At 42.6% G+C, this 540,624-nt stretch overlaps 5 protein-coding genes and 2 pseudogenes across 7 annotated transcripts; 5 read left to right on the forward strand and 2 right to left on the reverse strand.

Moving 5' to 3' along the window:
- The first annotated feature begins 33,037 nt into the window (after window positions 1-33,037).
- MOGAT2 (monoacylglycerol O-acyltransferase 2) lies at window positions 33,038-51,090 on the forward strand. The gene is made up of 6 exons (XM_041730797.1): window positions 33,038-33,190; window positions 38,516-38,694; window positions 46,588-46,792; window positions 47,145-47,319; window positions 47,949-48,148; window positions 49,605-51,090. The coding sequence occupies exons 1-6, from the start codon at window positions 33,100-33,102 to the stop codon at window positions 49,757-49,759; spliced, it is 1,005 nt and encodes a 334-aa protein (XP_041586731.1). The 5' UTR covers window positions 33,038-33,099; the 3' UTR covers window positions 49,760-51,090.
- A 212-nt stretch (window positions 51,091-51,302) lies between these two features.
- Window positions 51,303-72,397, forward strand: LOC121476180 (annotated as a pseudogene).
- A 10,809-nt stretch (window positions 72,398-83,206) lies between these two features.
- Window positions 83,207-84,731, reverse strand: LOC121476004 (translation initiation factor IF-2-like). The gene is made up of 2 exons (XM_041729705.1): window positions 84,152-84,731; window positions 83,207-83,286 (listed from the first exon to the last, which is right to left on the reverse strand). The coding sequence occupies exons 1-2, from the start codon at window positions 84,714-84,716 to the stop codon at window positions 83,222-83,224; spliced, it is 630 nt and encodes a 209-aa protein (XP_041585639.1). The 5' UTR covers window positions 84,717-84,731; the 3' UTR covers window positions 83,207-83,221.
- A 5,161-nt stretch (window positions 84,732-89,892) lies between these two features.
- On the forward strand, window positions 89,893-122,474 carry DGAT2 (diacylglycerol O-acyltransferase 2). Its single transcript, XM_041729706.1, has 8 exons — window positions 89,893-90,140; window positions 105,582-105,710; window positions 110,949-111,056; window positions 111,444-111,514; window positions 118,166-118,370; window positions 118,999-119,173; window positions 119,556-119,758; window positions 121,310-122,474. Exons 1-8 carry the CDS (start codon window positions 90,101-90,103, stop codon window positions 121,462-121,464), a joined length of 1,086 nt encoding a protein of 361 aa, XP_041585640.1. The 5' UTR covers window positions 89,893-90,100; the 3' UTR covers window positions 121,465-122,474.
- A 12,660-nt stretch (window positions 122,475-135,134) lies between these two features.
- On the forward strand, window positions 135,135-453,800 carry UVRAG (UV radiation resistance associated). 2 transcript variants are annotated; one of them, XR_005983964.1, is made up of 16 exons: window positions 135,135-135,519; window positions 166,046-166,163; window positions 174,353-174,387; window positions 189,871-190,032; window positions 198,484-198,558; window positions 222,937-223,022; window positions 274,003-274,108; window positions 297,028-297,154; window positions 319,035-319,119; window positions 320,685-320,772; window positions 321,673-321,733; window positions 329,033-329,198; window positions 375,358-375,436; window positions 428,117-428,208; window positions 434,324-434,420; window positions 451,914-452,048. XR_005983964.1 is itself a non-coding variant. In XM_041730667.1 (15 exons), exons 1-15 carry the CDS (start codon window positions 135,403-135,405, stop codon window positions 452,614-452,616), a joined length of 2,100 nt encoding a protein of 699 aa, XP_041586601.1. In that variant the 5' UTR covers window positions 135,147-135,402; the 3' UTR covers window positions 452,617-453,800. The 2 variants fall into 2 exon arrangements, 1 of the variants encoding a protein (XP_041586601.1); XM_041730667.1 differs by lacking the exon at window positions 434,324-434,420 and having other exon boundaries at window positions 135,147-135,519; window positions 451,914-453,800.
- Window positions 453,801-491,889: 38,089 nt separating this feature from the next.
- Window positions 491,890-492,235, forward strand: LOC121476181 (annotated as a pseudogene).
- Window positions 492,236-499,815: 7,580 nt separating this feature from the next.
- On the reverse strand, window positions 499,816-521,265 carry WNT11 (Wnt family member 11). 2 transcript variants are annotated; one of them, XM_041729604.1, is made up of 6 exons: window positions 520,690-521,265; window positions 516,942-517,103; window positions 509,912-510,147; window positions 508,073-508,350; window positions 505,108-505,400; window positions 499,816-500,597 (listed from the first exon to the last, which is right to left on the reverse strand). In XM_041729604.1, the coding sequence occupies exons 2-6, from the start codon at window positions 517,022-517,024 to the stop codon at window positions 500,423-500,425; spliced, it is 1,065 nt and encodes a 354-aa protein (XP_041585538.1). In that variant the 5' UTR covers window positions 517,025-517,103; window positions 520,690-521,265; the 3' UTR covers window positions 499,816-500,422. The 2 variants fall into 2 exon arrangements, with proteins under 2 accessions (XP_041585538.1, XP_041585539.1); XM_041729605.1 differs by lacking the exon at window positions 520,690-521,265 and adding an exon at window positions 519,835-519,909.
- Between the last annotated feature and the right edge of the window lie 19,359 nt (window positions 521,266-540,624).

Consider the following 540,624-nt stretch of genomic DNA (forward strand, 5'->3'; position numbering starts at 1 on the left):
CTCTAAGAAGACCTCTTATTTTTCCAAGTGCCTTTTGGCCTTGTCTTGATGTCCCTCCATTTATGTTTCCTGCACTGTCTTCTACTCCCTAGCAAGATTCACTGACCTTCAGGTCTGTTTATCTCCAAGAGAGTCAGAGTTTTCAGCATCAAGTAAGCTGGAGGCATTGGTGTTTCTGGGGAAGAAAGTCATTTATGTGTTTAGATTGGGAACTGACGGCAAAACACCACTGGGTTTTGTTGTTGTTGTTGTTTTAACCTTTGAATCAAACAGGATGAGAAGACAACTCTGATTAATACATTATCTGTTGAACTTCCTCCTACTTGGGTCTTTGTTTTTTTATTATTTGATTTGAGTTCCACAAATAAAATGATGCCTGGCACTGTTTTCCCATCACTAGGAGATACAGTTCTAAAAACAACATAATCTGGTCTGACCCTCAATTCTGCAGAACTCCATGGGATTTGGCTGACAGCCTTCCAATAATGATTTTCAAGGCAACTAGAAATGAGAAGGAGAAACTAAGAGTCGTTGAGACTTTACCTTTGTTTCAGGCAGCAAGTCTAGTCCTGATGCCCACTTGGTACTCTGGACACTGTGGAATACAAACGAATCCTAGCACTCAAGGAGCCCTCAGTTAGAGAGGGTATGTTATGGAGAACCCGGAGACAAACAAATACTTAGCAAACAGTATGGTCAGTGTATCAGTGGTTCATTCTCAAGGTGCTAAATGACTAAGGAGAGATGAGTAGAACCCCTCCTATCAGAAGTGTAAGAGTGTTCCAGGCAACATCATTATCTATATCACCTTCCATATTCATTAATTTAGATTTTTTAAATAAATATTTTATTTATTTGTTCATAAGAAACACACAGAGGAAAAAAAAACACAGAGAGAGATAGGCAGAGACATAGGCAGAAGGAGAAGCAGGCTTCCTACAGGGAGCCTGATGTGGGACTCGATCCCAGGACCCCGGAGATCATGACCTGAGCCAAAGGCAGACGCTCAACCACTGAGCCACCCAGGTGCCCCATTCATTTGGATTTTTAAAACACATTCAATGGATTTTTAAAACACATTCAATGGTACAATCTTCTTGAACCACTGAATGGCCTGATAGGATAGATAAATCTTTTTAAAAAAAGATTTTATTTATTTATTTGATAGGGGGAGAGAGAGAGAGAGAGAGAGAGCGAGCGCACGCACTAGCACAAGTAGGCAGAAGGAGAGGGAGAAGCAGTCCCTTCACCGAGCAGAGATCCTGATGTGGGGCTTGATCCCAGGACCCTGGGATCATGACCTGAGCTGAAGGCAGATGCTTAACCAACTGAGCCACCCAGGCACTCCAATACAGATAAATCTAATGGTTATCTGTTAACATGGCTTGCTTAGCATCCATTCTGATGATGACAGTGCCTCCTTATTTGACTTTTGGGGAACATTTCTTTCTGACTTCAAGTTCATATGATTCGGATGGGATTAAATCACCTTCCAGAGTTGACTATGTGACCCAGACCTATTTACCAAAGTACTGCAACCCCCTGACTGCCTAACAGTCTCAGACCATTTGACTCTTCTCAAATGTTATGTGAGAAAGAAGTAACACTTCTCTCTTGTTTGGACCACTGCTTTGAAGGTCTCTATTACAGTATATTAGTCATTTGAACATTTGGATCTGGCCATGCTTAAACTAACTTGAGGGATATGAAAACAGCATGGAAGTAAAATACAGGAAAATAATATCATGTCTGATGGGAGAGAGTGATCAGATTTCAAGTATTCTAGGGTCGTTATTTCCTTGTAAGGAGAGTAGAGGTACTGATTAACTTATTAGCCTAAAATGTTTATCAGCTTAAAAATACACATTAGAAGAAAGAAAAAGGAACATAGAAAACTTCATTAGGGCCAGAAAAAGGGTAAAAATAAGCAAAGAGAAACATGGCAAATAGCAAAAACAATATAAAGTGCAGAAATATTTACAAATATATCAGTGATTGAGGGTAAATGTAAACAATCAGAACTCTCTGGTTAAAAGACAGAGAATGTAAGATTGGAAAAAAACACAAAACAAGGCAAAATGCAAGCATACATTGTTTTCATTAAAACATATTGACATATATGGAGTGCCTGGGTGGCTCAGTTGGTTAAGCTTTGGACTCTTGGTTTGGGCTCAGGTCATGATCTTAGGGTCCTGAGATCCTAAGCCCCTGACCCTCTTGCACCTGCATCACTCAGCAAGGAGTCTGTTTGAAATTCTCTCACTCCTCCTCTGCCCCTCCCACTGCTTGCGCTCACACAAATTTATTTGAGAGAGAGAGAGTGTGAGCCAGAGAGAGAACATGAACAGAGAGGAGGAGCAGTGGGAGAAGCAGGCTCTCCATAAGCAGGGAGCTGGATGTGGGGCTCCATCCCAGGACCCTGGGATCACAACCTGAACCAAAGGCAGATGCCTAATAGACTGAGCCACCCAGGCGCCCAAATAAATAAATCTTTTAAAAAAAGACATTTGACACATAAACATGGGTAGGGGGACATGATAGGAAAAGACATGGTAGAAAATAAAATAACCAAAAGAAAGCTGTACAATTACATTGCTATCAGGCAAAATTGGTCTTAAAACAAAAAGCATTACTGAAAATAAAAATGGTCATTATAGTGGCACCTGGCTGGCTCAGTATGTGGAGTGAACAACTCTTGACCTCGGGATCATGAGTTTGACCCCCATGTTGAGTGTAGAGATTACTTAAAAAAATTTTTTATAAGTGGTCATCACATAAAAATAGAAGAAACAATTCACCAGAAATATATAACATAGTTTGCATCTAACAATATAGCTTCAAAACATAAAGCAGGGGATCCCTGGGTGGCTCAGCAGTTAAGTGCCTGCTTTCAGCCCAGGGCATGATTCTGGAGTTCTGGGATCGAATCCTACATCAGGCTCCCTGCATGGAGCCTGCTTCTCCCTCTGCCTGTGTCTCTGCCTCTCTCTCTCTCTCTGTGTCTCTCATGAATAACTAAATAAAATCTTTAAAAAAAACATATAAAGCAAAACTTGGTAGAATTTTAAGAAGAAATCATAAATTCATCCTCATTATTGGAGAGATTTTTTTAAACATGTCTAAATAACTGGTAAAACAAACACATAAAATGTTAAGAATGTAGAGGATAAATTAATTAATTTTTTTAAAAAAGATTTTATTTATTTATTCATGAGAGACACAGGCACGGGGGAGCAGAAACATAGGCAGAGGGAGACGCAGGTTCCATGCAGGGAGCCTGACATGGGACTCGATCCCAGGACTCCAGGATCATGTCCTGGGCCAAAGGCAGGCACCAAACCACTGAGCCACCCAGGGAGCCCAGGAATGTAGAAGATTTAAACAATAAAGTGGATCTAATGGACCTTATATTCAACAATTAGAGAATATACATTCTTTCCAAACTTACAAGGAATGTATAAAAATTGACCATGTATGAAGCCACAAAGCATATATAAACAAGTACCAAAGACAAACAAATCCTGTTTTCTGGTGACAGTACAATGGTAGTAGGAACCAATAACATGAGATAGTCACAAATCTCCACGTATTTAGACATTGTTAAAAAGATTTCATTTATTTATTTGACAGAGACAGAGTGAGAGAATACAAGCAGGGGGAGTGGGAGACGGAGAAGCAGACTCCCTGCTAGGCAGGGAGCCCGATGTGAGACGCAATCCCAAGACTCTGGGATCACGCCCCGAGTGGAAAGCAGACACTTTATTTATTTTTATTTATTATTTTCTTTAAAGATTTTATTTAGGGCAGCCCGGGTGGCTCAGTGGTTTGGCGTCTGCCTGCAGCCCAGGGCATGATCCTGGAGACCGGGATTGAGTACCACATCGGGCTGCCTGCATGGAGCCTGCTTCTCTCTCTGCCTGTGTCTTTGCCTCTCTCTATCCCTCTGTGTCTTTCATGAATAAATAAATAACATTAAAAAAATAAAAATAAAATCTTAAAAAAATAAAACAAAGAAAAAATACTTCAAAATTGACTCCTGAGTTTAAAAAGAAATTATATTGGATACTAGAAAATAATCAGAGCTGAAAGAAAAATGAAAACATTGCATATCAAATTTTATGGGCTACAGCTAAAAACAATATTCACAGAGAAATGTATAACCTAAATACATATTTAGAAACAAAAGTGATTAAAAATACTCTAGTGACTAAACTCAAGAAGTTAGAAATAGTACAGAACAAACCAAACAAAGGAAGGGGAAAAATATAAAGAAAATAGCAAAGTAATTAAATATAAAATGACCATACATTAGAGACTGTCAAACTTCTGCCTTCACTTAGACAAATCTCTGACAGGCCTATCCAGAAACAAAACCAAACAATTTTAGAATTGTAAAGAGAAACAGTTGCAGGTACAGCAGATGTTCAAAGAATGATTGGCAAATGCTAAGAATTACTTTCTGCTGATAAATTTGTAAAACCTAATGGGGTAGCTAACTTCCAGGATGGCCTACAATGGTCTTGACTTCCTTGACTTCACCATGAGCTGAAGGCAGATGCTCAATCACTGAGCTGCCCAGGCATCCCTATGTATTTATTTGAAATAAACATTTTTAGAGAAGTTTTAGGATCACAGCAAAATTGAGCAGAAACTGCAGAGGGGGCAGCCCGGGTGGCTCAGTGGTTTAACACCACCTTCAGCCCAGGGCCTGATCCTGGAGACCCAGGATTGAGTCCCATGTCAGGCTCCCTGCATGGAGCCTGCTTCTCCCTCTGCCTGTGTCTCTGCCTCTCTCTCTCTCTCTCTCTCTCTCTCTCTCTCTCTCCCCCCCCCTCTGTGTCTGTCATAAATAAATAAAATCTTAAAAATAAAAGAAACCTGCAGAGAGTTCCTACATACCCCTTCTCCTGCACCCACACAGCTTCCCCCACTATCAACATCCTATACTAGAATGGTACATTTATTATGATTGATGAGCCCACTACCTCACCCAAAGTCCATAGTCTACATTAGGGTTTACTCTTGGTGTTTCATTTTCTATGGGTTTGACAAATGTGTAATGCCATGTATCCACCATCATAGTATTATACAAAATAATTTCACTGCCTAAAAAAATCCTCTCTGCTCTGCAGATTCATTCCTCCCTTCCTCTGACCCCTGGCAACCACTGATCTTACTGTCTCCATGGTTTCACCTTTTCCAGAATATCATATAATTGGAATCCTACAGTATGGAGCTGTTTCAGATTGGCTTCTTCCACTTAGTAATGTACATGTAAGCTTCCTTCATGTCTTTATATGGCTTGATGGCTCATTTCTTTTTAGCACTAAATAACATTTCATTGGATATATCACAGTTAACGTATCCATTCACTCACTGAGGGATATCCTGGCTTCCAAGTTCTGGAACAGATAAATAAAACCGCTATAAACATCCACGTGCAAGTGTTTCTACTGAAATAGATTTTCAACTCATTTGAGTAAATACGAAGGAGCATGATTACTGCATCTTATGATAAGACTATATTTAGTTTTGTAAGAAACCACCAAACTGACTTCCAAAGTGGCTGCATCATTTGCATTCCTACCAGCAATGAGTGAGAGTTCTTTGTTGCTCTACATCCTCCCCAGCATTTGGTGAAGCCATTGTTCCAGATTCTGGCCATTCTAATAGGTGTGTAGTAGTATCTTACTGTTTTCTGAATTTGCATTTACCTAATGACATATCATGTGGGGCATTTTCTTATGCTGATTTACCATTTGTACATCTTCTTTGGTAAGGCGTCTGCTCAGCGCTTCTGCCTATTTTTAAATCAGATTGTTCATTTTCTTATTCTGAGTTTTAAGAATTCTTACTCTAGAGATGCCTGGGTGGCTTAGCGGTTGGGCGCCTCCCTTTGGCCCAGGGCATGATCCTGGGGTCCCGGGATCGAGTCCCGTATCGGGCTCCCTGCATGGAGCCTGCTTCTCCCTCTGCCTGTGTCTCTGCCTCTCTCTCTGTGTCTCTCATGAATAAATAAATAAAATGTTAAAAAAAAAAAAGAATTCTTACTCTATTTTGGGTAATAGTCCTTTATCAGATATGCCTTTTGCAAATATATTCTCCCAGTCTGTGGCTTGTCTTCTCATTCTCTTGACGGTGTCTTTTGCAGAGCACAAGTGTTTACTTTACTTTAATTTAATTTTTAAAAGGATTTTATTTATTTGAGAGAGAGAGAGAGATCAAGCATGTGCACATGAACGGGGGGGCGGGGGGGCAGAGGGAGAGGGAGAAACAGACTCTCCACTGAGTGGGGAGCCAGACCTGGGCTCCATCCCAGGACCCTGAGGATCATGGCCTGAGCCAAAAGCAGACGTTTAACCCACTGAACCACCCAAGCACCCCGGAAGTGTTTAATTTTAAATGAAATACAACTTATAAATTTTTTCTTTAATGGACTGTGCCTTTGGTATTGCATCTAAGAAGTCACTGCCATATCCAGGGTCATAGATTTTCTCCTGTGTTATCTTCTAGGAGTTTTATAGTTTCATATTTTACATATATAGATCTATAAGTTTTGGGAACAACTAATATCTAGTCCCCCCACCCCCGCTTTTTTTTTTTTATCATGCGGATGTATAGTTATTGCAGCACCATTTGTTGAAAAGACTATCTTTTCTTCACTGTGTTGCCTTTGCTCCTTTGTCAAAGATCAGTTGACTATACTCATGTAAGGTCTATTCTTGAGTACTCTATTCTGTTCTATTGATCTATTTGCCTCTTCCTTCACCGGTACTACACTGTCCTGATTATTGTAGCTTTATAGTAAGTCTTGAAGTCAGGTAGTGTCAGTCCTCCAGCTTTGTTCTTCTCTTTCAGTATTGTGCTGGCTATTCTGGTCTTTTGGCTCTGTATAAACTTTAAAATCAGTTTATTGATATTGACAAAATAACTTGCTGGGATTTTCATGAGGATTGCATTGAAGTTTGGGGGTGATATCTTATGCAGCATAACTAACACACTTTGGGGAAATAAGTAAATCTTAGGAAAAAATATAACTTATTAAAATTGATTTAAGAAGAACTAGAAAACCTGAATAGTTCAATAAATTGAATCTATAGTTATAAATCTACCTACAAAGAAAAACCAAACAACATAAAAAATATGTGATTTATTTGATTTTATAAGTGAATCTCACAAAACTTGGATAGAACTACCCGCATGTTATGTAAATTATTCCATTAAACAGAAAACGGTGGGAAACTTTTGCTTCCAGTTTAGAAAGCCAATATAATAGATGTACTGAGACAAACTAGAAAAGCATAATATGAAGAAGAAAACTTACAAGCCAATCATAGATATAAAATCTTAAATGAAATGTTAGCAAACAATTCAGAATTATATATACAAATCATGATTTATCAATATTAAGTTATGTTTATCCAAGAATGAACACTGGTTTAATAACAGAAAATCTGTAGATATAATACCATGCTAATAGATTCAATAGAAACATCACATAATCATTTTACATAGATATATTTTGGAAAATGTGATAAAAGTTGACACCTTTTAATTAATTTTAAAAACTCTTAGCAAGGTAGAACTTCCTAGTATGTCAAAAGATACATGACAAAAACCTACTAGAAGCAGTATATTTTAGGGTGAAATGTTGGAAGCCTTCGCTCTATCTTCAGGAACATAACCAGCGGAGAGCTGATCCCAGTTAAAAAGGTTGGGTAGGAAGGGCCAATGCATTTGGATTTCTAGTCATGAAACTAGGTAAGATTTAGAATCAAATACCTCAGAGCTTTTTCTGTGATTGGTATGACCTCAGAGATGGGGATTATACCAAACATGAAATCTTTGTATCCTGGAATCAAAATATAAGAATGAGACTCTTACAATCATATTTGGAGTCCTAGAATCTCAGAATAATAGAATGATACAGTTCTAGAATCCTAGAATACATGAATGTTAAAATTCCTAGAGTCTGGGAATAATTTAATATGTTTCTGAACTTTTTTTAAAATTTAACTTACTATTGCAGGCTAAAAAATTCTTCCTTATAATGAGCCAAAATAGGAATTCTTGCAATTTCCATCTTGCCTTGAGATCACATATGACAGCATTTAAAGTTATATTAAAAAACAACTGTTATATCCCCTGATCTTTTCTCAGGATAAATATTCCCAATTTCTTCATTTAGTATACTACCTCAGTAGTATCCTAAAGCCAGGTACTTTGAGACTCTGGAGATCTCCTCTTACTCATCAAATTTTCATCCATGAATTTTAACAACTATTGATGGCTGTTGCCTGAGACAATTATTACTACGATATTTGCCAAATAAGTGATTCTCTAACTCCATTATTCCTTCTACATTTATTAGTTGGCAGCATTGTTTATACCAGCATGAATTCATGAATTCTTATTTTTTTCAATGGCTTTAATCCATTACTATCACTTTTTATTTTAATGCTCAAACTGTTCCATTGTTTTCTCAGCAGGAGGCCCTTGGTGGTGTCTCTGCAGCTACCTTATATAAAATGACACAGGCACATGTTAAATTCCACAATGTGCACACACCCTGCCTTCCTTCCTCCAATGTTACCACCATGTGGAAGATGGTGCAGATGCATGTTTCTGCACATTTATTAATATGCATGTACGCATGTGTATGCATGTGTATGTATGCATTAAATAAATTAAATTCATGTGTATTAAACATTTATGTACTTGACTTTTTTTCTGAATGGTTTCAAACTTTATGAAACCTTTACGATGTGCTTTTCCCCCTCATCAATAGGAGTTTGAAATTCATCCATGTTGATAAAACTAGTTAGGCCATCTTAACTGCTCTCCAGCAGTCCACTTTATGATAAGCCACTTAAAAAAATCTATTCCTTCACCAAGGAATAGTTAGATCATTTCAACGTTTTAGCTATTAGAAATAGTACAACATAGTTTTCCTTGTGTCTCCATAGCCCATGTGAGAGCATTTCGCTAGGGTTAATAACTCAGAAGTAAAATTTCTAGACCATACAATACATGCGTCTTCCAATATATAAGAAACAACTTGCTCTCCAAAGTGGTTATGCCAATTTACATGCCCATCTGTGATATGTGAGAGTTCTTGTTTCTCAATGTCCTCCCTGATATTTAGAATTACTAGACTTTTAAACTTTTGTCAACCTGGTGGGTGTAAATGTTAAATTATGAGTGTTTAAATGTGAATACTAGGAATATTGAGTATCTTTTCATGTGCTTATTGTCTATTGGAGTTTTTGTGTATTACCTGTTCATACCCTCTGCCGATTTCTCTGTTAGGTTATTTAAAGGATGATTTTATATGCGTTCCTTAAATATACTGTATATTAATCACTCATGGCTTCTGTGTGTTACAATCTCCCAGTGCATGGTTACCTTTTAATGTTTGTAAAATATTTTGACACATAGAGGTTTAAAATTTTTATGATAGTCAAAGGTATTAATCAAAGTTGATGCTTTTTGCATCTTTAAGAACTCTTCCCTACTCTGATGTTAGTTATAAGGATATTCTCCTCTACGGCCTTTGAAAAGTTTTCATCTCTGTATTTTCAATCTATCTTTTGTGTACCATGTAAAACTGTGTGGCAGATTACCCTTCTACTCTACTTACAAAATGCCCAAGTTGTTTCAATGCAGGTCCACCACATATCTGGACTTCTTTGTGGCCAGAGGTATAAGCAGAAGACCGCTAGAGATTTCTGGGAAAACACTGAGCATTTTCCCTTCCACCTCTTCCTCTCTTTTTTCTTCTGTTTCTTCTTTTCTGAAAAATAGAAACTAGAGGTGAATCACCCACCTTCTTGCTTCCGTGAGGTGACAATCTTAAAGACAGAAGCTACAAGTTAAAGATTGTGGAGGGATAGACATAAAGAACCCAGACCAGGGGTGCATGGGTGGCTCAGTCAGTTGAGCATCCTTGGTTTTGGATCTGGTCATGGTCTCAGGTCGTGATGGGATCAAGCACCTCATCAGGCTCTCATCTCATTGGGAAGTCTGCTTGGGATTCTCTCCCTCTTCCTCTGCCCCTCCCCCCTGTTCATTCTCTCTCTCCTTCTCTCTTTCTTTTTCTTATGAATAAATAAATTTTTAAAAAAGAAAGAAAGAACCTGGACCATTAATGACATTGTGGGGCTGCTGCACCAGTCTGCCTCTAGAATTTGTCAACTTTTAATTTTTGTGATTTTTTCATCATATTTAGAATTCTTTTTATGGAGAAAAGAAATCCCTTTTTGGTTGGTCACTTTTCCTAGTCTTATAGCACCATGCAAATCTTAATACAGAAAAAGGCCTAGTTTTTTTTTCCATATAAACACCCAATTCCTTTTTTTTTTTTTTTTGAATTTGAGAGTATAGCTGACTCACAATGTTACAATAATTTCAGGGGTACAGGGATCCCTGGGTGGCACAGCGGTTTGGCGCCTGCCTTTGGCCCAGGGCGCGATCCTGGAGACCCAGGATCGAATCCCACATCAGGCTCCCGGTGCATGGAGCCTGCTTCCCCCTCTGCCTATATCTCTGCCTCTCTCTCTCTCTCTCTGTGACTATCATAAATAAATTTAAAAAATTAAAAAAAATAATTTCAGGGGTACAATGTTGTGTTTCAGTATCTCTATATGTTATGCTGTGCTCACAAGTGTAGTTACCTACCTTCTGTCACCATACAACGCTATAACAGCCAATTCTTTAAGGATGTTTGAAGTATGTCTTTTCCTCACTAATTGATAATGCTTCCTCTAGTGTATAATAAGTTTCCATATGTATGTGGATGTGTTTCTAAATTTTATATTCTGTTTTATTAGGCTGTTTATTTATCCCCATGCTGATATTATAAACTAAAATTACTGTGGGTCTTAATCTTTGGCAGGCAAATCTCTCTTTTCCTCTTGTTTTAGATTGTCATTCATTTGTTCACGGATATTTTTGAGTGGGATGCCTGAGTGGCTCAGTGGTTAAGTGTCCGCCTTCGGCTCAGGGTGTGATCCTGGAGTCCCGGGATCGAGTCCCGCATCAGGTTCCCTACGTGGAGCCTGCTTCTCCTCCCTCTGCCTATGTCTCTGCCTCTCTCTGTGTCTTTCATGAATAAATAAATAAAATCTTAAAAAACAAAACCAAATATTTTTTGAGCACCTACTAAGGGTCAGGTACTGTTCCAGACTCTGGGGTATGAAATTGAACAAAATAGATAAACATCTCTACTGTCATGGAGATTACATTGCATGGTAAATCTTGCCCTTAATCCTTCCATATTAACCTTTGAATCAGTTGTCAAATTCTTTGCAAACTTTTATGAAAACAAAAAGTCTTATGAAATGTTTTATGAATTTTTATGGAATGTTATGCATTGAATTTATTTAGTATTTTAATAGGAATTTCCATTGTGTGGATTTTTGAGATTTTCTACTCATAAAGACATGGCAAAGCTCTCTGTTTATTCTGTTCTTTTATGTTCTTTTGTAATAGTTTTTGTTGTAATTGCAAATGGCCTTTTCCTTTTTATTTTTAAATAATTATAAACTTACAAGAAGTTGCAAAAACACTACAGAGAGGCCCCTGTAGCCACCACCTCACTTCTCCCAATGGTAACATCTCAAATACGTACAGTACATTGTCAAAACAAAGAATTTTACATTAATTCCATACAATTAACTAGACTGCAAACCTTAGTTGGATTTCACAAGTTTTTGCATGCACTCATTTTTGAATATGCCTTCACGCATAGTTCTACGACATTTTATCACGTATATAGATTTGTATTAGCACCACTACAACCAAGATACAGGACTGTTCTTTCACTGCAAAGGCTTTCTCTCTTGTTACCTCTTCATTATCACACCCTTCACTGATTTCCCTGGTTTCCTTGGCAACCACTAGTCCATTCTCTATCTCTATGCTTTTGACATTTTAGATATATATAGATGGAATACCCATATATGGATGGAATCTTTTAGTGTGTAAGCTTTTCCTCTCAGTATCATTCCCTTAAAAGCCACCCAAATTGTTGCACACATCAATATTTGGTTCCTTTTTACTGCTGAGTATTATTCCATTGTGTAGATAAACCTCATTTTGTTTAACCATTAACCCATGGAAGGACATTTGGGTTGTTTTCAGTTTGGGGATGTTACAAGTAAAGCTGCCATGAGCATGCATGTAACAAGTTTTTGTGTGAACACATTTTCACTTCTCCAGGATAAGTACTCGGGAATCATTTACAGATTGTATGGTAGTATATATTTAACTTTTCAGGAAACTGCCATCTATTCTTCAGAATGGCTCCTCCATCTTGCATTCCTACCAGCAATGAAGGAAACATCCAGCTCTGTACCTCCTTAGCAGTATGTGGTATTATCATTTCTTTTTTACTTTAGCTATTCTAATATACATGTAATCATATCTCATCATGGTTTTAATTTAGCATCACCCTAATGGCTAGTTATGTTGAACATCTTTTCATGTGCTTATTTAGACTGACATATACTTTTTAAATATTTTATTTATTTATTTGAGAGAGAGAGAGAGAGAGAGCACAAGCAGGTAGAGTGGCAGAGGGTGAGGGAGAAGCAGACTCCATGCAGGGAGCCCGCCAAACCGCTGGTAGGCGCCAAACCGCTGAACCACCCAGGCATCCCTGAACTAACGTATTTTTAAACTACATCTTTTATAATTGTTAAATACAACAAGACTGTTGAATATTTCTATGTATTAATCTCTATCAACCATACTAAACTTTCTAATTAGTTTAATAGTTTATAGATGATCTTGAATTGACAAAATGACAATTTTGTCTCCTTTTTATTTATACCTCTCATTTCTTCCTCTTACCCAGTTGCTCCTAATGTACCTCTAGAATTATTGTTCCTGACTTTAGTGGGGACATTTCCAGTATCTCACCATTAAGCATGATGTTGATTTTTGGCACAAAATATTTGGCAACTATCTCTTTGCTCCAGTTGTACTCAGAGATTTTTTTAAACATCAGGAATATATGGTGAATTTAGCAAATGTCTTTTCAGTCTCTTCAGAGATGATCATGACTTTTTCACTTTGATCTTTTGGCATATGTAATTATAATATAGCTTGTTAATATCAAACCAGTCTTGCCTTTTTGGTATAATGTCGATTTGGTTGTGAAGTGTTCTTTTAAAGTGCTTCAGAATTCTATTTACTAAAATTTTAAAGATTCTATTGTATTAATACAAAGCAGCTTGGTCTGTTTCCTTTTTGCTGGGCCCCTTTTGGTCAGGGTGGCCACCTGTGCTATGGTGACTTTACAGAAAGCATTTAGATGCTTTCCTTTTCTGTGCACTGTAATAGTTTAAATGGAATTGGAGTTAACCCTTTCCTAATGACTTAAGATAACTCACCTATGAATCATCTGCACCTAGGGCTGTTGGGGGTAGGGGGAGGTCTTTGCCTACCTGCTGGAAGAGTCATGTCATTCCCCTTGCTTGAGACTCTTCAATGGCTTCCCACTGCTCTTGGAATAAAATCTGACTTCTTATCATGTCTTTCAAGGCCCTGCCTGACCTGGATCATGTCTGTTAACACCTCCTCTCATACAGTCTCCTGCTGTTCATTGCACTCCAGTCACATTTGCCCCCTTTCTGTTCCTGAAACACATCAGGCTCTTTCCAGCTCAGGAAGCTTTGTATTTGCTGGTTCCTCTGTCTGGGATGTTCTTTCAGCTGGTATATTGAATGGCTTATTCTCATCCTTCATGTCTTGCTTAATAGCACATCTTCAAACTTGCCCTCCCACCCCATCTAGCATGAGGTCCCTTAGCTCTCTTTCATCATTCTATGTATTTCCTTCCTGTATCACTCATTGTGTTCTGTAATTATCTTGTTAACTTTCTACTTGCCTGTTGTCTGCTATGCTATCTTTCACCCCGCTGTTGACTGTGAACTCCTTTAATCCCCCCAGAAACTTGCCTGTTTTATTCATACTGTTTCCATTCCCTAGAACTTTGCTTGGCACATAGCAGACAGCCAAATACACAGACAAACAAGTAAAAAATATTTGAGTGAACAAATCATTCAGAGGACCAATGAAGGGGACACTGGCAAGAATAGCAGTACTATTGCTAGAAAAGAGATAAGGGATCAGCTAGGATGGAGTTTAGGTTTGTACAGGTTTACATAACAGCAAAGAAGTCAAGTGGAGATATAAGCCACTTGGAGATATAAGAATGGAGTGAACTGGAAAGGTTTACAAATGTAGATTTGAGAGTTTTCAAGTTTTCCTTAACCATCTGTTAATGCACTCAATCATTCACCCACTGATTCACATGTCTCTTCTTTCATCTGTCCATGCATCTATATAATTCATTCGTGGATTCAGACCACTAACTTTTGAGTAAACCATGAGTAAATCATGAGCCAGGCCCTGGGTTCCAGGAATACATTGACCAATAGAAAGTCTCTGTCCTCAAGGAGTGTAAGTCTGGGGGGTATGGGAGAGTAGTGGACATAGAATAATAACAGACCAGTATGCACTGCTATGAGGTGGCCACAAGTGCATTATACAGAGCATAGTTGAAAACACGTGGGTGAAAATGAAGAATTTACTCTTTAGGGCATGCCAGAAATTAGGGAGGATTAGAGAGGAGGAGCTAACGAGTTTATAAGCAAAAGAAGAGGTGTGTCAAGGTGATAAATGGAGAAAGAGGAGAGAAATTATATCATGATAGAAAAAACTTAGGTTCTAGAGTCAGAGTGACCACACTTTGAATCCCAACCCTACTTCTTATCAGCTGGGTAATTTGGGGGAAAAGATTTATTCTCTCTGGGCCTCAGTTTTCTCCCTGGAAAATAGATACTAACCTCAAAACCATGTAGAATAGATCCTGCCAGATACATAGTAGGCACTGATAGATAATGATTGAATGGTGGTGATGGTGGAGGTGTTGTATATGGTGGTGTTGATGATGGTAGTGATGATGATGGTGTTGGTGTTGGTAGTGGCAGCATTAGGGATGGTGGTGGTAGTGGTGATGGTGTTGGTGTTGGGGATGGTGATGTTGGTGATGGTGATGGTGGTGGTGGTGGTGGTACTGTAATGGTGGTGTTGGTGGTACTAAGTGTGATGGTGCAGGGGTGGTGGTGGTAGTGCTGGTGATGGTGGTGGTAGGGTTGGTGGTGGTGGCAATGATAATGATGGTGATAGTAACTGGAAGACAGTCTAGAAATCTTACTTATTGCTTGTCGAGCAGTATTTGAATTAGATTTCTTGAGAGATTGCTTCTGGAATTGAGAAAGCCACATGAACTTTTGGTGGAGAGTGGAAAGGTGGGCCAAGTTTGTGCTGCCATCTTTTGCAAGATGACTACGGTTTTGATGGAAGCTGGATACCAGCCATCTGCTTTCTGCAAGGAAAATGCATTAGCCACAATCCATTATACTGGTGTGCTGACTCAGAATCTTTCATGATGACTGATGAAATTAAGTAATTACATTTTTTTTTCTAGTTTAAAAGATATGTCATCCTGCTGGGCTTGAACAGTAGGGTCAAATGCAATGGTCAGGGGAAGAAGTGTTTAGTTAGAATCAACATTCTCTTGATGAATATGGGGGACTGTGGTTTGGAACTTGAATGAGAGGATCCACATTCTGCCATCTACCCCTCTGTAGAGCGGTGGAGCACTAGAGATACTAAAGGTGGAGAAGGGGGAGCAGAGCCTGGCAGGAAAAGATAAATATTTCTGTCAGGCAGGCCTTAAAGGGTGATAGTGTTACCTGCTTAAAGCACCCAGCACTGTGTCTGACGTACATCAGCTATGTGATAAATAGACCTTTCATCCCCTTTCCCCATCAGATTGGCATCCTGGTGCCCTGGTGTCAAGGACCATCTGAAAAGAAAAGAAAGCTAGGATATGGGTGGCCAAACTCAGTGATTGGTGAGATGGTGGGTTCATAAATGGCTGGAGAGAGGGAAACCACTCTTTATCAGATGCCTACAAACTGCCAAACAATTGTGCTAGTGGTTTCATGTCTGATCCTCACGAGAATCATGAGTTAATATTATTCAACTCATTCTGTAAACGAGGAAGCAAGTGACTTGCCCCCAATCATGGAACTAATTCAAAATTGCACCAACATGTGAATCTAGGCCTTTCTGAGCCTCCACTCAACATGACATAGCTCTGTGAGGTTGGAACACTGGGGCAATAGGGTGTTAAAAAGGAGACTGAAGTGTGGGAGAACCAACAGCTCTAATCTCTTGCCACATAGTCTGCTAAGGGCCTCAGTTCTTTGACGTGCCAAATTTCAAGAGATCTAGGTCTGAGGGCCACCTGGGTGGCTCAGTGAGTCACGGGTCTGCCTTCAGTTCAGGTCATGATCTTATGGTCCTGGAATCGAGCACTGCATTGGGCTCCCTACTCAGTGGGGAGTCTGCATCTCCCTCTCTCTCTCCCCCTCCCCCCCTGTTCATGTGCCCACATGCTCTCTCTCAAATAAGTAAATAAAAACTTTTTTTAAAAAAATGATGGGGCACCTGGGTGGCTCAGTCAGTTAAACGTCTGCCTTCAGCTAAGATTATGATCCTGGATCCTGGGTTCCTCCCTGCTCAGTGGGGAGGCTGCTTCTTCCTCTGCCTCTGCCACTCTCCCTGCTTGTGTTTTCTCTTTTGCTCACTCTCTCTCTCACATAAATAAATAAAATATTTAAAAAGAGAGAAAGCTAGGTCTGAGCCAGAACTCATGGAGTGAGGGCTGGGTGCATAGGAGGGTGCAAGGTGGAGGCAGAGAATGCTCAGAAATTCCTGGATCTTCTCCCCACCTAAAACTTCAAGACCGCCTTCCCTCTTGTTCTCACCACTCTTTGGCAGGGGTGACCTTGGGGTGTGTGTGTGTGTGTGTGTGTGTGTGTGTGTGTGTGTCTGCTGCTGGGAGCCCTCTGACCCCAGCCTCCCAGCTTTCCTACAAGTTCAGCCCTAAGCCCTTTGGAGGCCCAGGCCTCTTTGCAGAGATCCAGGAATATTTTAATGGTCTCATGGCTTCATGGCTTGGGGTCCCTGAGCTTTTCAAGAATTTACATAAATATTTAAGCCCTAGGAAGAAAACTACATTGACTCTAAAATGTGAGCAGAAGAACAGCAAGATCAAAATTAACAAATGTTGAATTCAAATGGCTGCAAATACAGTATTATGCCAACTAGTCATGGACAACCCAAACCAATTTTTATGTTGTTATAATAAATATAGTTAAGTTCAAGTTACAAAACAAAATTAATAATTTGCTCTTCAAAAAACTCAACGTTATAAAAACGCTTTTCAACATGTTTCCTGCAGTAAATGGTATTTAACGCAGGAGAAGTTTCTTATGCTTGTCATGATGACGATGGGTCTCTGGCCTATGAAGGCCTTAGGACTCTCTTAGCCTTGCTGTGCAGGGTCCCTTTGGGTCACAGAGGTGGCCACAGAGAAAGGAAGCTGCAGCTGGTCTCTTGGTGGAACTGGAGATCACAATTCAGTAGGTGGGCAAGTGCCCAGGGGTCATCTGCTGTCAACAGAGACCAGTTGTGGTCTCTCCAAACACCTATCTGTCCTCTGCTCTGCCGGGCAAGGAGAGCAACATGGTTGATGTGGCTTCTCACAACGCCCTCTGGTGGCTGCTGTGTGGAGAAGGAGCTGGCTAGGGCCATCCTGGAGGCAAAAGATCAGGTAGGAGGCTGGAGCAAGGGTTCAGTGAAGAAGTGAGGGGGGTCTGGGCCACCCCAGGGGCAATGGAGACAGAGGAAGAAAGTGGACTTGAGAGACAAGCCTAAGGTGGAAGCCTTCCCCATATCATGTGCTGTGTGTCTCTGCTTCTGGCTGGTGGGTGTGGTGGGGACACCACAAGCCTTGTGGTAGAGGTGGCCTTTGAATGGAGTCTGGAAGGCTGGGTGGGGTACATATGGGAGAGAGTCATTCTAGTACATTGAGGAGCGGGCTACCTCATGGGGCCCAGATTTTTTTTTTTTTTTTTTTTTTTTTGAGAGGGAGAGGGGCAGAAGGAGGAGGTGAGAGAATTTTAAGCAGGCTCTACACCCAGTGTGGAGCTAGACATGGGGCTCCATCTCATGACCCCAAGATCATGATCTGAACTGAAATCAAGAGTCAGGCACTTAATTAACTGAGTCACTCACGTGCTCTGGAGCCCAGATTATTAGCTAAGGGTTTGGCCATGGCTGTTGGGTAGAGTGTGAGAAAAAGAAAAGAAAAAGTTCAGAACTAAGATTTATTGAGCCCCTGCAAAGGGCTGTATTAGGTTCCTATCTCTACTGTAACAAATTGCCACAAATTCGGTGGCTTAAAATGACACAAGTGTATTCTCTTATAGTTCTACAAGTCAGAAGTCTGAAATCAGTCTCACTAAGCTAAAATCAAGGCATCAATCAGCGATCAGGGCATCGATTGGCAAGATTTGTTCCTTCTGGAGGCCCCCAGGGGGAATCTGCTGTCTTGATTTTTCAGCTCCTCATGGCTGACCATGTTCCATTGCTTGCGGACCTTCCTCTGTGTTCCAAGTTCACTCCAGCCTGTGTCTCCATCATTACCTCTCCTTCTCTTGGGACTCTCACCCCTGCCTCCCTCATACAAGGATCCCTGGGCCTCATAAAAGGATCCTTGGGCCCACATGGATAATCCAGAATAATCCAGGGTAATCCCAAACTCCTTAATAATCACACCTGCACAGCCCCTTTTGCCACATTCACCGTATCTAGTGGTGATGATGTGATTATCTTTGGGGGCCATTATTCAGCCAGTAGGTGCCCAGCATGTACATCATCACCAGCACATGGAGAACACTCAGACCCTGGGAACCTGTCTGGTCCAAGACCCCAGCTGTCTGTCCCTATCCCTGGCTGACTCTGCTGCCTTTCCTGTGCAGAATCTGGCCACTGCCCCTGTGCTCAGAGATTGCCTAGTTTCTAACTAAATTGTGTTCCAACAATTAGGCAAACAGGGTTGGGGAGGGTAGTGTTGAACAGAGCTAAGTGGGCTTTTTATAGCAGGACTTCTCAGAACCTTTACTATGCTGTGTACTGACTCTCTAAAATTGATTTATCAGGGACGCCTGGGTGGCTCAGTGGTTGAGCGCGTGCCTTTGGCTCAGGGTGTGATACCATAGTCCAGGGATTGAGTCCCACATGGAGCTCCCTGCATGGAGCCTGCTTCTCCTTCTGCCTATGTCTCTGCCTCTTTCTGTGTCTCTCATGAATAAATAAATAAAATCTTTAAAAAAAATAAAATAAAATCGATTTATCATATAACCGTTCTGAGATAGTAATGTTCCACAGAACACAGTTTGGGCAGTGCTGTGTTGACCAGGCTAATTCCTGGGGTGTTCAGCCTGAAGAATAGAAACCTCAGGAGAGTAGGTCTTCCTTCAGCTCTCAGAAAAGCTAAGTGGGGAGGAGAAAGCCTTAGTTCCATGTTCCTTTATTCAATAAATGAGCCTTATAAGTGGTAAGAGCTGGGTATAGATTGGTGAGTTATATAATCATGTTTCCTACCCCAAAGGAGCTTACCACCATGTAATAGATAAACGTAAAAGATTATTATTTTTTGTTGATTTCTTTTTAAAACAGAAAAGATCATTGATTTCAATACTACCTGTTGAGATACAGGCTGTGGAGGAAACATCCAGAATGCAAGGAGAGGGCATAACACCCCGTGTTCAAAGAAGGTTGTCACTTAACCAAGACCTGAAGGAGGAGGAGGCAGGAATTCAAATGCTGGGGAGAGAGCCCTGCAGGCAGAAAGGACAGCTTGAGTGGAGCCCCCAGATGGCAGAGGATGGCAGAGTGAAGGAAGTGACAGGATGAAAGGAGAGCAGCGTGGCTAAATCACAGACACGTGGATGGAGAAGAGAAGTTTGGCAGGAGAAGCTACTGGAGAGACCGGATCACACAGGTACCTGGGGGCCAAGGTGTGGAGTTCAGAAGGCCTCCTGCAGTTGCTAAGCAGGGAAATTGCATCATAAAAAAACCGACAACATTGTTTAAAGATTTGCCTGTAAGAGGCCAAGAGGGTAAGTCAGGCTCCTACCTCGTTCCCAGGGACCAGAGGAGTGCCTGGGAAATAGCACCGGCGCACCCAAGCACCATTTGCTGAGTGAACCAACCAACAGGAGGAACATCAGTAGAGAGGCTCGTGCAGGGGTGCCTGCAGGTGACACTCTGCAACATGGAGAATGGAGCCGGGACACGTAAGGGAGAGGTGTTTTGGAACAAGATGTGACAGCTGGCTGAGGGTGAAGGTGAGGTGCCAGGTAAGGGAAGAATCGAGAATGTCTCCTGGGTTTCTGTCTCACACACCCGGGCGGGTGATGGGCCACTTTCCGTGCAGGGGGAGGCTGACAGAGGCTAAGGGATGCAGTGTGGGGGCGGGGTACCCCGGCCAAGAGAACCAAGAGGCCCCACTTGAACTCCAGCCTCGAGATGCCTTTGGGAGGAGTGAGCGCAGACGTGGGGGCAGGAGGGGGGGCAGTCTGGAGCCCAGAAGAAGAGGCAGAGGTGGAAGCAGCAGCCACATCAGGAGCCAGGTCACCCAGGGAGAGTGTGAGGGAAGGGAAAAGAGGGCCAGGACCTACGGGGGTCCCAACGGTCTTAAAACCAACAAAAACCAAACCAGGGGCATCTGGGTGGCTCAGTGGCTGAGCAGGTATCTTCGGCTCAGGACGTGATCCCGGGATGCGAGATCAAGTCCCTGTGAGGAGCCTGCTTCTCCCTCTGCCTGTGTCCCTGCCTCTCTCTCTAGGTCTCTCATGAATAAATAAATGAATCTTAAAATAACAACAACAACAACAACAACAACAACAACAACCAACCAACCAAGGTCGAGAACCTTTTTAGCCTCTCCGAGTTTGTTTCCTCCTCTGTAAAATGTGATAATAAACCTTTCCCAGAGGACGATACCCCAAAGCACCAGACGCACGAGTCGGGGTTCAGCAGATGACAACAGCCCTTAGGAGGGCTCTGAATTCTCCATCCTGACAAGGCCGGAAAGGGAACAGACTCAGCTCTTCTCCAGCCAAAGCCAGCAGACACAGATCCCTAAGCCATCTCAGTGAGTCCCCCTCACAGCTCTGCTTGTTCTCCAGGCTCCTCCAGAGAGAGCACTGGCCGGCCCTGACCTACAAGGGAAGTCCATCCTGCACGCAGCTCCTCAGAATGAACAGCAGAGTGAGCGACTCCTCAAGGCTGGTGGTAGATGGCTTTCCCTCTTCCTCCCACCTCCCTCTTTCTCTCCTTCCCTTTTCCCTCTTCTTTTTTCTAAGATTTTATTTATTTATTTATTTATTTATTTATTTATTTATTTATTTATTTGAGAGAGTATGTGCACATGTGCATGAGGCATGGGCAGGGACAGGGGTAGAGGGAGAGGAAGAGAATCTCAAGTATTTTTGGACTGATTGCTGAGCCCAACTTGGCTCCATCTCTGAGATCATGACCTGCATGAGAAAACCAAGGGTTAGATCCTTAATGGACTCTGCCACCCAGGCGCCCTTCCCTTTTCCGTCATCTCTATGTTTCATCAAAATGCTCCTCTTATCTTCTTTGTGCTAGATTCTCTCTCATACTGAGGACACAGGATTCCTGAGCTTGAAGATTTCACGATCTGTTCAAGAAAGGGAACCAGTTATAAGCATGGAGTAGAGGGTGTGACATAGGGGCTCTGGAGTAAGAAAGACCCAAACTGAACCTTAACTTGGCCTCCTAAGAACTGTGAGGTCGCAGCTTGGTCCCTGCACATCTCAGAGCTGTGATGGTGCTAACATCTACATTGGAGGAGTGTTATGAGGATTATGTAGAAATGTCAGTTTTCACATGTGTATATTAGCGACGCCAAAGCACCAACCTTATAGGGTTGCCTTGAGACTTAAATAATGCACATAGATCTCCTACTTCATAGTAGGCACTCAAAAATGCAAAAATGCTGGGATGCCTGGGTGGCTCAGCGGTTGAGCTTCTGCCTTTGGCTCAGGGCATGATCCTGGGGTCTCAGGATCAAGTCCCACATTGGATTTCTTACATGGAGCCTGCATCTCCCTCCACCTATGTCTCTGCCTCTCTCTGTGTGTCTCTCATGAATAAATAAATAAAGTCTTTTTTAAAAATGCAAAAATGCTAGCTCTTCAATAAGTATGAATAATAGGACAACTCATAGAGGCCCTTAATGTCAGTTCTTTCCTATACCTCTAACCCCATTTCTATTGTCCAGATGTAGAAAGTGAGGCCCAGAGAGGGTCTGTGATTCCTCAAAGTCACCAAGGGAATGAGGAGCAGAGCAAGGACCACTCCACATCTTTCTTCTGTGCCCAGCATAAAGCCAGCAGCACAGACAGAAATCCTGGGCTCTGAGCAAACTGTCAAAAATGTTCCCTTCATCTTCTGCTAAAGGCGAGAGGCCACCAGGATGGCCTTGTCCACACAGGTGGGGACTTACAACCCAACAGCTGATGGAGCCCTCTGTAGCTCTCTGTAGTCCACCTAGAGCGCTTAGCTTTGGTCCCAGGTCCGTGTGGTTATTTCCAATTAAACAATCCAGCCTGCTGGCTGGGAGCTCTGAGGCATTCAAGAGCTTTTGCCAAGTGGTCCTAATTCAACTCCTAATTCCATGCTTGTCACCCTCCATTCCCCCAACATTTATGTCTCAGGTACTCTCATTCATTCATTCATTCATTCAGTAAATATATGAGTGTCTACTGTGTGCCAAACCAAGGTGATCTTGCAACTCACAGGCATTACAGAGCAAGGGGAGGGAGCCATCACTGGAGCCTGGGGGAATGGTCATAAGGAGTGGGCTATCTGACAGGAGCTAAGTGGAGGGATGCAGTCAACCCATGGAGACCCAGAAGGGAGGGAATGGAAGAAGCTCTTTTGCTCATGAGGAACATAGGGGACCAAGAGAGTGTGTCTCAAAGATAGGCAGGTTGCTGCGCTGAGATTTCAGTGTTAAAATTAACAGAGAAATGGAAACAATAAGAAAGTCACATGGAAATACTAGGACTGAAAAACAGAGATGACGAACTTTTCTGAGTTCATTGGAAGACTCAAACACATCCAAAGAAAGGACCAATGAACTTGAAGATAGGTCAGTAAAAGTTACCCAAACTGAAATACAAAGAGTAAAAACAAACAAACAGAGGAGTCTTTGCGAGCTGTACAACATCAGTCTAACATCCATGTAATTAATATCCCAGAAGGAGAAGAAATAACAGAGCAGAACAAATATTTAAATAGTTGAACATTTTCCAAAAATAATGAAAGATATGAAACCATATTACTAAGAACACAGAGAATCAACAGGATCATTTTTTTTTTAAATCTAGACCCCTTATATTAAAACTGCTGAAAATCAAAGGTAAAGTGAAAATCTTGAAGGCAGCCAGATAAAAAGATACATTACATACCGAAGAACAAAAACAAGAATTCCATCTTAGAACTAAAAGGGAAAAAAAATTATCAACCTAAAATTCTAGTACCAGTTGAAACAGCTTTTAAAATAAAATAAAAAAATAGAGATTTTAGACAAACAAAAACCAAGAGAATGAATTCCAGCAGACTTGTGCTATAAGAAACATGAAAGGAAGTTCTTCAGGCAAAAGGAATATGATACCAAGAAAAGCTTGGGTTTATACAAAAATTGAGGAACTCCAGAAATAATAAAAAATAAAGACAAATACAAAATACTTTCAAGACTTTCCAGGTATAGAATCCTATCATCTGCAAAGGATAGACTTATTCCATTTCTCCTTAATTCTTGTGCCTCTTATTGATTTCTCTTCGATACTGTTTTGTCTAGTGCCTCCAGTACAATGTTGACTAGTAGCAGGCCTCTTGAGTTTATTGCTGACCTTAGTATTTCTCCATTAAGTAAAATCCTAGCTTTAGAATATATTTTATTATACTAAGAAGACACGTCAGTTCCATTCTGTGCTGTGTTTTGTTAAGGGCTTTTTTCAGCATCTATGGAGATAATCATATAATTTTCTTCTTTAACCCTTTAATCTCATGTATTATATTAATGATTTCCCTAATCCCACCTGTTCATGGTATATGTGATGGAATGTTTTCAGTATTTTCTAATAAAATATTTCTAGTATTTTCATAATACTAGAATGTATTCATAATGTCTGTTCATGTCATCTGCCCATTTCTTCATTGGATTATTTGTTCTTTGAGTGTTGATTCTGATAAGTTCTTTATAGATTTTTTTAAAAAAGATTTTATGTATTTATTCATGAGAGACAGAGGGAGAGAGAGAGAGGCAGAGAGACACAGGCAGAAGGAAAAGCACGCTCCATGCAGGGAGCCCGACGTGGGACTCGATCCCGGGACTCCAGGATCACACCCTGAGCAGAAGGCAGACGCTCAATCACTGAGCCACCCAGGCATCCCTTTATAGATTTTGGATACTAGCCCTTTGTCTGATATGTCATTTGCAAATATCTTCTTCCATTCTGTCAGCTATCTTTTGGATTTGTCAACTGTTTCTTTTGCTGCGCAGAAGCTTTTTATCTTGATGAAGTTCCAATAGTTTATTTTTGCCTTTGTTTCCCTTTTTTTGGAGATGTGTCTAGTGAGAAGTTGCTGCAGCTGAGGTCACAAAGTTTGCTGTCTGTGTTCTCTTCTAGGATTTTGATGGATTCCTGTCTCACATTTAGATCTTTCATCCATTTTGAGTCTATTTTTGTATATGGTGTGAGGAACTGGTCCAGTTTCATTCTTCTGCATGTGGCTGTCCTATTTCCCCAACACCATTTATTCAGAAGACTGTCTTTTTTCCAGGGGATATTCTTTCCTGCTTTGTCAAAGATTAGTTGATCATAGAGTTGAGAGTCCATTTCTGGGTTCTCTATTCTGTTCCACTGATCTATGTGTCTGTTTTTGTGCCAGTACCATACTGTCTTGATGACCACAGCTTTGTAATAAACCTTGAAGTCTGGAATTGTGATGCCACCAGTTTTGGGTTTCTTTTTCAACATTCCCTTTGGCTATTCAAGGTCTTTTCTGGTTCCATTAAATTTTAGGATTATTTGTTCCAACTCTGTGAAATAAGTTGATGGTATTGCATTGTTGATAGGGATTGAATTGAATATATAGATTGTTCTAGGTATTATAGACATTTTAGCAATATCTGTTCTTCCAATCCATGAACATGGAACATTTTTCTATTTCTTTGTGTGTTCCTCAGTTTCTTTCATGAGTGTGCTATAGTTTTCTGAGTACAGATCCTTTGCCTCTTTGGTTAGGTTTATTCCTAGGTATCTTATGATTTGGAGTGCAATGTAAATGGGATTGACTCCTTAATTTCTTTCTTTTGACTCATTGTTAGTGTATAGAAATGAAACTGATTTCTGTGCATTGATTTTATATCCTGCCACTTTGTTGAATTCCTGTATGAGTTCTAGGAATCTAGGGGTCGAGTGTTTTGGGTGTTCCATTTAGAGTATCATGTCATCTGCAAAGAGCAAGAGTTTGACTTATTTGCCGATTCAGTTGCCTTTGATTTCTTTTTGTTGTCTGATTGCTGGCACCAGGACTTCTAGTACTTTGTTGAACAGCAGTGGTGATAGCAGACATCCCTGCCATGTTCTTGACCTTAGGCAAAAAGCTCTCAGTTTTTCCCCATTGAGAAGGATATTTGCTGTGGGATTTTTGTATATGACTTTTAGGATATTGAGGTATGTTCCCTCTATTCCTGCACTGTGAAGAGTTTTAATCAAGAAAGAATGCTGTACTTTGTCAAATGCTTTTTCTGCATTTATTGAGAGGATCATATGGTTCTTGTCCTTTCTTTTATTAGTGTAGTGTATCACATTGATTGATTTGCAGATGTTGAACCACCCTTGCAGCCCAGGAATAAATCCCAATTGGCTGTAGTCAATAGTCCTTTTAATGTATTCTTAGATCCTATTGGCTAATATCTTGGTGAGAATTTTTGCATCCATGTACATCAGGGATGTTGGTCTGAAATTCTCCTTGTTGGTGGGGTCTTTGCTATTGAGATCCAGGTAATGCTGGCCTCATAGAAAGAGTTTTGAAGTTTTCCTTCCATTTCTATTTTTTGAAACCCCTTCAGAAGAATAGGTATTTTCTTCTTTAAATGTTTGGTAGAATTTCCCTGGGAAGCCATCTGGCCCTGGACTTTTGTTTGTTGGGAGATTTTTGGTGAATGCTTCAATTTCCTTGCTGATTATGGGTCTGTTCAGGTTGTCTATCTTCCTGTTTCAGTCTTAGTAGTTTATACATCTCTAGGAATGTGTCCATTTCTTTCAGGTTGTCTAATTTGTTGGTTTATAGTTGCTCATAATATGTTCTTATAATTGTATTTCTTCAGTGTTGGTTGTGATCTCTCCTCTTTCATTCATGATTTTATTTATTTGGGTCTTTTCTCTTAGATAAGTCTGGCCAGGGGTTTGTCAATCTTATTAATTCTTTCAAAGAATCAGTTCTTAGTTTCGTTGATCTGTCTTACTCTTCTTTTGGTTTCTATTTCATTGATTTCTCCTGTTATCTTTTTTTAAAAATATTTTATTTATTTATTCATGAGAGACACACAGAGAGAGGCAGAGACACAGGCAGAGAGCAAAGCAGGCTCCACGCAGGGAGCCCCACATTGGACTCGATCCTGGGACTGCTGGATCACACCCCGAGCCAAAGGCAGACACCCAACCACTGAACCACCCAGGCATCCCATGATTTCTGCTGTAATCTTTATTATTTCTCTTCGCCTGCTGGGTTTAGGCTTTATTTGATATTCTTTCCCCAGCTCCTTTAGGTGTAAGATTAGGTTGTGTACTTGAGACCTTTCTTGTTTCTTGAGGAAGGTTTGTATTGTTATATACTTCCCTCTTAGGACTGCCTTTGCTGCATCCCAAAGGTTTTGAACAGTTGTCTTTTCATTTTCATTTGTTTCCAGAAATATTGCTAATTCTTCTTTAATTTCATGGTTGACCCATTCATTCTTTAGTAGGATATTCTTAGCTTCCATGTGTTTGAGTTCTTTCCAAATTTCGTCTTGTGACTAATTTCTAGTTTCAAATCACTGTGGTCTGAAAATATGCAGGGAATGATCCCGATCTTTTGGTACTGGTTGAGGCCTGATTTGTGACCCAGTATGTGATCATCCTGGAGAATGTTCCATGTGCACTTGAGAAGAATGTATATCCTGTTGCCTTAGGATAGAATATTCTGAATATATCTGTGCAGTCAATCTGATCCAGCGTGTTGTTCAAAGCCCTTGTTTCCTTGTTGATCTTCTGCTTAGATGATCATCATTGCAGTGAGTGGGGTATTAAAGCCCCCTACTATTATTGTACTATTATCAATATATTTCTTTCATATTGTTATTAATTGGTTTATATAATTGTTTGCTCCCATGTTTACAATTGTTAGATGTTCTAGTTGGATGGCCGTTTAATTATGATATAGTGTCCTTCCTCTTCTTATATTACAGTCTTTGGTTTAAAATCTAATTTGTCTAGGGATGCCTGGGTGGCTCAGTGTTTGAGCATCTGCCTTGGGCTCAGGGTGTGATCCCAGAGTTCTGGGATCGAGTCCCACATCGGGTTTCTTGCATGGAGCCTGCTTCTCCTCCTTCTGTCTGTGTCTCTGCCTCTCTCTGTGTGTCTCTTGTGAATAAATAAATTTAAAATTTTTTTTCAAAAAAATCTAATTTGTCTAATATAAGGATTGCCATCCTAGCTTTGTTTTTAATGTAGTAATCAGATCTATTCTTTTTCTAATCTCCATTTCATTAATTTCTGCTTTTACCTTTATTTTCCTCCTCATGTTTTCTTTTGGGTATCTCTCTTGCTCTTTTGCTAGATACTATGACCTGGAAACTTAACCCATTTTTGCTTTCTTTCATTTTTATTCATATATGTGTTTGCTCAAAATGAACTGTGGATTCAACATTTTATGAACTGCAGTGTTTTAAGAGAGCTTATTTTGTAATTTGTTAAGATGATTAAAAAATGTAAATGGAAGGGTAAAGGCATAATTATAGCCTAGACATTTCTTTTTTTTAAATTTTTTTTTTATTTATTTATGATAGTCACAGAGAGAGAGAGAGAGAGAGGCAGAGACACAGGCAGAGGGAGAAGCAGGCTCCATGCACCGGGAGCCCGATGCGGAATTCGATCCCGGGTCTCCAGGATCATGCCCTGGGTCAAAGGCAGGCGCCAAACCACTGCGCCACCCAGGGATCCCTCTTTTTTTTTTTTTTTTTTAAAGATATTCTTTATTTATTCATGAGAGACACACAGAGAGAAAGGCAGAGACATAGGCAGAAGGAAAAGCAGGCTCCATGTAGGGAGCCTGATGTGGAACTCAATCCAGGGACTCCAAGACCATGCCCTGGGTGAAGGGCAGGCGCTAAACCGCTGGGACACCTAAGTATCCATAGCCCAGACATTTCTAAGATAGAAGTGCAAAGACGAGGCTTGCACTCTCAGAGATGAGAGCTAAACAATTAGGATGGTATGACACTGGCCAAAATAGATAAATTGAAGAGAAGAAAAGCCCTGAGTCAGACCCACTATGTATGGAATGCTGTTGTATGATAGAAGTACTATGTTACACCATTGGGGAGGAGGGAGATGTGTTCAACAAATGGAACCGCAAAAGATGATCATCTATTTTATTTTATTTATATTTATTTATTTTTTCACGGCGGGTTCATATTTTATTGGACTGGATTTCAGTGCTTCTGTGATGTAAACCTAACAAAGGACTAAATATTTAGTCGAGGGGATGAAGCCACCCACAAATTTGGGCAAACTTAAGGTAATTGGAATCAGGGAAAAGTCTAAAGGGAAAGCCTTGTTTCCTTGTTTCCTAACAGTTCTAAAAGATTTAATGATCAGTTTTATGGAAAAATTCAAAGTGTCCAGATGTCCTTTAGGTAGGAAAAACAGGCAGGACTGGAGGAATGATCATCTGTTTTAAAAGAAAAAAGTGGAACCTGCTTCATACTCTATAAAAATCCAGATGAATCAAGAACTTACATATGAAAACAAAACTTGAAATTCTTAATGAAAAATACAGAGGAAGAGGTTTCCTAAATCAGACCAAGTTATGTCTATTGAATAAAAGACAAATAAGCATGACTATTTTAAAATTAAGAATGCTTTTGTTCATCAAATGACACCTGAAAAGACAAGCTAAATATGAAGAGAGTCACAATATATGTAACCAACCAAGAACTAGTAACAAGTGCATAGAACAACGTCTTTAAATTTAGGCAAAACCCAAAAACAACACTATAGAGAAATGACAAAAATTAAGAATGAACTTTTCACAGCAGAGGAAATGCCTACAAATAAAGACATGTTTTACCATTAGTGATCAGGAAATGCAACTCAGGACCACAACAAGATATTACTTCACACTCCAGCTAAAAATAAGAAATCTAACCATACCAAGGGTCAGAGAGGGAGAGAAGATATGCATCTATGGGATCTCTCATATATTCCCGATCAGAATGTAAACTTATGCTACCATTTTGGAAAATAGTTTGGCACTGTTCCCAAGCTTAGGCATTTACAATCTTTGACCCAGCTGTGCTGAGACTGGGAGGGCCAATGGGTATAGTGACAGAGGGATCAATAGAAAAGCTGGTATCAAGTTGGTCAAAGGGGCTGGCTGTGGAGGTGGAAAGCAGCTCTTCCAAAAATAGCTCTTCCAAAGCAAGAGATATTTAAATCATCAAAATACTTTTCACAGAAAATGAAACCCAAATGGCCAATAAACACATTAAAATGTGCTCAACCTCATTTGGCATTAGGAAAATCGTAGAACTACAATGAGGCCCCTCTGACCACTCATTAAAATGTTTAAAATGTTGAGAAGGTTGTGAAGCAAGCAGAACTCTCACGTCGGGCAGAATTCTATTCCCCCGCACACACACATTCAGCAGAAATATACACCAATATGTACCAAAAGACAGTGACAAAAATACCCATACTGCTGTACCGTACATAGTAAAGTGATTAACAGAATAGATCCTAAGAGTTTTCATCACAAAGACAGATAGTTTTCCTTCTTTCTTTCTTTTTTTTTTTTTTTAAGATTTATTTATTTACTCATGAGGGGGGTGGGGTGGGGAGGGCAGAGACATAGGCAGAGAGAAGCAGGCTTCTAAGAGGGAGCCTGATGCAGGACTCGATTGCAGGACCCAGGATCACACCCTGAGCCAAAGGCAGACACTCAACCGCTGAGCCACCCAGGCGTCCCTCCTTTCCTTTTGTTGTATCTATACGAGATGATAGTTCATAACTAATCCTATTGTGACAATCATTTCACAAAATACATCAATCAAATCATCATGCTGTGCACCTTAAACATATACAGTGGCCAGCCCTGGTGGCTCAGCGGTTTAGCGCCGCCTTTGGCCCGGGGCCTGATCCTGGAGACCGGGGATCGAGTCCCACGTCGGGCTCCCTGCATGAAGCCTGCTTCTCCCTCTGCCTGTGTCTCTGCCTCCCTCTCTCTCTCTGTGTGTCTGTTGTGAATAAATAAAATCTTTAAGAAATAAAAAAATAGAAAGAAATAAACGTATACAATGATGCATGGCAAGTATTTCTCACTAAAACTGGGTGGGGAGGAAGACTGTCCATAGCAGTACAATTCATAATAGCCAGAAACATGTGACAACTCTAATTACTCACAGCAGTGAAATGAATTGTGACACACTCACACAGTTAATCCTATATGGCCACAAGGACAAATGTACTAGAAATGCAATTTAGATTAATGTGGGAAACAAAGGCAAAAGAAAACATTAAATTTCCTTACTACTTACAGCCCATTGGCAAGTCCTTAGAATAGGCAGAGTGACCTTCCTCTAGGCACTCAGCTGCCTCCATGTTAAACTTCACTAAGAGCAAAAGATGATCTTAGCTTAACATTATCTTGATCCCCCAGGATCCTATAAATTTGCTTTATCATATAAAAATGCCTTTAGAAATTTCTTTCATCTCTACTTGACAGAATATATGTTTCCTAAAGATTTATTTTATTTATTTATTTATTTATTTATTTATTTATTTATTTATTTATAAAGATTTTATTTATTCATTCATGACAGACACACAGAGAGAGAGACAGAGACACAGGCGGAGGGAGAAGCAGGCTCCATGCAGGGAGCCCGAGGTGGGACTCGATCCCGGGTCTTCAGGATCACACCCCAAGCTGAAGTTGGCACTGAACAGCTGAGCCACCGGGGCTGCCCTATTTATTTATTTTAGAGAGAGAGCATCAGTGGGTGTGGGGGGTGGGGGGTTGGGGGGGGGGGAGCAGAGGGAGAGGGACAAGCAGACTCCCTGCTGAGCATGGAGCCTGATGCCAGGCTCGATTCCCAGGACCCTGAGATCATGACCTGAGTTGAAATCAAGACTAGGCCCCTCAACTGACTGAGCCACCCAGATGCCCTTCCCCAAGATATATGTTAACAACCATCCTCCAAGCATATGGCCCACTGATTCATCTGAAGGGTCTCACAACTAAGGTTTTATTAGACAGTAATAAGTGATCTTTTCCTAACACTAGCTATCCCCCTCAAAGTCCTGGAGACCTGCATCCAAAATTCCTTAGGACTTATGCTGTCCCTGACCCCCTCCCAACTTGAAAGTATAGAATCAGGCTCAACCCTGGTGCAGCTCTTTCTGCCCACAGGTCCTGTGCTTTAATAAAAGACCTTTTGCACCAAAGATGTGTTAAGAATTCTTTCTTAGCTGTCAACTCTGAACCCCACCATTTCCTATATCATAGATGACTCAAAAATATAATCTTGAACCAAAGAAGCCAATCTCCAAAGAGTATATTCTGTAAGATTTGCTTTTCATGAAGTTCCAAAGCAGAAATAAGGATGGTGAGGACCCAAGGGAGGAGAAGAGTGGCTGGCGAGGACGTGGGGTGCTGGTCATTTTCCATTGATCAGAGTTCTGTGAGTGTGTTCACTTTGTGGAGGTGTGTTACTCTGTATCCTTAGGATTTGTGCATTTTACTATATGTTCAATACACTTCAATTCAAAGGGTATATGTAAAAGAGATTTAGGAGAATCGACCAATAAATGTGGGAGGGGGATAGAAAGAGTCTAGTGTGACTCTAAGGCTTTGGCCTGAGAAGCCAAGTTCATGGAGCTACCCTTCACTGAGATGAAAAGGTTGGCATGAGCAGGTGACAGGAAATCACATTTGGTCTTAGACATTCTATGATGGAGCTGCCCAGCAGGCTTTCAAGTGAAGATGTCAAGTAGCCACCTAGTTATTCTAGTCTGGAGTCCCAGAGGAATGTCAGAGCTGGAGATTTGAAAGTCTTCATGATGTAGATAGAATACAAGGCCATGAGCGTGGATGAGATCTCTGAGAGAGGGAGTGTGAAGAAAAGAGAGAAGACCCAAAGACTGAGGGGGCAGGACGGTGCTCAAACATTTAATCTGGTAAGGGATAAGAGTCATTAAGGAGACCACGGAGCTGCCAGAGAACGAGCAAGGAAACCAGAAGAGTGTGCTATTCACTGGCCAGGTGGATTCAAGGAGGAGGCAGTGATCAAGCTGAGAAATAGGGCAGGAGGTGGAGGAGATAGTGGGGTCAAGGAATGTTAGGTGAGAGCTATTACAGTACATTTGTGGAGGGGGAGCAGTCAATGGGTAAGAGGGAGAGGAGATAACTACCAGAGTCGGCTCATTGGACAGATGAAGACAGGATTGCATTATTCTACTGGGGGCTTCACCTTCCAAGTGAAGGGCAAGAGTCAAGCAAACAGAGGAAAGTCATTGGCAGATAAGGCATCGCCTGAGGAGGCAACTGCCTTGGATAATGCTTATACACTTCCTTTTGTTCCTCCTTCCTTCAGCTAGGCCCAGGGCAAGTGGATTCAAAGGTTTCTCCTTGGAAGCAGGTCCCAGCCCTGGTAGGGGCAGAGGCCTTGAGGCTGGGTGGGGCTGGGTGAGGCACGCTCCGCCCACCCCCCCTACAAATGCTTATGCAATTTCCAATATCAACAAAAACCAGTTGGTGCCTCAGATCACTGCAGTGCTCAGAGAAGCCTCTGGAGCCGTCAGAGGAGCCAGCATGGTGAAGTTTGCACCACTGTTCGTGCCATGGGAGCGCAGGCTGCAGACCTTCATGGTCCTGCAGTGGGTCTTCTCCTTCCTGGCCCTGGGTAAGGCGAGCTGGACTGGGGGATGGGAGACCACAGGCACCTGCCACCCTAGGTGCACATGGTGTATTGATAGTGGAAAGACATTCGTCCTCAAGGGGGCTTTGCTGCACTCAGAGCCCCTGCCCAGACAGTCTCTTCCTTGCCCAGAGTCCCCTGGAGGGTGTGGAAGGGCATGGGGATCGGGTGGGATAGAAGCCATCACTTGTGGCTTTGGACAGGTTACTGAGCTTTCCTGGGGTGTGGGTTCCACTTTAGTATAAGGACAGAGACCCTGTCTCACGATGCCTGGTACTGCTGTGGGGCAAGATCTAGGGGATTGGGGAAGTTCCAGGCTCGGGGTTTCTCAGAGGGAATGCATCTCCTTCCTTCGAGAGAGGCGGAAACAGACTGGCAGTGGGGAAAGTGAAGGGAACAGGGAAATAAATAGGAGTGGAATAGAAGGTATGGACTGCCAGGGGACTGGGGTGTGAGTGGGGTCCCAGGCAAGTCGGGACTGGTCAACTGCCCAGCCAGTGTGACCCTACCGGACTCTCAGCCCTGACCTCTGTGGTTCGTCAGCTGTGGGATGGGAATACCACTGCTGACCTTGCAGAGCTCTTGTGGGATGAAGTAACGAGTGTGCCTGTGCTGCTTGGGGCAGACCAGGCCCAACCCTTGGGCTTGAGTCCCACGGGAAGTATGCTTAGGTCCCCCTACTCACCCCACCCCCACAGCAAGCACATTGATCGTGGCCAGGGAGACTACGCTTGCCCAAACCCACTCTGTAAAGGGAACACTTTCGAGGAGGACCTGGGGCTGAGCATGGAAAGAGAGTGGGGGTTTGTGGGATCTTCACAAACTGGGGAGGCATGGCTTCCCCTGGGGCTGATGTTTGGCCTGTAGACAGATGCCACTGGCTTTAAAACACGGGTATGCTCTGTACAGGTTGGTCAACAGCCATTTCACACACATACACACACACATACACACACACAGACCCCAGGTGCTCCCTCAGAACCTCCTGGCAATTCTGTAGGTGAACGATTGACCCCCAGCAAAGCAGGCCTCCAGCACCCTGTATTCCTTATGAACGATCTGTGTCTCTGTCCAAAGGGTCTTAAATATTTCAACTATCTCTGGTTATCCCCATTACCCAGATGGGGAGAGAAGGTAGTAGGTCTCCAGTCCTGGGCTCCTTCTATAGCCAAAGGAAGAAAGCTCAGGAGGGGCAGAGAGAGGAGAGAGAGCAGAGGGGGTGGGGGGAGGTGGGGTTAAGGGGCTGAGGGTGGGTGGAGAGAGCCCAGGAGGGAGGCCTAGCCCAGGGCATACTACCAGTCTGCAAGCTCCTGGACAAAGGTCACCTGGGGCCTAGAGGTAGGCTGCATCCCAGGGATCACAGGGGATAAGGTTCGTGAGGTGCAGTGTGCTTTGTGTAGCATTGCAGGCAGGAGTGAGTTTGACTGGGTTGGCCTCAGCACCCCACCCCCTCCACACCCCAGCTCTGCAGGTCCCAGGCATAGGAGCCGGGAGATGTCAGGACTAACCCAGAGAGATCAAGTAGCCCTGGGTCTAGAAGACTAGAGGGAAGGCACTGGGCAAAGGGATCTGGGCCCACAGGGGCCGGGAGTAGGAGGTGTTATGGTATCCCTTATCCTGGGGGCAAAGGGGAGCCTCAGAAGGGCTTTAGGTAGGGGAGTGACAAGGTCCAATCTGTGTGCTGAAGGTCCCTGTGACTGCAGTGGGGGTATCTACGGTGTTTGGAGTGTGGGGTTATGGGCCGATGGCAGGGAGCAGTCACAATCTACATCAGGGCACAGGGGCCAAACCCAGCCCCCTGACTGTTTTTATATTTGTATATAGTTTATGAGCTAAGAAGGATTTTTAGATTTTTTAAGTATTGTGTTTTATTTTATTTATGTTTTAAAAGATTTTATTCATTTAAGAGAGAGAGAAAGCATGAGCAGGGGGAGGGGCAGAAGCAGGCTCCCCACTGAGCAGGGAGTCCCATGGGGGACAGGATTCCAGGACTCAAGGATCACAACCTGAGCCAAAGGCAGAGGCTTAACCTGCTGAGCCACCCAGGTGCCTCAAGTGATTGCGTTTTAAATGGTTAGGTACCTATGTAATATCATCCAAGTTGCCTCTTGAGCTGCGAAGTCTAAAATATTTACAGTCTGGCCTTTTAGGATAAAGGTCACCAATGCTGGTCTAGGGAAGCTGGCAGTGGGTGGAGAGAAGTGGCCCCATTCAGGAGCTGTTTAGGAGATGGAGTCCACAGGGCAGGATTGAAAGGCTGGCCAGAGAGTCAGGGCTTCCAGTGGAGGAGTGGAGGCTACGCACATTTACCAAACAGCTGGTTCACACTGGAGTCAGAGGAGACATTTCAGAGAGTGGTAGAGGCCAGAGAATTGGCTGCAGAAGTCAACTAGGACCCGTCACTAAGGACTCAGGGCCAATAGACAAATACTTCCCAAGTGGGTAACTTATTTACTGCGTGTCCTCTCCTCTATAGCTCACACCAGAAGGTAAGTCCATTCAAACAGTTGTCTAGCCCTCAACTGCATCTCCTGCTCCTACAAAAGTGGGAGTCCATGGATGTTTGTTGAGTGAATAAATGGAAACAAGATGTAGCAAGATGTAGATTTGAATCCTAGGTCCCCTCCTACCACTTTGTTGTGTGACCTTAGCCAATTAGCATACCCTCTCTGGACCTTTTGTAAAGTGGGATTTAAAATTTTTTCCCTCCTGGAGTTGTGAGGATTAAGTGAAATAAAGTTTCTCCCTTCCTAAGTGACCTGATAGTCATCAATTTTGCCTGCTAAAAGGAATTGATGGATAAGCTAAGGGTGAGGGCTGTTGGGTATAGGGAAGACCTTTCTGGTCAAGGGCAAATGTCTGTGTGTTTTATCCTAACCCCTTTTTCTGCCTGCAGAACTAATACATGGCCATTGTAAAACATTCAAACATGATGTGTGTCCTAAAAGCAAAAGACTTCCCCAAATCCTACCCTTCAGATAGCCATGATCAACCATTTGTGTCTAATTCTCTGGAGCTGGTGTTCTTAGAGTAGGAGCCACCCATGCAGACTTCGGATTTTGCCCAAGGGGAAAGAGGCCTGGCTGAGATTATCTATTTTTTTTCCACATTAAACATTTTTAATATGGAAAAGGGAATAAACAAAGCTTACTCAAGCTTCCTGCCAACCTCGTCTTCCACATCTCGTTTCCTTCTTCCGGAGCTGTGGGGTCCTTTCTTCCTCTGTGAGTCTGCAGCCACGTATATACGTCCCAGGGTTCTTTTTCACACAAATGGTGGCATTTCATTCCCCTTCTTCTATGACTTTCTCTTTCAGAGTTTTTATTAAAAATATTTAAGACAAACAAAAGGTAAATAACCCGCCAACTGGTTAATGGTCCTCCCCTATACCCCTTGAGGAACTGGAAGGCCTCTGTGAGGATAAAGCACAAGTCTGGGAATGAGAGGAAATGCCTGGAGGGAGGGGCTGCCTGTTAGAGCCATGACTCCGGCCTACCATGTCTTCTAGTTGTTCAAGAGATATCAGATGTGAGGGTTGGTATATGAAACCTCCCATTTTACATTATTAGTAATTAATTCAATGTCATTTTTAAAAAGATTTTATTTATTTATTCATAGACATAGAGAGAGAGGCAGAGACACAGGCAGAGGGAGAAGCAGGCTCCACACAGGGAGCCCAATGTGGGACTCGATCCTGGGTCCCCAGGATCACATCCTAGGCTGAAGGCAGGAGCTCAACCACTGAGCCACCCAGGCATCCCTCAATGGCATTTTATTTTATTTTATTATTATTTTTTAAAGATTTTATTTATTTATTCATGAGAGACACACAGAGAGAGGCAGAGACATAGGCAGAGGGAGAAGCAGACTCCATGCAGGGACCCTGACGTGGGAGTCCAGAGTCTCCAGAATCATGCCCTAGGCTGAAGTTAGCGCTGAACCGCTGAGCCACCCGGGCTGCCCTCAATGGCATTTTAAAATAAAGTGCAAAGGTGGAAGGGGCCCAAGTGGCCAAAGGTGGAAGGGGCCCAAGTGGCAGATGAATGGATACACAAAATGTGGTCTATATGTACATTAGAATATTATGTAGGAATATTCTAGGGGATAAGGAAGGGGATTCTGATTACAAGCTACAGCATGGATGATGGGCATGAGGCTAAGTGGCATAAGTCAGTCACATAAAGACAAATACTTCATGATTTTTATATGAGGTTCCCAGAATAGTCAAATTTGTAGAGACAGAAAAGGGCCAGCCAGCAGGGGCTGGGAGAGGGGTTGTGGGGAGTCAGTGTTTAGAGGGTACAGAGGTTCAGTTTGGGAAGATGAGGGGTCCCCCGGACGGGTGGTAGTGACGGCTACCCAGCAATGTGAATGGGCTTATTGCCACTGAACTGTATGCTTAAAAATGGTTAAGGTGATAAATCTTATGTTAGGCATGTTTTATAGCAATAACAGTTTAAGAAACAAAGTGCCCCCAGTGTGAGCCTGGAAAGTCAGCTCTCCGATGGCAGGACTTTGTGTCTGTTGTTCATGGCCTCGCCACCAGCACCTGGCACATCAGAGGTGCTCTGTGCAAAGTGAACATCTAGGAGCCCCTGCCTACATCATCCAGCTTATGAATTCCACCACTGTTTCAGATTGGGCTGACGTCCCCTTCTCCAGGCAACCTGCCAGGAATGACAGGCCCAATCTACCCTACTTCCAAATAGGGACATACAACTGGATGCTGACCTGTTTAAGATGAGTGCGTGGTGCTGAGTGAGGAAATAGGATGGGGAAGGAGCCCTGTTCTCTGGGAATACTCTTTCCATCAGCATCAGATTAGGGATGGCCCACAGAGCAGGGGACCCGGAGATGAAGCTGGGATCAGCCTACGGCGGGGCACTCAGAACTGTAGGTCGGGGGGGGGGGCAGCTCCTCACTGGGCCTGAGCTCCCCGAAGCTGGGACCTGGACACAGATGCCAGTAGGTTACCCACCCGGCATGTACTGAGCCCTGGTGCAGGCAGACTGCTTTGCCGCAGAGACGGAGCGAGAGCGGCAAGGCCGGAGCGAGCAAGGGAGCCAGGACGGTGGGAGGGACGAGTTTTTTTTTTTTTGAGGGACGAGTTTTGAAGCTGGGCCTGCCTGGTTGCGAATCCGGGCTCCCAGGGAGGCTTGGCGAGGTGGGGAAGCCGTGTCTCCCCCCCCCGGGCCGCGGGCCGTGGGCTGGACGGGACAGCGGGCCTGGTGCCCGGCACACGGGCGGACCCGGTGGGGACAGTCTCACCCCCTTCCTCTCGGGCCTGACAGCTCCTGCTTCCCTCCCCAGCCCAGATCTGCACTGTGGTCTTCGTAGGCCTCCTGTTCACAAGGTTCTGGTTGGTCAGCGTCCTGTATGCCGCCTGGTGGTACCTGGACCGGGACACGCCGAGGCAGGGGGGCAGGCCCGTCCAAGCCCTCAGGCGCTGCTTCATGTGGAAGTACATGAGGGACTACTTCCCCGTCACGGTGAGTGCTGGGACTGCCCGACGACTCCGAAGCTGGCCCAGGATACGGGGAGCAGAATACTGGGCTGGGAGTGGGGGCCAGGGCTTCACCACTCTGTGGCCTGTGGAAGAGTCCAGATTCTCTCTGGCCATGGTTTCCCAGGGTTGGGAAGTATCAGGGTTTGAAGAGGCTCCGTGGGCAAATAGTGTGGCACACATATGTGTCTTACAGGTGTAAAGCCCTCAGCAGCTGGCCATCCCCTGGAAACAGGGGAGAAGAAAGGCATAAAGCGTGGCCTCTGGAGCAGGACAGACTAGCTCACAGACCACTGTGGCCTTGGGAGAGTTCCACAGCCTCTCTTAGCCTTCATGTCCTCGAATGTGAAGTGGTGGTGACGCCACACACATCAGCCAGTTGGACAGACCTGCTGAGGCAGCAGGAAAGCACCATGTAGGTTGGCAGTGAACTAGGAGCTAGTCTTATCACTGAGTCAGTGGGGAGCATGGAGAAGCGTGCACGTGGCTGTGGTCAGGGGAGGACTGTGACAGCCCAGAGCCCTGTTGTCGCCCTGACCTTCACACCTGCCCAGCTCCTCCCACCCCATTCTGGAACTCCACCTCCTCCTGTCCTTTCTGGAATTAGGTCCGCAGCAGGTAAAGGGGGAGGGAGTGAGGACACAGGCTTACAGAGGTTAAACAGCTCACTGACTCCCCGGCACTCAACGGGGGACTCAAGGCTCCTGCTGTGCCCCGTTCTGAGAGTCCAGGAGCCAGGTGAGGACTAGCAAAAGCTGGGCAACGGCGGGGGTACAAAGCCACAAGCCCCACAGTGAGCAGGGCCTCCGGGGCAAGGGGCAAGGGTGGGGCAGGCAGGGCAGGGCAGTAGGGCATCAGAGGAGGGGCTGGGGGAAGGGCAGGAAGTTGACTGGCAGAGAGCTCCATGCTCCTGAGGGGTGACAGGTGGGGGTCCAGGTGCAGGGAGGTCTCCTGCCCATATTTGCTTCCTCTGCAAGGAGCCCCACAGGGTGAGCAAAGTCAAGCAGGGTCTGTGCCTATCCTGTCCACTGCCCTTCCTGATCCTCCCCTGGCCAGGCAGCCCTCCAGAAGGGTTTCTCAACCTCAGCGTTATTGACACTAGTGGGACGCTGCCCTGATTTGCTGCAATTCTGTGCGCAGTGTTTTAGGATTGATGCTCACTGCGGCCGGCCGGTTGCATTACCCTCCGCAGAGGGTGGGCAGTACCAGCAAGTGGCCAGCAGAGGGCGAGATGGCATGCGCTTTGACTTGGCCTGCCCCAGGCTGGGAGCCCGCCGCCCGGGGCTGGGTGCGGCCTGCAGATGCCCTTCGGCTTCCTCCGGGGACACCCTCTCGCTCTTCAACACATCTTTACAGCCCAGGCCCCACTGATATCTTGGGAGGGGCAGAAGATTCACAAGCCTCTGCACTCCCCTGTCAGAAGTGTGTAGATTTTTGTGTGTGTGTTTTTTTTAAGATTTTATTTATTTATTCATGAGAGACACACAGAGAGAAGCAGAGACATAGGCAGGGAGAGAAGCAGGCTCACTGCGAGAAACCCGATGTGGGACTTGATCCCAGGACCCCAGGATGATGACCTGAGCCAAAGGCAGACACTCAACAACTTAGCCACCCAGGTGCCCAACTATGTGTAGATTTCTGAGTTTCTATCGGTTCTTCGTGTGATTTTATGAACTAGCATCTATGGATGGAATTTCAAGCAGAATTAGGAAACCTTCCGGGCTTTGCAGCTTCCTAAACTCACACTACAGTCTTCCTCAAGAGCTAATGATGAAGAATCAGGCAATATTTCACATGGGAGGCACTGATCTCACCTCATACTGAAGACCAGCCCCAGAGCTGGGTTTCCCCTGTGCAGGTTTCATCCTCCAGGAGCAAACAGTGTCTACACAGGCCAAGGCCTGAGAAGGGATGGGGTGCTGTGGCCAGGCTGTGACCCGGTGTCAGGAAATGTTCCAGGCCCCGGGGCAGCGCAGGACACCTCCCACTCACACCTGGAACAGCCCTCAGTTCCTCCACAGCCCTGTCAACATCACCAGGGACTTCACACCCTCCCTCCTAGCACTCTGGGGTCTCTTAACTGAAGTCAGAGGTAGAGAGGTAGCCAGCCACCCACCCAGGATAGGTCTCCAGCTTACACTTGGACAGAGTCACACTTCCTCCTGTGATGACTCCTTTCATCATGAGAGAGCTCTGCCTCGGAGAAGGTCTTCCTTCATGCAGAGCTGTGCCTGTCCTGACCACCTGCCCAGGTGCCCTGGACACAGCTGTCCCCTCAGCCCTACGGCTTTCTGCACTTCAACACATGGACATTTGGGGCTGAATGAGTGCTGTGTGTTGGGGTAGGGGGCGCCTTCATCCCTGGCCTCTACCCACTAAGTGCCAGTAGCACTCCCCTCTACCAGTTGTGGCAGTCAAAAAGGTTTGCAGATGTTACCACATGTCCCCAGGTGGGGGAGTAGGGGGGACTGGCCCTGGTTGGGAACTGTTCTTTTTTTTTTTTAAGATTTATTTATTTATTCATTCATGAGAGACACAGAGAGGCAGAGACACAGGCAGAGGGAGGAGCAGGCTCCTCACAGGGAGCCCCATGTGGGACTTGATCCTGGACCCGGGATCACGCTCTGAGCTGAAGGCAGATGCTCAACTGCTGAGCCACCCAGGCCTCCCCAGTTGGGAACTGTTCTGAGGCCTGGTGTCAGTCTCCAAAACTCCTCCGGGTCTCATCCTTCTCTCCTCCCTCCCTCATTACCTAAATCCCATGGGGTCATCTCTTTATCTGGGCTCTGCTTCCACCAATGTTTCCCTAGAGTCTGTCCTGCACACAGAAGCCAGATACTCATAAAATGTTAAAATGCACCAGTGACTCCCATGACACCTAAAATCAAATCTAGTTTTTGCCCAGCCTGTAGGTCCATAAACCCTAGGACCCCTGCTCAGGCCTCACTTGCCCCCTTTGCCATCCAAGTTCTTTGGGCGTGAGCTGTGTCACTTAGGCTGGTACCCTTGCTTGAAGCACACCCCTTTGCCCTGTTAAACCCCCCCCCCCATTCTTTACCTGGGGACTCCTACAAGACTGCAGCTTACACACATGGAGCCCGGCTGCCTGTGTTAAAGTCTTGCCTCTGCCACTTTACTAGCTATGTGACCTAGAACAAGTTAATTAACCCTGTGTCTCAGTTTCCACATCTGTACAATGGAGACTTTGTCCCCAGTACTTCCCTTGCATCCTGAATAGAAGATGGAGCGAGTCGGTGCACTGAGGTGCCTGGCAGTGTGTACCACACGGGGCACTCTCTCTAGCTCTCATTGCTCACCACTTCCTGTATTTCTTCACCTCAAAGATAGACTTTTTTTTTTATTATTTTAGTAGACTCCACGCCCAGCTTGGAGCCCAGCACAGGGCTTGAACTCATGACCCTGAGATCAAAACCTGAGCTGATATCAAGAGTCAGTTGCTTAAACAACTGAGCTACCCAGGCATTCCTCTAAGAGATCCTTAATGGTAAAACATACCAGTATTTTATGTACCACTAAGAAAAAAAGTTCTTCTAATTAGAATCGCCAAATGCATCTTGATAGCATAAAGTTAAGATGTGAAGAAAAGATATATCCTAAAATGGAGGGACTACAGCTGCAGATGTCAATGGGTGTCTGTTCTGTGAGCACTTGAGTACAAAGGAGGGAGGGCAGGGCCGAGAACCAGCTGAGAGGCAGGGGGGAGGGGGTGCGAAGCCCGACCTGCTGGCCTATCCAGTCCACCAGGGCGGAGGAGAAAATCCGAGCCTTTGCTTCCATCATCTGGCCATGATGGGAGGACACAGGGAAAGACTTGAGTCCCTACAGGCACCTACATCCACACACACACACAGCCAAAGGCATAAAACTGGAAGGGATTCCTCAAACTTAGATGCATATCAGAATCCTCTGGGAAATCTGCCACAAATCAGATGCCCAAGGCCAGAGCCAGACTATTGAATCAGACCTTATTTGCCTTGCATTTTTAAACTGCCAAGTAATGAGGTACATAAATAGGTCACGAACAGGTTCTCCAGGGCCGGACCCTGGTACAGTGAGAGGCAGGTTGCTGATGTGGGAACAACCTTCTCCTGAGAGCTCTAAACATTCCAAGTTTGATTAGAAAGGAATAGGCCCCTGAGGTAGTCCTGAGTCTCAGGATACCTCTCTTGGTTCTGGAACCAAGGCTCTCTCCGGTGCCCTTGGCAGGAGGCAGCAGAACTGAACTCAAGTCATCTTACCCCTCTGCATCTCAGTTTGCTCAATTGTCAAATGGGGGCTCTCATGCCGCAGCCGACCTCCTAAGTGCCACAGTTGCACAGGCTGGTGGTGTGGGTGCTTTGTGAACCATCAAGGAGCCATCCGGACGATGGCCATCACCACCAAAGGTGTGGGAGGGCACAAGGACATTCACTGAGAGATGGACCCAGGAAAACAAGGCAGAGATGCAGGCCTCCCTCCCACCCTCGGTCCAGATGCCCTCTCCCGGAGATGCCTCTCTCCTGCAGGGCTGTGGTCTTCTAGGTGAGGGTCTTGGGGCTCAAAGTAGCCACACCCCTGGGAGACCTGAAAACATGTTCACACTGAGACTAATGTGCATGTGTTGGTGGCCAGCCACATCACTCATAATGGCCAAATGGTGGAAATAATGTCAATGTCCACTGAGTGATAAATAAAAAATATGGTCTATCCATACAGCGATCACAGTAAAGTACAGATCCGTGCTTCAACGCAGAGGAACGTTGAAAACATTCTACATTCTGCTAAAGTGATAGAAACCAGATACACGAGGGCACACACCTATTGTGTGGTGCCACTCACATGAAATACCCAGAACAGGCAGGTCCATAGATCAGAACCTAGTAGCACCCCTGCCAGGGAGGCATGACCATTGTCCTGGAAGACAGGGAGGAAACTTAGGTATGGGCAGTGTAGAGGCCTGGCACAGGTCATGTGATATGCTGACAGCAGAACCTGGGTCTCCTGACTTCCAGCTCAGAATTCTTTGCCCTGGTGTTGGAACCCAGGTGACAGGCCGGGACAAGGTGTGGAGCAGGGGGCCTTTCTTTCAAGGCAGGCTGCATCAGCCTCATCCATTCCTGGGTTCATTCTCTCATTCCACAATCTTTCCAGAACAACTCCTCTGTTCCACTCCTGTGCCTGTTGTGCTTGGGTCAGGAGACGAAGCACACAGGTGGTCTCTAATTTCAAGGCCCTCACAGGGAGGCAATGATGTCCCTTGGGCACAGGGGACAGATAGAAGAGGTTGGCACAGAAGGACAGCAGCAGAGACCATGTCTAGGGACGTGCAGACTAGGCCTCAGCGGGACAGTGACGGCCCCATCAGTGTGCACACTTGGACACACACATGTAAAAGCCTGTTCAAATACTGGCACATTCCCAGACATAGGTCCTCACATTCAGCATGATATTTCTCTCTATACAAAGGCTTCTTTGTTCTTTAGTAAGGATGATCATTCATTCATTCATTTATTCATTTATTTTACTCATTTATACATTCATTGTTAATTCAAAATAGGTCATATACTCTTGTTCAAAATTCCAAAGGGACAAGCAAGTAAGTATGTGGGTGAAAAGCCCCCATCCCACTTGGATTCTGATCTCCTCAGTTCCCTCCCCAGAAGCAACTATGATGACCAGTGTATGATATGTCCAATACAAACAAGTGCATGTCCCCTTTCTTTGTTTTTTTTTTTTTTAAAGATTTTATTTATTTATTCATGAGAGACACACACACACACAGAGAGAGAGAGAGAGAGAGAGGCAGAGACACAGGCAGAGGGAGAAGCAGGCCCCATGCAGGAAGCCCGATGTGGGACTCGAACCCGGGCCTCGAGGATCACACCCTGGGCCGAAGGCGGCGCCAAACCACTGGGCCACCAGGGCTGCCCGCATGTCCCCTTTCCCAGCACATTCTGCCTGTATCGTCTTGCCCCTTGCTTTGTCCTGACGGGCGATTGTGGCCATCTTCCCCTGCCAGGCCAGGGAGATCTTCGCCAGAGTTCCCTAGGGCTGCACCGCACCCCGTTGTGCGAATGTTTTGGGAATATGTCTCAGCGGGTCCTGTGGATGGACATTGGAGGGGATGCCGAGTTGGTAGTACTAGAAAATGATGCTCCTGTTCATCATCTTGTTCACGTGCCATTTTGCACAAGCACAAGACATTCCTCAGCAGCGGAGTTGCTGGGGCAAAAGGTCTCTTGTTATTACAACAACACTTTTTGGTTGTAATAGTTATTGCCAAATCGCCTTTATGGAGCTGGTACAAAATTGCCTTCCCGCTGACCGAGAAAGAATTCGTGCGTCGGTGCTCCAGGGCAGGGAGCCAGGTATGTTGGTAGGGAAACACCACCACTTGGGCTCCTGAGCAAGCACCTTTCCCTCTGAGAATAACCAGAGATTTCTCTGCTCCGGCTTTATCTTCACATCCACTAAGTCCCCACTGCGTGAGTAGAAGAGGTTTGTCCTTGTAGAGGAGGCAATGGTCCCCTCCAACTGTGGTCCTCACAGCTTCTCTGGAAAGGGTCAGTGGGTGACTGGGGGCCATATTGGGCAGGAGGGTGGGTTGCAGAAACCAAGTCCGGGTGAGGTCCTGGAGAATCTGGGGCCTCTGGGGGGTGGGGTGGGTAGACACCTCTGGGTGAGGTAGACAAGCTTAGATCTCTGAACTGCACCTCAGGTCACTGCAGGCTACTCTGAGGGCAGGCAGCCAGGCCCCTGAGGCCCCAGAGGCAGCAGCAAGAATTCTTAGGGAGCCACCCGCAGCACGTGTTAGCTTGATGACAGGATGAACTTTCACCATGGCAAAGCTGGAGCCAGAGTGGAAAGGGCTGCCCCATGTCCAGGAATGCAGGCCATGGGGACCTGGCAGTTCTATCAGGAGGCCTCCTGCTAGGGCCTTGGGGCATCACATATCAGGGTCCTAATTCTGATGGCTGTGGCTTCCAGGGTGCAAGGCAGTGTAAAGGGTGGGCATGCAGTTCCTGGCAGGTGGGGAAGGGAATGCCCTGCTCCACACACACACAGTGGTCATCTTTGCAGACTGGACCACGGAGCAGCTTGTCCAGGAATGGGCAGGCTGAAAGCAGCATTTGTTAGCTCCGTCTCTGCCCTTGTACCCTCATCCCACTTCTCCTGTTAGCTGCTGAGGACAGCAGCTCTCCTCTCCCAGGCAATCAGTAATGACTAGTGGTCTCCTTGCTGCCCACTCCAGCTGCAGGCCTGACCAGACCCTGGCAAGCTGCTTGCCAGCAGAGCCCATGGCTGGGGAAAGAGAAAGCTCAAGCTCATTGAAGGTCTGGCGTGGGGGGAGCAGGGAGCCACAGGGACACACTTGCTTTGAACAGAAGGGTAAATAGGACTGGAGCCAGCCTTCTGGACGGCGTGCTCTTTCAACCTCTCCTGCTATATCTTGCGAATGCTCACTCCCAGGTCTTAAGTGCCAATTTTTCTTATATTGAATTTTGTTATAACGGGGCTCTTCCAGCATGGTGGCACCCCGTGTGTCCCTTTGATGCCGCCAAATTATATTTGGTCCTATAGTAGTCTTGGTAATTCCAGGGCACCAACAAACCTAAGCTTCTCAACAGTCCTAGGAGGTAGGGGGGACAGGGCTAAAATGTCCCCATTTTATAGATGAAAAGCCTGAGAGGGAACCCATTAGTCCCAAGCCAGCAGTGAATCTGGGACGGTACTGCTGGATGCATTCACACACCATATCTGACTATGCACAAGAACCTGAGGCTCAGAGAGGGGGAGCGACTTGCCCAAGGTCACCCTGATGAGTGGCACAGTCGGGGTTGGCCTGGCGACCCAGCTCACTGGGTTACCGTCCTTGCAGCTGGTCAAGACTGCTGAGCTGGACCCCTCCCGGAACTACCTTGCTGGCTTCCACCCCCACGGGGTCCTGGCCGCCGGAGCCTTTGTCAACCTGTGCACGGAGAGCACGGGCTTCCCTTCGCTCTTCCCTGGCATCCGCTCCTATCTGATGATGCTGACCTTGTGGTTCCGGGTCCCTTTCTTCAGGGATTACATCATGTCTGGGGGTGAGTCTTTACACCACGGGCTAGCCCTGGAGGATGAGGCTGGAGGCTCGGGGAGAGGCATCTGAGGGAGAGCTGCCAACGTGTCTACTTCCTGCAAGTGCATGTGCAATGGGAGAAGTAGCTAGACCCAAAGACGTGCTTTCCACGGCTGCATGTGCTTGTGACACCAAGCTCAGTGAGGGTGCTGGAAAAAGGGAGAGGACTCAGTTCCAGTCCTCAGGGGACTTCCTGCTGGAGGGACCAGGGTGCCCAGGCCTCTGTGGTCCCTTTTGGTGAGCTCTCTCTTGGGGCACATCCACCCCACAATCCCTGCCCTGTTCCCCCGTACCCCATCACCTTCCTCTCTCCCCAGGCCTGGTCACTTCGGACAAGGAGAGCGCTGCTCACATCCTGAGCAGGAAGGAGGGTGGCAATCTGCTGGCCATCATTGTAGGGGGTGCCCAGGAGGCGCTGAACGCCAGGCCTGGAGACTCCACGCTTCTGCTCCGGAACCGCAAGGGCTTCATCAGACTTGCCCTGATGCACGGGTATCTGGGGAAAGAGCTCTCGGCTCAGAGGGAGATTGGCAAGGATTAGATTTTGGCGGGGAGATAGCAGAGACCAATGCAGGCTGTATTTTGGCAGGGAGATTCTCAGTCTATTTACAATGAAAATTAGGTTTTGGTAAGAAATGTACTATGTCACGCCCAAACACCCAGAAAAGATTTCAGAAGGGAGGTTTGGTGATCAAAGGGACTCAGCGGGAAGGGACATGTTTGCCCAAAGCTGGCACTAGATCTGACATCTATGGGATCTGGGAGGATGGAGTCTGGGGCATATCACAGAGCTGGTCTACTTTGAAGCATCTTTGAAGAATGGGGTCGGAGAGTTTTTTTCTGCAAAGTTCGCAGATATTTTATATCTGGGAGGACTCCCTAAAGCATTTCTGGTCTATCTGTCCTGTTACAACTGAGAGATTGTGGCCCCGAGAGGGGCCAGGACCTGCCCAAGGTCAGAAAGCAAAGCTATGGCAGGGCTGGGAGACAACTCTGGTCTCCTACTTCTGAACCCAGGGCTCTGTCCTCTGCTCCAATTCCTGGTCACTGGGTCCCTGCAGGAAGCTAGCTGGGGACTTCTTTGGGACTTTTCACACGTATTCCCTCCTGTCTCTCTCCAGGGCAGCTCTGGTGCCGATCTTTTCCTTTGGGGAGAATGAGCTATTTGACCAGGTTGAGAACTCTCCTGGCTCCTGGTTGCGTAGGATTCAGAACCGGCTGCAGAAGATCATGGGTATCTCCCTCCCGCTCTTCCATGGCCGTGGTGTCTTCCAGTACAGCTTTGGCCTTATACCCTACCGCCAGCCCATCACCACCGTGGGTGAGCTGAGACCCAGCCAGCCTGGGTGGGGGTAGGCTATGGGGAAAGAGGCCTGGGCTGTGTGCTGCAAAGGGGGCATGGAGATGGGTCAGACACATCCTTGCCCTCATGTTGCTCACATTCTAGACTGGGAAACAGACACCCAAACAGATAACCCTATTTGAGGCACTCTGAGATGGAAACTGGAACAGAGGTGCAAAGAACAGTGGTCACTACTGATTATGGAGTACCTGCTGTGTGCCAGGCACTGCCTTGGATCCCTTACATGCAGCAGCTCCAACTATCCTAGCAACCTTCAGAATAGGGACTATTGTCCCTTTTTCACTGATGGCCGACTGAGGCTCAGAGAAGTTAAGTAACTTCCTAAAGGTCACACTGCCTTCAAGTTACAAGGTTAAGGATTGCATCAGGACCTATTTGACTTCTTATCATGCTAGAGGAGGAGGGTTTAATTCTGATCCACAGGGTCTAATAAGGCTTATTGGAGAGAGTGGATATAAGGAAAGGGCATTCTAAATCTATCAGAATTGTGTGTAGAGTAGCAATCACTACACTTGTACTAGAGCCCGAGGAACTTTCCTGTAGATAACGGACATGAGCTTTAGTGCATGGACTCAGCACCATCTTTTTCAGCTCTTAGGACTCCTCATTTGCTTTCTTCTTGGATCCCAACTAGATCCCTCTGACAAAGCCTGTAGAGAGAGGTCTGTTCACCTTTATCCATCCATTTATTTGTTAGTTCCCCCCATGCCATGACTTTCCCTGTGTATTGTGGCAATATTTTCATGAGTGTTAATATTGCTGCTGCCAACAGAACTGTTCCTAAAAGGAGAAGGCAGTGGAGCTACCTTCTCAGCCAGGCAGAACCAGAGGAAGGAGGTCATTTAGTGCCTTCCTGACTCCTCCCTAGAACAAAGGGGGCACTGCAGGCCAAATGGAGAGAGAGTGGGGAAGAAAAGCTGCGGGGGGGGGGGGGGGGGGGGGGGGGGGCTGTGGGCCCACCTCTTCCTAGAACTTCAGGCACTTCCAGTTGTGGCATCTTGGGCTCCCAGAACCATATGGTCTGGAAATTAAAAGTATACCTCCAGGATTTAAAAACTGAAACTGATCCTTCCTGGCTGTGTGACCTGAACAAGTCACTCAACCTCTCTGAGCCTCTTCTCCTCCTGGGAATAAAAAGAGCCTCTATCCCCATAGAATTGTTAAGAGGATTAAAGGAGATAATACATAGAAAATGCCTAGCATTTTGCATGGCACATTGCAGTGCTGGTGGGTATTGCTATTATATCAGAATCCTGGAATTCCCATAACATCTTGAAGTTCCCATAACATCAGGCAAACTAGGGCTGAAAGGGATGGCAGTAAGAGCACTTTCTTGCAGGGATGCCCATGGGGAACGGCCCCTGAAACCCAGTGGCTCCTGCTCTGGGCCTACACCTACATCTGTGTCTTGCAGTGGGAAAGCCCATCGAGGTGCAGAAGACACTGTGTCCCTCAAAGGAGGAGGTGGACAAGCTGCATCAGCGCTACGTCAAGGAACTGTGTGACCTCTTCGAAACCCACAAGCTCAAGTACAATGTCCCTGTGGACCAACATTTGGAGTTCTGCTGAGGGCCTCCCTGGAGGGCAGGGCTGGCCTTGGGGAGCCTGGCGGGAGGTGCTGTGATCTGAGAAGGCTTCCTGGAGGCATCTGTTGAACATATCTTCACAGCCTTCCCAAAATTCTGCAAATCCAGCCATGATATGCTTCAAATCCCAGCAGACAAGCAGGAGGGGACACTAAGCTCTGGCATTGGTGATTTGTACTCCGGTTGCAAAACCCCTACGAACCTCCCTCTGCGTGGCTTGCTCTTCTGTAAATGCGAGATGGCTGGAAGAGAGGATTTCTGAGGCCTTTGTCCCCTGTTGTCATGTCACTCAATAGAGAAAGAGAGCAGCAAATATCACCAGGTTTTTCTTCCTCTACCCTGAGTGATGACACAAAAGAAGCCACTAGTTCCAGCCCCGTCTCCTACAAGCTCCCTCATCCTGCACTCTGGATGTCTCCACTCCTCCCTCCCTGCGCCAGAGGAGCCAGAAGCCTCTGCGCTCATGCAGGATACCTGTGAGTTTCTGTCCTCTGAGCTGTGGACTGGTGGCCACAGGGGCCGGAAAGGTGGATAAGGAGAACTGTGCTCTGCCACTGGCTATATGATAATATAGACCTCTTTGGTCTCCTTCTGAACCTCAGTTTCCCTGACTGACTAAGATGAACCCTGAGTCTCGACTCTGATGTTCCAGGGGCAGAGAGCTTCATGAGGCACCTCTTACTCGTCCATTGTAATTTCAGCCCCCGACCTTGGTACAGAAAGGGGGGTCTCCCTAAACGTCAGCTCGACAAATGAAAGGATGATTCTATTTTAGACTTCTCCTGTTCCTCCCGTTCTTCAGCAAAGGGGGCTCATCGAAGCCTCTCTTGACTCCCAGACTGGTCCTGTGGCCCTGCAGCCCTACCTCATCTTCCCAGAGTGCTATGTTGACTCATCCTTCCTGATCTGTCAGCCCCCAGCCTACCACCTCTGATCCTGTTCTGCTGGGCAGGAAAATTGAGAGGCTATACGTTAAGACACAGAGAATGAAGACCAGACATGAGTGCACATTTGTGTGTGTCTGCAGGGGGGTGAGATGGGGATAGAATTCAGAATTCTGAATTCCTGAGTTTGGGACATATGTCAGTAGCAAAGGACAGGACGCCCAGGGGGGGACCATACCCCTTTTGCCCTCCAGCAGGGAAACAGCATCCCTCCAGGGGCAAATCATACCATAATTAAAACAGGAGGGATATCTGAGAGGTGTAAATTTGGGTTTAAATCCTGGAGCATCTGTTTTCAGTGACCCTGGGCAGGTCATGTCTTTTCCAAACCTCAGTTTTGCCATCTGAGAAATAAAGATTACCATATCCATCTCTGGTGTTGTAAGCACAGTAAGATAATATTTTGAATGTATGAGCCACTCCACGTCATGTCTGGAAGGACGTGGAATACGTGTAAATCAAGACTCAAAGGTGAAAAAGGTACCCCGTGTTTCAGAAAGGCGCCTGTTATCCTATGAGGCGGTGTGCTAGAAGGGCCACAAGGGGAGCCACAAAGAGTGGGGGAGCTCAGAGGAGGGGGTGATGACGTCCAGCCAGGAGGAAGTGGGGGACGAGACAGGCGGCCAAGGCAAGGCTGTGAGGAAGGGCAAGGTGTGCGAAGGGGAGGAGTACTCGCCCCTTACAGTTCTCTATTGCCGGGTAGTGAGCCATGCCAAGACTACAAGGCTGACGAAGCAAGGAGTTCTTATTCCTCACAATTCTGTGGGTTGGCCGGGTGGTTCTTCTGGAGGCTGCCCTGGGCTCAGTGCAGCTGCATTCGGTGGGGGGCTGGGCCCGCTGGGGGCGCTGGCTGGGCCTCCCTTTGCAGGCGGGCACGCCCCACCGCGCCCCTACTGACGTGTCTTGGGCATTCAGGGGTGGCTGGGTTTTGTGAGAATGAGAGCAAGCCTGCCCGATCTCTTAAATCCTGGACTGAGCAACTTGCACAGCGTCATTTCGTCTCATTCTGTTGGTCAAAGCAACTCATGAGCCTCCCCTTCCCGCACCCAGTTTCAGGGGTGAGGAATAGACTCTGCCTCCGAAGAGCATCCATGCCACAGTACAAAGGGCTGGGGGTACATGAAGAGATTCTGTGGCCATCATTGCAAACAATCTACAAAACAGCTGTAAATGAAAGTGTGCAGTGGGACTCCCAGGTGTAGTGGAATTCCCTGTGTGACCATGGTTATCCCCAGGGCACCAGCTCCTTCTCTGGTGCGGCCCTGTCCCCACCTCGCTCTCTCCAATCCATCCTCAGTGACCAATCAGGGTGTAGGGGCCATTGCTGGTCAGAGGACACAGGCAGCGTGGTGACCTTGCAGGGAAGGAGTCAAGAATGGGCCTTCCGGAACGCCCCCCTCTCCCCACTCTGTCCTTTGCCGAGGCTCCCCACTGCCTGAGCCCAGTTGCAAGCTGGAGGGCCCAGGAGCCTGTGGCTGCAGTCCACACAGGTAGGCCTCCGGGAAAGAGCAGGGGGAGATGGGCACAGTGCATCTGCAGAAGTCAGAGGAAGTCAGATGTTCACCTTCAAGTCCAGGTTTTGTAGCCTGCCTTTCACCACTCTTCCATCATCTGGCCCAGTTTTCTTCATCCTCATTTGTCTTCCTCCCTTAGCCATGGGCTCCCATCATACCAAACCATTCGCAGTTCCTTGTATCAGATTTGCTCTTTCTTCCCTCGAGGTTTTGCCCATGCTGTTCTCTCGGCCAGGAATGGCATCTTCCCCTCCACCTACCTCCCTCTTTGTCTGGGAGATTCCTACTCATCCTTCAATACTGGTTTCCTCTATTCAAGAAAGTCTTCCTTAATGCCCCTCCTTGAGGAAGGGGCTCCACGGGGTGCCCCAGACTTCCCTTCACTCTGCCACAGCACTCAGCACCTGGGTGACTGCTGGGTGATCACAGTCCCATGCATGATATTCCTGCCTTCAGTGATCTGCCTCCTGCCTACCCACATAGAGCACTTGCCTCCATTCTCTAAACAAAACCCAGCTCCCTATAATGGTCTCCAAGGTCTCAGGATAATACCCAAAGTCCTCCTCAGCCTCCAGAGCCTTTCTTATCCTCCCCTAGACCTGACCAGCCTCATTTGTTGGATCTCCTCCCCTGCACCTCATCACCCTGGCACCCCTCATTGCTTGCAGAGTGCACCTTGCTGTTGCACCTGCTGTGTCCTGGGGCATGCTGTTCCCTTTCCTTGAAACGTGCTTCCTCCAAGACCTGGTTGCAGTCACTCATCCTCAAAGGGTGCCTCATTTGTTGGCGATTAACACACCCCACCTGCCCTCATACCCTGCCTCCCGCCCCACTGCCCTGAACCAGAGTTAGTTACCCCTTTTGGGGGCTAGTTTCAGGGGTGAAAGGGCCACGGTCATCAATACGTGAGTGGACTTCTCTGTCTCCCAGTAGACTGGGAAAGCCCTTAGGGCCAAGACCATAACCTTGTCACCCTCAGCCCCACCCCAGTAGCCAGTGCAAGACCTAGGGCACCTCAGTAACATACATACAGGAATCATCACACAGTGCTTCCTCTTGGGCCAGCATGCTGGGCCTGGGGCAGGAATGAGGCCTAGAAGACCCAGGCCTTGCCTTTGGAGGTGATTAAATCAGTTCTTTTTGCTATGTAACAGACACTCTAAACCTAGCTGCTTTAAGCCACAAACATCTATTGTCTCACAGTTGTTGAGGTCAAGGATCTGGGAGTGGCTTCCCCTGCAGAGCGGGAGGGTGAGTGGGGAGGGGGTGCGGGGGGAGGGGATGGTCGGTGGTTCTGACTCAGATGTCTCCCGAGGCTGCAGTCCCAGAAGACAAGTCAGGCTAGAGGATCCACTCCCAAGCTCACCTATGTGGCTGTTGGCAGGTGGCTCTGTCCCCCTCTGTGAAGGCCTCTCCATACAGCTGCCAATGACATGGCTTCTCCCAGAGCAAGGAGAGAGAAGGCCACACTACCTTTTTTTAAAAAAGATTTATTTATTTGTTTGTTTGTTTATTTATTTATTTATGATAGACAGAGAGAGAGAGAGAGAGAGAGGCAGAGACATAGGCAGAGGGAGAAGCAGGCTCCATGCCAGGAGCCCGACGTGGGACTTGATCCCGGGACTCCAGGATCGTGCCCTGGGCCAAAGTCAGGTGCCAAACCGCTGAGCCACCCAGGGATCCCCCACACTACCTTTTATGACCTAGCTTTAGCATCACACACCATCAATTCTTCCTTGTTGTATTGGTGACACATGAGTTACTAAGTCCTGCTCACACTCCGGACAAGGATGTGACTCTCAGGAGGTAAGGTCACTGGGGGCCAGCTTGGACGCCAGCTACCTTAGTGACCGCAGATGAGCCCTCAGAGACTAGACGGGGCCATACCATGCTGTGTACTGCTGCACAAGGTAGCTTTCCTGACCGGCCATATAGAGGGTCTCCAAATGGTGGGGGCACAGTTTAAGCACAGATTAGGGGATTGCTGGCCATGAGCTCCCCCCGTGCCCGGCTACCAGCCATGACCTCCACTGGCTATGACCTGCACCACCCTGCCTCTGGCCTGGCTGAGATGGAGTAGGAGGTGATCATGAGATTTGAGGGTCAGGATGGGTGAGGGGAGTGGCAAGAGACTCCGGGGGACCAGAGGACAGAGAATTCTTCCCTTTTCATCATGACCCTGGAGGCCTCACGTGAAGACCTCCGCAGCACAAGAAAGGAGGCCAGGGTCTGATTTCGGAGGAGGGCTGCAGATGGAACAACTACCCTGGACTTTGAGCAAAACATGTCCTTCCCCCAGGAGATTGCAGGTGTTTGTATAGTGGTTGGCCTCCCCAGCTAATGCGGTGTGCCAGACGTGCACATAGAAGAGGTCAGTTATTAACTTAGCACCTCCTGACTGACACCTCCACAGGGCCCCCAGAGCCTGCCGCAGGGGCCCCCACATTGTGTGGGGAGACAGTCCCCCACCCCAGCACACACATGGATAGCTTCAGATAGCCAGAGGACGACAGGATCTGTCAGACGTGGTAGACAGGGTCAGAGGCCCTCAAGTGTTGGGTGAGCTGGAGTCTTTTAGAAATCATGCTGCCCTTTGGCCTGGGGAGAAGTTCTGAGATGTCATTACTGGCAGGGAACAAAGGGCCCACAGGGACCCAGTCTGTTTGACACTGCTTTATGACAGGTGGGACAGGGGTCAGCAGGCACAGCACTACCAGCAGCCACGTGGCATGTGCCAAGCGTTGGTCGCACAAGGAGCTGACTGTGCTTGGCAAGGGTTCAGGAGGAGGCTAAAGCAGGGAAGATGGAAGCTGCTGAGTGAGCAGAGGCAGGGAGGGTAGATGGGCAGGGCACACGCTGGCGATGGCCACTTTCGTGATTCAGCGGGCAAGAGTGATGTTTAGGGACCTGGAGGCTAGAAGTCTAGGCCTTTGTTCAGCAAACTTTGATTGAGATGAGTGGTGAACAAGGCAGCCAGAGTCCCTGACTTTGCCTTGCCTACCATCTGGGGGAACTCAACTGTCCAGTCAGAGTCAGGAATTGAACTTCGGGGAGGAGCCCCGAAAGTTCCTTGAGCTAGAGTAGGGGCAGAGGCAGGACCAGGGGGGCAGTGGATGCCTTGGGCTGAACTGGGCATGTCTTCATGACCCCAAGGAAGGGCAGAGCCAGCACCGAGCCACTTAGTGAGAACCTAGTACACGCTGGGCTCTGGGTGGGACGCTTTACATGCGTTAACTCAGTGACACTGGCAGTGACCCCCACTCTTTGTAATAAATGAGGTTCATGTGTCAGAGGGGGTAAGGACTTTCTGGAATCCTGGTCTCCATACAAAGGCTGCCTGCCCAGACAGCTATTTTGTGTGGCTCCCTGTCTGTCAAGTTCTAGCCTCAAACTGGGCAGATGACACAATGGAAGTGGCAGGGCCTGAAGACAGGTGAGGCCTACAGCACCCCACCCACCTGCTAGGCCGCAACAACACACGCCTGCCTGTGCTACCCGCCCCCTTGGGGCTTGTTTCCTCCCCTGCAAATGCTTCATCCATAAGTGAATATTCAGTAAATGCTGGCTCTTCCTCGCCCCTCCCCTTTGGAACGGCCGGGAAATGGGTTTTGAAAGACCTGGGAGAGTTTGTGGATCACAAACGAGCTTTGGGTTTTTCTTAGACTCTCACTCCCCATCATTCCTTGCCAGAAAACCTTTAACCAGTTCAAGTGGTGCTCTGTACACTGTTACACGTTTAGACAGGGAGTGGATGGAAGTAGATGGGTAGGCCGACTCTTCCTAGTAGCACTCCCACCCCCTCCATCACCCCCACCACCCCCATCACCCCGGACTCCATCCCAGGACCCCAGGATCAGGCAGACAGGCAGACGCTCAACCACTGACTCACCCAGGCATCCCACCTAGTAACCTCTTTTAAAGGGGCCCTGAAAAGAACAAAAACCAGCAATAAACCCTGGTCCTATCTTAAGCTTTTGGAGTCACGATTTAAACTCAGATAGGATGTCAAAGCCAATGCTCTTTGCCTTATGCCTGAGACCTCCTGACTACCAGCTTGGGAAACAAAGGAAAAAATCGAAAAGTTGTATTGAAGTTGTGAAATTTAAAGTAACCCTATTCAAAATGACATACTACTTTGGAAAAATTTTAGCAATTTAAGTTAAATACAAGCTAACTATACAGCACAACAATCACGCTCCTGGCTATTTACCCAATTGATTTGAAAAAAAAATCTACACAGAACCCGGCACATCAATGTTTACAGAAGCTTCATTCATAATCAGCAAAAGGTGGAAGCAACCAAGATATCCTTCAGTAGGTGAATGGATAATCACACTTCAATATAGTGGGAGCTATTCTGAAGTAAAGAGGAAAAAGCTATTAATTTACACAACAGGGGCTCCTGGGAGGCTCAGAGGTTGAGCGGCTGCCTTTGGCTCAGGGCATGATCCCGGGGTCCTGGGATTGAGTCCCACATTAGGCTTCCTGCGGGGAGCCTGCTTCTCTCTCTGCTTATGTCTCTGCCTCTGTGTGTGTGTGTCTCATGAATAAATAAATAAAACTTTTTAAAAATTCATACAACCACATGGATGATTCTTAGACGCATTTTGTTAAGTGAACAAAGCCAGAGTAAAGGGCTATTTGATTCCATTGATATGACTTTCTGGAAAATGATGAAATATAGAAATGGAAAGCACATCAGCAGTTGCCAGGGATTTGGAAAGGGTGAGCCTTTGACTAAGAGAAGCACAGGGAATTGTTTAGAGTGGTGGAATGCTTCTGTATGGTATTGGACTGGTATATAATGGCACTCTGCATTTGTTGAGACCTGCATTGAGTGAACCTTCATGTACAGAAATTAAATTTTTAAAAAGCCAACAAAAGTCTGGGGATTCCAAGATGGAAGGTGGGCTTGTAACAGAAGAATCTTAAGACTGTGCTAGAAATGCATGAGAAAACTCCCCTGAAGGGAGGCAGTCAGAGAGAAAGAACTGCACTAAGGAACTTTGGAAAATAGTGTTTTGCTGAGAAATTGTAAGACTAATGTTAAAATAAATTGTATGTAAATATCACGCTTTGGCTAAATTTGAATTTCTCACGGGGATGTAGGTTAATAATTTGGAAATGGCTGTATTGTATACTGACAGCGTACAAATAGGTAAGTGGATGGTGGGAGCCAGGTTTCTCACTATCCATGGGGTGAGGTGGGGAGGTTACAAAGCAAGGGAGGAAGGCTAGAATGATCCATGTGTAAGAGGTCACAGTGGGAGACATTAGTAGGAATTCGTGTTTGGTTTGATATAGATACAGACAGATAGATACAGAAACCATTGGGATCCCTGGGTGGCGCAGCGGTTTGGCGCCTGCCTTTGGCCCAGGGCGTGATCCTGGAGACTCGGGATCGAATCCCACGTCGGGCTCCCGGTGCATGGAGCCTGCTCTTCCCTCTGCCTGTGTCTCTGCCTCTCTCTCTCTCTCTCTCTGTGTGACTATCATAGATAAATAAAAAAAAAAAAATTAAAAAAAAAAGAAAAAAAAAGATACAGAAACCATTGTAAACATGTATGTATGTACGTGTATTTCCTAGCTCTGTCTTCCGAAAGAGCCTTGAAGATCACCCCGGTAGCGTTCTTGGTGGGAGAAAACACAAGATGAGTCTGAAGCATCTTGTAGTGCCAGAAAGTAAAGATGAACTCAAAAAATAAAATGGAGCATCTCAAAGGAACGCAGGGGCTAAGCTGAAAAAGCTCCCAAGGGCCATGACTGGAACAATTTGAGCAACAAATCAAAGAATGGTATTTGGATTATAATCTGAAGTATAAAATACACCCCATGAGCACATACTGATATAAATTAATGATGGAATAATAATAAATAAATGGGAAAGAAGAGCAGGATTTCTCTCATAGAAGAATCCCAAATAATGAATGTATAGGCTGCCCTCCAAGAGGTGGAGCATAACCCTTCCCACTTGAACTCGGTACACCTAGCGGCTTACTTCCAACAGGAGAGTGTGGGAGGAGTTGGGGGCAGGAGAGGGAAGGTGAGTAACTCTACCATGGAAACATCATCTCAGCCAGGTCAGAGGCAACATCAGTGATAAGTCACATTGACAGTATGTGCCTTTGATACGATGTGATGAGAATGGCACCTCACTTCTGTGGTCTTCCTCCCCAAACTCCAGAGCCCCAATCTGACTAGGAGAAAAACATCAAATATATCCAAATGGAGCAACCCTCTATAAGATTCCTGGCCAGTACTCCTCCAAAGTGAGAGTTACCAAAAAAAAAAAAAAAAAAAAGAAAGAAAAATTTGAGAAATAGCCGGAAGCTAAGAACACATGACAACTACATGTATTGTGGTATCTTGGAAGGGACCCCAGAACAGATAAAGATCATTAGGAAAAACCAGTGAAATATAAAGAAAGTTGTGGATTTTAACTAATAGTAACGTTGGCTCTTTAGTTGTGACAAATGTACCACAGTATGTAAGATGCTAACAGCAGAGCAATCTGGGGGAGGAGTATATAAGAACTTTTGTTACCATCTTTGCAACTATTCTGTAAATTTAAAATTATTCTAAGATTGAAAGTTTATTTAAATTAAGAAAAATTGCTGTGGAATGCTGTATTCATTTTCTGAGGCTGCTGCAACAAATCGCCACAAACTTGGTCACTTGAGAAAACAGAAATATACTCTCTAACACATCTGGAAGCCAGACACCTGAAATCAGTTGCACTGGTGTCAGATTGATCAATTGATGGATTAATTGATTTTTTAAAGATTTTATTTATTTAATTCATGAGAGACACAGAGAGAGGCAGAGACATAGGCAGAGAGAGAAGCAGGCTCCCTGTGGGGAGCCCGATGCAGGACTCCATCCCAGGACCCCAGGATCATGACCTGAGCCAAAGGCAGACGCTCAACCACTGAGCCACCCATGCGTCCCTGATGTCAGTTTTATTTTTTTTTTTAATCTTTTTGTTTTTAATTTTTATTTATTTATGATAGTCACAGAGAGAGAGAGAGAGAGAGAGGCAGAGACACAGGCAGAGGGAGAAGCAGGCTCCATGCACCGGGAGCCCGACGTGGGATTCGATCCCGGGTCTCCAGGATCGCGCCCTGGGCAAAAGGCAGGCGCCAAACCGCTGCGCCACCCAGGGATCCCCCTGATGTCAGTTTTAGAAGGGGTTCACAGCGTTGTGCTCCTTCCAGAGACTCTAGGGGAGGATCTGTTTCCTTAACTTTTCCAGCTTCTAGGACTGTATAAATTCCTTGGTTCCTGGGCTCTTCCTCCATCTCCAAAGCCAGTACAGTAGCATCTTCCAGTCTTCCTTTTTTCATTGTCATATCACCCTCTGTTTCTGTATCTAGCAGAGTCTCTCTGCCTTTTTCTTATAATGAAACATGTGATCATATTTAGGGCCCACCCAGATAATCTAGGATAATCTTCTCATCTCAGGAGCCATAATTTAATCATACCTGCAAAAACCCTTTTTTCTTATGTAAGGTAATATACACAGGTTCTAGGGACTAGGGCCAGGATCTCTTTCCTGGAGCCATGTTTTAGCCTATTAGAGATGCCAAGCAAATTATGTATTCTGTCCAAGTCTCAGGTTCCTCATCCAGAAGTGATGGATGCAAATATATGTAAATGAGGAGGCTTGAACTGCCACTAGACTGTTACCAGCAGAAGTCAGAAGCCTGAAGAGCATCCTGTCCTGGGCAGAGGAGTCCTGACACTCTTCCTCCCCCATGTGCTCCACCCCCCCTAGTGCTGTCCAAGGGCCAGGACATGGTGGTATAGGGAACAGAAACCCAGCTGGGAATCCTAGGACTTGGGTCCAAATCTCAACTGCCAGCACCTTGCAGTGTGACCTCAAACAAGTCACTTTCCATATCTAGGACATAGTGCAACTCCATGAAACACGTGGACATTAGTCCTGCCCTGGGAGAGGGCTAGAGAGGGAGTCAGGTCCCTCCTGCCCTGAGATGTTATAACTACAGATGTTCATAGTGCCTCTTGGCTGAAGGATCTTGGTCCCTCTTAGTAACAAGGGTACCTTTTAACTGGAGCCCTCTGGAAGTAGCGGCCCCTCTTGCAGGAGTGGCAAGTAATGGTGGAAGTTCAGACTCTATGATTTGATGGGGTGAGGAGGGGACAGAGGAGCCTCCTTCGTTTCACACTTGCTTCTACCCGGGCCGCATTAGTCTAGACCAGTGGTTAGCAAACTACTCCCTTGTGTTTAAATGATCCATGAGCTAAGAGGGATTTTTCCAGAGGAACATTTGCAATCAGTTTGGTGGTAGAAAACACTAACTTTGAGCCCCAGTTAAGTGAAATGTCATCCTCCAAGAAATTCCCTTCTTCTCGTTAGACCTGTATTACCAAAAAAATGTGCTCTTTTATTTACTTTGAATTTTGTCAATTAAAATTTTATGAAAATTTTTTTCCTCTCTTTGTTTCATACTTAATTTCCTTGATTTGCCTTTGGGCCTGCAAAGCTCCTACCAGCCCCCACTTAATCAGTTGCCCTATGTTCCATCTCAAATCTGTCTTAAGCCATCCCCAGATCCACCTTGCACTTTGGAGGGCAAACGATCTTCCCAGTGCAGATCTGCAACGATCATTGTCCCTTGTTAAGATTTCCCAATGGTTTCTCCATGCCCTCTGGATGCCTCCTTCGGCTGGCTTATAGCAGGCCTGCCTGCCTTCTGACCTTTCCATACCCTCCTCCAGACTTGCTGAACTTCTCCCAGTTCCCTAGGGCACCTGGCTTCTCCTCGTGCCAGCATTTTGCACAAGCTCTTCCCTCTGTCTAAAATGCCTTTTGCCCTACTCCCTTCCACCCAAATCCAATTCCTCTTGTTCTTTTAAGAGTGGTTTTAGACATCATCTCCTTCCAAAAGCCTCCCCAATCCCATACACACCCCCACCCTCAAGCTATTAGGTGTGTCTTCCAGGCTTCCTCAGTGCCCCATTTCCTTCCAGCCCAGTACTGGTCACACTTTTTAAATGCCTGTGACCTCCACCAGACTGGGAGTGCCTCAGAGCCGGGGTCAGTCTGATTCTGCACCATGGTCTTGCCTTTCTTTACTTTTTTCTTCTTTTTAAAAAGATTTTATTTATTTATTCATTAGAGACACAGAGAGAAAGGCAGAGACATAGGCAGAAGGAGAAGCAGGCTCCCTGCAGGGAGCCTGATTCAGGACTGGATCCCAGGACCCCGAGGTCATGCCCTGAGCCGAAGGCAGATGCTCAACTGCTGAGCCACCCAGGTGCCCAATGGCCTTGCTTCTCAATGGCAATGCTCCTACTGCTTCCTGCCATTCAAGGAGGAAGTGGGTACATGTCAGGTGCCCCAGTTGATTTTCTTCCCTGGACTGCAGATCACCTGTACTACAGGGGCAGGAGGCCTCTGGCCCACTAATGGACAAAGGCCTGGGTCAAAGGTAGGAGTGGAACCAGGAGGGAGGCAGGGGAGGCAGCAGCTAAGCTTCCAGACATTTTTATCAGTCCTCTACAAGTAACCCAGACAGACACAGGCCTGGGGTCTGGGACTGGTGTGATCCGGGCCATTGTAGACAAAGATCAGTCTTCAGTGGCTAGCTGCAACTGGCCTAGCTCTGGGCCCCACCCATCCCCCTATTTTACCTTCCTCTGAAAGCCGGGAATAGAAAGAACCTGGCTGGCCATGCTTCCAGTGCAAGCTCAGGAATATGTGTGCACAAGTGAGTGTGAATGTCTGTGGTATGTCTCTGCAAGAGTGTCCATGTATGTGCATGGGTTTGTGTGGAAGTATGTACAGAGCTGTTCATGAGCCTATATGTGTGTGTCTGTGTGCATCAGGGCATTTGCTTCTGTGCACATCTACACAAGTGTGTTCTTCTGTCCCAAGTGTCTGAGTGTGTAGGATTGTGCAAATGGGTAAAGGCAGGAGTTGAGAGGGTAGAGGGGTGTCAGGCCCCCTTAGCCCTGTCAGCCCGGGACATCTGGTTCCCTGAGGCTCCCCTGTACCCTCCATCTTCATGCCAAAATTCCCATTTACGCAACAGGCTTCAGGCTCTGTCTCTCAGCGCCCTCACCTCATTTCTCATCCATCTGATGCTGTTAGGAAAGACTCAGAATCTGAAATGTTGGAATGAATCCTGAAGGTGGTATCTGGGACCACTGTCAGCATTCCACCAGCATCCCTTTGATCATTGCCGTGGGCCCTATTCCATGTTTCCATCAACTTCTCCTTCTGACCACCTGCCCTACAATTCTCTTGGACTCGCCTGGGACTGTTTTTCCCCATGTGCAGAGTATGGGAAACACCTGGGAGTTCATACCTCCTCTACTGCCCTTGGCCCAGACCAGTAAAGTCCAGCTGCTTCATTTAGGCTAGAGCACACTCAGGGGTATTTTCATGGGCTCCAGCCAGCTCTGCTCCCAGTTTGGAATCATACCCTGGTTAGCTTCTTAGCCAGCCCCACAGGGGCTCGTCTTCTTCTTCTTTTTTTTAAAGACACATTTATTCAGTGTCATGATCAGACTATTACAATTAGCAATCAACAGCATGGGTGCAAAAAAAAAAAAACTACATTAAAACCCTTTGTTGGAATGCTTTACACTTTCCACAGAACAGAAACTAAAATAACCTGTTATACAATTAGTCACAAATACAGTCCTTGAGTTTTTTGCCCATACACATGAGTATTGTCTAAAACATGTCTTCTTTGTAGCAGCTAGGCCCTGCCACCACTGTGCTTGGCTGAGTTCACAAATCTGTTGTAACTTGTAGCTTCCCTGTCACTTCCCTGGCTCTCCTCTCCTGCTAAGCTTTGTTTCCTGGCAGTAATTAAAACCTTCTGCTGCTGCCACAGCTGCTGCTGCTGCTGCTGGAACCACCATAGTCACCTTGGTTTCATGGTTTGGCAAAGTATTGGCCTCCACCACCATGGGGCCAGAGCGTCTGCCTCCAAAATTTCCTCCATTCATGGGTCCAAAATTTGAGGATTGATTGTTGTAATTGCCAAAATCATTATAGCTTCCGCCACCTCCAAAGTTGCTTCTATCATTACTAGATCCATTATAGCCATCCCCAATGCCACCGTAGGCACCTTGACCACTGAAGTTCCCTCCACGACCAAAGTTGTCATTCCCACCAAAACCACCTCCACGACCACCACCAAAGTTTCCAGAACCACCTCGGCCTCTTTGGCTGGATGAAGCACTAGCCATCTCTTGCTTTGATAGGGTTTCCTTACTTCACAGTTGTGGCCATTCACAGTATGGTATTTTTTTTGTAATTTTTATTTATTTACTCATGAGAGACAGAGAGAGAGGTAGAGACACAGGAGGAGGGAGAAGCAGGCTCCATGCGGGGAGCCCGATGTGGGACTCGATCCCGGGACTCCAGGATCACGCCCTGAGCCTAAGGCAGGCGCTAAACCGCTGAGCCACCCAGAGATCCCAACAGTTGGTATTTTTGAATGACAGTTTTGTCTACAGAGTCATGGTCGTCAAAGGTCACAAAAGCAAAACCTCTCTTTTTGCCACTGCCTCGGTCAGTCATGATCTCAATCACTTCAATTTTCCCATACTGTTCAAAATAATCTCTTAGATGATGTTCTTCAGTGTCTTCTTTAATGCCACCAATAAAAATCTTTTTCAAAAAAAATAAAAAAATCTTTTTCACAGTTAAGTGGGCACCAAGTCTTTGAGAATCTTCTCGGGAGACAGCCCTCTTTGGTTCCACGACTCTTCCATCTACCTTGTGTGGCCTTGGATTCATGGCGGCGTCCACCTCCTCCACGGTGGCTACGTGAGGAACCCAAAGCCTCTGGAGCGCTTGGTGTTGGGGTCTCTCATTACCACACCGTCCGTAAGCGTCCCCCATTGCTCAAAATGGCTCCTCAGACTCTCATCGGTTGTTTCGAAGCTCAAACCTCCGTTGAAGAGCTTCCGCAGCTGCTCAGGCTCTTTGGGAGACTCTTAGACCTGATGGCGGTGGGAGGGGAGACTTTAAGGATGCTTACTCGGGGTGTCCAGGGGCAGAAAGGAGTAATCTAACCAGTGAATCTAGGGGCTCATCTTCCCAAGCTCTGCTTCTAAGGAACCTGATCTAAAACAGGAAGAATAGCTTAGAAACCACTTAGCCCAGCTCTCTCCCCGACCCTGCTGGACAAAGGGTGTTGAGATGCATGCAGAGAGGGGACACGCAGAGAGGGGATGGGTGTCTCCAGCTGCTGCCCCTTCCGCATGCTCCTGCCCTTCATCTCCACAGCCAGCCTGTGCTGCCACCACACTCCCCGCCTCCCCTGCAAGCCCCAGGCCCTCTCTGCAACACCACCAACAGCCCTGGCTTAGGGAGGTTTCTTTGGCCTGCCTGGGTAACCCATTCCTGAGAGTGTCCCTTTAAACTATGATCTCTTCTTGGAAAATAAAGTACCCAGAGTCAGAAAGCAGGAAAAAAAGAAATCTTCCAAGGTGGGAAACCAGCCAGGCAGAAATTGCTCTGCCAAACCTCTCACCACACTGCCTTCAAGAGTGCACAATGAGGCAGGACGCCTCCATGGTCCAGTGGTTGAGCATCTGCCTTCAGCTCAGGTAGCGATCCCCAGGGTCCTGGAATTAAGTCCCGTTCCGGGCTCCCTGCATGGAGCCCACTTCTCCCTCTGCCTATGTCTCTGCCTCTCTGTGTGTGTCTCTCATGAATAAATAAATAGAATCTTAAAAAAAAAAAAAGAATGCATGAGGAGGCAGATGGGGTTCCAATGGACAAAATCTAGACCTACTCATTCTCAGATTAGGCCTCAATTGGTAGAAAGGTACCATTCTGGGTATTAGAAGACATGGATCCCAATGGCAACTCTGCCAATGCTTGGCTGAATAACTTTAAGGGGGTCACCTGACTTTAAGGGACCCCATCACCCCATGAAGGCCAGCGATGGATCATGATGAATCATGGCATTCAGAGCACAGGATTCAAGCCTCAAACCTGCTTCTTATGCTCATGGCACTCTGAATGGACCAGCTGCTCACTGCGTCTGTGCCTCAGTTTCTTCATTTATCACTGGAGAGGACTGCAAGACTGGCCTCATGGTTTGTTGTGAGGATTAAATAGGTTCACACACGGGGAGTACTTGGTGGGTCCCCAGCACACAGCAAGCTTTGGGTAGCTGAGGGCTATTCATGCTCGTGTTGCATACCAGCCCAGGATTGGAGAACTGGCTGGGCCCTGTGGCCTCATTGACTTGAGACAACTCCCACCCTTTGTAAAAGCCAGAGGACTAGGCACAAAGGAGACACCAGCTGGAAAGGGGAGAGTTTAAAGGGCCTCCTTCAAACAAACAAACAAACAAACAAACAACTAAATAAATGGCCTCCCTCTTTCCTGTCCCACCTGCCCCACCTCTAATGCCTCCCCTGGCTTCAGAAAGAAGACACAGTGTCCCCAGGTGCTCTGGGCCAGGGCTGGGTGCCCAGTGGGTCCTCACAATAGGTGGATGAATGCAGGATAAGGATGGGTGTGTGTGTGTGTATGCCAGGGTGTGCTGAAGGCCATAGCCAAACTGTATTTCCTTTCCATTTGATGAAATGGATAGAAATAATTCAAGCTTAATTTTGTTTTATTTCTTCAGGCTAGAAAATGTATTTTTGTCAACTTTCTTTTCAGATGATGGTAAAATGTAAGTAACATAAAATGTGCCATCTTAACCCTTTCTTTTCTTTCTTTCTTTTTATTCTTTTTTTTTTTTTTTAACTTAAAACACAGAGGGCACCTGGGTGGCTCAGAGGTTGAGCAGATATCTGCCTTTGGCTCGGGTCATGATCCTGGGGTCTTGGGATCGAGTCCTGCATCAGGCTCCCTACAGGGAGCCTGCTTCTCCTTCTGCCTATGTCTCTGCCTTTCTCTGTCTCTAATAAATAAAACCTTTTTTAAAAAAAACCCCACAGACATTTATTCTCTCACAGTTTTGGCAACCAGAAGTCCAAAGTCAGGTTGTCAACCCTGTTGGTTCCTCCTGGAGGCTCTGAGGGAGCCATCTTCACTATTTGAAAGAGTATGGTTCAGTGGCATTAAATGTGTTCACATTGTCTGATCACCAACATCCATCCCCAGAACTCTTTCATCTTCTAAAACAGAAATTCTATATCAACTAAACAATAACTTCCCATTCTCTCCCTGACCCCTTGTCTTTGTTTGTTTGAATCTGTGCAAGACTTGGGTTTGCTGGTATGATCCCTTTAACAAATATTTATTAGTGTTCCCCACACTGGGCTGGGCCTGAAATGTGGTAGGGACTCCAGGCTCATTACCAGCCCTGGAGGGTTAGGATTGCATAAGCCTGAACAAAAATGGGAGAGAATTTACTCAAGTCTTCATTCAACAGGACTCTTGTGACTTCTCAGGCCCAACAGACCAGGAAGCTGCAAAGGGGGACACCCAAACCCTACCCTGGAGATGCTGTTGTCTGGCACAGGGGACAAGATGCAGGTCCAACTACCAGCCTTCCAGATTTCCCTCCTCAGGCCTCTCTGCTCTGATGAGTCCTACCAGCCCTCCCAAGGAGAGAAGGACAACCTGCTAGGAAAATGCAGGGGAGCAGGCACCCAATGTCTGCAGCTCATGGAAAAGCACCAAGTCTGGACCCGGGGTTCCAGCCCAGTTCTATCTTGTTTTTCATGGGCGCCCTTGACCTAATCCCTCTTTGGATCTCACTCTGCTGTCAAACTGAAATCAGCAATCCCTGACACACACATCCCAAGAAGCCATTGTCAACAGCTAAACGAGAACATGCATATGAGTGAATTTTGATTACTAAAGTGCTCTATGAACACGAGGGCTCTGATTACCTGTCTTCTGAGATTTGTAATTTAGACAAATAGGCATCATGATGTCTGTGGGCTGACAGCTCCAAAGCTCTCCCTTGATTCCCTCCCTCCCTTGCTCCCTGACACAGATTCAACCAGTCGCAGCCTGCTGGTTCAAACTGCACTCTACAGAAGGACACTATTGTCCAGAGTTGGCCAGGGTCTGAGCAAAGGTCACACAGCAAATGGAGGCCAGCCTTCCTCTTCCCAGGGTAGTCGTTTTTATTACCTGGCCTACCTGGCAGATCCTTTTCAGAAAATAAATGAATAAATACTTCACAGTAGAAGGAACCTTGGAGATCATCAAGAGTAACAGTAATATTAATAGTGATGTTCTTTTTAGTAGTATGATCCTACTACTGCTACTACTATTACTATTACTTGTATTATTAATGACGATAGCACCTAATGCTATATAGCAGGCATCATAGAGAGAGGTGGATGTAATTATTGTCCACATTGGACAGATAAGGTAACTGAGGCAGAGAGAGGTTGAGTAGCTCACCGTGGGATCACTCTGCTGTACCAAGTGGGGCTGGGATTAAATTCCAGGTAGTCTGGTGTGCAGCCTCCACCGTTACCCCTCTTCCATGGGACTGCATTGTACAGCTGGGAAGTCTGAGGGGATTTGTTCAAGGCCACACCTGAGGGGTACTTGACCCTCAAGCCTTGACCTGCAGTCCCTGTGGACAGCAAGAATGAGTCCTCATGAAGCACTGTTCGGCTTCTGCTCGAGTTCATGCTTTGGAGTTCATAGAACAAGTCCTCCAAGACAGCACACACTAATGCTGTCACCTCTGGCAGGACACAGAAGAAAGGTGGCTGGCTTCTACGTAAGTAGGTAAGAAGAAATCAGATAACTCATAATGAATCTTAAAGATCTAGTGTTGCCCAGCACGTCAGCTGGAAATAACTGAGAGCCTCTAGTAAAAGTCAAACTGACTTGCAGTTCTCCTCCACATGCCTCCTCCAAACACCTGCAAGAAAGACTGGGTGAGATGCTAGAGAGAACTGCCTTCTGTGGCTCTGGGCAGTTCAAACACCTCAGTCTCGTGTTCTGACTCCCTTCTGACGAAGCAAAAGCCTAAGTCTCTAGGGAAGGGAAAGATATCATTTTGTTCCTAGGGTCTGGGTAAAAATACAGGCCTCTGGAAGAAGAGTAGAAGCAAAATTCATCTGACTTGCAGGAGGGGTAGGAAAAACCTTCTGGCTGCCCCTAGGACACAGGTCAAGATCCGCTGGTGTTATAGAAAAGATAGAAAAACTCCACTCCCCTGGGAGACAGACAAGAAATGTCTCTAGCCTAGGAACCTGCCATGATACCAAGCAGAGGTGGGCTACCATTGGTTTTTCCCTTACAAGACCAACCGCAGATGTAAGACAACAGATAGTTGCCGTGGGGAAGAGGCTCAAGAATGCTGAGATAATCCTTCCTCGAGACCAAGGTGTACACGGGCCTGCTCAAGACCCAGCTGAGCTCACATAATAGAGATCTCACTGAACCTGCAGTGACCTTAGCACAGTGTAACAAGCCAACAGCAGTGTGCTGCTCAGACAAGAGCATGGAGAGAGTTGCTCTCCATGGCACAGGAGCACAACTATGGAAAACCAAGAGGGGAACAAGAACACTAGTTAAGTATTCACCCAAATTTTAAAATTTGTGCTTTCAAAAGATCACTACACTGCTTTGAAAATTGTGCTTTGAAAGATCACTACCAAGAAACTGAATAGTCAACCCTCAGAACGGGAGAAAATATTGGCAAAGCACATATCTGATAAGGGACTGGTATCCATAATATATAATATTCATAAATAACTCTTACAGCTCAATAAGAAGACAACCCAACTAAAGGAGCAAGGGCAAAGGATGTGAACGGACATTTCTCTAGAGGAGAACAGAAGTGGCCAACAAGCATGTGAAAAGATGCTCAATATCCCTAGTCATTAGGGAAATGCAAATCAAAACCACAGGAGGGACCACTTCATACCCACTAAAAGGGCTAAAATCAAAAAGTCAGAAAAGAAGTGTTAGTGAAGATGTAGAGAGATTGGAGCCCTCAAATACCACTGGTGGGGATGTAAGATGGTGCAGGCACTCTGCAAAACAGTCTGGTGTTTCTTCAATAACTTAAACAGAGTTATCATTAGCAGTACTTTTCCTAGGTATAGATCAAGAGAAAAAAAAGTATGTTTACGCAAAAATTTGTACTTGACTGTTGATAGTGGTAGCAACATTATTCATAATAGCCAAAGGGTGGAAATAACCCTTACACTCACATCAACTAATGAGTGGATAGACAAAGTGTAGTATTCATACAGGTGAATATTATTTGAGCATAAAGAATACTGATACTGGCATGAGGATTATCTTAATCCATTCAGGTTGCTTTAACAAAACACCACAGACTGGCTAATTTATAAACAGTAAGTCTCTTTCTCATGGTTCCAGAGGCTGGAAGTCCAAGGTTAGGGTGCCAGGGTTGGTCGGGTTCCAGTGAGAGTCCACTCCCAGGTTGCAGACCAATGGCTTCTTGCTGTGTTCTCACGTGGTAGAAGGGACCAGCTCATTCTCTGGAGTCTCTTTTATAAAGACATCAATGAACAAGGGGTAATGGAAGGGGAAATGGGCGGGGGGTTGGGGTGACTGGGTGATGGGCACTGAGGGGGGCACTTGGCTGGATGAGCACTGGGTATTATGCTGTATGTTGAAAAATTGAACTCCAATTAAAAAATAAATAAATAAAGACATTAATCCCAATGAGGGTTCTACTCTCATAACTTAGCCTCTCCCAAACTCCACTTACTACCATCACCTTGGGCATTAGGGTTTTAATATAATAATTTGGGGGGAATGCAAACATTTAATCTTTAGCAAGGATGAACCTTTAAAACATGCTAAGTGAAAGAAGCCAAACACAAAGGACCCCATGTTATATGGGTCCATTTATATGAAATGTCCAAAATAGGCAAATATATAGAGATAGAAAAATAGAGAAGTGGTTGCTTAGAGTTGTGATGGATGGGGTTTGGGGATTGAGAGTTCAAGGGTAGAGGGTTTCTTTCTAAAAAAAATTAATTGTGGTAAAATACACATAAAAGTTACCATTGTAACCATTTTGTTTATTTATTGTCATTATTTTTTAGAGAGGGGGTGGCAGAGAGAAAAGAAGAGAATCTTAAGGAGGCTTAAGCAGGCTCCATGCCCAGCATGGAGGCTGACATGCTGGATCTCATGACACTGAGATCATGACCTGAGCCGAAATCAAGAGTTGGATGCTTAACCCATTGAGCCACCCAGGTGCCCCCTCACTGTAGCCATTTTAAAGTATACAGTGACATTAAGTATATTCACAGTATTGTGTAACCAACACCACTCTCTAGTTCCCACAACTTTTCTATACCCCAGACAGAAACTGAGCCTAGTCTCTCTTCCCTCCAGTTGCCCTGGCAACCACAGGGTTTTTATTTGTTTTTGTTTTTGAGGTGATAAAGAAGTTATGAACTTGACTGTAGTGGTACTGTACAACTCTGGGAATATCCTAAAGTCTACTGAAGTGTACACTTTAAATGGTGAATTGTGGAATGCCTGGGTGGCTCAGTGGTTGAATGTCTGCCTTTGGCTCAGGGCATGATCCTGGGATCCCGGTCCCACATCGGGCTTCCTGTGTGGAGCCTGCTTCTACCTCTTCTTATGTTTCTGCCTGTGTGTGTGTGTGTGTGTCTCATGAATAAACAAAATCTTTAAAAATAAATAAATAAATAAATAAATAAATAAATAAATAAATAAAGGATTGTATAGTATGTGAATTATATTTCTATAAAGCTGTTGAAAGAAGAAAAGAAAGAAAGAAAGAAAGAAAGAAAGAAAGAAAGAAAGAAAGAAAGAAAAGAAAGAGAGAAAAGAAAGAAGAGAGAAAAGAAAGGGAGGAAGAAAAGAAGGAAAAAGAAAAGAAAAGCAAGCTAGCAGAGAGGCTGACATCCCTTTAAGCACAAATTAACAGCAATCAATCATGGAAACATTTGAAACCTAATATGCCTTAGGGGCACCTGGCTGGCTCAGAGGAGAGTGCAACTCTTAATCTTGGAGTTATGAGTTCAGGCCCCATGTTTGGTGTAGAGACTACTTGAAAATAAAAACTTTAAAAAACACATATATATTTAAATTAAAAAAAAAAAGAAACTAGCGTGCCTTCCAAACAATGAAAATAACACTCAAGTTCAGCCCAGTTCCTGATGATTGACTCCAATATCACATTAACTATCTAAAAGAAAAAGAAGCATGCCCACTTCCAGACACACATTCTTTTTTTTTTTTTTTTTAAGATTTTATTTATTTATTCATGAGAAACACAGAGAGAGGCAGAGACATAAGCAGAGGGAGAAGCAGGCTCACTGGGGAGCCTGATGCAGAACTTGATCCCATGACCCTGGGATCACAACCTGAGCCCAAAGCAGATGCTCCACAACTGAGCCACCCAGGTGCCCCCAGACATAAATTCTATTTACCATACTTTCCTCTCCTTTTCTATACATGATGGTTGGCATTCCATTAAAAAAATAGAAGATATTTATTTTTAAAAACACGGAAAAAAAAATCCATTATCAAGAAATAAAACACAAAGCAGAACCAGACAGAAAGATGGTGGGAATTAGAAGATGTTGGAACTATACAACAGAGACTTTAAAATGACTGTGATTATTAAGTGAAGGATCGAGAGGAGGAAATAGCCTGTAGAAATGCATGGGAGATTTTAGAACAGAGACAAACACTATAAAAAGAGAAGAATCGCTCTTCAGGCGGCAGCCACGACGGGCCAGGAGGATCCAGTGCAGCAGAAGATTCACCAGGACTGGGCGAACCGGGAATACATTGAGATACCTCTTGTCGTTCAAGACTTGCAACACTAAACGAGAAATTGACAGCCCTCGAGCAGAGAATAGAGTACATTGAAGCACGGGTGACAAAAGGTGAGACCCTCACCTAGAACTATGCCATGCTGCTGCTGGGAAGTTGCTTTATGGAACACAGGCCGGCCCCAGCAGCCTCAGCTCCTTCCTCTCTTCTTAAAGAGCAACAGGGCTTATTCTTGTTTTTCTTTTTTCAAAAGTGTGGCCTTTGGGCTCTGCCATGTACATCGATGTGTGATGTGGCATGTGCGAAGAAGTCCAGGGGAACTCTTGGAACCAACATTAGGCATTTTACCTTTTAAGTAACGTTTTGTAGAACTGTTGATCAGTGTATTTGAAGCACTCAGAGCCAGTTGCCTGGGACTCTTTGTTAAGGTCCTCTCCATCTCTCTCACAGACTTTCCTTACAGCTCTCATTGCCTCTGCATTGATTCTATAAACAGTCTTTGTCTCCTTTCCACCTTTGGCGTGGGGGGGGGGGGAGGTGGGGGGGGTAGGGGTGGGAGGCAGTCCTGGCTGAGACACTTACACTGCCCCCCCCCACCCCCGCAAGTTGGCCACCAGAGAATGTCGCTAACCTACCAGTTTCTTGTCCTTTGGGGGAGGTCAAGGCCAGGCCACCACTTGGCTTGAAGGGTCATTTTCAGAATTTTCTTTCTGTCACTTGGGGTATCTTTGCCTCTCATATTTCCCTAATAAACTCCTCAACTTAAAAAAAAAAGAGAGAGAGAGAGAAGAATCAAGGGTGCCTGTGTGGCTCAGTCAATTGAGCATTGGACTTTTGGTTTCTGCTTAGGTCATGATATCTGAATCATTGTATCCAGCCCTGAATCAAGCTCCAGGCTCAGCACAGAGTCTGCTTCTCTCCCTCATCCTCTGCCCCTCCACCCGCTTCCACTCAGTCTCTCTCTCTCTCTCTCTCTCTCTCTCTCTCTCTTAAATAAATAAATAAATCATAAGGAAAAAAAGAAGAACCAAATGATAGAAATTTTAAATAGGAAAAAGCACAACATATCAGACATAAACAACTCCCAGCAAACAGGAAACAGCCCGGAAAGAATCAGTGAACTTGAATCTAGGCAGTGGAAATTAACTAAAATGAAATATAAAGAGAGAAGAATGTGGATGGGGAGGGGAGAACACAGTACTCAAGAACTCTGGGGCAACATCGGATGGTCAAAAGATGCATATAGTTGGAGTCTCAGAAGGAAAAAAGGAGAGAGTGGAAGGAAAACATTCAGAGAGATAATGGCTGAGGATTTTGAAAATTTAATGAAAGATAACAAATTACAGATGCAGGAATTCCAGAGAATCTCGAGTAGGAGAAATATAAAGCACATACATACCTAGATACACAGATCAAATACCAAAAACTAAAAATAGAAAGTAAATGTTAATGACAGCCAGAGAAAAAAATGTAATTTTATTTTAAAAGGGACACAAATAATTATCACCATGGATCTTGTCAGAATTTGTGCAAGTCAGAAGATAATGAAGAGATAATGAAGTACATTTTTATTTTTTTAAGGATTTTATTTATTTATTAAGGAGAGAGAAAGCACAGAGGCAGGAGGAGAAGCAAGCTCCCTGCTGCGTGGGGAGCCCAACAGGGGCTCAGTCCCAGGACCCTGAGTTCATGACCTGAGTTGAAGGCAGACGCTTAAGGAACTGAGCCACCCAAGCCCCTGGAGCGATATCTTTAAAGTACTGAAGAGAAGAGATATCAGCTCAGAATTCTATTCCAGTGAAAATAACCTTTCAGAAGCGAAGGTAAAATGAAGATTTTTGAAAGACAAAGACTGAGAGGCAACATTGCCAGACCTGTACAACGCAAAATGCTGAAAGAAAGTTATTTAGATGGAACATATTCGTAAGCAGATGAAACCTGGATTAACACAATGAAGATGAAAAGAAATTGTAAAACAAACAAAAAATGAAGGTAAATACAAAAAAACTTTATTCTTATTTTTAATCACTTTAAAAGAAAATAAATTATCTAAAGCAAAAATAGTAACATCATAGAGTTTATAACCTCTTTAGAAATAAAATGTATAACAAAAATAGCACACAGAATAGGAGCGAGGAAAGGGAAGTAGGCTATTGTAAGGCTTGTTCACCTGTATATGGAATGGTACATTATTATTCAAGGGTAGACTCTTATTAAGTTCAAGATGTATATTGTGAACCCCAAATCGACCACTAAAAACCTTTTAAAGTGGTACGATCAATAATTCCATAGTAGAATCGAATGGAATTATAATAAAATATAAGATTAATAAAAAATAACGCTTGAAAAGAGAAAAAAGTATAGGATCAGATCTCAAAAAAAAAAGAAAAAAACTGGTGAGGCAGTGCATTTAAATCCAGCCAGGGATCCCTGGGTGGCGCAGCGGTTTGGCGCCTGCCTTTGGCCCAGGGCGCGATCCTGGAGACCCGGGATCGAATCCCACATCGGGCTCCCGGTGCATGGAGCCTGCTTCTTCCTCCACCTGTGTCCCTGCCTCTCTCTCTCTCTCTCTGTGACTATCATAAATAAATTTAAAAAAATTATTAAAAAAAAATCCAGCCATATCGGTAGTTATATATAAATGGTGAATGATCTTGTTAAACATCCAATTAAAAGGCAGAGATTATCAAATAGGATTTTTAAATTTATTTTATTTTTTATTTTTAAAATATTTTATTTATTTATTTATAAGAGACACAGAGAGAGAGAGAGAGAGAGAGAGGCAGAGACACAGGCAGAGGGAGAAGCAAGCTCCATGCAGGGAGCCTGACACAGGACTCGATCCTGGGTCTCCAGAATCAGGCCCTGGGCTGAAGGTGGCACTAGACTGCTGAGTCCCCCGGGCTGCCCAAATAGGATTTTTAAAAAGATTCAATTATATGCTGTCTATAAGAATCTCACTTTCATTTATTTATTATTTTAAGAACCTCACTTTGTTGATTTATTTAAAAATTCCATTTATTTATTTGAAAGAGAGAGAACATGAGCAGGGGGAGAAGCAGAAGGAGAAGCAGGCTCCTTGCTGAGTAGGGAACCCAACATGGGACTCAATCCCAGGATCCTGCGATCATGACCTGAACCGAAGGCAGACGCTTAACCAACTGAGCCACCCAGGCACCTTATTTACTTATTTTTGAGTGTAGTTGACACAGTGTTACAGGAGTCTCAGGTATACCACATAATGATTCGACAAGTTTAAACATTATGCTATGCTCACCACAAGTGTAGCTACCATCTGTCACCATACAACTCTATTACCATATCACTGACTATATTCCTTATTCTGTGACTTTTATTCCCACAACTTATTCATTCCATAACTGGAAATCTGTATCTCCCCCTCCCCTTAACCCATTTTGCACACCTTCCCACTAGCTTCAGGCAACCACATTTTTTCTTTGAATTTAAAGCTCTGATTCTGCTTTTTGTTTGTTTGTTTTAGATTCCACATATGAGTGAAATCATATAGCATTTGGCTTTCTCAGTCTAACTTCTTTTACTTAGTATAATACCCTTTAGGTCCATCCATTTTGTTGCAAATGGCATGATCTCATCCTTTTTTATGGCTAGGTAATAATCCATTGTTTATATATACATCTTCCTTTTTTTGTTTATCCATTTGTTTATCACTGAACACTTAGGTTGCTTCTATAACTTGGCTACTGTTAATGCTGCAATAAACATAGTGGTGTATATATCCTTTCATAGTATTTTCATATCTTTGGGTAATACCCAGGAATGCCATTATTGGATCATATAGTATTTTTATTTTTAATTTTTGAGGAACCTCCATACTGTTTTCCACAGTGGTTATATCAATTTACATTCCCACCAACAGTATGCGAGGGTTCCTTTTTCTCCACATCCTTACCAACACTTGTTATTTCTTGTCTTTTTATTTTAGCCATTCTGACTGATGTGAGGTAATATCTTATTGTGGTTTTGATTTACATTTCCCTGATGATGAGCATCTTTTCAAGTGTCTCTTGATCATCTATATGTTAAGGACTTCACTTTAAATATAAAAACATATAGGTTAAAAAGGGATGGAATAAGTTACACCATGCAAACTCTAACCAAACAGTAATCAAAAGAAAGTTGATGACTATATTAATATCAGGCAAAATAGATTTCAGAACAAGGAATATTACCAGAAATAGAGAGGGATATTATATAATGATAAAGGGGCCAATTTATCAAGAAAATATAATAATCCTAAATAAATAGAACCTAATAACAGATCTCCAAAATACATGAAGCAATATCTGATAGAATTGAAAGAAAAAATAGATAAATCCACAATTAAAGTTGGAGACTTCATATTTCCTCTCTCCATTCAGCAACTGATAGAACAAGTAGACAGAAAATCACAAGGATTTAGAAAATCCAAACAACAATATCAAACAACTTGACTGAACTTTATCAGTGTGCTGGACACTACACAGCATCAGCAGAATTAACACTCATTTCAAGTGTACATTAAAGATTTAGCAGGGGGAGAGGTTTGCCAAGACATACCATATTACCATATTCTACCCATGAAAAAAACTTCAACAAATTTAAAAGAAATGAAATCATATGAAGTATGTTTCCTAATGAAAATGGAATCATATTAGAAATCAATAACAAAAAGACAACTGAAAAACCCCCAAATATTTGGAAACAACATACTTCTAAACAACCAATGGGTAAAAGAAAGTACAAAAGAAATTTTAAAACTGAATGAAAATGAATTTTGAACTGAATGAAAATGAAAACACAACTTATCAAAATTTATGGGGTACAGATAGAGTAGTTCATAGAGGGAAATTTATAGCATTAAATGCTCATGTTAGAAAATAAGAAAGGCTTGGCATCAATAAACTAAGCTTAAGAAAAAGAATAAGTGATATCCAAAACAAGTCAAAGGACGGAAATAATAAAGAGCAGAAATAAATGAAATTGAAAACACAAAAAATAACTGAAAACTAAAGGTTTTTTTTTTTTCTTAAGATTTACTTTACTTATTCATGAGACACACACACACAGAGAGAGGCAGAGACATAGGCAGAGAGAGAAGCGGGCTCCACACAGGGAGCCCAATGTGGGACTTCATCCTGGGACTCCAGGATCAAGCCCTGGGCCGAAGGCAGACTCAACTGCTGAGCCACCCAGGCGTCCTGAAACTAAAGATTGTTATTGGAAAAATAGATAAGATTGATAAACTTCTAGTCAGACTGGTAAGGAGAAAAAAGAAAAGAAAAAATTGCCAATATTAGGAATGAAAAAGAGACATAACTACAGATCCTGTAGATATTAAAAGGACAATGAGTGCTTATGATCAACTGTGTGTCAATATATTTGATATCTTAGTTGAAATGTCCTAAGGGAGGGGTGTCCGAGTAGCCAAGCCATTTCTTCTCCTATCTGTGTCTGGCATAATACTGAGGTTTGTGTGGACAAGAAGAGAAGTACAGACCACAGAATGTCTAAACTGCTGTAGAGAACAATCCTCCAGCATCAAAGGGTTAGGTTGGCAGAGGCCACAGTGGGCTAGCACCTCGGTCCAAATTCCCCTGAGTTTATTTTCAGGCCTGAACCTCTTTCTCAATACCAGGTACACAAGAAGTGACAACCATGACATAATTCTGGGGATTGCCCAATGGCAATGTCGGAAAATCCCCAGATTTTTTCTATCCTTCCTGTCCAAGTCACCTTCACAACACTGTTCCAGTACAGGACTGAAGGGGTAGCTTAGCTTCTTTCTTTCTGCCTCTCTCCGTTCTTCCCTTTGTCCCTTCCATCCAGGCCCAGGTGAATTAGAACAAGTGAGGGCTTTGGCATTTTATGTTAGGATACCAGTCTCAGCCCCTTTTCTCACTATCGCCTCTCTAAGCCTCTCTGTTTCTTCATCTTTACTTTAAACTTGTAAACTCATATCTCCAGGGTTCTGAAAGTTAAATAACTGGTACGTACAAGGTCAGGGCTAAATTCATTTCAATTTCTGGTCTCTTTCTTTAAAGATTCCCTTCCTTGAAAACTCCAATGAGGATGGTACTACCTCTTCTCAATTTGACCTTGGAAGTTCAAAAGCTCCAGGAGGGTTGGGACTGAGTCTGACTTCTCTTCACTATTATATCTCTATACCTGCACAGGTCTTGGCAAAGAGCATGTACACGATAAATGTGTTGAATGAGTGAATAAATGAACGATGACAAAAGTTATTCTGGGTAGCATGAGCTGTAATACAGAATCCCAAACTGTATTTTCTAGGTTGTAAGAGTGCATGTAATTGCAGAACCAGGGAGCGGGCAATGAAATGAGTAAGATCCAGTCTTTACCCTTGAGGAAGTCAATACATTTTTTTTTTTTCTGATGCCTTCCTTATACCAGGTCTCATGCTAAGTGATTTGAATCAGCTTTGTGTTTGCCTACAGTCAGATGGGAGAGAGAGGAATCTAGACAGATGAATTATACAAACTGTTTCTCCAAAATGTGTGCTTCTCCAAACTATATACCTCTCCAAGCAGATTCCTAGCCCAGGTCCCAGTGTTAAAGTGGAAGTGGAAGTTAAACAAACAAACAAACAAACAAACAAACAAACAAAACAAACAAAAATAAGGCTTCTTGAAGGAAGATGTGTAAAGATAGTAAGGATGGGCAGGGTGCAGAAAAGGAGATGCTTTTCAGTTCAAGAAGGGGAAAGGGCACCTCAGTTCAAAGCACTTCAGTTCAAGAGCACAGTGTGAGCAAAGACCCCGAAGGGGAAAGTTCATTCAAGGACACAGCAAGTGACCTGATATGATCAGAGAGCTGAATCCATATCAGAGAGAGACATAGAGGAAGGCTGGAGAGAGTAGTAGGAGCAGGATCACATGAGGTCTTGAATGCCATGTTAAGGAGCTTGGGCCTCATCCTAAAGCTATGGGAGCCACAGTGAGAATGGTTGAGTTGCATGTTCTAAAGATCATTCTGGGGGTCAGTGTAGAGCACAAGGATGGAGACATGGATCAGTGAAGAGGCTAGTAGAGCTTGCCTCCCTCTAGTCTCCCACTGTTTCTCCAGCCAAACACGATCCTCACACACATTTCTAGTCTCCTTTGACTTCCAGGACCTTTGCTTTTCATTATGGTTTTCCTTTGGGAACTGTGGTCATGCTGAGGTGCCTGTTTGTGTTTTCTTGTGCTCCCCAGTTTCCCTAGTTTCTCTGGGCATTTCACTCTTCCCTCCATTACATAATGGCTTTTGGACAGCTTGCCCCATTTCCAGGTAAACCTGTCTTCTCAGTCATTAGCATCAGTCATAATACTTCTATTGATAACAACATTTGTCGAATGCTATACACCAGCCTCTGTTCTAGGCACTTTATATTATTTTAGCCCTTACAATCCTAGGAAGGAGGTACTTTTATTCCCATTTGGATGGAGCACAGGGAAAAGTGGGGCTCAAACACGTAAAGCAACGGTGACAGGTTGCAAGGTTAGGGCTTATTCAGTCTGGGGCTTGGGTCAAGGTCAAGGTGCATATGGATTAGGAGAAGTGCCTTGTCCAGGTATACTTCTTCTACTTACTACAAAAATGATCCATTAGCAGACGTGTCCTAAGCCCCTGCTCAGTGAGATGGATGTGACCAGGGTCCCACCTCTCTAGGGGCTATATTTTGCTCCTGGCCTGGGGAGCATGGGCCTTGCCATCTCCAGTGAGTTGCATCCCCTGTCCCAGCATTCACTATTCTGCACTGAGAGTGTTTTCAGCTGTGTCCCTAGAGCCCCAGCAATTGGAGTGTAGGGGCTACCCAAAGGAGAGGCTGACCATGTGGAATCCTGGGCTACCCCTGCTGAACTAGAGCAGCTGCCCTCATCTGCTCCCGAACAAGGCTGGATTTGAAGAAAGGATTTCGCTGCTAAAGAAAGCTGGGAAAACGACTGCTGAATAGTAACAGTCTTTTTAAAAACAGAATTGAGGTATAACATTAGTTTCAGGTATACAAGATAATCCTCTATATGTATATATTGCAAAATGATCACCATAGTAAGTCTAGTTAACATTTATCCTCACACATAGCTATTTTTTTTAATGTGTCTGCTTCTTCCCTCAGAAAGTAGGCTCCTGGGGAGCAGAGGCTGCACCCAGACCAGCACCAGGCTGGGAGGATCTCAGGGAAGGTGAGCCACACAAGATGCCCAAGGAGCTCTCTATGCACCATAAGGTTTGTCCCCCTTCCCTGCAGGGGAACAGTCTTGGGAGAAATTGAGTAAGAAACTTGCAGACAGATGACGCAAGGGGAACTTTCAGTACATATTGCAACAGAGAATTCTAAAATGGGGCCTGGGCTGTTGTGATGGCTTGTTCCCAAGGGTCTCAGCCCTGCTCCTCACCAGCTGGCCAGACCTGTCACACAAAATGTGGCCAAAGGCTATTATTGCCCAGTCCTCCCTAATGCTTGGCCTTGGAGCTGGGAAGCTTGAAACCTGAAGACATCTTTCATCATCCGTGTGGGTCTTCTGCCCTATGTCCATGTCACCAAATCCTGGAGATTCTAAAACCTCAGCATTTTCTTCAGCCTTCTTACCTTTGGCCCTGCTATCACTTTAGCTTAGCCTGTGGCATCCTCATCTCTCCCTCCCTCCTTCTTTCTTCTCTTCTTCCTTCCTTCCTTTCTTCCATCCAGCATTACCCACATCCCTCCTATAGGCCAGGCCCAGCATTGGTATTGGGACATAAAGCCCTCTGATTCCACCTTCGCCCTCCAGTAGCCTCTCCTGGCCAAGACAGCTGTGTAAACATTAAGAGTACAGGTGCTCTGAAAGAGAAAAGCCAGGGGTCTGATGGGGACACAGAGCTGAGAGATCCTCTGAGGGTCATGTGCTGCATACCTTCCATTTACCCTCCTGGGCCCCCACTCTTTACCTTTCTCTATCCTGCACACTTCCTGAATTCTCTGTATGGACTGCACTATTTGGCTTCCTTACCTTCTGGCTGATGGGCAGCCCTGAAGGAGACTGGAAGGAGGGACAGAGAGGGACCCTGCCAGGTCACCCCTTCCAGGGTTTCTATCAGGCAGCCTGCTCTACATAGCTCCCACCCTGCTTGGCTTCCTCCTTTTGGAAATTCAAGCCACATCCCCCCCTGCCCCACCACCACAGTGTTACTAACCTTGGGGTACTGCACCATCTCTTGAGTTTCCTCTACAACCTGCCTATATTTTTGCAAAGTTTTGGTATTAAAATTTCCTCAAGCTACCCAATGACAGAGAAGTTGTCTCCTGCAGGGACACTGGCTGATACCAGACATAGGTTGTCAGGAAGGATGCCATGGAGGTGATAGCCGAAGGTGTTCTTGTTTGGACAATGATCTTTCTAGAGCACAAAACTAACTGACTGTCACCCCTGCTAAAATCCTTTATGGCTCCCCATTGCTCTGAGGATAAAGTCCAGACTCCTTTGCCTGGCATCTAAGACTGTCCACCATCTGGCTCTTGATGATCAACAGCATGTGGTTAGGTCACTCAGGAGGACAGTTGGGGACTTGGAGGGAGGGGAAGCAGTTCCAATAGGGGTGCAGTCATGCCACAAAGCAGCCCCACCAGGCAAATTCCTGGCCGAGGAAGGAGGAGTGGGTGAGACCACAGGGCCATGCCAAGATCTCCTCGCCCACCCTCTCTGAGTGAGCTGAGCACGGGGAATGCGTTTGACCCAGACTGGCCCTAGCCTTGGGCACGAGAACTGGCTCAAATCCTGGCCCCCACACTGACATCTGGAAAGCTCTTCAATTCTCTGAAAATCAGTTCTCCTAACTGCAAAATGGGAATAATCTCACAGAGCTACGGGGGAAGTTTAAAGGAGGTAATGCTTGCGAATTTGCTTTTGTTAAATAGTTCTAGTATCGGGGCTGGACCCTCCCCAACCTCATGAGTCAGGGAAAGCACATGGGCTAAAGGTTCAGGAAGGCTTGAATGTAAATCCCAGCTTTACTACTTCCTCACTTTGTAATCCTTAACAAATCACTTTACCTCTCTGGGCGAAGTGGGGTAATAATTACCCCCTGCAGAGCAGCTATAAGGATTGAGCAAGTGCATACAGAATAGAGCCTGGCATAGAGTAGGGTACTTGGTAAATGTTTGGTTTTGCCTTTCTCCTCGTGCCTCTCTTAAGGCAAGTGTCTTCTCTGCCTTGCGGGCTGGCCCCAGTGCAGTAGAGGGAGGGGCTAAGGCTGCTGTTGCTCTAAGGAGTCTCAGGTGTGCAAATGTCCAACCCCCACAAATTACAAAGCTGCACCCATAATTCCCAACGGCAACACAATACTGGTGACTGAGGATGGGTGGGGTGTGATGGGACACATCACCTTTGGTGAAGCCCACCTTGGTCAACTCCTGCTTGGCAGCTTGACCTGGCCTCTCTATCCCTTTGATAGAGAGGGTTTGGTCAAAGCACCCACGGGCTGAGTAGGGAGAAGATAAAGGAAATGTGACTCAGTTTCCAGAGCCATCCTGCTCACATACTGTAGGAAGAGCAGGGCAGACCATTGCAGACAGGAATGTAAGGATGTTAGGATGTGCGGGGAGGGGGCCAGGAGAAGTCAGTGCCTGGCATGAGTCCCCCATGCTCACCTCATGCAGGAGACAACAGTCTGAGGACAAAGAAAGCTGCCACATGTGTGTGAAGGGCCAAATTGGAGCTACATTTTACTATTCCCCAAGCCCCCACCATACCACCAATCCACCTGCTCGCTCTTTTTTTCTTTCTTTCTTTCTTTCTTTCTTTCTTTCTTTCTTTCTTTCTTTCTTTCTTTTCTTTCTTTCTTTCTTTTAAAAGATTTTATTTATTCATGAGAGACACACAGAGAGAGGCAGAGACACAGGCAGAGGGAGAAGCAGGCTCCTCACAGGGAGCCCAATGTGGGACTCCATCCCCAGACTGGGATCACACCCTGAGCCAAAGGCAGATGCTCAACCGCTGAACCACCCAGGAGTCCTTCACCTGCTCTTTCTAACCCTCCAATCAAGGTACTCTTCTCTCCATACCTCTCTTTTGGTCCATGCCCCACAGGATGAAGTCCAAGTGTCTTGGCAGGATTACAAGGCCCTTCAGATCTGGTCCCTGTACATCTGTGCAGGCTTGACTTCTATTCCCCTGCCTGCATTCCTCTTCTAGCCACACCAGGGCGCTCAGGGGGCCCATCTCCAGGCCTTCACTCATGCCGTGGCCTCTGCCTGGATGCCCTTCTCCTTCCTCTCAGCCTGGCATAAACAAATTGATCTTCTCTGGTCCAGTGGCAAATGGCATCTGGCAACACAATACTGGTGGAAGGAGTATTCCCAGTTTAAGACGTTATGTAAAAAAACAAAACAAAAACAAAAACAAAAACAAAAACAAAACAAAAAGACGTTATGTCTGTCCTTCTGCCTTGCAGACTCAATCTGCAACACTACTGATCAATGGGCAATGAAGATAATTTTGAAACATATGCCTGACACTATGCAAGGCTTTTTTTTTTAAATGTCTTACCTCACTTAGTTCTTTTTTTTTTTTTTTAAAGATTTTATTTATTCATGAGAGACAGAGAGAAGCAGAGACATAGGCAGAAGGAGAAGCACACTCCCTGAAGGAGCCGGATGTGGGACTCGATCCCAAGACCCTGGGATCACCACCTGAGCTGAAGGCAGATAGATGCTCAACCACTGAACCACTGAGGGGTCCCATCTCATTTAGTTCTCAAAGCATCTCTCTCTCTCTCTCTCTCTCTCTCACACACACACACACACAAATAATTATTATTCCCATTTTACAGATATGGAAACAGGTTGAAGGAAGGCAGGGCCAGAGTGCAAAGCTGCTGTGCGCGAACTTCCCCAGGAAGCGCATCCAGTGCCAGCGGAAGCAGGGGCCTCTGTCCTCTGTCCCAGCACTGCCAACAGCACCTGTGGGTGGCGGTCTCTGGCCCCCGCCCCCTCACCCACGTGAGCATCCCTCCCGCAGGGACCGGGCCGGCTGGGCTGGGGCCGCGGCAGCCCGCAGGGCAGAGACGCTCTGTGGGGTCTCCTGATAACCGGATGTTAGGGTAGAGCCAGCGTGGGTGGCTTAGGCCCCTGCACCGCCACCGGAGGCAGGACCGCGGCATCTTGGCCGCGTGCGGGCGTGCAAGGGGGCCACGGGCACACGCACCGGCGGAGGCGCTCGTCCGGCCGCACGTGCTGGGCGTCGGGGCCCAGGAGCCGCGGGGGCGCCGGGGGGCAGCGGCCGAGCGCGCGGGGAGCAGCCCCGGAGCCCGCGCCCCGGGGCCCCGAGGACGAGGGGCGGGGGTGGAACGGCCGGCCCCGCCCAGCCCGCGTCGGGCCGCCCGCTGTGAGGTGATAAAGCGCCGCGCTCCCGGCGCCCGAGCGCAGTGGCCGCCGCCGACGGCCCGCTCTCGGCTGCTGCTCGGGCTGCGACGGGCGCCGAGCCCCGCTCCCCGCGCCGCGTCCGCCGTCCCCCGACCCCCGAGCTCGGCGCGAAGCCCTGGCCCCGGCGGCCGGGGCATGGGCCAGGGGCGCGGGGCCGTGAGCTGCAGCGGCTCAGCATGAAGACCCTCATAGCCGCCTACTCGGGGGTCCTGCGAGGTGAGCGGGGGGGGGGCAGCGGGGCCTCGGCCGCCCCCATCCCGGGGGGGCAGTGGGGAGGGGTGTCTGCGGGGCCCCGGCGCCCCCATCCCGAGGCGAGGGGTGGGCAGCGGGGCCTCGGCCGCCCTCATCCCGGGGGGGGGGTGTCTGCGGGGCCTCGGCGCCCCCATCCCGGGGGGGGTTGTCTGCGGGGCCTCGGCGCCCCCATCCCGGGGGGGGGTTGTCTGCGGGGCCTCGGCCGCCCCCATCCCGGGGGGGTTGTCTGCGGGGCCTCGGCCGCCCCCATCCCGGGGGGGGTTGTCTGCGGGGCCTCGGCGCCCCCATCCCGGGGGGGGGTTGTCTGCGGGGCCTCGGCGCCCCCATCCCGGGGGGGGGGTGTCTGCGGGGCCTCGGCGCCCCCATCCCGGGGGGGGGTTGTCTGCGGGGCCTCGGCCGCCCCCATCCCGGGGGGGTTGTCTGCGGGGCCTCGGCCGCCCCCATCCCGGGGGGGGTTGTCTGCGGGGCCTCGGCGCCCCCATCCCGGGGGGGGGTTGTCTGCGGGGCCTCGGCGCCCCCATCCCGAGGCGAGGGGTGGGCAGCGGGGCCTCGGCGCCCCCATCCCGGGGGGGGTTGTCTGCGGGGCCTCGGCGCCCCCATCCCGGGGGGGGTTGTCTGCGGGGCCTCGGCGCCCCCATCCCGGGGGGGGGTTGTCTGCGGGGCCTCGGCGCCCCCATCCCGCGGGGGGCGGTCTGCGGGCCTCGGCCGCTCCCATTCCTGGTGGGAAGCCGCGGGAGGTTTCCGGGGAAAGGACGACGGGACGAGGGCTCCCGGGGAGGCAGGAGTGTGTGCTCAAGACGGGAGTGCGAGGGCACGTAGGTGGAGGGCTGGCCCGCCTGCAGGCTGAGGTCCCAACCCCGTTCCTCTCCGAAAGCGGCGCCCTGCCCCAGCCTCAGGGTCAGGGAAGAGGCCAGGATCCCGGGGACCTGACAGGCGCAGGCGGCATGGTAGTCAGTTCATGCTGGCTCTGGCACTGAGTTTTTGCCACCTCTGTTACATCACTTTCCTTCCCCCAGCTTGTTTTCCCCGGTGTGTGACATGAGGTTGATATTTAACAAGCCTTCCCCAACCCCGAGCACTGGCCACACTGGCCCTGTTCCCTGGCAGTTCCCTCCTCTGTCTTCTCATCAGATGGAACAAGCCCTGAGCGACTGGATGGGGCAGAGTGGCAGGGTTTTGCAATCCCCCGAAACAGCCACCAGCTGGGGAAGGTGCCTGGCTGGTGACAGGTGTGCCACACTGTCGTCTGCCCTACTTCCATCCTGGAGGCCCCGGGCTGGGGAGCCCACTCAGCAGCAACGCACCCTTAGAAAGTGGAGAGGAGGACCGGGGTACCCTCCAGGAGGCCCAGGCCCCTCTTCCGCCAGCGTGGAATCGTGGAATCGAGGCCCTTGGTGAATATATAATCATTCACGTATAGGTAGAGAAATTGATGGCAAGAGGCATGACCTTCCTGAGGTTTCCTTAACAGAAGCCTTGGCCAGGGAAGACACTTGGGAAGTCACCACAGCTGTCCTTGGTCTATGTGCGTCTTGAAGTTTCCCTCCCTCCTTCTTTCTTCTCTTCTTCCTTCCTTCCTTTCTTCCATCCAGCATTACCCACATCCCTCCTATAGGCCAGGCCCAGCATTGGTATTGGGACATAAAGCCCTCTGATTCCACCTTCGCCCTCCAGTAGCCTCTCCTGGCCAAGACAGCTGTGTAAACATTAAGAGTACAGGTCTCTGAAAGAGAAAAGCCAGGGTCTGATGGGGACACAGAGCTGAGAGATCCTCTGAGGGTCATGTGCTGCATACCTTCCATTTACCCTCCTGGGCCCCCACTCTTTACCTTTCTCTATCCTGCACACTTCCTGAATTCTCTGTATGGACTGCACTATTTGGCTTCCTTACCTTCTGGCTGATGGGCAGCCCTGAAGGAGACTGGAAGGAGGGACAGAGAGGGACCCTGCCAGGTCACCCCTTCCAGGGTTTCTATCAGGCAGCCTGCTCTACATAGCTCCACCCTGCTTGGCTTCCTCCTTTTGGAAATTCAAGCCACATCCCCCCCTGCCCCACCACCACAGTGTTACTAACCTTGGGGTACTGCACCATCTCTTGAGTTTCCTCTACAACCTGCCTATATTTTTGCAAAGTTTTGGTATTAAAATTTCCTCAAGCTACCCAATGACAGAGAAGTTGTCTCCTGCAGGGACACTGGCTGATACCAGACATAGGTTGTCAGGAAGGATGCCATGGAGGTGATAGCCGAAGGTGTTCTTGTTTGGACAATGATCTTTCTAGAGCACAAAACTAACTGACTGTCACCCCTGCTAAAATCCTTTATGGCTCCCCATTGCTCTGAGGATAAAGTCCAGACTCCTTTGCCTGGCATCTAAGACTGTCCACCATCTGGCTCTTGATGATCAACAGCATGTGGTTAGGTCACTCAGGAGGACAGTTGGGGACTTGGAGGGAGGGGAAGCAGTTCCAATAGGGGTGCAGTCATGCCACAAAGCAGCCCCACCAGGCAAATTCCTGGCCGAGGAAGGAGGAGTGGGTGAGACCACAGGGCCATGCCAAGATCTCCTCGCCCACCCTCTCTGAGTGAGCTGAGCACGGGGAATGCGTTTGACCCAGACTGGCCCTAGCCTTGGGCACGAGAACTGGCTCAAATCCTGGCCCCCACACTGACATCTGGAAAGCTCTTCAATTCTCTGAAAATCAGTTCTCCTAACTGCAAAATGGGAATAATCTCACAGAGCTACGGGGGAAGTTTAAAGGAGGTAATGCTTGCGAATTTGCTTTTGTTAAATAGTTCTAGTATCGGGGCTGGACCCTCCCCAACCTCATGAGTCAGGGAAAGCACATGGGCTAAAGGTTCAGGAAGGCTTGAATGTAAATCCCAGCTTTACTACTTCCTCACTTTGTAATCCTTAACAAATCACTTTACCTCTCTGGGCGAAGTGGGGTAATAATTACCCCCTGCAGAGCAGCTATAAGGATTGAGCAAGTGCATACAGAATAGAGCCTGGCATAGAGTAGGGTACTTGGTAAATGTTTGGTTTTGCCTTTCTCCTCGTGCCTCTCTTAAGGCAAGTGTCTTCTCTGCCTTGCGGGCTGGCCCCAGTGCAGTAGAGGGAGGGGCTAAGGCTGCTGTTGCTCTAAGGAGTCTCAGGTGTGCAAATGTCCAACCCCCACAAATTACAAAGCTGCACCCATAATTCCCAACGGCAACACAATACTGGTGACTGAGGATGGGTGGGGTGTGATGGGACACATCACCTTTGGTGAAGCCCACCTTGGTCAACTCCTGCTTGGCAGCTTGACCTGGCCTCTCTATCCCTTTGATAGAGAGGGTTTGGTCAAAGCACCCACGGGCTGAGTAGGGAGAAGATAAAGGAAATGTGACTCAGTTTCCAGAGCCATCCTGCTCACATACTGTAGGAAGAGCAGGGCAGACCATTGCAGACAGGAATGTAAGGATGTTAGGATGTGCGGGGAGGGGGCCAGGAGAAGTCAGTGCCTGGCATGAGTCCCCCATGCTCACCTCATGCAGGAGACAACAGTCTGAGGACAAAGAAAGCTGCCACATGTGTGTGAAGGGCCAAATTGGAGCTACATTTTACTATTCCCCAAGCCCCCACCATACCACCAATCCACCTGCTCGCTCTTTTTTTCTTTCTTTCTTTCTTTCTTTCTTTCTTTCTTTCTTTCTTTCTTTCTTTCTTTCTTTTCTTTCTTTCTTTCTTTTAAAAGATTTTATTTATTCATGAGAGACACACAGAGAGAGGCAGAGACACAGGCAGAGGGAGAAGCAGGCTCCTCACAGGGAGCCCAATGTGGGACTCCATCCCCAGACTGGGATCACACCCTGAGCCAAAGGCAGATGCTCAACCGCTGAACCACCCAGGAGTCCTTCACCTGCTCTTTCTAACCCTCCAATCAAGGTACTCTTCTCTCCATACCTCTCTTTTGGTCCATGCCCCACAGGATGAAGTCCAAGTGTCTTGGCAGGATTACAAGGCCCTTCAGATCTGGTCCCTGTACATCTGTGCAGGCTTGACTTCTATTCCCCTGCCTGCATTCCTCTTCTAGCCACACCAGGGCGCTCAGGGGGCCCATCTCCAGGCCTTCACTCATGCCGTGGCCTCTGCCTGGATGCCCTTCTCCTTCCTCTCAGCCTGGCATAAACAAATTGATCTTCTCTGGTCCAGTGGCAAATGGCATCTGGCAACACAATACTGGTGGAAGGAGTATTCCCAGTTTAAGACGTTATGTAAAAAAACAAAACAAAAACAAAAACAAAAACAAAAACAAAACAAAAAGACGTTATGTCTGTCCTTCTGCCTTGCAGACTCAATCTGCAACACTACTGATCAATGGGCAATGAAGATAATTTTGAAACATATGCCTGACACTATGCAAGGCTTTTTTTTTTTAAATGTCTTACCTCACTTAGTTCTTTTTTTTTTTTTTTAAAGATTTTATTTATTCATGAGAGACAGAGAGAAGCAGAGACATAGGCAGAAGGAGAAGCACACTCCCTGAAGGAGCCGGATGTGGGACTCGATCCCAAGACCCTGGGATCACCACCTGAGCTGAAGGCAGATAGATGCTCAACCACTGAACCACCGAGGGGTCCCATCTCATTTAGTTCTCAAAGCATCTCTCTCTCTCTCTCTCTCTCTCTCACACACACACACACACAAATAATCATTATTCCCATTTTACAGATATGGAAACAGGTTGAAGGAAGGCAGGGCCAGAGTGCAAAGCTGCTGTGCGCGAACTTCCCCAGGAAGCGCATCCAGTGCCAGCGGAAGCAGGGGCCTCTGTCCTCTGTCCCAGCACTGCCAACAGCACCTGTGGGTGGCGGTCTCTGGCCCCCGCCCCCTCACCCACGTGAGCATCCCTCCCGCAGGGACCGGGCCGGCTGGGCTGGGGCCGCGGCAGCCCGCAGGGCAGAGACGCTCTGTGGGGTCTCCTGATAACCGGATGTTAGGGTAGAGCCAGCGTGGGTGGCTTAGGCCCCTGCACCGCCACCGGAGGCAGGACCGCGGCATCTTGGCCGCGTGCGGGCGTGCAAGGGGGCCACGGGCACACGCACCGGCGGAGGCGCTCGTCCGGCCGCACGTGCTGGGCGTCGGGGCCCAGGAGCCGCGGGGGCGCCGGGGGGCAGCGGCCGAGCGCGCGGGGAGCAGCCCCGGAGCCCGCGCCCGGGGCCCCGAGGACGAGGGGCGGGGTGGAACGGCCGGCCCCGCCCAGCCCGCGTCGGGCCGCCCGCTGTGAGGTGATAAAGCGCCGCGCTCCCGGCGCCCGAGCGCAGTGGCCGCCGCCGACGGCCCGCTCTCGGCTGCTGCTCGGGCTGCGACGGGCGCCGAGCCCCGCTCCCCGCGCCGCGTCCGCCGTCCCCCGACCCCCGAGCTCGGCGCGAAGCCCTGGCCCCGGCGGCCGGGGCATGGGCCAGGGGCGCGGGGCCGTGAGCTGCAGCGGCTCAGCATGAAGACCCTCATAGCCGCCTACTCGGGGGTCCTGCGAGGTGAGCGGGGGGGGGCAGCGGGGCCTCGGCGCCCCCATCCCGGGGGGGGGTTGTCTGCGGGGCCTCGGCGCCCCCATCCCGGGGGGGGTTGTCTGCGGGGCCTCGGCGCCCCCATCCCGGGGGGGGGTTGTCTGCGGGGCCTCGGCGCCCCCATCCCGGGGGGGGTTGTCTGCGGGGCCTCGGCGCCCCCATCCCGGGGGGGGTTGTCTGCGGGGCCTCGGCGCCCCCATCCCGGGGGGGGTTGTCTGCGGGGCCTCGGCGCCCCCATCCCGGGGGGGGGTTGTCTGCGGGGCCTCGGCGCCCCCATCCCGGGGGGGGTTGTCTGCGGGGCCTCGGCGCCCCCATCCCGGGGGGGGTTGTCTGCGGGGCCTCGGCGCCCCCATCCCGGGGGGGGTTGTCTGCGGGGCCTCGGCGCCCCCATCCCGGGGGGGGGGTTGTCTGCGGGGCCTCGGCGCCCCCATCCCGGGGGGGGGTTGTCTGCGGGGCCTCGGCGCCCCCATCCCGGGGGGGGGGGTTGTCTGCGGGGCCTCGGCGCCCCCATCCCGGGGGGGTTGTCTGCGGGGCCTCGGCGCCCCCATCCCGGGGGGGGGTTGTCTGCGGGGCCTCGGCGCCCCCATCCCGGGGGGGGGGTTGTCTGCGGGGCCTCGGCGCCCCCATCCCGGGGGGGGGTGTCTACGGGGCCTCGGCGCCCCCATCCCGGGGGGGTTGTCTGCGGGGCCTCGGCGCCCCCATCCCGGGGGGGGGTGTCTACGGGGCCTCGGCGCCCCCATCCCGCGGGGGGCGGTCTGCGGGCCTCGGCCGCTCCCATTCCTGGTGGGAAGCCGCGGGAGGTTTCCGGGGAAAGGACGACGGGACGAGGGCTCCCGGGGAGGCAGGAGTGTGTGCTCAAGACGGGAGTGCGAGGGCACGTAGGTGGAGGGCTGGCCCGCCTGCAGGCTGAGGTCCCAACCCCGTTCCTCTCCGAAAGCGGCGCCCTGCCCCAGCCTCAGGGTCAGGGAAGAGGCCAGGATCCCGGGGACCTGACAGGCGCAGGCGGCATGGTAGTCAGTTCATGCTGGCTCTGGCACTGAGTTTTTGCCACCTCTGTTACATCACTTTCCTTCCCCCAGCTTGTTTTCCCCGGTGTGTGACATGAGGTTGATATTTAACAAGCCTTCCCCAACCCCGAGCACTGGCCACACTGGCCCTGTTCCCTGGCAGTTCCCTCCTCTGTCTTCTCATCAGATGGAACAAGCCCTGAGCGACTGGATGGGGCAGAGTGGCAGGGTTTTGCAATCCCCCGAAACAGCCACCAGCTGGGGAAGGTGCCTGGCTGGTGACAGGTGTGCCACACTGTCGTCTGCCCTACTTCCATCCTGGAGGCCCCGGGCTGGGGAGCCCACTCAGCAGCAACGCACCCTTAGAAAGTGGAGAGGAGGACCGGGGTACCCTCCAGGAGGCCCAGGCCCCTCTTCCGCCAGCGTGGAATCGTGGAATCGAGGCCCTTGGTGAATATATAATCATTCACGTATAGGTAGAGAAATTGATGGCAAGAGGCATGACCTTCCTGAGGTTTCCTTAACAGAAGCCTTGGCCAGGGAAGACACTTGGGAAGTCACCACAGCTGTCCTTGGTCTATGTGCGTCTTGAAGTTTCCCTCCCTCCTCCTAAGTCTTTATTCTGCTTGCTGAACCTCTCTTACTTAGCATTATTTCTTCGGTAACTGACAGTCGCCTACTCTACCCACCTTCATTTTAAAAATAAAACATACTGATTATTGGAATTTTGAAAAAATAATGAAACATGGGAAGAAAAGAACAATTGCTGGTCCATGAACTATCCAAAAATAGCTTCCTCTTGCCATGTTAACATATTCCTTTCCAATGTTATTTATGCACATTGTATAGAGTTGAGGGCATGCTACAGATACAGTTCTGAATCCTGCCTTCTCTGAGGATTTCCACTAGAGCTCAGAGTCACTTATAATATTCTAGTGGCTGCAAAGTAACCTCCTTGTGGCTATATCACAGTTTAACTGTGTCCTGGGCATTGGCATTGCCCTTGGAGTGCTGCTCATTGCCCTTAGAGAGATACTGAGCTGCCCTTGCCATTTTGGGGACAAGCAGCCTGAGCTGCCCCATGTATCTGGCCCAATAGCATATGACAGCCTCTTCTCTTATTTAAGAAAGATTTTCTGCTCATTGTACCCTTTGATGCCCGCAACAAGGGAAGGAAGGGACTTACCCATATTCATGGTTTTAAAATGCTTTTGTCTCCTGGGAATGGGACTGGTGTGCTCTCTATGGTCGGGACTGGTATGCTGTCTATGGTCGTCCTTCCTGGAGATCCCCTCCCCTTGCCTCTGCTGTCTACCAGCTGGGAGCCGTGTCTTCCAGGAGCTGTTGACTCTGGTTTTCAACCTCAAGTTTGTATTTTAGGAGGACTTTTAGTGAATGATTTTGACCAAGTCCCATAACATCCTATCAGGAGCATTTCCCCATGTTGTTTTCAGATCTTAAGAACTCCTCCCCTATTGCCCCCCGCTTTTTTCTTAACTGGCTGCAAGGAATACCATCTTAGGATCTAGCAAGGGCTGGTATGAAATGCAAACAAGTCGTATGTTAACTCTCTGGATCTACTTTGGCGAAAGACTGGGTGGGGTCAGGGAGGGTGCTGAAGCAAATTTTAGGTTATCTAGGTATCTCCATTAGATCGGCTTTTTTACATCCTTGGTCTTTGAAGACACTCCTCAGTGGCCTGATTTGCCTCTCTGGATAAGTGTCCACTGTTGTGAGGTGGTGAACACCTCGTCAGTGGCGATATTCAAGGAGAGACCATGGATTCTGAGAAAGGAAGTCCTGTGCTAGGTGAGAGATTGAAATAGGTACCTTGGTGACTGGTTTCTGGGCCAAAAGACAAAGCCAGCTGTGGGAGCATGGGTGGGTGGGTGTCTGGTGGGGGAGGTGGGAGTCCTCTAATGTCTGGTAACTTCTAGTCTCTGAAGAACTATCCTGTGCCTGGGGTGGAGGCTGCGGAGTTAGTCACATTTGTATCCCTGCTTTTGTCCCTGGACCAGAGGCTCTTCAGGTCAGAGCCCTCTGACGCCTGCCTAGATCCTCAGGGTTTAGCATGAGACCCAGCACAAAATGGTGGCACCTCCAGGAAAATTCTGAGTTGATTTTTTTGTTCTGTGTATCTCCAAAAAAACAAGGCCAGGAGCAGGGGTGGGATTACAAGAGGCAGGTTTTGATGTCATGGAAAAATCCTTTCTAACAGCTGTTGAGGACTGCAACAGGCTTGGTGTGGATAGAGATGGAGCTCCCCATTACTGGGGTATGCAAGTAGGAGCTTGGTAGGGAGTGAAACTAAGAGGCTAGATTGCTGGGTAATTGGGGCTATGGGTTGACAATCGCCCAACCCAGTCCTAAATCCTAGGATGAAAACATCACTCTCCTATTCCCGTCCCCCCCATTTCTTTACAGCTGTCTCCCTTCCCCTGCACCTCTTCCCTAACCACACAGAGGCCCCTTTGGGGTTATCTGTGCTACTAAGGGCTCCTCTGTATTGGGAAAAGAGGGCTAAGAGTAATATTTTATTGGCCGCTGGGTGACTCAATAGCCGATGTGGAAATCCTGCCCCACCCCCATCCTCCCACCTCCAATTCAGCAGCAAGTACTTGAGTCATAAAATCATAGCTGTCTGTTGGTGCTGGATCTGGCTCAGCTCTCACATTCCCTATGGGATATTGAGGGCTCCAGAGAGAAGGGGCTGGTTCAGAGTTATCAAACCCAGGATTGGAACCCAGATCCATCTCCCAGTCTGTGACTTATCTCCTTAACCAAGAGAGGAGGTGAAGGGCTGAGCACAGGGCTCTGGCTATTGCAGATGCCCAGCAGTTTCCTGAATGAGTAAAGGTTGCTCCCAGTCTCTGGGACGGGATAGTAGATCACTCCTTGCCAAGCTTTTTTTGCATAAGCTGCCCCAATGGTGGAGACACCACAGATCCCCAGAGCTCTGATGTCAGGTGATGAACTGCCAGCTGCCCCTTCATTATATGTCAGACCTTCCAAACTCTTCCAGAAGGCCATGAAGCCCCACGTGAGCAGCCCCCACTGCCTTACAACCTCATCTCCTACCACGCCATGCTCTAGAACTGCCACTGGCCTTCCCTTTCCTCCAGCATTCCCACCAGTTCTGTCCTACCCCAGGCCCTTTGCATGAGCTGCCCCTCTGTCCAGATCTTCTCATGGCTGCTTTGGATCCTCAGCCTCCTCTCAGAGACCTTTTTCTGGCCATGCCATGTGTAGAACAGCCTCCTAGTTACCACATCTTGCTGTATTGTTTCTATCCCTTCTCGTTACCTTATAATTTTTCATGCGTCCTTATCTGTTTGGTAATTACGTCCCCTGTAAGATCATCAGGAGGGAAGCAGGGACTTATCTTTCTCAGTGTTGTCTCCCTGGAATCTAGTATAGTGTATGGCATATAGTAGGTGCTCAGTAAATATTTGTTGAATGAGTGAATCATTAATGGAACCTTAGCCCTCCTGAGAGCTGCCCTGTTCCTCTTGGAAAGAAGTCCTGCTTGTAGTTTCAGTGTGATCCCTCAGTCCTTCCTCAGACCTCCTCTGTTCCTGCTTGTGCTGGGTACAGGGGCTGCAGCTGTTCCCTGCTGTGGAGATCCCTTTGATCTCACCAGGAATTGGCTCTAGGGCCAAGTGCCAAGTAGGGGAAGCTGGGCTCCCTCATGGTCCCCCTCATCACTTCCAGAGCTTTGGAAGCTAGAGAGCCAGGATGCCAGCCCTACCTTCCCTCTCAGACATGGCTGGGTGGCTCACTTACCCTCTGGGGATCTCACCCCCCCATATGGAAAATAGGATCAGAAATCTCAACCTCTCAAGAATATGAGGGTATGAGTGAGCACGAATGGAAAGTGCTTTTTAAACTTGTGACACTCAAGTTCATCCCTGTCATTCATCCTGTGTGACACATGCAGCAGGCTCCCAACACTGTGGAGAGTGGCAGCCTCTGCTCTGATGTGTCCAGGAAGGCTTTGCCCCCATGGGCACTTGGGGTGTGGGCCTCTCAGTTTACTGATGGAGCACCTTCTGCATGTCAGGCTCTGTACAGCCCCTGCATCAGTCCACCCTGGCCCCTGCCTTTCAGGGGGACGTACACAGGACGGCAGCACACAGTGAGGCACACAGCGATGGGGAAGGAAGCACGGGGAGCTGTGGAGGCCTCAAGGTGAGGGTGGGACAGCTACATTATCTTGGTTGGGGTCAAGGAAGGCTTTCTGGAAGAGGCGACATTCTATCTGGATATTGAAAGATGAATAGGTGTTAGCAAGGCAGGCTATAGAACATTCAGGTATAGGGAACAGTATAGAGGCATGGGATTTGTCGGGATGGGCAGTTTGGCTGCAGGGCCCCAGAGTGATGAACCCACGTGCCAAGACCCTGCTACCAAGAGGCAGAGACGAGAGAAAGAGGTTGCTGTATCCAGGCCTTGGGTGGCACACCTGTAACCCCCTGGTTGTGCGGGGGAGGAGAAAGATTTGAAGGCTCCTAAGAAAGGTGCACTCAGACTTCTTGGCCTCCACCACTTCTCAGGTCTCCTGGGTATATGGAGTTGCTGCTGGCAGAGAGCCTGGGGCTAGGAGTCAGGTCTGAGGTCTCTCCAGCCCCTGTGCTGCCACTGAACCGCTCTGTAACCTCAGGAAACCACTGCCCCTTCCTGACTCTCAACTATAAAACGGGCAAAAGCCTGATAGAAGTAGCTGCCCAGGTTCTGGTTCAAACCCAAGGAAGCCAAACCCACAAACCCTTTGGGCAAATCCACAGACTTGGGAAACATGAATTCCTTTTTTTATTAGAGCAGATTTAAGAGTCCTGAGTAAAGGGCCAGGAACCTACCCTGCATCTGCTTCCCATGTAACCTGGCAAGACTGTGCCCTCTTGGGATGTTAAGCCTCGTCGCTGGTACAGTGAAGAGAGCTGGAAAAGCCGGTCCTCTTGGGTTCATTCCAGCTCTGCTGTAGAAATGGGATTTCAATCCCCTGACTGCTGTGGGTCCATGGGGCCCAACCTCTTCCTCATTCCTGTTCCCCACTTACCTTTGTGAAAATGGGCTCATGTCCTGCCTGGGGCCCAACTGAGTGCCCCCAGAAGAGCTAGCTCCCCACACTTGCTCATTGACTAGGATAGGGGCCTCTTTGGAAACTCCTCAGTGACATACGCACAGGCTGGCGGTGTTGCCATGGCAACTCCTCCTACTTCAGTAGCTATTTTTTTTAATGTGCCAGAATGTGGGGGTGGGGAAGGCAGGCCACTGGGGTCCTAAGCAATCACCTCCAGGTTCAAGAGTCCCAGGAATATGACCTTCCAAGAGCCCCACTTCCCTCACCTCACCTCCCAGGACTCTACCCTACTTCATGAAAACCAAATACTTCAAAGTCCAGGCCTCTGGAGTAGCCCAAGGTGGGGGGGCTTGTAGTCCTTTTAGGGATCTTTTGTGGCTAAAAATTTATTAGTAGATTCTAGCAGAGCACAGAAGGCTCAACTTGTGGGGACCTCAGATTTCAGCGAATCCAATCCAAATCTCTATTATAGTGCCAGGGGGGATCCTGAGACCTCAGGGGCAAGGGGGAGGCCCAGGGTCCCAGCCTATCTGTGGATACTGGGGACGCCCGGTTCCTTGCCATAATCCTACACAGGAGGTCCTGAGGCAGGAATCCACTGAGCCCGTAGAGTCCTGCTGGCCATGACGGGAGCCTCGCAGCCAGCACGCCCACCACAGCTGTGTGTCAGCTTCCCCTTTGGGCCAGATGTCCCAGCTGGCACTGCTTTAATGACACCTACCCCTGAAAGGAGAGGCTATTAGTCTTTCCAGGAAAGAGCTCACCAGTGCTTTGGGACCAGGTGAATGACTGGCTTATTGCCAAGGCACCATCTGAAGCTGGTGAGGGGAATGAGGGGAGTGGGCAGTGGTGTTCTCGGCCTTTGGGATGGAGCCCAGAACTCCTTGGCCTGACATTCCCAATACTGCGTGGCTCCCTACCCACTTTCTCAACTAGACTCACCCACTCACACAGTTGCTATGCTCCAGCCTGGCTGAACGACTTGGGGTTAATTCCTCCAATTTCTGCTCTGTCTTCCTTCCAGGCCTTTGCAAATGCCAATGCCAGGCCTCGAGCACCTGGGGTCCTGACCCTGCACCTTCCCCGTCAGCCTGGCTAACCTTACTCATCATTTACACCTCACCTGACCTATTACTTCCTCCAGGGAAGTGTCTCTGAGAACATTCTCCGGATCAGGTTGGAGGCCTCCCCTAGATTCCCTGGCCCTGACTTACCATCCATGCCTAATTGTTCATAGCCCTGTCTCCCCAGCCATGGCTGGGGGTACTGCCTAGGGGCAGAACTCAGCCTCAGCAGGTATCCAAGAAGCAGAGGAGAAGCAGCGTTTGGCAGCTCCCACCCTAGTTCTGCAGCACCAGGCCTGATGTATAAGGGTAGTTAGAAAACACTTGCTGAAAAAATGGTAGTATTTGGGCTCCATCCTTCTCTTTCTTGCTCTGGAGCCTTCTGCTGTTGTCCTTGCCTTTAACTCCAGCCTGTCTAGCTGGAGGAGACCCGTCTCTCCTGGTTTCCCAGAAAGCTCCGTTTGACCATCTGTTGTGGCACACAGGTCAGTCAGCTGTGGACAGGGCCTATCTTTGTCGCGTCTGGACCCTGTCTGTTCATCTCAGTCCCCTCCAGCGTCCATTCACTCGGGAAACACTTGACCGAGCATCTGCTCTGTGCCTGACCCCATGCTGGGCAAAGGGACCCAGAAGGACAAGATGCGGTCCCTGCAAACAAATGCACACCCTTTCCTATAATGAGAAATGCTGAATATAGGGGTGAGGTCATCTTCCCTGGGGAAGAGTCAGCCAGGAAAGCCAGGAAGGTTGAGAAAAGTCTCTGAGGGGTCAGTACTGGTGGTATCTACCAAGTATGAGCTGAAGGACTGACCAGATTGGATCTGAAGGTGACAGGACACTAGTTGGGGGGGGGGGGGGCTGTAGGCAAGGGTAAAAGTGTGAGAGTCTTCCTGGAAGGAAAGAGTATCTGGCTGAGCATGTGGTGAGGTACTTTGTGTGCAAGACTTACAGGAGCCCTGGCATGGACTAGGGCTCTGGTGGACGAGGACTGGACATCTGCTGGAAGGTACCTATCAGGGGCCAGAGAAGAGAACTTGCCTCTGGCCTTGAAGAAGTAGCATCTGTTAGGCACTCAGCCTAGCTTCCTGGGCCTCCCTGGCACTGGAGGAGTCTGCCAAGGTCAGTATATCCATCTCTCTGCCTCTGTGCAGACTAGAACCCAGCCTCTTTGGAGCAACTTCCTCACCGTCCATTTGGCCACTGATGTCTGAGGGCAGAACTTAGGTCCAGGTGGCCCCAGGTGTGACATCCTTGGGGCTGAGGACATGAGCAAGATGACTTCCCTCCTCAAGGAGCCCCTGGAGGTGGGGGATCTGGGTGGCTCAGTGGTTGAGCATCTCCCTTTGGTTCAGGACATGATCCCATGGTCCTAGGATCGAGTCCCGCAATGGGCTCCCCGCAGGGAGCCTGCTTCTCCCTCTGCCTATGTCTCTGCCTTTCTGTGTGTGTCTCATGAAGGAATACATAAAATCTTTAAAAAATACTTTAAAAGAAGCCCTTGGAGGCTATTCACATCTCTGTGACCTCACTGGCATCTTCCTAGGCTTTATCAGGTGTGCCAGGCACTCTTTGTTTTTTTTTATAAGTTGTTTAGATTCCTCACCACAATCCTGGATTATAACTAAGGAAGACATGGAGTCCCAGACAAGGATGTGGCTTTCAGGGTCTCACAGCAGGCAAGAGTCAGAGTCAGGGTTTGAATATCACGTGTGCTGATGTCAACACCTCTGCTCCCAGGCAGGGCAGGGGTTGTTATACCCATTAGACAGGAGCCAAAACCAAGGCCCACTTGATAATTACCTAGCATTCACCCAGCTCTGTAGTTTTTATGAAGCTCTTGCCTATACACCATCTCATTTAAGTCTCACAAAATCTGGCGAGGTGGGTCTTCGCCCCACTGCCCAGATGAGGAAACTGAGGCTTGCACAGGAAGTGACTCACCAAGGCTACACTTCCTGCTGGTTAGAGGCCAGGTTCTCCTGACGCCCAGCCTCCTGTCCTCTGCACCTTTTCCAGCCTGGAAGCCCTCCTCCCCTCCGAGGGGCCAATAGTGAAGGTGAGTGGAGGAAGCAGTGGGAGCCACCCCGCAGCATGACCCATGGCTGTCCATATGTGCTCCTGCCTCCTCATGGAGGATCCTCTTGCTCCCCTTCTAGCTCATCATCCCACATTATTTATCTTCAGCGCTCTCATCTGGCATCACGTCACACATTTACGTGTAGGTGCTTTATCTCTCCTGAGCTGGATTCCAGCCCCTGAACAAGTGCAGCTTTATCTGTTGTGCTCACTGTGGTTTCCCTGGTGCCTAGTTCAGTGCCTGGCACCTCCTCAGTACTGTAGGCCTCAAGCCTGGTCTCTGTCGCGGCCCACCTTCTCCAGGAGGCCACTTTTGGCTCCTCAGGCCATTCCCAGCTTCTCTATTTTCAGCTTCCGTTTTCCGTAAATGTGAACCCCTGGGTCATTAAGCCAGCAGTTTATGGCTGCCTCAGAGCCTTCATTCCCACAGATGCCACAGTCACAGCACCTGCTTGCCTTCCCCTCACCTCCTGGGTCTTGTCTCCAAGGCCTTGCTGAGGCCTTGCTGCCCCCTGGAGCCTCCCCTGCCGGCACCCCCTCGCTCAGCCCCCTCTTCTCATAACGCACTGCCTCGGGGCTGTCACTTCCTGACAGACTCTGTTGGCTCACTTCTCCCACCCCTTGCCACTGTGGTCCGCGGTAGAAGCGATGGCAGTAGCTGCCATCTGATCACCTGACATATGCCGAATGTACCTCCCATGCACTGTTCCTTTTTCTTGTCATCCCAACAATCCTATGAGGTGGGGATTATTCTCCTCATTTTACAGATGAGGACACCGAAGCTGAGGGAGGCTGGGTGACTTGTCTCAAGTCACAGAGCCACGTGGGGGCAGAGCTGGCCAAGAGGCCTTCCTCAGATTAAGGGGGTTAGAGCTCAGATCCTACCCCACTCTGGCATGTGGAAGAGGAAGCCCAGGAAACCCTGGTTTCATCAGCCTGGGTGTGGCCTCCCTGGTCACTCTGCTATCAGATGTTGGGCAAGGAGGTGTCCACACAGCCATTCCCACCGCCACCCCAGCCTAAGCTCTGCGACTGATTGGGTTGGGCTCCACCGCCATATAGGCAGCTTTGGCTTAGCCCTGGTGGCGGCAGCCAGACTTGTGGGAGCTTGCGGGTGGGGGGTTGGCATCCCTTGCATAGCCAGTCTGTGGGATGATGTCCCTGGGAGGGTTGGGGCATGGTTGGAGGCCAAGCAGGTAGCCCTCCCTTAAGTAAGAGTATGTTCCTGAAGTCTGGGTGTGCGCTGGGTGTGCACTGGCTTGTGTAGTGCGAACCCGCCCTCAATAGCTTGGCATCACGGGAATGATGAGGGACGCAGAGCCCACATTCCAGCCTTGAGTCCTAGCTACCCAGTACCCTGACTCCAACCTCTTTTGGCTTCACCTCACCTCAGTTTCCATCTCTGTGAAATGGAGTTGCCCATCCCCTTCCTGGGGAGTGCTTTGGGACTCTGAAACCCAGATAGATGGGGGGCCTCCTTTCTGGGGATGAGAGAACTGCTCTGGCTTCCCTGGCAGCTCTACTCCCTCTGCCCTCCATCAATCTAGGAATAATGAGCTGTGTAAAGTAAGTGGTTAGAGAGATGGTGCCTGGGAGCAGCTGTTTGAATGCGCTGTTGGGGACATTTCTTCACAGGACTAGTGAAGTTACTCTATGGTCTGTCTTATCTCTCTCCCTGAGAAAAAGATATGTAGGTAGTGCATTTTGTTCCCATTGCAGTGGGAAACTCCTGCTCAGGCCGCTCAGTCTGACTTGGACATCCAGGCCTCCTACTGCCTCTGTGGCTCATGGGTCTTCGTTCACGTGCAAGCACCTTCTGAGCACCTTCTCTCACTGGGCCCTGTGCAGGGCTCTGGGCACATAGATGAATTGGTGTGAGCCCTGGCACCCAGGAGACACTGGTGGAGCAGGGTGGCCAGTGGGCACGGAGGGTGCTCTGTGCTCAGGGAGGCCAGGAGAGGGTGGTGTGAGAGCAGACTAGACTCAGCTAGATGCTGAGGTTCCCTGCCAGCCCGCTCCCCCGCCCCCAGACCTGGGGACAGTCAGGCTAAGTGTGAAGGTGGTGACAGTGTGGCATCTGATTGCAACACTGGCATCCACATAGGCCTCTTCCACAGCCTGGGCAGAAGAGGTGCTGACGGCTGAGTGGTGAGGGCCAGCTGTGACCTGGGGGTGCTTCCCATCCGCTGGCCAGCCATACCAGGACTGTTGCTGGGCGGTGAGCCTCTAGGTCTGTCCCCAGGACAGACACCAGAGTGCAGCAAAGAGATTGTAGGATTCATCCTCCCCACCCTCACTGTAGAGATGGAGGAACCAAAGCCCAGAGAAGTAAGAGTCGCACAGGTGTCAGTGGCGGAACTGGGACCGAAACCTCAAGGCATGCTGCCATTTCACCTGGTCTGGCCCATGACCCAAAACCCTGTCCCCTCTCAGCTTCCCCCTACTTTGTTGTGGGAAGAAGAGAGAAGGAACTTGGAGAGACCTGCCGTCGGGAACAGAAAGAACCCAAGCCTAGAGGTCGGACCTGAATGGAGTCCAGCTATGCTACTCTGGCCGAGTAACCTTGGCCCTGTCACTTTTTTTATCATCATCAAAATGGGAGTGATGATGCCACAGTAAGGGATCAAGGTGCCTGTGACAGTGCTGTGTGGGCCATGTGGGCAGCGCACCTGTCACCCAACTGTGAAGAGAGGAGCTAGGGAGCCTGAGGAACAGCCCGAAAAGAGACCAGTTCTTTCTGTCACTCGGCAAATCTTTGCAGTGTTTGCTCCAGGTCAGGCCCTGGCAGGCCACTGGAAACCTAGATGTAGATCAGACCCAGGTCTGACTCCATCTTGGGAGAACGGAATTATAATCAGCAGCTAGTACAAGGTGAGGGACGGTGGGGCCCAGAGGGGGTCTTCTTTCCTCTCCCTTATTTTTCTATTCTGTGGGCCTCTCCTGACTTCATTCCAGATAGGTTCTCTCCATGGGCAGGGGGCAGGGAGGATGGCTTCTGACAGTTCCAGGTTTGCTTGGCCTTTAGTGTCTATAATCCCAGAGAAAGAATGACAACCCCTCTCCAAAGGCTTACACTTTCTGGGTTTTGAAGGACAAGCTGCCTCATCTCATTGTCAGGGTCTCGTCAGGTGGGCACAGCAAGGAGGGATTTTCTGGGCACAGGAGCAATGACTCAGCGTCTCTTAGGTCCATTCGGGGCTTCCACTGGGGCTGGGGTTCAGTGTCACGGGCAGGCCAGCTCCAGGGCTGGGCTCTGCAGTCAGCCAGGTAGGGATGGTCTGGCCTGGAGGCAGCCGAGTGGGTCAGGCCCGAGGAACAGAGTGGCAGCTTCACCCTGGGCTCCCTCTCTGGGCAGCCTCTTACTCTGACTTCTACAGAAACACCTGTCATGCCTTAGTGGACTTGGCATTTCCTACGTTGTTGCAGAACGGGCTGTGGATGATAGTTGGAGTAAGGCAGAGTGAGAACAAGTGAGAAAAAACCTGCCTCTCACCACTTGCCACAGGGCTGGGGCAAGTTCTTTAGGCCCCTTCTTCCTGTCTGGTTAATAAGGTGAGGGTCGCACCCCTTCCTGCACTCTGACTGTATCTAATTGTGAAAGACCACTAGTAAATTTAGCAGATGGATTTGGATTAGGCATTAGGAAGAATTTGCCTTTTCGATTGTTTCGATGGAAGATATGTCACCAATGTGGAATTACTGGGCAATCCCTCTCTACGCAGGAGAGCTCCGTATGATGAATGGAACCAGTTGGCTGGCCCTGACCCAAAGCAGGGGCTGGCCAGCAAGAACATTCCTTAAGCGCTTCTCATGCTGCTGGCCTCGGGGTCCTGTCTGCAATAGGAATAGGTCACACGAAGCAATGTCTGATGCCCTTCCCTTCATTTCCTTTTATTCCCTGCCTAGCAGAAAGTGGAGGCCTGCAGCTCTTCCCCCTGCCTCCTTCCCTGCTCCAGACTGGCCCTACCTGAGACTTGGGCTGAGGATCTTTGTTAAAATGCAGATTTCAATATGGTAGATCCAGCATGGAGTCCCAGACCCTGCATTTCTAAACAGTGCCCAAGCCCCACTTTGAATAGGAAGGTGCTGGAGTACATTCTGTCCTCTTTTCAGCCAGGGCACCTAGTCTGCCCCAGACCCAGAGCAGGGACTTACCTACCCTTAGTGCCATGGCTCCTGCTTCACTTCATCTAACACAGCCTGGGGGCCTGGGTGGGGGGAGCTGCAAAGTCATGACTTGGCAGGCTAGCCCTGGGATCAGGGATTCAGGCCTGTGCTTGGGCCTTACTTCTCTCCCCCACACACCTACACAGGTCTTTCCCTACTTCTGTACAGGTTTACCGGGCCCTGAACATAACCTACCTCAGACCTGCAGTGTCCTATATACAAGAGCCCTTTGTGCTTGGCACCTGCTGTGGAGGAAAGGGAAGTTCCCTGAGCAGGGAGCAGGAATCTGTGTTCTAGCCCTGGCTCTACTTCCTACTGCCTGGGTAACCCTTGCAAATGAGTGCCCCTCAGTCACCTGAGGATCCTGTTGGGCCCTATTAGATGATCCTAAAGGAAGGGTTTCAGGCTCCAGCACAGGTTTTGGGGAGGTGTGGAGGTAGAAAGGGCCTCTGGTGGTAGGATTTTCATTTAGAGGGCCAAGGAGCACTTATGGCAAAATGTCTGTTATGCCTCTGTGGCCCAGCTTCATTTGCTTTTGTGTTTACATACTACCCCTTCCACCCAGTTACACCTGCAAAGTGGTAGATGTTACTGAGCACCCATAGGTGCCATGCACTGAGGATATGACCGGGAGCCCTTGAGGTCTTGCTTGTTAAGTGGAACCAAGGTTCCACTAGTGTCTAGTTCTTCTGCTGGACCATGCCCCCTTCTTCTGATCCATTAGACTAGGTACAGGAGATAGGACTGGTGTGCCTGCCTTGAGGTCTGGTGTTATCTGTGTGTCTCCTAAAAGTTAACTTTCAGCCAGTGAGGTTTATGTCCCTTCCTAACTCTGTTGTGACCTTGTTGCTCTCTAGATTTTGAAGAAATGCAAAGGCTTGAGTGTAAGCCCCTAACCCCCTCTCCCAGGAGTAGGCCAGTGTGAAAGGTCATGAAACCTTCAAGGACAGCATTGTGACTCAGTCCTTGGGCCTTGCAGAGTGTCTGGTGTGAAGGAATGTTTGAGCAGCATCTAGTAGGCACGCAGTGAAGATGTAGAGGGTGAAGAGCATGCAGTTGGTGCTCAGTAGACATGGGGGTTGGAAGTGGCCCTCTTCCTCTGGTCCAGCTGCTGGAAGGAGTGGGGCTATGATTAGGAACCTCACCTATGATCTTCCCCAAGGCTGCCTCTCCTTCCACTGCCAGGCTTTTTGGCCCTACTGCCTACCAGCCACTGGAGTCCAGGGCATCATGCTGGGAGCAGATCCAAACAGCCAATTAAGTGGGTGCATCCTGTCCTAACTTCTAGGCTTGGCAGCCGCTTGGTAACAAACATAATTGTGGCCCTCACTATCCCAGGCTTCTCGAAGCTCACTGGCCTCTGGGTCCTTTGGGGGAAGCAAAAGCTCCCACCTGATTCCTCTCTAGGCCCTGAGTTGAAGCTGAAAGTGGAAATTCCTCTAAAGGTGGCAATGGTGGTGGTAGTGGTGGTGTTGGTGTGAGGACAAGATGGTTCAGCCTGCTGGGAAAGGGGTCCTGGGGATGGGAGGGGGCAGGGATTGGGGTTCTCAAAGTACACTTAGAGAAAAAAACATTGCAAATTGGATATTGACCCTCTGTCCTTGGCCTCACAGGCATAGATAGCAAAGGTTAAATATTTGTACTAAGATCCAAATAAAGGATAAGGACAGAAGTTTGATTGGGGTGGAGGAGAAGGAAGAGAACTGGCAATTATGAAAAGCTTACTCCCACCCCAGCCTCTTTGGATACTTCATCTGGTCTCCAAAATGACCCCGTGAAGGGAACACCATTCCCAATAGGTACATATTAAAGCTAGGACACAGGGAAGCGTGTAAACAGCCCAGAATGACAAAGCTACTGGGTGGCAGGCAAATCTCCATTTGAACCCAGGTCTGTCTGATTTTGTGGCCCATGCTCCTCTCACACTGTGGGAGGTGTCTGTGCAGGTGGGTTGGTCCTGGGGATCTGAGACTGGAAGAAAGCATGGCAATAGGCTGACCTCTCCCCTCTGCTGCAGGCACTGGCTCCAGCATCCTCTCCGCCCTCCAGGACCTCTTCTCCATCACTTGGCTCAATAGGTCCAAGGTGGAAAAGCAGCTGCAGGTCATCTCGGTGCTACAATGGGTCCTGTCCTTCCTTGTGCTTGGTAAGCTGGGGCTCAGAGGGTGAGGGCAGGCAGGGTCCTCCTCAGCAGAGCTTAGAGCAGGAGATCTGCTCTGCAGAGGTGAAGGGGAAGAGCATCCTCCAGCCCTTACCACCTTTTGGGTGCCAGGTCAAATACTCTATCCCCCTAGCCATGTGTGAGGACCCAGATGCAGTGGGAGGTGGTGATATGGGTCCCCTCTTACAGATAGGAAACCCAACTCTCACATAAGGTAAGTAACTTGTCCCAAGTCACCCAGATTTGAATCCAGGTCTCTAGGACCCTCAAAGCCTCTGCTTTTCCCACATACTACCCTGCCTTACCCGCAAACATTTTACAGCAGGTGTGTTGCTTTGCCTTAGTGTGGTATGGTTGGTACCAGTTTGAGTGCTGACCCAAGCTCAAACAAGCTCTGAGACTTGGAGCTCTTTAAAAGTTAATTTCCTCATTTCAAATGAAGCAAAAGTGCTGCCTTCTTCACAGGGCCTTTGTGGGACTTGAAAATAAGGAATGAGAACATGCAGCACAGGGCCTGGTCACGGTGGGCCCCCATTATATGGCAGCTGCTGTTGGGATATGCCCTCAAACCCTGCTCCCAGCTGTCAGCACCCTCTGCTGGATGAGGTCCCTACCTGCTCCCCTGGGCCCATTAAAAGCTTCCTCCTTTTCTCTCAATCCCTCCTCCACCAGTGGCTGTGGCTACACCCGCAGGTTCAGCTTAGTTCCCATCTCCCTCCCTGACTTGCTACCCAGCCCAGGTTCAGTCCATGGTGGATTGTCTGGGAGGAGGAAAGAGCCCACGTATGGGCCAACCCCTGCTCTGCCAGCAGCCTTACTTCTTCTACCCACCTCTGTGTTCTTGGCGTAATGAGAGGCCTCCTGGCGTGTCAGAGCAGAGCATCACAGAGCACATTCCCTTGTCTGTGGGAGAGTCCTTCTGGGCACAGCACTCTTGAGGATTATCCGGGATGATGGGGATCATCAGGAGTTCCATATCAGTGCCAAGGCATGGAGACCTCTGAGACCACATTTCCACGGCTGTTCCATGCTGCCCCTCCCTTCCTTTGCACAGCAGAGGGATGGGGCAGGGTGCTGTTTGTCAAGCCCCCTCAATGTGTCTTTCCCTTTCTACTTCATGGACGAGGAAGTAGAAATTTACAGAGCTTCAGTGACTCTCTGAGACTGTGAAGCTCATCAAGTGGCATAGTTGGGATTTGGGTGGAAGCCCAGAGTGCCTGCCAGGGAGCCCACCTTACTGGAGAGCTCCGAATTAGTGGGCCTGGTCTGAACCAGTTTTCAGCTTTGGCCCAAGTGTAGATTTTAGGGAGAGGGCCACAACCCGCCAAAATTAGGTGAAAAATTGTATGTGAGAATATATGTACCTTTCTCTGGGGTGAAGGGCAATTACCATCCTCAGATTCTTATAGAAACATATGGCCTCCAATAGGATAAACACAGGTCTGGGGAACAGTAAATTAAACTGACTCCCTTAGGGCTCAAACCTCCACCTTGGCCTACTTTGGGCTGCTTATTAGGATCCTAGAGCAGAGAGCCCAGGAGGGCAGAGACTTGTCCAAAATGAGGAAGGAGTGGGACCAGGACAAGACCCCATGGGCTACAGCCTCCCAGGTGTCTGTGCAGCCTGCAGCACCAGCTCCCTAAGTCCCCATTTGCACCCAGCAGCCGCCGTTAGCCCTGTCTCAGTGGGTCAGACCCATGCAGTATGCAACAGGGCCTGGCCTCAAGCTGTAGGTTAGCAATTGATCAAGTCCACCATAGCCCAGAAACTGGCCCAGCATCTTCCCAACGCCCTTGTGTAGGTGGGAGTCAAGCCTGCTCGGATGGGCAGGTCTGCTGAGCGGCTGCTAATTATTGCCCAGAGCAGCCCCAGCCACTCCTTCTCACTCCCACCCAGATCTGCCAGCGGAGGCTCATCTGGTGTTGCAAGGCAGCTGAGGCCCCACTGGCCTACATCTGAACAGACTGACTGTCATTTTTGTGCAATGGATCTCTCTGACATTCTGATAAAGGCAATAAACCTTCCTTAATGTTTTTATGTGTAATACAAAGTACATTGGGTTCCAAAGAAAACTAGTGATATTGAAGTGTAAGTATGTACACAATTAAGAAATATTAGGCATACAATAATACGTGTGCTTCTTTATTATTACATTAAATAAAAAGATCTGGTGGCAGATGTAATGGTTGCTATTATTCTTTTTTTTTTTTTTTGGTTGCTATTATTCTTAATCGTTTATGAGAGCAAGTGATTTTTTAAAGATCTCTGCTACTGCTATAAATGTGATATGAAAACATTTTCCTTTCTTTTTTTTTTTCACTTTTGTTTTCTATTGGGGTCAGTCCACCTGTACTGCTAATATTGCTGTGGTCCTTTATATGCATAAATGAAGGAAATACTAAATTTTCCTAATAGATGGGTGAAAATTAAGGTGTCATCTTGTTCCCCATCCAGTCCATGGATCTCCAGATGGAACACTTGGCTGTGTGTTCTCTTCTCTTTCACATCATGTTGTTTAATTTTCCCTTTCTTTTTTTTCCTTTCTTTCTTTTTTTTTTTTTTTTCACTTTTGTTTTCTATTGGGGTCAGTCAACCTGTACTGCTAATATTGCTGTGGTCCTTTATATGCATAAATGAAGGAAATACTAAATTTTCCTAATAGATGGGTGAAAATTAAGGTGTCATCTTGTTCCCCATCCAGTCCATGGATCTCCAGATGGAACACTTGGCTGTGTGTTTTCTCTTTCACATCATGTTGTTTAATTTTCCCAGCACCCTGTGAGGACGTTGAGGCTCAGGGAGGGGCCACAGCCAGTGAGTGCCAGGGCTAATCCAAGCCCACTCTCTTCGAGGGCCCTGCTTTCTCCCTGTCGCTGAGCTGTCACAGGCCACCCTGCTCACAGGCCTCTGTGACCAGACTTTTGAATCACCAGCTTCACCAAGACATGGGGCAGAGGTGACTATGATATTGGTCCTGGGCCTTCCGTGCATGGAGCCAGTAGGTTCTTTCAGTAGTTGTTTACACCTCCAGGACCCTGTGATGGGGCTGCCAGCTGCCACCCTGTGGCCTACGAGGATGAAGCAGGGAGCCCCTCGTTCAGAGGACTAGGAACAGGCTCCGAGAAAGGCCATTTGGCAAGTTCAGCTCATTTTTTGCTCAATAAACGTGGTTTGTTTCCTGGGTTGGTTTCTGGAGCTGGCGAGGTGAATCGGCATTCCAGCTCCCAGGGAGCTCAGGGGCTGGAAGGCTGTGTACAGGAGGGAGTCCTGTGCGTGCTAGGAGAGAGGGGCTGTGGGCACATGAGGGTTAGGCGGAGCAGGTCACCTGGTTTTCTGGGCTCAGAAAGTCCAGAACTGGAATATGGTTCCTGGACTCACAGCTAATTCTCCTTTCCTCCAAACAGGCTGCCTTAGCACCAGTGTGTGGATGGTAGGTAGGGGTTCCCATCTTCCCAGAGAGCTCAGACTTTGAGGCTGGGGTGGGGGGCCTGTGGCTCAGCTCCTGCTGGTCCCTATACCCCTTAGGACAATTGGAGGTTTGATGGCAGCTAGATTTTCAGGCTGCTCAGACTCTAGCCTGAACCTCAGGGCCCTGCCCAGGTCTACCTGGAGAATCCACCTGGCCTCTGAAGGAGCTTGGATACCTGTGGAGTCTAGGGGGCTGGGAAAGCCCTTTTCCCAGGCCTGAGAAAGGGGACCAAATGCAAACTGCTCAACAATGTGAATGACTTTGTAGGCTGTGAATGCTTCCCTAGGGTCTTATCTTCCCTATCTGTGACATGACACTCCCGAGCTGGTCCGGGAAAGCTGGATGCCTGGTCACTGTGCTGGCCATGGGTACTCTAGGGCTGTGTGGCTCTGGATCCCATGCTCTTTCTTCCTCCTGCTGTGCTGAGCTTCCGCTGGTTTCCCAAAGGAGGGGGGAGGGCCAGATGGACTCTCTATGAGCCTAGGAACAGGAAAATGGTGGTCCCTTGTTATCCACAATGCAGTCCTCTTCTACTCCTGAGCTAACCTCATCCAAGGCAGCTAAAAACAGTACAGCTATCTTGAGAGCGGCAGTGAACATAAAGTGACCAGGGTTGACTTCCCTCCCTGAGCAGTGGGGAGGGTGCTGGATGGAAGCCATGCTTCTACCAAGGGTGAGCACCTCCTGCCCCCCAGCCCTGTGCTGAGTGCCAAGGGGCAAAGAAGATATCCCCCCCTCCCCTAGTGCAGAGAATTCAGAGGTGAGAGATCCATATGGGAAGGTAGTGTGAGACTGGAGAATGGTTCTTGGAGAGATCTAGTCTGGGCTAGACCTTGAAGGCTGGGTAAAAATGGGAGGATAGAGGCCCTGATGAGGGCTTCCAGGGGCCAACCAGATGGCCTCATCAGGCCAGCCCTGTGAGGGCTAGGTAAGCCAGCTCTAGTACAGATTTTCCTTCCTTTCTGAGCCACATTATTCAACGTTAGAGTCGGAAGACCCAGAAAGGAGTGACCGTGTGGCAGCTGGCCCCAGAGCATCTTCTGAGGGCCCCGCTGTGGTTTTTGCAAGGGGACCTGTTGGGCTCTGGACTCTGGCCTGTTGCTCTGTTATGTTAGAAAGGGCTGGCCCTCCCCCTGGGGCAGGGATCCACCTCTGTCAGGTCCCTCTGGTGGCAATCTGGGCCTTCTAGTTTTTGGTGGACTTCTAAAGCCTAGTGCAGATTATGGATTTACTGGCCCAACTTGAGTTTGAATCCTGACTTTGCCACTGTCCTGCTGAGTGACCTTGGGCACATTACCTCTTCTGGAGCCTTAGTGTTCTTATCTCCAAAATGGGATAAAGTCTCCCCCTACACACAGTTGAGACAGTGGCTCAGCCCAAGTCCTGAGATGTAGAGGCACTCAGTTGGTGGTCCCTCCCTGTGTCCACAGTAACTGTGGTGAGCACTGGGGTGGGGAGAACTTGCAAGGAGGGGCCAGAAAGAACAGCTGGAAGGATGGCTTTCCCAGTGTTCTGCCCAGACCACATGGAGCCCATGAGCTGCTCGCCACCAGGAACGTCTGTGAGAATCTAAGAGATGAGGTTACCGTCCCCGGGAGCCTCATTCTACCCAGGCTGTGGCTGTAGGCTGCCTCTGCCCATGGCCCCAGCTGTGCCAAAGCCATGTCACTTGATGAGTCTGTGCCCAGAGGGGAGACTGAGGCCCACCCAGGGAGGGTGGGGCATGACCCATGGCCATCTGCTTTCCCCCCAGGAGTGGCCTGCAGCGCCATCCTCATGTACACGTTCTGCACCGACTGTTGGCTCATCGCGGTGCTCTACTTCACCTGGCTGGCGTTTGACTGGAACACGCCCAAGAAAGGTAGGAGCATAAGCTCCTCAGCCCACCCCCCTGCCCTTGGGACACTTCCTCCTGTGCAAGCTGAGGTTCCTCAAAGTGGGTGCTGCCCTTTTTACTTAGCACCTGCTAGGTGAGAATTGTGGAGCTAGGCCAGGGGGTGGGGTGGGTGGGGGTGTTGAAAGCCCCTCTGAGGGCACCATCCTGGTGCTCAGAGGAGCTCACACCCAATTAAGGGTTCGCATAACTTGAAGGATCGAAGGTGGAAGGGCGGGGGGCGGGGGCAATGGCCCACACCGTGACAGGCCCCTAACTCAGGGTTCACGCTGGCTCTGTCTTCTCTGCTTTGCCCAAATGTCACCCACCCCCCACTTCCGCTCCTTCCCGACACTGTATTTTGTTCCCTGGAAGGTGGCAGGAGGTCACAGTGGGTGCGAAACTGGGCTGTGTGGCGCTACTTTCGAGACTACTTTCCCATCCAGGTAAAGCCGTGCGGGTGTTCTCTTGGGAGGGTGGGAATGGACAGGGAAATCTGAGCTCAAGCTGTAACTCACGCATCTGCGGTTACCACATGGGCCGAGTGACCCCCTTCCACTATGAAATCTGTTCATATTCTATCTCACTTTATGCAGTATTTGAGGCAATTTAGGATACATACAATGTCATACCAGCTAAAAACAAAAATCAAGACTTGAGGGGAAAGACTTCTAGTATAGTTCAGCCATCAGGGTCAACAAAGTTGCAGCAGTTGAGCTTTGTGGTCAACTCTTAGCTTCCCGGCAGCCAAGGCAAAAAGGGAAATGTGATAGTTGTTGGTTTTTATTCAGGGAAGGGAAGAAGCATGCTAGTTTCTTAGGGAAACAAGACTTGTACTAGCATTTGGATCTAAAAGATGTTTCAGACACTGAGATCATTAGTGATATAAAGGGCACATATAATAGCAGATATTATGGCTGTTGCTTGTCTGCCTTTTGGTGAATATTAAAAGCCTAACTTAAAATGGAAGTGATTTATCAAGAGCAATACTGAGGTAGTTTCAAGTCCATCTGATCTGAACCACGGATACAATTGAAAGCAGTAGGTGAGAGAGGCTTCTTTTCCTTCTGAAGCTCTGATAAAATGCCACTTTTCTCAGCCAGTTGCAGGGGGCTTGCTGGGCTCATGCTGGGAATTAGGGCCCAGGAAACTAGATGTTCTGTAAAATAAGAGTGAGACCCTGGTTCTGAAACTCAGGGAAGGCTTCTGGAGGATGCACTCCTAGAACTCCATCTTAAAGATGAGCAGCACTAAAGAGGCATGGAAACAGATGAACGCTTAGGCGCCTGAGTTTGAGAAGAAGCCTGGGGTGCCGGCGGGGTATTGAGGAGGTAGAGTGGAGAAGGAGGATCTCCATGTATTGGGAGCTTTCTAGAAACCAGCACCTTTCCTCAACGAGTCCCCTTTAACCTTCACAGTACCCTGTGAGGCGGGAATTTGTTTTATCCCTTTTTCACAGAAATAAAACCTGCAGGTCAGCGTGTAGTAAAGCTGAATGAGGCTGGTAGCAGTTTGAGCTGAAATTCCACTTGCTGTCTGCTTCAGAATCCTGCACTATTCCTACCACAGCGTGCTGCCTCCCTGTGCAGCAGAACTATAGGAGATGGCATGGAGAACTGGGCTTCTCTCGGGTTTGGAGGCGGAGGCTGGAAGAGCCCTGTATGACCCTGAGTGAGGCACCATCCCTCCCCCCATATGAAGCAAGTTTAGACTAGGTTGGTCTCTGCATTTACTTCCTGCTGCACCATTGGCTGCTCTGGGATCCCCATGCTGGTCCTCTAAGCACCTGTCTTCTTGGGACCAGCCTCAAGGTCCTGACAGGATAAATGATGACTAGGTCTGGACCTTTTCTCATCTTTACCTGGCCCCCAGCCGGTGGTCTACAAGCCAGGCTAGCAAGGCGGAGGCATCTGGGCCCTGGTGCATGTGGGCATTGCTGGGGGATTGTGGCAGAATCCTGGAGGTTTTTCCCTGCAGGGGAAACACCTGTCTGGCCAGCTCACTGAGCACCCCAACACTGGCACACGCTAGCTGCTTAGGGTAATCCAGCAGAAGGCAGTGGGGTCTGAAGAGCGGAGGCAGCATGTGTGAGAATGAATGTGTGCATGGTGTAGGGTGGTGTATGTTTGCTGCTGTGACTCAGCGACTGAGACATCCTGGCATGCTTCCCAGAGGAGGTGGCCGGGTAACCCTACATTCCTCCGCTGCACTCAGTATTGGGAGGGAGCTCCTTCTGCCTGCCACAGCCTGAGCCAGTTTTCCCAGGATCCTTGGGGTCAGTGTTCCCGCTCTTGCCTTTCCTTGACCCCAACTCTCTGGCTGCAAGGAATTCAAGGCTGTTGTTGCTGGAACAATGCTGCATCATCAGACTTAACCCCCTCATTCTAGAAGTGAGGAGACTGAGTCCTGAAAATGGGCACAGCCTGGTTTAGGCTGCACGACGAGTCCATGCTGGCATTAGTACTAGAAGCCAAGCCTTAGGCTCTTTCCCACTGAATTCCTACTGCCTGTTTCCCTGGGAGAGATTCAATGCCAGATTTCCCCATTGGATTGAGCCCCATTTCCTGGGTTGTGGTTAGAGACCTGGTTTGAGCTCCTGCTCTGTCACTTTATTCACTGACCAGCAGCTATTGTTCCCTGTCCAGGTCTGGGCTTAGCACAGGAATACAGCAGAGTCGGCCCTGGTACCCCTTAGGTGGGCTCACCATCCTAGTGGATTCTGCTAGACTTTGTCACTTTCTGTCCAAGGGGCCACAGGCACATTTTCTCAATCTCACTGAGCCTCATTAGCCTTACTTTTAAAATGGAGCAGTTCATATGATAAGAAGTGGTAAATTATGGGTGGATGCCAGGGATTATAGCCTCTTCTCTCTGTTGGGACCCTTTCATCAGGGAGTAGGCCGCAGTGATCAGAGCAGCCTGTCCCTCTGGAAGATTCCTTGAGTCCAGTAGCCCCCTTCACCCAACAGGATACCCAGTGACCATTGACCAGAGCTGGGATAAGCAGGTGCCCTTCTCTTCTCATCTCCACATTTCCAAAAGAACCAAGCAAAATTCTGTGTCCCTTTTCATACCTCTGTTCCAAGAAGTCAGAGTTGGAGCCAGAGGGCACCTGTGAAGCTGGCCCTGAGAGGGCCCCAGGCACCAGGACCGAAGCCAACCTGGGCCTGAGGCATGCCAGGGCATGGAGCCTTGGCCTGGGCTCTGCTGTTTCTCATAGGTCATCTTGGCCAAGCCCCTGATCCTCAGGCTGCTCTTTTGTGCAGGGAGGGTTTGGTCTTGGTGATCTGATGTCAGAGCTGACGCTCTGTGGTATTCTGTGTGGCCCTTCTGGCCCTCCCCATTTTCCTGGCCTCTTGTCAGTGATTATGTAAGGCTCTCTAGCTGTAACCACCCGCTCACACTTCCCCCGCTTCCTTTGGATAGCTCTTTGCCACCAGAGCAGCTCAGTGAGCCCCAAGAACATTCCTTCTAGCACAGGAGGGCTCATGTGATAGCAGCAGTCATGTGATTTCAGATACCACCAGGTACCTGAAAGAGGAATGCTAGTACCTAGGTCCCCTATCCCTGAATTATAGGCAGGATCTTTGAAGAGGAGATCAGGAAAGATTCTCTGAGCTTAGAATACCTATCTGTCCATCTGCTTCATTTCCCAGATGATCCTACTAAGGCCCAGAGAAGAAGGACTGTCCCGAGATCCCAAAGCAAGTTGGTAGCAGGGCTGGTATAAGAACCAAAGCTGTCTACTTCAGGGCCCATGTTTTCCTCCCATGTTCCTCCATTACTCTGCCATGCTGGGTGAGCTCAGGCAAGTCTGCTCCTCTTTGATTTTGAATTTCTTCCTCTGTTTGGTGCCAAGATAGGACAAGCCCATTTGAGCACCCTTCCTGCCCTGGGAGGCAGAGTGGGAGGAATGACTTGCCAGGAATGTGTCCCAGGCTTATGTTAGCCAGTGAGCCTGGCCTGGGCAGTCCCTTGGCCTGAGACTTTGCCATGAGAGCAAGCATGTCAACAGAGCCTTCATCAGCTGTGTCTTCCTTCTCCCTCCAGAATGGATGCTCTGTCCAGCCCTGAGGGCTGGCTTGAAGACAGATCAAAGCTGTATCAGCCTGCATTCTTCTGGGGACTGCCCCAAGGGCCATTAACTTGCAGTGTGTCCCAAGGCAGCTCACTTAGCAAACGCCCCCCAGACAGAGATGTGAAGGTGAGGGAGAGGTGTTTTAAAGAGCCAGCTAGGGAGCACCTGGGTGGCTCAGTTGGTTGAGCATCTGACTCTTGATTTTGGCTCAGATCTGATCTCAGAGTTGTGAGATCAAGCCCCACATACGGTTCCACACTCATCTTGGAGCCTGCCTGAGATTCTCTCTCTCCCTCTCTCTGCCCCTCCCCACCCAGCTTGCATGCACTTTCTCTCTAAAAAAATAATTAGAGAAAAGAAGAGAAAAAGAGCCAGCCGAGCTTCCACCAGATGGTACATCTTCATGCCAGTGGCTCAGAGAAAAGCACACTGGGTGGCCCAGTCTAGAGGTGGAGGAGGATTTGCTGTGACCTCTGAGAAGTGGCAACTCCTTTCTCTAGGTCTCAATCTCCACCTTGCCATCAAAGGACCAGCCTAGATCAGGGCTCTTCCAGCACATTCTATGCTTTGGACTTCCAGACCCAGCCTGTGGGGTTTTTACCAGTGTGGTGAGAGATTACCAGTGTGGTGCTGGCTGCCTTAGCTCTTACCTTGACACATTCCTACCGTGTGGAAATCAGCTCCAGGTTCTAGCTTTACTGCAAGCTAGTGTTGTGGGTACACCTCTTCAGGAGGTGAAATCTCAAAACAGTCTCCTGGCAAAGCTCCTGTAAAACTGCGGGCTCCCTTTTAGACTCCCTCACTGCCCCCTACCCCATAGTCATGGCTTAGGCTGCTGCTGTGTTTTTTTTTTCTTTAAGATTGTATTTATTTACTCATGAGAGATAGAGAGAGGCAGACACACAGACAGAGGGAGAAGCAGGCTCCCCCAGGGAGCCCTATGTGGGACTCGATCCCCAGACCCCAGGATCATGACCTGAGCCAAAGGCAGATGCTCAACCACTGAGCCATCCAGGCATCCCTAGGCTGCTGCTGTTTTTCGTTTATGTATCAGGCAGCAATGTGCTGGTTGGGTTTTTGAGCTGCTTTAATGTGCTTGCCAAAGGCAAAGTGGGAGAAAGAGTACCAAAGGCCCAAGCAATGGGGGGTGAAACTCAGGGGGGTCTGGCTCACACACATCCCAACAGTTACAGAGCTGGGAATGGTGCCAGCCACCATCTGCTCCATCGCCCTTGGGTCTCTGTCACCTGAAGATTCAGATTTCAGTTTCCCAGGGTCAGCCACCAGCACCCCTGCACCCCAAATGGAGCACCAGGTCCTTTCCCCAGCCAGGGGTTCCCGAATCTAGAACCATGGAAAATACAAGCTGTTGACATTCTGCCAAGGGCCCATGGCTCTGCCTTCAGCTGGCACCAGTGCAGGGTACTTTTAAGCACAGCAGTGGGGGTGATATCAGGGCCACCCTTCTAGAGGCAGGACAGCCCACAAGACCAAAAATGTTCATACCCTTGGACCCAGGAATTGTTCCCTTTAGAAGTTTGTCAAATAATCAGATATGTGGACAAAAAGAAGGTACTTAGGGAAGCATTATTTCTGAAGGAAATTTTGGAAGGTTTTTAAAGATCTATCAATCAGAATTTGATTATGATTTTATTACACACTGCATGGCTACATGACAGAATAATGTAGCCACGAGAGACACGTGACTGAGGGATTGTGATAGGAAAAATAGTTATGATAGGCTTGGTAGGAAATGTTGTTAAAAATGAGAGGCACCTGGGTTGCTGAGTTGGTTGACATCTGCCTTTGGCTCAGGTCATGATCCCAGGGTCCCAGGATCAAGCTCCACATTGGGCTCCCTGCTCAGTGGAGAGCCTGTTTCTCCCTCTCCCTCTGCAGCTCCTTCTGCTTGTGTGCCCTCTCTCTCTCTCTCTCTCTCTCTCTCTGTCTCTGTCAAATAAATAATAAAATCTTTAAAAAAGAAAATTATGTAAAAATGATATCAACCACATGCCTGTAATTTTGTGGTTTTTATTTTTTAAAGATTTATTTAATTATTCATGAGAGACAGAGAGAGAGAGAGAGGTAGAGACACAAGCAGAGGGAGAAGCAGGCTCCCCACCAGGAGCCCGATGCAGAACTCAACCCCGGATCCTGGGATCACGTCCTGAGCCAAAGGCAGACACTCAACCACTGAGCCACCCAGGCGTCCCAATTTTGTGGTTTTAAAAAAAGAGCAGTGTATATTTGAGTAGCAAAAGAACTCAACACGTCAGAGGGGTTTATCAGGATGAAGACAGGACAAGTGCTTTGTATCACCTTTTCACTTTCATGTATTTTTAAAACACTCCATGATTATTTGTTATTTTTCTAATCAGAAAAGAAATGATGTTTCTGAACAAAATAGCCTTGCTCTCCATCCCTCTCAGAACCCTCCACCTCCAACATGTTCTGTGCAGGGAGCAGCCTCCTGAGGAAGCCAGTCATTCTTTAGAGCATCCCAGGGCATCTTTGTTGATAGCTGGCCATACAGCTGGTCTCCTGCCCCTGTAGGGCTGGCACAGGGCTGTTGCTTACCCCGTCCTCCCCACAGCAGAGCATGAACCAAGCCTGGCCACATGCAAGGAAGTTTCCATCTAAGCCAGCTGCACTGTCCCTTCTCTGGCCAAACGAAGGGACATGGACTTTACCTTGACAAAACCTGGACATCCCTCTTCATCTGAGAGTGGCCGGGGTTGGTTGAGGAGAATGGGCCCAGGAGGAGGGCAGGCAGGAGGCTGTCAGGGTGCAGATCAGAGGACCTGGTGTGTTTGGCTGGAGAAGTATGGGAATGAGAGAGAAAGTTTCCCACTCCATTCCCTGGGGACTCTCAGTCTAAGTGGCAATTACGAGAGTCCTGGGTCAGGTGCAGTGTTGCTCGGGTCCTTGGGGTCCAAAGTCACTCAGGGTCCAGCATCTGCGGGGCGTGTCCCAGGACTCCTCTCCCAGCAGTTTCCTCTGACTGAGTTTTGCCCTGCAGCTGGTGAAGACACACAACCTGCTGACCACCAGGAACTACATCTTTGGATACCACCCCCATGGCATCATGGGCCTGGGTGCCTTCTGTAACTTCAGCACAGAAGCCACAGAAGTGAGCAAGAAGTTCCCTGGCATACGACCCTACCTGGCCACGTTGGCCGGCAACTTCCGGATGCCGGTGCTGAGGGAGTACCTGATGTCTGGAGGTGAGAATCCACCCCTGCCTGCCCCTGCTGGGCCCCGTTGTGCAGGCCTGAGCTTCTCCACTGAGCAAGGTGACAGAAAGGCCCAGAGGCCAACACACCGTGCCCCAGTGGGCTGGTCCTGTGCTGGCAGACAGTGTGCCACAGGCATGGTGGATCAGGTCTGAGCAGGAGAGCTGTCCATATGGTCTTCAGGATTCAGTTTTGATAGTATCTTCCCTAAGAAGCCACCTCTGACCCCTTTTCTGGGCTGCCCTGGCCCCTGGGCTGCCCTTTGCATGACCTAATCACCATTCATGGCTCTGTCCTTATCCTCCCGCCCCTGACCCCTGCCACCCTGATCCACTGGGATCCCCAGCACCTAGCAACAGCCTGGTAGAGTTAGGACCTCAAGGAATGTTTGCCAAATGAACAAGTTCCCTAAACAACCTCATATCGTTATTCCCATTTTACAGATAAATAAGCCAAGGCTCAGAAAAAGAAATAGCTGATGCAGGACTATATAACTTCTAATGGCTGGGTTAGGTCTGGAGCCCAAGTCCAGGGCTCTTTCTGTTTATGTTTGGCCTTATGCAGGGGGGAGGGGGTACATTTGTGAACAGCCCTGACTCTGTGTCCTTCTCCCTGCCAGGCATCTGCCCTGTGAACAGGGACACCATAGACTACTTGCTTTCAAAGAATGGGAGCGGCAATGCCATCATCATCGTAGTGGGGGGCGCAGCCGAGTCCCTGAGCTCCATGCCTGGCAAGAACGCAGTCACCCTGCGCAATCGCAAGGGCTTTGTAAAACTGGCCCTACGCCATGGGTAAGTGCTCCCTACACACACATACACGCACACACACACCAGCGTGCACATGCATGCACAGCCCTCCAAAGCTATTTGGCCCAAACAAAGGCTCCTTGGTTCCTGGACACAAGGCCCAGACCCCAGAAAGGCATGGATGAGAGTCTGCCCTCCTGTAGGCAAGGAGAGGTTGGAGGTCAGAGCCAGACCAAATTTGCTCAAGTATAGCCTGAGTGTCTGAGTGGAGCAGAAATGCAGCCTGTGCGTCCTGGGCCCTAGCAGATGGGCTGAGAGGCCAGGCTCCGGTGCAGGACGGTGCACCCTCAGGTCAAAACATGTCATGTTGCTAGGAGAGCAAAAGGCCTGCAATTAGGATTGGCAGACCATGGCTTCTCTCTTTCAGAGCTGACCTGGTTCCCACCTACTCCTTCGGGGAGAATGAAGTATACAAGCAAGTGATCTTTGAGGAAGGCTCCTGGGGCCGATGGGTCCAGAAGAAGTTCCAGAAGTACATTGGCTTTGCCCCATGCATCTTCCATGGCCGAGGCCTCTTCTCCTCTGACACTTGGGGGCTGGTGCCCTACTCCAAGCCCATCACCACCGTGGGTGAGCATCCCCAGCCTGCAGCCCCTGACCTCAAGGTGCCCCACTGCTAGTTTGTGGGAGAGTGAGGATTCACGTCCAGGCTATCTGTTTCTGACGTCCATGCCCTACACCATGTGGATGTGGACATGTTTGGGTGCCAAAGGAATGGCTAGTGGGGGTGGGGAGTGGGCGGTAGGGAATTTGTTCCATTACTATGAGCCAAGCAGTGCCAGGTGAGAAAACGAGACTCGGCGGTCTGTGTTTGCAGAACCCAGGAGTCTATCAGGGAAGACCAGGAAGACCAGTCTATCAAGCAAAGATCATGAGGGGGTGTGAGGAGAATGTGCAAGGTGCTCACTCCGGAGGGTTGTAGTGAACCCAGGGCAGAGGCGACTCTTACACCTCTAGCTGAATAGGAATTATCTAGCAAAAGAGAGGAGGAGGAGAGATTTGTCAGAAACATTAGCCTGAGTGAACTGTCCACAGCAAAATTGTATAGATTTTTGAGGAACAGAAAGAAAAACATCAACATGACTGGAGCATAAGGCTCTGAGAAGTATAGTGAAAATCAGCTGTGGTTGTTTTTCAGCTTTGTTGTTCTGAGTGTGTGTGTGTGTTTGTGTGTGTGTGTGTGTGTGTGTGTGTGTGTGTGTGTGTGTGTGTGGTTCATGAGCCAGAGATCACACAGAAGTGTGAACGCTGCCAGGCATGGACTTTCAGGGTCAAAGCTCACACAGATACTTTAGTTATCAGCATCAGGTATTTTGCTTTGTATTTTTACAAAGACTAATTTCCTGAACCCTAGGCACAGACCCAGTCTCACTCTCTGCTTTGTTACACACAAATCCTGTGCCAGGCCCCATCTGCTCTTAGGCAGCAGGGACATTTCCATGCGCAGGTGTGGCTGGAGGTAGGCTCCTGTGGGCAGTGGGAATGAGTCTGCTCTTCGCCTAAGAATGGAGAGCTGCTTGAGGGTTTTGGGAAGGAGAGGTTCAGACCTGCACTTTATAGTGATTCTTGGGGCTGCTGGGTAGCAAATGGGCTAGGAGGGTAAGAATGAATCCCCAAGACAGGTGCAGACGCCTCTGTGGCAGCTGCTAGGGACTGAGGGAATGGCCGTGGCAATGGAAGGAAAGGACATGAACTGGGGAGAAATTTCCAAAATGTCTTTGCCAGGGCTTTGGGATGAGTTGGGTGTGGGGATGCAGAAAATAAAGCAGTGCATGGATGTATGAATGTTGTGCTCCTCCTCCCTCACCACACTTTTCAAAGCATGCCATGTGATATCAGAATCCCCAGCAAAGCCCTACAAGGAAGGATCCCATGTGACAGGTGAGGGAACCCTGTTGATCCCGCCTGCTGCTTAGTGACCAAAGGGCATGGGGCAGGTCCTTTCCATGCCCTGGGTCCTCCTCTAGCAGGGGGACCACCTGAGATAGAGCATATTTGGCACAGTTCCTGGCACATGGTTGGCACGTAGCGCAGGGTCACTGCCATCAACATCATGGCAAAGTCTCAGAGATGGTGGACCAAGGGGACTGACTAACCAGAGGCCTCTGCCCCATTCTTCAGTGGGTGAGCCTATCACCATCCCCAAGCTGGAGCACCCAACCCAGCAGGACATAGACCTGTATCACGCCATGTACATGGAGGCCCTGGTGAAGCTCTTCGACAAGCACAAGACCAAGTTTGGCCTCCCGGAGACGGAGGTTCTGGAGGTGAACTGAGCCTGCCATTGAGGGCCAGCTCCTGGGAGGAACCAGCTACAAATCGTTTTCTACCAAGTTCTTGAATGCTTTTTTGTTCTGTAAATTTGGAAGCGTCATGGGTGTCTGTGGGTTATTTAAAAGAAATTATAATAATTTTGTTAAACCATTACAAATGTTAGGTCTTTTTTAAGAGGGAAAAAGTGAATATTTCAAACTCTTGCACTTCCCATCTATCCTGCTCTAGGTGGTGGCTAACACATCTGAGCCTTTATGGTTTCCCAACTAACCCTTCTGCTTCCTTTCCCAAAATTACAGAGAAAACTCAGTTCTAGTTAACTGGGAAAAAAGGACAGCCATTAGTGGCTCAGGCAGGTTAGATTATTTGCAGAATTTTTCCCACTGCAGGATAAGGCGCAGCTCTATTCCAAACTAACTACCCCACACTTAACTGCAAGGCTGGCCCCTCTTAGCAAGGAGAAGATTTGGAGGGCACAGTTGTCCCCATTTTGAAGAGCATCTGGAATGCTCCAGCTTGAGTCCAGCCATTCTTTTAAATCTGAGGCTTCCAGAGCAAGAATGGGGGTGGCAATGATCCTGTGCTGGCATCTGTGCTGTCCCAGATGCACCGTCTCCAGGATTATTCAGCCACCATGTTCTGGTTGGAGTGATTGGTCCTCCTCCACAGGGTGCTGATAACATGGACCCAGAACAGACCCAGACTTGGCCTGAATCACATATTTTCCTGTGGCCTCCATTTGTTTAACCCATACTCCGAAGTGCAGGTGTGAGGAAAGGATCCCTCTTCCTGTTCACAGAGGGGCCTGGTCTTCTGAGCAGCAGATTGGTTTCAAGTCAGGAGCTCCCTGAACCCAAGCCTCACATATTTGTGCCTTTCTGAGAGAGTAGGGGCCAGGGAAGAAATCCAGCCCCTCCTCTGTGTGTTCTGTTTTCTTTTGATGAGATTGTTGTACCATGTCACACTTTTGTATTTTACAAAATGAATAAATAAAAACGAGAGTCCACTGTGAGTTATTGCTGGAGTTGCATCTGTATCTTGCTGCTGATGCTCGAAGAAACCATGGCCCCATCTGGGCCACCTGCCAAGCCTTACCCCTTGCTCCTTTGGGCTACACAACCCTGTGGTGTATTGGCTACCTATTGCTGTGTGACAAATTACTCCAGAATGTAGTGGTTGCAAACAACATTGTGTCCACCACACAATCTGAGAGCCAGTAGATGAGCTCCAGCTTAGCTGAGCCCTCTACCTCAGCGGCTCTCACAAGGCCACAGTCAAGGTGTCAGCGGGGCTACAGTTATCCTAAGGCTTGACTAGGGGAGGATCTACTTCCAAGGTCATTTCTATGGTTGTTGACAGGGTTTACTTGCTCATGGGCAATATATTGACCAGAGGCCACTCTTAGTTGCTTACCACACGGGCCTTTCCATGGAGTAGCTCACAGTGTGGCAGCTGACTTCATCAGAGAGGTAAGCAGGAAGAGCCAGAGAATGTACAAGGCAGAAGTCAAGTTATTTCATAACTTAATCTCAGATGTGATATCCTATCACTTTTGCCATATTCTCCCCATTAGATGCAAGTGACTAGATCCAGCTCACCACACCCAAGAGGACTATACATTGAGTGGAAATCAGGAGGCAGGGGGTCCTTGGAGCCCCCTCATAGCTATCTACCCCATACGTTAAAGGGTTACTGTCCTATATGTAGGTAAAGGCTACAGTCCTGAAATGGCTGAGCTGGAATTGTCCTCCACGGATCACTTAAAGCATGTTTCTTGCCTCTGACCTCGGTTATACCACAAAGTGGGAGAGCTGGCCTATAGTCACTGTAGTGATTTCATACCACACCTAGGTCTCACAAGATGGCACCTCTCTTGGCTCTAGTTCCATTGGGTTCAATGAGTCCTAAGCCACTGGGAACCCTTCCTAGCTGAGACCAAATGACTTCATTCCAACTTTACCACTGCCTAAGTGCCCATTGTTGCTATTCATTCACCCACTTCAAGGATCACCCCCCTGTGCATCCAACATGGGGTGCCTCATTGAGCTGGAACCTCAGTGCCTGACCTGGGACTTGAAGGATGACTGGAAGTTTTCCAGGAAGGAAATGAAGGGCAGAGCACCAAGTGCAAAGACAGGGAGATGGCAGTGCTGATCTAAAGGAGGAGGTGGTGGCAGATCGGTCTGTGGTGGGGGTTGGCTTGGGAGGGTGGGAGACTTCTACAGAGTTGCTAGGTGGGCAGCGGTGCAAGTGATAGCAGGAGATACCCTGAAGGGGCCTCAGGCCCACAGACCTCCAGTAGGGGACAGATATTTCCTCTAGGATGGAGGAAAGGCCTGTTTTTTGAGGACAGTCTCAGCCCCATCCAGCCCCAGTGTGAGGTTAGCCAGGACCTTCAGGCTCTGGCTCCAGACTGAGCCCTGGCCCTAACAGGCCATCTCGCAAAGGCAGGCCCTTATTCTCAGCGTTAATTTTGTGAAGACTGAACACCTAGTGTACGTGAAGGAGCACCATCATCTCCGCCTAGGAGCAGCGACAATCAGCAGGGCCCAAATCCCAGAGGGGTCCTCACCTATGGCAATGTACGCCTAGCAGCAGCCTGTGCGGAGCCGAGCAGAGGACTGCTTGCTCTGAGCAACATGTGGGGGGCTCTAGGTAAATGCTATGAACATTGCTTCTTTTTTTTTTTTTTTGAACATTGCTTCTGATTGGGAGTTGTTCCCTCAGGACAGGGAACGGGATCCTCCTTTTCCAGATGACCATCTACTTTTGGACCCAGGAGGTGGGGCTGTAGTCAGCCAGGAAGTTGTCAAGTCCAATGATTTTACTTGTGGTTCACAGATATGGCCACTAGGGAGCGCTGAAGCTAGTTCTGAGCCAAATATCCCACAGAGGCTCAAGTTTCATTTCCTTTCTTTTTTAAAAGATGTTATTTATTTATTCATGAGAGACACACACAGAGAGAGGCAGAGACATAAGCAGAAGGAGAAGCAGGCTCCCTGCGGGGAGCCCGATGTGGGACTTGATCCCAGGACCCTGGGATCACACCCTGAGCCGAAGGCAGATGCTCAACCTCTGAGCCACCCAGGCGTCCCAAGTCTTCTATTTCCTTGTTGATCTTGTTGATCGTCTGCCCAATCTTTCTATCCATTATTGAAAATGGGTATTGAAGTCTCCAGCTATTGTTACATTGTGTTTTCTTTTCCCTTCAATACCGTGAATTTTGCTATGTACATTTTGGGCCTCTGCATCTTTGCTATGTACATTTTGGGCCTCTGCATATAAGTCCATAATCATTACATCTTCCTGATGGAGTCACCCTTTTATCATTATAAAATGCCCTCTGTCTCTAGTAACAATTTTTGTCTTAAAATCTATTTAGCTTACAGATGTATAGCCACCCCTGCTCTCTTTTAGTTACTACTTGAATGAAACACCTTCTTCCATCCATTTTCTTTCAAACTATTTGTGTCTTTGAATATGAAGTGTATCTTTTGCAGGCAGACTAGTGTTGGATCTTTTTTCCTCTCATCCATACTTTTACTTTCTGCCTTTCTCCTTGGAGTGTTAAGTCTACGTACATCTAATTATTGATCAAGTAGGATTTACACATGCCATTTTGCTATTATGTCTTTCTGGTTCCCCTCTCCCTTCATTCCTTCCTTAAATGTGTATTTTTTTAATACACTCTTAATTCTCTAATTGTTTCCTTTGCTCTATGTTTTTAAGTTATTTTCATAGTGGTTACCCTGGAGATTAAAATTCACATCTTAATTTAAAATAGTCCCGTTCAGATTAATAATAATTTAATTTTTCCATTATTTGGCAGGCTGGCCTGAGAGGAAAAAGGGGCAGGCCACACATAGGAATGATGTGGCAGGTTGAATAGTGGCCTACAACATGATACGTATATATCTTAAACCCTGCAATTGGTGAAGGAATGTGACTTTATTTGGGAAAACAGCCTTTGCAGATATAATGAAGTCAAGAATCTCAAAATGAGATAATCTTAGATTATGTAGGTGGGCTCTAGTATCCTTCTAGGAGAAAGACACAGGGAAAAGGGGAGAAGGCAAAAACTGGACTTACATAGCACAAGCCCAAACAACCCACAGTCACCAGGTTCTGGAAGAAATAAGGAAGGATTTTCCCCTAGAGTCCTCGAGGGGGCAAAGCCTTCCCAATGCCTTGACTTTGGATTTCTGGCATGCGGAACTGTGACAGAATGAATTTCTGTTTTAAGTCAGCTAGTTTATGGCTTAACCTAATACAGTGACCTTCAATATATTTATATCACCTAACAGAGGAGTTGTATCGGTGGATGGTAGAGTCTGGTCTTCTCATCAATAAAATATTGGACAACATGGATTTGAACTGCCCAGGTCCACTTAAACATGGATTGTTTTTGATAAACGTGATATAGTGCTGTAAATGTATTTTCTCTCATGATTTTCTCTTCTCTAGCTTACTTTATTGTAAATACACAGTATATAAAACAAATAACATATAAAATATTGTTAATCGACTGTTTATGTTATCAGTAAGGCTATTGGTCAAGAGTAGGCTATTAGTAGCTAAGTTCTGGGGGAATCAAAAGTTATACTAGAATTTTCAAGTGTGTGTGTGTCAGGGGTCAGTATCCCTAACACATATGTTTAAGAGTCAACTGTATTTCGCATTTCTTTACTTGAGGCGGGTTGCAGTTGTGGAAGGTACCTTTTTTCTGATAATTCTGAGAGGTGGAAGAAATTTCCCTTTAATGGTAATTAATAAGATCATTAGGAGAAAATAGAAATTTCCCCCACCCCTTGGCTTCAACCATAATTTTTTTAGAAATTTTTTTATTCATGAAAGACACAGAGGGAGGCAGAGACACAGGCAGAGGGAGAAAGAGGCTCCTCATGGAGAGCCCGATGTAAGACTTGATCCCAGGACCCCGGGATCACGCCCTGAGCCAAAGGCAGATGCTCAACCACTGAGTCACCCAGGTGCCCCTTCAACCATAATTTTTTATAACAAATCTTTGTCCAAACTTATTTTTTTCACGATTCTGTTTCCCTTCCTTATAAACAAACTCTTTTTCAAGATATTTTTCACCACTTCCTGCTAAGAGAATTCTGCTTTGTATATTTTTATCTAACATTTGTGTCATGCGTACACACAATTCTATCTCCTACATTTTTTACATAGCATTGAATTGCACTGGAGGGGTCGTGAGTTCAAGTTCCACATTGAGCTGGCTTTTTATTTTTTAAGATTTTATTTATTCATGAGAGACACACAGAGAGAGGCAGAGACACAGGCAGAGGGAGAGCAGGCTCCCTGAGGGGTGCTTGATATGGGACTCAATCCCAGGACCCCAGGATCACGCCCTGAGCCAAAGGCAGACCCTCAACTGCTGAGCCACCCAGGTGCCCCATAGAGCTTGCTTTAAAAAAAAAATGCTATAGCACATTGTAGGGTTGGTAACACAGGAGTAAGGCTGCTTTCAAATCCTAGCCCTGTACAGAGGGAGGGTGCTGAAGGTTTCAACCTTCTAATCAGGGCTGGTTCCCCTGGCAACCAGCCCCCATCCTTAAATTTATCTGGGACTTTCCAAATGTCACCTCATTAACATAATCTCACATGTGGTTGAAAGGGATTTGTTATGGAAACAAAAGATATTTATTTCCCTCTCTGAAGCTTTCGGGAACTGAGGACAAAACTAAGTATTATAACAAAAGATGGCCCTATGTTTCCTCCTATGTGCACATTCTCCCTCTCTCTCTTTCTCTCGCTCTAAATAAATCCTTTCTTCTTTTTTTTAAAGATGCCCTTATGGCTCTTATATAGGCAATTACAGGAGTTTTAGGAGCTATGTGCCAGGAATAGTGAACAAAGACCAAATATCTATTATTTATTATAAATCACAGTATCCCACTCCTGTTCTCTGAAACAGTTCCTCAGTCTCTCCTTGACCATGACCTTGACAGCCTTGGAGATTATGAGTCTAGTATTCTGTAGAACACCATTTGGTTTTGTGATGTCTACTTTTTCCTTATGATTGACTCCAACTATCCATCTTTAGCTGAAATATCACAGAAGTAATGATGGACTCTACTCCCTGCATCCTAGTAGGTAGTCATGATTTCAGTTTGTCCTACTGGGCAATGCTCACCTGATCACTTGATTAAGGTGGGAACCATCAAGCATTTACATTGTGAAGTTACGCTTTCTTCATCCTTTGAAAACCTCTCTTTCCCTCCCTTTTTATATCAATAAAGACTCATGGATCCCTATTTTATTCAGTCGGCTATATGCCTCTATCATTATTTGATGCTCAAACTGCTCCAGATTTGACCAGTGGGAGATCCATCAAACTGGCTTCTGTGGCCTTTTGACATGTCTCCTTCTTTTGTGGGGGGCAGGGGGTAGGAGGAATACTTCTTACTTTCTGGCACAACTAGACATCCTAGGATCATCTTGTACTTTTTCTGGCCCAATCCGGGAGTTAGCCATTTCTTCAGAGTCTTGATTCCTCTTAGTGGAGGAGGATATTTAAAAACCCAGATCTGGGCAATGATGGTCTATCACCACAGGGTTCATCCAAGTCCTTTCTTTTCCTATATTTGAAACTCCTTTTTCTGATAGAAACTGGCTCCCATTATCCTTAATATATTTATTTATTTGATCAATCCTTCTGCACATAATCAATCTTCCATTGTTACCATTTTGTTCTCCATCCCTGAACCCAATACTGACGCTCTCAAGGCCAGTTTCACTGGATGTGACCCAAGCAGCTGTCCCACACCTGGTGCTTAGAAGGGCCCCATGCTTGATTTAATGCTGTTGCCTCCTTGGAGTTCTTGAGAATTTTCAACACGGGCCTCTGCATCTTCACTTTGCCCCATGCCCCACTAATTATGGAGCCAGTCCTTAGCCCTGCTTGAGCTGTGACATCTTGCTTTAGGTTGGCCTCCCAGTGGACATCCTATTCACCTATTCTGGTCGATTCCTAGCCTTGTGTTAGGATCTCCTCCACCTACTGCTGGCCCTGTGCGGACATCCTCCTCACCTTACTCTGCTTCTGACTCCCTGCTCTGGGCCTTCCACACTATCCCCTCACCCCATGCTGATCTTGTTCTCAGCCCCAGCTTTGGGCTTTTGGACTACATTATTTAGGAAGAGAACAAGAAAGAAAAACTGTGTAGAGTTTTAGCTTTGGATTTTTTGCACCTATACTTTGCAGTCGATGGAAGTAAGATTCTCGTTCTTTTGGGAAAATTTGGTTCTTAATAGTGTATTCTACTTAATGCAGGCAGTGTGGTATGAAGGACAGAGCCCCAGCCTAGGAAGCAAGAGACCTGGGTTCACAAGTCAATCTGCCACTAAGAGTCATGTGACTTTGGGCAGCTCATTTCCATTACCAGAGCTGCTTTTTAGGATCAGGTAAAACTAGGGCAATAATACCAACCTCACAGGGTCCTGTGGGGATTGTCCAAGGTATTGTATGTCCAAGGTAAAGTACTAGACAAATGTTAGTTCTCTCTAGCCCCCAGGGAAATCTGTTAGAGAGGGGAATGAATTTGAATTTCCCTCAAATCCTGCAGCCAATTAACTGCAGTTCCAAGACCCTGTTTCTTCTTCTGGCTTGGAGCTCTCAGACACCATCAAGGGAACTCGGGTATCCGTTAAGCCCCCCTCTTCTCAGGAACTCAGCCACGTTTCCGTGTTCCAACTGTCCTCTAACTCAATGAAGAAATGTCACAATTTATTGTTACCATTTTCACCACTCCCTCCCGTTCTGGTGTCTGCTCATGACACAACTGCCAGAGTGACATTTTTATGTATGTATGTATGTATGTATGTATGTATGTATGTATTTTAAGCAGACTCCATGCCCAGCATGGAGCCCAATACAGGGCTTGAACTCATGACCCTGAGATCAGGGCCTGAGCTGAGACCAAGAGTTGGATGATCAACTGGCTGAGCCACTTCGGGACCCCCAGAGTGGTTTATTTATTTACTTTTTAAAGATTGTATTCATTTATGAGAGACATAGAGAAAGGCAGAGACATAGGCAGAGGGAGAAGCAGGCTCCCTGCAGGGAGCCCCATGCAGGCCTCCATCCCAGGACTCTGGGATCATGACCTGAGCGGAAGGCAGACACTCAACCACTGAGCCACCAAAGTGCCCCTAGAGTGACACTTTAAAAACATGAATCAGATCACGTAGCTCCCCTGCTTAAACCTTTCCGTGGTTGTCCACACACCTCAAGGTCTGACTCCCCTGGGGCTACCACACCCGGCAGCATCTGGACCCTGCCAGCATCACTGACTTCATTCCGTGCCATCAGGGCTGGACTAAAAAACTTCAGGAGCCCTAAGCTCTGAAAAGACAAGCTACAGCTGCCACGTCTGCTATATGAAATGATAAATGAAAGCAACACTCAACGGTAAAAGAAATTGAAGGAGGTCTTTGATTTTATTTTTGAAATATCAATTTCTTTCAAAAACTCCTCTCCTCCCCCACCTACTCCCCCATGCCGGCTGCCTTTCCTGCCTACACCCTCCTGGCCTTCTCTTTCAATTCTTTCAATGCTCTGTGTTCCTTCAGGCTGTTCCTTCTGCCCAAATTCTCCTCTTGCTCTCACTAGCCCGCTTTGTCCAGTGACCTCCTCCTCATCCTTTAGACCTCACTGTGAAAGTCAGTTCCTAAGGAAAGCTTTCTGTGGGGGCTCCCACTGAATGAGCCCTATGGGTAAGATGTGCTTATGTCTAATGCTTGTCGTCCTGGGCTGGCCCGTTAATTCATAGTCATGTGCCCACACTGGCACACTTATAGTCCATGATGGTGTGAAAACCACTGGAACTGAGGAAGGAGTGCTGCTCCTAGGGGCAAGAGGCCCAAGTCTTTTTTTTTTTTTTTTTAAGATCTTACGTATTCATGAGAGGCACACACACACACACACACACACACACACACAGAGAGAGAGAGAGAGAGAGAGAGAGAGAGAGAGGGAGAGGCAGAGGCAGAGGGAGAAGCAGGTTCCCTTCAGGGAGATTGATGTGGGACTCGATCCCAGCACCCCAGGGTACCCGGGATCATGCCCTGAGCCAAAGGCAGATGTTCAACCACTGAGCCACCCAGGTGCTCTAAGGCCCAAGTCTTTGACTCAGTTTTGCTACAAACTCTGTGTGACTGTGGGCAAGCTCACCTCCTCTCTCTGGGGCTGTGTCCAGTGGGAGAGGTATGGAGGTTCCATGTCATCCAAACATTCCCTTCCTCAAGCATTCGTCCACTCATTCACCGATTTTATTCACTCCATCAGTCACTGGTGTGTTGAAGCTTCTGCAGTCTGCCCTCTGTGTCAGGATGCTGGGGATTCAGAATGAAATTAATAGCAAGGGTTCAAAGCAGAGTGGATGAGACAAACACAAATCATACACAAACCATATGAGTAGGCACGTGGATGCAGGTACTAAAGAGAAGTCAGGCAGCTGCAGTGAAGGCCCAGAGAAGGTAGCCATTAGCTTATATCTAGAGAGACTTTTGCAAAAAAAGTGACCTTGTAGGGTTGGCCCAGGGACCCACCTTTGTTGGGTGCAAGAGTCTGGCTTTCTGCAAGAGTCTTGCTCTTCAAATCCTACCCTTTGAAAGCTGCATCTCCAGGGCTGCCTGAGGATCTAACTGACTTCCTATTGCCTAAGATTAAGCCCAAGTTCTTTGGCCTAACAGCCAGGTTCTTCTTCCAGCCTTGTCTTCCTCTTCTGGCCCCATCTTCCTCTTCCACCCTCTTTGCCTGTTGCTCCCATGCAACCTTTGTTTCAGCCACCTTAAATTATGCTAATGTCATGTCCTCTGCCTCAAGGTCTTTGCTCATGCAGAGCTCAAGCTTCTGCCTAGAATACCCTTTCTTCTCTGGAAAGCCTTCTGGTACAACATGCAGCAGTTAGTAAAGTCCTCTTCTGTGCTCCCATTATACTTAATATGTCATCCCAATGACTTGCATGTACCACTTTGTACTGAAATTATCCATGACCTCCTTGCAGTCAGGGATTCTATTTGCATGATTTCTGTAAGTTTTGTGCCCTGGCTGGGCACCTGGTACAGGTCTGAGTGGTTTGCCTTAGTGAGTAAGCAAACAGAAGAAAGAGGACTCTGTTGAAAGGAAGGGGATAGATCTAATTTAATTAAATTTGAGACATCAAAAGACCAACCTGGCCTGTGTTGCTCTTATTTATCCAACGCATCACACCCGTGAGATCTAGAGAATGAGGAGGGAGGAAGAAGAGGACATAAAATGGATTGGAGTGGCTTTAGCTTTTTGGTCCTGCAAACAATGTTTGGTTTCAATATCCAACATGGTATTAGTTAGCTGTTAAAATACCAGTCATCTCTGAAACTAACAGACCTAACCCTCTATTGTTCATTTATCAAGCTAGTAATCGTTTTTAAGACTTTTGTGAAACCTGCTCTGACTTTGCCCACCAGCTCCTGTGAGTCAGTCATTCCATTACCACTTGACCTTTATCTTTTTTCTATCAGTGCATCTATATTGTATTTGGCCACCTTAGCATCTATGTTCCCTACACTTTGATACATGTTTCCCTAGGGAATCTATAGCATTGTATAAATATTATAGTATTTTAATTCAAAATGATTAGAAATATTTTTTATGCTGAAACCAATGTAGCCATATTAGGGAAAAGGATCTACGATAATATAAGAATTTTTAGAATTAAATAGGACACATAAAAATAATGATAGCATTTATTGAACACTTAGGATACCCAAGTCACTGTGCAAAACATTTTATATTCATTACCTTGAATGTTTTGCAGGTATTTCAGTTCTCTGTCCTGTCCTTAGGGGTGAACATTCCAGCTCTTCTGGTGTTAGTGGCATGTGAGTGGAAACGACTGAGAAGGGTAGTTTAGTTGAGGTATGTATTTCTAGGGCCCAGTAATCAGCGTGGTACAGAGTTGAATCTCATTAGAAGCCTGTAGAAAGAGTGGATCCTGTCTCTGCTAGAATATCCTTTTCTCCCTTCCTCCCTCCTGGTAAGCTTCTACTGGTCCTTCAGTACTCAGTTTAAGTGTCACCTCTACTATGACTGACACTCTTCTGTCTTCCATGGCTCCTAATCTTTCTTCAGACTGAGCAACTGGATCGTCATTCTTCGTTTACTTATTTAAGTACTCTATAAAGAGGGCAGCTCCTCTGGGTAGGAGTCTGAGTCTGACTAATAAAGGGCTTAACACTTCTGTGTCAATGAGTATTTGTGTAATGAACAAAGTAATAAAGTTAGCTAATATTCAGAACTGACCTCCAAAGGGGAAAGTGGTGATTATGTGTTCTGTCTCTACAGGCACATTTTCTCAACTTATGTAGTGAGTTGAATAATGTCCCTTTTGTCCTCCAGTGAGTCCATGCTCTAATCCCTGGAACCTATGAAAGTCATCTTACTTGGAAAAAGAGGCTTTGTAATTAAGGATCTCAAAATGAGATCTGGATAATCTGGATAGGCCCTAAATCCAAAGACAAGTGTCCTTGTAAGAAAAAGAAAAGAAGGGACGCCTGTGTGGCTCAGTGGTTAAGCATCTGCCTTTGGCTCAGGACGTGATTCTGGAGTCCTGGGGATTGAGTCCCACATTGGGCTCCCTACAGGAAGCCTGCTTCTCCCTCTGCCTATGTCTCTGCCTCTGTGTGTGTGTGTGTGTGTGTCTCACGAATAAAGAAATAAGAAATCTTATTAAAGAAATCTTAAAAAAAAAAAGAAAAAGAAAAGAATACACAGGAAGAAGAAAAGACCATGAGAAGATGGAGGCAGAGATTGGAATTATGCAGCCCCAGGCTAAGAACTACCTAGAGATATCAGGAGATGAAAGAGACAAGGATAGATTCTCCCTTAGAGCCTTCTGAGAGAGTGAGGGCCTGCCAAGACCTTTGTTGTGGGCTACTGGTCTCTAGAACTGTGGAAGATTGTATTTCTGTTGCTGTTGTTGTAAGCTACCCAGTTATGGTAATTTGATCCAGCAGCCTCAGGGAACTAATGCAGCCTGGAAACAGAAAAGTGTTTTCTGTGAAATTCCACCAGATCTTGGCACTCCTGAGTTGAGTCAGATGAGTTTTGGGATTTTCTAACTAATCCCTTCTCAACAAACACCTGACCACACACCCATGAGGAACCACTTGGTGTTTCAGAAGAGGAGGCAGTGTGACATCCAAGTTAGCCAGCTCTGGGGTCAGAGCCAAAGTATCTTCAGGCTTCTGAATACCCCTGGAAAGGTGGTACGCTTACTTTCTATTAAACTATTTTTAATGCAATTATTAATGCGAGGACTTCGCTGGCACTTTATGTATGTTGATTTACTTACAGCAACCTTATTATTATTCTACAGATGGGAAAACCAAAGCTGAGAGAGGGGAACTGGTTTGCCCAGGAACACATAGCTAGAAAGTGGCAGAGCCGAGATTCCAAAACTGCCTGATTCCTGTTGTGTCTGACTCTAAAACGCTGTGTTCTTTCAAGCTGTATCAGTCCAGGTGGTGGAGAAATTCAGTGTAGGGGGTGGGGGGAAGGCAGATTGATACCCAGCAGAATGAGTCAATGCTATTTATTACAGAAGCAATTGCTATATATGCTATCATTATGACCAAGGAAGTGTTCATGGAAGAGGTGGTATTTGAGTTGGGTTGCTTCACTTTAAAAAATAAACATATACTGATTATCCACCAGGTCCTGGAGAGCCAGAGATGAATGACAAGGTCCTTTTGTTTGAGGAATTCACTGTGTGTGTTATAGACATTAAAAGACAATGCAATCGAATAATCAGAAATATGGTCGAGGCCAGGGTCCTAACTTAGGGTCCCAGAGTAGATCAGTGAAACCTTTTTTTTTTTTTTTTCGATCAGTGAAACCTTTTGGAAGAAGGGACCTCCCTCACTCCCGGATGAAATTTGATGGGTAAGTCAGCTAGGAGGAGAAAAGTAGCAAAGGCTTTCTAAGGACGGCGTAAGCGACACACTCGTAGAGGTTAAACAGCGTCCCGGTGCTGGCACACCTTGCAGCTCCGCGTACAGGTTAGTGGAGTGCGAAGAGGGGCGTGGACTTGGGGGTTGGAGTCGGTCACGGAAGAGCAGGTGGGACTGCCCGACAGGTTTCTGGTCTCAGCGCAGCCTGCGTGGTGGCCTTCTGTCGGACCATAAAATACTTTTCAGTCCCCGCATGTTCCTGGGAGCCCCCCAGGAAAAGGCTGCTCAGGGTGCTTGCAACCAACAGCAGAGAGCCATCGCTACCCGGCGGGCGCCCAGCCGGTCCCCGCCCTCCGAGGGGGCCCGGTTGCCACGGCAACTAGGTTCGGGCGGAAGTGGCTCGGAGGACTGACTCTCACTAATCAGGTGACTCTCCTGCCCCCTGCACGTGACAACAGAGCCCAGGCGCGCTCTCTACCTAATCAGGCCCCGCCCCTCTTTCCCTTTACCGACAACGGACACAGACCTAGAGCAATGGGCCTCGCGGATCCACCGGGAGGCCCCGCCCCATGGTAGTGAAAGAACCAATTAGACTGGGAAAAAAAGAAGCAACGCCCCAGGTTTCACCCCGGCTTGACAGACGCGATTTAGGCCATCCCCGGGTGCCTCCGCCCCGAGCCCATTCCGGCCGGTGATGGACAGACGTTCCACCCAATAGCACGTCCGGTGTGCGTCGCCGGGTCCCGCCCCCGTGGCCGCCGAGCCAATGAGCAGGCCGGGTCTCGGCGGGGTGGTGGGGGTTGCACTGCGGTAACATGGCTCTTCCTTAGCCAGCGGCGGTGGCGGCCGGAGGTGGGGTAGAGCGGTCCTGCCTCTCCGGTGGCGCGTCCCCGAGCTGCAGGGGTCCGGCGGGTCGAGGCTGGGCGGTGGTGGCGGATGCCGGAGGAGCGCGGGCCCCGCCGCTTGGCGGCCCCTGGGTCACGATGAGCGCCTCAGCGTCGGTCGGGGGCCCGGTGCCCCCGCCGCCCCCGGGCCCGGCCGCCTCGCTGCCCCCCGGTTCCGCCGCGCGGGCCCTGCATGTGGAGCTGCCCTCTCAGCAGGTAACCCCGCGGGCTCGTGGCGCTCGGGGGCTGGGGGGGGGGGCGGGCGGCGCGGGAAGAGGCGGGGGGGGGCAGAGCCCGTGGGCGGCGGGCGGACCTCGTGCCGGCCGGGAGACCGGGAGTAGTGCCCGGGGAGAACTCGGGCAGCGGGACCTGAGGATGGCGAGCGGAGGGCGCCGGCGAGGGGCCGAAGCGCCGGGAGATCCCCGAGTTCCCGGAGCGATCCCGCTACTGGAGACGGGCTGCAGAGAAGCTGGAAGAGACCCAGTGGAAGTCCCTGGGGGCCCCGGCCGAGTCCGCTTCTCGCCCCTGGGGGTGGTGGTGGGGATTCCCCTGCGTGGACCCTCCTCGCCCCTCGGGGGAAGGGGCCCGGGGAAGCCCGGGTGTTCCACGAGAGGCGGGGAGAGCGCCTTTCCTTTCTCAGCCCATTTGCGGAGAAACCTCTTCGTACTCTTTCCTACGGGAGAAGTTGAGCTTCATGGTTTCTAGCGTTTACTTTTAATTTCCTTGTTAATAAGGTACTCGCCTCAGCTTCCCAAGAGAAATCCTGTGGGCCGTTGGGGCTTCCTTCCTAATTCTCAGACCCCCAGGTTTCGCATTTTAGCAGTTTAGGGGGGCATCCTCTTACTTCCCTCCTTCCCTCCGTGGAAGGAGGATTTGATGTATCTGTTTGTGTCTTCCCCCATCTTTTAGCAGGGGCTTTGAGGGCTTCTTGGGTCCACATTTTAAGGGGATAATAAAGAGAGGACACTGAGTTTGGGAATCTGACACAATTCTATGTATCAGCCGGATGTCTGTACAGTAATTCTTCCCTCCACCACTCCCTTGCCCTTAAAGTACCTTTCATCTTCTTTTATTATTCCTTTTTCCAAGAAGAGGACCTAGGAAAAACTGTCAGTTACTGAGAGTTTACCCCATAGGATTTGTGCAAAGTCCTCAACGGCCAGTAATCCATTTCATCCTGACAACTCTCTGAGATAGCTGTTTTTACGATTTCCCATTTCGTAGTTAAGCAAACTGAGACTTCAAGATGTAAGATCACTCGTCCAAAGCCTTGCAGTTAGGAAGTGCTGCGGATGGGTTTCACACTCCAGCGTCTGACCCTGTAGGCCCATGCACATGGTTGTGTGCTTGAGACTGGAGCAGAATGGAGCTCGAATCTTCAACTTTGTATCTCTGCTCTAGTACTTAGGAAAGGTTCTTAAAAAAGAAAGCAGAGTTTGGGGCAGGGGATGGATGGGAAATGGGATGGATTTGAATGCAGTAGAGGGAGTGCTAAAGCAGAGAGCTGCACTGGTGATCATAGCTACAGTGGCCGCTGAGCAGAATTGTATGCAGAAGCAGGGCTTTTTATGTGGTAGAAAAGGATTTAAAGATGGGGTTACCATGTGCCCTAGTTTTGTGGTGCTGCTGGGAAGAGAGTTGTTGGAGAATATTAGGAGTTTGAAGGTAGTGAGGTTTGGATTGTATTTATGAGGTCCTGAAAGCGAGTGGAAGTCTAATAGGGGAGACCAGCCTCTGGAATGCACATTACTGTGAATTTTCATTGTGTGGGGAGGTGGATTATAGGATGGATACCAAGAGAGGTGATGGTGGGCACTGTTGCAGGCAGTCTGGAGAGATCCTAGGGAGTTGAGGGCCAAGAGGGATTTACTTAGGGAGAGCTTTGGGGAAAATGTGGGATCAGGAAAGAGAAACCATCATTTGTTTCAGAGAGCACATTCACAGTTTAAAATTGGGGGAAATAATTCCAGCTGTTCACGGAATAAATTTAACTGTATTTGTAAGCCTTTGTCAAAGTTTTGGATTTATGCCGAGGGGTATATGGTGGCTTAAGTGTTCAACTGAATGCTGTATGAGCTCTGAGTATGGTATTTACAGCTTTCTGGGGGTGTCATCCTTCTAGAATTCTTGGAAGATAGCCTATGTAACAAAAATACTTTTACTTTTGCAATCGATGTTTCATTAGCTTTGTGGGTCAAAGTGCTCAGGTTTTTAGGGTAGGAATAAATAACAGCTAAAAAAATAAACATTTTTTGTGAAAAAATAAACATTTTTGTGAAAGTGTTATCTGTATAAACTGCATTGATTACTTAGTACACAGCTTAAGGAATTGTCACAAAGTGAACACAGTTATATAACCATTACCCAGATTAAGAAATAACAAAATTATTAGCATTCCAGAAGTCTCCCTTATGTTCTCTCCCATCTCTACCTTTTTTTTTTCTCTCCAAAGGAACGACTATTCTGATTTCTAACAAAAGATCACTTTTTGCCTATTCTTGAGCTGTATATAAATGGAATCATGCAAAATACAGTTTTTGTGTGTGTGTGTGTGTGTGTGTGTGTGTCTGGTTTCTTTTGCTCAGTGTTGTGTGAGCACAAGATGTGTGTGTGTATAAAACTTTTTTCTTTTAGCATTAATTCATTGTCCTTTTTTTTTTGTCTGTGGCTTTTGCATAATTTAAAACTTGGAAATTCAATTAATACCTTTTTATTTATTTATTTATTTATTTATTTATTTATTTATTTTGATACCTTTCTTTTAAATGGCACTTTGAAAATTATGTCATTTTAATAGACTCCATGCTATAAGAAGTCAGTCTTTCAAAACAAATCGTGTTTTAGGATTTCTTCTGTAAAGTTGATTATCTCAAAGCATAAATTCATTGGTTCTCTCAGCCCATTTCTTGGCATTGTTGACATTTTGAATGGGTAGCTGAATATGTGAGATGTTTAGCGATATCCACAGCGTCTACTCATAATATACCAGGAGCACCTGCTCAGTTCTGACACTCAAAAATGTTTTTTTCAGGTGTTGCCAAATGTCCCTTGGGGGGGGGGGGGACAAAATTACCCCTGGTTGAGAACCACTCTTCTAAGCTATGTTTTCATTTTAGGGTAGAGAGTTTTTCTGCTATTTTCTACTCATTTATTTCAGTCTTCATTAAGTCTGATTGGTTCTAGTGGCTGTAATGCTTAAAATGATAATTTACTGCATTAGTTCTAAAGGTATAGAAATGCCCTTCCTAGTCTACCTTCAGGAAAAGACTTACATATTTATTTTGCTCAGAAAAAGCCCACAAAACTCTGTATGTGATCTAATTTATTTTTGCCTTATTTTAAGCCACAGATTTATCTTTTAAAAAAAAGTTTAGTTAAGGCTGCATAACTCCTGAATCTTTGTATGTGTGAGTAAGTAGTCTGTAATTATCAACCTGACTGTCAAATGGGACTACCACTTAATCTTTGCCTTCTTTTGTTTCTGTATGATGTTACTTTAACTGTAATTTAAGCATGAACTAGTCACATATTTGGAAGACTTTTTGATCTTTAATTTTTGGTTGAAGTTTGTAATTAGTGAATATATATATTATCTGATGAATAACTTCCTTCACACCCTTAGATTTAGGAGTTTTGGAATAAAATGTTGTGTTTTGTGGTAGAGGCATTTAATATGTCCTTAAAAGTTTGAGAGCATTTCTTTCTTTCCAAAAGTCTTTCTTACTTAAGTATAACCTAATTACATTTTTTAGATACTCAGAGCTGGGATGCTTTTTCCTGACTGTTTAGTGACCTTTTCCAGGAGGCTACATATGCCTTTAAGAATTTGGTAAAAGCAACAGACACTTTCCTTAGGAAATGCACTTATATGTATAAACACAATTTTGCGTGTAGGTTTGGTTCTCTTGAAGCATATGTACAGAAGGTCCTTAACTGGATTATTCCTTTTCTTTAAAAATTTTTTTAAAAAAAATTTACTATTTATTATTTTTTAAGACAGTTGTCCATGTCACTATATATACACCTACCACAGTTTGGATAATAATGTTCGGTTATGTTTGTTTAACTGTTGATAGCCTTTTGGACTATTTCTAGTTTTCTCTGTTACATTGTTGCTGAATATCAATATATAGATATCTTTGTACACTTGTGCTAATAACTCTGTAGGAAGAATTTGAGCAGTGAAATCACTGAAAGGAAATGTATACATAAATTCAGATTGATAAAAATGTACAAAATTATGCTTTATGTAAAATATATAAATTAAGATTTCTGTATGTGTGTATTTTTTGACTTTAGAAGATACTAGGCAAAGTGTTTCACTAAAAGGACATGCCCACTACATTACTACCACCAAATTATGACAGGATGTGTTTCTCCATATTTTGTCCACTTTGGGCATCAAAAGTTTTCTCAATGTTTTCTGATATGATTTTATGTATACATATATATATTTTTTAATCTACGATAGTCACACAGAGAGAGAGAGAGGCAGAGACACAGGCAGAGGGAGAAGCAGGCTCCATGCACCGGAAGCCCGACGTGGGATTCGATCCCGGGTCTCCAGGATCTCGCCCTGGGCTAAAGGCAGGCGCCAAACCGCTGCGCCACCCAGGGATCCCATGTATACAGATTTTTAAAAAGATTTTATTTATTTATTCATGAAACACAGAGAGAGAGAGAAAACTTCCCTCCCTGTGGGAAGCCCCATGTGGACTCTATCACAGGACCTTGGGAATCGCAGCCTAAGCCAAAGGCAGATGGTCAACCACTGAACCATCCAGGCGCCCTATAGATTTTATCTATGTGTAATAATATATATAGAATATAATCATATAAGTTATAAATATATGAATATATATAGCCTTCATATGTATATACATATGTATATATTTTTGTTGTTTAAACTTGTGTTTCTTTAATTATTAGTTGTATTTTAATAGCTTCGTTTATTGCATACAAAACACTCTGCTGAGTACATTATCTCATTTATCCTTATACAACCTTATATATTTCATCTTTGCATAGGTTTATGTGGCATTTTAACTTCTTTTGTGAATTACAGGTTTATTTATGTCTTTGGCATTAATTTTTCTGATTGCTTGCTCATGTTTTTCATTGATTTGAAGAGCATTTTTCTTGTCCTGTTTTTGGAACAGGTGGGCTACATTAATGCTATTAGCCTTTATCTCCTTTGAATTTTTTTAAGTAGGCTTCATTTTTTAGAACAGTTTTAGATTTACAGAAAAATTGAAGTGAAAAGATAGCACAGGAAGCTCCCATATACCCTACACCATTTCCCCCATTCTTAATGTCTTTCAGTAATAGTAGGTTACATTTGTTATTATTCATGAACCAATATTGATGTATTATTTTTAACTGAAGTCTACAGTTTACAACATATACATAAGATTTACCATTTTAATAATTTTTAAGTGAACAACTCAGGGGCATTAAGTATATTCTTCATGTTGTGTGTGCAGTCATTAGCACTATTTTCAGACATTTTCATCATTCCAAACAGATAAGATACCCATTAAACAATAGTTCCCCCTTTTCCTCTTCCTCCCACCCTAGGTAAACTCTGTTCTACTGTCTCTATGAATTTGCTTATTCTAAGTACTTCATATAAGTGGAATGATACAATATTTGCCTTTTTGTGAATGGCTTATTTTCAGCATAATGTTTTCATTGTTCTTCCATGTTGGAGCATGTATCAGAGTTTCATTTCTTATAAGGCTAAATAATACTCCATTGTATGTATATACTGCTTTTTTTTTTTTTTTTTAAATAAACTGAACAACCAGCATTGGGCTTGAACTCAGAACCCTGAGATCAAGAGTCCATACTCTGCTGACTGAGTCAGCAGGGAGCCTCTGCGTTTTGTATATCTATTCATCTGTTAATGACTTTTTTCTGTACCAGCACACCATCCTGAAAGCACATTATATTTAGTTGTCCTATCTCCTTAGTCTCTTGGCTGTGACAGTTCCTCAGACTTTCCTTCTTTTTGGTGACATAGCACTTTTGAGTACTGGTTAGGTATTTTGTAGGATGACCCTGTATTGGAGTTAGTCTTATGTTTTTGTTTGTTTGTTGTTTTTCTATGATTAGACTGGGGTTTCTCTGCTATAAGGTTACTCTTTCCCATTCACCCCTCTATGGGTGGTGAATAGAGAGGAGTATTCCTTTCAAAGACAGATGGTATACTGGCTCTTTGGAAGGAAGTCTCTATGCAAAGCCCATAGTTAAGGAGTGGGAATTCCTGTTCTCTCTCCTTGAGGGAAGAATATCTACATCAATTATTTGGAATTCTTCTCCATGGGAGATTTGTATCAGTAACCACTTCCTTTTACAGATAAGAAATCTAAGGTCTAGGTAACATTCTCCAAGTCACACAGTGTCAACACAGGGACTGCAGTCAAGGTCTTTGATTCTAAGTTGCCATGGGCACCCACTCTTTTCAGATTGCTGGCAAAGCACAGAAGTTTTAAGTTACCTCAAGGTTCAGGACCATCATGCTTTGTGTAGCTTATTTCTCATAGCACCTGTACCAAGCACTACTGATTATGGAGTAAGAACATATATTTTTATTTATTTATATATATATTATTTATTTATTTTTTAAGGATTTATTTATTTTAGAGCAAGTGAGCACATGTGCTTGAGGTGGGCAGAGGGCAGGGGAGAGGGAGAGAGAGAATCTCAAGCAGACACCCTGCTGAGTGTGGAGCCCAATGCCAGGCTTGATCTCGTCATCCTGAGATCATGACCTGAGCTGAAACCAGGAGTTGGACCTCAACCAACTGAGCCACCCAGGGATACCTATATTTTTATTTTTAAATTTTATTTATTTGTTTATTTAAAGATTTTCATTTTATTTATTCATGAGCAACACAGAGAGAGGGAGGCAGAGCCATAGACAGAGGGAGAAGCAGGCGTCTCACAGGGAGCCCAGTGTGGGACTCAGTCTCTGGACTGGGATCACACCCTGAGCCAAAGGCAGATGCTCAACTGCTGAACAACGCAGCCATCCCTTAAATTTTATTTCTGTATGAATATTTCCTTTGACCAGCTTTACAGCCTAAAGAAAAGAAGAACATTGGATTGAAACAAGAAAAAAAATGGTAGAAATATCAAAAAGCTTTATAAAGCTTAGTTTATGTGATATATATGTATATATGTATGTGATATATATTTTCCTCATACATTTATTAGATATCTTATTTTTGCTAATGTATTTCAGTCATCTTTTTATTATATTTTCCAAAAAATGTTTTGTTGATAAGGCCACTGAAGACAGACAGAAAGTTGTATCTTTTTGGGAATGTATGCTTCATGCTTCATGTGCTATGTACATTCATTGCTTCCACAAATATTTATTGAGCCCCTTACTTGTATCTCAAATTTCAAACGTGTAATATCTGTAAAATAGAATGATAGTAGTTTTGGTTGCTTTGGCTCTTGTAAACAAAACTGTAAGAGGAAGCTTCAAAAACTTGGAAAAAAGTCAACAGCCCAAAATCATTTTTATGTGACAAAATGTCATCAGGAACCTAAGAGTTTTTATTTGTTTTTCTGTTTTTCCTATGAAAATGTTAAGTTCTTCTTTGAAGGGAAAAACTATGTTCTTATTTAGTGTTTACTTTAAATTTCTCCACAGGATCACAATTCTTAACTTTGTGGCAGAAAATTCAGAAGTGAAACTGACTGGAAATAGAGCAAGAGCAGAATTGAAACTAATATGTTGGGGCTAAAGTATATGGTAAAATGAAAAAAAAATAGGTTTTCATAGTTTCCAAATGTATACTTTTGAATATCTGTGTATTTTTACCTGTCAGGCTTATTACCACTAGGGGAAGGAATATTTGTCATTTTTAATGCACTTGAATGAGTGCAGCAAAAAAACTAGGGGTATTTTAGAAAAATTAAACAGGTCTATGTTAAGGGAGAAATTGAAACATTTTAGGTTTTATACTTTGTTATAGGTCTAATGACATCAGTAATGTCTGAGGCAGAGTTAAATTTTTCTGATGCCTTACATGATTTAGTAGTTGTATCATACAGATAGAGGAACACATGGAGAATGGAAAACTTGACATTGGTATTTTTAATGGTTTATGAACACCTTGGTGGCACAGTCTGTTGAGCATCCGACTCTTGGTTTCAGCTCAGGTTCTGATCTCAGGGATGTGAGATCAGCCCTGTGTTGGGCTCCATGCTCAGCAGAGTCCACTTGAGATTCTCTCTCCCTCTCCCTATCCCTCTTACTTAGGTATGTATGTGCAGTCTCTTTTTCTCAATAAATAAACAAAGCTTTAAAAAATAAAGTATAATTCATAGTATACCTTCTTGGTTTAATATTATGTAATATTATATAATCTTGTTTTTCATCCTTTTTTAAGTGTGAATTTGAATTATAGAACTTTATAGATATAAAATCTGAAGCCCTCAGAGTTGAAACTGTTCTCCTGGTCATAGACTTAATCCATCTGTTTATTCCCTTCCTTGAGGAGTCAGTAAAGAATATTATTAGTTTGGGGGATCCCTGGGTGGCTCAGCGGTTTAGTGCCTCCCTTCGGCCCGGGATGTTATCCTGGAGACCCGGGATTGAGTCCCACATCAGGTTCCCTGTGTGGAGCCTGCCTCTCCCTCTGCCTGTGTCTCTGCCTCTCTCTCTCTCTCTGTGTCACTTATGAATAAATAAATAAAATCTTAAAAAAAAAGAATATTATTAGTTTAACAAATTCAAATTGAGTGCTGTCTTGTTCTTTTTATGATGTACCTGACCAGGTCCTGGGCCTCATGAGCAGTTCCGCTGTGCTTGGCTGGGTATTTGAGAACTTGTTTGTTAAACTTAACTTGTGTTTTGACACATCATCTCTGCAGCTCTGGGGATTTTCGGCTATAATTGAAATGAGAGAAAGACTATATTTTAAACTCTTTATAGGCAGAGCACTCAGACCCCACACTCCATATAGTTTGATTTAGAGTGAAAGTTTGGAATATCCCTCTTCGTGATTAGTCTTCCCTTTTTCGTCCCTGGGTGCTTACCAGAACTGTCCTTTTTTTTTTTTTTTTTTTCTTCTTCCATGTCTGTCCTTTTTGAATAGTCTACTTAAGAAGTCCTGATTCTTTACCTCTTTAACTTTTTGAAACAACAACATCTGGTGATTGTGAGTTCTTTGATGTCAGGAATTTCATTCTGTGTAATATTTGACACTGATTGCCATAGAACTCATTAACCAGAAATGGTATTAGGCATTGAAAACTTTACTAAAGTGCGTTTGTTGGTTAAAGGCTGAGCCAGATAATGCTAAAGCCGAGCATTAGAACCTACTTAAGCATCTCTGTTTGTGGTCGGTTGAAATATCTGGTGTTTGCCCCCCACTATGGTGTTTAGACTGTCCTGAAAGAATCTTTCAGATATTTTAAAAAACAATGAGGAAACCCATGAAGCTGAAACTGGCAGTTACCTTTGGCTTTTGTTTGTAGACTCCAGGGTAAGGAAAAAAGAGAAGATACAAATAAGTAAAAGTGGAAGTCAGATTTATGATCTTTTTTTTTTTTTCCCCAGGAAAAATTTGGTGTTCTTTACCATGACTGTACTTTTTTTTACTGTTTAACTCTGAACTATAAGCACTTCATATGTCATGTTAGCCTCTGTTAAAAGAAGTAAAAGAAACTTAACTGCATCAGCCGTTTATTCAATAGATATTTATAAAGCACCTTCTTTGAATTATGTTAGGCATGTGATTAGACACTGTATGCCTGTTTCCTCCAACTCACTAATGTCTTTTTGAGGATACGAATTATTTCCTGTCACAATGCCAGTCATTTTTTAAAATGAACTACAGGGAAACTAAACTTTTAAAAAAATGCAATATGAAAATAACTTTATTTAGAATTATGAAAAAACTTTTTTACCCTTGATAGTCTGTCTTAATAGAATAATCTCATTGAGAAAATTGGTACTGCTTTCTTCTGCTAAAATGTTAATATCTAGCTAGGTATGGGAAGCAGCAATATGAAGGTTTTTTAAGTTTTCATTTTGAAAATAGATCACAAAGCAAGATAGGCATATAGGCTGTGGGTGCTTATTACAGGTCTAGGATAGTTTATAGGACTGTACTCCTTACAGGAGAGAATTGGTCCCATTACAGACTCAATGTAGAGTAGGTATTTCAGGGTTGTTTTCATGAATTAAAGGAGTTTATTCTGCTTGGAAGGTATTTAATATAAAGGTAAAGAACAGTTGTCCAGGTGCTCTGGAGTGACTAGTTTACTTTTGATATTCATGTTTGTGTATGAAAAAACATCAGTCTGATTACTATTAGATGGGGACACTAGAATTGCAGAATTTCTTAATTGCACCTTAGCTGCATTTTTCATATATAATCTTGGCTATTTTAAAGCCACCTGAAGATTTCTAAAAGGTATTGCTCATGATTATTATCTTGAGCTTTCATGAAAAGGTTACATTATCAATATCCTTTTTAATGAGGTAGCAAAATATGCAGCATATTTTAGGTAAGTTATATCAAAAATAAAAATTAAATAAATTGATACTAAGAAGTAAACATAAGACCTTTTAAAAATGGAAAATTTAATTAATTGATAATAAAGTCCTGCTGTGTACCAAATACTGCATTAGACTGGTGAACAATATTTCTCTAACTTCTGTTATGGTTGGAGTAGCAGAATATATTTGAACATAGTTTTACAATATTTTTCTTTTATTATTTTATTTATTTATATTTAAGGTTTTTATTGATTTATTTGAGAGAGCAGGAGATGGGGAGGGGCAGAAGGAGAAGGAAAAACAGACTCCCTGCTGAGCAGGGAGCCTGATGCTGAGCTCCATCACAAGACCCTGAGATCATGACCTGAACTGAAGTTAAACGCTTAACCGACTGAGCTACCCAGGTGCTCCTATTTTACAGCTTCTTAAAAACAAATAATCATTCCTTTAATAGAGTATAAGTGGGAAGACTTGTTTAAAGCTGGTTCTGGGAGTAACTAGGATAACTTTGGGAAACTTTGTTCTGGTCTTAACTTTTGCAAGAGAAGATTGGAGAGGGATTGGATTATTTGTATTTCTTTTTTTTTTTTTTTTTTTAAGATTTTATTTATTTATTCATGAGAGAGAGAGAGAGAAGCAGGCTCCATGCAGGGAGCCTGATGTGGGACTCAATCCCTGGTCTCCAGGATCACGCCTTGGACTGAAGGCGGCGCTAAACCGTTGAGCCACCTGGGCTGCCCGGATTATTTGTATTTCTAAATATTTTATTTTATTTATTTTTTTAAAAAAGATTTTATTATTTATTCATGAGAGACACAGACAGAGACAGAGGCAAAGACACAGACAGAGGGAGAAGCAGGCCCCATGCAGGGAGTCCAATGTGGGACTCGATTTCGGGTCTCCAGGATCACTCCCTGGTCCGAAGGCAGACGCTCAACCACTGAACCACCCAGGTGTCCCACTTTCCTAGTATTTTCATTCCACAAACATTGTGTTCAACTCTTCTACCCTATCATTTGTTCAATAGTTATTTTTTTGATTTTCTACTATGTATACCACACTGGTGAAGAATATGGATTCTAGAACCAAACGGACTGCTTGCGTGAAATTCCAGTCCTTCCATTTCCTAGCTGAACTGCCTGGAAGTTATGTGATCTCTCTATGCCTCAGGAAGGCTCAAATCAAATGAGCATAATAAAAAAAAAATAAAAATAAAAAAAAATAAAACAAATGAGCATAATAGCACCTACCCTATAGGGTTGTTGATAGGATTAAATGAGTCATAAGTTTGCTTTAAAAAAGTGCTTGGTACATAGAAAGTGCTCCAGAAATGTTAGTTGTTGTTATGATTTGTTAGGCACTGAGGATACAGGATAAATAAGGCATTGTCCTTTCCCTGGAGGGACACATACTCTAATGGTTAAGGCAAACTTTATCAGCAAACCATTTTAGTGTAAGAGATGGTTTGAACAAATGCTGAGGTGGGAAAGGGGAGGAAAAGCATTCTAGCAGAGTGACCAGCTTGAGTAAAAAGGTAAAGCATAAAAAGGATTGGCAGATAATTAGGCTGGAGTTTAAGTAGCTTGGAGGAGAATGGTTGAAACAAATGAGTTGAAGAGGATAGTTTGGGATTAAATTATAAAGGACCATATATGCCATGCTTTAGAATTTGGGTATTATCCTGTAGGTAGAGGGGAGAACAGTGTTTTTAAAATTTTTTATGACTTTATTTTTTTTAGAGCAGTTTTATTTTTTTGACAGTGAAATTGAGCAGAATGTACAGATTTCCCAAATACCTCCATAGTTTTGCCTTTCCCAGAGTGTCATATAGTTGGAATCATACAAATCTGTTGAGTAAATACCAAGAGCCATGATTGCTGGAATGTATGGTAAGAGAATGTTTAGTTTTATAAGAAACTGCCAAATTGACTTCCAAGGTGGCTATACCATTTTGCATTCGCACTAACAATGAAGGAATTTAGAGTTCCTGTTGCTACATATCCTTGCCAACATTTGGTGCTGTCCTTGTTCTGGAGTTTGACCATTGTAATAGGTGTGTGTAGTGGCATCTTGTTTTAGTTTGGATTTAACTGATGAAATATGATGTGAAGCTCTTTTCATGAGCTTCTTTACCATTTGTATATCTTGTTTTGTTAGATGTCTGTTAAGGTCTTTGGCTCATTTTTCAACTGGGTGTTTTGTTTTCTTATTGCCGAGTTTTAAGAGTTCTTTGTATATTTTGGGTAACAGTCCTTTGTCAGATGTTCCTTTTGCAAATATTTTTCCCTAGTAGTCTCTTGCTTGTCTTCTCATTCTCTTGACATTGTCCTTTGCCTAGCAGAAGTGTTTAATTTTAATGAAGTCCAGTTTGTCAATTATTCTTTTCATAGAGACTATTTGGTGTTATATCTAAGAAGTAGTCATCATACCCAAGGTCACCTAGATTTCTTCTGTTATTTTCCTTTTTTTTTTTTTTTTTTAAAGATTTCATTCATTTATTCATGACAGACAGAGAGACAGAGAGACAGAGACGGACACATAGGCAGAGAGAGAGAAGCAGGCTCCATGCAGGGAGCCCCATGTAGGACTTGATCCTGGAACCCCAGGATCAAGCCCTGGGCCGAAGGCAGGTGCTCAACCACTGAGCCACCCAGGCGTCCCTCTTCTGTTATTTTCAATGAGGTTTATAGTTTTGCATTCTACATGTAGGTCTGTAGTCCCATTTTGAATTAATTTTTGTGAAGGATGTAAGGTTTGTATCTAGTCATTTTTTTGCATGCATGTGTCCAGTTCTTCCAGTGCTGTTTGTTGAAAAGACTATCTTTGCTCTATTGTATTGCCTTTGCTTCTTTGTCAAAGATCAGTTGAATATATGTATACGGGTCAATTTTCTGGGCTTTCTGTTCCATTGATTTATTTATTCTTTTGCCAATAGCACCTTTTTTTTTTCATTACAATGAAATTTTAATATAAAATTTAAGTTACCATCATTATTAATCAGACTAATTTACAAGGTTTTGCCCTTTTTTGTGCAAAAGCATAAATAGATTTTATTTTATTTTTTATTTATTTATTTATTATTTATTTATTTTTTTTTGGTCTTTTTTTTTTTAATTAATTTTTATTGGTGTTCAATTTACCAACATACAGAAAAACACTCAGTGCTCATCCCGTCAAGTGTCCGCCTCAGTGCCCGTCACCCATTCCCCTCCAACACCCGCCCTCCTCCCCTTCCACCACCCCTAGTTCGTTTCCCTGAGTTAGGAGTCTTTATGTTCTGTCTCCCTTCCTGATATTTCCCAACATTTCTTTTCCCTTCCTTTATATTCCCTTTCATTATTATTTATATTCCCCAAATGAATGAGAACATACACTGTTTGTCCTTCTCCGATTGACTTATTTCACTCAGCATAATACCCTCCAGTTCCATCCACGTTGAAGCAAATGGTGGGTATTTGTCATTTCTAATTGCTGAGTAATATTCCATTGTATACATAAACCACATCTTCTTTATCCATTCGTCTTTCGATGGACACCGAGGCTCCTTCCACAGTTTGGCTATTGTGGCCATTGCTGCTACAAACATCGGGGTGCAGGTGTCCCGACGTTTCATTGCATCTGAATCTTTGGGGTAAATCCCCAACAGTGCAATTGCTGGGTCGTAGGGCAGGTCTATTTTTAACTCTTTGAGGAACCTCCACACAGTTTTCCAGAGTGGCTGCACCAGTTCACATTCCCACCAACAGTGTAAGAGGGTTCCCTTTTCTCCGCATCCTCTCCAACATTTGTGGTTTCCTGCCTTGTTAATTTTCCCCATTCTCACTGGTGTGAGGTGGTATCTCATTGTGGTTTTGATTTGTATTTCCCTGATGGCAAGTGATGCAGAGCATTTTCTCATGAATAGCACCCTTTCTTGATTACTGTAGCTTTGTAGTAAGTCTTGAAGTCAGGTAGTGTCAGTTCTCTAACTTTGTTCTCCTTCAATATTGTGTTTGCTATTCTGGGTCTTTGCCTGTCCATATAAACTTTAGAATCAGTTGTTGGTAACCACAAAATAACTTGCTGGGATTTTGATTGGGATTGCATTAATCTGTAGATCAAATTGGGAAGAATTGACATCTTGACAATAGTGAGTCTTGTTATGCATGAACATGCAATGTTGCTCCACCTAATTTAGTTCTCCTTGATATCTTTATCAGAGTTTTGTAGTTTTTATTATACAGATCTTGTACATATTTTGTTAGATTCATACCAACTATTTTACCTTTTGCTAATGTAAATGGTATTGTGTTTTTAAATTAAAATTCCCCTTGTTCATTGCTGGCATAGAGTAAAGCTTTTGTATGTTAACTTGTATCCTGCATCCTTGCTATTACTGCTTATTAGTTCCTAGAGTTTTTTGTCCATTTTCTCAGATTTTCTACATAGATGATCATGTGATCTGTGGCAAAAACAGTTTTATTTCTTCCTTCCTAATCTATACTCTTTTTTTTTTTACCAGAATTTTTTTATAGAAATTTTTTTATAGAAATTTTCCTCCTCCAGTTCATGATCCAGTCTAGGGTCACGTGGTGTGTTTGTCTTCTGTGAAAGCATTTCACAGCTTTTTTTTTTTTTTAATGTCAGTATCATAATACAGATCACCTCTTCCTTTTTTATTTTTTTAAAGATTTTATTTATTTATTCATGAGAGAGACACAGAGCAGAGGGAGAAGCAGGCTCCATGCAGGGAGCCCGATGTGGGACTCCATCCCGGGTCTCCAGGATCACACCCTGGGCTAAGGGTGGCGCTAAACTGCTGAGTCACCGGGCTGCCCACCTCTTCCCTTTTTAAAATAGAACATACCTCATTTTCTGTTTATCTGATGTTTCCTTTTGATTAGATTCAGGTTATGCATTCTCACTTGGAGTATTTCATATAAAGTAATGTGTCCTTTATAAGGTATCTCTTTTGGACGCACGTAGTGTCCATTTGTTCGTTACTGGTGATGTTAAGTTTGATCACCTGATCAAGTTTGATCACCTGATCAAGATATTATCTGATTTCTCAACTTTAGAATTCTGTGCATGTGTTCAGGTGCACATGCGTATGACTAATGAATAGTTTGTAGGGAGATACTTAGAGAACATGCATATATCTTGCTCTTCTCCCCCAAGATTTATCATCTATTATGGTTCTTACCTGAACCAGTCTTGGCTATGATGTTACAAAACAAAGATTTCCCAGCTCTTAACACTCTCTCCATGTTTACCAGTCTGACTTCGGCATTGTTCTATAAGCAAGAATGGGAGGATAGTTTTTTTTTTTTTTAATTCGTTCATTTTTAATTTCAAGTATAGTTGACACAAGAAGAGAGAGCAGTAGTGGAAAGAGTGGTGAGAAGATTGCTGACAAGATTTCTAAATAAGGTAAGATTGAGAGGTTTGAGTGATGAGGCTGTGATATTCATGTATTCATCATTCCCTTCTATCAACAGACATTTATTGAATATCTGTGTGTTTGCCCATTAGCCACTTGGAATAAAAAGACATAGTTTTGGTCTTTAAAGAGCTTATAGTCATTGAGGCAACAGAAGGGCAAAGAGTTGTGATAAAATATACGTTAAGAGCTTTGCATAAAATATAGCTTTAAAAGTTACCATATACTTAAGGGTACTGCCTCACATGGCATAGTGAAATCACTAATATTATCTGTGATTTACTCATTGTTCATCCATCACTTATTGAGGTCCTATTTTGTGCTAGGACTGTGCTAAGTGCTGTAGGAATAGAACTCCGTTTCTGTATTTAGAGATCACCCCTCTTTTTAGGGGGAGCATTGGCAGTAAAGCATCATTGCAACAAGTACTACATGATGGTGGCATGTACACAAAGTCATGGTAGCACAGAAGGGAGAAATGATCATCTTCGTTTGGGGTAGTGGATGGGACAGGGAAGTCAGGAGGGATATGTCAAAAGTGGAGATTTTGGAGCTGGGTCATAAAGAGTGTTTTATTGTTTGCCTACTAAATTGTAGGTGTTCATTTTAGTCTAACTTTGTGATTACCATTTACTGCCATATTTTCCTCCAGCCAAGATTCATGATGTCTTATCACATTCCATTATAGAGATATCCTTTAACACTTATTCATGAGCAAGTTTCCCCGCTCTTTATCTTTTACCCTGCTGTTTGTTTGTAGTAGCTAATTTCATTAAAACCATTCTCATCATATTTTTAGCTACAGTAGTTAGAGCCACCTCTCCCATTTAACAGGCAAGAAAATCAAGGCCCAGGAAAGAACACAGAAGAACTAGTGTTCACACCCACATATTCTGGTTCTAAATTCAGAGTTTTTCCATTCTGCTTGTTGAATTTAAAATGTAGTTTTCCAATTTCATCTTTGCTTGTAACTTCACAAACCTGTATAGCTCCATTTCAGTGGATAGATTTTGAAGCTCTGAGGTAAACTTACCACAAAAGAATGAGGAAACTTTAGGATGGTTGATAATAATAGTAATGTTGAACTGTCACATGTACCAATGTCGCATGTACCATTACTGTGTCTAAGTACTCTGCAGTCACTGCATTTACTCTTCATTACAATTTTGTGAAGAGTTGAATGGTTAAACTGACTAAGCCACCCAGGTGCCCCCCAAAAGTCAAACTTGTTGATGCAGAAATGCACATAGGGCAGAGACAAGGGCTTTCAATTTTCTTGAATTTATGTAGGAAAAAGTAATCAAAGGTATTTAGACTTCTTTTTCATTGTGTAGTTCCTGGCACATCGTGGATATTCAAGAAACGTTGAATGAAATACTTTGGTTTATTAGAATAGAGTGTATAGGAGAGAATTATAAAGATATGAGAATGTTTGTGAATGTTGAGACTGTAATGGGACAGATTGGGATAGAAAATGGTAATAGACAGTAGATTCAGAGCCTTTGGATTTATTTAGTAAAGCTTGATTGTAGTAGAGGGGCCTTATTAGATGAAGACCTGAGTCAGTTCTAGGGCAAAAAGGAGAAGGTGATGGGAAAGAAATAGTGGGAGTGACAACAGGAAGTTTCTGAATTAGGATTACCAAATTATAGTTTGCTCGTTTTGCTTTCAAACATAAATTCTGCTTAGAATCAGTTGTGCCAATATTTAATGGTTTTTAATGGCTTGCATCTCCTTTTGGAATTTATAGAGCTTGCTATTTGTAAGAGCAGTCTTGTTTGCAGAAGAGGTATTTGATACCTAGATAAGAGAAGGAAGCTGATTTTTCATAGTATACACGGCAATAGTTTTAGGGCAATGAATGAAGAATGTGGAAAAGAAGGAACGATATGCCAGAGATATAGTGAAGAAAGAAAAAATTGACGGGCTGGTGGCTGATCAAAAATGATGGGGTCATAGGATATCTGCAGGGCAAAGATGTCTCCTGGCTTTTGAAACTTCTGGGAAGCAAATACATGGTGTACTTGCATGCATATACACATAGTCCAAGAGATCAGTCCTGGGTCCAAATCTTGATTTTGGTACTTTTAGTGTGAACATGGCTAAGTCCCTTTATTTATGGCCCCAGTGTTATATCTGAAAAATGAATAAGATGCCTAGATTAGTACTTATTCTTTTTTTTTTTTTAGAGATTTTATTTATCTACTCATGAGACACACACACACACACACACACACACAGAGAGAGAGAGAGAGAGAGAGAGAGGCAGAGACATGGGCAGAGGATGAAGCAGGCTCCTTGCAGGGAGCCCAATGTGGGACTCGATCCCAGGACTCCAGGATCACGCCCTGGGCTGAAGGCAGGCACTAAACCTGTGAACCATCCAGGGATCCCCCTAGATTAGTACTTATTAAACTTAAAATGTACATAAAAATTACCTGGGGGTCCTGTTAAAATATAGATTCTGATTGGGTAGATCTGTAGTGGGGACCCAAGATTGTGTGTCTCCAACAAGGTCTCAGGTAATCCATCTAGCAGAGGCTTAGATGACCTTCAGGATGTTTTCCAGTTTTGCAGTTTTGTAATCCTATTTATTGAATGTTTGTCCTTTGGAGATCTATTATATTTGACACCATGTCACCTCTATTTAGATAAATGAATTCTAAATGTTTCTTCACTTCAAATTAGAAATGCCTAAACCAATTCATCATTTTATACTGATAACCACATCCCTTTCTCAACATCCCTATTTCTGTTAATACTTTGTATTTATAAAGTACTTTATGATTTTTCAGAGAGCTTTTATATCCATTATTTCATCTGATCCTTAACCCACAGAAGTAGGCATACAGGAAATATCTCCATTTTTATGGGAGGGTAAACAACCTCAGAGAAAGTAAGTGATCTGCCCACTAGTGAGTGATAGAGCTACCCTGGAGTTCAGGATTATTGACTGTAGTTTGAACTCTTATTACTATGTCACACTGCTTTTGGTAATGGCTATTACAGATACCTTTGCTTAAAGGTTGATTGCTGTGTCTCTCTCTTTTTCTTAAGGATTTTATTTATTTGAGAGAGAGAGAGAAAGAGAGAGTGTGTGCAAGCGTACAAGCTGGAGAAGAGGCAGAGGAAGAGGGAGAAGCAGACTCCCTGCTCAGCAATGCCAGGCTCCATCCCAGGACCCTGGGATCATGACTTGAGTCAAAGGCAGATGGTTAAAAGACTGAGCTACCCAGGTGCCCCTGGTTTTATTAAAAAAAAAAAAATTCATATATGGATCACAATTCACAGGTGTATAAGAGGGTACAGTGAATAGTCTCCATACTACTCTGTACTCCAAATACCCATTTTCCCTTCCCTGGGATAACCAGTGTTACCAATTATATTTTATGCATCTCCACTAATTACATAATTCTATTCTTTTTTTCCCTGTGAAACACAGATGCTAACATGTTAAACACACTGACTAATGTAAACTTTTATGGTTTCTTTTTTTTTTTTAAAGCATTTATTATTTTTTTAATTTATTTAAGATAGTCACAGAGAGAGAGAGAGAGAGAGAGAGGCAGAGACACAGACAGAGGGAGAAACAGGCTCCATGCACCGGGAGCCCGACGTGGGATTCGATCCCGGATCTCCAGGATCGTGCCCTGGGCCAAAGGCAGGCGCTAAACTGCTGCACCACCCAGGGATCCCGGTTTCTTTTGAGAGAGAGAGAGTGAGCAGGGGCTGGTGGGGAGAGAGAGAAAGAATCCTAAGCAGGCTTCGTGCCCAGCCCAGAGCCAGATATGGGGCTTGTTCTCACAGCCCTGAGATCATGACCTGAACTGAAATCAGGAGTCAGACACTTAACTGAGCTACCCAGGTGCCCCAAACTTTTGTGTTTTGTGTTTTTTTTTTTTAAATTTTTCTTTTAAGATTTTTATTTATTTTAGAGAGAGAGAGCACAGGTCGGGAGGAGGGGCAGAGGGAAAGGGAGAAGCTGACTTCCCACTGATCAGGGAGCCTGATGAGGGGCTCCATCCCAGGATCCTGGGGTCATGTCCCCAGCCCAAGGCAGATGCTTAATAGATTGAGCTACGCAGGTGCCCTGTGTTTTATTTTTATTTAATTATTTATATTATAAAATATATAAACTATATGTATAATATATAATTTAGCAGTTAGGTATTTAACAAAAATTTAATTTTTAATAATTGAAAAATTTAAATTTATTTTATTATTATTTTTATTTATTTAATTAAAAAAAAAGATTTTATTTATTTATTTATTAATAGAGACACACACAGAGAGAGAGAGAGAGAGAGAGGCAGAGACACAGGCCGAGGGAGAAGCAGGCTCCATGCAGGGAGCCCGACATGGGACTCGATCCCGGGTTTCCAGGATCACACCCCAGGCTGCAGGCGGTGCTAAACCGCTGCGCCACGGGGGCTGCTCCTATTTATTATTTTTTAAAGAGCAACTTGTGGGATCCCTGGGTGGCGCAGCGGTTTAGCGCCTGCCTTTGGCCCAGGGCGCGATCCTGGAGACCTGGGATCGAATCCCACATCGGGCTCCCGGGCATGGAGCCTGCTTCTTCCTCTGCCTATGTCTCTGCCTCTCTCTGTCTATCACGAATAAATAAATAAAAAACCTTTAAAAAAAAAAATAAAGAGCAACTTGTTTATTATGTAATTTAGGAGACGTTTTTTTTTTAAAGATTTTATTTATTTATTCATGAGAGACACAGAGAGAGAGGCAGAGACATAGATAGAGGGAGAAGCAGGCTCCCGGTAGGGAGCCCGATGTGGGGACTCGATCCCAAGATCTCAGAATTATGCCCTGAGCTGAAGGAGGTGCTCAATCACTGAACCCTCAGGTGTCCCTTAAATTTAAATTTAAAAATTTAAAAATTTAACTTAATATATTACAGATTGTTCCATATCAGTGCTCAGAGAGCTGCCATTAATTTATTCTTTGTTGCCAGTTAGTACTCCATTATCAGATATATCATTATTTAGCTAGGTCCCTATTGATGGACATTTAATGTAGTTCTAGTTTTTTGCTAATACAGACAATAGTGTATTACATATATTACATTGCATATTTCTAAGTGTATATTTTTTCACAAATGGAGAAGTCAAGTTGCTGGGTCAGAGACTGCATTTGTAATTTTGGTAGATACTGCCAGATTGCCATCTTCTGATGTTTTCCACCTGTACTCTTTCTGCCAAGTGCTTGTTTTGCCACTGTCTTGCCTCTAAATATGTTAGCAGACTTTTTGGTCTGTGCCAATTTTAGTGTAGTTTTAATTTGCATTTCTCTTATGAGTGAGGTTGAGAATCTTTTCATGTTTAACTGCTATTTGTTTTTCCCTTTCTGTGGATTATCTGTTAATATTCTTTGCCATTTTTTTCCTGTTGGGTTGTTGGATTTTTTTTTCTTATTGATTTTTGGGAGCTCTTTATGTTTTAGTGCAGTTGGTTATGTGAGTTAAAATTTTTTGGTTAGGTTGTTTTTCCTATGACTTTGCATATGGCAGTTTTTGCCATGCATAATTTAAAAACATTTTACGTAGTAAAATTTATTGATTTTTTTTTCCTTTTTATAGCTTCTGAGTTTTTGTCATTCTTAGACTTTTGAGATTATAAAATAATTCCTCATTGTTTCTTTTGGTACTTTATGCATTAATTATTTACATTTAAATATTTTTAAGCCATCTAGAATTTGATATAAGGTATAGAGTATGTTTTCTAAGCACACACACACATATCTTTTCCTTCCTTCCTTCTTTCCTTTCTTTCATTCTTTTTTATTTTTATTTTTATGGGTATTCTATTGCCCTAACACCTTTATTGATTAGTTCATATTTCTGTAAAGGCCTTTTATCTCCCTTATTTCTTTTGTCAATCTTTTCATCCTCAACCATATCCATTATCTAGTCTCCCTGTTAAGCCCATTTTTGCTTTAGGCCCCTATATGGTCTACCCTTTTTTTCTGTTCTTATTAATATATATATTTTAAAGATTTGTTTATTCATGAGAGACACACAGAGAGAGAGGCAGAGACACAGGCAAAGGGAGAAGCAGGCTCCCTGCAGGGAACCCGATGTAGGACTCAATCCCAGGACTCCAGGATTACGCCCTGAGCTGAAGGCAGATACTTAACCACTGAGCCACCCAGGTGTCACTGTTCTTACAATATTACTTTATAACTTTTTTAATATGGAATTTTTGGTGAATAATGAAATATGTGTAGTGAAATATGTATTGTATATATCAGTGTATATTGAAATGCATATATATGAGCAGTTGCATAATGAACTCCCAGTTACCTGACTTTGGTAATTGCCACGTGGTGGCATATCTTGTTTTTACCTGTATGCCTGCCTAATCCTCCTCCCTCTCTCACTCGAATTATTTTGAAGCAAATTATGGCCATGATATTACTCTTAACACTTGGGCCACTGAAAGCTGTCTCCTCTTCCAATTTTTATCTTCCAGGTCATCCTGTGTAATTCTGTCTTTTTTCTTTGGTCTTACATTTCTAGAATAACACTTCTCTAGTAAATGCTCACTGACAGTATACTGCTGGATTGACCTCAAATTTGCCTTTTTGTGTGCACAAACTCCAGCTTTTTATTTTTTATTTTTTATTTTTTAATGATAGGCACACAGTGAGAGAGACAGAGAGAGGCAGAGACACAGCCAGAGGGAGAAGCAGGCTCCATGCACCGGGAGCCCGACGTGGGATTCGATCCCGAGTCTCCAGGATCGTGCCCTGGGCCAAAGGCAGGCGCCAAACCGCTGCGCCACCCAGGGATCCCAAACTCCAGCTTTTTAAAATTAAGGTTACATACTCTGAAATTAGGGAATGCCTTGTTTGTACCCCCACAGTTCCTGGCATGGTCTGTGAAGGAGAAACCAGCAAGATAAAATAGAAGGAAGAAGGGAACAAGAGAAGGAGGATGAGAGATACAGGCAGAGAACAATGCTAGATAATGCTTTGTAGAGCAACACTACCCAGAGGAAACAGGGAGGAAAAAAGGCATGTTGGGACCTTCCACCAAGATTGGGGGTGGACAGGGTGGAGAGAAAAAAACCAAGAGCCAACGTGTATAAGAAATGTAGAAAGTTGAGAGATCTATTTTGTCTTTTCCTATAGAGAAGTCTGTATTATAATTTAGCAGTACTTACTAAATAACTGGGTTAAATTCTGGGACTGAGTGAGAGCTGAAGGAACTGACACAATAAAGGCTTTAGTTCCAGGGTTATGATTTGCATCAGAGAGCACTCAGGGGTAGGAGCTATCATATATTTTATGAGAGATTAGAATTGGTAGGTTTTTTGTTTAAATCTGTAACATTGGCTCTTGGCACTATTTGCCTATAGCCAATAGCACCAAGTACTAGTTTAATTAATTTATTTTTAAAATTTTATTTATTTTTTCATGATGACAGAGAAAGAGGCAGACGTAAGCAGTGAGTGAAGCAGGCTCCCTGTGGGGAGCCTGATGTGGGACTCCTTCCCAGGACCTCTGGATCACAACCTGAGCCAAAGGCAGAGAGGCCCAACTGCTGAGCCACCAAGGTGTCCCTCATGCACTAGTTTTAAATTAAGCTTTTTCTTTTCGAAACTTTTTACAGGGAGTCTTTCAGGTGGGATCAAAGATTAGAAAAATTAGGTGGCTGAATGCTATAATTTAGAAGGAGCTTTTGCATTTTTTTTTTTAAAGACTGATCTAATTTATCAAGCTTAAATTCTCAATTAGTAAATCAGCATTTTTACCTTCTGTGGGAATATGGAAAACTAATCTTCTCTCAGGTTTGCTTTTGTTGTCCCTCAAAAAAAAGTATACCAGGGCAGCCCCAGTGGCGCAGCAGTTTAGCGCCGCCTGCAGCTCAGGGCGTGATCTTGGAGACCCTGGATTGAGTCCCGCGTCAGGCTCTCTGCATGGAGCCTGCTTCTCCCTCTGCCTGTGTCTCTGCCTCTCTCTCTCTTTCTCTGTCTCTATGAATAAATGAATAAAATCTTAAAATATATATATATATATATATATATATATATATATATAAATAGTGGTAGTCTGAGTTTACTGGAGACAACATGGGCCCTATTCCTCCATGCCGTTTAGCCTAGTCTCAGGCAGAGAATAAAGGCCTGACCTGAAAAAAATGAGGATATAGGAAAGGGGACAGGTTTAACTACATTTCTAAGACAAATGCTACTTTAAAAGATTATCTCATAGTATCTGTGAGATACAATTACTATTACTATCTACTAATATAGATACTATTCTACATTAGGGGTTAGCAAACTGGCCAACAGTTACTGGCATTTGTAACTGAGGAGACTAAGAAAGATTATCTTGGTTAAAAGATTGTAAACAAACAAGAATATGAAGAGAAGGGATATGCCCTGAAAAACTTAAAGTAATTTATTCTCTGCCTCTTTACAGAATGAGTTGGCAACCCTTGATCTACATCATTCAGAGTATATAGTAATATTTCTTTATGTGAACATTTGAAATTTCATGCTCTTTTGTATTTCATATTAGGACTTCTTAAAGAAATAGATACATAATTTTCTGTTGTATAAATGTACTACAACTTAAGTGTGGTTATTAAATTTTTGCTCTTATAGCCAATATCAGAATAAGCATATTTGCACACATTTTTGTGCCTTGTGGAATTGCTTGCTCAAATATTATATATAATTTAAAATTTAATAATTATTGCTAAATTGCTCTCCCTCCAGATTGAACCATTTTATGTTTCCTCTGGCATTATTTTCCTTACTCATATCAACCATGACAAAGACTAAATAATTTGATTGTTTAATCAGATAGGTCTCTTCGTTTTCTGTTGGTGAATAAGAAAGAAAATTTAGTGGCATAAAACAACACTGTCATTTAATTTGCTTATGATTGTGCAGTTTCATTTGGCTGTGGTGGGAATGACTTCTCTCTGCTTTATTTGTTGTCATTTCTGGTGGGTCAAAGGCTGGGGGCTGACATGGTCACTTATGTGTCTAGCTGTAGCTGGGATCTCACTTGGAGCTGTGGAGAACAAGTACGAAGTCCTTTTCATGTAGCTGCTTGGTGTTCTCACATTCGAGAGACTGGGCTCTAAGGGCAGCCTAGGAGAAGTAGATCGTTTTATGATTTAGCTTCAGAAGTCATGTAGTCTAATTTCTACTATAGTTACAGGCTTGCCTACATGTAAGGGAGAGAGAACATAGACCATTTTATGTAATGGAGGAGTGGCAATATCACACAGTAAGAGAGCATGCGGGGGTGTGATGTATTGGTTCGTCATTGTTTGGAAACTAGTCTGCCATGAGGTGGAATGATTGTTTTGATGTGTGTATCTTTCATTAGGAGTGTGATTATACATCTTCTCCTATGTTTATGGACCATTTTCATTTCTTTTTCTGTGGTCTGCCTTTTTATATCCTTTGCTCCCTTTTCTATTGGACTATAGATTATTGATATTATTGATTTATAATAGCTCTTGTAGATTAAACAAATTAGATTTAAAATGTGTTTTGAAGATAATCTCTCTATGGTCTTATGAGTTATAAAAGGCATGTGTGGGATAGTTATTTAGTTTGGCTATGGTGGGGATTTGTGGAATGATAAATATATAAAGAACCACAGTACTTTTGTTTTTGAAGCAAGGGTTAAGACAGGGAAGGAAGGGTGAATGGGAGCCCCATCCTCTTCCTGTTGGCCATCAGCCTCCCTGAATCACGCTCTATGGCAGTGATGAGGAACAAGATCAAAGGCACCTTAGTTCTCTTTGGTCATTATTATACCTCAGAAGTCAGAACATCTTAGATGCCTGTAAGGAAATGTAAAACTTGGGAGGAATATCGAACCCCAGTGACATATTTCACTACTGAAAATTGCTTTGGACATCTTTCCATTCTGAAGTGTGATTTGACTGTTTTTAAAGCTGTCACCCATATTGAGATTCAAAATTGTATCAACAAAAATGAACGGACCTACCAGAAATGATCATTTCCTAAAACATGGGGATGTTTAACAAAATGAAACATTTCTGTATACCCTGTCACTAAATTAGAATATTATTCTTCATCTACTAACCTGTAATGGGATGAATCTTAAATAGATAGCCACAACATAAATCTCCCTAGTGGTAATCTTTGAAAGTTTTATGAAGATTGAGCTGGTAGTTGTCATTGCAGTTCTCATTTTAGGTATGGTTTGATCCAGAGACACTTAAATTGTTGTCAGGAACCGAATCTTACATCTCTTTACTCTGCTTTCTTCTTTGTTGGTTTCATTCTTTGGTTTCACTGTGATGGAAGGACAACTGCCAACATCTCCAGCTCTGTATGCTTCCAGGTTCAGGGCCAATGTGGAAAAAAAAAAGGAACTCTCAATAATTTAATATTTCTGAGTCTTTCAGTGATCCTAATTAAGTCATCTAATATGGTTAGGGGGAAGGAATGTGCTGATTGACCTGATCTGAGTCATGGCGTGAACATCCCTGGGGTTGGAGGTAGAGTTAATTCTATAGGAAGCCTAGAGATTGATAGTAGGGGAGGGTGGTTCTGCAAAGGAGTTTTTTTGTTTTAATCAAATAGGTCCTGGGCAGGACAATACGAACACAAAATAAAGAGCAAAAAACTTTTCTTTAGATTACTGTTTTGTTTTGAAGGAGTTGCCTAACAACAGTAGTAGTATTAACAAATTCTTAAGAGGCATCAGTTTCAATCGTTACAAAAGAGTAATTCGTTTTTTACTAAAGCAAATGTTTCAGATCTGTAATGCATACCGCTTAAGTCTTTTTTTAGAATTTATATTTGAAAGATTTGTAAAAATGTTTAAGAATTTAGTGTCATACTGATCTTTTGCTCACTGCCAATGTTTCATTAGGAGAATTCTGCTCTAATTATATCTATCAATATTACAAATCAAAGCCGAATAGGAGATTTTAATTTTATATGTTAGTGTGTTTTTTTATTCTCTATATAGGATGTTTTAGAGAAAGCATTTCAAAGATTTTAAGCCATATTAATTCCAATTTAAAAATAAAAATCTGTTCAGCTTTAGTTTTGGGAGTGGACGTTATAAGAGTATACCTTTGCTGCCTAAACTACTGCTGAAGAATGATGCATGGAGAACATTTCATAATCATAACTAACCCTATTTCCATATTAGGTAAAATTACATACTGTTTTTCAAGTATAGATCTGGGGGAACTGTGAATAAGAGAGGATCCTTTATGTCACTCTGGTTTCTTCAATACTTCTTGGATTATAGGGTTAATAATTTGGGTGAAGGTAGATAATATATCCTAAAACTGGTGGTAAGTTTTGGTATTGCCATTATATTTTGGACTAGGTTAGTTGATTTACACTTTTTCTTATTTATTTAAAATTTTTTTTGAGCATGTAAGACACTTATATGGTACAGAAGTCAAAACTATATAAACAAGTAGCAGAGAAGTCTTACTTATTCCCTCCAGCTTGTTCTCACCCCCATAGGTAATCATTTTTTACGAGTTTCTGACTTAACCTTCCAGTGTTTCTTTTTAATTGCATAAAGTCTTAGGGAAAGAAGAGAAAGAGAGGAGGTGGGAGATTAAAGTGAATGGTGGAAATGGAGAAGAGTTTTATTAAGTAGTACTTGTGAAATGTTGTCTTATTGGCACTCTTTCTGTCCTGGTTACACACTTCCTAACTCTGAAAAAGGCAATAACTTTTAAGAAAAACCTTATTTTTGCAGTAATTTTAAATTTACAGAAAAGTCGCAAAAATGTACAGAGAATTCCTTCATTCAGTTTCCCCTAATGTCACCATCTTACCTTACCATTTTTCATGTGTCAGAACTGAAAAGTAACATTGGCACACTATTATTAATTAAACTTCATTTTATTACAGTTTAGCATTTTTTAAAAATGAAAAGCAGTTTTATGATTAAAGAGGAAGCCAAGACAAAGGGCAAAAGAGGGATCATGTATACATTTACTGCCTTTCACCAAGATTACATCAATAATTTACCTGCACAGAGCTGATATCCTTTGTCCTTCTAGTTGCTGAGAGTATCTTGTATTTTAATTCATCATGGTGTAATGAAAATAGTTACTCTAATGCTTTTGAAATAAATAAAATAGTGGAAAGGGCAAAAAGTTGTATAGCTCAAAGTCCGTGCTTTAAGTATAGTTGGTTAATTCGTGGAGGAGGAGTTTGTTTTGTTTTGTTTTGGTAAACCTTCCTATGAAATGCCCTCATGTGGGGATCTCTGTTTTGCCCATGTTAGTGAAAGGAAGCATGGAAACAGTAGTGATACGTTGGTAATCTACCTGGATGAATGTTTGTAGACTCCATTGCTAATTTTAGAATCCTAGAGCTTGGAATCAGAAGGTGTCTTGGAGCTGATTGTGCTAACTTCCAAAATACTGGAAAGATTTCTTCAACAGTATCTACTCATCAATTATAGATTACATCTCTGTCCAGCTCTTGTATATTGCTTTGTAAGGTAGTCTGTTCCATTATTATTATATTTGTCATAAAATTATTTTCTTGAGTTGAAGGGTAGATCATTACTCTCTTCTCTGTGGCAATAGGGGAGAACCAGATTGTATCAATTATGTGTGTGTGTATAGGAGATCAAAGTGTGTGATATATATCCACATATATTGGTATAGTCCTTTTTCTTTCCTGCCTTCTTTTGAGCTATACTACTCATTTATTATTTACTATTTTATGTAGGAATGTTGGGAGATGTAGGTTATGTAGGAATATTGGGATAAAGAGATAAATAATGAGTAAAACCTCACATCATGGAGTTACGAGGATTAAATAAGATCATATGTACAAAGTGTTTAGCACAGTGCATGGCATATTATGGTAAGCATTTAATAAGTGCTGACAGTGTAGTGATGATAATAGCCTCTATCATTAAGTCATTTCCTCCTAGATTAATAGGGAAGATAACTAATCAACTAATAAGAATAGGTTAAATGAAATAAGTGCTATAGGAGAGATAGAAGCAAAGTTCTTATTCAGTTTTTAAAAGAGTAATTTCAGTTAGGGACAAAAGAAGGAGAAGTGTTCTCTCAAACTTTGAAGTAGAAATAGGTTCTCCTCTAAGAGAATGGTATTCTAGATTGAGGGGCTACCATTAACCAAAGCTTGGGGCTAGGAACATGCGTGATCTTTTTCATGGAACCTTAAGCATTCATGTGTGACTGAGGGTTTGGGTATGTGGAAGATCTAGTGAAAAATAAAGATAGGATGCAGAGAGGTCAGATTATACAGAGCTTTGAAAGCAATAGGGAAAGTATACTTTATTCTAGAGACTGGGTAATATTTTCAGGTCTCTGAACAGAGGACCAAAATTGCAATCTTACAGCAAAATAGATGTGGCTATTATATATAGGGTAACTAAAAATCTTGATTGAGAGAGCTAATGAAAAATATATAGAAGGAAGTGAAGTGGTAGTTGCTGAAATCCAGAGTATGAAATGGAAACCATTGACAGATCATATAAAAGAGCCTTTTAGAATAAGCCCTAAGAACTTTTTAAAGATTTTATTTATTTGAGAACAAGCAAGCAAGCAAGAGAGTACGATTAAGGGGGAGGAGCAGAGGGAGAGGGAGAGGGAGAAGCGGACTCCCTACCTAGCACAGAGCTTGACCCCAGGCTCTATCCCTGGGCCCTGAAATCATGACCCAAGCTGAGGCAGAAGCTTAACTGATCAAGCCACCCAGGCACCTTAGCCCTGTGAACTTTTTGTAAATATATTTGGGCCTTTTCATACTTAAAAGTATTACACAAATTTATTAGATAATAGACTCTTTCAAAGAATCTTAATCTCAAGATTGAGAGAAAGGATTAGGTTGCTGTGCTCATGGAAAGAAAGAACTGTACTTTTCCAGCTGACTGCATATGTAATTGAAGATGGACTTACCTCAGTAGATTGGGCTGTCTTTCAGTCTGAAGGGGGATCTTTAAGCATATTTTAAAACTGAGCACTTGATTTTTTAAGTCTGAAAATAATTATCTGACGCTGGGAACTAGCCTTTGGGAATGAATCTAATGTGCATAGGCTTGAGCATTGCCAACATGTACTGTTTTTGATATGCTTTTATTTGGTTGTCTGTTATCTTGTATTTTTGTTGATTTTTACTGTTGCTTATGGAGCATTTGCCTTTTTAGCACTTGGGACTCCAAATGATCTGTGTATCTTAGTTGGAGAAATTGTTGGGAAGGAGGCCGGAACAGGAAAGAGAGATTGGTTGGCTAATGGTCAGGTGAAGATTTAATTTAAGCTCATAACAGTTGGTTGGGTTATTGGCTGGCTGGAGTGACTAGTGAATTATATTTGGCTTGGCATCTTTTCCTGGTTGTACAGAGGATCTGGCGTCTAGACTACACTAGCAACAGGGGTGTATGTATGTAAAAACTCCTTGTGTGTAGGTATGAGATGGACTTACATGTCTGCTAGTATTCTTCTGAAGGGAAGAAAGCAAATTGCTACTTAGTTTATGTTCCAGGAAATACTAATGCTATGGTACAGGTATATAGTACTTACATAACATTTATGCTCTTCAACAATACTTCATATCTGTTGTCATTTCATGTTCACAACAAACTTGTAAATGAGATTGGGCAGGTATAATTCCTATTTGATAGGGGATGCTGAGGCATAAATAAGACTGGGTTCAGGTTACTGGCTCAATAAATTAATAATTGGGACAAATTTCTATGTTTCAGTTTTGGATCTTAACTTTCAGAAAATTTTATAGGAGGGAAAGCTGAATGTGTCCTTCTTTTTTGTTATTTTTTAGCGACGTCTTAGACACCTTCGGAACATTGCTGCCCGGAACATTGTTAATAGAAATGGCCATCAGCTCCTTGATACCTACTTCACACTTCACTTGTGTAATACTGAAAAGATATATAAAGGTAAGGGAATCTGTGGACTTACCCACAGACTGTTACATCTCATTTTTAGTTTTTTGTAACACAAGTGAGTATCAGTGCCTCTAGCTTTGCTATTATTACTTTTTGGAAAGTTAAACTGTTTTGCTGTCCAAAAATATTTCATGAGCAGTTGTTACATATATATAAAAGAAACATGGCTTTTGGATTGTTCTTAAATTGGTAAATTTATCGTTTATTTATGAATGTTAGCTGTTAATGCTTTTATTCTGGTAGCTATCATAAAAATAGATTATATGAATCCAGTGTACAGTATTAATTTTATTTTCTTTAAAACATAATCTTAAAAAATATTATGGTAAAAAAATATGGCAAAATTGGAACTAGTTTATGTCTTCTCATATCTGTAATTCCTTGTATATATACAGAGTTATTATTTATAGAAGAATGACGTGGTTTCCCTGAATTCATTTGCACGTATTGTACTGTGGATTGTTCCATAAGTGGCAGTTCTGAGAGTAGAACAAATAAATATCTGATTCCAAATCACAATCATCTTTTGAATACATATTGAATGAAAGGCACTTCGTTATAATCAGTTGACCCTGTGTTGGGTTGTATTAGGGAACAAAACATGGTATATAGCAGAAATATTGAATAAAAATTGAAAATACTTAGATAGTAGTAGGTCTAGCTCAGCCATTTACTAGCCGTGTGATACTGGACAAAGATCATAGCTTTTTGAACCTCATTTTTCTCATTTCTAAAGTGGAGATAATGATGCTTTATGAAGTTGGCAAGACAGATTTTTTTTGAGGAACAACTGAGATAAAGTGATAACACTTGGTAAGATGTGATTGAAGATCTATTTATATTAACAAAAGTGGTATTATTTTAATTAGAGTTACTAAGGTTATTTGAATTTTGTGGCAAAGATGAAAAAATCAAATGATATTTTATCTTTTTGTTTTTAATTACTTTTTTAAGTAAAGATTTTATTTATTTGAGAGAGAGATGAGAAAGAGAGAGAGAGAAAGAGAGAGAGAAAAGAACATAAGCAGGGGAAGGGGTAAAGGGAAAGGGAGAAACAGACTTGCTGCTGAGCAGGGAGCCAGATGTGGGGCTGAATCCTGGGATCCTGAGATTATGACCTGAGCTGAAGGCAGATGCTTAGCCAACTGAGCCACCTGGGCGTCCGTAGTTTTAATTACTTTTAAAAACCATTATTAAAGCAGTAGTTATATAATACCTTTTTTGTTTTTTAATTTCAATGAGCATATGCTCATTAAAAGATTCAGTCAGGAATTATATGGGGTAGAACCCCCAACATAATGTAAATTGCATTAAAAACATTTTTTAAGGATGAAAAAAAGGATTCTAAATTCTGCATTTTCATATTTTATTTCATTCTTATTTTTCATTGTAACCATTGCATATTTTTAAAATACTGTATTAATTTGAATGATTAATCCTAGCTACTACAAATACTGCAAATCTCAGTGGCATAACATAATAAATTTTTTACACTAAGTCCAGTGCAGGTATTCTTATTAGGCATAGTCTTGGCAGCTGTCCTCTAAGCAGTGACTCAGGTATCCAGGCTCCTTCTATTTTGGAATGCTACTATTATCAATACATGACTTTTGGCATGGCAAAAGAGAAGGATTATTTGAGGCGAATTTTTTAATGGAAATGGCCTACATCAATTCTATCACATTCCATTGGCCATAAATCAGTAGTGTCATCCTTTTTAGGTGAAAAGAGGACTGGAATATGTTTTCTTCCTATGTTCCAGAAGGACAATGAAACAGTTGGGTCACATAATAACTCATGTCCTAAGGTATAAGCATTTTTGCAAACTTAATATATTTGGTCTATTGCTCACTAATTGGTTTTATCATTAGCAATATATGACAATGCCAGAGTGTTTTGTTTTATTTTTTTAGGTTAAAAAAGATTTTTATGTAAGTAATCTCTATACCCAATATGGGGCTTGAAACTACAGCCCCAAGATCAAGAGTCACATGCTCTACTGACTGAACTAGCCAGGTGCCCCATGCCAGAGTGTTAAAACATTTTTTTTTTAAAGAGTTATTTACCCAACTTAGAGGTGAAGAGGGGGGCAGAGGGTGAGGGAGAGAAGCAGACTTACTGCTGAGTGTGGAGCCCCATGGGGGCTTGATCCCATGACCCCGAGGCCATGACCTAAGTCAAAACCAAGAGTTGGATGCTTGAACTAGTGAGCCATCTGGGGAACCCCGAGCATTTTAAATTTTTGGTAATTTTCTATATGATCAATCCTTGATTATTTTTATAAAACTTATATGTTCTTGTTCCAGTGTTCTCTTTGATGACAATAATTAACATAGTACTTAGCACATTTTAGGTATTTGGTAATTTGTAATGTTAACAATTGAAGTAGTTTATAAGAAGAGAGTATTTGGTTGATGACCATCTTGTAAAAAGTTGTTTTAGAGATATATGATGGAAACAAAGTGACTTTTCTGGTTTGCTTTTTATTATTTTCTAGCTCAGACTATACCTTGAGTTTAGAAATTATCATAGACTGCTTCTTAAAATTCTCGTGATGAAAAATGATCATTCATACAGTTTGGAAGTAGCTGGTGTAGACCATAGAGAAGCACAGTCTCTTCCAGTGGTGTTGCATCTGTCTCTAAGTGGCAAGCCTAGGGCATTTAGTTCCTCTTGTAAGCTTTGGTTAATTTATCTCTAAAATGAGAGAACTGATGGTTTCTGAGACCTATTTCTATCTACTCCACATGTCATGGTTGAATGGAGTCTGTGGTCTTCTTTTGGGCCCACATGTTGGGCTTTATAACTTTTGACTATCCTAGGAAGAGTGAGGAAGCTCTTTGCTTAGTAAGCCTGGTTAAGACACTTTATTCTGTTGAACCTTTGATGACAAACACGATATTCATTTCATGATCATTACGTGGCCTTGGTGTAGGATGATCATGATAGAGGACCATCTGGCTCTTCTCACAAAGCCACCTGTACCACCTGTTAATTGGCATCATTTTTTAGTTTTAAAAGAAAGTTGTTGTTGTTGTTTTTCTAAGATTTTATTTATTTATTCATGAGAGACACAGAGAGAAAGGCAGAGACATAGACAGAGGGAGTGGGGAGCCTGATGCGGGACTCGATCCCAGGACTCCAGGATCATGACCTGAGCCAAAGGCAGAGAGGTTCAACCACTGAGCCACCCAGGTGCCCCTAAAAAGTTTTTTTTTTTTATTGGACGAATATTTGAAATACTGAACTCGAAATTATTCTTTTATTTTGGCTGAATTAACAGCAGATCCCAGGAAGTTATGTGTGAGATTTTTTGACTTTTGACATCTTCTGGTGCTCTTAGCACATTGCCTACTTGTTAGGTAGTTCAAATCAAAGCTATCATACCCTGAGAGAACAAAGCCTTGTGTTAATGGATGAAGAACTAGGTTCTAATCTTGGTTCTCTCTTAAACTTGGAATTTTTATAAAACCAAGTTTGTTCTTCAGTCATAGTTCTTTTTTACCCATGAAATGTGATTGCCTGTCCTCTCCTGGAATGCCAACCAGCTCATTTGAATACATCAGAAGATGAACTCAATATAATCCATAAAATTTTAGGTTACTGCACTTGGAATGATGCTTGGCACATATTAAGCCATTATATATTTTTTTCATTTAATTTTTTTCATAGCTAATGTAGTCATGGTTCAAAATATATATAAAAGTTTAAGATCTTTCACCTGTCTCATCTCCCTAGTTTTTTACCCTACCCTAATAACCACTGTTCTACATTTCCTGTTTCTCTTTTCTGACTTCTTTATGCTAATACGAGTGAAAAATAGTACCAAACTATATATATTTCTGTGCCTTGCATTTTTCACCTAAAATGTCTTAGATGTTTTTCCATAGGAAGCTTCCCTAAGTTTTTAGAGCTTCTCCAATTTTTTTTTCTGCATAATTTTGCATTGAATAGATGTACCATAATGTATTTCACTGGCTTCTCTTGGTAGGTATTGGGGTTGTTATGCTTTGAATAACTTCATAAGTACATTATTTTGTATGAGTGCTAGTATAACTGTGGGGTAAATTTCCAGGAAGTGGAAGTACAAAGGATATGTACACTTACAGTTTTGGTAGATATTGCGAAATTGTCTTCTCACTTGCTAGGTATGAGCACCTTTTCCCCCACAGGCTCACCGACAGACTGCAATCAAACTTTTTTTTTTGTATGCAATCAAACTTTTGAATTTTTGCCAATCTGATAGGTGAAAATACTTTTATAGTATAGTTTAAGTTTGTATTTTTTCTTTTATGAGTGAGGTTGAGGTACTAAAAAAGCATTTGTTGAATGACTGGAATGCTGCATAACAACCAAAACATGCCATTGAAGCCAGGTTCTGTAATCTGTGATTGCTTTGTTTTTCTAGGTCTTACTTAGCATGGATAGAGAAGCATTTGTATCTTTTTAATGGTCTCTTTCATGTAGAAATAGGTCTTGGGTGGTTATCTCCGAAAATTTACTTGACAAATAGTTTGGCTTAAATTGAATTAATAAAAATTAGTACAACTATGTTAATAAAAATTACAGTTTATAAAGTGTTTTTAATTCACTATTTTTGTTTTAAAGATTTTATTTATTTATTTGTGAGAGACACACAGAGAGAGGCAGAGGGAGAGGGAGAAGCAGGCTTCCCATGGGGAGCCCAATGTGGGACCTGATCCCAGGACTCCAGGATTATGCCCTGAGCCAAAGGCAGACACTCAACCACTGAGCCACCCAGGTGTCTCTTAGTTCACTATTTCATTTGAGCCTTAAAATACCCCTGTTATTTTCCATATTTCATTATTCTTTGAAAGGTAAACTCTGTGACCCAAAAGGATAACTGATCATCCAGGGTGAAGATCATAGGTGGATTGGGGACCGGAACTATTTTTTTGACTCTAAATTCTCCTACATTCACTATATTATAGTTTGTATCATGCTGCTAATTTTATTGACAATATTTTGGATGTAATAGAATTGTGGACAGGGTAGGCCCATGTTTAACATGTTAGAAAGTGCCTCAGACTCCATGATTTCATGTATGGCTTTTTTTTTAGATTTTATTTATTTATTCATGAAAGACACAGAGCGAGAGAGAGAGAAAGAGAGAGAGAAGGAGAGGTGGGCAGAGACACAGGCAGAGGGAGAAGCGGGCTCCATGCAGGGAGCTTGTTGCAGAACTCGATCCCAGGACTCCAGGATTATGCCCTGGGCTGAAGGCAGGCGCTAAGCCGCTGAGCCACCCAGGGATCCTCATGTATGGCTTTTTTGTGGATCTTTTTCCATTTAAATTAGCAACTCCGTTTTGAAGGTCTAATGGAGAAAGCAGATTGTTTAGTTTCATTTATACATACAGTGATTCAGTCAGCAAAGTTTTAGAAGAAATAATGATACTAGTCATTGTAGAGCTGAAGCTATATATTTTGGGAACTGTTTAATTTAGACACTTTGCAGATTAAGCTGAGGACTTCTTTCTTTCTAAAGAAAAGAAGAATATTTTTTCCTTCGATTTTAAAGTAATACATGCTTGTAAGAAATTCAAATGATACAAAAATATATTTTGTATAAATTGAAAGTACTTTGAAATAAAAAACATTTTTAACCCTTTTAGGTTTCTTACCCCTAAAAATAAACGTGGCACATATAAATTAGAACACACACATGCATACACACGTATGCCTATACACACAAACGTGCATACCTACACACAAACATTTTTATACTTAATTTATGGTTGAAGTAATTGGTTAATCATTTGGGAAGAAATGAAAAAAATAATACTTAAGATTACCAGTGTAGGGAAGAACAGGTATTTTCATAAGTGGAATTATAAATTGGTATAATACTTTTAGAAAACAATATGGCGATATCTATCTACCAAATTCAAACTGTATTTTTCCTTTTGTCTTGCATTTTACTTCTAAATGTTTATCTTATAGATTCAAGTATATCTCTAAATGATTATTTATAACATTACTTGAAATATCTCTAAATGATTATTTATCTAGGATATATATCTCTAAATGATTATTTATAACAATACTTGAAATATCTAAAAATTAGCAGTAACCTAAATGTTTATCAGAAGCGTTCTTTTCAAAACAATTAGAATATCCCTTTTCTTATTTAAAATATTTTTTCTAAATAGAAAAATAGGAAACTGCCAAGCAGAAAATAAAAGTTAGCAGCCTAATCCTACCACCTAAGATAAACATTATTAACATAGTTATGAAAATTTGGATCCTGTTATAAATTCTTAGAACCTTAATTTAATACATTGTGACTGTCTCTCTACAAAATAAAATAATTATCCTTATTTATTTATTTATTTTTAAGAGAGACACACATAGAGTTTGTTTACCAAGAAATACTTTAACCTAAAGAGTTTGCCCGTAAGAGTTTTATGTTTAGGCCTACTCTTTGTTTTTTTGCCTATTCCTGAGTTTCAGTTGTTAGTGGACTTCTTTCACATGTTTCACTATATTTGAGTTTCATCTATACCATTACATACTTAATATATATTTTTAAGTTCATTATTTTTAATTTTTTATTTATTTTTATTTATTTTATTTTTTTTATTTTTTAAATTTTTTATTTATTTATTATAGTCACAGAGAGAGAGAGAGAGGCAGAGACACAGGCAGAGGGAGAGAAGCAGGCTCCATGCACCGGGAGCCCGACGTGGGATTCGATCCCGGGTCTCCAGGATCGCGCCCTGGGCCAAAGGCAGGCGCCAAACCACTGCGCCACCCAGGGATCCCCATTATTTTTAATTTTTTAAAACATATTTACTTAGAGTGAGCAGGGGAGAGGCAGAGAGAAAGAATCTCAAGCAGAATCCCTGCTGAGCATGGAGCCCAATATGGGGCTTGATCTCATGACCCTAATAAGTTCATGACCTGAGCTGAAATCAAGAGTTGGATGCTCAGCCAACTGAGCCATCCAGGTGCCCCTTAAATTCATTATTTTTGAACTTATGTCTAAGTAAAATTGTTCATTCAATTAAAAAGTATTTATTGAATGTCTCCTCTGTGCCAGGAATGGTTTTATGTGCTGAGGAGATAGCAGTTGTACAAAACAAATGCTATTATTATTTCAGAGCTTAAAATTAAGGTTGATAAATATATGAGACATAAATTTAAATATATAAGAAAAAAATAAAATGTGTCCGTGATCACCTAAAATCATCTCAAGTACCAGTGGCCCATGCATCACACCTGGGAAATTTGTCTTAGAGCAACAGGGGGATACGAAGGTCTTTTGTAGACTCTGCAGAGACAGACTGTCATGATGGTGACTTCAGCAGGGTCAGAAGAGGCACTGCACCTCTGCTGCTTTTCTCTCTTTTCATTGTTTTTAGGTTTTGTAACATTTACAATATAAATGAAGATTTGTAGAATCATGAAATTTTAATGCTTACAGAGGGCCTTTGCTTACTAGTCTAATTCTTTAAGTTGTCTAATGAAAAATGGGCCTAAGGAAATGAACAGAATGCTAATGATAGTAGAACTAGAATTAAGGTAACCTGGTTGCTAGATCAGTGTCCATTCCATAGTACTACAAAGGATAATCATTAGAGATGTTTGAGATAAATAGAGCATATGGAATCAGTTTTTATAGAGTGGCAGTAAGATAGGAGAGAAGAAAGTCTAATTTTTTAAGAGCTCAAGTTTGAATCTGGGATAAAATATACTAAATTAAATCTTAACAGGTTTTGACCTTTCTTTATTAATGTTTTCCCTTTAAGGCTCTTTTATTTAGTTTTTATTTTATTATTTTATTATTTTGCAGATAAAGATATAGAGAAAATAGATCCCTTGAAAATCTTTTAAATGTTTTACTAGAGGGGATCCCTGGGTGGCGCAGCGGTTTGGCGCCTGCCTTTGGCCCAGGGCGCGATCCTGGAGACCCGGGATCGAATCCCACGTCAGGCTCCCGGTGCATGGAGCCTGCTTCTCCCTCTGCCTGTGTCTCTGCCTCTCTCTCTCTCTCTCTCTCTCTCTCTGTGTGTGTGTGACTATCATAGATAAATAAAAATTTAAAAAAAAAAATTAAAAAAAAATGTTTTACTAGAATGTATGTTAAAAATTTTATAGGATTGAGTTAATGAGCTTATTTTCTTTCATATCACTTATGTTTTTTTTCTTCTTTTCCAGAATTTTATAGAAGTGAAGTGATTAAGAATTCCTTGGTAAGTTTGCTTTCTGACAGGTACACTTGACTAAGCCTATAACTCTTGTTTCAGAATATGCTGAGGCATAAGTTCAAGTTCAGTTTTGGTATTATGATACTTCTACATTTAAACCTTCTGCTTAGTTATTGCTTAAAATTTCATTGATTTGTTCATTGCTGTATCTCTTATACTTAGAACATGCCTGGCACATATAGGTGCTTGATAAATATTTGTTGAATGAACTGATATCTTCTCTGTTAAAAACTTCAGTGTTTTTTTTCAATTCATATTCTATAATTCTGTTCTATTCACTATAGGAATTTGTTTTTAACTATTTGATTTACCAAACATAATACATGATGTCTTTGTTCGGATAAAGTTCTTAAGAATTTCATGTCTACAACTATCGTATAGGATCTTTCCACTTATTTTTTGGTGGTGGCACTGCTAAGTTAAAAAGTTGGAAGTCTCCTACTTTTGGTAATGTACACGAGGTATTTGCATAAATGGCTCAGTTTATTGGGCCATATTGATAAAAAAAGGACTTTATGGTAATTAAAATATCCTTTTAGTGGTCAAGACTGTATTGGAAAAAGTGGCCTCTGTCCACTTTTTCAACCTCATCTCTTAATATTTTTCCTTACTCATTGTGTTCCAGGCATACCTCATCTTTTCAGTGCTTCAAACATGCCGAGCTTGTCTTTCTTATGTCTAGAATACTTGTTTCCCCAGCTCTTCATTTGGCTAAAGATGTCTTTGAGGTCTCAATTATAGAACTTTGGCTTGGCCTTCTGTGACTATTCCATTGAAAGTGACTCCCTTTTTCCTAGTCACTCTTTTTTTTATGTCACCTGTTTTATTTTCCTTAGAGTATTCATCACTTTTGGAAACTGTTGTTCACTCATTTGTGTTGATTACCTGTCTCTTACCTAGTAGAAATGAGTTCCATGAGAACAGGGACCTTGTCTAGAGTCTAGAATAGTATAGATGCTTAATAAATGGATATCAGTGATGTGTTATGTTTATAGAATCCTTTTATATATATGTTCCATTTTGATCCTTAGAACAGCCTGTGAGGAGATGAGGTAGACCTTAAGAAATTGATATTCAGAGAGGCCCAACAACTTTTGCAGTCAGATAACTGTAGGACCAGATCCCAAGTCCAGACCTGTCTTCAGGTCTCTGCTACCCTTTCCTTCTTTATTAAACTGCCTTCCAAATGCCTCTAAAATAGCATAATAAATTTGGATCCTATGCCAGACAGTTTTCTTGAGCCCATCTCCGAGGAGCTCTAATCAACCAGAACAGCTCTTATTTATTCTGCATATATTAAATGGCATATGAAATGACTAGCACCATGCCTGACACACAGTGGCTAATGAGTCAGTATTTGTTTCTCTTCCTCTCCTGGCTCAGGTGAAAATAGAAGTGTCCTACAGACTAGGGAGAGCTGGGGAGGAGTGGGTGGTTGAAGGGGCAGGTAGAATAGAATTTTACCTTGATTTATTATGCCCCCCCCTTTTAAAAAAGATTTTATTTATTCATGATAGAGAGAGAGAGAGAGAGAGGCAGAGACACAGGCCGAGGGAGAAGGAGGCCCCACGCAGGGAGCCCGACATGGGACTTGATCCCGTGTCTCCAGGATCATGCCCTGGGCTGACGGTGGCGTTAAACCGCTGATCCACCCGGGGCAGCCCTCTGCCCCCTTTTGGATAGTCAAAGCTCTAGCTGGGAATGGTTTTACAAAATCCTGTTACTTTTTCATCTGGCTTTGTGTCATAGTGGACCCTTTGCTAATCAAGCTACTTCAGTGTATTGTTCTATATTATTGTATTGTATTTATTTGCTATTCACTTGACTGTCAAGTTCATATTTCTAAACAGCATCTCTTTGAAGATGCTTATCTCTTAATTCTTCAGCTCTTTTCAGTTCCTATCTTCCATTGCTTCTGAAATGTTTATGAGGTTGTGATATCTTTATGCCTGGTGTGCTTAGGTTGAATAAATAAATGTTTTATAAAAATATTGTAGAATGGATTTCAGACAAGGGAGAGATTTGGGCAAAAGACTTCTACGGTCCTTTTAGCTGGCAGTTTGTCCTACAGTTATTTCCTGGGGATTCCACTTGCAGTATTTGCATCCATTGTGATTGTTCATGAACATTTCCTCTCTCAAAGTAGCTGAAAGCTTTTGGAGGTCAAGAGACCACTTGAATATCTTTATGTGCCTCTAGCTCCCAGTGTAATTCTTGGGAGCTGTTGGATAAATGTTGATTTGTTGAAGTTTCCTTTTAAGGATATTCTTTGAGGTTATGATATTTCTGGCAAGGATTGTCTTTTCTTTCTTATAGCTTAGTACAGGTTTGATAAACTGCAATTCATTTCTTCTTTTCTCTTGGAAAGGACTCTTCCTTCTTTGTTTTTTGCTAAATCATTGTGACTGGTTCAGATTAATGGGCATTGAACACCACAGGAGTTAACAACCTCAAAGAATATGCTGGAGATGGCACATTGTTGTCACCCGCTTGCTGTTCTGAAGAACCACAGATGAGCAAAATTTGTTGGTGTTTTTCCCTGTTTAGGAGTCGGTGATTCTTAAGCCATTATGATATTTGCTGAATAGAGTCAGTGATTTAAATGCTCTCATTCCTCCTGGTTACCCATTTAGTGCTTGGCAGGTAGAAGGTGCTCAGCAAATGTTTCTTAATGAATGGATTCCTCCATAAATATGTTTATTGACTGGCTTCTAAGTTATATCCTGAATGCCTAATCCTCAGTCAGCTATTAAAAATTAGGCAAAGTAATGCTTCATTTGTTTCTAGCTGAAGCTTTGAGTATATTTTCACTCTGGTGAACTAAGTTAGACTCTGGTGAGCTTGTGAGTATTCTTCTTTTACTTTTATAACTTTAAGGCTTCAACTGTTTTCCCTGTGTTTGTATTTTTAGCTTGGTCCCAGACCAGAGTGGCTGGTTTTGCCATTGTGATGTCAAAGGAAACATGGAAAATGGACACAAGGTTAAAAAGAATGTTTTCGCCCAAAGATTAAACTGTCCTTATGTACCTATTCCATGCATCTTTCTAACTCTTGAGTACCTCAGATTGGTGCTGCAGTGCTGCCAGTGTTCTATGCTCTGCCCAGTACATTTGCCACTGGCCACATATGGCTACTGAGCGTTTGTAATGTGGTTAAGTAATGCCGGGGACCTAATGTTTTAATTTTACTTAACTTTAATTTAAATAGCCACAAGTGGGGATGCCTCAGTGGCTCAGTGGTTGAGCGTCTGCCTTTGGCTCAGAGCATGATCCCAGGGTCCTGGGATCGAGTCCCGCATTGGCTCCCCACAGGGAGCTTGCTTCTCCCTCTGCCTGTGTCTCTGCCTCTCTCTATGTCTCTCATGAATAAATAAATAACATCTTAAAAAAAAAAAGCCACAAGTGGCTAATAGATATTGTATTGAACAGCACAGTTCTGGAAAGCTCTGAAGAGCTTTCTTACAATCTGTAACATCAGCAGAAGAGATTTCCTTTTTTCTGTGCTTTGAAAAAACATAACTTTGGGGGTGTCTCGGTGGCTCAGTGGGTTAAGGGACTGGCCCTTGATTTTGGTTCAGTTTGTAAGTTTGACCTCTTTGTCATGTTTCATGGTCAGTGTGGAATCTGCTTGAGATTCTCTCTCTCTCTGTTCTTGCTTGCACTCTCTTTCTCTCAAAAAAAAAAAAAAAAAAAACCAAAACAACCCAAACAACTTTGTACTTACACCACTTGTACCATTCTAAAGCAGTGTTAATACTGTTCATATGGTTATCTTAGCTTCTTTCATATATGTGTAAACCTTATAAAGGCAGGGACCTGTATGCTTCATCTTTATAACCTCCATAGTCATTGTGTGTGGTTTATATTTGTCAAATAAGTAAGAAAAGAAAATAGCCTAAGCCAAGTTGTCAGTTCTAAGATTCACCATTATTTTATGTTCACTAAGAAAAGTAAACCTTTCTAATTCAACTGAAACACAGGGCCTTGGTAATAGTTCTGAGTGAGTGGTGATTTGATCTTTTTAGCCTCTTGTTACTTTGAAATTTCTTTTACCCATTTCAAGGTATTTAGCAATATTTCCTTCCCTTAGGTATAGTATACTTGACCTGTGACGGGAGTCTTTTGTATGTATCTCAGTAATAAAATATAAATATGCTTCCTCAATCTGTGTGAATTTCGTTAAGTCTTACAGAAAACGATAGATGAGATTTTTTCTTCATTGACAAATATTTGCTTCTCTCATACCAGATTCATGTTTTGTTTCTTTATGTGTAAGCCTTTTTGCCCACACAAAAACTTAATACTTTTTATTGAAGTTTAACATACATAAAAAGGAGTTTACAGATCTTAAGTATAAACTTGATGAATTTTCTGAAATTGAATACTGGTATAACCAGCATCCAGGTCAAGAAATAGAATATTTTTAGTGCCCCAGGAAGCCCCTTCGGTTATTACTACTATCCTGACTGAACATCATTAATTAATTTTACCTACTTTTAAGTGTTAAAGAAATGAAATCCAGTATGCACTCTTTGGTTTGTGACTTGTACTTTATATTGAGAGTCTCAACTATATATTGTAAGAGTCATTCATATTGTGGGTATATTTGTAGTTTGTTTATAATATTGCATTGTGTGAATGTACCAGAATTTATCAATTTTTCCGCTGGGCACTTGAGTGGTTTCTTTTTTTTTTTTTTTTTAACTATTTTTAAAATTTTTATTTATTTATGATAGTCACACACACACAGAGAGAGAGAGAGAGAGAGGCAGAGACATAGGCAGAGGGAGAAGCAGGCTCCATGCACCGGGAGCCCGACGTGGGATTCGATCCCGGGTCTCCAGGATCGTGCCCTGGGCCAAAGGCAGGCGCTAAACCGCTGCGCCACCCAGGGATCCCCCACTTGAGTGGTTTCTAGTTCTGAGCTAGTATGGTTAGTGCCACATTCTTGTATGCACCTGTTGGTTGAACATATGTATACATTTCTGTTGGGATACATATCTAGGAGTGGACCTGCAGGGAATATGCATATGATACACTTTTATATATTGTCAAATAGTTTTCTCAAATTATTGTTTCATTTACACTCTTACCAGTAGTGTCTTAGAGTTCTGGGTTATTCTACATTGTTGCAATCACTTGCCGCTTTTTTAATCTTTTGAATTTAAAATTTTGGTAGATAGTATATACAGGTTTTTGTTTGTTTCAATTTAAACCCAGAGAGATATTTTGTTTTTTAATTTATCTTGAATTAATTAACATATAATGTATTATTAGTTTCAGAGACAGGGAGATATTTTAAATGATAATTAAATTCAGCACATATAGTGCTGACAGCAGTGTGCCTAACTTCAGTGTGCCTAACTTAAGAGTTTAAGAACAGTTGTTTTTAATATTGTGCATGTAGAGACAGTGACACCTGGTGATTGCTGCCTGGTGGTCAAAAACAGTAGAAGCTTATTGATCCTAACATTTCTTTTTTTTTTCTTTTTATTTTTTTGATCCTAACATTTCTAAATTAAAATTCATCTTACAATGTGAAGGAAAGAGCATGTTAGAGTTAATGACAAATTGGACTATAACATAAAGAAGAATAAAGAAGTATCTGGCAGGGGTGGCTGCTGGTTTTCTGTGATAGTGACATAGATGAAATGTCACATAGACAAAATCATTTGAAGACACCCGAAAAAAGTGAGGGAACAAGCTCTGTACTTATGTGGGGGAAGACTATTGCAGGCCAAGAAACAGGATGTACAAAGGCAGGTGTATAACTGGTCTTTAAGAACTGGCTAAGAAGCTAGTATGGCTGGGGTAGGGTGGGTTGAACACCTTGCTAGGGAAGTATGACAACAGGGGCAGAGGGATTGAGGATTAGGGAACGATGGAAATGATCTGGAGATATGGGAGCTGATAGCCAAGGGCTGGCTATCAGGAGAGATTCGGGCAGGGATACAGTTACATGTCACACAAAATTAGGGGTGTCTGGTAGACAAAGACACTGAACGTAGTTATATTTCTATTTTCTTAGGTCTCTAATATGGTACTTCACTCAGAGGAGTCCAATAAATGTCTACTGCATTTAGTAACTGATAATCCACCTTTGATGAGCTAGATAGTGGAGATGTGTCTCCCAACTTACAAATCAGAGTCAAGTTTCCTCTTAGATATACTTAGCATAGAACAATTAGTCATTAGTGTACAATTCAACTTTAAAGGTCTCTGGCTAAAAAAAAAAAAAAAAAAAATAAAGGTCTCTGGCTTTAGCTAGCCATATTTTCTAAACCATCTGTTCACTTTTGGATTTTTGTTGTTCAGGAAGAGATTAGATTGAAAGATTATTGATTTTTTTTTTAAAGATTTTATTTATTCATTAGAGAGAGAGAGAGAGAGAGAGGCAGGGACGCAGGCAGAGGGAGAAGCAGGCTCCATGCAGGGAGCCCGATGTGAGACCCGATCCCAGGACTCTAGGATCACACCCTGGGCTGAAGGCAGGTGCCAAACTGCGGAGCCATCCAGGGATTCCGAAGGATCATTGATTAATAACTAAAATGAGGGATCCCTGGGTGGCGCAGCGGTTTGGCGCCTGCCTTTGGCCCAGGGCGCGATCCTGGAGACTCGGGATCGAATCCCACGTCGGGCTCCCGGTGCATGGAGCCTGCTTCTCCCTCTGCCTGTGTCTCTGCCTCTCTCTCTATCTCTCTGTGACTATCATAAATAAATAAAAAAATTAAAAAAAATTAAAAAAAAATAACTAAAATGATTGAAGTAGTAAGAATGGAAGTAACTAAATTCTCTAAAATTGATTTTATATATTCCAAAAATACAAATTATGTACAAACCCACATGCACCCATTTTAACAATTATAAACTTGATCATTAGATACTTTTACAAAACGGGAGTTTTTAAACCTTTATTACAAAATTAAAAATCTCATGGTAGGGTAAGAGGAGTGGTAGTTTGGGTGTGTGTTGAAATTTGTTCATGTGTGTTTTTTAATAAATAAGAGGTTCAGTTATAAACTACCCATGTAATTCTAGTAGTATGTTGGATGCATGATGTACATTGTTTCTTATCTTAATAACAGTGCTACAAGATCAGATATATGCCTGTTTGATAGTTAGGGAAACTGAGGTTTGGACAGACTGAGCAACTTACTCTAAGCCCCAGCTAGTAGCGACTGGTAAAACTGATGTTGGAGAGTTCCGCTCTTTTACAGCATTTTGCTGCCTCTCTTATATTATACTTCCTTAAACTTCCTTCCTTCAGCTGATTAAATGTCTGCTAGAGGTCTAGGAGAGGTCAATGATGGGCCTTATAATTGAATAAGCGAGGTCTAGAACATATATTTTAAGGGAAGGCATGGGACATAATTATCAGAATCATTAACTTTGGTTGGAGTTTTGACTGAGTGGTTTTTATATTTATTTATTTATTTATTTATTTATTTATTTATTTATTTATTTTAAGATTTATTTATTTATTTATTCAGGGTGGGGGGCAGAGACACAGGCAGAGGGAGAAGCCCGCTCCATGCAGGGAGCCTGACGTGGGACTCGATCCCAGGTCCTCAGGATCACACCCTAGGCTGCAGGCGGCGCTAAACTGCTGCACCACCAGGGCTACCCTGTCTGAGTGGTTTTTAAATCTTTGGGAAAAAAACTGACCAAATGGTATATTTTTTATTATTGACTGGCCTGAGTGATTGTCAAACCAAGTTTATGTTTCATTGAATTGTGGCCAAATGAATTAACATTTCTAATCTGTAGGTGGGTGTATGTGGGTAGAGAGTTGGCTCCTCTTCATTATGCCAGTTATGTTACCCTGCGTTAAATCGCATCATATTCAGGTTTTCTAACTTCTTTCTGGTCAACTATGATATGGAAGGAGACTAAGATGATTGATATATGCAATTATAGTTCCAGGGAAAGACAGGATTGTTTGAAAACACATAGGAATATTATTCATTTCAGTTTAAGAGAGGTTGGCTAGGAAAGGTTTCTAATGGAAAGTAATTTCTTTTTTTCTTTTTTTTTTCTTTAAATATTTTATTTATTTATTCATGAGAGACACACAAAGAGAGATAGACACAGGCAGAGGGAGAAGCAGGCTCCATGCAGGGAGCCCAGTGTGGGAGATCCCGGGATCCCAGGATCACGCCCTGAGCTGAAGGCAGGTGTTAAACCTCTGAGCCACCCAGGCATCCCAGGAAAGTAATTTCTAAGTTGATATGTAAAGGATGAGTAGATCCCGGGATCCCAGGATCACGCCCTGAGCTGAAGGCAGGTGTTAAACCTCTGAGCCACCCAGGCATCCCAGGAAAGTAATTTCTAAGTTGATATGTAAAGGATGAGTAGAGATGAATTAGTGGAAGAGATTTTATTGGGCTGAGAAGTAACTACTGCTTATAAAATCAGCAGGCAATTCCCAAGAGTTATCTTGTATGTTTTGACAAATTGTTATGAATTCCCAAGTTGTGTTTCTGGACCATACATTTGTTACTGGGTGATAAGAACAGTGATCATTTGTGAATGTTTTGAAATTTCTTTGTGCAAGTGTGTTTCTTTAATAAATAAGCTGCCATTGAGCAGTGTTACGGAGAAGTCGTCCTGGCTAAATACTGAGTTTAGATTCTCTTGTGGGTAGTGAGGAGGTAGTGAACTTTTCAAAGCCACAAATACCCTAATATTCTGTTGCTGTACTTTTAGTGAATATGGTGTGGGTCCCTAGATTGTCTTAGTGCTTGAAGAATTTGTTCCATGTAGAAAATGGGCTGACATGTCTAGGTTAAATAAAATAGAAATCATCTGGGTCTCTACAGTAGCATGGTTGGGCACTAAAATCTTTGAATGTTTGGAGACTCTCTGGCAGTGTCTGAATGTACCAGCTCAGGAGTTACTGCGTACTGTCTGGCAGCTATTTCATGAAAGTATAAAGGAAGGTCATTGTAATGAGACAACTGACAATAGCTGTGCTGTACTAACGTTGTACTGACTTAGAAAGGAGACCCAGGTCATCTCTTCGATCATATGAAGTAACTTCACAACACTACCCTCACTTTCAAAGGCTTTTGATGTATTCGAGAATGAAGTTATTTACAAATATTTAATGCAGCAACTGCTTCCCAAGTCCTCCCTCTCCCCGATGCAATATATTCACCAATTCCTTCTTTTTTTTCACTTTGGAAAAGGGTGGACATTTCATGCTTTTTCTGGTGCTTTATCACTTTGAGAATGAGCATTTGAAATTTTGTTATGTCATGATCTAGAGCACACGTACTTTTGTTGAGAGATGGTCTTACACATAGGAGAGTAAATGGCTACCTTTTCAGGTGGTATAATTTGAAAGCTAGGAAGGTCCTCCAGTGTCTGCTTTTTAGACTTTAAGGCCTAAAATTACAGCATGAAAAGATACCTTTATTTGATTTATTGCTGCAGCCCCCTCCTTCTAAGATGCTGTATTTTTTCTGCTATTGGGTCTTTAACAAATATAGTTTCATTACCTTTTTTTTGAGATAGAGCATGCATTGCAGTAAAGGGCCCAGATCAAGAAGTTGAACGTTATCAGCACCTTTTGTGTTTTCCCTCTAGTCACTACCTTCTCCAAAGGAGAACCACTGACTTGACTTTGAGCACCATCTGTTAGTTTTGCTTATTTTTGAACATGTATTTCTGCACACACACACACACACACACACACACACACAGCATATCCTCTTTTGCTTAGTGTTACATATGTGAGATTCATCCATATTGTTGCACGTAGTAGTTTATGAACTCTAATGACATGTCCTTTGGTGAACATGTGTATGAATTTCATTGCTGTTAGATATATACTTAGGAGTGGAATCAAGTGCTGGGTCATAGGTTATTTTCATCTTTAGTGGATACTGCCAATAGTTTTTCAAAATGGTTATACTGATAACTTCCCTAGCAGCAGTGTGAGGGTTTTAGTTGCTCTATATCCTTCTTCAAACTTGTTATTACTATTACTGCTTTTAAATAAAGTGCATGTTCTGGAAAATTATGCCAACTAATGCCAATTAGAAATAAACATTCTATGCAGGGACTTGACACTTTTTTAAGTTTATAGGATATATTTGATCTGACTTGTTAGTTTAAGTAGCTTTGTTTCCATGCTTCTTGTTTTTGACTATTCAAGGATAGTGGAGTTGGTGGTCTGTTGAATTCCAGTTAGAGGAAATGTTATCATTTGAATTTTTTATATCTGTATCACATTTTTTTTGGTTCCCCTCCCCTCCCTTCCTATTTAGGGGACATTATTTACCTTTTTCTCATTGACTGGAGCTTATCATGAGGAACATCACATCTACTAGAGTCATCTTTCAGGGGCTGCCTAGGACATAAAACTCAATTGCTTTATGCTAAATGATCCCCAGCAGCGTGGCCTACCTCATACACAAAAGTTACCTAATGTTATCACTATCTTTTTGTTTTATTTTTTGTTGTTATCATGTCTTTTAAGTCAGATATGTAGACTTTGACTTCCTGCTCCAGATATAACCAAATGCATGATGTTGGCAAGTTATTTAATGGTTTTTTAATTTTTAAGTAATTTTCTACCCTACATGGGGCTCACACTCAACAACCCTGAAACCAAGAATTTGGTAGACTGACTAAGCCAACCAGGTGCCCTGAAAGATCCTTCAGTGTAGCTGCTTGTTATTCTCGAGCTGTGTGTCCTGCCACTCTTGGGTTGTGCATTCCAGGAGTTTTCTTAGCTCCCTTACCACACCTTACTCACTATATCACATTGCTGAGCCCTTGTTTATTGTGTTCTTTACACCTGAAAGTCCTTATTTTAACCTGGGGAAATTCTGTTTGTCCTTTAAAAGCCAAGTTGCACAGCCTCTGTGGTGATGTCTTTCCCCTATTCCTCAAAGTTTATTATTTCCCTTCTGTGCTACTGTATAGCCTTGTGCATAATTCTATAACTGAACGTTTCAGTTCAGTTATATGAAGTGATGTAATTAGGGGTTTGAATCTAACAAGTTGGAAGTACTTTGAAGACACTGTTTATGTTTCAGTTCTTAATAATTGTGTCTTAAGTGTTGAATAAATAAGTGTATACCATATGAAGCCGTATTATTGTATATCCTCCTTTTAATGACTATAATAAATAAGGAGCGAAATTCAGAAGTACTGGTGTTCATTCTGAGGAGCTGCGTGCAGGATGGACTTCCCTTGTAGGTCAGGGCCGGCCAGTGCTCTCTCTGGAGGAGCCTGGAGAACAAGCAGAGCTGTGAGGGGGACTCACTGAGATGGCTTAGGGATCTGTGTCTGCTGGCTTTGGCTGGAGAAGAGCTGAGTCTGTTCCCTTTCCGGCCTTGTCAGGATGGAGAATTCAGAGCCCTCCTAAGGGCTGTTGTCATCTGCTGAACCCCGACTCGTGCGTCTGGTGCTTTGGGGTATCGTCCTCTGGGAAAGGTTTATTATCGCATTTTACAGAGGAGGAAACAAACTCGGAGAGGCTAAAAAGGCTGTCCAGCTCACCACACTAACGTGACCTTGGTTGGTTGGTTGGTTGTTGTTGTTATTTTTAAGATTCATTTATTTATTCATGAGAGACCTAGAGAGAGAGGCAGGGACACAGGCAGAGGAAGAAGCAGGCTCCTCACAGGGAGCCCAGCGTGGGACTTGATCTCGCATCCCGGGATCACGTCCTGAGCCGAAGATACCTGCTCAGCCACTGAGCCACCCAGATGCCCCTGGTTTGTTTTTTTGTTGGTTTTAAGACCGTTGGGACCCCTGTAGGTCCTGGCCCTCTTTTCCCTTCCCTCACACTCTCCCTGGGTGACCTGGCTCCTGATGTGGCTGCTGCTTCCACCTCTGCCTCTTCTTCTGGGCTCCAGACTGCCCCCCCTCCCGCCCCCACGTCTGCGCTCACTCCTCCCAAAGGCATCTCGAGGCTGGAGTTCAAGTGGGGCCTCTTGGTTCTCTTGGCCGGGGTACCCCGCCCCCACACTGCATCCCTTAGCCTCTGTCAGCCTTCCCCTGCACGGAAAGTGGCCCATCACCCGCCCGGGTGTGTGAGACAGAAACCCAGGAGACATTCTCGATTCTTCCCTTACCTGGCACCTCACCTTCACCCTCAGCCAGCTGTCACATCTTGTTCCAAAACACCTCTCCCTTACGTGTCCCGGCTCCATTCTCCATGTTGCAGAGTGTCACCTGCAGGCACCCCTGCACGAGCCTCTCTACTGATGTTCCTCCTTCTGTTGGTTGGTTCACTCAGCAAATGGTGCTTGGGTGCGCAGGTACTATTTACTGGTATACCTCATTTTACTGTACCTTGCAGATAATGTGCTTTTAAAAAATGAATGTTTATAGAAACTGGGCTTTGAGCAAGTGTGTTGGTACCATTTTCCCCCAAAACATTTGCATGCTTCCTGTCTCTGTGTCATGTTTTAGTGATTCTCACAATATTTCAAAATTTTCATTATGATTATACTTGCTTTGGTGATCTGTGATATTGCTATCACAATTATTCTGTGGCACCATGCACTGCACCCATATAAGACAGTGAACTTAATTGATAAATGTTCTGTGTGTTCTCACTGCTCCACCAGTTAACCATTCCTCTAACTCTGTCCCTCTCCTCAAGCATCTCCCTATTCCCCTAGATACAACAATGTTGAAATTAGGGCAATTAATAGCCCTACAGTGGCCTCTTAAGCATTTAAATGAAAGAGACAGTTACATGCCTTTCTAAATCACAAGCTAGAAACGATTAAGCTTAGTGAGGAGAGCATATTGAAAGCCAAGATATACTGAAAGCTAGGCCTCTTGCACCAAACTGTTAGCCAAGTTGTGAATGTACAGGAAAAGGTTTTTCTTGGGGAGGCACTAAATTAACTTTATAATAATTTTTAATATATCCTCAACATTTATATCTGAATTTTCTTTTTTTTCATTTTTTTTATTGAAGTTGGATTTGCCAACATATAGTATAACACCCAGTGTTCATCCCATCAAGTGCCCTTCTCAGTGTCTGTCACTCAGTTATCCCATCCCTCCTGCCCACCTCCCCTTCCAAAACCCTTTGTGTGTTTCCCAGAGTTAAGAGTCTCTCATGTTTTGTCACCCTCTCTGATTTTTCCCACTGAGTTCCCTGTCCTTTCCCTTATAATCCCTTTCACTATTTCTTATATTCCTTGTATGAGTGTAACCATATAATGAATGTCCTTTTCCGATTGACTGACTTCACTCAGCATAATACCCCCTCAGTTTAGAGGAAAAGTTCTTGAAGGAAATTGAAAGTGCTACTTCAGTGAACACCCAGTGATCAAGTGAAACAGCCTTATTGCTGATGTGGAGAAAGTTTGAGAGGTCTAGATATAAGATCAGATCACCTACAACATTCCTTTAAATCTAAGTATAATCCAGAGCAAGGCCCTAGCTCTCTTCAATTACATGAAGGCTGGGAGACCTGAGGAAGCTGCAGAGGAAAAGTGTGAAGCTAGCAGAGGTTGGTTCATGAGGTTTAAGGAAAGAAGCCACGTCCATAACATAGAAGTGCACGATGAAGCAGTGAGGGCTGATGTAGAATGTGCAGCAAATTATCTAGAAGACTGGTGAAGATAATTAATGAAGGTGGCTACACTAAACAATAGATTTTCAGTGCAGATGAAACAGTCTTCTTATTGGAAAAAGGTGCCATCTAGGACTGTCACAGCTAGAGAAATCAGTGCCTGGCTTCAAAGCTTCAAAAGGACAGGCTGACTTTCTTGTTAGGGGCTAATGCTGTTGGTGACTTCAAGCTGAAGCCGATGTCATTTACCATTTTGAAAATCCTGGGGTCCTTAAAAGTTATGCTAAATGTACTCTGCCTTTGCTTTAAAATGGGAACAAGAAAGCCTGAATGGTAGCACATCTGTTTACCATATGATTTCATAAATATTTTTAAATTTTTTTAAAAATTTATTTATGATAGTCACACACACACACACACACAGAGAGAGAGAGGCAGAGACATAGGCAGAGGGAGAAGCAGGCTCCATGCACTGGGAGCCCGATGTGGGATTCGATCCTGGGTCTCCAGGATCGCGCCCTGGGCCAAAGGCAGGCGCTAAACCACTGCGCCACCCAGGGATCTCGATTTCATAAATATTTTAAGCCCACTGTTGAGATCTCAGAAGAAGATCCCTTTCAAGATATTAGTTCTCATTGACAATGCACCTGGCCAACCAAGAATTCTGATTGAGATGTACAAGGAAATTAGTGTTGTTTTTGTAGCTGCTAACACAACATCCATTCTGTAGCCCATATGGAATAAGGAGTCATTTCAACTTTCTAGTTTTTACTATTTAAGAAATATAATTTGTAAGGCTATAGCTTCTATAGATAGTGATTCCTCTGCTTGATCTGGGCAAAGTCCATCGAAAACCTTCCAGAAAGGATTCACTATTCTAGATACCATTAAGACCATTTGTGATTCATGGGAAGAGGTCAAAATAATATTAACAGAAGTTTGGAAGAAGCTGATTCCAAACCTAATAGATGATTGTGAGGGATTCAAGACTGGAGTGGAGGCAATAACTGCAGATGTGGTGGAAATAACAAGAAAACTAGCATGAGAAGTGGAGTCTGAAGATGTGACTGAATTGATGCATTTCATGATCAGACTTGAGTAGATGAGCAGTTACTTCTTATGGTTGAGCAAAGAAAGTGGTTTCTTGAGAAGGCATCTACTGTTGGTGAAGCTGCTATGAAGATGGTTGAAATGACAACAAAGGACTTAGAATATTACATAAACTTAGTTGATAAAGCAGTGGTAGGTTTGAGAGGATTGATTGTATTTTTGAAAAACATTTTACAGGGGGTAAAATGCTACCAAACAGCATTGTGTGCCAGAGAAATTGTTCATGAAGGAAGAGTCAGTCAATGCAGCAAACTTTGTGGTCTTATTTTAAGATATTGCCACAGCTACCCCATCCTTCAGCAACCACCACCCTGATGAGTCAGTAGCCATCAACACTGAGGCAAGACCCTCCACCAGCAGAGATTATGACTTGCAGAAAACTCAGATGATGGGTCCTTTTTTTAAATTAAAAAAAATTTTTTTTGATGGTTACATTTTTAAGCAATAAAGTATTTTTTAATTAAGGTATGTACATTGTATATTTTTAGGTATAATGTTATTACACACATAATAGACTGTGATATAGTATAAACATAACTTTTATATACACTGAGAAACCAAAAGATTCGTTTGACTTGCTTTCCTGTGATACTTGCTTTATTGTTGTGGTCTGGGACCAAACTTGCAATTATCTCTGAGGTACCATTATCACCCCTGTTGTGTTAATTAGATGTCTTCTTGGTTCATTTAAGTTTCCAATTTGATATATTTTTGAGGTCTTTTGGTTTTCAAAAACAAAATGATTTATAACTTAATTGAAATACCTGTAAACAAATTAGAGTCTTCATGCTTTCCTTTTTCCATCAACAGAATCCAACGTGGCGGAGTCTCGATTTTGGAATAATCCCGGACCGTCTTGATACATCCGTGTCTTGTTTCGTGGTGAAGATATGGGGTGGAAAGGAGGACATTTACCAGCTTTTGATTGAATGGAAAGTCTGTTTGGATGGGCTGAAATATTTGGGTCAGCAGGTAATTTTTAGACTATAGTTTTGAGTATTTGTCTTCTCTAAACCTAACCTTTCTGTAGATTCTTCAGATTCTACATTTCCGATTATAGAGAACTTTTATGATTATTTATTTAATTGTAGAAACTTTGAGTCATTGCCAAGTTTAAAAATAATTTTTAATAGAAGAAACTTACGAAGAAGCACCCTAAGCCTCTAATTTAAGAAGATTTTTTTTTTTCAGGAAAGAATATGCTTTCCCATTTCATTGTACTTCTTCTGTTTTATTGGTTATTCCCTCATAGAATCTAAAAATTAAGTTGCAAATATAGAACATACTTTTATGACCGGTAGAGTTGGATTATTTTGGGAAGAAGGAGAGCTACTGTTTATTGAGCACAGGGCTGACAAATCCCTGGCTTGTATAGCACTCCTAAGCCCCTATGAGTGAGGTAGTTATTGGATCATAAGACTCTTCTAGCTGAGCTGATAAGTAGCTCCATAATCCCTTTGGACACAGTGTTCTGGGATGCAGCTAGCAATATATCAGGATTGCTTATGATATGAAACCTTCTTACCATCCTCTGACGTAGGTTATTACACTTAATATTTATACCAGCCTTGTGAAGGTTGGTATTAGTGCCCTTATTTTCCAGATGGGAAAATTCAGATCACACTGGTAGGTAGAGTTAGGAGTTATTTTTTTACTAAAAGAGATTTTATTTATTTGAGAGAGAGAGAGAGTGTGTGTGAAAGCGAGAAAGAGCATGAGCCGGGGGAGGGGCAGAGGGAGAGGGAGAAGCAGGTTCTCAGCTGAGCAGGGATCCCAATGCAGGCTTGATCCCAGGACCCTTTGATCATGATCTGAGCCAAAGACAGATGCTTAATTGACTGATCCAGCCAGCGCCCCTGGAGCTAGGTTTTAAATCCAGGCCTGGCTGACTTACAAATTCATTCTTTGTGCTGTACCACACTGATACATAACATGTAGTTCTTGGTAACCACCCAACAATCTTGGAATGATGCTTTGTCTATTTGTGAAAACTGTGGGACTACTGTTAATGGTAACTCTGAAATATTAGTCATATCTATAAATATCCTTGATGTTTCTTAATATTTACTCAATATAGACTTTCTGGTTTGTTTATTTATTTATTTATTCATTCATTCATTCATTCATTCATTTGTTTATTTATTTAGAGTATATGTGTTCATGTGAATGGTGGTAGGGGTGGGAGGGACCTGGGGGGAAAGAGAGAGATTGAGAGAGAGAGAGAGAATCTTAAGTGCAGAGCCTGAAGCTTAATTTCATGACCCTGGAATTACCTGAGCTGAAATCAGCAGTTGGACGCTTAACCAACTGAGCCACTCAGGTTCCCTTTCTTTCTTTCTTTCTTTCTTTCATTCATTCATTCATTTATTTATTTTGCCTTTTTGGTTTTTTTTTGCTTTCTTTTAAAGAAACTATTTAATTCTACATATTTTTCTTTCACATTAAAAAACCCCTCTATTCTCATTTTGCTTACCATATACTTTATTTTGTGTCCTCCTATAGTGACCAGAAGAATGCATATAATAGATATTTTTTATAACTAAATTCTAACCACTCTAATCTTTTTTGTTTTTATATTTTTCCCTCTGTTTTAGGACTGGCCTCAGTGAAGATTTATAAAATAATGACTTTTGGCTTAGGGCCTTTCTCCTCTCTTTCAGTATGAGATACTTGTTGCCTTTTACTGGCCAATTAGAACCTTGCAGTGAGGTGTATACTCTGTCTTCCCACATACCATAGTTGGCTGTGGATAGACGATGGTATTGAGCACTTGTCTTTCTTCTTTTTTTTTTTTTTTTTAAGATTTTATTTATTTATTCATGAGAATACACAGAGAAGGGAGAGAGGCAGAGACACAGGCAGAGGGAGAGGGAGAAGCAGGCTCCATGCGGGGAACCCAATGCGGGACTCGATCCCGGGTCTCCAGGATCAGGCCCTGGGCTGAAGGCAGTGCTAAACCGCTGAGCCACCCAGGCTGCCCACTTGTCTTTCTTCTGAAAGTACCTACATTTCATGGAGGATGATGCTTCTTAATGTTAGAGTTGTATTGACTGTATAGTCTGGTAAGGGAGTTTTGAGCCAAAGAAGGTGGCCTTCATGCTTTTCAACTCATATATTCCTTAGGTAGTGATCTTCTTGGAATACTCACCTGTGTTTATGTTGAACCTGTCCTAACTTGAGAGAGTCAGCTTTCGGGTGTCTTCTTATAAAGCTGGTTATGTCGGTATAATGGAGAACAAAAGAAATAGAAAACTTGTTTTTTAAGCCTATTAGAAACTTAATATCATTATAGAAAGTCAAAACTTACCTACGAAATAGGTATAACAAGTAACATACTACTAGAAAATCAGATAAAATAGAATTACAAATTTTCAGAGGAAAGCAAGACTAAGATGTATCAGGAAAATAGCCAGAATTACTTAGGTTCAGTGATAGATCATTTACTTTCTACCAGGCATTATTCTTACTGTTAAGGATCCAGAGATGGGTAAGACAAGATCCTTAGACTTGGTAAACTGATGATTGATGAATACCTGCATAGTACCATCCTGTTTTGATTACTATAGCTTTGTAATATAATTTGGATGAGTGTATGGAAGAATTATTTAGACAAGCGTGGATAGAGTCAGGGAGGGCTGACTTTTGAATGAATTTTTTTTTGTAAGTCAGGTTTGTTGAGGTGTAATGTATATACAGTGAAATGCACCCTTTTAAGGTATGCACTTAAGTGGGTTTGACAAATATATTAAGTCTAGTAACCATCACAATGAATAATGCTGCTGTGAATATTTAAATATAAGTCTTTATGTTGACATTTGTTGTCACTTCCTTTGAGTAAATACATAGAAGTGGAATTTCTGGGTCTAATGGAAAGTGTATGTTGAAATTTATAAGAAGCTCCCAAATTGTTTTCCATTGGTTTTAGCCATTCCAATGGATTTGAAGTAGTATCTTACTGTGATTTTTTTTTTTAAGTTTTAGTTTTAATTACTCAGTGTTCATCATGACAAGTGCACTCCTTAATCCTCATCACCTATTTCACCCATCCCCCACTTTCCTCTGGTAACCACCAATTTTTTTCTCTATAGCTAAGAGTCTGTTTCTTGGTTTGTCTCTTTCTTTCCCCTGCTTTGCTCGTTTGTTTCATTTCTTAAATTCTCCAAATGAGTGAAATCATATGGTATTTGTCTTTTTCTCATTGATTTATTTCACTTAGCATTATATTTTCTAGCTCCATCCCTATCATTGCAAGTGGCAAGATTTCATTCTTTTTTTTTTTTTTTTTTACAGCTGATATATATGTGTATCACATCTTCTTTATCAGTCAATGGACACTTTAGCTGCTTCCATATCTTGATCATTGTAAATAAATCTGCTCTAAGCACAGGGATGCATATATCCTTTTGAATTAGTGTTTTTGTATTATTTGGGTAAATATTTGATAGTGCAATTCCTAGATCACAGGGTAGTTCTATTTTTAACCTTTTGATGAAACTCTATACTGTTTTCCACAGTGGCTACACTAGTTTGCATCCCACCTACAGTGCACAAGTGTTCTTTTTTCTCCACGTCCTTGCCAACACCTGTTATTTCTTGTGTTGTTGATTTTAGCCATTCTGAACAAGTATGAGGTGATATCTCATTGTAGTTTTTGTTTATATTTCCCTGATGGTAAGTGATGATGAGCATCTTTTCTTGTAACTGTTGGCCATTTGTATGTCTTTGGAGAAATGTCTATTCATGTCTTCTGTCCATTTTTTAATTGGATTATTTGCTTTTTGGGTATTGAGTTTTATAAATTCTTTATATATTTTGGATACTAATCCTTTATTGGATATGTCGTTTGTAAATATCTTCTCCCATTTTATAGGTTGCCTTTTACTTTTATTGATTGTTTTTTTTTTTTTTTTGCTGTGCAGAAACTTTTTATTTTGATATAGTCCCAATAGTTTATTTTTGTTTTTGTTTTCCTTGTCTCAGGGGATCTATCTAAAGAAAAGTTGTTAGAGCCAATATCAGAGAAATTACTGCCTGTACTCTTTTCTAGGATTTTTATGGTTTCAGGTCTCAAATTTAGGTCTTTAATCCATTTTGAATTTATTTTTATGTATGGTATAAGAAAGTCCAATTTCATTCTTTTGCATGTTCCTGTCCAGTTTTCCTTACACCATTTGCTGAAGATACTGTCTTTTCCCCATTGAATGTTCTTTCCTGCTTTGTTGAAGATTAATTGACCATATAATTGTGGGTTTATTTCTAGATATTCTATTCTGTTCCATTGATCTCTGTGTCTTTTTTTGTGCCAGTACTGTACTGTTTTAAATATATGGCTTTGTAATATAATGTAAAGTCCAGGATTATGATGCTTCCAGATTTGCTTTTCTTTTCCTGAAAAGCTTGCTTGAATTGCTTTAGCTATTCAGTCTTTTGTGGTTCCATACAAATTTTAGGTTTGCTGTTAAAAATACTTTTGGTATTTTGACAGGGATTGCATTAAAAATGTAGATTATGGGGATCCCTGGGTGGCTCAGTGGTTTAGCACCTGCCTTCAGCCCAGGGCGTGATCGTGGAGTCCTGGGATCGAGTCCCACGTCAGACTCCCTGCATGGAGCCTTCTTCTCCCTGTGGGTCTGCCTCTCTCACTCTCTCTCTTTCTCTCTGTGTCTCTCATGAATAAATAAATAAAATCTTAAAAAAAAATGTAGATTGCTTTGAATAGTATAGACGTTTTAACAACATTTGTTCTTCCAATCCATGAGCATGGAATTTGGAATGTCTTTCCATTTCTTTGTGTCTTCAATTTCTTTCATCAGTTTTCTTTTTTAAAGATTTTATTTTTTATTCATGAGAGACACACAGAGAGAGGCAGAGACATAGGTAGAGGGAGAAGCAGGCTCTCCACAGGGGAGCCTGATGTGGCACTTGATCCCAGGACCCCGGGATCACAACCTGAGCCAAAGGCAGATGCTCAACCACTGAGCCACCCAGGTGCCCCTTAATAGTGTTTTATAGTTTTCAGAATACAGGTTCTTCACCTCTTTAGTTAGATTGTTTCCTAGGTATCTTATTATTTTGGGTGTAAATGAAATGGTTTTCTTAGTTTCTCTTTCTGCTGTTTCATTATGGGTATATAGAATCTTGTGATTTTAATTTGAACTTCTCTAGTGATTAAGTCATGTTGAGCAATACAAAAAATGTTTATTTGTCATCATTCTTTCTCTCACCCCTTTTTTGGTGAAATGTTTATTTAGATCTTTTGCCTACTTTTTATTTGGCTGTTTGAATTCTCATTATTGGGTTGTAAAATTTCTGTATGTATTCTAGATAGGAGTCAGTTCTTTATAAGATAGTTATTTTCTGAGTATTTTCTGCCAGTCTGTGGCTTGTCCTTTTGTTTAAGTGTCATTTAAATGATCGAAGTTTATCAGTGCTGATAAAGTCCACTAAATTGTTTTTTCTTTTATGTTTCATGCTCTTTGTGTCTTATCAAAGACATCTTTGCCTAATCCTAGGTCACAAAGATTTTTTTCCATGGGGTTTTTTCCTCGTGGAGTTTTATAGTATTAGGTTTTATGTTTATGTCTATGATAATTTTGGATTAACTTTTATTTAAGGTATAAGGCACATTGTTTTGCAGATTGGTTAACATTTGTCCCTGCACTCTGTTGTTAGAGCTGTTATTTCTCCATTGAATTACCTTGTTATCTTTGTTGAAAATCAGTTTTAAAAAAATAATTTGTGGGAGTCTGTTTCTGGACTCTATTCTATTTCATTGATCGACAGGTCTGTCTTAATCCAATACCACATTGTCTTGAATACTGTAGTTTTACACCTCATGAATTCAGATAATGTCAATCCTTCAATTTTGATCTTGTTTTCAGAATTGTTCTGGCTATTCTAGATCTCTTGCCTTTAAATATACATTCTAGAATTAATTAATTTGTGAATCCTACAAAAATCTAAGAAACTTTGGGGAGAATTGACATCTTACTAGTATCAGATGTTTCAGTCTGTGGACATGATATATTTCTCCATTTGTGAAAATCTTTGATTTCACTCATCAGCATTTGGTACTTTTCACTATACAGATCTTGCACATATTTTGTTAGATTTGGACTTGTGGATTCTATGTTTTTTTATGCTAGTTTAAATGCTATTTAAAAATATTTCTATTTCCAATTGTAGCTAGTATATAGAAACATCTCTGTATTGAACGTGTATTCTGTGACTTTGTTAAACTCATTTATTAGATCTAGTAGTTTTTTGGTAGACTCCTCTTGTAAATTGCTATGTAGGGAATCATGTCTCTGAATAGATGGTTTAATTTCTTCCTAATGAATATGTCTTTTTTTCTTGTCGTTTCATTGGTGAAGACCTCAGTACAATGGTGAATAGAAATGAGTAGATTGGGCAACCTTGGTTTTTTTTACTGATGCTGTGTAAAACTATTCAGTCTTTCATTATTAAGTATAATATTAGCTATAAATTTTGTAGACACTTTATCAGGTTGAGGAAATTTCCTTTCATATGGAAATACATTTGTGAGTATTTTATTAAGATTTCCTTCATCTATATCCATGGGAGATACTGGTTTGTACTTCTCTTGTATTGTCCTTGTCCAATTTATTTATTTATTTTTTAAAAAAGGCTTTATTTATTTATTCATGAGAGAGAGAGAGAGAGAGAGGCAGAGACACAGGCATAGGGAGAAGCAGGCTCTGTATGGGGAGCCTGATGTGGGACTCAGGACTCAGTCCCAGGACCCTGGGATCGCACCCTGAGCCAAGGGCAGCTGCTGAACCGCTGAGCCATCCTTGTCCAATTTAGTATGAGAGTAATGCTGGTCTTGTAAAATGGATTGGGAAGCCTTTACTCTTCTGTTTTCTGGAGGAATTTGTGTAAAATTGCTATTATTCCACAAATGTTTGACAGAATTCTTCAGTGAAGCCATGTGGGTGTTAAGATTTCCCTGTGGGAAAGTTTAAAAGCCTGACTTGTTACTTTATTAGATATGGGGCTATATTTAGATTATCTATCTTCTTATGTGAGCTTTGATAGTTTTTCTTCCAAAGAATTTGTTAGTTTCACCTAAGATTTCAAATTTATAAGCATAAAAGTTTCCACAGTATTACTATACTTTATATCCTTGTAATGTATATAGGCTACATAATGATCCTTTACTCTATCATTCTTGCTATTGGTAATTTCTGTCACATCTCTTTCTTCTCTTGATCACTCTGCCTAGAGATTTATCCATTTTTGTAGGTTTTCAAAGAACTAGTTTTTGGTTTCGTTGTTTATTGTTTTGTTTTCAGTCTCACTGATTTCTGATTTTATCCTTATAATTTTCTTTCTTTTGCTTGCTTTGGGTTTACTTTGTTCCTCTTACTAGTTTAAGGTAGGATTTTGCATTACTATTTGGAGACTTCTCTTTTCTAAAGTAAGCATTTACTAAATTTTCCCCTAAGCCTTCCTTTAACTGTGACTCACAAACTTTGGTGTTGTATATTCATTTTCATTCAATTCAAAATATTTTCTAATTTCCCTTTTATTTCTTCGTAACCCAGGGGTTATTTAGAGATATAGTGTTTAATTTTCAAACATGTGGATTTTCCAGGTATCCTTCTTTTGTTGATTTCTGATTGAACTCTTTTGAGTTTAGAGAAAATAGTTTGTTTGATTTCAATCATTTAAGCTTTTTTTGAGATTTATTTTATGGCCTAGAATATAGAATCTCTTTTTGGTGAATGTTTCCTGTACATGTGATGTGTATTCTATCGTCATTGAATGGAATGTTTTGCATTCAGGTTAAATTGATTGATAATCTGGAGTGAAATTTGGATATGTTGGATATGTTGGATTTAGCCAGGGGAATTGGGGTTAGGCACAGAAGTATGGTATCACAGAGCATAAACTGATTCATTAATTTTAATTGAGGAAACTAGAGTCCAGAGTAATGATGCAATTTAGATACTATCTTTAAACTGCCTTTTTGAAAATAGAAAATAATATTAATCTTTTATGTTTTTTTCTAGTACTTCATGGTTTTTTAAGGACTTTTACAGACTAAGTGGATTGTGTTTTCTTTGAGATCACAGAATGTATAGTATGTCTATACTATACATTTGAATCATTTGTATTTCAGAAGTAGCCTTTCCATAGCAATCTCAAGAAGTATTTATAGAAAATATATGTGAATGATCATGCCTGTAATCTCATGTGATGATTTTGTGAGCCCTTTGACTAAAGCAGGAAGCTCTCATTTGATTACCTGGTCTTAAGACAAATGATATGTTTTTAGCTGGCTTGTTAGATTAGTCAGCCTATTTCTCAGCATTGAAGTAGGTCTTGTGTCATGCTCTAATCATATTAAAACTTAATTGGAATGAGAAGAACTGATAGTGTGTTTTTCTTCTTTCTTAGATTCATGCCCGCAACCAAAATGAAATAATTTTTGGGTTGAATGATGGCTACTATGGTGCTCCGTTTGAACATAAGGTAAGAGGATTTTCCTAGTGCTGTGAATTTTGTTTAGTGTAGCTGTGCTTTGACATATAGTATGTAAAAAAGCTATGTGTAAATAGAATCTTCTTTTAAGTATCATTCTAAGTTTGTTTAATGTCGCTTAAGGTGAGTGAATGAATGCTTTTTAAAGTGGATATTCATTTTGTAACCACCCCAGTTTAACCACCCCAGTTTATCTTTTCTAAATTCAGATGATTAATTTACCTGTGAGGGCTGTTTGCTCTTATTCTGTGTAATTCTTTGGAGGATTAGAACAGAATGGTGAATTTTGATTAAGTACAATACAATTTTATTAAATGTTTTGGATACCTTTTACACTTTCAGTAAATTTAAGAAACTGTGAGTACAATGTTATTATAATCTGTGCTGTCTCTATATCTAAAAGCAGTTAGAGAAAGGAAAGAGAAGGTAATTCATATTTACTAAGTACCTACTATCTGTGTTACTGTGCCAGGTGATTTATGTTCTTTATCCCACTTAATACCAGCCACAAACCAGTGAGGTGAGTTTTCTATACTACTTGCTCTTAGTGACCACATTGTTTCATAATTCTTCATTGTGTGAAATTCTGTTGCTGGAATGCTCCATTCATTCAGCAGCTATTTATTGAGTACCTGCTGTATGTCAGCTATTGTGCCCTCTCTGTAAGTACTAAAGGTATTTTGGTAAGCAAATGGATATTTTCCAGCAGGAGTGCGTGGAGGAGACAAACACTGGTAAAGTAACCTAACGTGCTATAAAAGCATGCAAAAAGTGCTATAAAAGCATGCAATAAGGGCCTTACTTACACTCTAGGGATTCAAGAAAGACCTTTTGGAGAACTAGGATTTTAAGACTACAATCCAAGGATAAGTGGAAATGAACCAGGTACAGAGAGTGGGGGCTGAATGGAGAGAGCCTTCCAGCAGAGGAGGTTGGCATGTTCGAAGGCCATGAAGTGGAAGGGCACTTGGTGGGTTTTAGGGATTAAAGGAAGGTCAGAGTGATAAGGAGGAGTGATATCAGATGAGGCTGGACAGGAAGGCAGGGGCCACATCATATAGAATCTTTTAAAGGATTTTATCCTAAGAGCAGTGAATTGTGTTGAAGGATTTTTTAGCATGGCAGAGATATAATTTGATTTGTGTTTTAACAATTTCGCTCTGTCTGTGGTAAAGACTGTAGAAGAAGTAAGAATACATGTGAAAAGACAGAAAGGAGGATTGTGTAGTATATCAGGTAAGAGATGCCATCTGGATACTTTGAAATACTTTGGAACAGTGTTACAGCAGAATAGAGAGAAGATGGATTAGGAAAATTTTAGGAGGTAAAAATCTTTAGAACCTGCTATGCTTTGAATTTAGGGTATAAGGAAAAAGGTGTTGAGGATGACTTTTGGGTTCCTGGCTTGGGTAAAATAATGGGATGGATAAGTGTTCCAGGCACTGGGAGAACTAAGGACACTGAGGGAAGACCAGGTTTGGTGGAGGCAGATTGAGAGCTGAGATTTGATCAGACGGATTTTGAGATGCCTTCAAGATATCCATGTGCAGATGGAGTTCAGAGGAATTAGAGTTATAAATGTGGAGGGGGGGGGCAATGGCACATAGTCACTGAAATGATAAGTTCAGACTAGGGACAAACTGGACAGTGAGAAAAAAAGAGGGGTTTGATAACTATGCCTTGAGGACCTCCAGCTGTTAAGGGCTAAATAAAGGAGGAGGCTTTGGAAAAGTTGCCTGAGAAAAAGTGATGAGAGATGTATAAGGAAAAGAGTGGGGAATCTCATAGGATCTCAGAGGCCGAAGAAAAAGAGGTTTTTTGGGGGGTTGGTTTTTGGCTTTTAAGGGGAGGGAGTGGTCAAATAAGATGAAGACTGAAAATTGCCCATTGGATTTGGCAAAATTGAAGGTATTCTGGGTGACTTCATCAAATTGAGTTCAAACTTCTGAGTAGCTTTTAAAAATTTATTTGAAGCCCTTATATTTTGAGTTCCTAAAGTTTGTCAACACTGTGTATACCTTTGACATAAGAACTACTACTTTATAACTCTTTCTTCCTTTGTTGGATAGATCCTCTAACCTGTAAGCATCTTAAGGACAGATTTGTATATGTAATTTTGAATTCCCAGTACCTCTCACAGTTCTTGAGACATTGTATTTGCTTAGTAAAGATGCTTGATTTAATGAGAGAATTGTGGGATTGCTACTCTTTTTGTTGCAGTGCCCCAGTTATAGGGTTAACAATCCGAGACTCTGCTGAGGGATTAAGTTCCTCTTGCAACTGGTGACTAGCTCACCATCTAGCACAATATCGGGTACATAATATTAAAGCAAATATTTATTGAATGTTACTGTGTCTCAAACACTTTTAAGAGCTTTATATTTGGGGACGCCTGGGTGGCTCAGCAGTTGAGCGTCTGCCTTCAGCTCAAGGTGTGATCCCGAGATCCGGGATCAAGTACTGCATCTGGCTCCTTGCAGGAAGCCTGCTTCTTCCTCTGCCTGTGACTCTGCCCCTCTCTCTCTGTGTCTCTCATAAATAAATAAAATCTTTAAAAAAAAAAGAAAGAAGAGGTTTATATGTGTTACTCTATTTAATCTCCTTAAGAGATTGCATAGTCTTGGGCAGCCCGGGTGGCTCAGCGGTTTAGCGCCGCCTTCGGCCTTCGGCCTGATCCTGGGGACCTGGGATCAAGTCCCATGTCGGGCTCCCTGCATGGAGCCTGATTCTCCCTCTGTCTGTGTCTCTACCCCTTCCCCCCACCCTGTGTCTCTCATGAATAAATAAATAAAATCTTAAAAAAAAAAAAAGATTGCATAGTCAGTACTAATACTGTTAGTAATTGAGGTTTTGTTATTTGTTTATTTTTATTTTTTAAAGATTTTATTTATTCATAAGAGACACAGGGAGAGGCAAAGACACAGGGAGAGGGAGAAGCAGGTTCCCTGTAGGGAGCCCGATGCAGAACTCAATCCCAGGACTCTGGGATCACACCCTGAGCTAATGGCAGATGCTCAATCACTGAGCCACCCAGACGTCCCAGTAATTGAGCTTTTGGATAGCCAATGACTAATACCCTTTTCTTCTTCCCCCTGAGTTTGGAACAAGTTTAGAAATAAGACAGGTGATATATAAATGGAAATCAGAATATTGGCTTTATTATTAATGAATTAATTGGTAAACATGGCTTAAATTCTACAACTAAGAAAGCTGGTATATATTTCCTCCCAAATTGAAACTTCCCCTCAGAAAACAAGAAAATAAGCAAAACTGGGATCTTCCCTTTACTGAGACAAAGTCTAATCCTTCAAGCCAAAAGCAGAATTTATGTGCGCTGTAGGCAGGCTATTCTGACCGGAAGGGAACCTGGAAAGAACTGATGCCATCATACTTCGTTTCATCTCCCAACCTCAGCAGTCAGATAAGTCCTTTCTGCCTATCCTGGAGAGGAATGAGTGAAGGACATAGAGAAGCTGGAAATGTTCTTTTTAGGACATGGGAAATGGAGTGGGACATCTTTTGCCTATATGGAAACATGAGTGCAGAGTGTTCCCCCTGAATATAATAATAATAAATAATAATAATGGCAGCTAATGTTCAGTGAGCTAATAATAATGACAGGTACTATTCTAAGTGGTTTGCATAATTTACCTCACTTAAACCTCACAATTGTCTTTACAGAAGAGGAAGGCTGCACACAGAAGTTAAGTAACTTTCTCAAGATTATGGAGCTACCAAGTAGCAGAGCTGGGATTTCAAGACCAAATGGTCAATAAAAGTTTGTTGAATATATATTATTGTAATAAGTGGTATATTTTATTCTAGCAGTTAGTGAATTTTATAAATTTAGAAGCCCAGCCTTATCTTACCACTGTGCCAGCTTTCAGATAAACATCTGACATAGAGTTTGAACCTTAAAAAGCATTAGTTTTCGTTTTTAAAGAAAGCCATAAAGAATGTTTCCAGTCAAGATAGCCTTGTAAGTGCACACTTTGAGACCTTCCACTGGCCAAACAAAAGGAATGGTTGGTTTAAAAGAAAAAAAAAGAAGCCAAAAAACAATACCCCCCCCCCCCAAACAAACAAACAAACAAAAACCCCAGTGATTGGTGAAATCAGAGAAATTTAAAGGGACATACCTTGCTAAAGCAAAGAAATAAAAAGCAAGAAAATAAACCTCTCTGGAACAGAAATGGAATGGAACACGAAGAAGTAGGCAGAAGCAGAAGCCTAGTCCTTGAAAGATGTGCTCCTCTGGGTGAAATGAACATGAAATGAGCACAAAGCTGAGATAGGATTCTCCCTATTACAGAAGAAGGCTGGAAAAAAAAAAAGACATCATAGAGAAACTAAAGATCTTTAAGAAAAAATTTTAAAAGGAGAAATATTTAAAGTGAGCAGGGAATGGAAATATTACCTACAAATTAGACTGACAGCAGACTTTGCATCAGTAACAGTTAGTGTCAGGAGAAATCATCCTCAAAGTGCTCTTAACTATTAAATGTATAATTCTTTTTTTTTTTAAGGTTTTATTTATTTATTCATGAGAGACACGGAGAGAGAGGCAGAGACACACACAGGGAGAGGAAGAAACAGGCTCCATGTAGGGAGCCCGATGTGGCACTCGATCCCAGGACCCCGGGATCATGCCCTGAGCCAAAGGCAGACACTCAACCACTGAGCCACTCAGGCATCCCAAATGTATAGTTCTTTTTCTAGTAAACTTTCAGTTGAAAGCGAGAGTGAAAGAGGGACAATTTTAAAGACACACAGATTGAGAATTTACTGCCCATAGCCCCTTTATCTATACTGAATAGTGGAGATAGAGAAGTGGTCCCAAAGGGAAGATGTGAGAATTAACAGGAAGTTACAGCAAGACACATAAAACTGGTTGCAACGTTAATGAATGCAATTAACTACTGACAGCAAACTAACATGTAAACAAAAACTTAATAAGTTCTGAGTTTTAAGGTATAAAAACAAACTAGACCATTGTTACTCAAAGTATAGTTTGTGAACCAGAGCAAACCTAACAACTGTCCCTAGTCTGTGGTGAGCTAAGTATAAAAAGTGAGAGTAAATGTTTTAAAACTTTTATAGCAATTTGACATTATTGTGGCTTTTTATAGTATTTTATAAAAGTATCTTTTCACAGTGGATTGAGGGAACAGCCTCTGGTCCTTGGCCACAGAGTGTTTGAGAAGCACTGCTCTAGATATCAATAATGAGGTGAGGGAGGGTGTGTAAAAAGTTAAGACTCAAAAAAAAAAAAAAAAAAGTTAAGACTCATTGAGGTCACTGATCTCTTTGGGAGGACAATAAACAAATTCAGAATTTGTTAGAAAAAATTATGTTTACGTATGCATGTTAAAACTATAAAGGTATCTAGGGTAGATTAGAAACCAGAAAATATATATTTTTAAGTAGCAGAGGGAAAAAAGGGACTGTAAAGAGTAGAAAACTTTGTCAACTAATAGGAGGGAGGAAAGAAAACAAACAGTAAACAAAAACATGTAGTAGAGTGGTAGAAATAAGTCCAGACGTATTTGTAATGACAGTAATTGAAGCTATCCTATATGTGTTGGACATATTTCATAAAAGCTTTTATAAAATGCTAAAGTAACAAGATTGAGAACAGGATTGTTTTTTCAGAATGCGTGTCTGCTAAAAAGTGCCAAGTTTGTGGGGCAATAAGGAAGAAAACTTTGGAGCAGCACTATAAATAGTGACTAGAATTTTGTTGACCAGTTCTTAAGCATTCTTGTTTTATATTAATTGTAACCAGAAACACCGTTATTATTACATCTGGTGATTGTGTTGCTGTTAATCATCCCTCTGTTCATATTACTTAAAGTGACTTCAGCCGCTGTGGGTCTGAAAGCTGAAAGTACTCATTAGCTCAGAACTTTTGCCTCTTTGTTCATCTGCTTCTTGAAAAGGTTTTACTCATTTCTATTGAGTTTTTAGGAACCTAGTGAATCTCAATTATATAGGACAAGGTGTTTAGTCTCTCTACCAGGAACGTGTTTGGAAACCACTTAACACAGAAAATCTTTCACTAAAATATGCTTTGGGTTTGAATCCTTTGTTCAACCTCTGCTGACATTATTAGAGAGTGATATGTTCTTACTTTATGTAGTAAGATTGCATTTATTTGGCATATAAACAGGGAACTCACAGCTATTCAGTAGCAATGCAGGTGAAGAGAAGATTGAATAAATGATGAAAGTCTTCTGTTTGTATTTGCAAAAGTCATTCATGATTTTTTCCTGTTAATAAATATCAAGTAACTACTATGTGTTCATTATTAAACTAAGCACTTTGTGATACAAAAGTATTAAATATGGATTCACAAACATTTTTTTTTTAGGTGAGATAAAACAGTATATATTCCAGAAGAGTTCCAGTTTACAGATGGGTTTAGTTTGAAAGTAGTTTTTGATGTGAGTTATTTAGGTCTTGCAGATAACACAGGTGAATTATAACAGAACCTTAAATAATCTGAAGAGCATCTTTGGAAGAGGTGCTCTTTTTAACATTTGGAGACTATGGAGAACAGAGAGGAACACTATTGTGGCTTGAAGTTGGAGTGGATGCAACTTGGTGAATAAGGCTAGGTGGCTGGGAGGGATTTTTTTGGGTGGATTGAACTGCTAGAATGATATTTGGGGGAGCATAAGGAGTAAGAGGCTAGCTTCTTTTTTTTATTATTTATTTTTTTAAGGATTTATTTATTTATTTATGATAGACATAGAGAGAGAGAGAGGCAGAGACACAGGAGGAGGGAGAAGCAGGCTCCACGCAGGGAGCCTGACGCGGGACTCGATCCCGGGACTCCAGGATCACGCCCTGGGCCAAAAGCAGGCGCTAAACCGCTGAGCCACCCAGGGATCCCCGAGGCTAGCTTCTTAATCAATAAGCTGGAAACCTTTCAGATCTCAGTTTAGGAGTTTTGCCTTTTATATAGACATGTAAGACTATTTTTGCCTGGCTTGCCTTTTGTCAGCTACCCTTGTTTTTGGGAGGATGCTGACAACTTACCTGGGTTGAGTATATACTCCTAGTGGTTAAGAATACAAGGTTTTGGAGTCAGAGTGAGGTGAGTTTAATTCCAGGCACTTCTGCAATTGCCTATGAGAGAGATCTTGAGCAAATTAAAGCATCTCTGAGTCTTTCTCCTCTTACAAAGAGAACAATTTCTACCTCATCAAAAATTGAGGATGAAAAGTGATAATGTACTGTGTAAGCCTGGCACATGAATAGAGTTCAATAATAAATGGAAACTACTTATTAGGCTCTAAATCCTATGGTAAGAGGGATTACCTCTTTAACATTATGTCCCTTGTATAGTACCTTGCACAGCATATATTATAGTAGGTATTCAATAGAAATTTGTTAATGAGTGTATGTGAATGCATGCTGTATTTGGGACTATCATAGCAATAATTGAGAATAAACATCTTGAAGGGATGGTATTTCTCTTTCTTATCCTACTTTACCCCTAGCCCCAACTTCTGGGGTTTTATTTTTAAAGATTTTATTTATTTATTCATTTGAGAAAGAGTGAGAGAGTTGAGTAAGAGCACAGCTTGAGGGGAGAAGAGAGGGAGAAGCAGAGTCCCTTCTGAGCAGGGAGCCTGATTAGGGCTAGATCCCAGGACCCTGGATCATGACCTGAGTTGAAGGCAGACACTTAATTGACTGAATCACCCAGGCACCCCTCCGGAGTTTTATTTTTACATAACTCATATGTCATAATAACCCTAACTACTATGTTATTGATAAAGTGTAAAAAGCATTAGATTGTTAAGAATTCTTTTCTCAGACTAAAAGCTATAGCAGCAATATCTCCAAAGTCCAGTAGATGGCAATGCTTTCTCATTCTAATGGGGGTAAAAATAAGCAGGAGTAGAATCCAGTAAAAAGGATCAAATCTTTTTGAAATGACATTCTTAGGAGATTGAAATAGCAATTTGGTGATTAATTTCACAAACACAGTCATATAACTTGATCATCTCAGGTACATAGTTGAGCCTAGATTAAAAATATAGGGAATAAGGGGGGAAGGAGAAAAAATGAGTGCGAAATATCAGAAAGGGAGACAGAACATGAGAGACTCCTAACTCTGGGAAACGAAGTAGGGGTGGTGGAAGAGGAGGTGGGCAGGGGGTGGGGGTGACGGGCATTGAGGGGGGGCACTTGATGGGATGAGCACTGGGTGTTATTCTGTATGTTGGCAAATTGAGCACCAATAAATTTTATAAATTTATAAAAAAAATATATAGGGACAACAGCAAGTTTCAGAATCTGTTTTGAGAACCTGTACAGGGATGCCTGGGTGGCTCACCCATTGAGCGGCTGCCTTCGGCTCAGGGAGTGATCCCGGGATTGAGTTCCACATCCGGCTTCCTGCTTGGAGCCTGAGTCTCCCTCTGCCTATGTCTCTGCCCTCCCTCCCCTTCCCCTGCCCCTCTCTGTGTCTCCCATGAATAAATAAATAAAACATTTTTTCTTTTTTTAAAAAGAACCTGTAAAAATGAAAATTCCTGATTTTATATTTTTAAAGTTATGATACTTTTGAAAAATAGAAAATCTGAGTTTCAATTTCAGTTAAGATGTTTCCATTTAGTTAACTTTATTAGAACTGAGAAATTAAAAAGATGGCTATTTCCTCTTGCTAGTCAAATTAGTGTATACTAACTTATTTCCAAAGCATGTCTCACACAATATACAAGCAGAACATTCAGAAGTAGGGATTAAGTGTCCCAAGTAGCCTATGTTTTAACAACAAGGAAAGGGATTGTGGTATAATGTTGTCCAGGTCTTCCAGTACATCATCAAGCAAAAGTTGGAAAATCATAACAATAGGCCATTCCTACACACAGTCAATTCAGCTTTCCCTATGCTAACCACCACTCCCTCATTGCAAAATATAAGAAACAAAGACAATAAATCTTCAGGGGCTGTTTCTAGCTGCCTGCTTTGTTATAAAACATCTAGATTTCTGAGCTTAGTTTAAATCCGGATAAAACTTCGTTTCTGAATTATTTGAGCAGGTGTAATATCCTAGTAACAGTGTTACTTATACCAGGTAGATAGAGAGCTTTTGAAAGCTACCATTGCCAATTTTCATTTACTGAGTACCTACTACATGTCAGACACTATACTAGCTACCTTGCGTGTTTTTTATTTAATCTTGTGTAATAACTCCATGAGGTGGTTATTATCCTCATTTTATAGGTAAAGTACCCTAGAAGAAAACAAACTACTAACCCAAGATTACATAGCTAGGAAGTAGCAGAACCATGACTTAAAGCTAGGTCTCCTTTGCCCAGAGGTGTTTTCTTTTAACCACTACATTATATGCCATCTGTGCGTTTCTTCCCGCTTCATATAGCCTGTTCAAAGTACTAGGTCTCTGTATTTGCATTTATTTAAGCAGAAATCACCACTATGTGCATTGTGAGAATTAATTGAGAGGGTACATCGGAAAGTGCTCTGAATGATATGAAGTGCATTATTGTACAGACTCTGTGTATTTATTTTTGTAGAGTGGGCATGCAATGCCCATGAGGCCATAAACCCACTGAAGTCTACAAAAGTTCCACGTATTAGTCACTATATTTGGCTTCTCTTGAGTCCTTTTTCTTTTTTTCCCCTTTTCTCTTGGATCAAATTAACTTCTGACAGATGTTTGGAAAATCATCTTATCCTGTAATTCATATTTATAAATCCTCCTGCTACAGTGTGGTCCCCATTCTCTCTCTTCATTGAAGCCAGAAAATAATCTGGGAAAATGCCACATTTCCTGTTACGAATTTGGAGGATCTTGTCTTCTTAGCAAAATTTTTGAGCTTTTCAGAATTTCAATACTGGAAAATTCAAAGCCAGGCATGGTTCTTTGTATAGATGTTTTGGATTCTTGAAAAGTAAACAGAAACAGAGCTCCAGACTTGTCCTCACTAGGGGATTCAGAGAGTTTAAAATTTTGAAAACTTGTTTTTACTATTCTCTTTTGGATTTCTGGTGAGGGCATGCTTAACCTTTGTTCCTCCCTCTGATAGTCAGTTTCAGTTTAAATTGTTCCACAAAGCTGGGAATCCTATCTCCCTTCTCCCTGTCTCCACTAACGTTCATTAGTGTGATGCCGCTACAGCCTTCTCTTCTCCTCTCACACATATAGTATTTTGAGTATGCATCTTTTCTCTTCTTCTGGGCATAAGCTCCTTTCTACTGAAGTTGTGTCTTACTTTTGTGAGTCTCAGGATTTAACAGAGACTTCCTTAGTAAATATTTTCCCACAAGTGAACTCCATCTACTAGGATCACACCATTCCTATCTCTACTCTAAAATAAACTTTCAGGTATATTTCAGTCTTCTTGTCATGGAATAGCATTGATGGCATGTAAGTCCACTTCATACTTGCACTGTGTGACTCTGATTGTAATGCTTTTTTGAGGGTAGTTTAAAATATGAACAAGGATTTCTTTACCCTTTTGAATTTAAAAGAAGGAATTGATTTTAGTTTTACGATCTATATACCTTTGCTTAACAGTACTTCTTTTTTTTTTCCCCCCCAAAGATTTTATCCATTCATTCACAAGAGACAATGAGAGAGGCAGAGACATAGGCAGAGGGAGAAGCAGATTCCCTGCGGAGAGCCTGATGCAAGACTGCATCCCAGGACCTTGGGACCATGACTTGAGCCAAAGGCAGACACTCAACCACTGAGTCACCCAGGCGTCCTTATCAGTATTGTTCTTATTTCTCATTGCTTCTCACTATTTTGAGGCAGAGAACTTCTTCTGTGTTCTCAAACCTTAGACCTAGTCTAGAGGAATAAATATTCAGTTCTGGTTTAGTTTCTAAGAAGAGGTCTTGCCTTTCCTCCTAAAAGTTCAGCTTCTTGGTTTCCTCAGAGCTCAGAGGCAAAAGGTACCAGATGTTTGAAGGTGCTCGACAGAGATACTTGCACAATTTTTTTCAGTTTAAACTTGGCTGGCAATTAAAAGTGTATTAAGGTCCAAACGGACTATACACATAGAAACACAAGTTGATCTTTCAGGTAGCCATTTTAAGACAAGTTGTACAAATAAATACTGTATTTTAAGATAGATACTGATTGCATCTGAAAATATGCTCAATTAGCAATAATTACACCTCTGATAAACCTTATTGGCTATGATACTACCACGGCAAAGCTGAAAATATGCTCAGGTAGTAGAATGAGCCATTGTTTTTTTTCCCTTGCCAATCATAATTTCTTACTCTACCTAAGTAAGTAGAAAAGGGATTATTTGCAAAGCTCACTTAATAGTTTTACGAATAACATCTAGAACACTGTCAGTTCTGGTAGGGAAAGCTTTTGGTGGAGTCTTTAAGCTGTTTTCCTCAAGCTTCCACTTGGCCTTTGTTTTCTCTTGAACACGTTATTTTTGCATTCAGAAATAATCCAAGTCCACACATCCACTCTGTATTTCCATATATCCAGTCTAGTATCAAATTGCTTGGATGTTTCAGAAACATGTTTGCTCTACAAGTCCCAAACTGAGCTCAGTTCCCCTCTCCTTCTTGAAAAACTTCTTCCTCTTGTGTTCCTTAGTTTATTGAATGGTACGCTATCCATGTACTGTCTCAAGTCAGAACAGAGGAATCAGCCTGGATCCCTCCTTCTTTTTTTGAATGACTATTTATGGTATCTGCTAAATATCTACTTTCATACTTCTTGCATTGTAGCCAGATATATCTTTCGAAAATGCTGGTCATGTCCCTCTTTTATTTAAATTATTTCAGAGTAATTACTGACTTATAAAGTCTTACTGTATGATCTGGTTCCTGATTTCTAAGCATTGCCACTCATAGCTTAGATTATATTTCTATAGAAAGGCTTTCCATGATGTACCCCTAAATCTGGCCTGGGGTATATGCTCCCATGGCACCTTGGATTTCATTTTCCTCATCACTGACCCTTACCTGGATATATTCTGATTGTCCATTTGCTCATCTCTCTTTCTTACTAGACTGTAAGCTACGTAAGGGCAGGGACAGTGTCTGTCTTCATTACTAATTTATTCCTAGTGCTTAGCACTGTGCCTGGCATACAGTAGTAATACAATAAATATTTGTTGAATGAGTAAGTGAAGCTTCTGTAGTAGCAGATCATTAAACATTCTAATGGGATACACTAGCTGGTTGTCATCATCTGTAAGGCTTATTACTCAAAATTCTAGTTCTATAGGTTTAAATAGTTTCTCACCATTTTTGCATAGACATCTGTCATTTGCAAATTATTATACTTTTAAATGGAATTCTTGATTTTTCTCTCCAGGCTTTCTATTCTTTCCAATTTGCCGCATCTTTTAAAAAATATTTCCCCGTTTATTTATAGCTCCAGTATTGTAGTTAGATTTGATTGATTTCTTTCTTTTATCTACTCTATACAGTTGGCCACTAGACTCTTTTGAGTTCTTTGAAATAACTCCTATCCATGGCTACTTTTCCATCTCTGTTGCCATGCATGATCCAAGCTCAGACTGGCACCCCCTTGAGGCTGGATTACTGTAGTAGTTTTCCAGTGGGCTTGTGGACTCTATAGTTTCTTTGTATCCACCCTGTGTTATTCACCACCACCTGATTAATCTTCCTAAGGCATACTTTCATTTTTTATTCCTTTGCTTAATGGTTTTGTAGGGTGACTTCTCATTGTCTGTTAGATGTATCTAATCTCTGACTTGCTTTTTCCCTTTTTTCCATCGGCCTAAATTCAGTCAGTAGTACGTATGATACTCTACTTGTGCTTTTATTTCTTTCTTTTAGTGTTTGATCTCTCATTATCCCTAGTACATGTGGATTTTTGGAATACCCTGCCAACTGGTGTTTGGACATTTTGTCTTCTCCAATGCATCATGTTTGTCATTATCAGAATAGCTTTCCTTAAATGCACCTCTGATCTTATGCTATACATTCAAAAACCTCTCATGAGTCCTTATTTCCTGGAGATTATCTCTGCTTTTTAGCATGGCATTCAAGGCTTTCTCTACTCTGGCCATCCCAAGCTACTTATTCAGCCCTGTTTCCCATTATTTTTCTTTCTGGGGTTCCAAGTAACTTCCACATCATTGAAGCTGAACAAATTGGACCACTGCTTTATTTTCTCAACATGCAGCTTGTGTTTTCCCACTGTCATGCTTTGGCTACAAGAGTTCAGACTCTGTAGGACTTTCCTTCACTGCCATTCAGCTTTTTAATACTTCACAGTCCATCTCAATTACTGCCACCCCTAAAACCTTCGATGTTCCTGCTCCTTCTAGATGGAATTTTTACCACATCAGAACCCCTGCAGCTATTTCTTTTGTAACTTTTCCTATGGCACTTTGAAGTTTTAACTTCACTTAGAACCTTAACTGGGTTGTATACATCATAGTATGCTGGGTTATATACTTTTATAGGGATGGTAGCAATTGCTTGACACCTTGTATGTATTAGGTATTCGGTAAGCACTGAAATAAATAAGTATGTGATTAATACTCGTTGCTTCATAATCAATTATCCTGTCAAATGGATTATTTCAGTATAACTTATAATTCTAATAAAGTTAAGGACAGTGTTGTGACTGTGATAGTCACTAAAAACTCTCAAAATGTATAGTAACATACTTCAAAAGGTGACTTGTCCAATGGTCTACTACAGGGGTACACTTTACCCCTGTAAGGGGTAAGCAAACTGTAGTCTAGCACATGGTTTTGTATGACTTATGAGTCAAGAATGGTTTTTACATTTGCGAAGCATTTGAAGCAGAAAACAAAGAATATGTCACAGAGATGACATGTAGTTGGCAAAGCCTGAAATATTTACTATTTGGCCATTGACAAGAAAGTTTGTTGACCACTGATCTAGAAACACACCTGATCATCTGCCTGGAATTACTCCTGCTCACTGAGTATGTGAAATTAATCATCTGTTTTCTTGAACAATTTAATAGGCACTCACCCAGCCTGGTGCCTATTCCCTTCCTTGAAAAAGCATTGTTACGCCTGGCTTTAGAAGAATTTTGAGTGACATGTAAATCTCCTCTGGGCTCTTTGGCACTTGGCAGTATCTCACACAGATAACCAGATACAAATGAGCCATTTCTTTCCATTATAATCCTTCCTCAGAGGTCTTTCAGGATCACACATCTGGTGAAGTTAGATGTCATTCAGAACAAGGCTCTTAGCATATTTTAAGAATGTTAATTGCTAAGTGGTGGCTGAAGCAGAAGGGTTTAATAATGTTCTTAAGTTGCCTTAAATGTCCATGGACCCAGAATTTTAGAACTGGAAAGGTCTTAGAGATCAAGTATAGTGTGGTCATTAAGAAAATGGGCTGTGGAGCCAGACTGCATGGCTCTTCTACTTAATCCTTCTTGTGTCTCAGTTTCCTCACCTTTAAAGTGGGGATAATAATAGGCCCTGTTTCACAGGGTTGTGTGAAAAATATGTTAACCCTTATCATATTTAAATTGTTAATGTTAACTTGGAAAAGAACACTGCCTGGCTTACTGTAAATGCTCATAAATGTTATTGTATGTGTATTGCTGTCATTTTTTAAATTATTGTTTTTATTACTGGGAGTGCATCTCATTTTATAGTGAAGGAAACTGAGGCCTAGAGGAGTTAAATTGTTTTCCTCACTTCTGTGACAGGCAGACTGGATTAAAACCCAGGATCCTGGCTTTAATTTGAATGTTCCTTTTCTTGCTATAATATATTGCTTTTAGTTGTGTGTTAGTGGGTATGGATGATTTTTTTAATAGAAAAGGATGTATCCAAAAAAAAAAAAAAAAAAGGAAAAAAATGTTTCCGTCTGCATTCACTTAGCCTGATGTTTTTGAGGTGCATCCATGTGAGCATGTGTCAATAATTCTTTATTTTCTATGGCTAAAAATACCTCATTGTCTTGAAATAAATCTCATTTTATTTAGTCATTCATCCATTGATGGCTATTTGGGTTGTTTCTACCTTTTGGCTCTTGTGGTTAGTGTTGGTATGAACGTTTATATACAAGTATTTGTTTGAGGACCTATTTTCGTTTCTCTTAGGTATATACCTAGGAGTGGCTTGGCTGGGTCATATGGTAATTCTGTGTTTGACTTTCTGAGGAATTGCCAAACTTTTATTTTTTATTTATTTTATTTTTTTTTACAGTGGCCAACTTTTTACATTCCCATTAGCATTATAGGAGGGTTCTAATTTCTCCACGTCCTTGTAAACATTATTTTGTTTTTTTTTTTTCTTAATTAAAAAATTGTGGGATCCTTGGCTACCTTAGTCAGTAGAGCATGTAACTCTTGATCTTGGGGTTGTGAGTTCAATGCCCACCTTGGGCATAGAGATTACTTAAAAAAATTTTTTTTTTGGTGGGGGGGAACGCCTGGTGGCTCAGTGGTTGGGCGTCTGCCTTTGGCTTAGGGTGTGATCCCAGGATCTGGGATTGAGTCCTGCATATGGCTCCCTGCGTGGCTCCTGCTTCTCTGTCTGTGTTTCTGCCTCTCTCTCTGTGTGTCTCTCATGAATAAATACATAACTCTTTAAATTGTTTTTTAATTTTGATTATTTGTTGGTTTATCTATTATACTTATTTTAGTGGGTATGAAGTAGTATCTCATTATGGTTTTGATTTACCTTTTTCTTTTTTTTTTGATTTACCTTTTTCTAATTACTAACAATGTAGAACATTTTTTCATGTGCTTGTTGGATATTTGTATATCTTTTTTTGGAGCAATGTCTCTAAGTTCTTTGCCCATTTTTAAAGTGGATTGTTTGTCTTTTTATTGTTGAGTTGTTAGAGTTCTTTATATATTTTAGAGTGAGACCTTTATCAGATACGTGATTTGCAAATATTTTTGTGGGTTGTTTTTTCACTTTCTTATAGTGTCCTTTGATGCACAAAATTTTTAATTTTGATGAAGTTAAATTCATTATTCATTTGTTGCTCATGCTTTTGGTGTCATACCGAAGAATCCACTGGCAAATCTGAGGTTATGTATTTTATATACCCCCTGTACTTTCTTCAAATAGTTTTAGGGTTTTAGTTCTTACAATTAGGCCTTTGATCTATTTTGAGGTAATTTTTATATATGCTGTTAGGGATGAGTCCAAGTCATTCTTTTTTGCATATGGTTATCCAGTTGTTTCAGCATCATTTGTTGAAAAGAGTATTCTTTTTCCAATGAGTAGTCTTGATACCTTTGTCTAGAATCAGTGGACCACAGGTATGCAAGTTTATTTATGGACTCTCAGTTCTAGTCCATTGATCTATATATCTACCTTTTATGCCAGTACCACACTATTTAGGAAGGCAGCTGTGCTCACCACTATACCACCAACACCTGCTCACTATTTTGATCACCATTGCTTTGTACTATGTCTTGAAATTGGGAAGAGTAACTTTACCAACTTGGTGTATCACATTGATTTTCATTTATTGAACTGGTCTTACATACCATAGATAAGTCCCACTTGTTCCTGGTTTATAATCCTTTTTTAAAAAATTACTTTTAAATTATGGTGGGATATACATAATACAAAATTTACCATCTTAACCGTTTTAAGTGTGCAGTGTAGTGGCATTAAGTATGTTCATATTGTACAGCCATTACCACCATCCATCTCCAGGACTCTTCTCATTTTGTAAAACTGAAAAACTACCCCATTAAGCAATAACTCCCCATCACTTCTTCCCCCAAGCCCTTGGCACTCACCCTTCTACTTTCTGTTTCTAAAAATTTGATTAGGTACATTATATGAATGGAATCATACAGTATTTGTCCTTTTGTCTCTAGCTTATTTTACTTATATTTTTGGCTTATTTTACTTTTTAAAACATGAACCATCTCAAGGGTCATCTGTATTATAGCATGTATCAGAATTTATTACCTTTTAAGGCCTAAATGATATTTCATTGTATGATTGTATCATGTTTTGTTTATTCATTTGTTGATGAATAAACTTGAGTTGCTTGAGTTGCTTCTACTCCTTGATTATTGTGAATAATACTCCTCTGAACGTGGATGTACAAATATCTTTTTGAGTCTTTGCTTTCAGTTTTTTTTTTGGTATATACATATACCTAGAAGTGGAGTTGCTGGCCAAATGGTTTTAAGTTTTTTTTTTTTTTTTAAGATTTTATTTACTTATTCTTTTTTTTTTTTTTTTTAATTATTTATTTTTGATAGTCATACAGAGAGAGAGAGAGAGGCAGAGACACAGGCAGAGGGAGAAGCAGGCTCCATGCACCGGGAGCCCGACGTGGGACTCGATCCCGGGTCTCCAGGATCGCGCCCTGGGCCAAAGGCAGGCGCCAAACCGCTGCGCCACCCAGGGATCCCTATTCTTGAGAGATAGAAGGAGAGACAGAGCTAGAGACACAGGCAGAGACAGAGCCAGAGACACAGGCAGAGGGAGAAGCAGGCTCCATGCACCGGGAGCCCGACGTGGGACTCGATCCCGGGTCTCCAGGATTGCACCCTGGGCCAAAGGCAGGCGCCAAACCGCTGCGCCACCCAGGGATCCCCTAAGTTTTTTTTTTAATTAAAGATTTTTATTTTATTTATTAGTTTGGGGGAGAGAGAGAGAGAGAGAGAGAGAGAGAGAGAGCGCACATACACATGAGGAGGAGGGGCAACAGGAGAGGGAGAAGCAGGCTCTCCACTTGAGCAGGGAACCAAAGGGGGGCTCCATCCCTGCACTCCAGGATCACGACCTGAGCCTGAGCTTAAGCAACTGAGCCACCCAGGTGCCCTGGCTGGATTAGCTTTGCTAGTATTTTGTTGAAGATTTTTGCATGTATATTCATAAGGAATTTTTGCATATATATTTGTAAGGGATATTCTTGTGCTGTTATTGTCTGGCTTTGGTATCAGGATAATACTGGCATCATAGAATGAGTTAAGAAATATTTCCTTCTCTTTCATTTTTTTGAGAAGTCTTTGAGAAGGATTGATGTTATTTTTTCTTTAAGTAATTGATAGAATTCGCCTGTCAAATCATGTGGTTCTAGGCTTTTCTTTGCTGGGAGTTTTATGATTACTGATTTCAGCTTCTTTAATTGTGTTATGACTTTATTAAATTAACATTTATTAGCCACAGCACCACAGAGTGCTGGTTGGTGAACCATGGTTTGGCAATAGACCATGAGAGATATTGAAATGGAAAATTTTTTTTACTTACAAGTCCTAGAGGAATTACAGGGCATGCATTAAGGAACCATATAGGGAGGTCAAGGCAGAGTGTAGAGAGAGGCAGGATCTGGAGTACAGTGCCTTTGTTATTTAGGGTTTGTGGGTGGAATACTTTGGAGTTACTGGGCTAGGGCTAGATTTGGCAGTTCAAACCAAAAGAGCAGGGTTTGGTAAACTCCACCAAGAATTTTTTCTTTTTCTCTTTCTTTCTTTTTTCTTTCTTTCTTCTTTCTTCTTTCTTTCTTTCTTTCTTTCTTTCTTTCTTTCTTTCTTTCTTTCTTTCTTTCTTTTATTCTTTCTTCTTTCTTTTCTTTCAGATTTTATTTGTTTATTCATGAGACACACACACACACACACACAGAGGCAGAGACACAGGCAAAAGGAGGAGCAGGCTCCATGCAGGGAGCCTGACGTGGGACTTGATCCGGGTCTCTAGGGTCACACCCTGGGCCGAAGACAGGCACTAAACCGCTGAGCCACCCAGGCTGCCCCCCAAGAATTTTTTCTTTTTTTTTTATTAAAAAAATTTTTTTTAATAAATTAATTTTTATTGGTGTTCAATTTACCAACATACAGAATAACACCCAGTGCTCATCCCGTCAAGTGTCCCCCTCAGTGCCCGTCACCCATTCACCCCCACCCCCCGCCCTCCTCCCCTTCCACCACCCCTAGTTCATTTCCCAGAGTTAGGAGTCTTTTTTTTTTTTTTTTTCTGTTTTTGCTTGTTTTTTTTTTTTTTTTAAATTAATTTTTATTGGTGTTCAATTTACCAATATACAGAAAAACACCCAGTGCTCATCCCGTCAAGTGTCCGCCTCAGTGCCCGTCACCCATTCCCCTCCAACACCCGCCCTCCTCCCCTTCCACCACCCCTAGTTTATTACCCCGAGTTAGGAGTCTTTATGTTCTGTCTCCCTTCCTGATATTTCCCAACATTTCTTTTCCCTTCCTTTATATTCCCTTTCACTATTATTTATATTCCCCAAATGAATGAGAACATACACTGTTTGTCCTTCTCCAATTGACTTATTTCACTCAGCATAATACCCTCCAGTTCCATCCACGTTGAAGCAAATGGTGGGTATTTGTCGTTTCTAATTGCTGAGTAATATTCCATTGTATACATAAACCACATCTTCTTTATCCATTCATCTTTCGATGGACACCGAGGCTCCTTCCACAGTTTGGCTATTGTGGCCATTGCTGATAGAAACATCGGGGTGCAGGTGTCCCGACGTTTCATTGCATCTGAATCTTTGGGGTAAATCCCCAACAGTGCAATTGCTGGGTCGTAGGGCAGGTCTATTTTTAACTCTTTGAGGAACCTCCAGACAGTTTTCCAGAGTGGCTGCACCAGTCCACATTCCCACCAACAGTGTAAGAGGGTTCCCTTTTCTCCACATCCTCTCCAACATTTGTTGTTTCCTGCCTTGTTTTTTTTTTTTTTTTTTTTTTTTTTTTTTTTTTTTTTCCTGCCTTGTTAATTTTCCCCATTCTCACTGGTGTGAGGTGGTATCTCATTGTGGTTTTGATTTGTATTTCCCTGATGGCAAGTGATGCAGAGCATTTTCTCATGTGCATGTTGGCCATGTCTATGTCTTCCTCTGTGAGATTTCTGTTCATGTCTTTTGCCCATTTCATGATTGGATTGTTTGTTTCTTTGGTGTTGAGTTTAATAAGTTCTTTATAGATTTTGGAAACTAGCCCTTTATCTGATATGTCATTTGCAAATATCTTCTCCCATTCTGTAGGTTGTCTTTTAGTTTTGTTGACTGTATCTTTTGCTGTGCAAAAGCTTCTTATCTTGATGAAGTCCCAGTAGTTCATTTTTCCTTTTGTTTCTTTTGCCTTCGTGGATGTATGTTGCAAGAAGTTACTGTGGCCAAGTTCAAAAAGGGTGTTGCCTGTTTCTCCTCTAGGATTTTGATGGACTCTTGTCTCACATTTAGATCTTTCATCCATTTTGAGTTTATCTTTGTGTATGGTGCAAGAGAGTGGTCTAGTTTCATTCTTCTGCATGTGGATGCCCAATTTTCCCAACACCATTTATTGAAGAGACTGTCTTTCTTCCAATGGAGTCTTTTCTCCTTTATCGAATATTAGTTGCAAAGACCTTAAACTGACAAGACCTCTCAAGGAAGCACATGTCCTAAATAGCAGGCCACAGAGACACAAGCAATGTAAGTCTGCTTACAAGAACTGATGATAGGACTTTGGGATCAAGGTTTCTCCTGCTTCCCTGCACCTTATGTCCTAACTGCCCCTTGTTAGGCGGGGCATTTAGGACATGTGCTTCCTTGAGAGGTCTCGTCAGTTTAAGGTCTTTGCAGGCCCTTTGGCCAAACAAAGTAGATGGTGAGGCAGCAATACCAGGGAATAGTTTAGCTAATCAATGACTTTACTTATCTCAACGACTTGCTGTAGGTCTGATCAGATTTTCTGTTTTTTTCTTGAGTCATTTTGGGGAGCTTTTGTGTTTCTAGGAATTTCCATTTTATCTAGGTTATCTGATTTATTGGCATACAATTGTTTATAACATTCTTCTATAACACTTTTTATTTCTATAATAAGATTGGTAATAATGTTCCCATTTACATTCCTGATTTTTAGTGATTTGAGTCTTCTTTCTGTTTTTTTTTTCTTAGCCTAGGTTTGAGGTTTGTCAGTTTTGTTGATCTTTTCAAAGACCTGACTTTTGGTTTGTTGATTTTCCCTATTGTTTTTGCATTTTCTATTTCCTGGATCTCAGCTCGAATATTAATTATTTCTTTCCTTATTTTGGACTTGGTTTGTTCTTTTAGTTCTTTAAGGTGGAAGGAAGATTAGGTTATTGATTTGAACTCTTTATTACTTCTTAAAAAAGTAGTGTAGATGTTTACCACTGTAAATTTCCCTTAGCCTGTTTTCATTATATCACATATGTTTTGGTATGTTACACTTTCATTTTTGTTCATCTCAAAGTATTTAATAATTTTCCTTGTAATTTGTTCTTTGGCCCACTGCTTGTTTAACAGTGTCTTGTTTACTTTGCAGTTCTTGGATTTTCCAAATTTCCTTCTGTTATTGATTTCTAGTTTCATTCCATTACAGTCAGATAAAATACTTTGTATGATTTCAACTTTTAATAATTTATTGATACTTGTTTTGTGGCTGAACATATGGTCCAGCTTGGAGAATGTCCCATGTACACTTGAGAAGAATATATGTATGGTTGTGTTAGGTGGAACATTCTGTATGCCTCTGTTAGATCTAATTGATATATAGTATTATTCATGTCTTCTGTTTCCTTGTTTATCTTTTGTATGGTTGTGCTTTCCATTGTTAGGTGGGGTATTGATATCTCCAGTTTTAGTTTTGTCAGTTTTTGATTCATATATTTCATTATGTTGTTAGGTGCATATATGTTTATAACCATTTATGTCTTCTTGACCTTTTTTTCATTGTACAATGTCCTTCTTTGTCTCTTGTAATTTTTTAAGATTTTATTTATTTATTTATGAGAGAGAGAGAGAGAGAGAGAGAGAGAGAGGCAGAGACAGGCCGAGGGAGAAGCAGGCTCCATGCAGGGAGCCCAATGTGGGGACCCGATCCCAGGTCTCCAGGATCAGGCCCTGGGCTGAAGGCAGCGCTAAACCACTGAGCCACCCGGGCTTCCCTGTTTTTTGTTTTAAAGTAATTTGTCAGATATTAGTATAGCCACTCCAGCTCTCTTTTGGTTACTACTTACATGGAATATCTTTCTGTCCTTTCATGTTCAACCTATTTATGTTTTTGTTTCTAAAGCACAACTCTTGTAGACAACATATCATGAATTACTAAAAGGAAATCCAGGGGCACCTGGGTGGCCCAGTTAGTTAAGTGTTTGCCTTTGGCTCAGGTCATGATCCTGGGTCTTGTACCTGCATCAGGCTCCCTGCTCAGTGTAGAGTCTGCTTCTCCCTCTGCCCCTCTCCCTGCTTGTGCTCTCTCTCTGTCTCTCTCTCTCTCTCAAATAAATAAAATCTTAAAAAAAAAACCCAAAACAACAAAAACAAAATCAATAAGCCAATCTCTGCCTTTTAATTGGAGTGTTTAATTTATTTACACTTAATTACAAAGACAAGACTTCTACTTTTGTTTATTTCTTATATCTTTTTTGTTTCTGTATTCTTCTGTTACTACCTTCTTTTGTGCTGTATGTCTTCTCATGTAACATTTTGATTTCTTTGTCATTTCCCATGTATACATTACAATGTATCTTTTAGTTATTTTCTTAGTGGTTGCCCTCAGGATTACAATCAGCATCTTAATTTATAATCATATAGTTCAAATTAATACCAACTTAATTTTAATATTATACAAAAACTTTTCTTCTATATAGCACTATATCGCCACCTTTATGTTATTGTCACAAGTTACATCTTTATAATATGTGCCCAAGATAGATATACAATTGTATCATGTATTTTTCTAATTGATTGATTTTACATGCTAAACCGATATTGTATTCTTAGAATAAATTCAGTCAGTAATGATGTGTTACTCTTTTATCTTTATAATGTATTACTGCTTCAGTTTGCTAAAATTTCATTAAGGATTTCTGTATGTGTATTCAAGAGGGATATTGGGGATCCCTGGGTGACTCGGTGGTTTAGCGCCTGCCTTTGGCTTGGGGCGCGATCCTGGAGTCCCGGGATCGAGTCCCACGTCGGGCTCCCGGCGTGGAGCCTGCTTCTCCCTCCTCCTGTGTCTCTGCCTATCTCTCTCTCTTTCTATGTCTATCATAAATAAATAAATAAATCTTTAAAAAAAAAAAAGAGGGATATTTGGTCTACGTGTGTGTGTGTGTGCATGCGTGTGATGTCTTTGTTAGGTTTTAGTATCAGTAATGTTGATCTTATGAGTTGGAAATTGTTCTCTTTTCCTCTATTTTATTTTTTTGTGTTAAGTGGATGTTATTTCTTAAATGTTTGATGGAATTCATCAGTGAAACTATCTGGACCTAGACTTTTTTGTGGGAAGCTTTTCAATTATTTATTCACTTGAAAAATAGACATAGGGTTATTCAAATGTTACTTCATTTCAATTTTGGCATGTTGATTTTTTTCAAGGAGGGAGTCTGATTCATTTAGATTGTCAAATATGTTGGCATAAAGTTGTTCACATTCCCTTAATAACCTTCTAATGTCTGTGGCAATGCAATTTTTAAAAAAGGCTTGTATTAGCATTGTAGCAAACATTTATATAGTGCTTTTTTTTTTAACATACTTCTCACTTTACAAATATTGACACTTAATTCCCACAGCAAATGGTGAGGTAGATAATGTTATCATCTCTATGTTCTAGATGAAAAAAATGAACCAAAGTTAAGAGAGTTAAGGTGCCTTGCTCAAGATTACAGAGCTGGTATATTAAGAGCTTAAATTGTAATCCAGGTGTCTGGGTCCTGAGTCCTTTTTTCTTGACTACTGCTTGCTTTGCATTTCTTAAATAACAGATACCTGTTCTGTTCTTCTTGTGGAATTTTGTTGTATTCTATCTGGTGCTCCCACCACATTTATTCCACAGAGTGGAAATATTTGCTTCTGGTATTACTAATTAGAACCTGAAATGCCTTTCCCCATAAAAACATATAGGATAGCCACACATGCTTGAAATATTATTGGGTTCTTGTTTAAAGGTTTATTTATTTGAGACACAGAGCATGCAAATGGGGGGGAGCAGAGGGAGAGAGAGTCTCAAGCAGATACCCCACCAAGTGAAGAGCCTGACGTGATGCTCAGTCTCATTACCCTGAGATCCATGACCTAAGCCAAAATCAAGAGTTGGGTGCTTAACTGACTGAGCTACCCAGGTGTCCCTTGAAATATGATTGTTAATATTCTTCAGTTACGTAATATGTTAAAAAGACTTTTGGGGCTTCCCTGGGAATTTCACCACAATTTATAATGTGAAACATGGTTTCTCTAGGTAAATATTAGAAGATATTTTAAATTCACTTACTTAAATTGTTAAACTTCAGTTAGATGGAAATTGTACTTTTTGGAATCCTTAATTATTTGAATTTACTGAGGGGTTTCTAAATAATAATTTTTAGAGACAAACAATAAGATTAATTTTTACATATATTTTGTTTTACTTTCATTAATTTGTTGATTAATGTCTTTCAGGGATATCCAAATGCTCAGAAGAATATTCTTCTTCAGGTGGATCAGAACTGTGTTCGCAATTCTTATGATGTTTTCTCTTTGCTGCGGTAAGAAACTTCTTAGACCTCTTGCATTTTCTAAAGAATCTTCCTCATTTTGAGTTTGTGACATTTTTGTGTGAGGAAATGTATGGGAGCTTTAGAAGCTGTTATTCAGGCTTAGCATTTTTTAGTGAGAGCTTCATAAATTTTGTAGCTACAGTGATTTAAGTTTATCTCTTTCACAAAGCCTTTGGAACGCCATTTCCTTTCTCTGGACAGTGGGAGAGAATGATTGGAAGCCAGTGATCTTTTAACAGGGATGTGAGCTGTTTCTGGTTTTCTGTACTATAAAGAGCAGCAACCCGAGGTACAAAATTTAGACTTATCAAAATCTTAATGACTACAGCATTACTAGAAAAGCCCTCCAATAGCCCCAGACATGGCTTAAGAATTTTGACCTGCTGTTCATCTTAAAAGAATCATGTTGGCAAGGCAAAGAAGCTTTGCATGAATCTCATGCTCAGAGGCTTAACTAACTGCCTTAACTCTATATTTTCATAATGTCTGGGTTTAATTTTGAAAAATTTCTAAATATGTTTTTAATTTTCAATGTGGTAGATCATCAAGGACATTTTCCCAGGAGGCAGGCAACCAAAATAAATGCAATTCGAAATAAAGGTAACAGTGACACTCAGCCTATGTTCACCCTACTCAGACAGATGGTTCATTGAAATTTGATTTTGGCAGTATTTTTCTAATGTTTACATTACACATCATAAATTTCATACCATTAGACATCCTCAATATATCTACTAGAGGAAGAGTCCGGGAGGATGGTTGGACTCTTGTCCAATTGGATGATTGTTTACTTTATAAACATTATGAAATGGGCCTTTTCTTTACAAATCTTGAATCTTATTATTCATGGTGATAAAGTTTGGTCACATGGTCTGTGTAAATTGCTCTTAGGAGACAATGATTTCAATTAAAGTAACCACAGACATTTGATGACTTTTGATTATTATCTGAGAGGTGCTCTCACTTTGACTTCTTAGGATATGTAAGAGAATAGACAGGACTTAGTAATTGGATGGTGGAGATAGAAAGCAGGAGGTGTCAAAATATATAACTCATATTTTTTAGTCTCTTCAGTGTGGGACTACATTGAGTTTTAAGTATTGCAGAGAGGAATGTACAGAAATAGTTTGAAATGTGAGTAAGCAATTAATATTTCTTGACCTGTTTTGCTCATGAAATGGAGGTATAGCTATTAATGTTTTAAAGATACTGTCCAAGTGTGTGATGATGTGATCTTATTAGAGAAATCAGTGGAATCAAAAGTAAAATATGAAGTCAGTGAAAAGAGAATTTGGGAAAGATAGCATCATAGAATTTAAGGGAATAGAGATTTAAGCTGTGTTGAATGCTCTGTGACGAGACAGGAAAATAACAACTGCAGAAATGGTGTAGGATCTTGGGAAGCAACCTGGTACAATAGAGAATGCTTTGGTTAAATTGACCGTGACTTCAATTATCCCTGGTTTATCCGAATTCATTTAACTTTTCTGATTCTTCTAAAAGATAGAGACAGTAAATATAAATTTGTGTAATTTACAAACATTTCCACGTTTATTATCTTTTGCTCTTAGAAATTTTTTTGTGTTCAAACATCAGGGATCAGTCTTTCTCTTCAGTGTAGAAGCTGAGGCCAAGAGGTAGTGTTACATGATTTATCTGAGAGCACACAGCAAGTAAGAGCCAGACCGGAGGTTGGTATGAAGGTTTTCATGCAAGCAAGTTTTGTCGATCCTTTTCGGAGTCTTATTTACCTTCTTAGATTGGTGGTTATAAGGTGATTATAAGGTGCACATAGCGTAATGACAGAAAATTTTCTGAAAATCATAGAGCCCTCCATAAATTCAAAATCATCAGGTAAATTTGAGAGTTGCTCAATTATTTAACATTGATTCTTACAATGATATATCTCTTAGAAGTTTCATTTCTAGGTTGCTTTCCAGATTCCTCAGTTGTGTCAGCAGTTTGATTTGCCTTATTAACAGTGGCCTTGTCGTTAGCCTTGAGTAAATCATTTATGGCTGGTAACATAGATGTACTCTTGAATCAGATCAAGTGTCTATTTATCAACCAAATTACCTGAGGCCAGAGAGTTACTTTGCTGTTAGAAACTTTATATTGTATTCGTCAACATTAATGAGTACACGGAACTTTCTCTGAGAATTCTCTTAAGCTGTAGTAAGGAGTAACCACCATCTATTTGCTAAGTCAAAAGCTCTTCTCACAGTTCTTGGCATGATTTATGCTTGCTGGGAGACTTAATTTTGTGCTGATCAATTTGTTCAGTTTCCCTTCTTTAACTCAGGCAACAATGTACCCTGGTGGAGTATATTTGAAAAATATACATTTTCTTTCCTTGATGCCTTTTTTGATGTGTGAAATTCTTACTTCTTGATCTGTAATTTTATGTGAAAAAGTAGAATCTGAATTCTTTAATATCACTTAACTTCACAAATTCTCAGTGCCATTTGGAATCAGGATTAGAACCTATGTCTTTTGATTTTGTTTTTTTTGAGAGTATATTCTAGTTAATAACTAGAATAACTAGAATACACTGTGTTGTGCCACTAGGATGCATATTTCCTTCCACTTTTTACAATGTGAATGTTATAGAAAAATAGGAAATTTTGACTAAGGCAGGGATTTTGCAGCACCTATGACCAGAGCAGTAGAGGCCCTTCAGGTGGATGTGTTGTACCATTTTTAAGAAAACAGTGACCTGAGATTTTATTCAGATTTTTCTGCCAGTAGTTAAGAATGTAGACTGATTTCAATGTTAGCAAAATAATATCTCTTTCCAAATTTATATTCAGTGTGTGTGATGGTAATTATATTTTTCCTTCTTCAACCCTTGGAAATTCCTGGATTAAGGGTTAGTTTTCATGTAAGCAGACATTTAATTAGGAGCCAATTTACTCATTACATTTGATGCCTTAAATTAGGATGTTCACCACAAGGTGTCAATGTTGTTCTTTAACTGGCATTTGAAATTTCATTTATTTTATGGTTTTGAGGCGAGAAAAGTTGGATTATAAATTACAAGGGAGCATTTATTTTTAGAAATTAACTTTCTTTTTCTCTATTATTTCTTCAAAGTTGAGTTTCTGGGCTTATTAGATAACTTTCTCCTTTTGGTTCTGTTGATTTAAAAAAAAATCCTATTGGTGATACAGAGCTATTGAAAGATTAAGAAGAGAAAGAGTGACATGGTTGGGTGCACAATTTACATTTCTGACTGTGGGGATGGCGTGGAATCAGTGGAATGGGGCTAGAAGCAGGAGACATCTATAATCCTATTTGTTCTTTGAAATTAAAAGATTGCTTTTGATTTTTAAAGGTCTTTCCCCTCTTTCATACTTCCTCAAAAAGGTGGCTCTACTCTAGTGAGATGAGAATAATTCTGGTTTTCTTGTAGTACAATTTTAATTGCTCCTTTCCCCTTCTTGACATGCCCTACTTTTGCCAGTTGAAGGGAGTATGGTGGAGAGTCATGGGCCCTCCACCTAGGTTCCAGTCCTAATGCCATCACATGCCCATAACTGGATGCAAGACTTTGGGCAAATTACTTTGATATGCCTCAAAACTACTTTTGTAAGATGGCAATACTATTTATTTCTTAGGGATATTATGAGAATTAAATAAGGCAAAGTACTTCAAAGATCCTAGGACAGCTACTGGCATATAGTAGACTTTAAGTTTTCATTTTCCCTGATTTTGACTTAACTTATCTTTCTTTTCATTTTCCCTTCTCCTCCCCCCAGCTTGGAATGAGTTTTTTCCTCTATGCCAGTGTTCCTTTTTTATGTTAGCATTAGCTTCTTCAATTTTTGACTTAATTTCTCTTTCTTTTCTTGCCATTCTAATGTCTACCACCTCTGCTTTTAGAGTTATTTTTATTAATCCTGGACAATTATAATAAAATTGTTTAGTGGGTGTATGTCTTTTCTCCTTAATGGCATTGAAGACTTTTTGAAGGAAGGGATTCTTTCATATGACTGTATTTTTTCCAGACTATCTTCCTGACAATTGATGGTTATGTTGGCATTCCTATGAATGCTGTTGTGATCCTAGAGCCCTCAGTCCTGTGGATTAGGTCCTGCAAGTCTTCTGCTTTATTCTTTCTGCTTGAGAACTCCTTTCCATTACCACAGCTTCACTCAGCACATCCACATGCTAGTAACTCTCAAATCGATACCTTTGGTTCCTTCCTTTCTTTTGGATTTCTGATCTGTATTTTTCAGTGACCATTAGACATTTATACTTTCATGTTCTGTAGGAATCTCAGCCCCAACATGTCCAGAGCTACACTCATTGATGTTATTCTCCTCTTCCTTTTCTTTTCCTTGTATGTCTCATGTCCTATATATCATCATCTCAGCCACCCAAGTGAACATACCCTTCTTTGTTCTCATCTCTATTATCTGGGACTATTTCTTGACCTCTTAATTAGTCTCCCTACTACTGGTTTTTCCTTCACGTAATTGATAGCTATTATTTATTAAGCAATTAATTACTTTGTGCTAGGAATTTTTCTTAGTGATTACCCCAATTTGTTTTCACAGTGACCCTCTGTGGTGAGAACTTTGAGGAAATTGAGGCACAAAGTAGTTAAGTAGCTTATCCAAGGTCACACAAGTAGTTCCTCTTAGCCTGTATTCAAGTCCAGAAAGTCTAGCTCCTAAGCCTTTATTCTTTTTTCTTTTTAAGACTTTATTTATTTGAGAGAGATCATAAGCAGGAGGGAGGAGTAGAGGGCAAAGCAGACTCCCCGCTGACCTGGGAGCCCTATGCAGGGTTCAATCCCAGGCCCCCGGGATTTTGATTATGACCTGAGCCAAAAGCAGACACTTAACTGACTGAGCCATTCAGGTGCCCCTAAGTCTTTATTCTTAACCAGTATATTTTACTGTTTTCTAATCTCTTATATTGCTTTGGTACACTTTATCTGCCACACTGCTGCCAGAATAACCTTTAAAAATATATATCAGTTTTGTCACTCATTGGGCCTAGAAATCTTTGAGCCATCACATACAGAATAAAGTAAACACCTCTTAATGTGGTAATCAAAGGTTGTTGTTCTGAACACTCCATAGGGACTAGTGTTCCTTATTTTAAATCCTACCACTGCTTGTGCAATTAATAGCTAGTATTTATTGAGTACTTACTGTGTTATAATTAGTTATTCATAGTCTGATTCTTTCTCCTTTAGCACCCCTAAATTTTAGGACTCCTTTACACAAGAGTCCTTGTTTTATTGGTCTCTGTTTTAATCCTATCACAATGCATATCATATATATTAAACATAATAAATGCTCTTTTGATTTAATCAAATCAAACTATTCTTTAGGTTACAGAAGACTAGCATTTTGTTCTAGTTATTGGTTTGCATCTGACAAAATAAAGAGTCTAAAAAATTTCTAGGCCATTATCTAAAAAGTGTTGAAAGTGTAATCAGATCTGTGAACCTTCAGCTGCCTCTTTTCTTTCTATCACTGCCCTCCCACCATAACATCTGGTGAGATTTCAGGGTTTTATGACTTTTGGTCTTACTCCTGACTTTTCTGGAAGACCTTTACCTGGCTGGCTGGAGGTAAATTGTTCCTGCCTTCCCTGCTATGATAGAGAATACTTTTTTCTTTAAAATTTCAGTCTGAAAAAGGAAATACTTACATCAAATCCATTATTCTTCAGGTGATGTTTAAGAAACAGATGGAATGAGATAAATAAGGGCATAAATTGTCTATATAAATTTTGGATGTGATAACCACCTTTGGGTTGCAGGGAGAGTTTTTCCCTCACCCTGCCTAATGATCTCTCTAATGATAATTACGAGTATAGAGAATATGGCTAAGAACCTAGCTATAAGCAAAAGGTGTTGCAGAGTTTATATTCTAAAACTCATATTTTGCCATTCATAGTAGAGAGTAGGCTCTTTTTCAGTGTTCTGTGTGCTAATTTTTTTTAAAAGATTGATTATTTATTTATTGGAGAGAGAACATCTATGCGGACCATTAGACATCCTCACATTCTTCACAGATGAACATCCAGTTGTGTCAGTACCTTTCTTTTCCCACTGAATATAAATACTATCTTTATCATATATTAAAAGCTCATTTATACTGGATCTGTTTCTGGATTCTCTTTTTTGGTTTTGATCTTTTTGTCTATTCCTTTACCAATTGCAGATTGATTCAATTAGGGTAGCTTTTTGATATATTCTGCTATGAAGTAAGGCAAATCCATCTATTGCTACTCTTCTTTTTCATAACTATTTTGGGTATTCTTAGAACTTTATTCTTCCATATGAACTTTAAGGTTATTTTGTTCTATTCTTTAAAAACCAAAAACAAAACTTCATTGGAATTTGACTGGGAATTTTTGTATGCATTGCTTCTAATTTTGGGGGGGCTGTCATTTTTATGTTATTAGTATTCCCATCCAACTGTGGTCTTTTATATTGTTCAAATTTTATTTTATTCCTTCAATAAGATTCTTCAGTAACACAGTTTTCTACATACGTCATGTGCCTTTCCATGAAGTTTGTTTTTAAGTATCTTACAGTTTTTACACTGTTATATAAAATATATCTTCCATTTCCATTGCTTCATAGGGAAAAGCTATAATTTTAAGAAAATCTTATGTTCAGTGTCTATATCAAATCATTTTTCTTATTTTTTAAGGAAAGCTCTTTTTGAGAGAGCTGCATACAGTCATTATCATCAATAAAAGGATAGGTTTATTTGTTCTTTTCCAGCGTTTATAGTGATTTTCTACTCTTACTGCATATACTAAACCTTCTAGAACTTGCAAAATAATGTTTAAAAGTAATAGAAATAGTGGGCATGCTAGTCCAGTTCCTGTTTTAGTTAAAAATGTCCAATGTTTAGAATATTTTCTGTTAATTTTGGAAAATATTTCAAATCTTCCTATGTATTTTACCTTTTTTTTTTTTTTTGTATTTTACATTTTTACTAGGAATGGATGCTTAATTTTTGGCAATGCCTTTCTACACTGAATAACATTATATGTTTTCCTTTCTTTAATTTATAATTATAATAAAGTATGTAGATTTCCTGATATTGCATTACTAATTAGTTACAGGTTATTCTTTTGCTCATTGCTGTGAGGTTGATGTATAATATTTCTAATATATAGTTGTTTCTTGCAAGTGGGCAGAGTAGGTAATCATTTTTCTTGAGATCTGAAAATTGAATTGGCAAGGTTTTCATCTTTTTCTATGACCTTAATCTGTAAAATGATAATAATAGCATCAATTGTATTGGTTGTTTGGAGGATTAAATGAATCAATATGAAGTACTTAGTATAGTACCTGAGTATAGTTAGCACTATTTATGTTAAGTAGTAGCATTATTAGCAGCCACGAAACACATTAAATAATTTTGGAAATTTTCAATTCTTTAATGGTCTGTTAAAATTTAGCTGTTAAATCATCTAGATCAGGTGCCTTTTATAATGATAAATTTTATTCTAATACATGTTAAGCTGTTTGCTCTGTCCATTTTTCCCTACTTCATGGTTTATTCTTGGCAATTAATTTTTGCTCAGAAACCATCTATTTCCTCTAGATCTTTAAATTTATTGCTGAAGTGGTACATATATTTTTATTTTATAGTCACTTGATCATTTTAATAATTTACAGCACATTTTCTAATTAAGTCCAGAAACCACTCTAGTACTTCAGTTAGAAATATTCTTGGATAGGATGCTTTCTGATATCTTTTACCATATGAGCTAAAACAAACTATTTGAGATAATTTTTGTCTTTAAAATGTTAGAATAAGAATGGAGAATTTAAACTACACAAACTTCATGAATTTGAATCTAGCTTATGATACTGTCCCCAGCGTATACCACCAACCTGACTTACTAATTATTTGTTAAATGAATGAATGGTTAAATTTATAAATTACTGGATGAAATACAGCCTGGTTGGATAATAACTGAGTGATAAGTAGGTTTTGGGAGAAATCTTTTAAATGATAGATGTAAAAAATCTTTTTTCTTTTTTTTCAATTAGTCTCCCTTCTCAGCGTGGTGGATCCCAATGCAAGGCTTGAACTCATGATGCTGAGATCAAGACCTGAGCTGAGATCAAGACCTGAGCTGAGATCAAGAGTAAAACACTTAGCTGACTGAGCCACCCAGGCGCCCCTAAAATGATAGCTTTTTAATCACCTTTCCAAAGATAATATTAACCTTGGATATGTTCTTCCCCAATTGTAGTATATTTTTAATGTAAAATATCTGAGTACTTAATTTTAGACAAAGCATTTGTTAATGAAAGTCATGGAAAGGCATCATATGGTAAATTATTTCCTGCTTATTAAATGAATTAACCAATAGATCTGACCATCTTTAACTAGAACATTTTTTAGGCTCTTCTTGCTGCTAAGTCTGTTTTCTCTAGTGTACTGAATGTTCAACAGGTGGTAGGAAAGTAGTGAATAAATTAAATGAGCCCTCTCCAAAACAGTGTTCAGAATTCTTGGCTTGGAGCAATAGTTGATTTTTAAATGTTGTTGGAATGATTAAAGAAGTGTATAAAATCAGTATAAAAAGGCAAAGAGCATCCTTTGAGGTCAAGTAGGTATATGAGTAGTCTTCTGCCTGAGAAATGAGCCAGTTCTGGCTTGAATTCACAGGGCTACTAAGACTGCTTTGTTTAAGAGGTCACTACAAATGATGGCTTTGCTGTCACAACCCACATGGCTGCCTTGTAACTTCTGCATTCACATGGTGCCAGGCATGTTCCAAGGCAGCTTTCCAAGGTTTAGTGATTTCACCCTGATGTCTCTGCCAATAAAAATAACCAGTTACCATGAAACATGTGCCCCACCTATAACTTGATTTTTACATGCTGTTTTATTAAGAGAACTTATCAGAGATTTTAGGGGAATACATTATGCTTATCAGGATATCACTCGGCCCTTGAAGTAACCTTTATTGTAATGGTGGGACATTTTACCTTGGAAGAGAGTCTGAAGCTCAGCATGTTTATCTGTTGAGAAGAGTGGACATTGTAATAATAATAGCCTCAATCCAATAGTTCATTCTGTATGACTGGAAGTACTGTATTAATATAAGAAGCCAGATTCTTACTTTGGAGATTTATATTCTACTAGGACAGATTAACAGATAGAGCAAGCAAGGGGTCTTACATTCATTGAGAAATTAATAATCTCTAAATATTTTGTTGGTATTGCAGAAGTTAGTCAGAATCCCATCCTTTTGTATGCCTACATGGGTGGTAGAGAAGGAAAATAATATTTAAGTATCTAAAACACAAAAGGCATTTATTTATTTTTAAAGATTTTATTTACTTATTTGAGAGAGAGGACAAGCAGGGGAGCAGCAGGGAGAAAAGAAGCAGGGTCCCCACTGAGCAGGGAGCCCTATGTGAGGCTCCATCCTAGGACCCTGAGATCATGACCTGAGCGCAGACACTTAACCAGCTGAGCCACCCAGGCACCCCATGAAAAGTCATTTAAATGCTTAAAACTTAGCATACTTATTTTTATAATATTCACAATTGCCTTACTACTATTATAATTCTATTTTACTGGGAAGCAAACTGCAACTTAGAAAAATTGAGCTAGTACGTTTTTAGAGTCCAGATAGGTCTAATAGCAAAGGCCTTTCTAATATGTTTCTCCATTTCATGGAAGAGTTCCCTGTGACATTTCTTTCTCTTCTCGAAACTGCTTAGCAGTACCCATACCCCTTCCAATCAACTTGCTTTGGTTGTGTGTCTGAGTATAAAATGGGCCAGGCATTTCTTAAAGAGTCTGTGGCACTTGCACAATGGAGGCTTTTGTAATAGGCTCTCTTAGAGCCATCTAAGGTATGCTTAGCATACTCCTGATCTATCTTCCCGTGCTGGAGGTGTTAACTATATGTAAGCCTACATAAGTTTGCCTTTGAAGAGTGTCTCTATAAGTTTTTGACCACATAGTTCCTTTTACTTCTTTTTCCTCAGTATGGTAATCATGAAGTGATTGGACAGTGGTTTTTCCTTAGTTGGCATCCCTCTCTGTTTTCAAGCTCCTATCCCTTAAATTCTGACTCTGCAAGAAGTGCACTGATGTCATAGAGGGAAAATGAGTTTTCCACAGTAGCACTGATTTTTCCATCTCACAGATTCTTTGATTCTAGCAATAGAGTCAGATATGAACTTGGGAATAGAACTGGCTTTAAACAGTTTATGGGGAGATTTAAACATCTGGAGATTTAAATTTATGGAAAACTCAGTATAAGCCAAGAAATGGAGTCAACAGCTTTCAAAAAGGAGGTAAGATGATCTTAGGTTGCATTAATTAAAATACAGTGTTCATATCAAGTCTCTGTGGACTTTATGTTCATTAACCCATATTTGGAATGTTCTGTTTTATTTGAGTCCCTGTTTACTTTGACAAGGAAGATCCAGGGGTAATGGCCAGGGTGATGAGGTGTTTTTTTTAATCTAATTAAATTAATTAATTAATTTAAAAGATTTTATTTATTTATTCATGAGAGATATAGAGAGAGGCAAAGACATAGGCAGAGGGAGGCTTACCCTGCAGGGAGCCCAATGTGGGACTCGATCCTGGGGCCCTCGGATCACACCCCAAGCTGAAGGTAGATGCTCAACCACTGAACCACCCAGGTGTCCCTGATGAGGTATTTTAAAACAGTCATATGAAAACTAGTTCATAATGGAAGATATTTATCTGTTATTAATCAGTTAACTCATAGAGCATGCATGTGAGCTGTGGCAAGGTGAGGGGCAGAAGGAGAGAGAGAATCTCAAGGAGGCTCCATGCCCAGCATGCCCGTCTCATGACCCTGAGATTATGACCTGAGCTGAAATCAAAAGTTGGAAAGCCTAACTGACTGAGCAACCCAAACACCTCTAGGAATAGAAGATATTTAGTTTAGAGAAGAGAGGACTTTGGGAATATAGTTGCTACCTTAGAATTATTTTTGGCAAACAGTTATTTGGGTAATAATAGTAATATAGATACATTAGTTGAACATGTACTGTCAGAAAATCCTGTACATGCTTTATCTCATTTAATGCTCAAAGCAAATTTATATGATTGATGTTATTTTTCATTATCCCTATTTTGATAATGAAGAACAGATCCAGTAAGGGAAGATAACTTGTGTAAGGTTGGATTGTGATAGAGCAAGCCAGACAGATTTCCTTTCTTTTCTCCCATGCTGCCACCACATTCTATAAAATAAATATGTAGGTTAACTTTCCCTGTGGGTAAAATAATGATAATGCTAAGGGTGATCAAGAGTACTGAGGGTGGTATGATGATTTATTTTATTTTTTTAAGATTTATTTATTGATTTGAATGAGAGAGAGAGAGAGCGCGCGAGCACGCACATGAGTGTGAGTGCAAGTGGGGGAAGGGGCAGAGGGAGAGAATCCTTAAGCCCAACTCAGGGCTCAACCCCACAACCCATGAGATCATGACCTGAGCTGAAACTAAGAGTTGTATGCTTAACTGACTGAGCCACCCAGGTACCTCAAGATAGTTATTTAGATAGTGATCAGAGAAGACCTCACTGAGAAGAAAATATTTGAACAAAGCCTTGAAAAAGAGGCAACAACCTTTGTGGGTATCCCTAGGAAGAACATTCTAGAGAGCACAATTAGCAGGTATAAAAGCCCTGAGGTGGGAGTGATCTTGGTTTGTTGCAAGAACAGTTGAGTGGTTAGTCTAGTTTGAGCATAATCAACCAAGCTGGCAGAAGCCAGATTGTGTAGAGTTTTAGGTATTTCTCAAGTGGTATGGGAAGATATTGAATGATTTTGAGCAAGGGAGTTATGTGATCTGATTTTTATTTAAAGAAAATGACTGTGGCATGGAGAAGAGATTGGAGAAAGGGAGAGTGGCAGGAGAGAGATTTGTTGAGAGACTATTGTCATTTCCAGGTAAGAGGGGAGAGTTACTTAGGCTGTTCTGATAGCAGTTAAGGTAAGTTAAGAAAAGTGGTAGAATTCTGGGCATATTTTGAAGTTAGAGCTGACCAGACTTGCTAATGGATTAGGTGTGGGGGTATGAGCGAAGTTGAAGTTAAAGATAACTTCTGGATAATTAATCTAAGCAACGAGGTGAACTGTAGTGGTATTTATAATAAAATAAATGCTGTGAGATTCCTGGGGGTGGGTGGAAGAGAAGAGAGTAATGGGGAATCAAGAATATATTTGGGACATGTGAATTTTGAGATAGGTATTAGTTATGAAGGTGAAGGTGCTAGGAGGCAGTTGGATATACAGTTTTGATCTCTGGGTCAGTTGGTGCCAGAGATGTGAATTTGTGAATTCTGTCAAAGTTCAGAGTAGAAAACATCAACCACTCCAGATATTTTCATCAGAAAAAAATTTATTTTATTTCTGTTGTTTGCTTTTTTATATTTAGTTTATTTTAGAGAGAGAGAGAGAGAAAGTGAGCACTAGCAGGCATGAGAGGGGCAAAGGGAGAGAGGGAGAAAATCTCAAGTATGCTCCATGCCCAGCACGGAACCTGATTCAGGGCTGGATTTCACAATCCTGAAATGGTGACCTGAGCTGAAATCAGGTTAGAGATGCCTAACCAACTGAGCCACCTAAGCGCCCCATCAGAAATAGATTTAATACAAAGAATTCAGTGTGTATTGAATCATTAAAGGGTTGGAGGAGTAGAAGTTGGGTTTGTTTTAGGGTAGGCTTTTTTAAGATGCTGCTAGGCTTCAAAGGCACACTACCTTTACGCTTTAGGGTGAACCCACCAGACCTGTGGTCCCATCATCACAAACTACTGCTGGTGACATAGCCATCCTACATCCACCAGACACCTGTAGAGAGGAGCAGGGAAATGGTACCAAAGCTGGAGGGAAATAAGGGGTCCAGGGAAGTGGTTTTTGTTTTGAGATAGGAGTAGTATATTCATGAACTGAAGGAAATTTTGTGGATGCATGAGAAGGAGAGGTGATACCAGGCTTAGAAACCTTTGATAAGTGAAGGACAGTGAAATTTAGTGTACAAGTAGATGTTTGGCCTTTGGAACAAGCAAGGGCTGTGCCTGTGAGGAAGGCAGAGTTTTTGGTTACAGATACAGAATCACTTGGTAAATTTGGTGGTGGGAAATGAGTTAAGTTGTCCTCTGGTTGATTCTCTTTTTCAATAGGATCATCAGCCAGGTGTCATGAAGCTGGAAGGAATGTATGAGGTTTGAAAAGAAAAGAGAAGGGTTTAAAACAGTTTTTTTGGTTAATGAGAGAGTGAATTAGGCCTAATAGCTGTCAAACTTCAGCACGCCTGGGAATCAGCTTGAGGGCTTGGTATAACACTAATTGCTGTGCCCCACCCCCAGAGTTCTTGATTCACTAGGTGTGGGATGGAGCCTGATAATTTGCATTTGTAGCTCTCCTGGGTGAACCTGATGCTTCTGGACTGGAGACCATACTTTGGTTATAAATTAAAGGGAGACCATTTAGCATTGGCTCGAGTATAATTTCTTTAGCTTTGTTCGTCTACTTGTGTACAGAGGTGGAGAAGGCAATGACTTAAATTTAACCAGAATTAGAGTTTTACCAGGTGAGGTCAAGGGGAAGAAGAAAGAGCCATAGGAGTGATTTTATAATAATGTATAAGCTGAATAAGGGGAGAGATGAGGACGTGAGGGAAGTGATGGTCAGTGAAAAAGTGCTAGGATTAGTAGATTAGAAGTTTTGGTGGTGAGAATGAATTGTAGGAGAGAAGTGATCTGGAAATATGGATGGTGACGGTATGAAATTGGGCTGCTTAAAATTGGGGTTTTTAAAGCTGCTGCAGTTATTAACTGTGTAAGAGAATAAATAACTGGGTGGAGATCAAGAACCTGAGAGGTTGAGTATTGGATGGATCTTCTACATGAATGTGGAAGTTGTCAGGAGCAGTGGCAGGAACAGTGGTGGAGAAGGAGGTGGTGATTCAGGGGCTATAATCTTCAATTACTAAGCTGGAATGGGAGGACTATATAGATAGATGGCAGCAGCAAGAAGGGTAAGTAGCATAATCAGTATGTGTGTTAAAGGGATGGAGGATTTTTGAGCACAGAGAACAGTGATCTGGAAGGCAGCCATTAGTTGCAACTATTTCATCTACAAGCTGAGTGTTGTGCAGGGTGTAGGAGAAAAAATTTGAGCCCCACTTGAGCTGTACATGATCTTATATTTCTCACAACAGCCCTGTAACAGTAGGTATTATCCCCATTTTTACGGGTGAGGAAACCAAGGCTTAAAATAATTGGTCTCATAGTCATAGCTTATAAATACTCCAGGTGGTATCATGTGAGTCCAATGGGAGCCAAAATAAGGCAGACCTTGGCTGAATATAAGAAAGTATTTTTAGCAGTAGAGATGGGCACCAATGAAAGGAGAAAGTGAGCTCCCTGTCACAGGAGTGAATGTCTACCTTCTGCTTCACCACTGCAAACTAATTTAATCACTGAATGATATAAGGAGAAAACCAACATATAGTAAAGAAGGAAGGGAATTGATATTTTTTAGCTATTGGAGTGGAGATTGGAGGGTGATAGTTGAATTCAATTATCTCTAAGATAGGAGTCTGTGATTATATGGTAGTTGCACAACATTGTGAGAATACACTAAGAGCCACTCAGTTGTACACTTTAAATGGTTGTGTATTACGTGAATTTCACCTTGATTTTAAAATGTCTGTAATTAAACTGGTTATTTTTGTTTTAATCTGTTGGCATTTCACCATTCTACCAAATTTCACATGTGAAGCACTTTGGATACAAAAAGGTAGAAAAGTAGTTATTGCTTTCATGGAGCTTAGCATTTGGGTAAGTGTGGCTATATGTGTATGTACGTAGAGATAGCTAATCATGAAAATTGGTAAATCCCTGGTGTCAACAAAATGTGGTAAGTCGTTGCTGTTGAGCTTCTGAAGAGCCCAGTTGGGCTCCTCTACTTGTTCTTACTATATGGTGTACTTGGCACAAAACATCTTTCCCAATATCCTACTTTTTGTCAGTCTTGGAATCTGAGGTAGCCCACTTTGCTCAGTTTTCAAGATCTTCAAGCTAGAGCTATGACATCAGTTTAAAAGTGTATGGAGGAGGATTAAGTTGATATTTTAAAAGAGCATTTTGTCAACTAAATCCCCTGGGAAAGTAGTCAGCGGCAAAAACAGGTTTGATGATCTTGCAGGTTGTGTTTTTGTTAGGCTCGATTACAATCTGGCAGAATTTTTTTTGAAAATATATTCTTTGTTTAAATTAAAGGGACTATTTTTTCAGGTTTTGTTGACTAGTTTCTACTAGTGTTTTAGGTATTGGCTTTTCTTTTTTTTAATATTAAAAATGTAATCTTTATTGTTTTTGCTGATTTTGAAAGTATTAACATGCCTGTTATAATAAGTTTAAATAAAAGAACAATTAAAGAGAGTAAAAATCACCCTATAATTCTCACACGAGATAGAATCACTGTTGTTTGATATATACCCTTAGGTATAGAAGGTTAAATTTTAAAAATGAATTAATTATATTTACTAATCTATACCTATTTTTCACTAAACAACACATATTGGACTTTTTTGTCTATGAGCACATGCAACTATATTCCACTATTTTAGTCAATTGCACAGGAATCTATGATATTGATAAAATATTATTTAGGCATTTCCACTTTTTTCATATAATTGTTGACCATATGAATATAAATTTTTGCCTACTTGTCCATTTATTTCCTTATACCAAGCTTCTGTGAGATGGAGTTGTTGGATCAAAGGATCTGTAGATTTGTAATACATCCTTGGTGATACTGAGCACTATAATTTTTTAAGTTTTACCAATAAGAGCAGCCTGGATGGCTTAGCGGTTTAACGCCCCCTTCAGCCCAGGATGTGATCTGGAGACCCAGGATCCAGTCCCATGTCAGGCTCCCTGCATGGAGCCTGCTTCTCCCTCTGCCTGTGTCTCTGCTTCTCTCTCTCTCTCTCTCTCTCTCTCTCTCTCCCCCTCTGTCTCTCATGAATAAATAAATAAAATCTTTTTAAAAAAAGTTTTACCAGGGATCCTTGGGTGGCACAGTGGTTTGGCGCTTGCCTTTGGCCCAGGGCGCGATCCTGGAGACCCGGGATCGAATCCCACGTCAGGCTTCCGGTGCATGGAGCCTGCTTCTCCCTCTGCCTATGTCTCTGCCTCTCTCTCTCTCTCTGTATGACTACATAAATAAATAATAAAAAATAATTTAAAAAAATTAGCTTTAAAAAAAAAAGTTTTACCAATAAGATAGTTAAGAGAACTATTTCTTCTTTTGTGACTTGCCTGTTCAATATTCTTTGCTCACTTTTTTTTTTGTATATTTTTTTATTGGAGTTTGATTTGCCAACATATAGCATAACACCTAGTGCTCATCCCGTCAAGTGCCCCCCTCAGTGCCCGTCACCCAGTCACCCCAACCCCCGCCCACCTCCCTTTCCACTACCTTTTGTTTGTTTCCCAGAGTTAGGATCTCTCATGTTCTGTCACCCACACAGAACCATTTTCACAATGGTGTTATAAACATCCTGAGTCTGATGTTATGAGAAATCAGCTGTTCTTTATTTGGTTTTTATTTTTTTTAATGTGTTATGTTATTATTACAAAGTGTTTTTCTGAAACATGGTTAAGATAGTACAGAGCGTTTCCATTTACCCTATACCCAGTTTCCCCTCCTCAGTATCTTGTGTTAGTAAGTTCGAGTAGGAAAACCTCAGTCCTCCTGTTTCTCCTTCACTGTCACATGACTGCCTCACAGCACTTGTGACACAGATGTGCGTGGAGTTTTCTGACACCAAGCAATTCTGCAACACCTTCTGGGTGTCCCACAATTTAGCTCAGTTCTAATGCTATCTATTTGGAGACGGTGTCAGACCCCACAGGTTAAGGGCTCAGTCCTCCAAGACTGCTTCTACCCCACTTCAGATGCCAGTCTCAAGTCCAGGGTGTCACCTGTGCTCCTGACCAGCCAGCTGTAAATCAGAGGTTTCTACAACCTGCTCCACAGGTTTGATCAGTTTGCTGGAGTGGTTCACTGAACTCAGGAAAACAGTTTACTTGTTTACTAGTTTATTATAAAAGGATATGAACATTCAGATGGAATGGATGTATAAAGCAAGGTAGGTGGGAAGGGATGTGAAGTTTCCAGGCCCTTTCCTGGTGTGCCCCTTTCCATGTTCAGCAACCCAGAAGCTCTTCCAGCCTCATGTTACTGGGATTGGTTATTAACTTCATTTCTAGCCTCTCTACCCGCTCTGTAAATGGGACACAGGGCTGAAAATTCCAAGCTTCTAATCATGGTTTGGTCTTTCTGATGATTAGCCCCCATTCCAGGAGCCCACCAAGAGTTGTCTTATTTGAGCAAAGATACTGCTAGATCCCAGAAATCCCAAGGAACTTAGAAACTGTTTATTAGGAACTGGAGTGCTCCTAATGTTTTTATGATTTAGGAAATTACGAGAGTTTTAGGAGCTCTGTGCCAGGTACTGGGGGCAAAAATCAATATATATATTTTCTATTATCTCACAGTGGTGTACTTGTTATGATTAGTGAATCAATATTAATATATTATTATTAACTAGAGTTTGTATTTTATTTAGATGTCCTCCTCCAGGATCCTATTCTAGATACCACATTACCTTGAGTCATGATGTTCCCTGAGGTTCCTCTTCATTGTTAGAGTTTCTCAGACTTTTCTTGTTGTTGATGACTTTGATAGTTTTAAGGATGTCAGGTGCTTTGTAGAATGTCCTTCTATTGAAATGTCTGATGTTTTTATTGCTATTAGATTAGGTTTATGGGTTTTCTAACAGTCTTGATGCTCAAACAGTTATAACTATATAATTGTGGGACTGTGTATAGAAACTAAGGATAATTAGTATAAACCATGGAGCATACTGTGTGGTAAACATTGAGAATTTTGGCATGAGTTAGGTATAGGGTTTAGTAATCCAGTAATCTAAGAAAAGAATGTAGGTCAGTAATTTGAAATAAAATGTCACTAGCAGGCAGCCCAGGTGGCTCAGTGGTTTAGCGCTGCCTTTGGCCCAGGGCGTGACCCTGGAGACCTGAGATCAAGTCCCATATCGGGCTCCCTGCATGGAGCCTACTTCTCCCTCTGCCTGTGTCTCTGCCTCTCTTTCTCTCTGTATCTCCAGTGAATAAATAAATAAAATCTTTAAAAAAAAATGTCACTAGCAACAAATCTTTATTGAGAACCTGCTATTAGTAGGGTCTTATGTTACTCCTTCAGTCGCTCCTCAGTATCAGTTCTAGTGGGAGCTCTGTACAGAAGAAACAATAACAAAATGAAAGAGTGCTGTTTTATGAGCAGATACCCAAAGGAAAAGTATAATAATCAGGGCTGCTCTCTGGAAGAAGGCTTGGTGAAAGCAGGTAGTTTAAGAAGAAGGGAGCCTCCTACCTAATCCTGCTTCTAAATCTTGGCCTTAGCATACTCAGTGGTATCTTCACTTAGGGAACTGTGTTGGTGGAGGAGAGAAAGGAAGCACCTTGCCATCTTGTTGTGAGCTACACACTGTACCGTGTGTGTGTGTGTGTGTGTGTGTGTGTGTGTGTGTGTTAAGTAGGTTCCATGCCCAACCAGGGGCTTGAACTCATGACCTTGAGATTAAGAGTTGCATGCTGTACCAACTTAGCCAGCGAGGCACCCCTGTGCATCTTGCTGTCTCCTATTATAAAACTTTATATAGTGAGGATCCCTGGGTGGCTCAGCAGTTTGGTGCCTGCCTTTGGCCCAGGGCACGACCCTGGAGTCCCGGGATTGAGTCCCGTGTCGGGCTCCCGGCATGGAGCCTGCTTCTCCCTCTGGCTGTGTCTCTGCCTCTCTCTCTTTCTGTCTATCATGAATAAATTAAAAATTAAAAAAAATAAAACTTTACATGGTGATGTGTAACTGTCTATTTAATTACTCTGTTTCTTCCAGTGGATGATAACCTTTTATGGGGACAGGGAATCTGGTTTATCTTGCCTACTATTATAGCCTCTAGTGCTTGGTCTATTCCCTAGCACATGGTAGGTGTTAAATTAATAAAGAATAAATGGGAGTTTGTCAGGCAGTGTAAGGAGCAGAAGATTACGCCGGGTAACAGCATGCAAAAAGGTAGTGAATGCTTGCCTGACATGTTAAATACATTCTTCCAGATGTAGATCACATTCTTCTACTCTAGGAAGCCTTCTTGGACCTCACTTCATTTCCTGTACCCTTGCTGCACTTAACAAGCATTCGTTGCCTGGACTCTTACTTTTATTAACCTTGCATTATTATCTTTTTTTCCTCATTGTTATCTTTGTATAAAGATACCTTCTTATCTCTTCATTGCTAGCTTCTTTTTTTTAATGCCCATTCCGTGCAAATATGGTGCCAGGAGTTGTGCATATTTTATTATCCTATTTAATCCTTTCAACAACTCGGCACAATAGGCAAAGGAGGAAATTGAGACTTAGCAAGGTTTAATAACTTGTCCAAGGTTGTACAACACTTTCTTGGCACCCTCCAGAAGTTTGAGGCCTCTTCTGCTCTATGCTGTTTTTAACAGAATACATTGCTTCAGTACAATTTACGTGCTTACTGAAAGTCTTTTAAAACTGTTTAGACCCCATCACAATTCCATTATGGCTTTTTTGGGGTCTGTGTGCATGTGTGATCAAAGGATCAAAGTGCTAATCCTAGCACTTTTTCAAACTTTGGAGCTGAAGAGCAAATCTGGTGAAATAGCTAACTTCAGATGTTGTGTTTTCAAGGCTAAAAATGCATGTCTAACTTAGTGATTACTTTATATGATAAACTATTATTATAAAACCTTTTTATAGAGCACACAGAAAAAGAAAGTTTTATCATTGTTCAGAGAAAAAATACACTTATTCAAAATGTGCTAGGCATTCCAGTTTTGATGCTTCAAACATTAAGCTGTTCCCTGTAGCCTTGGAAACCAAGACTTCTAAGTGCTTGTTTTTAAACTATGGTTTTCTTTTTAATATAAGTAGATTCTGATGGTAGAAAAAAGTTGTCATGTGGAATTACTCTGTGGAGCCACTTGAATAGACTTGAAACATTGTTTATACATAAATAAATTCACCACTCTATAAAATATTCTGAACCAGCACAGTATGTGCTGGCATCTGCAAGGCAGCCCATATTTGATACTGAGTTTAGACTACTCATAGGAGGTGGCGAAAGGGGCCTCTGATGGAAAGCAAATGGAAAAGGCAAGGTGTTAGGGTTTTTTTTTTTCTTTGTTTGTTTTGTCTTTTAAATTTCTTCAACCCTTTCCTTGTAATTCATCAAAAGTTTCTTTTCAAAATGAATTTTTTGGTGAGATCTAGTTAGCATGACACAACTATAAATGTTGGTGTTCATTTTACGATTTTGGGGGGGTTATTTCCCTTTTTTTAATGCTGTTTCTAAATGAAGACTTGGTATTATCAGTTTTATTCACTACGACCATCATTTAAATGTTGTTCATTCATTCAGTAGCTGTTTATTTTTCTTCTAGTTACTATACTAGTTATGTGCTAGGAATACAAAAAGTAAGATATGATCCCAGCCTTCAAGATTTTAATCTTTGGGTTGGTCAGACAACTAGGCTCAGAAACATGGTACCTTGTAATAAATGCTCTGATAATGTCCCATGCTTCCTTCTCCAGAAACGTTCTAGGGTGGTCATGGGAAACCTCTTGGAGGAAAAGAGTCTTTCTTTCCTTTTCTTTCTCTACCACCCCTATCTCCATGCCTTTAAAAAAATTAAATGTAACCTGCATACTGATTTTTTAAACCAGACTCTAAAATAAAAGTTCCTTTTCTACCTTCCCCAAGGCTGCCCCAGTCTCATTCCTTAGCACTAACTACCTTTACCACATACTGTTTTCCTCTATGATGGTTACTACGAAAACTTGAAATAATATACTTTGTTTCTGTTACTTGATAAACTTTAGATGTTGACTCTTGGCTTTGGACAATGAAAGATGAGGAATTTAGCACATTTGCAGTATCTGCCACTTTTTCTCTACCTCCTCTATGTTTTTGTTACTTACCTTATTCTTACATTATCAAGTTTAAAAGAAAATTACATTTTGTTGTGTCATTATAATTAGCCCTTCTGTGCACTGTCTGTAGGGTAACTTTTTAAGATTTTATTTATTTGAGAGGGGGAGAGTGCATGTGCTCATGCACGCATGCACGCACACCCACACGCACGGGGGAGGGGTAGAGGGAGAAGCAGACTTCCTGCTGCTGAGCAGGGAGCCTGACATGGGGCTTGATCCTAGGATCCCAGGAACATGACCTGAGTGTAAGGCAGATGCTTAACTGACTGAACCACCCAGGAGCTCTATAGGATAACTTTGAAAATTGAGCCACAAAGAAATACCCTTCATAATATTACTATAGATTCAACTGTGACTGGTCTTAGCAAAGGACTGTAATTTTATGTTGTGACTTAATACCAGAAGAATTTCCCAAGAGTCAAGGAAGATCCAGTAGATGGACTTCTTGGCTTTTTTTTTTTCTTTTTAAATACAAAATCCCATTTCCTATGATTGGATATATAAATTCCAACCCACTTTCTTAGAAAAATGAAATACCTTCCTTGAAAATTGAAATAAAGTAATTTATTTGGTAATACCAATTTCTAACAGCTAAGCAATAATTTAAAAGTAAGCATAAAAAGGGGCACCCGGGTGGCTCAGTCTGTTAAGTGTCCAACTCATGATCTCAGCTCAGATTTTGATCTCGGTTGTGAGTTCAGGTCCTGTGTTGGGCTCCATGCAGGGCATGGAGTCTACTTAAAAAAAAGAAAAGTGAGCATAAACACCTGTTAAACTGCAAAAGCATCTCATGTCTACAAAGGTCTATATTTTATACATAGGAAGAATCTATAGGCCCCCTTCAGAAACAGCTTAACTTTTGTGTGCCATTCTACAAATTATGATGACTTGGTCTTCAGGTCCATGGTAGAATAAATGATACAATTTAGTGATGCTAGTGGCACGCACATTGAAAACTCTGAGAAATGTTATGTGAAAGCCTTATAGAGAGAGGAAAGGCAGAAAAAAAATTAAAAACTGACAGTAATTTTAAGAGCATATGACATAGGACTGTATGATATAGGGCAGTCTCTTCTGTAAGCCTCAGGATCTTGCTGATGTTCAAAATAGTCTTGATCTTGAAGAAGTCTCATTATTTTCATGGTACACATTTTCAGAAACCAGGAAAGTGAATAATATGTCGAAGATATATTCCTATACAGAGTGGGTACATTAAAAATTTGTTTTTGACAATTAAAAATGATAAACATGATACGGTTATCTGGAAAGTTTTAATTTGCATGAGAGGTCCTCTATGATGTCAGCAGGATTGTATAGATATTCTGCATAGCATATATATATATATATATATATATATATATATATATATATTTTAATGATAGTCATACAGAGAGAGAGAGAGAGAGAGAGAGAGAGAGAGAGAGAGAGGCAGAGACATAGGCGAAGCAGGCTCCATGCACCGGGAGCCTGACATGGGATTCGATCCCAGGTCTCCAGGATCGTGCCCTGGGCCAAAGGCAGGCGCCAAACCACTGTGCCACCCAGGGATCACTGCGTAGCATGTTTCTGATTGCAATGGAAATAACTGTTAGTTACTGAAAGCTCAGCCCCTACAAAACTGCTACCATATGGATTATTACTGAAGCAGCTGTTGACCGCATTGTGAAATGTTATCAGTTGAGAAAAGGGTAGTTTTTTTCCCCTTTTGTGTGTTTGTTATAAAAGCATGGTTAAATGCTATATTAATGTCACTGGATTGATCTTTATCTCCACAGAATTAGGGTTTGGACAGGCTGCCTTAGGGAAGAGTTAGGGATACTACTATCTCCTTCCAGTACTCCCTGCTTTTGTATTTTGAGCATTTTAAGTCTTTTTTCCTTTGCAATATTTTCAAATTTGTAGAACCATTGCAGAAGAAGTATTAAAAGCTTCTCCCTCCTCCACTCATCTGAGAGTAAATTAGGGAGATGATCTAAATAAATGAGACTATTTTCTATGAATGAGAAAATTCTTTATAATCATAGTACAACCATCAGAATAAAGAAGTTTACATGGACACATCACTACCATCTAACTCACACACCGCATACATGTTTCTCCAGTTGTCTCAATGTCTTTTATAACTACAGGATTCCATCCAGGGGCACACATTGCATTTAGTGACCATGTCTGTTCTCTGCCAGTCTGAAACAGTCTGAAACAGTTCCTGTGTCTTTCCTTGACTTTTATGATTTTGGCATTTTTTTTAAATTTATTTATTTATTTATTTATGATAGTCACATACAGAGAGAGAGAGAGGCAGAGACACAGGCAGAGGGAGAAGCAGGCTCCATGCACCGGGAGCCCGACGTGGGACTCGATCCCGGGTCTCCAGGATCGCGCCCTGGGCCAAAGGCAGGCGCCAAATCACTGTGCCACCCAGGGATCCCTGATTTTGGCATTTTGAAAGATGTTAGGTGGGTGGATATGTGGAGGTTTGAGGAGGTGCACTTGGACAAGCCACAGGAACTGTGCACCCTTCTAGATATTGGCCCTCTGCATCTCATCATTTGGCTCTTCCCGAGTTATATCCTGTTATAATCAATTAGTGATTTAGATCCAGTCTGGGATCCCACATTACATACTTATCATGGCTGCTTACTCTCTTCCTGTGTGGGGAAAGTCTTACCTTTCCTGATCTTTTGTGACCTGAATACTTGTGAAAAATAATGGAAGGGGGAAGAGGCAAGAAGATACATCTAGGATCTGTTAATTCAGCAGCTCAACCATCCAGGGATGTTGGTCAGCTTCTTGGTGATGCTCTTGCCTTTCTGGTTGTGATTCTATTGTCCTCAAAAGTGGCTACCGTGACTCAGCATCATATATCCTTCTATGCAGTGTTCAAAACCAGGAAACAGTGGAGGCTCTTATATCTTATCTTCATTCAACACTGACATTCCCAGGATGTGCCTTCCAGGCCTCAATAACCAGAATGGATTGCATCCTCAAAACTGAAAAAGAGGCTGTCATGTCAGGTAGTGTGTGGTATTCATACAGTCTAAAATGGGGTTCCAAATGGTATTCTAAAATGGGATAATGTCTGGGAGATGTGAAGGAAAGGGCTAGAAGCAGCAGGTGAGGATGCACTCAACAGAGCCCTGTACCTCAGAAGTCACACCTGTCCTGAGTCCTCCTTTGGAACCTCAATTCTCTTTTGTCTGCTGCTAATAGTACCACTCAGCCTTTCTTTCAATTTGCATTGACTTTGTATCTTTTCTCATGTCTTAATTTTACTGTTTGTTTTCCTTTGAAAAAAATTTTAGTGAGCGTTTTTTAAAAGCATGCAGATAGATTTTATCTTTATTGTCTTACCAGTGTATCTTTTGACAGGGGAATTTATCTTTTGCATATTTATTGGGATAGCTGAGATTGAATACTTGATTTTTTTCCCATCTTTTATTTCTGTGTAGATTTTATGTTTGGCTGTTCTGACTTCTTTACGTTTCTTAGTATGGTCAAATTATATTCACACCCCATTCCCTACCCACATTTTCCCTTTAATTTAGAAAGTGGACAATTACGGGCTTTTTAAAAATAATTAATCGATGAAGCACATAAAAGCAGAAAATACAGTGATTCCTAATTAAAAGTAAGTCCTGCTCCTATGGTTGAGCCCCCAGGGACCCTCCTAAGAAATAATCACTTGGAAAATGTCCTTGACCATCTATTCACATAAAATATCACATTCTTCAGAATATATTTACATTTTGTCCTTGAGATGCCTGTACCCATACTACATCTTTTTATATCAACAAATACAAATCATCCTCATTTTTCTTTAAAAAAAAAAAAAAAGATTTTAGGCCATTTACTTTGTAATGTTTCCCGATTTTGATTTGTCTGATGTTGCCTCACAAAGAGATTCAGTTTATATATTTTTCAAGGAATATTATAAAAGTGATGCTGTATTCTTATATCCTGTCAAGTGGTGTACAACTTATATTTGCCTCATTACTTATGGTGGTAACTGAACACTTGCTTAGAGTGGTGTCTGCCAAGTTTCTCCTCTGTGAAGCTGCCCTTTTTAACTTTGCAATCTATAAGTATTTTGTATGGGGGGGGGAGTGCTTTTAGATTATGTAAGTATTTCATTTCTCATTAAATTTCACCCCTCAGTTTTAACATACATTGATGTTTCTTGGAGGAATTAATTATTAATATGATACTGGTATTTTCTAATTCCATCACCTCTTCTGTATTTATCAGTTAACATCCTCCTGTAAAGAGAGAAAATACTCATCTCTTTCTCATTTATTTATTTCTATCAGTGTGGACTCACAGATTCCTTTGTGATCCAGTGGATTGTAATCTGTTACTATGATAATTTATTTATTTTTAAAGATTATTTATTTATTGAGAGGGAGAGGGCAGAACAAGAGGGAGAGAGAGCATTTTGAGCAGACTTCACACTGAGTACAAAGCCCAATGCAGGGCTCAGTCCCATAATCCTGACATCATGACCTGAACCAAAATCAAGAGACGCTTAGCCGACTGAGCCTCCCAGGTGCCCTAGTTTTCTTTTGAGTAGGGTTAGCACTGGACATCTTTTCCTGATTGCTTTTTGTATTTTAATGTGTTTTACTTTTTCATATTTAAAGCGAGTTCCTTGTGGATAGCATGAAGTTGGGTCTTGTCTTTTTTTAAAATCTAGTATGACAGTCTTTACCCTTTAATTGCAGTGTTTGGACTACTTTTAATTTATATAAATTACTGCTATTGCTGAGTTTAAATCTGCCATCTTGTTTTCTGTGCTCAATTTGTTCCATTTGTTCTTTGTTCTCCTTTTTCTCTTTATCTGTGAATTTTAGATTTTATTTCCTTTGTTGGCTCTATTAGCTTTAATTTTTGTTTTATTATTGTAGTAGTTGCTTTAGAGTTTATAATGTACATCTTAAAGTGATAGCATATGACTTCACATGCAGTATAAAATGTTCACATCAGTGCATATTTTTCTCTTACTAGCCTTTTTGCTATTATTATCATGTATTTTACTTCTACATGTTACCAACCCTACAATATATTGTTCTTTTTGCTTTAAATAGTTGATTAACTTTTAAGAAATTTAAATAATAATGGTCTTTATTTTTGCTCACACAGTTACTATTTCTGAGACTCTTCATTCCTTCTGTATCTAGTATCACTTTTCTTATGCCTGAAGTTTTACTTTTGCACTTCTTGTGGTGTATGTCTGCTGATAATTGAACTCTTTCACCTTTTTGTATCTCTAAAACCATCTTGATATTATCTTAGTTTTCAAGATAGTTTTGCTGAGTATGGAAATCTAGTTTAAGGTATTTTATTTTATTTCATTTAAAAAAATTCTTAAAGATGTTGCTCTGTGTCTTCTGGCCTATGTTGTTTCTGAGGAGAAATCTGTCATTCTTGGATTTGTTCCCTTTTATGTAATATGGCTTTTTCTCAGGCTGCTATTAAGATTTCCTCTTTATTAGTGCAATTTGACTATGATGTATCTTGGTATAGTTTTCCTTGTCCTTCTTATCTTTAGGATTTGTTGGGAGTTTTGGATCTGGGTTTGTAGTGTTCATCAAATTTGGAAAATTTTCAGTCATTAATTTTTCAAAAAAAATTTCTGTGTCTTCCTCCACTATTTTCTCTTCTTGGACTACAGTTACATTTATATTGAGCCTGGTGAAGTTGTCCCACCAATAACTGATGTCTTGTTTGTTTCTGTTTTTGTTTTCATCTTATTTCTTTCTCATTTTGAATGTTTCCTATCCAAATATCTGTAGACATTTAGTATGTCTTCAGGTAATTAATCTTTTCTTCCATATTATCTAATCTGTTCATCCATCAAGAAATTTTTTTTTTTCATTTCAAGTATTGTAGTTTTCATCTCCAAAAGTTCCATTTGGGTCTCTTTTTTTTTCTTTCAGGTCTTTAAAGTTTTTTCCATTTCTCTGTTTAACATGTTCAATCTTTTCTCTAGCTTTTGAACATATGAATTACAGTTGTAATAACTGTTTCAATGGCCCTGTACTAATTGTATCATCTCTGTTAATTCTGGGTCATTTTTGATGCATTGTTTTCATTCTCTTCTCTCTTCTTCCTCCCTCTCTTTCTTTTCTTTTTTTTTATCCATTGTCATCACCACTGTCTTCCCAGACTCATATTGATTGATTTTGCCATTCATTTTATATTCTATTTCCTGCTTCTTTGCATGTGTGGTAATTTTTGATTGGATGCCAGGCATTGTTAATTTTGCCTTATTGTTCCCTGGGTTTTTTTTTTTTTCTTAGTCCTATAAATATTCTTGAGATTTATTCTGCGATATAGTTACATTACTTGGAAAAATTTTGATCCTTCGACATCTTACTAAGCTTCATAAGCCTGGATTAGAACATCATTTAGTCTAGGGTTAATTTTATCTGTTTCTAAAACAGAACTCTTCTCAGTGCTTTGCGGGGGAATAGGCATTATTCTTGGCCCTGTGCAATCTCTGCCTATTTTTTCTTCTAGAAAAATTTTGTGTAGTTCTTTCTTGGGCTTTGGGTAGTTTCCTCCAGTGATTCACTAATCAGTACATGGCTGAATACTTGAATGTGATCCTTTCCAGATCTCTGGAGTGTTTTGTATGCAGCTTTCTCTAGTACTGTGTGCTGAGCACTCTAGGGCTATGGTTTCTGGACTCCCAGCTTTTCAGTTCAGGGAGACCACCTTACCCTATTGGAATCCCTTTCCCTGTGTGTCAGCCTGGAAACTTTCTCCAGACAGTAGGGTTGGAGCAGTCATATAGCTCACCTCGTGTGTTTCCTTACTCTCAGGTTTTACTCTCTTTTCTTACCTGATAGCCAGTGTTTTGAGGACCTTTGTTTCATATGTTTTCTTAGGTTTTTTTAGTTGTTTCAGTTGGGAGGATAAATACAGTCTCTACTACTGTGTCTTGGCCAGAAGTGGAATAAATTAGGCTGTTTTTAAGGATTTTGATGTCCTGTAGAACATTTTAGTGACTTCAGGGGAAAAAAGAAATGACTTTACACTCTTCCTTTGTGGAAGATGTAAACCATATCTTTGTACCTCTGTGTCATTTTCTCTCTTTCCCTTTCAAATTTGAACTGAAACAAATTTATGAAAAGCCTACTATGGGCCAAACATAGTAGAATGGGAATTTAAAAGATTAATAGGATTCCTCCATCTCCATAGAGAACTCCAAACTTAGAGATGCTTAGAGAGGTTATAGAATATCCTCTAAATCCAGCTCTTAAATTGGTAGAACAGAGTTTGAACCAGATCTTTTGGCTTCTAGTTGAATGTCCTTTTTATTTTAGCAAAGCATCCATATATAATCCTATGCACACACATATTCATCCATAAAAACATACATATATTTCTATATATACATATGCATATATGCAGGCATATATGCAGACATACATGCATGCATACTCTGTAGAACTCAGGAGACCTCATAAATATATGGTCTAAAGACTACGAGACTGTAAAGTCTCACCCTATTCAGATTGGTTTTTGCTTATCAGTGACCAAAAGACTTGTGAGGCATTTGTGAGTGTGTGAGAATGGTAATAAATTAGAGGTCTAATGGGATAAAGAGGGAGGAAAAAGGAGAGTTGTGCTTGTTTATTTTTTTGGAAAAGACTTCAAGAGTTATAAGTAGTAATATGCTGGTAGGAACATGTCTTTGGAGACACTGCAGTAACTTTGATTTGTGTCCAGTTAAAACTGCAACAGAACTGCCAATCTAGAAGGAATTCTGTATTTGCTCATTTTCTTCAGATAGTGGGCCAAATGGAGAAATTTGTTAAGCCAATTCTGAAACATTATACTAAAATCCAAAATGAGTAAAGTTAATCACATGTATTGGCAATAGGGGGTTCTATGTAAACCTTTTAGTTTCTGGGAGCAACTTTTTTAATTTTTAATACCAGCAGTAAGACCATTTGTATGAGTATAAATGTAGCATACAGATGTGACCAAGAGGATGACAAGGCAGTGTGATGTAGGGGAGGAAATGAACTGGATGTTAAGAATCTTGGGCTTTATTGGCAATGATGTGGATAGAATTAGAGGGTATTAAGATTATGCTAAGCGAAATAAGTCAATCAGAGAAAAACAGTTATCATATGATATCACTTATTTGTGGAGTTTAAGAAACAAAACAGAGAATCATAGGGGAAGAGAGGAAAAAATAAGACAAGACAAACTCAGGGAGAGAGACAGACCCTAAGAGACTCTTATAGGAAACAAATTGAGGGTCACTGGAAGGGAGGGGTAGGAGGTGGAAGGATGGGGTAAATGGGTGATGTGCATTAAGGAGGGCACATGATGTAATGAGCACTGGATATTATATACAACTGGTGAATCACTGAACCCTACCTCTGAAACTAATAATACATTATATGTTAATTACTTGAATTTAAATAAAAAAAAAAGAATCTTTAGCTTTAATCTCAGTTTTCTGACTGGTGTAGTCTGAGATTGTGGGCAAATTACTTATACTAACTGGGGTTTCATTTTCATATTTAAAATGAAAGCATTGTTTTAAACGACCTCTAAAATAATTCTTTCTTTATTTATTTATTCATGAGAGATACAGAGCCAGACAGAGACAGAGACACAGAGACATAGGCAGAGAGAGAAGCAAGCTCCATGCAGGGAGCCCGATGCCGGACTTGATCTTGGAACTCCAGTACTACACCCTAGGCAGAAGGCAGGCATTAAATTGCTGAGCCACCCAGGGATCCCCTAAAATAACTCTTAATACTAACATTAGCATGGTCCATTGGCTATCAAAATGACCTTACTGATAATGAATCAATTACCTAATTATTTCTGTAACTAGCAACATTTTAAAAAATTGCCTTGTTATATCATCACATTTTTACTTTTCATTTGAAAGGTCATTATCCGGGATCCCTGGGTGGCGCAGCGGTTTGGCGCCTGCCTTTGGTCCAGGGTACGATCCTGGAGACCTGGGATCGAATCCCACGTCGGGCTCCCGGTGCATGGAGCCTGCTTCTCCCTCTGCCTGTGACTCTGCCTCTCTCTCTCTCTCTGTGACTATCATAAATAAATAAAAAAAATTAAAAAAAAAAAAAGAAGGGTCATTATCCAGCCAATTGCCTATCTGATTCACAAAAACTTGGCCTAGATTACTTTTGATGATTTCTAAAATATCAAGTCCTCCAGGAAAGGTAGAGATTGGCCATTTTTGAAGATATTCAGAGACTCTACAAGTTTTGTAGGAAACTCCCAAGAGTGGGAGTGGACAGTGGCATTTTTGCTGGAATAAATATATAAGCTTTAAGAGGAATAATAGGATCGTAGTATTTTTCAAGTGATAAAATCATAGATTTTTCATAAGTCTTTAATCCTCAGAATAAAAAACCTTTGAAGAATGTACTATTTTTATCATTCTTTTCCAGAAGAGGCACAGAAGGTTAGGGAACCTGTGCAAGGTCACATGGTTCCTAAGCAATAGAGCTGGGATTTGAACCACAACTGGTACCATAGTCTATTCTCTTAACCAGTACACTATACTACACATTATATTTATGAAATCCAAATATATTAAATTGTCTATTGTATTTCTATAGACAATATTCATTAATTATAAAAATTGTACCTTAAAAATCATGAGTTTACGATATATTTTTTCATTCTTATAGGTAACTTCTATTTTAATTATTGTAGATTCTGATTGAGAGGCTTCAAGAATGAGTTATTAGGTATTATTTTTTTAAAAAAAGCAGCTCAGGTGATTCTGATGCATACTCTGATAATGGATTATTGGGTAGCCTCTGGATTGTCAGTTTGAACTGTTTGTTACCATTTGTTTAACAAAATGAATTTGCACCAAAAGTTTTCAGCTATACCATCAGGCATATATTTTAATTCAGCTGACATATTTTTGTAGGAAGTTTTGCTCAATGAAGGAAGCATCATTCATTGATTTACTTTGAGGAGTAAACTCCATAAAAATGCCTTTCTCATTTTACTATTTTTATCTGTATATACCCAAGGATATGACTGAAACCAACTCTTTCTGTCAGACTGTTATTGTTGTATATGCTTTTCTGTATCTTTATTGTCAATTTCCCTGGCAATTAGAACTTTTCTGGGAATATTTTTTTTTTAAGATTTTATATATTTATTCATGAGAGACACAGAGAGAGAGAGAGAGAGAGAGGCAGAGACACAGGCAGAGGGAGAAGCAGGCTCCATGCAGGGAGCCTGACGTGGGATTTGATCTTGGGTCTCCAGGATCACACCCTGGGCTGAACGTGGCACTAAACTGCTGAGCCACCCAGGCTGCCCCTTTTCTGGGAACATTTAACCAAGACCTAAAAAAAAAGTCTTAAATGTGTTATCTTTCCAATAAAGCTTCCTTTAAAGTTATTCATTACTGTTACTGTATCTGTCATCTCCTCCCTCCAGCCTGACTAGTGTTTTTTTTATGGGGGGGGGTCCAGAGTTAAGATTAAAAGTAAGGAAATGTCATTTTCTACCATTGAGTAACCTAAAAATCTTCCATTTTACACTAAAAGTCATAGTCCACAACAATTTCACATTGCTAGAACCTCAGAACCAAGTGGAAAGTCATTTTGAACCCTTGCATTGGTCTATCTGATTATCACAAGCCTGAAAATTCAGAATCCTAGAAAATATGGCCTCTGTGTGTACCCATGTAATTTCTCAAAAGGAGATGAAGGGGATAAGGCTTGATCATTAAAGATCAGAATAGTGAAAACCAATGGACTTATTGTGGTGATCTTTTTTGCAGTATATGCAAATATCAAATCATTATGTTATACACCTAAAACTAATATAATGTTATATCAGTTATACCTTAATTAAAAAGAGGATTTAATCAAGGTTAATAATTTTCTTTTATATACTGTTCTTATGAAAGCCAGTTAGTTGAAGGATATTATTTAAATTACAATTTCACAATTGATTTAAAAAACCATATAGTATATATGAAACACCTGCAAAGTGTACAACCCTTTGTTTGATACAGTGGGTAAAAAAAGATATAGTTGGGGAGAGGACACAAGAGAAGAAGGCAAGAGGCTTACTGTCTATCTAGTTGAATAAGATTTAGTACTTGGAAAAATTAATGTCAAGATAAACTTAATCAGGTGCTGAACTTTGCGGTACATATGGGAATTGAATGAAATAATATATAAGGTACTTAGTATCCTCATTTTTGTGAGCATTAAAACAGACTTAGAATAGAGAAGCTAGGGACACCTGGGTGGCTCATGGTTGAGTGTCTGCCCTCGGCCCAAGGGTGTGATTCTGGAGTCCAGGTATCAAGTCCCAAGTTGGGCTCCCTGCGTTGGAGCCTGCTTCTCCCTCTGCTTGTGTCTCTGCTTCTCTCTCTCTGTGTCTCTCATGAATAAATAAATACAATCCTTAAAAAAGAAAAGCGAAGCTGGTGTAGTTTTTCTGAAGTCTTCAAAAGGAAGGAATAAAGAAAGCTCTTGGATTAGAGGAGTTTTGAAGGTCTGTAAGGAGGTACAAGACCATACAATAAGGATAGAGAAGGAGATAAAAAGAGTAGGAAGATTCTACAGGAGCAGAAGAATCATCTTGAAATTATATAGATGGCAGGACAGTGGTATTGACATTGAGAAGTGTTAATTTTGTGGGAGAGGCTGTATGGAGGCAGTGGATTATTTTTAAAGAAGCCTGAGAGTGATGAAATTAGGATTTTCAGAATGAATATATGCTAGTTCAACTATATTCCTCTTGCTCCATCTTTCTCATGATCAAAGATTAAAATATATAAGCTGGTTAACCAGGTTAAGATGCAAGATCCATGACTGTGAGCTAGGCAAAGGTAAATAGTACATTTGTGAAAATTTATTTTATATTGCCCTGGTACCATGATTTCACCAACTGAAACAATTAGTCTGTTTGGTATATCACATAAAGTTAATGAAGAAGGTATTCTAGATTATGCATGCTGGTTTTACATCTGGTTACTTTACTGAACTCTTTTAATCTAATAGTTTTTAACTGATTCTCTTGGGTATGTTATGTAGATAATTATATCATTTGCAGATTACTATTGACTAAGTCTTCCACAATGAGTACTCTATCATAACATCATATCATCCCCAGAGTTAGTAGTTTAAGGCAATTTATTATCCTCAGATCCTCACAGTTCTTTGGGATGACTTGAGCTTAGCTTGAGTGGTTTTTATGTGAGCCAGATGCAGTCAGTTAACAACAGTGGGTGAAGTCATCTGAAGATTCATCTGGGTTGGACATAAAGATATTGCTTCATTTACATATTTGGTGCTTTAGCTAGGATGGCTGGAACAGTGGAGAGTGGCCAGCTCTATCTCTTTAAAAAAAAAAAAAGATTTTATTTATTTATTTATTCATTCATGAGAGAGAGAGAGAGGCAGAGACAATCCCAGGAGTCCCTCTGTCTTTTCTTTTAAGCAGCTTCTCCACATGGCCAGCTTGGGCTTCCTCACATATGGCACTCTCAGAGTAGTCAGATTTCTTACTGGAGACTGGCTTCCCCAAGAATGAGTGTTCAGAGAGGAAGTAGAAGTTTGTAGGCCAGTTAAGGGCTATGCCTAGAACTAGCACAGTAATTTCTGCCATACTCTGTCAAAATAGTCACAGGGCCTGCTTAGATTCAAAGAATGGAGAAATAGGTTCTACCTCTTGCTAGGGAAATATTAAGGCAACAAGGTGGGAGATATTTTTGTAGTCATACACAGAAAATTTAATTTGCCACAGACGATATCCTTCATATTCTGATAGTTTACCATTGAGTATCACATATGTTAGAATTTTCTGGTAAGTTTCTTTTATCAAGTAAGAATATTTCAGGGTGCTTGGGTGGCTCAGTCAGTTGAGTGTCCACTCCTGATTTCAGCTCAAATCATAATCTCAGGATCATGGGATTGAATTGAGCCCCTTGTTGGGCTCTACGCTCAGGGTGGAATCTGCTTGAGATTTTTTTCCTCTCCTTTTCCCTTTGTTCCTCCCCCCACTGTGCATTCTCTCTCTCTCTCTCTCTCTCTCTCTCTCTGTCTCTCTCTCTCAGATAAGTAAATAAAATCTTTTTAAAAAGACAATGTTTCTATGCCTAGTATAACTAAGGATTTTACTCAATATAAAGATTCTAGTTATTCTTCTGTGTTCTATTAATATAGCAACTACACAGATTTTTTTTTTAAAGATTTTATGTATTTATTCATGAGAGACACAGAGAGAGAGGCAGAAACACAGGCAGAGGGAGAAGCAGGCTCCATGCGGGAACCCGACATGGGACTCAATCCCGGGACTCCAGGATCACACCCTGGGCTGAAGGCAGGCACTCAACCTCTGAGCCACCCAGGTATCCTCAACTACACAGATTTAATGATGTTAAACCTTCTGTATAATCCTGGGATAATTTTTGCTTGCTTATGAGATATTTTTTAATACATTAACATTAGGTTAGATTTGCTAATGTTTTATTTAGTATTTTACAGTTCTTTATGGATGAAGCAGGCACATAGCTTTATTTTTATGTGCTTTTCCTATCTAAAGCAAAATTGGTGAGAACTACCCCAGCCTAAAATAAATTGAGAGGCTCTTTGTATCTTTCCGTGATTTCAGTTTATATAATTTAGACTTAGATGGTAGTTCTCACCCATAAACCCATCAGAGCCTATGATGCCTCCTACCCCCCTTTGATTACCTTTCCAAATTCTTTGTGGTTATTGATCTATTCAGATTTCATCCTCTTGTTGAGGCAACCTGGTTATTTATGGTTTTCCAGAAAATCATTTACCTTTGCTGGGTTTTTAGTTTATTGGCATAAAATTGTATATAGTATTCCTTTTAATTTTTAAAATATTGCCCTTAGTGTAGTTTGTCTCCTTTCTTGTTTCTAATTCTGAAATACTTTTGTATGTACTTCCTCAAGTATGTTTATTGTACAATGAATATATTTTAAATTAAACTTGCATTTTAGCACATGGATGGTATTATGAAAAAATCTGGGAATGATTTAGCCTGCTCTTATGCCAAATGTGGTTCTTTTTGCCTGAAATGAGTTATTCAAGTTGTAAATTAGAACTCTGAAAAGTTGATTATTGTTCTTTAACTGTTGCTTCATCAGTGTTGTTTGTTTTTGAGGATACATATTAGTTAGACCTGACACATTCATTATCACATGCTTTCATACCACCTAACTCTCTTTAGTAGAATTTTCCCACCCACGATGCTACCATTTACTTTTCCATGAGAGTGTTAATTTCATAAGTAGTAATAGTGTTCTGTCTTATTTGATGCCATTGCCATGAGACGATGTGTTCTTCTCAACTATGTGTACGGTCTAGACAGAGGAATGTAGAAGTAGGCTTTAGAGTAGATTTCTGGTCCTTTGGGAAACTATCATATTTAATAAACCCATCAACAAGTATTTGAGTGATTCCCATGTGTCCAAGACTGCTGTAGGTGCTGTGGAAATGCAAAAGATTTCTCAGGCATTTAAAGTCCACAGTAATTTGGCTCTGATCGACCTTCCCAGACTGCCTCTCATGACATTGCTCTCGTGTACTCTTTGCTTTTGCACACCACCCACTTCCTGTTCAGAGCATGCAATGCATTCTGCTCCTTTAATGATTTTGAAAAGCTATTCCAATGCCCTAAGTGGCAATTCTCTTGCATACAGTTGTCCTACCTACCTTTCCTTCAGCTTGAAGATTAAATCCCTTCCTCTTAGGTGAACCATTCACAAAAACAGGTTCTCCCAGACTAATGTTTCCATTTTGAAAGGATAATTAGATTTGTAGATCCAGACAATAACTCTAGTAAGGTTTGTGACAGTCTATGTAATGAAACCTTTAGAAGCAAAATGAGTAAGTGTAAGTAAGCTAGACGATAGTAAAAAATAGGACAATTTGTAACCACTTAATGACTTAACTATCGGTCTAGAGGGAAATTTCTAATGGCATGACATAGGGCTCTGTTTTTGATCTAGTCTTGATCAACTTGTCCATTCATTCAGTTATTTACTTGCCAAATGTTCATTGAATAGTACATTTTGGAAACTGCAGTGTGCTGGGGATACAATGGTGAACTAGGGACACATACTTCCCTTTATAATATTACAATCTTAAGCATTTGAACAAAGATATAGAAAACATATGCAAAGTTAAAAACTTAGAAAGCTAATTGGTAATATGGAGCTTATAGGGATGGTGATTGCTTTGTGTAACAGAATCTGTATCTAAGAAGATCTCTGGGGGCTGGAAAGTAGACTATATATATATATTCAGCCCATCTTAAATTTCAAGGTGAAATTTAATTGGGATAAGAATATAGCCTTATATCTGAGTCCCAAAACCAGCTCTATGAGAAGAGGAAGACCTGACATATGAGCACAGCCTGAGCAAAAAACAGATGTAGAACTTTAATTTCAACAGTCAAATCAATGTTAATAATCAGTAGAATGTGACTGCTAGAAAAATTCAAGCCATGTTGATAGACATTTAATATCTAGAATGAGAAATAATAGACTCTCTTTGTTCCAGTCAGACATATCTGAATTCCTATGTTGCTTTATAAAAATCATTCTTTTTTTAAAAAGATTTTATTTATTTATTTGAGAGAGTACAAGCAAGGGGGAGGAGCAGAGGGAAAAGGAGGAGCAGCCCGCTGAGATGGGACTTGATCACAGGACCCTGAGATCATGACCTGAGCCAAAGGCAGATGCTTAACTGACTGAGCCACCAAGGTACCCAAAAACCATTCTTAAAGAGGGGATTTGACAATTAGAAATTTGTATTCTGGGATCCCTGGGTGGCGCAGCGGTTTGGCGCCTGCCTTTGGCCCAGGGCGCGATCCTGGAGACCCGGGATCGAATCCCACGTCAGGCTCCCGGTGCATGGAGCCTGCTTCTCCCTCTGCCTGTGTCTCTGCCTCTCTCTCTCTCTCTGTGACTATCATAAATAAATAAAAATTAAAAAAAAAATCTTTAAAAAAAAAAAAGAAATTTGTATTCTAATACTATGTGATTTGCAAACTTAAAAAAAAAATGTTCTCAAGGTAGTTTTCCAGGAATTTTTCTGTTTTCACTTGTAAGAAAACATGAGTAAATTTATCAGTCAACATTTTATACAGTCTTAGAAAAACAGAATCAGAAGAATTCTTAAAATAGTCATCTCCTCCCCATTCCTGAGGGAAGGAAGAAAAGTAAGATGTATTGAAGATCTGTCCCAGGTACTATGAGGAAGCTCATATGAGGAGCAACAACAAACACTAATAAGATATAGGTCTGTGTTTTCAAGGTGTATGGAATCCAGTACTTGGAGGGAAAGGCAGTAAACAGATTATTACAAACATAATCTGAACTCTAGATAGAGCCATGCTCCCAGGGTTAATGACGAAGACCACAACTCCAATATAGCCTTACCAAATATTAAATATTCCTGGGCTTTTAATTGAGTTTTTCCTCTTCTAGAGGAATTTCTGGGTCTGTTTTGTACTGGGTGGAAGGAGGAAGAGCGAGCAAGCTATCTCTTCCTTTTCTTGCAGAGCTACTAGTCCCATCAGATTTGGATCCCGCCCTTATGACCTGTTATTAACCTTAATGACCTCTTAAAAGTCTAGTCTCTAAATACTGTCACTTTGGGAGTTAGGGCTTCAATATTATAAATTTTATGTTGAATTCAGTCTATAGCATCAGATTACCTACCTTTTAATGAACTCAAAGTCAGTGGATTTAGACTTTAATTATATCCTCCAAATGCCTTTACCTTATAAAGTAGCATGATCTTGAGAGTAATATCCTATCATATTCACAAGTCCTGCTAACATGGAAGAGGAAGGGATTATACAGGGCAAGTATACCAGGGGGTGGGAATCTTAGAGGGCATCTTAGAATTCACCCCACCACAAAGATAGGGTAGAAAGCAGTGGCAAATTTAGATCTGGTATTAGGGCTATTTTGAGTAGAATGATGGAAAAAGCACACAGCAACTTGGTATGGTAGGGGCATTAAACTGGGACCTGTGTATTTGGAAGTTTCAGACAAACAGTGTATCTGAGAGAAAAAAAAAAGCACTTTGAAAACTAAAAATTCACTTAACGTGTAAAGTATTACTGATACTGAGGTTTCTTGGGGACATGATGGCAAGATTACTTTAAGAATCATAGTTTTATGGGTAGAACATAGGTAACAGTGAAAACCTATGGGCTTTGGACTTAGACCTGGTTTTTAATTCCGATTCTGCCTCTTACTAGCTTCTTACAGGTAGAATGAGAATGATAATGTATGAAGTTTATAGATTGTTATGAAGGTTTAAATGGAATACTACATTTCAGGTTTTTAGCCCAGTGCCTGGCACATAGTAAGCACTAAATAAATGTTTATTCATTCATTTAAAACATTTTTATTAATTCATGAGACACACACACACACACACACACACAGAGAGAGAGAGAGAGAGAGAGAGAGAGAGAGAGGCAGAGACATAGGCAGAGGGAGAAGCAGGCTCCATGCAGGGAGCCTGACGTGGGACTCGATCCTAGGACTCCAGGATCACACCCTGGGCTGAAGGCGGTGCTAAACTGCTGAGCCACCTGGGCTGCCCTCATTCAATTATTTAAATATATAAGCATACACTGTGTGCCAGATATTCATTTTGGCCCTAGGGTTTTAATAAATATTAAATATTGTGCCTGAGCTAGATTTTATTTGACTGAATTTCCAGGCTAAAACTGTTGAGTTTTAATCTGTATGTAAATAGCCACATTTATACCATACTATGGAATGTTTTCAAGCAAAGAATAACATCTAATCATAGAATTTTAGAATTTGTGATAATTTAATTTTATATATGGCCCTGGTTTTTCTGTGTAAAGAGCTCTGATTTGCCTGTAGTCATCCTAGTTATTGATATACTACAGAGTTGGAAAGTCTCCTGGACCCCATTTCATTGTTTTGATTTTTTTATAGTGCACTATTAAAATGTGTGTTTTGGGAAGAATATTCTCATGGCAATGTTCCAAATGGATTGAGGAGGACAGAGGTTAGAAAAAGAGAAGGAAGCCTTTTTTTTTTTTTCTTTAAAGGAGACCCCATGCCCAGTGTGGAGCCCAATGCAGGGCCTGAATTCATAATCCTGAGATCAAGCTGAGGTCAAGAGTCAGATGCTTAACCAAAGGAGCCACCCAAGAGCCCCAGGAGGCCTTTTTTTAATGCCAAGCCGGGGTGCCTATAGTGGGAAAAATGAAAAGGAAATGATGGAGATAAGAGCATTAGGGAAGAAGAATCAGCAGATTTAGGTACTGAATAGGACAGAGGAGAGGGAGGGAGAAGACTAGTGTAATGTGATATTGCTGCCAGTGAACACTTCCAGAACACTGTGGTAATTCATAACTATCATGGTGTCTAGATCTTTATCATTCATAGAAGGTGTTATAAACATGACTAGAAATACATATATATTAACTATCTTTAGGTGTTATTACATAATGATAGGAACAATATGGACAATCAAGTACTAGACATTAGAGAACCTAGAATATCTAAAACATTTTGTGTCTGTAGAGATAAAGGAAAAATGATAGATACAGCTGCATTAGATAGCATTAATCTTTTAAGTTAGAAGTTTATAGATTGTAATATTTCTTGTTGTCTCCAAGGGAATTTACTCATAGATATGTGTGAAAGCCTCTGTAATTGCAATGTAAATGCGAACTGGTTTATCTCTGTTAGTCTGTGAGAAGAGAAACATGGAATACTGGATGGACCATGTTGCTGGTTGGGGCAAAGTCTTCAGTCTTTATACCCTGTTTCTCTTCTTTCATTCGGAAGATGGTTGACAGGTTGCAACATACATAGTTATTTATGTAGGTGATATCAGACTATGGATATAGCTCTTTAAGGCAGGCATTCTGGAGACTCTTTGGGCAGATAAGCTACAATTAATACTGATCAAATGACAGAGTTACCTTTCATACAAAGGAGAGAATAGAATTGAGAAGAACAAGAGTAGAACCTGAGAAACCGGTCATTGGCTAGATGAAAGTTGATGGTGGCAGTGGACTTGGAGAAAGATGAACAGATTCGAAACAGCTTTAATCAAGTCTTTGTTGCTAAATCTATAGATGCTGTCTAAGGCTTAGGTTACTTGATGTTAGGACAGTGATCATTCTTCTTTGAGATCTTCTGTTCCTTTGACTGCTGTAGCAGCAATTCTCTCAGCTGTCCTTCTACTTCTCTGGATATTCTGGTTCAGAATTTTTTGCAGCATTTAATTTTTTTTCTAATCCTTTAAATATTGATGTTCCTTAGGATTCTGTTCTAGGCTCTGTTCTCTTTCATTCTCACAGTCTTCCAAAATGATCTCATTCACTTTCATAATGTTCATAACCATCTGTGTGCTAATGATTGCCACATTTTTGTCTCCAGCCAAGATCTGTCTCCTAAGCTCCAGATCCTTATATTCAAGTCATATTCAACACCTCCTCTTGGATATTGAACAGGCACCTCAAACTGAAGGTAGAATTTCTTTTCAAACTGCTCATTCTGTATTCCTCATATCAATAAATAACATCATCATTTTCATGTTTCCCCAAGTTGTATACTAGCTATCATTTTTTCCCTTTTTTCTTTGCAGTAAAATTTATATACAATAAAATGCAGAAAATTTAAGTTTACAGTCTGATGAGTTTTGATAAATGTACACACCCATGTTGTCATCATTCAGTCATGATATGGAATATATTTCATTATCCAGGAAGTTTCCTTATACCCTTTGCCAATCATTCTTACACCCTCACTCCCACCCCTGGCTGAGTTAAACCCTTTTCTTATTGCCTCTTCATTATTACCTTTTCCTCTTCTTGAACTTCTTATAAATGGAATCATATGGTGTACTCTTTCGGTTTCTGACTTTTTTTGTTTAACATAGTTTTTGAAATTTATCCATGTTGTTGTATAGATCAGACGTTTATTTATGTTATTGCTGAGTGATATTTCTGTACATATACCACAATTTGCTTATGTATTATCTTATTGATGAACATTTGAGTTGTTTACACTTTTTGGCTGTTCTGATAAAGCTATTAGGGAATATCCTTACAAAAGTCTTCTGTGACCATGTGCTTTTATTTATTTTTTTATTATACCTCAGAGTGGAGCTACCTACTCATATGATAGGTGTATATTTAACTTATTAGAAATTACCAGTTTTCTAATAGTTAAACAATTTTACAGTTCTACTAGCAATGTTTGCAAGTTCCACCTTTTTGACTCCTTGCCATCATTTGGTAGTGTCAGTTTTGTAAATTCTAGCAATTATAGTGGGTTTATATTGGAATATCATTTTGATTTTAATTTTTAAATCTATGATGAATTGTGAAACACCATCTTGTGTTTATTGGCTATTCTTATACCTTTGTGAAGTATTCAAATATTTTGATAATATTTGTTGGGTTTGTATTTTTATCGCTGATTTGTGGAATTCTTTGTGTATTATATATACAAGTCCTTAGTCATATATATATGTATATATGACATTTTTTCCTACTCTGTCTTGATATTTTGTTTTTGCAATAATGCCTTTTCAAATTTTGCTAAAATATGTTATATCAGGTTTTTATTTTATGGATAGTGCTTTTTGTTTCCTGTTTAGGGAATCTTGACTAACCCAAGGTCATAAAGTCATGAATGTATTTTCCTACATGTTATTCTAGAAGTTTTATAGTTTTAGATTTTACATTTAGTTTTTGATCTATTTCAGTTTAACATTTTGTATATGGTGTGAAGTAGAAATTAAGGTTCATTTTTTCCCCTCCATGTCAATATCCAGTTATTTCAGTGTCATTTTGTTGACAAAACTTTTCTTTCCCTAATCAAAAACTAAACTGATTTTATGTAATGGGTCTATTTCTATCATCTGAATTCTTTTCCATTGATTTATTTGTTTAGACTTCTGTAACTACTGCTTTATAAAGTCTCTCTTTGTGATAAATCATAAAATTTGGTAGTGTAAGCTCTTACTTTGTTTTTCTTCAACATTTTCTTGACTATTCTAGGACTTTCATATTTCTATATCAATTTTAGAATCAGCTTGTCAATTAAAAAAGAAAAGACTGCGAGGGTTTGGCTGGAATTGCATGGACTCTAGATACATTTAGGGGAGACTTGACTTCTTAATATTGAGTCTTCCAACCCATGTAATTGTTATAGTCTATTTTTTTTTTTTTTTAGGGGCTTTTACATTTCTCTCAGCAATGTTTTACAGTTTTCAGTGCACAGGTCTTTCACATCTTTTATTAGAGTTACCTAGTTATTTGTTGATATCATATACAATTACCATTAGGTTTTTATATGTTAATCTAGAATCTTGCAGTCTTGCTAAACTTATTTATTAGTTTAATTATGAATTTTTTTTATTTTTATATGTGTACAATAAGGCATCTATGAATAGCATTTTTGCTTCTTCCTTTTCTATATTTATGATTTTTTAATTGCCTTATTCCAGTGGTTTGGACCTTGGTTAAAGTCTTGAATTAGAGGGCTGAAAGTGGGCACCTTTTCTTGTTTCTGATCTTAATATGAGCTGTAGAATTTTTTCGTATAAAACCCTCTTTGTATTAGCTGTGGATTTTTAAAATAAATTCTTCATCAGAGGAAGCTCTCCTTTTTCCTTAGTTTGTTGGAAATTGTATTTTGGGGGGTTTTGTTTTGTTTTTGTTTTTGTTTTTTGTTTTTAATCACTAAAGCTATTGAATTTTATCAGATGCTTTCTGGGAGGCATCTTTTGAGAGCCATATGGATTTTCTTCATTATTTTGTCAGCATTGATTTTCAAATGGTAAACTAACCGTATATTCTTCAAGTAAACCTATTTGATCAAGATGTGTATCATTCTTTTCATACATTGCTGGATTTGATTGGGTTATATTTTATTAATGATTTTTGCATTTATGTTCATGTGTGATATTTGTAATTTTCTTTATCATGTTTTGGTATGGAGATTATACTGGCCTCATAAAACAAATTGAAAAGTGTTTCCTCTTTGAAAGATTTTGTTAAAACTGGTATAACACCAGTGAAACTCTCTGAACCTAGAGTTTTCTTATTTTATTTTTTAAATTTACTTATTTTTAATTTTTTAAAAGATTTTTATTTATTCCTGAGAGATACAGAGAGAGGCAGAGACATGGGCAGATGGAGAGGCAGGTTTCCTGTGGGGAGCCTGATGTGGGACTTGATCCCCAGGCCCTGGGATCATGACCTGAGCTGAAGGCAGATGCTCAACCACTGAGCCACCTAGGTGCTCCTATTTTTAAAATTTAAATTCAGTTAATTAACATAAAATGTATTATTGGTTTCAGAGGTAGAGGTCAGTGATTCATCAATGTTATATAATACCCAGTGCTCATAGCATCAGGTACCATCCTTAGTGTCCATTACCCAATTACCCCATCCCCCCAACAATTACCCCTCCAGTGACCCTCAATTTGTTTCCTATGATTAAGAGTTTCTTAGGGTTTGTAACTCCTCTGAGTTCGTCTTGTTTTATTTTGTCCTCTCTTCCCCTATGATCCTCTGTTTTGTTTCTTAAATTCCACGTATGAGTGAGATCATATGATAATTGTCTTGCTCTGATTGACTTATTTCTCTCTAGTTCATCCACGTCATTGCAAATGACGAGATTTCATTCTTTTTGATGGCCGAGTAGTAGTCTATTATATATATATACATATATATATATAATATATAACATATAACATATGTTATATATACATAACATATACATATATATATATAATAGACTACTTCCTTTCCCTGCCTCTTCCCCCAATTGCTGCCTGTAGTGCCGTAACAGTCCAGTCCCACAGCAGAAGCAGTAACTCACATATGAAGTTAAAAGGAACACTGTGAAAGGGGAGTACCTTCGTGCAGCCAGTTCTCTCATCAAAGACCTATGCATTTTTATGATTTACTTAATAAACTGGGATTTTCAGACAATAGGAAGCTTTTTCTTTTTTTTCTTTTTCTTTTTCTTTCTTTCCTTCTTTCTTTCTTTCTTTCTTTCTTTCTTTCTTTCTTTTCTTTCTTTCTTTTCTTTCTTTCTTCTTTTTTTTTTTTTTTTTTTGTTTTGCAGTCCTGTATCTGGTTTCTACATGGAGGACTAAACTCATGCTTTTAGCTAAATGTGGTCTTTGCCGACTAAATTTAAGATGCAGCGGTTTAAGAGATTTACATACTGATGTAAATCTAGTAGGGAAATAAACAGTTGCTATAAAATGTGGTTCTGTAATCTTTGTTAGTGGTTTGTAGACGTGATGCCATAGATTTCTAGAGTAAGGAGTGCCTTCAACTGTCTAAAATAGTCTAGAAAGATCTTTGAAAAGGTTGTGCTTGAACTGCCTCTTTAATGGACTCAGGAGTATTCTTATCTGTAAGAGATGGGGAAAACTCACAGGCAGGTAGATCAGCTCACTCAAAGGCACAGAAACAAGAAATGGCATGGTGTGTTTGGAGAATTGCTGGAAGCTAAGCACACAAGGGTAAAAACTGTCAGGAAATAAGACTGGAGATGTATGCTGGGACCACATTAATTACAAGGGGCTTTCCTTGCTTTTAAATTTCTGTAGAGCCAACTTTGTGAGAGAATATTACTGTCAAGAGAGTGTGTACACATATATTCCCAGAGCGAGAGGCAATAGGATGGAGTATAACCGCTGTTGGGTTCCATAGGATCGATGGAGTATAACCGCTGTTGGGTTCCATAGGATCCTCGAGGAAGTTGCTGAGTAACTTATCTCATGAACAAACTAGCTATAATGAATTGAGGATAACTATCAGGCAATTTCTGAAAGTACAGATTATATCATGAATATTTTTAGTGTCGTCGTTGTCATCATCATCAATCATCATCATCATCATCATCATCATCATAATGTTGACAGAGGGATCGGTAGATCCCTAATAAAATTAACCTTGTGTATAGGATATCTTTCAGGTTAGGATTAGTGAGTAATTTTTAAAAATATATAAAATATACATTTACCATTAGGTAATATATATATCACATCTTCTTTATCCATTCATCTGTCGATGGACATCTGGGCTCTTTCCATAGTTTGGCTGCTGTGGACATTGCTGCTATAAACATTGGAGTGTAAGTGTCCCTTCAGAACACTTCATTTGTATCTTTGGGGTAAATCCTCAGTAGTGCAATTGCTGGGTTGTAGGGTAGCTCTATTTTCAACTTTTTGAAGAACCTCCATATTGTTTTCCAGAGTGGCTTGTACCAGCTTGCATTTCCATCAAGAGTGTACGAGGGTTGAACCTAGAGTTTTCTATGTGAGGGTGGTTTTAATTACAAATTTAGTTTCTTTAACTGATAATGATGATTCAGATTTTCTAATTCATTTGTTTGTTTTGGAAACTTGTGATTTTTTAAAACAATTTGACTATGTCACCTGTATTTTTAAAGTTTTTGGCATATTACTCATAATTTCTTAATAATTCCCTTTTAGTATCTGTAAGATCTAGTGATGTCTTTGCTTCTGTTCTTGATGTTGGTAATTTGTTTTTGCTCATCATTCTTTATTTCTCCTCTCCTCTCTTTTCACATCTACATCATCCTTCCTGTTCCTATTTTAACTTAGAACAATGCCTAAACTTTTCCTAGGGAGGCTGTAATAACCACACACTAACCTCCCTGTTTACAGTCTTGTATCTGTGTCCCATTTACCTTATTACAGGAAGAAAGATCTCTCTAAAATGCAAATGTAGTTATATCTTTTGTAGCTTGAGACCTTGTTTCCTGATACCTTCAGGAAAAAAAAAAATCTATGCTCTTTCCTATGGAATACAAAGCCATCAGTGATAAGGTGTCTGTCTCAATAGATTCCTTTTTTTTTATTTCTCCTTTATATCTTTTCCCACAGCCCATAGGGAAGTATACTGCTTTTCTAGGGATTCTGATTTGTCCTTCTTCACCTAAAAGCAGAATACAGCATTTCAAAAGTGATATGATCAACACTAAGTAGACAAAAATTGTCTCCTAACTTCTCCTTTACTGAGATGATTGTTAATATTTGCTGGATATGGTCTCAATATTTATTATTTACTTGGTATAATACCTTTTATTCAGTATATTTTTATTTTCACAGCACTATCTCACCTCAAAACATTATTTTAAAGTCCATTTTCGATTTTACTGTTATTTCAAAGCATATTAAGTAATAGGGATGCATCTATTTTCTCCAGTCAGAGTACCTATCAGATAACTATTTGATCCTTCCTCCTCAAGCCTGTGATAATGATTTTATTTCAGCTTGGCAGTGTTAGTGTTGGTATTCGACCTGTCACCAAATGACTAGATGATGTATATTTCTTTATACTATCATTTCATAGTTTGCAAAATCAAGAAATATTCCTCTGAAACTGCCTAGCTGGTTTGGAAGTAAAGTAGTTGTTTCTTTTCTTGTCAGTCCTTTACCTCCTCACCCCCAGGGGAATCAGGATGCCCCATGTTATGTTTTAAAAGCCTAAACACATCAAACTTTTATTCTTCTGTTGAGTTTGAAAGGGGGACGTTATTAGCTCTGTCTTGATGTAGCAGGGGCTCTGAAAGTCTATTTGGATAACACTGAAGATTGGAGGAAATGTGACTCTGTCTGTGTGTTTTAAGCCCCTAAGGTAAGATCAGAAAGCGTCTGGGGCAGTGAGAGCCAAATAGTTGAAGTCATACATTAATTATGGTCATGAATCATTTTTATTTTTAAAGTCTTTACCATTTGACAAGGTTGTTTGCATAGTACCAGTGAGTTTCAGGCAGCATTTTCCCCCCTTTTAAAGTAACAGGCTATTTTGTTGATTTCTGCTCTGAATTGATAATGCCTATTATTATTAGAATTCTGATAACTTTTTTAGTAAAAATTGCATGTTTCTTTACTTGATTGGTCTTCATTTGATTTTTGTTTTGATATAATATTTTAAAGTTATAAATATAGAAAATGATCACATTAATCTTTTAGAGTCTCCTGCTGATATTGGTAAAAAATAATCAGATCTTGGGACTGAGCTTTTATATTCAGGAGTTAGTTGACATTCACTCTGCAGATATATTTTGAGTGCCTCCTTTGTGCCACACTCTGTTCTAAGCACTGGGAATATATAGAAAAATACGAGATTTTTTTTTTTTCCTCAGAAAGATCTAGTAGGGAAATAAACAGTTGCTATAAAATGTGGTTCTGTAATCTTTGTTAGTGGTTTGTAGACGTGATGCCATAGATTTCTAGAGTAAGGAGTGCCTTCAACTGTCTAAAATAGTCTAGAAAGATCTTTGAAAAGGTTGTGCTTGAACTGCCTCTTTAATGGACTCAGGAGTATTCTTATCTGTAAGAGATGGGGAAAACTCACAGGCAGGTAGATCAGCTCACTCAAAGGCACAGAAACAAGAAATGGCATGGTGTGTTTGGAGAATTGCTGGAAGCTAAGCATACAAGGGTAAAAACTGTCAGGAAATAAGACTGGAGATGTATGCTGGGACCACATTAATTACAAGGGGCTTTCCTTGCTTTTAAATTTCTGTAGAGCCAACTTTGTTTTTTTTTTTTTTTTTCTTTTTTTTTTCTTTTTATAATGAAAACAATTTTTACTTTATGGATATGAGTTGATATACAGATTAATGGCCTCATAAAGCCATGTCCTGACTGAGGAGTAATGAAGGAATTAATGAATTTCTAAAGTTCTTCCCGCCCTTCTTTATAATTTTTTTTTTAAATTTTTATTTATTTATGGTAGTCACACAGAGAGCGAGAGAGAGGCAGAGACACAGGCAGAGGGAGAAGCAGGCTCCATGCACCGGGAGCCTGATGTGGGATTCGATCCTGGGTCTCCAGGATCGCGCCCTGGGCCAAAGGCAGGCGCCAAACCGCTGCGCCACCCAGGGATCCCCTGTAGAGCCAACTTTGTGAGAGAATATTACTGTCAAGAGAGTGTGTACACATATATTCCCAGAGCGAGAGGCAATAGGATGGAGTATAACCGCTGTTGGGTTCCATAGGATCCTCGAGGAAGTTGCTGAGTAACTTATCTCATGAGCAAACTAGCTATAATGAATTGAGGATAACTATCAGGCAATTTCTGAAAGTACAGATTATATCATGAATATTTTTAGTGTCGTTGTCATCATCATCATCAATCATCATCATCATCATCATCATCATCATAATGTTGACAGAGGGATCGGTAGATCCCTAATAAAATTAACCTTGTGTATAGGATATCTTTCAGGTTAGGATTAGTGAGTAATTTTTAAAAATTGAGGTAAAATTTACATACATTGAAATGCATAGATCATTAGTTTAAATTCTTTGTATAACTGTGTACCCTCACCCCAGGAAAGATATATGCTGCATTTCCATCACCTCAGGGAGTTCCTTTGTTCCCCCTGTTCTCTACCAATCAATCCCACCCCACATAGACAACCAGCTATCTGGTTGAACTGTGTATACGTGGAATCATACAGTATACTTTCTGGCTTTTTTCACTCAACATCATGTTTTCGAGATTCATTCATATTGTTATGTGTACCAGTGGTGTCTTCCTTTGTATTGATGAGTAAAATTTCATGATTATACCTCAGTTTGCTTATTAATTCTCCTTTTTGACACTTGTGTGGTTTTCTATCAACACTCTTCTGTAAATCTTCGTGTAGACATATGTTTTTACGTTTCTTGAGTAAATGCTTGAGAGTAGAAATACTGGGTCATAGTTTAGACGGATGTTTAACTTTGTAAGAAACTGTTTCCCAAATGATAGTATTCTTCTACACTTTTACCAGCAATGTGGAAAGTTAAAATCGCTCCACAACCTTGCTAGTATTAGATGTTGTCATTTTAATTGTAGCTATTCTAACAGGTATGAAATGGTACCTCCTTATGATTTTATTTTATTATTATTTTTTTAAAGATTTTATTTATTCATGAGAGAGAGAGAGAGAGAGAGGCAGACATACAGGCAGAGGGAGAAGAAGCAGGCTCCATGCAGGGAGCCTGACGTGGGACTCGATCCCGGGACTCCAGGATCACGCCCTGGGCCGAAGGCAGGCACTAAACCCCTGAGCCACCCAGGGATCCCCCTCCTAATGATTTTAATTTGAATTTTCCTGATGACCAAGACATTGAGTACCTTTCCCTGTACTTATTGGCCATTCTTATGTCACCTTTGTGAAAAATTTTATTTTTTTGCCCATTTTTAATTGAGTTGTCTTTTTGTTACTGATTTATAAGAGTTCTTTATATACTCCAGACACAGTCCTTTGTCAGATTGATGTTTTGCAAGTATTTTCTCCCAGTCTGTGGACTGCTTATCATTTTCTTAATGGCATCTTTAGATGAACAGACATTTTTTTATTTTTGTTAAGTCCAGTTTGTCTATTTTTAATTTTATGGTTAGTGCTTTTCATGACTTCTCTATGAAATATTTACCTCCCCCAAGATTGCAAGATTCTCTGTATTTCTTCTATAAGCTTTATGATTTTAGTGTTTATGTTTACAGTGCTATCCTTGAATTAATTTTTGCATGTGCTGTGAGGTAAGGAATGAAATTAATTTTCCTCCCCTATGTTTATCCAGTGTTTGTTTAAAAAACTTTCTTTTCTCTATTAACTTGCTTGGGTTCCTTTGTCCGAAATCAATTGGCCATATATGTGTAGCTTTATTTATATAATCTTTACTCTGTTCCATTGATCTTTGTTTTGATCATTATGCTAGTACCATATTGTTTTGATTATGTAGTTTTATAAAAAAAAAAGTTTATCTTGGTTTATCTAGAAGATTCTTTGCTTTTCTGTATAAATTATAGTATCAGCTTTTTAATTTCTAACAAAAAAACGAAAGCCTTTTGAAGTTGTGATTATGAAACAATTGACCCATATATAGAAATATAATGAATTTCTGTATATTGACCCTGTATACTGTGACTTATGAGTTCTAGTAGTTGTTTTTTAGATTACTAATGAAATTCATTTTCATTATATGAAAATTATGTCATCTAAAAATAAAGACAATCTGACCATTTTTGCTGTGTATATGTATAAGAAATATATAAACTATATTTGAAAACCAAGAGACTAAGAAAAACACACACTCATAATGAAAGCAAAAAAGAAAAATAGTTCTTGATTTTTTCAGTGTTCCTGTTTCACAGTGGCTGCTGCTGCTTTAACTGGGGTTATTGTTAATTCTTTTTTTTCTTTGTGTATACCCATAAGTAATATTTAGCCTTGTTATGAGTGATATTCTTCTGGTGACTTTAGCACTTAATTTCTCTGGGCCTCAGTTTTCATCTTTGTAACATGATAGGGTTCAACCAGATTCTTTTCTTTTTAAAGATTTATTTACCTATTTGAGAGAGAAGGGCAGAGGGAGAGAATCTTCAAGCAGATTCCCCACTGAGTGCAGAGCCTGACTTGGGGTTCCATCCCTTGACCCATGAGATCATGACCTGAGCTGAAACCAAGAATCAGGCACTCAACCAACTGAGCCACCCTGGGGCCCCTCAACTAGATCATTTTCTAAGGTGTCTTCGAGATTCCTGTGAGTTTGCCATTTTAGCTCTCAATATATCAGATGGGGCAGGCGGGCAGGAATAGAAAGGGTGTTTTTAGGGTCCGTAGTAATCCCTTTTCTTTCATTATAAATATGCTAGGGAGTTATGAAATGATCAGTTTGAGTTTATTACTAATTCTATTTATCATGGAAGGTTTGTCCTCATTTTGTTCCATTTACATTTGTTACTCTGTGTTAAGAGTTATGGTTAACTCACTTAAATTTTTCTGCATCTTTTATTTCTAGGCTTCATAGAGCCCAGTGTGCAATTAAACAGACTCAGGTAACTGTTCAGAAAATTGGAAAGGAAATTGAAGAAAAGCTAAGGCTCACATCTACAAGCAATGAACTGGTAGGTTTTTAAATATATTTACTTGTTTAGACTCCATGATTTCTAAATGTGATCATTATATTCTTATAGTAGTTAAGTTTTTTCAAAAAGTTTTAGGTAGTTATTTTTTCTTTTAATGTTTTGCTGTGACTTATATTGGCATTTCAATGTTAGAAAACACTTTCCCGTCTACTGATAATGCAACATGCAAAGTGCCTGCCTTTTACTGCTAGACAGAAATTCAGATTACGTACGATTACTTAGAAAATAATTAAAAGCTATTTTATTAATGCCTTGTCAATATGAACTCTAGACGTGAACTGTATAGTGAATAAGAAATAGCTGCCAGAAGGGAAAAAAAAAGCCTTTAGGGACTAATTTCCTTTTAGAAGATGAGTTTAAAATTATTTGGAATGAACTTATTAATAGGATTGCTTATGGACAGTGTTCTCTTTTTTGTGAAAGATTCCTTTAATTAGGCATTTCCAAAGAAATAGAAGTTCTAACCCAAATGGACAGATTTAAGATATTTTTTTTAAATTTTTTATTATTATTTATTTATGATAGTTACAGAGAGAGAGAGAGAGAGAGGCAGACACACAGGCAGAGGGAGAAGCAGGCTCCATGCACCGGGAGCCCGATGTGGGATTCGATCCCGGGTCTCCAGGATCGCGCCCTGGGCCAAAGGCAGGCGCCGAACCGCTGCACCACCCAGGGATCCCAGATTTAAGATATTAATATAATTTGGGGTTGCTTTATACTCTTTCTAGTAGAAAAAGTATATTAATTTTGGAATAAAGATTCTGTCTTTGTAAGCAGAATCGTAGGCATAACTAATAAATTGAACTTTTCTCAAATGAAGCCACATGGCTATGGGTAGCTTTTGATGAAATTTGTGCTATGGATTATGATAGTTAAAATCTAATTCAAATCCTTAATTAAGTCTTAACTAAAAAACTTTTAAGTATTTGTACAAACTCATTCTCATAGGTTGGCTGTATCTTCCAGTTGTCATTTATAGCACTATCAACTTAGGAGAAGGCCTTTTTATCTCCAAACAAAAGTTCTGCATTATGGTGCCTGGGTGGCTCAGTCAGTTAAATGTCTGCCTTTAGCTCAGGTCATAATCCCAAGGTCCTGGGATCAAGTCCGTGTGGGGCTCCCTGCTCAGCAAAGAGTCTGCTTTTCCCTTTGCCTCTCTCGCCACTCTTGCACTCTCACTCTCTCTTAAAAATAAATAAATAAAAATCTTAAAAAAGAAAAAACTCTGTACTATCTTGAAGATTTGCCCAAGATAGTAAATTAATAGAACTATGGAAACACAATGCAGTAAACCACCAGCGCTGGAATTTGAAGTGAATGGGTGATGAATGGGTATTTAAACTATATAAAATTGTTGATTTTAACCCATAAATGGCAGTTTCATGTAATTCAACCTGATGTATAAAATGGCTAGTGCTGTACCTGGCACAGAGCAGACATATAAAATATGGTAGCTGCAATAAATATAGTAGTAATTCTTATTCATATGATTTTTCTTGCCTATGGAAAGCCTTCTGTTTTGGAGAAGCTGTTAAACTACCTCGTTTTAACTCAAGCTCAGTAAAGGAAGAAAACCCAGACCACAAATATATTGGAAAAGGAGAAAAAGCAGCTAATTTTAATCCTATCTGTAGTGTTGAGAAATGCCACATTTTTAGAACCTTTGTCTGAGGGGAACTTGCTAGGTTTTTTTTTTTTTTTTTCCCTCTCTCTTTCTTATTTTCATCTCCCAAGGCAAGACTGGGAAATTACTTATTTCATTAAATGACAGCATATGTTTTGTCTCAGTATGGAAAAATGTATGTTTAATCCTATTTTTCTAAAATATAAGTGGTGACACACAGAGCAAGGTGATAGAATGTATGAGTTTAAAGAGGTCAGGTTCATAGGTTCACTGTGTGTTTTTATGCTGCCTGGTCAACATAGAAGAGAATTGTTGATTTTTGAACTGAAAGTGAACCTAGAAATCATCTAGTTACCGTATAACTTCACTAAAACCACCTCCTCAGTACATTCTGTTCCCTTACCTGTTTTTTTTCTCCATAGTATTTATTACCCTTTAACATGCTGTATACTTTTCATAGGTATTTTGTCTATCTCTCCTAAACTGTGTGAGGGGAGGGATTTTGTCTGTTTCTTCACTACTGTGTTCAGCAGTATCTAGAGAAGTGTTTGACGTAATAGATCCTCAGTAGATACTGAAGTTAGGAATGAATCTAGCATGTTAAATAACAAAATTCAGCCAGGGAAATTTGAATTTCCACTTGGCTTTTTGATTCATGAATCAATGGGATGTCACCTCCTCTAGCAAGTAGAGAGGAGCTCCAAAGAGTCCTACAAAATGGAAGGTTTTTATAGAAGGATGGTAGGGGCAAGAAAGTTATTAGCAAAAGAAAAGGATTATTCTAGGCAAGGCCACCTTCTAGGGGTAAAAAGTAAGGTGTCTTATCATGCAGATTGCTTCATCTTTTTTTAGGGATGGAGAGGGCCAAAGGGGCAAACTTATTGGCACAGTTTGAAAAATTCCTGGCTGGCCAGATAAGACTACATTTCTACAGAAGGTTGAAACTGCAGTTAGATTATGCATTAAGCAACTTGGTCTAAGCGACACCATTTTGGACCTGTACTTAGTCTTTTTATTTATTTTTTTAAACAAGCATTAAACCCTTGCAAAAGGATGGAGAATGAGGCCTGAAGAAAGGAAGCAACTTTTCCATAATCATTTGACTAGAAAAGACAAATTTTGGTTTACTTGTCTTGTTTCAGGGAATAATGCCATTTACTTGTTAATTTTCCACTCTAAGATTTATCTGTGGCAAATTAGAAACCTTCACTATTACGTTTTTTCCTCATTGCCTTCCTAATTGCTACAAGGTCATCATACTCCAACCCAAGCATTTTCAATTTTTAAGAATTGACTATAATTTTAACTTATGTATAAGCAGTCATAAGGCATACTTAATGCCGAAAGAAATCAGATTACTTTGTAAGATCAAATGTAACTACCTCTGTTATTAGAAAGTGAGTTCATACTTGATGGCTTTTAAAGATTTAACATCTTCCCATTCTATGTCAATAGCTAACATATCTTTGTGACATTTAATTATGTTTCTTATGAAATTTCTCCTGTTGTCATTTTGAATTTTTGCTTATATATTATGGATTTTGTCAAATGCCTTTCCCATATCTGTGATAGTTGTATTTTTTCCTCATGTTCTTGTATTATGATAGTCAAATACACTGATTAAACTTTGAATGTTGCATTCCCGGGGAAAACCCCTCTTATTCACTTGGAATTATTCTTTTTTATGTGTATTGCCAGATTCAGTTTGCTAAAGTGTTTAAAGGATTTTTGCATCTATATTCATGGGGGAATATTGGCCTGTTGTTTTGTTTTCTTAACAATCTCTGTGTCTAGTTTTGTTGTCAGGGTGATATTGGCCATAACTAATGAGTTGGGAAGTGTTTTTCCTTTTGCTTTCTAGAAGAATATGTGTAGAATTGGAATTTTTTCTTAAATGTTTGGTAGAATTTACCAGTGAACCCATCTGGACCTGGAATTTTCTTCGTGGGTTTTGAACTAGGAGTTTAGTTCTTTAATAGTTGTGGGTTATTGAAATTCTCTGCTTCTTGAGTGAGCTTTAGTAGCTCATGTGTGTCAAGGATTTGTCCATTTCATTTAAGAGGTTAGTCTTTTTAATTTTAGCTATTCTCATGTGTGTAGTGTTTTCTTATTTTAATTTATAATTGCATTTTTATAATAAGCATTTTTCATATCTATTGGTCATGTGTATAATCTTTAAGAAGTGTAAGTTTAAGTATTTTTACCCATAAAAAAAACAAACAAACTATGGGGCACCTGGTGGCTCAGTCAGTTATGTGTCTGCCTTTAGCTCAGGTCAGGATCCCAGGGTGCTGGGATGGAGCCCTCTGTCTGGGTCCCTGCTCAGCGGGGAGTCTGCTTCTCTCTCTCTTGTGGCCCCTCCCCCTCCACTTATGTGCCTGTGCTTGCTCTCTCTCTTTCTATCAAATAAATAGATAAAATCTTTGAAATAAAGAAGAAACTATTTAGATTTACAGAAAACTTGCAAAAGTAGTTCAGAGTTCCCATTTGACTTTCATCCAGTTTCCTCTAATATTAACCTCTTCTATAACCATGTTACATTTGACATAGTACATCATCAAACCAAGAAGTTAACATTGATGCATTAACTGTGGGCTTCATTCAGGTTTCACCAGTGTTTCCACAAATGTCTTTCTTTTAAACAAATAGACTGTATTTTATAACAGTAGTAGACTTATAGAATTACTACAAAGATAGTACAAGGAGTATACCCTACAACCAGTTCCTCCTGTTATTAACATTTAACCTAAATGTGGTACATTTGTTACAATTAATAAACCTGTACTGATAAATCATCATTCACAAAATCCATGCTTCCTTCAAATTTCCTTAATTCTCACCTAATGTTTTTTTCTGTGCCAGGATCCCATGCAGGAAACTATTACAGTTAGTAGTCATGCTTCCTTAGACTCTACCTGGATGTGAAAATTTCTCAGACTTTCATTGTTTTTAATGACTTTGACAGTTTTGAGGATTACTAGTCAGGTATTTTATAGAACATTCCCTGACTGGGATTTGTCTGATGTTTTGCCATGATTAACCTGGATTCTGATGTCCTTTTTTTGGTCCAGTATCCAGCCCAGGATACCACATTGTATTCAGTCATGCTTTCCAGGCTTCTCTGATCTATGACAGTTTCACATTCCTTCCTATATTTAAATCACCTTTACTCATCACTGTTGATATTTACCTGAATCACTGCTTGGTTAAGGTAGTGTCCCCCAGGTTTATCCACTATACTATCCAAAGGACACTTTGGAGTATCCTTTCCATACTCAATTTTTTGAAAGCAAGATACTAAGTCCAGCCTTCACTCCAGTAAAGGGGACTTGTGTTCCACCTCCTAGAGGGGGGACTGCCTACATATGTTATTTTGAATTCTTTGTGAGGAAGATTTGCACCCCTGCCCATTTATTTAATTATCCAGTCATTTACTCGTTAGTATGGACTTGAATATATTTATTTTATTCTTTAGGTTATAAACAAATACTATGTTATTTATTTTCTTGCTCAACTTGTAGCATCAAGAGCTCTTTCAGGTTGGCTCCTGTGTCCTTTTGACATGGATCTCTTTTTTTATTTGTTTTTTAAAACACTTCCTTTCTGACACTATATGATCCAGGCTTATCTTGTATTTTCTCTGTCTCAGCCCTGAATTAGCCCTTTTTCTGAGGAGTGCTGTTCCTGTCATTGGGTAATGGTATTTAGAAACAAGAACTAGGCACTGGGTGTGCGTATAGCTATTGGGTTGTAACTACTTCTAGGCCCTCTCAGTGGACAGAGCTGATGTATATACATGTATCTATGTCTATGTATGTATTAAGCTAAACATGAGTTTGTGCTAATACCTTCAACTATAACACCATAGAGTTAATTCTCACACTACACTTTATTTGTAGTATCTTTTCTGTTAGTGAGAAGCCTGGCTCCCATTATCTGTAATTTATTAACTTATTTTTTCAGTCCTAGTATATATGTAAGTTGTTTCATATTTTTTCCCCTTATTTTTAAATGAGATATCTGTCTTCTTGTGTTAAAGTGAATGGGTGGCGGATTGTGTGTATATCCATACATTTGCAGGTATATTTGCATTTTTCTTTTTTTGGATACAAGTCCTTTTTCTGATATATATGTTGGGAATAATTTTCTTATGTTCTGTGGCTTGCCTTTTCATGTTCTTAATGATGCCTTCTAAGGGCAAAAGTTTATAAATTCAATGAAATACAGTGTATTTTTTAATGTTATTTTATGGGTATGGCTTTTTGTTTATAAGAGATCTTTGACTAACCTGAAATCACATCAATTTCTTCTATGTTTTATTATATAAAAGTTTTATAGTTTTGGGCTTGACATTTAGATCTGATCCATTGCAAGCTGGTTTTTGTGTATGAGTTCAATAAGGTTCTTTTTTTTCTATATGAATATGCAGTTGATTTAACATCATTTGTTGAACAGTCTTTCCTTTTCTAATTTACTTGTTTTGAAATGTTTGTCTAAAATCAGTTAACCAAATATGTGTTCATCTATTTCTGGATTCTCTGTTTTATTCCACTGATCTATATGTCTACCTCTTACCAACACCAAAGAATTCTTTTTAATTTATTAACGTAATATCTTGCAGTCTTGTTCTATAATCATACTTATTTTGTATATTCATTGGGATTTTCTGTGTAAACAATCATACCTGCAAACTTGGACTGTCTTGTGTGCTTTATTTAATTTTTCTGACTTATTTCAATAGCTAGAACTTATATACAATCAAAGTGATGCAGTGAAATCATTTCTTTGTTCCTGATTGTGGGGATAAATGATTCATCCTTTCTTAATTAAGTATAATGGTAGTAACACTCTTTATTGGTGTTAGGAAATTACCTCTTATTCCTACTTTCTGAGATGTTGAATTTTGTCAAATGCTTTTTCTGCATCTATTGAAATAATCGTGGTTTTTCTCCCTGATTCCCCATAATTTAATTTCAGATGTTTAACATTATGTTTCTGGAATAAACCTGAATTTGTTACAATATATACTTTTTTTTTTTTTTTTTTTTGTATCTTGCTGGATTTGATCTGGAAATAATTTAAGGAGTTTGTGCATATTTGTTAGAGATATTATAATACAATGTTTTAAATTACTTTATCAGTTGGTATTAGAATTATAGTAACCTGGTAAAATTAGTTGAGCAGCGTTCCTTTTTCCTGTTCCATCTTGACCAAAAGCAGAAGTCTCTGCTTTTAATATTTTCTAGTGCTGTGCTGAGATTTCATATCTTTTTATTCATTATGAGAATATTTTACTTTTTCTGATACTTGACTGAGATTTCATATTTTTATTCTTTATAAGAATATTTTACTTTTTCTTACACCATATTTGTAATAGTGACTTTGTATGATAATTCTAACATCTGGGTTATCTTGTGATTGGCATATATTGGTTGTCTTTTCCCTAGAGAGTGAGTCACATTTTCCTGGCTCTTCATATCATATATTGAGTAATACTGCATAGTATCCTGGACAATGTGAACGAGATTTTGTGGACTCTCTGGATTTTGTTACTTTATTCTGAAGAGTATTGATGTTTTCATTTTAGTAGGTAGTTAACTTGTTTAGGCTGGAACTGCTCTGCCTGCAGTGGACCTTGGCTCAGATTTCATTCAGTTCAATACTTTTACCCTAAGGCACAGCTGCTTTCTCTATGCCTCATACATGTGTGGTTGAGGATTCAGAGACTCATATTGAATTTAAACAGAATCTGAGGGGATCCCTGGATGGCTCAGCAGTTTGGCGCCTGCCTTCTGCCCAGGGCGTGGTCCTGGAGACCTGGGATCAAGTCCCGCGTTGGGCTTCCTGCGTGGGGCCTGCTTCTTCCTCTGCCTGTGTCTCTGCCTCTCTCTCTCTCTCTCTCTCTCTCTCCTGAATAAATAAATAAAATATTAAAAAAAATATTTATAAACAGAATCTGGGATGTCCATTTTCTGCCTTCTTCTGTTCTGGTGGCCTCGATTGTGTGATCTCTTTCCCCTTGTTCCTCTGGCCAGAAAGCTAGTTGTCTTTCATTGGAGTTTTACTGCAGCCACCTTCAAGACAACACTACAGAAAAAGGGAAATTCACTCTGTGTGTTGGTTGCTTGCAGCAGGTCCAGAGTCTCCAAAATTTACCTGTCACTGATCAATTTCCAGAATCATCAAGTAGTAGCTTTTTGTATATAGAATCTATAGCTATTATTTATGAGAGGACCAATTTGTTAGGTGCTTATTCTCACACAGTGGAAGTAGAACTTTTATGTTTTATTATTATATATCTTTTCCTTTATCTTCCTGGCTGGTCCTGGGTTCTAGGCCTTATATTGCCACTGAGTCTATGATATTACTGGATTAGATTAAGTATTTCCTAAGAAAATATTTTCCCTTTCTTAGTGATTGAGAAGATGTAAGTGCAATAGAAAGAACCTATGCATGACATTTAAAAGCAAATTTGTTCTCATAGGACAACTGCCATAGTTCTAAAACTTTTTTTCCCAGATTGCTAATTATTTCCAGGTTTTGTGGGAAAACCAATATAGATAAATGTGCCCTAAGCCACCATTCTCAAACTTTTTGGTCTCAAGACTCCTTTATACTCTTAAAAATTATTAAGACCTCAAAGAACTTAGCATATATCTGTTGATGATGCCTAGGTTAATAAAAGACAGATGGTTTCTCACATTTATTTCTGCAATAAATCTGTTGTGATACCACAAATCTTAGAAATTCTGGAAAGCTCTGCTATACAGTTATAAGAAAATAAGAGTGAAAAAATGAGATAGCAGCTTAGTAGTAATATGAAAATATTTTTGATCTCACAGACTCTAAAATGGCCTCAGAAATTCTCATGGTTTCCTGGACCATGCTTTGAGAAAATTTTGTCTAAGACTTTTTAGCTCTAATGTGATCTAAAGAAAATTGTTTCCTTTAGTATGTCATTTACAAATTAGTCTGTCATTCTGAAATGAGTCTTTAACGTTGCCCATCATTGTCTTTGTAAAGACCCCAAAATAAGAATGTGTGTGCTTGCAAATAGATGAATTTGCTGTGATTTTCAAAGCAGATACATGTTGCATAAAAACACCAAAATCCAATTAAAAGTGATCCATTGGAGATGCACATGTGATATTAACTAGGAGTAAACAGATAAATAGAACACGGAAACCCATTAGAAGATACTTATGAAACATTAAGGTCTTTGAGCACTTGTGGTCAGTGCATTAGAAAGGAAGCTAAACCAGATCCCACTTGGGCAGGTTTGTTTACTCATCAAAAATTAGAGCCAGCTATGCTGGTTTTGAATGACTTGATAAATTTCTGCAAGTGGGCCAGTTTCTGCACATGGACCAAACACACCGTAAACATGCCTTCCTGTATCAGTTTAGTATTTAGATTAACTTGTACCCTTGATTCTTTGATTCTAGAAAATGCTTCCCAATCTGAGCATGTACCCTGGAATAGAGCAGATCAACCCTCTAAGTAGGCATATCTGTATTCTGTGAAAAGTTGTTTTCCCCTTTTTGAAGGGGCTTTTTCCCTCCAAAAAATTTAGTTTAGAATTCAGTTTGCGTATTTTGTGGAGAAAATGAAAATGGAACACTTCTTTGTGGGAAAAGATTACTTCCTAAAAATTTGCATATGTTTTTTCTCAGTGATGTAAAAACGCCATAGTGTGCCATGATCACACCAAGAAACCCAAATTGTTTCTTGGTTCCTTTTTCTTTAATGATAAACAACCTCATGGCCTTTGGTCTTTGTTTTTACAGTGGGTTGACAGGGCAAGATGGCTTTTATCACCATTAGACCCAACCTCTTTAGAAGCACGTAGGATGCCCTTCATAAATATTTGCTTTGTTCAAGAAAAATTGTGTAGGAATGTTTTATATTTCATAGGGTTTTCCAGTCAAATATAATAATGATGATTGGAAATAAGCTTTTCAGCTTGTTTTCTTGGCTTGAATGTCTTTAACAGATGATCATGCCATCTGTTTAGAATCAGTGTTTCAGTGATGAGGAAGAAAGCATTTTGGGTGAGAAACGATAGCTCTACTTTCCACACAACTGCCAAGTCATTTTCCATGCCCTTTGCTTCAACAAGGTTATACCATTACTCATCCCACTGAGTGTCTTTGCTTTTTCATTATATGTGAATCAAATAGAGATGCTGATTTTCATCTTTTGAAGTTTATCAGCTTGGTAAACCTATTTATTTAATGAAAAGGTTTCTTTTCTCATTACAGTTTTAATTAGTGTATGTCTTAGGAAGGAGACAAGAATTTATTAGGTACAGCCAAATATTACTAGTTTGGTTAAGATGCATGTCATGGAAAATCATATAAAGTATATTACTGACACTATTGATAAAGACCAGGAGAGAAGGACACACACATTCATAGCACAGTAATTGTGGGTGAATGTAAACGTGTGCAAGCACCTGTATATGTTTGTTGTGGGGGCAGATTTCAGATTTTATCTGGAGGCAAATTCTGGCCTCCAAAGACATTTGGATTAAAAGGGAGTCTGAGTAAAGTTTTGATTCTGGTTTCATGGGTTTAATTAAGTAGGAAGTATTTTAATGGAAAGATAAGTTAACAAACTTATTTAGCAAACTTAATTTTATCTCTAATAGAATGTGTCTGGGATTTGTTTTATTAAATGAACATTCAGTAAAATTGACTTTTTGAAGTATGGCTCTGTCATTTAAGAAATAAGCTTTATTTTTTAGAATAGTTTTAGGTTTACAGAAAAATTGTACAGAAAGTATTTCCCCTCTTCTCCTAGTTTCTTTTATTGTTAACATCTTATTATCAGAATGGTACATTTGTTACAATTGAATCAATATTCATACAATATTATTAACTAACGTCTGTAGTTTCTGTTAGGGCTTGCTCTGTGTTGTACAGTTCTTAGGGTTTTTTTTTAAAGATTATTTATTTATTTATTCATGAGAGACACACACACAGAGAGAGAGAGAGAGAGGGGCAGAGACACAGGCAGAGGGAGAAGCTGGCTCCATGCAGGGAGCCCAGTGCAGGTTTTTTTTAAGATTATTTATTTATTTATTCATGAGAGACACAGAGAGAGAGAGAGAGAGAGAGAGAGGAGGCAGAGAGACAGGCAGAGGGAGAAGCAGGCTCCATGCAGGGAGCCCAACTCAATCCCAGGACTCCGAAGGCAGGCAGGCACCAAACTGCTGAGCCACCCAGGGATCCCTAGTTCTCTAGGTTTTGACAAATGCACAGTGTCATGTATCCACCATTGCAGTATCATGCAGTGTAATTTCACTGGCCTAGAAATCCTCTAGGATGAATCTACCATCCTTTTCCCCCTCTCTTAGGGACCCCTGGCACCACTGATCTTTTTACTGTCTCCATAGTTTTACCTTTTCCAGGAATGTCATGTAGTTGGAATCAAATAGTATGTAGCCTTTTCAGGTTGACTTCTTTTACTTAGCAGTATGCAACTAAGGTTCCTCCATGACTTTTCATAGCTTGATAGCTCATTTATTTTTGTTGCTGAACAGTACTCCATTGTATATATATGCTACAGTTTGTTTAACTATTGAACTATTGAAGTGCATCTTGGTTGCTTCCAAGTTTTGCAACCTGCCTTGCATATGTCAAATAATTATTAGTAAAGCTGCTATAAAACATTCATGTGTAGATTTTTGTGTGGACATGAATTTTCAGCTCAACAAGTAAATATCCTGGAGCATGATTCCTGGATCATATAGTAAGCCTGTGTTTAGTTTTGTAAGAAACTGCCAGACCATCTTTTAAAGTGCCTATACGAAAAAAAAAAAAAAAAAAAAAGTGCCTATACGGTTTTGCACTGCCACCAACAAGAAACAACAATTCCTATTGGTCCACATCCTTGCCAGCACTTAGTATTGTCAGTATTTTGGATATTAATATTTATATATATATATATATATATATGGCATTTCACTGTTGTAGTTTGCAGTTTCTTTATGACATGGTGTTGAGCATCTTTTCATATGCGTATTGGCCTTTGATGAGATTTTAAAATTGGGTTGTTTATTTACTTATTGTTGGGCTTTTAGAGTTTTTGTGTATATTTTGGATATGATTCTTTTATTAAATAGGTCATTTTTAAGTATTGTCATCCAGTTTGTAGCTTTTCATTCTTTTAATAGTGGTTTCTACAGAGCAGAAGTTTTAATTTTACGGAAGGCCACCTTAGTTTCTTCTTTCATAATCATGTATTTGATTTGTATGTAAAGTCCTCTAAATTTTCTAGTGTTATCTTCTAGAATTGGTATGATAATTTAAAAAAATTTTATTCATGATTTGACTGGGGGTGGGGGAGAAGCAGAGAGAGAGGGACAAGCAGACTCTGGACTGAGTGCAGAGCCTGTCACGGGGCTCGATCCCACAACCCTGAGATCATGACCTGAATCAAAATCAGGAGTCGGATACTTAACCTATTGAACCACCCAGGTACCCCAGATATGATAATTTTTTTATTTTACATTAGTTCTGTGGTCCATTTTGAGTTAATTTTTCTGAAAGGTGTAAGGTCTATATCTAAATGTTCTGTTTCATTTTGTTTTGTTTGTATGTGGCTGTCCAATGGTTATAGCACCATTTGGTGTAAAGGCTATCCTTTTTCCTTTGAATTGCTTTTGTTCCTTTGACAAAAATCAGTTGACTGTATTTGTGCTTGTATGTGTTTCCAGGTCATCTATTCTGTTCTGTGCATTTATTGGTCTATTCTGTGTCCATGTCACACTGTCTTGATTATTGTAGCTTTATGGTAAGTTTTAGCATTAGATAGTGTCAGTCTTCTAACTTTGTTCTTTTTCAGTATTGAGCTATTCTGGTTTATTTGCCTTTCTATATAAACTTGAGAATCAGTTTGTTGGTATACAAAATAATTTGCTGGGATTTCACTGGATCTATAGATCAAGTTGGGAAAAATTGAACTCTTAATAATATTGTCTCCCTGTCCATGAATATGAACATTCATTTATTTGGCTTTCCTTTGATTTTTTTCATCAGTTTTCCAGTTTTCTTCATTTTAGTCTTATACATATTTTGTTAGACTTATACCTCAATATGTCATTTTTTAAATTTCTAATGTAATGTTGTGTTTTAAATTTCATATTCTAATTGTTCCTTGCTGTTACATAAGAAAAATATGGACTTTTGTGTATTAACCCTGGATTGTGCAACCTTGCTATAATCATTTTTTACTTCCAGGAGGCTTTGAGTTTTGTTTTTTTGGGGGGGTGGGGGTGGGGGTTGATTCTTTGAGATTTTCTACATAGGTAATCAAATCATCTGTAAACAAAGATGATTTTATTTCTTTTTTTCCCAGTCTGTATGCCTTTATTTCCTTTTCTTGTTGTACTGCATAGTTAGGATTTTTAGTAGATGTATGATAGTGTGGTGAAAGGGGACATCCTTGCCTTGTTCTCTAATGTAGGGAGAAAGTGTCTGGTTTCCTATAATTAAGTATGGATGATCCCTGATGTAAGATTTGACTTTATGAAGGTATGAAAGTGATAGGCATTCACTAGAAATTATACTTCAAATTTTGGATTTTGATTTTTTTCTCCAGGCTAGCAGTATATGGTATGATGTCTGGCAGGGGTAACAAACCGCAATTGTCAGTCAGCCAGCCATATGATCATTAGAGTAAACAACTGATACACTTACAAGCATTGTGTACCCATGCAACCATCCTTGTTTCTCTTTAAGTACAGTATTTAATAAATTACATGGGGGGGAGGGGCAAGATGGCGGAAGAGTAGGGTCTCCAAGTCGCCTGTCCTCAACAAATTACCTAGAAAACCATCCAATCATCCTGAAAATCTACGAATTCGGCCTGAGATTTAAAGAGAGACCAGCTGGAACGCTACAGAGAGAAGAGTTCGCGCTTCTATCAAGGTAGGAAGACGGGGAAAAGGAATAAAGACACAAAAGGCCTCCAAGGGGGAGGGGCCCCGCGAGGAGCCGGGTTGAGGCCGGGGCGAGTGTCCCCAGGACAGGAGAGCCCCATCCCGGAGAAGCAGGAGCTGCACCGACCTTCCCCGCAGAAAGGCCTCCCGGGGAACTGGAGCAGGATCCCCAGAAAGGCGGGGACGCCCTTGGGCTCCCTGGGACAGTAACAGAGGAACCGAGCCCCGGGAGATGCGCCGAGCTCCCTAAGGGCTGCAGCGCTCGGCGGGACCCGGAGCAGCTCGGAGGGGCTCGGGCGGCGGCTCCGCGGAGGGGGCTGCGGGGCTCCGGGGCTCCGGGAGCAGCTCGTCGGCGGCAGCTCGGGCGGAGGAAGAAGCTCCGCGCGGAGGGGGCGGCGCGGCTCCGGGAACAGCTCGGAGGGGCTCGGGTGGTGGCTCCGCGAAGTGGGCTGCGGGGCGGGAGCGAATCCAACAGCGCAGGCACCGGAGCACAGGGCGCCGGGACACAGCCCAGGATCCGGCCTCCCCCAGGGACAGGAAGAGGCCGGGAGGGCCCAGGACAGCAAGGATGCTCCTGCCTGGAACTGAGCAGATCAGCGGCCCCGCCCGGGAGCCCCCAGGCCCTGCAGACGGAGAGCCCCGGAGCTACTGCGGGAGCTGACTCCAGGGTCCCAGAGCTGCCCCCGCCACTGTGGCTTCCTCCCGAGGCCTCACGGGGTAAACAACCCCCACCGAGCCCTGCACCAGGCAGGGGCAGAGCAGCTCCCCCAAGTGCTAACACCTGAGAATCAGCACAGCAGGCCCCTCCCCCAGAAGACCAGCGACACGGACCAGTTCCAGGGGAAGTCAAGGGACTTAAAGTATACAGAATCGGAAGATACTCCCCCGTGTTTTTTTGTTTGTTTGTTTTTGTTTTTTTGTTTTGTTTTGTTTTTGTTTTGTGCTTTTTTTTCTTTCTTTCTTCTTGATTTCTGATTGCTTCCCCCACCCCACCCCACCCCTTTTTTTTTCTTTTTTCTCCTTTCTTTCTTTTTCCCCTTTTTTTCTTCTTTCTCTTTTTTCTTTTTCTCTTTTCTTTCCTTCTCTCTCTTTTTCTCCTTTTCCCAATACAACTTGTTTTTGGCCACTCTGCACTGAGCAAAATGACTAGAAGGAAAACCTCACCTCAAAAAAAAGAATCAGAAACAGCCCTCTCTCCCACAGAGTTACAAAATATGGATTACAATTCAATGTCAGAAAGCCAATTCAGAAGCACTATTTTACAGCTACTGGTGGCTCTAGAAAAAACCATAAAGGACTCAAGAGACTTCATGACTGCAGAATTTAGATCCAATGAGGCAGAAATTAAAAATCAATTAAATGAGATGCAATCCAAGCTAGAAGTCCTAACGACGAGGGTTAACGAGGTGGAAGAACGAGTGAGTGACATAGAAGACAAGTTGATGGCAAAGAGGGAAACTGAGGAAAAAAGAGACAAGCAATTAAAAGACCATGAGGATAGATTAAGGGAAATAAATGACAGCCTGAGGAAGAAAAACCTACGTTTAATTGGGGTTCCTGAGGGCGCGGAAAGGGACAGAGGGCCAGAATATGTATTTGAACAAATCCTAGCTGAAAACTTTCCGAATCTGGGAAGGGAAACAGGCATTCAGATCCAGGAAATAGAGAGATCCCCCCCTAAAGTCAACAAAAACCGTTCAACACCTCGACATTTAATAGTGAAGCTTGCAAATTCCAAAGATAAAGAGAAGATCCTTAAAGCAGCAAGAGAAAAAAAGTCCCTGACTTTTATGGGGAGGAATATTAGGGTAACAGCAGACCTCTCCACAGAGACCTGGCAGGCCAGAAAGGGCTGGCAGGATATATTCAGGGTCCTAAATGAAAAGAACATGCAACCAAGAATACTTTATCCAGCAAGGCTTTCATTCAAAATGGAAGGAGAGAGAAAGAGCTTCCAAGACAGGCAGGAACTGAAAGAATATGTAACCTCCAAACCAGCTCTGCAAGAAATTTTAAGGGGGACTCTTAAAATTCCCCTTTAAGAAGAAGTTCAGTGGAACAATCCACAAAAACAAGGACTGAATAGATATGATGACACTAAACTCATATCTATCAATAGTAACTCTGAACGTGAATGGGCTTAATGACCCCATCAAAAGGCGCAGGGTTTCAGACTGGATAAAAAAGCAGGACCCATGTATTTGCTGTCTACAAGAGACTCATTTTAGACAGAAGGACACCTACAACCTGAAAATAAAAGGTTGGAGAACCATTTACCGTTCAAATGGTCCTCAAAAGAAAGCAGGGGTAGCCATCCTTATATCAGATAAATTAAAATTTACCCCGAAGACTATAGTGAGAGATGAAGAGGGACACTATCTCATACTCAAAGGATCTCTCCAACAAGAGGACTTAACAATCCTCAATATATATGCCCCGAATGTGGGAGCTGCCAAATATTTAAACCAATTAATAACCAAACTGAAGAAATACTTTGATAATAATACACTTATACTTGGTGACTTCAATCTAGCTCTCTCTATACTAGAAAGGTCTTCTAAGCACAACATCTCCAAAGAAACGAGAGCTTTAAATGATACACTGGACCAGATGGATTTCACAGATATCTACAGAACTTTACATCCAAACTCAACTGAATACACATTCTTCTCAAGTGCACATGGAACTTTCTCCAGAATAGACCACATACTGGGTCACAAATCGGGTCTGAACCGATACCAAAAGATCGGGATAGTCCCCTGTATATTCTCAGACCATAATGCCTTGAAATTAGAACTTAATCACAACAAGAAGTTTGGAAGGACCACAAACACGTGGAGGTTAAGGACCATCCTGCTAAAAGATGAAAAGGTCAACCAGGAAATTAAGGAAGAATTAAAAAGATTCATGGAAACTCATGAGAATGAAGATACAACCGTTCAAAATCTTTGGGATGCAGCAAAAGCAGTCCTGAGGGGGAAATACATCGCAATACAAGCATCCATTCAAGAACTGGCACCTTACACATAAAGGAACTAGAGAAAAACCAACAAATAGACCCCACCCCCAGCAGAAGAAGACAGTTAATTAAAATTCGAGCAGAACTCAATGATATCGAGACCAAATGAACTATGGAACAGATCAACAGAACCAGGAGTTGGTTCTTTGAAAGAATTAATAAGATAGATAAACCATTAGCCAACCTTATTAAAAAGAAGAGAGAGAAGACTCAAATTAATAAAATCATGAATGAGAAAGGAGAGATCACTATCAACACCAAGGAAATACAAACGATTTTAAAAACATTATGAACAGCTCTACACCAATAAATTAGGAAATCTAGAAGAAATGGACGCATTCCTGGAAAGCCACAAACTACCAAAACTGGAGCAGGAAGAAATAGAAAACCTGAACAGGCCAATAACCAGGGAGGAAATTGAAGCAATCATCAAAAACCTCCCAAGACACAAGAGTCCAGGGCCAGATGGCTTCCCAGGGGAATTCTATCAAACGTTTAAAGAAGAAATCATACCTATTATACTAAAGCTGTTTGGAAAGATAGAAAGAGATGGAGTACTTCCAAATTCGTTCTATGAGGCCAGCATCACCTTAATTCCGAAACCAGACAAAGACCCCACCAAAAAGGAGAATTACAGACCAATATCCCTGATGAACATGGATGCAAAAATTCTCAACAAGATACTAGCCAATAGGATCCAACAACACATTAAGAAAATTATTCACCAAGACCAAGTAGGATTTATCCCCGGGACACAAGGCTGGTTCAACACTCGTAAAACCATCAATGTGATTCATCATATCAGCAAGAGAAAAACCAAGAACCATATGATACTCTCATTAGATGCAGAGAAAGCATTTGACAAAATACAGCATCCATTCCTGATCAAAACCCTTCAGAGTGTTGGGATAGAGGGAACTTTCCTCGACATCTTAAAAGCCATTTACGAAAAGCCCACAGCAAATATCATTCTCAATGGGGAAGCACTGGGAGCCTTTCCCCTAAGATCAGGAACAAGACAGGGATGTCCACTCTCACCACTGCTGTTCAACATAGTTCTGGAAGTCCTCGCCTCAGCAATCAGACAACAAAAAGACATTAAAGGCATTCAAATTGGCAAAGAAGAAGTCAAAGTCTCCCTCTTCGCCGATGACATGATACTCTACATAGAAAACCCAAAAGCCTCCACCCCAAGATTGCTAGAACTCATACAGCAATTTGGTAGCGTGGCAGGATACAAAATCAATGCCCAGAAATCAATGGCATTTCTATACACTAACAATGAGACTGAAGAAAGAGAAATTAAGGAGTCAATCCCATTTACAATTGCACCCAAAAGCATAAGATACCTAGGAATAAACCTAACCAAAGAGGTAAAAGATCTATACCCTAAAAACTATAGAACACTTCTGAAAGAAATTGAGGAAGACACAAAGAGATGGAAAAATATTCCATGCTCATGGATTGGCAGAATTAATATTGTAAAAATGTCAATGTTACCCAGGGCAATTTACACGTTTAATGCAATCCCTATCAAAATACCATGGACTTTCTTCAGAGAGTTAGTACAAATTAAGATTTGTGTGGAATCAGAAAAGACCCCGAATAGCCAGGGGAATTTTAAAAAAGAAAACCATGTCTGGGGGCATCACAATGCCAGATTTCAGGTTGTACTACAAAGCTGTGGTCATCAAGACAGTGTGGTACTGGCACAAAAACAGACACATAGATCAATGGAACAGAATAGAGAACCCAGAAGTGGACCCTGAAATGTATGGTCATCTAATGTTCGATAAAGGAGGAAAGACTATCCATTGGAAGAAAGACAGTCTCTTCAATAAATGGTGCTGGGAAAATTGGACATCCACATGCAGAAGAATGAAACTGGACCACTCTCTTTCACCATACACAAAGATAAACTCAAAATGGATGAGAGATCTAACTGTGAGACAAGAGTCCATCAAAATCATAGAAGAGAACACAGGCAACACCCTCTTTGAACTCGGCCACAGTAACTTCTTGCAACATACATCCACGAAGGCAAAAGAAACAAAAGCAAAAATGAACTATTGGGACTTCATCAAGATAAGAAGCTTTTGCACAGCAAAGGATACAGTCAACAAAACTAAAAGACAACCTACAGAATGGGAGAAGATATTTGCAAATGACATATCAGATAAAGGGCTAGTTTCCAAAATCTATAAAGAACTTATTAAACTCAACAGCAAAGAAACAAACAATCCAATCATGAAATGGGCAAAAGACATGAACAGAAATCTCACAGAGGAAGACATGGACATGGCCAACATGCACATGAGAAAATGCTCTGCATCACTTGCCATCAGGGAAATACAAATCAAAACCACAATGAGATACCACCTGACACCAGTGAGAATGGGGAAAATTAACAAGGCAGGAAACAACAAATGTTGGAGAGGATGCGGAGAAAAGGGAACCCTCTTACACTGTTGGTGGGAATGTGAACTGGTGCAGCCACTCTGGAAAACTGTGTGGAGGTTCCTCAAAGAGTTAAAAATAGACCTGCCCTACGACCCAGCAATTGCACTGTTGGGGATTTACCCCAAAGATTCAGATGCAATGAAATGCCGGGACACCTGCACCCCGATGTTTCTAGCAGCAATGTCCACAATAGCCAAACTGTGGAAGGAGCCTCGGTGTCCATTGAAAGATGAATGGATAAAGAAGATGTGGTTTATGTATACAATGGAATATTACTCAGCAATTAGAAACGACAAATACCCACCATTTGCTTCAACGTGGATGGAACTGGAGGGTATTATGCTGAGTGAAATAAGTCAATCGGAGAAGGACAAACAGTGTATGTTCTCATTCATTAGGGGAATATGAATAATAGTGAAAGGGAATATAAAGGAAGGGAAAAGAAATGTTGGGAAATATCAGGAAGGGAGACAGAACCTAAAGACTCCTAACTCGGGGAAACGAACTAGGGGTGGTGGAAGGGGAGGAGGGCGGGTGTTGGAGGGGAATGGGTGACGGGCACTGAGGTGGACACTTGACGGGATGAGCACTGGGTGTTTTTCTGTATGTTGGTAAATTGAACACCAATAAAAATTAATTAAAAAAAATATTCAAAAAAAATAAAATAAATTACATGACATATTTAACACTTTATTATAGAATAGGTTTTGTATTACATGATTTTACCTAACTGTAGATTATTGTATATGTTCTGAGAACACTTAAGGTAGGCGAGGCTAAGCTGTGGTGTTTAGTAGGTTAAATGTATTAAATGTATTTCAACTTAAAATATTTTTTTAATTTAAAATATTTTTTTTTAACTTAAAATATTTTTAACTTATGATGGGGTTATTAGGACTAACCCCATCAAGTTGTGGAAGATCTCTGTGATGTTAGCTGTACATTTTCTGGCAAATATTCTTCAAAGTTGAGAAAGTTTTCCTTTATTCTTAGTTTGCTGAGAGTTTTTATCATAAATCAATGTTGAATTTTGTTATATGCCCTTTAAGCATGTATTGATATGATTATATGACTTTTCTTTTTTAGCATGGTTGATGAGGTGAATTTCATTGATTACCGAATGTTCAACCTGCTTTGCATATGTTGAATAAGTTCCTTTGGCTATAGTGTATAATTCTTCTTATACGTTGTTGGATTTGATTTGCTACTATTTTGTTGATGAATTTGCATCTGTGTTTATGAGAGATTGGTCTGTAATTTTCCTTTCTAGTGATGTCTTAGTTTGATTTTGGTGTTAGAGTGATGCTGACCTCCTAAAATGAGTTAGGAATTTCTTTAATATTTTGGAAGAGTGTTAAAAGAATAGTATTATTTATTTATATGTTTGGTAGAATTCACCACTGAAACCATCTGGGCCTGTACTTTTCTATTTTAAAATGCTGTTATTTATTGATTTAATTATTTCATATATAAGCCCTTTCAGATTATTTCCTAGCATGAGTTTTAGTAGATTGTCTTTCAAGGAATTAGTCCCTTTCATCTAAGTTGCCAAATTTGTAGCCATAGTGTTGTTTATAGTATTCTTTAATTATTCTTCTGATGTCCATGGGATCAGTTTTGATGGCTCCTTTTTCATTCCTCATATTAGTAATTGCTATCTTCTCTTGTTTTCTTGGTTTAGCCTGGCTAGATTTTATCAAAGTTATTGGCCTTTTCAAAAACCCAGCTTTTGGTTTTATTTATTTTGTAATTTTCTCCATTTAATTTATTCTCTTTGGGGTTCACTAACTTCTTGAATCTGTAGATGTATTTCCTCTACCTAATTTGGGAAGTTTTCATCATTATTTCTCTGAGCACTTATTCACTTCTGCTTTATTCTTCCTTTCCTTCCCTGTACTTGATAATACAAATATTAGATCTTTTGATACAGTTCCACACATCCTGAGGCTTTGTTATTTTACAGCCTATTTTCTCTGTCTTATTTAGTTTAGGTACTTTCTATTTTATTTTCCAGCTTAAAGATTTTTTTCTCTGTCTCCTACATTCTGCTATTGAGCTCATTCACTAAGTCTTTTATTCCAGATATTTTCATTTGTAAAACTTCTGTTTGATTTTATTTTTATATCTTCAGTTTCTTGACTGAGACTTTGTTTCTTTACCAAGATGTTCTATTTTTTCGTTTGTTTTAAGGATGTTCTAAATTGTTATTGAAGCACTTTTATGATAGTTGCTCCCAGGTCTTTGTCAGATAATTGTAACATGTCTGTCATCTCAGTATTGATACTGGTATTAATTATCCTTTTTCATTTACTTTGACATCTTTCTATTTCTTGGTATGAGTAATTTTTTATTGAAACGTGTACATTTTGGATATTGTGAGCCTCTGGATCTTATTTAAACCTGTTTTATCTGGCTTTTTCTGACACCTCTTTCTCTAATAGGGGAGGGAAAGATGCTATCTCATTACTGCCAGGTGGGCTTAAAAGTCCAGGTTCCTCAAGCAGCTTCCATTGACACCCAAGTAGCAGGTGTGTTGGAAAATGGGGCCTTCTTACTTTGGACCAGGACTGGGAGTTCCAGCTCTCCGTTAGGCCTTCACTACTAATGACCTGCTGTGAGGTATACAAGTACTTTGATATTGTTCCCCACATGGCCTCCACTGATAGCATGCTGAATAGGGTGGCTTCATCAACACTGTATGGTAAGGAAAGTTCTCGCTTTCCACCAAGCCTCCCTCCTCCAGCAGGGAGGAAAGGATTATCTCATTATTGCTGTAAGTCTAGGCTCCCCGTGTGATGTCCACTGATATGATTGGTTACCACCTAGAGGGGGGAAAGCCCCAGGTCCCTGCTTAACTTTCTCTGAAATCTGTGGGATATTAGAGCACCTTGGTTCAGTTTGGCAGAGATGGAAATTTTTTGTTTCTATGAATTTGCCTAATATAGACATTTTATATAAATGGAGTTCGTGGCCTTTTTAAACTGGCTTCTTTCATTTAGCATAGTGTTTTCTTTCTTTCTTTCTTTCTTTCTTTCTTTCTTTCTTTCTTTCTTTCTTTCTAAGGTTTTATTTATTTGAGAGAGAGTGTGAAAGAAAGAGTACAAGAAGGGGGAGAAGCAGAGGAAGAAGGAGAAGTAGACTCTGCTGAGTGGGGACTTGACCCAGGCTAGATCCCAGCATCCTGAGATTATGACCTGAGCTAAAGGCAGACACGTAACTGACTGAGCCACCCAGGCACCCCAGTATATTGTTTTCAAGGCTCAACCATGTTATAACATTCATCAGTACTTCGTTTCTTTTATTGCCAGATAATATTCTATTGTATGGATGTACCACCTTTTTTTCATGTTCATCAGAAGATGGGCATTTGGATTGAATCCACCATTTGGCTATTATAAATAATGCTGCTATGAAAGTTCATATTCAGGTTTCTGTATGGACATGTTTTCGGTTCTCTTGGGTGTATACCTAAGCAATAGAATTGGTGGATCCTGTGGTATCTCTATGATTGAGTTTTTGAGAACTCCATTTCTAAAAATTTATTTCTTGTCTTAATTGTATTGTGATCTCAGGAAAAAGGCCTGAGATATTTTGTAGTATTTTTTTTTTTTTTTTTTTTTTGGTTCTTAGAAAGACCTGTCCCCATACTCCAGGTTTATTCTTTGCTTTTATCTATAGTCTTTCCATTAAAATGGCAGGTGTTGATAATTAAGTTACTCAAGAGATCTATAAATTAGATGAATATTAAATTGCTTTAAGCCATTATTCATTTGGAAATACTGTAAATGTATAATTGTTCCTAGTCATGACTTTTATATTCATAAATTTACCTGTGCTTTTAAATTATTTAGAGAAAACAAACTGAGTGCTTGCAATTAAAAATTTTGGTGCTTCGAAATGAACTGGAAAGACAGAAGAAAGCTTTGGGACGAGAGGTGGCATTACTGCATAAGCAACAAATTGCATTACAGGACAAAGGTGAGTAAAAATACCATAGAAACAACCTAACCCTTACATTCAGTCTTTCTTTTTTCTTCTTGGTAGGCTCACATAGTCATCTTTGTACAAATATGCTGACACAATTTTAAAAAGCTTTTGGGGGGATGCCTGGGTGGCTCAGTGGTTTAGCGCCTGCTTTCTGCCCAGGGTGTGATCCTGGATTCCCGGGATTGAGTCCCGCATCAGGCTTCCTGCATAGAGCCTGCTTCTTCCTCTGCCTGTGTCTCTGCCTCTGTGTGTGTGTGTGTGTGTGTGTGTGTGTGTGTCCCATGAATAAATAAATACAATCTTAAAAAAAAAAGCTTTTGGAAGTATTTTGAAGGTGATACATACAAAAAAAGTGTACAAACGCACACACACACTGTATTTCAAAATGAGCACACTTACATGAGCAGCATCTCTACTGGGAAACAGAGCATTACAAGGAGCCCAGAATCTCAGAAGCTGGGCTTCCTTTCTGTTTAGGACATCTCCAGCCAGACTAACCATTACCTTGACTTATTAGACCAAAATTGGTTTTGCTTCATCTTGAGCTTTATGCAAGTAAGATCATGTAATATGTACATTTTATGTGCTGGCTTCTGTTCAACATTTTGTTTGTAAGTTTCATCCTAACCTGCATATAATTTAGTCTTAGTTCATTCTTACTGCCGATAATATTCCATTATGCAAATATAATTATGACTTTATTCATTTTGGCTTTTGGTAATTTCTAGTTCAGAACTATTAGATAATACTTCCATGAACTGTCTCATACATGCTTTAAGAAGACTTTTTTTCATGCATTTCTGTTGGATATAAACTTAGAAGCAGAATTATATAGTCACAAGATAGGCATATCTTCAGCTTTAGTAAATTGTGTCTAAAAGTTTTCCAAAGCACTTATGCCCAGTTTATCTCTTCCACCCACCAGTGTATTAGATCTTTTGTCCTGTATCCTTGTCAGCACTTGGTACTTTTCTGTCTTTTGTATTTTAGCCTTTCTAGGGGTATGTTGTAGTATCTCCTCACAGTTTAAATTTTGATATCCCTGAAAACTAATGAAGTTGAATGCTATTTCATGTTTCTTGCTGAATGAGATACACTCTTCTGTGAAGTACCTGTTGGAGTCTTCCTGCTATACAATATGCCCTCCCCCTTGGCCTTTCTTTTTTCTTCTTTTTTCTTTTTGGACAGGCTCTCTATATATTTTATAGATAAGGTTCTTTGTTTGAAATATACATTTAAAAATGTATTCTCCCATTCTGTGGCTTGCTAGTTGATTCTTTAATGTTGCCTTTAAATGAACAGAAGTTCCATTTTTTCAGTCTTTCCTTTCATACTTAGGATTGTTTATGTCCTATTTAGGAAATATTTGCTGATTTTAATATCATAAAGGTTTTACTCTGTTTTTTAAGCATTTACTTTTTTTTTTTTTTTAAGGATTTTATTTACTCATTCATGAGAGACACACAGAGAGGCAGAGACATAGGCAGAGGGAGAAGCAGCCTCCCTACAAGGAGCCCAATGTGGGACTCGATCCCAGGACCCCAGGATTGCAACCTGAGCCAAAAGCAGATGCCCAACCACTGAGCCACCCAGGCGCCCCTATTTTATTTTTTATATTTATATTTGCAGTTCACCAGGATTTGATTTTTTTGTATATGATATCAGATAAAATTCCTTTTTTTCCTACAAAAAGTCAATTGACCCAGTACTATTTATTGAAAACCTTTCTCCCTTATGCTGCAGGTTCATTTTTGTCATAAACTGGTGGCCATGTACTAATGTGTCTGTTACAGCACCTTCTGTTCCATGGATCTATCTACCTATTCCTTTGCCAATATTGCACTGTTTTAATTTCTCTTGTATTATAATTGGTCTTCTGTCTGTTAAAGTTCTTCCACTTAGTTCTTTTTCAAGATCACCTTTCTTCATCTTGGCAAGGATGGAATCTTTTTTTTTTTTTTTTAATGGCTGGCCTGTTTTGGACATTTCATATAAATAGAGTCTGTGGCCATTCACATGACCAATAACCAGCTTATTCTTGTCCTTTTGCATTTTCATATGAATTTCTACACAGAAAAGAAAATCTGGCTACTATTTTATTGGTACTACATATATTAAATGTAGATATATGGTAGGAATATGGAAATTGCTTATCCATATATATGTAGGGATAATGAAAATCTTTACTGATTCTTCCAATCCAAGTAATTTGTATATGCCTTTGTTTATTAAATCTCCTTTATAAAACGTCACTGAAATAAACTAATTGTTAGTATGTGGATGCTTCCCATGATTCATTGAATATATTTCTATTTTTTGATGTTTTATGATACTATTGTAAATATGTTTAAATTTTATCTTCTACTTTTCACTGATATACAGAAATACAATTAATTGTTTTAAAGTGATAATGATTTTTATTATATGTGTAAGTTCCTACATTACATCCTGACTCAGCATGATTTACAAAGGCCTCCTATGAACCACATTAATCAGAATGCTTCAGCTATAAAGAACTTCTTTTAGTTTCTTATATATACTTTAGTCTGTCTTGCCTGCATTTAAGTCTCTGTTTAAATGTTCTCCAGGAAATTTTTCATGGCCTCCCCTTTACCTTCTCCTCCTACCTCTACCCCCTTGGTTAGATGTACTACTATGTGCTTCCATAGCATCCTGTGTTTTTCCATTATAGCACTGTAATTATTGGTTTATCCTCTCCTTTAGACTAAGATCTCTAGGGAAGACATTACCCATGTACTTTGTTAAGTACTCTTCTATTCTTTGGGCATGGTACAGTGCCTGGGATGCAGTAAGCATTAAATAAATATTTATTGAATGAATGAGTCATATTCATGGTTATCAGTCTAATGTCATTGGCATCATTACTAAAGAATGAAGACTTCTGTAGCTTCTAGCTTAGCATTCATTTGGGGAAACTGATACTCATGTGAAACACTATAGAAAAAAACACTATATATTGTTCGGCAGTGATTGTTAAAGCTATCTGCACTGCTACACAGCTTAAATATTGATTTTTAGACATGAGAATCTAATGGGATAAAACCACTTAAGGTCGTCATGAGACATTGTGAGCAAAGTCCATTTCATAGAGTCTCTGTTGAATAACTCCAAATAACTAGATAGTTGTGTATATTCAAGACCTGCTTTAAGAGGTCTCCTCTTCTGTGAATAGACATATTTCTTATGGTACTTTGGAATTTTTATTATACCTAAATTGCCTGCTACCTGTAGCTTGTATTTCTGCACATATTTTTTTTTATGATCATCAGTTTAAAAAGTGAGAACAGTATAGGGTATGAGAGGGCTTCAGGGTGTTTGCCATTTCCTGAAAAGAGAAGTAATAATATTAATAGTTATAATGTATCAGTTACCAAAAACAATGTATCAGTTACCATACTTACCACTATATAGATATCATCACCACAATAATTCTGTGAGGTAAGTACTATTATTATTGACATTTTACAGTTGAGGAAACTATAGGTCAGGGTCAGAGACATTAAATATCTTTCTTAGGTTCACACAGCTAGTGACGGATAATGTTGGGATTAAAATCTGTTGATTCCTAAACTCCCATTCACTGTATGATACTACATTTTACTAGAGGTATGATGTGGCAAAGCCTGTGGAATGTATATTATTAATAGCATGTGGTAAAAAGATAAGGAGATGCAGTTCTCCCATTATGTTTCCAATTGTGTTTTTTCTTCTTATAATGATAGAATGAAATCCCAGGAAGTCTATTATCAGCCTGTAAACAGGTGATTTCTATGCCATTTAAAAGACCGAGTGTAACAAAAATTGCACATATTTATAGAATACTCATTACTGTGAGGCAGTATCTTGTTTTTTATTCTTCTCTGGTTTTTACCCATTTTCCTATGAATTAAGGGTATTCTCATTATCCTCCTAAAAATAAATATATATTATTATTCAATTTACAGATGAGGAAACTGCATCCCAAAGAGGTTAAATGACTTGCCCACGGCCACACAGCAAGTTATAGGGGAAACTGTTCAGGGTTACTGGTGCCTAACTCTGCAAAAAAGGAAGATTATAGGATTTTGTAGATATCTGTTCTGGTGTTTTAATTCTGAGAGTCAAGTCAGAATTAACACTTTCTTTTTGTTTTTGTTTTTGTTTTTTTTAAGATTTTGTTTATTTGACAGAGTGTGTGTGTGAACAAGCACAAGCCAGGGGAAAGGGGCAGCAGGCAAAGGGAGATAGAGAAGCAGGCTCTCTGCTTAGCAGGGTGCCTCCATCCTAGGACCCTGGGATCATGATCTGAGCTGAAGGCAGATGCTTGACCAGCTGAGCTACCCAGGTGCCCTGGAATTAGCACATTCTTATTTCTCCATTTTATCATGAAAAGAAAGGATGGTAATGCCCAAAGTTAAATATATATTTGCCAGGATAGGTCAGAATTACTAATTTTTTAACACTGACTCTTTACTGCAAGAGCTTTCCCCCAAGTCTTATATGTACTTTTGAGATGCATGTAATTTAGTATTTTCCTGAACTATTAGAACTTTTGGAAGGTTAGGAACAACATGTTGGTCTCAAATGAAAGCAGAAGAAAGAATGTTGCTGTTGTCTGCAAATGTTCTGCCATTGTGTATCTCTATAAACTGTGGTGGTCAGCACTGGGGGCAGTGGTTGGAAAGAAGGGGTAGCTGGACACAGATAACCAGATCTTGGTGTACCGGTACATCTTTTTTACTTGTTAGGGACCCTTGTTCTTCATAGTGATTGTGCGAGGTAACCAGAAACATACTTATTCTTGTCAGTTGAAAGAAAATTTGTGTTGAACAGTTTTCTTGTATACTTACATGCAACGTACTATTTAATGAATCTTGAGTCAGGCTAAAATATTTAGAAGCCCCTGAGTCACTGGTATTGGTAACATGAAGGGGAAAAATGTATTTGTTACCTGTGCCTGTAGTTTTGATTTAGCATGTTTGCTAATCATATGTGAAATGATTTACTAATATGAATATCTCTAATGGTGTCTTACATATTATGACTTCTCTTTGGAACTTGGTGTTTATCTAGGCACTTGGTTCTCGGCCCAAGAGCCGAGATACAAAGTCAGTAATATTAGTTATTATAAAAAGTCAGTAACATTTAATCTTTGCTACTGATTCTTCTGAATGATCATAAAAGAATTACTTTGCATCTTTTTACACATGTGTAGTGAGGATAGCAGCTTATAATAGTGCCATAGGGATTAATTTGTGTAAATAATTAGAAGAAATGAGGTGCCTATCATATATTTTATATTTTTGTTTATAAAAATTTATTGCAGCAGGATGATTTATTGGAAGGAGGCAAAAAGATCATTTTTATCCATGCTGCTGACTTGCTGAGTGGCCACATAGTCTGAGGGGCCTCATTACTCCATACATACACATTTCCCCTTCCCATACCTCAAAGGCAGTGGTGTTCAACTTGTCTACAGCAACTTCCAGCTGGGCCATGAACTGATCTCTTCAGTATTAATGTTTATTAATGTATGCATTTTCATTGTTGGCAGATATTAGTAGTTTAACTTATGATGTTAATAAAAAACAGATTTCCCCTCATTAGTGTCTCAAACCAATAACCTTTCCATTAATTAATTATATGTTGGTTTACAGGGTCTGTTGCCTTAATTTAACCCCTGAATATTTGAGAAGCAACACTCTATCTAAATTAGTTTGCTTGAAATTTGGTTTAAAAAATGGAATGAAATGTTGGTCTTAAGAAAAAGTGTTTAGGTTATAATCTAAACAATTTTGTAAATGTTGATAAAATCTAAGAACTCTTCAGTGGTACCTGGGGAGCGATACAATTTATAAAAGCGCAGTTCTCTAGGCTTTGTAGGAAGAAGTTATTTTTTTTTAATGCAGTTAGTTTTCTTGATAGTAATAACATATATGTAGTACTTTATAGTTAGTGCTTGTACAGAGATTGTCATATTTGATCTTTAAAGTATCCCTAAGAGGTAGGTATGGCAAATATTGTTATCTTCATTTTATGTGTGACTTGGCCAGGTATGAATAGGTAAGAGCAAAGCTGGGATGTGCGCCTAGACCTTTTATCTCTATATTCTATGCTTTTGTCACTAAAACCTTGTAAAATACATTCATTTAAATCCTACATAAATCCTAAAAAGTGGGTAGCTTTTATTGAAATCCCATAACATGCTAGATATTTTACTAATGGTGTATCATTTAGTTCTTAAAATAGTCCTAAGAGAACAACTTTTACCCCTTTGTTCCAAATAAGAAAAATTGGGCCTCAGAGACATTTCTCACAACTAATAACAGATCCAAATTCAATTTAGGTTTCTCTGACTCCAACACCTGTCTTATTTCTACTAAACAAAATATTGTTGCTTTCTGTATTGTGTGTCCAACAGGTAAATTTACTGATGGTTTGCTAGTTATCCATTTGGCCTCTGGACTACTAGATGAAGAACTTTGTTCTGCTATATTCCTTTTTTTTTTTTTTTTATTCCTTTTTATTACAGGATGGGTAAAGTGTTTTTTTCTCAAAAATGTCTTTGATTTGGTCACATATTAACTAATTAAGAGATCTGAATTAAAGATCTGCCATTCTCTCAATTTCTCCCTAGACAAGTCATTCAACCTTTTTGATCCAATCTCCTTTTCACAAAGAAAACATTTTGAATTATACAGTTGAAATTTCTTAAACTCTAATATTCTAGTTATCTCAGAATGATAGGATTGGCAAAAAGGGGAATCTGTTTACCTTTTTTATGAATCTCTTTATTTTTCCAAGTTTGTTGCCGACAATGTGTTTCTCAGCAATGAAGGTACAAAAAGAGAGAGAGAGAGAAAGATTCTCTGACCCTAAGTGTGATTCTATCTGTAGATTTTGTTTATTAACTAGAAAGCCATGTGGTGGGACCTTCCGTTTTAAAGATCTTCAATTACTTTTGGTAAGCATGAGCAAAAGCAAGCACATTGTTTTAGTGATGTAGTGTGTAGAAGTCAGCTATGTCAGATTTCATTGCTTGATTTAGGGAAAAAAAATCCTTCTTGGTAATTTCAGTAAATAGAAAGTTTTGATCCTTTCTTGCCAAATTAAATGTTTTATAGGAAGTTTCTATCAATTATGATCATTTCTTATTGTCGTTTTGTCATAAATCTGAGTAAGATAAACTATGTATCTAGTTCTGTTTAATTACCTTCTTTTTGGTCAGTATTGTGCTCTTTTCTCATAAAAAAAGAATCACATAGTATATCTAAATTGGGGCTTTAGTTTCTATTAAAAGATCATAGATTTCTATTTGAAATTATAAAAACGATATTAAGCATTATGTAACAATTTTCTTCTCTTACATCATAAGGTCATAAATTGAAAAATTACCTTACTGATTTTATAATTCATTGAAACGATGGCAGAGTTTTAACTTTATTAGCCTGTATATATATTCTGATTTTTTTTATAGCCATCTGACAAAAATTCCTAAACAGACTTCCTTAAAAATTATAAATACCTGCCTTTCAAAAATTTCTGAACCCAAGGACAGTTTTTCCCTGGGGTTTATGCTATTAAAGTCTCTTTACTTTTAGCTATTGACATTATATGCAGCATGTGAAAGCAAACAACTTGGCGGTGGGGAGGACAAATACGGGTCCTGAGTAAAGCTCAGATTTTCTTTTCAGAATGATTCTGTTTCCGTGTATTGGTAATGATTTATTCTAGTAAGGTCTTAATTGGATTGTGGGGAAAGTAAGCTATCATATTTTAACCTCTCTCTTTTCCAGTGGAAGATATAGATAGGCAGAAATAAGCCACCTGACAGAATTTTCTTGCCATCATTTTTTCTTCACTTCCAGAAAGCTAGGCATGACATTTACAAAAAGTTCATTTGCACTTAGATCATTCAACATAGAAATAAGAAGAGATCAGAAGGCAGGTGAAGGCAATAGGAAGGACATTGAGTGTGTGTGTGCATGTGCACCTTCGTCAAGCCTTCATCATTTATGGAACACCTACAAAAAACCCAGCACCGTGTAAGATGTTAGGAACATAAAGACAGATATGATAAGTATACGACAGAGATATTTCAAAGGTGTTATAGGAGAACAGAAAGCGAGTATCTGAAAGTCAACACCACTTTAAGGAGATGACACTTAGGCTGAGTTCAGAAAAATACCTGATGGATACTTCAGGGGAGAGGGTGAGACTTTGCAGATAGAGGGAATAGTTTCTACAGAAACATGAAAGTAGTTTAGAGAATTGTAGGTAATTCTAGTAAAGTTACAACTAAAGATATATTTAAGTAAGAGTCCATAGGAGAGGCCGGAGAGGTAAAGAATGACCTAGTCATAAAGGAAGTTTTGTTGAAAGGTCTAGAGATCTATTAAAATAACTTAAGCAAACTTCTCAAAACAAAAAGTGGAAGGGACCATATTGATGACTATACTACAAAATGAAGGTTAGACATATATTTTAGAAAGATCTCTTTGAAGAGTTGTGGATAGAAAACTGTTAGGGAGTTATTACACTAATCTAAGCCTTCCGTAATTAAAATCGAAACAGATTGGCAGTGTGAAAGGAAGAGAGAGTGTATATATTTTGACAAGAGACACTACTGTTCAAGAAATATTTCAATGATGGACTCTACTATTCTATTAATGGCTTGGTGGATTGGAGGAGAGAGGGAGAGAAGGATTTAGAATGTCTTCCAATTTCTGGTTTTGACAACTGGCCAGATTATTAAAGACAGATACTAAAGGACAGGTTGATATTGGGGTAAAGAGAAAAAAAGAAAGAAGTAACGAAGACTTCCAATTTTGAATACTTACCTAGTGGGTAAGGCAGTAAATAAGAAATCAAATAAATATTGGGTGGTGACAAGTCCTAGAAACAAGCTGTGGTGTTAGATGGTAACTGTGGGAGACCATTTCTACAGAGATTGCCGAGAAAAAGTTTGCCAGAGGAGCTCAGCTTTGAAGGTAAAAATTGCTGGAAAAACAAGGAATATACCAAGTGAAAAGCTTGGACTTAGAAAGGGCTTGAACTGTAGAATGGAAGAGGCCACTGTACTTGGAACATAATTTGTTAGGAAGAGAGCAGTGACACGTGGGTTGGAATGAAAGGAAGAGTTTATATAAACGAAGCTATTTGCCCTATCTACTGAACAGGAGGGAAAGGCTAAGAAAATAGCACAGGGGCAGGTTGACATAGTAGCTAGTGGGTAGGACTGTGAAGGAATCTGATTGTTTCAGGATGGTACAAGGTGAAACAATTATATTTGATTTAGAGGAGGTTTAAGGATTGAGGGAAATGTGTGGAGTAGTCCGCTCCAAGAGTGGGAAAGCAAACTAGTAAGGGAATTAGAATAGGATTGCCAGACAATGTGCCTGTTTGTGCTCTGTGCTTATATTTTTAAAGTAGAATCCATCAGACTGGTTGTATAATTTTCTCTACCCACTTAGAGCTTCATGGGGGCAGGCTGAGAGAATGAAAATGTTGAACAAAAGTGAAATTATCCCTATTTTACAGATGAGGAAAATGAAACTCAGAAAACTTGAGACCTAGAGTCCTGAAAGTAGCATAAGTAGGATTTTAGCCCAGATCTTTCTGATTCCTAAGTAAATGGGCTTTCCAATGTAGTACACTGCCTCTCATAGGATCTGCCTCTTGTGTAGAATAAGGAAAGGAATCCAGTGCTTCCCATTGCACATTATAAGGAAGTGTATCAGTTCTTTAGGGAGAAAAAAAATTTATTGGCACTGAATTCTGTGAGGAATTTAGCAGGCAGTTTCTTGTGTGCAATGTATTAAATATCGTAATGAAATATAGTCAATTGCAATTTTGCAAAAGTTACAGCAAGAAATATCTATTAACCCTTGAGAAGGGCAGCATCATAAATCATAGTACAGAAAAGGCAATTCTGCAGGGAAGGAAACTAAAATAGTTCAAGTATATTGCATTTTGGTCATCTGACTTGATATAGAAACCCAAAAGAATGACAGTTTATTGGTTTTAACTGTAATTTTGACAGGAACTGGCCATTGTCCAGGCTGAGCCCAAACTCTCTGGTGAGAGAGCCCAAAGAGTCTGTGTTTTGTTTTGTTGATGGAAGCAAGATTCATATTCTTTAGCTGTTAGATTTTCAGGAGACGGCATTGACATTTGGTTATTAAAATTAAAGTGTCTGACTTGAGTTCTTGCTGAACAGGGAGGGGCCTCTTCTTAGCAGGGTGGAATGTTAGTGTGTACATGGACAGAGCCAAACATTTCAGAAAGCAATTTTGGAATATGGCAGACCAAGCAGATGCATTTGCTTTCCCTCCCTCTGAAGGGTTCACTGATAAGGTAATAAAGATATATGCATAAAGAATAAATCAGTGGTGATGATGAAAATAAAAGAGGGTACCATTGGAATAGCAAAGATTTTGACACAGTTCTCAAAGATACAAAATAGGATTGTTTTGATGAATAGACTAGAGTAGAGAAAAACTGCAGCATGGAACACAAATAGAGGTTTCTGGTAGGGGCACCTGGGTGGCTTGGTGGTTGAGCGTCTGCCTTTGGCTCAGGTCATGATCACGGGGTCCTGGGATCGAGTCCTGCATCAGGCTCCTCACGGAGAGCCTGCTTCTCCCTCTGCCTATGTTTCTGCCTCTCCCTGTGTCTCTCGTGAATAAATAAATAAAATCTTTAAAAAGAGAGAGAGAGAGAGAGAGAGAGAGAAGAAAGGTTTCTAGTATAACACTCAGAGCCCTCAACTTAGAATTTCCAAGTATAGAAATCAGGAATCATGGAACAATAGTTAGGGTACCTGGGCCTACTGGCTCATTTTTTTTTTCTCGATGAATTTGGAGTAACTTCCTATAATACTTGCTCCAACTGCTTTCTAAACATAATGGATTCTTGACCTGGTTAGGTCCCGTTGGATGAGGGTTTGGCATAGAAAGGTGGAACAGAGCCTGACTGTGGACTTTTACAATTGACCTAAAGGGAAAACATCAAAGGCAGCTCTACTTAGAAGTGAAATGCCTACTTGACAGTTGTGGTAGTTTAAACATAAAGGTACTACCTTCTTCCAGAATGGCATATATACTCTGAAGGAAAGCTTAACTGTCAATAGGACCTACCCACTTATACTGAGCTCCCATTCAGGAATAATGCCTTTCATGTAAGTAAGTCTTTATAGCTTCAAAGGAAACCTATACTAGTTGCCTATACTTATTCATGGATTTGAAAGGAAAACCAAGGGTCATCAGATATTTGAGGAAAACAGTATAAAACTAGGCCAGGTTGAAAAACAGAATAGTGGACCCAAAAGGAGCAAAAAATACAAAGAACAGAGAAAAACTTTAAAAAAAAATCAAGTTAATATCCTCAAATTTGACTTCTTGCCCCTGCCTAAAAAGGTGGAAGGAAATTCATTTCTACCCTGACAATAAGAGAAAGAAGCTGGATGATGTACAAAATCTTAATAACTTTTCTTGAATCTAAAAACTAAAATTAAAGGACAACCAAGTAGCCTGATATATAAAAAAAAAAAAGATGGTCATATCCTAGAAGAGACAAGATTTGAGGACTGACTCACCAGTGACAGAGCATGGAAGGAAGTTGGACCACTGTCTAAGAAGGCAGAATAATTCAGTCATAATTTTTAACAAATTGCTAACCACTAAGTTAGCTGCTCTAAGACTATATAGCAACTATAGGGCAGTTCATACCTGCTTGCTGTTTATTTTGTGTGAACCTACACTGGATATTCGTAAGAAAGTGGAGATAGCATAGAAAATGTAGAAAGCCTCCCTTGGTGTGGTATAGGTTTGGAGGGAGGGGAGTGGATGATCTTGCTAGAAAGCATAACTCTTCTCTAAGAACAAAAGCATGAAGCCTCTGGAGGAGAGGCCATAAGCCTTGCAGTCCTCAGGGCACAGGTGAAGGATTGGAGAAAGAAAGAAGAAAACATTACCCTTGAGGTAGGGCAGGAACAGTATTGGACCTGGATTATTAGAAACCTCTTATCCCTAGGGGAGGGACAGTATCACTGAGAAAGCCCTATCCTGATACCTAAGGATATAGGTTCTGTTTAAGTCAAACGAGAAAAAAGATAAAACTCTATTCTCCTCCCCAGCCAAGCTAGAAAGCATGGAATAATAAGCCACCGTATACTGTATCACTTGAGGAGGGGCAAGAACATAGTGTGTCACTCTTTAGGTGCAGGTTCACAGGGAATTCCTAAATCTGGGGGTGGAACAGGTTCACTGAGAAAAAGCCTCCAGCAAATCATCTCCACCACCATCACTACCTCCAAAAAAAAGTTAGAGAAAATTTGAAGAATGTGTTACACTGAAGGTTACAACACAATGGCAGCAACAAAACCCAAACCCAGCCCAGTTCCTGATTGTATTGACTCAACTCCCAAATTAACAGAAGAGAAATGCTCTTTTCTTTCTCTGTTGTCCTGTGTTCTCCATTGCACATGATGTTGAGTACTCAATCAAAATTTTTGAGACAAGGAAGAGCAAAAATGAAACAAAAAACATCATTATCCCTCCTCCCACCACTGGCATCAAACTGTTATCAAGGAAGAAATTAACTCAAAAGAAGGAAAAAACTCAGCAATGACTCAGACATTGGGACTATCAGAGAGTTTAAAATGACTGATTAATGTGCTTCAGGCTTTTGTGGTAAGGTGGATAGCAAGGATGAATAGATGGTAAATTTCAGCTGCAAAATGGAAACTATAAGCAACAGTGTAATGGATGTGCTATAAATAAAGAACAGGGTAACAGAGATGAAGAATGCCTTTGAAGACCCTTCAGGAGATGTGACACAACTAAGAAAAGAATAAGTGAACTTGAATATAGATCAATACAAATTACTCAAACTGAAGTACAAAGAGACTCTTCTGGACAAAACTAAGATAATTTATTACCCGCAGTCCTATATTTTAAGAAACCTTAAAAGGACTTCTTGGGGCACCTGGGTGGCACAGTCAGTTAAGCTTCTGACTTGGTTTCGGTTCAGGTTGTAATCTCAGAGTCATGAGATTGAACCCCTTGCTGGGCTCCATGCTCAGTGAGGAGTTTGCATGAGATTATCTCTCCTTCCCCTTCTGTCCATCCCGCTCTCATTCTCTTCTATCAGTCTCTCTCTCTCTCAAATAAATAAATAAATCTTTAAAAAAAAAAAAAAAAGATAGTAAAAAATTCTTCAGCAGAAGGAAAATGATACCAGATAGAAACTTGGCTCTACAAACAAAAAATAAGATAACCACAAATGGTTAAAGATATTATAAGACTTTTTTTCTTATTGTTAATTATTATAAAAGACTACTTTCTAGTACAAAAATAGCAGTGTTTGGGGATTTATAACATACATAACATGTGTGAGGAATGTGAAAAGTGGGGAAGGAAAGAATTGACAGTGTAGTATTTTCAGTTTTTATACTCTGCATGAAGAAGCATAATAATATTTGAAGTAGGCTTGGTTTTTTTTAATAAATTAATTTTTATTGGTGTTCAATTTACCAACATACAGAATAACACCTAGTGCTCATCCTGTCAAGTGTCCCCCTCAGTGCCCGTCACCCATTCACCCCCACCCCCCACCCTCCTCCCCTTCCACCACCCCTAGTTCATTTCCCAGAGTTAGGAGTCTTTATGTTCTGTCTCCCTTCCTGATATTTCCCAACATTTCTTCTCCCTTCCTTTATATTCCCTTTCACTATTATTTATATTCCCCAAATGAATGAGGACATACACTGTTTGTCCTTCTCCGATTGACTAACTTCACTCAGCATAATACCCTCCAGTTCCATCCACGTTGAAGCAAATGGTGGGTATCTGTCGTTTCTAATGGCTGAGTAATATTCCATTGTATACACAGACCACATCTTCTTTATCCATTCATCTTTCAGTGGACACCGAGGCTCCTTCCACAGTTTGGCTATTGTGGACATTGCTGCTAGAAACATCGGGGTGCAGGTGTCCCGGCATTTCATTGCATCTGAATCTTTGGGGTAAATCCCCAACAGTGCAATTGCTGGGTCGTAGGGCAGGTCTATTTTTAACTCTTTGAGGAACCTCCACACAGTTTTCCAGAGTGGCTGCACCAGTTCACATTCCCACCAACAGTGTAAGAGGGTTCCCTTTTCTCCGCATCCTCTCCAACATTTGTTGTTTCCTGCCTTGTTAATTTTCCCCATTCTCACTGGTGTGAGGTGGTATCTCATTGTGGTTTTGATTTGTATTTCCCTGATGGCAAGTGATGCAGAGCATTTTCTCATGTGCATGTTGGCCATGTCCATGTCTTCCTCTGTGAGATTTCTGTTCATGTCTTTTGCCCATTTCATGATTGGATTGTTTGTTTCTTTGCTGTTGAGTTTAATAAGTTCTTTATAGATTTTGGAAACTAGCCCTTTATCTGATATGTCATTTGCAAATATCTTCTCCCATTCTGTAGGTTGTCTTTTAGTTTTGTTGACTGTATCCTTTGCTGTGCAAAAGCTTCTTATCTTGATGAAGTCCCAATAGTTCATTTTTGCTTTTGTTTCTTTTGCCTTCGTGGATGTATGTTGCAAGAAGTTACTGTGGCCGAGTTCAAAGAGGGTGTTGCCTGTGTTCTCTTCTATGATTTTGATGGACTCTTGTCTCACAGTTAGATCTCTCATCCATTTTGAGTTTATCTTTGTGTATGGTGAAAGAGAGTGGTCCAGTTTCATTCTTCTGCATGTGGATGTCCAATTTTCCCAGCACCATTTATTGAAGAGACTGTCTTTCTTCCAATGGATAGTCTTTCCTCCTTTATCGAACATTAGATGACCATACATTTCAGGGTCCACTTCTGGGTTCTCTATTCTGTTCCATTGATCTATGTGTCTGTTTTTGTGCCAGTACCACACTGTCTTGATGACCACAGCTTTGTAGTACAACCTGAAATCTGGCATTGTGATGCCCCCAGACATGGTTTTCTTTTTTAAAATTCCCCTGGCTATTCGGGGTCTTTTCTGATTCCACACAAATCTTAATTTGTACTAACTCTCTGAAGAAAGTCCATGGTATTTTGATAGGGATTGCATTAAACGTGTAAATTGCCCTGGGTAACATTGACATTTTCACAGTATTAATTCTGCCAATCCATGAGCATGGAATATTTTTCCATCTCTTTGTGTCTTCCTCAATTTCTTTCAGAAGTGTTCTATAGTTTTTAGGGTATAGATCCTTTACCTCTTTGGTTAGGTTTATTCCTAGCTATTTTATGCTTTTGGGTGCAATTGTAAATGGGATTGACTCCTTAATTTCTCTTTCTTCAGTCTCATTGTTAGTGTATTGAAATGCCATTGATTTCTGGGCATTGATTTTGTATCCTGCCATGCTACCAAATTGCTGTATGAGTTCTAGCAATCTTGGGGTGGAGGCTTTTGGGTTTTCTATGTAGAGTATGAGTATCATGTCATCGGCGAAGAGGGAGACTTTGACTTCTTTTTTGCCAATTTGAATGCCTTTAATGTCTTTTTGTTGTCTGATTGCTGAGGCGAGGACTTCCAGAACTATGTTGAACAGCAGTGGTGAGAGTGGACATCCCTGTCTTGTTCCTGATCTTAGGGGAAAGGCTCCCAGTGCTTCCCCATTGAGAATGATATTTGCTGTGGGCTTTTCGTAAATGGCTTTTAAGATGTCGAGGAAAGTTCCCTCTATCCCAACACTCTGAAGGGTTTTGATCAGGAATGGATGCTGTATTTTGTCAAATGCTTTCTCTGCATCTAATGAGAGTATCATATGGTTCTTGGTTTTTCTCTTGCTGATATGATGAATCACATTGATGGTTTTACGAGTGTTGAACCAGCCTTGTGTCCCGGGGATAAATCCTACTTGGTCATGGTGAATAATTTTCTTAATGTGTTGTTGGATCCTATTGGCTAGTATCTTGTTGAGAATTTTTGCATCCATGTTCATCAGGGATATTGGTCTGTAATTCTCCTTTTTGGTGGGATCTTTGTCTGGTTTTGGAATTAAGGTGATGCTGGCCTCATAGAACGAATTTGGAAGTACTCCATCTCTTTCTATCTTTCCAAACAGCTTCAGTAGAATAGGTATGATTTCTTCTTTAAACGTTTGATAGAATTCCCCTGGGAAGCCATCTGGCCCTGGACTCTTGTGTCTTGGGAGGTTTTTGATGATTGCTTCAATTTCCTCCCTGGTTATTGGCCTGTTCAGGTTTTCTATTTCTTCCTGCTCCAGTTTTGGTAGTTTGTGGCTTTCCAGGAATGCGTCCATTTCTTCTAGATTGCCTAATTTATTGGCGTACAGCTTATCATAATATGTTTTTAAAATCGTTTGTAAAAAAAAATAAATAAATAAAAAAATAAAATAAAATAAAATAAAATCGTTTGTATTTCCTTGGTGTTGGTAGTGATCTCTCCTTTCTCATTCATGATTTTATTAATTTGAGTCTTCTCTCTCTTCTTTTTAATAAGGTTGGCTTATTAATTCTTTCGAAGAACCAACTCCTGGTTCTGTTGATCTGTTCCACGGTTCTTTTGGTCTCGGTTTCATTGAGTTCTGCTAGAATTTTAATTAACTCTCTTCTTCTCCTGGGCATAGGGTCCATCTGCTGTTTTTTCTCTAGCTCCTTTATGTGTAAGGTGAGCTTTTGTATTTGAGTTCTTTCCAGTTTTTGAATGGATGCTTGTATTGCGATGTATTTCCCCCTGAGGACTGCTTTTGCTGCATCCCAAAGATTTTGAACGGTTGTATCTTCATTCTCATTGGTTTCCATGAATCTTTTTTTTTAAATTTTTTTAAATTTTTATTTATGATAGTCACAGAGAGAGAGAGAGAGAGAGGCAGAGACACAGGCAGAAGGAGAAGCAGGCTCCATGCACCGGGAGCCCGATGTGGGACTTGATCCCGGGTCTCCAGGATCGCGCCCTGGGCCAAAGGCAGGCGCCAAACCGCTGCGCCACCCAGGGATCCCTCCATGAATCTTTTTAATTCTTCCTTAATTTCCTGGTTGACCCTTTCATCTTTTAGCAGGATGGTCCTTAACCTCTACGTGTTTGAGGTTCTTCCAAACTTCTTGTTGTGATTTAGTTCTAATTTCAAGGGATTATGGTCTGAGAATATACAGGGGATTATCCCGATATTTTGGTATCGGTTCAGACCCGATTTGTGACCCAGTATGTGGTCTATTCTGGAGAAAGTTCCATGTGCACTTGAGAAGAATGTGTATTCAGTTGCGTTTGAATGTAAAGTTCTGTAGATATCTGTGAAATCCATCTGGTCCAGTGTATCATTTAAAGCTCTCGTTTCTTTGGAGATGTTGTGCCTAGAAGACCTATCGAGGGTTGAAAGAGCTAGATTGAAGTCACCAAGTATAAGTGTATTATTATCTAAGTATTTCTTCAGTTTGGTTATTAATTGGTTTAAATATTTGGCAGCTCCCACATTCGGGGCATATATATTGAGGATTGTTAAGTCCTCTTGTTGGACAGATCCTTTGAGTATGATATAGTGTCCCTCTTCATCTCTCACTATAGTCTTCAGGGTAAATTTTAGTTTATCTGATATAAGGATGGCTACCCCTGCTTTCTTTTGAGGACCATTTGAATGGTAAATGGTTCTCCAACCTTTTATTTTCAGGTTGTAGGTGTCCTTCTGTCTAAAATGAGTCTCTTGTAGACAGCAAATAGATGGGTCCTGCTTTTTTATCCAGTCTGAAACCCTGCACCTTTTGATGGGGTCATTAAGCCCGTTCACGTTCAGAGTTACTATTGACAGATATGAGTTTAGTGTCATCATGATATCTATTCAGTCCTTGTTTTTGTGGATTGTTCCACTGAACTTTTTCTTAAAGGGGAATTTTAATAATCCCCCTTAAAATTTCTTGCAGAGCTGGTTTGGAGGTCACATATTCTTTCAGTTCCTGCCTGTCTTGGAAGCTCTTTATCTCTCCTTCCATTTTGAATGAGAGTCTTGCTGGATAAAGTATTCTTGGTTGCATGTTCTTCTCATTTAGGACCCTGAATATATCCTGCCAGCCCTTTCTGGCCTGCCAGGTCTCTGTGGAGAGGTCTGCTGTTAGCCTAATATTCCTCCCCATAAAAGTCAGGGACTTTTTTTTCTCTTGCTGCTTTAAGGATCTTCTCCTTATCTTTGGAATTTGCAAGCTTCACTATTAAATGTCGAGGTGTTGAACGGTTTTTGTTGACTTTAGGGGGGGATCTCTCTATTTCCTGGATCTGAATGCCTGTTTCCCTTCCCAGATTAGGAACGTTTTCAGCTAGGATTTGTTCAAATACATATTCTGGCCCTCTGTCCCTTTTGGCGCCCTCGGGAACCCCAATTAAACGTAGGTTTTTCTTCCTCAGGCTGTCATTTATTTCCCTTAATCTATCCTCATGGTCTTTTAATTGCCTGTCTCTTTTTTCCTCAGTTTCCCTCTTTGCCATCAACTTGTCTTCTATGTCACTCACTCGTTCTTCCACCTCGTTAACCCTCGTCGTTAGGACTTCTAGCTTGGATTGCATCTCATTTAATTGATTTTTAATTTCTGCCTCATTGGATCTAAATTCTGCAGTCATGAAGTCTCTTGAGTCCTTTATGGTTTTTTCTAGAGCCACCAGTAGCTGTATAATAGTGCTTCTGAATTGGCTTTCTGACATTGAATTGTAATCCATATTTTGTAACTCTGTGGGAGAGAGGGCTGTTTCTGATTCTTTTTTTTTGAGGTGAGGTTTTCCTTCTAGTCATTTTGCTCAGTGCAGAGTGGCCAAAAACAAGTTGTATTGGGAAAAGGAGAAAAAGAGAGAGAAGGAAAGAAAAGAGAAAAAGAAAAAAGAGAAAGAAGAAAAAAGGGAAAAAGAAGAAAAAGAGAAAGAAAAAGAAAGGAGAAAAAAGGGGGGTGGGATGGGGGAAGCAATCAGAAATCAAGAAGAAAGAAAGAAAAAAAAGCACAAAACAAAAAAAAACAAAAACAAAAAAACACGGGGGAGTATCTTCTGATTCTGTATACGTTAAATCCCTTGACTTCCCTTGGACCTGGTCCGTCTCACTCGTCTTCTGGGGGAGGGGCCTGCTGTGCTGATTCTCAGGTGTTAGCACTTGGGGGAGCTGCTCTGCCCCTGCCTGGTGCAGGGCTCAGTGGGGGTTGTTCACCCCGTGAGGCCCCGGGAGGAAGCCACAGTGGCGGGGGCAGCTCTGGGAATCTGGAGTCAGCCCCCGCAGTAGCTCCGGGGCTCTCCGTCTGCAGGGCCTGGGGGCTCCCGGGCAGGGTCGCTGATCTCAGTTCCAGGCAGGAGCGTCCTTGCTGTCCTGGGCCCACCCGGCCTCTGCCTGTCCCAGGGGAGGCCGGATCCTGGGCTGTGTCCCGGCGCCCTGTGCTCCAGGCGCCTGCGCTGTTGGATTCGCTCCCGCCCCGCAGCCCCCTCCGCGGAGCCGCCTTCCGAGCTGCTCCCGGACCCGCGCCGCCCCCTCCGCGCGGAGCTTCTTCCTCTGCCCGAGCCGCCGCCGCCTAGCTGCTCCCGGAGCCGCGCAGCCCCCTCCGCGGAGCCACCGCCCGAGCCCCTCCGAGCTGTTCCCGCAGCCGCGCAGCCCCCTCCGCGGAGCTTCTTCCTCCGCCCGAGCCGCCGCCGCCGAGCTGCTCCTGGAGCCCCGGAGCCCCGCAGCCCCCTCCGCGGAGCCGCAGCCCGAGCCCCTCCGAGCTGCTCCGGGTCCCGCCGAGCGCTGCAGCCCTTAGGGAGCTCGGCGCATCTCCCGGGGCGCAGTTCCTCTGTTACTGTCCCAGGGAGCCCGAGGGCGTCCCCGCCTTTCTGGGGATCCTGCTCCAATTCCCCGGGAGGCCTTTCCGCGGGGAAGGTCGGTGCAGCTCCTGCTCCTCCGGGACGGGGCTCTCCTGTCCTGGGGACCCTCCCCCGGCCTCAGCCCGGCTCCTCGCGGGGCCCTCCCCCTTGGAGGCCTTTTGTTCCTTTATTTTTTTTTCCCGTCTTCCTACCTTGATAGAAGCGCGAACTCTTCTCACTGTGGCGTTCCAGCTGGTCTCTCTTTAAATCTCAGGCCGAATTCGTAGATTTTCAGGATGATTTGAAGGTTTTCTAGGTAATTTGTTGGGGACAGGTGACTCGGAGACCCTACTCTTCCGCCATCTTGCCCCTCCCAAGCCATATCTACATTTATAGCTGGTAGCCACAACACTCCTCTCTCAGTAATTCATAGAACAAGTGAAGACAAAATCAGTAAGGATAGAAGACTTTAATAACATTACTAACTGGACCACCCCACACCAGCAGAATAAAATTTTTTTTCATGTGTACATGGAACATTCAGTTAGGCCATAGTTATTATCATAAAGCAAATATAAAAAAAATAAAATTATATGTAATATGGTCACTGACTAAAAGAAATAACATAGAAATCATTAATAGATACTTGGGCGATTTCAGCTATTTGATAATTAATTGTTCAACACACGTACATGGGGTGGATGGTGGAGGTTGTCAACTGAATGTCATCTGAAATCATGGAGGGTGAAGATCTGGGGAAGAATTTTATTGGGGCTAAAGAAGATAAGTGGTGTTCCTTGCTTATGTTTGTTTGGGGGGCAAAGTTAATATGGATCATTTAAGTACAATTTAGGGAGCAAAGAGGGTACTTAAAAATATGTTGATAAAATTACTTAAGTTGGTGAATTTAGTACTAAGGTCTAAACTGTATTTCAGTCAATAATGTACTTCTTGTTCCTTCCTGCAGGGGATAATTGAAGTCCCCTTATCCTACTGAATCACGGTTTACGAAATTAAACCCCTTTTTACAAAGGGATTTAATCCAGAGATAAGTGTGTCTGGATCTAAGACTTTTTCTGTGCTTCAGTATTTCTGGTATTATCAGGACTGGATTGTCAAGAGCAGAAGATACTCTTAGAATAGGAAGATGTAAAAGGATTTTATGATGACATAAATGGAAATGTACGTTCCAAAAGTCGATATAAATACAACAATTAAGTATTTAAACGCAAATACGAATCTCTGTGTAGTGCTAAAGCAAACACTTAAAGGAAATTAAATGTTCTGTAATAGGATTGGGGTATGGGGTATCAGTTAAAATGTGGAATATTCATATAATTCACATCCATGGAGTTGAATTTTACACAGCCATTAAACATTATAACTCAGACTATCTGTCAACATGTAAAAATGCTTGTGACATAATATGGAAAAATCAGAATATACATTTCCTACACTCTGTAATTGTAGTTAAAACTCCCTTTTTTATGAACTATATTATAGTAGTCAAAATGCAGGTAATTTTTCCTGTTTTACTTTATATACTTTCATAAATGTTGCATAGCATTTGTAGGTGAAAGAAATTAACCACTTAAAAAAAATAAACTTCATTTTAGGTTCATAGTATAATTGTGCTGACATTGTTAAGATTTCCCATTTATCCCCAACTCCCACACATTCATAGCCTCCCCCATTACCAACATCCCTCACCAGAGAGGTCTGTTTATTACAATTGATGAACCTTTACTGAATAAGCATTAATACCAGAGTCCATAGCCACTGTCTTTTTAAAATGAAATTGTCTGAATTTTGAAATCTCACCAGAGGTTTTGGTCAGCAATCCAGAAATCTGGAAGCAGAGACTCTTTACTCTTTGACTCCTGCTAGAGGCTGGACTTGTGACAAATTGAACAAGTTGGGAGGCTTCTTCTAGTTAACCCTCCAGAATACTTCTATGTCTAGCTTACTTTGTCTCTGAACTCTTTTCTCTCATGGTCAGGGGACAGGCTCTGCCTTTTTGATTGTGATTGAGCAGTCCTAGCTGCAGTGTTATGTCTAGAATTGTCTCCCTCCATCTCTCTCTAGGAAGTGCATTTTCAGCTGAGCACCTCAAGCTCCAACTCCAAAAGGAATCCCTGAATGAATTGAGGAAGGAGTGTACTGCGAAAAGGTAAATGCAACACTGAGAATAATGGATAAGAGTGTTGGGTTTGCTTTGAGGATAGGATTTGGAAAAGTAGCATTCTATAAATGTTGCTGGTATTACTTTATTCCACACACATCAGTGCCACATTCATTTATTCAACAAATATTTATGAAACACCTACTCAGTGTCACACACATGCTAGAAGTAGTTACAAGAGCCTCGTATCTGGTCAGCATCAGAAACTCGAACATTGTTCTTCTCATTCTTAAGGCCATGGAACCATGACTTAATGTTTGAATCCTCTCGTCTTCTACATGTAGCGTAGCTTATTTTCTTCAGTCATTTCTTCAGATTTACTACTGTTTCATGGTAGTCCATTAGGATTACTGCCACAGCTCCTAACTTGTCTAACATTAGTCTCTCTGTCTTTCCAGTTCATCCTCCATGTGGCTTATCCTCTGAAAATACTAGTTTTACCATATTTTTTCTCCTCTTGAGAAGTCATAGTGATTGTTTTGCTTAACTTCAAATAACCCTCAATAAATCAGTGCAATACAACTGTAGCTAACTTTAGTCCTCTACAATATTCATTTAACAGATGCTAATAGTTTTTATCTTTATTTTTTTTTCCAGTACATGCTTAATTTGATGCTGCCTCTGTTCTTTTGCTCATGTTTACCCACTTTTCCTGGAAAGTCTTCTCATCCTACATTTTTCTTCATGAAACCTTAGCATTTGAGCATTCAAGAATGTTAGCCCTAGCAAGAACCATGGAGATCATCTTGTCTCATCTTCTCAATTTGCAGATAGGAAGGCAGGGGTCTGGGAAGTTACTTTGTCCAGATCACAAGGAAATAGGATTAGATCCCTTTTAAGTCTTTAGTACTCTTGTGTTATACTACTAGTTTACCTTCCACTTTGACCTACAGTTTTTCTGAATTTTTCTTTTTCTTAAATAGTTAACACAGTTGAGCAGGTAACTTATCCTATAGTTATTTTACCTCTTGGTCTTATTTCTTTAGTTCAAGACAAGAGCTGTATCATCTCTTGCCACAACTTATTGTTTTTATTCTATTATTTTCCTAATATGGCAGCAGGCTATTTTTTGAGGTAGCTCTGAGTGAAAAAGAAAATATTTCTTTAAAATAATGACATAGGGATATTTCCTGAAATCAAATTGGGCTCAGATTAAATGAGACCTTAGTCTGCTTACCGAGCCTCTCTAAATTCTGTACCCTTGTTTGTAAAATGGGTATAATGATACCAACCTAATAGAGTTATAATAAATAAAGCTTTTTGTAAAGCTCCTGGCCTATAGTGGTAGGTGCTCAATGATTATTTGTATCCTTTACATCTCTTAGCGTGGTACTAGACACACACAATAGGCCTCAGTATATATTTATCTTGATTTATAATATTTGGAGATAAGTCAAGACTCATATTAGCTATTATTTTTTATTCTACTTCTGAGTTTTTGTGACCTACTGCAGGCCATTTAATCTTCCTCTATATTAGTTATGTGGAAATAAATGTTAGAAAGCATGAAAACTTTTTTTTTAACAAATATGCTTTTTATCTTTCCTCATCAGAGAGCTCTTTCTGAAGACTAATGCTCAGTTGACAATTCGTTGCAGGCAATTACTATCTGAGCTTTCCTACATTTACCCTATTGATTTGGTAAGTTTCAAATTTTCTGGGAAAAAATTTTTTTTCTTAAAAGATGGTTTCTGTTTGAAATTTCTTCTCAATGAAAAAACTCATTGCTCTAGTCTTAATTGTATGTTCTGTCATGATTCATTCAGAAGCTAACATCTATTTAAAAAGTAGATTTAGACTTAGTGGGTATTAGGGTCCACCATTTGATTTTTTTTTTTTTTATATCCATTTGATGGTGGAATGCACTCAACTTCATCTGGAAGAATTCCAAATAATTTTTGGTGTCTTTAGGATCTTTTTTACTCAGCAAAATTATCAACTGCCATCATTTCTGACCCATACATGTAGATGCATGTGTACTGCTTTAAAAATATAACTGCCAATTAATTTGTATTTATTATACTACTTAATAAATTCCTGGGGTAACTGTCAGGATGTGAAGTTTTTAAATCTAGTTTCTTAGAGTAATTGTAAAAAGTAAAACTTGAATAAAATTAGCTTGATGAGAATTATTTTTTTTTTAAAGAGAGCCAAATCACTAAATGAAAAGAGATTGAAATGACTAATTTTCTGAGAGGAAAGCTAATACAATTTTAGGTTGCTCACAGAATCTTGTTAATTCCACTTAAAATCTTCATTTATATCTATGAATTGGTCAAGGGATATTTTTGTAATAAAAATTTTACATGGCTTTTTGCTGGACATGATATTTTAAATATTTATATATGAATATACAGATAGTAGTATAATGAATCATTATATACTCATCACCCAGCTTAAACAATTATGATAATATTTTGAGTGTAGGACAGTATTATCTTTGAGTTAACACTGACCTACCAAATTCTTTGAGATTTGACCTAGGGTTTTTTTGTTTTATACAGAAGAAGAATTAATTTCATTCTTTGGTTACATTTACAGAATGAGCATAAGGATTACTTTGTATGTGGTGTCAAGTTGCCCAATTCTGAGGACTTCCAAGGTATTTTATTTCTTTTTACATCTAAAGATTTGGTGTAGGTAATAAATGGGTATGTTGCAAAGAAAAATAGAGATACCTTGAAGTGTTGGTTGCCTAACACTTTATCCAGAGAGTTTTTGGACTTTTTGTCCCTTCCCAACTGAAAGTACATAAAGTCAGATTTTCTGATGGAAGACATAAGAGACTATTTAGTTCTAATTGTGGGAAAAAAATATTGAGTTTATAGTTTTTTAAGTGAGCTTTAAGAAAATCAGACAGTAGGGATTTTAAGAATACAATAATCTCCTTATCTTTTTAATTTGATTTTTATGAAGAATTTGGATGTGGTTGGAAGCAAAAGAACAAGAAACATTAATCTGTTCTATTGTTATTTAGAAAATCATATTTCTGGTAACATGAAACCACTACCACAGGTTCAACCTTTGTTATACTGTCATTTCTGTCCTCTTTCAAATAAGAAAAGTTACATTAAAGATATTATAGACTGTGATTCTTATTAATGGCTGTATTTTAAAGGATTAAAACTTGCCTAATCTCTTTACCAGTAGGCCAAAGAAAAAAACTTATTTATTTGACATATTGGTAAAGATTTTTTTGGTATTGTTTGCAAAGTGGGTTCTTTTCTTTTAGCCTATACAATGCTTTGAGGCCTATTAAATAGCTTTATAGATTATTCCCAAAGGTGGTGTATTATCTATTTGGGAAGAAGTTATTAAAAAAGAGGGCATTACTAGTTTTGTTTCAGACCTCTTTCCATTTCCCAATAAAGAAAATGTTGTTATTTATCATCCTTTAACATTTAAGACTAATTTATTAACTCCTTCGGCCTTTATAACAGCCCTTACAACAAGTAATTGCAACATAATATGAGTGATAAAACAGGAATGGGAAAGCCTATGTTAAAGTCCTGATTCCCTTTCTAGAAACCATGTAGTTTGGAGCAAGCCATCCATGCTTTGAGTTTATTTCCTAATTGATAATATACCTATTGATTCATGTCCTTACCTATTCTACATTATTGTTGTGAAGATTAGATCTGTAAAAGCACGACATTTGCCGTATCTTTAATCCTCACAAAAACAAAGGAAACCTACAAGGAAAGTAGTTTAATTTCCTAACATGTAAATGAGCTATTTAATGACTTGCTCGAGACCTCAAAGCTTAGGTAATGATCTAGCTGGAATTTGTTTGATTTCCATTGTAAAATGTTCCAATCTCTGTAAGTCCTACAAATGTGCTTTGGTGTTAATTTTAGGCAAAGTTATGATGTCCTGAAGGCCATTAGCACATCCTTTCCCTCATTTGTTCATTCATTCAACAAACCTATTGAGTACCTTGAGCCCTTGCCAGGTTCCAGGGATACAAAACATTCATTCACTGGTAAAATATTAATTGAGCACACTGACATGCCAGGCATTGTACTAGGTTTTGAGAATATAATGATAGAAAAAACAAGTATGTCCTTTCATGGAGCATACATCCTATTGAGGGAAACGCCCAGTAAATAATAAGTATTTAACAAGTATTTCATAAAGGAACATGCTTTCATAGACAATAGGGGAACCTACTTTAGATAAAGCAGTCAGAGACCTCTCTGGAAAAATATTTAATAGAAAATTTGAAGGCTGAAAGAGTCCAACTCTGCTCCATCTGGGAGAAGAGCTTTCCTAGAAGAGGGGGTGGGCAAGTACAAAGTTCATGATGGAGGAATAGGCTTGATACATCTGAAAAAATTTCAGGATGGGGAAGTATGGGAGAAAAGACCTGTATTTCGGCAAATCATGTAATCTCTCAGCTTGATTTCTTCACTTGTAAAATGAGGTAATATCTACATTTCTAATTTATTGTTATGACTGCATGAGATCATATTTGAAAAAGCTTTTCATAGAATATATTTATATAAATGTAATTGAAATTCATTGCAAGAGAAAGGAGGTAAAGGAAGGAAAAAGTAGGAGAGAAAGAAGGAAGGACAGAAAAGACCAGACCTATATGACTGGAGACTAGTGAACAGGGGAAAGAGTTACATCAGAGGACATAGGAGAGGTCTGCCAGGGAAGTTACTGTAAGGACTTTATGTTTTATTCTCAGTAGGGGGCGAAGACCCTGAAGGGCTTCAAGAAGGGAGATGACATGAGTTGATTTATGTTTTTAAAAGTCACTCTGCTTCCTAAATACAGATTGATCTGCAGGGAGGCGGTAAGGGACGTAGGGGTATCAGTATTGGTGATGGTCATCTTACTCCACTCTGGGATGTTTCTTGATTCTATTTTTGTTTTATATGAAGTGTTTTGTTTGCTAGTTTTTCATAGCTTTTGTTAGCTCTCTATTCTTAGTACGTCCACCAAGCTGAATATATTTTTCCTATCCTTTAAAAGATTAGTTTAGCTCTTTAGTTCAGTTGGTGAAAAATGAAATGGGAAGTAAAATAAAACAAATGTATAATTTTACTCTAAGGCCCTATTCACTCCCTATGATGTCTAGCAATCAGAAATTTTAAGAAGCACATGTGGTAGTGTTAGACTTTAAAATCATATGTTAGCATTCTGCAAGTTACTTTGGTATACTCAATTCACTAAGAGCCTTGTATGTATCACTTGCTGGGCCAGGTGCTGAGAGTATGCACATTGAGATGAGTTAGGACATTGATCCTACCTCAGTGAACTTTCAGTCTAGGTGAGGCCATTAAACTTGTAATCAAAGCGATCAAGACATATTTATTGATTTCATACTCTGTATCAGGCACTTTGAAGTTTATACCAGGGACACAGCATTCAAAGAAGTGGAAATAACCAGTGCCATCAGAAGGGGAGCAGGAAAACCTTCACAGAGAAGATGGTGCCTGAGGTATCTTAAAAGATGAAATAGTACTTCTCTGTTGAAAGAAGGGTAGAAGGACATTTTAGATTGGGCGAGTAGAGAAATATGGTAACATGGGACATCATGCATGGTGTTTCTTGTTTATTTAATTCTCACAACTGTGAGAATTAATTCCTTCTGTGAGAGAAAGAATCCTACTAAATTTTCTTAAGGACAAGAAAATTGAGGCTCAGAGAGATTAGTAATTTTTCCAAAGACTCATACTAGCCAGTGGCAGAGCTAAAGTCATTTCTGGTCAGCCTGATTTTAAGGTCCATGTTATTCCTGTCATGATGCAGTTTTTGTCCTTGTTTTGAATAAACCTTTTCCAAACTTCTGACAACTTTTAGTGGTCTGTAACAGCTGCATTCTTGGTTCTTCTCTAGTAAGGAACTCCAAACTGGTTATTCTCTGATATTCACGAGACTTTGCTGGGACAGACTTTCCATTGCTTGGGTTGACACTGTCTGGGAAACTCTACCGTAGTGACCCAACCTTTATTGTGCTTTTTTAAATGGGTAAGTTACTGGTAGAGTATGCCAAAGAGGCCTGGACATGATGGGAGAAAGTTGTCTGCTGAAGGGTATTCATTTGAGTTCCATTGACTGAGACATTTCTCGTAAAAAAAATTGTTTGTGTGTGTTTTTAAGTAATCCATAACACGAGAGCCTTTTGTGGTAATGAGACCCAGATTTCCTTCTGTGTCTGTATCCCTTTATGCAGGCATGATTTCTTGGAAAGGAGAGACCATATGTCAAACAGTGTCTCATTGAGAACATGGAATGATTCCATAGATGCTGTGGCAGTGATTAGAGTCTTAAATATTTTGTCCTGTCTGGATCAGTGGGTGCTTGGTTCCTTAACAAATCAGCTGCCTCAGTGATTGGGAAGGCAGGATGGTAAGAGCCTTTAGATCACTTATTATACTTGGATGCATTTGAATATTAATAGTTTGTCCAACATAGAAGTTGAAGGGGCATTTAAAGTAATTTGTGATATTGTTATGGCCATTGTGGGTTGATGATATTTATTATCACAAAAATTACACAAAACCTGCTTCTCTGAATAACTATCTACATTTAAAAAACAAGGAGTAATTATAAGGAGGAAATTGCAGATTTTTGTTTTGTTTTTAAGCCCCTGAAAACATTGTTTAAATTAGGATCTTTTTCACACACCTGAGTCTTATAGTTTATTCCTGTTCCTCCCTGAATCCTTCCACACCCCTGCCCCAACTTCTTCTCACCAACAAACATATCATCTGTAACCTTTCTAACCCCCAGAGCAGCATAAGGAACACAAACCTCTGCTCTGCATTAGGTGTTAGGGACGTCATTAATGCTTACTGGAAAAGCACACCCCAGAGAGCCAGGTTTTGGCTTTGGCAGGTAAAAAGTCTTTTAGATCTTGGAATGCTGGAAACCTTAAACCTTTTGGTTTTTTTAGCTAAAGTGATTGGCAACAGAAAGTGACATCTGAGGTTCGTGGCCAGCAATAGCCATAATTAACCACATGAGCTCACATTTTCCCACTGGAGGTTCAGTGGTCTTGGGGTGATGAAAGTGACTTCCCTACCAGGAGGTGGTTTTCCTTTTGAGGGTATTGGAATACCCTTGGGCCCTGTAATGCCTCACCCGTGGTCCTTTTAAAATGCTTTTTAATATAAAGCTTCAATATTGGAAATCCAACACCATGATGTTTAACAGTGAGGCTGTGCCTGAGCACTGTGGCCTGGAATGGGAAACAACCTAGGGTTTTTAATAGGTGGAGCAGGGAGTCTTGTGGTGGAAACAATGGTGAGTGCAAATAACCAGAATCAAAGTTGATTTCCAGTATTATCCAGTTTTCAGGTTTTGCTGTTTCTGCTTTAATTTTAATTTCCATGTGTCGGCTTCTCTTAGAGATGCCTTTTTATCTTAAATTTAAACAAAATTGTTTTGATCGTTGAAGAAAGGTGCTGTTAGGAGACTAGTTTTTGTTTTTCTAAAATTTGCAATTCCTTAGTATTAATCTTTTAGAAATATGGAAAAATGTAGATGCTTGCATGTTTAGCGTTGGATAGGTTTTTTTTTTTTTTAAGCATTCATAATTTGTGTTTGACCTGTTTGGAAGGCTAATTAAGAAGCCTTCTACTGCTTTCTAGAAGTTTGCAAATTCTTTGCTGTCTAGCCACGTAGGAAAGGAAAAGCTTAGTGGAAAGCACATATAGGAAAGTCCAAACAGTGTTGCATTATCCTTCATTACTGTAAATTGTCTTCCTTTCCTCCTCTCCCTTCATAAGAAGATTCTTAAAGACCAAGTCCTTTATCCTGATAGGAATATTTCAAATTCGATAAGCCCTATCCTTTACGGAAAGCAGGAGATGCAGGATTTAGTGGCCTCTGAGGGAACTCACTGTCCCAGCTCTGACTCCAGGAATAGATATTTGGGCAGTGAGGGTGTATATACAATTCTACCTTTTACTCCATCTCTCATGGATTTTACCTATATGGCTCTGAGCTAATTACTTACACCACCTGAATCTTATTTTTCTCATCTCTAAATTGATAGCATCAGACTCTGTGACTTCTAAGGTTTCTCCTAGCTCTAATATTATATGATGATTTAATTATAATGTGATGAATATACAGTGTAGTATAATGTAATTTTAGTCTCTAAGGTGGTGTGATACACAGACTTCAAAAGAAGTCAAGTGTTGTAGTCCTCAAGGTACTTGGCTGGGACTGGGGCGAGGGGGCATGGTCTCTAAGAACAATTGGGATTCTAGTTAGGGCATGATTGAGTAGTCAGTTGAAATGAATACTATTCCTTTTTTTTCCCCCCTTTTTTAAAAATCAGTTTGGTTTGAGAGAGCATCAAACATTAGTTGAGAAGCCCATTCTTATTCAAGTGTAGTACAAGCCACCAGGAACTCTGTGTTCTTTGCTCTTACAAAAAAAGTGTGAAGAAACTGAGGTGGTACATGTGTGTCATATGCTTGGTACATTCTAGGTTCCTGGCTTAAGAAATTGTTGTGTGCTCCACAGTAAACTTCTGAGACAGTATGATAGAGTGCTTAAGGAGAAAGGCATTGAGACGGCCAATCTGTATTGTATTACTATATTACTTGAGGCAGATTGCTTAACTTCTTTGACCATTAGTTTCTTCATCTATGAAATAAGTGAAATAGCATTTAAAAAGGTACCCAGTTTAGTAATTGTTGATGAATTAATGACTGTCAAAAATAAAGTACTGTAGTCAGTTCCTGGCAAAAGAGAAGTATACAATGAAAGTTACCTATTTTTATAGTATAGTCAAAGAGAAACCAAGAATCTACCATGGTTGTCAGTGGTGGAAAATGAACTGATGATAGATGACTATAGGGGCATTCATACAACAAGAAGGTAGTACTTAGATAACTAAGTATAAGTATAAAAAATGTAAAAAACATTACTAATGATTGAAGTTAAGGTACCGTTAGAAATCAGGAAACACTCAAGCCAAAGATATCTCTCAATCATTTCAGCTTTTCTCTAGCCAAAGATAGTCTAGATTATGAGTTAAAATCTTTCAGTGTGTCTGTATGTGAACTTTTAAAAGTATTTTGGGAATACTATATACCAAACATTTACTTTTCTCTTCCTCCTGGGGCAGGTTTAAAACGTTTTGTTGTATTACTCTGTTCTAAGTACCTGATGATTATTATCACTTGGTAGGTAGTAGTAGCAGAAATCTAGATGTGAGTTAAAAATATAATTCTCTGTGACTTCTTAAAAGATAGATGCTTATGTTTGACTGTAGGGGACATACATTTTTCCCCAGCAGTTACTTCCACCTAAATTGCATAAATAATATATATAAACTGTGGTTTTTGACATTTTACTATTTAAAATATTTTTCCTCCCTATCCTATTTCAAATTTCACAGTCTTATTTATGCACTACTATCTTTATGGATATTGAAAAGGTACCCCATCAAGATGCATTGTGCTTTTTCACTTCACCATAAACTTAATTTGTACAATAGTACAATAGTACAACTATATTGCTCATAAAGTTGTTAATGAATAAAATATATGATGCTCATATAGTGCATTATGATAAACCTCTGTAACTAATTTTCACATCATATGATAGACTAGATATTAACTCTGCCTTGAAAAAAAGTGCTGAGAAAGAAAGTAATGGATATTTAAGTATATTAAGAACTCTTTCTTAAAATATATAAATGAAGTGTTAACCTCAGAACAGTAATCATTGAGCAGTAGTTTTAAATATAGTAGATGAAATCTCAAGTCTTGTTAATATATTTAGATTTGTATAAAATTCATGTAATTTAAATGTGATTAATATTTTATTTACCAGTTATTCTAAAATCTCTTAAAATTGATTTATTATGTTCTTATAGCTACATTTATAAGGTAAATAATTATTTTCTTTTTCTCTGCTTTTGAATTTACAGCAAAAGATGATGGAAGCATTGCTGTTGCCCTTGGTTACACTGCACATTTAGTCTCCATGATTTCCTTTTTCCTACAAGTACCCCTAAGATATCCTATAATTCATAAGGGATCTAGATCAACAATCAAAGATAATATCAATGATAAGCTGACTGAAAAGGAGAGAGAGTAAGTATCTTTTTTATATACTTTTGACATAAGCCAGTTTGAGACATGGAGTATATTAAAAAATACAAAATGTGACCTAGATTGTGGTGATTTTTTGTATGTCCCTTGTAAAGTGCTCCATTTCTTTTAAAGAGAATGTGGTTATTCATTTAGATTATAATCAAATCCTACACTTCTTAAAATTACTGATAGCAAGATTGACTCAGTTAAGTTTAATTTGCTTTTGTGAGAAATAAGTATTATGTACTCAGCAGATATTCATGTAGTACCTCTTGCCTGCCAGTCAACAAGTGAAATAATTTAAAGATTTGTCAGACAAGTAAGAAAAGCAGGTTGTACATGTCTGAAACGTAAATTAGTGAACTGGAAGATAGGTCAGTAGAAAATATATTGACCAAAGCACAAAGAACAAAAAAGATGGATTATATAGAAAAGTGCTAGGCTTATGTAGTTCCCAATAAAAAAGGTCTAAGGTATGATATGTATAGTTGGGATTACAGAGAGGGAGAAGAAAGTACATAGGGTAAATGCAATATTTTAAGAAATGACAGAATATTTCAAATTTGATGAAACACCTCAAGCTACAAATTCTAGAAGCATTAAATACCACCCATAATAAGTACAAAGCAAACATATTTAGGGAAATTATAGTAAAATAGCTGAAAACCAAAAACAAAGTGAAAATATTAAAAGTACCTAGAAAAAAAAAAGATTAGCATCAAAAGAGCAGTAATTAGACTGAAAGCTAATTTCCCAATAGAATCTGTAGGAACTATAAAGGTGATACAACATTTTAAAAAGACTGTAAAACAGAGGGGCCTGGATGGCACATCAAACTATTGGTTTCAACTCAGATCATGATCTCAGGGACATGAGATCGAGCCCAGCATCAGGCTCTATTCTCAGTGTGGAGTCTGCTTGTGTTTCTCTCTCCCTTTCCCTTTGCCATTTCCCACCGCCCCCCCCCCACTTCAAATAAATAAATCTTTAAAAAAAAGTACTGTAAAAAAATACTGCCAACTTAGAATTCTATACTCAATGAATATATCCTTCAAATTAAAGGCAAAATAAAAGTCCTTTCAGACCATAAAACTGAAAAAATGCATCCCTGCAGACCTCTACTAAGAGAAATACTAAAGGCAGAATAGCCTTTAGCACAGAAACTTGGAAATATTTGCAAGAAAGAAAAAAGACAATAGAAAGGGTAAGTATAAGTACATCTAAATTAATTTTGACTACAAAACAAATGGTAGTGTCAAAAAATATGAAATACACATAAATAAAATATATGTGGTTATAATGCATGACTAACACAAAAGTTGGGAAGTGGAAGTGGAGTTAAAGCATTCCAAGATCCTAGCATTGTCTGGAAAAGGGTAAAGATATTGCATTATAGTAGAATACTAAATCAAGGATGCATGTCTAATCTCATAACCACTAAAAAAAATTAGAGGATATAAATAGAAAAAAAATTTTAAATACTTGAATTCAAAACAAGAAAAGGAAGGAAAATGAACATTAAACAAGTGCAACGAACAGAAGATAAATAGTAACTTTGTACTTAGGAACTGAAACTTATTCTGCAGTTACATTAAATGTAAATGTTTTAGTGTACTATGTAAAAATAAAGATTGTCAGGCTGAATAAAAAACTACACTTACCTTGCGAGATATACATCAAATATAATGACATAGAAATATTGAAAATGTAAGAGTGAATAAAGATGTATTATGCAAATATCCATATGAGAGCTAAGATAACTACAAAATGAAGTTTGAGGCATTTTAAATAAGTGGAGTATTTTATGTTAATACTGTCAATTATACACACACACACATATGCATACACATACACCTAAAAGCATGACTTCAAACATATAGACAAAAATTTACAGAATTACAAGGAAATCCACAATCATAGCAGAGGACTTTAAATTTTTTTTGTTATTAGAAAAAGCAGATAAAAGAATCAGAATCTAAAAGACTTGCACAGTGCAATGAACTAGACCTGAGTTAATGGGTAAAAAATATTGCACCAACGTCTATAGAGTATACATTCTTTTCAGGTATACATGAGACATTTACCAAAATTTGATTATACTGAGCCCCAACAAATTTTAAGAGATTAAAATAATTTATATTATGTTTGCTGACCACAGTGGAATTTATGAGAGATAAATAATAAAATCCCCAAATGTTTGGGTATTAAACAGTGTTCTTCTGTAAAACCTATAGGTCAACAAAGCTATAAAGGAAGTTTGAAATTATTTTGCACTAAATGATAGAATATAACATATGAAAGCTTGTAAGGTGCAACTAAATCTGTGCCAAGAGGAAAATTTATTTCCTTCAATGGTGTATTAGAAAAAAAAAGAAAGATTTATAAATCAGTCATCTTAAGTCTCTTAAGTCATCTTAAGTCTCCTTTTGAAAAGTTCTAACCTTTGATACAACTGGAAAATGGATAAGCCCTTAGCAGGACTAATTTAGAAAGAGGAGACAGGCAAAACAACTAGTAAAAGTAAAGGGAAAAAAAAATGTCACTACAGAGATAGACATTAAAAGATAAGATCTTAGAAACACTATTAAGCTTATCAATTTGAAATTCAAGTACAATTGGCTACATTTCTAGAAAAACACAACTTTCCAAAACTGATATATGAATGATGGAGTTTAGAAAACACTGCACTAGGCTAAGGGGAAGTGGATATAGATGATTCTAGGTCAGTTATTCTCACCACTGGCTGCACATTATTGTCATATAGGGAGGCTTTAAAAATGAGCTCCTGATCCCCAGATCCCTGGCTTCTTCCCCGAAATAGATTCAGTTAACAGGGCTCAGGCATGAGATTGTTTTTTTAAAGCTCCTGAAGTGATTTTAATGTGCAGTCAGGGTTAAGAATCGCTATTCCAGACTGTTGTGTTCATGGGAATGAAGAAATGAAATATCCTCTACTATATTTAGGAAAAACTGCAAGAGGAGAGGCAGAAAAGGTAGGTACCAAATGGAAGAGTTTGGTCTTGTATCTGGTAGGACAGTGACCCTCAGCTTGTAAATAGAAAGCAGGAAGCACATATTAAATCAGTGCCTTTTAAAAGCATTGATTAATTGATAGCCAAAGTATTATTCTCAATTTCAGAAAACTTTAAAGAAATCCTGAAATGCATATGTTTGACAAGAGGGGACATTGGTGTGGTTTCTTTTCTCTTTTTAAAGAATTGAGGTGAAATTCACATAAGATTAACTTTTTTGATATGTAAAATTAAGTGACATTTAGTATATTTGCAGTATTTTCCAACCACTGCCTCTGTCTAGTTCCAAAACACTTCATGACCCCAAAAGAAAACCCTGTACTCATTAGGTAGTCACTCCTTATTCTTACCCCACCCAGGGCCCCCTCCCCTGGCAATGACCCATCTGATTCTCCATATAAATCGAATCATATAATATGTGACTTTTTGTTTAAGATTTCTTTCATTTAGCCTATTTTCAGGGGCATCCATGTTGAAGCATAATCAGTATTTTATTCACTTTTATGGCTGAAGAATATTCCATTGAATATATGTACCACAGTTTTTTTATCCATTCCTCTGTTGATGGACATTTGGGCTATTTCCACCTTTGGCAGTTGTGAATAGTGCTACTATGAGCATTCATATATATAAGTATTTGAGTATCTATTTTAAGTTCTCTTGAAGTAGAATCCTTAGGTCATATAGTAATTATATGTTTAATTCTTTGAGGAACCACCAAATTACTTTCTACAGCAGCTATACCAATTTACATTCCCTGATGTGAAGTGGTATATCATTGTGATTTTCATTTGTAGTTCCTTAATGACTAATGATGTTGAGCATCTTTTCATGTCCTTGCTGCCATTTTTTTATCCTCTTTGGAGAAATGTCTGTTCAAGTTCTCTGCCTGTTTTTTAATTGGATCATTTATATATTTTATTGGTGAGCAGTAGGACTTCTTTATTCTGGATACTAGATCCTTATCTGGTATATCATTTGTAAATGTTTTCTTCCCATTCTCTGGGTGGTCTTTATAGTTTAAGCCCTAAAACGAAGGTATGTATTATGTGTTGTCTTGATGCCTGGTGAAACCCAGAAGGCCTAGAATATCTCCTCCCTACGCTGCTCCTGTGGATAAAGTCTCTTATCTAAATAGTACTCCTTATCCAGGGACCTAGGTATAGTTTCTTCTTATTCCTGAGTAGTGAATTTCAGTTCCTTGCCAGCTGGGAAATTGTGGAAAGAAACCAATCACATCTTCCCTCAAGAACCAGTCAACACTGCATCCTTTTGATATAACAGAGTCTGTCTCCCACAGGCCCTGGCTGTTCACTATCATCCTTTTTGTAACTCCCATGTAACCCTGCATGGCATGTAGTGTCCTCCTCCCCTGGGCTGAGTATATGTGATTCAGATTAATAAGATTGTTCTCATTCTCATCTGTCATTCATTGATTTTTCTCTACTGCTTTTTTATTCTCTATTTTATCTCTACTCTAATCTTTATTATTTGCCTTATTCTGCTAGCTTTGGGTATTGCTTTCTGTTTCTTCCAATGTAAAAGTAGATTATTATATAAGATCTTTCTTCTTTTAAAGTTATTTATTTATTTATTTATTTATTTATTTATTTATGAGAGAAAGTGTGTGAGCTGGGGGAGGGGGAGGGGGACGGAGAAGGATGAGAAGTCTCTGCCAAGCACTAAGCCTGACATGGGGCTTAATCCCATGATCCCATCCACTGAACCCTGAGATCATGACGTGAGCAGAAACCAAGAGTTGGGTGCTCAACTGACTGAGCCACCCAGGTGCCCCAAGATCTTTCTTTTTTTAATATCAGTATTTAAATCTATAAATTTCTATATCCTATTAATTTAGTCCATTGTGTTTTTATGTTCATTCATCTCAAAGTACTTTTTAATTTCCTTTTTGATTTCTTCATTGATCAATTGGTTAAGAGAGCTTAATTTTCACATGTATGTGAATTTTCTAGTTTTCCTTCCACTATTGATATCTAGTTTCATTCCCTTGTGATGGAGAAAATAATTTGTATGAGTTCAGTATTTTAACATTGACTATTTTGTATAGTCTATCCTAGAGAATGTCCCACATGCATTTGAGAAGAATGTGTATTCTACTATTGTTAAATGCACTATTCTATATATATATCTATTAGGTCTAGTTGGTTTTATAGTATTGTCAGGTCCTCTATGTCTTCATTGATCTTCTGTCTAGATATTTTATCCACTATTGAAAGTGGAATATTAAATAAACTCTTGAACTATTATTGCAGGACTGCTTCTTCATTTCTGTCAGTGATTGCTTCATATATTTTGGGACTCTGTTGTTTGGTGCATCTGTTTTTAGTTGTTATTTCTTCTTGATGAATCAACCCTTTCATTGACCTTTTTTGCTTTTTGTAACAATTTTGACCTAAAGATTGTTTTGTCTGCTATTAGTATAGCCACCCCAATTTTTCTTGGTTACTATATGCATGGAACATTTTTTCCATCTTTTCACTTTGAACCCATTTGTGTCTTTGGATCTAAAATGAATCTCTTATAAGCAGCATATAGTTGGGTCATGTTTTTTTAATCCATTTTGCAAATCTCTTTTCATTAGAGAGTTTAATCTGTTTACATTTAACCTAATTATTTGTATATGTATGTTTCATATTTGTTTTCTTTATTTCTTATACCTTTTTGTGCTTCATTTTTTTCCATTACTCCACCCCCCCCCCCTTTTTGGTATGCCATTTTGATTCAGTATACATTTTTTATTTGGTATACCATTTCCTTTTCAGTAAATTTTTAAGGGATTTTCTTATTCATTACTCTGGGATCACAATTAGCATCCTATACTTACAACAGTCAAGTATGAATTGTAACAACTTAGCTTCGATAGTATACAAAAACTCTGCTCTTCTGTATCTCTATTCTCCCACCTTTATGTTATTGTCAGAAATTATATCTTTATACATTGTGTGCCCATAATACCGTTCTCTTCATTTACCTATGCAGTTACCTTTACTGGAGATCTCTGTTTCTTTGTAAATCTTGAGTTTGTCTTATGTCCTTTCACTTCAACATGAAGCCTTCACTTCTTGCTTGCAGTAACCCTAGCAATCAGCCAGAGGTGAAAGCATAGTGCCTTCTCAGATTTTTTCTGAGTAGGCATCCTATTCTGAGCATGTAGGTACCTTCTATCTTCCCCAGGATAATGGGCACTTTTGAAAACACTAATATCTCAAAGAAACTCTCCCCAGCCTTACCTCCCAGGCTTTAGACAGTCTGTTGTATGTCTCAGCCTGGATCTTTTGCACAAGGAAGCTATGGGATTTGTTTGCCTTACATCAACAGTGTACCCTGCTTTTCACCTCTGAGTGAGTAGTTCTGACTAGTCAAAACCAAGGCAAGTGCCATGCATTAGTAAGTACTTCAAGTAGCCCCTAGACAAGTTAGGACAGATAAACACAAATTTTTTTAGAATAAAATCTGCTTGGCTCCATTATGCACTGGGGATCAAGGCTGTACAGTGGCAGGCTACATTCTTCAAGACCACTACTGAGTTGGGGAGGGAGTTAAAAATAGTGTGAGTAGAAATTCTGTGAAGCTTTCCTCTTGATTTTGAGTTTCCTTTTTCTTGATTCAGAGGTTAGCCTGTTGTTTTACACTCCTGACTTCTTCCAGAGTTTAGTAAAGTAGATTCTAACAGTTTTTGCTTAAAAAAAAATAAAGTTTCTCTGGAGGGACAAGTCCTTAGATCTACCCACTCCCCAATTTTTGCTGACATCATTCCATTTGTTTAATGATGAAAAACATTACTTACAAGGGATGAAGGGACCCATGATTTTAAGTAAGTATGACCATATAAGAACAACTTGTAGTTTTGAGAATGGTCACCTCTCCAAACCTTCTCTAGCCTCCATAGTAAACAAATAAAATATTTCTAGTTTTTTGTCAAATTTGTACATGGTGATCTGACTTAAAATATTAGTTATATAGGAAAAGCAGTTTGGGAGCTTGAAGGAAGGGTGTCCCTCAAAATGATATTATTTCTTCAGATCAGCTGCACACTTTAATTTGTGAAGGAGCAGCTTAACGTGTGGGCAATTCCAAGTAGTATGTCCGAAGTGTGAGTAGTAGCAATGATTTGTTTACCGATTAATTTATTTCCCTAATCAGTTTGGGAAGGGCATCTAGATTTAGGTGATTGTGTTACCTGTTTCTTTGGCAGCCACAAGAAACATGGGAATTTCGTTTTTGTGAACTAATTTTTGTATTTTACCTCTATCTTTTTTCCCCTTTACTGAAACATGTATTTTATTGATTGTAATATAAGTATTTTGACATTTTGATATTGTTAAAAATGAGGTGCATCTTACAATTAATGGCATGCCATATTGTGATTGAGAACATTTATCTTTTCTTAGTGATACATAAATTAATGCTGCAGTTCACAATTGATGCTCAGATTTTATAAGCTATCATATATTTTAGGTGACTTTATGCAATTTGGTAAAGTACTTCGTATCCCTTTTGAAACAGCATAGATGTACAAATAAATATATAAATAAGAGTAAACATCGATTTTGCTCATTGATTGAATCAATCTCTCAGTTATTCTTAGCCTGGATCACAGAAAGAGCATATTAGACTTGATTTTCTTTTCTCCTGAGTGTCAGTGTTGATGTAAACCTTTCCAGTTTATTAGGTGGATTCAGGTCTTCATGGGGGATGGAAAACAGTAATCAAATGATTTATCACATACATTATATACTTATTGTAATCGGCCTAAGGAGTCTTCAGCCTCTGCCCTCTAATTACCTGCCTCATCTGGCTATTGGTGTGTGAGATAGTGGAGTTAAGAGTCTTTGTTAGCCAGTTTTGCTGTGCAGGTGGGTGGAGACTAATTTTTCCTTTGTCTGGCCTGTTTGAAACACAGGTTTGGACTGATGCCTTGCCTAAACCACTACTTGTGCACCTGCACACTGTAAAGGGAAACTCTGAAATCTTTGCAGCATTCATTCTGAGGCTCAGACCACAAAACACGAAGGAATGTAACCAGAGTCCAGCCACAATGTTCTTTTACCCTTTACTTCTTCTTTCACTGAGGACTGACAAGTAGGTCTTCAAGTGATTTTTGAAATGAAATGTATTAGTCATTGTTATTGTGCTACTTAACTGTCTGCTAGATGATATATTCCGGTTGGATTACTGAAACAATCACTGAGCTAGGACATAGCTGGTCAGAGCATATGGTTTTTTTCAAGCCCTCAAAAAATGTCTTAAGGTTTTTGTTTTATTCTCAGAAGGAGTGGTATAATTGGCAGGCGCTTCTGAAAGTTCTTGACCTGTCCACAACAAGGCTTTTACAAATCTCTAAAAGATGGTTAACTATTTTTCTATAATGAAATTATTGGAACCTACAGGCATGTTAATGCTGCTTTTCTCAATTCATTGATTGTTTTGTTCATATATTTATTCCATGGAAGATCTTTTTTTTTTTTTTTTAAATTCCATGGAAGATCTTGACTAAACCCTAGGAGTTGCCTTTTTTACTGGCTGATTCTGACTTCTTTTAGAGACAGAAATTTTAGAGTATAAAGAGAGTGTGATGTGTCCAAAAACAGATAATACTGGCCCCACATCATAGTCATTGCATGTGGACCTGATGCTCATGAGAGGAGGAAGTCTGTTTTAATGGTCTAATGCCTTTTCTGTGACTGAATGCGTAAGGCAATCATATGCTTATATGTAAGGAGATTGGCTAGACAGGTTCCAGTCCTGTGACTAGAGTCTTATTTTTCTTGCAGCCACCATAGTGTCTAGTTGTTTATGGAGCTCCCTCTTTAGCATAACTAGATTGCATTCTGCCAGGAAGGAAGAGACGGAAATTTTCCGAGTTGCCATAAGCAGAGCGATTGTCTGTTTCTGTATTCCTTCAGCCTACTTTTTGGCCTGGCAACACTAACTTGTTGAATACATGAATGAGAATTTTTCTAATGGTAACTCCTTAAAGCAAGTAGGATACTTTGAACATTGCTTGCAGAGAAGCAAATTCTCTATAGAAATAGTGACTGGCACTTGGGTTTTTGTTGGTATAAAGCTTATATGGAAAACATAAATGTTTTCAGGCTGCTGTACTTCTGACTCTTCATTTCTATTTTTACCTGCTTCAGGCATACTTAACCACCTGTTGATATATTAAGAATTATAGACTCCTTCCTATAAAAATCCTCAGCTTCTGTTTATTAATCAAGCTGTTTTAATGCAGACAGTTCAGAAATGGTTGCTGTTTTCACTAAATGAGCATCTGTTTGCTTTCATAGCATCCAATTAAATCTGATAGCCTCCTTCCAGAGTGGAGATTTTCACATCATGCTTTGGCTTCAGTGCTGTGGCTTTAATTTTCAACTCTTCCACTGTTTATCCTATAAATTAGAACATTCTTTATAACCTTTCATCTTCATTTTATTATAGGTTTTTGCTCAGATGCTGGCATTTAGAGCACTCAGTACCACAGATCTGAGACCTTTAAATTGAACAATGAATGTGATAACTTGAGGCAGTGGGTGGACCAAATGCTTTGGTATTTTTGGTTTTGTTTTTCCGTTTTAATTTTTTCCTTGCTGTGTAGTTTAAAAGTATAATCAAATATTTTTCAAGGTGACTAATATTACTGAAATGAATGAAATTATTCTTTCAGATTTTCCACTTGATTACAGGAATGTAAACTAGGATGAAAAATCTCTGTGTGTGTGAAAACTTTCCCAAATGTCTGTAGTCTAACTCCATTATAACTACTACCTAAGGGAACACCGTGGAACAGACATGGAGACAGAAAAAAAAATGTTTATGTCCATGCAGAATTACAGATTTATTGTGTTTTAGCACCAGATGGACTAGAGTATTATTAAATCATACGCTTTAACCCTTCAGTTCACACATGAAAAAACAGGTTGAGAGATGAAGTGAGGTCATGTAACAAGTTAATAACTAAGCATTCATTTTGATATGGCCCACCAAGGAAAGCAAGCCCAGAAGACGGTGTGCTAACTATATAAGTGTAGTACTTTTAAGCAAACACTTGGGAGATGAAAGAAGTGTGTTTATCGGAAAGGGCTGTATATGCGACTGAAATATACCTTTTTCTTATTTAGGAAAATCTCTCTGGTGAAAATGCCATGATGTGTATTCCTGTATATATTAAGTAGAGTCACTGTATTAAGTTCTCATGTAAATGTTATTTAAATCCCATTTATGAGTTGGTTCACTTGACATTGGTTTTTTTCTTTGAAAGGTACAATGCAAAATGCCTCTTCTCTCTCTTGCCTCACTTTATTTAAATTGGATGGGATTTGTTTTCAGTTTTTATTTCTAATTATTTAAGGCTTTGAAGTTATATGGGCTTCACCTTTTATCACTGAGCAGCTGTGAAATGTCCTCTTTGAGTCTTGGTTTGCCTGATATAGTACCTATGCCACTAGGTTGTTAGAATTAAAGTAAGCACAGTGTTTGGCACATAGAAGATATTCAATAAAATCTATAGCTACTATTATGTATACATTGAGCTTTGCAACAGGAATTCCAGGCAGCCATGTAATTTTTTTTTTTTTTTTTATGAAATGTAGATGCTAAAAGGAAAGGTGGGCCTAAGGAAATGTTGAGGAAAATTGAAAATCCACCTAGTGGTATAGCAGTAGGTTTTCTTTTATAATAATGCCATGAGGTATACATCATCCTTTTTAGTCAATGACATCAATGCAAAGGACTCATGAGATTTTCCACAGTGCAGGGGAGAAAACTTCCAGGTCTGAAGACTTGTCTCTTTGACTTCAACTATGCAAGGAGGTCAGTGCCTGTTATCCACTAATGAGTCAAACAAGTGTCTGTATCTTAAAAGTTATCAGTCTAGTGAGTGCTGAAGCCCTTATTCTCAAATTGGTTCCCAGCCTGGCCTGCTATTCACTTTTTTGGTCTTATCCCAGTTCCCTCTCAATTCATAACCTATGTTTCAGTCTAACTGTTGGTTTCCAGATATATTACATTGTTTTTCATCTTGATACTCTTTGTGTTTTTCTGCTTGTCTGGAATGCCTGGAGTTGAGTACATGAAACCTTTCTCTTATTATCTAAAACTTTATTCCTAAACTCTTTTTTGATTTCCCATAGTTTGATGTACTCTTATAGCCTTCCTTAATCCTGTGAGCAGTTCTCTCTCAGTAGTATCTCAGAAATGAAGTAAGTTTATGTATACTCTTCATTTAACAATCCAGTGATATAAGTGGTGTGTGCTAGAGTTGTCTGTCCTCTTCTTATCCAAAATATTTTTAGTGTAGAAATTGCATCTTACTTGGCATCAGCTTACTCCATTGCCTTGCAGAGAGCATTGTATTGTGTAGACACTCAATAAATATTTCTTGAAATGAATTAGGAGAGCAAAAGGGATGTTCAGTTTTTGCAAATGCTATTAGGTAATCTGACACTCTACACCATAGGCCCATAGTTTTAACTCTAGATGCTCTGGCCAGGACAATCATTATTTCATATGGTCCCTTAGGACCATGGCAAGCTATTAACTTCAGTGCCTGTTGTAATCCAAGGCACAGGCAGCAGTGCTGATGGGGTTGTGTTCAGGAGTGAGAGCAAAAAGCATGTTTTAAAGTGAGGAATCCCCATGGAAATTTAAGCAGGAGCGATCAACAAAATAAAAATGCAGAAGGTGCTTGCTGGGTGAGACAGGAAATGAACACCTTGTGAAGATTAGGCATTCCACTGAGAGAAGGGAAATGTGGGAAATGAGTCCAAAGTAATTGTGCAGCTATTTCATTGCTGACACTTGGAAGCATATTGTTGTGTGTGTTGTTTTTAATGAAGTGTGCTTTTATAGTGCTGATATTATTATCTGGATGAGGAAATCTTCTCTAGTATTATTGTCATCTCAGCTTTCTGCAACCAACTAAATTAAAATATAGTAATGTAATGGGACAGCGGGATAAAAAAGAAAACCAGATGACTCTGACATGTGACCCCAACTTGAACCTACTACTTTTCTGGTTTGTAGTGTACTCGAATCAGACTGTAATCCTTGACAGGATTGGTGGAGGAGGATAGTATATTTAATTAATAGTGGACTATGTCATGGTGTCACGGGGTAAAGATCGTTACATTATTAGGATATGCAAAATCAATATTTCTCAATAGAACCATCAGGGAGCTCTCCAAGTACCATAGATTGACTTTTTGGAGTCTATCAGTATGTATCATATGACAGTATAGATGCTTTGGGAGCTGATATGAATTAATGATTCAATCACCAATGTTGGTGTTATATGGAAAGTAGCACTGTTCTTTTCTTTAGCTCTTATATGTTTGATTTTTTGGTAGGCAAATAATGAGGGATATGGGGATAACTGTATCAAGCCAGAGAGTTTTGGAGTAGGTGATTTGTGGACTCTTTTTTTTTTTCCCTAAAGAAATAAATGCATGGATGGGGCGCCTGGGTGGTTCAGTGACTGAGCATCTGCCTTTGACTTAGGTCATGATCCTGGGGTTCTAGAATCGAGTTCCACATCAGACTCCCAGCAGGGAGCCTACTTCTCCCTCTGCCTATGTCTCTGCTTCTCTCTCTGTCTCTCTCTCTCTCTGTCTCTCATGAATAAATAAATAAAATCATGAATGAATGAATGAAATTGTGTACTCTAAACTTAGGAGATGAGAAATTATGGCTTTCCTATTTTGGTCTTTTGAAAGAACTTTGGCACTAAACACGCCTTGAGTCAGTTTATTTCACCTCATCATCCTCAGCATACTCATCTGAAAATAAAGATAATGGCTTTAGAGAAATATGAAGAGTAAAAGAATTTATATAAAATTACCATTACATATATTCATTCAGTAAATACTTATACCCTCCATAAATAGTAGTCACAGCATTGATTTCTGTCCCATCTACCTGAACTTTTTTTTGAGATTTTATTTATTTATTCATGAGAGACACAGAGACAAAGACAGAGACAGAGACACACGCAGAGGGAGAAGCAGGCTCCATGCAAGGAGCCTGATGTGGGACTCGAACCCAGGTCTCCAGGATCATGCCCTGGGCCGAAGGCAGGCACTAAACTGCTGAGCCACCCAGGGATCCTCTACCTGAACTTTCTGATCTTACTTCATTTCAGTAGAAATGATAAACTTGAGAAGTCCTTAGTTTTTAATTTGGAAAGAATCTCTTAAATAAATCACAGAAACACCAGACCATATTATGAGAAATCTATAAATTTGTTTTTCATTTAAAAAACTTGCTTAAAATAGAATAAAACATACACAAAAATGAAAAGCCAAGCTACAAATCAGAAGATATTTTATAGCACATAGATTAACCAGGGGTCAGTATCTAGAGTATATAAGTAAAATCTTCATATCATCCATAAGAAAAGGAGCAGTCAACCCAACAGATATATGGGCCTAGCGTGTAAAGAAGCTGTTATAGGGGATCTCTGGGTGGGTCAGCAGTTTAGCGCCTGCCTTCGGCCCAGGGCGTGGTCCTGGAGTCCTGGGATCAGGTTCCACATTGGGCTCCCTGCGTGGGGCCTGCTTTTCCCCTCTGCCTGTGTCTCTACCTCAATCTCTCTCTCTCTCTCTTTCTCTCTCTCTCTTTCTCTCAAATTAAAAAAAAAAAAAATCTTAATAAAAAAGAAACTGTTATAAAAGAACAAGCCCTATATGTCTAATAACATTAGAAAAAATACTCAGCCTCTGGAAAATGCAAATTAACACCAGAAGAGATACAACCTGGCAAAAATAGAATGTCTGTTTTAATAACTAATTGGGTGAGCATTTAGAGGAGAAAAAGTTCTCATCCTTTGTGAGAAACAGTTAAATCTGTATGAACCTTTCCCAACAACCTCACTCCTGGTTATATACTAGTCTCTTGAGTAGCTTTTATATGTATGCAATCTGCAAATGTTTATTATATCTCTATTGTGATAGGTAATTAAACAGTGTATCTTGGTTACCTGTAATCTATATTGAGATTATTCACAATTAAATAACTAGCATTTAATTTTCTTAAAGTGCATCTATCCTTTTGTGGTAAATTTTTTTCTTTTCTTTCCCAACTACTTCCTTTAAGCTTGGATGCATGTTTCTTCATATACAGCTTCTTTTTTTTCTCATTACTAACACAGAGTTTATCTGGGTGATTACTTTTTCTCATAATTGATATCATTTCTGTATACCAAATCTTGACTGATTTTAAATTTATAGCAGTAGTTCTCCCCATTTCCTCTGGAGCAAATATTGATGTTAATAAGGCCTAGAATTTTGAGTGCTACTCATTTATATTATTAGAAACCTTTTTAAGAGACTTACAAAAGAATTAATATTTCCCATGCTGCTTGTTAGTAACTCTCATTAATGTAAATGATGGCTCCCAGGTTCATGGTGTGGAGAGTCTAGTGATGAAATCCTAGAAGTGTTAACTGTAGTAAGTTATAGAAATTTACTGCTCTAAGTTAATTAAACACACCAATAAGCAACTGAAGCATTTTATTATTTTAATTTGTATAAATATAAGGCTGGTAAGCTAATGAGAAGTGGCAGGTCCCTTGGAGTTTGATTGACACCTATACTAAAACTCTTTTAAATGTGTAGATGACGCATGAATTTATTGAGACAACTTATGTTGTAAGATATTCCACACAGGAAATATTTATTTTTGAATGTGCAGTAGCATAATTTTGTCATTCCAGCTTTAAAAAATTACTTACTAGAGGAAAAACTTTTTAGAAGCCACCTCCTAATATTGAATTTGCTAAATATTGTTCTGCATGAGAGAGACAGAATTTATTTTATTATTTTCTGGTTTCTGTGTTATTGTGGTCTCCTTAGATCACAAAATGGGAGTTTTAAAAATTGGTTGAAGAGCAATTTGGTAAATAGCCTGTTATTTCCCCCTCACAGATTTTCAGAGGAAATGATAGATAGTATTCCATTCTCAGAGGATACAGGTTGGTCACATTTAATTGTAAGAAGTTCTCCTTCATATTTTGTACCATTTGGGAGGGAGAACCTACCTGTCTTTTTAGTATGTAATTTGGAATAAACGCTTAATTCAATTTTGTACTATTAAGGGCAACATCAAAATCAAGCCTTATAGTATCAGAATTATAAGTGCACAAATGAACCTGCTCACCCATGTATTCGTCAAATGTTTAAAAAGTTATGTACTGTAGGACAGACATTGTCCTAAATCTTTGGAATACAGTATGAGTAACACCAAAAATTAAAACAATCTTTTTTCTCTTTAAAGTAAATAATTAGTTTTAAATCAATCCCATAAATAGCACTGAGTACTATATCAATTTATTCATATATATAATGCTAGATTGTTTTACAGAATAGATACAGACTAAGAAAGGGAGCATATTATCTAAGCTTATTATTTAATTCAAGAAATAACAAAAACTACCTTGTTTCATGTTGTTTATTCAGTATCACTTCTTCCCTTACCTGGTATGTTCTTGTCTTGTGACCACATTCCAGGATTAATTAGGCATGCCCCTGGGAGAGCAAGTAAGACAATTCAATCTGAGCAAAGAAAGATATGGCTGATTGAGGTGGTTTGGGAACATTTTCAACAGCCATTTTGTCATTAAGAGTAAAGGATTGATTTTTTTTTAAGATTTTACTTTTTTATTTATTCATAGAGACAGAGAGAGAGAGAGAGAGAGAGAGGCAGAGACACAGGCAGAGGGAGAAGCAGGCACCACACAGAGAGCCCGACGTGGGACTCGATCCCGGGTCTCCAGGATCACGCCCTGGGCTGCAAGTGGTACTAAACCGCTGCACCACCGGGGCTGCCCTAAAGGACTGATTATTGAATAGAAAGTACTTTATAAAGTTTTGGGACCAACTTAAAAGTTACTTTGGTCAGGATATCTATTTTAGTTTTTTTGGCTTTTCAAGTGAAAATAACATTATGCATAAATGACCCGGTGCTTATTCCCAGCAAAAGTAAGCTAACATCAGGACCTATTTGTTTGACAAGATTAATTCAGAAGAACCTTAAATATTAAATAGTGTTTATCTGCTCAACCCTAGCCAATGAAATAAAAGGTTACAAATATTAAATTAGAAATACCATGATTTATTGTGACAAGTTTCACACATGCATGTGCCTGAGTTTACACATACATGCATATAGAGCAATATCAGATAATATTTAAAAAACAAAGATTTCTAGAACTTGACCAGTCATTATGTTCACCAGATATCTTTTGAGCAAAATATCCCTCTTTTCTCTATTGTGTTCCAAACATGTGAACTTGTAGAAGATACTAAAAATCAGGTTGACCATAAATACACTTAAGTACTGCCCAGTCTACTATCCATCTAGAAGTAGTATACTTACTGAAGGCTAAATTGTTTATGGCTTCTTCAGCTGACTCTTTTTCCACTCTAAACTTTTATAAAATATCCTGGGAATAGAAAATCCAGAAGGAAATTCAAGGATCCAGGTAGGAAAGAAGGCAAAAAAAAAAAAAAAAGAAGAAGAAGAAGAAGAAGAAGAAGAAGAATGCACACCTTTGGAAATAGAAATAATACTTTTAAAAAAAAGACTTAAATATATTCAGAATTCTCAAAGTTAAAGGAGGAAATAGCATCCATAAAACAAGAATAGGGGGTTCTAAAACAGAAAGAGGCAATTGCAGCTTTAAAAAAGTAGATTTTTTTAAGAAGATCATTGGAAAGGAAAAGTCTCTTTTTAAAAAAAAAAAAAACCTCTTAAGATAAATAGACTGGACACACTTAAGGAGAGAATTTCTGAACAGTGAAATAGGAATGAAAACATCATCCAGAATGCAGCACAGAGAAACAGAAGTATATGAAACAGAAATTACAGGACATAGAGAATGAATGAATGGTCAACATATATCCAATAGGAATTCTAGGAGTAGAGATTAGAGGGAATGGCAAGGAAGAAATACTATTTTTTAAATGGCTAGGAAAAAAATACAGAGAGAAGACTTTTTTTTTTTTTTTTTTTTTTTTTTTTTTTTTTTTATGATAGTCACACAGAGAGAGAGAGAGAAAGGCAGAGACACAGGCAGAGGGAGAAGCAGGCTCCATGCACCGGGAGCCCGACATGGGACTCGATCCCGGGTCTCCAGGATGGCGCCCTGGGCCAAAGGCAGGCGCCAAACCGCTGCGCCACCCAGGGATCCCAGAGAGAAGACTTATAACAAAAAAAGGGGAGACAAATACAACTGGGTGACTCAGCGGTTGAGCGCCTGCCTTTGGCTCAGTGCGTGATCCCAAGGTCCTTGGATCGAGTCCTGCATCGGGCCCCTTGTGGGAAGCCTGCTTCTCCCTCTACTTGTGTCTCCGCCTCTCTCTCTGTGTCTCTCATGAATAAATAAATAAAATATTTTTTTTTAAAAGAAAAATCATAAAACATACTATGAACAATTTTTTAAAATTAGGTAGGATGGAATTTTTTTAAAGAAATATAACAGAATTAATTCAAAAAGAAATGAGAAAACTGAATAAGTTTGTTTCGAGGACGCCTGGGTGGCTCGGCAGTTTAGCGACTGCCTTCGGCCCAGGGAGTGATCCTGGAGTCCCAGGATAGAGTCTCACATTGGGCTCCCTGTGTGGAGCCTGCTTCTCCCTCTGCTTATGTCTCTGCCTCTCTCTCTGTGTCTCTCATGAATGAATAAATAAAATCTTAAAAAACAAAAAAAAGATTTTGTTTCAGAGTATGGTAGAATAGAGATGATAGACCAATACTGAAAATGTAAGATTACAAAAGAAATCTTAAATGTATTTATTAGTTAATAAGGAAATAAAGAATACCTAAGCCTGGGGCACTGGCTGGCTCAGTTGGTAGCACACATGGGTAGAGCATGCAGCTCTTGAGCCCAGGGTCATGAGTTCAAGCCCCACATTGGGCAGAGAGCTTATTAAAAAGCTCTCTTTTAAAAAAAAAAGAAAAAAAAGAAACTTAAAAAAAATTAAAAAAAATTAAAAAGAAACTTAAAAAAAATTAAAAAACTTAAACTAAAAACTGAGTAAAAGCAAGAGCTTAGGGTAAGCAATGAAGCAAGGTTTTGCTTTGAAGGCATTTAATAAATTGAATTTGATAAAAAGCTAATCAGAACAATATGAAAACAAAACTGGTAGACAAACTCATTTATGAACATAAGTACAAAAATACAAAATAAAATGCACTGAGCAAAATAAATTGCTGAATCTAGCAATGCAGGAGTCAACATTAAAAAAAAAACCTTCCCACATGATTCACTCATTAACAGATTAACAGAAATATCATGGTTATTTCTTTTTTTTCTAAATATTTTATTATTTATTCATATATATATATGAATATATTTAGAGAGAGAGAGAGAGAGAAGCAGAGACACAGGCAGAAGGAGAAGCAAGCTCCATGCCGGGAGTCTGACGCAGGACTCGATCCCGAGACTCCAGGATCGCGCCCTGGACCAAAGGCAGGCGCTAAACTACTGAGCCACCCAGGGATCCCCTGGTTATTTCAATAAATGCAGAAAAAGCATTCAATAAATTTAATATTTATTTAGAAAAGCAGTATAGGTTTTGATTAGGAGCATAGCTGTAGAACTAGGTGGCATGAGTTTGAGTTCAGATTCTTATTTATTGTATGTGGTAGACAGAAATTGAAACAGTACTCAAGATTTACACTGTCCTGGTACATGCTCTGTATAATTTCTTCCCTGTGGATGTGGGCAGGACTTGTGAACATAATGGAATTTCATTACCTTAATTAAGGTCACTAACCATTTGATTTTGAGTTAATGGGAAGGAAAGATTATCTAAGTGGGCCTCACCTAATCAAGTGAGCCCTTGAAAGAGCCAAGAAGCAGACTCTCTTTGCTAACATGCAGACAAAGTAGATAGCCATGTTGTAAACTGCTTATGAAGCCATGTGGCTAACTACAGTTGAGGGTGGTCTCTAAGATCTGACAGTGAAATCTAGCTGACAGCTAGGAAAGAATTTGGTTAGTCCTACAACAGGAACTAAGTTCTGCCAACAACCTGAATGAACTTGGAAGATGACTCTGAGCTCCACATGAGAGCACAGCCTGGCCAACACCTTGACTTCAGACTTGTTATACCTTGAGCAGAAAACCCATCCATGCTGTACATGGACTTCTAACCTCCAGAAACTATGAGCTATTAAGTGGGTGTTGGTTTAATCTAATAAATTTGTTGTACTTTATAAAGCAGTAATCAAAAATGATTATATCATGTGACCTTGGATGAGTTACTTGATTTCCCTATGCTTTATTGTCTGTAAGATGGAGATAATAATAGCACCCACTTCAAGGGGTGTCTATGTGGATTAAATGAGTCAATATATGTAAAATAATCTGCTAGGTGGTAAAGCCTCAAATGTCCTCAAATAGTACTAATAGTTATTAAAACTCCTGATAAACTAGAAACAGAAGAGAATTTTTTTTAAATGCCAAAGAATGGTTATCAAATCTATAACAAGCTCTTTTAATGGTGAAACTATTCCCATTAAAGTCAGAAAGCAGATAAAGATGCCAGTTATTATCTTTACAATTATCTTGCAATTTGAAGTAAAGGGACAAAATTGTCTTCTACAGATATGAATGTTATATAGGAATCTGCAAACTATTAGAATTTGAAAACCTAGCACATTTGTTGGATATAAGATCGAGATGAAAATCAAGTAGATAGTCTATATACCAGCAATAACCAACTAGAAAATGAGCGTAATTACCTAGTAATATATTTAATAAGTGTGAAAGATCTTTATCAATAAAAAACAGAACACATAAAACTGATAATAAAACACATATAAAAGATCCAAATAAATGGATGTACATACACACATCCTTGGTTTAACTATATATTATGCTACTCTGATTTGTTATAACACTGTGTGTAATATTTTTCTTTAAAATTGTTTTTGAAAAAAGTTGTTTTTGAATTAGAAATAATCTCTTAACGGTGTATCGTAAATCTATTTTCTCCCTAGTTATTGGCAGGTACTATCTACCAATAACTAGATAGAAAGGTTTGGTCTCAAAATGGCTAACCAGAAGTTTGTGCAAATGATAATGCCAGATCTCCAGCAAAGAAATAGAAATATATTACATGGATTTTAAAACGCAGGTTGAAAATGGAAATAGTGAGAAAACCATAACAATCAATAGCCAAACAGGGTTTGGTAAAAGTTATTTGACATTAAGAGGGAGATCATAGGGTTGGTGGGTGGGTAAAATGCATGATGGAGATTAAAGAGTACATTACTGTGATGAGCATTGAGTAATGTATAGAGTTGTAGAATCATATGGAACACCTAAAACTAATACAACACTGCACATTAATTATACTGGAATTAAAAACTAATTATTAATTTTTTTTATTTTGAAAGATCATAAGCGTTACTGTAATCTTAGGAAGATTGAGCAGCACTTATATGGAAATATATCAGAAATTATTTTGTCTAAGAATGAATAGGATACTCACATTTGGTGGGGGGGACTTTTGGGGGTTTTGTCCAGAAAATCATGGGAGAACCCCTTCTTGCTGCCAGGAGGCAATAAAAAGTTTCCATTTATAAATTAGTGCAAACTTTATTACAAAAATGGCAAACAGAAGGAGGGAGGGAAGGGATCAATCTAGACTATATAAAGAACATTTTGGTTCAATAGTTAAAAAGAAACAGCTCAGCTGAAAATTTGTGAAAGCATGTTACATCAGTCCGATTTCAGTCAAGGAAGCAGAATCACTGAGTGTTTGATATAAGGGATTTATTTATAGGAATAAGATACTACATACACAATGGTTAGAGAAGCTGGAAAAGAGTCCAAAAGGGGGAGTTGGAGGATTGAAGAAAAGTCACTGACTGACCCTTCAGAAGCTCAATGCAGGTGGATGACTCAGTCCAGGACGTGGGGAACAAGATCTATCCAGCTGCTCAGTGGAACCCCAAAGGAGAGCAGGTGGAGACATCTCTGGAAGACTGTTGCCACTGCATCTGGTAGAGGGCTTGGAGTCACGATTTGACAGCAAGGCCAGCAGTTGGGAACAAAAGCTAGATGCAGAATAGGAGCACAAAGGCCAGATGGAATCTGTAGGCAGCCTTATGCCTGCCTCTTATTGTGTCTAACCACTGTTAACTTCAGAGTATAATGACCACTGCTCCACTTCTGTCTTCCAAACTCCATGCAAATTTATCTTTTGTTCAACTCTAGCCTGGATCCATACAGGCTATGGTATTCTGGGAAATAGTTCCAGCTTAGCCAAGTGAACACAGTAAAAACCCACAATAGATATGGATAGGCCCTATAGTTTATTCTGTCAATACAGAAATAACTACAGACAATCGTAGTCACTCAGAAAATTATAGTAGCTTTTGCTGTTTTGGGTACTGCTGTTATATATCTGTATCTATATCTTATAGCAGTTGTCACAGCTGTCACAAAAGCAGCATGAGATTAATGCTGTCATCTCCCTTATATTGATGTGTAAACTAAGTCACAGAAAGGTCAAGAAATTTACTTCTAAGGCTGCACATTGTTATTTAGGATTAACAGCAGCAGTGTTTTGGTAGAATAATAAAATGGGGACATACTTAGAGACTGTACATACATATTGCTCACAAGAGGACATATAAAGATAACAAATTTATCATTTTTGTACTGATGAAAAACCAGAAAAAAAATTAAACAGCATACATCTCTCATCAGTAATGGAGTGAGAAATAAAATTTAGAATATATGTAAATAGAATACTAATTAGGACTTCAGAGGAATGCATTAGATATTATATATTGGCAAAAATAGTTCACAAAAAACGATATTGAGAGGAAAAAGTAAGGTGCAGAATAATATGCATGGCTCATTATTACTTATATAAACATTTGAATTTTAAAAGTATAAGAAGTGATATAGACAGATGTTCACCAAATTTATAAAGCTAATGACTTGTAAAAGAGACCAAGGCAGATGCAGTTGCTTGTCTACCCACAGCCATTCTCAGCTTCCTATTCATCAGCAAATCTCCATTTTGCTACTCTTTCTCTTCATTTACTATATGGAAGATGGGCTACAGAGATGAAACCACTACTGGCTTTTTATAAACCATGGTAATTCCATTCCACTTACCAGTGATTGGCTTTGACATAAAATCCGTCACAATTCTACTAGTTTTAAGGGGTGTTTCTAGGAGTGATTTTATGCACTAAGACAGACATGGCTAGAGTGCTAGTAATATATGAATTGCTCAGTCTCAGAACTGGTTTCATGGGAACATTAATTCTGTGAAAATTCAGTGGTTTTGAACTCATCTATATGAAAAAATGGAATTTTTATCTATATGAAATATTTTATCTATATTCATCTATATGAAAAAATGAAAAATTTATATATCGGGGTGCCTGGGTGGCTCAGTCAGTTAAGTGTCTGCCTTTGGCTCAGGTCATGATATCAGGGTCATGGGATCGAGCCTCAAGTTGGGCTCCCTGCTTGGTGGAGAATCTGCTTCTCCCTCTACCCTTTTCTCTACTGTCTCTCTCTCTGTCTCTCTCATGAATAAATAAAATTTTAAAAATGTATATGTCATATATATGTGTGTGATATATGACAAATGTCATGGGAGTAAAGTCCATCATCATCTACTAGATATTGTCTCCAGAAATGAGACCTGAATGTGTAGCAACCATTTTATGACCATGAATAGATCTAAACCTATTCTAGAATGTCAGGGTAGAAAGATGGGAGAACCTGAGTCCTGGATAAAGTCATCAAGTTCCTGAGTTAGCCAGTTTTGGGACTAGTCTGTCTCCATTGTTTGTATTTATATCCGTTGATTTGAGTTTTCTGTCACTTAAAGTTGAAACCATCCTAACTGATGTCAAAGATGGGAAAGTAGTTGGGATGGGGAGCAAAGGAGGCTCACTTTATTTGTAATATTTTATTTTAACTAAAAAATGCAAAAATAATATCAACTATCAGGCCTGAGTAGTGGATTGATAGTTATTTGCTTGTTATTCTCTAATTTTAAAAATATCTTGGGGCACCTGGGTGGATCAGTTGATTAAGTGGTTTCAGCTCAGGTCATGATCTCAGGGTTGGGAGATGAAACCCTGCATTGGGCTCCACTCAGCAATGAGTTTGCTTCCCCTCCCTCTCTCCCTTTTCCTCTCCCTCAACCTCCCCCCCCCACACCACCACCACCACCACTCACAGACACTCTCACTCTGAAATAAATAAGTCTTTTTAAAAAAAAAAAAAAACTTTAAAAATAGGGGCACGTGGGTGGCTGAATCGGTTAAATATCAGACTCTTGATTTTGGCTCAGGTCATGATCTCAGGGTCATGGGATCAAGCCCCCATGTCCAGCTCTGCACTCAGCGCTAAGTCGACATGTCTCTCTCTCTTTGCTCCCCCTATCCCATTCTCTCTCTCTCTCTCTCTCTCATAAATAAATAAAATCTTTAAAGAAAATCTTTAAAAATTAAAAGAAAGAAAAGGTGACAGACGAACTGTATAAACATCAGGAACAAAGATGTGGGAATGGTTACTGTAAGTTGAGAAACACCTGGGAAATATTTCTTGGCAAATGAATCAAGAACCAATTTGTATTTATTTAATAAATACTTACAGGGCTTTTAGTGTGTGTAAGCAACTATGACATTGAGTTTGGGACTTATATTTGAAATTGCTTTTTTGTTTTGTTTTGTTTTGTTTTTGCAAAGAGCATCTTAATATATTGGTACGTGTCTTCAGTGCTGTAGGATAACTTCCTATATGTCTACACTAAAGTTTACATTTTATTTTTACTTACCTAAAGTCTACATTCTAAATTAGATCACTTCCAACATTATATCCAAATTTGGTAAATAAAAAAAAAAAAAAAAGGCTACATAACCATATTTTGCATGATTTTAAAAACATGTCTGTTCCCATCATTGGCTGGGTAAAATTCATAAAACAAATTTTATTCTTACCTCTGGTAGGAGACTAATCAGAACCCTCTCCTCTAAATTATGTCATTTTTTCTTGGGATAGTGATTGTACGGAATTCTTAAATTATGGCATATATGTGTATCTGATTCTAGGATGTAATAATTTAAAGAAAACCAATTGCAGCTGAAAGTTTAGACATACCTCAGAGATGTTGTCGGTCTTGTCTCAGACCACAGCAACAAAGCAAATAACATAATAGAGCAAGTGAAGTGAATTTTTTGGCTTCTCAGTGCACATAAGAGTTATGTTTACACCACTGTAGCCTATTAATTGTGCAACAGCATTATATCAAAAAAATGTATATACTTTAATTTAAAAAACTTTATTGCTGGGACACCTGGGTGGCTCAGCAGTTGAGCGTCTGTCTGCCTGTGGCCTAGGGCATGATCCCACGGTCCCAGGATCAAGTCCCACATCAGGCTCCCTGCATGGAGGCTGCTTCTCCTTCTGCTCTGTCTCTGACTCTCTCTTTCGGTGTGAGAGAGATTTAAAGATTATTCATGTGTTACTCTCTCATGAATAAATAAAATCTTTTAAGAAATAAAAAATAAAAACTTTATTGCTAAAAATGTTAACCATCATCTGAGCTTTCAGTGAGTTATCACTGATCACACATTACCATAACAAATGTAATGACATGAAAATGTTTGAAATATTGTATGAATTACCAAAATGTGATACAAGTGAGCAAATACTACTGGAAAAATGATATCAACAGACTTGCTCCACACAGCTTTGCCACAAACCTTCAATTTGTAAAGAAAGGAAGGAAAGGAAAGGAAGTACCTATGAAGCACAGTAAAGTGAGGCGTGTATATATCAACCTTGGTGTAAGACCTGAGTTAGCTCTCCTCCTTCTCACTCTAATCTTGGTTAATCTTGGTCACTCTCCAAGCTTCAGTCTGAGGAAAGAATATCAGTTTGAGGTTTGTCTGTATGTAATGGAAACCTTAAATTAACAATGACTTAAACATATAAAGTTTTATTATTGCACATAAAAATCCAGGGATCAGTAATCCAGGGCTGGAATGGCAGTTCCATAAAAGCTTCAGAAAATCGAGGCTCCTTGAAGCTCTCTTCTCTGCCATCCCTAGGGTGTGGCCCTTATCGTACCAGGATGGCTGTTGGAATGTCAGTCATTATTCAACCATCAGGAAAATGAACACTCTTTCCTCCTCAAAGGACTTTCATGTTCTCCAGCCTAAACAAGAGTTTGAGAAATCTGTTTCTTTTGAATGCAAGGAGGCTAGAGAGGTGTACAGAAAAGTAACAGAGGAAACAGTATGGGAAATCATCCAAGAAATAATGTGAAAAAGATTCCAGTAATTGAAAGACTTGATTTCAGATTGAATGAACCCACTGAGCACCCAGCACTGTGATATTTTAAAATGCTGGAGGTAAAGTGAAGATCCTAAAAGCTTGCAAACGGGGATCAATACATAAAAAAGAGGAGTTATAGTGTCTGACTGCTCAAAAGCAACACTGAAAACTACAAAGCAGTGAGATATGCCCTCAAACGAACATGGGAGAGTTATTTCTATGACCTAGATTTATATATCTGCCAGGCCATCAATCAAATATAAGACTAGAAAAAACTTTTCAGATGTGGAAGTCCTTTAAAAAAACCTACACCTACGCCTTTTCCTAAGGAGCTCCTGGAAGATATGTTCTATTAATATAAGAAAATAAAGTAAGTAAAAGGAAAATATCATTTAAGGAAAAGAAGGGATCTCAGGACAATGGTGAAGGGAAATCGTAGGTCAGCTTTTCAACCAGCCTAGTGAGCAGGAGGACTAAAGACTCCAAGAAAGAGTTGAAACGAGTATCTGATATTTAACTATATCAAGAGAGAATTTCCATGGCTTCCGGGAGTCAGAGACTGAATTAGTAAGAGGTATACATCAATAAATTTAGCAAATGAACTAACTAGATAGTTATTAACTCCAGGAAGAACCAAGTTTAAAAGAAGGAAAATGTCAATATTATACATTATGTAGCTTAGCTCAAAATAATAATTATGTGCTTTTGATGCTGTATTACATACTGATTTAACCAAAAATTGTGGTGTTGACCCTGTTGAGAGAATGGGAGGAAGAGGAAATGTGGGTGCTTGGGGATGAGATAGAGAAGCAACATTAAGAGAGCGCTAAATCCTCATCTTCCCCAGCAGATTGTCAATAGATTATTATTTTTTTCAAGATTTTATTATTTATTTATTCATGTGAGATACAGAAAGAGAGGCAGAGACATAGGCAGAGGGAGAAGCAGGCTCCCTGTGGGGAGTCTGATGTGTTACTCTATCCCAGGACCGCGGGATCATGACCTGAGCCAAAGGCAGATGTTCAACCACTGAGCCACCCAGGCATCCCAAGAGATTATTTTTTAAACCATAGAATCAAGAAACAGGAATATGGGATATTAATTAGATAAATGTAGGGTAAATACCACGGGGAAAAAGCAGCTTAAAGTGTTGAGAATAATTGGCTCTGGGATCTAGGAACTGAGCTAGAGTTAAGGTGTTAGCTAATAAGCATGGAAAGTAATGTTTTTACTATCAGGTTTCTAGAGAAATTTAGCATTTTAAACCATATATAAATGTTACTTTAATAAAAATAAACATTAATTTTCATGTGCTTCATTTATATAAAACATTTTTATTTGTAAACCAATTTAATACAATTCAGTGAACTTTTATTCAGTGCCTGTTAGATTATTATACAAGAGAGAGACATGTAAATATGTGATTTTAAAACAAAGCTCCCAAATGATGGATAAACATTGATAAATCATATGGAAGCACCATCAATTCTGATTTGGGAATTGGGAAAACCTAGAGTAGATAGAGGCTTTGCATTGGGCCTCAAAGGATGTGAGGAATTTGAATGGGAGATTAAATGCCAGCTGTGACAAGTGTTGTCGGTCCCACCATGACTGGAAAAGTAAATGTGTGTAGGAAAGAAGTCTGGTAGAGCTGTGGGAGGCTGTGTTGACTTCTCTGACTTTCCTAGACATTTCTATTAGTCATTTTTTCCTGAGGATTTACTCCTCCCTGCCCTATCACCCAGACACTCTTAATTTTAGTATTGACTTTACCATACTGGGTTAGGTGGTGGTTCTCTCTCTCTTGGCACCCCACCTCTTAAACTTTTGGTCTAATTTAGAGAAGGATAAGGGAAGGGAAAAGAAAATTTTGGCTTTCACCTGGATAAAGATTCCTGAATGTAAAGATAAGAACTCTCTTCCCTGACCTCATAGGCAGCTAGATATGGCTGTGACCTTTTTTGAGGTCCTGAGATGAAACAGTCACTTTTGCAGTTTGGGCATTATTCTTAGAACCCTTGAGACTAATATAGGATATATCTAATTATTTGCAAATAAATGTAATAACTTCATATCTAGAAAATAATTTATTCCTGTTATTTGTCAAAAGTGCTTTTCAGAAGTAATTGGGGAAGTTGTGTGTGTGTGTGTGTGTGTGTGTGTGTGTATGACATCCTCCAAATTTAGCTTTTTGTGTTCTGGATTTGTTTTATATTGTTGAGTCCATGAGAGGAAAGTCTGACTTAGAACTAAATAGCAGAGCTAAACCATATGTTTTATACCAAATTAGAAACAGGTGAAGGTTGTTAAATCCGGCAAGCGCTTACAAAAGCTTTAGACTCAAGTTTGTATTAAAGGCAGGTGGTTATATGTACAATAAAAAGCAGTCACCAGCACACCAGCTTATTGATACATATGTGATTGATCTTTTTGGATAAAAACAAGGAGGAGTTAATAAATCACTGCACATAGCTATAAAGATGTTTGGGCTTGAAAGCCTAGCCTGTAAGAGCAAACGTGGACCCTAAAGGAAATTTATGAAGCATAGATCCTTTTAGCTTTACTTAACAGCTAACATCTGACTGACCCAGGGGGACCATGGAAATTTATTGCTGGGCCATTCAAATATTTAAGCTGTTGTGTGATGTAGAACAGGTAAAGATTAGCCCAATAACAAATATGAGGCTATAAAATAAAATGAGATTTCGATGACTTGTAAGTACTTGTCAGAGGTCAGCTCTAAATGACTGGTCAGAAATGGAGAAAACTTGTTGATAATTAAAGCAGATTGATTATGACAACCTAGATGTTAGCATTGGTTGCTGTCAGATCGATGATCCTTGGAGTTTCCTCTTGTGAAATCCGTAAACAGAATGACTTTTAGGGGCCACTAAGTTGTCTTTTTGTGTAAAATGATGAATTGATTCCTTTTGCAATTTCAGAATTGAAATATGTCTTTCTCAAATATATTCTAAATATATGGAATTCCTAGATAGCATATTCACTTTGGAAAGCTCACTTTAGTTATGTATGTAATTTTAAACTTTGACATCTAGAAAGCAGGTAGAAGTTTTAGGCTATATGGTAAATGATCTAAAATTAAGCTTTAAAACTTAAGAAGTTAACAAGTTTATGTACACAATTATTGAAAAATCAGTTCAGCGAATATTTCAAACACTTATGGGTTTATTTCCATATTTTTTATCCACCTTCCTTTATGTGTAAATCCCCAAAGTAATAAATATATGTAATGTTGTTACTATGGTCTTTAGAAGTTATGTTTGGATTTTAATGAGGTCTATAGTTATTGGTGTTAACAATCTCTGCCTTTTCGACTTAGCTGTAAACCCAAAATGTTGTCATATAAAAGCTAGATTTGGTGGTTTTCAAGGTGCCAGCTTATCCACTCAGTTGATGAGTTTGCTAATAATTCATGAACATCTGATTTGTGAGATGAAAAAGTCTCATGAGTTTTTATAGAATTCTTGAATAAATGACGTTTATAAAATAACACAAATTTACAAAATGGTTTTATTAATTACTAGATGGGGAGAGTGGTGTAGAATTAAAAGTGTAGATTAGGAGTCAAACAGGCATGGGTTGGAATTGTAGCTCTACCACTCCATCTATTCACTACCATTCACTATCCATCTACCACTCCTTCATCCATTCCACAAGCAAATATATACCAGATGCTATGCTCTAGGAACTGGGATACAATATTAAGACTTAGCCTCACAGTTTTCACTCTTATGAAAGATTCAAAGGAATAAACAAGCAATTACAATATAATCTAAAAGGAACTGTGTTAGTGAGTGTACAGGGTTCTGTGAGGACATAACTAATCCAAACTCTAGGAAGGGGTGAGGTGGAGTAGAGTGGGATTGGTGGTTGTAGTTGAATGTTAAGAAAGACTGTGTGACCATGGGTACCTCAGTAGTGCCTATAGGACAGTCATGTTGTATGGATAACAAATGCTTAATGGGATGCCTGATGCATACTATATATTCAGTAGAACACAATCCGACATCAGCATTGGTGTTGCTGTTGTGTTGGCCGTGCTCACTGGCTTTGACTCTAGTGCTAGAGGGCACTGCTTTCTATTAATCCATAGTAAACACCATTCTGTAACTTAAAATTAGCTTCTCCACAAAAAATTTTTGAGCAGAGTTCAAAGCACTTTCTAAAAATAGGAATTGGCTGTCTAGGTGTATTAAAGTTAAGAAAGAATGAATGATAAAAATATTTCTTAATCTTAAAAATCGTTTTGTTTTTTTAATTCATAGGGCTATATATATCACTTAGATATTTGTTTTTCAATATTTAATTTTTAAATTTATTCTTTATTCATTTATTTGCAGATATTTGTTGAATGCCTACTGTGAGATAAGACTTTGAGCTTAACACATCTCCAAAGAACTTATAGTATAATAGAAAAATAAGACTTTTGTGTAAACAACTACAGTATAGGGTAAAAGTACCGTTTGTGACTTCAGGAGGCAACAAAATGAATAAAATATGGTATCTCCCATTGTGGCACTTAGAGATAGAGGAGGTGAAGCCAGGAAATAAGGCATAGTAATAATCATAATTGAATGCCTATTATATGCCAGTAATGGTACTGGCTCTTAGATTTTTTATTTAATTTAATTCTCACAGCAGTCCTGAAAGATTGGTATTATTAAACCCATTTTAGAGATTTGGAAATGGGTTCAGAGCACTATGCCTAAGCTCACAGTATAAGTAAATAGCAAAGCTGGAATCTGAGCCTATACCTCTCTGACTTCAAAGCCAGACTTTTATAGCTCTGACTTTCATAATTTCAAAGCCTTATATCCCCCTTCTATTTTTCTCATCCTCCTTCCCTCAGGCTGAAATAGGTATTATAATTAAATGCGTTATTTTGATGTATACAACATTGAGCACCTATTATGTTTCTCCCACTAACAAAGAAGTGATTTACAGAGAATATGCCATTAGGTGCACTGATATATTTAAACAAACCTGTATTATATGCACACTTCAGGAAGTTATCTTTAGAAATTTAAAATGGTGAATGGTCTTTCTTCCAAACTCATGTTCCAGATGGAAAAATCTTCTGACATTACCAAGTATGGTAGGTTTATGCACCTTGCATGTTTAATTGTAGGATTTTGTGGGGGTGTTTTAACATTTGCAGATTTTGTGAGAAACAGGTGCTATTAAATCCAGGCAAATAGAAGATGGCTGTTAATGTTGTGGAATGTGATTTTGATTTACTTGGCAGAATTTTTATTTTACAAAACTGACTATTAAAAAAGACATGGTTTCCATCCTTTAATTTTGTTCTGTTCACTGAAATTTGCCTGTAGACTATTTTTCAGCAGTTACCAAAGGGTGTGGAAAAACTAGAAGGTTTCTGCAAGGAAATTGATATTGAGTTCTTTAACAATTTCCACAACCCTGCAGCTTACCAAGTAAAAAACTGGGGATTATTTTTAACCTTCTTACTGAAATTATTTGGAATTCTATTTCCCTGAAATTCCATTCTCTTTTTAGTATAGCTCTAAAAAAACTATATTTAATATTGGCAAAGAAAATAATCTGATGTAAATCTTTTCATTACATGATTTCTCCTTTAAAAACTTGTGATGGCATCTTATTACCTGTCATATCAAATGTAATCTCTTTTGGCTGTCATGTATGATCTATTATACAATCTTTCTCCCTTTTCTTCCCCCATAGGAAGAGGGAGAGTTCTCCTGTAAGGACTTTTGTTACCCACTGCCCATGAATTATTTCTACATTGTTTTTGTTTGCTGCTTCTCCTCTAATCTATTACCACTCTCCTTACTTCCCTCCTAGATCTTTCCTCTGTGCTTTCTGAAATCCTTCTTCAATGATTATAATATATACAAGGTTTCCACCCCTTTTCTATATTATTGTGTATACAGCTAAGATATACTACTGAATGTAAAACTACTTGATGTAAGTAAAATAAGTGGCTCTCTCCTGAAAATATCACTTACCCTAGAACCTTCTTAATGGGAGACTGTTTCTTATTTCACACCTCCTATACCTCTGGGTCTAGAGCAGATAATATCCACTGTGTTTCCTGGTGTTGATTTAAAATCATTTCTCAGTGGCATATACCTGGTGTTTTTGACACTTGGAGTGGATAATTTTTTTTAAAGATTTATTTATTTTAGAGAGAGAGAGCATGAGCATGTGAGCAGAGAGGGAGAGGGCAGAGAGAGAATCACACTCCCCACTGAGCATGGAGCCCAATGTGGGGCTGGATCTCACAACGCTGAGATCATGACCTGAGCCAAAATCAAGAGTCGGACAGTCAACTGACTGAGCCACCTAGACACCCCTGGAGTGGATCATTTTCAGTACTGTTCTTGTATATGATAAAATTATGTTCAGTAAAGATCATGAAATGAAACAAATAATAATGGCAAAAAGAAAAACAGAAATTGTCTTTGATTGAAAAAAATGTGTATATGCATTTACTCTTATTGAACACAGTTTTGGTGTTTTCATCTTCAAGGAACAATTTTAAAGGCTTATATGTCACTGTACCTTGTTTAAGGCCAACTGCAGCATTTTTGTATCAGAATAACTTTATCTAAAACTCTACACCAGAAAAAAAGATAACTCAGAAAAGAAATTACATGTTGCCAACATTGTTATTTTGAATCTACTATTTAAACACAGGAATATGTAACATCGAACAGTTTGGAGACACAAACTGTCCACTTTGTTGGGCTGACTGTATACCTGGGAGTTCTCTCAACTAACTTCCATAAAGATATAACTTTTATTAGAGTAAAAATAATGAAAACATCCTGATTTGAACCTTATATATGTGTGTGTGTGTGTATATATATATATATATATATATATATATATATATTATAGAAATTAAAGTCACTGCAGAAATTGTTTAGAAATTAGGCCCACAAAAGATTATTTTTGGTGGAGGAATATTTTATCATTGATATTGTTTAAGGTTTGGTTATTATCATAGTGATAATAAAATGTGAACCAACTTTTGGTCTACTTTATAATCATTTAAAAAGTCTATAGATCATGTACTCCCTTGAAGACTGCCCCTATTATCCTGCCCTTAGTAGGCCACTGTCATTACCATTCTACCTTAGTAGCTTCTTTCCTGTCAATATCCTAAATGCCCTTTCTCATCACTCTTACCTCTAATCCACTGAGCTATTAGAGAAACAGTTCCACAGTTGGAAAAATTGGCAACAGTATGTATTCAGAGTCATCCATCTCAGTTGGATCAATACATCCTAGATACCTTGTTCTCCTGCCACGTGACTGTATCAAACTTTCTCTCCTTTTCCCTCATCCCCAATTTTTCCTCTCATGCTTGATAAATTGTCTCATGTCTGATTTTACAGAGAGAACAGAAACTATCAAATGAGAGTACCTCAACTTTCCACCAACACTCTTCAAAACATTTTATTATCAATAAAAAATTTTTAAATAATAAAGAAAAAATAATAAATTGACATTTGAACATAAATTTTTAAAAAATCTTTATCATCTCCATCATCCTCAAAATACCCTCTACTTCCTTAACCCTGACCCAGCCCCCCAGTCTTTTAGTGGGGTCTTCTGAAAGTGCATCTGTGTAATCCACAAACTCTCCTGTATCTTTAGGCTCTTATCAGAATCAGTTTACCCCTTGCCCTAACTGAACCTGAATTTTCCCAGAGGACCCCACTTTTCCTATAGCCTTTCTATTGGTAGTTCTTCATTTTCTTAAATGCTAGGTATTCAGATATAGGAGGTGAGATTAGGGTGTTCTTGCTCCTCATTGCTTTTTCCTAGGTTCTCATTTCTCTCCTCTATCAGTAAAGTAAACATACAAGAACTCTTCTCTTTGAGACATATGCTCTTCAACTATACCACTCTTTCCCCTGCCAGTCTCTCAATAGCACTCTTACTCATATATTTTGGCAACTGAGAAATAGAGAAAGCAGAGAATTCAAGAACGAGGGACACTCTTTATTTAAAGTCTTGCTATTCTGGATGAATTAACACTCAAGTAGATGATTCATCCAATACCCTCATCTCTCGTTTTCTTGATCCTTGTCACCAACGACCTCTTGCATTTCATTGTTTTTCATTTACTCTCATGGTTCATTCTAAATCATGTCATCATTTCAGTTCACATCCAGAATCTGATTCAGGCATCTTGCTCTCTGATGGCTCTTTCCTCTCCTTCTGTTCATTTGTTCAGCCACTTGTTGATTGCTCCTCTTGGTGACCTTTAGACCCTGGCCCCTTTTCTTCCAGTTTAGATATTATGGCCCATTATTTTACTAACACCTTTGTCTTGCCCCTCTGTGGCTTTTTGTCATCTTTACAACCCTGAAATCCATTTTCTCTGTACTTGCTACATCCAAGCAGATGTCTAGGGAAAGTCACACAATAGCATCATTATAAACTCATGCTTAGTAACCACTTCGGGGCTCCCACTAGTGCTCAGCAGTTCTATTACATTCCTTTGTTCAGGTAGATCTACCATTTAATCAAGCTTCTATCTGGTTCAGCAAAACAAACATTAAGAGTTATCCAAGATTCCTCCTTCTCTATCATTCTTCACTTCCAACCCATAACCAAATCTTTATTATTTTGTTTCCTAAAAGCCTTCTAAATTAAATTAGTCTGATTTTTACCATTTCTGATACCACCACTTAGTCCAAGCAACCATGATCTCTCTCCCATGATTATTGCAACAAACTAGTCTCACCTTCTCCAAAACATTTTCTGCTGTAATCAGCCATAATTTCTTCAAAATGTGAATCTAACATTATCAGGAAAGTTCAAAAAGAAAGCATTCATTTAATAAGGAATGTATCAAATACAAATCTGAGCAAGTTATACTTTTGTTTAAAGTCCTTCCTTGGTTTCTTGTTGCTCTTTGGAAAAAAATCAGACCATGATCTATCTAGGCATGTCTTAGAGGATAGAGAGCTGTGCATAATTTCCCCTCCTAGCCATCTTCAGCTTTATCTCTCAACACAACTCCCCTCAGACCAATATATTGGCCTTCCTTCCAATCCTTGAGACAGCATACTCCTTTCTGCCATTGGGGCCTTTACATATATGCTGCTTTCTCTCATTGAAACATTCATTCCTTTAGCTTTTACCCATCTTTGCAATCTCAACTGGTGTGTTACTTTCTTTCAGAAGTCTTCTCTGACGCTTAGTCTTTGCCTGCCTGTTTTCTGGACTAATGTTCCTTTCCTTGTGAGTACTTAATTTATAAATTATATATTTGTTATTGTGATTATGTGAGCAGTGTCTGTGTATTCCACTGGACTCCAGGCTTCATTGTCTGTATTTGCCCACCCTCTTACCTCTACCACCAGCACCATAGCTGGCACAATGTGAATTCAGTGAAAATTTTCCAAATGAGTAAACTGTATCCATCCAGGCTTTAAAAATTTTCCTTCATCCTTCTTGTTACAATGGGAGAGTTGTGCCACCTGCTATCGAAGACAGATCTTTTTCCTGCACCCTCACCTGTATGATGGAGAGCCTGTTCATCTCACTCTCAGGAAGTTTTGCTATGCTTCACCCTGTTCTCCTGTTACTGAGCTTACCTTTCTCTGTGCCAAATTCTAATCATCTCCATTTTCCTACTACGTCACTCCTGAACTCATACTATCCTTCCTTCATCCCCCACTACTTCATTTAAACTTGTGTTTACCATATTACCAAAGCTACCTACCAACAAACTCTTATAATTACATCCATTAAACATGTTTTCATGTCCATTTTGCCTAATCTGTCAGCCCTATTTATTGATAATATCTTCCTTCTTAATACTTTCTCTGAGCTTTTTTGGTGAGACACTTGGTTTTCTTCAAATCTTTCTGACCAGTCCTTTTCTGGTTTCTCTTCATTTTCCCCATCTCTTCTTGATATTCTCAATGTCATGAAATAGCTGTCTTCTCTGTAATTTCTCTAGGCCATCTCATTCATATCTATGGCTTTAGTACCTATCTCAATTTTTATAATTCCTTAATATTTTCACCCCAAATTATCTCTTCTAACTTTATATTTAAAATTTTGTATGACACATATTTTGTATACATATTTAATATATATACACTTGTTCCTCCTCCAGTGTTCCCTGTCTCATTTCGTAGACACCACCATCTACCTGTTTACTCAGTTGAGACACCAAATGTTCACCTTTGACTCCTCTCTCTTCACCTTTACAACCAATCTGTCACAAAGTCCTTCCAGTTCCACCCACCAATTATAGCACTAATCTACTCACATATATTTCTTTCCACTACTGGAATCCTAATCAAAACCATCACCATTCCGGTCTAGATCATAATAGCAACCTCCTACCCGTTTATTTATTACATGGTAACCAGAGTGCTCTTTACAAAGCAGAACCCCAACCCTTCACTCCCACACTTTAAAAAGTCTTTGGTTATCCTCCCATGGTCCTTAAGGATACAATCATGATGTCTTATGGTTTACAGGACCCCACCCTGTCTGGCCCCAGCCAACCTCTCCAGTTGAATCTTCTAGCACTGAGCCCTCACTCCATTCCTCACTCCAGCCCCTAGCTGTCTGTTTTAATGCCATCTGTTCTTTTATCAACATTAAGATGACAACCTCCTACTGTCAGTTGGTTAGGCCAACAACTTTGAAGTTCTCCTTGACTCCCCTGCCTCTCATACCTCATATAAGATCTGCCAACCATCATATTGGCTCTGTCTTCAGAATAGGAGAATTCAGCCACTTCTGATCACTTCCACAGCTACTGTCCTAGTTTAAACCACCCTCTTCTCTTGCCTGGATATTTGCACAAGCCTTTCAATGTTTCCTTTCTTGCTCACCTGCAGTTTATCCTCACAACCCTCAGAGCTTCCCCTCATTCAGAGTAAAAGCCAGACTCCTTATTTTGACTTATAAGACCCTGCATGACCCTTTACCTTGCTGTCTTTATTTCCTTTCCCTTTTACCTTGCTCTACTACATCCCTTTGCCACCCAGTATGTATACCTGTGGTCTGCCATATGGTGTCACTACATTATCATCAACATGCAGCATCAGAGATAATGCTTTAGTGATATTACACAACTTGATAGAACAATGAGAGTTTCTTTAGTCATAAAAAAGTAAAATAGTCTCCTTTTCTCTGCCAGGTGGAGGGAAAGGGAGAAGAGCATTTCTAGGAAGTGAGTAAAGGCAGAAAGTGATGAGCTTGGTGTGTTCATGAGACTGTGAGCAGACCACTTGAGCATAATAGGCTGCACATAAATCAGGCAGACAGGTCAGATCACTTAGGCCTGGAAAGCAGGGCAGAGGAGTGGAAATTGAAGACAATATGTGAGTAGGAAGCCGGGCTGAAAAGCAACATGATAAAAAACTTGTACTTAAAAGGATAAAGAATAATATTGGCTTCTAGTGAGTAGACAGGAATGCTGCTAAAACATCCTACAATGCACACAACAACAAAGAATTTTCCAAAGTGGCAGTGGAATAGAGAGATAAGAGTGTTTCACTGGAAAAATGGCTTGTTGACTTGGTGAATCATTGCATATATAAAAGGCAAAGAAGGTGAGTGAAAATTGAATGTTGTTCTAAGCCTGAGTAACTGATAAAAGTGGTGGTAGAAAACTAATCTAAATGGGAGAAGGTATGTTAGTTTGAAGTAAAGTCATAACCTCAAAATATATTGAGTATGTATTATCACATTTGCTACAAATCATTGAGCAGAAGTGATCTTAATATGTGCAATAAAAAATTTGAATTGGGAGCGTCTGGGTGGCTCAGTCAGTTAAGCCCCTGACTCTTATTTTCAGCTCAGGTCATAATCTCAGGGCTGTGAGATTGAGCCATTGTCAGGCTCTGCACTCAGCACACAATCTGCTTGAGATTCTTTCTCCCTCTCCCTCTGCCCCACCTGCTTGTGCTCTCTCTCTTTCTCTCTAAAATAAATACATAAGTCTTTTTTAAAAATTTGAATTCACTATACCTGTATACTTACCCCAGTTTAACCATTAAAGAACCAGACCTTGATGTGGGGCACTGAAGGTGAAGGCAAGAAACCGTCACCAATTTGGAGTCTCTTATAAAAATGTCTAGGTTGGGGAAGAGAGGGTCATGCTTATAATTGTATCTTTTTAAAAAGTTTATTTTACTTAAATTCAATTAATTAACATATGCTGTATTATTGGTTTCAGAGACAGAAGTCAGTGATTTATCAGTCTTATATAATACCCAGTGCTCATTATATCATGTGCCCTCCTTAATGTCCATCACCCGCTTACCCTATCCACTACCTCCAACAACCTTCAGTTTGTTTTATATGATTAAAGGTCTCTTATGGTTTGTCTCCCTCTCTGATTTCGATTTGTTTTATTTTTCCCCCTCTTCTCCTATGATCCTCTGTTTTGTATTCTTAAATACCACATATGAGTAAGATCATATGATAATTGTCTTTCTCTGACTTATTTCATTTAACATAATAATACCCTGTAGTTCCAGTCACATCCTTTCAAAGGGCAAGATTTCATTTTTTGATGACTGAGTAGTATTCCACTGTGTGTGTGTGTGTGTGCGCGCGCGCGCGCGTGCGTGTGTACCACATTTTCTTTATCCTTCATCTGTCAATGGACATCTGGGCTTTTTCCATATTTTGGCTCTTGTGGACCTTGCTGCTATAAACATTGAGGTCTAGATGCCCCTTTGGATCACTACATTTGTATCTTTGGGGTAAATCCCCAGGGGTGCGATTGCTGAGTCATAGGCTGGCTCTATTTTCAACCTTTTGAGGAACCTCCATACTATTTTTCCAGAGTGGCTGCACCAGCTTGTATTCCCACCCACAGTGTACAAGGGTTCCCCTTTCTCTGCATTTTCTCCAACGTCTGTTGTTACCTGACTTATTAATTTTAGCCATTCTAACTGGTGTTAGGTGGTATCTCATTGTGGTTTTGATTTGTACTTCCCTGATGGCGAGTGATGTGGAGCATTTTTTTCATATGTCTATTGGCCATTTGTATGTCTTCTTTGGAGAAATGTCTCTTTATGTCTTCTGCCCATTTCTTGATTGGATTATTTGTTCTTTGGGTGTTGAATTTCATAAGTTCTTTATAGATTTGGATACTAGCCCTTTGTCTAATAGGTCATTTGCAAATATCTTCTCCCATTCTGTCGGTTGTCTTTTGGTTTTGTCGACTGTTTCCTTTGCTGTGCAAAAGCTTTTTATCTTGATGAAGTCCCAATAGTTCATTTTTGCCTTTGTTTCCCTTGCTTTTGGAGATGTGTCTAGTGAGAAGTTGCTGTGGCTGAGGTCACAAAAGTTGCTGCCTGTGTTCTCTAAGATTTTGATGAATTTGTCTCATATTTAGGTCTCTCATCCATTTTGAGTCTATTTTTGGGTATGGTGTAAGAAAGTGGTTCAGTTTCATTCTTCTGCATGTTGCTGTCCAATATTCCCAATACCATTTGTTCAAGAGACTGTCATTTTCCAATGGATATTCTTTCCTGTTTTGTCAAAGATAAGTTGGCCATAGAGTTGAGGGTTCATTCCTCTGTTCTGTATTCTGTTCCATTGATCTATCTGTTTTTGTGTCAGTACCATACTGTCTTGGTGATTACAGCTTTTGAAATAAAGCTTGAAGTCTGGAATTGTGATGCCACCAGTACTGGTTTTCTTTTTTCAACATGCCTTTGGCTATTCTGGGTCTTTTGTTGTTCGATACAAATTTTAGGATTATTTGTTCCAACTCTGTGAAATAAGTTGGTGGTATTTTAATAGGGATTGCATTGAATGTATAGATTGCTCCAGGTAGCATAGACATTTTAGCAATATTTGTACTTCCAATCCATGAGCATGGAACATTTTTCCAATTCTTTGTGTCTTCCTCAATTTCTGTCATGAGCATTCTATTGTTTTCTGAGTATAGATCTTTTGCCTCTTTGGTTAGGTTTATTCCTAGGTATCTTATGGTTTGGGGTGCAATTGTAAATGGGATCGACTCCTTAATTTCTCTTTCTTCTGTCTCATTTGTTAATGTATAGAAATGCCACTGATTTCTGTGCATTGATTTTATATCCTGCCATTTGCTGAATTCCTATGTGAGTTCTAGCAATTCTGAGGGAGTTCTTTGGGTTTTCCATATACAGAATGATGTCATCTGCAAAAAGAGTGAGAGTTTGACTTCTTCTTTGTTGATTCATATGCCTTTTATTTTTTTTTGTTGTTGTTGTCTGATTGTTGAGGCTAGGACTTCCAGTACTATGTTGAACAGGAGTAGTGATACTAGATGTCTCTGCCATATTCCTCTCCTTAGGGGAAAAGTTCTCAGTTTTTCCCCATTAAGAATGATATTTTCTTTCTTTTTTTTTTTTAAAGATTTTATTTATTTATTCCTGAGCGACACAGAGAGAGGCAGAGACATAGGCAGATGAAGAAGCAGGCTCCATGCAGGAAGCCTGATGTGGGACTCAATCCCAGGACTCCAGGATCATGCCCTGAGCCAAAGGCAGATGCTCAACTGCTAAGCCACCCAGGCGTCCCAAGAATGATATTTTCTGTGGGCTTTTTGTATGTGGCTTTTATAATATTGAGATATGTTACCTCTATCCCTATAAAACTGTGAAGAGTTTTTATCAAGAAAGGATACGGACTTTGTCAAATGCTTTTTCTGCATCTATTGAGAGGATCATATGGTTCTTGTCCTTTTATTAATGTAGTGTATCACACTGACTGATTTGAAGATATTGAACCACTCTTGCAGCCCAGGAATAAATCCCACTTGGCTGTGGTGAATAATCCTTTTAATGTACTGATGGATCCTAATGACTAGTATTTTGGTGTAGAATTTGGCATCCATGTTCATCAGGGATATTGATCTGTAATTCTCCTTTTTGATGGGATCTTTGGTTTTGGGATCAGTGTAATGCTGGCCTCATACAAAGAGTTTGGAAGTTTTCTTTCTATTTCTGTTTTTTGAAACAACTTCAGAAGGATAGGTATTTTATTCTTTAAATGTTTGGTAGAATTCCCCTGGGAAGGCATCCGGCCCTAGTCTTTAATTTGTTGGGAGGTTTTTGATGACTGCTTCATTTTCCTTGCTGATTATGGATCTGTTTGGGTTTTCTATTTCTTCCTGTTTCAGTTTTACGTAGTTTATACGTCTCTAGGAATGCATCTGTTTCTTCCAGATTGCGTGATTTGTTGACATATAGTTGCTCATAATATGTTCTTATAATTGTATTTCTTCAGTGTTATTTATAATCTCTCTTCTTTCTTTCATGATTTTATTTCTTTGGGTGTTTTATTTCCTTGGGTATTTTAGTTTGTCCTAGAAGTTTTTAATCTTTCCTATTTTGAAAGATATTCTTCCTAGTTAAAGTATTGTTGGCTGCATAATTTTGTCATTTAGCACCCTAAATATATCATGCCAGGTCCTTTCTGGTCTGCCAGGCCTCTGTGGATAGGTCTGCTGCCAGTCTAATGTTTCTACCCTTGTAGTTTACAGATCTCTTGTCATGAGCTGCTTTCAGGATTTTCTCTTTGTCTCTGAGATTTGCGAGTTTTACTATTATAGAGTGTTGACCTATTTTTATTGATTTGAAAGGGGATTCTCTGTGCCTCCTGGATTTACATGTCTGTTTCCTTCCCCGGATTAGAGAAATTCTCTGCTATAATTTTTGTAGTTCTTAATGATCAGTAAACTTGATCCTGGCTGGATCTTCTAAGGGAGGGGATGTTATGCTGATTCTTGTCTGTCTTTGCTGGGGGTGGAATTGTATTGCCCTTGCCAGAGGGCCAGATTAAGTAATCTGCCCAGGACTGCTCTATGTGGCTTTTATTTCCTGAAGCCTTTTCGTGCAGCTTTAGAAGATGAGAGTAAAAATGGCAGCCTCCCAATCTCCAGCCCCAGGCTCAGGGTCTCACTCCTTAGTGTGCCCTCAGGGAAACGTAGTCAGTCACTCCTGTCTCCCTGGTCTCCATCTGCACTCCAGGTTGAGTGTTTCTGTCTCAGGCATGCAATCCCGTTTCAAGTTGCCAAACCCTGTAGACTTCTGTGGCTGGTACCCACACTGTTCCTCCCAGGAGAGAAATCGGGGATCTCACAGGTTCTGCCACTTGCTGTATCCCTGCTCAGAGAGCAGATGCACTGACTGTGCGTCGGTTCATGGTTTATGGCAACGCTGAGCTAAAAGCCCACTTCTGGACTCACTGATTGCAGCAGGTTTCCCCACTCCCATGCCTGGGAACTCTGCCACACTCAGGCTCTTCCTGTGACCCCAAGGATCTTGAGATGACACTGTCCCACCTAGGATTCCACCCCTGCTTCACCTCCTGAGCACCTTTCAGGCAGGAATATCCCTCACGAACAGACTTCTGAAAGTTCTGATTTTGTCCTCCGCTGCTATATCATTTTCTGGTGCCAGCTGGCAGAGCCCCGCTTCTGCATGGTTTACTGTCCCATATATCACCTTGGATTCACTTCTCCACACCTCCTACTCTGCAGAACGTGGTCGCTTTTCTATTTGTAGAGTTACAGCTATTTTCTTAGATCTCCAGTTGAGTTTGCAGGTGTCAGATGATTTGATAGCTAGGTGAGCTTCTGGGAACCAGACAAAACTAAAGTCTCCTACTCCTTCACCATCTTGGACTCCATATCAATAATGATATCTTTTTAAAGTGAGAATGATTCAAAACCACTTTCTTTTATAATTTTTTTCCGAATTGAGTGAGATATATTCTTCATATATACACACATACACACCCATATAAAGTAATTGTACATACACACACATATAAACTTTTACCTTAAAATATTTCTATGTTGAGACCATACATATGAATCTCTTTTTTTATCATTCCATTTACTGGCATCTCAGTAGACCTACTTTGTAGCTTTGGCTGTTGCTTATCATGACTCTTTGGCATTATAGTCTTCAATTATTTTCTTGGTTCCTGAAGGAAAGATGAAGTTATATTCAGTATATTTAGTTTTGCATGTTCAGTATTAGACTCTTGGAGATGAAAGAGGTACATGGTCTAATGAGTCATTCGGTGTTTGATTCCCCCCCCACACACACACACACACGTGTCAGTTTCTAGGGATGCTATAACAAATTAGCACAGACTTGGTGGCTTCAAACAGCAGAAGTTTATTCTCTCATAGTTCAGAGGCCTGAATTCCAAAATTAAGGTGTCAGCAGAATCACACTCCCTTCAGAGGCTCTCAGGGAAAATCTTTCCTTGCCTTTTCAGCCTCTAGTGGCTTCAGGATTCCTTGGCTTGTGGCTTTGTAACTAATTTCTCCCTCCACCTTCACATGACCTTTTCCTCTGTGCGTCCCTTATACAGACATGTATTGGATATAAGCCCCCCTCCCCGATCATTGAGGACAATCTCTTCTTCAGATCCTCAGCTTAATTAATTGCAGCCCTTTTTCCAAATAAGATCACATTCACAGAATTTGGATATGGGGACCACCATTTAGCCTATTAAGGCCCCTGAATGTATGTCCATTATTTTTTGCCCCAATTTGTTTCTGATTGGCTGCCTGCCTCTACCCAGGATCATTTGGATTTTGACTAACTCTGGGGTGATATCAATTTTCCTATAACTTTTACCATTAACTTTGGTTCTCTCTGTTTGAAACCATGAGAACAAAAACAATTTTTTTCTCTTTCTCTCTGGAAGTCCTTCATTTGTTTTCTCTTAGATTTCTGTGCTCCAGACTATACACCTCTGGTTCCTTCAACCATTTCTCTTAGGATTGTAACTTCTTTTCTTCTAGTGACCTAGTTATGCTGCTTCTCTAAAGCACTCAGAGGTGATAGAAAGAAATTTGAATTTATAATTGAAGACCTAATACTCAGGTCATGTCTCTTCCGCTAAGTAGGTGAACAAGGAAAGTCTGGTTTTTTTAAACAAGGACATTGGACCACTCTACTTCGCCGCATGGTTTTTTTAGTCAAATGAGATGACCAAACCTATAAGAAAATTTCCATTTGTTTATCCATATGCTTATAAAAAAAATTAACTCCAGAACTAAACATAGATCTCTCAGTATAGTCTAATCCAGTGCAAAGTATTTGCCAGTAGCACATTTCCTGATTATGTGCTCTGTTTCTGTTAACATAGCCTGGATCACAATCACTTTGTAGTAGTCATGCCATAATTCTTTTTTCATACTAAAATTACTATGTACTCAAGAGTTCCAAATCATCCTCAAATATAACCTATTTATTCCTTTTATATTCATTGATATGTACCATGTAGAGTTTGTGAACTTTTCAGATAATTTGGAAATTTAATTTGAAATGAATTTACTATCAGTCGTTTTAATTGCCTTTTCTGTAAGACTTTTATAACAGGAAATATATAGTTCTCCTTCCAATTATTTGATATAATACTTGCCTTTAATGAATCCTATTTGTGGAGTTAAGGACATTTTTCTAGTTGTACTTGAATGACCACATTCTTATCTAAACCTTCTATAGTTTGCTAATGTGATTTTCTATCTATATTGAATTAAGATGCCTTTGATTTGTATCTAATGTCCTAATAGTAATAGGTTTTACCCTTTAAAATGGATTTCATTTTTCTTGATTGCTTGATAGATCTATAAATCCATGTACTTTTGTAAAGTGAGATAAATGTACAATAGTTATAAGCTGTTATATTGTTCAACTTGAAGTGGCCCTTTAAGAATTTGAAAGCAATATAAGATATGAACTCTCCTGATGTTTGATCTGTCTTAAAATTGCCCTATTTGAACCCTTGTTTTTAATCACTCTTCAGATTTGTTTTAATGTTATGTACATACCTTGAAACTTTTTCTATAAAGAAGTCCTAATGAAGTAATAAAGTCAATGTTGTGAGATCCATTTTCCAGGAATTTAGAGACTTGGCTTTCAATGTACTTGTCTAACATTTGAAGCAGTTTCTGTATTGATAACTTGAAAGTGGAGATATATATGGATTGGAGAGCTGTGCAGATAGTCTACGTGTAATGGTTTGTAGAATAACAACTACATAGTACAGAGCTTTAGGACTCGACCATATTTCTTTCAGAGGGCCCCTCTGTTGTTATGTCTTTACAATTACATAGTTCCTTTGCTAGCTACCTCATACAAATTTGGCTGATTCCCAAATACCCAGGGAAAGCCTAGTGTTGCACTTTGCTTATCCTGAATTTACTGTTATTTTTATGTATCTCGATTTAGGGCCACACCACATGTCCTAGTTTATTTTTTGCTGCTTCAATTAAATACGAAACTGTATCTTCTTAACGGGCGTGTGAAGCATTTGGTGTTCCCTTAGCAGAGAATAAAGATAGTTCATAATCTTGCTTATTTCCCATTGGGAAATAAGTGCCTGGGAAATGTGCATATAATTTAGTAGCACAACAAATTTATCTTTCAGAAACTATATGTAACCAACAACTTTTAAGAGTTTACTATAAATGTTTTTAATTCCGTTTATTTTCTTTTTCCTGGAAAACAGTACACACGAAACTTTATGAAATGTGTCTTTTCTTTGGGCAATTGAAATGAACAATATACACTAATTGTCACTTTCCATTTATTTCAATAGAATTATTTTATTTTTGAGAATAGTCATATATTGCAAAACTAAGGAAGGTGTATTTTTCATCTCGATCCTATCTAATAAGTTGTGATCGATCTGACCTGTGTTTGTGTGTTTATTTCAAAGGATAGAAATGTATGCTTAGTCTTGAGAATCAGAACAATATGAGTAGAATATAACCTTTTCTTCTTAAGTTACAGAGCTAGGACAAAGGTAGAGAGGGAAACAATCTCCAAAATAACTCATTACCTTGATAAGGGTCCACAAATCTCATGCTTTTGTTAATTCAGTGAGTCAGGTTAAAATGGAAAGTCTTATGGGAGTTCTATGGCATGACATTGCCTTGGAGAAGTAACATTGAAATAACCACCCCTGCAGATGTGAATGAATTTTGGATGAATTTTCACTCATATTAGTACTGTTGATTTGACTGGCCACCTTAAAAGAAACAGAAATCTTATATATTGCTTTCAAGTCTGATTTTTTTCCTTTAATCTTCTTTTCTATTTAGTAGCATTTGAGATGTCAGGCCCAGCGTATTAGAGGTAAAAACTTCTAGGATCTTAATTTTAGGGTGGTAAATTTATAGTAAGTAAATATGAAACATAGTGGCCTAACTACTTGGGGTTACTGGGTCACTCCTTTATATATTAATTAGTCCCTTGTTGCATGACCTACTCAATTTTTTGAAAGTTACTTATTTATTTGAGAGAGAAAGAGAGCATGTATGTGTTGGTGGGAAAGGACAGAGGGAAAGGGAGAGAAAGAATTCCTAGCAGACTCCCCACTAAGCATGGAGCCCCTTGCAGGGCCTAGTCCCATGACCCTGAGATCATGACCTGAGCCAAAACTGAGAGTCAGATGCTGAACTGACTGAGCCATGCGGGCACCCTGCAGTTTTTCTTGAAACAAAGCAACCATTTTCTGATTTGGCTAATTATGAAGATATTAAGGCAATAGGTTGCAATGACTATAACCAAGTGATTTAGTCCAAATCTAACCAAGTGATGATTTAATTCAAGGCCTCAGATACTTATGCTGTATTCAAGGAACTTCTGTCTTTGTCAACAACTTAGAGGTGGTTTTATTCTTGTTTTATTCAAGCTTTGGAAAACTTCTGATCCTACCGGTTTTTTTGTTGTTGTTGGTTTTTGTTTTGTTTTTTGTTTTTTGTTTTTTTTAGGTTTCCATTATATCCAAAAGGAGGGGAGAAGTTACAGTTTGATTATGGTGTCTATCTTCTGAACAAAAACATAGCACAGGTAAGTGACTTCACTCCTTTTCTACCTCGCATACAGCCTGCTTCCTTGGATTGCTAACTGATTGTTTTATTTAACCAGTTATAGTGATAATGCAGAGTTCTTTTTTGGCCACAGTCGTATTTTATGCCATCATAAATACTACTGAGAAGCAGTGAGTACACACTGAAATCCTACTAAACTCAGCCGCTCTTTACTGAGATTTTCCCTGCTAATAGACTATACTTGAATGTGTGTATTTATAACTTCTTTCCTCTGTAACTTCCCACACAGCTTTCTTCTCTTAGACCACTTTTAGAGACTCATTTTGCATTGGGAGTTGTTCAGAGTAAAATTTTAGTGCCTTTGGCAAGTCCTTAATGGTCTCTTCACCTTATTATGCAGGAACCAAAAAAAAAAAAAAAAAAGACCAACCACGTGGCCCTTCCAACGCATCTGGGGTTTTCGTGGCTCTCTCAACATCTAGCCAGTTAGTATTATCTCATATGAATAAAGCCTTTCCATATGCTGTAGAAAGACTAACAGATGCTTGAGTTTGCATTTTCCTGAAAGAAATAGGCAGCATTTCTTTAGCATACTTGATTCTACTTCAAGAGGTATACATTCCATAAGTTTTCTAGTTCTAAAGGAAGATCAGCTTCAGTGCTTTGTTTTTATTTGGACATATCTGATTGGAATATCACATGGATGAGTATCCACAGTTTGGCTGTTATTTAAAGACATTATCAGCTCTATCCTCAGACCTTTTCTTTTAATAGAAGCAACAAGGTGTGTGATGTTTTTGTTTTTAAAAGGCTGTCTCCTAGCTAAAGACTCATTGAATAGTTCCCCTTATTCTTTCCTGATAGATCTAGAGTTGCTATTCTATATGGTATCGTCTTTGCCTTGCACTTCCGCATCAGATACCAGTTTAATGTTCTTTTAATTTGATTTTTTTTAGATTCTTATCCTTTTCTGATAATTGGATCAAATTTCTAGTCTGCAGTCCTCAGTTAATCATTTGCTTTAGAAGTTCATACTTGTTGCCCTCGCAGTCATACTGCTTTATTATTACTGCCATTCCAGCCCATATTCTTTATTCCAGACAGTCAGGCTTGCTCACTGTCTCTGGCCTGTGACTCATCTTTCCATGTGCCATTCTTCCCACACCTGATGCTTTCCCTCCCTCCATTTTTGGCAGAAAAGTACCTTAATCTAAGAAATAGGACATCAGGGGCACCTGGCTGGCTCAGCTGGTGGAGCCTGTTACTCTTGATCTCAGGGTCATGAGTTCAAGCCATAGGTTGGACGCTGCTTTAAAAAAAAAAAAAAAAAGAAAGAAAGAAAGAAAGAAAAGGAAAGAAATAGGACTTTAATTTCAAGACTGTCTTACGCTACTGATTATAGTTGTCATACAATGGAAAAGGCAGTGCTTAGAACTGGTCAGAAGTGGCCTAAGAGTGCATTATAGGCGAAATCAACCCAACTGTGTCAAAAACAGCACCTGAGTCTAGAGTCTGGGGGGCAGATTGTTGGGAAGATTGGTAGAACTAAGTTCTGATCTGAATGCGCAGAGATTTGTCTCTCCTTGCTGTATTTTCTGTTTCTTGCTCTCAAGTACCTAACTTAAGGTCCAAAGTCAACTTAAGGTCCAAAGTCTGTTGGAAGATTCCAGGTGAAACCTACTCCTGATTAAAGCTAGAACCATAGTGTCTGGAATTCCTGGTAAATCCCAGCTGCAGATACACACTACATGCACACATGTATGTACACATGCACACATACACACATTCTTTCTTCTGTGAGCCCAATGGGAATGCCAGAGGATGGTGTAAAGAGGTGCTAAGAATAGCCCAGCTTGCTTTGAAAACAAGACAAAGATAGAGGCTGACTGTGTACAGTAGAAAATTTGGGAAAGTCAACCCTGCACCTCAGACTTTTAGCTCAGTACCTGTTTGGTCCTCACATTGGAGCACTTCCCAAGAAGCCTCTGACTTTATTTTTGTCAACTGAACCAAGGCCACAAGTATGCTGACCTAGTTTTATTCATCTGTTTAAAAAATAGATTGTTTCTGGTTATTTTGTATCCTCTACAACTTAATAGTCTTTGAAAATTTGAGAGACTACATTGATGTGTCATTTGGATGTGGTTTTAAGATTGGTAAGTTAATTCCTTTAAATCCAGAGAGAGCAAGCATCTTGCTCTCTGATTTTTTTTCATCTCTGCATGGCAGTTTTAAAAGGAGAGGACAATAAACTTTTTATAAGCAGATTTTCTTAGTTTTCAGAGTGCATTCACGAAGCCCCTTCTGACAATTTAGAAAGACACTTTTAGCAAATTTGTGACCTTTAACCTTTTTTTTTTTTTTTTTTTTTTTTTGCTTCAACTCTGTGTGTTCCATCTTTTACTATTCTTGGAGAATGTTTCATTTTGTCTTTGGCCTTAACTTTATCAAAAAACCATTAATTAGTATGGCCCCAACCACATATTATATCAGTAAAAAATTTCCCAATTTTCTGCAAATTTGTTTTTCTTTACATTACATACTAATACATACTGTCAAAGGAGAGTTTGTCTTCTCAGCCAGTCTCATTTATACCCCATCTCTAGAGATGTGAACAAATCATACTATTAAAATTGCCCCACCTCAGTAATTTATAAGCCAGGTTGGTGGAGGTGGATGAAAGCATTGGCATGTGTTAAAGTGCCAGAGAAAAAGGAGTGAAGTCATTATATACTGCATCCATAACTTGGTTGAGGATTTGAATAGTCAATAGGACCTTTCATCACAACCAGAAGTAGTAGTAAAATCACTTTTTTGGTAGAGGAAATGACAGAATTTAGTAATATTTGTTACTTCAGTATTTGGGATCAGTCCAGCCTGTTTTGAAAGCACTAGCTTAGAAAGACAGGCCTTCAAGTAGAAATCCTCAAGTGTTGTTTGAAGAGCTGAGAGGATTGGTAAGGCCTGCTTGCCCTATTCCTGTCATTGCAGTCTAAAGGTATGTGTGTGTGTGCTGTACTGGATATTGAAAGTGAATATAGCAAAATGCCTTGTTTTTAGTCCCATTTAGTAATATTTTTCATGTGTCAGCCCCTTTGTCTGGAAATAGCTTTCTTTGTTGATCAACATGTAACACTATAGGAACAGGCCTGACAAAATTCAGGCACAGTGTAATGAACACTGACTTGAAAAAACAGGTTCTGCCACAATTGTAAGTTTATAAGTATATTACGTTAAAATTTGTATATAGCACAGTAGTTTGCTTTTAGTTCCTAGGACATAAAAAGCAGTAAATCAAAAATTAAAATACTCTTACATTTATGGAGAGTTTTATAGTTTGAAACATATATATCCATGTGACCCTCATTAATCACTAAATGAAAAGTGCAGCTAATGTGAAATGAATTTGAAGGCAATATGGCTTTTGACATATTGTCACTCCAGTTAGGATCACATTCTCTGACAGGTGTGGCAGAGATGCCTTTACTTCCATTTGCTTCATTGTTCTATATGCAGTTGACCCTTAAAACAACATGGATTTGAACCATGAGGGCCCACTTATATATGGATTTTTTTTTTTTGCTAAGGACACTACTACAAATGTATTTTCTCTTTCTTATGACTTACCTAATAACATTGTCTTTTCTCTAGAATACTATAAGATTAAGCATACAGTATATAAGACATATACAGAATATGTGTTAATGTTACTGTAAGCCTTCCAGTCAACAGTAGGCAGTTAGTAGTTAGGTTTTGGGGAGCCAAAAGTTAGATGCAGTTTTCACCATTTGGGCAGTCGGCATCCCTAACCCCTGCATTGTTCAGTGATCTGCTGTGTTTCCATCCTAAAAGTACACAGAATCAAAGAAGATGACATTCCCAGATAGAAAAGGAACTAAATATTCATTAAGCAGAGACAGCTATTTTGCACATTATGATATTTTGAAGAGTAAGGACAATGCTTGAAATACTGTAAAGTCTCAAAAAATGTTTAATGAATGAATGAATGAATGAATGAATGGTGATACACAGTTAAGAAACTGAGATCCAGAAAAATGTGACTTATTTAAAATTGATGAATTAATTCAACAAGTTTTTTGTTGTGCATCTACTGTGCACTATATATGCTGAATTAGGTCTTAGCTGAGAGCAATGAATAAGATTGCTACCTCACAAGATCCCTGCCTCATAAATAAGACAGGTACAAAAACACAAATATTGTATGGTTCTGTGGTTCCACTTATACAAATTATCTGGACTAGCAAATGCGTAGAGACAGAACGTAGGTTAGAGTTCCTGGGAGCTGGGAAAAGGGAAAATGGGAGAGTTCTTACTTAATGGGCACAGTTTATTTTTGGGGTGATGAAAAATTTTGGAAGAAGATAGTGTTGATGGTTACACAACATTGTGAATGTAATGATAATGTCTTTTTATACACTTAAAAATGAATTATACACTTAAATTATACTGAATAATACACTTAACAGTGGTTTAAGATGGCCAAAATGACACATTTTCTGCAATATATTTTACCATAATTTTTAAAAATTAATATATTAAAAACCATTGAATTATACATTTCAACGGGTGAATTATATTGTAGATGAGTTACATCACAAGCTATTTTTTAAAAAAGAAAGGAACTTGTCTCATTAAACTTATCGGCTAATAGAAAGACAGACAGTAAACAAAATAATCTTAGATTGTGATAAGTGCTGTAACAGAAATCAGTTAGGCAACATAATGGGAAGTAACTGGAGAGGGACCTACATTAGATAACACTGTCAAGTAAGCCTCAGGAAGTGAAACTGAGCTAAGATTTGGAGATGACAATGAACCAGCATGCAAAGAGCTGGAAAATAGTAAGTTAAGGTCATGGGAACAGTTAGTGCAGAAGCCCTGAGCTAGGAAAGAGCTTGTTGTGTTTAAATAAAGGTAGATGGCTGATGTGATAGGAATATAGTTAAGTAAGGAGAGAGGTAGCCAGGGAGCATTTCGTGTAAGGCCTGCAAGATTATAAAGAGTTTGAATTTTATTCTAAATACAAAGGGAAGCAATAATTTAATTTGGCTTCCTTTTGTGTTCCCTGCAAAATGATTTAAGGGGGGAAAGTAGTTTGATTTATTTTTTCCAAGATTGTTTTATCTGTTCTCATGAATTAAAACAGAAGTAAGATACCACTGAGAGGGCTATTTCAAAAGACCTGATGAGGGTTGATGGTAGTTTAGAATAGTAGGATAGAGATGGAGAGAATTGAACAGATTTAAAATACATGATAGATGGTGCTAAACATCACTAATCCTCATGCAAATGCAAATTAATACAATGAGATATCACCTCAGTATTATAAAAAAGACAAGAACTAGCAAGTGATGGCAAGGATATGGAATAAAGGAAACACTTGTTGGTAGGAATGTAAATTGGTGCAGCCAGAACAGAAAACCATGTAGAGGTTCCTCAAAAAATTCAAAATAAAACTATGATATGATCTAATAATTCCTCTTGTGGGTATTGCTAATAGTGAAAACACTAACTCTAAAAGATATCTTCAAGCACATGTTCATTGTAGCATTATTTACAATTGCTAAGATAGGAAAACAACCCTAAATGTCCATCAGTGAATGAAAGGATAAAGAAAGTGTGGTATGTGTGTATACACACATACACACACACTCCCTGGAAAATTATTTAGCCATAATAAAAGAAATCCTGCCATTTGCAGCAAATGGATGGATCTTGAGGGCATTATGCTAAGTGAAACAAGTCACATAGAGAAAGACAAATGCCAAATGATCTCATTTATATGTGGAATCTTAAAACAAAAATCCAACTCAGGTACAGAGAATATTTGGTGGTTGCCACAGGTGGTGGGTTAAGGAGTGGGTAAAATGGCTGAAAATGGTCAAACGGTGTAACTTCCCATTATAAAATAAATAAGTCCTGGGGATATAATGTACAGCATAGTAACTATAGTTAATAATACTGTATCGTATATTTAAAGTTACTAAGAGAGGCACCTGAGCGACTCAGTTAAGCATCTGCCTTCGGCTCAGGTCATGATCTCAACGTCCCAGGATCAAGGTGCATCAGGCTCCCTGCTCAGTGGGGAGTCTGCTTCTCCCTCTTCTCCCTGCTCGTGCTCGCTCTTGCTACCTCTCTCCCTCTCTCTCAAATAAATAAAATAAAATCTTTTTTAAAAGTTGCTAAGAAAGTACAGATCTTCTTTTGATTTGTGATAGGCTTACATCCTGATTAAACCCTTTGTAAGTTGAAAATACCATGTCAAAAAATGTATTTAATACAAAAACCTACTGCATGGCATAGCTTAGCCTAGTCTACCTTAAACATGGTCAGAACACTTATAATTAGCCTACAGTTAGGCAAATCATTACAAAACCCATTTTGTAATAAAGTATTGAATATCTCGTGTAACTTATTGAGTACTGTACTGAAAGTGACAGAATGGTTTTATGGGGACAAAATGGTTATAAAAGTATCAGTTATTTACCATTGTGATCACATGACTGACGCAGCTATAGCTCTCTGCTGCTGCCCAGCATCATGAGAGAGGATCATACCACATATCATCAGCCTGGGAAAAGATCAAAATTCAGACTTCGAAATATGTTTCTAGTGAATGTACATCACTTTCAACCATCCATAACCCACACTATTGAAAAAATCATAAGTCAAATCATTTTAAGTCAGAGACTATCCATGTAACTTAAATTCTTACCCTAAGAAAGGTCTCACCCTAAGGGAAAAAATAGTAATTGTATGGTGTTGGATGACTAGACTAATTGTGACAATCATTTTGCAGCATATGTATCTACTGAATCATTTTGTTGTATATCTGAAACTAATACAATATTTCATGTCAATTATATATTAACAAAAAATAACAGATTATATTTATGGAAGATGAACTAATGGATTGACTATGGGAATTAAGGGAAAGGGACTAACCAAGACTGACTCCTAGGCTTTGTGTATGAAGAACTAGATAGATGAAAATGCCATTTATTGAAATAGGGAAGGGTCTAGAAGAGGGGAGTAGGGAAACCAAAAGTTCTGCTTTAGAACTATTAAGTTTGAGTTACCTTTTAGAAATCCAAATAGAGTCATCAAATAGGCAACAAGGTATTTGGATCTGCAACTCAGGGTAGAGAGGTCAGTAGTGGAGATACAAGTTTGGGAATCATCAATATAAAAATGATATTTAAATCCATGGAACTGGATGATATCAACCAGGGAGAGAATGCAGAGCTGAAAAGAGAGAGACAAATACAAACAGAAACATAAAATGGGATTTAGTTCTGGGAAATCACATTTAGAAGTTGGGTAGAGAAGGATGAACTAGCAAAGACTGAGAGGAATGACCAATCAGGTAGAGGGAAACCAGGAGAAAGTAGTAATTGGGAAACTAAAGAAGTAAATTTCTGGGAGGAGCCCATAGTTGATAACTATGTCAAATCCTACTGTAAGATGAAGTATCCAGTAGACTTGGGAACATGGAAGTCATTGATAAGCAGTTTCAGTAGATCAGTAGGTGTGTTGAAGAGTGAATAAGAAGTGAAATGACATTGATTGTAGACACTCTTTTGAGGTTTTTTTTTGTGAAGTGAGATAAATGGATTCATAACTGGAAAATACTGGGGTTAAGAGAAGGTCTTTTGTTGGGTTTTGTTTGTTTACTTTGTGGGAACATGGAGTTTGTTTTTTTAAGATGGGAAATATCAGGCCATGTTTATATGCTGATGAGAGTGATCAAATTAAAAAGAAAAATTATCAAATAAAAAAGATCAAAAAGATAGAGAAGGGAAACTTGGAGTAAAGTCTTTGAAAATGGGAAAGGAAAAAAAAAAAAAGAAAGAAAGAAAATGGGAAAGGAAATAGGATACAGAACATAAGTGAACATGTTGACCTAAAATAAGAAAAGGGAACACTTTCTACAAACTTAGTTTAAAAAAAAAAAAAAAGCCAGTTTCATTTAAGAATGCCATTGATGAAGTAGTAAAATTATTGACCGTGACAGTATTCTGTGTGATGGAAAGGGACATAGACAATAAAGCACTTCTGCTGCATACTGAAGTATAATGGAAAGTTTCAAAGAAAAGCACTTGTGCAATTGAATTGCTAACTAAACTACCTGATTTTTCATGGAGCACCATCTTTACTTGAATGATTAAGTCAACAAACTATTCAGACTTAGATATTTAGAAAATACTCTGAAAAATGAAGTAAGCCTCTCAAAGGAAATCAACTGATGACAAAATTTAAGATTTTAAATGAAAACTAGTATTTTGGAAATTTTACATTTGTCACCATGAGAGATTGACAACTTTCCATTCCTCAAGGATGTTTTTGATGAGATTGGTAGTGGTATTTAATAAATGTGATTTTTAAATATTGTGTAATGAATATGTCAACATTTAAAATCTGTGTAACTAGTTAGCCATTATTTTCCAGGTGACCAGTATATATGCTATAAAATCATGTACCAGGTAAAGACCTCTTTAAAGTGGAAAAAAAAAAGATTTTAATGTAATGGATGTGAAAAGTATATTGGTGTGGTTTCAGATTCTACATTGATAACTAACATTTCTCGGGCGGAGGAAGAAGCTCCGAGCGGAGGGGGCGGCGCGGCTCCGGGAACAGCTCGGAGGGGCTCGGGCCGCGGCTCTGCGGAGGAGGCTGCGGGGTGGGAGCGCGAATCCAACAGCGCAGGCCCCAGAGCACAGGGCGCCGGGACACAGCCTAGGATCTGGCCTTCCCCCGGGACAGGCAGAGGCCGGGAGGCTGAGCAGATCAGCGGCCCCGCCCGGGAGCCCCCAGGCCCTGCAGACGGAGAGCCCCGGAGCTACTGCGGGGGCTGACTCCAAGGTCCCAGAGCTGCCCCCGCCACTGTGGCTTCCTCCCGGGGCCTCACGGGGTAAACAACCCCCACTGAGCCCTGCACCAGGCAGGGGCAGAGCAGCTCCCCCAAGTGCTAACAGCTGAGAATCAGCACAGCAGGCCCCTCCCCCAGAAGACCAGCGACACGGACCAGTTCCAGGGGAAGTCAAGGGACTTAAAGTATACAGAATCGGAAGATACTCCCCCGTGTTTTTTTGTTTGTTTGTTTTTGTTTTTTTTGTTTTGTTTTGTTTTTGTTTTGTGCTTTTTTTTCTTTCTTTCTTCTTGATTTCTGATTGCTTCCCCCACCCCACCCCACCCCTTTTTTTTTCTTTTTTCTCCTTTCTTTTTCTTTCTCTTTTTCTTCTCTTTTTCCCCTTTTTTTTCTTCTTTCTCTTTTTTCTTTTTCTCTTTTCTTTCCTTCTCTCTCTTTTTCTCTTTTTCCCAATACAACTTGTTTTTGGCCACTCTGCACTGAGCAAAATGACTAGAAGGAAAACCTCACCTCAAAAAAAAGAATCAGAAACAGCCCTCTCTCCCACAGAGTTACAAAATATGGATTACAATTCAATGTCAGAAAGCCAATTTAGAAGCACTATTTTACAGCTACTGGTGGCTCTAGAAAAAACCATAAAGGACTCAAGAGACTTCATGACTGCAGAATTTAGATCCAATCAGGCAGAAATTAAAAATCAATTAAATGAGATGCAATCCAAGCTAGAAGTCCTAACGACGAGGGTTAACGAGGTGGAAGAATGAGTGAGTGACATAGAAGACAAGTTGATGGCAAAGAGGGAAACTGAGGAAAAAGACAAGCAATTAAAAGATCATGAGGATAGATTAAGGGAAATAAATGACAGCCTGAGGAAGAAAAACCTACGTTTAATTGGGGTTCCTGAGGGCGCGGAAAGGGACAGAGGGCCAGAATATGTATTTGAACAAATCCTAGCTGAAAACTTTCCTAATCTGGGAAGGGAAACAGGCATTCAGATCCAGGAAATAGAGAGATCCCCCCCTAAAATCAACAAACACCGTTCAACACCTCGACATTTAATAGTGAAGCTTGCAAATTCCAAAGATTAAGAGAAGATCCTTAAAGCAGCAAGAGAAAAAAAGTCCCTGACTTTTATGGGGAGGAATATTAGGGTAACAGCAGACCTCTCCACAGAGACCTGGCAGGCCAGAAAGGGCTGGCAGGATATATTCAGGGTCCTAAATGAAAAGAACATGCAACCAAGAATACTTTATCCAGCAAGGCTTTCATTCAAAATGGAAGGAGAGATAAAGAGCTTCCAAGACAGGCAGGAACTGAAAGAATATGTAACCTCCAAACCAGCTCTGCAAGAAATTTTAAGGGGGACTCTTAAAATTCCCCTTTAAGAAGAAGTTCAGTGGAACAATCCACAAAAACAAGGACTGAATAGATATGATGACACTAAACTCATATCTATCAATAGTAACTCTGAACGTGAACGGGCTTAATGACCCCATCAAAAGGCGCAGGGTTTCAGACTGGATAAAAAAGCAGGACCCATCTATTTGCTGTCTACAAGAGACTCATTTTAGACAGAAGGACACCTACAACCTGAAAATAAAAGGTTGGAGAACCATTTACCATTCAAATGGTCCTCAAAAGAAAGCAGGGGTTGCCATCCTTATATCTAATAACTAACATTTAAGAAGCTACTACTTGTTGAAGAGTGTCTGGCTGCCTCAGTCAGGAGAGCATGCTACTCTTGATCTCAGGAATGTGAGTTCAAGCCCCATATTGGGCGTAGAGATCACTTAAAAATAAAATCTTAAAAAAAAAAAACAAAAAAAAAACAAATAATTACTTGTTGAGTTTGGGGTAGTATCAGAGAAGAATATCCATAATTATCCAAAAAGGCTATTAAAATACTCTTTTCTTTTCCAGCTGTATTATCAGTACGAAGCTGGATTTTCTTAGGAAACAACATATGGTTACAAAATAAATGCAGAAGAATATATAAGCATCTAGCTGTCTTCTGTTATAGTAAATATTGCAAAAGACACTTGGAAAAATGTAAATGTCACTCATCTAAATTTCTTTTTTAGAAAATATACTTGTTCATTTAAAATATTATTTATATTAACAAGTAATAGATTTTATTTTAAAGATTTTATTTATTTATTTGAGAGAAAAGGAGTGAGAGAACAAGCACGAGTTGGGAGGCAGGTAGGGCTAGAGGAAGAGGGAGAAACAGACTGCCTACTGATCATGGAGCCTTGATCCCAGGACTCTGGGATCATGACCTGAGCTGAGGGCAGGCACTTAACTGACTGAGCCACCCAGGCACCCCTCTATTGTTACTTTTAAATAATTAAACATGTAAAAGTTTTCTCAACTGTAATTTCTAAACATTGGTATTTTAAAAAGCTCTCTAACATCCTCAGAAATTTTAAGAAGTATAGAGATCTTGAGAACAAAAAGTTTGAGAACCCCACTGTCCTAGAGAATGTGGCCACCCAGATTTCCTATGAAACACCTGAGTTGCTCATAGTCTGATAAGACACACCGTTTTTTTTTTTAAACAACTCATTATTTTGTTTTGTTTTTAAAGATTTTATTTATTTATTCATGAGAGACACAGAGAGAGGCAGAGACATAGGCAGAGGGAGAAGCAGGCTCCATGCAAGAAGCCTGGGACTTGATCCCAGGATTCCAGGATCACACCATGAGCCAAAGGCAGACACTCAACCTTGAGCCACCCAGGCATATCCTGTGATATGACACATCTATTGGTTCCCCAAATTTGGAACATCATCTAAGAGCCTTACCAGTCTGAACTCTGATAAATGTTCAGTATAAGTCATAAGACTAGCAGCTATCAGCGGGCTCTTTCCTTATTTCCTTTGGCTTTTCCTAAGCCAGGCCTCTTCTTTCTTGAAAGTTCAGGGACTTAACAGTAATATTTTGAGGATCTAGTTTACAAATACTAATGATGATTTAGATTTGTTTTGAATGTAATGGCCTTTTATTATACTTTTACTTCTGTATCACATTTCATGCTCCATGAAGCATGTTGACTAGGTCTATCTTTAGAGATAAGAAATTGAGCTTCAGCTACGCTGACTTCTAGAGGACAACAAAACTATTAAATGGCAGACAAATCAAGACCAACTCTTCTGATGTCAATCCAGCTATATCCCACTGACATTTCTTTTCCATTTCTTTCTTTCTTTTTAATTTTTTTTAAAAATGTGGGCCTTCTTACAATCCTATTGAGGTAGGTAAGTCACAGACAGTGATCTACCTTTTGCAGATGGGACACTTGAGACTGTGAGTTCAGTAGAAGAATCAGGATTAGACCCTGGAGACGACTTCATGACCAGTCTTACTTTTACTCTATTACCTCTATTCCCCTCAGGTTATTTTAAGACTTCATAGAAAGTAAAAGCATCTCCTTCCAAAAACAGTCGGAAACCTCTCTTCTGCCAAAGACATGCTCTTTCTCTAAACCTTGACTACTCGTGGGGCCAGAGTACAACTATTTAGAAGGGATCAATGCCAGCTTATACCCTGCAGCTTAAATTCACGTCTATTTCTTCAACATACAGTCCAATCTATATGACACATGGGGAGAAAACGCATTTTTATTTTCTTAATTCTTGGTATCAAGAATACAAATTCCAAGGATGTTTTAATAGTTACATTGCCATTTTCTCCCTCTGCTACCTACAGAATTTGCCAGTAATGTAGTAAAAACTTCTTTTAAGTCCTATACCTATATCTTTAACAAAAAACAAAAAATAAACAAATAAAACCTTTACCGAGATATAATCCACATATACAATTCATCCATTTAAAATGTGCAGTTTGATGGTTTTTAGTATATTCATTGAGTTGTGCAACTGTTATCACAGTCAGCTTTTTATTGGCCCCAAAGAAATCTTGTACTTGTTACTTACTCCTCATTCCCCAAGACCTCCATCCCTAGGCAGCCACCATTCTACTTTTTGTTTCTATAGATACTCCTATTCTGGACATTTCATATAGACTTCTACAGTATGCGGTCTTTGTGATTGGCTTCTTACACTTTCATTGATTCAAGGTTCATCCATGTTATAGCATGGATCATTCATTCTTTTTTATTGCCAAATCATTTTGGCTATTTGAAGATATATGGATATACCACATTTTATTCATCAGTTGGTAGACATTTGGATTGTTTACACTCTTTGGTTATTGTGTATAATATTGCTATGAGCATTCATGTACAGGTTTTTGTGAGGACATATGTTTTCATTACTCTTGGGTATTTCTGTAGGAGTGGAATTGCTGAGCCATCTGGTAACAGTTTAACATTTTGAGAAATTACCAGACTATTTTCTAAAGCAGCTGCACCCTTTGACCTTACCAGCAGTAGTATATAAGAGTTTCAGTTTCCCCACACATCCTCACCAGCTCTTGTTATTTTCTGTGTTTTTGATTAAGCCATCCTGCTGGATGCAACATGGTATGTCATGATTTTGAGTTGAACTTTCCTAATGGTTAATGATGTTGTGTATCTTTTCATGTGTTTATTGGACATTTGTAATATGTTCTTTGGAGAAATGTTAAGTCAGGCCCCTAGCCCATTTTTAAATTGGATTATTTGTCTTTGTTATTGAGTTGTAAGAGTACTTTATATAACCTAGACACAAGTCCCTTCTCATGTGTATGATTTGCAAATATGTTCTCCCATTCCATCGGCTATCTTTTTCACTTTCTTGATAATGTCCATTGAAGCACAAAGGTTTTTAGATTTTAAGTTTTTATTTAAATTCCAGTTAGTTAATATACAGTGTAATGTTAGTTTTCAGGTGTATAATATCATTATTCAGCATGTCCATAAATCACCTGGTGCACATTACAACCAGTGCACTCCTTAGTACCCATCACCCATTTAACCCATCCTCTGGCCAGAATGGCTAAAATAAACAATACAAGAAACAACAGATGTTGGCAAGGATGTGGAGAAAGGAAAACCCTATTGCACTATTGTTGGGAACACAAACTGGTCTTGCTACTCTGAAAACAGTATGGAATTTCCTCAAGAACTTAAAAATAGAACACCTACAATCCAGCCATTGCACTACTAGGCATTTACCCAAAGAATACAAAAACACTAATTCATACATGCACCCCTATGTTTATAGCAGAATCATCTACAATAGTCAAATCATAGAAACAGCCCAAATGCCCATCAACTGATGAATAAAGAAGAGGTGATATATATACATAAAATGTAATATTACTCAGCCATAAAAAGGAATGAAATCTTCCTATCTGTCATGACATGTTTGGAGCTAGAGAAGATTATGCTAGGTGAAAGGTTTTTAGTTTTGATAAAGTCATTTTTTAAAATATTTATTTATATTTATATTAGAAAGAGAGAGACCATGAGAGCAAGGAGAGGCAGAAGGAGAAACAGAATCCTCAAGCAGACTCTGTGCTGAGCACAGAGCCTGACGTGGGACTCTATCTCACAACCCTGAGACCATGACCTGAGCCAAATCCAAGAATCAGACACTTGGCTGACTGTGCCACCCAAGCACTGCAATAAAGTCCTATCTATCTATCTATCTATCTATCTATCTATCTATCTATCTATCTGTTTATCTATCTATCTACCTCCTTGCTTCTGCTTTTGGTGTCAAAAAAATCTGAGAAAGCTTAGCACAAGGTTTGCTTTTGTGTAGTTTTAGCTCATATGTTTAGGTCTGTGATCCATTTTGAATTAATTTTTTTGTAGAACCATTTCAGTTATTAACAAGGTTGCCAGACATTTTTAGTGAAATGTTGGAGATGATCACTGTACTCTTTAAAGCTGAGTGATAAATCGACAGGGCAAAATAATTTATTTTTACTTTTTTTGGACATTTTTTCTCACTTTAAACTGAAACTAGAAATCCAGTGTCAAAAATATCTTTCCAGGGGATCCCTGGGTGGCGCAGTGGTTTGGCGCCTGCCTTTGGCCCAGGGCGCGGTCCTGGAGACCTGGGATCGAGTCCCACATCGGGCTCCCAGTGCATAGAGCCTGCTTCTCCCTCTGCCTGTGTCTCTGCCTCTCTCTCTCTCTCTGTGTGACTATCATAAATAAATACAAATTTAAAAAAAATATCTTTCCAAATGAAAAAATAAAACAATTGTAACCTACATTTACATAGCTTGTTTTAGAGTACAAAGCTCTTTCCCATATATCGTCTCTTTTTTCTTTTCAAAAGCCCTAAAAAGTGTTAGTATTGTTATCCCCATTTGCACTGAGGTAAACTGAACCTCTGAAGGGTGAGCAAAGAAATTCAGACCCTATTCATCTGACTGAGTTCAGGGGTCTGTACTTGCTGGTTTCCTTTATCTGTGGCTACCTAAGAACTAAGTGTAAATTTAGCAGCTTATTTGCTGTAGCCTCTTTGATCACTTCTATCTCTTCCTTTATCCTAGGTGTTTTAAAAGATTAGCATTTTATTTTACATATTTTAATATGTTAAGCTGCCAAATTATTTTCTTTAATTAAAGAAATTAATTCCTTGTTCAGTAATGACATTAGCCTTTTCCAAATCACCTCCATGAGTCACATTTTTTGCTGGGAGAAAAATTTTTAAAGAATGTACTTCGACTGAAATGAAATACACAGTATTTAGTTCAGAGAAGGTAGACTATGAACTCTGGGTTTTTTTTGGGTTTTTTTTTTTGTGGTTAAGCCTCATGAAATGAATTATGAGAACTAGTATCTATTTAAAAGTCTGATTTTAGTTGGCATCAAAGGAATAGTCATAACTTAGGTATAAGCATATATTTAAGGACATGAACTTCAAAAAAATTACTATATGTAAATTTTGGTACCTATTAGAGAAAAGCATTTTAAAATGTCCAGACTTGGGTTTCCAGAGTTGATAAAATTATTATCCTGATGGATATAACTTTATCAAGACCAAAATCCTAGAATAAAATAAGCTAAAAGAAATGTAGCATAGCTGAGTGTTTAAGAGCAAATATTATGGATCTGCAAGGGTTCAAATACTAGTTGTATCACTTTAGCTATATGATTTTGAGTAAGTTATTTAATCTCTGTGTACTTCAGTATCCTGTAAAATGGGAATAACTATAATAATAATAATAATACCTATAAGTATAGTTCCTATCTCTTAGAGTTGTTATGAGGATTAAATAATATTTGTAAAGACTTAGAATAGTGCCTGGAATAGAGTAAGTGCTGAATAAATGTTTGCTAAATACATAAAATGAAAAGTACAGTATAATCTTTGTGATAAATCCCATATTTCACAAATACAAAATGAATGAGATGACGATGTGTGGAAGTAGATTACAAGCTAAATACAAGTTACAAATAAGTAAAGAAGGGGGGAAATTGCCTGTAAAGCTGCATTGGTGAGTATCATCTATATGGAAAGAAAATATTCAAATACCTTGTTCACTATAAATGAGCTTTTAGTTTCAAGCTAAGGTAACAGGTTTGTTTGTTTGTTTTTTGAAACAGAAACAACTTATGTAAATGAGCCAATCTTATCATAAATTTGTTTTTAAAATATAGAAAAAATATAAAGAAAAGCAAAACCACTTGGGATTCTATTACTCAGGGACAACCATTGTAATATCTTGATGAACACCTTTCCAAACATCTGTGCAAACATATATACATAAGTTAAATAGGTAACATTTAATGTAAATGGTTTCAAACCGTGCATTCTATTGTTTTTTTCATTTAACTAACTATATTGTGAAGATAGATTCATGTTGATGAATATAGTTGTGTAAAATTTTGTTGTCTGCATTGCCTTCTGTTGTATGGACATGCTATAATTAACAGTTTCCTTATTGATGGACATACAGATTGTTTTCCATGATTTCTTTATTGCAAACAGCTTTGTGATGAGGAAGCATCCTTCTACTTAATTATACCTGTCTCAGTTACTTGCTTAGGATAAATAGTTTATTGCTGGGTCAAAGAATATATACATTTTAAAGTTATATATAGGTACTTCCTTACCTTCTTGCCAATATTATATATTCTGTGTTGTGGCATGTTGTGAATTTATTAGCCTTTTTTTAATGTGAGAGAAGAAATAGATCTCTAGCTTTTATTTGTAGCTTTTTATTATTAGTGAATGTTAGATCCAGGTAGTTCATATATTTATTTCCTGTTTCAGGTTCTTTTGTGAATGACCAATACCTTTTGATAAATATCCCTTTTTAAAAATTATAGGTAGGCTGTAGAACTCCCAAAATGACATAAGATACAAGGAAATAGGGATGCCTGGATGGTCGGCAGTTGAGCGCCTCCCTTCGGCTGGGGGAGGGTGATCCCGGAGTCCTGGGATCAAGTCCCACGTTGAGCTCCCCTTGGGGAGCCTGCTTCTCCCTCTGCCTGTGTCTCTGCCTCTCTCTCTCTCTTTCTCTCTCTCTCTCTTCTCTTTCTCTCTCATGAATAAATAAATAAAATCTTTAAAAAAAAGATAAAAGGAAATAATGCATAGACCTTGCAAGTAAGTGTGAAGAATTCGCTAGTCACAGACTTGAGTCAGCCTTTATTTCTGTTTTTACCTCCTTTCAACCCCATCCTCTCGAGGATTATCCCTTCCCTTGCTATGCAAAAGCTCTCTGGTATTAGGGCAACAGCTGGAGGAAGGCAGCTTTTGGAAGAGCTTCTAAACTCCCATCTCCCATTGCCTGGCTCATTTCTTCATTCTTTTCTTCTGCTTTGGCACTCTTTATTTGCTGTAAATCCTTCTTTTCAGTCATCTAGTCCTGTGACTGGTACAACTATTTCTGTTGACTCTCTTGGTGTTTCTGTGGCTGCAAGTAGGGCTGATTCGGCACTTACTCTGTGTCAAATGCAGGATTGGGCACTGGGGAGAGACAAGGACAAATAGGACTGGGTTCCTAGACCTAGTGCTCACCTTCTAACCAACACCACAGTGTGGTTTGCGCTTCTGACAAAGATGTGCGAAACTTTCTTTGGGAGGTATGCCTAAAGGAAACATTCAAGCTGCACCTATAAGGGCGAGTCCAAGTTTGCTCTGAAAGTAGAGGGAAGGGAAGTAGAGGGAAGGGAAGTAGAGAGGGGAAACTAAAGACTCCCCACCATTACCACCAAACAGAGGTATGAATGTGAACAAAACTCAGAGCAGACATAACAAAGCTCTTGATGACATGTGTTCCTGGACAATGAGCTCCTCTTCTCACTTTTACAACATATTACCCTTACCTGGGGTGTGACATTTTTAATTAGGGAGAATATTACATTCCTAGAGTGCTCCCCCCAAATTTAGTGGTATTTTTTTCTGTTTTGCTGTTTGCAAACTGATCTGATATTTTTAACTCATAATGGAATAATTTTAGAATTGCATAAAAGATGTGGTGCCATATATTCAAGGTATTAAAACAAAAAATACAAATCTCTTGTTCTAGTCACCCTTATGAAAACAGAAAGTGAGTCAGGATTTGACTCTTCTGGATTAAACATGGTAGAATGCACTTTAAGCATTAAATTTTGATTTCTTCTCTTACTGTTTGGTATAATAGTTACACAGGTAATCATAATGATGTTTTTAGCTTACCATTGTACAGGTAACAGAGCACTTTTCTTATAATATCCCATAGCCCTATGAGGTATAAAATTATTATTGTCTTCTTTTGCTAATAAGTAAACTAAGCTAAGCTTTGAAAAGTTAAGTGCACCACTTTAAGGTCACACAGAGCCATTAATTGGTAGAACCAAAACTTGAACCTTAGTTTTCTAATTCAAAACGTAAAATCTCTAGCTTTTAGGGGAAGATAGATAGCCCCGTTGATTTGAGATTCTAGATTTTGAAACTTGTAATGATTATATTTTGCTAATTTATCTTTTAAGAAAAGATAGTTATTCTAATATAACCAAAGTTTTCTGTGGATAGAGCCAAATCATAGTCTTCCATTTAGAGCAGTAGTTTATAGATATTTATGTCAGTTGTTAGTTTATTTTTTTTTAATTTTTATTTATTTATTTATGATAGTCACACAGAGAGAGAGAGAGGCAGAGACATAGGCAAAGGGAGAAGCAGGCTCCATGCATCGGGAGCCCGACGTGGGATTCGATCCCGGGTCTCCAGGATCGTGCCCTGGGCCAAAGGCAGGCGCCAAACCGTGGCGCCACCCAGGGATCCCCATCAGTTGTTAGTTTAAAAGATGTATATATTATAAACTCAGGCTAGCATTTTACATTTAAATAAGTTGGGCAGATAAAATGGGAAGAATGAAATTTTACCATCCAATGGACTCCAAAAGGTAGATGAAATGGTTTAATGGAAAGAACATAGCACCAACAATTACAAATTTTCGTGTTCTATTCCATCTTTCTACTTGCTGATACCTTGGGCAAGTGGTTTCTATTGGGCTTCAGTTGTCTCATCTAAAGAGTAAAGGGGTTAGGGATCCCTGGGTGGCGCAACGGTTTGGCGCCTGCCTTTGGCCCAGGGCGCGATCCTGGAGACCCGGGATCGAATCCCACATCAGGCTCCCGGTGCATGGAGCCTGCTTCTTCCTCAGCCTGTGTCTCTGCCTCTCTCTCTCTCTCTCTGTGACTATCATAAATAAATAAAATTAAAAAAAAAATTTAAGAGTAAAGGGGTTAAACTTTATGTACTTTGAGGTCCATATCAGTCCTAATACTCTTTGAATTTGTGCCTTTTGACTTTACCACTCATATTTCAATCTGTTTGTTGCTCTTTTTTTGTTATTACATTCAAGTTTTTTGATTTACCACAGCAAGATCAAAAAGATTTTATGGTTCTCTAAGATATAATTTGTGAACAGTATGCTATATGGTAGTGATTTTGTTTGTAGAAAATAAGCAGGGATTGATGGAGTACCATTCCAGGTAAATCATGGGTCAGTAGAAATCCATATGACATGGACTTATAATAAGAATTTTCACCTTTGGGGAAGCCTGGGTGGCTCAGCGGTTTAGCGCCGCCTCCAGCCCAGGGCCTGATCTGGAGACCCAGGTTTGAGTCCCGCATCAGGCTCTCTGCATGGAGCCTGTTTCTCCCTCTGCCTGTGTCTCTGCCTCTCTCTCTCTCTCTCTCTCTCTCTCTCTCTCTTTCTCTCTCTCATGAAAAAATAAATAAAATCTTTTTTAAAAAAGATTCTTATAAAAATAAAAAAAATTTTCACCTTTGATTTAGTAATTCTTCTTGGAAATTAGAATGTTAGAATTGGAAATTAGAATCTTAGAAGTAAGGAAATACTTCTAACTTCGTGAAAACAGTTAAAGGTGTTTATCATAACTGAAAATAGCTATCTAGGGGTAGGTTAAATAAACTGAGGAGCATCCATGGTCATTAAAGTGTTTATGAAGATTAGGTAATAGTACAGAAGTACATTTGCTATCAGTGAAGAAAGGAGGATATGAAGTTAAATGTATATGCTACAGTTATGGAAAATTAAAATTTTAAAGGCAAAAATAAACATTGACCCTTAAGGTAGGGGGGAAATACTGCCCAGATGTATGCCAAAATTGTGTTATATGTTTGTTTTGTGGGATTTTGCACAATTTTTCTACTTCTCTATTTCTTTTTATTGAGTACATTATTGCTTTTATAATAAAATGTATATATATATAAATATATAATAATATTTAAAATATATACTAAAGTATATAATTATATATTTTTTCAGGTAACAACCAAGGCCTAGTATGATTTCTTGACATTCTCAAAATGGCACCAATGCTTTGTGGCAAACCTGGGACTAGAAACCACATTCTTTAATCTATCCGTTAGTGCTAGGCTTCTACCATCAAATTGTAATGATATGCCAGCAGGTATAAAGATTCCAGCTTTCAAGAGGTTACCTAGGTACATTTTTTTCTTAATACTATGTGTTTTCCCTTTGGTATTCATTAGTTCTTCGTAAAATTAACCAAGTATTTTTTTTTGTACTTTTGAAAATACAACAGTGTTCCATTGGCTGCGTAGGTTTTAGGGCAGTATAATGTGGTCAGAAACACAAGCACAGATGGACATAAGGTAAATTCTTGATTCAGTATTGTCATTTGGTGACTGCAGTATTCTGTAAGAAATTTCTCTCTGGGCCTCAATGTCTTTATGTATATAATGGGGCTTAAAGAGGTCTATTGTGCAACATGATGTTGTTGTTGCCTTTTATAAACAACTCTGAAGCATTTCTGTCTTTCTCCCCATTGTGTTTACCTTTACAGAAAATAGTTGTAGCTCGTTTTTAGACCACCTTGCTAGGCCACTTAACGTATATAGAGAAAGCCATATATTCATCCTAGCTTCAGTTTTGCCTCAAACTATTTCTCTGGAGTTTTCTAACTCAGTGTGCCTCTTAACCTACTGGAACAGTAGGCAAGTCTCTTCATCTTTCTAAGCCCTAGTTCCTTCTAAAATAAGAATGTTGAGGTAAATAATCTCTCCGTTTCCTTTTAGCAATAATGTTCTATGATTCCTCCCAGTCTTGTTTTGAGCACATGCATGATAAAAACAAAACAAAACAAAAACCCCAACACACACACACACACACACACACACACACTCCAATTGGTTTCTCTTAAAGTAGTGGTGATGGAAGTGCAAATGATTTTTGATAAAAATCAAAGTGATTTTTGATAAAAATCATTTTAGAAAACAATTTGGCATTATCCAGTAAGGTTGAAGATACGCATATGAGAATGTTTATGGCAGCAGTAATCGTAATAGCCAGAGACTGGAAACAGCTTAAACTCTGTCAGCAATATGTTTATCATTAATCATGATATATTTATGTAATGGAATACTGTGTAGCCATAGAACCATAGCTGTATGCAATGATAAGGATGGATTTCGCAAACATAATGTTGAGTAAAAGAAGCAAAACAAAAGAGAATTTCCACAATGTTACTCCATTTATGTATAGTTTTCAAAAATTAGCAAGGTTAAACTATGTTGTGAGGGATGGAAACTATACAAAAAGTAAGCAAGGTCACCACCTCTGGGAGAGAAGAGGAATAATAATGAGAAAGGGGCTTCTGGGGATCTTCTGGGGCACCCAGAGCATTCTGTGTCTTAACTGAAGCTGCACAGGGGTTTGCTTCATTATGGTTTTTAAGCAATGCACATACGTGTTGTAAGCATTTTGCTCTATGTATGTTTTATCTTCATGTGAAAACATTATAGAATAACAACAATTTAAGAAGTATGTGTAGTACTGTTTCAGCAAATTCTTCTAGTCTCTGAAAAATACTTGCTTACTACTAAGGACTTGATATTTCAGTGTCCTATACCAGAAGAAAAAGGATTTTGAACTAGAACACTTGGAAATCTTAGCTTCACAAATAAGAATGGCATTTTTATTGACTATCTCTATGCAAAGCACTTTTATTCTTTATCCACAATATTCCTAATAACGCTTTCAGGTTTTTATTATTATCCTCATTTGTAAAATGAGGATACTAAGGCTTAGGGTTGTTAAATCACTCCTCGGTTGATGAGGAATTCTAAATAAATCACTGAAACAATAAGCATTGGAGTATTTTTGATAGTTTCTTTCTCCAGGTTATGGAAAGATAAATTGGAAACAATATTTGTGATCATTTAAGGACATTTGATATAAAAATAAACTCCGAATCAATGAATAGACTGAGTTTTGGATAGATCTCTTTTCTTTAAGATGTACTTAAAAGGGTACCTGGGTGGCTCAGTCGGTTAAGCATCCTACTCTTGATTTCGGCTCAAGTCATGATCTCAGGGTCCTGGAATCAAGCCCCTCGTTAGTCTCTGTGCTCATCAGGGAGTCAGCTTGAGATTTCTCTATCTCTCTCTTCCATTTCCGCCTCCCCCAATGCTCATGTGCACATGCTTGCTCTCTCTCTCTCTCTCTCAAATAAATGAATCTTAAAAATGTGCCTGAAAGTATGGAAGGTGTTTGAAATGCCTAGTAGTAAATGAATTTGTGGGTATTTGGGCATTTACCACTTACAGGTCAAGCCTCCACACTGAGTGTTAAAATTGAACATAATTAGAAGAGAAAGTGAGAGAAGCAGTGTCTACATTTTTGATAGACTAATTGTAGTGGTCACTTTATCCAAAGTTTGCTGAACTATGACCACTAAACTAACCACGGAAAGGAAATTACATTGTATAGCCAAGCCAAAAACCCAAGTTTTTTAGATTTAGTTTGCAGAATCACTTAGGATTCTTCTTAAAGTCTTGTGAACCTTCACCTTCTTTTAATAAGCCTTCATAATGATGAGGTCCCCCGAGAATGAAATCATCTGAGTGGAATGTGCCTGCGTCTTAAAATCTGATAAACATCACTTCATGGTATTTAGGAGATTAAAAGAGACTTAAAACACGTAAATGTTACTTTCAGGTTATTATAGCCAAGGAAGCCTGTGGCCCAGCTATCAAAACAGCTTAGCTTCAGCAAGTTCCAAGCAATGGGCTTAGCCAAATTGGTTAGCCCTGCTTTAGGACTGACTGCACTGTCTTTTGTGTTGACCCTTAACTTGTGATATAGAATATAATTGTTTCATCTCTGAGACACATTTATGTGTCCCTTTGCCCCGACACTAATTCATCATTTGCTTTATAGTAATTCCACTCAGACATCACCATCAGGCCCCATTGGAAGTGAATAAAGGATGTGAGTGGATATATTTCCTAATCAGTGACATTAGTTTATATCTCCTTATTAAAATACCCATTAAATTCATACTAGGAGAGATAACATGAACACTAATGCACTTTCCGTCTTCCATCAGTGCTTTTTTATTTATTTCTATAAAGAAGTTATTAATATCTGAATTTAAGAGGTTAAGAGAATGCAAAGCTTTTAGTAATGGTCTAAGATCTCTTTTCTGGTAAGATACGGAAGATGTAAGAAACAAAGACATTCATTATTATGTTGTCATTTTTATTCTCAATCTCTCCCTAAAACATAGCCATTAAAAATAGATGTTTAAATCATTTATTTTAAAAGTTAATATCTTACTTTTACATAATCTCCTTTTCTAAACAAAATACATTATTCTAGTTTCCCTGTACTTTATAAGTTGTCTTGGTTTTCTACTTTTAATCTAAAACTCAGAACATATACGGAGTTTGTGTACCTCTTCCATATGCCAGCCAAAAAGTATTAATTAAATGTACTATATACGAGGCTCTGGTGGGTGAGGGGGTATAAGGGAAGTTGTTCCATCTGAAAAATAGCCCACATGTGTGTAAAATCTAATTATTCTGATGAATTCCCCACCATACTGCCTTAACCAAGATAGAAGTTCAGTAAATATCTCTTCAGTTTCATTCATTATCATATCCATTTGAGATGTTTGGCAAAGTTGCTAATGTGACTTTCCATTTGAGGAATCCATAAATTACTGCCTTCTGGGGCTATGGTAGCACCATGACAACATGGTATCCTTTTGTTATACTTTGGAGTTTTGCTGTTACTGCCTTTTTTAAAACTGGTGATTTGAAGTTAATAGTACCAATAAGTGGCAATTTTGCAAACCTGCTAGCCCATACACTTCTGTTAGTCTCACTACCAGCGTCATTACCTTCTGGTCTTCATTCTTAATGTATTATCCCAGGTGCAGAATGAAAACGACAGTAGCAGGCTTTTAAAATTTGTTCCTTGTATCAAAATTCCTCTACTGTGAGTAAAATACAATGTGTTAGACTCACTGTAGTTAATCCCATACCAACATTCTCTTCCTCCAAAATAAACCACATGATCAGGACCAGTATCCACATTTACTAACTACCTTATCTTGAATTCAACAAGAAGCAGAGGGAATTAAATGTACAAAGATTTATTGGAGGAGGGAGCAGAAGAAGGTAGAAAGAGCCTTCAGACTTGATGCAGATATATTTGTAGTAGGAGAAAGGGAAGGAAGGAGCACTGAGTAGGAAGAGTCTTAGACTGCAACTCAGTTCTAAGGAAGATTCACCCAGTTTGATGGAAAGTCCTCAAACCAGTTGACCACTGGAGGAATCCCATGTCTCACCTAAATATGATAGTCAATAACTAGGAGCAGCCTATAGGAATGGGTGGCATGAATAGAGTGAAGATCCAAACATAAAAGTAGTTGGAGCCATTAGCCAGTTATATTCCCTGCCACGGGAGATCTATGGGGCACATTTCATGGCTTCTGTACTAGTTGCATGACTTTAGGTAAGTTTTAACACCTCTCTGAACCTCAGTTGTGAATGGTATTACTGCCAATAGAGGGTAATTGTATAGATCAAATAAAATATGTAAAAGCCTTGGGACATAATAATAAATAAATGTTAGTTTCCTTTGTGGACCCCTTCTATAATGCTAGGTGATTATTTTCTAACTTATTTTTTCCTAGAAATAACATCTTTTGGTATAAATTGTGCTGAGATTGTCTATACCAGGACTACTCAGTGTGGTCATTAGACCAGCAGGCAGTCTGTAGGCCACAGAGCTGCTTGTTAGCAGTGTGCAGCAAGATAAGGAATTTGTACCAAAGTCAGCTATATCAGTAAACATACTGCTTAGCTCAGATGCAATTTTTTTTTTTATATGGAGATGTTCTCAATGAAGGAAGTAATGTATTTATTTATATTCTGGCACAAGCTCCGTATTTATTGCATACTGGCACTTTGAGCAGCATTGGGGTTTAGTAAAATATAAAAGAAAGATATATGGGTCTTTATTAGATATATTTCTGCTTGTCTATTATAGAGGAAACCACTTTAAGCTGGACATTGGCAGTTCATGTTACTTATATCAGTGGCAACCGGTGGCACTTTTAGCATTTGTCAGTTTCAGAGCCTGTGATCAAATATCAAAGTAGGCAGCTTGGTTATTGTCATATTTCCAAGTCCTTTTCCCAACTCATTTATTAGCATATATTCATTGAGCTCCTGCTATCTACGAGATACCACGTACCTGCTGATACCCAGTGTTTTCATACTGCTGTGTCACAACCTTACTAAACCCCCAAATTGTGAGGCCGCACCAAAATCCACTTCCCTTCCCAGTTCCAGAGTGTTCAAAGTCCCATTCCCTCAGGAAGCAGATAGGTAACTAATTAAGAAGAAAGTATCTTATTTTAATAAGTAGTACAAAGGGGACTTTCTTCCTACTTACTTATTGGTAATTTGAAATTTGAGACTGTTAATGGAACTGTCTAAGACATATTTTTGAACTGTGGATACCCTAGCTTAATCCATGAGCTATAATCTTTCTTTAGTTCTTTTCACCATGTATTCCAGAAATATTTGTCATTACATCTGTAAAGCTGCTGACCTCTGCCCTAAAGTCAGTGTTGGATTTTTCCCACAACCTTTTACTTCGCTTGGTAACTTCTGTAGAATATTGGGCAGGAAGACATGAATCCAGGAAGCCAATCAGACACATTCCTTGTGTGTTTAAGGATTTAAAATATTGCCTATAAATTGTTTTTAATTGCAGATATCCTTTTGTATTTGAAACTAGATGGAGATTCGGTGTATTTTTTTCCCCTTTATATTCCCAGATCTTTGATGGCTTGTTAACATGATGTAGTAGATTAGGAATATGTAGTTGTGCCTTCATACTTAAAAACTAAAGTACATGTTTCATAAAATTAAAGTGTCCCAAGAGTCGGTTAATATAAAGTAATATTTTACCAAGGTCATAAGTGATTTAATATGAAAGATCATATTTTCTCGTAACCATAACAGACTTAACAAAACCTAGGCAGACAAATTGCTAGTTTAGATGTGATCTGAACTTTTTATCCCCCAAAAAACAAAAACCCACGAGATTGTATATATATATGGCAACAGGCATTATTTGATTGATCCCCAAGGTTATGGATCTAGCAGCAGCTATTATAACATGCTTTGTTTTTATTATTGCACTGTTTAGTTAGTCATCCAAATTCTAGCCATTTCTGTTTATAGCAAGAAATAGCATCCCAGCCTGGGCAGCACAGCTAGTCATACCTTTTTATTGATGTAATTGGACTTATTTTGGTTCCTTTCCTAGTGGTGAACATTTTGTGAAGCCCTAACATAAATTATTGGCTTGTATAACCCACTGCATCACCTTCACCCAGAGATTTGCTGCCTATGCAGTTCCTTAATTTTCAAGTGTGAGAGATTTATTTTTCCTTAGTGAGTCTTAATGTTTCTGCACGCGTGCACACACACACGGTTGTGAATGTGTGTGGGTACACAGAAATGCCAATGAGAAAGTCAGACATGTTCTTGGATAATTCCTGCACAAGATTTGGAGAAGGCTTTAAGCTAATAGGTACTTGTTGCTGTGCTCTTGAATTGATCTGATCTTGAGCATTATAGTAGTATTTTAAGATTTTGCTCCAGTTTTGCTTATTTTTCCTAGGAATTCTGACTTATCAGGACTCTGTACACTTCATGTCCTCCGTGAATACTTATTGACTGCATAACCGACCAATTGATTGATATTCAATGAGCCAGTGTAAACGGTCAAGATCCTACTACAAACATTGTGTGAGGCAAGGCACTTCAATCCTCTTTACACCCTATAAGATAAATGGAAGTATCCCCACTTTATAAATGAGGACTTTGAAGCATAGAAAAATTAAACAATTTGACTAAAGTCGTACAGTTTACAAATGGAGAGTCAGGATACTTTATCAAAAGATTTTTTGAGGGGGCAGAGGGAGAGAGAGAATCTCAAGCAGAGTCTCTGCTAAGCACAGAGCCCAATGCAGGACTCAGTCCCACGACTCTGAGATCATGACCTGAGCCAAAATCAAGAGTTGGCCACCCAGGTGCCCCTAACAAAATACTTTTATATGCATTATTCGTATTGATCCTTATAATGGTCCTTGAAGTAGATGGAATATAAATTATTTTCTATTCTCATTTTAGCACTAAAGAAATTTAGTAAGTTAGCCATGGTCACTGCATCCTCCCCAGTTCAGTTCAGTATTACCCTCTGAACCCTGGTATTTCTTGGCATTTATAAAAGTTCATCTGGCATTGGTCACAACATTGTAACCCTTGTGGTTTCACACTGGCTGATTTTTGTTAAGAGATTCTTCATTGTTTCCAAGGTAGAGTCCCTGCTCAAGTACTTGCATTCAAGGAAGCACTCTTTGAAAAAACAATGCGGAAGATGAGGGAAACCTTACAAATCTGTTCATGTCAACCCCCTACTTAAAACCTTTTAATAATTTTCAGGAGTACTCAGTTGGTTAAGGGTCCAACTCTTGATTTAAGCTCAGGTAGTGATCTCAGGGTCGTAAGGTCAAACCCCATGTTGGGGTCTGCGCTGGGTGTGGAGCCTGCTTAAGCTTCTCTCTCCCTCTGCTTCTGCCCTTATCCCAACCTCACATGTGCTCTCTCAGAAAAACAAACAAACAAAACCTCTTAATAGTTTTCAGTAGACTATCATCCCACATACTTTCTCCCTCAAAAAATAACAGTAACAATAAGCCTTCACATGTTCTTCCTCCTTTTTTAGCCTCACCTCCTGCCAAACTCCTGCCACTGGCTCTTCATGCCAGGAAAACTAAACCACTACACTGATGTGAGCCCCACCTTCTGTTTTTGCTTTCATATATACTCCTTTTGCCTGAAATCTCACCCTGTCATCTGTGCTAAACCCCTATCATTTTCCACACTATCCAGCTGGGCCATTCTCTTCCATGAAGCTTTTCTTTACCCTCCTGGACAGAGTTATCATCCATCTTCTGATCTCCCTGCCGAACTTTTCTTTAAAAACAGTCAGACGTATCAATATTCTTACATTTCCATTATTATTTATATGTGTGTGTCTCCCCTTAAGGTGAGCCTTAAGGGCCAGAGGCAGAAGCTTTTTCATCGCTTTGTCTTACCACAGTGCCTAGCACATCAAATGGAAAGGGTTAGTGCATGGAAGGAAGGGTTAGTGCATGGAAGATAGAATGAATCAGTGACCTTCCTACTTGGATGAAGGACTGAGAATTCAACCCTGAAAGGAATAGCCTGCCACTTGAAAAAAGAAGAGGCAATGCACATTTATATCAAATGAAATTACTGTCTTTGCTTATATGTGCTTGGCTTTGTATGTGTCCAGGAAGATAATGCAGGGCTTTGAGAAGTGGAGAGAGGTTAAGGAAGAATTAAACAGTAGGTGAGCATTTTTCCCAAAATATATGCCTGTGGTAGTAAGCTATTAATAAGTTACTGGGTGCCATTTTCTCTTCTTCTAGTCAAAACCATGCAAAAGTTTATTTCTATTCATTCTGCTAGGTACTCAGTGGATCCTTTCAGTCTCAAAACTCAAGTCATGAAGTGCTGGAAAATTTCCTTGAATTATTTCATTGATGATTTCTTCTTTATTTTATCCCTCTTTTGGGACTACTATTATTTTTTTGGGGGGGGGGACTACTATTATTTAGTATTAGATTTCCTGCACCTATCCTCTCGTGTTCTTCTTTCTTCTCGTGTTTTCCAATCTCTTTTTGTTCTACCTCCTGAGAGATTCCCTGAACTCTGCATCTTGCCCCTTCTGTTTGTTATTTTTCATTTTCTGATTTCATATTTTAAATTTCTAAGAGCTCCTTTTCTCTGAGTAGCATCCTTTTGTTTTATGTATGTAGTATCTTCTCTTACCTGCATATTAATGATTTGAAAATTTTTTATTCTTATTTTTGGTTTTGGTTTGATCTTGATATATTACCTGCATCAGAGGCTTTTCTTCGGACTATGGTAATACTTGATTGCATATTTATTTTTAGGAAGAGAGGATTAGAAACATGGGAAGCTTTTAGTGTGTGGATAGAGGTTGTTAACTCTGGAGTTCACTGTAGGGTAATTTGTCTGTGCTCTTTTCATTGGGGAATACCATAAGTCTTTCCTCTTGGGCTTGTCGAGTATCTTGCAGTTATCCAGCTGTAAAGTACAAGCCTATAAAGTATTTGCCTGTGTTCTGGAAGCAGAGTGAGGGGAAGATGGCTGGAGGTCTCCGCATTTAATATGCATATGTTCACTTAGTCACCTTGTTCTCAACACAGTGCCTTGGTCCTTAATTGTGCTAATGTTTCCCTTTCCAAAGAATAAAATTCAAGTTTATTTGTTAGTGTGTAATAGTGGTTATCACCTGGCTCTCTGGAGTTGGGAGAGGATCTGGAGATATAATTGTCCTATAGATTTTCAACCAGTATTCCTGTTCTTTTTTTAAAATATTGAGCTATAGTTGACATACAACAGTATATTAATTGCAAGTACACAGCATAATAACAATCTAGTGTTTATATACATTGCAGAATGATCACCCAGTTTTCTGTTCTTAACCCCAATTTTGCAGTTTGCTGCCACTTTGAGAAATACATGGGGTCGTCAGTTTCTGAGCCTTCTGGGGGTTATTGAAGTATATAGTTCAAATTGCTTCTCATTGTCCCTTTGCTGGCTTAACAACTCAACTTTTTAAAGTCTGCTAAGTTAGGTTATTTGCCACTTGTTTATGCTCTTTTCAGTTTCCAAAATGTTGTTATTATATCCTCCCTTATTGTCTTTCTTTTATTTATACATCTGCCCAATACATACAGTGAAAAATAGTTTAAAACCTTACTGTCTTCTCATTAGAAACAATGGAAGCATAAAGATAGAACATCTCATTCCTGCTTTGTTATTGGAATTTCGGGAGTAAATGTACCTGTTCAATCCGCCAACTTAACCCATAAGTACCCAAAATAAGTTTTTAAATGGAGAAATTGGGTTTTTTAAATGTATGAGAAACAGTGAATTTTAAAATATTCTCTTTATTTTAACCAAATTCAATCTGATTTTAACTGCATTTTCAGCAGTAAAAGAATGAGATCTGAGTGCTACTAGTGAATATCCCAAAGTCAAAAACAGGCTTTGCTGAATATTTGTCTTTTCCTGGTCAAGAATTAAAGTCCACTGGGTCACGGAATGTAGAGATCAGAGACACCTCCTCTAATTTCCAACACTTTTCCATAGTATCCCTAAGAGATAGTCATCATGCTTCTTAAAACTAATCGACAAGGGATATATTACCTTCTGAGACACTTCATACATTTAGACCATTTATGAAGGAAGCAAGGGAAATGGAAGGTTAGTTCTGACTCTGTAATGTTTATCCATAATATATATGCTATCAAGAAGATAAATAGTATCTTGGGAACAGCAATATTTGATATTCATGGGCTTTAAATTAGAGTTTTATTTGTTTTAATAGCTGTAGAACTTTTAGGAAATACTTATTCTCTGAACATATATTTTCATCTATGAAGCAAAAATAATAATACTTTGAGGGTTAATAAACTTTAAACACCATAAAGTATTGAAGAACCTGACAAAGAGCTTAGGACTGGGAGACTGATCATTAAATGATACCCATTATCCTTCTTACTGATTCAACCAGGGAGAGCTTTTCTTCAGTAGTAAACCTGAAGAGAGGGTAAAGTTTTATTAGAAAAGCCAGAGAGATGGAAAGGACTAGGTTACACCTTCCAGACTGAAGGAAGAGCGTGACAAAAGCATAGCTTTTAAAAAACTAAAGTCTGAAGCTTAAAGGATAGGCACATATTTCTAGGAGTTGGGATTATGGAGCATGTGAAATGATACAGTATAATGTGACTGAGGCTAAAGGTCTGGACATAGGGCACCTTAGCAGAAGAAAAGTTGGTATTCTCACTACTGTATCATTCAGTAAGACACAGACAAAACAACTGTTGGAGAGTCCAAGAGCCCTTCTCTTGGCTTACTTAATATGACTTTATAACAACTTGACCTGATAGAGATCAAAATTGTAATGAAAGTTATTGGTAAACCTGAAATGTGTTTGTTTTATATATGTATAGTTTAGACAAGTCAAAAACGTAAGTAAAGATTATGTCCAAAGGAAGAAAATATCTATCTTTATATCTGAAAGACTTCTAGACAAGTCAAAAATATAAGTAAAGATTATGTCCAAGGGAAGAAGATTATCTATCTTTCTATCAGTAACATTGTCAAGAGGAAAAAAAGGAGTAAAATTTGCTGGCAGATTAAATTAATACCAATAGGTAGAAATCAGAAAGGGGACATTTTTAGTTCATGTGAAAAATCATGATTTTGCGGATAGAACCCCCCAATATGGGAATGAAAAACTTGGGGGAAATTAAGTATCTAAATGATATGAGAGGCTAAATGATTTTGTCAAGGATGCTACGTAACCCAGATGTTTTATGAAAACGTGAAGCCAAGTGCCTTCTAAGGTTACACTCAACCGCCTCTGATTCTGTGCCATCCAGGGCTCTTGCTATCATCCACATGTACACCTTACTTCAGATTTTGCCAGAACAACAGCCTGTTCTGCAAATGAGGACATTGAGGATAGTTACAAATACCCTGAGGCAGTCCCTTCCTTGAGCTAACAGTTTCTGCTGCTGTATAGACTTCCAGCAGCTTTCACTAAAGTAGGCTCCTACCTCCTGGTGACTTAACCATGGACTTCTCCATAATGCTATTGAACACAGACAGTCTTCATCCAGATGACACTGCTCCATGGACTTCAGAGGCATCCACACTGAACAAGAGCCTCCAGACACCTCGGGACATGGCTTGCCAGCCCCTAGCGGCTACACCGCTAGTAGCCACAGATCTCTTCCCTTCTCTGTCTGACTGAAACCTAAAGTCCCTTCTATTGGAGCCTTGTTGCCTGACACTCTGCAACAGCGAAATGGTAAAGATTGAGAAGAGGGATGAGTAGTTTGTCCATTTCTCCAGAGCATGGCATTTCCCTCCTTATGTGAAACCATCATCCTTTGAAACCTTTTAAAGGTTCAACTCTCTGTCACACCAAGTCACTATCATCTGATATGCTGGTTACTTCTTTTTTTTTTCTAAGATTTTATTTATTTATTCATGAGAGACAGAGAGAGAGAGAGAGAGAGAGAGAAGCAGGCTCCATGCAAGGAGCCTGATGGGGGACTTGATCCCAGGACTTGAGGATCACACCTGAGCCGAAGGCAGGCGCTAAACTGCTGAGCCACCCAGGGACCCCCATGCTGGTTACTTCTTTGAAAGTAAGAAGTTAAGTAAGTTCAAAATTTGGAACCTTGCAAAAGGTCTTCCTTTCTAGGCTGCTACTCCTGTAGTAACCCTGCATTAATATAGTCTCATCCCTGTCGTTCTCATGCCAAACTGCTTGCTATTCTCCAAACTGTTGGCCTTTTGCTTCTGGGCTTTTCCACATGCAGTTTTCTCTGTTTGGAATACTCTTTCCCCACTCTTTCATCTAGTAAAATCCAACTTTTACTGTGTAGCCAGATAGATTACCACTTCCTTTCCAAGTCCATCTCCCCTGAACTTAGTTATTAGGTGTCCCTCCTCTGTGTTTTTATAATTTTCTCTGATATGATACTTACTATTCTTTAACATAATTGATTCTGATTTTTAAATGTCTTTTCCATTATATTATGATTTTTAAAAAAAGATTTATTTATGTGAGAGAGAGAGCATGGCAAGAGGAAGGGCAGAGGGAGAGGGAGAGAGAGAATCCTCAAGCAGACTCACTGCTGAATGTGGAGCCCAACACATGGCTTGATCCTAGGACCCCAAAATCATGACCTGAGCCTAAGTGAAGAGTCAGACACTTAACTGACTGAGCCACCCTGGCACTCCTTATTAAGATGACTTTAAAAGGGAAAACCGCCTCTTCTTTATTTTTTGACTTCAGCCCATGGCCTAGCACATAGAAAATGTTCAGTATCTATTGACTGAATGAATACATGATTTCAGCTGCATGTCTTCTTTGTACTTGTATAAGACTGAAAGTGGAACAGAAAGGAATAGACTTGGTGTTGTTACTATAGCTAGTTTATTTCTAGCTCAGATTCTATTTGAAAGATATATATACATACATACACACAGATGAACTTAGGTAAGCCTGCCCTTTACCTCTTCTAGTTTAATGCCTTCTACCTTATAACCCTATCACTATCATCCCACTTTTTTCTGTCAGTTTTGTAATCCTCTTACTTTAATCTACAGTCATCCATGGAATTTTGGCATTTCTTTTTTTTAAAAAAAAGGATTTTATTTATTTATTCATGAGAGATACAGAGAGAAGCAGAGACACAGACAGAGGGAGAAGCAGGGTCCTCATAGAGGGCTCGATGTGGGACTCAATCCCCGGACCCAGGATCACACCCTGAGCTAAAGGCAGACACCTTAACCAATGAGCCACCCAGGCCTCTAATTTTGGCATTTCTTGCCTTTAAAATGATATGGATATTTTTTACCTTGATGTTTTCTTTCTGGTGAGTATTGTTTTTCGAGGCTATAACATGTCACATTTAAAAATTTCTGATTCAGTTGAGACCAAAAATGGCATATAGCCTTAACTAAAGGAAGTTAGAAAGGAAAACTAGAAATGAATGAAGTAGAAAAATGAGGTATAGTATTAATAGTTTACTGTAAAAAACAGTAATGTTCTTAAGAGTAGCTGTTGAGGAAAAAGGACAAGAATTAATAGCTTATCACAGAGTGTATTGAGAGTTCAACATACAATATTTTATTTAATCCATACAATAACCCAATGAAGCAGATATTGTGATAGGCATTATGTAGATGAGGAACCAGAGGTTTTGGAGGAGTTAAGTGACTTCCTCAAGTTTACACAGGTATTCTAACCCACGACCCTTTCACTTTTTAACTCCCACTCCTATGCCAGTCCATATATTTTAAATTGGCTTTTTATTAGACTATTTTTGATGTAAGAATTTTGAAAGTTAGCTAGGAAGTTAACATGAAAGTAGCAGTTTGAAGATAGAACATCATGTTGTTTAAGAACCTTGGCATAGTTCTTGGAACAGCTAATGATTTGATGGGGTGGTTTTGTGTTGTAACCTGTGCAAAGATTGATAGTGCTAGAGACTAATATTTAAATACCAAATGGAGCTCTTATTTAGCAAACCTTTTGATGGAAATTTTAACACAATCTAAAATTTGTGCTGATTTTTTTGTAACCCCAATAAAGTCCAGAATTGTTCAAATCTGTTTAGATGGTTAACACATTATATAAACTTTATTTTCATTGCACTTTGTCAAAGAAAAATTGCATTCCTGCTCTATTATGAGAAACTAAATAAAATAATTCTTGGCAAGTCTGTTCTTCAGCCACTACCTACCCTGCCCCCCCACCCAACACACACCCCTGCAACCGTATACATTCATCTAATGCACTTTTCCTGTCTCTGAGCTTTGCTTAGGTTCTTTCTTCCCATTCCACTGGCTTCCCTCCTTTCCTACTATTTACTGTCCAGCTTGGCTCAGCCCACTTTCTGTCAGATTATGGCTTAGGTCCCAAAATTTCAAGAAAGCTTTTCCCAGAGAGATTTCTTTATAAATCAAATAAGCAAATATGGATTTCACCCTTGGAATTTGTAACTCAATCCTTCAAAAACAAATTTTTTTTTTAGTTAGCCTACACATGGTGTAATTTAGGTGCTGAGCATTTAATGATAAATAAAATACATCTCCACCATTAAGGAGTTTATAGTCTTGTAGATAGTATGTAGGATCTATAGGAATAAATGACTTAATCTCTGTATACCTCAGTTTTTTTTATTTTTAAATTATTTTTTACTTTGTTTTTATTGAAATTCAATTTGCCAACATATAGTATAATACCCAGTGCTCGTCCCATCAAGTGCCCTCCTCAGTGCCCATCACCCAGTTACCCCAGCCCCCCGCCCACCTCTCCTTCCACAACCCTTTGTTCATTTTCCAGAGTTAGGAGTCTCTCATGATTTGTCTCCCTCTCTAATTTTTCCCACTCAGTTCCCCTCCTTTCCCTTATAATCCCTTTCACTATTTCTTATATTCCCTGTATGAGTGAAACCATCTGATGATTATCCTTCTCCGATTGACTTACTTCACTCAGCATAATACCCTCCAGTTCCATCCATGTCAAAGCAAATGGTGGGTATTCATCCTTTCTGATGGCTGAGGAATACAGTTTCTTCATCTGTAATATGAAGATGATGATAGTTGCTTTGGTAAGGTTCTTACAATAACTGAATGAGTTAATAAAATACTTTAGGTAGGACCTAACAAATAGAAAATGCTGTAGATGTATTTTTATTTACCAAAACAAAATGGAACATTGCAATCACTTTATCTAGTTCTAAAAAATCCTATTGGTATTTTTACTGTAGTATAATAAATTTGTAAATTAACTTGTAGTGAAATACCATCTTTATAATAACATCTTCCTATCTGAGAATTGGGTGTGTTTATATTTATTAAGATCTTCTTTTGCATCTCAATGGAATATAATACTTTTCCTCATATATATCTTGCCATTTTGGTTATGTTTATTTCTAGATATTTTATCTTTGTTGCTATTTAAAATGGCAGCATGTAATTTTTAAATTCATTGTTATTTAAATGAAGGAAGACTACTGATTTTTGTTTTTACACTTTCTACTGAATTATCTTACAGTTTGTGATGAGTTTTCAGTTTGTTTGCTTGGATTTTCTTGATAAATAGTCATATCATCTCTAAGAAATTATCATTTTGCCTTTCCCCCCCAATTTTGATAACTCTTAACTCTTTCTCTTACCTCATTTGTGCTAATTATGTGGTAGTGAACATGCTTATTTATATTGTAACTCTTTATTTGTGACTATTATACTTGAAAAAGATTCTTATATATAATGTATTTTGTTTTCCCAGCTTGATAAACAGGGTCACTTACTGCTGTGCTTTGCTTTAACAACCAAAGATTTTGTCCTGTTCTGAACTAGTCATTTGTGTGTTTTTAGTTACTCAGTCTGTCTTCTATAAATTTGAACATCCAAATTTGGCTCTTAGCCTGACAGGATCTTGCAAGGAATATTTTAGAGAATCAGTATCTCTGGAGAACAAAAACTCAGACTTCCCAAAATAGATGAAGTTGGAGATGATTCTTCAATGTTTCTAACCCCCTTCCCATGAGCACTTAAATTAGCCATCGGAGAAGTATGTTTCAGCATGTATTTAATGTTCAAAATATTATTTGCTAACTAAAAACCTCTGTGCCCTTGTATAGAGCTGTCCCCATTGCGCTGACACATAGTAGATACAAAAAAATGTTATTTGTCTATCAAAGAACAAACTGCTCAGGCCGTGCTATCCCCGTGAATTCACTTTAGATATCAGGTAAAAGATAGAAGGAATCTTTTTCATAATTTATTAGTTTTCTACTGCTTCATAACAAATCACCACAAATTTAGCAGCTTAACCAACATGCATTTTTATCTCATAGTTCTGTAGGTCAGAAGTCTGGGTGGGCTCATCTGGTTTCTCTGCTTAGGGTCTCAGAAAGCCAAAATTAAGGTGTTGGTCAGGCTGAGCTCTTATCTGGAGGCTCTTGGGAATAATCCGCTTCCAAGCTCATTTAAATTGTTGGCAGAAGGCAGTTCCTTGCAGCTGTAGGTCTGAAGTGTGCATTTACTTGCTAGCTTTTAGCCAGGGGCCAGCCTTTGCTCCTAGAGGACCTGTCTTCAGACCAGTAATGTCCCATCAAGCCTTTCTCATAGTTCAGATCCTTCAGAGCTTTCTCTTCTGTTGCAAGCCAGAGAAAACTCTCTGCTTTAAATGGCTCATGTCAGGGATCCCTGGGTGGCTCAGCGGTTTAGTGCCTGCCTTTGGCCCAGGGCGCGATCCTGGAGTCCCGGGATCAAGTCCCACGTCGGGCTCCTGGCATGGAGCCTGCTTCGCCCTCTGCCTGTGTCTTTGCCTCTCTCTTTCTCTCTCTCTCTCTCTCTCTCTCTCTCTCTCATGAATGAATGAATAAAAAATAAATAAAAATAAATGGCTCATGTGATCAGATTAGGCCTATCCAGATAATCTCCCTTTGCCATAAACATAAAATAATCAGGAGAGTAATACCAGGAATGAAGGTCATGGGGGCCATCTTAAAATTCTGACCACTACACCATCCTTCAAACTCTCATAGAAGGTTGTACTTTCCTTCTAGGTTCATTTAAAAGGAAACCTCCTTCAAGGTAGCATTCATGGCTGAATCATTCTGTGATACCTCATCACAACTTTGGCTACCTTACCTATAGTAGGCATTCAGTACATAGCTAACGAATTAATTGTTTTTCATTAAATAAATTGAGATCAAAAGGTGAATAAAATTATTCCAGACGAAACTGTAAGAGTATTTGTCCAGTTGGAGGAGCAGTATGTACTTGACAGTTCATTAACATTTTTGTCTTGTTTTCCTTTTTCTTTTTCTTTTTTTTGAAACTACATTTATTTATGATCAACTAAAGAGACTAAAACAATGGACACGGGCAGCCCGGGTGGCTCAGTGGTTTAGCACCGCCTTCAGCCCAGGGCCTGATCCTGGAGTCCCGGGATCGAATCCCATGTCGGGCTCCCTGCATGGAGCCTGCTTCTCCCTCTGCCTGTCTCTCTCTCTCTCTCTCTCTCTCTCTCTCTCTCTCTCTCTGTGTGTGTGTGTGTGTGTGTGTGTGTATGTGTGTGTGTGTCTCATGAATAAATAAATAAAACAATGGACACATGGGCTTTAGACTCCAGTGCAAATCAAGTGAGGTCAGAAGAGTTCCACAAAAATATTTGAAAGGCATGAAGTAGATATTACAACAAAATTAATATTTTAAGGGAAAAAAATCATTAAGGGAAAGGAGCATTCTGGAAAACTGTGTTCCATTTAGGGCACCTCGTTACCAGAGTCTTTAAGGGAAACTGGAGGGAGTTCAGAGACATCAAGAATGATGAAGAGGCTGTAGGGATTAATTTACAAGCAAAGATTTTAAAAGACTAAATATGTATACCTTAGTTGAACGACAACTGAGTAGAGATGTGGCTATTGTCAAATGTCTCATATCAAGAGAAAGGATGTATTTCTCTGAAGAGCTGAGAGTCTCTTTCCAAGTATTAGAATTAAATAAGGAATGAGAAAATAATCTTTTGGGACGCCTGGGTGGCTCAGGAAGTTGAGCGTCTGCCTTTGGCTCAGGGCGTGATCCGGGGGTCCCGGGATCGAGTCCCTCATCGGGCTCTCTGTGAGGAACTTGCTTCTCTCTCTGCCTGTATCTCTACCTCTCTCTCTCTGTCTCTAATGAATAAATAAATAAAATCTTTTTTAAATTTTTTTTTAAAAAAAGAGGAAAGAATCTTTTCTAACCAACGTATAAGCAGAACTTAGACTCTATGTTGTAACATAAAATATCCATTGAATTCAAATTCCAGCCTCTCGGCTTGCTTACCTGTGAAATTTCAGGTAACTGCTTTAACCTTTACAACTTTATCATGTGTAGAGTGGAAATTATACTGCCGATGTCATGGGGTTATTATGAATATTAAATATGACACAAGCAGTCGAGTTCCATGGCTGTCATAGATTGCAGGTTCAGAAGAACAGTAGATGCTATTGAGATTACCATTATCATCATCATTCTTGAGGGGTTAAGAGTCCAAAGTGCTAGGATCAGACAGACCTGGGGTACCAGCTCAAGCTCTATCACTTACTAATCCTAAGCCTTAGAATCTTCAATTGTAAGAGAGTAATAGTGAAGACTGATTATGATATGCCTAGCATATACTTAATCACTCAGTAAATATATTAGCAGCTCTAGCATTATTTTCATTGTCGGTAATACAGTCATTATTTCACCATAGAACCTGACCAAAGGCTTAGCATATATTCAATTTCTAAATTTCCCTCATTTACAAGCAATGCCTTATACATGTCTCCATTTCTGTCATTATCAGACCTCCCTCATATACACACACATACATGCACACTGTTCATAATAATTTGTGGAATTGAATTAAGTAACTTTTACCAGTGACCTTGTCAGGTATTTGTGGTCATTGTACGTTTCTGCAGAGATGCCAGAACGGACTTTTCTATTCCTTATATAATCAAGTTTATGAGCACTGATTTAAGGGCATTTTTCCTTACAATAAAACTGATACTTAGATTTACCCTAAATTTCTATGAGAGAATTCCTATATTCATAATAGCATTTTCATTTTTGACTTTTACACACATAAGAATCCCCTGTGGCTCCTTATTACAAATAGGATTGTGGTGTTGTTGTAAACAGAATCTACTCTAGCTAGATTAAGTAGAAATGGTATTAACTAGAGGATTATCAATTAGAAAGTATTAAGATTACTCAGAGGATATTAATCAGATGTATCAGGTATTCACCAGAAGTAGCTTACGGAAACTACAAGGGAACCAGGAGAAGAGAACAGAAGGCAAGAAAAGCATATGAAAAAATGCTCAATATTATTAGTGATTTGGGAAATGCAGATTAAATATATGGTAAGATACTACTACATATTTACTAGAATGGCTAAAATTTTTAAAACTGACAGTATCAAGTCCTAATGATGATAGAGAGCAACTGAAACACTCCTATATGGCTGATGAGAATGCAAAATTGTATAGCCACTTTGAATAACAGTTTGGCATTTTTTTTCTTAAGATTTTATTTATTTGAGAGGGAGAGGAAGAGCATGAGCAGAGAGAGGGGAAGAGGGAGAGGGAGAAGCAGACTCCCTGCTGAGCAGGGAGCCTGAAGTGTGGCTCGATCTCAGGACCCTGAAATCATGACCTGAGCTGAAGACAGACACCTAACTGACCCACCCTGGTGCCCCCACAGTGTGGCATTTTTAAAATACAGTAAAGCATATATCTACCATTCAGTCCAGAAATTCCACTCATAAGTATTGGTCCAAGAGGAATAAAAATACGATAGCCCAAACATGAAACAACCCAAATGTTCATCAACTGACATACAGATAAACAATTAATGGTATATCCATACAATGGAATACCACCAGCAATAAAAAGGATCCACGTACAACATGGATAAATCTCAAAAACATAAATGACACAAGAAGCTACATATTCTGTGATTCCATTTATAAGACATTCTAGAAAACAATTTCTGCCTTGTTAGACTATGATCTTCTTGGTCTAATATATCTCTTTGCACCATATTGCATCAAAGTCAGTGAACTGAAAGCAGAAATGCTAAGTTTGAATTGTTTAGGGAACAAGGTATAGCTGCTAAAGGAATCAGGAATCCAGATTGGGTCAAAGGTCAGTAGAAGGTAGTTTGGGGTAAATCAGAATGCACAGGACTGTTAACATGAGAGCAGAGAGCTAGGCCTGACAGCATGAATGTCTGTTTCAGCGGATCCTATACAAGCTTGTCCACTAACATAGCCGTTATCCTCCAGAGAACATAGCCTTTCTTTGATGATCATTAAAACCAATTGCTATCGGTTTGCTATCAAGGGTGTGATTTACCTGCCTTTGACAGATGTCCAGTTCTGCCTTGCTTGTCCATTTGCAGTGTGCCTTGCTGACCCTCTGTAGCAACTCCTAAGAATTTGCAGTGACAGAGAACACACTTACAGATTAGGTGGACTCCAGAGTTGCATCAGTGTAATAGTGCTTCCAGTTATTTTCTTGCAAACATAACTTTCTGAAGCAAAGGACTATCTTAATTGAAGTGTTTTTAATATGACAGATTTTATAATGATAAGTTTGGCTCAGATATAACCTGCACTTCATAAATACAACATGCAGTATGAAGACAAGAGCTTGTGGTTAGAACTCAGCAAACTTAGATTCTGTGCCCCAGACTCAACCCGTTCAACCATAGATAGGTTGCATAACCTTGCACTTACCATACAGGGTCATTGAAGCAGGTGGGCCGAAGCTCTCAAAGGTGCCATTCAGTTCTACTATAAATCCCATGATTCAAAGAGTAGTCGATAGTATAAATGGGAGGAGGAATAGAAGAAACATTTCCATTTCTTAGACTTGACTTTTGGGCTTTTCTGAGGTCTGAGGTCAGCTGTATCCAGTGTTTACATTAAAACATACCTATTTTGGAAAAGAACTGGCATAGTTTGTAGACAGGGATGGAAAAGTACTTAGGTTGTGCTTACAACCAGAGGCCCATAATCAGGTTTTTATACTTTTCCTTAGAGGTATATATTGCAATGACTCACTGTAAGAAACAATATTATTGCTCATATTAAATATTCTTTAAGTAGCTTTTCCATATCTTTGAAAGAGTTGTAGTTTCTTCTAAGAATACTTTCTTATTCTTTTTATTTGTGATGTGGTGGTACCTTTTTTTTTAAGCTCTTAATGTAGTTCTTTTCATGTCAGTGAAACCTAAGCATTTAAAAATAAAATATTGGTAACTAGTCCAATAGAGATTTTTGACTACATAAGCCAAAACTCCAGAGTTAAGTCTTTGATGCATATGTACGTTTTTAATTTCTTATTTTTTCAGTTCCTATAGACCAATTCTCTTTGTAGTCAAATTCATTGTAATCCCATCACGAAAGTGTTGATCTTTTAGTAACCTTTATTGAAGCATTGTATTAATCCACATTCCCTCACGGTAACAGACGGTTTGTATCAAACATATCATGCAGCTTAGCTCAAGTCCCATATGGAACTAATAAGCCACGCAGTAAGTGGCCTTGTGTAGATGAATATAGTTTGGAAGGGTGTGTGTGTGTGTGTGTGCATGCACACGTGCGCGCAGGCGCATGTGCATGTGTCTGTTGTCTAAGCTGAATTTCTCCTGCCAAAACCTAAATGACAAAATGATTCCTGAACCCCTAGAGTCTTTCCTGGCCTGGAAAAATTGTATGTTTAAAAAATAAAAATAAAATTGAGCACTTTGATATTAAATTAGGTCTCTTAGCTCAATAAGCAGATGCTCACTGAGTACAAGAACTCAGCATTTATTTCTTAGAAGTACAATCACACTTTATTTTAAAATATGATCTACAGAGCTGCAAATGGTCTTACCTAGTCAATGGAGCACCATTTATCAAGCTAAAGGAACTAGTTAATTTCAACTACAAAGGCTCTAATGTCATAGTTGATCTGTCTAATTTGGTGAAACAGTGAATGTATAGTGATTTGGGATGAAACCAGCATGTGGTTTTGGAAAAATATCTTGTATAAAAATATCTTTTTATACAAGAAGATGGTGTGGGAAAGGAAAATAGAGGAAGATACTTAATGGAATTGACATGATTATAATTGTTGAAGTCTAAATGTATTCTTTGCCCTAGTTTTCTTTCCTCTCACTTGTTTCAATAACTATAAAGCCAGATCTTCCTGGTTATTTTAGTATAGGAATTTTCTTTTGCTAATAGACAATAGCATTTGTTCATTTTTCCAGGGAAACCACTGAACATTGCTTCTTCCCAATTCCCCATCTAATTTATCATGTATGTGTAGTTTTTACCTACTAGCCTACTCTTGAGTTGCACAAAAGCTTAATTGCTCCCATGGAGTTCTAAACCAATCAAAGTAAAGCTGAAATTCAAGCTAATTGAAACCAAAATTCCACTTAAAAACTGCTTAGACTCTTTGGGTGGTGCAGTAGGAAGTTGTTACAAAAGGTGTTTATTTCAGAGACTAATTTGAGGCAGTTAGACAGACCCAAAGCAATATTTTATTTGCCTTCGTTTCTTGGCATCTGCCTTTCCCAGTCAGAAATGAGAGCAGAAGGAGCTCTTTAGGGAAGTGTGGTATTGATAGTAGTTGGTGAAGGCAGGTTTTGATGGAATGCGAAATAAGATTTTTTAGAGGAAAGAGTACTTCAGGGATGCCTGGGTGTCTCAGGGGTTGAGCATCTGCCTTCGGCTTGGGTCATGATCCTGGGGTCCCAGGATGGAGTCCCATGTCGAGCTCCCTGCATGGAGCCTGCTTCTCGCTCTGCCTTTGTCTCTCATGAATAAATAAATAAAATCTTTAAAAAAAAAAAAAAAAAGGAAAGAGTACTTCAGTCTTTTTTTTTTTTTTTTTTTTTTTTTTAAGCCTGACCCTCAGAGCTGCTTCAGGAGTTCTTTTCCTCCTTCAGTCTCCTGCTTAAAACCCTGTAGTAGGGTAGCCCGGGTAGCTCAGGGGTTTGGTGCTGCCTTCTGCTCAGGGTGTGATCCTGAACACCTGGGATCGAGTCCCATGTCAGGCTCCATGCAGGGAGCTTCTCCCTCTGCCTGGGTCTCTGCCCCCCCCCCCTCTGTCTCTCATGAATAAATAAATAAAAATCTTAAAAAAAAAAAAACCACAAAACCCTGTAATAGATTCTCACTGCTGACAAGGAAGATAAAGTCCAAACTCCTGAGCTTAGAGCCCAGGCCTTCAACAGTTTTAATGACTGCCCTTTAAGAATCAAGCCTCAGGAGTTCCCATTCTCTATAAATATCTGACTGAACTCTTACAGCAATCTTATGAGACAAATAGACAAGGTACAGATTGGTTATGTGACTTGTTCAAGATTAACATACATTACGTGGTGAGAACACACTGTGAGTCTAGGACTGTCATTCCAGAGACAGAGCTGATTTACAATGCCTACCCTAGTGAACTAAATAAATACTTGTTGGATGGAAGAATAGAATGTATAAGAACTTAGTAAAGGTACTTCTTTCTCCCCTTGCCCTGTCCTTGTTTTTCCCCTCCTCAGCCTAACTCCTTCTGTTTCTTCCTGTTGCTACTAATAATTGTTCAAGAATTACTTAGTAAAAATTTATATTTCTTTCTTTCCTGAAGTATTAACATTTTAATAGTGGCTCAGCTCCACCTGATATAGTATAGCATATAAGACTGAACCCTAGGGCCCCTGGATGGCTCAGTCAGTTTAACTTCCTACTCTTGATTTCAGCTCAGACCCTGATTTTGGGGACGAGGGACCGAGCTCAGCAGAGTTTCCTTTCCCTCTCCTAAAACTAAAACAACAACAACAACAAAAAAAAAACATTGAACCCCATCCTACCCCTTTCATTTTTATACACTTTCCCTGAGAAGTCCAGAAAGATACCTTCTGTAGACAGGGACCTGCGCCTCAAGTGAATACATAAAGATTTGACACCCTCTTAGCCAAATTTGACCTCTGACACTATCAGAAGTGGGCAAAACCAGAAACGGGACTGACTGGGCTGATGTTCTTTCCTTGCTCACACTGTAAATGTGTGCTACACAAACCATATTGTTATATCAAAATCCTTAGATGCATGGTACAAACCTGTAATTTTAGAACATTTAAAGTGGACTCACAGAACTTTGAAAAGCTCCTAGAAATGTTGTTCAGGAGCATTGAACCTGCAAGATGGGATACCTGCCTGGGCTCCAACTCGACTCTACCACTTCCTACAGTTAGAGCAGTTCCCTATTTATTCTCTATTTTGAGCTTCTAGAGATAATATTAAATGTGAACAAAGGATTCCAGGGCTACAAAAAAGAAGTTTGAAAATTCTTTGGCTAGCCCTCGCTCATGATCATGCAGCAGAGCTCCGTCCCCTAGATCTTCTTTTTTTTTTTTTTTTTTTTTTTATTTATGATAGTCAGAGAGAGAGAGAGAGGCAGAGAGAGAGGGAGAAGCAGGCTCCATGCACCGGGAGCCTGACATGGGATTTGATCCCAGATCTCCAGGATCACGCCCTGGGCCAAAGGCAGGCGCCAAACCCCTGCACCACCCAGGGATCCCTCCCCTAGATCTTCTGATCACCCACTTCATGAATCAGTCTTTCCATTTCCCTGTGCAATTGTTTTAAAGATATTGACATGTATCGTGTTCATTGCTGCTTCTTTGAGGTGCTTGCAGTCAGAAGCTTAGTAAATTAGTAAAAGTTAGCATTTAAAAAAGTGAACAATGAACTTAAGATTTGTTCCCTTTGAGTTGAACTCTCTTTGTCCCTTTTCTGATTCTCATTCTAATTAGTTAAGTGATAAGCCATCATTGAGCACCAATTTTATGCCCAGCCTATGGTAGATGCTATGACAATGATAATATAAAGAGTATAGTTTATTGAGCACTTACTATGTACCAGATATTGTTTGGTGCACTCTATGCACTTTATCTTATTTAAACTTTACAACAGCTCTGTAAGACAGTATTCAACATTTTACCAGTAAGGAAACTGAAACTCCTCAGAGAAGCGAAATGACTTAGTCAAAATCAAACTAACAAGTGACAGTACTATTATTCACAACCATATCTTTTGCATTGAAGCTCATCGCAGTGTGTCATGATGCCTCTCATTCTCTCCCATACAGCTTTGATTTATTAATTAACAAATATTAAGTACCAACTCAGTTAAGCATATGCTTTCCAAAGACAGCATATGCAAATGTGGTGTAGGAAAGGATTTGGGGAAAGGGGTTAACTGCTCCCTTATCCTGGAGTAGTCAGAGAGTCACCTACAGGAAATGGAACTTGTGTTATCTCTTCGAGGATGGATAGAATATGGCAGTTGGAGCATGCCTAGAGAGAGCCTTAAAGACAGGAAATAGAACTCTGTTGAGTGCTCTGGAAAAGACTGTAAGGAAGGTTGTTAGCTACTACTGAAAAGCAGTTGTATATATAGGGGACTGCATGTTACACAAGTCAAATATATTCCTTTATGTCAGCTCCCTAATGAAATGCTACTAATAAAGCTAAAACAATTCAAACTTGCAAACTCGTGAGGATGAAGAGAACAGAAGAGACAAGAGTGAGTGATAATCAACAAAATTTTAGAAGAATGCCAACAGATAAATGAGTGATAAACAGAGTTGGCAAAATAGAGAAAACCAAAACCTAAGCCTTCAAGTATCGATGTAATTCAAACCATAGGACTCCAGAAGGACAGGATTTAGAGGCATCATAGAGCGCAGGGTAAGGAGTAGGTCAAAAAGCAGGAGGACTGGTTGAAAGTCTATACACAAAGAGAAGATTCTCAGTTCACTTCACTCACCCTGTGTATAGCCAAGCAACTGTCCCTGCACACACGCCAGTGGGAGAATGGAGGTTTACTTCCTGAAAACATTGAACCAAAGAAGCTCTGAACTCTGAACTGCTGGTATATTGGGGCAAGAAGTAAGATGCCTTACTAAAAATAATGGGATTCAGTAAAGTGAGAACAATGGGTGGAATTCAGTAGAGTCCAACATACCAACACTGAATTCCCCTGAACCAGTTTTTCCTACTTTAAATCTCAGAATGGGATCCAGATTATACTCCTACACAGAAGATTGAGATTCCCTCTGGAGAAATAGAGTCCCAGCAATGAAAGCTACTGGGATTGACATGTGCCCCACAGAAAGAGCTAGGTTTCAATCCACACTCAGTCTACAGTGAAACCCCCTAGTCTGCAAGCACCGCTAGTATATAAACTCTGATCAGCTTTTTAAAGTCTCATTTGTAATGCCTGTTTTTTAAAGTCTAAAAAGAGGGAAAAAAAGAAAGAAGGAGACCCAGAAGTAACAGGAAGTGGAGGAGATGACAAAACAATGCTGTGGCTGCTAATAACAAAAACAACAACAACAATAATAAATTATCAGAATTAGGGGATAAGCAACTTCACATTGAAAGGACACGCAAGGGGATCCCTGGGTGGTGCAGCGGTTTGGTGCCTGCCTTTGGCCCAGGGCACGATCCTGGAGACCCGGGATCGAATCCCACATCGGGCTCCCAGTGCATGGAGCCTGCTTCTCCCTCTGCCTGTGTCTCTGCCTCTCTCTCTCTCTCTCTCTCTCTCTCTCTCTCTCTCTGTGACTATCATAAATAAATAAATTTTTTTTAAAGTATTAAAAAAAATGAAAGGACACACAAAGTGCTCAACAGGACAGATGAAAAAAGACCCAAACAGAAGTTTAGGTCTGTGAGATTTTAGAATACTGAGGTTAAAGAATAAAACGCTACAAGCTTCCCAAGAGAAGAATCAGCTCACATACAAAAGACTGGGAATTAGAATATTATCACATTTCTTGGCTGCCATGTGTATAGTTAAATGACAGTGAAACAATATTTTAGAAATTCCAAAGGGAAATTATTTCAGCTTTGAATTCTATACCCAGGAAAATTATCATTCAAGGTTTGATCCTAGTTTGGGGAGGATCTAGTGATAAGTATATAAGTACACAAGTAATACTGCCATCAAGATAGTTACTCCACAAGTAGGAAAAATGACAATTATCACTTAAGGAAAAACAAAAAAGTACAGGGGTGCCTGGGTGGCACAGTCAGTTGAGCCTCTGACTCTTGGGTTCAGCTCACTCAGGTCATGATCTCAGGGTGTAAGATTGAGTTGGGCTCTGTACTAAGCATGGAGCCTGCTTGAGATTGTCTCTCCCTCTGCCTCCCCCACCCTCACTCTCTCTCTGTCTCTCTCTCTCAAATAAATCTTTTTATTTTTTTTTAATTTTTATTTATTTATGATAGGCACACAGTAAGAGAGAGAGAGAGGCAGAGACACAGGCAGAGGGAGAAGCAGGCTCCATGCACCGGGAGCCCGACGTGGGATTCGATCCCGGGTCTCCAGGATCACGCCCTGGGCCAAAGGCAGGTGCTAAACTGCTGCGCCACCCAGGGATCCCTAAATAAACCTTTTTAAAAAAAGGTTCAAGGGACACCTGAGTGGCCCAGTGGTTGAGCACCTGCCTTTGGCGCAGTGCGTGATCCTGGATTCCCAGGTTCAAGTCCCATGTCGGGCTCCCTGCATGGAGCCTGCTTCTCCCTCTGCCTGTGTCTCTACCTCTCTCTCGCTCTCTCTCTCTCTCATGAATGAATAAATAAAATCTTAAGTAAATATAAATAAAGTTTCAAAAAAAGGAATAGTATATTACATGGCTAGGCAGTGAACAATATTTCTGCAGACACAATAAGCCCTAAATATTGATCTAACAAAAATGTGGTACTGAATATCTTGAGAATAAGGAGAACTTATCTGGGAGGGTAATTAAATCCTCATATTCTTTAATAAAAAGTCCATAGATGATGTATGGGTGAGGGTATAAAATGTTTGTGTAAGAGGAGAGTAGTATAAATGAGCTGAATTTTTACTTTTCATAATAGGAAGACAGTAGATGATGTCTAAAGCGGAAAGAATATGAAAGAATAGGAAAATTAATACAATCATATTACTTAGAAATATGAAGGTAAAGAAGAAACAGCTAAAAATAGTTGCTACTGAAGAGCAAAGAATTTGCTTTTTCATTATAAGCCTTATAGCAGTTTAGACTTATTAGACAGTACAAGTAATTTATTTTTAAAATGTAACATATATGTATTATATGTAATTTTTTGTTTCATGTATTTAAAATTAAAAGGATGACATGGTAGAAAGAATTTGGAGTTGTTTTTAAGAAGTTCTAGCCTTGTAAAATCAAAACCACCAGAAACAACAGATGTTGGCAGGGATATGGAGAAGAAGGAACCCTCATACACTGTTGGTGGGAACGCAAACTAGTACAACCACTGTGGAAAACAGTATGGAAGTTCCTCCAAAAATTAAAAATAAAAATACCATGTGATCCAGTAATTCCACTACTGGGTATTTACCTAAAGAAAACAAAAATAGTAACTTGAAAAGATATGTGTACCCGTATGTTTATTTGTTTATTGAAGCATTATTTAAAATAGCCAAGATATGAAAGCAACTCAAGTGTCCATACAAAGATGAATGGATAAAGAAGATATGATATATATATATATATATACACACATATATACATATATGCAATGGAATATCTTGCCATTTGCAGCAACATGGATAGACCTAGAGGCCATAATTCAAGGTATAATAAGTCAGAAAGATAGTTATATGATTTCGTTCATATGTGGAATTTAAGAAGCAAAACAGATGAACAAGTTAAAAAGAGACCATAAAACAGTCTGAGGGCAGCTTGGGTGGCTCAGTGGTTTAGCACCACGTTAAGCCCAGGGCGTGATCCTGGAGACCCGGGATTGAGTCCCATGTCGGGCTCCCTGCATGGAGCCTGCTTCTCCCTCTGCCTGTGTCTGTGCCTCTTTCTCCCTCTGTGTCTGTCATGAATAAATAAATAAATAATCTTTGAAAAATAAAAATAAAACAGATTCTGAGATACAGAAAACAAACTGGTGGTTACCAGAAGGGAGAGAGGAGGGGTTAAAATAAGTGATGGAGATTAAGAGCATACTTACGATGAGCACTGTGTAATGCATAGAATTGTTGAATCATTATACATCATGAATATTGACTCAGTATTATATTGATACAATATTTATCATACAGCATATATATATGTTAATTATACTTGGATTTTAAAAAGTAAATAAAATTTTTTTTAAAATTCTAGGCTTGGCTTTGTTCCTCATCAACTCTGTGACATTGGGCAGGACACTTGCCTTACTGAGCCTTCGTTTCTTCATTTATGAAAGGAAAGATGTTGGAAAGATGATCTGCAGGATCTCTTTAAGTTAAAATATCGTATGATTCTGTGATAAAAATGATAATGCTATATAGCAAATGAAGAGTTAAGACCTGGTAGAGGCTTGACATTCCCACAGTTTCCCTTTTTGGTTGAAATCAGACTTGAAAAATTTTCAATGTGGTCTCTGAAAAGAATTCAACACCCACCTTCCATTGTGGAGCTTGGGGCAGGCAATTGGCTGTGTACTGGCTCAGGGACACATAGCTTAGTGTTATTTCAGTATGGGTTCGGGGTTTTTTTGATATTTAATATTTTTCAGTATGAATCACAGGTGAAATTTCCATGCCATGTGTAAACAATTTCACTTTTTTATTGAAACAATGAATTCAGGAATGTCACATTGGGATATCAGCCACTTTACTTTTATCAATGTATGGAAAAAATGCTTTTATATTAGTGTAAGAAATGATGTCATTTAATATGGAGTAGATCTTATAATTCAAGGTCAGCAAATCTCAGGAGGTGATTTAGGTCACCAGGCTAGCTTTGGAAAAGGAAAAGAATATTTTCCCTTTGTCTTCTCAAGCATTTCAACCAATTTTCCTCTCAGATTTTGGGGTAGATGGTGGAATAGCATGGTTGTGAGAATAAGGCTCTAGCTAATAATGTCTTTGCTATTGAAACATGGGGCCCTGGAGAATTTATTTCCCCTTTCTGGGCTTCAGTTTCCCCACCTGCAAAAGGAAAGGATTGGCTTAAATAATACTCAAAATACATTTCAGCTTTAACATTCTGTGTTTCTTACTTCCTTACTTTATGTGTATATTCAGACCGTTCAAGAGATCTGATTAGGGTTGGGGGTTTCCCTTTAAAAGTTCAAAGTAGTAAGAGTAAACTCTTCTCTTTGTTAAGTGTCACTCACACTAAGTAAAAACAAAACCAAAAAAGAAAAAATGAGTTAAGTACTAGATACAAGCAGAAGAAAACTTTGGTATTTTTTGTTCATAGTGGTTTTATTTTTTAAGAGAGGAAAATATTTAGAAGTTTGACTTAGCCACTTTTAAAGTTAGGTGCTGGAAAAGTAAAAGTTCAAGAGTTATTATCCTTCCTGGTTGTACACCAGTACACAGTTTACAGAGTACTTTTTTCATATATATTATGTAATTTGAAAATTTCTACTGTGTATTTTTTTTTTAGTTTTTTTTTTCTACTGTGTATTTACTGTGTATTTGATGTTCTGTGTGTGTGAAAGAGAGTATGTATTTGAAAATGCACATATATTTACCTCAGATCTCTGTCATAACCAGTTAAGGAAGCAAGTGGTATTCAGAGGCAGAGTGAGAGAAGGTGTGGAGCAGACAGATGAAAACCATTTAGTGAGTTATCCAAGGTACACTAGAAGGACCTAATGTTAGAAAATCAGCTCTAGCAGAAATAATTAAAACTAAGACCAGGTCCATCCACAGACCATAGTGTTTTCTTTTAAAAAAAAAAAAAAAGATTTTATTTATTTATTCATGAGAGACACAGAAAGAGAGAGCCAGAGGCACAGGCAGAGGGAGAAGCACACTCCAGGGAAGGAGCCTGATGTGGGACTTGATCCCAGGACTCCAGGATCAGGCCCTGGGCCGAAGGCAGGTGCTAAACCACTGAGCCACCCAGGGATCCCCCCATAGTGTTTTCAAATGGGCTCTATAGCTCTGTGTACTGGTTGTAAACAAAAAGGAAAGTTAGGAATCCAAGAGAAAAACACAGCACAGCGTCCTCAAAAGTGGCTTGCTATTTATTTGTTTAATAAGCACTAAAAATTGAGTGCTAGCACTGTCAGACTCTCTTGGGGATTAGAGATGAACACAACATGACGCTTACCCGTGGTTATACAAAGGGGAAGGGTCAGTGAAAGATGGGCTGGATGTGCCCAGAATACATCATGCCAGACGTTCAGTATCTAAAGCAAAATACTGAGGGGTGCCTGGGTGGCTCAGTCAGTTAAGCATCTGCCTTTGGCTCAGGTCGTGATCCCGGGATTGTGGGATCAAGCTCTGTATCGGGCTCCCTGCTTAGCTGGTAGTAGTTGCTTCTCTCTCTTCTTCTGCTCCCCCCTCCCCCTCATAATCACGTTCTCAAATAAATAACTAAAATCTTTTTTAAAAATAAAACAAAATACTGGTTTTATGGTATATGTCCCTGGAGTTGATGTTAGCAAACCCTAAGGACTCTTTGAAATATGTTAATTCCATAGTTGGCCATTCTTTGTCTTTTCCAGCTTCAGGAGACAAAGGAGCAGAAGACAAAGAGGCTACCTTTGGGTTTTTTTTAAGATTTTATTTAATTATTAGAGAGAGCGCGTACACGCACACACAAGCAGGGGCACCTTGGGATCATGACTTGAGCCAAAGGCAGACACTTAACTCCTTAACCAGCTGAGCCACCCAAGAGGCTAAGAGGCTACCTTTAAATATCATCTCAAAAGTATAGTCAATGATATTAGGTTCATACATTTTCATTTCCTCTTTTACAGTTCAAAAGAAGAAAAAATAATGAATGAATGGATCATGTTTGGGAAATGTTGCCTAGTATCTGCCAGAATTTCTTTTAATTGTATTTTTCCATCTTCACAGCTAAGGTATCAACATGGACTAGGGACTCCAGACTTGAGGCAAACCCTCCCTAACCTGAAAAACTTCATGGAACATGGACTAATGGTCAGGTGGTGAGTACTTTTATCTCTGACACTCAGAAACTGGAGTGTGGATAATCATCCAGAGACACTTTCCTGGCTTCCACGTTGCTCCTCACCTGCTTTCTTTGTTTCCTTCTTTATTAAGATACCTGAAGAAAAGGAAAGGCAGCCATTGTACATGTGTGGGTCTACACCCTGGCCTGGCCAAGTGGGGTGAAGCACCCTTAGGAGGGGAGTGGTCTCAAGCAGATACTGTTTTCACACTGGGAGGTTGGGTGGATATTGTTTGCACACTGGGAGGTTGGCTGGGCGAGGAATCCTTGAGTGCATTGCTGAGGCAGAGACTGGAGGACAGCCAGTGTGATTCATAAAAGAGAGACATGGAGCGACTAGGACCTCATCAAAGAACAAGTGAAGGACATAAACTACAGATATAAAATCAGGATCAGAGACCATGGGAGTTAAGGGAAGAAAGCAGACAACAACCTAGTCGTCGTCTCGGCAGGACCTAGTCTGAGACCAAGAGGCACATACTTGATGTCAGTGCCTATTGTATCATGAGGGCAAATTGCTGCTTAAAGATGCTTTGTCAGGGTAGGCTGACTCTTTGAAAAAGAGAAGGGGCAAGGGAAGGTCTGTTGCAAAGAAGACATTAGATTTGTTCACCTGACTTAATTCAGTGGAAAGCTGTTGGCTCTAGCCATTTAGTAATTCTTCAAGTTTGAATTCTTGCATGATGGGGAATAACTTACAAAATCATGTAAATGGAAATCAGGCCTTAAGAGCCAAATAGCTGGGAGCAGCATATTTTCTTCTGAAGAACACTGGCTACTGGTCTCACATCTTTCTCTAACCTGCCAGGTGAAGCTAGTGTAACCTCTCTGAAACTTAATTTCTTCATTTATAATCCCTGCCCTGCTCATCTCACCACTTTGTGGTGAGGATGAAATAAGAGGTTAGACAGAAAAACTTTGTGGGGAATAAGGTACAAGATTGGTTTCATTTTCTTCTGTGCCATAAGGATAAGCCTTGAGAATAATGAGAAAGTAACATCTTTGACGACCTTTACTTTGACATTTTTTATTTTTGTCCTCTGTGATCCACAAAATGCAAGTTCTGGATGTCTGATTTTAGCTAGGACTCCTGTTAAGTAAATGCACAATTGTTTAAAGAATTCTACTCAGAATATAAAAATAATTAGAAAAGCTTAGTACTGGATATGGACCTGAAAGCCCTCAGGCATTGGGATAGACATTGAGTTTTAAGGTAAAATAGTAATGAGCCAGCAGACGTTTACTTAGTGTTGTCTGCATGTGTAAAGTTCTGTGATAGGCACTCTGGAGGATTAACAAGAAGTATAAGATTCTAGCTCTACCCTCAAGGGATTTGTGATCTAGTTGGAAACAAGATCTAAAATTCATGGAAGGTTTTGTAACACAAATGATAAATAACCTAATTTTTTTAAAAAAGAGGCAACCCACAGTACTACCTGAGGAGTCACTAAATGAATCTTGCTCAGTACAGGCAGCAAATTGTCCCAGCATTATTTATTGAAGGGTCTGTTTTTGTCTACTGTTTGATAATGCCATCTTCTTTGTGTATGAAGTTTACCTCTATATCTGGATCTGTTTCCAGGCTCCCAATTCTGCTCCTTTATTTGTCTATCTATGGGCTAACACCAAAGTTTTAACTATTATAAGATGTAATTTCTGCAAGTCATGTTGAGGTTTTAGGATGCCAAATAAATAGCATCCCTTCTCCCCCTAAATTTGGAGCCATTTAAGAGAGGAGATATAAGAGACAGACCAATAGAAATCAAAATGTCAGTTGCATTACTGATAAAGCCTCCTGGAAAATGTGGTTTGGAATCTGTGATAAAAAGGGCCCACAAAGACGTCAGTCAAACTAAAACTTCCCTCATGGTCTCATGGTAAACTGCAGACCCCTAGGCTTTTCTCCCAGAGGCAGGCCCTTGACTGTGGAAAGCAGTCAGAGGCTCCTGCAGGAAACCAGACGGGGCTAAGCCAAGAATACCCAAGTTTTATTTTTCCTTCTAAATTCAGCCATCAGAAAAGACCCTTGTCTTCAAAGAAAGAGTGAGAATGGAGAGAAGCCAGGAGTGCTACTGCTAGATCATGTGCCTTCATAGCAAGGGAAAAGGAAGATATCCCAATTTTCCTAATAACTAGGAGTGATGCTCCTACTTACAGTTCTTCAAAACTGTTTGGCTTTCCTTGGGTTATGAATTGTATTTGTATGATTTGACAGTTTTATGATATCAAGTCTTTGTTACTATGAACTTGGTATCTCTTTTTTGTAAAGATTTTATTTTATTTTATTTATTTTATTTTATTTTATTTTATTTTATTTTATTTTATTATTTTTTTGAGAGAAAGGAGAGCATGAGCAGGGGGAGGGGCAGAGACGAGAAGCAAGCTCTCCACTGAGGAGGGAGCAGGATGTGGGACTAGATCCCAGGACCCTGGAATCATGACCTGAGCCGAAGGCAGCTCAACCAACTGAACCACCCAGGTGCCCCCTGGGTATCTCTTTATATGTTTTCCTTCTGTTTTTAAACATATCTCAGTGAAGTTTTAAAAATTTCTTCATAAATGTTTTAAACATCTTTTATTAGATAATTAGTCCTGGGTAGCTTACCATTTTGGTTACTGTTACAAATTTTTTTATTATAGCATCCAGCTTTTTTGTGGCTAGGATACAGGAATACCACTGATGTTTGTATTTTGAGAATTTTTTTTTAAAGATTTTATTTATTTATTCATAGAGACACAGAGAGAGAGGCAGAGACACAGGCAGAGGGAGAAGCAGGCTGCATGCAGGGAGCCTGACGTGGGACTCAATCCGGGGTCTCCAGGATCACGCCTTGAGCTGCAGACGGCGCTAAACCGCTGCGCCACTGGGGCTACCCTGTATTTTGAGAATGTATACAGCAACCTTGCTAATTGATTACAGTTTATCTTAGATTCCCTTAGATTTTCTGTGCATACAATCATTATTTTAGTGAATGATGGCATTGTTTCTTCATTTCTATTTTTACTTTAATTACTTTTTCTTTTCATATTTTACTGTAGAAGAGGAGCAGCGATAGTGAATAGCTTTGTCTTGTTCCTGACTTTAAAGAGACTGCTTCTGACTTTTCACCATTAAATATTATATTTATTGCAAGTTTGGATAGATATTCTTTATTAGCAAAAGGAAATTCCTCTCTATTCCCAGCACACTGTCATTTTTTAATCATGAATATGTGTATTAGGGAGGGGGTTGGGTTTTCCTTTTTTTTTGTTGTTAAGTTTTTAATTTTAATTCCAGTTTAACATTTAGTTTCAGGTGTACAATATAGTGACTCAACAATTCTGTACATTACTCAGTCCTCATCCTGATGAGTATACTCTTAATCCCCTTCACCTATTTCACCCATCCCCTCACACACCTTCCCTCTGGTAACCATCTGTTTGTTCTTTATAGTTAAGAGTGTTTCTTGGTTTGTCTGTTCTTTTGTTCATTTGTTTTGTTTCTTCAATTCCACATGTGAGTAAAATCAAATGATATTTGACTTTCTCTGATTGACTTATTTCACTTAGCATTATACCCTCTAGTTCCATCCACATTGCAAATGGCAAGATTTCATTCTTTTTGTGGCTGAGTAATATTCCTCTGTGTGTATATATACACATGCACTGAGTTTGTATATTTTTAATTTTATCAGGTGCTTATTCTGAATCTATTGAGATAATAATTGTTCTCCTTTACTATATTAATATGTTAATAAGTGTTAATACATTTTCTAATGCTAAACCATCCTCCTGGGATGTACTCTATTTGGTCATGATGTATTAATTATTTTTCCCATATTATTATATTCAGTTTGCTAAGTTTTAGAATATCTACCTCTGTGAACCGAGATGAGGCTAGCCTTGAATTTTTATTTCTCATATAGTAATCCTTGTCTGATTTTGGTAGCAAGGTTTTATTTTTTTATTTTTTTATTTTTTTTGGTAGCAAGGTTTTAATAGCCTTATAAAATAAATAGAGATCTTTCCCTTCTTTTGTATTCTCTGGAGTAGTTTATAGTATATATAAAGTAAAAAATGATCTATATAGTTAAGGTCTGATAGAACTTAGCAAAAACCTGGTTTGTTTTTTATTTGTTGAGGGAGGAAAGTACAGATTTTTAACTACTTATTTAATGATTATAGGTCTCTTTATGTTCTATTTTTCCAGTTCCTCATTAACTCACTTCAGTCTGATTTCCAGTTCTGTCAGTAGACTGAAATTCCTTTTATCTAGGTGGATGCCTATGGAACTCTAGGTTACAAAACCTAAAGGTCACTTTTCTGTCTTTATCCTATCCTGCTCCACATCGGGCATTTGGCCTTGCTTGAAACATCTCTCTTGGCTTCCTTAATACCGCTGTACCCTGGTTTTCCTCCCTTCAGCAGTTCTTTCTCTGTTTTTCATGTTCTTTCTCCTTTACTTAATCATTAAATATGGAGTTCCCTATGGCCTCATCTTAGGTCCTCTCTCTCTTTCTCTCTCTACCCACTTCTCATGTGATCTCATCCATTCCCTCAGCTTTGAAAACCATTCCTATACTTATGGCCCCCAAAGTTGCACTTTCAGGGTTAATCTCTCTTGCCAACTCTGCAGAGTCTGAGATCTCCTTGATGCCTCCCCATGGAGTATCACAGGCACCCCAGCATGAACATATCCGCAACTGTCCTTCCACTATCTTCTTCCTGTCAGCAAATGCTCACACAGGGCATGATCTTTGACGCCCTTCTCTTCTCCCCTCCTACCAGATCCATTCTGATTCATCAGCAAACCCTGTCATCTCTCCCTGCAAAGTGGGCATGTCAAATCCAATCACTGCCCCCCATGTCTACTATGATCACTCCAGGCCAGGGTACCAACTTCTCTTAACCGACGCTGCACTAGTCTGGTGTGTCTCCCTCATCTCACTCTTGTCTCGCCACTATTTATTCCCCACAGTAGCCAGGGTGGTCTTTTTACATTTTAGCTATATCTTAATCACTGCCAGTGATTCAGTGGCCAGAATAAAATTCACACTCTTTTCCATGGTTTACCTGCCCCCCGCCTCCTCTGATACCGCTCTCCCTCCTCTCATGGAGGGTCACTGTCCTGGCCTCCTCTTAGTTATGTGACCAAGTTCTTTCCTGACTCACTGTTCCTCTGTCTAGGATGTGCTCCTCCTCTTCCTTCTCTCTTACCACCATCCTTACCTATCCCCTCATATGGAAGGAACAGCTTTAGAAAAGGCACAGGAGCTTTATTGGCAGAGGACAGACCACCTTGGCTAGAGTGCACATTCATGTTAAGAACAGAGAGAATGTGGTACTTAGAGCTTATGTAATTTGGGACCCTTTCTCAAGAAATTTAATGCAATACTACAAATACAAAATTAGAAAAAAATGTAAATACTATGATGAAAAAACTGCAACAAATTATGGGAATTTTAAGAGGTTTGAGTCCTTTCTCCTGAGATCTCTTTAGACATTTTACCCAAAATGCTTACATAGAAATGCTTCCACATTGCAGCCTACCTGCCTGCCTTTTCTCTCCTAAAACACTGTAGTATCCAGCAACTCTCACTTCTGAGGTACAGAGAAAATAAATGACTTTCCAAGCATGGTTGACCCATGAACCTATAGCAATAACGCCAGAATCTAGGTCTCCTGGCACTGATGTAGTAAACCCATTAAGTCCTAAACGCACACATTTATGTAGTGCCCTTCTGTGCCAGCTGTGCCAAGCACATTAACACAGAATGAGTAGCAGGTATGACTTTATGGTGCTCTAATGAATAATGGGCTACAGGTAAATAAATGCAAAGCCCCACAAAATGAGTGCTGCATAATGATTCCAAGTCCAAACCACTGCAGGAAGCTAGGCTTGAAGTTACAAATGTATACAAAGCTGGAACAAGCACTTTTAGCCTCTCAGGAAATCTGAGACTTTCTGAGAGTAACTGTGGACTAAAGAGTTACCTCCCAAGACTATGCTCCTTAGGGCAGAGGGTAAAAAAACTCACACTCCTGAGGGAGCCTCTTACATCTTTTGTAAAAGAAAACACTTCCATTTTCTGTGTGGTTGTTACCATTCACAGATTGGTCCCTGTGGAAGCAGATTTGCTGTATGTTCTTTTGGTGTCCAGGATTTCAAACTGGCTGAGGATCAGTGCAGTCACTGAATTCCTCCTTACGGTAAGCTTCAAAGTCAAAAACAGCTTGTTTGTTTTGTGTTGTTTCTTAAAGAACAGATAGCATGATTAAAATTTCTTTAATGGCATGAATTTTTTTCTTTCACATTACAGGATTTTGATGTGATATCAAAAGCATCCACCTGATTAATCCTAAAATTAACCCTTTTTCCTCTTGAACACACTTACAGGGGGCACAATCAGTCCTCAGTGCTTTATGAGAGCTCTTTCCAGAAGAAGTTCCCATTTTCTCATCCTAGGATCACTAACCCCATTGAAACTGCCAAACAACACAATTTTTGAAAGCAGAATTTCAACTCAGAAGTTATACTCTTAGAAAAAAAAAAGTTATACTCTTGAGTAGTTTGGTTAAAAGCCACCAGCATGCCATTTAAACATCCTATTTTTCTTTTACTACTAACTACAAAGTCCAAGATTTAAATTGACATGCACATGCACAGCTGATGCTAGTGCTGAATTATGGTCAGGGAAGAATGTACACGCAAGCTGCTACTTGATGCCTGCCAGTAAGATGATAATTTTAAAACTGAGTCGCTGTGATTGTTGTGAACGGGCTGTGTGATGGGGCCCCAGCATTCAGGTCCTGGGATAGTGCCTCAACTGTCTCTCCACTGCTTTCTCACCCCTTCTCCGCTAACACCCCAACCCCCACCCCCGCCACATGCCACACTCATTTCTGACCTCAGTTCTTTACTCAGACAAGTTCCCACTACCCAGAATAGCCTGCCTTTGCTTCTGCCCTATCCAAATGTTTCCCTCTGACTTTAAGACGCACCCTACCTGGGGATCCTTGGGTGGCTCAGCGGTTTAGCGCCTGCCTTTGGCCCAAGGTGCGATCCTGGAGTCCCGGGATCGAGTCCCACATCAGGCTCCCAGCATGCAGCCTGCTTCTCCCTCCTCCTGTGTCTCTGCCTCTCTCTGTCTATGATAGATAGGTAGATAGATAGATAGATAGATAGATAGATAGATAGATAGATAGATAAAATCTTAAAAAAAAAAAAAAAAGACGCACCCTACCTCATTCGTTCACTGTCTTAACAGACACAGTGGCAGATACTGAGATACATATATTGTCCCATGGTAGCATAGGGTCACTTCTCCCACCAAGTCTTAGTCACTAAGCTCTGGAGCAGCTGAGGACTGTCTTACTCATCCTGCGGTCCCAGCTTGGCATCAGGGAACCTGAAATTATGTAAGTGAATGAGTTAACCATCCATCTTGTTCTATCCATGGAATATACTCCTTGAACTTAGATTCAAGAGGGGTATAGTCAATTGAGGAATGAAATAGGAACAAACAATATGTAATAGAAAATAGGAAGTATGAAGTATTCTAAGAATGTTCTTTGGAACATTTCAGAGGAAGTCATTGACTTCCTGGGCAGTGTGGAATGCTGTAGTGAGACCTGGGACAAGCTTTCACTAAAGAGACAGCATTTGAGTGGACCTGGAGTGCAAGGATGATTTGGGCCTGTGAAGATTGGGAAATAGGCCTGAGCAGGTTAAGGAAACAGTTGCCGAGTCATACTGAGCCTGGGAAGACTGTGGCTTTGAATGCCAACTCCACCACTTACTGTCTCTGAAACTTCAAGCAAGTTTAAGCTGTCAGCTTAAATTTATCTATAAAATGGAATCAGTAGTGCCTACCTGATAGAGTTGCTATGAGGATGTAAACATCTAGCATACTGCCTGGTACAAAGCACTAGTCACTAACTGGTAGCTGTCATTATAAATAGGTGATGGGTAAGGGAATCATAGTTATTATCTCTATTATCTATTTCAAATGTTAATCCATTCTTTGTTACAGGTGTTTTGTTTTTCCTGTAAAATCTGCAAAAAGTGGGGCAACTGGGTGGCTCAGTGGTTAAGCATCTGCCTTTGGCCTCAGGTTGTGATCCCGGGGTCTTGGGATCGAGTCCTGCATCAGGCTCCTCACAGGGAACCTGCTTCTCCCTCTGCCTGTGTCTCTGCCTCTCTCTCTCCCTCTCTATCTTTCTCTGTGTCTATCATAAATAAATAAATCTTTAAAATAAATAAATAAATAAACAAATAAATAAATAAATAAAATCTTTTAAAAATCTACAAATGGGTATAAAATATGGTTCTTGGTCACAATTTTTAATAGTGGCTCATGCTGTCTTGTATGTTAATGATACAAAATAGTCATCTTCTCATTCTCGCTTTCCCCAGGTCCTTTATAACACCCTTCTGGAGTCAGAGAGTTAAGTACCCTACAAATGTGTTTGCCTACCTACTTTTTTTTGGTACCTATCTTCTTAGGTACCTCTCACGTGGAGTTAGAAGTTATGAATAATAAGTCTCTTACTTGTAAAATGTTCTGTTTTTATTTAACTTTGCAACAACCCTGTGGAGGGAAAGGCTGATGATTACCATTTCAGATCAGATCAAAGAACTGAGACTTAGAAATGTGAAGTCTTTGTGACTGTGAACACATGTGAAGAAATGAGAGGGGTGCCTGGGTGGCTCAATCAGTTAAGCAGCCACCTCTTGATTTTGGCTCAGGTCATAATCAGATCATGATCTCAGGGTTGTAATGTAATATGAAGCCCCACGGTGGGCTCTGTGCTCTGGGCAGTAGGGGGCAGGGGGCATGCTTGAGCATTGTCTCCCTCCCTCTGCTCTCTCTCTCAAACAGATAAATAAATCTTAAGAAAAAAAAGAAATGTGAAGTGATTTGCCAAGGTCAGATGCTCCTAAGTGATGGAGGTGGGGCCAGTAACCCAGATATCTGGCTCTTGTTTTATCACACGATGCTGCCCCTTCTTACTTAGTGGTCATCCTTCTCCTTCTCTTCCCTTCCCCAGATCTCCTAGCTCTTGTGCCGCATAATTTCTAACACTTATTACCTTCCACAGGGAAATCCACCAAAGTCAATTCCAGAGTACTAGAAAAATACACTGCTACAATATCAAGGCAACAGTTCTGGTGAAAATATTATTTGAAGCTTATCCTACCCCATATACTCAGAGAGGTAGGAAACTCGGAGTCATAAAACCTTGTGAAGAATCTGGGAACTCTAAGACTAAAAGAAACAAAAATGATTATATGTTTCGACTCCATTCCTGAAGTAAGCACAGGTTGGCCTAAAACATGTTTGCCCTCTGTGTTTGCCTTCCTCCAATTTCATGTGATATTTTCAGAATAAGACATGATAAAAGTGGGATTTCAGAACCATCTGTCCGGCTTTATACATGGAATTTTTTATTCAAAGTTTAATTTTTTCTTGACTGTGCAACTTAAACTAGCAGCTTCATGCAAGGCAGTGTGATAGAGGAGAAGAATACTAGATTTGGGAATCAAAAAATGTAGGCTCCAACTCAGCTCTGTCACTTAATTTTCATGAATTGTTCTTGAGTATTACTTTTTTAGATGGAGTTAATAGCACCAGCCTTATTTCCCAAGCATAGTTGTATGGAGCAAATGAGATCATGTCTAAGTGATTTATAAACTAAAAAGGACTATGCAAAGTATTATTAAGTAGGATTTATGCTTTTAACAATTCATTAACTGTCTCCTCTGCATATAGCACTATTTAAGAGACAAAAAAAAGATTCAAAAGTGTAAGATAATTCCTGCTTTGCTTAGATGACAGTTGTTTAGCTTATAATCTGAATGAGTAGATAAGACAAATTAATATTTTGAAGGACATGACTTGCAAAAAATTTCCTGTGCATTGTGCATTCTTGCTGTCATGTGGGGCCTGCCGCCTGAGACTCAGCTTCAGTGGACAGTCTGTTAACCGATGGAGGTCAACTTTGGTCTGAGTTATTTGACATTTTAGGTGTACCTTTTTTATAGAGACCACATTGATTTCAGTGACCTTATTGAAGATGGGACACTAAAAAGAGAAGTATCATTGGCTGTTCCGCAGCTTGCTGGAATATTTCTCCAGATGCCTTCTAGCACTTAATGATGTGACTTAGGAAGGAACAACTAGTGGCTTTGCATATGATCATCTCACTTAAGTAGTATAAATCTCTAGATGGTGTTTCTGCTAACTTATTTTTATCTTCCATTCCTTTTCATAAATCGAGAGGACCAAGCTGCACACCTTTTGAAAGAAGGAAGGAAGGAAAGAAAAAGAAAGAACGAACAAACGAACTTAGGCACATTTTAAGAGTGTACTTTTTTTAAGTAAATGGAAGATAATGAAAATCAAGAGCAAGTTAGCCAGTCTACTTTCTTTAAAATCTGAGGGGAACGAACAATCTGGGGATCCCTGGGTAGCGGAGCGGTTTGGCGCCTGCCTTTGGCCCAGGGCGCGATCCTGGAGACCCAGGATCGAATCCCACATCAGGCTCCCGGTGCATGGAGCCTGCTTCTCCCTCTGCCTCTGTCTCTGCCTCTCTGTGTGTGTGTGTGTGTGTGTGTGACTATCATAAATAAATAAAAAATTTAAAAAAAAAATCTGAGGGGAACAATCTAATAGCTTTTAAGCCAAACTATTCACCTTTGAAAATGAGGCAGTATCCAGCATTGTTTTTTTAAATCCTCTTTAAAAGCAAATGTGTCATCTTTCCTTCCCTCCATCATACCCCTGCTGAATTCAAAACTAGTTTCTGGCAGGTCACCCTGAGGGGCTTAAAAAACATGCTAACTTACGTTAGTTTTTAAATTTTAAATAGATCAAATGACAATGTCTTTGAAGTCTCAAGTGTACAACTTAAGGTAGCTGCATCAGATGGGCTTGCCTTTCCAATTACTTCTCTCAGGCTGGCATCCTTAATGTGAAAAGTGAAGCGTGGTCAAAAATAAATGAAAAAGAAAGTTTTATTGGAGTTATTTACTCTGAGATAGCTATTTTAGAAGGAACCTTGACAAGTCATCTCACTGCCTCTAGACAGGAACACACAAGGCATATGGGTATCTGTAGTATTTTAAAAGACCTTGGGGGACCAGGCTTCTTCCATAACTCATTCCAGAGTTTAAACACCCTCGCTTCAGGAAATTCTTCCCTATATTTAACTTACAGGCCCCCTCCTGCGGTTACCACCCATTTCCGCTTTTTTCTGTCTCCAGGCAGGATGGAGAACAGCTGGCCAACATCCTTTGTGTGCTAACCCTCCATCAGTGACAGAAAGTCTTTTGGGTATCCCTGGGCTTCTTTCCTCAACCTCCAGCAACCAAGTCTTTGAACCAAATTGGAATCTTTTTCTCTTTGTTTTTTATGTGTCTTGTTTATTCCTATTAATTCCTTCTGATGATAAAATATTATGTGCTCAGTGAATCAAACTTGGAAGATGTTTACCATACAGGCGAAGGGGGAACAATAACCCCACAATTCAGGAACAAAAACCATTAAGTTTATCAGTTTTCTGTGTGTCTCTTATATAGCTGAGATCCTGTCATCTATACCAGCACTGTCCAATAGAAATATAGTCTGAGCCACATATGTAAATTTCAGTTTTCTGGCAGCCATATTATAAAAAGGTAAAAAGGAATAGGCAAATTGATTTTAATATTTTATTTAATTCCAATAAAATCCAGTTATGACTCATCGTGTAATCAGTGTTTTTTAAATTATTAATAAGATATTTTACATTCCTTTTTTCATACTAAGCCTTCTAACTAAATCCAGTATATATTTTAGCACAGCACATCTCAAATCCATCTAGCTACATTGAAGATACTTGGTAACCATTGGCCCGCGGCTACAGTGTTAGCATAGTCCATACAGTTGTATATACTGCTTTTTTGTATATTACACCTTAAAGCCTTTTATAAATTTGAAACTTTTTAGCATCATTTTAATGGCTGCATAATATTCTCATTTAGATTTACTATAATTATCTTCAGTTTTGTGTTTCATAAGTAACCCGTTAGTCTTCTTCTAAAATTTTACCTTTTTTTTACATTAATAGAATGTTTCTCAACATATTGTCGAAAGAAAAAACCATAAATTATTCCTTTTGAATACAACTAATTAAGTCCAATTATTCATAAAACAAATTTGCTTAATACTCTTTACTACATTAGATTGGAAAGTGGGGGTGTAGATTTCAAGAAATACAAGACTGGGTCCCCCCCTTACAGTGTTTACAAGACTTGGCTCCACAGTTGGACTGTACACATACTGTATTTTATTCTGCTTTAACTCTCCTTCCTTCATTTCTTATTCTTCCCCACTATATAGACACACAACCTGTTATCCTTCACAGCACCAATTGAATATAGCCTTCTGTGATGAGTCCTCCAGATGATTACTGGCTCCCTCCTCCATTACAATTTACAAAGTGTATATTGTACACAAAGCACCATGGTGTTCTGGTTGTTGGTTAACTCTCTCCATCTTCTCTACTACAGTGGGAACTCCTTACTGATAGAAACCTTATTTTATATACTTCTTTATTTCCACCAAAGCCTGGATGGGATAATTATAAGTACTGTAGCTATTCAAAGAGATCACTCTAAATTGACATGATTAGGGACGCCTGGGTGGCTCAGTGGTTGAGTGTCTGCCTTTGGCTCAGGGCGTGATCCTGGAGTCAGGGGATCGAGTCTCTTCCTGCATGGAGCCTGCTTCTCCCTCTGCCTATGTCTCTGCCTCTCTCTCTCCCTCTGTCTCTCATGAATAAATAAATAAAATCTTTAAAAAAAATAAAAATAATAAATTGACATGATTAAAGAAGGCTTAACGAAGGAGGTTGGACTTGAATTGGGTTTTGGAAGATGCGCATATGTAAATAAATAGAGGGGAAGAATTTACAGAAAAGCCACTTATATATCCTGTGCTGAGAAGTCAGTGTTTTTTTAAGGAGGGACTGTTTAGCATGTGCCAAATATCAACAGATAAGCATCCTTCTAGATCTAAAGCACTGTATTAAGTTTCAAGATGCCTGTAGAGCTATGGTCTGTGTCCATCAAAAGCAGACAAGGGTTTGCAGCATTAAAAATGACCACTGACTACTTCAGTATGACTTTTGAGTTTAAAATCAATTTAGAGGGATGCCTGGGGTGGCTCAGAGGTAGAGCATCTGCCTTGGGGCAGATCCTGGGGTCCTGGGATTGAGTCCCGCATCGGGCTCCCCTCAGGGAGCCTGCTTCTCTTTCTGCCTGTCTCTGCCTCTCTCTGCGTCTCTCATGAATAACTAAATAAAATCATAGAAAAAATAAAATCAATTTAGATACAATTCCCTGTGTTTTAAGTTTGGAGTTTAACATTAAAGATATTTTATATGATGCTTCTTTAAAAATTCTTCTGTTAGTAAAGAGCAATATATAATTAAGTAACATCATTATAGCTAATGTCGAAGAACTGTTATTGCAAACCAAGGACTCTTCCAAAAGCATTTTGAATATATTACTTAGTTGGCTCATTTAGTCCTCACAACAGCCATGTGAATTAGGACCCAGTATCCTCCCTCATCCTACAGATGAGGAAACTGAGGTACAGAGAGATTAAAATAGCTTAAGGGCGACAGCCATCAAATAGAGGAGCTAAGACTGGGACCCAGGCCAAATAGTTTTTAGGGCCCCCCACACATACTATTACTTGGTACAGCCCCTCTCATAAGTATGTTAAGAATAAAATATTTTATACAAGAGATTAATTTAGCATCTTGTGATTCAGTTATATCATTATAACCCTCTCCTAGTTTTCTTCTTTCCTCTCTGACCACTCCTTCTTACCTCATTTATAAGCTCTTCCTCCTTATCGTCATAAAAATTTCATTTATAAGCTCTTCCTTCTCATCATCATAAAAACCTGGAGCACCTCAAGATTCAATCCTAGGCCCACTTCTCTCTTGTTTTATGCTCCAGTCCATGGTGATCTTATCTACAACCATCATTTTGATTATCACCCGCATTTAAATGAAGCACAAGCCCAGATCTCTTCAGACTGCCTCCTGAATGTTTTCACAACACATTCTGTGTATCTGTGTTTTTTCCTTCCTGCCCTCCATCCTAACCACCATAAGCCTTGTGGTCTTCCAGTACTCTGTTTACAGCAAATGGAATTTCCATCCATTATCTCACGGTGGCCAGAAAGCCTTTCATAATCCTTGGTTCCTCACTTTCCCTCTCATCCCCATATCTAACCTTAGCAAACCCTGCTGATTTCCCCTAATAGGTCTACTTATCTATATTGATATATTTCCATTCTGGTCCAGGCCTCCATCATCTCTCCCGTATACTGCTGCACACCCTGTGGTCCCCAGTACCCACTCTGGGCCCCCTCCAGTCTATTCTCCAGCTTCAGCCAGAGGACACTTTCCAAAATACAGAGCAATCAATCAGTTAATAGATCTCTCTTTCCACCACCTTTGCCCCCACACACACCACTAAAGCCTAAAACGCCTTAATGGTTTAAAGAGAAAAAATTCTAAACATGGTTTGTGGACTTCTGCATGATCTAGACATTATTTTCCTCTCCAGCTTTATCTTTTACTGTGCTGCTCTCCCCATGATGGGAGCTCACTCCCATGTCTCAGATATTGTCCAGACACTCCTGGGGGGGGGGGGTCCCCTGGTGGCGTTATTTTCTATCATTATTGTGTCCCCAATTTTTAGTGCAGAATAGACAATATATATTTGAATCAGGGAGCAAATCATTTGTCCATATGCATGGAGTTTCATATTGCACCTTTTTAGTAGGACTAAAAGGACTACCAAAGAGAAGGTTCCCCAGAAATTACCCCTGGGGCCCCCCAGTCTGTCACTACGTGATGATTAGACAGCAGCTAAGTATAATTCAGACACTTCTTCTGAAGGCCTCCAGCATCTTGGGAAATGGTGGCAGAGCTATTCGTTTTTCTTTTAAAATAACAAACAACTAAAGCCCCATGGTTCAGCTCATGTCAGAGCTTATTAGAAATGTGGCGGTAGTTCAGCTTTAGCAGTATCTTTCAAAGACTTCATTTCACAGAGTCTGTCATTGGCTTCTGTAGCCTAAAACTTCCTTTAGCTCTCTCTGCAAGTCTACTTTTGAAATTCAGAAAGCATTCTCGACCAAGGTTTTTAGTCTACCTGTCGAAGTCTCCTTGAAGCTAGGCTCTGTGAGATTACTGTTCTCTGGTGTCTCTGGCAAAGGTAGAGCTACTTTTTTTTCCCCCTCTAATTCTCAGCATAAACACTTTATTACTCCTATGTACCAAGTGTTGTCCAGACACTCCAAGGGGTCCCCTGGTATCATCTCTGGCATCTCTTTCTGTTTCTACGGACTATTTTATGGTCTTCATAATGTTTGTTGCCTGTGGTTTTAATACATCAATTTGTATGATGATTTCTTCCAATGGAAGCTGATGGGTGAAGTGGTTGACTTGGCTCCTCCTGGGATTCCTCTCTGTTTCCCTATTCCTTGATCCCAGGGAGCTCAGCCTTGAGACTAACCCAGAGCTCACCACCAGATGGACCTCCTGACTTTGGGCACTCCCTTACCTTCTGTTCACTGGTCTTTCTCAAGCTAGGCCCTGCTGTCCAGGGCCATGGAGGCCTGACAGCCAGGCTCTTGCATAGCCTGGGGAAATGGATTTCTTCAGCTTGCCTGCTTTACCCTTTGCATATGGAACTTTCTCTTTCACAAATTCATCTTTCCATCAGTCCTTGGTTTAAATAAAATGTAAAGGGTTCCTTGTTCAGTTATACCTTTTTAAACTTTCTGTTTTTATTAAGTCAGACTTTGGCAGGAAACCTTCCAAGCTGAGCCCAGGGGAAAGGTGACCATTGGCACAGGTTTCAGCCTATGCTTTTGGCCCAAGATTGTTTCTATTTTTATTTTGTTTCTTGTTTTTGTTAACATCCAGAGCAAAGATTAAGCACTTTCACTTATCTGGTAATGGCGAGAGGTCTTTAGATGGCTTGCCTGTGGTCAGGAGATTGCATGCTTAAAACTGTTAACCCCCAGCCACCTCCTGAGAGATAAGATCTAGCTGTTAAATTTGGCTTTCCCAAAAGGAGTCTCTGTGCTTCTACTTGATCTGAGAGAGTGAGGAGAAAGATAAATCCCAGCTTTTGCTTGATTTTGAAAAAGGATAGTAGTCTAATTTATGGAGGTTGTTTTTTTTTAAAAAAAACTAACTTTATGTCATAATTTCGTAGCTGCCAAAAGACGTAATTCTACCTCAGCTTCGCCTTGGCAACCTGCTTTTGGCACTCTGTGCAGCCCTGTCGTTGCTCTGCATTATTTAAGCAGTAATCTTTAAGAAGGTGAGAAGCTATTATTGCTTTTTAGCACAGTTGACATGCTATTGGCGCAGAGTAGTACCTAGAGCTTCAAACATTTCTAATGGCCGTAAACCAACTTAAACACCTCCATGGAGAGGCCTCACTGCCGTGAGGTCATAGCTTGCTGCAGGGGGAGAAAGAAGATCGAATGTTGTTTAAAAGTGGGGTTTTTTTTTCTTTTTAAGTATTCTTATTCCACCAAGTTGTAGCTGTAGACTTTGGCTAGGATCCAGACAATCAAGATTTAGCATTTTGACCAGCTGTGATCTAGTAATGTTCCTCAGAGGAAACATTTTGTAGGAGGGAAAGACACATATTTGAGACTGTGAATTGTACTCTTTCCCAGTACCTTACAGAGTGAGACCTGGTCGTAGACAGATAAAGCAAGAACAAGTGAATCTGAAAGAAAATAGGGAACAAAATCATTTCAAATGGCTAAACATTCACCCTGCCTTCAAGAACTCTCTCGATGTGGTAAATCTTCACATTTTTCCTTTACTTCACTTTTCCCTGAGTCTCCATATTTATATCATTTTGTGGCAAAATGAATTCCTGTTTTCATAATTGATGCTTGGAATCCCTCAGCATTCTTATAACAGAATAACAGTTCCTACAAAGTCAAAAATGCTACCCAAAGTTGATAATATAGGCAAGAAGAGAAAAAGAGAGAAAAGACTCTAAGCCACTTAGCCTAAAAATTATTCTTCTGTGTCTCATGCCTCCCTCAAATAGAAGTATGATCTGATGTCGGTGTTTTGGTGGCAAGCCCTGGGGCCTGGGATAGAGAACAAAACTAACATTTATTTAGTCAGATTGCATTTGTTCAATCACCAGGAGTTGCTTTTGACCTCGGGCAAGTGACCTAACCTCTGTGCCTCAGTTTCTTCATCTGTAAAAGGAGCATGATGTTTGTAATACTTCAGAGAGATGTGAGGATGAAATGAGACCACGTATAAAGCTATCAACAGAGTACCTCCTTGACCACACTTCGTTAGTATTAGCTGCTGTTGCTTTATCATTAATAACCATCTGTGGAGTACCTACTCATCCTACTAAGAATTTTAATCCTGCTGGAACCACCGTTAGGTGGACAGTCACATTTTGCAGATGAGGAATCACTGGTTCAGAGCCGTGCAGCGCTTCAGCAGCTTCCCCGCTTCTCACTGGCAGAGCTCCCTGCCCAGGTCTGCAGTATTATGTAGGGAGACATGGAAATGGAAACACTTGTTGGATCAGTGCTTTCTTACCTTGTCTTCTCTCTCCCAGTCCTTCTTCTGTTTAAAGGAGGCTATTGCTTTAGGCAGTAAAACTAAGAGAAAGAAGAGGGGGAGGGGAAAGGGACAGAGGCAAGAACAGTGTGGGAGGGGGATGAACTGGGTTCTGCTGTCTCCCAGGTTAGTCTCATACATATAATGGTCATAAAAGCCTGGGCAGGGTCCTCTGCATTTAGGTTGGGACAACAGAAATTCCCCCTCTTACAAAAATTCTTTCTCCCTGAAGCTAGATTCCTGCAGAAAAATGATACATAAGGGGCTTGGGGACAACTGGAATGTACCTCCAAGGATCCTGGGAAGTTCTTATAGTCCCTGAGCATTTGGTAGATCATGTCAGTAGAGGCAGTGGAGCATTTCTACTTCATTCAAAGCCTTCCCCACCCCATGTCTTCAAGGAAGAAACTGGGGGGATGTTTTGCTTTTGATTGATTTAGTGCTTTTCCTCCAGAACTCTTTTAGGCTTGCCTCAGTTCTTTATCCCCTTCTTGCAGCTAGTTCCCTGCTGTGCAGAAGTAGAGATGGGGAGAGTTCTGTTTGTCTCCATTCTGAACAGCATCTGAATAGCAGGAAGGAGAACTAGCTTCTGGTCTTTCCTCTACCCCGATTACCTGTGTTCCACGATCCCAGACTTTAACATCTTTGAGCCTCAGTTACTTACTTACTCCCTCTGTAAAATGAGGGTGATTCTTTTAGAATCGAAAGCCCATGATAGCTGGTAATAGTGACAGCAACCACGATTAACAGCTACCACTGCCATTAGCATATACGCCAGGCATTTTGCTAAGGATTTCAAGTGTGTTATTTTATTTAGTCCTCACCATAGTCCAGTGATGTATTTTATGAAGGAGAAAACTAAAGCACAGAGAAGATGAGGGGCTGCCTACAATCACATAGTCCTATAATGAGCAGGTAGTGATTGTGACCTTAAGTTATAACTCCAAATAGGCAGTCCTCGTTACTGAGCTTGGAGCAAGATCCAAGTTTGAGCATCCTTTGTCATCACCACCACTCTCTCCAGATCTAACTGAAGACATAACAAAAGGTAACTGTAATAAATAAGGACTCACAGAATGAGAAAGAAATTAACCACCTTAATTTAGAGATATCAGAGAAGACTTGATCCAAAGAAGCCAAATTTAAACCAGACTGTTCTCCTTGACCTCTAAACTCCAAACTACTTGGCTTCTCCCTCATCGGGCTCTTGTTTGTGACTCTAGGATAGTCTTTGTACTTGTAGCAAAAGGTTGATTATGAAGTAATCTAACAGTCCCGATGTGGTTCAGTTATTCAACAACCTATCCTGTGTCTCCTAAACCATGGCCTGGTAAATTGGCAATTACAATATCATTGGGTTGTTGTTTTTTAATAAATTCCTTTTAATTGCAGCATTAAACCCCAGATGTCATGTTTCCAGGTTTCCAGTCTGGGCCTAAGCCAAGCTGGAAAAAGACATCCACTCAAGGCAAACGGCTAATGAGAATGTGTGTGGTGAATTCAGGGACTCGGGCTACCAAACCTCCAACTCTGGACCCCCAGATCTAATGCCGCAGGATGCACAGGGACCCCTGGCTAAAGTGGAAGATAAAGTAAAGCTACATGTTTCCTGCAGCATCCACCCCTCCGCAAAATATCCAAGGTTACTCTGGTGGTTTCTAAGAGTAAAAATTCCCAATAAGTTATTCATCACAACTTTTAAATAATGTACTAGTTTCATTTGATAAGTAAATTGTCAACAGCCTTTAAAAATTGGTCGTGTAATTAGTAAATATCTGCATTTTGACCTTTTCTTCCATTTAGATGAAATAGTCATGAAGCCAGACTGTAATCAGACAAAAAGAAATCTTGAAACCTTCCGGTTTTTGATCTATCATTTGCCCCTTTAATTGCTACCTTACAGTATTTTAGGCAATAGTAGAGGTAAAATACCCCTTTGCTTATTATAAGAATTTAGCTTGTACTAAAATGTGTAACGAAGGTTCCTTCGGGAGACTTTCTATTAAATGTGAAAATACAAATTATTTTGTTAAAAATCTATTCACTGTGTTCTGTACTGCTCACAGCAGTTTGTTTTTTAATAATAAAGTTTTGGGAATACAAAATAAGTGAATATTCCATTCAGTGGAGCAGCCATTTAGAATTGTTTACCAAAAGGTTTTAATAAAATCCAACGGCAGGCTACAGAATTGTGTATATGTGCCACGAACATAACTTTAGGTTTTTTTCTCCTTTTTAATTAAACACACATATATAAAATCAAAGTCTAAAAACAGAATTCTCAGAATTAATTGTGATTATTTGATAGGTAATAGGCTTGTGAGTGATTTTTATTTTTTATGTAGTTTATATTTTTTGAGTTTTCTGGGGAGTTTAAATTATTACAATAATTAAAAATGCATGTGTGTTTGTATATATTTTAATGTAATCATTCAACACTTCAGCTGTTTAGAACTCAGCTATCTGAAAAATCTGGAACACCGCTAAGATCCTGGAAGTAATAAAAAAATTAACTCCGAGCAGCCAAAACTAGTTACAAAACTCATAAAGTCGAGCATGTTATGCCCTGGGTATAGCTGGCCCCTCACTCAAGCCTAGGTACTCTTACTTTGCACATGGTTCTCAAGCCATCCACTGTAGGAGGCACAGTGAATCAGAAGCAGACATTAACAAAAGACAAGGGTCTACAGGCAAGCACTTCAGCGCAGGCATACCACCAGCCTGGCAGTGAGAGAGGAACCAGGGAAGTGTGGGTGCAGGCGGGAGAGCCCTGAGATCCAGACTCAGCACCACTAAGTGTCCTGTCATCTCTTCCCCATGTCACAGTTCAGTAATACATGTTCATATCGATAGCCCAGCATTATCAAGAAAATCCCCTTTTCTTCAGCTTACTCTCTTTAAGATTATAAGAAAGACTTTAATAAAAATTTTTTAAGGTCTTGTTACACATGGCTAAAAATGGGAGTAAAGACTACATGTGATGATTGAAGGGCAACGTCTAGACACCTAGACTTTCTTGGCTATTGGTAATAACTCATTTCTTTACCATTCTTCAGAGGGAACATTTTACTGTTACTTGGGCTTTCCAAACTGTATCCGATACTGTCATTACCTAGGTTCTCATAAAAATCTAAAGGAACTTTGAGAATATTACAAAATCAGGATGTCAGAAAATGCCAAAATCTCTACCTTGCAAAGCTTTAGAATCCATCCATTAAAAGAGGAGTAGCACCCCAGAGCTTAGATATAGGTTAGGTGGGTTAAATGAGAAAGCCTGTGTAATGGCATCTAGCTCAAGGTTGGGATTTCATTAGCAGTTGGCAAATGTTAGTTGAATTTGAATGTGTTTCCCACTTGGGATGCAACAGACAGTGTGGGCTCTGGAGTCAGACTGAATCTAGTTTAGATGTGGTTTCTGCAGCCTTTAACAAACCACATAACCCACCCAGATGCCTACCTTTTCCACAAGATAGATGCGAGGGTCCCACTTTATTGATGTACAATAAAATCATAGCTCCCTTCCCATTATAATTGAGGGGAGGGATGTCACACTTTATTACTTTCCTTTGTACAGAGCCATGGAGATCTTTCAGGGAGTCTCAGAATCCAAGAGGGCTACAAAACCCCTGTTCCCCTTGTGTCCGTAAGCACAGCTTGTTGTGCCCAGGCCTGTTTCTCATGTCCTGCCTTTTTATCAGCCCACCTGCAGCCCAGCAGGGAAGCAGAACTGGGTGCTTGCAGGGTGCGGCCAGGTGGCAGGAGGTGGGTGGCAGTGGCAGTGAGGGGTCTTAGGTTGTTCACCTTTCATAGCCATGATGGTCAAGTACCTGGCCTCTGGTTGTACCCCAGTGATAGCACCTTCAGCATTCCAGGCCAGTTCACTTGATGTTTCCCACCCTCCTAGGCTGAGGTGGCATCTAAAAGCTTGGCCTCTCTGCCTAGAATAGACAGTCTGTGGGTGGTGCTGATGCTCTGTTTTGGTTTGATTACCTAGACCCCCTGCAAAATCATTTAGAGAGGGATGCTGTCAGCAAGTAGTAGAGGAAAAACAAGAAGGTTGGCAAAAATGTGTGGCTTACCCAATTACTGTGAGTTTTGACAACATATTAATTGAAAACCTAGATTAAGGCCGGTAGATTTTTCTCTGTTTTGTTTTGTTTTTCTTGAGAACTAAAAACAGTAATTTGCTGGCCTACTTGTCTTGTTTTATATGCGTACCAGTGACCACCCCTAATTATGAAATCTCTCCTGGCACCAACACTTATAGCCAAGCAACAGAGTCCGATGGGCCCATGGATTAGAAGCCTTGTGGTTGCCTTTTTGCAAGAAGAATAACCCTTGCTTAGGTGTGGTATCTGAGACCACAGGCATCATCTAGCATCAGGAAAAATCTGAGAGAAGAGGGATCAGGGAGCTGGCATGAGGGCTTGTGGCCATGGACAGAGGTGAAGGAAGGAACACTAGATCCTTTCTTCTTTTTCAGGGCACTTATCACAGCTGTAATTTGAAAATATATTATTTCAGTAATTATGGATGATTTTTCTCCTGCAAGATTGGAAGCTCCTCAGAGGCAGGGTCTGCTCTATCTTGCATCTGTTTCCCCTCCCCAAGGCCTGGAACAAGTAATAGCTCTTTGTTGGGTAGGTAGAGTTTCAAGTCTAGCCTCTTTTCCTATCTAATAGCTGCTGTTTTGCAAGCCACTTCTCTGTGTGTGTCCTCATCTGAAGAATACAAGTCAAATGAATCTTGCCTTCTATCTCTGGACCCAGTCTGTTCATAACGGTAGTATTGAGCTAACTGGCTTCATCCAAGTGTAATACCTAGAAATGTGATCAGTACTCCAGGGTGGCTTAACTAGCACAGCATATAACATGACCATCATTTCCAGGGTCTGGATACTTGATTTCCATTAACTTGTGATTATTTATTTATTTCAGACTTAAGACTAATAGCATATACCCTGCTTTCTTGACAGGGTTTTTGTGAGAATCAAGTGAAACGATATATAAGAAATTACTTTAGAAATTAAAATGCTTTGTATAGCTGGCCCTAAAGTGTCTTCCCGAGAAGGAGCTCAAGTTCAAGAAAAGTCACTGAAGACCAAGTATTGTAAACCATGTATGTGACTAGCCTTAAAAGAAGCCATTTTCCAAGTTAACATTTCATTAAAGAAAAAAAATAGAGGCATTATTAGGTAACTAATCTATATTAGATCGATATAGGTACAGATACAAAGATAGCTGTCTCCTTGGCCCCCACTCTGCCAGGTGTCTAATGCATTTGGATGTCAGAAAAGCTGTGGATCAGTAAGTCGTGAGTCATGGGCTTTAGTTTAGCCTGCCACTGCCTTACTGAGGCTATTGGGGACAAGTCATTTAACTTCTCTGCCAGATAAGGGTGTCTGCTTTATGAAGATAAAATAAGAGTTGAATATTTTTTTAATATTTCTTTATTCCAGAGAGAGAAAGCATGAGCAGGGGGAAGGGCAGAAGGAGAGAGAGAGAGCGAATCCTGAAGCAGACTTTCCACTGAGCACAGCTGACTTGGGGCTCAATCCCAGGACCCCAAGACCATGACCTGAGCCGAAACCAAGAGTCGGCTGCCCACCTGACTGAGCCACCCAGGTGCCCTAAGAGTTGAATATTTAAAACAAAAAATAAGAATATTGATAGCTCTTCAGACCCATGGGGTTGATTATACTTTTCTTTCAGATCTCACCCCTCCAGTTATTTCAACTCTTCCCCCCACAACATGGTTTCTATCCCGCATCCCACCCTGGACACTGTCTTCTGGATATATTTTAGTGTGTCTTGTATCCTTCATGAAGGAAGCTCTCGAACTTGAATCCAGAATGCTTCATGATTTTTCTTGCGTTTGGACACTACAGTGAATAACTAAGGTTGATTAGTATCAATTTTTATTATCTCAAACCTAAATATGTTGTTTCCTGTCTCTGAATCCAGAAGGCTTATTAGGCTGAGTTCGAGAGTTGAAAGTAACTTCTCATTTTTGTTTGTCTTCTAGCGACAGACATCACACCTCCAGTGCAATCCCTGTTCCAAAGAGACAAAGCTCCATATTTGGAGGCGCAGATGTAGGCTTCTCTGGGGGGATCCCGTCCCCAGACAAAGGACACCGGAAACGGGCCAGCTCAGAAAACGAGAGACTCCAGTACAAAACCCCTCCCCCCAGTTACAACTCCGTGCTGGCCCAGCCTGTCCCCACTGGCCCTTCCATAGGAGAATCTGAGCGAAAGACAACATCTCTGTCCTCCTCCTTGGATACCTCCTTGGACTTCTCCAAAGAAAACAAGAAGAAAGGAGTCGATTTGGGTGACAGATTAAACGGAGGTCATGTGAGTGTGAACACTAGCCAAGAACAAGAAGAAGCCCTCTCTGGGCATCCAGCCACCGTAAACGGCACTGTGCTTCCCAGCGAGCAGGCGGGCTCCTCCAGCATCCGGCTTCCGGGTGAGTTCCACCCGGTCTCGGAGCCCGAGCTCTGCTGTACGGTGGAACAGGCAGAAGAGATCATCGGGATGGAGGCCACAGGCTTCACCTCAGGCGACCAGCTAGAAGCCTTTAACTGCATCCCGGTGGATAGTGCCGTGGCAGTGGAGTGTGACGAGCAAGTTCTGGGAGAATTTGAAGAATTCTCCCGAAGGATCTATGCACTGAACGAAAACGTGTCCAGCTTCCGCCGGCCACGCAGGAGTTCTGATAAGTGACGTGAGCAGCCAGCCAGTGGAAGCAGGACAGAGGCGCTGCCTAAAAGGAGGATAAAACTGCACTGGTTACCCCTTGTAATAATTATGACACAAAATGAATATTAGTGGAGGATATTCCTCAGAAAAACAGACTTTGTAAATCAAGGAGGGACTCAGGATCATTGTGTATCAGTGGGCCAGACAAAGTTAGGTTTTGCTTGCAAGATGTGCTTTTCAGGCCTGATGATTGTTTTAAGACAAAAGTCATTCTCTAGCTCGAGTCACCTTATAGGTATTTGTCTGCTTTTGAATTTACGTTTCTGTGTTATGCTCAGAGGGGAGATGATAATATATAAATAATATAATAAACTCACCTTTAGTTTCTCATAAGCATTTGCCCTCACTATCGTTTATAAAAGCTTGGAAAGACCAAATATTCCAAAAAAGATTTTCTCCATTTACTGAAAGGATCTTTGACCATCCATGAGTTTGATGAATAAGAAGCACAATGGTCTCCTTACACCTGGCCTCCCTGCCTCTGTCCCTTGTCACCCCATCTGCTCCCCAACCTTCATAGTGGATGGGTTGTGCACCCTGAACACTGATGACATTGGATTCACTGGTTCTTGAACACAGTGGCCAGGACCTTCTATCTCCTCAGCTCAGCCATACCTTTGATGTAACCATTAAAGGGAAAACCTCATTTCTGGTAGATCCCAGGGGACACTCCAGGACCCCCGTGGTTACAACAGTGAGATGGCATCCAGTCCCTCCAGGGGCCAGATTTCTTATGTGGGCGGATGCTGCAGTCAAAAACCAGGCATGCTCTCTGCCAATGCACTTACCAGACAGAAATACCTGTATGTAAATTCCATGCTAATTTATTAAATTTCAGTTGGAAAGGAAAGTGCTGGATATGATGTATCATCTGGAGAGTCAGACTGATGTACAGAGCTCGAGGCAATCAGGATAGTTGGATGAAAAGGCTTAGATGAGGCATAGATACTATTGGTATATGTGCCGGCTCATTCATAGTAAATTATGTTCTTGAAGTCCGATTTCATTCCTGGAGCTCAGATCTCATTTGCTATTGTTCTATACTTTATATACCCAAGGACATTGCCTCAGGGTTGCAAGCTCTTTAAGGAGAAATTTATGCATATATCCATGTATTGTATAGAAGAATAAAAACTGAATTTACTTCACTTGACCTGATTTGTTTTTTCCAGTTTTTGAAATTCATCTTGAACCTGCATCTCCATGTTACATCGTGACAGGGCGAGCCTGAACAGAAACTGTGGCTGTATCGAGTCATGTCGTTGACTCGAGTCGACATGGCTTGCATAGCAGCACAAACACTTTCACACACGTACTCTCTGGTAGCTGCGTTTGTCCTACGTAACGGCTGAACTCAGGTCTCGTGATCATTTTCATATATTGTCCAAGCACTCCTGGGCTCGAGTTCTCACTGACAGCCACACTGTCAAGCAGAATAGTTCATGTTGTTATTTTCCACATAAAGAGAACTCACAGAATCCATGCTTGACAGACAGACCCAACCTGCAAGCAATTAAGAGCTTTAACTTGATCTGAAGAAATCCATCTTATTCCACAGAAAGAGGTGGAACTACTCCAAACCTCAAGCAGAAGCCATCTGTAGAGTCACAGCTTCTTCGAAGTGTACTGTCACTCGTGTTAGACTCAATGAGGGGAAGATAGTGGTGGTCTCGGCTATCCACCAGACTGGGCTGTGTGGGGTCCTCCAATGAAGTAACATCTACCCCACTTTGCCCCTGCAAAAGAAAACGGGTTTGGAAGGACTGTTAGTATCGAGTGGTGGAAGGTGCGTCATATGTGGCTTAAAGTCCGCATATAGGAGTGGACTTTAAACTTCATGCCAGACTTAAGACAGGGTACATGGAGATGCAGGCCCTCCGGCCTGGGTCTGGGCGGGCACCCCCCAGCAGAGGGACCACCTGCAGGGCACCCACGGTTACAGTGTTCGTCTCAGGTTCCACACAACCAGATAGAGCCTGGGGCTCTGTCGGTCTCCTGTTTGGGGACTCCCTGATTCTGGGGGAGCCCTGCAATTGAATGTGATTGGTAGCTGGGAACCGGTTACCTAGGCTTTGGCCCGGTCCACGCCGTGTTCCATGACGTCGTGCCTCACCGCACCACTGAGGCTTTGGTTCCTTTAGTTTGGGTTTCAGATTTTCCCCGAGTTTGGTGCCTCCGGTTTCTGCCCTGCCTTGGGTAGAACCTACAGTATTACGCGTCTCCGGGAGGAACTCTGCTCACCATTTTCCAAAGCTGCAGAATTAGTTTTGCCTCCGTTTAAAATGGCCAAGGCCAAAATAGGGGACGAGTTATTATCTCCTACTAATCTTTTTAATTAGTCTTGTAAATCACTAAAAAAAAAAAAAAACTAACTAAAATCTGCTTTGAGGATATAACCTGAAATAAAATTCCCTGCTATCCACATCAGAACTGCTTAGGAGCCCTTTCTGTTTTCATGAAGCTGAGACACTTTTAACAACCGGCAAATGTTATCAAGTGAATATTTGATTGTGTTCTCTCTCTCCACTTCCCCTTACCCACTTTAGAAATTCCAGAGATTTTTTCCCCCTCGGAATATTAGTTTTGGAAGATTGTATCCAGCTATATTTTTTTAGCAGTTTTAATGGTGCCCGTTTATCCTGACCTAACCGGTTATTTAAATAATTTTTTAAACCACCACCAATAATAAATGGCATGCGAAACTGATCTGTTGGTAATTGGAAGAAAACTCAGCATCTGTATTTATAAAATAAAATTGATTAGTATTTATTTTGAGAGTAAAAGTGTATGTTATTTCCCTGCCATGTTTGAGTCCCGTCTTCTTCACTGTTTTGAATTTCGTGTTGAAGCGGAGTTAACTCTGAAAACCTTGTTCGAAAACCATCAGCCAGCCCTTTCACGTCTACTGAGCTAGCTCTCTGTCCACAGGGGACCGGGCTAAGCAAGATTAATACAAAGATTGATAAGCCTTTATTCCACCATGTGCTCTACGGGTGGAGCGTGGAGGATGGGCATGTTAATGCATTAGAATTCAGTTTGATAAATTCTGTGATGGAGAGATGTCTAGCCATGGTGTGGAATGCAGAAAAAGCAGACTCGAGGATTAGGATAGGTTCGTGGAGGTCATGCAGATGAAAACTAGATCAGATGAAAGATGTCTAAGGCATTGCAGGCAGGGGGCACAACGTGGGCAAAGGCTCAGAGGCAAGGCAAGGCCTCAAGTATTTACAAAAACAGTGAGTTTCCCATGTTGCGGGCCTGGATGGATGTGAAGAAAGGTGAGGAGAGATTGAATTGCAGGCTAGTGGGGAAGGCCTTCAGGTGTCGAGACGGGAGATTTAGATGCTTGCAGCGGGCAGCTGGGAGGCACCCCTTCCAGGCTGCAAAGCAGAAGAGTAATTTAGTTAGATCTGAATAGTGGCCAGCAGCCAGGTCAGGGCTGGATTCTAGTAGTAGTAAACAGACTTGAGTCTGTTTAATCGTCTTTCCTATTTTGTTGTGGAAAAAAAAAAGAGAAAGAAAGTCTGTCTGAAAAAGAGGTATATCTTTGTGCCCTGATGTTTTGAAGGTAAGTACTGAATAACGGGCTAAGCTTGTACTGGGTGGGTACGGTGCAGCCAGCATCTGTTCTGCTGAATCTTGACTCCCAGGGTCTCGACTCAGCCACTTTGAACCTGTGACCCTGCTCGAGTCATTGAACTTTTAAGAACTCTCCCCCACACACACCATTTCTTAATCTAAAAAATTGGAGTGAACTCCGTGCTTGCCATCATTTTTGTATGGGGCCTGTGCCATCAACGGCGGTCCCTTTTGTCCTACAGGAGGCCACCACCTAGTGACAGGATGCCCAAGACTTGTTATCACCATTTCCTGTTCCAGCACTTGGGCACAGCCACCTTATCTCTGAATCTGGCCCCTGCTCTGTCGAGTAGGGATCTTCCCACACAGGGTTGGATACAGTGTTAGAAGAGATAAATATTTTTATGAAAGCACTTAGTGATCATTGCAAAGCACCATGCACATTGGGAGGAGTTAGTCATTCAACAAGGATTTCTGGCATCATATATACCAGGCAGTGGGCGGGGGGGGGGGCGACTGAAGTGCAGATATTTATTCTGTACACACTGAGAATGTGTCAGGGCTGAAACTGGTCTTTTGAAAAACTAAGCTCTAAACAAATGTCAAGTGTTCCAAGGTGTTTTAGTGGGTGGCATGGACACAATGTTGAGACATGGTCTATAAGCCTAATTAGCTTAATTTGCATGTTTTTTAACACCTGGCAGATGAGCTTATTCAGGCTCACCTCATCCATAAATATTCTCTTACACAGCTTCTGGCTGCCTCGCTTCATGCTGAATTGGTGCCCAGAGCTCTTAATTTTGCTTGAAGTAGATAGAAGCTTTTTCTTTTTTTTTTTTTTTCCTCCTAGAGCATCTAATTACAGTTTTGTAGGTAGACAGCTCAGCCTTGTGGATTTTAAATGAATAAAAAACACACGTCTATAAAATAATTCCACACATTTTAGAGGCCGGCAGTGTCAGAAATCCAGTAAAAAAAAAAAGTCTCAAATCAAGATAAAGGTGAAAAAGACTGCCAGTTGGTGAAGTAGCTGTAGCGAGCCAGGCCCGGGCACAGAATCACCAGTGGGGCAGTGGCAGGCTCGGGTGCCTTCGGTTTAATACAAAACACAATTGGAATGAGCTTCTCAGTCCCCATTAATTAACAGGGAGCAAATTGGAAGGCATGGAGGGTGCGGCTGGACGGAAATACTGGCTAACCTGACTCTTAAAAAGCACATACAGGCAGGAAGCAAGCGGTCTGGGCATCTGAGTTGAGAAGCCGTCAGCCTGATGTCCCACCCAACCTGCTGCTCCCCCAGCTGTGGGACTCGACCAGGGCACTTGCCTTCTCTGAGCCTATGTGCGCCTCTAAAAAGTGAAACCAGCCCCTGGCTTCCGCTTGTGCCCCGACAGAGATTCTTCTTGATTTAAGAGCAAATAGGTATTAATTCTTCAAATCCCGCCTCCAACTACCTTGGGCTCCAGAGCATGGCAGAAAAGGAGAGGACCCTCCTGTCTCACTCTGCCTGTTGTGAAGAACTTGGAGCTAAACCATGGAACACAGCCTGACATGGTCAGGGGCCTGTATGTAGCAGGACAGCTACCGCCCTGCCATCTACTCAAGATCCTTGGCACAAGGGCTTGTGAAATACAGAACAAAAATTAATAAAACAGCCAGCTTAAAGAATTCAGCTAGACTCTTACCGCTCCTAAAGATGGCCCTCTGTCGTCAGAAAAATGATAAATTAATTTTAGTTTGTTAGGAAAATGCATAAAATATTTTAAGGGAATATGTTATTCTAAATGGTTGAAATGTTTTGATATTTTTTTTTAAGATTTTATTTATTTATTTATTCATGAGAGACAGAGAGAGGCAGAGACACAGGCAGAGGGAGAAGCAGGCTTCATGCAGGGAGCCCAACGTGGGACTCGATCCCGAGTCTCCAGGATCACGCCCTGGGCCAAACGGCAGGAGCTTAACCGCCGAGCCATCCACGTATCCCAAGTTTTGATATTTTATTTTATTTTATTTTATTTTATTTTATTTTATTTTATTTTATTTTATTTTATTTTATTTTATTTTATTAAGTTTTGATATTTTAAAGGGTAAACTTGTTCTCTCAAAATTTCCCTTGCAAAAAACATTTACTTCCCTTACAAGGGGACAAGTTATTCCTCAAAGAAACCAGTATCACTATGTTTCCACAGATTTCTTGCCCTTTGAGTGAGGGACTTGGCCATACTTTGTTACTGTGATGGGAGGAGACACTTCACCCCACCGCCCCAAGCTACCTTTTTTTTTTTTGTATATGTTTTTATTGGAGTTCGATTTGCCAACATCTAGCATAACACCCAATGCTCATCCCATCAAGTGCCCCCCTCAGTGCCCATCACCCAGTCACCCCATCCCCCGCCCACCTCCCCTTCCACTACCCCTTGCTCATTTCCCAGAGTTAGGAGTCTCTCATGTTGTCACCCTCACTGATATTTCCCACTCATTTTCTCTCCTTTCCCCTATAATCCCTTTCACTATTTCTTATATTCCCTGTATGAGTGAAACCCTATGATGCTTGTCCTTTTCCGATTGACTCATTTCACTCAGCATAATACCCTCCAGTTCCATCCACGTAGAAGCAAATGGTGGGTATTTGTCGCTTCTAATGGCTGAGTAATTTTCCATTGTATACATAGACCACAGCTTCTTTATCCGTTCATCTTTCGACGGACACCAGGTTACCTTTCATGCAAATGGTATGTGAGCTCTTGCTCATGAGTAGAGGTCTCTAAAGCTTGCTGACCTCAAGACCAGAACCTTTGCTTCCAGAAACCTTCCAGTTAGTTGCCTTGACTTCTCTGCCCCCAGCCCTAACTAAGCTCTTTGGTGGCACACAGTGGGTCCCCATGAAGTTGGGGGGAGTGGGAGAATGAGACAGCAGCATTCTGAATCCAATTTCTACAAAGATGTTGTAGCTCACACCTGTACCTGTCTCTTGGTCCCTTGGGAGCCCTCTGACGGCCTAGTGTGCCCTGAGTCAGCACCAAAAATCACTGGAAGGGGTGTTGGGTAGCTCAGTGGTTGAGTGTCTGCCTTTGGCTCGGGTCATAATAGGGTCCTGGGATCAAGTCCCACATTGATCTCCTTGGAGGGAGCCTGCTTCTCCCTCCACCTATGTCTCTGCCTCTCTGTGTGTCTCTCATGAATAAATAAATAAAATCTTAAAAAAAAAAATCACTGGCCACCTTTAGAGGCAGAACTGTCCACCAATTAGCTGAGACTGTGGATCTGGGCTTTTGTAAGCAGAAAAAAGAGGTGCACGTTTAAGGGATTATCACAGACTTTTAGTAAACATCCTGAATGGTAGTGAGCCACCACTAGCTGGGACACCAGGGCATGACCTGAGCCTCTGCCGCCCGGCCCCACAGATATTTGCACCGAGGAACCTGCTTTCTCTCCCTGTGATACAGTGACTCCTCAAATATGTGTGAGGTCTCCGTGCCCCAACCTGGTCTCTTCTATGATAGCATTTGATGCTGAGGACGGCCGTGGGAAGATGGGGGCAGTGTGTTCCCACCACCACCTGCCCAGGAAGCCCACAGAAGGCCCCGGAGGGAGGGCGACCAGCCCTAGATCACGCGATCCCAAAGCCACACTGGGGCCAAACCAAGCCCCATCCTGTCCCCAGAGCCTCTTCAGCACCCTAAGCCTCATCAGCCCCGTGGGGGGCCTGGCCCTCTGCCCGCCCCCCTGAGCATCCCGCCGGCCACAGCTAGCTCTTCCCCCTCGCCAAGAAGGAGGAGCGAATTGGGAGGACGTTTCTGCCCAAGGAGTGGAGTCTGCGCCTCATGGCATTGTGCTGTGGGGTGGGCTGCAACCTCCCGGGGAGTGGAAATGCCCATTTGCACCTGTCAGAATGTGACAAATGTGTCCAAGTTCGTGAGTTCGGCCATGCAAAGCGTGACTCGCAGACATAGAAGATTCAGGGGGCCTGAGGGTGGGGGCGGTTTCTTTGAGGACTCATGTTGGCCGCGGCCAACCGGTCCATCCAGGGGATAAAATGAGGGCAGGGCTAGCAGCCGGGGCAGACGCTGGCGGGAAGGACTCGCCGGGACCTGCGTCTCCCCAGTCTGCGCCCTGCACCCCGGGGGGCAGGCGGGCGGGCGGCGGGGGGGGGGGGGGGGGGGGCGCAGCAGGTGTAGACGGCGGTCGCAAGAAGTTCACCAGCAAAGAAATGGAGGAAAATGGGGCGGAGGCTGGGGAGGAATGTGAGGTGGAGGCAGATTTCATGTAAGCACTAATGGCAAGGAGCCAGGAGGCAACCGCGGGGAGCTGGTGGAGGGCCGGGAAGACCGAGCAATGAAAGGAGCAGGGTCTCAGAGCAAATGGGAGGGGGTAGGGGGTAGGGCAGCCCCGGGGTGGGGGGATCAGAGGAGGGCAGGGAGGGCAGGACTGGACTAGAGCGCCCTCCTGCAGAGGGTGCGAGCTGCGGCCTCCCCCTGGTGCCGGGCGCCCTGCGTGGGGCCGCGATGACCGTCCCAGGGCACAGGCGGGTGGCGGGAGCTTGCTGGCCTCTTGAGGAGACTCCAGAGGTGCAGGGGCGAGCACGGGCTGGCTGCCAGGGAGGCGGCCGGGGCCTCTGCGTGGATTGCATTGCAGTCCCAGCTCCCCCCGCAGCTCTGCACACCCCCCTCTGCCCTGCGAGCCGCCCTGCACACGGCAGACTGCACGCAGCCCGGGGCGCAGCGAACCCTCCAGATCTCGCCTCCACCAGGTGGATTGCACTCACTAGTTAGCCGAGTCGTTGATGAGGGGAAGGTTCTCTTACAGAAACATTCCGGGTAAAAAGATCTAGAAGGGATAATCGAACTAAACTATAACCACGATGTACCTCCTAATGAATATGATGCGTCTAAGACCATGACGGTCAGTGACTGCTCAGGTCACAGAGGGAGCCAGGCATTTCACGCCTCCCGATGCAGGAACACAAGGCCCATGAAGTGCTCTTGGCAAACGTTTGACCCTAAATAGGGTCAAAGCTCTCTCTGTGATGTCCAATGCAATAGACACTGGCCATGTATGACTACTGAGCAATTGAAAAGCGCTAGTTCAAACTGCAATGTGCCGTGGGCGTAAAGTACACCCTGAATTTCAGAGATTCAGGACAAAAATATAATGATAGTTTTATATTAATTTTCATATTGATTACATGTTGGGATTATAATATTTTGATAATATATATTTGATAATATGTTTGATAATAATCATACTGAATTCAGTATTTTAACTAATTTCATCCATTTCTTTTGCTTCTTAAAGTGTGACTACTAGAAATTTTACAAGTACATATGTAATTAGCATTTGTGGCTCACTTGATATTATACTGCACAGAAAAGCTCTGGGAGGAAATTCAGAGGGCAGACGAGGTTGTTAACACCTGGAAAATGCGATCAGCAAAATCTAGACGGCGGGAAACCCTGCAGGACAACCTGGTTTCTCCAACACATTGTAAGAAAAAAATAGAAACAAGGAGGGGGAAACCTGTTCAAAAGAGACTCAATATCTTTGAGGCACATCAGTCAATTTTGCGATGAACCTGGTGTGGTTCCTATAAACTGAACAAACTGAAAAAAAAAATAAGGGACAATCAAAATGCAGATACTGACTACATATTTGATTGCCTTAAGGACTTGTTAATTTTTTAGGTGTGATAATCGTAATAGGAAAAATAGTATGGCAGATTTTTTTTAAAGTCCATTATTTCTTAGAGATGGATATTGAAATATTTGTGAATGAAATGCATGTGTCTGGGGCTGGGGGTGCGGTATGTAGTGGGGTGTGGATGATACAGGATTGGCCATGTGTGATGGGTGACAGGTAACTGGGGCCCATGACTCGCCCCAGTGCCTCCTGGCCTGCACCTTGCCCTCCAGCCAGTTGGAGGCTTGTCAATCCCAGAATGCCCCTGCTCTTGCATCTCCAGAGCCTGGACTATCTTTCCCTGTGACCCACAGCAAACTTTGTTCATCCTATAAGCCACAGTTTAGCCATTCTCCTTTCTTCACTGAGGTCCTCCCTGCCCTCTGCCCCAGTTTCCGTCCCCACCTCCACCCACAGCAGGTAGGCTGCCCTCCTTGTGCTCCTCCCACCACCTGTACTTGCTTCCACCACAGACCTTCTTGTATCCCCTTGTCTGTCACCTCCAGGAGGCTGTGAGCTCCCAGAAGATGGGCTTTTTGTTTAAAGAACAGCTAATGCCCAGGAAGTTTTGCTCAATCAGTGTCAGTGTGCTGAGCGCCCATTTTACAGATGAAGCAGTTGAGGCCCAGAAGAGTCAGTGTCATAGCCAAGTTCCCAGAGCTAAAACTTGAGAGAGCTGGAACATGAAACCAGAATCCTTGAGTCATTTCTCTGCATTTTACATCAGAGCCCCAGGCCACAGTTCCCTTCCTGCCGTCATTCATTCACTTAGCATGGATTGGGCGCCCCCTGTGGGGCTGGCACTGCCGAACAAATCGTGGCGGTGCAACTATGAAGAAGACCCACAGGGGACTCTCGGAGTGTGACCCGAAGGAGCCACTTTGCCCTGGAGTCTCAGCAAGCTCACTGGCGAAGTGAGATTTAAACAGATTCAAAGCCGTAGCAAAGCCATTCCAGCCAATGGAACAGCACGTGCGAAGGATTCGAGGATGCTCCCGAGCCAGGGCACTGGAGACGTGGACAGTGGCCAGGCCTCAGGCAATCCCTCATCAGGATTGTTTTCCTCCGGTCATGTTGGGTAGTGTTGATGATTTTTTAAAAAAATCTCAGTACATCGTGACCCCTCTGGCCAGCTCCCTGAGGACTCAGCTTCAGTGCCGGCCCTGTCTTCCTGTGGGCCACCCCGCTGCGGACGGCGGGCCCCCCACCCCCCCGCCGTGCAGCCGCAGCCCGGGGTGCCAACGTAGCTTTCCTTCCCCGTAACCGTTCTTCATCCCAGCTCATTATGCTCTTTTCAGCTGGTGGCGGAAAACTCCTGATCTTGCCTCTTTGGAGTAAGTGTTCCAATTCCCAAATCATCCCTGATTCTGGGAAGGGGGCTTCCGACTGCCCCAAAGCTATCTCCTGTTTAGACCCCGGATGGGGGGTTGGTGAGGCCCCTTCTTAGGCTTTACCAGCCTTTTGACTTTGGGGTCTGGCTTTTCCCCCTTCCAAATTCCCTGAGGCTCTTCCAGCTTTCATTTCCTTTTTTTAGAAGTGAGAAAACATTTCTACAACATCACCAGCCTGCATTCTTCTCCCCTCCGTGACTTTTATATATTTATTTTTTATTTTTTTATTTTTATGACTATACATTCAGAGTTCTCCAGGCTCCAGGCTCATCTGATCAGAACTCACAAATCCTTTTCGTGCTTAACAAAGCCCGGCCTTGCAATGAAAGCCTGGCTTTGGAGACGTCCAGCACTTCAATTCCCTTTATTGTGTTGGACCGTATCCACTCTCTGCCCTGGAGGCAGTAAATGGTGAGGCCAGCAAAGGGGTCAGAGGAATGACAAACACCTTGCTGAAACACTACCCTGCTCTCACTGCCATTGAGCGGGAACGAAGGAGGCCAACTGGCCAAGTAATGGAGCATTCCTTCTGAGTGGAGTCCAAATGACGTCAGGGCCTGCAGCCCAAAGGAATCCCAGAAGTTCAGAGGCAGAGCACAGTGGGAGGAGTCAGTCTCCTCGGTGTGGGGACAAACTAGAGGCTGAAGCACTTGCTAGTGCATTCAGGAGGTGCCAGAGTCACGTGACAGAGATGATGACTTCGTTTTGGCAAAACATCATCCATCCATCACGTTAGATTAATACGGCTAATACGAATTTAACTGGCTTTGTAGTTTCGTGGGGTCTTGATTTGTAAACCTGTTTTGGTTTTTGGTTGTAGGAGAGCTATAAACATTAGTTTAGGTTTTTGTTTGTCAAGTGCTCTTGAGAGTAAAAATGGAAGGCTGGAATAGTCTATACTGAATCATACTTCCTTGCAGTTGTTCACCCCACCCCACCCCCACAACAAAACCAAACAGGATCCAGGAGGAAATGTCAGAGTCCATCCCTGAGACAGGAGGGCGATACATAGGCTGTAGGAAGGGCTGCATTCACCTGCCCCAGACCTTGGCCTTTGTTCTAGATCCTTGAGTGCCCCCTGTGGCCAGCACCTCTATGCTCAACACTTGCCCCTCCCTACTATTTCCCTGGATGCCTTTAATTCCTGGGTGCCCCTCAGCCTCTGGAGGGCCTGCGCAGAAAGAAAGGAACGTGGGTTTCTGCTGGCACAGCATCCACCAGAGAGCCTGGTTATCTGCAGTGCCTGGGATGGGGCCCCTCCGAGCATCGTTGTGCCAGAAGAGTTTCTGTCTCCTGCTTCACCCTGGCCACATTCCCACATGCTCCTTTGGCTTTCTGGCTTCAGTGTATGCCAGGCCCCAGGAAGGGGAAAAGGAAGGGAAAGATCCTAGGCTGACACAGCGTTGTTTAGGCAATATTATAAATAAAAATAAAAATAAGTGTTGAACCTTAGGGGATCTACAGGAATTTTTAACCTTAAAAGAATCTGTCCATTACTTTTTGCATGGTGTCACGGGTCTTCCTAGGGATTTCATACTTTACCTTAGGGCAGTGGGAAATCTTTGAAGTCTTAACCATGGGTCTTAACCATGGTGAATGCCATGCTCTAGCGTATGTTTTAAAAAAGAATGCAGTGGGAGAAACTTCTGGTAGTGGTGATGGTATGAAGTGATTGCATGAACTGTCCTGAAGATAACAATTATGAAATCTGGACAAAATTTAAAAACAAAACAAAACAATCACTCAAAGGCTCTGGGAAGTGTCTCAAAAGAGACAGAAGCCAGAGGACAGTTTACTCTTGAAAAACTGCAAATGGAAGATATAATAATCGTGATGGTGCTCCCTAAACTCCATGACTATAGTGGGGAGAAAACACACCCTCACCTCCTAAAGTTGCAAAGAGTAAGTTTTCTGTGAGCTTTTAGGAGCATCTGGAAATTTAAAGCGGAAATTCTGGAACTGAGAGAGTTGCAGAAGATATAAGACCCAAAATCTGAGCATAAACGCTGTCCACATCTTTAGCCAAATGCTCGAGGGCCTTATGAAAAAATAGGGACCAGAGAGGAAACTACCCTTGAAAGACAGCATTACACTAGACGAGAAGGTATGTGAGTATGCTGCTTTTAAGAAACAGTGATGGGATGCCTGGGTGGCCCTGGGCATGATCCAGGAGTCCTGGGATCGAGTCCCACGTCAGGCTCCCCAGGGGGAGCCTGCTTCTCCCTCTGCCTGTGTCTCTGCTTCTCTCTGTGTCTCTCATTAATAAATAAGTAAAGTCTTAAAAATAAATAAAAGAAAGAAACAGTGAGTTCTCCAGCTTGTTGTGCAATGCATGTAGCAGAAAGATAAGCCTTGCTGGCTTGAGGTGTCGGGGTCCAGAATCCAAGACTGGCAGACCAGCTGGAAATTTAGAGGACAATCCACAGGAACCACAAAGAAGCCAAGCACTCAAATCTGAATATAAATTGCCCAAATCCTTGGATGATTGCCAACTTACAGAGGTGCAGGGAAAAGACCCCTTGGAGTTGGGATTGAAAAAAAAAGAAAAGAAGCACAGCGCCTGGAAGTTATAATAGAGATACCTGTTACTACACACACCTTAGAGGACACAGAGTTTGCTGTTTGAATTGAGGTAAATTAGCTGCTCACCGGAAGAAACACCAGTAGTTATCAGAAGAGCACAACAGAACCCAGAATTGCTACATTGTCTAGTTTTCAGACTGCAGAGAAATAGGAAAATGTGACCCATACTCCAGGAAAATAAACAAAAAAGACAAGCAGCTGATTCTAAGTAGGGCACAAATGTTGGACTTAGCAAAGATTTCAAAGCAGCTTTTATACATATGGTAAAAGGAAAATATGTTCAAAGATTTGAAGGAAAAAATATGGTCTTAATGAGTGAAGAGAAAGGGAATCTCAACAGAGTAATGGAAATTATATGTAAATATATTTTTAACTAAATGGAAATTCCAAAACTGAAAAAGTACAATCATTGAGATGAAAAATTCACCCGTTGAGCTCAATCATAGATTGGAGATGCCCGTAAACAAGAATCACTGACCCTGCAGGTAGATTAATAGAAATCACTGAATCTGGAGAGAAAAAAGATTGAAGAAAAATGAATAGAGCTTTGGGAAGCATGAGGGATATCATGAGGTCTAAAACCTGTGTAATTGAAATGCCAGAGGAAAGGAGAGGGAGAAAAAAATGGCAGGAAAATGTATTTGAATACATACTGGCCAAAATTCCCCAAATGTGGTGAAGAATGAACTTTAAGAGTTAAGAATCTCAACAAATCTCAAGGAGAGAAACAGAAAGAAAAGCACTCTTAGGCACATGAGTCAAACTGGTGAGGCGTACCTGGTGACTCAGTTGATCAAGCCTCTGACTTTGGCTCAGGTCATGTTCTCTAGGTCCTGAGAGGGAGCCCCACGTCAGGCTCTCCATTTCCCTCTGCCCCCTCCCACTTGTGCAAGTGTGCATGCTCTCTCTCTTTCTCGCAAATGAATAAATAAATCAATAACATCTTTTAAAAATTAGTCAAATTGGTGAAAGCCAAAGTTAATGAGACAATCTTGAAAGCAGCCAACAAAAAGATACCTTGCGTGCAAAACAGTAATACAATTAGTGATCCATTTCACATCAGAAATAGTGGTGTTAGATATTGAAACTAACACCTTCAAAATGCTGAAAGAAAAAAACTGCCACAGATAATTCTATATTTAGCAAACCATCCTCCAAAAATGAAGGTAAAATAAGACATTTTAAGATAAATAAATAAGGAGATGGTTTATGACCAGGAGTTCTTCATGACCAGAGATGCTAAAGAAAATTCTTCAGGCTGAGAGGGACTTAGATCTAGTGTAGAGAAAGAAAAGAACTGGAATTGATAAATATGTGGGCCAATGAAAAGATTATATTTTGGGGAGTTATAAAGGATGTACATGTAATTGGCAATAGCATTAAGGAGAGAGGGGAATAAATAGAAATATAGTATTGCAACATTCCTTAATCAATTAATTAATTAACTCCAAGTAAATTCTGATAAAGATATCTATATGTATACATATTATATTCATATCAATATAATAAAGATGCATATTGTAATCTGGAGAACAACCACTAAAAGTTATGCAAAGAGATATGGCTAGAAAGCCACTAAAAATGGAATAAAATGAAATACTAAAAAATATCTGATTAACTCATAAGAAGGCTGGAAAGGAGGAACAAAGGAACAAAATGCACAAAAGAAAAATAGCAAAGTGACAGATTAAAAGAAAAGCATTCCTTTTTTAAAAATTGGTTTATTTAAGAGAGAGTGGTGGAGGTGGGGTAGGGGTGGTGGTGGTGATGGACAGAGGAAAAGAGAATTTCCAGCAGAGCTGGTGAGCAAAGAGGCAGATACAGGGCTTGATCCCACAACTCTGAGATCATGACCTAAGCCGAAATCAAGAGTTGAAGGCTCAAACAACTGAGCCACCCAGGTGCTCCCAAAAGAAAAGCATCTCAATCATTACAGTAAATACAAACGGAACAAATATTCTAATCAAATGGCAGAGATTGTCAGACTGAATCTAAAAAAGAAAAGAAAAGAACAAATTCCATGCCTTCAAAAAAAGACACATTTTAAATATAAAGACACAAACAGACTGGGAAAAAAAGGATGGAATGAAATGGTAAGCATGAGACAGCTGGACTGCTATATTAACATCAGATACAGTAGACTCGGAAAAGAAGATGTCACCAGGCATAAAGAAGTACATTCCAGAATGACAATAAAAAGCTCAATACATTGAGAAACATAAGAATCATAAAAGTACATATTAAATGGGTGCAGTTTATTGCATGTAATTATGCCTCAATAAGGCAGATTTTTAAAAAATGCAACCCCTATCAAAATAACATTTTTCACAGAGCTGGAACACACAATCCTAAAATTTTTGTGGAACAAGAAAAAGACTTTGAATGGCCGAAGTAATGTTGAAAAAGAAAAGCAAAACTGGTGGCATCACAATTCCAGACTTCAAGCTCTATTACAAAGTTGTAATCATCAAGACAGTATGGTAGTGGCACAAAAACAGACACATAGATCAGTGGAACAGAATAGAGAACCCAGAAATGGACTCTCAACTCTATGGTCAACTAATCTTTGACAAAGCAGAAAAGAAAATCCCCTGGAAAAAACACAGTCTTCTGAATAAATGGTGTTGGGGAAATTGGACAGCCACATGCAGAAGAATGAAACTGGACCATTTTCTCACACCATACACAAAAATAGACTCAAAATGGATGAGAGACCTAAATGTGAGACAGGAATCCATCAAAAATCTTAGAGAACACAGGCAGCAACCTCTTTGACCTCAGTTGCAGCAACTTCTTGCTAGACACATTTCCAGAGGCAAGGGAAACAAGCAAAAATGAACTATTGGGATTTCATCAGGATAAAAAGTTTTACACAGCAAAGGAAACAATCAGCAAAACTAAAAGGCAACCAATAGAATGGGAAAAGATATTTCAAATGACATATCAGATAAAGGGTATCCAAAATCTATAAAGAACTTATTAGACTCAACACCCGAAAAACAAAAAAAAATCAGTCAACAAATGGGCAGAAGACATGAACAGATATTTCTCCAAAGAAGACATACACATGGCCAATAGACACATGAAAAACATGCTTAGCATTACCCAGCATCAAGGAAATACAAATCAAAACCACAATGAGATACCACCTCACACCAGTGAGAATGTCTAAAATGAACAAGTTGGGAAACAACAGATGCTGGTGAGGATGTGGAGCAAGGGGAGCCCTCATACACTGTTGCTGGGAATGCAAGCTGGTGCAGCCACTCTGGAAACAATATGGAAGTTTGTCAAAAAGTTAAAAATAGAGCTACCCTCCCAATCCAACAATTGCACTACTATGTATTTACCCAAAAAATACAAACATAGTGATCCGAAGGGGCACCTGCACCTCAATGTTCATAGCAGCAATGTCCACAATAGCCAAACTGTGGAAAGAGCCCAGATCTCCATCGACAGATGAATGCATATACGTGTGTGTGTGTGTGTGTGTGTGTGTGTAGTCTATTGAAAAGTAGTATTCTATTGTATACGATATATATATTGTACAATATTGTATACAATTCTATACAATAGAATACTACTCAGCCATCAAAAAGAATGAAATCTTGTCATTTGCAACAACATGGAGCTAGAGGGTATTATGCTAAGTGAAATAAGTCAACCAGAGTAAGACAATTTCCATATGATCTCACTCATATGTGGAGTTTAAGAAACACAACAGATGAACATAGGGGATGGGAAGGAAAAATAAAACAAGATGAAATCAGAGAGGGAAACAAACCATAAAAGACTCTTAATCATAGGAAACAAACTGAGGGTTGCTGGAGGGGGTAGGTGGGGAGGGTTGCTGGCGGTGGGATAGGGTAACTGGGTGATGGAATGAGCACTAGATATTATAGGCAACTGATGAATCACTAAATTCTACTCCCGAAACTAATAATACAGTATATGTTAACTAACTTGAATTTTTTAAAAAGATTTTATTTATTTATTCATGAGAGACACACAGAGAGAGGCAGAGACACAGGCAGGGGGAGAAGCAGGCTCCACGCAGGGAGCCCGACGTGGGACTCGATCCCAGGTCTCCAGGATCAGGCCCTGGGCTGAAGGCGGTGCTAAACTGCTGAGCCACCCGGGCTGCCCTTCTAATTTGAATTAAAAAAAAAACAAAAACAAAACAAAACAGTGGATGCTGAAGGTGGAAGGACCGAAGGGTAGCTGAGGCGGGAATGGAAGGGGATGGGCCGGCTGATCCCGAGGAATGCGGGTGCAGACTCAGATGGTGGGTTTGAGGGGCCAGGAGATGGAGTCCCCAGGGTGGAGGTTGGCAGGTGCTGCGTGTGCAGAGGAGAGGCCCCGGCTAGTCAGACTACAGGGTGGGGGGGACTGGGTTCAGACTGGGCTCTGGGGTTCCTTTAGAGGTGGGAGAAGGAGGAGGAAAGGAGCCCGTATGGGGGACTAAGAGGAAAGGGCCAGAAAGGCGGGAGGGAAGCAGGGAGTCCAGGAGGAAGGGGGCTCAGGGAAAGGGGTGTGGCCGCGGGAGGGAGTGTGGCCAGCGGCTGAGAGTGTTGCTGCGAAGTCAGGTCTGAGCTCCCTGATGCTCCCTCTGCTCAAGGTTTCTCCAGGTGTGACCGGCCAGTGTGCAAGGAACTTCCGGGGCGGGGTGGGAAGGGTCGGGGACAGCCGGAGAGGCCGCGCCAGGAGGACGGCGGCGCGTCTGACCCCGGGGCACGGGCCTGCCCCATGCATTTCCCAGCGGGCTGCACTCCTGGCCTCATCGGGCCTCCTCAGGGCCCCTCCTCCTGGCCCTGGCCAGCCGGGGTGACCTGCTGCAGTGCACCCGGCGCGGGGCGGGCGGGGGAGGAGGAGGCTTTGGGACTGGGAAGCTGCGGGGCAGCCCGAGGCTCCAGGAGGACAGGCCCTGGGCGGTGGCCTGGTCACAGCCTCCAGCCGGAGGGGGCCGCTGGGGCGTGTGAGCAAGGCCTCGGGGCCGGCCGGGCCACCACCCCCCCCCAGGCTCCGACAGCCTGAAGCTGGACAGTGTGGAGGCCGCTGCTGAGCGCCAGGTTCCGCCTGCCTCGGGCTGGGCCCGCCAGACGGCTCCAGGGTGAGAGGAGTCGGTCCCAGCAGTTGGGACCCACAAACATGCAGATGTATTTGCTGTTTGTACTAATGCTGCAGGTTTGCCAAAGACCCAGGACTTCTGACAAAGTTTATTCTGTGTGATTGTCACGGGGAAAAGAAAACACGAACGGTGCAGTTAAGCCTGCCGCGTTATCGAGTACACCCTGGACAGGAGCAGACTTTTATTTTGAGCATGCGTAAATGAGAACAAGTCCTCCGCTTGCGATCCTCCGATCCTCCACAATCAGATAGATGATCAGCAGACTTTCCCAGACTGTCGTCTGGCTCTGCCCGTTTCAAATATCACTTCTCCACCACTGCCCACATGCTGCCAGCACCAGGGTCTACAGGACATGCCACGATATGACGTGTGACCCTGTACCGCGGGGTCACGATGCCGGGCGAGCCTGTGCAGGGGGCAGGGAGAGCACTCCTCGAAGCCAGTCCACACCAGGCTGGCCGGCACCGATGGAGCTAGACATGCAAGGGACTGCAGCCACACACGTGTATATGTGTCCTCATAAACCCCATGAAACTCAAATTCCACTCAACTTGCCCTTAGTCAGATTCCAGAAATATCTAGCTGCTCCAGAGAAACACAGCAAAAGTCAAAGTGGGAAGAGACAGAGATCTTAACCAATTGGAGTTAAAATAGTATGTTTCTGCCAATTTCATAAAACCGTATAATCATAGGAGCACATTGCTAGGCTCCACCCTCTGAGCATCGCCTCCAGCCTCGAAAGGAACCCAGCTGAGTGGGGGACCTGAAGCTGGAGCTTCGCCAGCCTCTCAGGAAACCCTCGTCAGCTTAATCCTTCCCTGTGTTCCCCTGCTCGTCACCTTCTGTGGCTCCCCAGTGCCCTCAGGGAAAAACTGTGTGTTCAAGTCCACAGTGGTCACTGGAGGCTTTATTAGGTCCCCTTGTTCCCCGAGGAGCTGTGAGAGGTGGACTTTGGGGGTACAGCAGACATAGGGAGCTGACGGGTGAACTCTGAGTCCAGCAGGGATGACAGGCATCGGGGGAGGTGACCCACGTGGCCCTGCCGAGGCCAGTGGGGGTTCCAGGACAGAGCTCCCTTCTGTCCTGGCAGATTCCTTTCTGGACCACAGGGTAGGGGTGGGGGTGCGGTGGGGTGGGGGAGAGGTGGGGGTGGCCGGGGAGGAGTGGAAAGGACCCTTGCCCTGAAATCCACAGACCTGAGTCCAAATGCCTGTCCTGTCCTTTGCTGGCAAGCGACTTAGCCTCTCTGACTTTCAACGTCCTCACCTACAAATCAGGAAATACTTGTTTCATCTCAGCGCTCCCGTGAGGCACTAAGGAACCACTATCGTGAAGGTGCAGACGGACGGTCAGGCCTCACTGCCCCCCGGCCGGCAGAGGGCACTGAACTGACTTGCCCTTGACCCTGAGTGGGCCCCGAACCTCCTCAGTAGGTTAAGCAGTCATGTTGACTTTATTTATTCGCTTCACAGCCTCTTCTGAGGAGTAAATGTCACTTGTACCAAAGCCTCACAAAACCCCTGATTTCCAGCACTGGCTGCCCCTTGGTCCCTCTGCTGTGGGGCCCACGTGGGTGCCCTGCTTGTCCTCCTGCTGGGCCTGGACAGGCTACTCATGCCTGGAGTCTGAGGTGTGAGGGGCCTGAGGGTGAGGGGCTTGGCTCCTAGGCCTAACGGGGTTGTGAGTGCTCACAGGGTCCCCTGAGAGCCAGGAAGCTGCCCCAGCTGGTGATGCCCTGACCTGGCTTGTCCCTGGCCCCCTCCGAGGCCATGTGACTCTAGGCAAGTCTTCCCCTTTCCCTGAGCTGCTGAAGAGCTCACAGGGGAGGACCTACCCCCGCTCTCCGAGAAGGAGCCCTCTGACCAGCTCAGAGGGCAGCCCTTCCTGAGAAGTTGCTTGCTTGTCGGGGTCCCTGCAGTGGAATCAGATGCCCCCACAGTCCGGCCCTCCCACACTGAGGTGGTCCGTTCCTGGGACCACCTCTGTGGGAGCCTGGGATGTCACCTCGGTTTCTCCCTCATATTTCATTTGTACTCTGAACAGCGTTCTATAATTTGCACATCTCTCCTTTCCTTCAAGTCTTGCCGCGCTGCACATCCTCTGACCTGAGCCATGGTCCCATTTAACAGATGAAGAAACCAGGGCTCAGAGAAGGGCGGTGGGTGGGGTGAGGGTAACCCAAGTGGTAAGGGGCAGAGTCCACCCACCTCAAAGCCAAAGCCCAGCCTCTCTCTCTCCCTCACAGGGCCCGGCAGGGGCCTTGGATCTGGCAGGGAACTTTTGAGGGTGTAATTTGGGCTGTTGATGAGAGGAAATGAACTAGCAGAGCCATTCTTCAAGGAGACTTTTCAGGCTCCAGAACAGATGTGTGCTGCAGGGAGGCGGGGACTGCAGGCTGGAGTAGCTCAGGCTCCAGGGCGCAGACGTCCCCGATTTGTAGGAAAGTCCTCCGTGTACTGCCTGGCACAGGGTCGGGGCTCCGGCAGCGCAGGGGGCAGAGGGCAGGCACATCACAGAGGGTGGCAGGGGCCCGGGTGTGAGGGGCAGCAGCGGGTCACGGAGCCTCGGCAAGGAAGGTGTTTAAGCAGGAGGGAGACCTGGGGCCTGGCCTCCATGGCCCACGCTCCCGAGGACACTGACTGGGCAGCGGCCCTACGCTCGGGGAAGCGGCTGCATCCGTCTCCCACAGAGGCATGCAGCGGTCTCAGGCCTGCACAGGGCCAGGCTGGGAGCTGAATGTGTGAATCCCGGTCCTGGCTGGGCCTCTGGTCCCCGGTGGTGACCCTCCCTGGACCTGGCCATTTCATCTCCTAGGTAGGTTGACATTTCCTCCCTGTTAGCAGTTCCGGGCTCCTGGGAGGACATGGAAGCCTTGGTGGGGACCTCCTGGTGCCAAGCTGGCTGTTTCCTAGTTTCCTTTTTTTTTTTTTAGAGATTTTATTTATTTATTCATGAGAGATACAGAGAGAGAGAGGCAGAGACATAGGCAGAGGGAGAAGCAGGCTCCATGCAGGGAGCCTGACGTGGGACTTGATCCCGGGTCTCCAGGATCATCCTCTGCGCTGAAGACAGGTGCCAAACCACGAGCCACCCAGGGATCCTCCCTTTCCCAGTTTCCTCACCCACCGGGAGAATCCGGCCTTCGGGTCCTTCCTCCCAGGGCCAAGGGAGTGAATGCAAAGGCCCTTTGTAAACTGTGAAGCACGAGACTCACGAAGTATCTTCTGAGCGGGGAAGTAGAAACACTTCTCTGGGCCTGCTCTCCAGTCATGCTCGGATTGTAGGATTTCTAGATCCTGGCTGCTTCTTTTTCAGTCCCTCACCCATCCATCCATCTGCCCATTCAGCAGCCACCAGCCCCTGTCCCCGGAGCCGCAGGGAGAGCCTGGACAGCTGCCCTCAGAGCCAGCCTCGTGCCCCTGCCCAGGACAGGCCCTGAAAGCGCTTGGACCCCCTCAGAGGTGACCCGAGTTCCCAGCTCCCCTCTCCAGAGCCGGAGGGAACCTTAGGATACTCGGGCCAGTTCCAGACCTCAGCACCCGACTGTTCCTCCCCGCCCCCAGGCTGATCCCTGACCCTGCCCCGCGCCAGTTCGGGTTTCTCAAGCTTGGCACCAGTCCAGTGGGACGGGGCCAGGCCACCCCCCGGGCTGAGAGCAACACGGCCCCTGCCCAAGAGCACAGGCTTGGCCGGGCAGGGGTGCGGTGGGGGGGAGGTGAGGCTGGGGAGGCCCAGCCCCGCTGCTCTCCGGCACATGATATTATCTCTGGCCTTGGCGCAGCGCTCCAAGCAGGATGCGGCTTTCAACACCTCTCTCCCCTCGGAGGGGCTCGGGGCTTTTCGAGTTTCTCACGATGTGGATCGAGAGCCCCTCAACCAAGGCCACCCCCCCCAGAGGCAGTCGGTCCTCAGATAGTCACCACCCCCCGCCCCGCCGTGGGAGGGGAAGGGCCCGGGTGCCTGAGAGAGGGAGATCACAGGGAGGGCTCCCCTGAGCGTCTCCCCCATCCCCTCCCCTTCTCTTGTCCATAATCCAGGGCGCCTGTTCAAGGAATTCTCCACCCAGTGTGTTAGTGATTTATTTAGACTCGGCTCATCCCGCCTGCCCGGCGGGTGACAGACCCCCTCCCCGCCCCCTTGCCCCTCAGCCATGTCCCTGGGGCGGTTTTTCATCTCCAGCACGGCAGGCCTGGCCCTGCTCCAGACTGTTCCAGATGGCTCTGCTGGACATTGCGGGCTTGCAGGGGGACCCCGCAATCTCACTTCTGGGGGCCCGGCCAACCCCCTGATATTTTGTGGACTCTCCTCCTCAACCCTGCTGGGCGCCTCCTTCCCAACTGGGGGGGTGACAGATGACTTTTTTTTTTTAAGACTTTATTTATTCATTCATGAGAGACACAGAGAGAGAGGGAGACAGAGACAGAGACACAGGCAGAGGGAGAAGCAGGCTCCATGCAGCGACCGCAGGATCATGCCCTGGGCTGAAGGCAGCGCTAAACCACTGCGCCACCAGGGCTGCCGACAGGTGACTTTTAAGAAGAACAAGAAGCAGCCTTCTGGATCCTTAAGCCCAATCTCCCCATTGAACAGATGGACAGCCAGAGACCTAGAGGGGAAGGCCGGAGGCAGTCGGGAGGCCCCACCCAGTGTCTGATGAAAGGCCTTTAAGATTATTTAGGATGCTCCCCCAGTCCTCACCCCCACACAGGACCTCATCTGACCTGCTAAACTCTCATCAAGAAAGGAGCAACATCCCCATTTTACATGCTCAGGAGTAGGGCTGGTGCCGGCAGTGTGGCTGGACCAGAGCACAAGTGGGAGGCTGTCTCTGTCCACCTCTGTCCCATTCGGGTCAGGCCTGCAGCTCCCAGCGCCGGGTCCCTGCTCTACAGGGCTTTCCTACCCAGTGGAAGCTGGGTGTGTGCACACGTCTGTGTGTCATGGGCCCTCATGCTACACTTCGGGGAGTAGGGAAAGGTGTGCCTGTCCCCGAGTATCCAGAGAATGTGACAGCACCGTGCACATGAGCACCCGGGTGGTTCCCATTCCCTGCCCCTCATCCCTCGGTGCCTCCCCCAGTCCTGGTGCGCATGAGGACGAATCCGGCCCCTCCTCTCACAGCCAAGGGCAGGAGAGCACCACCGTGTGGGTGGGCAGTTCGTGCCCTGACCACAGATATTCACTCACCCCTGGCTCTGGATCCTGAGACCCATGATCCCAAAGGGGAAATGGAAAGAAGAAGCCTCTGGCTCTTCTCACCCAGTCCCCTTCCCAGCCAATTTCCTCAAGGTATCGAGAGGAAAAGGGCCACTGTTCTGAGGCCCAGAACGTTACAGAGACTTGACCCTGGCTGCCTGCATGAGCCAAGGCATGTCACTGACCTTCTGTGGGCCAATTGCTCCCTCTCGCCCTGAGGCAGGGGAACAGTTAGACGAGAAACCTTCCAGGAGCCACACTCCACCTGTCCTCCGTCTCCCGGTGCTCGGGCAAAGGTCAAGTGCCTGGTGACCAACCCCAGTCTGCATCAGACCCTCACCGGAGATGCACTGCTGAGCACCTGCGATGTGCCAGACACCGGACCAAGCCACTTGCATACCTTCTCAAACTCAGGCCTCAAAGCCCCTTGTGAGGTCTGTGTGAATACCCCATGTGATAGAAGAGGTTCAGAGAAGTTACATGACTTATCTAAGGCCACACAGCTTTATGGGGACACCAATGTCATCCTCCCTACCCACTTGCTCAATGCAGCAACGTGGCCAGGGTCAAGGAGGATCTGGACCAGAACAACAGGCAGGCTGCCCCTGTCCTTTGAGGGTAGAGGTAGGAGGGTACTCTAGAAGACTGAGTACCAGCACTTTATTGGGAGATCAGGGTCTGGGTGTGTGGCCACCTTATTTATGCTACTTGATTTGGGGATTTCTGTGGTCTATGAGCTCCTCCCCTCCTCCCACAGAAAACCCTTCCTGCTTCTGACCTAGCAGAGACCCCCCAGGATGGCTGCTTCCATTTGCCCTGAGATAACAAGGCCCCCAAGCTCTCTCTCCCTAAGCACAAGGGGAGGGCTACTTGGCCACTGGCCACTCTGTGCTCAGCCCTGGGCTCTGGGGAATTGGGTGCAGCCCCAGGTCCTAGGCAGGCAGCACCCTCTCACCCAGGCATCACTGTCTCCTGGGAGGTACTCCTCTGGGAGAGAACTGGTCCCTACTCTACTGGTCCCATTCCTCTCTGCAGCCTGGGAGACATGGGCCAGGTCCCCAGGAGTGTCTGTTTCTGCTGCCTCTGAGCCTTGGTTTCCTCCTTTGTGGAATAGGGTGATAGCCCGGCCAGACTCATTGGAGTTTTCTGAAGGTTAAATGGGTTAATACTGCAAAGCATGTAGCCTGGCTAATGGCACAGAGAAGGCCGGCAATCAGTATTGGCTATTACTGTCGCAGTGATTGCTCCCTGACCCCTCTGGGCCATGGTTCTTTTCCATAGGGTGGCATTCCTGATTCGGGCCTCATGGGGTTGCTGTGCTGAGCCTCTGTAGTGGAGTCCCTGCAGGGAATAAAGCCCATATGTGCCAGCTTCCCCTTCCCTTCCATTTCTGATGTCTATGAAATGGAGGGAGTCAGAGGCCTGCTTGCCCACTGTCTAAAATGCCACAATATGGGATGGGAAAGGGATAGGAATGAAAAGTGAGGTCACAAATAGGCCCCAAATCTGAGCATCACTTTTCCGTGATGCCTAAAGAGGGACAGTGACTTGCGCAAGGTCACACAGCAGATAGAGCTGGTCCAGGGTTGCAAAGTCTGTTCTCATGACCCCGGCTCTTCCTCTTTGATCATTAAGAGCTGGGTGGAGAAAAGTGTCTAGAAATGTTTCTTGGATCAGGGTCTAATAGCCATAGTGTGAGATCATGGCCTTGACATCCGGATATGACCCAGCAGGCTGCAGGATATCCTGGGGGATTTGAGCATATGGGGAAATCCAGTCATTTACCCTGGGAGCCCCACCCTGGGAGGTGGAAAAGGTGACAGGGGCCCAAGGATCTGTCCTCTTAAGGGAGTAGCTGTGCTGGTTGGAGGCACCATGTCAAGGCTTATCCTGACTGGCACACCTTCTTTGCTGTGTCCCTCAACACCTTCCTGACCCTTCCCTAGAGAGTAAAGGGCTGGGGGTGGCTGCTGTCAGGGGACATTAGGGTCAGGGACCCCCATGATGAGATATCACAAAGGCCAGGTCTCACAGCAGCAGGGCTGGGCCTGTGGCTGAAGTCACTGGGGATCGGTTGGCCACCTGTACCCGGGCTGGCATCCAGAGCTGGGTGGCGCAGAGCTGCCTGGGGCCAATTACTCCCAAGCTAGTGACTTTCTCAGGCTAGGCTTGGGAAGGACAGGAAGGGGGCTGGGACTCCAGGCACCTGTCTGCCATCTGTCCGGTTGGGGACGCAGATGAGGCAGATCCAGAGCCCTCTCCTCAGCAGCAGATTCCCTGGCCAGGAGGTGGAGGGAGCCTGAGCAGTGCCTGTGTCTCCAGCCATCCCTGGGGCTTCACTGAATGTTAATCTGTCAAGATAGGGGGATAAGAAAGGAGTAAAAGTCACAGACTGGAAACGCCAGCAGCGCCTGTTATTTCAGGTGTCGGGGAGCACTGGCCCCTGGGAAGCGAGGCTGTCCATGAGGCTGTCCACGGCAACCTTGGCCACCCCCCCCCCAGCCGACTGGCTCCCCTCCTCTCAGGCCGTGGCGAGGTGCTGGCAGCTGGTGGGGGTGCAGCCTCCTGAGGCACGCAGGGCCCCAAGGGAGGCGGCTGGGGGAAAGGGTGCTGGGGTCTAGCGGAACAGCTCTGCTGTGATCCTGGCACCCCCACACACTGAGCCTTGCCACGGGGGCTGCCATCACCTGGGCTCCCCTGTGGGAGCACTCCCTGCTTCCCCCACCTCACACTCTCTCGGGGCCAGTCTTCTGCTGGATGCGGTAGGATCTGGGGAGCCCGGGGCCTTGCTCATATTTTCCAAAACGTTTATAGACCCTGCCTGGGCCGGATGCCGGGATCAGGAGGAGGGGCTGACCCAGCCCTCACCTACGGGGTGCCCCCATTCTGGGGTCAGAGTCAGGTTGGCTGGTACCTGGTGAGACTCAGCTTGGGTCCCCAGAGCCTGACAAAGGGCTTGGGAAGGGAACAAGTGGCCAACCGAGGCAATGTTCGCTGTGCCCCCATCATCATGTTTGTAAGGCCCCTCCAGTTGCAGACTGACCCCCTGGAGCTTCATCCACCTATGGACGGATGCCTCCTCGATCCTCTCCTGTCCAGCTTTGCTATGTGGTGGGGGACGTGGAAGAGAAAGTCCTACGTGTGCACAGGAGAGGCGAGAGTGGACAGGGCAGGGGAGGGCCAGAGTGCTGTTTTCCCAAACTAGGCTGCTGACCCCCAGGAGAAGAGCTGGTAGGAGAGGAGAGGGGAGCCAAAGGTGCTCTAGGCAGTAAGAGGGGGCTTGAAAGAGGTTTTTCCAAATCTCCATTTCGGGGAATCAAGAGAAGGAATAGCCCTGTCTCCAGGGACCCCTGCTCCCAACCTTGGTTCTTAGACCCAAAGGGAGGACGGTCCCAGGGAAATGCAGCTAGTCAGCTGAGCCAAGGTCTGGGAGGACAGAGACACCATTCCCTGGCCCTCTCCCCCTCCACACCTTCCCCTCCCTCCTTCCTCATTCTTCTGCCCAGTTGGTGGGCAGATTTACTCAGAATGTTGCTAGAGGCCCAGGAGACCCTCAAGGATCTATTAGACCTCGAACCAACTAGACCTTAGAACCAAAACTGATAACTCAGAACCCGAACTCAAAACCCAGATGCGAGTCCAGTCGGAGGACTCGGAAGGTGGGTCAGGCCAGCAGCCACCAACTCAATGCTATTTCTGAAACTTAAAAAAAATCATGCTCTCTCCTGGTAAACAGTCCTGTGCCACCTCTTAATATTATTTGAAATTCAAAATTAATTCAACCCTGTCACTAAATGTAAATGAGAACAATGGGATTTAGCTGTGCCCCCACTTTGATAGGGCCTTCCCGCCCTCAAACTTTCAGCAAATGCAACGACCGACTACAGAGAGATCCGCAGTGAAGTGGAGGCCTGGGCCTTGCCGTGCACAGGAGTCCGAGTGTCCCTTCTTTCCATGGCCGAGGGGGCCTGCAGGAGGTGAACCCTCCAGGCCTCTGTGTCCTGGGATGAGTCAACCCACTGACTCATTGGGCTAGTCAGTGCTTCTTCAATGCAAACTCTCCTGTGCGGTCAAGCCCAACCACTCACACTTTAGTGTGAAATGGCAGCAAATTATCACTTACATCTTTATATTTTCTGTGGCTTTTTATTTTATTTTATTTTTTTTGGAGCAAGAAGGGTATCTTAGAGTCCAGAGAACTCCAAAGTTACGATCCTGGAGTGGGTATTCTATTAAGTTCGGGTCTCTAGTCTTGAGTTCCCAAACATGGCAGTAAGGGAGACTCCTGGGACCCTGGCTCAAGTGCACACCCCCAAGCCCCACCCCACTGAAGCAGCCCCCCTGTGCTTTAGCTGGGTCCTCACACTACACTGTGTGTGTATGTGCACACGTTGTGCAGGAGGCTTGCAGTCCAGACATCACTGCACAACTGATACAACGTCACTATTCTTTCTATAAAAGAAACAAAGAAATGCCAAAACTAGAGACACCTGGGTGGCTCAGTGCTTGGGTATCTGCCTTTGGCTCAGGGTGTGATCCCCAGGTCCTGGGATCAAGTCCCACATGGGGCTCCCTGTAGGGAGCCTGCTTCTGCCTCTGCCTCTTTCTCTGTGTCTCTCATGAATAAATAAATAAAATCTTAAAAAAAAAGAAAGAAAGAAAAAGAAAAGAAAGAAATGCCCAAACCAGCCTTTTATAGATGGGAGGAACAACAAGGAAGATGATGGTGGCCCCTCAGGACCTCTGAAAGACTGTGTGGAATTTCTGAGGAGGGGCTGGGCCACTGCCTCCCATCAGTTCTTGGGAGTTCTCTGAAGGTTTGTGGATGATGACGACGACGACGTGAATGAAGGAAATGACGGGGCCGGACTGCCCGGCCAGTGGGTCCTGTGGGCTCCAGCTGGCAGCCCTTACCACCCCGGCCACCTGAGGCGTGGGGGCCCCGGGGCAAACTCCCACCCACCCGGCGTGCTGTGGTAGGAGCACTAGTGGAGGCCAGGCTGTGGGTTTCCTTCCCGCCAGGCCTCCCCTGGTCAAGTTCACTGTGAAGAGAGGAGGTGAGACGTCCGGCCCGCCCTGGGAACCCCACGGGAGCCCAATTATTTACTGGAAACAGTGAGGGATGAATTCTTGGCGGCTTTGGTTCGTGCAAATCAGAGACATGGCTGAGCTCAAGTCTGGTTTTGATCAGTTCCAACTGAACAGACGGCTCGTTAAATCTGAGCTGAAGAGGCCTCCTTTCTGGAACCCTCACCAGCCCTCCTCATTCTGCCTCAGGGCTGGAAGGCCTCTTGGAGAGCAGTGAGTCCAAGCCACCCGTTCTACAGATGGGGAGACGGAGGCCAGGAGAAGCCCCTCTCAGGCCATGTGGGTGCTGTGGGGTTGGGAGGGCCAAACTGTTCCAAGCTGAACAGAGTCTGTCCCGAGACATGATCCCGGTGTTCCAGGGCTCGCTTCCTCCCTTCCAGGATTTTTCTCCATTCAATCTGGATGCTTCCACCACATTTCCCTGGACATACCCTCTCCTTTGCGGTTGAGGATGGGGGGCAGGAGGAGACCCAGGCAGAAGAGATCCCTGGGCCTTGGTGTCTTCATCTGAAAAATGGGTTATGATGTGGACACCCAATTCAATGCTGAGGGCAAGGCCCCACCCAGTCTGGTGCCTGGTACCTGCTCTTTGAGGTCCAAAATGTGCCTCCTGGAGCCTCATCTTCCAGCATGTTCTGGCCCCACTTCCCTGAGGCCTGAGCCACCAGCTGGGGTCAATGAGGTGACCTGGATCTGGCCCAGCTGTCGGCCTCATCTTTACAGCCCTTTGATCCACCACCAGCTCCAGTGGCGGGAGCCTGGGCTGGCAGGCCTCAGGCAGTGATAGATGCACCCGCCCGACATCCCGCTGGGCAACACATGTCCACTCATGCAGGTCCTGGGGCCTCTGTCTGGCATCCTAAGCCCCCCAGCCTCAGCCCCCATGGCTCCCATGCTCACACCCAGCCCATACCTGAGCTCCTTTATCTTCCCCAACCATCTCCAATCTCCACTCCTACTGTCTCCTCCTCAGGGCCCTCCCAGCCGGAGTCAAGTTCGCAGCTCCTGGTCCAGTTCACAATAACTTTCATGTATGTCCCCTCACTTTATCCCCACTGCAACCACGGTGCCTGAAGCAGGTGCCATTGGGATGGCCCCAGTCTTAGAGATGGAGCCACTAAGGCTGGTGAAACACAGTCATTACTGAGCAAGGATTGGGGTCCTGAACTGTCTGCTCATAGACTGTGGTGCTTGGCCAAGAGGATTCTAGAGGCTTAGAAAGTCCTGGAGGAAGGGGGCTGGAAGGAGCCTGGGGAGGGGGCTACATTTATGAATCCAAACTTCAGAAGGATTCTCAACTCAGAGAGCACACTCAGAATCTTAGGCCAAGCAAATGCCTGGCATGGAAAGGCTCTTGGTGGTCGCTGCGCCTACCCATCAAAGTCCCCAGTAGCCTGCAGCTCCTGCTTGAATATCCTCGAGGACAGTGAGCTCAATTTCTTCAATTTGAGGCAGCCTCTGCCCATTTGGGACAGCTCTGACTGTAGGAATGTCTTTCCACCCATGGAGTTGAGTGCCCTGTGCCTTCTTGTGGGCTCTTAGAGCTTGGAGACAGTGCCCAAGGCCCCCTTTTCCCTCTTCTTCCAGGCAGGGAGCAGGAGCAGGCTTGGGGCAAACATCTGGGGCTGAATGTGGAGGGGAGAGGCCCAGCACGGCCACACGGGCTGGGTGGGAAGTCCAGCCCCACCTGTCACTGATGTGTGGCCCCCACTGAGTCCCTGCCCCTCTCTGAGTCCTGCTTCCCCATCTGGAAGTGGGAGGGGGCAGCCGGGGGGCTGACAGGCTCCTGGCACGGTCCTCACGGCCACCGTGAGGTGCTGTGAGAACCCCAGGTGACCTTTGGCTGCCCTCATCTCCCCGGGGGTCCCTGCACCAGCGGCTCCTTCACTGATTAACAGCTGGGACGCACCTGGTGGGCAGATGTCAGCCCCTCATCACCCCCGCCGGGTCCCGTGTGCGCGTGCATACGACCTTGCATCTGCGTGCGTGTGTGCAGCTGCATGTGCTGGGATGTGCACATACATGTGTGTGAGGCTGCACTGGGGAGTGGGGGAGGCACCAAATGTGGGCCTGGGGGCGGGAATGGCTGTGCTAGGGCTCACAGCCAGACCCTGGGAAATCCTCCCTCCCAGTCTGCACCAGGCCCCAGGACCCCGAGCAGTGCCCTTTAGAGCAGGATGTCAGCAGGGCTCTGGGGCTGTGGGGTACCCGAGGCACCTTCTCTTCTGGCATGGGGGATGGCCAGATGGAAGCCAGTCCTCCACAGAGAGGCTCACGCATGGGGAGGCTGAGTCTGTCTCAGGAGGATGGAGGAGTGAAGGGCCGGGCTTAGAGCAAAGCCAGCCTGGTGTCAGGGTTAGGTAGGGGTGCCGCCGGGTGCCGGCTCTCAGCCCACATTCTACCTCCTAGAGTCTGCCTTGGGGTTCAGAGAGAGGGGCACCGGCTCCCCCAGGAGTTAGTAACCACCGTATGACCCTGGGAGGTCGAGATTAAAATCCCCATTCTCAGGAAGAAGAAAACGAACCAGAGACCCCAGCCAAGGTCCCCTAGTGAGGCTGGCTCCTACATCAACACTTGTCCCGCAGGGGACTTGGGGGCAGAAACCGGCCCGGGCCTAGACGGCTGGATGACTAGGTGGCTGGGAGTGCGGGAGGGGCCAGGGCCCTGCTGCCCTGCACACCAGCGTCCCTGTCCCCAGCTCCGGGCTCGGCCTGACGTTTCCTAGCAGACTCTGGCTGGGAGGAGGTCAGGCTGCAGGAGGGGATCTGGGAGCAATTTGATAATTAGGCAAGAGGCCTTGACAAGCAGCCTCTGTGGGGTCCATTCGGGGGCTCTAGGGGAGCCTACAGTGAGGTTGGCCACCTGCCAACCCCCGCCCTCACAGATCCCCCACTGCCCTCCTACCCACGCCCTGCCGGTACCCAACAGTCCCTTCTGCTGGGCCGCCCAGGCCCTTGCCCCTCACCTAGAGTTCTGAGCCCACACAAGCTGGGGCTCTATCCCTCCTCAGTCTCATGCACTTAGGATGGACTCCTGCACACCCTCTGAGGCCGACCCTGCGTGGACTTGAGGGAAAAATAGGTCCAGAGAGGGCAGCGGTTTGTCCAAGGCCACACAGTGAGGCAGGGAAGAGCCAGGGCCCGGCCCAGGCAGCTCCCTCTGCTGGCAGGGCGAGGGGGGCGGAGCAGGGCCCCCTCCATTCCTCACCGGTACCGGCTCCCATCCAGTCGTTGTGCCACACAACCGGGGCCCCCAGAGAGGTGAGGAAGCTGGAGGCACAGCCTGCTAAGAGCTCATGCTATAGGAAAAGCAGAGGGCCCACAGTTAGGATAGGAGAGGCCAAGAGAAGCAGACAAATATTAAGGGTCAGCCTCTCATTGCCCTCAACTCTGGAAGGCAAGGGCTGTCAAAGCAGGGTAGGGGGGATGTCAAACATCATCCTCACCCACCTAGAACCCTAGAATTCTAGAGTCCTGGGAGGCCCAGACTGGGCCTAGGGACCTACCTTGGCCTCAGCTTCCTGACCCCTAAAAACCTATTACCCTATTACTCTGGCCTCATTGTCCTGACTCCCCCTGTTTTCTGGACAGCTCTGTCCCTTGCTACCTTTTGTCCCTATCAGAAAAGAAAAGAGAAGCATAGGCCACTTCCGTTCTCCCCTTCCAGCATCCAAGGAGGGCTTGTCCTTGGGGGCCGGCCGTGCCCTGTGGCAGGAGGTGGCCGGCAGAAGCTCCAACACGGGTTCCAGGGGGGTGATGACCAGGCTCTGCCTCTGGGGCTAGAGTCTGTGCTGGCTCTCCACGAGCATGTGCTCACAGGACATCCTGTGTGTCCTAACAAGACCAGCCTCAGGTGTCCCATCCGTGAACTGAGGTTTACATTGTTTAGTAGGTGACAGGGCCAGATGTCAGCAAGCTCCTCTGACTCCAGAACCCATGATTTCCCACTCCCTTGGCACCACACTGCTCCTCAGCATCTGGTGTGACCCATGCCCAGGGACTTCCAACCCAGAAATGAGGTGTGGTGTGGTGTGGATGGGTACTTAAGGACACGCGAGGGGGGCAGAGAATTTGATCTAGACTCCGAAGGATGGGTGGACTCAGATAGTTGGCAATGGAAGGAAGGGCAGGCCTGGTGGAGGCATGGGCCTCAACAGAGGTGTGATATCTTCTGAGAAAACAATGGGGTGATGCGTGGCACCGGTGGTGGGAAAGGTGAGCCAAGCCCACTGGCACAGCCTTGAGTGCAAAGCGAGGAGTGAGTCTTACATGGAGACCAACTGCTCCTCGAGGGCAGGGTGCCTCGTTCCTGATGCTACCTCAGCATGACTCAGAGCCCCATACAGGACAGGTGCTTCCCAAATCCCCAGGCATGCCCAGACAAGGGCTGCTTCTCCTCCAGGGGGACCCTAGGAAGCCATGGGGTCTTGTCCAAAGAGCCCCTCAGCACATTTTCAGCTAAGAACCATTTGATAATTCCTATGCAGGAGACTCACCAGCGTGGTGGGTGGGGGTGGAAGGCAGTGGGGTTGCGGGGGTTCTTTTCTCTCTCTGCCTGCCTCTGCTCCTGTGCCAACTCCAAAACAATCCCAGATGCCTCTGGCACAGCCAGGAGCTTTCAGCACCCCTGGGCAGGGAGGGATGACCTCAGGAGAAGGAGGCCCCCTACTGTGAGGGCAGGCGGGAGCCTTTGGCCCACCTCACCCTCCACACTCCCCAGCCATTGGGCGGGAGCACCAGGACTTGAGTGTTTCCAACCCTTCATCTGGTGACCAGATCCTTCAGCCGAGTGGGGTCTACCCTTTGTCCTGAACCCCACTCCCAGCCCGGGGCAAACACAACTCCCCTGGTGTAGTGGGCCTAGCATTTGGAGCCCTGGGCTGGGCGGCCAGCATCTGGAGCCAAGAACCACAGACTCCGCCGGTGCACAGCGGCTGGGGAAGCGCTCACCCACGGAGGTGATGTGGAATCTGTCCTGCCGCCCCTCCTACCCCCAGTCAGGTGTCAGAGTGATTTATGGGCAGATGCTGAGAAGAGAGGCTGGGGAAAAATAAGCAGTCTCAGGTCACGGTCCTCCCCAGTCTCCCCCAGCCACCACCCTGCCACAGATTCACGAGGACAAAGGGCCTTCAGGCCGTGGGACCTCTGGCAGGTCCCTTCTTTCTCTGGGCCTCCACTGCCTTTCAAATGAGTCTGAAAACCAACCTGAAATGATGGAATTGCCAGGAGGATCAAGGTGAGAAGCTGGACACCAAGAGTCCAGCTCAGAGCCTGGCCCAGGGCACAGGTGGGCCACCCTGCAGCTCTGCTTCCAAGTGTGCGGTGGCGCCTTGGCTCCCTGCCTGTCCTCACTGCATTAGCACCATACTGCCCACCTCCTCCCACCCTCCATCCCTCCAGCCCTGGGGGCCCTGCCTGCAACAACCCCCAACCCCGTGACCATGTGGCTTGTGCTCTCACCCCCACGTTTGCTGTCCCGTCTCCTGGATAACCTCAATAAAACAGAATCCTTCCTTTCCGCCAATTGGCCTTCCTGGCATATAGTCCCCAGCGTCCTCAGGCTGTTGTATCAATACAGTATCTCCTTAGTATTTGCCACCACTTGATTAAAAAAAATAAATAAAAAGAGGGACACCTGGGTGGCTCAGTGGTTGAGCATCTGCCTTCGGCTCAGATCATGATCCCAAGGTCCTGGGATCGAGTCTGGCTTTGGATTCCCCTCAGGGAGCCTGCTTCTCCCTCTGCCTCTGTCTCTGCCTCTCTCTCTGGGTCTCTCATGAATAAATAAATAAAACCGTAAAAAAAATCCACGCTTTGTTTATTGTCGTTCTCCCCGGCTAGAAGGTCCTTCCCATGAGGGTGGAGATTTTGTCTCCTGCTTACTGTGGAATCCCCAGCACAGCACCCAGATCCAAGCCGATGCCCAGTACATGCAGGCCGGTGGGAGGGCGGGCAGGCGGGCGGGCAGTGGGACTCTGGGAAAGGGAAGGTGGGGGTTGGCAAAGTGGCACCACGCCAGGCATTTGCCAGGTGGTAGAGGAGGCCCCGTAGTCTGGGGTCCAACCCACACCTGAGGACAAGTGCAACATGAACATGACCGTGAACATGGGAAGGCAAGGAAGCCCGATGCTGGGGACGAGGGGCGGGCAGGCCCGGGGAGGCACAGGGCAGGCAGGGTTGAAACCTAAGGGTCATAACGGTGATGTACGCCCTTAAAGATTAGGGGTCGTTTAAAAGAAAGGATGCCATAGAGGTCTTGACTTAGAAGCCCGTGGACAGAGTGGGAAACACACTCTTCGGCCCTGTGGTAACTGGTACGGTGGCCACGACTCAGGGAAGGGCATCTCCAAACTTTGTGGCACAGACAGAGGAAGACACTGGCCACGGCCACCCAGCTTGGAAGGGACGGAACTAAGAACCAACCAGACTTGGGAGGCTAAGCTTAGGGAGGGATAAGCAGGGTGGGCACCCAGGACCCAGGGCAGCAGTTAGGAGGGCAGGGTGATGGGGAGCAGTCGGGAGCCTGGAGAAGGGGACCTGTGTGGGAGGCTTCCAGGGGGTGGCGTCCTGCTCGGGGCAGTGGCCACCACTCCGAGGGGCCTCACTCTGGGAGCCACGGGCAGGGAAGCCTCAGCTCCCTGGACCTCTCGGATCTGCAGGGAGGCAGAGCTTCTTCCTGGACAGAACAGGAAGGACGTGCTCCATGCCCAGCGCCCTGGCACCGAGCAGATAGAAGGAAAAGTGTGCTGGGGGAGCGGGCTGACACAGGCCAGGCACCCGGCCTGCACCGCGCTGTGCGGAAGGAGAGGGAGCAGGAGCAGAGAGGCGGAGGCTTGGCCCATGCTGAGGATCCCGCCAGGTGAGCCTGGCCCCATGAGCTCAGAGAGGCTGCGGGGCAGCCATTTCCCCCAGCTGGGGTAGGGGAAATCTCACCTCCTCCCAGTCAGCCCAGTGAGGGGTGACTTGAGCCCTCGGTGGATTCAGCTGGCAGCCAGGGCCGGTTTCCCCAAGCCTCGCCATCCCACTCTGTAAAATGGGCCATGGGGAAGTAGAGGGTAGGAGGGGTGGGTAGGCGGCCCCCTGGCTGTGCAGAGCCCAAGCAGGTGCCGGGGTCCCCATTCCTAAGGCTTCAGGGCGACAAGTGGGCCGAACTGGAGCCCTGAAGTGAGGGGTGCTGCAACTTTGACCCAAGGACCGCTGCCTCTGCTCCACTTCCCCCAACAGAGGGGAAACAGAGACCGTGAGGCAGGTGAGGTAGGTGAGGCAGGTGAGGCAGGAGCGGTGGGGGCACCCCAGGGCCTGGTCCCCAGAGATGATCTAAGCAGCCAGGCTGAGTTTAGAAGATGCAACCCCTTGATCCCTGATGCAGTCAAACCTCCTGTTGCTGTTCTTGTCATCTCAGTGTTCATGGAGGCCTCCCCTGGGCCTGAGTATGGAAATAGACCAGTTGGCAGAGGTGGGTGTCCACAGAGACAGGACCACACAGGGTGACAAACCCAGACTCAGAGGCTCTGGCTACCATTTAGGGCCCTCTCTGCCTGGAGGAGTCAGGCAGGACTTCCCAGAGACAGAGGGTGTCACAGGATCAAAGAAGCTTCCAAGCAGCCTAGAGACTGGCAGGGGAGATGGCTGGACTTGGTGGGGAGATGTGGAAGGAGATGGCCTGTGTGAGGCTGTGGGGCTCAGGGGGGTCAGAGGTGAGGTCAGAGGGTCCTCCCTGCCAGGCTGAGAGCTGGGATTTATCCTGCAGGCCTGGGGGAGCCACAGAAGCTTTGAGCAGGAGAGGCCTGGTCAGGGTGTGTGCTAGAGCAGTGCTTCCCCATCCCTAGCATCAGTCACCCCCCATCCCTAGCATCAGAGTCACCCCGAGGGCTGGTTAAAATAGCCACTGCCAGGGAGGCCGGAGGCGGGGGGTGGGGGGGTGGGGGGGTGGGGTGGGGGGGGTGGGGTGGGGGTTTACCTCCCCAGAGTGTGTGATTCTGGAGAGCTGGGGTGGGGCCTGCGAATTTGCATCTCTAACACTTAGAGTAAGGAAGGGCTGGGCTTTCCATCTTGGAGATGGGAACCCAGAGGGGCTCAGGACTGGGGCATGATGAGGAGAAGGAAGTCTGAGGCCTCAGGGGACCCGAAGGAACCCAGATCAGGGTGTCACGCTGCAGCTAAGCTTGAGGCCGGGAGCAGGGCAAGCATCTGGCCGCACAGAAAAAGGGGAGGCCCCTGGTACCCAGCTGGGCCCTGCTCTGACCTATGGGGAGGCCTCCTGCACAGGCCAAGCTGCCCTGAAACCTAGCCCTGCAGCGCCGGCTCCCTCCGGGAAGCTCCAGGCACAGGACCAGGACTGCAGTCAGACCAGGACCTGAGTCTAGCTCCCTGGGGTTCTCTGTAACCCTGGTCAACTCACACCCCTCAGAGCCCAGACTTCCCATCTAAAATGGGGACAATAGCTCCTGCCTTCCAAAACTGTTAGGGTGCTGGGGGGTATGAAAGCTCCATGTGAGCTGCACACCCCAGTGCCTGCCTGAGTCACTATTGCTACTCCTACTTCAGGGAAGGGAAACACAGCAAGAAGACAGGATGCCTTAACCCGGAGCAACAGTGAATGGCATTCCAGGCACCATAATAAATTTATGCAAAAAATATTTGTGATGGGAGCCCTGGGACACACAAGGTGGGGGGTGGATAGGGCTCACACCCCTCTGTGATGTGTCTCCTGGCGCTAGGCCTGGAGTAGGGCCACCGAGCCGGGATCTGAGCCCTGTTCCCTTCTGCACAGACTAAATATTTGGGCTTCTCCTTCCTGGGGCTGGCGGCCTGGCGGGACCCAGGACCCCCTGTGGTGTGGCCGCCCTGGCTTCTGGTGGGTGGTGGAGATTGATCACAGAAGGCCCTGCTCGGACCAGCCAGCCCCTAAAAGGACAGAGCCCTGCCAGCCACCAGCCGAGAATCTGCCTCTGACACCGTGGGACCTGGAGCAGCTCTGGGCCTCAGTTTCCCCATCTGTGGAGTGGGAGTGGGGCAGGAGGGCTGAACAGGCTGGTGACTTCTAAGGCCCCTTCTGGGTTCCCGGGGATGGCAGCTTCTCTGAACCTCCTCCACAGTGCCTGCCACAGAGTTAGGCCTCTGTGAGCAAGTGGGTAGGGCACCTGCAAAACAGGACAATCCCTCCTGAGCAGGGAGGTGGGTGGACCCAGTGACAACACAGATGGAGGTCCTTTACCAAAGATGGAAGGCCTTGGAAGAGCTCTATTTACCAGGTTGGCATTTGGCAGGGGAGGGCCAGGGTTGTATGAAAACATCTCTAAATGCCACTCATACTGTCCCTCCTACCCCAGTAAGGCAAGGCTCCTGCCCAGCATTGTGGCAGGGACCGAGCAGGAAGCCAGGAGGGGAGTGCCTGTGGACATGAGCTGTTGGCTCCAGCTTGAAAGTGGAGTCTCATCAGAAGAGCCAGGGTGGGGCACTTGGGTGGCTCAGTGGTTGAGTGTCTGCCTTCGACTCAGGGTGTGATACAGGGGATCCAGGATCAAGTCCCTCATTGGGCTCCCTTCATGGAGCCTGCTTCTCCCTCTGCCTGTGTCTCTGCCTCTCTCTGTGTGTCTCTCATGAATAAATAAATAAAATTTAAAAAAAGAAGAAGAGCTGAAGTGTTCAATCCCAGCAGCATGACCTCCACGGCAAATATCTACAAGGCCTGGACTCTGCCGTAGGCTGTCCTGAGCCCTTGATCCCACCTACATCTCTCAAGATCCTGTAGAGGGGGGACCTATGATTGTCCTCATTTTACAGATGAAGAAACTGAGACACACAAGATGCCACGGTCACCCAAGAATGAAATGGTGGGGCCGAGCCTTGGCCTGGCTCTGGAGTCCCCTCCGATGAGTTGTCTGTGTAGTAATAATGGTGTGACTGACTCCCAGGGCTTTGAGGAAGGTTAGGCTATCGGGACGTGTGAGTGCCACAGTGCCAAGTGCGTGAGGAGCATCCAGCAGGTGTCTGCCCATTGCTCATCCCTGCAGGAGAGGCTCAGTCCAGGTGTCTATGTGCCAAGGCATGTGAGAGCCTGTGGATCTGATTCTAAAATGACCTGCCTTCCCGTGGTGCCCCCTTTGGAAGCTTCCTCTAGGGGAGAGTCGTCCAGTCTCAAGCAGCCAGGTGCTCCCCTGAAGCCAGGTCCTGGGGCTGAGCTCTGATACTTGTGCCTCAAACTCTCCATGGGTCCAGGTCCTTGCAAGCTCTGGGAGACAGCCCCCATGCACACTCACCCCGGGGAGCAGCCCCAGCACACAGTAGGTGTTTAGGAAACGTGAGCACGAACAGGTTGGCGGGGGCCGGGGTTGGGGATTACCATGGGGCCAGCTGCTGTCTGAGCCCCTGGGAGTCAGAGCGGAAGGAATGGCCTCTCACCTCAGGTGTAAATTGGCATTAACCTGGAGGCGGATGGGAATGCGGCTGCCCCTCTGGGTGCACCAGTCACCAGGAGGGCAGCATCCTCCAGAAAGCATAAATTTCTCTGTGTGCCAGATGGGCGATACCTGCCTAGAGCCTGGACCCGAACCCCAACCTCAGGCCTTGCGGTGGGGGGGTACTACAGTACTAAACGCGCCTGGGGAACGGCTTCCACACCAATAAGCCATGTGCGAGGAGATTGCCATCATCCCCAACAAGAAGCTCTGCAACAAGATCGCAGCTATGTCACACATGGGATGAAGCGGAGTCAGCGGGGCCCGGTGAGAGGCATCTCCATCAAGTTGCAAGAGGAGGAGAGAGAAAGGAGGGATAATTACATGCCCGAGGTTTCAGCCCTGGGTCAGGAGATTGTCGAGGTAGATCCTGACACTAAGGAGATGTTGAAACTCTTGGACTTCGGAAGCCTGTCCAACCTGCAGGTCATCACTCAGCCTACAGTTGGGATGAATTTCAAAACACCACGGGGAGCTGTTTGAATCTTTCTGCTGTGCTGTAATATCTTCAATAAACCTTGGTAAACAACAAACAACAACAAAAGTGGACCCGGTGGGGGGTCCTCACCCCATCAGGCCTTGTACTTCTGCTCCATATTTGGGCCAGGCTTGTGTTGGGTTCTGAGGAGACAGTGGAGACAAGATGAGGTCCTCGGGAACCCCAGGACAGCCTGAGGTACCCATGGGGGCACTGTGCGGGGCCGGGGCTAGGGACTTGATGTGGGGAAGAGCCTTCCCAGAGGCCCACAGCCTGTTGGGAGAGAGTGAGAGGGTGCCCATGTGCTCCGGAAGCCATGGGGTTACAGGGCCTCATCAAGGAGCTGGGCTACCCTGCTGCTCAGCCCTCCTCACGGCCTCCTGTGGGACACCCCCTCTCCAGCCCCCAGAGCTGGGCTTTTCCAACAACCCCAAAGCCCCGCGAGCATGTCTCCTGAAGGAAGAAACCTTGCTCTCCCAGTCTCTGAGCCTCTGCCAGACTGTCCCCTCTGCCCAGGGGTCCTCCAGTCCCCTGGACACTGCTTCTCGTTCCAGGTCCAGCTGTAGAGATGCCCCTGGTCCCAGGCTCCCAGCTCACTTTGCTCCCCCCATGTCTGGAGATGCTAAGGGCTGGAGCCCCACTGATCCCCCAGGGCCCGGCAGAGTGTGGCTCCGTACGTACGTGTGGCTCTGGGGAGGTTTGATGACTGACTGAATTCTGATTTAGCAACAATGGCTCCCAATAAATAACTCTTGCCGTTGGGCACCTGGGTGGCTCAGCGGCTCAGCGGTTGAGCGTCTGCCTTTGGCCCGGGGCGTGATCCCAGGGATCCGGGGTTGAGTCCCACATCGGGCTCCCTGCATGGAGCCTGCTTCTCCCTCTGCCTATGTCTCTGCCTCTCTCTCTCTCTGTGTCTCTCATGAATGAGTAAATAAAATCTTAAAACACAAAAACTCTTGCCATCTGATGTGCCAAGTGTTTGCTGCGCATTATCTAGTTTGAACCTCACAATAATCCAGAGAGGTGGGTGTTGCTATTCATGACACCTTACAGATGCACAATCTGAAGCTCAAGGAGGAAGCAGCTTATGCCAGGTCCCCAGGCAGTGAGGGCGGAGCCAGGGATCAGTGGCCGGAGAGCGGAGAGCAGAGCCGGCTCCCAACCACAGCAGACCTCCTAGCCGGGGCAGCGTCCTTCCTCTGCCCCCCCCACCCCCCCTGGCAGGTGTGGCTTCCAAGAACTGGGACTGGCCTTCCTGTGCCCCCGGCACGCAGCACAGGGAGAGGCAGGAGCCCGAGCCCAGGGCAGCTTTGGGGAAGGACAGCCTGTGTAACATGGCCCGGCAGGCAAGCTCTGGCGGGGGCTCCAGCCCGGTGAGCCACTCGATGCTCTCTCCCAAGGCCAGGAGCTTGTGCTCACCCCCATTTTACAGCTGAGCCAGCGGTGTCTCAGGAGCTGAGACTTGCCCGGGGTCACCGGGTTTGTAGGAGCAGTGGCTCAGATCAGACCCTGGCTGGGCGCCCCTCACAGGCCACAACCCTACCTGGGCCGTGAGGACTCCGCATAGCCTGTGCATTTCAGATGTGTTCTGGAGACAGATACGGAGAGGAGAGGGCGGGTGGTGGGTGTCTCGGGGGCGTGGATGTGGACTCGTGTTGGGGTGGGGGCAGGCTGTGCGTGTGCGCTGGAGGTGGGGGGTGTCTGTTTTTGCCTCAGATGTTAGACACAGCCTGGGCTTTGGCACAGACGGGGAATGTCAACAGCAGCCACCCCTGCCCCATCCCTGAGGATCCGAGACCCATCACTGGTGACTATGGGGTCTCTGTTTTGGGGGAGAGGAGCTCTCAGGGCCAGCAGGAAGGAAGGGCAGCAACTGTTAGCAGGAGAGTGGCTCCCCAAGCTAACACCCGAGGGGCAGGAATGCTGCTGGGGGGTGGCACTTGGAGCACCGCAGGTAAGCCCCACCACACACCTGCAGGGAAGGCATTGCACCAGCCGCCTGTCCTAGAAGCTGGCCTTGGGTCACCAGCTGATGGTAACCTATCCTTGTATCTGGAAGTGTCCAGAGAAATGTTAAACGGAACCAGGGTCTGCAGCAAGCAGGCTTCCTGCCTGCCAGCTCCACCTTCTCTTGGGTTAGATGTGACTGCGAGTGAGACCAGCTCTTGGGGGAGAAGAAGGACGAAATAAACCCTAGAAAAATCACCATGACACTCCCAAGTCAGGTGGAGGAAACAAAGGCATAGTCTGAGATTCTTTAGATTCCAGACATGCTGCTAGACTGCCAGCGTCCTGGAGCCCTGGGCTCCCAGGACCGTGGCACGTTTTGGGTGGTGATCCAGAATCCGAGAAAGGCTGAATCGGAATCTCGAGTTAGGAGGTGCCTTCAAGGGCATGGCACCTAATGGGCAGCTGTGCCAGCACCTCCCAGGCGGCCTCTGGCTCCACAGCCCCTGCAAGCCCCGCACACTTTGACGGATGCAGAGATGATGGAGACATAAACACTTAGGTTTTAACTACAGCTGTGCCGCCGTCCAGGAGCACTGGGGCCTGGGCCTCTCGACCCTCTGTCTTCACGGCCAGCCCCAGGGCCAGCCTGGATGGGGTGTCTGGGATGGTTGTGTGATCTGCCGTCTCCGCTCCCCCTCCACCCTAGGCCCAGCCCTCCGGCCCCCCGCTGGAGCCCGGCAGGTGAGGCAATGGGGACCAAGGGGCCGATAAGAAGAATGTCTTCAGCAGCCATAGGCCCGGGGAGCCGAGCGGATATTGATTTGGTCTATGGGAGCAGAGGGACCCATTAAACGGGCGGCTGTTAAATCGCTCTGCCTGAAGCCAGCCATCTCTGCGGGTGGCCGGGGACCTGGCGGGCAGGCGGTGCCGGACCAGCCTGGCTAGCACCCTGCTGGGGGTGGGCTTAGACGCCCTGGCTCTAATGGACCAGCCCAGGGCCCGAGGCGGCCTGGTGCCCACAGGCCCCTGAGCTCCAGCCACACCCCTCTTCTAGGCCTCTTCCCAGCAAACCTGGCTGCCATGCCTTTGCTCATGCAGACCCCGCCCTTTGCCGCTTCCCCCATCTCTTGAAATCCTACTCAGCTTTCCAGACCCAGTGCAAATGGCTCTTCCTCCAGGAAGTCTTCGAGGCTTTCTACTCCCTAACCCCGACACTTTGAGAGAGGTGGATTTTCCCTCCCCAAATCCCCAAAGCCCGCAGATGAGCCCTGCTGTCTTCTGACTATAGTCATCTCTGCCACGCTAACTAGGAGTGCAGGCCGCCCACTCAAGGGGGACACGTGTGCTTCATCCCCTCAGCCACCCCCTCTGTCCAGGTGCAGCTTGGGCATCTGGGCACCCAGGTGATGACAGTGAGATCCTCAGCTGGGGAGGACAGTGCAGGAAAGTGTTGGCTGAGCTCCATCCTGATGGCCATTGATGCGGCCACACGACACCTGCACCTGGACTGCATTCCCGTCCCTGTGACAGATATCCAGAACTGCTCAGTCTCCTCTCCCTCCCGTGAGCCACCCTGTCCGGCCACTCTGGCTCACAGTCAATACCCATTCAGCCAGGGTACCTCTCTCCCTTGAGTGGCCATCCCAGACTTATAGCCAGGGAGTCTGGGATTTGAATCCCTGCTCTGCCCCTTATGGCTCTACAAAACTGGGCCACTTGCTTCTTTCCCTGGGCCTCCGTTTCCTCATCAATAATGGAGATACTGGGCTCTACCTCTCAAAATTGTGAGAATTAAATGAGACTATTATTGTAAAGGCCCAGAGATGGGCAGTGGCTGGTGGGAGTCACACAGCACGAGAGTGGATAACATGCTGGGCCCCCTGCCTCCAAGCCCCAACCACCCCCACCACCTATCCTCTGTTGGTCTGAGGTCCCAGGCTGGGGCCTGCATCCTGCTGGAGGCCTGGTCTGTGTAACCTGGCAGCTGGCCATCGTGACCTGAGGAACAACAGACCATCAGCCTGCTCAGGGCTGGGCCCAGGCCCCCCTTGGTTGTTTCTCTGGTCTGACCTGGCCTCCCCAGGGGCCCTTATCTGTCCACTCTCTCCTTTCCCACCAACCTAATCTCTCCCTCTCTTCAGGAGTTCCTGTTTCCTCTCCACCGCCTTCTTGTCTCCCTCCTCATGTCTCCAGCCAGCCTCCCACACTTGGTTCAGAAGCCTCCTCAGAGCAGCTGGTCCTGTCATCCTTGGGGAGTGGCCCTCTCTCCAGGGCCTCCTGGGCCCCACAGAGCCCCACTGGGGCTGTGCTCGTCTCAGGTAGGAGAGAGGTGGAGCATGGCTATCCTGCTGGTGGCAAACATTCTGACACCTACCTGCAGGTCGATACCCGGGCTTTCTCTATTGTCAAGGATGGCTATTGGTTCTGGGGCCTCTATAATGCTTCCAAGGCAACGGTTTGAACATTTCTATTCCAAAAGTCCAAGGTACCAAGAAGTTATGGCTTGAAATCTCTGCACACAATGAGATCCTAAGACACCAGAGCTCTGAGGTTCTGGGGTTTGCGCTGGAGGCCCCACCCCTGTCTCACCCTAGAGGAGGCTCAGCCTAGCTGCATGCTTTGAATATGGACCTGGCCTAGGAGGAACAGCAGAGACACCAGTTCCCTACCCCTTCTTGATTGCCCAGCCCCTGACCAGCCAGAGAGGTGCAGGGCTTCATTGCTTGCCTGGGTGCTGGCCAGAGAGGTGCAGGGCTTCATTGCTGGCCTGGGTGCAGGCCAGTGGCAGGTGCATAAGGCCTACTGAGTCAGGGGCCCAGCTGGATCTTCCATCCTGAGCTAGGAATAGTCTTTTGCCTTCTATACCACTCTCTCTGCACCTGGCTGGAGTGAGGACTCATGAGAAGGGAGCTGGGTCTGGTGGCAGATGTAGAGGGGCCCCCACCCCGCACCACTGTGGACCTACCACGAGATCAGGGGCAAGCCACCCCTTTTGCAGAGCCCTGCCGTCCTCACCTGCCAGATGGACATAACTGTGCCCACCTGGGGCTTGTCGTGAACATGACTTGAGACGGTGTCTCTGGACGAGCACATAGTAAGAGCACAATAAAGGGTAGTATTTGTGTTATTATGATCATCCTTTCTGAGAATTATTCTGGGTCCTTGCTCTGATTTCTTCATTTGCTTGTCCTGGTTAAGGTCCAAAGAACACCCTCAAATCCAACATTTCTGAGGCATGAGCTCAGTCCCAGGTGTGCCACTCCCAGATCCCGGGGGCCCACAGGTGCGTTGGCTCGTCCCAGCTCCTGAGGAGGCCCCAGATGGGTGGGGGAGGGAGACACAGACACAACACAGACCTGTACAACAACCTGGCTCAATGCAATGTCGCAGAGGAGCACAATGGCTATGGGAACCTAGAGGAGGCCCAGGCTGAGGGCGGTCAGGGAAGGCTTCCTGGGGGAGAGGACCAGATAGCTGGGCCTTGAAGGAAGATTGAGCAGTGGCTGAGTGTGATGGCTGCTTTAATGGTTCAGAGGGTTGCAGGGAGCCTGTGGAAGGAGAGATCTCTTCCACCCAGGGTGCTAAGGAAGGCTTGGTAGAGAGGGTCATGACAGCTGAACAGGACTCCAGCAGGAAGAGTTCCATTCCAGGCCTATGAAGCACAGCAGATGGCCAGAGGCAGGCCTGGCAGTCAGGTTTCTGTACCCACGAGTGTGTGAGTGGTCTGCTTGTGGCTGGAGCAGAGGAGATGCCTGGGCGATTGCAGAAAATGTGCTTGGAAGAGTGACCTATGACCTGGGTGGGAGTAGGGGGCAGTCTTTGCCAGACCCGGGAACCAGGGATTGGTTTTGTAGGCCGAGAGGAGCCAATGACGGCTGTGGAGCAGGAGTAGCACCGGGCTCGGGAGACAGCACACTCCCGAACAATCCAAGGGATTGTTCAATAAGTTTTCTGCAGAGATGCCAGCAAGAGCCTCTCCCTGGAATGTCCTGCAACCCCACCACCAGCCTTATCAGCTCTGTAACCACAGGAAAGGCCCTTCCCATCTCGGAATTTCCTCATCTGCAAAACAGATTGAGAGACCAGAAGACTTATCTTGAGGTTCCTTCCAGCCTGTGATTCTGTGATTCTGGCCACCCCGAGACAAGCTCCCAGGCAAGACTTGAATTGGAGGGTGGCCACACAGCCCTCTCTCTTCCCCTTGGTGATCAGTCCAGGCTCTGGCTGGGGTGAGGGTAATGTCCATGGCACCCACCCCCAGGTGCCTGTCTTCACTTCACCCAATCCCGCTGGGCTCCGAGGCCCTGCCCAGCCCCAGCCCCTCCAGGCGGTGCCTTAGCTAGCTCTGGGCATGGGGGGGGGGGCTGGGTTGCTCTCCCCCGTGTTCATGTCTTCTCCCCCACACACAGCAATTCAGGCTACACTGTCTGGTTCTCCTCCATCCTCGGTCTTGTGTGGCTATCCCGCGGATGCCCTGTGTGATCACTAACTACTTCTCTTTGGGGGGACCTACCAAGGGCCAGCCAGGGAGGACACGCTTCACTCAGCGTCTGGCCACACTGAGACTCTCCCCTTTCCCTGGCTAGTTCCCAGTGCCTTTGCCTCCTCCTCCCTCCGTCTCTCTGACCACCGAAGTGAAGATGGCCCAGGCCCAGGCCTCAGTCCCCTTTGCTTTCTACCCGCCCTCTTTGTGATGGTGCCTAAATGTGCATCTCAGCCTCTCCCCACCCGTTCTACTCAGGACTGAATCGACCTCCTGGTCTCCATGTAGGCTGAGTCTGAGCCCCAGCCCTCTCTCCATCCCCATCTCAGGGCTTTCAGGTACCCCCCACCTAACGCTTGCGACCTTCTTAACCCTCCTTGCCCAACACCCTACAGCCAGAAAGACAGTAAATCCCTGATGACTCCACCTTTGACACAGGACAGGACTCCGACTGCTTCTCACTGCATCCACTGTGATCAGCCTGGCCCACACAGAGGTGGGGGTGTGGGTGGTGGCGGGGGGAATGTTCCCAACCACCAACTTTAATTTTCACCACCTCTGGTTTACAAATGGGGACACTGAGGTCAGGAAGGGGACCCCCCCCCCAGAACACCCACCAGGACAAGCTAGCAGGAGCCTGGGTCTGTCACTACCTCCCTGAGTTCTGATCCCCAGCTCCCCCCTACCCCCCACCCCTGTGGACTGCACCCCCACCCTCCCACTCCCACCCTCCCCAACCCCACCCCCCACCGTGGTAGGTTTTCTCCTGAAGCTAGCTTAGCAGGTCTGACGACACAGCCAGGCTATGCACGCCTGCCTGTGTGTCCCTGAGGTACAAAGGCTCTGCCAGCTGGGTTTATGTTTCAAGACGTCTGTCCGCGCCCTTGACCAAGAGATCTTACGGGGAGCTCAGGGCCGGAGCTGGGGGCTGGGGACATCAATCGGAAGCCGCCCTGCCTGGAAACCCGAGAGTTTGCCCTGCAGCCTCAGGACCTTCTGAGTTCACTTGAGGAGGCCACAGACCGCAGGGGCGGGCTGGGGTTCCCGCACCATTTATTTCATACAGCTGTTTAAAAAGCTTGTTTAAAATATAGATCATTATATATATTTATTTATATATATATAAAATATATAAAGAGGAATGGAGGCGAGCCACCCCAAAGAAAAAGCTATGTTTTATAAATATTTCTGTAGCTCCCACATCCCAGAGGAAGAAACAAAACAAAACCAAAAAAAAAAAAAACAAAAAAACAAAAAAACACAAAAACAAAACATTTACAACCCAAGCTAGTGGTTCCATGTGGTGGGCCCAGCAGGCTCAGACCCTGGGGCCGGCGTGGGGGTCCCAAGGGCTGGGCCTGCAGAACATTCTGATGAAGGCCAGCTGACCGCACCCCCTTCCCAGGAGGCTGGTGTCTCTGGCTGCGAAAGGTCAAGTCCATACCAGTCCTGCCAAACCCATGGCCCTGGCTTCTGAGGCCGGCCTGGAAGGCAGCGAGTGGGCACTCCCGGGCTCGGGCTGCCAGGTTATTTTTAATCTCGTCGGTTTCCTCTGATGTCCGGGCCCTCCTTCCAGGGTGGCCAGGCCTTCTGTCCCTGGCGGTGGTGGTTTCCAAGTGGAGACAAAGCACAAGCCACCTCCCATGCCAGGCATCTGGGATCCCCAAGCGACAATCCACGGGGTGTGTCCGGGCCCCGGGGCGGGGGGGGGGGGGGGGGGGGAGGGGGCTCCAAGGGTCCCAGGGGCGCAGGTGGGACCTCACTTGCAAACGTAGCGCTCCACTGTGCGCTCGCAGCGGCGGCAGGTAACGTAGCAGCACCAGTGATACTTGCAGTGGCAGCGCTCGACCACGCGGTCTGTGTAAGGGTTGTAGCCACGGCCGCAGCACATGAGGTCACAGCTGTCACTGCCATGGGATGTTTTGTTGCACTGCCTGGAGCGGGGGAGGGAAAGGGCGGTTAGGGAGGGCACACTCCCTGGGGGCGGGGGCGGGGGGGGGGGGGACCGCAGCCTCCCGCTGCCCTCGGCTGCCCACTCAGCTCCTCTTGGAAGGGGTCTTGGTCTTTGGAGAATTTTAAATAATCTCCTTCCCTGAGAGTATTTCTCACTTTTCCCTAGATTTCTTTCTTTCTTTTTTTTTTTTTTAGGGGGCAGGGGTTACCTTTAATGCTGCGTTTTGTGCCAAATCCTTATGATGCCCTGTCCCTGAGTATCCTGTCCACCCTCCCCCCTTTCCCTAGATTTCTAACCAGCATGTAGCAAAATGATGGGAGGGTTTTGTTTTCTTGGGGGTGACATTTTTTTCCTATTCCTCCTACTTCTAAATACCTGAAGGAGCCTTAACCACTCTAATGATCCTGTCTTCCTATCTCATCTTTAATTATATTAAAGATATATAAATAGCTATATTTATAAAGATAGTGTAAAGATAGTTTATAGGTGTAAAGATAGTTTTTTCATTTTTTTTTTCATCAGAAAATAGTTTAATTATGTACAGGCGGTCGCAGGCTGATCACACACAGGGAGCGGTCGCGCACGGGGCTCGGGGCGGCCGAGCAGACACGCTCTCGAGGCGACGGCCGCTGGACAGACTGACATGAACCACAAACCGTGACAGTTATGGGGGGACGTAATCAACACGTTTCCTTTGGGACCAGAAAAAGAAAAGGAAACTCAGAGGCTTTTGGAATCCCAGGAAAATTCTGGAACAGACAAAACGATGCTGGATGTGAGGCAAAGTGAGTATGTGGCACACTGTTCGTTGAGAGAGAGGCTCTGTCGACCATTTGCCCCATGTGCCAAGCATTTCCCTCCAGCATTTTTTTTTAAGATTTCATTTATTTATTCATGAGAGACATAGAGAGAGAGAGAGAGAGAGACACAGGCAGAGGGAGAAGCAGGCTCCATGCAGAGAGCCTGATGCAAAACTCGATCCCGGGTCTCCAGGATCCCACCCTGGGCCAAAGGTGGTGCTAAACCACTGAGCCACCAGGGCTGCCCTCCCTCCAGTATTTTATCTTAGAGGAGGCACGCAGGGTCCTGGGGTCAGTGAAATGATTATGGCCATTGCACAGATGGTAATGGACTTGGCAAAGGGCAGAAGCTTGCTCAAGTTCCCACAAGAGTCTGTGGGTAAGCAGGGCTTAAGCTCAGGGGTCCTGAGACCAAGTTTAGCACACGCTCTCCCTACCCTCAAGGCAGAGAACCCAGAGGCTTCCAGGGGTTGCATTTCTTTCTGAATCACATGGCTGTGGGAGAAAACACTGAAGGTCCCTAGGAAACCCAACCATCCAGCTGTAGGCTGGCAGTTCCTCTAGCTGGGATCAGGCTAGCAGGGATATTGTTATGGGAGGCAGCTGGGTCCTCACAGCCACGTGGACTCAGGAATCCCAGAATGTCCGAGATGGGTGAGTTCTAGAGATGACCAAATTCAGCCCTCATATTTCCTGATGGGGAAGCTAAGCCACAGAACGGAGAGGAAGCCTGCCCAGAGTCACACAGTACAAGCACGGGCTCTGTGAGAGTTCGGGGAAGGCTTCCTAGAGGAGGGTCACCTAGGCCATGTCACAAAAGACAAGCAGAAATGTAAGATGGAAAGGAGGGAAAGGGTGTTGGGAGCAAAGAAAACAAACAGCCTGGGCAAAGGCACAGGACCTGACCTCATCTAGGTGGCGAGAACAGATGGAAGGCATAGGGCTGGAAGTAGGGAGGCCGGAGGAAAGGCCGAGAGCAACTGAGAAAGAGAGGCGGAGACCTGGACTGGGAGGAGGCCACGGGGCTGGAAGGAGGAAGTGCAGGGAAGGAGAGTCAGGAGGTGATGGTGACCCACAGGTAGGGGCTTCGAGCAGTTCCAGGAACAGCAGGAAGAACATATGCCCCAAAGTCAGACAGACCCAGGTTCAAACCCCAGCTCTGCCACTTACTGGCTGTGTGCCTCAAGGCAAGCCACTTGACAAAGGGGACTCTGTCCAACCACTCAACATTAGTCGTGCCCCCTGGTCTTATCCTGGAGGTCTCCGACAGCTCCTCCAGGAAAGGGTGGTAGGAAGCCGGAAGAGTTTCTTTTTTATTGCTAGATCCCTGACATGTGATGTTTGAAACCTGAAGGCCAGCCCCAGAACCAGACAAGGTCTGCAGTGGTGCCTGAGACGGGGACCTCGGGAGAATGGAACTTCGGGAAAGATCCAGGGGCCCAGGGCAGGTTGCCTTAGTGCAGGGGCCGCTGAAAGAAACATGACAAGAGAGCTGGGGTTTGGAATGCTGACTGCTGCTGTGGCCTCAGTTCACCAAGCTGGGTTTGAGGAAGGTCACAGGACACTGTCCTCCCAACAAGGGAGCCAGCCTCTAGAGGTGCCACCCATGCACATGCTTTTCACAGTTAACAAAGCTCATTCACCTCCAACCCCTTGTACTCCCCAATCTCCCAACCTAGTAGAGCTCATGCTCCCCCTCCTCCAGGAAGCTTTCCTTGATGTCCAGGCTGCGTCAGGGGCTCCCCTCACCCTTGGGCTTTTTCCTCTGTCACGATCCAACCACTTGGTTCTCCCCCTTCCGTATTCTTGCCAGAGCCTCAAGTAATAAGTACATGTGAAAGTGTCTGTGATACTCCTGAGACATTGGAGCTGTTTGTTACTGCACAGAAAGCTGACCCATACAGGTATCTGCAAAAGCCCATGCTCAGACAAATGGCTGAGAGTTGTGCATGGAGGGAAACCTGGTGGCAAGTGGAGGACGCATTCAGAGAAAACAAGGGAGCAAGTGATGCTGCGTGAGGGGGCCTCCTCATCGGTAGCCCTGGGGCAAGCAGAGTGAGGCTCTGGGTAAGCAGAGGCCTGGCAGCCCGGGGGCGGGGAGGGGAGACCACCATTAATGAGCCCGTCCCATGGGACTGACACTGCCTAGCACAGAGGAGCAGCTCAGTAAGTACAACTGGAGACTGCCGACCGCCCCTCTGCTTTGCACAGAAGATGAGGCTGAGCCTCAGAGAAGTGAAGGGATTTTCTCAAGGTCCCACAGCTAGGAGGCTGTGTGCTGGGGTGGGAACTGTCCTTCCTTACACACACACACACACACACACACACACACACACACACACATTGCCCCCATGGATCCGGGGAGACCCTCTGTTTGCTCTGGGCTTTTCCCAGCCTCTCTGGGTTCTAGAATCCTTCTGCCCCCACCCCATCCTCATCACACCCACCCTGGCTGCCTCACACCAGACTCTTGCTCCTTCCTGTCTCCCTGGCTTGACCTGGTTCCATCTTCACTTCACCCGACCCCCTCAATCTGGCCTCCAGATGGGAGCCAGGGCCTCCTCTCAGAGCCTGCTGCCCCGGCCTGTGAAGATGGAGCCCCCCAAACCAGCCCCCCTCTCTTGGAGACAGGAACGTGGGCTGCGGAGGAAGCAAATGCTGGCTGGGCACCAACTATGTGCCAGACACGTTCTCAGACACCCTCACTCTGGTTCAATATTCTTTTAACCCCGCAGAACACTAGTTTTGTGGAATGCTATTAGGGGCTCCTTTAATAAAAGAGTTCCACAGCCAAACACCTCTGGGAAACGTTGGCTTAGGCAGATCCTTTACTGTGGGATTCCTCCGAGCCTTTAAAATGTTCTCGTGCTTTGCAAATCGCCAAAGAGAATTTCCCAATCATATCTGATTGCAGAGCTATTTCTATTACAGCATCTCAGGACTAACTTCCCCTAGAACCATCTCTGGCAAATGCTGCTGCCCTGAATCCTCACCAGCTCGGTACACAGTAGGACCGCGGTTACCCCTGGTTCTCTTTCTCCTGTCCTGAGCCCGCTTCAGCAGTAGTGACGGGGTCTGCTGTTGGGACCCCAGACCCGGCTCCTGAACTGGGGACCAAGGGGAGAGAACCGGGCCCAGAAGGTGGTGCACGTGTGTCAGGGAACACGGGGGCACTGTCTGTCCACAAAGCAGGCCTCCTGCGCCCGCTGCCCTTCTGAGAAGCAGTTGCCTGCTTCAGTCTCTGGCTCAGTGCAGACTTCCTGCGTGGCTGTGGGCTGGCTGCTGCCCCCTTGTGCCTCAGTTCCTTATTTGTCCAACCAGCAGCCAAGATGACATCGACCCTTCACTTACTCACTTGACAAACACTTCTTGAGGACCTGTCTTATGTGGGGCAGCCAGCCTCCCAATGTGGTCACCGTCTCTCCCCATCTCCCCCACCAGCCTCCACTGCCCAGGGGCTCCTTGCTTGAGCCACGTACACAAGGGCCACTCCCAGGAGCTCTGCTGGGGCCCTCTTGGGCCCTGGCACCTCTGCTGGGCACTCCTGGGGCCCCCTCCATCCATGGGCAGGGACTCCATTCCCCAAGTGCCAGCTGAGGCAAGACCATGTGCCTGGCCTTGAGCTGACATGGGGCACCTGCCACATAGCTGACCCCTTCCCACCCTGCCACCCTGGCGGCAGACCCTTACCTGTCTTGCGTCCCGTGGGAGCCCACCTTCTCGTTCTTCATGCAGAAGTCGGGCGAACTCTGCAGATAGACAAGCTCTGAGTCCTTCACAGGCCTGATGTCCAGGTCCTTGGGCACCAGGTGCTTGCGGGTGCCCATGGGGCGGTGCACCACCTTGGTGGCTGACAGGTAGCGGGTCTTGAGGTCGGCAGCCACATCCCGAAGCTCCTGCAGCCCCTTCCAGCAGGTGCGGATGGAGCAGGAGCCAGATACCCCATGGCACTTACACTTCATTTCCAGAGAGGCGCGCAGAGCCTGCAGACAGGGGAGGGCGTCGGGCTGGGCAGCCAGGGTCCCCTCCCTGGCCTGCCCGGGGGGCCCTGCCCTCCCACCCCCCACATGCTGGGGACTCTCAGGGAGTCACCGACTACTCTGGGCCTCAAGTGAGGGAGCTTTTGGCTCTAAAGCTGGAGAGTGTTGTAGGATCTCAGCTCCTCCTCCAGCCTGGGGGGAGCTGGGAGGGACATGAAGGGAATGGCATTTGTAGGGATAACAGATGCCAACTGCCCCAATACATAATATGGCTTAATCATTCTAAGAGTTCTTCACCGGAGGTACCATTACTTTCCGCATTTTAAAAAGAGGAAACAAAGGTTCAGAGAGACCAAGTCTCAAGCTCAAGTTTGCACAACTAGCAAATCCTGGAGCTGGGATCTGAACTCAGGTCTGAGGGCAAGCCTTTTAATTGTTCCATGCTTTTCTCTTGCACAAAACTGGGGCTCACTGAATCCTTGTTGGATAAAAGGGGAAAAAAGAAGGAAGGAAGCAGAGGAATGAGGGGGGAGAGAGGAGGGGAGGCAGGAGGTAAGCGCATGGGGGCACATTCCCTGGCCTGGCTGGCCCTTCCTCTGCACTGCCTGGAGCCCCCCACTGAGCCCCGTCCTGGTCAGCCCCTCTATCTTACTCCGTGCAGGGCAGGCACATAATTGCTACCTTGCAGAGTGGTTGCTGGGATTCAAGAGGGGACACGTATGAAAGGGTGTTGTGAACTACAAAAGTCAAATCAACACTGGTTTGAAAAATTAGTCTAATGACTGTGGTGCAGCAGGGAGGCTTGAGCTCTGGGGCTTGGGGAAACTCTAGCCCTGGCTTCTGAAATGACTTCATCCTATCACCTTCCTCGGGCCTCAATTTCCCCTCAGATCCCTCTGCCCTGGGGCCAGCCCTCCTGCCTGCCCTGTGTGGAGCTGCAAGGCTTACGGGTCCTCTGGGCCTACCCCTGCATTAGAAAGAAGGGGAAACTGAGGCCAGAGCGAGCAGAGACTTGACCAAAATCATTCGGTGAGTTAGTGCAGGAGCTGGTCAAGGTCCCAGGGCTCCTTCTCCTTCACCAGGAAGTGGGGAATGAGGGGGTTCACTGGGTCTAAAATCTGGAATTGGCTCAGCAAAGCCTGCGGAGAACACGGGAAGGAGGTGAGCCTGACTGCATGGTACATTCAACCTCCCAAGGACATCAAGGTATCCTTGAATCATCATCAACAGGTGAACTATGTTTAGCTCCTCAGCTCAGATGGGTGGGAAGGGGCCCAGAGCTTCCAGACACCCACCATGGGCCAGTGCTAAATACGCTGTATCTGTTACTTCGTTTAACCCTCATGAGTCCTGTGGCTACGGGGAGGGGACCGGGTCCTTTTGCAGATGGCCCCAGGACGGCTGGATCCTCGGCATCAGGGCCCCAGGGACGAGCAGAATGCACCCCTGAGGCTGAGGAGCCTGCCTGGACTGCTCAGCAGGAGGGGATGACTGTTTCCCCCAGCAGCACAAGGCTCCATCAGTAGGAGTGAAGCTGGGTTCTTGGGCTTGGGGGTGGCTTCCCAAGGACAGGGGCAGGCCAGTAGGATTGGGAGGCAGGAGTCCTGGGTCCCTGGCCAGGCCTTGCTACAGGCCCATGGGGTCTCTTGGCCTCAGTTTCTCCAACTATCCAAACATGGCCTGGACATCCTAGAAACCTTCCCTGAGGGAGACCAGTGAGAGAGGAACCTGAGGCGGTAGAAACCTCTGGACTTGGAGTCCTGCAGACCTGGGCTCCATCGTTCCCTGTGTCCTTGGCTGAGCCACCTAAGTTCTTTCTGCCTCCCTTTCTGCCTCTGAACAATGGGCTGCTGGGACCGCGGGAAACCATGAGATGCCATCTGCACCCAACGCTCCACCCCTCAGGTCCCCGCTCCCCACGCGTGAGATGGGTAGCAGCATCTACTCACAAGGGGGTGTGTGGACTACAGGACAGAAAACTCATCAAGGCACCACCACAGTGCCTGGTGCTCAGATCAATATAAAGGGGATTTTTTTATTTTCTAAAACTAAAAAGGTCCACTCATTCACTTATGCATTCACCCCAACCTTCAGTGGAATTAGGCAAGGAATTAATGAGACACTGGGCTAACAGACGTGCAGGGCCCACTGTGTTCTGGAGCTGGATGGACCCCATTAGGTCCACGGAGACCTCGTAGGCTGAGGCTCTTATCCTCCAGCCCTCCCCATGCCTCCTCCCACACCCAGCCTCGGCCGAGGCCCCGCAGGAGCCTGAGGAGGGCAGCCAATGGGGACAAGAGAGAACCAAGCCAGTCCATTTTACAGCTAGAAACAACTGAGGCCAGAGAGGAAGTGACTTGCCCAACATCACACAGACAGTTTAGTGCCAGAGCCAAAGCAGGAACCTGGAGCTCCTGACCCCTAGCTCAGTGTTCCTTCTGCTCCACCAGCATTTCCCATTCAAATCCTGGTGGACCCCCGGAGGAGGAGGAGGAGGAGCCTGGCAAGCCCCAAGCTGCTGGAAAGGGGAGAGCTGGGGGAGGCCGGGGAGCACACCAGTGTGGGCGGATCGGGCCCGCCCCCCCGCCGCCCCCTCCATCAGGGCACACTGGTGGCCCTTTCCTGGCCGACTGGCATGAGCATAACCATCTGGGGTGGGTGGGGTGGGTGGTTACCTGTCTCCCCACTTCACTGTTGTGTAGACGCATCAGTTTATTGGCTTGGGATCCTGTTTTTTTCACCTTCATAGGAGCATCGGAAAACTTGGCTCCCATGAGAAGCCCGTAGCTGAGGTTGTCCGCACATCCTCCCCAGCGGTTCCCGGGCCCGGGTGGCTCACCTGGGACGGGGCCGCAGGAGCAGCCGGGCAGGTCCCCGGAGGTGCAGGCCCGGGCGATGGCGTGGCTGATGGCGGCCGCCGACAGCGCATACACGAAGGCCGACTCCCGGGTCCCTGTGGGGAGGTGCTGGCTCAGCGTGGGGCAGGCCCCTCTGTGGGCCGGCAGGGGCAGGGGCTGCAACAGGTGGCGGACGGACGCGCAACGCTGATCTGTCGCTAGCCGGCTCTCCCGCACACACAGGAGCTGACTTGTACGCCTGCTCACAAACTCACCCCCACATCCAGAGGCCCTAAGGGCCTGCACCCCCACAGGCACCTTGCTCCCACACGCTTACCATTCCACCATTCCGGTTCTCCCCCTGCTTCCCTGCACTCAGTTTTAGGGGCTACCCCTCAAAGGAACTCAGACCTGAGGGGCAGATGAGTGTGCAAAAAGCCAGCTGTAGGTTGAGCTGTGTCCCCCAAAAAGACAGGGTCAAGTTCTGACCCCTGGTACCTGTGAACATGACCTTATTAGAAACAGGGTCTTTGCAAGTATAACTGAACTAAGATGAGGTCATACTGGATCAGAGTGGGCCCTAACCTAAGGACCGGTGTCCTTACAGGAAGGGGACCCTTGGATAGAGAGACACATGGCGGGGGGACCCTACATGACAGAGGCAGGGATGGAAGAGACGCATCTGTGAGCAAAGGAACATGGAGGCTGCTGACAGCCACCAAAATCTAAGAGACAAGGAAGAACCTCCCCGGGGCCATCGGAGGGAGCACAGCTCTGCTGGCACCTTAATCTCAGATTTTGGGCCTCCAGAACTATGGGCAATGCAGTTTTGTTGTTTGAAGCCTCTGTTTGTGAAACTTGGTCACGGCAGCCTTGGGAGACCCACACAGAGCCCAATGTGCCTCTGCTGTTGGGTGTCTTGGCTTTAGGTCCATGCAAGTCACCTTCCCTTCTCAAGCCTCAGTTTCCTTAACTGTAGAATGGGAATGATAATACCTACCTCACAGGCTTGCTCTAGAGTTCAAATAATTTGGGAAGGAAGGAAGCATTGTCATGTGCTCCACAAACCTTAGCTGTTATCGTACAGGGGAAAGATTACAACCATTGGGGCACTTCTGCCCAACAAAAACCTCTTTTACTGTACACAAGACCCCCAACACCCCCCCCCAGAAGCCACCTGCGCCAGTAAGTGGAGACCCTACCTCACTTTGTGCATCTCACAGCATCTGTAGGCACCTCAGTCTAGAATGACCTGTGGCACACCTGTCTGCCTGAGGGTGGGCTCTCTCGTCTTCATGTTACATACTCCCCTCCCGAGGGCCTCTTGGGCCTCATCCATCCTTTCTTCATGCATTAGGGATTAGGGTACACATCCATTTGTGCTACCCCTACACTGGCATATTCACTCACTGTGTGTTTATTCATTCATCAATTCATGCCTGGATACCCATATCTGTGATTAATTCATCCACCAATCCATCCACACCTGTATTCTCTTCTGTGCTTCCATCCATCACCCACCCAGTCACTCATCCACCCATCACACAGCCATCAACACCCATCCATCCATCCATGAATTCACCCACCTATCTAAACACACATATGCATATGCCTGAATTCATCCATCCCCACCTGGGTGCATTCTGCAGGCCCTAGCAGCCCCCGCAGGCTCCCTACCTCTCTCCAGGTCAAGCAGGTAGTTGGGGGCAAGCTCGATGGAGGAGCAGTTCCAGCGCATGTCCGCAAAGGCCCTGCGGCAGGCCTTCATGACCTCGCGGGCAGCGTGCACGATGGTGTGCATAAGCTCCAGGTTGCTGCGGCAGAGCTGCACCTGCGCAGACACCAGCCCCTCCAGCTGCTTGCAGTGCTGCGTCTGGTTCAGCGCCAGGGCCGCCGGGGTCTTGGACAGCGCCCTACACACCACCGGAGGGCAAGAACCAATGGAAGGAAAGACAGAGTGTGAGGGGCCATGTTGCACCTGCCCTCCTGGTCCCAGCCTTTCCTCAATGGGCTCGGGGGCCTTTGCTAGAAGGAGTTGGGAGACTAAGATGCAAAGACCCTGCCCCAGCAGAGCAATGACTCCCCCTCCCGCTCCTTGTGGCCTTGGGCACATCACTGTCCTTCTCTGGACCAGGCCCTCATTCAGGTCGGATCATACCTTCCAACCTCTTTACACTTTACTATTATCCTAACCATGAACAGCTATACACCTCACAAAGCACTCATACTGCTTCCCTGTTTATTCTCACACAGCTGTGAATTAACTACCCTTTATTCAACATTCAGTCAAGGTGGAGCACCTGTATGTGCCAGGCACGCGCTGGGCGCTACAGTATTACAGTCATCATCATCATAATACAGACTATTAACTGAGCACTTACTAGATGCACAGTAGGAGTTAAGAGCTTTCCTTCATTTAATTATTAAACTCGTTTATTGGGCTATAAAATCCCACACACATGCAAGTGATTTATTAGAGGATTTAAGGAGCCACTCAATGTTGTGATAAATTAGACTTAGCCATTAACTTGCTGTGTGCCCTTAGATAAATCACTGTCCCCTTCTGGGCTGCAGTGTCTGTACCTGTTAAAGTATTTCCCAGAATGGAAAAGTGAGACATTCTGAAAAAAAAGGGATCCATGGTTAAACACATTTGGGAAACATGATGTACTCTGTCCCCCTTTGGAGAGTAATTGATGCATATGTACATTTTAAAAGCCCTGAGAAGGCCCACAGCAAAGCAACAAGGTTTGGTTTTGTTTAACTCAGGAGTCTGCTAAGCACAAAGCTCTTTGAGAAAAGCTCACCTCATCCATGCTTTGGGAAATGCTGGCCTGGGGGTCTCTATGAACCCTGGTGATGTTATAGGACCCAGGAGCTTCCCAGATCCAGACTCTAGGCGCTGTGATTGCAAGGCTCTAGGACCAGGGGTACATCTTGGATGCACCTTTCTCCCAGCTCCTGCACCAGGCAGCACATCTAAGCACAGACTACAGGGACTCCATGGCCTTAGAGGGTTCTGCCTGGACTCATCCCCTGCCCCAGAGTCAGCTGGCCCCCAGCAAGCCAGCAGAGACCCTGGAGGAAGCAGGGGCAAGGACAGGCCGATCTGCAGTCACAGTGTTGGGGGCCCCGGCTTGCTGCGAGCACCAGAGTCCTCACTTGGGGTCAGGGCTGAGACTTGATTAGGCCAGGATCCCAGAACCCTCAGGCTGAGATCCCAAGGGAGATCGTTTTAAACAAGAGCACAGCCCAAGGTAGACTCCTGGCTCTGTCATTCCCTTTGTGAATTTGAGCAAGTCACTTGGCCTCTCCTAGCCCAGTAACCTCTCAGCATTCCCTGGGGGAGTAACTCGGTGGGCCTCAGTGCTCTGCCCAGGGCTGACACACCGGCTCAGTGCTCAGCAAGGGGAGCTACTGCAATCACTGCCCTGGTGGTCTGCACCCACATAGTCAAGGCCGAGGGCTGACTCAAACCTGGTCCCCCAGCCATCTCCAGTGTCCCCTCCCTGTCCCTGGTGTGCTCTACTATCTGGCCATACCAGACTCCTGGCTTCTCTGACAGGGACCGCCCCACCACCCTGCCTTTGCCCAGGCTTTTCCTGATGCCAGGAATACCTTTCCCCTTGCTCCTACATCTAAATGAATAAATGAACTGGATCTACTTGTGGAAGAAATATTTACTAAGCACCAACTCTTCTTGACCTCTTTTGGTAATGAACACGACACATTATCCTTTCCTCAAGGAGCCCGGGGTCTAGTGGCTACACAGACCTATCCCAGTTAGAAGGCAATAACCCAGATGTTCCAGCTCATGGGCTGGCCCAGGGGAAGAGCTCAGGCTTAGGGAGCAGCTGTATGACATGGGTAAGTTATTCAACCTCTCTGTGCCTCACGGTCCTCATCTGTTACAAGAAAAGGAGAATTTCCACTTCAAAAGGTGATGGCAAGACTTCATTAAGATAATGCATATAAAACATATGGAACATTCATAAATGGGATTGCTTCTGCTTATTGCCAGTGAATCCTGGACTAGAGGGAGTCAGAAGACCTGGGTTCTAGCTCCAGTTCTGCCTTCATGTGCTGTTGTTAACCTTGGGCAAATTGCTGTACCTCTCTGAGCATCATCTACCAGATGGGAACTCCTAGAGGTCTTGGAGGGGATGACGGGGATAACAGGTGCTACATTAAGTCCTAGTAAGTCAGTTTCCCCCTGCCTCTCCCTCTCTGCCATGCCCCATCCAGTTAGGGTGGTGCCACCCAACCTGAGATAGATTTTGGCTATCCTGGGCAGTCTGTCCTTAACTGGTACCCCCGGCGCGTCCCTACCCTCCAAACTATGAGCAGATCAATGCCTGGTCTATTCGGATGCAGACCTAAGGCATGGTTTCTGACCTAAACTGAGCCATCAGGTCCTCCCTGGCCCTCCCTGTCTGTGCCAGGTCACCTCAGGGAACTTCTGGTCTGATTTCCCATAGCCTACACCGGGTGAGGTGTGATCACACAGAGGCAGACAGATGCCCTCCCCTCAGCCTGTTTCTTGGTTGGTACAGCCCTCCACCCACACCCTGCTAACTGCCACCACACAGGGACACACTATCCCCACAGGCACGGCACTCCCCATATGGCACTCCTCTTGCCTCGTGCCCCATCCCTGGCTCACTGCGGGGTCTGTCTGGGGGATTACTCCCCTACCCTTTGTACAGAGGAGACACACAGACGGATGCCCTGTTTCCTCCTGATACCAACCCTGTAGACCTGGCCTCTCCTTCCTGGGTCCGCTCCCTGCCGGGCTGGGCCTGCCAACACTCAGCCTGCCCGGATCCCGCTCTGCCCTTCATCCTTGCCCAACTTTCTTTCTTCTCCTCTGAGCCAGTTTTCTGTTTCACGATGGGAAGGATGATACGAGATATGCCAGAAAATCCCCGGCACGGCACCAGGCATGCAAGCAGTGTGGCTGCCTTCTGAGTCCTTGCTCTGGGCTCCTGCTCCAGCCACGAAGTAGATAATGAAGGCTGAACCCTTTCCTGGGGAGCTCAGCGCAGACAATTCCTGATTACCATGTGCTGCAGCTCCCAAGTTGGGGGGTGCTCTGTGCTCCTGCTGCCTGGGGACCTGGGCCACTCTTGGTATTAGCCTGTCCCACTCTGAGTCACTCAGCCTCCACCTCCCCAGTCGGTGGGGAGAGGAGGTGCTATGAGGGGAGCCCCAGAGAGGAGCCTCCCAGAGGAGGCACAGACTGTCAAGGAGGGCAGAGGACAGATAGGAAGCACCCCGGAGAGGCTTGATGGCTGAGGAGCTACTGGAGAGAGTGGTGCAGGCAGAGGGGCCAGACACAGCACGCAGGCCGGGAGATCTGGAAGCAGGAGGCGGTGGATTCCACTCCTGAGGAGGGCAATGCGGTCATCTGGTAATTAGTGGTAATGACCGTTTCTAACTAAGTCCCCCTCGGGGAGGTAATCAAGGATTAGGGCAGGAGGCGGGGGAGTTACCCGTCTGGACATCTCCTCTGGCTTACCTCGCTGCAGCAGATCCCTAATTGAAAACATTTTGGTTTATCAGGGGATGGGGACACGGGGGAGAGGGTGGAAGAAAGGACAGAAGGGGACAGAGTTCACAAGCAAGGCCTGTGCCAAGGATGCCACCGTGGTGGCCAAGGTCTCTTCCATCTGGGAGTCGAGAGTTCTCCTGGGAGTGGCTCAGGGGCAGAGACCTGGGTTTCGGCTCCAAGTCAGCCACTCTCCCAACACACGACCTTGGGCAAATCACTGGCCCTTCCTGGGTTTGGTGTCCCCATCTCATCATTCAAGTGGAGACACTGAGGCCCAGAGAAGGACTGGGCTTGCCCAAACATGTACACAGCCAATCAGACAGAGCCAAGCCAGAACCCAGGCTTCCCAGATCCCAGGCCAGGGCTATTTCACTTCCATTTTAGAGATGAAGAAACTGAGACTCAGAGAGGCAGAAGCTAGTGACTTGCCTGAGGCATGGCTAGTGGCTAACAAACTGGCAAAGCTCAGGCTGAGGCCCAGGCTCCCAACAGGTGGGCCTTTTGGGCCACTGAGCCACATCTGGTTTCAATTTCTTTGTCCGATGTCCCTTTCACCTTCAGCTCCCTTTCCAAAGCCCAAGGCAGCAGGACCCCCGGGGTACAGGGGAGACAGGGAGACAGCTGAGTCTCCTGGTGAGCCCCTACCTCCTGGCCCCACTGTACGCTTCCTTCGGCACAATTGTCCTGTGGCTCCCTGAGACCAAGAGGCCACAAGCCAGATGCCCAAACTCCACATCCTACCTGTACTGCCTATGAGCTGTGACACTCTGTGAGTTAGAGGCCCCTGTGTCTCCATTTCCTGTTCTATTCAACAGGGGTGATAGCAGAACCCACCTCCTGGGAGATCCAAATGAAATATATATAAAAGTGCTCAGAATAGTGCTTGGCATGTAACAAGGCCACACACACACACACACACACACACAAACACACAGTTGTTATGCTTAAACCCCACTCCTGTCTCTCCCTATATCTTTAGCTCCAGCAAGACTTTAACTATTATCAAGGGGTTTGGCTGAATGGAACCCATCTGCCTGGGTTCTGATCCCACAGCCACCATTGACTAGCTGTGTGACCCTGGGCCAGTAACTGATCCTCTCTGTTCTTTAGTTTCCTTATTTATAAAATGCTAGTGACAGGACTATCACCTACCTCATGAGAATAGTATCAAAATTAAGTGACTGAAACTCTTGGAACAGAGTCTGGGGACTTAGAAGTGGGCTCTTACAATTCTTGGTTTCTTTGCTTTCCCCTGTGCACTGTCCTGCCTCTCTGCTTTTGTTCCTACTCTTCCTCCTGCCCAGGTGCCTGCTTTACATTCCATCCCTGGCCATCAAAATCCTACCTACCCTTTGAAGCCCAGCCCAAAGTCACCTCCCTCAGATGGAACTAACCGCTCCTCCTCTGGGCTCTCACACTCTCTCTCCTAGGACACAGCCCAAAATCCACTTTGCTAGGAGCTCCTATAAGGCAGACACTGAGTCGTATCCCTTTTTGTAGCAGCCCAGGTTATGCAGTGGGGGACTGCATGGACCTTGGGCTTAGCTAGCCATCTATTCTAGGCCCTCCCTGGCCACATGCCAGCATGGGGGCTTGTGCAAGTCACACACTTGTCAGAGCCTCAGCATTCTCACCATGGTGTGGGAAGGACAGCACTGTCCCCCACAATGCTCTAGGAGCAAGCCTAGCTTTTGGCCTCTGACGTGCCTAATGCTCTTTGGCAAATCATTCCCCCCACCCCAGGGCCTCAGTGGCCTTATCTGTAAAATTGTGTGGTGGGTGAAGAGGACTTGGATGCTCTGATCAGAGGGTCCCACCAGCTAGCACGGTGCCAGGTACTGGCAGTAGACGGTGGCCAATGTCTCACAGAACTAATCGGAAGCAGCTGAGAAGAGCTGCTGAGCCCAGACTTCTTGCAAACATGAAATGCAAGAAAGAAGATGGGGTTACCCTCCTGAATCACCAATTAATCGATAACTCAGCCGCAGCTGGGGCAGGGCCAGTGACCTCAGGACTGTTTGCTGGCGGCCCAGCCACAATCGCCCAGGCTTGCAGCTAATCCTCGAACCTTCCTCATAAACCCCTCCCCAGCCCCCATGATCTGTCCCTGCCTGTCTTATCTGCACGGCCTCCCCACCCCCCAACTCCAGTCCTGTCTTGGGTGTCCCCACCATTCAGGGAGTCCCTCCACCCAAAGTGCCCTCCTCCCCACCGCCCCCACCCACCAAACTCCTAGAGACTCCTCAGGCCCAACCTAGGAAAACTGTCCCTCAAAACTCACCCCAGCGTCCAAAGTATGTGTCCCCCCACCAGGTGGTCTCCCCTCCTCTGGGCCCCCCTGGTCACTCTTAGGGCACTTGGAGTTATTTACGGCCTGGGCTTATCTCTTGCAGTCCGGAGGGCAGCTCCTCCAGGAAGGGGCTGGGTTTTACTTCTCTCTCCAGCCGCCCCTGCCCCTGCCCCTGCGTGCGCACAGCCCTGCACAGAGCAGACACTCCCTTCTGCTTCTGTCGGGTGGAAGAGAGCCCCCGTCTCCCACCTATCGGCCCATTAATAATTTCTATCTAAAGGAACACCCTTCACATGTGCACAGCATCTGACAGCTTAAGAAGTTCTTTCATGAGCCGCTTCTCATCTGATCTTAGTGCAATAGAGGATAGAGACTCCTGCCCTCCTTTGAGAGAGGACATGGAGGCTCCCAGAGGTTGAGTGACACTTCCCCCAAGGTCACCCAGGTGGAGGGAGGGGTCAGGACTGTTTGAGGATCTTCAGCTAGGGTCAGGAGACCCACGAGGAAACACTGAGCAGGCCCGTGTGCAGGGGCACAGACCCTCCTGACTGGGCCCCTGGACCATACTGTCTTTTTCCATCTGCCCCTCTACGGCTCTGCCCTGGCGCAAGGGACAGGGCAATTCTGTAGCTCTCCACGCACGCCCTGTCTCGCTCCTGCCTCACGACCCTTGGGGAGGTGAGGCCAATACTCTACGAGCAGGAGAAGGAGGCGTAAGAAGAGTGACTTGCCCACGACCCCCAAGCCAACTCCCGCTCCTGGGGCTTGGGCACTCACCGGTCCCCAGGGAGCCCCCTTAACATTAGCCGCTGCCCCCGTCCGCCTGTCCCCCAGCCCGACCACGCAGACGCGAGGCCCCTACTTACAGCCATTTGATGCCGTAGCACACGCCGGTCTGGAGCGCCAGGGCGAAGAGGAGCGCCTCGCACACCCGCGGCCGCGCCCTCATGGTGGCGCGGCACGCGCGCTCGGGGCGCACCGTCGGGAGCTGCTGCACCAAGTCCCGCCGCCGTCCCAGCGCACGCCGCCTGCAGTCGGGGAGAGCGGGGCGGCGGGTTAGGGCGGCGCGCGGGGCGGAGGCCGCGGGGCGGGGGCGGGGGCGGGGGCGGGGGCGGGGGGCGCGTTTTATTCAAATTACAAAGGAGGGGTCCGGCCGCGGAGGCCGAGCGCGCGGCGGGCGTCTGGCTCGAGTTCGGTGTCGCCCGAGCGCGGCCCCGGCTGGGCTCCAGGCTGCCCGCGATCGGGAAAGGGGCGGCGGGGCCAGACCCGAGAGACGGAGCGAGCGGGTCCGAGACCGAGGCGGAGGGAACGGCCGGGCCCAACCGGACCTCGGGAGGCTCGGAAAGGAAAGGAGGAAGGGGGGCAGGGCCGAGGCCGGGTGCGCGTGCGAGCGCCCGGGATCTGCGTTATCTCCAAAATAGTTACTAGTCAGTAGGGAGGGCCTTGGCAACCCTTCCCCTCTGGGCCTCGGTTTACCTTCTCTGTACACGAAGGACACAACTGTGATTCGGACAAAATTCGCCTTTTATAAAGAAAGCGCATGATCGCATGTGCTCCTCCCAGCAACCCTGGGAGACAGGTACCACCCCTGCCCCCATCTCACAGGTAAGAAATCTGAGACCCGGGGATGTGAAACGGCGGCGTTGTTCACGGGCGTGTTCCACTCCCAGGTGTCCTATGAGTTCGCCGATGCTCAGACTAGGAAGTGGGGGCTTGCTGTGGGCATCAGTGGAGGGGAGGATGAGAAATGAAATGGCAGAGGTGTTCATACAATGGTCCCGCCTAGCGGCCCCCCTCCAGACCGCCAGGTGGTGCCCGGGCGGGAGCCAAAGCGGGCCAGCCTGGCCGAAGCTAAGCGGCGGAGCTCCCGGGGCCGACGCCATGCCGCCTCTGGCCGCCAGGGGGCGACCTGGGGCCGCGGAGCAACCGTTACCCCGCCCGCCCGCCCGCAGGTCGCAGGGCCGCTTCTCGGGCTTTTTTACTTTTCTTCGTCGTGTGTGTGTGGTGTGTGTGCGTGTGTCTTCCCTCTCTTCATTCTCACCTCATTAACTCCCTTCCCAGCTTCTCCCAAATTCACCCACACCTGGCGTTCTCCCGGAGACAAGCGCAGCTCCAGGCCCTCTCCCCTGGGGAGGAGCAGAGACAAAGCGGTTCCTTTCTAAAGGGCTCGGGGAGCCTTCCAGGGGGCGCTGGAGCGGGAAGGGGGCGTTCTCCCCCGGCTGCGTGCCCTGCCAGCCCGCCGCCGCCCCCAGGCTCGGTGTCCCCCTCTACGGAACAGGGGCCTGGACCGGCCCGCGCATCTCCCGAAGCCTTCGAAGCCTCCCAGGAGCCTCGCGGGTCTGCGCCCCCCGCCCGAGGCTGCAGTGCAGCGAATACCCGCGCAGCGCCCCCACGAGCGTGCCTTCAGCGCGCACAGATCTGAGCCCGCGCCGCTTTCTGAAGCCTTGCGGCCTGACCCAAGGAGGCAGGAGAAAACCCTGACTACGTTTCTCCTTCCTCCCACCCAGCCGCACTTGAGGCGCCTAACACCGAGGCGCTCACTCCAAACGTGCCGAGTCCGGGGCCAGGGGTCCCAGCGGGGTTCTGGGCCCCCTCCTCCCACCCAGCCTGCATCCAAACCCTTTGTCCTACGGCGCCGAGGGTGTCCCCCGCTCCTGAGAACCAGAAGTATATCGGCTGGATACGGGGGGAGGGGAGAGCATCCAAACTCCAGTCGCTGTCTCTTCTCGCCCCCACCTCCCCCCGCAATGTGGGCCCCCCACCCCCGCCCGGCATTCCGGAGTGGGGGGGAGGGGGGAGGGACTGCGCGCGGACCTCGGAGAGTGCGGACCGCGTCCAGCCCGACGCGCGCAGAGAGCGGACGGGCCGCCCGGGGCACCGCAGACGGGGACCCAGGCCCACAGCTACTCCAGACTTTCTCTGAGAGGCCGGTGGCCCCGGGCTTCTCCTTCCACCAACCCAGCTCGTCGCTGGGAGAGGCAACGCCTGGCCCGGCCCCCTGACTCGGGACGGATTTTTCCTGCCCCTTGTAAGGGCGTCCAGGACAGCGGCGCGGGCTGCGCGGGGGCAGGGCGCGCTCGCCTCCCGGAGCCCCCGGCCCGCCAGGGGGCGCTACGCCAGGGGGTTGGAGGTGGGACCCGCCGCTGCCTCCAGCGCCGTGGGACTTGGAGCAAGTCCCCTCCTCTTCCTGGGCCCGGGTGTCCCCGTCTGGGCGTGGGATGAGGCGCAGAGTAAGCGCCCTCTCGGTGCGGATCGTTCTAGAAGACATCGCTCGCCGCGGTCAGGCCCGAACCGCTCGACCCTCCGCTGCGGGACCAGCGCGGAGCCCCCTTGGGGCCGGGCGCGCAGGGGGCCTGTGTCAAGGCGCAGTCCTCGGGAGACACGAGCTGTCCCTCCTGCCCCCGCCGCGGCCAAGGCCCGGGCTACCCCGCTGGCAGCTGGCGAGAGAGGTGGCCGCCCGGGCCGTGCACCGTGAGCTCAGCAGCCGCAACCCGCTCAGCAGGTGGCTGTAAGGCTTGGGCTCTGCAAGTCCTTGGAAGCGCCGCAGCGAGGGCGGCCGAGGCCGAGTCAAGCCGGCGGGGCGGCGCCGGGCCTCCCGTCCCGGGACCACCGCGCGCTGGGCCGGGAGCGGGCACCGCGCTCGGGGCAGCGTCCACGCCGCGCGCAAGGTGGCGCGGGCCGGGCCTGCAGCCTCGGGCCGCGCAGCTGGCAGGGCCGACCCTGCGAGCCGAGGACGCCGAGCGACCGCTTCAAGGTTACCTGCGACGCGAGGCCAGGCCGGGCCCACAACCCGGCTTTGACCCCAGCCGGAGTCTTGCGAAATCTGTCTGCTCCGCTGCGAACGATGCGCCGGGTGGCCCGCGAGACGGGTTATTTTGGAAGTGGGAAGGGTGGGGTGGGAGAGGCCAGGGACCTCCTGCCGCCCCTCTGGAGCCGCACCCTGGGAGCCTGAGCACCCTCGGGGGCACGGAGACAGCTCCGCACTAGGAGGTGGGCAATGCGGGGCTCTTGCGCGAGCTCAGCCAGATGTTCGCGGCGGCTCCAGATGTGCCTCCGGTCCCGGGACAGGACTCTCCTCCTCCCCACCCCCCAGCCCGGAGCTCAGGTCTGTACACAAAGTCCCAGCTCTCCCCCTCCCCCGCCGCCTTTGGGAGTCGGTCTCAGAGCGAGGCGTCCGCCCCCACCCCGCCAGTTTGGTAGGAGCTGCGGTGGTTCTCTCCGCGTCTGGACACCCCGTCGCGCCCGGCCACACACACCCTCTGCCCAGCCGCACGACCCAGGTCCCCCACCCCCGGGACGGCTCGGGCACGACCTCATTCGCGGGCGAGGGGAGGGAGAGGGTCGGATCTCGGGAACCGGCCGGGAGGCTGGCGGCGGCGCGCACAATCCGCACCAGCCACCCCGGCGTACAGGCCGGGGAAGCCCCCCGAGCCCGCGGCTGCGCCCCTCCCGGCGGTTCCTCGGAGGACCGCAGAGGGGAGGTGTGGAGGGGGACCTGGGGGGCTCGCCCGCGAGGCGGTGCCGACGCGGTCGCGCCGTCCCCCCTCGGACTCGGACGCCCCCGCCCTAGCAGGCCCCGCGGAGCCCCGCGCGCGGCCCGCGGTCACGGCTCACCTCCTGGGGCGCTCGCCCCGCGCCCGAGTGCCGCTGCCGGGCGGGCCGGGGAGCGGGAGCGCGGCCCCCCGCGGACCGAGCGCTCTCCGGGCGGGGCGGGCGGCGAGGGCGCCCTCTGCGCGAAGCGGCCGCGGAAGGACGCCGGGATCCCCGCGAACCGCGGCCGGCTCGGGGGCGGCGAGGACTGGCCGCGGCGCGGACCCGGCTGCTCGGGGCTGCGCGGGGCTCCGGGGCCTGCGCCCGCCCGCTCGCCGGAGCTCGCCTCCTCGCGCCGCACGGTCTCCGGCGCCGTCCGCCCGAACGGCTTTATAAGGCGCGGGCAGCCGCTTTGATCCGCCCACGTCAGCGCGCAGAAACCCCACCGGGTGGCTCCGGCCGCGCGCGGGGGGCGGGGGCGGGTCCCCGCGGACGCCCGGACCCGCGGCGCCGGCGGCGCGAGCTCCGCACCGCGCTGAGCTCCGAAGGGGGCACTTCTTAACCGCAGCGGGGCTTAGGGAGCTGCGGCCTGCGGCGCGTGGGGCCCAGGTAGGCGGGTTTCTGAGCCGCGCCCAGGCCGAGCCAGGGGCCGCAGCCCGTCCGGGCCCACTGCGGTCTCCGCCCGGAGCCGGCGGCACCACGGGCGTTCTCCTGCAGCCCGGCTACCTGGGGCGTCGGGGTCGCGGAGAGCCGCGTGGCGTCCCAGGACGGCCTTCCAGGGGCTAATCTCTCCAGTCCTCTAGTTCTGGAAAAGGGATCAGCCATCCTGAGCTCGCTGCGGGACAAGAAGCAAGAGCCCGCTGCGCGGGGAAGCACGCTGTGAACCTCGGGCCTGAGAAGGCGGCGGTCCGGCCTCGGGGCGGCTGCTGGGGAGTCTTCTGGACGCCTCACCTCAGGTCCGCAGGGGGCTACCAGCCGAGAACTGGGTTTTAGAAACCAATTGGGACTAGGGAGCTGCTTCCCATCTGGCATAGACCCGGCCTGGGGCTGGGGCTGTGTTTCTGAGCAACTTCCGTGGGACTGGTTAGGTGAGTGCCCATCCCTCTTCGCACACACACCTCGGCCTTTCTGGCTGACCCTACAGCCCCCTCTCCCATTTCTAACTTGCAGAGTCAGGTGCTGAGCTTTCATGGCTTCTGTTTGCCCCAACCCCAGGGGCCTCAGTCCCAAGCATAATCTCAAGGATAATCTAGTTCATTAGTAGAAGGAACATAGAGACTTAGTGAAAGGGGGCTTGTCTCAGGTCCCTAAAAGACCTGGTACGCTTTTCCCCATTCTTCACAACTGCCCATGAAGTGACACCCATAGACTGCCACAGTCTGGTGCAGGTCCCACCATCTACACGCACACACCTGGGCCCACAGAGCCCATTGCAGGCTCTCAACCATACAAATACCCTCTGCACATGGACAGCCAGTCCCCCTCGTGAACAGGGCTGGGACAGATCACCCTACACGTGACCAGGACACACTCAGGAGATACTTGCACACACCATATGCCCACACACATTCAGTAGCACATGCAAGTGAAACAGCCATAGACATCTTCAAGATGAGGCCAAACATAAGTGCCCCCACCCAATTCATGCCCATAGATGTGCTTCCTTGCACACAGTACGAATGCACATGCAGCTTCCAAGCATGCAACACCGAATGTACAGACACTCCTGCATAGAGTCATAGGAATGTCCTTGTGAACACAGGCTGGGACACCCCCATCTCCTCTCCCAGAGCATGTGGAAGGCTAGGGGTTATAAAAGCTGCAGGAAGGTAGTGGGGCTTTGGGGGGATGGGGTGTCTAGAAAAGGGGACTTGGGTGTTGCATGCTCCACTTAAGACACAGGCTAGACACAGGCATCCAGAGGCCAAACTGTCCTTAGCTCTCCCACCCCAAGGTACTCTGGTCAGAGCTGTTCCTAGGGACCTCTGGCCAATTGGGATGGACCCTCGCCTGGGTCTAACCTTCTGCTTAGGGAGAAGCTACCTGAGTTGCCTGCAAACATTTGGATAAGCAGTCCTTCAGCCAGAAATCTTCGGGCTCCCAGCTAGAATAGAAACAGAAAGCATTTTGGAGTCACACAGTTTGGCTCCAATATTAACTTTGCCCAATTTTATTTTTAGCAGTGTGATCTTGAGCAAGCTGCTTAAAACCCCCGAGTGTTCGTTTCCACATCCACAAAATGGGGATAATGCAATCCCATCAAATCTTCTGTATCCTCCAAGATGGAATTAGTATCCCCATTTCATAGATATGGAAGCTGGGGCTCAAAAGGGTGGGGCTGGCCAGTGTTGGAGCTGATATCTGAACCCGGGTCTTTCTGGCCCCGTGTACATGATAGCTGACGGCCATCAGCTTGATGGGAGGATTGTGACTTCCCACTGTCTGAAGGGAGTTGAGGGAAGCCAGGAGAAAGTCCCAGAATTTCTGAAGCCCAGCCTGGAGCTCTCCTGTTCCCTCCCTGATGCTCAGCTCTGTCTTGTGAATCAAGACCCAGGCATTAGCAGAGGGCTGAAAACCCTGCCCTGGGAGGGGAGGGGAGGCATGAAGTTGTGGCAAAGCCCTGGATTCAGTCAGGGGAGGCCCTGGGGGAGGGGTACGCCTCTTCCTGTACCCCAGGTTCCCCATTGGTATATGGGGAGTAGTTTCCCACCTCAGACATTCTGGGATTCTGAGAGACACTTGTGAGAAAAAGCTGTTTTCATCTTCAGAACCAACTGACCTCCCCCCTTCTCTTTTTCCTTCTCCTTTCTTCTGTCCAGGGGCTCCTCTAGGGCCAAGGTGTGTCAAGGCTGTAAGGCTGTGCTGGCTGCGCCGGTTGCCGGCTCCCCTACAGAGGGACGGAGGCTGTGATCTAGGCTGGCTGGGCATGCTCTTGGCGGCTGCTTGCTGGAGATGTTAATATATTTTCCTTCTCAATTACCCCAGTTATTCTAGTTATCTGATCGCCCAGACGTGCTGGGGGGCTTCCTGCCTATGGGCTTCTCAGCCCCTGCCTGCTGTTGGTCAGGGGCACACACCTTTCCCTCCCCCACCCCTGCGCAGTGAGGGGGGGAGTGGAGGGGGAGTGGGGGCGGAGCCGGGAGCTACTGTTCCAGTTCTGTTCATCTGCTGACCCCCTCCACCCCTGTCAGCTTCCCTCTTTTGGGACTAAGGCCTTGGTGGAGATGGTGAGGTGAATCAGCTGTTTCTCGGAGCCCTGGATGGAGAGACAGGTGACCTTGGGGTAGGCCTTAGCCCTGGCAGTAGCTTGCTATTCCAGAGCAGATAATTGTTTTCTGAGCCCCGGTCACCTCATCTGTGAAGGAGTTGTACTAGGTAACCCCCAAGGGCTTTTTCAGCTCCAGAACACAGGTCTTGGATCTCTTGGACTTTTACCTGTACCATAGGATGAACTATGGACATGGTGATCCTGAGACCAAAGGACTCTTTGGTCCAAAGTACTCTTTCCAGCTCTGGGGTACCTTCTAAAAGGTCTTCTTGGGGGATCCCTGGGTGGCGCAGCGGTTTGGCGCCTGCCTTTGACCCAGGGCGCGATCCTGGAGACCCGGGATCGAATCCCACGTCGGGCTCCCGGTGCATGGAGCCTGTTTCTCCCTCTGCCTGTGTCTCTGCCTCTCTCTCTCTCTCTGTGACTATCATAAATAAATAAAAATTAAAAAAAAATAAAAAATAAAAAAATAAATTAAAAAAAAATAAATTTAAAAAAAAAAAAAAAGGTCTTCTTGGGAAGGCAGGTGAACAGGGCTCTAGGGAGAGAAACTCAGCTCAGGTGTCCCTGGAGCCGGGGTGGGCATCCCCCCGAGACCACATCTTCCAGAAAAAGGCAGAAGGTGATCAAAGAGCGGCAGGCATGTCAGCAGAATACCTGGGCCTGGCTCTCAGATTCTTGTCCTTCACTTACCTGCTGTGTGACCCTGGTCAAGTCACTCAGCCTCTGTGATCCTTGGTCTCATTGTCTGCAAAATGGAAACACCTTTAAACCACTCTCTCCAAGATGACTGGGAGATAACATTACGGAAAGAAGTGATATTGGCTGAGCAAGCACCTACTGTGTGCCAGGTGGCGTCTGTGCCTGTGGGTGAGCCCGGCATTGCTCTGCAGAGGAACACACTGACCCCCAGACCTGTCCGGTAATTGTTACAAGGTTCTGCAGTTCCTGAGTGGTGGAACCTGGCTGTGAACCCAGGGCTGCACTGGCATTTGCAGGGCCCATAGCCTGGGGGTGGGAGTTTCGTGCCCCCTCTTCCTCAGGTACCTGGGGGGAGGGATTGTGACTTTACCAGCCTCAGGGAACAGGCTTGAGGGGCTGGAGTCAGACAAGAGTTGTCTTTCCTGGGTGCACAGGGCAAAACGCCACAGTCACGTCTACAGAGGGTGTGACTTCTGAAAGGCCGCTTTCAACTCTCAATTGTTTGGTTGTAGTGGTGACTGCTCAGGAGACAATGTTTGTGTTTCTCTGCCTTTTTCAACTCCCAAGAGAGAAACCCAACCCCAGCCAGCTTAAACAGAAGAAACCCCGATGGGCTCCTGCAGCTGGAGGAGAAACTGGGGTGGCTGGTGACCTGAAGGGACAGCTGTACTCCCCAGGATTTGGGGCTGGTACTGGGTTGCTGGTTGCCAGCCCCCCGCCCCCCGCCGCCCGAGTGCTGTTCGAAACTCACAATCCATCTAGTTATTGTCATTGACCTGAACTCTTTCTGGGAAGGCTAGTGAGGTAGTTTGTAATGAATGGCACCAATTCCTCTCCTCCCAGGACACACACACCCCTTTGAAATGTGACTCCATCCAGAGGTGAAGTTTATTTCCCCACCCCTTGATCTGGGCCGGCTCATGACTTGCTCAGACCCATGCATGTGACAGGTCTGTGTGCGTTCTGGAGCCCAGACATCAGGGGCCTTGCGGCTCCTGTGCTCCCAGAGGAACCCAGGCTGGGCTACCAACTGATACGGGTCGTGCCAGAGAGAGAGCTGACCTCGAACAGCCAGTGCAGCAAAACCCAGGCCTGGCTGACCCACCAGCCAAATGCAGCCCTAGGAGCAAGCCCAGTGAGAGCAGTAGACGCGGCTGGTCAGACCACACAATTAGGAGAATCCATCGGTTGTTCCTTTCAGCCACTAAATTTTGACATGGCTTGTTACCTGGCAAAAGCTGCCTGAAGTGACCAGGCTTCACTAGTGAAAAAGTGAAAAGATGTGCATTTGTCTATGGTCATTCCAGAATCCAGAGTCTGGCCATTCACCCTGGCCGATATCTCTGAAGTTCTGGCCACCAGAGCCCCTATAAATGTCTCCATTGCTCTGGGAACATCATGTGGTCAGTGACTGGTTCAGTCTGGCCCACGCTGCATCCCTGGTACTCCATCAAGGCCTGCCAACAAGGGTTACTCCAAAGTTACCAAATGAGTGAGTCAATGTCCTCACCCAGCCTCTGTTTACAAATGCCAAGGGAAGGGAACTCACTCCCTCCAGGACAACCTCTTCCATTGTGGGAGAGCTCCACCTGGGAGAAGGTTCTCCTCCTTCTGGAGCAGAGACCTATGACTCCTCTGATGGTCCTGCTTCTCTTCCTACATCCCCTACCCTATAAGATTGCCTCAGGTATATCACAGTGGTCCCTGGCATTTGCAGGGCAGCACAACCTCCCGTAATAGCAGGTATTTCCATGTACAAAGAATGCTGGCCACCCTATCCCCTTGAGGATGTGTTTCCATCAGGGCCCCAAACAAACACAGGTTCTGGAATCATGCAATTTGGGGTTCTAACCACAACCCCACCTCTGTATGGCCTTGGACAAGACACTTCCTGTCTCTGAGCCTCAGTCATCTCATCTGACTGAGTGGTGAAATGTACCTCCTAGGGTTGCTGTGGGGCTTAAAGAGATGATATATGTAAAATGCTCTGCTCACAATCAGTCCTTGGTAAAGGTTAGTTCCTTTTCTGCCAGGTACATAAACAGTTCCAGATGGAGAGCTCATTTGTACTTAGCATTCATGTCTATATAAATAATGTGCAGGTGGGGGAGGAATTGTCAGGTGGCTGGGGACTGGGGGGGGGGGTGCAGGGTGTTCCCAGCAGTGGGAACAGCTAATGCAAAGACAAGAGGGAGAAGTTTGGTTTCAGGGAAAGGTAAGTCAGGGGCTTGGTGGGGCTGGCAGGGGAGGACCCTGAGTGCCAGGCTAAGCAGCATGGGCTTCGCCAAGGGCGGCCTGGAGGAAGTCTGAAGCAGGATGGTTGAGGTCAGGTGTGGGATTCAAGTCTGGGCAGATCTTAGAGAGAGTGGGGTCAGGAGGGGAGGGGAGAGAGAGTTCCTGGAAGCCCGAGAGAGGGAATTAGGGGTGGGAGCAAGGGGTGCTTAGGTGCATCATGGGGAGGGAGAGCCTGGCCGATCAGCATCGGCACACCTGTCATGAGAAGCAGAGCCCTTGACCCTCCAGCCAGGTTCCTGCGCTCTGTATCTTCAGGACCGGGACCTGTTCAGAAGAGCACCTCTTTTGCCTTTTCAGTGTAGGAACAGTTGTGAAGGAGGCCAGAGAACACCTGGGCTAGGTCTGCAGCCAGGGGGAGGCAGGGTAGACCAGAGGGGGAACTAATCTTCCCTATTTCTCTGGTGAGGACTCAGAGAAGTCCCTTTCAAGATCTGCTTGGTCAGTTTATGAACCATCCCAGCCTCCAAGCTGAGCTTTACGGCTTTTTAAGCCTTGCCACAGTTATGGGCTCCTTTGAGACTTGCAGCTGCCTTGGGAGGGATAGAGGCTGGGTAGAGAGGATTCTTTTTAAGATAAGGAAACCTAGGCCCAGAGAGGGCAAGTGACTTACCCAAGACTACACAGCAAATGCACAGCAGAGCTGGGCAGGAACCCAGACCTCCTGCCTCCGACTCTCGTCGTAGTTTCTTTCCACAGTACTGAAGGACTGGGCAAGATGTTCTCACTTACCTGCTCCGGGTGAAGAGTGAGGGGAGCCAGAGAGAGGTTGACAGCTGTCAGCAGACAACACTTAACTTAAACTGACAATTTAATTGTGAAAATGTGGACAAGGTACAGTTATATGTAAGGAAATCCAGACGGTCTGCATCCCTGGGGAGCCTCAGCCAGCACCCCAGTTGCCAGGGAAACAGAGGATTGGAGATGATGTCACTAGACTCTGAGGCTGAGGTATGGGGGATGGGCTACCCAGTCACCTCTTTGGGACTTGATGGGGCTGTGGGCCTGGCCACGGGCTGTCATTCCCATGGTTAACTCTTTCCCTTACAAATAGGGTAAAAGGGAGCTGCAGAGCAGGGAAGTGATTTACCCAGGGTCACACGGGTGAGGTGACTGAGTTCCCCTCAGTAGGTGACCATGTCTATTCATCTAGCAGGCCACAGGGCCTGGTCAGAGTCATCTGAGTCCCCATGCCCAGCACAGGGCCTTGCTCATCTCTGTAATGAGGGCTGCTTGATCCCTTTAGAAAATGAGGAGCATATGCCACTTCAGGAGGTGACACTCGTTAAGTCATAGCAGGCTTAGATGAAGAAGAACCCTGAACGCTCATCCAGAGCAATGTTCTCTGGTTCAGGGGACACTGAGCTCAGGAAGAGCAGGTCACCAAGCCAAGGTCGCCAGCATGTCAGCACTGGGCTGAAGCTGAGTCATGCCCCATAGGGATGCACCTTATATGATCCTTACTCAGGGAGGAGTGGTCCCTTTCATTGTTGCCCCCTCAGCCCCGGGCCAGAGATCTGGGCCTTGGGAAGTCTCTGCTGTCTAAAGCATCTTCTCCAAATCCCTAGCATCCTGGCTAACTGGATGCCCTTAGCATTGCCCCTACTGTGTGCCTGGCTCTGGTCCATCACTCTGTGTCCTTATCTCAGATATTTACAACTCTGTGGCCTGGGAGTCACTGTTCTCAGAGCAGTCCAGAAAATGGAGGCTGAAGGGGTGAGGTGCTAGGGGTGTCGCTTGCCTTCCTGCACAAAGCCAGAAAGTCAAAAGCTGGGACTTATACGCCAAGTCATTCTGCATCTAAAAACTGACTGCCTTCTTCCTGGCTCTTAGATCCTACCACACTGGACCCTTAGGGGAGGGGGCAGCTGAATATTTGCCTGTCCAGTCTCCCTCCTACTTTTCTTTTCTAAAGATGTTATTTATTTATTTGAGAGAGAGTGTCTGTGTGTGTGCACACGAGGGGTGGGGAGGGGCAGAAAAGAGGAAGAAGCAGACTCCTCTCTGAGCAGGGAGCCCTATGGATGTGGGGCTCAATCCCAGGGTCCCAGGATCATGACTTGAGCCAAAGGCAACTGCTCAACCAACTGAGCCACCTGGGTGCCCCATCTCCCACCCACTTCTGATGGTAAAAGCACCCCTCCCTTGTCACCCTCCCCACTTTCTGAGTTTCAAGGAAAGAGTCACAGAGACCAGTAACCTGCTAGAAGGCCTGGCCTTTTGGAGCATTCCATCTTCCTAGCCATATTATATGGCCCAAGTGTACCAAACAGAGCTGTTGTCCTCAATTTGCATAAATAGACTCTGGGAGAGAGCACTTAGGGCCCCTTTGGAATGCAAGCTCTAAAAGGTGTGATTTCCCAGAGCTTCCAGCAGTCACATTCCCTGCTTTGTGAGGAAGACAAGGAGAATGAGAAAGGAAGAGAAGAAACAGGCAGGAGGGTAGGGGAGGCCACTGAGTTCCCAGGCACACCCTTGTCCCTCCCAGGTGTGTGGGCCAGTGAATGCCAGTGAAGGCCATGTTCCTCAGGCTCATTGGAATTGGGTCTTTATGTAGGCTCTTAGAATAGGAGCCATCCTGACTCTTATTTCTACAATGTGCTATGCTATTGTGATAGGAGGTATGAGATTAGTAAAAGTATAATAAAAAATTAATAAAAGTTCTTGCCCTCCAGGAACTAACAACTTGGGTAGGAGAGGAGGGGGCTAAAGTTCTGGGTTCTAGCCCTACTCTGTCTCAGACTTGCTGTGTGTTCCTTCCCCTCTCTGGCCTGTAACTTCTCTACCCCTCACATGGGCAGGAATGGGGGTGGGAGGTGAATATTGGGTTCAGTGTTCTGCAAGATCCTCTACAGATCTATGCAACTTCTTTGGGAAAAAAAAAACAAAAACAAAAGATATCATTGAGATATACATTCACCCTTTTAAAGTGTACAGTTCAGTGGTTTTTAGTATGTTCACAAGTTTTTGCAACCATCCCCACCATCAAATTTCAGAATATTTCCATCACCCCAAAAAGAAATTCCACACGTATCACTCCCCATTCCACTCACTGCCTCGCCCCTAGCAACTGCTAATTTCCTTTTTGTTTCTATAAATTTTCCTATTCCAGACATTTCAAGTTCATTTTCAAGTTTATCCATGTTTTGGCATATATCAGTACTTCTTCATTTCATCTTATAACTGGATAACATTTCATTGTATGGATATGCCCCATTTTGTTTATCCATTCATCAGTTGATGTACTTTGGGTTGTTTCCAGTTTTTGCCTGTCAGGAATAATGCTGTTAAGAATGGTCCGTATAAGCTTTGTATGAAATATATGCTTTCAATTCTCTTGCATATATACCTAGGAGTAGAATTGCTGGATTAAAGGTAACTCTCTATGACTTTTCATGAATTGCCAAATTGTTTTCTATAGCGGCTGCATCATTTTACATTTCTTCCAGGAGGGAAAGAATGTTCCAGTTTCTCTACATCCTTGTCAGCACTTACTGTTTTCTGACTTTTTAATTTTTTTTAAAGATTTTATGCATTTATTTGAGAGAAAGAGTGAGAGAGAAAGGAAGCACATGAGCAGGGGGAGGAGCAGAAGAAGCAGACTCCCTGCTGAGCAGTACCAACGAGGGCCTTGATCCTAGGACCCTGGGATCATGACTTGAGCCAAAGGCTGATACTTAACCACCTGAGCTACCCAGGGGCCCCTGTCTTCTCACTTTTATTTTGGCCATCCTAGTTGATACAAAGTGGTTTCTCACTGTGGTTGTGATTTGCATTTCCCCAGTAACTAATGATGCTGAGCATCTTTTCCTGTGCTTGTTGGCCATTTGTAGATCTCCTTCGGAGAAATATTTATTCAAATCTTGTGCTCATTTAAAAAAGTAGGTTATCTTTTTAAAAAATTATTGTTGAATTATAGTTCTTTATATACAGTGGATACTAGGATGCTGTATCTTTACTGTATACATTACTTGCAAATATTTTCTCCCATTTTGTAGGTTGTCTTTTCACTTTCTTGATACTGTCTTTTGAGGCACAAATTTTTAAATTATTATAAATCCAGTTTCTCTATCTTTTCTTCTGGCTGCTTGTGTTTTTGGTGTCTATTATTGTCTTATCCAAAGCCACAAAAATGCACATTCATGTGTTTTTCTAAGAGTTTTCTAGCTGTAGCTATTATTTAGGTCTTTGATCCATTTTGAGTTAATCGTAAATGGTGTGAGGTAGGGTTCTGACTTCATGCTTTTGCATGTGGATATCCAGTTGTCCCAGCACCATTTATTAAAAGACTATACTGTCTCCCTTTAATTGGCTCTCTTGTCAAAAATCAGTGGACCATAAATGTATGGGCTTATTTACATAATTATTTTTAAGTGACATCCAAGAAGTAAGTTACAGCAAGGCTCGCATAGTTACAACTATGTGACAGGTAGTGTGGAAGAGAGAGAACAAATGAGAAATGTGGAATCATGTGGACTAGATCCAGTATAACTCCAGGCAAGCTACTTTATTTTGTCTTTTAAGAAATAGCACAAGGGGCGACTGGGTGGCACAGTTGGTTGAGCATCCAACTATTGGTTTTGGCTCTGGTCATGATCTCAGGGTCCTGGGATCAGGCCCTACACTGGGATCCATGCTTGGTGTGGAGTCTGCTTGTGATTCTCTCTGTCCCTCCTGCTCATGCTCTCTCTCTCTCTCAAATAAATAAATCTTTTTTTAAAAAAATAGCACAATATGTTATACCGAACACATTCTCTCTTTTACTTTATTTTTTATTTTTATTTTTTTGACTAGGCTCCACACCCAACATCGGGCCTGAACTCATGACCCTGAGATCAAGAGTTGTATGCTCTACCGACTGATACAGCCAGGCACTCCTGAACATGTTCTCATTGTAAGAAATACCAACATCTGGGTATCCTTGAGCCTCAGTTCTTCTTCTGTCACATCTAAGCCCTAGAGCTGGTATAAGGCTCTGAATGAGAGGGAGGAAGTAGAAGGGGGTTCCAGGTGGGGTCAGGGACATAAGCAATGGTTTGGAAGCCAGAAAGGGCAGCACGTGATGTTGGGGGGTTGGTGTGCAGTGAGAAGCCGATAAGAGGTGGGTGGATGTTGAAAGGCTGCCTTTCTTGTCCTTAGGTTGGTGGAAACCCAAAATCTCTGGGTGCCTGCGTCATAGCACAACTCAGAAGCCACCTCCCATGTCCCCCTTGGGAGCCCCATGGCAGAGCGGCCCGCCTAGGCCATCCAGCAAGGCCTCCCAGCCACAGGCCTAGCAGTAGGCAGGCTGCACATGTCCTGACGCTGTTGGCTCCACTCGGTCTGGGTGTGGTGGGGCTGTGTCAAGAGAAAGCAAGGTGGTTGGGGTCCAGCAGTGGGTGGGGTGGCTTCTGTTCCTTACTTTGGGGTGAAGTGACCAAAACAAGCAGACCTCAGGGAGAAGAATGTGAAAAAGGAGGCTAAGAAGAAATGACCATTTGTCGAGCACCTACTATTCCCTGGAGGCCCTTGGCGAACTTCATCTCAGCTCACCACCGCCCAGAGAAACAGGAGTTAGGGTCATCCCCATTCCACAGAACCCGAAGCTGGCTCAGAGAGGACACATTTGCCCAAGATGACAGCCGACAGAGCTAGGCTTTGAACCCTGTTCCATCTGTCCTAAAGCACATGCTTTTCCCTTAATGCCATAGCTACCCTGGAGAAAAAGGAGGAAAAAAAAAGAAGGAAGGAAGGCAGGATAGAAAGAGGCCCGGCTCAGGGAGAGTCACACAGAGAGGAAAATAAAAAGAGGCAAAAAATAAAAAACAAGAGTGGAAAGAGCATGAGGCTGCAGCAGAGGCCTGGAGCAGGTCCTCAGGGAGCCGCGAGGGCGGGGATGGCCGGAAACCGGCTCACCGAATCTGGAGCCAAGAGCCATGCTTGGCCTGAGACCTGGTGGAAAGCGCTCACCTCAAGATATTGAAGTGGGGGAAGCTGGCGTCAGGGGGGGTGGGGGGTGAGGGGGGGTAGGGTCCGCCTGGGAGGAGGGCAGCGTGGCCGGATGGCCAGGGGGCTGCCAAGCAGGACTCTTCACACATCATCCAGCTCAAATATCCGCTGTGGCTGCTCAGGCTGGCAGGCCCTCGCTCCTGGACGTGCGGAGCAGCAGGCTTGGAGGCCGGGAGGGAGGGAGCCGTGACCAAGGCCTTCTGGGAACTCGGGTCCTTCTTAGCACAAATCCGTTCATGTGGCCTGTACAGAGGGTGGCTGTCATTTAGTATCTGAACTGGGACACTTGAGAGTGAGCGGGAACAATGAGCATAGTCCAGACTTGCACGGCCCCCGGCCTCTAGGGTCCTGCACGGTGGGGCCTGGCCTGGCCCCCTGCTCCCTGCTCTTCATCCGCACTGGCCTTCCTCTGCAGGCACAGGGCCTTGGCGGGTCTGGCATGGCCTGCCCTCTGCCATCGCCACCACCCCTCCGTACCCCTTCATTGTTTCTCCTCGCCCTCAGAACTCAGCTCCGGCTGTGCTGGTGCCTTCAGTACATGGTGTGCTTTTCCTTCATAGCACTGATGGCAATCATGGTCATGAAAGAAATCCTTAATTGTGTGTTTGATTGTTTAAGAGTCTGTTTCCCTTCCTGAGGACGGGGCTGGGTCTGACTTGCCCACCCCTGGATCCCAAACACCTGGCCGGAGGTCCCAGTGCATCAATGAATAAATCAACTCCCAGGCCCCCCCGTGCGGCCACCCCTTTATGTCCCGTTCTGTAATTTGGTTTTTTTTCCTAGAGAAGGAAAAGAAGAAGCTAGTCCTAAAGAGAATAACCTTCTGGGTACAAGGTGCACATCTGATTTCTCCCAAGGGCTCTGAGCTCTGCAGGGCAGAGGTTGAGCACCTGTGCCCTCTCTTCCCCAGTGTCTAGACTGGCTTCAGGCCAGAAGGAGGGGCTCGAGTTGGACTTACTGATGAGTGATCACAATGTGAATATCATCATGGTGGATCCTGAGAAGTCCAAACCAGAAGGAACCCTAGAGATTGTGACATAACACATCAAGTGCAGGCCCTGGGGTATTATAGACACAAAAAATATTGGTGATCCTTCTTTTAGAGGTCATCTTGTCTGACCAACCATCTTTCTTTGGTTGTTGTTGTTTTCTAAGTGTGCAATTCAGTGGATTGTAGTATTTCACAAAGTTGTGCAACCATCACCATTATCTAATTCTAGAACATTTTCAACAACTCAGTAAGAAACCCCATCACCCACCTGACGCCCAGAGAGGGTGGTGCCCTATCTAATGTCCTATCATCAGCCAGCAGCAGAGCGAAAGACCAGAGCCCAGGCCTCCTGACACCCATGTGCTTGGTTGGGCAGCGTGTCGGGGTTCTCTCTGGCACCCCTAGTCATCCTCAGGCACGTGACATGACAGCCTTATTTAGCAAAGGCTGAACAAGTAAGATGAGACAATATCACCTCTAGCTATGCCCTTAATGGTTCAGAGCCCATCTGTGCCCAGAATGGAGCTGAGGGCTTTTGAGGCAAAGGAGACATGCCTGGAGATCATTTCAAATGTGTGCATTGCTTCCCACAATGGCCAGTGTCCTTTCCTAGCTGGGATGTCCTTCCTCTAAGTGACCACACAGCCTCCTCTTGTCTCCTTCAATGTGCCCAAAGGCCTCCTATCAGGGTCACGTGTGCAAACCACCCTATTTAAAAGTGCAGAAGGGCCCTGCGCCTCCCTGCTGGCACTCTGATATCGCTCCAGGTGAATTTTCCCTCCACGGCGCTCACATCACCCATCGGACACGCTATACCTTCCTCCACTTCTCCCTCTGGTTCCTGTCTTCTCTACTAGAATTTGGCTCTGTCAGGGTAGGGGTTTTTGCTTTGCTCACTGCTATACCCCAGCTCCTATGAGCCCCTGTTTTAGAGGTATTTCATAAGTACTGACTGAATGAATGCATGACAGAATAAATAGTTATCTATAGTTGCATTTTATTCTGACATGAAGGTGCTGTTTAGCAAGGGCCCAAGAGCTAAGAGGAGACTGTACCACCTCTAGCTATGCCCTTAACAGTTCAGAGCCCTCCTGTGCTCAGAATGGAGCTGAGGGCTTATCAACAATCATCAGGGGAGGGAATATTACCCTTGTTCATATATGTGGCTTTGCTCAGGCTGCTATAACAAAACACAGATCTGGATGCTGGGAAGTCCAAGGTCAAGATGATAAGATTGGTTCTTGGTGAGGGCCCACGTTCCAACTTGCAGATGGTCACCATCTCATTGTGTGCTCCTGGGACCTCTTTGTGTGCATGCAAGGGAGACAGAGAGACAGAGAGTGAGCCCTGGTCTCTCTTCCTCTTACAAAGACACCAATCTCATTGTGGGGGCCCCACTTTCATGACCTCATCTAATTAACTCCCCAAAGGCTCTACCCCAAATACCATCATACTGGGGGGTAGGGACCAAACGTATGAATTTTGGGGGGCGGAAGAGGGGTGGACATGAACGTGCAGTCCATCACAAGTGGCAAGCTGAGGTCCAGAAAGGTCATCTGGGAACCAGAGGCACACCATTACTGCCACCTCTTTGGTCCCATCAGGGAGCATCAGGGCCCCCCCCCCCCCATCAGGGGAGGCTGGAGTCAGCTCAACATAGGCCCAAGGAAGCAGGGGCCAGACCTCCCAGGTTTGCCATTGTTCTCAGGGCCCCAGAAAGCAGAGCCAGTCTCTGAGCCCAGCCTCTACCCCTTCCTGCAGTGATTTAGCTGCTTTCACATTCCATGCTTTAGCCAAAATGGAAAAAGAAAGAAAGGAAAAAGGCAGTGCTATTTTTTAAAATGGCCTTAGCTCTGTGAGCTCCACCATGGAAACTGCTGCCCATGATGTCATGAGCCCCGAGGCCCTCTGGGCAACGTTACTGACACTTCATACGGGGGGCCGGGCCCAGGGTCCACACACGCCTCTTGCCAGAGCTACACGAGCCCTTGGGCAGGCACAGGCTCCATCTACAAGCCTGGGCCAAACCCTCTGAGCCAGGATGGAGCCAGGCTCTGGGCAAGCAGGGGGTCCCCCGGAGTAACAGTCCAGTAGAGCATCTCTTTGTGTATCATCCACAGGGCTTTAAGGCCTATCTCTCATGAGATCTGTGACAATCTTGAAACACACAGAGGACAAGCACTCTGGTCTGTGTCTCTCTCCATGGGGAAGCAGAGTGCAGAGTGCCCTGCACACGGTCACATAGCCAGGGAGTGATGGGGAGATGGAACCTTGTCCTCTGATTTTAAATTCTATGGATCACTTAAAAGGAGAGGGCATGGTCTTTGCCCACAAGAAGCCAACAGACTGATGAAGGCTATAGAAAACCACCAGGTCAAGTTCAAGTCTCCACTTTTCAGTGGAAGGGGGCAGGGACTGGCCCAAGGTCACACAGTTGATCCACAGACCAGGCAGGGTTGATTGCAGGCTCTGGACTCCTAGCTGGGAATATTTGCTACTATGTCTTTCATTTAAACAGTTCCATTTGGGAGGAAGCTGTGCTGTTCCGGAAGAGACGCCAGGCCTTCCCAGTCTCCGGTTTAAGGCTGTCTTCCAGGATCTGCTGTCAAGGCTTATTCCTCAGGGAATAGCTGTTGGCAAAAGGAGGCGAGGTATTGATTATGGCTGGGGCTGGGGGAGTGTGGCTGAGGCCCCAGGGAGAGAGAAGGGATGCGAATGGGCAATGGAAGTTTCTCAGAGAAATAAACTAAAGGTATATTTATTTTGCTTTGGCTTATTTGTATTTTCTAATTTTTCTGCACTTATAGAATTTATTTTTCATATTTTAAAGTGATGAACTATTTAATTGAAAATGGCCTGGAAATCCAGGGTTGCCTCAGCCCTGACTGGCTGTGTGAACTTACCTCTCTCTAGGCCTTTCTCTCTCTAGGCAATAAGGAGGTTGCCCCATGAGAAGTAAAGGAATCAGAAAGGTTCCCTGGCTCAGGACACAGCTCTCTCACCTGGTCATCAGAGATGTTCACCTGTCCAAAGAAAAGAATGCAGCAACACAGGACTGAGGTGTCCAGGGAAAAGCCAACATTCAGAGAAGGCCACTCTGACCGTGTCTATGTCCAATGCTGCCCAGAAGGGAAGAGCTGGTATCTGAGGGACATGCCCATCCGGATCCCCACAGAGGGTCTCTCTACTAGAGTGGAAATGGTTATCAGGCTTCACCAAGGCCTGTGTGAATAACCCTCTGCACTAGTATTCCTCGCACCTTTGGTCATATTTTGGGCCCACTGGGTAACAGAGACTCAGCTGCCAGGAGGGAAGGAGACTAGGGGAGGGTACAAGAACACTCCTGTCCCTGGGAAGGGAGACTGTTCCAGTGTTGGGAGGAGGCATCTATCTTGAGTGACATGCTTAGGGCCAGCCTGTCTGACCTCTCTGGTGTCGGCCAGACACCAGGCTGATCTATCCTCCGGGACTTGCTACCACTGAAAGGGTTAAATTATTTTCAATATGTGTACAGTGTTTAGAACAGTGCTTGGTAAGGAGCTAATAAAAACTGCTAGGTGAAAGTTAACTATGGCCTATCTGGACAGCAGGGTGGAATGGAAACTCTAAGAGTGTCTTGACCCCCACCATCTGCCCTGTGGGGGTCCACCTCCAGGAGGCCCCCACCAGCTCTGCCGCCTATGTGCACAGAGAGGGCACCCAGCTGACTGCTTTGAAATGCAGTAATATCACTTTCTGGTCTTCCCCTGCCATCTCCCCTCTGATGTGTGGGCCCAAAGGAGGAATCATTGACTCTCTGTCCCCAAATTATCTCCCCACCTACCACTCACCTTTTGTCAACGCTGGGCTAAAACCCAGAGGCCAAGGATTCCAGGTCAGGCCGGGACCTCACACTGTCAGGCTGGAAGGTACCTGGCATGTACCTTGCTTGCCCTTCCATGAAAACACACATAGGGAAACTGAGGCCCAAGGAGGAAGAGGGACCCCCCCCCCCTTCTACCCCGTGTCTCCAGTCTGCATAGCCAGGGAGCCGGTGGCTGGGCTGGAGCCAGGCCCAGGCCCCGGGCTTTCTCCCAGCCTCCTCTGCTCTTCAGGGGTCCCCAGAGGCCGCTTAGGGGACTATGCTCCCCCCCTCTTTTGTAGCCACACCTCACCTGGTCTTCGTTTGCTCCATCCTCTGTGGCTCTGTCTGGGATAATTCTCACGGAGCAGGGTCAGCCCCCCGAGGAGCAGGCCGCTAACGAGCTTCAGATGTCTGGGCCAGAATGCCTCCCGGCAGGCGGCCACTCAGGCTCCAGCTGGTTGCAGGCCCGAGCCCGAGGCGGTGGCGCCCCCAGGACAGGGCTTCCCGCCGCAGCTAACGCCCCGCCCGCGTGGATGCAGCAGGTGCCGGTGGAGTCCCTGGCCAGGGTGGCTATTTCACGATCTGGAAATGGGCGGGGAGGCTGCAGCACAGAGGCATTTTGAACATTTGGGAACCATTTCTTCTTCTTCTTTCAAAGCCTTTCCGGGCCCAGAGCTGGTCTCCGCACCGAGGTGGCCCAGGGACGTGGAGGAGAGCAGGCAAGCTGCGTGTGGAAGGCCGGCTCCCAGCACGCCCTGCGCCGGGGCAAAGGCCGTGGGCTCCGACTCACAGACACCCTGCCAGGCTGGGACGGCCACCATCCACTCGACAGGTGACCAAGAGGAGGGGCAGAGAGGTGGGGTGACTTGTGCCAGGTCACACAGCCCCCGAATGGCCGACTGGGGCTCCAGCCCACCTCTGCCGGAGCCCACACTTTTCCCTACAGTGGGCAGGGACGTTTCCAGAACGCCAAGATGGTATATATTGTGGTTTTAAAGCCTCACGAATGGCGAGGGCCTGTGGGCTGCCTGGGGTTTCAGGTACCGAGGCCCCCTTGGCGACTAACTTACTCCTCCACCTTGACGAGACAGCAGATTTTACACTTACAAAATGTGGATCGCCGGCTCGACTTCAGGTGAGGTGATGCCGTTTGCCATCATAACATCCTCCGCTGTGCCCGGCGCACACTCTGGGGGCCCGACCGGCTGCCGGAGATTTCCTGTTGGCCTCCTAGACCGAGATGCCAGAGCTCCGCCACCTCCGAGCTGCGTGACCCCGGGCCAGGAACCACGTCTCTGCGCCTCCATCTCCTCCTCCGTGAAATGGCGATAAGGCCACTTGCGCTCTCTTAGAGTGCTGAAATTAAATTAGTTAATATTTGTAAAGGGCTCAGAGGATGGCTGGGGTAGGGTACACACCACGCATGCGTGTTAGCGGATGGTGGGCTCTGTCTCGTGAGACTGGCGTTAGGATTTTCCCTGAAGTGCAGGTGTGGAAACTGAGGTAGCAGTGCGTGATTCTCAAACTTAGCGTGAATCAGGATCACCCGGAGGGTTCGTGAAAATGCTAAACACTGGGCTGGGGCCTGAGAGTGTGCATTTCTTGCGTGTTTCCAGGAGGGGCTGGTGCTGCGGGTCCACAAATGATTTGGCGTGTGAGTGAGCGAGTGGTTACAGAGAACGGGCCGGGCGGTGGACCAGGAGCCTTGGGGTTCTAGTCCTGAATTTGCTCCCAACTCCCTGGGGGACTTAACCGAGTCCTCTTTCCCCTGCAGCCTTGGTTTTCTCCTGGGGACCTCAGGGGTAACGGTAATCCCTGCTCACAGGGCTCTGTGAGGAAGAAACAGGGCCTGGTGTCACTGTGACACTCGCTGCAGGAATGGTGAGAGTGGTCTAGGAGGAGGTGTGGGACCCCAGGGGCTCACTACCATCCTTCCCTGCCTGCCTTCTCCTCTCCCCGCACCGAGGGCTGTAGCTCATCCCCTTTACTTCTTCTGGAAGCTGACTTGGGAAGATGGAGGCCACACTGTCCCCCACTGTCCCCCACGCCCCAGGGCGGCTCGGCAGAGGGCAGCGTGCTTGCTGTGGCCGCAGGCTGCATAAAGGGGCCTGTGTCCGGCCGCTCACCTCCCACTGTGCGCCCAGTGGTTTTCTATTTCAGTTGCTGTAAAAATATCACCTTTGATCTCAGCTTGTGGCTCTTAAAAAAAGAAGGAACCACCAACAGGCTGGGTTTTCATTCTCCCAGCCCCTTCTCCCTCTCACCTCCGCTCCTTACTCACCTCCCCGCCTCTCTTTTGCTCCCCATGCATCCTCTCCTCTCTGGAGCACCAGCACCCTAGCTGGACAGAGCACCTTAGCAATCAGCTGATGGCTCTGAGTGCTCCCCCCAACCCCCACCCCCACCAAGTCCCTGTCCACAGCTGTTTGCTGGAGGGACAGGGTAAAAGGCTTTGTGTGTGAAGGAGACTGCCCCTTCCCCTCTGCTCCTGCTGCCAACAATGTCCATGATTCCCTGTTTGGCCAGGCCCAGGCTGCTTCTCCAGCCACAAACACATAGTATGAATCACAGCCCTGCTGGAGTTTTCCCCACAGTAGAGTGAGAACAGCTAGTGGGGCCAGAATATTTATATCGCACCATCTACTCAGCCCAGACAGTCACCCAGATTTGCCTGGAAGAGTAACCTTCAGGCCTGATGGATCTAATATCCCACCTCCTGGCTCAGCCAGCACAAAGACACCCCCCACACACACACACACATACACCCTTGCCTCTTTCCTCTCTACAAACTCGGGCATTTGTACCCACAGTTCACCACCCATGTTCATCCCCCAGACTCTGGCCTCTACTCTGGCCTTCCTGAGACATTCTTAGGCCTACTCACTCCACCTGAAGCCTCTGAGGCAGGAAGTCACCTTCTCACCTACTGGGTTC

This window comes from Vulpes lagopus, chromosome 15, assembly GCF_018345385.1.
Source record: "Vulpes lagopus strain Blue_001 chromosome 15, ASM1834538v1, whole genome shotgun sequence".
Classification (NCBI taxonomy): Eukaryota; Metazoa; Chordata; class Mammalia; order Carnivora; family Canidae; genus Vulpes; species Vulpes lagopus.

Bases quoted from the DNA above. Each gene is read 5' to 3' on its own strand.
- MOGAT2 (XM_041730797.1), top strand. From the start codon at position 33,100: ATGGTGAAGTTTGCACCACTGTTCGTGCCATGGGAGCGCAGGCTGCAG. The intron at 46,793-47,144 runs GTGAGTCTTTAC...CTCTCTCCCCAG, and splicing joins GGATTACATCATGTCTGGGG to GCCTGGTCACTTCGGACAAG. The intron at 47,320-47,948 runs GTATCTGGGGAA...GTCTCTCTCCAG, and splicing joins AGACTTGCCCTGATGCACGG to GGCAGCTCTGGTGCCGATCT.
- WNT11 (XM_041729604.1), bottom strand. From the start codon at position 517,024: ATGAGGGCGCGGCCGCGGGTGTGCGAGGCGCTCCTCTTCGCCCTGGCG. The intron at 510,148-516,941 runs GTAAGTAGGGGC...GGTGGTGTGTAG, and splicing joins TGCTACGGCATCAAATGGCT to GGCGCTGTCCAAGACCCCGG. The intron at 508,351-509,911 runs GTAGGGAGCCTG...ACCTCCCCACAG, and splicing joins CCTGCTTGACCTGGAGAGAG to GGACCCGGGAGTCGGCCTTC.
- LOC121476004 (XM_041729705.1), bottom strand. From the start codon at position 84,716: ATGAGGGCGGCCGAGGCCCCGCTGCCCACCCCTCGCCTCGGGATGGGG. The intron at 83,287-84,151 runs GTGCGTGTGCCC...TCCTTCCACCAG, and splicing joins CCGGACGAGCGCCTCCGCCG to TATTGTGTTGCCAGATGCCA.
- DGAT2 (XM_041729706.1), top strand. From the start codon at position 90,101: ATGAAGACCCTCATAGCCGCCTACTCGGGGGTCCTGCGAG. The intron at 111,515-118,165 runs GTAAAGCCGTGC...TTTGCCCTGCAG, and splicing joins GAGACTACTTTCCCATCCAG to CTGGTGAAGACACACAACCT. The intron at 119,174-119,555 runs GTAAGTGCTCCC...TCTCTCTTTCAG, and splicing joins AAACTGGCCCTACGCCATGG to AGCTGACCTGGTTCCCACCT.
- UVRAG (XM_041730667.1), top strand. From the start codon at position 135,403: ATGAGCGCCTCAGCGTCGGTCGGGGGCCCGGTGCCCCCGCCGCCCCCG. The intron at 198,559-222,936 runs GTAAGAGGATTT...AATGTCTTTCAG, and splicing joins GTGCTCCGTTTGAACATAAG to GGATATCCAAATGCTCAGAA. The intron at 428,209-451,913 runs GTGAGTACTTTT...TTTGTCTTCTAG, and splicing joins CATGGACTAATGGTCAGGTG to CGACAGACATCACACCTCCA.